Genomic DNA, 526,648 nt, shown 5'->3' on the forward strand with positions numbered 1-526,648 from the left:
CAAGTGTTTGGTTTCCAGGGTGTCCTAGGCTCTGTCACAGTACGTCCTCAAAATCCTTCCACAAAGGCATAACGTGGCCTAACTCCTTTGGGTCCCCTGCTTCAGGAACAGGTATGTTCCAGTCAATCACAAGTCCTACAAATCTAGCAGCATCAAAATCAAAGTCTGAGAACTACAAACACTGTCCCTTTGCACCTGAACCAAGGCTCTTCTTGAAGGCGGACATTGTGGGTCAGGGTCTCCTGCTCAAAATCTGTATGTGCCTCACACTAGGCCTGATGTATCCAGAAGGGCAGCGGTTTGGTATAGATCTCAACTAGGAAACACAATCATTCCACAAGCCCAGATTGCTTTGGAGATGAGGACAAGTTTATCCTTCACAAAGGAAAAAGTTGAAGCACTGTTGTGGTAATGTTTTCCTTCAATGGCAGAGCTGGGTCTCCTGCAACTGATGAGTAGGAAAGCAGGGTGGGACAGGTTTCACCTAGTTAAAGACATTTGTGATGATGTCTTGCTGAGCACCTCACATGGGACTCCCACTAGAGACAATGAAGGAAACAGGTCCCTGCAAAGAGCATCTCACTTTCTTCTGCTTTAACATCTATTTTAGATAAGAAGAGCCACACCCTGGGCTAGACCTCTACATAAAGAGAGCTGAGGAGACTAACTCCAATGCAGAGCTTGTACCTACCTTATAGGTGACTACATCTGGACATCCCACCCCAAGCACAGGTTGTGCAGGCTCAGCTCTGAGTTCTGGAGGTCCTTGCCCTATTTCAAAGGCCTGTCAAGATTCACCACCAAACCCAAGAACCAGTTGATGGTGTTCTTGTGTTTCACCACAGCTAGGGCCCGCCAAACTTGTTTTCATTCCAGCAATTCTCTTTCATGAGCCTGCATACTGCACAGTGCCAGCAAGGAACCAGCACGTCAAACAGCGCTGGACTTCCACTAGACACTCTAGATGCTGAGATGCTATAGCCAGCCCTTGTCTCATGTCCTACACAGGACTGTTGCATCCACCCAAAGAGGAAGACACATAAAAGCTCTTATAAAAGGGAATGGAAAATCCAGCTGTAATAGTTCTGAAGTGCCTGCAAAAAAACCTGAAACTGATGCAACCAGATTATTTAAGACTCTTAACCAGTTATGCGACATCTGCTTTCCTTCCATTGTAGCTGGAGGTGCTGGATCCCATCATATCTGACAGCATGCAGAGCAGGTCTGCACTGTCCAAGAAAGTCTCTTTATTGTCAATATATTGCAGACCCCCTTGGAGATTCCTGGGGTGCATAACTCAGTCAGAGAGTGATATATTTAAGAGTTCTGCATTTTCTAAATTGCAGGGTAGCAGAAAAAAAAAAATGCCTGTAGCCACCAAGGCTCTTGGTTACTTTGAAATGGAAAGCTTTCCCCCTTTGCACAACCTCCCAAGTATGGCATGTGGCCTAATTATATAATTACACAATAGATCTGAATTGCTTCAAAGGAGCTGTTGTGTTCCAGCAGGTACATAATAAGTTTATAGTATCAACTAATTACACTGTTATATAAGGGCCCAGAATGACTTTTAAAACCAACAGACAGATCTTCTAGGCTATCAAACACATACTGTTTTGTTTGGGCATTTTTTTTAATACCTCATTATGAAGGTAACCTGTGCTTTCTCCAGCCTTTCTAGAGGGGATATAAATGTTAATACTATGCAGAAAGTGCCGAGCTTAATACTGAGTTGGTGTACATCATCTCTACTGACCTCAGTGGATCATTTTAGACGCCAGCAAGATCCAAAAAACGCACATAAGTCAATGACTCAGAGTCCATGTTAACCAAGACTGTGGGGACACAATCAAATGGGAATTACCATGCTTTAAGCAGCTACTGCCGACTATTGTCCATCTTGTGTCATGCTGGTTTGAGCTCACACGTTCAGCCTTACTGGTGGGAATGAGGTAGGAACACACAGCGATGGGCTCCGCTGAAGGGGACATCTGGTCTGTCACAGCAGCTCAGTGATATCCAGTTGTGCCTTTACCCTCTCTACCCACAAAAGGCATGGAAATAAAGGTGGGTTTTACCACAATAAGCCTCACATGGCGCTGACCCTTGCTGTTAGCTTCTCTCATGGGTGAGTATCTTAAGGGCTCTGGGTCTCACAGGCAAGAAAAAATCCGTTTCCCTTTACAAACCAGCATCAGGGACAGGCTCCCTCAAAACATGGGCATCACTTCATCATGATGCTTCAAGGATGGATGGCCAGGGTGGAGTAGAGTCACGCAGAAGGCCCTGGGAAGAGGCATAGTACCAGAGGGGTTGAGGGACAACCTCCCTAACAAATTCCTCCTGGCTACTCGCATCTAGAAAGTGCCCTGTCCAGCAGGTGCCTACGCATTATGCTCAAAGGACCCACTAGAAGTCCTTCCCGAGCCTCTGCTCCTTTCCTCTCCTGTGATCTGACCCACTCAGTGCACATCCATCATACAACCCCAGACAACCTCCCATTAGCCCTTACCCTGCAACACCCCATGGGGGACTTGCCCGCTATAGTTGAGCTGTCTGTCTTGGCAGTAAAGGAAGGTGAATTCAGGAATCACCCCACCAGCCTCCTCAAAGTCGCTGTGATGGGAAGCCAGCACGATGGAGAGGACCCTCTAACCCAGAGCATGCAACACGTGTGCATTTTGTTATCATCTATTCACCCTTCAGAGAGCAGCTGGGATTCCCCAGCTGCAACAGGACATCCATGGAGCTATAACTTTGTAAACGCAGCTCAGCCTTTCAGGAAGAGATTTCTAATTTTATCCAGGCCATTCATCCACCCTTAATTTGCAGTGAAAAAAAGAAGCTGTTGCAGGGTTATTATTAACTATTGGCCAAGACAGAATGAACTCCAGGCTTGGCTGACTCCCTCTTTGGTAGGGAGCAAGTGCACAGACAGCAGACACATTGCTGTTTTGCTTCCCAAGCATTTCTGCTCCTGAGTGAGGATGTTTGATAGCCAAAGCAGCAAGAGAATCTTTATTTCACAGGTGTAGCTGCTTTGTCCAGGCTCCACCCCAGCCAACTGGGCTTGGAGACCTTTGGCCAGCCTGCAGGGCTTAGCTTTGCTCCCCCTCCACCTGCTCATAACTGCAGCACCTCTCAGTGTCAAGCTCTTGCTCTGCTAAAATGAGTGGGAAAAGTCCCCATCGACCTCACTCAGGCTTTGAGATCAGATCTCAGAGGCAGGGAGGAGTGTTTCATCATCAGCTGGAGAAGTTCATGTGTCTCCACTCCCTTCAGTAGAGTGGTCCCTCTGAACACAATTTCTTGCAGTACAGAAGGCCGTATTCAAACCGCCCCATCAAGCACATGAGATGATCCTGGGCCTTGGTATAAGGCCAAGGAAGCAGTGTGTTAGTCTGCCCCAGCACTGGTTGCCAGGGCAGAGATGTAAAATGCCCTAAGCTGGAGACCTAGAGCCAGCCAGGAGAAGAGGGCCTCCAGCTATATGCTTGCATCCAGCTGTGCCGTGCCCATGAATCAGTCTGCCAATCAAGTGTTTGCAATAGGTCATTAATGACAAGTCTTCAGCTATGAGAAGTGTTTTTAATACAACAGGTAAAGTAACAAACAATAGAAGAAAGAAACGGCAAGAAATCCACATCCCTATTAGTTGGGCTGGTAGCCCAAAGATTCAAACAACCTTTCTTAACCAGAAATGTTGCAAAGGTTGTTACCTTTTCTTTAAAGTCTCCTAAAAACCCAGTTATTCTTATGCCTGTCGTTGCAGGATTTGCCACTTGCTTCGTACTACTTTCCCCAAGTTCACCCTGGAGAAAATGTTCTTATCAGCCCAGCAGGTATCCCAATTGCTCCACCTGCTTTTGCTTGCATTGGTAGAAGATCCACACAGCACCAAGCAGCCCTTCACCATAGACATAAATCGGTTTGCACCCAAAGTCTACCAAAGAACCTCATTCCAGAAATTCCTACCAATCCCCCACCAAATGAGAGGGGAGAGGGGAGACAAACCAGGTCCCAGAAAAATATACCCTGGACATGTGAGTGTGTAAAGCTGTAAGGCATGGGGACTTCCATGGTAACTCTGTGTATAAACAGGACCGAACAGCTTGAAGTAGCTGCTTTCCTTGCAAGGCCAATGAACAAAGTATCTCTGTAGCTTGGCCAACACAGCAAGCTCCAGCCAAATGTAAATAGCCTGCAGGGCTTTTTGGCACTTTGCACTCTATTTTGCATACAGCTGGTAATGTTTTAAAGGCCAGGCCCAGCCAAGGCTAATGCTTCCAAGAACAGAGCAGGAAACACTTTGTGTACAGAAAAGGGTGTCAGGAGAAATCAGTGAAATCTTAAGACCTTTTATGTTTCTTTCTCCCTCCTCAAATCCGTGTGTTTCATTTTTACACTAAAAATTTCCAGAGCTCTAGGTAGGCTGCCTAGATGCAACCACTGCATTTCACGCTCTGAGCGCTCGGTAAGAAAGGTATTAGCTTGGACCCTGCAAATACATAAACACTTGCTGTGTGTAGGCAAGTCCTGCTGAGCACATGCACTACGTCTTTCAGGGGAGAATTTGCTGAAGCCAGCTGGTGTGAGTGCAAAGTGTGAGAGCTGACATCGAGAGAAGATCAAGATTGTATCAAAGCACCTAGTGACACCCTTTAAACTTTCCACAGTACCAACACCAAGGAAATACCACGATATTTCTAATTATCTGGATATCATTCAATGTTTTGGAAGACATTAACAGGACTTAGGGCTTAGGATGGGTTGTTGTGATGGAGGGAGGCAGTCTCTACCTTGAATACTACTAAAGCCCTGCTCTCCAGGGGCTTGTCCTTGCTGGTGGGATGGGATTTCCCTCTTGACAGGAGCCTGAGGAACTGGGACTCCACTATTTTGTTCAGCTTATCACCTTAGCACCACCATGTAGGGTATGAAAAGGACAAATTTGGCTCTCTTGCAGCCTCTCCCACTCCTGGCTGCTGGAGAAAAGGGCTGGGGAGGGGAGGCAGATGGATCAGGCAGAGCAGAGCCACACTGAGCATGCAAGGCTGAAACAGGCAGTCACATAGAATTAATATAACAGTTAAAATTTTGTTATCCTTTGCTATCATGTGTTTAAAATCAGTGTACCAGCACTGTGGGCATTTTGCCCACCTGGCCCCCTTCTTTCAACCTCATTGTGTTTGAATGTGTTTGTACGTCAGGACCGTCGTGTCCTAGAGGGAGACTGTCCTTCTGTTAGCTGTCCCAGTCACTTGATTATTCAGAGCTGAAAGACGGGCGCTGGCTGAGTTAGCAGCAGCCATCAAAGCTGGCAGCAAAAGGGAATATGTGTCAATAATTCAGAAAAGGGAAGCAGAGACGAGTTGGAGAAGAGTTATCGCTACACCCTCATGAAGTGAAATAGAAAGCTCTGTTTATCATAATTTAGTGTCCTTTACTTTGTATCTTACAGATGTCTGTCCTTCCACAGGTAATTCATATGTGCAAAGCCAAATCACTGCCCTCCAGACAGGGCTGGAGCACAATGGAAAGATCACGCTGCGGAGCAGCCCCCAGGGACAGATGGGGGACTGTGTGCTGCTGTCAGATGTTACAAAGGGCTACGCTTTCATGTCTTTGTATTGTGGCTGCACATCATGGGCCGGCCAGGGAACAGAAAAATGGGGAAAAACCAGAGTTGTGATCTACAATGAAAACCATGCATTTGACCTCTCTGGCTGGGGACGCAGTCTAAATCTCATTGTTGGCTTTACGGATGACAGAATCAGGTCCTCTCTGCTCAGGGCTTAATCTCCTTCCCTCCGACCAGCTTTGACATGGGATGGACCTTCCATGGGATGCCGGAACTCTGGTGTTGTCAGATACCAAGGAACCAAACTGTCCTTGGTCATGGGGGCATGATGATACGCAAACATGCAGTTGTCCACTCTGCAAGTTGCAACGCAACTGGTTTTATATACACTTCTTTCCCACCTTGTTTCCAAAGTGGAAAGGCTTCTGGACCTCCTGGTTGAGCACCTTTCCTCCTCACCCCAAACCTTCTCCTTTCTTTTCCAGGCCAGAACAAATTCCCACTCCTTCTCTTGCTTTCTGCAGGGATTATACAGCCTAAATTGCGATTAGGAAGAGCCCCATCTCTAAAATGCTCCTACACCTTTCCTTGATAGTAAGGGAGTGAGAGAGAGAGAGATCGCAGCACAGATCTCAAGAGGACACCCTGGAAGAAGGGAAAGAAAACATCTTCTTATCCCAAATATCGAAATATCCTTCTCCAATCCCAACAAGTGATTGGCACACATGCAAATGTGATCTACATGTGTTCTTGTACTGAGTAACTTTTGAACCTGTTAGCCAGATGCAGGGGAGGGTGCCTCATAGACAGCTACAGTACATGAACAAAGGCAGAGGAGAAATTAATTTCCTGGAATCAATTTGTCCTTAATAATTTTCCAACCCAGAGGGGCTGATTTCTACGGTCAAACATGGTTGCTGGCAAGTCCAAGGAGTATGAGAAGAGGTGATGGGTTTATTCAAGGAAAATGGGAGCTCTTAATACAGGCAATTAAAAAAAATATCAATCAGGAGATATTAATCCACAGGAAAACTGGAGACAGTGGTGTTCATAAAACTTCCACCTGTCAATACTTACCTTCTCATCATACACAAAAAGTCAAATTGTAGCATTGCAGCTGTGATGGGGGGAAAAGTGGAAGCTCTCAGACATGCAAGCTTGAATCAAGGAGCAAGTCCCTTGCTTACCAGAGCAGGTACGTACAGGCTGCACCAGTTATGGTTCAAGATCTCAGCAGTCTGCTGAGCAGGTCGTGTCCTAAACTGCTGAGAGGGGTTGGGCTCAACCCCACCAAAGGCCTGCAGAGATTCTTGGCTTCAACCTGGAGGAAGCCAACATGTAGGTAGGGTTGGCCCTCACTGGTGCCAAAAAGGACTTTAGCCTGGGTGTCTCCAGGGAGCTGGAGTGGAGCCACTGCTGCCCAGCATGAGCTGCGATATCAGAATCTGGCCCTTTGCTAGTCTGGGGGAATGGAGGCAGGATGGCCTTGCAAGACAAGCAAGCACAAATGGCTAACAAAGCAAGATAAATATGGGACATAAATATGTGATAGTGCAGGAGGCGGTACCATAAACTTATTTTATTGCCACTTGTCTGCAAAGGCCAACATAATTCACTCCCTTTGCCTCACTCTGTCATTTACAAATAATGAGACTACCCAAACACATGCCAGTAAAAACCTCCTCATGCCCTGCACCAAGATGTGTGAATGCTATCCTGGGTAAGGAAATAAAGGAACGGGTATTTTTAATAATGATCAATCCCTTGCTCTCCATATCCTGAATATCTGATGTAGCATTTACTGATTTCCAATACAGTCTGATCTTTCATGTTGGTTCCTACACAGCTGCTCTCTGACTTAGCCCCTATCTTAAAAGGTCTTCAGGAGCTCTTTCAGGAGTGATATGAGTACAGCTGAGCCCAGCTCCCGCAGGCAGAGGTCCATGGTGTTTCGTAAGCAGCTCACAGCAAGTGCAGCCCATGCTCTGGGCTGAGCAGGTCTGTGCAAATGCAGTCAGCACAATGCTGTTATCCAAGCAAGCATCCCGAAGGCTGAATTAGTCTATCCTGCCTCTCTGCAGGGTTAATGTGGCTTTTCACTTGTTTTGGCTTGCAGCAAGCCAGAAAGCTTGCAGAGCCCAGAGGCACTAACAGGGGCTTGACCCATGCCTCCAGTGGCAGCAGGGAATCTGCCTTGTGGTTTGAGAGATGCATATTGAACAGCTAGCACCTAGTGCCTCGGGTGCTGGCAGAGGAGAGGTTAATACTTACTACCCTTTTGCTGAACATCAGCTGCTTCTCACCTGCTCCATAGGACCATGGATTTGGGTGGAGTCATCCTCCCTCCCTGCCTTAGCCAGCCACATCTGCGCAGCCCGCTCCAGCCCCTGCGTGAGCCAGCATCCACCAGGAAACGTGACAGAGGAGGCATGTGTGGGAGTGACTGTGCCAGAGCCAGAGGGGAGGGAGCTGGATCAGCCTCGTGGATATGCAAAGCCACGGAGAGAGGTTTCTGCTGCCTGCAGCAGGGCTGCACTCCCCGGCCCATCGCTCCAGTGCACGGATCTGCAGGCATGCCAGAGCCCACATCAACGCCGCCTCTGCCTCCCGAGGGGAAAGCCTCTTCAGAAGTGAGATGTCTCTTCCCCTGCACTCGCAGCCCAATCCCTGCCAAGCAACCTTCGTAGGAGGCAGAGCCGGGGTCACGCACTCCCTGCCTCCCCTTCTCTGCCAAAGGGCAGAGAGAGAAAAAAACAGTGAAATGGAGAACGTGGGTCAGCAAAGAGACCCAGAGCCTTTTTCCAGAGCCCACAAGGGCAATTTGCTGTAGCCCCATGCACAGGACATCGACGGGCAGTAGGGTGAATGCTGGGTGATGCACAGGCAGAGAGCTGGTCTCCAGAGCTAATCCTCTTTCCTCCTGTTACAGACCGGTACTTCTGTGTCACTGTGGTCACAGGGAAAAAGGAAAGCAGATGGTTCTTGTTGCCTTCCTATTACTGGGTGACACAGCAGCATTTCCCCAGCTTGCACAGGCTGCATTACCTGATACTGTCGCTGCGCTGCTCCATCTGGGCTGAGAGCTGGAAGCTGTAAATCAAGGTGTCCAGTGGAAGTCGTAAGGGGATAAAGCATCCACAGTAAAATTTCTCTGACAAGTAGTCACAGCTGAGATATCACTTGATGAATGGCAACAAAATCCCCAGTGGAAGGCGATGGATTCTCCATGGCTTCGAGCAGACTGAACTCTGTCGTGGCTGTCAGGGCTTTAGGACATCTGCCACTTCAGCAGGTACGTGTGAGGACGTACCCAGCCCAAACCCTATGCCACTGTCAGCAGGAGCAGCACAGATATCTTTCTCTTCCAGTCACCTCCAGCTAAGGAGAGCTGTCTTTGTCATTAAGCCATCAAGCACAGAGGCATCAGTTTTAGTCCCACCTTGGGCACTTTGCTCTTCTCCACCTCCCAGTCCACATAAGTAAAAAAGAGCTAGGTAATTGCCTCATCTATCTAGGGTGATTTCTCCAAGGCAGACCCCACAAACAGTGCCAATTGCAATAGGGCCTCAAAATGGTTTAATCTCTCAAGATGGGTATATAACAAATTACAGCGGAGTGTTAAAAAAGTGGAGATGCGGGACCATGACATCTACACCAGACGCCAGGACATGGGGCACTCACCTTATCAGATTATGTGCCCTAGAACAGGTGCCAACACGAACGCTGAGCTCTGTTGCTTCCCTGTCCCTCAGGATGGGCTGGTTCCCAGGGGCAAGCTCAAGAGATACAGGAGAAAACTCATGTCCTAATTAAAGCCAAGAACCCCAAGGGTTATTTTCAGGATGGTGGGAATGTTCTCCATCTCCTGGGACAACCTCCAGCCAAATCAGTATATACAGCCACCCTGTAATAAATACTTGTCCTCATTTATGACATGATCATAAATGTTGCAGCAGGAGCTGTATCAGAGAACATAGTACCAGATATGGCTTGGGAAAAAAATAAGCAGGGCAGGGCCTTCCATTTCTCTTTCATTTCCTGGAGATACCAGGAATTTCAAGAGATGAGGTACATCTGTACTCTGCATGCTGAGCATCAGCCCAAAGACTTATTCGGGCTGTAAGAACTGAGGTTGACACGGGTAGCTTCCCAGAACTGAAGAACTGCATCTTACGTCCAAAACCACTTATAGTATCTCAAAAATAAAATACAGGTGCCTAAACCCACTCAACTGGAGTAGATATAGGGTTGGTTTCATCTTGTTTGCTTGTTTCTTACCTTGAAATTTTTCAAATAAAATAAAAATTGTAGTTTTAGTCAAAGATTTCTAGGGGAATCGGGATTTCGGTAAAGGTTCCTGCTTTTGAGATTTTGTCAGCTCTGTACTAAGTAAGACTCACTGGTGGTTGTCACTGGTGAAAGGAAACAATACATCACGGAGTCCATTGCTCATGGTACACAGTCTGGTTGGGTTTCTCAGCCCACAGAAGGGGAGAAGGAACAAAATACAATGCTCCAGAAGCTACCACAGCTCCAGACCTGTCCAGACCTGTGCACTGAATGTGAGACTTTGAATAAATGAGTCTTGTCATATGCTTACAGGTAGACCTGTGTTTGCAGTGCTGCATTAGGGTCCATTTGTCCCCCTCCAGCTTCATGTGCCACACAGAACTCAATGGCCTGACCCTTAATCCTCCATCTGGGGAATACCAGTACCTGGCACAGCCTGGACAGAGAGGTGTCACTAGCAGCCTGTTCTCATCTAGATACAGTGCCATGACCCTGACCTAATCATGTCACCAACATGCCCATGTTGCTGTTATCAGACCCAATGCAGAATTGTCTCATACATTGGGGAGGAAGATTCCTGAGAGGTGAGTCCCATTTTCCAGCTCAGGACTTTAGTGCTTAGCAGATGCGTTTGATGAAAGATGGGAATTTATACAAAAACCAGTTGCTCCTCACTAAAAAAAGTGTGTTCAAATCTCACTTCTGCTTGGAAAAGGCTTAGTGTCATTTTGTGACTGGCTATGGATGATGTATAACTCAAGCATGCTGGAAAACCAGTCTGGTCTGCACCAAGGGAGAAAAAATGTACATTACAATTGAGGGCTTTCCACCCATATCTCCCTTTCTGTAAGGCACAGCTACAGAATAGGAGAAGAGCACTGTGTTATACAATACAGCCATACACCCCTCAGAGTTTACATGCTATGGTGATACTCTAGAGACAGCCTGTACATAGCAAAAGACTATAATAAACACTGCTGCAAGACAATCCCATTCATTTTAGTGAGACTTTTCTCACAGAAAGTTAAAAAAAAATCAGAGATGAAGGAAGAAATACACAGACTAAGACAACATTTGTATCAGGTTCTGTTTAAGGTTCTGTTTGCAGGAGTTTTTAGCTGCATTTAGATTCACCTATAGATGCACGATCCAACACGGCACACATCTTTCTGAATGTGCAGCCACTTGGGTGGGGATGTGTTGAAGAGTTTCAGCTGCCCACAGAGAGGGTTTCATTGTCAGAGCAGCCAAAACACACAGCGATGAAGGGAACAGTGCGTGCATTTGCTACACAGCGTGCCTGCGTCCCTGCAAGTGACCTGGCCGATTCACCCCAAAAGATTCCCTTGGACGACATTTGGATGAGGTCTTATTTTAGGTTCTGTTTGATGGAGCAGAGGTCTAGGCTGCATTGTGTGACACTCAGATGCCCAGATGAAGGACCTTTTGAAGAGCGTGAAAGTCACTATTTGAGTGCCATGAGCTGCTAAGCAGTATCTAGGAGTTACAATAAGTTGCCAAGCCTCCTCAGCTCTCTTCTTTCCCTTCTCTCCCAGAGTAGGACAAATTTTGTGGAGGACTGAACTGACCCTGTACTTCCATCCCTTAGTCTTCCACTCTCATTATGCGCTTCCCTGCTTAAGGTACCGATCAAAAGTGACAGCACATAATTTAAGCTAGGGGAAGGGTAACATTTCCTAAGCATTCATACTTTCTGATATTTGATACAGATGACAAACCTCATCAGAATGAAGACCTAGGCTTTCTTGTGCATGACCCTAAAACAGTGCAGGTGGTTTCGAGAGCTATCCCAATAATGCTCCGTATTTGCTAAGCTTGTCTGAGGGCTGCCACTTTTACGCAAAGCTCAGCAGATGGACTAACACCCTCTGGAGCCACAAACAGTTCCTGCTGCAGCCTCCATTAGAGCTATACAATGGGGAGCATAACAGACTTGCATCCTTGGCAGAGGGGACACAGAGGTGAAATTGTTAGCAACCAGCAAGCAGGGGTTACAGTACCTTGAGTCCTCAAATAGTCCTGCCTGGTGTGACAACCACCGCCTTGGTCAACACCAGGGTCTGCCCAGGGAGCCGAGATGCGTGAACATCTAAAAGAGGGATCAGCTCAGGCACTCAGGAGGATCTCAGCTGTGCTTTGTAGCAGGTGATACTGGAGAATTACATCCTTTTGACAGACATTGAGTTGGACCTGTAATCCAAAAGCTGTCACTGCTACACAGGAAAAAAAGTCACGCGGCTGTTACCCTTTAGCACTTTGGCTTTATCTTCACAGTAACTTGCCTTCCTGCTAATATAGATTAGATCAACACTGACAAGGAGCATGATGGAGTCTAACAATGTCAGACAGTTGGAGAGCTGCTCTGATGACGTTTAAACCATCCAGTTCAATTCTGGGGGGTTTTGGTTTTGGTTTAATACAGAGGACAGGGCCAACCCAAAGCAAATGGGAATAAGGGAGACCCAGCAATTTCCAAGCATCTTTACCTATACCTGTATTTTTTCCCATGCATTTATATGCATTTAAAGTCTGCAGCCAAAGTGGGAAGTTCCTAGAAATGCCTCTTTACCCATTAACACCTTGTAAATGCAATCTCTATCTCCATGGTATTTTTGCCTGCCCAGGGTCACATCAGAAACTGGAGTACATGGAGCTACACTTAGATATCCCACCACAGATGCATCCCCAAGCCCTTACAATGGCAGAGAGATTGGCCTGTCACAGTAAAGTTATGCAGACTGGATACCAAAGAGGGAGGGCGGTCTTTCCTTTTGTGCATTAAAAGTGTCCTGGGCTCTTTGATGGGAGCTGTCTATCCTGCATTAGGTCAAACCCTCTAATGAAGTCAAATAGTTGCTGTCTTCAGAAGGGGTGACTGCAGTAACCAGCCTTGAAGACACAGCTTCCACTTCCCAGCTGATGGAAGACGTTATCAGAGATGGTCATCTGTAAAGTGTCCATTCAGCGGGGTTTGTCTGAGCTGGGCTTCTGAAAATGCTTCAGTGTTTTCCTTGGACTTTAGCCACTAAAGAGAAGATCCAGGTTGGCACTACTGTACTGCATCTAGTATTATTTTGATGTCTGGCTACAGTCTGTTTCTAATAACTGTCCATGAAGGATGCAGCCTTGATCATATGTTGGAGTTATTTTGGTGTTGGTCAGTGGAAGGAAGATTAGGACTGGCTTTTTTATCTCTCTTTGCTGTTACTGTGCCAGGTAGCCTTGGTAAACTCATCCAACACTTCTTCTGCCCCATCTCATTCACAAGATGAAGATTGCACTACTCCATCTTTCCAAGACTTGTCCTCTTTCAGTGCTCAGCTTTATTATCGTTGATATTTTCCCTTGTTGTCAGGTAAAAGGCTAAAAGGCTACATCTTGGGGAAGGAAGGGACAAAGTGTGAAGACCCTGTTCTGTGTGGGTTTATAACCTCTTGCATACTCAACAATTGGTGTAATTTAAATAAAAGAGGGGGTTGGAGGAGAATTCCAGCCTAATTACACATTACAATGGTGCTGTGCTGCTTCTGGGAGACCAGCCAGGCATCTGGAAAGAGGTTCAACTCCCAGCAGGGGGGAGCTGACAGGACAAAGGAGAGAAGGCTGGGGAGTAAGCAGGACAGAAAATACAACCAGAGGAGGGTGGCCCAGCTTCAACAAGGAAATGGCCATGTTACCAGCACCAGGCAGCATGGACACGGCAGCCACGTGGCCAATCTCAGAGGTAAATCTGGGTCATTGCGGTTTGAATTCAGGTGCCTCAGGCTGCCCCTTAACCTTGCTGAAAGCCTTGCACCAGGGGCACGTGCAGTTCATAGCTGAGCTTCTCACTTGTCATGGGCCACCTTGGAGGCCCTTTTAAAGGGTCATCCCAACACTCTGCCTAAGAGCTCTGCTCCCTTTGGGCCACCTTGGAGGCCATTTCAAAGAGTCATCCCAACACATTGCCTAAGAGCTCTGCTTCCTCTCCCATCAAGCAACAGCTCTGCACATTCAGTGGGAACAGGCCTTGTCTGCATCTCACCCACTTCCAAGATGCTGTTAAAATTATCTCCCAGCTTCTCCCCCTTGGACAGATCACACCTCCTTCTTGCACAAGTTCCCACGGCAGAGGTGGGACTACAGGACCACCTTCTCCACACTTCCCCTGCATCCACCAGGCTTCCCTGGCTGAGAGCAGCAGCTGGGAATGGTTAGTAGACACTGAACTCGTTCCTTGCAGACAAGGGGTGGTCTTCTCTTTCTTGGCATACAAAGCAGCAGAAGAGGGTGCCCTGGCAGCTGCTGTTTGAAAACACTGCTTAAGTGACTGTGAAGAGCCAGATGGACTTCAGCCCTGAAGACTCGAGTGCCCTATTTAGCCACAGAGTGGGGACAGAGCGAGTGACTGCAGATTTTGCGTGCAGGCTGTCTCAGTATTCTCCAGCCCTGGTTTGGAGGACTCCATCCAGGCTGGATCCCCAGACCCATTCAGACCTGCCAACAAACTGCCGGAACAAATTTGGGGAGCTGAACAGCGAGGAGCCAACCCATTTCACCAGCCTTCAGATGGTAACAATCCTTCCCAGCCCGTGAGCCTGCAAGCAGGAGAGGGGAAAGGCTCCAGATTTCATTCTTAATCCTCCAAGTTATTCATACTACCCCTGTTCCCCAGCATTAGGATGGGCAACGTTCCCTTATATGGTCAAGAAAAAGTGGAGAATATCTGCAATACATTCTCACATCTGTGCTCAGGCGAGCCTGGCCAGCATGTCCCTGTGAATGCAGAGGTCGTAACTGCCAAGAGCTGTGGAGCAAATGCCTCCGCCCTGCTGTGAAAAGGCAGGCAAGGGGGATAAACAGATACGGGTGGAAACATTGCAAAATGGATCGCATTAAGCAACGCTGCTCATGGGTTTATGGTATCTGATCTGGGACGTTTTCCCGTGCAAGCCTGGAGCCCAGTGGGAAAAGGCAACTTCCAAATGTGAAAACAACAGTAAGAAAATGCTGCAAGGCCAAGTCCTGGAGAAGTAACTAAAATGGGGCATATAGACCCCCAAAGAACCCAGAAAAAAACCTGGTCCTGCTTACTAAGACAAATAGGTGCAGGATCCCCTAATGGAATTCTTCAACATCTTGCCTGATATGAAGGTCAAGGTTTTAAACTGTGGAGGCTTAGAAGAAAGAAGGAGGGTTCAGACAGGCTCTTCAGGGAAAAAGGGACAAGATCATTAGGAAGATCCTTCCAACAGATACCATTATGGCTATAAAGAGGGAGATGTTGCCACATTTCTCTGCTAATGGAGAAATAAATGCTATTTTGGAGTTTTAAATACCAATACCTGTGCCACCTCATGCACAAGAGCATGACCCATCCAAAAGTTTGCCCAGGCAGTGTTTGTCTAATGATAAAGTTCTTAACCACATTGTTTTCTTCCACCTAGATATCCTACTTTCTTTCAGAAAGGGTCAGATGTTCAACAGATGGGTTTGGTTTTTGCAGGACCCTTGTATGCACATTAAGGAGAACTAAGCATGTTTTTAAGTGTAATCCCCAAGTCTGAGAGGCCTCTGGGCTAATAAAAAGTCAGTCTGCAGTCCTGAAGACATGGCATGTATTGCATCCATATAGTGAAACCCAGAGCAGTGTGGCCACATCCAAACCAGACTCAAGCATTGCCTGAGGTCATGCTACCCCAGGCCAAAACAGTGCCAGGGTGAATGCTGCTGATGAAAATGTGCTTTGTTGTGACCTGCTGGTCTCAAAAAAGTGTCTAACCAGGACACAAGAAGTCCTGCTCTACCCTCCTACTACTTTGGCCTTGGCTCTGTGGCCAAAATCCCCCAAGGCGATGGTGCAGGGTGGAAGCCATTAGGCACCAGAGCAGCAAGATGGGCTCCAAGACACCTTGGGTTTCCTTCCTGCCTCCTACCTCCAGCCTTACCGGAGGATGCTCCAGGCCCAAGGACCAGGCTGGGATCAGAGGTTGCCAAGGTTGGGCTGGGGCTGAGGAAGGGGGCTGAGGCATGGAGAGGAAGAGACAGACACAAACTCATCCTGATTGCCCCAAATTTCTTTCTTCTGATGAATATTTGGATTTGATCTGGGATGAGCCAGTGGAGAAGAATGGTCTGTTTAAGTCTCTTGTAGCTGGCTGAAAAGGAAGCACACAGTTTCAGAGCCTGGCAGTGCTGCTCACAAGCCGCCTCCAGACCCAAGAAGCTATGGATGCTCTGGAAATCAGAGCCTTTCTGTGTCAAGCTCCATATTTCAGGACCTAAACAGAGGCACTCTGATTGTCAAAGGTGCCAAGCACCTTTAGTTTCTTTTTCCCCTAATGGCTTTTGTTGCTCCTTTAAAACTAGAACACTTTAAAAAATCCTGTAACATGTAACAAGTGTTTGGGGACCATCCTGTTCCAGGACACAGTGTTACACACCAGAAAATGGTCTGATTTTCAAGAAAGACCTTTTCTCCCATATAGCAGTTTCTGCAAGACAGATGTCTTAAAAGCATCTTGATTCAATAGTCCTTTTTTTAAAAAAAATACCAGGCAGTAACCCATCCAATGCCACCCAGCACTCACAAAAAAAGCACTATCTTTGCATCCTAGAGACTGTGCGGCCCTAGGAAAACCTAAGTCCTACTGTCATAATGAAAAATACCCCAGTGCTTTGATTTTCTCCTGAAGGTTGTACGAAGAGACGTTGCTGTCAGCATGCTCTCTGCCCTTCTCCAGGTCAGCCCTGCTCTTGCTATAAACATTTTTCCCCTTTCTGCCAGCTCTGTAGCAAAAGCATCCCTGTCCAAACACATGGAAGAAAAACTCTTTTCCCCATGTTGAAACAGAGGTGACGGGACAGAGATACACAGGAAGAGTTGGGCGCTGGCTAATTGGGCTCTATTTACAAGTAGGTAATTAGGTGCAGCTGCAGTACTCCCTGCTCTCATAGCTGCAATGAGAGACAAAATATGTTCCCATTGCACGGATGTCCCTTAAGGCAGTATTTCTCTGGGGACAGCCTGTCTGGAAACAGCCTTACAACATCCCTTGAAGGTGGATGGAGGAAGGAAAGCAGACTCCAACACAGGAGACTGAGTCCAGGTCCCAAGAGTGAGCCGACCCGGGAAGGGAATATCACGGCTGCCTGTATACAATCACGGCTGTGCAGCTTGGACATCCAGGACATTGTTTAGACACCAGGTATGGAGCATTTGGATATAGCAGTGAATAAAAAGTACCTTTACCTGCCAGTGTCATAATGTTTCTGTGCACTGCAGGTCAGCCTGGAGGTCAGAGGCCCTGTGGTCTCCATCTCCAGAGCATGGCTGGGATACAGCCAAGAGCAGGTAACAACATTCTCATGAAAAGAACACTAGGGAGGAAATTACCTTTATTAAACAGACGGGGACAGGGTGGTTTCCCAGCCTCTGGCAGCTTTCTTACCTGTTCTGCCTCTTCCTTGGTGGTGAGAAGACCAGATGTTTGATGTGCTCACTGCACCCCCTCCACCACTGCACCCACTGAGTACGAAATCTGTCCCCTCTCCCTTCACAGGCTCCCACCTCCTGTTTTAAAATGAAATTTCCCCTGGATCTGTCATTTCTATTAATATTCACAGAAGAGCCCAGCAATGACATTTTGACATGTCTGTGTTTTTTGCAGTGAATGTTCAAAATCAGTGACATGTCTCAGAGCCAAGCTCCTGTGACATATTTGAAGATCTATCAGATCCTGGAGACACCCCCTATTTTGTATAAATAAATACGATTTAATTACTCTGTGGGAGGCTCTGGAAATCCTACAAGGATGAAGGTTCCTTCAGCTGAGTGCCTCGCAAACACATGTGGAAACAAGTTCCCTGCTTTAAAGATCTTCACCCAACCTTCTCCAGCTGACCGGGTGAAGAGGAGAGAAAAGCCTGCGAATGAGTGAATGCTCCCCAAAAGTGAGGTGGAAGCGCCCTCTTGTGTCCTCGGAGGAGGCCAAATGAGTTTGTTACCAAAAATGGGTGCCCACTCCTCTTCAGACCTTTTTGCACAAGTCCGGAACATCATCGCTCCCTAAAGAGCAGAAGATAGGGGAACAGGGAGTTCTCCCAGTTTGACACCGTGGTCCTGGGAGAAGCTCCCTCTCTTGCTGTAAATGCAGTGGGAAAGATTGTGCAGAGACAGCGTGGAAACGGGTGCTATCGCAGCATCAGGAAACCCAGCGCAGAGCCCACCACGCTTCACCGATGTGTCCTCAGGCAGAGAGCTGTGGGGAGGAAAGTGCTAGATGGAGGACAGCAGTGAGGGGATTTGGGAAAATAAACTGCACAGAAAGTGAAGATGTACTGGAAGTTTAAAAAAAAAAAAGCATATTTTTGCCTTCTAGATCCTTTCCACAATGGGTTGTGGTTGAGAGACTGGCTTAAGGTATCTTCCAAAAGAGCTTTTACTCCCTGAACAAGCCAAGGTGCTTCAGTGCTTTCCACTCCCCAGACTTTTTCCCTCTGCTTGGCATGGTGCTCCTCCAGGGATGAGGACAGCAGGGAAGTGTATGGCACCAATGGCATCCACCCATGGAAGAGGGCTCTGACCAAGGTGCCTTGTCCCTGGACACGCACACCTTTGCAAGCAGGACCCTTGAGCCTCAACAGAAGAAATATCCCTCAGGCTCTGTCCCCTTTGCTCACCCAGCTGTGGGTGAGATGCACCAGGGAGAGCAGTTGGTAGACTCAGGTCTCCATGCGTGGGCAGCGGGCAGCTCAGAACAACCCCCACAGAAAAAAGATCTACTTGGAATACAACTATTTGGAAACAATAATTCAACAGCCACCCAAACCTGCCATCCTAGATGGACTGCCTTCTTTGGGTGGACAAAGTCCTCCAATGCACTTTGGGGGTATCCGTGGCCACTTCACAATAGACCCTCTGAAGTCCAGGGAGCAGTGAATCTCAGTCCTTCAGGCTAAAGGGATTACAACAACCCATACAGAGGGAAAATACTGATTATGGAAAACACAGACAAACTGCTTGACAAACACTGTATTTAGAGTGTTTACCTTTGAAGACGTGAAGATGAGATAGAGAACAGGGTTGTAAACAAAGAAATGAAGCTCAGAAATGCAAAGAGGTCACAAGCAAGGAGAGGGGAGAACACAGCAGGGGTTTGAGCCTCTGCTGCTGAGGGTTTATTCACATAGCATCTGTCCACAGCTAATCTTGAGTTTGCCTTACAGACAGCAAAAGTAACTGGCTGAGCAGACAGCAGCATCGCCAGACCTACCTCCCCCCCACCACCATGTGTGATCTGTGCTCGCTGACTCCTCTCCAGCAAAAGCCTGCGGTTCCTACAGGGTTTTGTCTTGTAAGAAGCATGTTAAGCTCCTGAGGGCACATGCTGTAGCATGCCTGTCGACACACTCTTCCAAATGTCCCCACATTGCTGTAGACAGACGACCTCTCTCCTGGCGGGGATGTCCCTGGGGCTCCACACATTCAACAACTGCCTGGGAGCGTATTCAGAGCCACAGACAGCCGATGCTGCGGGATGCACACAGGCAGCCTCTGAATCCTTTAATACACCATTTCTCATGGCTGGAGATCACTTTCTGTATCTTGAATAAGTGGTGGCACCATGGGCTGGGAGGTTTCAGGCTTCACAAAACTTTCTTTACAGGAAAAGAAGGGCTGGAAGAGATCTCTTGTTTTCCAGCTACTACCTTTCCTGATGAGCAGAAGCACACCACTGCTAAATGCTAACTGCTAACTGCTAACTGCTAACAATAATAATAATAATAATAATAATAATCAAAGATGTGTGTTACTTACCCCCACTAAGTTTGCAGACAACACCAAGTTGGGTGGGAGTGTTGATCTGCAGGAGGGTAGGAAGGCTCGACAGGCTGGATCGATGGACTGAGGCCAACTGTATGAGTGAGGTTCAACAAGGCTCAGTGCCGGGTCCTGCACTTGGGTCACAACAACCCCATGCAACGCTGCAGGCTGGGGGAGGAGTGGCTGGGAGCTGCCTGGCAGAAAAGGACCTGGGGGTGTTGGTCGACAGCTGCCTGAACATGAGCCGGCAGTGTTCCCAGGTGGCCAAGAAGGCCAATAGCATCCTGGCTTGTATCAGAAATAGTGTGGCCAGCAGGACCAGGGAAGTGATTGTCCCCTTGTACTCAGCACTGGTGAGGCCGCACCTTGAATCTTGCGTTCAGTTTTGGGCCCCTCAATACGAGAAAGACCTTGAGGTGCTGGAGCGTGGCCAGAGAAGGGCAACGAAGCTGGGGAAGGGTCCAGAGCACAAGTCTGATGGGGAGCGGCTGAGGGAGCTGGGGTTGTTTAATCTGGAGAAGAGGAGGCTGAGGGGACACCTTATTGCTCCCTACAACTGCCTGAAAGGAGGCTGTAGCCAGGTGGGGGTCGGTCTCTTCTCCCCAGTAACAAGCGATAGGACGAGACGAAACGGCCTCAAGTTGCACGAGGGGAGCTTTAGGTTGGATACTAGGAAACATTTCTTCACCAAAAGGGCAGTCAGGCACCGGCACAGGCTGCCCAGGGAAGTGGTTGAATCGCCATGTCTGGGGGTATTTAAAAGCTGGGTAGATGTGGTGCTTAGGGCCATGGTTTAGTGGTGGGCTTGGCAGTGTTAGGTTAATGGTTGGACTTGATGATCTTAAAGGTCTTTTCCAACCTAAATGATTCTATGATTCTAATAATAATACTGACTAAATCTCACTCAGATGTCACTTTGGTATGCAAATGTTTCCTCCTTATTTGCATCTTTCTAAAGGATCATGCAGATATGAAGCTAGATCTATTTCTTAGCAGTTGCATCAAGCTGGCGATGTGAAGACCTTCAAGAAAAATGCATAGGGCTCAGGAATGTATCTCCTCAGTGGGGACGTGCAGGTACTAAAGTGTAATGAAACTGATACCCAGCCAGTTCACCTGTAGCCTGCAAGCCCTTGCAACCTGCTGCAAAACAACAGCACATATCTGCACCTTTCAACCTGCAGGTCATTCTGGTATCTGATCTTGAATGTCAAATCAGGCCTGATAGAAAAAAAAGCTGGTTTTAAGGCTAAGAAGAGCAGTTTGGAGTCCTGACACATGCAAGACTGATGCAATTCTGTCCCATTCCCAGTCCACAGGCCCAAAACCCTCTCTCTGCTCCTAACCACACACCAGGAGGGAACTCAGCCCAGGGACCGAGAGGAGGCGATGACAGCTGCCAAGCACCCCAGCCAGCTGGAAAGAGGCTGAAGACGGAGCAGGGCTGTCTGGGCTGGGCCCTGGGGAGATGGCCCACCACCCCCCAGCACCACTGGGTCCTTATGCAGCCGTTATGCTCCAGATAGATATGCTCAGGGCCAGACCCCCAGCTGAAAGCGATGGAGCAACACACATTTTCCTCTGCCAAGAATCAGAGACGAGCGGAGCCAGGCTTGCCGCTTGCGTCCAGCATGGGTTTCAGCAGCGGTGCATTGATGCAGGACTTGAGCTGCCTCTTGGCCCTTCGCCCACTCTGCTGAGCCCAAAGCGGGGAGCATCTCCCCCTCACCTAGATTTGCACTTGCTCACATTCCCAAGACAGATCTTAACAGATTTCCCACACATCTGCTGCAAGGCTCGTGGTCGGGGCTGGCAGGCAGCAGTGCTGTTCAGCCAGCTCCCCCTGAGCTACTCTGCAGTGGTCCCTTTCCTCTGAGTCAACACTTTCAGGTACAAGAATTCACTCTGCCAACAGCCTTTACTGCAGGCATGGAGAAAAAAGACACCCCAGTGGTCAAAAAACCTTTGCATATCTTCCAAACAACCCAAAACCACACTGCAAACTGTGCGCAAGACTGCATTTGCCAGGGAGGAGAGGGCAGAGATGATGAGGGGCTGCTGTTGCCTGTCCCCTTCCTTTAGCATCAATCATGACACTGTGTATTCTCCAGCTCATTAAAAAAAAAGGGGGAAAGCAGAAGCTTTTGCCCCGTATTATGGCTGCACCCAGCTCTGATGTATGCCCACAGAGTACAACAGCGCAGAATATGCACACTCTGTAGTTTGCAGACACACACACACACACACACACACACACACACAGCCCCACGGTGTCTTAGAGGCAGCCAGGAAATATTTCCTTCTCACAAGAAATGTATTTTTGCTGGTTTTAATTTTCAGAGCTTCCCAGGGGGGAAAAAAGGATACTTTTCAATGAGAAACTGAAGCCTGAACAATCTGTGGTTTCGCATTTTGCTGGGGAGGGTGGAAGAAACATCCACCTCCGAACACTTTCATAAAACCATCCCAGGCAATCACCCCTTTTTGCAGGGAAAAGCCTGTGAACAAACAACATGATCAGCCTGAAGGGACACTGCAGTCCCGTATGGTCAGAATAAGATGGTTTATACACTAAGGATTGAAAAGACAAAGTCTTTCCTTGAGAAAAAGCAGTGCATCGGACAAGCAGAGCGCTCAGGGTGAGGAGAGGCACACAGCTTTTAGTTGCATGGGCTTATTCATATTCCAAAATTAAAGTTAGCTCTAATTGTCCCCTTCCTTCCTTCCTTCCTTCCTTCCTTCTTTCCTTCCTTCCTTCCTTCCTTCCTTCCTTCCTTCCTTCCTTCCTTCCTTCCTTCCTTCCTTCCTTCCTTCCTTCCTTCCTTCCTTCCTTCCTTCCTTCCTTCCCTTCTCTTTCTTTCTCTTTCTTTCTCTCCTTTCTTTCTTTTTCTTTCTTTCTTTGTTTTTTCTTTCTTTCTTACTTTCTTTCTTTTCTTTTCTTTTCTTTTCTTTTCTTTTCTTTTCTTTTCTTTTCTTTTCTTTTCTTTTCTTTTCTTTTCTTCTCTTCTCTTCTCTTCTCTTCTCTTCTCTTCTCTTCTCTTTTCTTTTCTTTTCTTTTCACCTTTTGTCCCACTCCAGCATTCATTTTTCACTGTGACATAAATGAGCAGTTCCTCTTCTGTGATACATAAGTGAAACGAAGAGTTAGTGGATGTGGCTTGTACCCATAGAAAGGCATGGGAGAAATCAGGGAGGCTTTGGGGATGAAACCCCTTCGAGACCAGCTTGGGAAAGCCTGGGGCATTGCTCCACAGGCACGGCTGTGGCAGTGTGTCCTACTCTGCGGGGAAAAAACCATGACTCCCTCCCCAGCGTCAGCATGGGGCCCCATGGTATGGCCGGTCACATCGCTGGGTCCAGGAGGGGCAAATTTGGCTCAGAACTCCCCCAGATGGAGGCAGCCATGGGGACAGGCACAGAATCCACCTGGGAACAGGGCAAAGCAGGTCTTAAGCAGCAGCATTTTGGGGAGATGAGTCATGTCCTAAAAGGGGAAGCTCACACCCCTGTGGTTAAGATGCCCCACAAAAGGCTGTGAGCACTAAGAGCCCATCGAGGTGCAGCATCTGGCCATGGCAGAGATGGCTTCAGGATGTTTCATACAGAGGGGGATGCTGTGGTGTGTCATGGGGAGGCCATCATCGGGTATTGCTCGAGGACCACTCTGCTCCTTGGGGAGATGGTGGGTTATGTCTGAATGCAACCCCAAACCAGGCACCACAGCCCTGCTGCTACCCCTCAGCTTGGTCCCCTGTGTGTCACAAGGCAGTCAACTCCGGGCAGCAGCTCAGGGTGTTTTCTACTCACAAACCCCCTCAGGTCCTACAGGCTATGCCAGTGCTATTCTCAAAATCAAATCCCAAAACTCTAAATGAAGGCCATCAGAAGCTTTTTCTCCTTTTGAACATGTTAGGCCCAGTGTTTCATTTTCTTACAGTCCAGGGTGAACTTCACCTTCACGCACCCTGCGGTGGTGGGTGAGCTTACCCATGGCAATGCTGATGTTCTGAGGGCCACATCTTAACTCCACTGAAGTCCAAGATTTGCTGCATTTCATGCCAAGGTCTCTGAGAAAGCTGAGGCCAAGCAGGAGCTGGAGTTGGTCTCGGATGTCCCCACACCCTGGACCCTACAACCTTGGCCATCTCTGCATCTCAACCTCCACCTGAAAACTTCAACTTTTTGATCTTTTTTCTTTCCTTGAGGAAGTCAGAGGCCATCCTGTTTCTTGAAATGGAAATTACCAAATATCCTGTCACGGTATTTTCCAGCCATCAGAAACCCAGCCACTACAGAGGTCTCCCAAGAAAAGCCAGTCTCCCAAGCTTTCCACCCCGAATGAAAAAATCAGAAAAAAGACCTGGCAATCTGCAGCAGGAGGGGTTCAAAGGCAGTGTGCATCCACAGAGGCTCTTGCAGCAGTTTTCCCACGCTTGCCCCCCCAGACCAAGCGTTTGTGTTTTAGCACGCTGGGATGAAACCGGAGCCCTTGGCAAGCGTGCACGTGAGCTCCCTCCTCAGCACGTGCCGATGCCGTGGAAGCTCATTAAAATGGACTGAGCGATGCGCCAGCTGTAAATGCGAAGACAGGTCTTTTCAAGTAAGTCCCATTAGTTCCACATGTGCATTTGATAGATAATTTTTTGGTTACTTCACATGAAACCAATAATTATGGAAATGACTGTGAGGATCCAGATACTCTACACAAGAAAAAGACAGAAAGCAGAGAGAAAGCAATACCAGAGACTTTGCAGGGATTTTTCCTCCCTTAATGCACCCATCCTTAGTAAACTGCTAGTGCAGAGCCCTGCCCAGCAGACCAAAGGAAAGAAATCGGTTCTGCCAGCATCAGCTCCCTGGAGCTGCACGGTGCCTTCAGCTACAGGATCAAACACTCACTATGCAGCCACATACACCACCCTGATGCCACAGAAACAGCTCCCCTTACCCTCCAAAAAAATGGGGAGAACATGCCGGGGAGAGCGCAAAATCTGGCTCTTCTCTACTGCTTGTAGCCAGTTTGCTGTAAATTCCTTGACAGGGGATCAAATCTGGAGGAGACACACATCACAACTAGTATTTTTCAGAAAATCTTTTGTGCATCAATCTGTTTATAACAAATAGCAGATCTCTATTCACACCCAAATTGATTTATTCCCTCTCGTGCTCGCTCGCACCCTGCACCATCCCACCATCCCCACACACAGCCATCTGACAAGCAGGGCACAAATGTGCATGCAGCAAAGCAACAGAGGCTGGGCACATGGCCGTGGGGGGAGAAAAAGGAACGCGCACGTTTTTAGTGAGAATACAGCTATCAAAACAACATTATACAACTGCAAAAAAAGAAGAAAAAAATAATAGAGGTGGTTATGTAAACTGCTGTCCCTGTCTGGTCAGCACAAATCTCATGTGGGCTTAGGTCAGTCCGTTTGACACGGCTAGAAATAATTGTCTATGTTAACCATTAGTAGCTCCCAGTTCAAAGTTCCCCGCTAGCTTCCTCTATGCCCTGCCTGTACTCCCTCTGCCTGCTTCACACGGCTGCCCGCCTGCTGCCTACTATGCCAGGGAGGTGCAGGCAGCGTTGCCCACCCTTGCCCATTGTGCTGGAGAGCTCAGCGCCTCGGCAGGGGATGAGACACCAAACTGCGGCTCCCAGCCTGGATGCCTTGCTCTGCCCTGGCTGGCCAAACCAAGTGCTCTCAGTGTCCCCACAGGGTGTCTGACCACAGGGGGAAAACAAAAAAAAGGAAACCTTATTGTTCCTAGTGTGGTGGTCAGGAGATGTCCTGGGCAGGCAATAAAGCCTCGTAGTGCCTGAAATAAAGCTCCATCCCCTACCCTGGAGAAGGCCTGTGTTGCAATAACAGGGCAAGGAAGGGCGGGTGGATGTAACAGGTAGAGTTGTGACCCTACAGAGGAACTTTGCTGCCGAGGATCATGGAAACATCTGGAGGACTTTCTAGCTCCCTTCTCATTTTCTGCAGGCAAATTCCCATTGCTTGAGGGAAAAGGGTGCGACTTGGCTGTTTATCACAATGAGGAGAGAAAGTGCAGCCTGGCTTCTTAAAACCTCTCGTCTATCTTCTCTCCCAGGGCGAGACCATATAGAGGGTCCTTGGGATGGAGGCACACATAAGTAACATGGTTGTTTCCACCTTTCTGTAGGAAACAGAAGAGGTACTCGTGGCTGACTGCTCTTTCTAGCTTGGCATACTAGGCCACCACATTTTATTCAGAGTTAAGGACATCTGGAAAGGCCCTTCCAGGAGCACAGTCAGTGCTGAGCTCTTTGCTTCCCTTGGAGAACAGGAGCAGAGCAGCCAAAAGAAAATCTGTGCACCAAACAGGGCAACGGTTGCTTGGGCTGGTGACTGGAAAGAGCATTTAGGGGCCATAGAGGAACATGAACAGAAGGGTCCTCACAGCACCTCCTTACCCCAAATCCTCCATCTGGGGAAACTGCTGAAGCTCAGAAGTCATGTCCCATCAAAGCTCCCAGTTTCTACAAGAGACCTCTTCCAAGTTCTCACAAGGCAAGAGGCAAACCCCAAGAGTCTTCAAGAGTAATGATTTCCCTTCCTTGGTTGTGGGAGGAAAAGGTGTCTTGGGGACTGGTACGTTCAGTCCCTCCATCCTCTAACCAGTCCCCCACTGCCATGATTTGGTACCTGGAGGCAAGTCAACCTGATTCAGGCACTTTTCTACACAAACCAGTGAAGCTACTTACAGCAGCATGAAAATGATGCAACAAGAAGAGAAACAGGGAATAGGATTTGGGGGATTTTGTTCTGGAAAGCAGGGACTAAGGGGGGGCAAAAGGGGCAGCTCAACAGCGTGCAGGTGTGCATAGCTCTAACTCAGCAGATGTTGCTCCCTCTCTGGACTGGGACCCACCTCCTCTTCTCAGCTCACAGAAACTTCTCGGCATGAATAATTCATTTCCATCTTCTCACAGGCACTTGCCAACAGAGCAAACCCAGTGCACTGCTAATAGCGAAGACTAAAATCACTGTGAGCTGAGCAAGGCTCCCAGCAGAGACAGTAGCTGAAGAACCAGCCTAAGGCACTGTAATCCTGGCAAAAACAGTTTCAAAACACACTTTATCTGGTGAGTGTGCCTTGGAGCTATGCAGAGCATTGTGTCCATGCAGTCTTTTTATGGAGAGAGGAACAGGATAGCAGTAGTCCCCGAAATAATTCATGGGTCTTTTAGCAGCCTCTATTACTCATTATTGGATGGACTGCAATGTTCATTGTTTCATTCTGTCAGCCAAATCCTTCTCCTCTAAATTAAATAAATAACAAGGAAGCACCCCTGCTTCAGAGCCTTGTTTTGCCCATGCAACTAAAAACCTTCCAGCCTCCGTCAGACTTGTCTTTTGATAGCCCAGCAGCTACTAAAGTCACTGGTATTTTCCCATTACTGTGCAGGGCATCCTACAAAATCCTCCAAGAACTGAATCTTGTTCAGTGGGAAACATCCAGCAGGTCAGGGAGACCCTGGGAGCACAGGAGAAGGGTGAAGGGTTCAAGTCTGGCATAAATCTGAGTATGTACAAAGCCAGGGCTGTGCTCTAGGCTGGTCCTTAGGCACGACTGATAGCATGAGAAGAGTCTACCATATGAAATCAGACTCACCGTACCCACAGGACAGAGAATTAAAATCATTAATGTTTCTCAGTTGGTTTTAGGTGCTGGATAAAGAGTTTTTGTTTCAGTAAGAGTTGAATCAGAACATAGGGAGAAGTGCAAGTTATTATTTTGTAAAGCAATGACAGGGACAGCCAGTTTGTTTATCCAGATCTCTGCTGTGCCCTAACTCACTCACTCCTCGTGTCAAAGGTTTCTTGCTTAGCTTAGACATTTCTGGGTAAATGATTTTCCAGCTTTTGATGTCAAATGCAGCCCTTCTTGTCATTATAAACCAACACACTGTTATCTGCTCTTATTCGTGCACTGGCTTTGTTGCTTGGTCAACTTTCCAGCGTGCGCAGAATAAATCCCCAGAAAGAACTTCATAGAAACCCAGTTATTGTTAGGTGCAAAAGCAGCTCTGTTTGTGGCCGTGATACTTTTTGAGAGGGCTAAGAGGTTACCTTTGCCAAACTCTGACTTTAATCAGACTTACACGTTGCCTAAACTGGATCCCCTCAGACAGTCCTGCCCTTTCTCACCTCTAATAGTGAAGTATTTCAGTTTATTTGATCTGGACCCTGCCTCCCTCAAGGCCTGGCCCACGTTTCATTTTTGCCAGGAGCAGCAGTGTATTCCCTAGAGCTGTTAGCACCCCAAGGAGATGCTCTCTCCTGCAGCTCATGCAAAACCTCCCCAGAAAAGCCACAGGCACAGGGGACCACAACCTGAGCTGAAAAAACATCACTGGTTTGGAAGATGAATATATGACCTGTGCCAGAAGCATCCCTTTAAAAATCCCCATGAAGAGGGGCTCATTTCTGCTCCACCTGGGACAAGGTAGGGAGATGGATTCCAGCAGATTTCCACCTAAACCAGAATCTAGCTTTTGGTCTAGATGGCTGGTGGTGCCCCAGCTGGGATCTGAATTTACCCATTTTTTTTATGGGGAAGAATGAGACCTCAATAATTCGTGACAGGCTGACAGGAGCAGGGAGGAGGCTTCGTCTCTTCTGCTCTTCAGTGCCAGCTCTCCAATTCATACCATCCCCATTCCCACATCAGCTTTTAATATTTAATTGCAGCTTTGCCAAGGGACTTTGCCTCCTGTCTTGTAAAGAAGGGGGAGAGGAAGGAGTCAGAAGCGTGGTGCTGAAGAGCCCCAAGGAGACTATCAAATGGCAGATCTCGGGTGGAGGAAAGCACTCTAGCATGTAAGTGATTTTACACAAAAACCCTCCCAGAACACAGAAGATGGAATGAATTAATATCAGAAAAATCCTGTAAACTCTTAGCAACTGGGGGATGGTGTGCTGATTGTGGGAACTGTTCAGGGTGGGCTGAGAAGAGTATTTCCATTGACTGCCTGTACAGTATTTAAGGAAAAGGGGGGATATAAATGGAAAATTAGGGAACACTTCCCTCCTAACAGGCTCGTTCTGCCACGGAGTAAATCCCTCGAGGGCTCTTCACCTGGAAGTGTTTAATGTTAGACATCACTGCAAAAACAGGAAATAATCCCTGGACTGTGGGAGGTGGGAGCCTGTGATCTAACAATTCTGTCTCTTCTCTAACATCATGGGAAATGACCTGGAAAACAAAAATAAAAAAAAAAAAAAAAAAAGGAAATTTCTAAAGCAACTGGTGAGAAATATATTTCCCTGCCTCTGGTCTTGATTTCTGATGTCTTAAAGGCATGAGAGGGGAGGCAGAGATTAATAAACTGCTGAATGACACCCCCCTCTCCCAGAAAATCTGCTCCTCTTGAGCACATCTGGAAGTGGACACCCAAACACGGCTGGACAACGGCTCTGGGCACAGCCCAGTGCTCGGGCCAGTGCAATAGAAATCGCTTATGAAACGTATTTTGCAAGCAACATGGCTTTTAAAACAAGTATTTTCAAAATCTAAATACAAGTATCTAATAATCCCATAGTTCGAATGTCTGTGTCAGTAATTAAAGAGCAATTACATATAACTTATAGGTCCCTAGAGCTCTGTCTAAATTCAGAAAATGAACCCCAGATGACCTAATGTACTTCCAAGTGTCAGATCAGTCATGGCAAATCCAATGCCTGAGACTTCTGCCGCGCATTTCTGAAGCTTGGAAAACAAGAATGTTTCTGACAGCAGAGGCCAAGAGGTGCTTAATGGTCCAGTTACTGCCTGAATTCAGAGCTGGTTCAGGTCTGTGCAACACTGGAAAAATAAAAAAAAAAAATTAACCAATGATGCATATATAAAATCTCCATCAAATAATTTTTAAATTATTTAAAGCTAATTCTTCTTCAGGTTCTTTCCCTCTCCCTGTCACAGAGATGAACTGGGTGATCTAAGAGAATGAGAAAAGTGGTATGCAGAGGTGGAAAAGACCCATTCCCTGCATTAGGAGTAATTTAATTTAAATCGTGTCTTCTTTAACCCTATTTCATTTTTTCAAAAGTGAATTTATGTGATGAGGTTTGCAGATATATCAGCGAAGACAGCATTTGTTCCACAGCCCTTTACTTATGCACCGATCCCATGAGTGGAGATGGATGCACTAATTGTTGGCCTCTTTTCCCTGGATCTTCACATCCAGCACCGTAACCTTTGCTCTCTTGCTCTGATGCCAGCAGACAGAGAACATGGAAGAAGCTGAGAAGCTGAGGCCAGCTCAATCCTTTCCTTTTCTGTGCCATTCTCCAAGGAGCAGTCCAGAGAGCAGAGTAATTCCTGTGAGAAAATCTGTGTCCGTCTCTGAACTGGTTGCCAGGTGGGTGGTTAAGCTACAGTTCACCTTAGGTTTGGGGGGGGTTCCAGGGTGGAGTCTCCCTCTCCTGCCTCCATAATAAAAAATCTCACTCAGATAAGGTCTTTCCCAAACACAGCATCCCAGCGTGTCGGGTCTTGAGCCAGAGGCAAGTACTTTTCTGCCATAAGTGCTCTTAGCCATTATATATTACCGATGCATTATTTAGTCTTGGAAGAGAATTCCTGATTTAAAAGCCAGATCCGCTCAACAAACTTCCCCAAATACAATGACACAGAGGAATTTGCCCTTGACCCCAATGACTGGAGTGTTCCCAGATGGATAATTAAAGCTTTTAATCTTGATAGTCTCTAAGGTGCCATGAGGGAAACCAGAAAATGCTGGAGAGATGCGCTGATGAGGAGACAAGAGGGGTATGGCCATCTCATCCCCTCCCCTTCTCTCTCAACTCTTTCTAACCAAAACGCTCCAGGGAGACTCACATTTCAACCCAAGCCCTTTAAGGGCTAATTTCTTTTCTGGTTACAACCCATGACTGAGATCAGACCACAACGCTGCCAAGAGTGAGACAAATAAGCTTAGCAACAGAACCCAAAGTACATGTCCCTCAACATAAGAGTGACAGAGTAGCTGTCAAGACTGTCTCTTGAACTTCCTCTTGGGACAGTTTAGTTCCGACTATCCCAAACTTAGTCAGTTTTCATTTTAAATAGTCATCTGTCTGAGAGGGTCTTTGGAGAAAGCTGAAAGTGCACTCTCTACAGCAAGGAAGAGAAAGAAGGTGGTTTCTTCTGCAAAGGTCTCACTCATCACCGGTGTTATGTTAGGTCAGGTAGTGACTTGATAAATCACTTCACATTAGGTTTAAGCTGAATAAATAAACAACATGACCTTCCTGAAAGCTTGACTTCAGCTGCAAGTCACGTATCAGCAAAGTGCAATAAAACACCGCTTTCCGCCAATATAACCCCCCAGCACATCATCCACTAGTGGGGAGATGGGGTCCTCCAGGGATACGTCTGCACGGAGCTTGGGAGGAAAGGGCTCATGCTGGATCTAGTGGCACTGCACTGAACTAATCCATTAGACCTAAAACCAGTCCTCTTTGGGGGATTTTTCACCTCTCTCTCACTCTTCATGCTTGTTTTTGAAGTCTGTTGGGTTTGATATTTTCCAGAGGGTAGGGGAAGGCAGAAAGAGCCTGTCTACTATATGGAAAAATACATTCAGGCTAAAAAAAGATTAAGGTGCCATTTTCTGTCTTCCCTGCAGGTACCAGAGCATCCTGGACTGTGAAAGCAGCATGTCAAAGCAAGAACATCCCAAGGTGAGAGTCAAAGGCTCAGACTAGGTGGGACAGAGCACATCCTAACAACATAATGCACCAGTTCCTGGCAATTAGAGACAAACAAAAACCTAGCATTTTTTGCAACATCTGGTGCTGTTCTGAGGACATCTCAGGGCAGGTCAGATCCAATTCCCTTTTAGTATGTACAGATGGACCGACACATATAAGATGCTCCAGGATGGGATGAAAGCTTCATATATAACATTCAAATTGCTCTGGAGTGAATAAATTGTAGGGGTAGAGCCTAATGGAAGACCATCAAGAGATGTAGGACCTGGAAGAGGATTTAGCACTGGTTAGGAAGCAAGGCAAAGATCTAGCCTGAGGCAAGGGCACAGAAAGTCATTAAGGCACCCAGACAGCCACACTGGGCTGACAGATAGGACACTGAGGCATCTCTGCCCTTCTGCACCAGCAGCTGGAGGCTTTGGGGGTTACCTTGTGTGTCTCAAATGACACTAAGCACCTACCAAAGAAGGTAGGTGCTTAGTGTCATTTCTGTCATTCTACCCTAGGGTGCAGAAATCACCTTCTTGGTGCTGTTGTCTGTAATGGGACCTAGACATCAAGTTCACAAGTAGATTTTGCTCACAGCTACATTTAGATGTCTACATTTCAGCATCTTAAACTGAATTCCCCCCTAACTAGAAGCTGTGACTACTATTCTCACATCAGGGCAAAGGTGCAGCTCCCACCTACCAGTGTCCTTTATATCATATTTTGATTGCAAACTCATTGGCATAAGATGCAGTTCTCAGCTCTGTATTTGCATGTTGGGTCCTGCTTTGTGATAAGGGCCTCTTACAGCCTGGAATAACAATGCTAAAATCACACACTGGAAGCCAGATACTCTGGACTTCATCCAATTTCCCTGCTGAAGACAGGGTTGATTCCCACTGCCCAGAGAAAGATGAATTGCACCTCATTAAAAAAAGGCAGAATCTGAAAATTTTTATTTCCAGTCCAGATTTTTAAGATGAAACTGGAGGTTTCCTATGAAATGATAGAGAGGGAGATTTCCTAACTGTTTGGAAACACAGTTTCCTACAGGAAGAGGATGGAGATGGGGATAAGACAGTGATCCAAGAGGGAAGACAACCAGTGGTCATATTTTTTCTACTCCAAGGCTTCCTTGCATGACCATGGACAAATCAGGAGGTTTCACTGGAAACCAGCAAGACAGAAACTTCTACCATGCTTCAGAAAGGGCTAAGGTGTGTTTAGATCATGACTCTGACATTTACTCCAGAGAACATAGAGCAGACAGTGAGTGATGGGACACTCTTTCATCCCAAAAAGTTAGAAGTTCAACAGAAGTGACACTTGGAGTAAAAGAGCAGGAAATAAACATTTCAGAAGATTTATTATTGAAGTTAGATATGAACCTATTTTGATGTTTGTTTGGCGTTTTTTAGCTCATGGAGAGAAGATATCTATCACAGACTAATGTCAGTCCAATGGGGAAAAAACATGCCTTATCTCAAAGCCATCCCAGTGATATGTGCTCGAGCAAGTCCATGGAGGATCTTCCCATCCCTAACATCAGTGCCCCTACAAGGAATCTCAAAGGACTCCTGACCATCTTTGACACTCCTAAAGCCACTCCACGATGTAAGAGTTTACGTTCTGCTCCACTGAAGACACCATCTCCCACCGACATTTTGAGGAAGAGGGAGACCGATGCCAGAATCCTGACAACAATCCAACCCCTGAGCATGGAGACCAAGCCCCATAAAGACCCATCCTTCCCTTCCTCTCTTCAGAGCACCCAGAGGAAGGCACAATGGAGTCCTGCCACCATCAAATGGAAGGAGTCTCCTGCGAAGGTTAGTAGGTGCTCTGCTTCGAAAGCTCCTGGAAATTTATTTTCTTTGGGTGTCGAGTCATCCTTATAAGTGGTTGGGCTTCATGGTGATGCTTCATCATCCACTGATGCCAATCCCTGGGCATGGGGCCTGCCCTGTGGAAGCCTAGTCTTCCATGGTTAGGGAAGGAAGAGCAGGTTTACAGGGGAGCCATGTTGTAACATCAGAGCTACCATCAGGACAGCGTTGATCCAAGATGTGGTGAGGGTGAGCAACAGAGACTACAGCAGAAAACCCCTTTGCACACCCCTGCAGTATGGAGGCCACCTCTTTTTCTGTATATTTAAAAGCTGGCAGACACACCCCCAGATCCTCAAACACATGCTGGCTCTCCCTCAGGCCAGGTTCTGCAATGCCACAGCATCCAGTGGAAAAGGGGTACCATGTGCAGTGACAAGCAAAAGAAAGACCTGACTCTGCTATTAAATACTAAAGCACCAAAGGAGCTGGAAATGGAAGTTAGTGCCAGGCAACATCTACAAGCAAGGACAAATTCATAATATCACCTATGGCTTAAACTTGCTTCCAGTCTTGTTACTCTCTTCTCAGTCCAGACACCCATCTTTCTCTCTGTGGTCCCACATAGTTTATCTCTAATCCTATCCAGCTCTGGGTGATTTAATGTTATCAGGGACACAGGTCATATGTTCAACAAACTATTCCTTGCTATCATCCTTTACCTGGAGAGAAAGGAGTTGGTAGGAATGGACAGCCTAGATTAGAGAGAGACCTGCATCAAGGAAACAAGCGAGTCCCATGAAGTCATTATCACCTGGAATATTAATTATGGATGAGATTCTCTCTGAAATGGTCATGTACATCTCATCGCTGTACGATATAACCCCAGTGATTACTTTTCCACAAGAGGGACTGGTCCCTTCATTGGGTACAGCAAAGGGCAACATCAATCATTACCGGGTCTGAGACATGGAAATCATTGTGGAGGGAGGTAAAGGAAATGGATGGATAAACCTGACCCAGAAATGCTTGCCTCAAAAATGAGCATGGGTAGAGAAAATACCATTTAGCTCTGGAAATAGAGGGGGGCCCAAAAAGCTGTGAAATACTGTCCTTGGAGAGAACAGAGAAAAGCCAAGCCTGGGTCAGGTCTACAGGAAAAATGTCCAAACCACACACAATATACGGAGGCAATGTCAGGGCCACATTTGCCTCTGGAAAGCCTCTGGTGCAGTCACCTTCCCCACACTGGGGTTTTGTGCAGTTCCTCTCCTCTATTTATGGGAATTTACCTTTTTCCCCACTGTCGTTCCCACACAGGAAGGGAAGCTGTCCCATGGCAGGCAGGTGATCATCTCCTCGGTGCCGGATACAGCCGATGACTCAGCCACAGGCAGAAGCTGTGAGTTGGATTTATTTTGGTTATCAGTCATCATTGCTGCTCTACTGCCAGCTCTATAGTTGCAACTGGGAAGGGTCTACTTGGTCCTTGCGCAAAGTTATATTTCCCGTGTAATCCCATAGCAGAGACTGACCGGGCAATTCTGGCTGGGGATCATGTGGGTACTGCCAGGATGGGCCATGCAGGAGTGCAGCCAAGGACACGGAGTGCAGGGAGCAGACAACCCCATGACTGCAGCCGTACCCCTTCCAGCCTTGATCGGTCCTAATGCATGGAGCTGGCAAACCCCAACACAGCCGGGATCTGGGCCAGTGATGAGTCCACAGAGCCACACCGACTCTCCCTATACTGTTATCCCAGCATTTAAAAATAGCTGGTATTAAATACCAAGGCAGAAGTACGTCCATGTTTAGTTTGGGATGAGTAATATCTCCCTGCACCTCAACCTTGAGGACAGGAAAAGGGAGAGGTTCCTTTGTACCTAACTAAGGAGTCTTGGCTGAGCTCCTTTTTGGATTTGGCAGCAGTGATGTATCAGACACAGTCATCCTTGGCTTAAGATAGGACATGTAAGTGATCCCTAACACTATGATATCATTGGGACTAAAGCAGGTCAGGGATATTTCAAGGCAAGAGGCATCTGTGAACAGTGAGAGATCCAAGCTGAAGCTTTGCATGGCAAAGTGTTGAATTTTACCAAAATTCACTATCAGGAAGGTTTTGTAGATTTGGGGCAGAAAGAAACAACTCTCCAATAATTCCATAATGAGTGGATTTGAGACCACGGGGACCATCCTGCCTGCTTTGGGCCTGGATCAGGAATCCAGGGACCCCATATCCCATCTATCTAGGGTTTGTTCTCTTTCCTGTCTATTTCTTCCTTTTCTTTCACACAAGAGAAAAAAAATCACATGCTACCTGGATTTGAGACACTGTATTTAATTACCCAACTGCATGGGAAAAGATGTCTCCTACATGAGCACACAGACAAATGAAGGATCTGAAGTTTCCACAGCATTGGTGGCATATTTTTTTTTAATATCAAAGCACATGAAGTCATCATGCTATCTTGCTAAACAGGAGTATCTCTTCCTCTGGCTGTTGTGTGATGAATCATGGTCTATCTTAGAGCCTTACACCACTCTCCAGCCCCTGACTCAAAGGCCCTGCAATAGCAAAGACTTCATGCTGTCTCCAGCACGGCTTCTTTGGTAGGGCTAGGGTTTACATGGTGTGGGGTCCTTCTAGGGAGGCAATTCCAGCCAGGGAGCTGGGAATATGACAGCTACTTCTGATGTAGGTGTTGGATTTGCTCAGAGACAGGAGTTGTAATGCTTCCTAAAAAAGTCCAGGAACCAGCTGTCCCATATCTCTTCTGGGACAGACATGTCCAGGACTATACGTGTGCTGTGCTTGGTCATTCTCATGGAGTGAGAGAGGCATCAGTGCTCCACATGCCCCAGCATGAAGATGAAGAGATTCCTATGGAAGATCAGGGCAGGTCTTCTACAGGAGCCTCCTCACCATCACCCAGGGACTGTCCTACAGATCCTTCCCAGGACTGCGAAGGGGACACCCAGCCGATGCAGTGACCTGGGATGAGGAAGGCAGAGTGTCAAGTGGTTTGAAGCCACACAATGTTGTAAGGTTAAGCACAGAGCATGGTCCTCAGGTCTGGGATGCTGTGATATGGAGGACAACAGCTTGGCAGTGTTCAAGACAGCTCTGCTGGCTGGCATTTGGCTTATCAGCAAACACATGTCCATGCAACAGTTCAGGGCCAAATAATTACACACGAAGTCAAAGCACTGGTTGCTATACCTCCTTCCAGACACGGCATCGTCACCTCTGAGGCACTGCTGGAGTCCTGAGCATTGCTTGAAGGGGAAGGCTGCTACACCCCTTAGAAAAGCCCATTCCCAGGCAGCTAAACCAGCCAGGCTACATCCCCAGCCACGCTGAAGATATCAGATGATCCGGAGGAAGCTGACACCAAAGACATCACCAAGTCACTAATTAAAGAGGTCCAAGCTGCTATAGTTAGCAGTAATGAGATTAAACCGAGCAGTGGAAGACTTACATGATAGAACAAAATACTTCCTAGGAAGGACGATGGTAAATCAAGGAATCATTTTCCCCAAAGGGAAATGGTTGAAAGCTTGAGTCCTTTAATATTAAAGAGGAGAAGGCATCAGCTAATTTGCTGCAGGTAGAGTCTCCTGAGTACTCTGGGTTTAAAAATTAACAACTTCTAGATGAATTTTGGCAATGAGAGAGAGGAAGATCATAGCCAAGAAAAAGAAAAGAGGGGCATGCATGTGGGCATGCCGTTCCCCCAGCTCACACACATACCTATGCTTGTGCAAGTATGTATTAACATAGCTCCATTATTCAGTGCTTTCAGCTGAAGGGCACACGAGGATGTTACCTCAGTGCAGAGCAAAGATGAAACAGGAACCTGACGTGACTGCAAATTACAGAGCATCCAGACAGCCTCCGAAATGCATTTAATTCCCTCCTCCCCCTTCCCCTTTCTATTCTGTATTCGTTTCGACCTCTATCCAAGGGGAATTTTCGAAGCAAGGAGAGGAGGCGAAGGAGAGGGCAGAAAACAGTGGGGTCCCCCATCTTGCGTGCAGGGAGACCCAGGTTTGGCTGCAACGCTTGCTTGGCAGGGGATGGGTGTTTCCCCTCCTTGCTGTAGCACCCGCACTTTCTCCTGCAAGGGGGTGCGGTGCCATCTAGCGACAATGAAACTGTCCCACCTCAGTCCCAAAATTGGTCTTCGCAAGGATGCTGCTGCACAGCAGCCACCGGACACCGTGTCTCAGCCCCAGCGGTGGAAGGAGGTTGGCACCCTCCATCTCCATGACCTGGGAACTTGCAGCCAACTTCCCCCCTTCTGCAGCACACCGTTCAGCGGACAGGTTTGGGAGAACATCACTAGTGAACTGGAAAGATCTGAAAGGCGGGGGGAAAATGCTGATTTAAGATAAAAGGCTGTGCTTCTGCTACAGACAGCTCTGAGTTCAAGGCAGCTCTGGCACTTGCAATGATAAAGGTTCCTGCAGTCAAAATAACCCTTAAAAGCTCATTTCCCTTTCAGCTGTTGCTTTTCATGAGCACGACAAGCAGGAGCTGAATGTTGGGACTCCTATAAGCGGCCAATCTGTCCAGCTCTAAGCGCTTTGTGCCTCTGCGACTCAGCCAGGAGGGAAACTTGGGGTGTTCAAGCATGAGATTCATCTGCTCCCCTGACCAGAGCACCCTGCATCACAGAAAGAAGGGGCAGAAGCAGGTGCCATCCATCCCCTTTCACCTCTCCCAACCCCTGTGACAGCTGGCTGGGGATGCTGGGATTGCAGGCACCTTTTTGGGGGGCTGCCATGGGAGCATGCAGCAGCTCCCAGGCGGTCGCGGAGGGCAGGGGAGTGATCAGCCTCTGCTCACGCCTGGCCGAGCTCTGCCAGCAGCTGGGCTGACAGCAGCAATCAAAACAAACAGGCTCATCCCATCTAGTTGGCTTTTCCTGCAAGCTGTCTGTGCTCTCACCTGATCTAACCTAAAGAGCTTCTCCCCTGCTGCCCTGCTCTCAGCTCCTGGCAGAAGCCACCCCATCCCAGCCGAGGGCTCAGGGCTGCCCTCTGCTCCAGACCCCTGTGTCCCCGTGCTGCTGATCTCCCCCTATCACACTCTCAGTGCCTCTCAGAAAGGCCCAGTGCCACATTGATTGTATTTTTTTTCATTTCCTGCTTTCCAATTCATTGCTGTCTTCCAGACAGGAGGAGAAAAACCCTTTCCCAGGAGCTGTGTGGAGGGAGCTGTCAGGTAGCTCAGATCTGTCAGGCTTGCAGAAGAGTCCTTGCAGGGGCAGTTTGCAGGGGCACTGATGGGGGGACACACGTGGAAGTCACAGTCCATAGCACACCATGTCCTCCACCTAGGGATGGACAGAGAAGCAGCAGGAGAGTGAACAGCCAGCCATGCATGCACACAACACCCCTGTATACGTATGTTGTATGTTGCAGCTAGACAGACAGACGGGCAAATATATGTTGCAGATGAAGAGAGAGCTCTGTGCAAATATATGCATGCCCCCTGTGTGCTCCTGCTGGGCACATGCACACCACAAGGACACATGTGCACACCCGTTGTGAGCTGCTGACTGAGCCGATATGCTCTGCCCTTCACCTCCTGCCTTTATGTCCCTCCACCCATATGGAATACATAAGATTCCTCTGTCCCCAGCCTGCTGCTGTGTTTGCTGACACCCCTGCCACCCCGTTCATGCTACCTGAGCGGGTGCGTGTTTGCTGGCAGCCCCTGCCATCCCCAGCCCTCTGACTCATAGCCTGGTCGGTGATCAAAGACCAGCATACCACCCTCCTAACAACATCCCTCGCTTTCCTGCTCCACATCACCGGGTACACTCAGCAGGGGCCGCTTCATTCTGCACCCAGCCATCGCTCACGATGTACAGTCCCTCCTCAGCACACAGCAGTAAAAAGGGGGGCTGTATTTCCCCCCATTCCCAAGATGATTAAATTTCAGCCCATTCTAATTTAGTTCTTTTCTCTGATCCTCATTTACTGAAGGAAGAAACAAAGAAAATAGAGACCCCTTCAGAAGGAGGGGTAATGGTCTTGCTAGGCACTGGGCTTAATGCAGACAGCAGGGGACTGGTAATTTATAGCCTTGCAGGATGTTTAAAGAAACTGGGCTATGGTAGGGAGGAGCTGGGCCCTTCCAGGAGCCTCAGTGAAAACAGGTAGTCACCTGGAGCTGGGTGTGATGTGATGTGATGCGATGGTGAGGAAACCTCATCGCATGCTGAATGCAGCCTGGTTCCTGTGCAGCGTCCTCTCCAGGGACTGATACCTGCAGACCTACAGGGGAAAGAGAGGGGCAGCGGCCCCTCCAAACACCCCTGTAAAACTCCAGCAAAGGTATTCAGGAGGAGGGAACAAAAAAAATTAAGCAACTCAAACCAGAAAATCATCAGTGGCAAGTTGCTTGGCCCTTTGGAGCAAAAAGCATGGAGCCCCTTTGGGGACCAGGGTCACGCTTCACCTACTCAGCGCAATGCCGCTGAGATCTTTATGTGACCAACGAGCCCAGCAGAAATGGAGACGTCCCTGTGCTACGTGCTGTACAAACACACCACAGAGAAAGGCTAAGACAGCTCTGTGCTAGCAGATAAAACAGATATGATTTTTGCCCCAAGACCGCCTAGTCCAGCACAGCTCACATCCCTGCATCTCTCTCCCCCATCACCGCAGTCCCATGTTGTCTGACGTTGGGTGCCGTGGGCCATGGGCATGGCCTGGGAGGGTACAAGCAGAGTGGGACCAAGCATGGGTCTCTTGTGGCTCTCGCCCTGTGTTTTGTGATCCTAAGCACCTCTCAGTGAGAGTTTTATCTCAAGTGATGGTGACTTCTGGTACTGGCATAGCCAACCCACATCTCCTTTCATTGCCACATGGTGATTTACTCAAGCCTATGCTCTCTAAAGGTGTCAGAAAAGTAAACCAAAGAGAGAACAGCTGGAACTGATTCAAACATTACTGGGTTCCTCAGTCATATCACTATCCCAGACTGGTAAAGGTGGGCTGTTAAAATAAGCCCCAGAGCCATGGGTTATGTTTGCATTTGTAAATCAGCATGACCAGGCCAGGGTCCCCAGCTCTGGCACACAGCTGTGCCCACCATTAGTATGCTAAAAGTAGCACGTGTTGCCCAGCTGAGCTTTGAGGGCATCAAGAGCCCTCTGGGGATGAGGGCTTTATTGTTATCCCTCTCCAAACATCGCCCAGAGCACCTCCCTGCAGCACCGCATTGCTAACGGAGGGACTGCGAGGATGGGGATGATTCCCAGCTCGCCATAAAGCAGATAGCTCCATCGTCCTTCTTGGCATGCATGCTTCCCCTCACTTTCCTAAAATATTTCTTTTCTTTCTTTGTTCTAAAATATTGGAACTGATAAGGAAATAAGGAACCAGAAAATGTAGCTAATACATGTCACCTTCCCAGCTTTTCCCTTAAAAACTTGGCTGTGGCCAGAAGAGAAGGGGGCCTGGCCGTGCAGATCACAGCCCGAGGACATGACAGTGAGTCAGGGAAATGCCTCTTCCCCATTGCACCGCTGCCTGGAAGCATCCCCTGTCCTGTACTGGATTACACCAGGGGTATTTTGAATGAATAAGTTCTGAAAATAAGCCAGGCCCCCAGACTTTCCCAGCCTCCGTGTAGGGTTGCTAAAACTCATGATTGACTCAGCCTGGTGGAAGAGCAATTTCACTCTTCCCTAAAAATAGACCAAGTGGTTCATCCTCTCAACATAGCCCAGTGCTCGGTGATAAAACCAGCTGCCAGGGACCACTGGGAGGCAGTGAACAGGACCGAGGGTGTGGGGAGTGGAGCAGGGCTCCTCATAGGATACACTAAGGGCTGCCCGGCCGTGAGTTTCACGCAGATTTTCCACTGGGGCTGTCTACGGCGTGACACAGCTGTTAGGACTACTGAGACCTCCCTGTAAGTAATTTTGGGATAGATTAGAGAGGGGTGAAGTGTTGCATGAATATGAACCTCAGACTGATGCTAAAAAACAGGGAAAATGAGGATGCTCAGCACCTCGTGCTATGAAAGTGGTGGTTGCAGCTCATGGAAAGCCATGGATTTTATTTTGCTGGCCCAGAGCTCGGTAAATCCCCCCTTCTCCTGCAGAAGGTGCTGTGTCTGTGTTCCATGGATGGTGGCTTTGGTCTCATTCAGCACTGTCGTCTAGGGTGTTTGGGCATGTTCAAGGCAGAAACAGAGCATTGTGCGTGTGTGCTTTTCCCATGTCCTGAAATATTGAAGTTCCTAGCTTTGAGGCTTAAATTCATGGGGCCAGATCTCAGTGTCTACTCTCTCCACAAAACCATGACTTGGACACCATGACCAGCATAGGGGAAAGAATGTATATGGAATTCGGGTGAGCCGGACGGATGCTGGGGGTGGAGGGGACATCTTCCAGATCAAAACCATGTTCAGGACTGGTAGGCAGTAGGCAGCAAAATGTGGACTGTTCAGAGGGAAATGAGCTTGGCTTCGTCTCGCATCCCTAGAGAACAGGAGGCAGAGTAAGATTAGTTAAGGAGGGAATTTCTTTCCCCCCCTCTTCTCTCTCAGTCTCCAGGGAGGGCTGAGAAATGTGTTTGTGACCCTGAGCCAAATAATGGGCTTCAGGAGCCTGTTGGGTTAGCAGCGTTAATACGGCCATACCACTCCCTATTTGTGCTCATGTATGGAAAGTAACTCCAAAAACCTGCACAAGTCTGTAAGATGGAGCAGAAACCTACCCCTCTGTGTGTGAGCATGTGTCTCATACCTGATTATCCATCTGCCGAAGCCTTTTAGCTCTAAGGTCTGTGTCCTGTGTCAACAGGAGAGAGCCAGGACCCCAAGTCCAGGTCTTGGTGCTGCTCCTCAATCACTGTGTGAAGGACCTGACCCCAAAGGCCTGAGATGAAAGTAGTATTTTTCTGCTCGTGCATTTGGCAGTGGTTAACATTTCCTTCTGGGATACACATCCTGCTGATTGCTGTGAGAATAACAGAAAATCTTTAACTTGCCGCAGATCCCTCCAGTTCTCCAGTTTTCACCCAAATCTTTGCCAGAAAATATCTGAAGTAGCTTTAGGTTTTTATTGGAAAACAGGGATTTGGGAAAAGAGAGGTGGAGTTGGTGCCTCAGGTACAGATATCACTTGATGAGAAGAGGCAAAATATGAAAACCTGTGTTCTTGTCCAGGCAAAGTGGTGGATAATCCACTAGCGGCAATTAAGGGATCCAGCATGGGTGGAAATTCATAGGAACATCCTACAAGGGCTGTTGTCAGCCCTGGAAGAGATGCAGTATTTTGCAGGATACAAAAGCCTCCTTTTTGGGAGAAACCAGACAAGGATGCCCTAACCCTGATGCTAGGAGGATGAAAAGTCTTCTTCGGCACCAGCAAAAACCCCGAGTCTGAGTCTGAACATGGCAGCAGGAATCTCTGCATTAAGAACTGTACAACCTGGTATTTTACTCTTTTAAAGCCACCCATTTCTCTCCTCCTCCATATTCTCACTGGCAATTTGCCTCATTCAGAAATAAGTGGAAATGCCAGGGAAACTCAATAGCTATAAGTGGGTTGGGGTTTTCTCTTTAAAGGATACTGCTAATATTTTTTTTTTGGCTATGGCTGTTGCTTCCAAAACAGTATTAAGTTTTCTTGGCTGTCAGTGATAAAGAGCTGACAGCAGCATGGAAACACCATGATAAGAATAGAAAGCAAAGGCAGGGTCTAAGCAGCTCCTCAGAGCTCCATGTTATCCATGCAATGCTCCGACATAAACACCATGGCATGGCAAAGAAATGCTTTAAGATGCACGCCGCAGCCCTGATCCCGGCTGTGCTCTGCATCCCAGGTGGGATGTGCGGCCGGTGATGTTCTCAGCGCTCATGCCTGCACAGACATTCCCAAGGTATCTCTTTGCGGTGGTTAGAGAGGGCTGCCCTTAAAAGGCTTGGTATTTGCGGCATGCCAAGGAGTCCGCTCCCCAGGCAGAGGTTATTCCACTGGGCAGCTCGGTGTTGTTTTCCCTGGGGAAGGGGATTTTAGAGGGAGGGAAGCCACTATCACAAATGGTCATCCTGCATTATAGCCTGCAAGGGCTGAGATGCTGCTCTATGGGAGCAGGTAGAGCATGCAGAGGACATGGAGCCTGGCAGCAGGGTTAGGGATAAAAATAGTCCTGGTGCCAGCCAGCATTCAGTGATAGGTGAAATAGAGAAAGAGGGAAATAAAACCAGCTCTTGTTGTATTGGCAGCAGGGGTGTTTATCACCATTTCAGTGAAAACACGCTATATAAATAACAGGTAAAGAGTTACCGGAGAGTACAAGAATGGTGCGTGATACACGATCCTCGGCATGTCAGAGGGCAGTGCTGGATACCGAGATCCCAGCGATACACAGCCTGGGGGAGCAATATATTAAACGTACGCTCGGCTTTTATTAACCCCTTGCAAATAACAGAGGAACATGGAGAACAAGGCAGGGCTGAGCAGGTAGCTGGGGCTGCATCTGGGCACTTCGTATCCCAAAAGCAGGGGAGCTGACCTGGGTGATGCTTAAGTCCCTCTCTAAGGAAAGACAACGCCACAGCAGCTGGCCTACTTGGGAAGGCCACATCCCCAACCAGCAATGCCACTCGCAGCTGTCTCTCAGCAGAGCTTCTTGGCATTTTTTGGTACCAGGAATAGAGTCCTCCACATTCCTGGATTTTTGCAAAGCCCAGAAATAGCCCCGAGCTGCCTTGGGGCAGATACTCGGCTCTGCCTGAGGCTAAATTTTCCCAAGTCTTCTCAGGAGCTGTTTAAATTACCTGGGGGTTGCAATGTTGCTTCTGCAAAGGAAAGTCCAGCTGACACTGAGGAGCCAAAAACATTTGCAGAAGTGACTAAAGACCATGAATCTTCAGTTTAGAAGTGCTGGAAATTGTAGAGATCTGATTTTGAAATTCAAGTGCTGGAAACAAGACACTCTTCAGTAGCTGTTTTTTCCTTTACCCCCTCCCACCCCCTCAGATTTGCAAATGCAACTTTATACATGTGCAAAATTTTAATTGTTTGACTATAATTTAGTAGACAATTCCTAAAGCATGAAATGATATTTTAAATCTTATTTCCTCTTCAACACAGCTGCTCTTTAGTTACATTATTTTATTTTACTTACTTGTTTAGCACCTTCCTCTGGTTCTGGCACTTTTCAGCCCGTTTCCCACCCCAGAATTCATATATTAGCTCTATGCGCCAGAGCTGCTCAAGTGATTGCAACATATGGCTTGCAGACAGCACAAAATCTTTCTTAAACTCTTTCAAAAGAGAATGATTTGTATTTTTTGATGTGCGTTAGTCATTACATTTATGATCTATACCAGAGATGCCCCCCACCTCCAAATCAGGGATCTATTGTACTCGATGCTGTACAAACTCATTTGAAAGGAGAAGGTCTACTCATGAAAGTTTGGAATGAGAAAAAAAGTGTTGTGAATCTGTCTGATTTTTGTTAGTTATCTAACTGTAATCAGTGGTGTTCTTACATCTGAGTTGGTTAGGTGAGCACATGAAAATCTCAGTTCTCAATTTTAAAGGTCGATTCCTAGCCCATGTAGTTATAACAAAAAGGTAACTTGGACCAAAACAGTCAAAAAAACAGATTACTTCTTTTAAAAAAAAATGTTTACAATTGCCACTCTCTCACATAATTGGCCAATCCATGGCAAAAAGAAAAAGCTTGAATTTCAAATCCTCTCTGTCCTTTGTAGAACTGAAAATGAGAGAAAACACTGCAGTTTGCAAACAGAGAAAAGCATGATCCAGGAGTCAGGAGGGAATACCCGTGAGGATAAACAAAACGCTTCAGAGCATCACTGGTCCTCACTCTTACTGGAGGCTGCCTAAAATCCCGTCGATGCTCCCTGCTGCACCCTTGTCCCATCTTTTTTCCCCCTTCCTTTGGTAAAAGAAGTCCATAACATTTTAACATGCGCTGAATGGGTCATGATGTCAATGAGAAATAGCTAGATATGATCTCCCCTCCCCAAACCCTCACCCTCCCAGGACCACCATTCCCTGAACACCCCTTGCTGCAGCATCCTGGGACCACTCACCCTTTTGCAGCCTCCAAACTGGGGCAGCGAGGCAGCCTGCCCTTCTTCCCACGCCACCTTCGTTGTGCGTCTCCTCTGGCAGAGCTTCCCCATGGACCAGGGCCGCTGGTGCAGGGGTTGGGGCCACAGATTTAAACCTTTCCCCGCTGACCAAGCACCACCAATGGGCTGCCAGGCTCCTGGATTAAGCAGCAGCACTGGTTTCCTAGCCAGCTTTTATGGGTGCTTACCCATCCGCGTAAATTCCCCCAGCCCAGCCGTGGAGCGGTGCCGGTATTTAGGAGCTCCTTTTATCAGGGGACCAATTCTCCGGCGGGCAAAGCTGGGAGGAGGATGGGGTAGGTGTGATTCAGCACATGCCTGTCCCGCATCTAGGGATAGAGGCACTTAGAAATGGGGTCCCCATCTTCAGGGACAGGCTTCCAGCTTCAGGAGGGGGCCAGTGAGTTGCTGAGGTTTCATTGACGTGGATGCTGGGGACAAGCAGGCGGGAATGGGGGCACTGGTCCAGCCACACAGCCTGAGTTCAGGGTCCCAACTGGTAACGACTGTCCGATTGGGAGTAACCCACAACCCATCCCAGGCAAGGAGGAATAGCAGAAATGGCCCCATATTCCCAGGAAACAGCCAGCCCAGAGCACCACAAACCCAGGAGCATTTCCATGTCAGTTCACCTCCATCCTCTTGGAAAACAGAGTCCCTTTCACAGTGTGAAGAAATCGCTGTTTTCCTGCCCTGATTTCCCTGGTGCTAAGGAGCTCGAGGACACGGGTCCCTTTGTTCCCGCAGGCCTTTGAGTATTGAGTTTTGGGTCCTGCACCATGGGATGCACTGAACGTCTTGCAGCACCCAAGCCGTGGCACAGCCAAGGTGTGAGACACGGCTGTGCTGCATGGCACAGCACATGCCAGGTCCAGCAGCCATCATGGCAAATCCAATGTTGGTCTGCAGTGGAGCAATGTCGGGCAGATGCTGAGCAGGTGATGGAGGATGCTGTATTCAGCTGGGCTGGATGGGATGCTCTCTGGAGCGCCACTCCCTTCGGTGAGCGATGGTGGGGGACAGGACCCTGGCACAACTTGCACCACTGGACTATCCCTTTCCCTCCAGCTTGTGCAAGCCCCGTGCAAGCCCCTGGCTGATCTCAGGCCCCGTTACACAACTCCCAGTTCATGGACCGCCGTGGGATGCACACGGCAACACAAAAGGCTTTGTTTAGCAGCTGTGTTTGCTCAGGGCGGCTGATTTTGGGAGCAAAGCCGATGACATGTGGTTGGCCAGGCGACCCGGGAGACTGGTGCTGAGCTTGCAGCTTCCTTTTTTAATAGGTGACTCAGGCACTCGGTAGCTCACTGGGGTTGGTGGTGGGAGCCAGGCTGCGAAGGAGTGCCAGAGGCAGAGGTGGTGGACACCAACAGGTGGGTAGCGTTGTTTCTCTATAGGATAAAGTGGTTTAAATAGAAAGCAGAGCAAGCCAGAGCTGCCGTGTTACTGGCGAGATGGGGTTTTCTCAGGGGAAGGAGGGGGATAGTGTTTTTGTTAGTGATTTGTTTTCCACTTGTTGGGAGTTGGCTGTCAGATGTAACACAGTTACGGTTCAAGAGACCTGTAATATTATCTTCGGCAGGAGACAGAGCAGTTGAGTGATTTATGGGCAATAGCTGAAGAGGAAGTGAGTGAATTTTTAGATGAATATTTGAGTCTTTTTCCCCCTGTTGCCTTGCCTTTCCCTTTCTTCCCCCCTGTGTCTAGAAAGATCAGTGAGTACAGATGAATATGAGGAATGATTTTCCCCCATTGCAAGCTTCCAGGACCCACAGCACCTCCCTGCTCACCGCGGGGCATGGCTGATGGAGCAGCAAGGCTGTAAACTGAGCCGGAGTAGTACATACATGGGGCAAGAGAAGAGCTAAAGAAACCCCGACAGCTGCTCCCTATGGACAGTCCTAACATTGCAGCCCCTCACATGAAATGTGCAGATTCATTCGGCGCCAGACACTGGCACCAAGGACATTTTGCCGACAAATCCCAGCGGGGAGGAGCATTTCCCATATCCTTCACTTAGCAGCGCTGTCGGCCACAGTGCCAGCCGCTGGGTGGGATGGGAGGAGGGGGTCCTCAGGAGCTCTTTTCTTCTATTTTAGCTCATGGGGGATGCTTTAATGCTTGAAGTATCAGGTTTTAAATCCCTGGGGCCGCAGTCAGTGTGAGTCAATCAGCACCACGCGGGATGCATCACTCTGCACTGGAACAGACGCTGAATGTGCCAGCCGAGCCCTTTTGCTCAGCAAGGCAGAAACGTGGAGCCCAGCACAGGTTTTGAACTGGACTTCCATGCCCTTCATCTCATACACAACAAATAACACCCTAAGCCTGGTCGCATAACATCCTTTGGCTTTGCTTTAGCATCCCCAGCTGCAAAGCTCCCCCCTCCCTCCCAGGGGATGCTGTGCAGTGGCACCATTCTCACAACTCTTGAGATGTCCTAGGTGCCGCTTGGACGCCGTTAGCCGCACATACGTGACAGCTTGGCTTTCTTGTTAGCGGAATGAACTGTTGTTCTTTCGCTCTTATCTATAATTAGCAATTTAGAGGGTGGCAGCAGCCTGTTTTGTCAGGCAGAGCTGCGTGGAGCTACCAGACTTTCCGCAAGCACAGAGCCAGCCGCCCGCCCGGAGGGTTTGAGCAGCCCCTATCTAAGGCAGGCAGTTTTGTGAGAAGTGATAAGCAAACAGAGGGCTGTGCACAGCCTGTGCACAGCAGAAATGTCAAAAAGGAGAAGGAAAAAAAAAAAAAGAAAACAAAGGCAGTAATAAGGGGAATAAGGGGAAGGCTTCAACGAAAGCCTTGTATCTAATTATATCCATCATTAAAACAGAAGCCCTGTGGCCTTTCATCTATCCAAGCTAATGGATGAAGGACAGGGCAGCACTGAGGCTGTGCTATTTTCCACCGCATGGACTGGAAATCTTCCTTCAGCTGCATTGTTCATTCTTGACTGGAGGGGCATGTTACTCTTCTTTGTGCAGCATCTCAACCCAAAGGCCCATGGGCCAGTACAAATTATATCAGCTCAGCGGTAATACCCATAGGCCAGGGTGGGAGGAGACCATTAAACGCTACCAGCCCAGCTCTAGGACATGGGGATGCTTTTGCTAAGCACTTGGCACCAAAGCAGTTAAGCACAGCAATGCTCGCGTCAGCCTAGGCAGGGTCCCTGCTTTGCCATGAAGTGCTCCCATCTCGTAGAGGTAGTTTTTAAGAGAGTTTTTTTTCAGCGTGGCCATGCCTTTGCCAAGGGCTTGTGTTCATTTTCCCAACCAGAAAGGCTGCAAATCTGTGCTTGGTTTTCTTTCTGCTTTAAAGCTAGCAAGGCTGAGTCTCCCCAGCTCTCGCCACTACTCTTACTGGGAGGCTTAGCCAAACCTCATTACCTTGCAAGGAAGAAAGCTTCTGTTTTCCAGACTGATTGGATCCCCTTTGCCTTCCCAGTTGGGAATTCAGCAATGTAGGAGAAAAGAAAGAGATTCCCAAACATGATTTTTCAAAACCCTCTTCAAAGCCTTCTGCGGCTAATTCAGCACATGCTTCAGTGTTCTTCTCACAGGGTACAGCCATAATAAGGAAAGACCATGAAATCCAAAGTACCTTTGCTGGCAATTACTTCATTTTCCATTTTTAGAGAGTAGACCCCTTCAAATGCATGCCTCGAGCCTCCAAATGAAAGGAGAAGCCTACTGCAGCAGATAGAGGGGCTTGTGTTAGCAGATATCAGCACTGGCTCCTGTAAAAGCAGTGTCTCAGCAATGCCTTGACCCTCTCCTCCCCATTTACAGGGTGCTGTTCATCTCAAAAAGCTGGGGATCTAGTCAAAGTTTGGGGTCTCTTGAGCAGAGTGGGGAAGAACTGATGAAATCAGAGGGTGGTTGCAACCTCACAGCCTATCTTAAGATGCACCAAATCTGCCCCAGCAGTGCCACCGTCTCCACTGGCTGTAGATGGATAATTCCTTTTGACTCAGTGTTTAAGCTGTGGACAGCAGAAATCAGGGAGACAGGTCCCATATTTACATGGTGACTTAGCAAAGAAAGCATTAAGGAATTATCTTCTTCTCTTTCCTCCCCTGGTGTCCTAGTGACCTCTGGCAGAACTGGGCAGCTAAATCTGCATTGCATCCCACTGCTTCCTCATGTATCCAGCCTCGGTTCTGCATCAAAATGCCTGAGCATCTGCAGGAGCAGCTGGAACCAAGGACAAAAGAAACCTTGGGGTTTGGCACCTTCCAGCAGCATGCTGGCCAGTGTCTGACAAGCTCACTGGGGTCCCTCTGCTCTTATCTTCATGGCTTTTTGGTGCATGTTTGTCTCCATAGGAACTTGCATTTCATTTGAAGCATCAGCTCCTGGAATCCTGTTAGTGTATAACATTAGCTGTTGTCACTTTAAAATAAAAACAGAGTAAACCTCCTTCAGTATTTTAGAGCAAAACTTGAAAATCTGAACTCAAAACGCAGAAAGCAAAGAAAAAGCGTCATTAAGTTTGTTATTTACAAAATCTCGTGATTTGAGGACTGAGATTGGAGGGCAAAGAACGCTAGAATTGCTCCAGTGCTTCTAATGTGCACATATTAAAAAGTACATCAGCCCTTTCCTGGCTGTGCAATAGCTGGATTTGTGGAGAGAGAGCCCATTGTTCAAACAGAAAGCATTGCAAATACCACAGTAAATCCAAATTCAGCAGTGCAAGTCTGCAGATAAAAGGAGAACCTTCTCGTGTTTTTAGAGTGGTAACAGAGAAATTACAGCCCTGACTAACCTGGAGGACTAAGACGCATCATATAGGTGTAAAGCTCTATATATGTCTGTGATGGGAAGTGGAGATGGCCATCCTCCTCAAACCCAGCAGAGTAATGCAAAAAGAAATTTCTTAGCTAGAATTTGGAGTTGCCTCTTTCTTTGAAAACTGAACCCATCTACATTAGAGCCATTAATTTCGACACAAACCTCTCCCTGGGGATGGACACAGCTGTCATCCTCAGAGGGAGGGGAAGCCCCCGCTGTTTAGGGGGATGGGGACCAAGGGGGATGGAGTACAACAGGAGGGAATGAGGGAGCATGGCCTGAGCATCATCCGAAAGTGCGTGACCACTCCAACCATCCAGTCCCTCTGTGTACCCCTCAGGAGGTCTGGCTAATAGATCACCTCCTCCCAGAGTAGTCATTCTCCATGAACCGGATAGGGACATCCTCAGCTGTAGTCGTCTCCATGGGAGGCATCTGAACAAAGGTAGAAGGAACGCTGAATATCTTGAATATCTTGAATATCTCAGCAATGCCATGCTGGGCCCCAGTGGGGACCCCATGGGAGCTGGTGCAGCTCAAAATATCAGATCTCTAAACTAAAAGAGCAGGGTTCAGTCCTCTGGCTTTGCCAAAGACTCCATGCTACATCCTTGGGCAAGTCTCGTAGCCTCATCATCTCTCCATTCCCTGAAATGGGCTCCCAGGGGAGAGGTAAAGATACACGGATATAACTGCTTGTGAGGCACACCGATAGGAGAGCGGTGCAGCCACAGAGCAAAAAAAGTGGGAATTGGTTCAAGTTGAACGTGCATAGCTCCTTCACATCCTCCAACTCGCTCATGTTTGGTGATGGCCTTGTCCAGGGATGCAAGAATGGGTGCAGGCTCTGCACACACTGCCCAATGTGTTATTCTCATCCAGGCGCAAAGCCCGTTTCAGCCATGAAAGAGGTGGAAATGTCCACGTTTTCTTCCTGAACCAAAAGGGCATGGTGTTAAGTTTTGGGAGACTGGGGCAGGGGCTGCCAGGGGAATCGGTGTGCAGATGGCACAGGCGCCCGGCAGAGCCCTTGGTAAGCGATGCTCACGCTCCAGGCTGGCCGTGCCCTTGCATCTTTGCCACATAGCTCACCGCGCACGTCTGTCCCTGTTTCAGATGAGAGGACGCGGTCATTTTTAGACATATCAGACAACACTAGCCGCATACTTCACCAAGGACGAGGGAGGTCCTCTGCGCCCTCCGTGAAGGAGCTGTCGGCTCTCTATCTCTCCCAGACAGCTGCTGCTGCTCACGCTGGCAGCCCCGCACAGCCGGTAAGCACCGCGCGCCGCCGTCCTCCCCCTCACAAATCACCAGCGGCATCCGAACAATGTCCCGTCCCAGCAAGTGGTTGTAAGAGGGTGAGAGAGAACATGTCTGGTTTTGTAAATCTGGAGAAACACAGCATTTGGTTTTCCAAAAATGACCAGCTTTCCCTTGTCATTTGCAAATATTGTATAAATGTTATCAGAGGTGCTGATATGTATGTATATGATGTATAAACTGTATGCATACACACACACATGTATATAGACATTATATTCACACATGTACACACATACTAAATGCACACGTCTACATCCGCTAGCCTGTACAAACAGTTTATTCATACATAATATTTCCCCTTTATTTGCACATATATATTTACACTTTCACATCCATGGAGGAAATATTCAGCACACAGCAACTCATACATCTCCATGCTATACCCATTCCAACACACGCACATATATATGTCCATATATGTCACACTCAGGCATAACTTTACAGTGCAACCTCCCTGTGTTCCCCTGTTTATAGCCCTTGGTCTGGGATCCAGGGATTTGATCACCCACTCCAGGCTGATCAATGGGTCATAGGATAATTCAGGTTATAAGGGTTATGAGGCACTGAGCTACATTTTTCCCATTTCCCCAGCTCCACTGGTGATCCAGGAGTAATATGGGATGTGATTTCACATCTGGACCTTTCCTGCAGGCACGTTCATACTCCCTCCCACTCTCAATCTTTTGCAGGGTCCCTGTCCAGAGATGCAGTCTCTCAAGCATGTATCAGGGCTCCGTACTGGAGGAATTCAGACTGAAGCAGTCCCAGTTGAAAATAAATGAGTGGGAACTGTAATTGGAAAATTACAACTGGTCAGAAGTCTAAAAATAAAAAAAAGCAATTTCAAAACAATGAATTATACAATCCGTAATGCAATTACAATTGTAGATCAGTTTTATTTTTAAAATATTGAAGTATAAACAAAAATATAGGCTAAATCAAACTTCGGAGAAATCAGTGCTTGCTTTGGTTTTCCCCCAGCTCTAAATAAATGTGTTTAGGGTTTTGTTTGTTGACTGAGACTTTTGGAAACAAATATTTCTGATCACCCTGGAATAAGATTGTTTTTCCCAGCTGTACAGAACTGCCAGTGAACCAAAAAAAACCCCTCACCTGTTTTCGGGTCTCTGTAGTTTTTATATATATATATATATGTACACATATAGATAACGTGTCTTGCTATGCAGTTTGATGTCACTTCTCCTCTTGTCTTTCCAGAGTACTGTGAAGGACAACTCCATTCGCTCTCCCGACAGACAGAAAAAAAGCAAGGTAAGAAATGTTAAAGATAAGCACCGTTATCTAACCAAGTATGTGTGGACTGTTGTGGAGTGTGATTTAAATACCCACACAAGGCACCAAGGAGCGCTTCCATACTGAATATAGCTATCAGCTGCTCGGTTGCCCTTCCCCACGTTCAGAAGTTCTTCACAGATCCAAAAAAAACACCCTTATTTTAAAAAGTGCATTCAAAGTATGTTGGCTCATGTGAAAGATTTGCATTTTACACTTGCTGCAAAATATGCTGATTTTGGTATTCTGTTGTTTTGGGTTTTTTTTACTAATGTTCAATACTTATTTTTAGCCGGAACAATCTGCGTGTAACAGAGTAAAATAACACCGCGCGCCATTGCTTTGAGCAACAACTAATAATATTCCAGGCATAACTCTGCAGACGTAACTGCACAGGCATGCCAAGGGTCAGCAGATCTGTTTACTGAAAGGAAAGCCACCGGGATTACAGTCTCTTTTAGACAATGTTTATAGGCCTTGGCTACCTTCCCTTTGGATAAATGCCAAACTAGTGCAGGTTGTAGGTATTCAGTTCAGCGTTCGGCACCCAGGCTTCCCAAGCTAAGGAGAGAAAAATGCAGAAAGTGAGGCTCAAAGGTAGGCTAAACAACCACAGTCCATCCCATCACGGCTGCACCCTCTGTTCACTTCTGTACCAACACCGCTGTGAATTTGAGCTGAGCTCAGGCTGACTGAGTCTAAACAGGTCTAACTTTTGCTGGCCCCCAGCTATGGGGTGTTACCCCAACCTCTGGTCCCTCAGCCTTGCTTTTTCCTCCTAACAGAGCACAGAATTTGGCCTACTAATTCCAGCAGTTTGTGAAACTTAGTTAGTCTCATGCCTGTACAAATCTGCAAGTCAAAAGAGCTTTATTTAAGTCTTTAATTGTGTAACTGTTCATCTATTCTTATGCAAATGATGACGTGAGTCCAACAGAAGAAATCATTAATCAGACAAACGCCCTCCCCCAAGCTCTCACTCCTGGGCAGGGAGCAGCCCGTGGTGCTACCAAAAGCCCATCATGCTAGCTCACAACCCAAAAATAGGCTGTCCTCATCAGCTCAGTTTGACACTTTCGTTTGGTTCCCTCTCCCCATTTTCTTCTTGAGACCTCTTCACAAATAGCTCCTTGGCTTTCTCCTGCACCCATATCCTATGTTCCCAGACTCTCTGCAGGTCCTCACACTGTCCTGGACACTTGGGAGCAGGAGGGAGAAGTTAACTTTTAGCTTGCTACTCTAAGACATCATTCTTCATGTTATTCTTGTGGTCACTCTCTCTTGCTGACACAGTCCAAACTGGGCATCTCTGTTGCGCTGTAGTTGGACTGAATCCTGGGGACTGTAGACTAACCACCGCACATGCCTGGATTAGAGACCTTGCTTTAGAGTGCATTGCTGTGGAACCAGAGCTAACACCAAGCCTAAAGCGTGTGCAGTGGTGTGATGCTGTGGAGTGCTGTGTGCTACTGAACCAAAGGTATGGAGCTTAGTAGGTGCATGGATTTCCCTTGTTGGCTGGCTTTTTCCTTTGCCGTTCTCATTATTAACAGCCATGGGGTTGGAGGGTAAGAGATGATGCTGACATTTAAAACTGTTTCCCTAAAGATGTCAGAAGCTCAGAAATCATCTAAAGTTAACATCAAGAAAATGGAAGACGACTTACCTCCCCCTCCTGCCCTTGGCTCAGTCCAGGTCATCGCTCCAGGGAGCCAGGATCTCAACCCACTCCCTGTGCCTCCTCCAAAGCAAGCCTTCTCCAAGTTCTACCAGCAGCGTCAAGTGAACGAGCTAAAGAGGCTCTACAGACACATGCATCCTGAGCTCAGGAAGAACTTGGAAGAAGCTGTGACTGAGGACCTGGAAGAAATACTTAATACAGAAGATCCCAATGCACAGGCATCTGTGAACCTGGACAAAGTTCTCCCAGGAGAGGTTCAGTCCATGCGCTGGATTTTTGAGAACTGGGCACTTGACTCCATTGGAGACCATCAAGCCACAAAGAAGCTGGCAGAAGAAGAGATCATTCCCGGTGGAGATGTGAAAAGCACTTCCCTGAGGTTTGAAAGCCAGTCAATCAATGGGGACAGTCTGTCAACATCAGCCAAGGTATCAGAAACAGACCTTGCCAGAGGGGATGTGCATACTGCCCGGTGGCTCTTTGAAACCCAGCCACTAGATTCATTAAACAAACTGTATTCTGATGAAACTGAAGTGCAGGAGGCAGTTCTCAAGGAGCCTGTCCAGGGAGGTGATGTGAAAGGTGCCAAACAGCTCTTTGAAGCACAGTCCTTGGATGCCATAGGACGCTGCTGTTCAGTGGAGGAGAAGAGCATCCTACAACTCAAGTCAGAAATCCAGGAGCTAAAAGGTGATGTTAAGAAGACTGTCAGGCTCTTCCAAACAGAGCCCCTCTGTGCCATCAGAGACAAAACTGGGAACATTCATGAAATCAAGTCCGTCTGCCGAGAAGAAATTCAGAGCAACGCAGTCAGAACGGCTCGTTGGCTGTTTGAGACTCAGCCCCTGGATACCATCAACAAGGACACTTCCAAAGTGCAAATAATCCGTGGGATTTCACTGGAAGAAATTGGAAGGCCAGATGTCAGTGGAGCAAGGTGGATATTTGAAACTCAGCCTCTGGATGCCATCAGAGAAATCACAGTTGAAGAACAGGACTTCAAGGCTTCAACAGATTTTGTCACGGGGGCAGATGTCAGCAAGCAGCGAATGCTCTTTGAGACCCAGACTCTTGATTCTCTGAAAGGAGAAGCTTCAGAAAGCATTGTAGCCAAAGAACAAGTCATTGGAGGTGATGTGAAATCTACACTTTGGCTATTTGAAACCCAGCCAATGGAAACCCTGAAAGACAATTTTGAGGTGGGACGTTTAAAGAAAGTAGAGCTTTCAGCAGAGGAGAAGGGAGATGTGAAGCAAAGAAAACATGTCTTTGAGACCTGTCCCCTTGGCAGCATCTCCAAGGCATTTGAGGAAGAAATTCCAGCCACCAGCATGGAAGAAGTAGTGAAAGGGGATGTGAAGTCTTTCAAGACCCTGTTTGAGACTCTCCCGTTAGACAGCATTAAACAGGCTGATGCTGAGCCCGTCACCAAAGAAGAAGAAAAGATTCCAGCTGGCAACGTCAAAGCCAACCAAATCCTGTTTGAGACAACACCTCTGTATGCCATCAAGGATAGCTTTGGCAATTTCCATGAAGTCACCTCTGTAAGCAGAGAGCAGATCATCAGTGGTGATGTCAAGAACTACAAATGGATGTTTGAAACAAGGCCCCTGGACCAGTTTGATGAAAGCACCAAGAAAATGGATATAATACGGGGGATCACAAAACAAGAGGTGGTGGCTGGTGATGTCAGAACAGCCAAGTGGCTCTTTGAAACTCAGCCCATGGACGTCATTCATCACCAAGCCATGGAAGGTGAGGAGCATCCCTCGGTGAAGCGGGAGATCTCCCAGCGGGGGGATGTGAAGACCTGCAGGTGGCTTTTTGAGACCCAGCCCATGCACACCCTGTACGAGAAGGCTGAAAAGAAGCAGGAGGAGGATGGCAGTGTGCCCCAAGCTGATGTGAAGTCATACACATGGATGTTTGAGACTCAGCCCCTGGACTCCCTGAAAGGCCAGGAGGAGCAGTATTTACAAGTCAGTAAGGCATACAGCCAGGAGGAATTACAGGGAGTTGATGTCAAAACTGTCCGGCACCTATTTGAGACTGAACCCTTGGGCAGCAGTGTTGCTGGTGAAGCTGACCGAAAGAAAACCATGAGGTACTCCAGTCGTGTAGAGATACAGTCTGGGGAAGTGTCCAGAGTGAAGGAGTTCTTTGAAGCTAAGCCCTTGGATACAGCCACCAAACCAACATCCCAGAAGGATGCTGGGACAATTGAAGCCGGATCCGTGCACAAGTTCACTTGGCTCTTTGAGAACTACCCCATGGACACCCTGAAGGACAGCTCTGAGGGCATCCAGGAAATCCCTCCAGAGACGGGTATCAAGGGGGGAGATGTTGGAGGCAAAAGGTTCGTATTTGAGACCTATTCCCTTGACCAAATCCATGACAAAGTGGACGAGACAGAGCTCCAGAAGATCCAGAAAGACACTATGAGCAAAGCTAATGTCAAGTCCTGCACAATGCTTTTTGAAAGCCAACCCTTATATGCTATCCAGGACAAAGAGGGGGGGTACCATGAGGTCACCTCAGTGCAAAAAGAAGAAATCATGAAAGGTGATGTGAAAGGCGCCCGGTGGCTGTTTGAAACTAAGCCCCTGGATCAGATCAAGAAGGAAGAAGAGGTGTTTGTGATTAGGGCTGTCACCCAAGAGGACATCAAGAAAGGAGATGTCCAGGCTGCCCGGTGGAGGTTTGAGACGGAGCCTCTTGACTCCTTCTCAGGGGGAAAGATGTCTGTGCCCAGAACAGTAGATGATGTGCAGAAGGGAGATGTTCAGTCCAACAAGCAGCTCTTTGAGTCCCAGCAAGTGGGCCAGAAGAAGTACGTGAGGATGGTCAGTGTCAGTGATGTTCAGCGAGGTGACGTGAGGACATCCACTTGGCTTTTTGAAAACCAGCCTCTGGACTCCCTGTATGGGGATGCGGAGAGAGGCTCATCTATCAGTACAGTGCAGAGAGAGGACAGCCAGAAAGGGGATGTAAAACGCTGCACCTGGTTGTTTGAAACCCAGCCAATGGACACCCTTAAGGACTCAGAGGTGACGGCCAGTGCTGGAGCCCAAGAAGTGATCCCTTGTGCAGATGTGAAAAGTACAACGTGGCTCTTTGAGAGCACACCCTTGGATAAATTTAGTGCTTCTGAAGGTGGTATAGAAACAGAACTGAAAGAAAGGACCATGAAGGAGACTTTAGAGACGCTCTGCACTTGCCAGGCTATTCAGCATGATGGGATCCTCATTGAAGCCAATGATATGGAGAGTGTGAAGATGGTGAAGTACCAGCTCAGCAGCCCGGGTGCTCCAGAGATCCTGAAAGAGGAGATTGTGGGAGGCCATTTGCAAAGGATCATGCTGCAGCTCCTGCACAGAACCAATGTGGAAGCACAGAGTGTGCTGGTGGAGGAGGACAGAGAGGGCAAGATCAAAGTAAGCCCATTGCAGCTACTGGACCAGAGTGAAGTTGTTAAAGGCAAAGAGGACTTGACTGGAAATGTAACTAAGGCTTTACAGGCTCTCCTCAGTCAAGATGCTTCCATCAAAAAGGGGATGGTCTTACAAGAGACAAAGTCAGGATCGGTGAAGATGACTCTCTACTCCCTCCTGTTCCATTCTGTCCAGCAGAAAGTTGTCAAGGGGGATGTGAAGTCAACGATAGGGAATCTGTTGGCTTCTTCTCAGGAGCAGAAAGCAACAGCAACCATTAAGCGTGAGGACAATGAGAAGGGAAACGTCCAGCTTTTTGCGAGCTGCATTGAAAAGGGAGATTTAGACTATCTGAAGAATCTCCAGCAGGAGTCAGAGATACAATCCCTCATCTCTTCCCAAGCAGAGCAGGGGGCAGATGAGAGTGCCCCACGGGTCGTGCAGGGGGCTAAGATACATATCTTACCAAATAAAGAACAAATAGAGAAAGTAATTGCAGAGGGTGAGCCAGGGGCTATGGAGGGAGCAAAAAAGGTATTTGCATGTGAAAGCATGGGCAAAGAGGGTGCATTAGAGAGAGAGACTGTGCATGCAGCAGGTGTGACAGGCACCACTGTGCAATGTCTTGGGAAGCCCCTGCCCAAAGTGATGGGAAAGGAAGAAATTCTGTCGGGAGGGCTTAAAGTGACTACAAAGTCAATCCAAAGGGTTGCAGATGTCAGCAAGAAGGCAGAGAAAGAAGCAGCCACCACCGCCAGTTTGAAAGAACCCAAAGCTATGACACAAGGCAAATTTCCAACCCAAGTGACGGCTCAGAGGGAAGAAGTGGCTGGGAAACAGCAGAGTTTGGTGACTGGGGAAGCCAGCCAGACGCAGCCAGAAGAAAAGGCCCTTGGGAATGATCTTCAGGCTGCAATGCAAAGCCTGAGGCTAGCAACAGCAGAAGCAAAAAACATTCAACACCATGTCCAGAGCAAGCTACAGAGGAACAAGGAGGAGGTCCACATGGCCTGCAGGCAGCAGGCAGCCAGCACACAGGGGACAGTGACCCTTCAGTCAACCATACGCCAACAAGACTCTGCATCCACCATGCAGGAGAGCACCAGCACTGCCATCAGGACCACTACCACTAGAGTCCAGGAGGCATCCAAGACCCACACAAGCGTGTCTCAGAAGAGCATAGCATCACACAAAAAGGTCAGTGCTTCAGAGGAAGTACAGGGAGGACAACTATTGAGCCAGGAAAGCCAAGTTGTGCCTAGTAGAGATTTTAGCATTAAGGATGGCCTTTATACTGCCACACCCGTGAAAACCTATATAAACCCTTTTGTTGAGTCTGATTACAAAGAGCAATCAGTGCAAGAAGAAAGAGATGTTGTTATCAGAGGGGATGTACAGACAGCTATCAGAGCACTGCAAAGTGCCGCCACAGAACAGCGCCTGGTAGAAAAGGAGGATGTTGTCCGAGGTAATTTAAAAGCCACACTTCAGTCGCTGGAAAAGTCTAACGTTAATGTCTCCAGAGGGGATTTTAAAGCCGCTATGATATACAGAAATGCAGGGCAGTCCTATTCTGTGTGTAAAAAGAAAAATGAGACTCAAGTCGTTAGTAACCAGACTGCTGTAGTGGCTTCAGGGTCGCAGGCTGATAATGACTTTCCTCCTCCTCCCTCAGTTGCTGTGATGAAAGCAGAGCATTGCCCACCCTCAACTAAAGCAACAAGAGAAGGTGCCCTTCCACTACCAACCAACAAAGATGAAGCCCCAGGATGTTCTGCACCACTCCAGACACCTCTTCTTGCCCCCCCTTCTCTGTCCTGCAAACCCAGTGATCAGAGTTCTGCAGAGAAGCCCAGGACTCCTCCAAAACCAGAAATTACTGCCCCATCCAGGAAAAAACCTGTTCCCCCTCCAAAACCTGAGCACCTCTTACATGAGGCACACTCTGTCTCTGCAAATAACAGCACAAGCAGATCGACCAAACCCATCCCTCCACCCGTGCCTCCGAAACCTCCAGGCTTGAGAGACATCAGCAAGCCAAAGCCTCCCCCCATGGAGCTGGGATTAAGCTTCACGGAAGTACATGAACAATCAGGCCATGGGGAGGTTCAGACAAAAGGCTGCACTTTGGACACATCTGTGAACAAGGCTGCCACAGTTCAGGGTATGAGCCCTGAGAGAAAGCTGCCAAAAACCCCTGCCAAAACCCCTCTTCAAATGGCAGAGGAAAGGTACAAGGCCAGCAGAGGAGGACAAGGAAAGGTGGAATCAGACAGTGCTAAGACCTCAAAGCTGATAAAAAATGGAGTGGTTAGTTTTGAAGTCGAGCAGGGAATGATGAGCGGGAAAGCAGCAGCTCCAAGGAGATGCCCAGGTGAGGTGGTTCAGAGGCATATAGAGCTGTGCCAAGATGAGAATGGGTGCTCTTCAATATCACATCCAACCTGTCCTGGTAGATCACAGACACTTAATGTGCCAGGACAGACTGAGCCAGGCACCTCCCCTGTGGGCCATACCACTCCTCCAAAGAGAGGAGATGACATTGCACAAAATGCCTCATCCAAGGTGGAAAGGGAAAGTGTGTCTAATTCTTATGGATCGTGGGATAGTCAGAGAGTCGTGCAGCAGGTGAATGAGAGTAGGCAAATGTGTCATTCAATGTCCTTCCATCAGGAGTCAGTTAACTCCTTTGAGGAGCAACAGCAGGGGAATAGTGGGCAATTGAGATGTCCTGATGGGGAGGCAGAGACACCTGCCCAGGAGAAGCCAGAAGTTGTTATGAGAGAAAAAACCAAGAGAGAAACAGAAGATGAGCGTCGGAAGAGGCTGTCAGTACACAAGGAGGAGATCATGAAAGGCAATGTCAAGGAGGCTATGGAGATCTTTGAGAACCTCAGGAGACAGGAGGAGCTGCAAGAGATCTTGACTCGGGTGAGAGAGTTTGAGGAAGAGACAAGCAAAGTGGATGTGAAAGCTCTGAAGAGCTTCTTTGAGAAGGTCCCTGACTGGGTTGTTCGTCAGAAGGCCCAGCAGGCCAAGCAACAGGACAGGGCTGAGACACTGGCAAAGGAGGACACTGACAGTGTCTCCTCAGTGGAGCTGGTTTTCGGGGACCTGGAACGAGCAAGCGCTGAGATTATCCACCTGAAGGAGCAGACACTTGCCCGGCTCCTGGATATCGAGGAGGCCATCAAGAAAGCTCTTTATTCTGTCTCTAGTCTCAAGTCTGAGTCAGACATTGCTGGGCTCTCAGGGCTGTTCAAGGAGTCTCTGGGGAGCACCCAAAACTCTGTGAGCAGCAGCAATATCCGTAAAATCAGTATTGTCTCAAGCAAAGCCAAGCAGGAGGGAATCACACTGGAGACAGGGGAAGCAGCATCTGTGGAAGGTGCAAAGGTGGCGGAAAAGACCGAGGTAACCAAGGCAGAGCTAGAGGTCCCCCGCCTCGTTCAATCTCGTGTCAGCTCTCCCTCCTCGCCTTCCTACATCTCCATCGAGTCTGCTGCCAGGAAACCAGCAGAATCACCCAGAACAGCACATTCCCCCTGGGATGTCCCTTCACCAGATTGTCTTGACACTTCAGGAAAGAGGGATGCTTTTGCTCCGGACAGCTTTAGCTCCTTTAACCATCCATCAGCAGGGTCTGCTGGGCATGACATGACCGCCTTTGAGAAGAGACCAGAGTCTGTCCAAACAAAAGTTGAGCTGAGCTCAATGAAACAGCACACCCTTGGCAATGCCAACCATCCGATCAGCGAGAAAGAGAGGTGCCCTTTGGACACCCCTAAAGGCAGCTGCCACTGTGGGATGAAAGGAGGCTTTTTGGACTACTGCTCCGTGAATGTCCCCAGCCCACAAAATCCACGGAGGCAGAAAAGCATCTTGGAGCTGCAGACAGGGCCCGATGGGTCCAAGCTCTATGGAGCCACCCGGACTGTCATGGAGCAGTACGAGGAAATGGACCAGTTTGGAAACAAAATCATCACTTCGTCCACCACAGTCACCAAGCAATCTGAGACACAAACATCTTCCACGTGCGATGTGGTCTCTCATCCCCAATATGAAGTATCTGCCTCACCCATGTTTCGGAGGTACATGAAGAGCCCAGGCGAAGACTTCCACACCAACGGCAGTTTTCAGGAGCCAGGAGTGGTCTTTGTCACCTTTGGCAACTCCAAGCCAAAGAAATAAGACATTCTGGAGAGCAAGAGAGAACTGTATAAGACAACAAAGAAAGTCCACAATAAAAAAAAAAAAAATCTCCTGGTTTATCCACATTACACACAGTGATTAATCTACACCCTAAGGACTTCTCAGGGTCATCGTCTTGGTGTTTGCATACAGACAGGACAAATGCAGCCCTGCCTTGACACTGAAGGAGATCAGCCCTCACCTGGCCAACTCAACAAACTTGGTGCTGCACCACAACCCAGAGTCCTGACACTGTTAGAAGCACAAGGGAAAAATCCATCCATGGGCACATTAGGGTAGCTTCTTCCCCCCAGAGTGTTTGGGGGGAGAAAGCGGGGGGCATTTGTATTGGGCTTCTCTGAACTAATACAGAAGAAAGGATAGGTAGGATCAATTAAAGAACCAACCAATCTAGTCACTGGCAAACAAACACCTTTATGCTATCTCCTTTTTCTAATTTCAATGCAGACTTTCCAAGAAGGGCATCCTAAACACACATATATACACATGCTCATATTGTTGGGTGGGTTGGACAGGTTTTCTCTTAGCCAGTAACAAAAGCAAAGGAAAAAAAAATTCTCAAATTGCTGTCACTATTAGGGTTGGGGGAGGTATTTGTCAGTTTATTCTTCAGTTCCTGGAAAGTACTTGATGCTACTGAAAATTGTCAAGCCAAGACCTACAGTGCCGTTCCCCCAAAGAAACATGCTATGAGATTCTCTACTTGAGTCAGAATGGTTACTGCTTTCCTTTCTTTATTTTTAGAATTGTAATTTATTATTCAATATATACAAAAACCTTATTTTAGATTTTCCATGCTTTCATATGTGTTTACTGTTTAAATTCATTTTGAAACTTTGTAAAGCAATTTTCTTTTTATTATGATGACTTTGTTTTGTACATTCTCAACTCAAGATTTTAGATATTTTGTGGCGTTTTTTTTTTAACTTCCATTGCTGCTTTCTGAAGGTAAACATTACCTCTAAAAATACGTTGGTCTGGTTGAGTTTCTTTTGTTGAGTGCTTGTTTCCTTTCAAAATACCTAGAAATCATCTCTCAATGAACCAGTTGAATCACATATTCAGAGCACTCTAAAGTAGTGGAGGGATTTACTCTACATCATCTTTACGATGTGGGTGGATTAACAGCCTTGCGGCAAGCAGCATTCATACTCGTCTGAAAATTGAGTACAGGGTGATATACAGCACCCAATCCAGGACTTTGTGTAGGTGTGTGGAGACTGGGTGGGATGTATACACCAAGAAAGGTCTAAACACTTGCCTGTACCCATTTCCTCCATGTGAGAAGGCAGCAGAGGCGTTGTGCCTCCATAAGCCTTACAAGGAGCAGCAGTTGATGAACCAGCTGTTGCTCAGTGCTGTGCCTCAACTCACATCACAGGTTGGCCTCAGCTTGGGAATGAAGTGAGTGAGCATGGAGTTTGCTCCAGGTGTGGGAGAAGGTGAGGAGCCTACAGAGTGACTGGATGGTTTCTCGGGGAGCTGTGTCCTAACGCCTGGCTCAGACTTAGGCTACCAACCCCTGGGTCTGACTGTAGACTTTATGGCTGGTCTATGGCAAGCCACCTCATCTCTCAGTGCATCAGTTTACTTTTCTGCAGAAGGGGACAGTAATGTCATTCAAAAAACACCATGTTTCAGTAAGATATTGTGATTAATATTTTTTTTCCTCTGAGGGAAAATAGCTCACATTGATGATCAAAGAGCAAGACATTGGGGAGGAAGGGACTGTTTCAGTGTCTACCACTTCATATCCCTGAGTCCATAGCTAGGTTTTTAAACGGCAAATAACAGTTCACCTTGTTCAAGGTGTTATAGACCAAGTAAAAGTTCTGTTTCAACCCCCAGAAAACCAGGCGTATACCCAGAGCTCTTTGGTTTGCCTCTAGGACTCCATAAATTTGAAAGTGAGATATGGCAAAAGAATATCATTTTCAGTTCCACCAAAGAATACACCAAAGGTTGAGGTAGAAGAGCAGATCATCATAAACTGAGCATATCTGGCTTCAGGGAATCAGAAAAGATAACTGCTTAGACCTTCCCAATTGTATTAGTAGGACTAATTGTAGAAACAGGGGAGAATTAGTAATTCGGAGCTGCTCTTCAAAATTTTTCCAACACTGCTTTCTTATCCTTGATTGTTTCTTGTCTTAACTTGTTTCAGGATGCCCATAACACATGCTTGTTTCATTTCTTTTGAAGGACAGCTGCAGAGCAGTTTTAGTAAGCTGCAAACAGGTTGCTTGGGCAATGAAAATGATTCCACAGGAACTCAAATAAACCCAAATATCCTGCACTGCCAGTGCTTAAAAATACTGATCTTATTGTTTGTGTTTCTGGTTTTACAGGATTTCTAAATGTCTCAATGAGCCATTTATGAAGCTAAGATCATTTAAGATGTGTTTCTTTCTGGGTGTTTCCATCAGCCAGAGACTGAAATGTCATGAGGGGACAGATGCTGCATTGTTTCAGGACCATACATGGCTCCTTGAAGCACTGAAAGAGCTGGAGAAAAAAACAAATGCAAGGATTTGAAACTCAAATACAAGCTGAAGGATCAGCTCATATTCTCAGACCTTCCAATAATAAACCAGCAGAGCACATACAAACTTTCAAATCCCAAATGAGTTGTCATAGTTTTTCTGTGATCTTTGGATACAAGACATGACATTGTTCACCATTCTTTGCCCTAGTGGGTCGCTACATTCTCACACAGTGCTAGGTAGTTAAAGAACAAAATGGCTGGGAGGATTACCTGGGCCAGTGGACAGAGGACGGGTGGCCTTGTCTTAACTGTACCTCCTTGAGTGGTCAAAGGACAAATTCAGCTACCGATCTGGTTCTCTTGCAGCAGTAGACATGAAATATGCCACATTTGAAGTGCCTACATCAAGTACTACCCTTACCAGCTCCATTGCAGCCACTGGTCTCCCTGAGGATACTCAATCTTAGGTCAGAAAGCTTTGTGCTCACCATCTTCTTCACCTATCAATAACATAGGCATTTTCTAGCTGACCCCTCCTAGTATAAAGATTTTAATTCACCTAGGGAAAAAAAGGCAACAACTGATAAGCCCTAAGCCAGCTGCAACTTTCAGCACGGCAGTAATCGGCAGTGTGCTAGAAGAGCCTTCCAGGAACACTCTGTAACTGCTTTTCACAGAATTCTTAAGATAATTTCCTTGCCCACAGTGCCATTCGATTGCTGCTAATCACCTCTCTATCTTCCAAACCATTAGGAAGGCTTATTCCTGGGGCTGATAAAAATACCTCTGAAGAGCAAGAGTATTTGCCATGCATCAGACAGTGAGCACTTAAAATAAATCCCCTAGAGAGAGAGACCTGCATCCCCTATAAAAGACTGTCCCACTTTGGAAACACAGTCCAGGAGTACATACATTCATTCCCAGCTAAGAGTAGAGAGATCTTGTTTGTTTGCTAAACAGCTCTGCTTCCTTCCTTGGTCATGATTAAAGGAAAGCACTTTTTTCTTATACAACAGAGACATGTCAACAGTTACTCTCTTCTCTGCCAGGACACACACCTTCGTGCCGTATGAGAGCTCATCACTGTCAGAGGAAATGCCAGATGTAACTGTAATCTGTACTGCCAAATATAAAAAAGTTGATCCATTGGCTGAGATTTATTATCACCAGGACTGGCACCTTGCGCCATCGTCACAGATGATGCTGCGTTCATGCAGCTGCCCATCACCACTTGCTGTTCTTTGTCAAATAGCCTCCTCCTGTCCTCCAGTGAAATGACATCCATGCCAAAGGTGCAGAGCTTCAGTTTCTCTCGGAGAGACCTGCTAACATGGCATCACTTTCCGTCTGGTTTCTGCTACCATTTCCCACTTGAAGGATCTATCTTATCTTTGCACAAAAGCATATTTCTGCTTCACCTTCACCAGCACTGCCCTCCCATTGGCATCAGCACAGTTCTGTAACCACATTGATGAAATTCATCTTGCTTAACTGACTAATTTTGTCCAACGACATGGGCCTGTTTCAGGGTAGATGTACCACCTTCTAGATTCCCTTAACTGGACCTCCACTGAGTATACTGGGAGTTTAGACACCCACTACATCCGTAGACACTTACAGAACTATGGTCTCCTCTCTGTAGAGGACTAGAATAGCGGAGGTGTGCTGAGATCATTGCAGACTGAAGGAAAGGCAGGGGTTTTGCTTGTATACTTCCCTCTAGAGAGAGGGAAGAAAACAGAAGACATTAAACTCTTCTTCTTGAAAGTGTTGCCATAGGAAAACAAAGATGACTTGACCTTACTGGTATGTTCAGCCGAAATGAAGATAATTAAAAAAAAATTGGTCCTCAGGTGTCTGTAGCAAATAAAAGACAGGGTTCTTGTTCCCTTGCCAAGTCATCTCTTGAGATACAGAAACAACTTTCATAGAATCAGAGAATGGTTTGGGTTGGAAGGGACCTTAAAGATCATCTGGTTCCAACTCCCCTGCCGTAGGCAGGGACACCTTCCGCTACACCAGGTTGCTCAAAGGGACGGGGCATCCACAGCTTCTCTGAGCAACCTGTTTCCTCTGGTCAAAGCTAAAATCTGGCCATCAGCCCACTCACATAAGAGCAGAAAGTAAACTTGCCTTTTCTCTGAGCTGACAACACTGCAAAGCAGGGTGAGCACCTATTGAACAAAAGGCCGGAGGGATCAGAGAGCACCAGCAAAACTCTATCAAATCAAACTGTGGCAGATTACCCCCAAAAAAGAGGCAGAGATGCCCTCATGTGAGGGAGTATCAGTACTCAGAGCACTGACCTGGTCAGTCAAAGTTAGGTCGGGCTCAGCTGCACTCCTTCTGAGGCTTTGGACAGACTTGACTTGCAGATGGACTCACCAGGTAAGCTGAGCCTCTGCTTCGCACCACAGTGAAAAGGAGTGCACAGAGATATCCACATTACCACCAGCATCCTCTGGATTACTTGACCATGCAGACAACCTGGAGCTATTTCTGCAGCTAGGCTGATGTCCAAGCTTCTTTATTCCCTTTCTCTCTCCACTAATAAAATAGCTGGTGTTGGCAATGCTTTCCAGAGAGATTCCCTGGGCTCTTCACATAAAGCGGTGTTTGAGGAATCAGGTCATGGCATAAAATACAGGCCACAGAGTAAACCACCAGGTTTATGGAGCTGTAGGAGCTTGAACACTGAGATGTCCTGCCTTTTCGGGTTTGGACTATGTGGTCGGTGTGAGCAGCCATATGATATCAGTGATTTCAGGAGTTTCCCAGCCAGAGTTTTTGAGTCAGAGCCTCTGAACAATGTTTCTTACTTCACTCAAGGCTTTTAAATGATTCAACTGAGTGAATCATTTGCTCTCAATCAAATGAATAATTTCTCTCATTGGGGGTCCAAGGGTGTCTTGTCTTTCTGTCCTGACTGAAAATTAATGCTGACCTACCCAAGATGACAAGTAAATTGAGTCAGACAGGAATCTGAACTCTCACAACAGATCTGCAAAAGAACATCAACCAGAAAATCCAACACAAGCAGAAGATTCAGCAAATTACCTTGCAGGTGCATTTCCAAGTGGTCATGATTCAGAGTTATTTAACCTCAGTTTCTCCTTCTTCTTCAGCCCATGTTGAAAGAAGTGTGTGCCTCATGCCTGCAGCCTGTCTACTCCATGGAGCGTGTGGCCACTGACAAAGTCTGTGTGCACCGCTCATGTTTCTGCTGCCAGGTCTGCGGGAGGAAGCTGAGGTGAGTGGTAGGACCCAGGTGCATTTATTTTTAAGGGATGTCCATGTAGTTTCCATCACAATAGTCCAAGGTAATTCCAACAGAGCAGGCTTCGGGAAATGAGAAAGGGCAGACAGTTTCCCTGATACAATCTGCCTCTCCATCACTAGAGTCTGAAGATTGCTCTCCTCAAGCTGGTAGACACCTGTGGATCAGGAATCTGCATGGTGATGCAAGGGTGAGCTGAAAATACAAGAAATATTTACAATTTGGGAATGCTGATATGGAATTTAATTGGAGGAGTTGTTTGGGTGCCTTACACGTTCATGGAGTCATGTAGGTTGGAAGGTACCTCTGGAAGTCTCCACCCAGCCTCCTGCAGGTCTGAGGAGGGCAGGCAGCTCAGGAACATGTCCAGGAGAGGGGTCAATGGCTGCAAGGATGGGGATTTCACAGCCTCTCAGTTGAGGCCCCTCTTTCAAAAGTTTTTTTCTTACATCTCATAACAATTTCCCAAGTTACAACTTGTTCCCGTTGCCTCTCATCCTGTCACTGTCCACCTCCAAGAGCACTCCAGCCCTGTCTTCTCTACAACCTCCCATAAAACAGACACACACAGCAATGAGTTCCTCCCCCTTAACCTTCTCCTTATAAGACCTAGCTAACCCAGCTTACAACTTCTCCTCAGATGACCACCTTGGTGGCCCTTTGCTGGACTCCTACCAGCATGTCAATGGCTTTCTTGCACTGAGGAGCCCAAAACTGGACAAAGTACTCCACACATGGTCCTAAAAGTGCCAAATGCAGAGGAACGGTGACTTCTTTTGACCAGCTGGCTGGGCTCTTGCTAATGCAGCCTGGGATGTAGTTGGTTTCTCTGTTACAAGGGCACACTGCTGGCTTGTTTTCAGCTTGTCAGTCACCGAGACACCCTGGTCCTTTTCTGCGAGGCTGCTTGCCATCCTCTTGGCCCCCCAGCTGTACAGACACTTTCTCCCATCATGCAGTTGTTGTATCATGGGACCTCAGTTTTACCCAATGCAGTTTTTCCCATATGGTCCATGCTGTGCATACAGAGGGAGAGATGAAGTGCTGGTATGAAGCCTGGCCCGTAAATGAGAAAGAGATTGCACATAACCTGGACTACAGCTCCCAGAGGTATTGTAAGGAAATGTTTAATTTTTCATGTGTTTTGGTTTTTGAAAGAAAAATCAAACATATCCTCAGAAAACCAACATTACTTTTGAAAGGTTTCATTCTTCAAACCCCCTCCCTTCCCCAACAGTTTCCACTGAAAAACAATTTTGCTGAAAACCTGTCCATCAGTGCTACTATTAATCCTTCCCTCCCACACAGCCACTAACAGCTATGCCAACGTGTGTTTTCCAGCTTGCAAAACTATGCTGCCCTCCATGGGGTGTTTTACTGCCAAGTCCACTACAAGCAGATGGCTGGAGCTAAAAGCAGAAATGAGACAGAAAGGCTGGAGCACCAGCTAGGAGACCATCAGGTTCAGCGAGTGGCAACGGTAGGCAGAGGACCACAGCCCCAGGACTGGTATAACAGAGCCAAAAAGAAGACTGAAACAAGAGAGAAACCCACACTCTTCAATGCACAGTGCAGCTTGCAGCTGGCTGAGCACAGGCAAGAGCTGAACAGCAGGTCTGTCCTCTTAGGGAACAAGCTCAGAATGGGCTGGCCACCTTCAGAAACAGCCTTGTTGGCTGTAGATGGAAAAGCTGGAAAGGGAGCCTGCTCCTGGAAAAAGCCTGCACTGAGCCTGCAAACCTACCAGGCTGCGGGCAGCAGGGCAGGCAGGATGATGCTCAGGGGTCAGGAGGGAAAATCAGCAGTGGAGGCAGCAGTGGAGAAGGGAAGCTTCTTACCTGGTGTCACCTATACCAAGGAAAGAGAACAAGCATGTTCCTGGCCCAAGACCAGAGAAGAGAGAGATGGTGAAAAGATTAGGGATGGGGACGTGCCCAAAGGGAAGCAAGAGGGCAAGGTGTCCCAGCGAGTGGCTGAGATCCAGCAGGGCAAAGCCCAGTTGAAGAGAGGACCTGCCTCTGCCTCCTCCCCTCTAGTCCTGCAGCCTGTGAAATCCCTGCCTCGTGGCTCACTTGTCCACCCCACCATACATCAAAGCACTAAACCTACCAACTGGATGTACCTGGGGGGCACAGGGGGCTGCAGCCTCTCTGCTACAGAGCTCCCAGCAAAGGAAAACGAGGTCTGTGGGTCTCTAAGCACACCCAATGAAGGAGGCACCATACCTGCAATGACAGATGACAAGCCTGAACGGACCACAGCTACCCCAGCTATGGCAGGAGACGAGCATCACCTTGGAGAGAGAAAGAATAGCCCACAGCCCATCTGTGTGCCAGGAGAGCCCAAAACCAGAAACACCACAAGCATAGAGCTAAAATGTGAGGCTGAGGGTGTTGATCCCCCTGAAAATGAAGCTGAAGAAGCCCATTGCTTCTCTGGTGTGTCAAGGACCCCTTACGTACCTTCTGGCTCCCTGGAGCCAGGAGGGCTAAGTGTATCACCTGAGATCGCTGATCTGGTGAATGAGAAATCAAAGGCAAACACCAGTGAGCTCCCTGGGAAACAGATACCAATAACTTTGGGTGAAAATATGCAGCCATGTAGCATAAGTCATTTGCCTGGAATTGAGAGCAAAGAGGCAGAATTTGAGAAGACAGAAGAAGTGAAACGCATAATTACATCAGGGTTTCTGGAAGAGCCCAGTCCTGAGCATACATCTCAGGGAAACAAAGCAGAAAAGAGCAGAGTCTCTCCACCTGATTTGCCAGATAAGACAGATGACCAGAGTGTGTCCTGTCTACAAGAAACAGAACCTCAGGGCACATGTGGCCCACTGATAACTAACCCTCATGAGGATATTTTGAGACATGATATAAAATCACCCAGCAAGGATTTTCCGGTATCAGCAGACACACCTCTGAAAGGAACCCGTGCCACTTGGCCCTCAGGTGATGAAGTCAACAACTCCAGGTCAAAGGATCCCAGAGAAGTTCTTAGTGGAAACATCTCTCACATTTCTGAGCAACCAGACAAGACATTAGACTCTTCCAAACTGAATATATCCTTGGACAAATCCAGAGGTCATCCAATGTGTGAAGAAAAAATGGATCTGAAACTCCCAGGGGAAAGCACTGTGCATACCTCAAGGCCTGGTGCCCAGAGCAAAGAGAACAGAAGCAGTCAAACCTGCAGAGAGACGTCAGGTAAAGGTTTCAGGGTTGGGAAAAAACCCTTCACTACACTTTTTGGTTCTGAAGAGAAAGGCAGCACTCCCAAGAAGGAAACAACAACCCAAAGGAAACCCACTAAGCCCCAGTCAGCCCTCGTTACTTTGTTTGGTTACTCCTCAGAGAAGAAGCAGAATCAACAAGAAAAACCTGCAAGATCCTCAGAACAAACAAATATTGACAACAGGCCAGAAAAGCCCCAGGGCCTCCTCAGCTCCTCCAGCCAAGCAAAACAAAAGGCCTCCAAGAATGATCAGTTGCCACAGCCAGGAAAGATGGATGTCTTCCCCAAACATATCCAGGAGAGGTCTGGAGGCTTCTCAGATTCTACTGCGGGCAAGGAGACCGACGTCCTGTTGTTAGCTCCTGGCACAAGCATTTCATGCGATGATGAACATGAAAGAACTGAACTCAACATTCATGACCAACTGGCTTTAAATAGTCAGGTTCAGCAGCAATGGGACAGCTGTTGGCCCTCTCTCATGCCAGCACAGGAAAATCAGAAAGAAGCTGCAGTAACCCCAGAAGGTGGAACATACCCTGCACATCCTCCTCCCGAGCTTACGCCTGCAGCTGATAACAGCAAAAATCTCATCAAGGAAGGAAATCATTATGATGATCACCTACTAGAAAATCAGAACCTGTTGAGTTTGGATGTCCAGGACACAGTGATAGAGGATGGGATTTTTTTTTCACCAGGCAATTCAGAGCAGTTACCCAAGGAAGCTGAGCTTCAGTTAGACAACGTGGATTTTCTGGAGGACAATAACTTGTTCTTTTCTGGAGGACAAAATTTTCCCAGCATAGCAAGTAAAACCCCAAATTCAGACTTGCAAAATTCAGAGGCAGAAACTCCACCTTGCTTTGGTCCAAATCCTTCAGAATTATGCCAGGAAATCCCAGCAGAAACAAATGCCCCACTAGTGCTGTGGGACACCTCCAGTCTCTCACTTCTTGCTGAACAGGATGAGATTAATATTAGAGATCCAGAAGGGATTCAGGCTCCAAAGGCTGCAGAAGATACATTTGGATTGGGTCTCAGTGCTGAAGGCTCAACAAACAAGCATCTCTCTATGCAGCAAGACAATTTTCCCCCAATGTATGTGTTCACCAACCATGCTTCTGAAACCTTTAATCAGGGTGTCTTTGATCCTCTCAATGTTGATTCAACCAAAATGGGCCAGGAGGCTCCTGAAAAAATGAACAGGAGCAGAAAAACATCAGGAGTTGAAGATTACAAAAGTCTCTCTTCTGCAGACCTGAATGTGTTAAATGATGGCCTTTTAGACCAGGAGTTCTTTATATAGTTGAAAAAAAAAAAAGAAGAGTAGAAAAAGCACCCATCCCTGCAGCACAAGTTATCTGATATGGGACAAAAATTGATTAATGAAATCAGTTTAGAAATCCCCCATTCTTCTGGCACGAGACAAATTCAGTTGTGCATAGGCTGATTTATTAATGGCTTAAGGAGCTAAATTTAAGGTCTTTATCTTGGTCACAGTGGGTCAGTGTTCAGTTCCTGAAAAAGAACATTGCAAGAACTGGCTTCGCTGTGAGGAACCTCCAAGGAGACACCAACCAGCACCTCGTTCTCTGCACCCAGGGGTCTTCTGCAGAGGGGATCTGCTGCCCAACCTGCTGCCGAGGTCCCACAGAGGATGTCTACATGGCCACTGTCTGCATGGCAGAGAGGAGACAGACCTCCAAAGAGGTCCAACCAGCAAGCAGACATGAGCAACAAGCTAATCAAGAACTAGAAATTCAAATGAGAAGAGAATGCCATTATCAGGAAGGAACCAAAGCCTTGGCCACAAGCGCACAAGTAAAATGCAATGGGAAAAGGAAAAGCTGAGGGGGGCAGGGTGAAGATTTGTCTCCAAATTAGGTTTAGGTGTCTGCAATATTAGGGTTTCAATGTAAACCAGATGCTTAAGTTCACATCAGAGTCAACAGAGAATTACTAAGTACAGTCTGGGGAGTGATTCAGCCCACCCTAAAACAGACAACTGCATTCAAAAAGCTGACAGCTCTCTGGACTCTATTAACTGTGTCGATCCATCTCCCCTAACTACAGTGCAACCTTAGATATCTGTTTCACACATAGACAACTACATTTAGACATCCAGAGATGAATCCAACCCAAAACATCATACACCTTTTCACCATATGGCTTGCCTACACTTAATAATAATGATATCTCACTCCCCGTATTATATTTTTCCTCCAGTAGACTGCAAAATTGCTTCACGTAGGAGGCCACCATCATTAGCTTCATTGTACAATGATGAGCGAAGGTAAGTGAAATGACCTTGCCAAGGTCACCCAGTCAAAAGGATAGAGGAGGAAAGGCAACCCAGATCTCTTGAAGTCTTGGGACATGGGGACATTGCTACAGCCATTCTCCCTGTGTGGCTGCACTTCAACCCTCCCTGACTGCCCTTTGCTGCCATAACATAAATATTATACGAGTTAGCAATTATACTAATGATAACAAGCTCACCAGAAACCTCAGAGGATCAAAGCAAGAACACGTGTATTATGAAAAGGATGGTGGAACATATCACTTCACCTGTTTTAATCAGCTGTCTGTAAAAAAAAAAGGGATGAAGATGTTAAAATAATTAATTTTTTAAAATAAATAAAAAAAAAACCCAAACTCTCCCTTTCTCACCTGTGCTGAAATAACCCTGTCTCTGTCAGATCTGCTGGAGGAATAAAGCTGCTTAACGACTGCATCTGCTGCAAAGCAGCATGTCAGTGCTCTGTGCAGGGAGGCTGTTCAATCAACATGAATCAGGGAAAAGAGAGATGTCCTCAAAAGTTACGTGACTCATCATTAGATGCTGAAGTCAGTCTCACCCTGGGACGGGGCAAGAGACTTGGGACAGAGGTGCTACCATCTCACAGCCCTGCCTGAAACCTGGTCAAGCTGTGTTTAGAGGTGGAGAAATGAGACCTAAAGGCTTGCAGGGGTCAAGCACCTTTCACTGAAGCAGTGGGAAGGGGGTGGCCTGTTATGTGTGCCCAAGGCACTCTGAGTGACACCTCCGACCGAGTTGTCACTAGCACATCACACCCATAAACCTGACCTCTCCCCGCCAGCACTAAGAGGACAAGGGAAAATGCGGGAGCATCACAGCTGGTCTGTACGAATCAGTTCTGGCCGCAATTCACCCCAAAATATAGGTGTCCAAATGGGTCTCCAACCACAGTCACTCCTGATGTTCAGAGCTGTGTAAGAGAAAAGCCAAGGCCATGAACTAGTTCATCAATGCCCTGCTGCCCGCACCAGCCTTCCTCCCCAGGCAATGGCTTCTCTTTCTGAACTACTCTCCTACATGCTCCCTCTCCCTTCCCCTAGTCCTTGACATTTGTACATGGATGTACAGGCTTTCCAGCTGTCCATCCCAGGTCTTCCCAGAGACCTGCTGATTTCTCATGCCCTCTGATAGAGGCTTTTGTATTTTCAAGAGGCTTTGCAAGCGTTAGTAATCCACCTGAGCAAAACTGTCGGACAGAGAGAAATAAGCACAGAAATTCTAGCAGTGGGGCTCCAGGAAACAGAGGTTTGCAGGGCTGACCCAGCCTTTGCCCCTGAGAGATCTCCACTCTGCAGGATTTACCCCCTCAGCCCCAGATGATGAAGACAGGCATAAGAAAAGTGTCTTTCTATGAGAAATGTCATCTTAGGGTGACAGAGTTTACAAGGGACTGAAGCTTTACCAGGGCTTCAGAAGAGCCTGTCCGGTGACGTTAGGAAGAATAGCCTCAAGAAGTCACATCTGCCTTAGCACATGAGACTGCAGTCATGTCTGGGTCACCCCCAAGGAGTTTTTATCATAAAAATCTGACCTCTTTGCCACAGGAGATGTTGGTGGCTGAGAAGTGGGAGGGAAGACCATGAGCCACACACAACGGGGCAAGCTTGAAGACTTCAGCTTGTCGCACGCTGATGTAAAAGGCACCTACTCCCTGTTCAGCAGGACAGGGTCAAAATGGCTCTGCCACAGCAGATCTCCTTGGCCAAGTCATCCCATGACATGGCCAGAGATGGATTTAGAGTAAAAGGAACCTCTGGAGGTTGCTTAGCTCAACCTCCTGTTCAAGGCATGTCTCTGAATAATAACAAGTCCTCTCATCCAAGGATGTGGATCCAGAGCCCAGTGATATGTTTGGCTGTGTGGTGTGTGCACATGGTACATGCACATCGCTGGTGTGAATTTACACAACTCTAAGTAACATCTACTCTCTTCCTTTACTCCCAACCAGTATGATGTCTCTCTTCCACCCCAGCTTAAGGGATGATGTTTTAAGATCCCATTTTCTACCCCTCTTCCCACTTCCATAAGCACGCCCGTGCCATACCCACTCATGAAGCACCAGCCCAGACTTGTGTGATCCTTCAGTAACTTTGCTGGAGGCTCAGAGATACTATCTGGGTTGAGAGTGAAGGACAAAGAATTTGAGAGGAGACACAAAGTGAGCAGGTCAGTGTCTAGTGACCTGTCCTTATCGCTCTGGTGAAAGCAGCCAGGAGACCTTTGCCAAACTGCACACTGAATTTCACACACTGAGGGCAATCCGGCTTTCCAGTTTCCAGGAATAAAGACACAAACCACTCAGGGAGTCTGTCCTGGAAGCAGCTCAGACGTGCAGCAGAAATCAGGTCAATCTGCTTTTCAAGTGACATCAGAACCTTGGGCATAGCCAAGCTGGTGTCATTTCTTATCGCTAAATCCTGTGTGCTCTGTATGTCTGTGTGCATAACATGCTATGTTTTTCTTAAGGGTACTCTCTAAGCCAAATCTATTTTAGGATTCTCCCCAAGACACTGTAGTTTAGATCTAGTTTTATGACTAACCAGGGTTTCTATGTGGGGCAAATGAAAACTGACAGCTTAGGACACAGCTGTCAAGACCAAGTCTACTTGACTACCAGCCATATTTCCTGGTCCAGAAGAGAAGTGTTTTTCTGCTTCTCTTTCCTATAGTCTGCAGGATGGGCTATATATCCATTAAGCCATTAATGAGAGCAGCAAATTTACTCTGTTTCCTTCACCACACTTAGGAAAATTAGCACTCATTTGCAGAGTCACAATTTCATATCTCAGACAAAAACCTTGCACTGCAGCATGGTTGCCTTCAGGAGGCCTGGGGAGACATTCCAGCCTGGGACAAGACAAGCTGGCCCCACGCTGGCCCCAAGAGTGGCAACGCTCTGGCACCTTTGTTCTGGCCCCAAGAATAGGGAGGGAATGGCTGGTGACAAAGTACACCCTGGAGGACTGCAGTATATCATCGTAATGGACAAACGTGCTGATACAAGTGCTCGTTTTATCACACCTGATTAGGGGTTTAGTGCTCACATAGTTTAAACATTAATATTTGCCTGTTTAAGCAATGTGCCCTAGTGCAGCCTGGCCATAGAGGCAGTCACCATGACTGAGTTTGGAGATTTTATAAGTGCTGTGGGGGGGTTTGGGCCATATCAGAAGTGGCTGGTACTGTTCCTCTCCCTCCCACTACTTCTTAATCCTTTCCAAATGATTGGCCAAGTGTTCATGGTTGTGGATGTGCCTCACCACTGCGACACCAGCTGGATCCGTGCCATCGCCCCCAACCTGACGGAGGAAGAGCAGCTGAACCTCACCCTGCCCCGGGACGCGGATGGGGCATACGAGCAGTGCTCCATGTACTCGCCGGTGGACTGGGACCTCATCTCCATCGTGGCGTATGGCCTGAATGCCACGGAGAAATGCAGCAATGGCTGGGTGTACCCCTCAGCACAGCCGCCGTCCCTGCTGACCGAGGTCTGTAATTGTCTTTTGATGTGCCAGGGACATGGAAGGGAAGGGATGGGCATATTCTGTCCTGTAGTTTGGTAAGCCAACGCCAGCTGTGGTGCAGTCAGGCTGAGATTTACACCAGGCACTGGGGGACCTTGGTTCCGTCACACAAATCACATCTGTAATCCTTGGGAGGCTGTTGCAGGAAAAGCATGATGTAGATGCCCAGAGGGACCACAGGCAGAGACGGTAGGGGTTTGAGTCCAGCACATGCTCTGCCCACCATCCCTCCCCTTTCCAGTATCCAGGCCCTTGAACCCATGATGTATCTTGCCTGGAGTGACCTTTAGGGTCTCCCTGCCACAGTTTCCCTTATTCTTCAGCCCGGTTCTCCTCACATCACCTTCTCTGTGAATGACATTTACCTTCCAAGGGCTTGTCATTGATATTTCTGGGGCCTCCAGAGACCTTCAGGGCTGCAACAAGACATCCTACGGGCCATGCAATTGAGCAAAGGCTCTGTCTGTCAGCATCCCCAACTTCTCCCTCTCTGGACCTCTGTTCCTCTCTCACCTTCCCTCATTCCTCCCTTCTTTCTCCCTCCCTCTCTCTCCCCACTCCCAGCTCCAGCACTTTCTCACGAGTACCTTCCTCTGAGCTGAAACCAGAGGAAAGAGTCCAGTCTGGCGTTTGCAAAGGCTCCTTGAGGTCCCTGGAGCACTGTGTCCATTTCACAGCCAGCTTCTCTAGAGGCTACTCAGCAGCTGCTGCATTCCCACTCCTACATCAGTCCTCCTTTACCAGAGAAAACACTACTCTCCTGCCCTCCTCATCCTTCCACCCTGTCCTGCTGTTGCAGCCAGAGAAGCAGGCTGCTAGGACTCATCCCAAGGTCCCACTTGAAGCAAAACTTGCCAACCAGAAGGCTTCCTCAGGGATGCCTGGTCTGGAGGGGAGTCCTGCAGGTCCCAGAGCTCAGGAGATGTGCGCCATGATGAAGACGCAGGCTGAGCACCTCGTACGCCTGTCCCACCTCTGACTTGTGTCCTATGTGCACACCATGCAGGCTCGTGTCCTTGGGGGTGGGTTCTCTGCTCCCAGGGGCTGGGGTGAGAGCTCAGACACCCAGCTCCTAGGTCCACCATGGACCAGAAAGGTTTCCCAGCCTCAGAAAGCAGCTGACATCTGTCAAGAGCAAAAGCATCTGTGTTTCCTTCCTCCAGTTTGACCTGGTGTGCGACAGGAAGGACCTGAATGACATCTCCCAGTCCATCTACATGGTGGGGCTTCTCCTAGGAGCCATGATCTTTGGGCCACTAAGTGACAGGTGAGGAAACATAGCCACCTTCCCAGAGTTATTGTCCAGCACCCAGAGACAGCCGAGCTGAGAGTTCAGGTTGTCCACGCACTGACCATGAAATACTCCCTCCGCAGGACTCGATCCCTTTGCCTGAGCAAGGGCATCTGGGGCCACCTGACATGTCTGTAGATGCCTGAGGGCTGAAAAGAGAGGGAGGAAGATACAGACTTATGGGGCGGTCCTTCAGGAATTACAGGTCTGGGCCCAACTCGTGGCTGAGCTACCCAAGGCTGTCTCCAGGAATCCCAGAAACCTACATTTGGGCACAGAGTTGGACTTACCTTCAGCTGTGTTTACCAGACCATGTGTCCCTCCTTCCTGCGACTCTGCTCGGCTCATGGTGACCTGGACCAAAGGCCACACAGGGGACATGGAAAGGAGAAGGGAACAGAATGTGTACAGGGTGCCCCACAGGGGAAGCAGCACTACAGTCCATTTCACTGCTCTCCAGGGACCTGGGAGCCCTTCAATGGCTGGTTTCTTTAGAAGCATCTTCTTTTGCCTTTGCTAGCACTGCTATGGGTCAAAAGTGGAGATGCTGCTTTTCCTGCTGGTTGCTTTTTGGGGCATATAGAGGAGCTTGGTTCACATGGATGTCAAATCTCCTCTGGTGTGAATGGTTCTCAGATCACTTTGTATTCCTCCTGGGCTCTTCCCCAACCCCATGGAGTCTCTCCAAATACCAACTGTGTCTTCCCTCTTCCTCCTCAGGATAGGCCGTCGGCCAATCTTTCTGATCTCCATCCTCCTCCAGGGCTTGTTTGGTGTAGGAACTGCCTTTGTGCCCCATTTCTATGTGTACATGGCCTTCAGATGTGTCGTGGGGGCTTCGGTATCAGGAATTCTGATTACCACCTTGGCCTTGGGTGAGTAGGATGCCCTTGCCCTGAGGCAGACAGATGTGGCCTCACAAGATGCAATAAAAAAAGATAGTCCTGTATGTTTTGAAAAGGGTGACCCTGAACCTTCATTCTTCTTCTCAGCTACAGAATGGGTTGGTGTCTCCTCCCGGCCAAAAGCAGTGCTTATTTCTCACTGTTTTGTTGCCATCGGACAGATGCTTTTGGCTGGCTTGAGTTACGGTATTCGCAACTGGAGGCTACTGGAGATTGCAGGATCTGCTCCTATATTTGCCCTTTTCTTCTACATCTGGTAAGCAGGAGCGGGACAGAGCTTCTTGCAGACATGACAGCAGTGGATGTGAGGGGTGGCAGTGAGGAGGCAGCAGCTCAGGAGCAGGCTGAGTCTTTCCCATTATAGTGCAGATGCTGGAGGGACTTCTGCAGAGCTCAGCACACCTTCCTGGGGCACTGGCCCCCTGAGAGTAGCAGCTGCTTTGCTTCAGGTCCTCAAATGTGGCCTTTGGGACCTAAATGTAGGCCTGGAAATCCTGACCGGAGGAGGTATTTAGACCCATCCATCACATGGGATGCCCATGGCTTGCTGGATGTGGTTACAGGGAGCTGGGCTGTGGGCAAACTCAGCAGGTCACGGCAGCCTCTCCTGATTTCATCTCCTTGGCAGGGTGCTACCAGAATCAGGTCGGTGGCTGGTGACAAAAGGCAGAATAGAAGAAGCTAAGAAGGTCCTTCAGAAGGCAGCATCCGTCAACAAGCGCACCATCCCACCACAACTCCTCGAGCAGGTACCTGCAAAGGCACGCAGAACTGCTTGTTGCCTTCAGAGATGTTCCGCTGCCCTTGGGTTTGTAGCAGCCGTTGGAGCTGAGGTCGTCCGACGATAAGCAGCTTTCCATGCCGGCTGGGGATGATTTGGGGATGGACGGTGGGTGACTCCAGCCTCAGCTGCATTGCACGGCGAGAAGGTCGGGGAAGAGGCAGAGCTTCTGCTGAGGCTCAGCCTGGGGCTTTCTGGAGTCCACCTTGGGATAGGGAAAGGACCCAAATGCTTCCCTGGCTTTCCTTCAGTGAGGACTGCAGGAGTGTTGAGGATGAGCACGAGGTCTCTCTTTAGTCTGTGGTTTTCCACGTATAAATGCCCAAAGCAGGAGTTACCTCCTTGCCCACCGCAAAGTCCCTACACTGGGGAAATGTTCATGCCGAGGAACCTCTTAGTCACCAAACTACTGCGCTGGGCACCCAGAGCACAGGCACAGGAGCCCAGCCCCACTGGGCTGCCTTCCCTCCCAGAGCAGCTGGGGGTCACAAGCCCATCCCGCTGCGGCTTTCCTTTGAGTGCAGATGGAAAAGGAGCTAGCCATGGGTTTCCTTGGCCTGGTTTCACTCTTTGCCTTTCTGCATTTTGAAGTTGAAGCCTGAGACACAGACCAAGTCTGGAAGCACTCTGGATCTCTTTCGGAAGAAGCACCTCCGGAAGGTGACTTTAATCATGTCGTGCACCTGGTAAGACATTCTCTAGTCCTCTAAGAAAATAATTGATTCAGGGTTGACAAGTACTGTAAATTCACTTCATGTGATTTTTGGGGTCATGTTTATGTCTACGTGTTCATCTGCTATCTTTCTGTCTCCCCATACCGGACCAGATCTACCGTGTCTGGGCATGGGAAGAAGCTGATTATTCAAGATACTGTGGGTTTTGTGAGAAAGGCTGGTGTAATTCTGGCTTTTGGCAATCCCTGGGCCTTCGGGTAGTTTTGTGTCCCCCTAAAGTTCTGGATGCAGTCTAAAAGTTTAAAATCATATGGCTTCATTTGAGGATCCATACTGCTTTATCTCATGTAACCACATCCCACAAAATTGTCACGGGTGGTGACTAGAAGCAAAACAGAGATTGCTAGGAGTTTAAATAAGTTGTGTGTGGTCTAACCCCCCTAATTTTTGAGGATAAATCCCTGGAAAACCCATCTGGTTACATGTTCTATTCCGCTTTACTTGAATTTCAGGTTTGCAGTCAGCCTTGTGTACTATGGGCTGAGCCTTAGTGTGACAAGTTTAGGTCTGGATATCTACCTGACGCAGTTTGCCTTTGGGGCGGTGGAGTTACCGGCTCGGTTTTGCTGCATTTTCCTGCTGCAGTGGTTCGGGAGGAAGAAAACCCAGGCTGTTCTCCTGCTGCTGTCTGGCCTGATGTGTCTTGTCATCACTGGCACCCCTGAAGGTGAACAACCTCTTCCCAAGCCAAGAGCACAGCCAGGTTCAGACCCATCCTCCCAGCCAAGCTGGCCGCAGACCCACACTCACTCCCAGGGGCTGAACTGCCTCGAGTGCCACAGCCCGAGGGCCTGTGCTCCCAATGTGCTGGCTTCCTCTCTGCATGACTTTCATCTCCTTCAGAGCTGTGCCTGGTCCTTCTACAGCTCCTGGCCCTTGGCAGGCAGTGTCCATTACACACCACCACCCATAGACACCACCACCTCTTCTCAGAAAGAAGTAGCAGAAGAGGCATTTTAAAAGCCACCGTGTCTCCCTTCTTTAGATGAACAGGAAAAGCAAATGCCCCCTCCCCTTACCTCTTTCTGCCTAAACATCGCCTCAGTCTGTTCCCTCACCCCTGCTGCTGTGCCACTGCTGTGAGTAAGGCTGAAGGAAAGAGAGGGGCTGCACAATGCTTTCAAGCTCATAGGCGTGATATTTCCAGTCAAGCACTCCCCGAAGACCTGCAGAGGCTCCATGGCTCACTCCAGTTGCATATTTAGGAAATGTCAAAGGCCTCAGGAGAAATCTGGGTTCTCTTTGCCAATTGTCCAGAGGGTATTTTCCAGGAAAGGGTGCACTAGGAATGATTTCCAGTGGGTTAGGTCATAGATTTGCTTGGTAAGTCCATTAGAAAGGGCTGTCTGAAGAAATCCCACTGCAGACACCTTTGGTCTCAACTGAACTTTCTCCATGGAGGTCACAGCAGCAGTCTCTCCTCCTACCCTCAGACCAGCCCATGGCAACCACTGTTCTGGCCATCATCGGCAAGTTTACAGCCACGGCCTCCTTCTCCACCTCCTATGTCTACTCCGCAGAGCTCTTCCCCACAGTCGTCAGGTGAGGCCTCCCCATGCATCAGAGCTTCCCTCTGCCATGGCTGGTGGCAGTGGTGGGGCAAGAGCACGGTTGCCCCCATGGCCACACTCACTCCCATGGTGGCCCAGGGGATGCTGAGCCCTGCCCGCACCTCCCTATGCCCCTCTCTCCCCCAGGCAGACCGGCGTGGGGATGTGCTCAATGTCGGCGCGGGTGGCGGGGATCATGGCCCCGCTGATCCGCCTCCTGGGCCAGTACCACCGGGCCATCCCCATGGCCATCTTCGGGAGTGCCCCCGTGGTGGGGGGGCTGCTCTGCGTCCTGCTGCCTGAGACCCGCGGCACCGACCTGGCAGACGACATGGGGGCAGCCGCTCCCCAGCTGAGGTGGGCACCTGGAGAACTGAATTTAAGGCAAAAAAAATCCAAAACTGCAAATTTTAAAGGCAAAGAGAAACATTTAAGGCAAAGAGAAACATGTCAGAAACCAGGATGGAAACAGTTTAATCTCTCTCTTTCCTTCTTGTCTTCAGCAGCAGGAGACTGGAAATTTTGTCCAAGAGAGACACCAGAGAGGATGGAGTAGACTTGGAGACGGACGCCTCCAGATGCTCGGAGAGGAAGTGATGAATGGACAGGCATATACTAAAGGTCTAGTCTGATCCAATCTTTCTTAAAGCAGACCAATGAGGCATTGCTGTCTGGGAACTGGTCTTTCAGATGATCAACAAAATATTCGTGGTCAGAGGAAGACGAGATCTGTGTCACTCTGCGTTTGGAAAAGATGCACTTCAAACTGTTCCTGAAACCCAGTCTGGTATGCCTGGCTGCGCGAGTCCTCCCGACGTGTTTCCCAGTCCTTTGCAAACTGGTACCCGTGGAACCATCCCTGTCGTGTTTTACAGCAATAAAGAATCGCCAGTAGAGTGGTAGTACTGGGCAAGCGAGCGCCGGGCTGTGTCCCTCCTGCACTAATCGCTTGGGTCGTCAGCCTTCTCGTCGGTCCAAGCCTCAACGTTTGATCAGGATGTCACTGAAACCCTGTCACACACGTATTTAGCTTTTATTTCGAGGTGGTGTTGAATTTGAGTTTCTACATGAATAATATAAATTATACTCTGAGTTTGATAAGAGACACTTGTAATGCAATATGTGAATAATGAATGGTGTTGATTTTTTTTCTTCCTACTGTTTCACAGTTGGCCTTTGTAACTGCTCTGGGCTCTGGAGTGTTTTCTACACAGAAATTGTAAGCCTGTAATTTAACACACAGATGGAAACGTGTTTGGTTTCCATCAGCCACAAACAATGCAGAAACAGAGTGTTAAAGCGGAATGACTGAGTTCAATTAGGACATTCTTTTTTATTTCCAAGTCTTCAGATGAACAATCTATATTTTTCTCTACTAGCAGCTGTGGAATTTTCCTGAATTGTGTGGTGTACGCTGCAATTCAATGTCAGTTAAACTGAGTGGGAAACTGGACAGCTTTCCCTAGTCATGGTCAGCCTTTAACAGGGACCTTGGTTGGCTGCTGCCAGCTCAGCCACAACATTTTAATGTCATCTAGTGTCACACAAAAGAAAGAGAAGGGTGGCCTCCTCTACTGCACTACTTGTTTGCAAGCAGAGAATATATTTGGCACCCTTTCATGAAGCTACCTCCTCAAACCACAGCACTGTTCGTGATCGAAGAAGAAGGCTGGTCACTCGGGTTTGTAGCATCCTTTTGTTTCTGATTGCTTTGTGCTGTAGTAAATGGTGTTTTGAAGGCTGGGGTGTCCCGTGTCCGGGCCAGACATGCCTGGAGGTGATATTCGTTTTGTGCTTTGGTTTTGATGCACAAAATCTCCCCAGTATCACATGGGACCTGGCCATAGCTGGAGATGGGGCAGGGCCTATGCAGGATCTGGGCTTTGGCACTGGCTCATGGCACAGAATCATGAGAGCAGCATTAATGCTGCTTCTCCTCACCTCCTCAGCCATTCCCTGCTGGTTCCCTTTCTGCAAGCTTTGCTCTGGTCATGGACCTGGCGCCTTCCCAGCATGGGGTTGGGAGGAAGGAGAGGACAATCAGACTGGATATAAGGAAGAAATTTTTTACCATGAGAGTGATGAAACACTGGCACAGGTTGCCCAGAGCGGTGGGAGATGCCCCATCCTTTTGAAACATTCAAGGCCAGGCTGGATGGGGCTCTGAGCCACCTGATCTGGTTGGAGATGTCCCTGCCCATGGCAGGGGGGATGGACTAGATGGCCTTTAAAGGTCCCTTCCATCCCAAAGCATTCTGTGATTCTATGATTCTATGACAATATGTCCTCTAGTCAAAAAGGCAAGGTCCAGGATCCTGACACCTCCGCCCCACAGCCAAGAGTTGGGGCTGCAGCACAGTTTGTTGGTGTCACTGACACCGAGGATGCACTGATTGCCTCAGTGGTCCCTGTGGGTTCCTCTGGCAACGGGAGCTGCTTCGCCCCATAGCTCCTTGCCTCACCTCGGGGAACAGGGCCAGGCCAGGCTCTGCTGCCCTTCCACACCTTAGATACCTCTGGCCCTGCCTGACCAGCTTCCTCGGCAGTGAGGAGGTTCCAATACATGAACCTGGGTCTCCTCCAAAGGGGAAATGGAGGTCGAGAAGTTCTGACCTGAACACAGACAGGCGTAAGTGAGGGTGTAAGCACAGGAGCAGGGCCTTGCTCGCATGTCTGATATAGGAAGGCCTGAAGAAGGCTTAGACATTAATTGATATGCCTTAGCAAACCCTTTACAGTGTCTCTGGCATTTGCCCACCATTGACACCTTCAGCACCTTCCCACAACTGGCCCTCCAGTCATGGCTTGGTGTATTAAGGTCTTGCATCTGCTCTTCCCAGCTAAACCTTGCTACCCCATTTTGTCCTCACCTTCTCTTCAGCCTTTTGGCTCCCTCCCCTTGGCTATGGGGTCATCCTTTTTCTCTCAGTTATCCCTTCAGGTCACCTGAGGCACTTTTTAGCCTTTACCCATAGCCTCATCATGATGAGAGCCCAAACCATCCCATTGTATGCATGCAAGAGCGTGTTTGCATTCTCACATGCTGTTCTACCACACCTAGCTCGACTCTGTACTGTGAGCTCTATTTATTACAGTGCAAGACCATGTGTGGACCAGGTAGCAGCAACATTAAGGCACAGCAAAACCACTGGACATCCTCCCATTTCTGCTGAGCTGGGCAAAACATCGTGAGTCAAGCTATTCAGGTGCTCTTCAGCCAGAAGTGCACCATCCAGTGGTCTTCAAATTAACCAGGTGCAGTGGTCTAGAGAAGAGCTGATGAAATGGGTCTTCAGCCTACTGGAGGCATGAATGAGATGGAAGCAGAAGTACATCAGATGTGCTTGGACACCTTTATTTATGAAGTGAGCTGAAACAGAGTCTCAGAGCAGAATTCCCAAAAGGAGCTGTGGTTCACTGAACAACTGTGCATTTTGCTCCAAGCTCTTCCCTCAGCTTTTACCTTCAACGCCTTATTTTCCATAAAAGCCCGAAGAAGGCAGCCCCCAGCCTTTGCCAAGGAAAGAGTGCCCTTGGGCAAAGGACCAAGCTCCTCTATACTCAGGGCCACTGAACAGGAGCACCACAGCAAATCCTTTGCAAAGCAGTGCCAGAGAAGATGGCACCACAGGGAGCCCCTCCTGATGGGGCACTGTCACATGTCACTGATTTTATCCAAAACTCTGTCTCCGTCAAAGAAGACATTTCTGTGGGGTACTTTGATCCATGACAACAGGGAGAAGAAATAAAGTCTGCTTTAAAAATTCCTGACACTACCAGAAAATAGCCTTTGAGCTATATACAGACAAAGCTGGAACACCACCACTTCTGGGATTCATCTGTACCAAGCCAATGGTAAAAAAAAGTCATCAAGAGGAGGTGAAGCACAGGAAAAGCACAGAGTTTTTCCTTCATAGTATAAGATAAAAGTGGTCCTGAACCATTTAAAGACATGGATACAGCAAGAAGGAATAGACTAGAACAGAGTAGAATAGACCTGATGATAGTTCCCAGAAAAGCTTGCACTTTCATCTAAGAGATCAACTGCCACAACATCTCTCAGTTTCTTGGAACAGACAAATTAATGTGGTCCTACACCACAGCCCGACAGCACAATTTTCCGTGCATAAAGCATTATGACATGCTTTAATTCAAAGCCACCAGCACTAAGGCAAAAATTCTGCTGCCTGTTAGACATCCTTGCTCACTGCTTGCTGCTTTTTCCATCACATCTTTTTTGTCTCAGCTGAGTGCCTCAAATTTAAAAAAAAATAAATAAAGGGAGTGTTTTTAAGAGAGGGTGAGAAGATCATGCTAGACAGTCAAGAGAAATCACTTCTTGCAAGTGTGAGATTGTTTTCAGTGCTGCATCTGCTCTGGTTTTCTCTTTAGTGAGCACAGTACTCTGTTGCAAGTCTACTGAATGCTGTAGCAGGTGTCTCACTTGCACAAAGTTTAGTCTCACGTTCCTGGAGACGGGACAGGAAAAAGGAAGAGAAAATGTTGCCATCATCCTGGTTTCTGATTTCTTTCTTTTTTCCCTTAAATGAAAATCATCAGATTTGCTCCAGCGAGAGCACTGTTGAACACCAGAGGCAGCATGCAGTGCCTGAAGACAAGCTATAGAGGGAGATACAGGAAGGCAAAAAAGAGAAGGAAAACCAAGAATTGGCAGTGACCGCTTGAGAGGTGGTGATGTCCTGCAAATGGAGACCCTGCCTGTCCTCAGTGTCGGCACAGCACTAGGTTGCATTTAGCTACAGCCTCTCGCAGGCCCAGCTAGAAGTGAGTGGTCTTTGTGTATTCATTGTCTTGGCCACCATCTTTTCCTTTCACGTGTCCATTTTCAGAGCTGCTGTTGGCATTTTCACAGACCTAATGAAAGGGAAAAGAGTTTAAAAGCAAAAAAAGACCCGTTATGAGCTGATGGAAGCCTCCTCTGAGACATGCAGCTGTTAGCAACCTGGCTTCCCACTCACCACTCGCTCTCTGGGCTCCCACAGACACCCTTCTCCTAGCAAAAGTATTGGGGTGCAATTCTACCCTGTCCCATGGGCAATGGGGTGCTGGGAGGTACGCAAAGCTGAAAGCCAGAGGACGTGGCTACAAGGCACTTTCCCTGGTGCAAGGACAGGTAGGGAGCCAAGCGAAGCACTGACTGCTCCTGGAGTCCTTCCATTCCAAGGACAGGAACGAAGGGAAGACCACCATGGGCAGGGTTATGGGGCCTCCTCCCCGCCCTCTGCTGTGGAGCAGCCCCGCTGCCTGCCTTCCGACCATTGTAAGCCCTTGAAGAACCCCCCAGCCCCAGCCCATGCAATGCTGACGGCCTCCCACAGTGCTGGCATCCCATGTCCTTGCCCAAAAGGCAGCACGGGCACCGCCGGGGACCCACCTCAGCTGCGGGGCGGCCGCCCTCTGTGTCATCCACCAGGTCGGTGCCGCGGGTCTCAGGCAGCAGGACGCAGAGCAGCCCCCCCACCACCGGGGCACTCCCGAAGATGGCCATGGGGATGGCCCGGTGGTACTGGCCCAGGAGGTGGATCAGTGGGGCTATGATCGCGGCCACCCGCGCTGACATCGAGCACAGCCCCACGCCAGTCTGCCTGGGGGAGAGAGGGGCATAGGGAGGTGCGGGCAGGGCTCAGCATCCCCTGGGCCACCATGGGAGTGAGTGTGGCCATGGGGGCAACCGTGCTCTTGCCCCACCACTGCCACCAGCCATGGCAGAGGGAAGCTCCGATGCCTGGGGAGGCCTCACCTGACGACTGTGGGGAAGAGCTCTGCGGAGTAGACATAGGAGGTGGAGAAGGAGGCCGAGGCTGTAAACTTGCCGATGATGGCCAGAACAGTGGTTGCCATGGGCTGGTCTAAGGGGAGGAGGAGAGACTGCCGCTGTGGGACAAGGGAGGGCCAAACACCACTCGGGGATGGAGGCTGGGGACACACGGCGACAACTGTGTTGCCTGCAGGGAGCCATCGCCTCTGAACAGTGCCTGAACGTGGACCGAGGAGCAGCTCCGGCCTGGGGCCCACCTTCAGCACACTTTGCATCCATCATCTCACCTCCCCACGTATTAATTTTCCTAGAGGACAACTCTGCTAATAGGTGGCCTACCAGGTTCAGCTCTACCCTCTCCTATCACAATCAGCAGGCAAAGGTGTGCTGATCAGAATGGGCCTTGGGGAGTGGACCAAGTCCCTTGTGGCCATGGCACCAGGGTCAGCTCAAGCCCTGAGAGATGTGAGCCAGCCTGGTTGGGAGGACAGGACCTGCACCAGCAAGGGAAGGGTTGGGGCTCTGTGCCTCCCTGTCCCAGAGGTTGTCCTCTCAGGATGGGAAGAGGTTGTTCACCTTCAGGGATGCCAGTGATGATCAGACACACCAGGCCACTCAGCAGTAGGAGAACAGCCTGGGTTTTCTTCCTCCCGAACCACTGCAGCGTGAAGATACAACCAACACGGGCTGGGATTTCCACTGCTCCAAACGCAAGCTGTGTCAGGTAGATGTCCAGACCAAAATTTGTCACGTTCAGACTCAGCCCATAGTAGACAAAGCTGTTCACAAACCTGAAAGCCAGGCAGGGTGGCACTGAGCATATCTATTGGCCATGAGCAAATACAATATTGATCTCCAGTGACATTTTGACTAAGCCACAGTATTTCCAAGGGGACGTAAAAGCAGACCAATACCACAGGACTGCCAAAGCTGGAATGGCTCTAACCTTCCCAACAAACCACATAGCATCTTGAATAGCCAGAAATAGAAATATGCATCAATAACACACAGAAATTATGAGGTGAATTTACAGTTATGACTAGCTGTCAAACATTTCTTTTCTTCACCTAGAAGTCTGGAAAGAGAGGACTAGAGAATGTCTTACCAGGTGCACGACATGATTAAAGTCACCTTCCGGAGGTGCTTCTTCCGAAAGAGATCCAGAGTGCTTCCAGACTTGGTCTGTGTCTCAGGCTTCAACTTCAAAATGCAGAAAGGCAAAGAGTGAAACCAGGCCAAGGAAACCCATGGCTAGCTCCTTTTCCATCTGCACTCAAAGGAAAGCCGCAGCGGGATGGGCTTGTGACCCCCAGCTGCTCTGGGAGGGAAGGCAGCCCAGTGGGGCTGGGCTCCTGTGCCTGTGCTCTGGGTGCCCAGCGCAGTAGTTTGGTGACTAAGAGGTTCCTCGGCATGAACATTTCCCCAGTGTAGGGACTTTGCGGTGGGCAAGGAGGTAACTCCTGCTTTGGGCATTTATACGTGGAAAACCACAGACTAAAGAGAGACCTCGTGCTCATCCTCAACACTCCTGCAGTCCTCACTGAAGGAAAGCCAGGGAAGCATTTGGGTCCTTTCCCTATCCCAAGGTGGACTCCAGAAAGCCCCAGGCTGAGCCTCAGCAGAAGCTCTGCCTCTTCCCCGACCTTCTCGCCGTGCAATGCAGCTGAGGCTGGAGTCACCCACCGTCCATCCCCAAATCATCCCCAGCCGGCACGGAAAGCTGCTTATCATCGGACGACCTCAGCTCCAATGGCTGCTACAAACCCAAGGGCAGCGGAACATCTCTGAAGGCAACAAGCAGTTCTGCGTGCCTTTGCAGGTACCTGCTCGAGGAGTTGTGGTGGGATGGTGCGCTTGTTGACGGATGCTGCCTTCTGAAGGACCTTCTTAGCTTCTTCTATTCTGCCTTTTGTCACCAGCCACCGACCTGATTCTGGTAGCACCCTGCCAAGGAGGTGAAATCAGGAGAGGCTGCCGTGACCTGCTGAGTTTGCCCACAGCCCAGCTCCCTGTAACCACATCCAGCAAGCCATGGGCATCCCATGTGATGGATGGGTCTAAATACCTCCTCCGGTCAGGATTTCCAGGCCTACATTTAGGTCCCAAAGGCCACATTTGAGGACCTGAAGCAAAGCAGCTGCTACTCTCAGGGGGCCAGTGCCCCAGGAAGGTGTGCTGAGCTCTGCAGAAGTCCCTCCAGCATCTGCACTATAATGGGAAAGACTCAGCCTGCTCCTGAGCTGCTGCCTCCTCACTGCCACCCCTCACATCCACTGCTGTCATGTCTGCAAGAAGCTCTGCCCACGTCCCACTTACCGGATGTAGAAGAAAAAGGCAAATATAGGAGCAGATCCTGCAATCTCCAGTAGCCTCCAGTTGCGAATACCGTAACTCAAGCCAGCCAAAAGCATCTGTCCGATGGCGAAACAGCAGTGAGAAGTAAGCACTGCCTTTGGCCGGGAGGAGACACCAATCCATTCTGTAGCTGAAAAGAAGAATGAAGGTTCAGAGGCATCCATGCAAGTGATTTCCCCTGATGCAAAGAAGGTGTTTCCCCTAGAGAAGAGCTCTCCTGGAGGTGAGGAGAGGAGACCAGCAGTCAGAGCTCTGGTGTCAGTCACACATGCAAGTCACCAGTGTTTCATGAGATGCATCACCTCTCCTTATCGTCAGGGTGTTCTGGTCCTCTGCAAGAGGACATGAAGCTCAGGTACGACACCTCTCTGCTCTCAGCATCCACAGAGCCCCTCACTGGGGCAGAGCTGGGGCCCAAATTGATCATGTCCCAGAGCCACTGGGCTCTCTCCCTGCACTGACCTCCTGAGCTGGGAGGCTGTCCCCTTGCCCTCCTCTGAGCACTGGCATGGGAGCACCTCACTCGGGGTTGAGGAGATGCCAAAGCGCCAAAGGACAGTGCAGAGCAAGACCTGCCCTCACCTCAGTGTTTTTCAAGTCGTACATGATGATTTTTTCTTTACAGACCTTTCATATTGCATCTTGAGAGGCCACATCTCTCTGCCTCAGGGCATGGGCATCCTACTCACCTAAGGCCAGTATCGTCATGGTGATCCCTGACACCGAAGCCCCCACGACACATCTGAAGGCCATGTACACATAGAAATGGGGCACAAAGGCAATTCCTACACCAAACAAGCCCTGGAGCAAGACGGAAATCAGAATGACTGGCCGGCGGCCGATCCTGAGGAGGAAGAGGGAAAACACAGTTGGTATTTAGAGACTTCATGGGGATGGGGAAGAGCCCAGTGGGTTACACAGTGATTGTATTGTCTTCTCTTGAGGGCGATGAGGCTCAGACTGGACTCCCAGTTGACATGTGAGCACCCTGCACACACGCTGTTCCCTTCTCCCTTCCACCCTCCCCGTGGCCATGTCCTCACGGGACCTGAGGACTTTGGTCAGGGTCCCTGTTAGTGAGGAGCAGTGACAAAATGCACAGGGTGCAGCGACCAGCCAGGCTGGGAGCAGGGTGCTGCTCTGCACGCCGCCGGCTTTGCACAGGCCCTGGACGGGTGGTTGTGTCCCCTCACCTGTCACTTAGTGGCCCAAAGATCATAGCTCCTAGGAACAGCCCCACCATGTAGATGGACTGGGAGATGGCGTTCAGGTCCTTCCTGTCACACACCAGGTCAAACTGGAGGAAGGAAACACAGACGCTTTTGTTCTCGACAGGCTCCAGATGCTTTCTGATCCCACCTCCAAGGATGTGAGTCTCCATGGTGTGCACATAGCACACAAGTCAGTGGTGGGACAAGGCCGTGGGGCACTCAGTGGTGCCCCTCTCCCAAGCACTGGGACCTGTCAGACTCCCCTCCAGCCCAGATGTCCCCAGAGGACCCTCCTGGCTGGCAAGTTTTGCTTAAAGTGGGACTTGGGACAGAAGTCCCAGCACCTTGCTTCTCCTAGACTGCCTTCCCTCCCAAAGGAAAACGGATGAGTGCAACGCTGATTCCCAGGCCAAGCAGTTTCTGTTAAAGAGATGTTCTGCAACTGCCAGCATCCAGAAGGCATCTATAGAAAGAGTCACATAAGGAAGAGCATGTATAGGAGATACAGAAAGGTTAGAAAGCACTGAAAGTTTAGCACTGATCACTGGAGCACTGCTGGTGTTGCTGAAGCTCCTGGTGACTGTCGGATGTGTGGCTTTGCAAGCTCTCCTCTTCTCATCAAACCTGGTACCTCCGCACAGAGTGAGGAACTTGGGCTGTTTACAACAACCCTGAGGTGGAGTCTCCGTGCTGAGACCCCGAGGCAGACACCCCACAGCTGCTTGCCCTGACAAGTTCCCCACCATGCATGGGAGGAGAAACCAAGCGCTGACCCCTGCCTCCTTCCCCTGGCCTGGGTGTCCGAAGCACAAAGCTGTACCCAGGGACAAGTTGGAAGGTTACCTTCAATCTGCAGGGGGGCATCTGGGGCAGGGAGACCCAAAAGGTCCCACCAGGAGTGATTAATGTCTCTACTGTCTCTGCCTGTGGCCCTGCTGACACCTATGTCGCAGCCAGCTTGCCTGCAGCCTCTCCAGGACCACACCTGGGGGCTGGGTGGTGGAGCTAAGGTCCCCAAAACACAGCTGATGTAAATATCAGCCCAGCCCAGTTGCACCATGGCTGGAACCAGCTTCGACTGAACTGCAGGACAGGGTGGCCATTTGGGGGTCCCATCCCTTCCATGTCCCCGGCGCGTCAAAAGGGGATTACAGACCTCGGTCAGCAGGGACGGCGGCTGTGCTGAGGGGTACACCCAGCCACTGCTGCACGTCTCCGTGGCGTTCAGGCCATATGTCGTGATGGAGATGAGGTCCCAGTCCACCGGCGAGTACATGGAGCACTGCTCGTACGCCCCGTCCGCGTCCCGGGGCAGGGTGAGGTTCAGCTGCTCTTCCTCCGTCAGGTTGGGGGCGACGGCACGGATCCAGCTGGTGTCGCAGTGATGTGGCACGTGTGGAACCATAAAAAGTTGGCAAAACTGGTGGAAAGCCACACTGAGGCACGGAAACAAGGTGAGCAGCACCAGCCATTTCTGAAACAGCCCAAAATCACCAACCGCTTTCAAAATTTCCCCGACCCCTGACATTGGCAGCTGCGTCTGGAACAGGACAGTGCTGGGACAGACTTCCCAGAGGGCTGGAATTAATTTTTAAACCTAAGATAAGCTTTGCAGTCGTAGGCAGCCACCACAAATATGTAAAGTCAGGATAGACTTAATGCTTGATGTTTTACCTGTCCTAAGTACACTGTGTGATATATTAATCATCTCTGTGCCACTCACAAACATACGGTGCTGGCTGGAGCAGAAGGACGTCCTTTCAGGCAGCCTGGATCACCCCCTCTGCCAGGGCCAGGTGGCATTGACAGGGGAAAACACTCTTCTCCAAAGCAACTGCAGGAGCTGCATTTGCTGAACGGCTGAGACGGTCCCCGGCAGTTCCACTTGGGCAAGCAAGGTTCAGAGGGGACAAGACAGCCCAGCGTGATGCAGAGCTGGGAAAAGCCCAGGGGAATAAAGGGAGTGATGTTAATGGGTGGGCAGAGCCGGAGGCGAGGAAGGGTGGCCGGTTGGCTGCAGTCCCGGGCAACAGGAGACTCCATTTCCTTCAGCTTTTGCAGTTCCCTGTGCATCCACGAGCAAGCGACGCACGGGACGTCCGCCTTTCCCACCAGTTCTGGGGACCCCACAGGCTGGGGGGGGCCATATGCAGGGAAGGCTTGGGGAAGGCATACAGGGATGGGAGAAATCTGACACAGGGCAATGCTGCTTGAGGCAGGTTTGGCAAATCTCAGCTCAAATGCCTTCCTGCCTTAAAATGATCATTGAGAACATGAAACTAAATCTGTTCAGCCCCTCCCTGATGTAGGAACAGCATTTGCCTGGGGCCCCTTTGGGATGTCCATGAGGCAAAGCCTCCAGAAGTGCCCAAAAGCAACTTGGATGCTCCTTCTCCTGCCCATGGATCCATGGGAAGAGCATTGTATAAGCATGATGGAAACCAGACCACGACTGCCCCGTTTGGGTTGAGCAGGGCACCTGCATGGGTCAAACTTGGAGGTACACCAGCTCCCTGGGCAGCCAGAGGAGACATGCTACCCTCAGGATAAGCCCAGCTTAGCAGCCACAAGCAAGGAGCACCAAAGGCAGAGAAAAGCAGGCAGACACTGAACCAGGCAGAGGTGCTGGACGACACAAATTGGGTCTGTTCAAGTCAACTAGGAAACTCAGATGGAAGATGAAATTGAGGTGCCCCTGTTCACCTTGGGCTCTGCTTCATCGGCAGGAGATGGGACAGGCCAAACCTTGCTAAAAGCAGAATCACGCATGTCCGCGAGCTCAGGAGCCTTTCCCAGGCCTGATCCTGCCATCTCCCCTGGCTGTCTCCTGGCTCCATGCTAGAAGGAGCCCAGGGCACAAAGCAGCCTCATCCACTCTTCTCTGTCATGGTTTAAATGGGGAAGCCCGGGAGGGTCAGTCAGACACCAGTCATGGGTCTCATGGATCTGGAGAAGCAGGAGCGAGAGGACTGGCACAAAACACTGCCAGAACTTAAGAGAGAGAAAAATGGGGTCTGTTCTGCCCTGACCGGCACTGGAAAGCCTGAGCTGGGCATCACACTTAAAGGAGGCTGGAGGATACCGAGGCCCTGGACCGAGGACCAAAGGAAGGAACGGGAACCCCACTGCTGGAGGTTTCCAACAACAGGTGAGGAAACAGCAATGGCTGATCGGAGCCAAGTCACATCTCTGGGCTGAGATGGCCTCCTCAGGACCTGACCAGGGCGTGTGTCCATGACACACCTTTCCATGGCTTTTGCTAAAGGTCAGGGGGAATCCATCTGCTGCAATTCGGGAAGATCTTACACACCAAAGCCAAAGCACAGAATGAGCACTGCCTCCAGGCATGCCCTGCTTGAGCTCAGCACACCCCAGCCTTCAAAACACCATTTAAAACAGCACAAAGCAATCAGAAACAAAAGGATGCTACAAACCTGAGTGACCAGCGTCGCCTCATGGTCTGAGGGGTACACCCAGCCGCTGCTGCACGTCTCCGTGGCGTTCAGGCCATATGTCGTGATGGAGATGAGGTCCCAGTCCACCGGCGAGTACATGGAGCACTGCTCGTACGCCCCGTCCGCGTCCCGGGGCAGGGTGAGGTTCAGCTGCTCTTCCTCCGTCAGGTTGGGGCCGACGGCACGGATCCAGCTGGTGTCGCAGTGATGTGGCACGTGTGGAACCATAAAAAGTTGGCAAAACTGGTGGAAAGCCACACTGAGGCATGGAAACAAGGTGAGCAGCACCAGCCATTTCTGAAACAGCCCAAAATCACCAACCGCTTTCAAAATGTCCCCGACACCTGACGTTGGCAGCACTATCTGCAGAGACAGGTTTCCCCAGGGCCTGGAACCGGTATTTAAGCCCAAGATAAGCCCTGCAGCCATAGGCAGCCACAATGGGTATGCAAATTTGAAGAAAAAACAATGTGCTGGGTTGGGATTTGTACTCACAGTGCATTCCCATTGAGCGAAACAGAAATTTCAGGAGGTGCACACCCTCCAGGGGAGGTTACTTTCCATTTGGAAACTCATCAGCTGGGAGGAGAGATTGCGAGAAGGTGATAAGGCTGCGGCAAGAAGAGCAGGGAAGCGCAGAGGCACGGGCGGTGTGAGGCACCTCGCGGGGAGCACCCGCAAAGGGAAACATCCAAGGATGAAGGTAACGGGGGTGGACTATTCAGTCACAGGAGGACTATGAGCCACTGGACTAAGGCAGCATGGAAAGCCTTCAGGAGTGTCCATAAAGGGATTTCCTTCAGAGGCAGGGACGGGAGATAAAACGGGGATATAATTCTCTGGGGCTTTTTAAGCAGGGTTTGGCCAAATACTGGAAAGACTGCAAAGAAGTTGGCTTAGATACAGAGGATGAGATTCAGCAACTCAGAACATCCCTTGCCATCCCATGTCTTAAACTCGGATGTTACATTCACCCAAGAGAAAGTTTTCTGGGTCTGCGAGTAAAGAGGAACACCTTAAGAGAAATAAAGAGCCAGAAAAAGGCAAACTAAGCCCAAGAGCCTTAGAAAGGAGACTGACTGGAAGAGGCAGCTTAGAAAGTGCCACCATCCAAGACCACTACTTTTTTTTTGTTTTGATGGAGGGGTGATTTGTTTTTAAGCAAGAACACGCATATCTTTAAGCAAACACATGGGGTGCATCCCAGCCAAAAGGCCCGGGGAACATGCTGCCAACTGGACCATCCCTATCCCCTCCCAGAAGACGCACACCTTGCCCTGCACAGTCCCTGCGGCTTTAGAGAAACTTCTCCGTTCCCACACTCTGAGCAGGAAAACGCCTTCTGCTTCTCTCAGTGGAGACACCATGACCTCGCTCAAGCAAACCCCACTGAGCTCTGGGTAAATCATGTCAACAAAGCTGTCAGAGTTTGAATGAACAGAGCACCTCGGGAACAGAAGCCATACATTAGGGAAAAGTTTCCAAAAGGACCTCTAGTGAGAAATATTAGGGTTTTTTACTCCTCAGGTAATGTTTCCCTTCATTTCTGAAAATTTCCTTCCTTCGTGGAAGATGGGTAAGAAATATTGAAGGATGTGAAGGAAAAGTCTAGGGTTTCTCCAGCACAGTGCTTCACAGAGTTGGCTTTCCAAGAAGGAGTCAGGTAGCCTGCTTGCCCAGGCACTTCTCTCTTGCATGACATTAGATAACACTAAAAGCTTGTGGCCAAGGTCACTGTTAAAAGTTGACCACGACTGGGGAAAGCTGTCCAGATGCCCACCCAGTTTAACTGACATCGAATTGCAGCGTTCGCCGTGACAAACCTCCTGCCACAGCCACGGCAGCGGCTCAGTGCCAGGTCACAGCAGTGTTTTCGATCTCGTGGCAAGAGGTTTACCGACAGCCTGCCAACAGCCTTGTCACCTGCACACTCGGACAAGACCTTTCACTTCAGGCACCTCCTTGCCCTCGCAGCCCAAAGCTTGACCGCTGGCACACAAGTCTGCCGCAGCAGGGGATGCTGGTGCTGACAGAGAGGAACGGCCCAGCCAGAGCTGAGCTGTGTGGTGGTTTAACCCCAGCCGGCAGCTCAGCCCCACCCAGCCGCTCGCTCGCTCCCTGCAGTGGGATGGGGGAGAGAATCAGAAACGTGAGCAAACTCATGGGTTGAGATAAAGACAGTTTAACAGGGAATGCAAAAGCCATGCACGCAAGCAAAGCAAAACAAGGAATTCATTGACCACTTCCCACGGTCAGGCAGGTGTTCAGCCATCCCAGGAAAGCAGGGCTCCATCACGTGTAATGGTGACTTGGGAAGACAAACGCCATCACTACGAATGTCCCCCCCTTCCTTCTTCTTCCCTCAGCTTTATATGCTGAGCATGATGCCATACGGTGTGGGATGGCCCTTTGGTCAGTTGGGGTCAGCTGTCCCAGCCGTGTCCCCTCCCAGCTCCTTGTGCCCCCCAGCCTCCTCACTGGTGGGGTGGGAGGCAGAAAAGGCCTCGACTCTGTGTGAGCACTGCTCAGCAGGAACTAAACCATCCCTGTGTTATCAACATTGGTTCCAGCACAAATCGAAAGCACAGCCCCATACCAGCTACTGTGAAGAAAATTAACTCCATCCCAGCCAAAACCAGCACAAGCTGTCAGGATGATGAGAGATGGGGAGATGCCTGGGCTCCACCTCTCATCGTCAGTGCCTTTTCTTGAAGTCCTGGCTCCACGACAAACGTAATGGAGAGATCTCAGAGGCACCTCTGAATCAGATCTGCCCTGAACCTTCAAATTCAGAAAGAACAAGTATTCAGGTGGAAAGGAGGGAGTGCAGTTCATGCTCCAAACGCTTCTCAAGGTACAAATCATCCCACTTTAATACCAGCCTCTGTCACCCTGGGGTGTTCCCGGACAGAGGAAGCTCATCCCCAGCCGCACAGGGCATGCAGAGCTTGGAGCAAACCTTTCAACTGGAGACAAACCCTCAGGGTACAATCCTGAGCGCCGTTCTGGCTCCATTTCTGCACACAACTGCTGCAGAGCATCCCCACAGCCTTCCTCACCGAGTCTTCCTGGGGCTTGCCGAACCTCCCACCGCCCCAAACAGAAATGCCCAGGAGCTGCAGACACCGCTCAAAGCCCTTCCCACGATAAACCATCCAAGCCAATGACATGTAAACCACACGCCAAACACATGGCAATGGACAATTTGTTCTTTATTGATTAAAAATTAGAGACATGCAGTAAAATACAAAGTCCAAAAAAGGAAAAAAGCCTGAATATTTTACATCTTTCATTATAATCTACAATACACCAAAGTTGTGAAGAGGATCCGTTTTCATTAACAGAGTATTGTCCTTACAAGTAGAAACTAACTTAAAATTACCACCTGTCTCCAGGTTCAGATCAGAAATTTGCACAAAACCCAAATTCTTAATGACACTGGAAAACAATTATGAACAGCATTGGCACTTACTGTAACAACATCAGAAGAGACAGTTGTCTAGCACTGTAATAGCCCAAGTAAATATTTTGGATCCCTACCCAAAACATCTGGAGATCTATAGAGCAAAACCCATCAGTTTCTTCCTTACTTGTTTTCTCCATTAAAGAACTAAGGAGCCTTGGATTAGTGTGAGCTCAAGCTCTCTAAGTCCTGGCTTTGGGAAGGTGGGGAATAACTTAATAAATAGATGCTGCATTGTTCCATTTGAGCAGTTTGAGTCCTACCTTTCTCAGCACCAGTACACAAATGAACAAGGAGGTCCCCATGGCACGCAGGCAGAAGGGAAAAATAATACTGTACCAAGACTACCTTGTCTCCGTGTCCTAAGGGTTTCCGATACACATCGGCTACAGGGTGACATGAAAATCGAGATGCCAGCCTGCTCTTCCCAAGCCAAGACGCTCGATGGGGGAAGCCGCAGGGAGCGCGTTGTGTCAGACACCAGGAGAGAGCGCCAGAGGTGCCGCACACGCGTGCACACACGCACTTGGCCAAATTCAGCCACCAACGCCTCCCTGGTATCGGGCACCCGCTTCCCAGGCTCTTGAGAGCATCTCCTCAGCACCCTGCAATGCTCTCGCTCCCAAACCCTCTTTCTCCTCACCCCCCCCTTCACACTCACCAGCCATGGGGCTGCAACTAGCCCATGGGGACGTACTCAATACCCTCCTACAGGCTACGAGCAACAAGGGCGGTATAAAAAGAACATGCACAATTCAGGAAGCTTCTACAGCTGCTCATAGAGAACAATATATAAATATAGATTGCTCATCTGAAGACTTGGAAATAAAAAAGAATGTCCTAATTGAACTCAGTCATTCCGCTTTAACACTCTGTTTCTGCATTGTTTGTGGCTGATGGAAACCAAACACGTTTCCATCTGTGTGTTAAATTACAGGCTTACAATTTCTGTGTAGAAAACACTCCAGAGCCCAGAGCAGTTACAAAGGCCAACTGTGAAACAGTAGGAGAAAAAAATCAACACCATTCATTATTCACATATTGCATTACAAGTGTCTCTTATCAAACTCGGAGTATAATTTATATTATTCATGTAGAAACTCAAATTCAACACCACCTCGAAATAAAAGCTAAATACGTGTGTGACAGGGTTTCAGTGACATCCTGATCAAACGTTGAGGCTTGGACCGACGAGAAGGCTGACGACCCAAGCGATTAGTGCAGGAGGGACACAGCCCGGCGCTCGCTTGCCCAGTACTACCACTCTACTGGCGATTCTTTATTGCTGTAAAACACGACAGGGATGGTTCCACGGGTACCAGTTTGCAAAGGACTGGGAAACACGTCGGGAAGACTCGCGCAGCCAGGCATACCAGACTGGGTTTCAGGAACAGTTTGAAGTGCATCTTTTCCAAACGCAGAGTGACACAGATCTCGTCTTCCTCTGACCACGAATATTTTGTTGATCATCTGAAAGACCAGTTCCCAGACAGCAATGCCTCATTGGTCTGCTTCAAGAAGAGACTACATCTAAGATGCAGAATGAAAGACGCTTTGAGGAAGGACTGCTTAACAAAAATTAAAAGGTTCAGCCCTCATGCCACGCCTGGCACTCATGTGGAGAGAACCAAAATAGTAAAAAAGAAAAAAATTAAGGCAGTTTACAAAGGGAAGCTGACTTCTAACACCTCAAAGTCAAGGAACTTCTCAAAAACACAGACACAAGGGAAGGCAGCTCTCCCTCCCGTGGGTTAAGACTTGGCTTGCTTTTTCTCAGGTGCAAGCATTCAAACCAGCAGTTTTAAAAAAAAACACAGCCAAAGAGAAGCAGATTTCTCAGCACTCCAGGTGACCCAAACAACATGTACATTGGTGTTTCAGATGGAAGGAGAAGCAGGTAAAGAACAAAAAAGATCTGTTCAGTATTAAAACTTGTGCAAAAATAGCAAGTGAAAAAAATGAAACCACATGTAAGCAAACATTTAGGCAAGATCATCAGAGCAGTGGAACCCCCTGCTTCGTACTCAGTAGTATTTTTCTTTAAAGTAAGGCAATAATAAAATGAACATGCAGGCAATGATGTGTTGGGTCTGCATGTTTGAGATGACAGATACAAAACCATGAGAGTTGTTTACAAAAGGTGTAAACGCCATCGGTAATTTCAGGAAGGTTTGTGATCCTATTAAGGAAAATGTTAAAGCTTCTAGGAAGGGGGCTGTAGTTCAATTCTTTGGCAGTAGTGGTTTTTTTTTTTTTTAGGCTAACAGAAGCATTATGAATATGCACATGTGGGTTCTTAGTTGGGAAACATCTCCTGGGACCATTGTTTAGCTGATGCTGAGCTGTGCAAATCCTATAAGTTTGCCATCATCAGGAATATCTGAGCCTTCAACACCAGATGCCTGAAACACAAAGAACAGAGATCCAAATAGCAACACACGTGCTCTACCCTCCGATACGTACCACGCTACAAATCACAACAAGGTGTATCGGATACGGTCTGGGGACGGAGCAGTCACAGGACAGCTTTGCACTGTATTCAGCAGCTTGCACTACCCAAAGTTAAAATTGAGTGGTCGGTTTTTTTGGGGTTTTTTTTGCCTTTTTTTGAAGCTAGGAAGGGCTGGGACTGAAGTTTTGCCAATGTCTTTTCTGACTAGGGCTATGTGCACTAATTGGGGCAAAACAAGTGAAAACTCCTTACAGAAAGAGTCAAAAATAACAGCACTTACTGCTTCACTACCGATAAACTCGTTATACCTTCGCTTTGCCATTGTAACTACCCCTGAATGTCACCACCTCTGAAGGATTCATCTCCGTTCTTTCTCCTCTCCTAGCCCATCTTCTCTTAGTTTTGGGTCTCCTCTTTTGCTCCCAATCCCCTTTTTTCCCCGCCCTCTTCATTTCTTCCTCAGAGACAATGTATCTGGACCCTCCCCATTCTCCTCTGCCAAGAAAGGAGTCTGCGGCATTTCTTAGCCCACTTACCTGACCTTAAGTATTTCTGCCCTTTCTGGGCAAGTGTATGTTCAAAGCCCAGAAAACACCCTTTTGTAACATTTTTATATGCTTATTAGCCAGGATAAGAGAACATCTGTGTTAGCTCGTCATCTCACACAGTTATTTAACCTAGGTGCTGCTTAGAGGACACAAGCGGGGAGCCTGTGTTGACTACTGTTAGACAACCGGTAGGAAGCTTTGGGAAAGAAGGGAGGATTTAGGGCGCATACATTAGATGCCTACAACAGACATCACAGGCATCTATATGCAATGCCTTCTCTTTGCAAGTGACAACTTGTTCAATTAGGGAACAGGAATAAATACCAGTTTGAAAGTGACGGATCTGTTTGCTTGGGGCTCTTCCACAATTTTCTGCAAATTAGCTGCAACTGAAATCACACACACACACAAAGAAAACGGGCAAATATTAGGACAGGCTAGAGAAAAACATCCCAAACTCATTAGGCCTCTATTACTCGGCAAACTTAGACTTTTAAAATGATAGAAAAAGTTTACGTCTCAATTAGACTCAGTCTACTTAAATCTAAAGCTTTAAACTGTGAAAATGCTGTCATTTGTTACTATGCTGCTTTTTCAGAGGTAGTTATTTTTTCCTGGATGTGGTGGGATTAGTAGTAATAAACTGCCCAACTGCAGCTGGAAATCCAGTTAATTTTGCACTAGCAGTCTTTCCAGATGTTGCAGCCTGTGTATAAGGAACAGTTTTGTTTGCTGTAGTTGAAAAATACAGGCAGCGCTGACAGTTTAAAAGTCTCACCTGCTGCACAGAAGGATGCATTTATTTAGCAAACTCTTGCTAGAGGTAGCTGTTCATCTAGCTGTTCATGCTCACTTGAAGCGCAGCAACACGTGCTGCTGCCCTAGTGCGTGTGCGCTTCACGCTTCCTTCCCCAGCCCTACTTAAAACAAAAAAAGCCTGGCTGATTCCAGTCCCAGACCTCTCTTGCACAGGACCTGTGAGCAGTACAGGCTTGTGCAGCAATTTGGCAATGCATATATGTCAGATGATAATGATTTAGCTAATAGATCGATTAGCCTTCATTTTGCATTACAAGGAACATTTGCTTCATAGTGTTTCCAACTAGATCCTATTCTTGTGGACTGGGGGTTGCCTAAACGTACTGGCACAGAACTGCCACCAGAATTAACAGCAGTTTTGTAGAACCATCGGGGTAGAGAACCAAGGCCACAGCAAACTCTCCTGGTAGCCACTAATCAGATCATTTTAAACATGCAAAAAATTACTGAAATGGTTAGAGCGGAAAAAAATAATATGTAATTACCTATTACCAGATCTCTGCCATCAACAAGACCTGCTGAAATGAGTTCTTGAGACACACCATCAGCAGTATCTGTTGGGGAGAAACCCAAGAGCCAGTCACCACATAACAGAAATTGTCCAACTGATGAAGGCATCACACAGAAACCTAAAGGAGCTTGTACAAACCAAACAGCAAAAGGGCTGTTGATACAAGATGGATATTAGGGTGTACACCAGGTGTACTCAGACAGCTCCGAGCTATGCTGTCTGAGTTGGAATTCAAAGGGCTGCACTTTGGTCATATCCATGAACAGTTTGACAAGAAGGGTCTTCTCAACAGCAGTGCTCCAAGGCCAGCCATAAGGCAAGCCCTTTAGGAGGGCACTGTGGACAGACACTCGTACAGCGTTTCCATACACACAACTGCACAACACCGAACACAAAACTTCCTTCACTAAAACCATCTTCACACACTGCAATTTCCCACCAGCTCACCTCTTCCTGGGGTAAATTCAAATCGAATATCATTGAGCTCTTTCTTTGAATTCCTGTGGAAAGAAGAGAATTTTATACAGAAGAAACCATTCATTGCGCTGATCAGTGCCCAAAAGAAAGTGTTCTCATTGAATAACCAGTCTGTGGAGAGAAGGGAATTCATTGCGCCCTTCCCCCTTCATAGGGCAGGAACTAATCACTTGGGTGCGCATCTGGGAGCAGGGCTCTCGGCACACTCTGCCTCTCAACCTGACAGAGCCTGAGTGAGCTGAAGTCCAGGATAAGTGAGTGCCACCTCTCTGGTATAAAGCCACATTGTTCCACCATCTCAGCAACTCCTGTCTGTCAGCAGATACATCCTTGGAGCACATCCTTCGGAGGAAGGAAGCGCTCACCGACTGCAGATGCACACACCTTACGCAACTGTGCAGGAATGACTGGGAGGTGATGCTCAGAAGCCCCAGTCCAATGCCTATCAACAACCAAGGTGCCTACAGAGATGAGAGGCAGGTTCCTTAAATGAGAAATGTCAATATGTGTAATGATAGTAGAATGTGCTTACAATCCTTTTTCCTGCCTATTTCTAGGGACATAGACCAGAATCCATGCCTTGAATTGGGTAAAAGCTCTTCACTCTCAGAACTGGCTGAAGTCTGAAGTTGTGCCTGAATAGTCCAGTGGTCCAGCACAAGGCCAGAACCCCTGGATCCCTGATCCCCTTTAGGGAACCCAGCTAATTCCTTCCTTCACACCCAGTTAGAGTTTAGGAGTATTTATACAAATACCAAAACCTCTTTCAATTTACAGCTCTTGCGAAACTGAAGAAGTGGATGAGATAAACTGCTTTTCTGGGTCCCAGTTTCAGAAGAGTGGGTGAAATCCAAGCTGACAAACAACATATAGCCACCACCTTTTTACTTAAAAGGCAGATAGCAAGATGCACTACAGAAGTCTTCCAGTGTCCCTCTCTACAAAGGCGCACTTTAACAGAACAGGTCAGTTTTGTGTCCTTACCTTAACCTTAGTACAAGGCTGATGGGGACTTTCGTATCTTCCTGTACCGGAGCTGTAGCAGGGGCAGGTGGGGCCTGCAATAGGATTACATCATTTTAAAGCGAATTAACGCTTTCCTTCTCTGGTTTTAAAACTAGAGATAACCTTGATCAACTATAAACACAAATAAAGGTTTAACTCATCATTGGAATCAGTGAAAAAGATGACAGACTAATGAAACAGGAGAACTTCACGTTTAAATAGTAACCCACAAAGTTCTCTCTGCAATTGTCTTGAAAAGAGTAAAAGCTACACAACTTTGAGAAATGCCAAAATGGCAGGAGACTTCAGAAGGAATGCTAAATGTAAAAAGACTGCTTGCTTTGCATCAAAACTTAAGGGTTTTGGGCATTCATGACAGCTTCAAGACCTCCTGTGTTTTAATCCCTGCCCCAAACATCTGATTTAAAAACCTGATGCAATTGTGAAGAGTACCTAGAAAATAATTTAATTGGCAGATTAGCATATACTCTCAGTTACTTTTTTGTGAAATCAAAGGCTTTAAGAGCATCTAGCAGCAATTTTAGAGCTGCCTATTTTCATTTCTAAATTCCTTCTGAGTAATTACTGGAACCTGTAATCAAAGCATTTTATATTGGTCAGCAGCAGATTTCTAGAAGGGAAGACCCAGGAGGTGTCCATCTTTATAGAACTTGTGATACTTCCAGTAAAGGGCTAATTGTTAATCAGTCTCCACCAAAAAAACCCAACCAAAACAGAGGAGGGTTGGTCACTCTGCCACTGCGCAAGTCGTCTGTACTGCACATGCTGAGGCAGGGAGTTTAAATCCGCAGTAACAAGACAGACACAGTGCTAGGCTGGTAATTTAAGCCTAGAAGTCTTGACCAAGTTTTTTCATCTAGATCACTTGCTTTTCCGTGAGAGAAAAAACAAAAATAACCCTTTGTTTAGGACTAGCATTTTACTCTCTCTGTTGGTGCTCCTGTGCCAGCAATGCAGCTCGGGGCTTCTGATCACAATCTTGTTTCTCTTGAAGCTGAAAGCTTTACTAGGTCAGTGAAAACAAACAAGGGTTCATAGAGAAGCCCAGAGGTCTGCAAAACAGTAACCAACGAGCTACAAGAATCAGAGGAGAGCTGTGAAGAAGACGACGCTGATAGTAAGAGCTGTAAAGAAGAACACATTGACCAAAAAGAGCTATAAAAAAAGAACATATTGACAAAAAGGAGCTATAAAGAACACCACACTGACACTGACACAAAGGCATGTAGTTCACCTTAGGATGAGCTACCAACAAATAAGCTGTTGGGCACTAGTGGCAGGGAGCAAGATACTCTGCTAGTGCAAATTAAAACACTTTCATTTAGGCCAACACTGCTACTCCAATTGACCAGAGTCCTGGCCTTCACTGCTGCTGATGTTTCAACCGCTGCACAAAATTCATGGATTAAACACTGGCCATTTTTCAAGAGATTTGAAGGCGTTTGATTTAAGTATTAAAGCTACTTTTAATGTAGCCAAGAATATGTCAGACCCCAACTCCACTATTTTTGTTTAATGACTAATGCACTGTCTTTAATGGTTCTGTAAACAGCTGACTGCAGTGAAGTGATATACGTATCTTTCTACATTCTTTAAAATAAAAATAATGAAACATTTCTAGGAAAGAGTAAGTCTAAGTTATTTTTCTGACCAACACTGCCAAGTCTCTTCCCCTTGGGTCTGCCAAAGGGTGATGCTACCTTGGCCCCACCCAACAGTGACAGCCTCTCCCCACCAACAAATACGAACATTAGTGTCTTTTATAAAAAAGAGGTGCCATCGTTCAGGAGTCTGGCAAACTCTGCAGTGCTTTACTCCAGCAAACCACAAGACACGTTCCAAGTATCTCAGTAATGCTTTGGGTTGACCATTTTTCTCTTTTTAACACAAGTCAGAGCTCTTTCCTGACTTTGCTATGCCTGCCTATCTGACCTATATCCTACACTTTGGGGTGGTATAGCTAAGAATTAAACACAGACTTGTCAAGCTTTCACACTCCCTGTACTTCCCCTCAAAGGTCCCTTCTCCCCTCTCTGCTTGAAATGGAAGTGTTTGAAAGCACCGCAAGGTTCAGAGCTTCCCAAAGATGGAGTTTCTCCACAATTTTTGACTGCTACAAGGACAGTTTTAACCCAGGCCTCCTGTATCTCTTTTGAAGCCTGGAGAAGTTGCGCATTCTAGTTTCTTCCTCTCACTTTTCTCTCCACTCTTATCCCATAGATGCCAGCGATGTCAAGAGACACAAATCAGAGCCTGTTTGTCCTGAATCTTAAACACCAGGAACAAGCAGCTGCCACTTAAATGAGACTCTCCTTTTTGCTTACCTTTCACCTTGCCTCAAGCCAAAGAATCCATTCCCTGCACAGCAGAAAAAGTCACTGCTCACCCAAAGAATAAGAATGAAAAACTGCTGTGCCCGCATTGACTGTCTTCCTTCTGCAAGCCACCAGGCCAGCTGTCACTTCTGCATAAGCAGCACCACTGCCGCAACTCCAGACAAGAAACTTTCATGGCTTTAGATCACTTTAGCACATCTCAAACAGAACGGCGAAGTGCAAAGCTGAAAGCTGGCATGAAGGGTTTCTGATCTTACCTGGGCTGCTGCTGGGGCTGCTGGAGGAGCCTGAATAGGTGGAGGTACAGCAGTTTGAGGTTGTGCAGGTGCTTGTCCTGCAGCCTGAGGTAGTTGAGTAGGTGCCTGTGCTGGAGCATTGAGTGAAGGACCTGGCGGCTCAGCTGATGGGAATAGCTGCAAGCAAAAAGGTGTTTTAATGAGAAAAGGAGCTCAAGAGTTCCGACTCAAGCACCAGCTTTCCAAAAAGTGCTTGTTTGCCAGGACACTAACACTGATCCCAAGTTCATGTTCAGGGGTTTAATGTTTCCTCTTGTCCAGGGACCCCTTCTGCCCTGATATTTTCAAGTTTTATTCACCAGTAAAGAAGGATAAGAAACCAAGATAGCAGCATGACTGTGAATCCTGGACAAAAATTACACGCTGCAGCTAGCAAGGCTGGGTGCACACAGATCACATCCTAGCTTGGGCGAGAGCACCCTATCCCTTACTTTCCCCCCTTCGCAGAATCCGAGTCCTACTTGTATTTCCAAGTAGCCATGCAGTCAGAGCAGAACAGCTCTGCTTTGACTTGTAGTTCCTTTCAGAGAACACAGCCTAGCAAAGCATTAAGATAACTATCAGCAATTTATCCATTCGTAAAACAAATGTCAGAGTCAGAGTAATCCAGATATTCAGCTGTGAATTCAACAAGTGAATTCAGAGCTCAGGTTCTTCAAAACACACAAGACATGGCTGTTTAGAATTGGACTTACTAAGGTTAGTTCCTTGCAAAAAAAAAAAAAAAAAAATCACATGCAATTAATTTGGGGGTGGAAGAAAAGAGCTAAATGAAACTAACTTTTTTTACCTCTTGTGTTATTCAGAACAGAGAAACTGATTTTGGCATGGTAGCCAAAGAACTGTAAGCTTGATGGCACTTCTTCAGCGTGCCCTCCAACCTACTCTGCTAAATTGTAGGAAATATAAACCACCTTGAATATTGAAAACCTGGGCAGCAGACCTCCAAACCACAATATATATCAAGGGATGTATCACAATGGGGAAATTCATCCCAAAGGGATTCTGGTTTTCACCTTTTTCTTTGAATTTAGAGTTTACGCCAAATTACAGCAGCAGAACTGCAGTCTTTCTTAAGATCACCCTTTATAATCAGTCCTTGAAAACAGACAAAGGAAGAACAGGACAGCATAACCCAAGACTAATTTCTAGGAGACAGCCCTGTTTCTTTTCCCTACCTGTGTGGGAAGATAAAGACATAGCACAGCCTCTAGAAGATAAGCAGTCTCTACCACTGAAAGAGAAGATGTACTAATATTCCTAATGTAAGAAACACAGGACAGAACTGAAGGCAGATTATAAATCGCAACTGAAGTTTGCTATTAAATACTACTACAGATTTATTGCACAATTCTGAGCAAAGACTCCAAGCCAGTGAATTAGACTATGCAAAACAGACATTTTAAAGTTGTGTTTTGTTGAGGTTTTGTTAAAGAGAAAATTGGAACACAGTTGTTTTGCTTAGGTTGTTCTTGTGACCAATTCCTTATCTTACAACAAACAGACTTTTGCCGTAGCAAGTAAAGTTAAAATGATATATACCAAACTTACCTCAGAAAGACCTCTTGGCATCACACAGCTAATGATTCCTTTTTTAGAAAGGTTTTCAAGCAGAGCTCAGCTAGATACTCACTTCTACTTCACACAATATTGTTTTCAAAGGCTAATAAAAAACCATGTTCCTTGCAACAGCAATAACTAGGAGTCATCATTTTGGGAAGTCATTTGCAATTATAACTTACCTCAGAATTCTGTACAGGTTCTTTCACTCTGGGAGACTGAAAAACAAAGAAAAAGCTGTCACTGCCTTGACAAAAGTGAGACTTAATGACTAGAAGGACTTTTCTGAACCACACTGAACATATGAAATCTACATAATTGTTTTCAAATAATGTATATGTATTAAGATGTGTAATAAAAGGGAAGAGAGACAATTTGTTAGCAACCTAAAGCATATCATAATACCCAGAAACATACAGTTATGTTTTAAGACTTGCAGCTGATATTTACACAGTGGCATACAATACCTAAGCTGCTATCATTGTCAACCATTAGCAAAATCCAGTACTCTTGAAGATCACTCAGATTGGATCAAATTACTTGTGCACCAGTATGACAAAAGCCATTTTAAGCTACCCAAGTCTTGCAGAAGAAGATAAGCCACACAAATCTGCCTTGTATAATTCTGCTAGGAAACAAATCCCCTTCGTACACTTAGGGAACTAGCTTGCAAACCAACTTGCTTAAACCATACAAAACCTTGCAGAGGGAGGGAAGGGGAGAAATCAGCCTCACTTGTGCTGCTTTATAGAAAGAAGTCTCTTGCCTGCTCTCCTTGCCCTTGGACTCTGCATTATGCTATGCTCTCCGTGAGAGAATGCAGAAAACTGACAGCTGTACACAAGTTCAGCAGCAAAACAGAGACTGGTGGAATGGAGGGGAAAGAGCAGTCACAGCAACGCGACCAATCTTTGCTTATCAGTAAAACAAAGATGACGTGCATTAGCTATTTCACATGAGCAGGAAGGAGTTGCCAAGTACTCCTGGAAAGCCCTGCAATTAAGAGAGCCTGCAGCTTTGAATTCTAACAGGTCCAGTTACCATGTGGAGACAGACAGGTGGGATGGCTTGGTCCATGCTGGGATTAATAAAATAGATGTTCCTTCTCCACATAATCGTCTAAAAGACAGTAGAGGTTTGACAGAAGAACATAAGCCTCATCATGCCACTATCTTTACCCGAGCCAGTTTATGCACTAACCAGTGTCCCTAACTTAACCAATGCTGGTCAGAGCAATTAGTAACATATGACCTAGAGGTCTCTCACGAGAGAGAGTAAAAGCTCTTATTCTCAGAACAGCAACTTGCAAAAAGCCCTCTGGACAGGAGGAGAAGGAACAGTTCCTTCATGGTGACTCTATGCAGACAGTGTCAGGAAAAAAGTCACACAGCTGGAAAGGTTAAGCCTGAAATCCATCTGAATATGTTGAGCCTTCACTTGACAGTTACCAGGCAAGATGAAAAACGTGGCATTGCTCCCAGAGATAAACAGCCATGCTCCACATCAGCAGGCCACGGCTGCAGCACTGTTCTTTCAGGCACAAAGCTCATATCCCAGGGTACCCAGATGCCCCAAGGAATAACTCCAAAGGAGCTTTTCTGAAAGATCGCAGTGTGCTAGACACTGTACAGACAAGTATGGAAACACTGGCCCTGCCCCACGGCTAGCAACTAACCCAGATAAACAGCAGAGGTAAATGAAGGAAAAGCATGAAGAGACAGAAAGGAAATGGGACAAACATTAAAAGATGGTTACCTAATTAAGGCAGAAATAGGATGACTTTGGGGATGTGCTGCCATGTATTAGTTCTAACTTACTTTTGCTTGTGTAATCAGAGGTGAAGTGAGTAACCAGCGAAACGTGACCACACCGCGTGCCACTGCACAGAGTTAAGCAAATGATTTAAGAGCCCACATAGCACAATTGCTCTAATTCAAATTCAAGGTTTTAAATACTGAGCAAAGAAGTTCAGTAAGCCTTTATACCCAAAATTTAACATTGAGCCAGCAAGTCAGCGTATTCAATGAACTGGGCAGATATTTCTGGTTGGTTGTAATAAATATTTGTCTGCTTTCAGGAGCAGTCCTAGGACAAGACTTGTAAAATATACGTTTGTACATACTAAATTCACCTTATTTTTTCCGTAAAGTGGAGATGAGCAAAAAATACAAACACTTTACATTGATATATAAGTTTTTATGCAGGATAATACTGAACTATTTTAGCAAATCAAGTCAATCTGCAAGCCATTCTTTTACTTTAAGGCTGACAGCAATAAAACACAGGTACAGCCGGACTCACAGAACGGTTTGGGTTGGAAAGGATCTTTGAGGATCCATGTAGTCCAACCCCTCTGCCGGAAACGACTCAAAAGCTGCGCGCAGGGAAGACACCCAGGGCAGGAGCCAAACGCCGAGCAGACCTCTAGTGACTTCTAAGATGCCATGGTGCCCTTCCTGACCTCCAGAAAGGTACAGGTCTCCCAAAGTTCTGCGTTATATCTACACAGGGTGCCTCCAAAATGGCAATACACATCTACCTTTAGGTAACTGAATTGAGATCTACTGCTCCAACACCCATCCTAAAGGTTTCTTGAATGGGAAACCTAGAAGTAAAGGCCAAGCACAGCCGAAATTAGAGAGATCAGAACAGACAGCAGCATAAGGAAATATGCCAAAGCTCCAAGAAAAAAAAAAAAAAAAAAAAGGCTTGAAAAGGAGCTTGTAAACATGTGTGTCAATCTGCTCTTTTCTGCATAAGAGGAATTAAACAAGTACTGTTTGTTCAAAACACAGTAAACAGTGCTAAGTCATAGTATCCTGAGCTTAGAGACACGATAGAACAAGTTCTAAGTAATCTCTGAAACAGAGTTAGGGTGTTTCATAATATTCCCTCCTGAAATTTGATTATATTTTAACTTACAAAAGGAATTTAGAAGATTTCAGCTTATAAAGGATCAAGAATTTCAGTAGTATCCACCTGGTACCAACAGATCCTCCTTGACCATGTAATACGAAGCTGGATATAGTAAGCGCTTTAAAAAGACACAATAGTTGTTGCCACAGAGTATGGAATTACTACATCAATAGCAGCCTTTAAAAACCCAGGCATTCCAAAGGATGCGGAAAAGATGCAAAATCTTGAACTTAATATTTAAGTGCCTATAGAGAAGACCAGTAGAAGAAAAAGCAATGAAAGAGAAATGAGAAAAATTAAAGCTGTAAAGTGACAAATGCTTCAAACCAATAATGCTTTTTTTTTTTTCTCTAAATTTTCATATTGAAAAGCTCCCTCTAAAAATCCTTCACTGTCTCACTAATTCAATTACAGAATGATTAAAATGCATCGTCCGCTTCAAATTACCTGCTGTAGTGAAAAGGGAACCAGCAAGCCATCACAGTGAAAATCCACACTGCTAACTACTGGGAGGAAGACAATTCGGAAATTTATTGTAATCTTTTAGTTGATTACTATGCATTACTTCTCTGTGTTTCTGGGGGTTAGTCTGGGCTTGGGGTTTTTCGTGTATGTGTTGGGGGGGCGGTGCTTATTTTTCTGAGGATTTTCAAGTGCTAGACCAATCACTCCTTGTGACTTTGGGGATGCCGTAACATTTTCTACTAGCACTAATCGATTTCAGCGTAACCAGAGGGACAGAACCAGGCCCTGTGTGTTTCAGATATCAGCCATAAGCACAGGCCCTATTGATTTCAGCTCCATCCTGGAGAGGGCAGTAGGACAAAAACTCTCCTGACACTTCCAGAAGAAAGCATCTCAAACAGTCAGCACCCTTAAAAACAAAGAGAATATCCTAGCTCAAGTGAATTGGTATGCTGAGCTGGGAGCAGACCGTCTGAATTCATGTTCCCAATTATGCTCAGCATCCCTGAATGAGACCAGCTGCGCCCCAGAATGATGACAGAAAAGAGATCAATACAATTTCTTCAGCCTTCGGTCTGCTTTCTCTGGTTCGGCTACAAACTCGAGGGGAGGGATTATAACTTACCGTGTATCATAGTTAAAACAAGGCCACATGCTTCGCAGGGATATTTAGATGTACCACAGTTAGAAAACAAAACAGACACAGCAGAGCTATCGGAGTTTGAGGACCCACCCTGAGCTGTGAAATTGCTGCTCTGCCTTCCTCACTTTCTTCATCTAGTTCATCATCACTCCATTCCCAGCCACCATCTTCAGTCTTATGAAGACGTCCGCTGGAACCTGGGACTCTCCGGACCTGCTCAGCACAAAGATGGAAAACTGATATGTCAAGCAGACAGTTTCTACAGTTGATCTTTTTTAGGAGAAACAGCAGAAAAGCATCTTCAGGTTGCACGATCTGCCATGGCATTTGAGTATTTTATTGAAATATCTAGCTCTGTATCTAGAAAATGCCGTACTACAATAACTCTCATTAAAAATGTGAACACAAGCATAAAAAACACTTAGTATGACTGTAACAGCAAGGACCCAGGAGGTTTTCTGTACCTTTTTGGATCTTTCGGTGATTGTTGGTGCTCTCTGCAACATCTTCTCTTGTAAAAATTCTTTATTCTGCAAGAGACAAAACACCAAACATTTGCATTGCTGAAAATGTCCTTTGATTCCTTCGGTGTCTCCAATAAAGAAACTGTTAAGCAATTTCTAGCAGAAAGTGTTTTACATGTTTCACCCCCATTCCCCCAAAGATATTAACCACTTTCTTCCTTTGCACTACAGTATAGGATGTTTCATCCTAAATACCTTTTAAGCTAGCGGTGGCGCTTTCTCTATGCAAAGCGATAGGGAATTAACAATTGAGGAGTTGTATGCTATTCCGTCTGATTTACTGGGGAACATGCTTATACTTATTATATCCCAGCATCTGATACCCTGCTGAGACATTTGGCATTCTTCCATTCGCAGCTACTACACCACCTGGATCCAGCCACTTTGCTTTATCTTGCCTCTAAATTTATGCCTGTCCAACTGTCAAAGGCAAACCTCAGATGTCAGGCAGGCCGGGATGCAGGAACCTATGTGCTGGAGTAATGAGACTCAGGAATTAAGGCAACGGGAGTTAAGAGTGGCTGAAAAAACGTACAGCACGTGACATTTAGAGAGGAAGTAAATGCAGTGATTGCAACAGACTAAATATTGGGAAACTGCTGTGATGCTTTACTGTATTAAATTTCCTCTTCAGCAAGCTGCTCCGGACTGGCTAACGTGGGCTCCTGAGTGTACAATTTGCCAACCACTTGACTACAGAGCCAAACTGCTGGCTGCAGAGGAGGCAGGCCAGGCAAGCGCCCTGGCACCAGCACTGGGATCTGGCTGGGTGTTTCACACCACACGAGTGAGGCTGGACAGCCCTGCCGTCTCTGCCCATGAAGCGCTCCCAGGACTCCCCCGCGATGGCTTCTTGCACGCAGGATGGCGAGCCTCAAGACACACGCTGTCCCTTCCTGATAAGTGGCTCTCAGCATTATCAAAACATACTTTTACTAACATAGACCTTATTTAAATATGTGGTTCAGTATAGACGTATAGAAGTTGGACTCTTCTGTCCTCAAGTTACAGCTGTCAGTTTGGCAGTGGCTGATGTATGAAAGTAATTTAACACCGTGTGTTAACTGGCACAGATTTTCACTTTGGGTGCCGATTTAAGTATTGCCTCATTTACAATAATGTTAATTTTCTATCACCACATATGCTAATATGTTACTCTGCAGCAGCTTAATGAAAGCATGAAGGAGATTTTACACACAATGAAGTATAACATGAACCAGAACTCGCATAACCAAACGGAGAAAGGTCAGCAATGTGTAAACCATCTTGTCACTTTGGACACCAAGTGTGCATCCAGTGTACAGTTGCAGGCTATTCAGTTGCCTAAAATCCCATGACTGACAATGAAAAACCTACCTAATACCGTCAAGAGCCCAGGCATCAGTTAAACTTGCCCTAAAGCAAACTCCTACATTTCATGAACTGGATCACTCTCTAGATTTTTCCTCACTTGCACTTGTTAGATTTCTGTCAACTTTAATAGGACATCCAGCTCCTGTACAGATACCTAGACGTGGCCACTTCCATTTAAGCATCTTAATCTGGGAGCTGAAAACTACTTTGATTAATTGGTGATGCTGCAGTGCTAGCCCAGGTATCAGATATCTTTTTGACAGTTTAATCTGTGTTCTGCTATAAAACCTATGTATTTCGATCACAAACACACCACAGAAAAAATAAGCGAAGAGAAGACATTTCCTCATTCCCATGGAAATATAATTCTCCCCTGTATTATTTCTGTCTGTCTCCCCAACGAGACCTTGCACATTGCATATGCACTAATCTCCAGGCAGTAATTACATAAATGCTCAGTGGCAGATCACTTCAAGGCTAGAAATGGGAGTTATCCAGTATTTTGTATCACAGGATCTTCACTTTCCATAAGGCAACACAGGGTGAAATAGTTTTAGGTAGCCCTCTGCACCGTGGGCCTCATTCACTGCTTTGTATACAGACTGATTATACAGTTTACTAAAATATAAGTTACATTTACTGCCACAGAGACCTTTATGGTTGGACATGCAGCCAGAATGGCACCGTTACAAGAAGATAAACCCCCAAAAGGCACAGAAAGACATTTAAATGCTCAAGAATTTCTAGATAATTTCTCTTAATAGCAGCATACACAAGGAGGCATGGAAGAGGGGTTTCATTCTGGTCGTTCACAATGACCCATTCAACTCACTCAGCTATGCTGGCCCTACGTGAAACAGCCTGCGTTCACGCCAATCAAGCTGTCACCATACCTATCATACTTCTGAAAAGTCCTCTCCACAGCCTCTGCACAAATCAGTTTACGAAGTGTTTTCTTACCTTTGCTTTCGTGAAAAATTTGTGTCGTAAGAGTTCTGCTGCTGTCGGTCTGTCAATAAAAACAGATGTAGAAAAGAGAATTATAAATGCTCCGTTTCAACACAACGGTCTCCCAGGTTCCTGCAGCTTGTTGTAACATGGCATCTCATAAGGGCATCGGCTTCTCCTGCACAAGTCCCCTAAAAATCAGTCAATGTATTCCAAGTAAATTTTACACCAGCAGTCTTTTAAACACTCAGTGTATTCTGATCAAAGCCTATTCCATTCAAAAGCAGTGAATAACTTGGGGTAGGGGGTAGAAGTTGCTCCCATTTTGATGCTGAACTTGAGCCTCTTGGAGCCAGTTTGACAGAAACAATTTGTTTAAAATTGAAACGAAGGATCATCACCTACAGCAGGAGTGCAGTACTCGCCATGTGCAAGGAACAGAGTTACTACAGAGATACTTGATTATATGTGTGTCATTAGTTCTATTAAACACAGGCAATCAACCTTTGCCTAACAGAAAAGGAACAAGTACAAACTATTTTCCCCTTTAAGTTAGACTTTAGGATAAATACTGCAAAGTAAAATACATCCCTTGGTCAGTTTAGGAGCAGCTTTCTAAAGACTCAGGCCTACATGAGAAAGTACCAGCTTACAGCATCTCCCACACTGCAAACTGTGCTTAAATAGTAACAGAGTTTAATTAGTGACTTGCAAAGGCCATTCATCCCAGGGTTTATCTCACCTCAGACTACTCTAACAAAAATCATCCACCTTATAGCAAGGGAGCCCCCAAAATAATTAAAAAGCAATTGCATTAAATTCTCCTTTTTGAGAACGCATACAATATGCATAAGCATATCTGATTCTGCTAGTTGCTCTGCATGGGCCGACCTCCTGCTCCCACAGCCGGGATGATGGCAGCGGCTGTTAGCGGTGCTTGAGAAGAGAGAAGGGGTATGCCACAATTCAAAGTGATTACGTTTAATTCTGATCAGCACACGTTCTAACCTGCAGGGATAGGATATGCTTTAGAAAGGAGAAAAAACATCATGCTGGGAAAAAAAAAAAACCTGCTATCAGCATTTATCGGGCACTCCACTGGATTCATTAAGCATTTCAAGTGTAAAGCTTGTTAGAAGAGAGAGATCCCATCTCACAATGCGTGAGAAGCCTTTGCTCCCAGATCTGTCACAAGAGGGAACTGAAAAATGTCTTTATTATTATTTTATGAAAGGAATTTTTCCTTTCCAGAATTAGTTTGCTTACTGACAAAAAAAAAAAAAAAAAAAGAGGTATAAAATAAAAACTGATCTGTGGGAATGCTTGTTTCTTTACCTTTTTAAGGAACTCTATTTTTAATGCAGGATGAACACTCCTTTAAACAGCTTCACAGACTGGCAAATGCTACGACTGCCCTCCACAGAAACACGCCTGAGCTCTCCTGTGTGACAGGCTGTGGGTTTTAAACAGTGCCGTAGACAGCCGGACCCTGGTGCGGCTTTGAACGATGCCATAACATAACGACACAATGCTATCCCGGGAACCACAACATATGCACCACCCCCTCGGCAGTATTTCTAACATCAATGAGTAGCCAAGCTACTGTTACAAGGAAGACTGAAAGTGTCGTCAGGTCACTTAAGCAATCTGTATTGATGAAAACATGTTGGTAAAATTTGCCAGTGTTTTTCCTGATATTTTCCCCCCCGCAAAGCAAATATTACTTATAATTAAGCAAGTCAAAACTACACTGAAAGCCTTCTTTGCACTGGCAAATTTTAAAAAGTTTATTTGTGAAGCTTCGCAAGAAAACACATATTGCCCAAGGTGCAATTTCTAATTTATAAACACAGCGCAGTTTTGACTGGGAACAAAACACGAACTGCAGTCACCTGCTGGAGGCGGCAAGGGGGAGAATGGCACTACCCACGCGGTGGACTGGGATGCACTCTCATTAACCCAAATGAAAGATGTGCGCCCTGGCCAGGCACGATGCCAGACGTTTATCCTTAAAAATAAGGACAGCCAAGAGAATTTGCTGCCACACAGCAAGACTGCTGTGTTCATTGCGACTGAAAGGCTGGAGGGGCAGAGAGCGTACCAGCTTTAAAAAATATGGAATACAATGAGTTTTGTGGTTTTGTTTTAGTGGTTTTTTTTTTTGGTTGGTTTGTTTGTTTTTTTAATTTATTTTGGTGTTACCTGTTCTTACCTTTTTTCAGGGTCTTTTTGTAGGCACGATGAAATCATCTTCCTAAATGACTTCCCATACTTCTTCAGCATTTCCTTATCTTGCACACCAGTTTCCAAAGATGGAGGATCATTTTGTAGCGTCAGCATTAAAACCTGAAAGAATTATGTCTATTGGCAATGAGATTTTTCTTGGCCTTTGTTAGAGACAGATCTTGGGAACACTGCATTTTAGACAAGCATTTCCATCAAGCATCTGAGTCAACAAGGATTATTTCATTACAACGGCTCTCTGAGGGTAGCCTGAGCTCAGAGTGAAGTGTCTTACAATTTAGACTGTCTCCTTGCATTCACCAGACAGCAAAAACTCACCTACCTTTTCCTCAAGGCAATTACAGGGTCTCTACTCTTCCCTCTGCTTCCCACATTCACTAACTTTGTAGAAACAATTATTTTTCAAAACCTTCACACCTCTGCAAATTCTGACTGTCAGCCGAGAGGTTCAAGACTCGTACAACAGAATCTAGAGTCACCTCCACCTCCTTTCCTTGGGAAGCCAGGCTAATTTACACCCAACAGTTTATGCTACTGTTTTCCATCACATCTCCTGGCCCGTGGTGCAGTCTGTGGGCCAAACACAAGGCTGGGATGTGCTTTCAGGCCTGTTTGGTGTGGTTAAAGGTGTAAGCATAGCAGAACTTCTACCAGCCTTCCTCATTTGAGATGAGCAGTTGTGCAAGGCATTTGATTCAAAGGCTCTGTTCAGATCTCCCCGCAGGTACTTCTTAGCTAGAAATGAAATCAATGTAAAAGCAGAAGGGCAACATAAAAAAAAATACGAGGGTTCGCTGCCATGTACCAATGCGACAGCAGGTGAAGACGTTTCTCACACAAGCACCCATCAAGCCAAACTGATTATTTCCTTCACATCACTCAGATACTCTGAAGGAAAGCAAGAAAATGACTCATTTCCATTTTCACTTGTCACCTACATACAGATGAATATCTATTTTTAGAAAAGGAAGCAGCACATAGCACATTTAAATAGCTTTCAACAGCTATACTGCTTAGGGCAGCAAAAGCCCATCAATCTAGCTGAAATTATACATCCAGGACAGAATTCCCTGCTTTTATCCCCTCTCCTTGGAGGATCACTTAATGCATGGGTCATTTTGCTGCGTAACAAAATTAAGCTGCAGTGAAATACAATTGCATTCAATAAATAAAAGACAGAAGCCCTCTTGCAGGCTGCATAACTGAAACCCAGACCTAACAGAATTGGAGACTCATAATTCTATCCACCACATGACAACACACGATACTAAATAGGCGATCTTTGTATTCAAAGCTACAACCCATGCATTCAAAACACAATAAAGAGAAGTACAGCTTGCAGAAGCTACTGCAAAACGCTACCAATAATCACAGCACAGAAGGAAGCATCAATGAAAACAGCAACAGCTAAATCAGCAACACCGTTCCCTGAACTGCTCGCTGCTCTGCCACAATCGCTGATACGGTACGAACTTCAATGGCATTTCTAAACCACTCAGCTACTCAACAGTCCCTGCACAGAGATGACACTAATCTTAAAATTAATACTGTCCTATGAGAGTTAAACGAGTGCAAAGTCCTGGCATTTAAAGCGATACACAGATGTCCCTGTTCTAATGAGTTAGGAACTATTGGATTCCCAAATGCTGTTGTAACTGAGAGGTGGAGATGCACCCAGGTCCTGAAGAGGTGACACCCACCTTGCAGAGCACTCCAGCAGTCAAAAGACTCAGAAAAGGAAAGCTTTTCCACGGTATGCCTACAGCTGAGGGACTTGGCACCCATAGGCCTTATATCCCAGGTAAATAGTCTAACCATAAAGGTTAGAAAGGGGTCTCCACCCCTCCTGTTCGATTCAAGGGAGTATGCATCTCAGGAGTAGAAGAAAAGTGGCCTTCGAGTGGGTGGGAAATGAAGAAGGGACAAAACGTTTCATGATTGAGACAGGGCCCCATCAGATCTCAAAGGGGCTAAGGAAGATGATATCAAAGCTCAGTAGAAGGACAGGATGCTTCAGACCTCAACTGATGGGGTTAACTCTGTTAACTTTAAGATGTAGACTCCCTGAAAGAAAAGCATGTTGGAAGCAGCTCCTGGTTTGAGAATCAGAAACAGGGAAAGTCAGCCAAACTACATGGCACTCCAAAGTTCAAGATATTTAAAAAAGATTTTTGAAGTGTTGGTGCTTAAACAATAACGTTTCCTCCACCTCAACTTCAATAAAATATTCATTTTGCCAATACCGCACTATTTCATACTGATGTGGTACTTTTCAGAAATGCCCTACCCTGGTTCGGTGATTGACAGGACTGCGCTGGCATTAAACAAAATAAGATGTTCGTTTGGATAATTGTAACAGGATTTCTGAGAGGTATCAGGAAGGATTATTAGTGCAGGAGAAGGAATGGCTCGCCTTCCCAGTGTCACTGGATGCCAGATAACATTTTCTGAATCATTATTTATATCCCTAAAAACATCTGCTGCCTTCAGAGGCTCCAGGATTAAAACCCACAGCACTCTCCGCAGGAACGATGACGCTGGCGAGACTCAGGATCTAAATAAGAACTGCGCACAGTTTCAGACAATGCTGATTAAGTGGCGTATTTTTAAAAGGTGACTTCAGATAAATCCAAGAACATTGTGATCCACAAGTGCAAGCTGAGAGGACAAACTCTTCAACGAAGCGTGCTGGCCAAATTCTTGGAAACACCCACAGAACACACTGATCTTTTATCTTGCACAAGTATCTGGAGACCTGCTCACCTTCATTGGCGGGTATTTATGGTAAGGAGCTGCCCCCGTAGCCAGTTCGATAGCAGTGATCCCAAAGCTCCAGATGTCTGCCTTGAAATCGTATCCTCTGACCTGAAAAATATTAGAGGATGTTAGCATGTGCTTCTTGCTGTCCCACACTTCTTTAGCCTGTTACACATCCTTTTGCCCTTTCCTTCCTTTCCCTTCGAATTTGGAAAAAGCAGCGCTATAGTGTTAGAGACATGGAAAGGACACTTTCTCCCTCCTCTCCCCCCAGCTCCTTATACCTTCAAGGAGGTGTTTTAGAAGTCATAGTCTGATGAAAATTATGGTTGTGGACTGTGCAACTAGGACTGCTCTGCCATAAACCTCTCCGTGTGCAGAACATAAAGGGACACTGGGTTAACCCAGGCTCCGACTTCTACACAAAGACACAGAGAGTCATTAAATAGTATAATGAAACTCTCGTAGTTAATAGATGGACTGTTATCCCCTTGGCACATACGCCTCACTACACTTCTAGTCACCCGCTTAATCAATCTGACTGCAAACATGCTCGATCCTGAAACTTCAGTACACACTACTACAGTAAAAAGCCCCTCATTCCTGTCTGCAGACTAATATTTCCCTCCACTAATTAATAGTAGCTTCTGCACTTGACATTAAACACGGACTTGTTCAGGAAAATTTATAGCATTTACTTCCCCTCATGGACAGGAAAAAATATTTCATACGCCAAAGCGGTTACTTCCTCATTATCATTAGGTAATATTTTGGCACTTGCTTTCTCCACTGCAGGGGAGAGACATTATGTACTAACTTCAAGAGCAGCTACAAAAATCAAAGCATTTTGGCTGCTCAGAATGGTTTGTGTTTCTTCTCACTAGACTATGGAAAAATGAATATCGAATCAAAGCTAACAGCGATATTGCGTTCAGCTAACCTAACAAGCTTTAGAAAAGACACTCATTGTAATGAAGCCAAAAACATTCCCCAAACTACCTTTAAGAAGATCTTGAATTTTGGCAAACAAACAAAAAACCCCTCTTGCACTCTTCTTCACTTAATACTATAGTTGAACTGAAATTTATTATAGCAACAGGAGTTTATATCTTGCACTAATTTCATCAACTCTGTAGGCACCATTTTCATAAGCCTTAAATGTTTAAAAGGCTTCCTGAAGTGCTGCAGTTTATGGATGCCATGATTATGAAAAGATTTCAAGTCATTTAACTAAACAAGCACAGATACCTAGTATAATTTAAAATAACACAGTGCAGAAAGAAATATGCTGTAAGAGCTTTTTTTATTTCTCCCCACACACACTATTTTTAGGCTTTGAGAATAACTTTGGGACATTCTTTAGCTTTATCTTTCAGCTAGTCTTGCAGCACATCTATACACTGTACAACTCCCTATTCCCCCACCGAGATTTTAACTGTTTAGTGTTTTTTTTGTTTGTTTTTTTTTTAAATTATATCATATAATCCTGCTTGCAAATGAAAGCTACAAAGTTCAAAACTGTCTAGAGCAGTGCATCTTGACATCTGTCCAATACTATTAGTCGCCACCCCGCAGTTAGTTTACATCAACACCACTTATTTTTCTCATCAACTTCTTTTTGCCGTAAATCTGTCAAGTGAACATACGTTAAAAGACAATGCCAGGCTAGCATGTATTAACAGGCTAAAGGAACTTAATGGTGCTGAAGTAAACCAGATGGCATTGGGTCGATAATATCTACATATCGAAGGCTAACCTACAGCAGCCCCTTGGTCCTTTTTCCTGGGTTGGATATAGTGGCTCAGAGTGACACCTGCTGGAAGACAGCAAGATGATAGAGATGGACATTGAAGGATTTCACATCAGCATCCAAAATACCTCCTTACCATATAATATGTGCAACAAGTTAGATGTGCACAGCCTTCATGGAAGTATTGGACTCCCTAGAAAATCTGCCTCCTTCGGAAACACATCTGTTGCATCAAGAACCCTGCCTTTGTCACTAAAAACCTTCATTTCCCCTTTTTAGCACCCTCCTTAAGATCTTTTTTCCCCTGTTGTCCTGCAGATTGCAGCCACCCTAACCTCAATGAGCCTGGAGCAGCACTGTTAGGTACTGGCCAGGCTGCTGTGCCCTGTGCACCAGGACAGGACACAAAGGACAGAAAAGCAAGGGCCAACTCTGATCTGGTTTTGGAAACACTGAATACTCTAGTTTTTATTTTTAAATCAACATAACAAAAAAAATCCAGAAGTATATGACAGTGAAGCAGTTCAGAAGCAAGTTCGCAAAGATGGCTCCTGACTTGGGGAGTGTCTTGTACTCCATGGTGTTAGACTTGTACTCTGCGGAGGCTGCAGGAGAGCTGTAACGCACCGGCCCCTCACTGCCACCACGGGGAGCCACTGAAAAGGCCAAACATTGAAAAAAGCCTTTCATCAATAGTATATTTAAGCTACTCCAAAATTATCTCAATCCCTCAAAAAGTTTTAGATATAGGAAAAAAATGCATTAAAGTCCTGCCACTGTTTTAGCTGCACGTCATTTGAGACACACACACACACATATATATATACACACACACATACATGGGGGTCTTATTCAAGTTCCTCCTAAACTTCAAAATATTTTATTGTGAACAGCAAGGAAAAAAGTAACCAGGTGGGTTTACTTTCATAAAACAATGTTTTCCCAAAATATTTTTGTTTCAAAGATTTTTGGAAGGAAAAAAGGAAAAACAAAAACATTTATAGTCAGTTGTATTTCTGCTGGGTGCACTTGTCAAAAATCAGGCCCTGAGTCCAGCCCTCTGACAAACTGTTTTTAAGGGGATGCGGGATAATTTTCAGAGTGGCACTGAACATCAATGCAATAGACAGCTGCTGCAAATGCCCTGTCAGGACCATGGCATAAATTTGTTTGTGGATCTTGCTCAGAAATGGGCAACCATATTTCACATTAAACAGTTTCCAGGTGGATTTCATCAGTAGTCACGCAGACAAAGCTTCTATAGTTTAGTCTAGAAGTGGTGGAGGACAAAGTGACATATCTCCACCCAACGGGAAGAAGTATGGCACCTTTCAGCTAGCCAAAAGAGCAGGGGAGGAAGGTGGAGAGGCAAGCATTCCTCAGTAATTATGGCCTGGATACTCACAAGCCAAGAGAAACTAAAAAGCTAAATAAAGACAACTACATGTTATTTTACTGTAGTAACTCCCCTCTTTAACATGTTGCAATTAGCTACCCCAAATTCTCATATTTGCAAACACAGAAGAGCACGCTACCAACCTGTATATGTGCATATTCACCACGTGTGAAACTTTATATTCTACCTCACATTTAGGCAAGAGGGATGGGCAGGTTAATCTTTATGCAGCAGCTGAGCTGTCTCGTCCTTACCTTAGGTAAGAGCCTGAAGAGAAGCAACAGGGCAAAATCCTACTGAACACTTAATATTCCCCACTACAAGCCTGGCTGCAATAGGCAAATCGGAACACAATCCTGTGGATTTTAAGAAAACCTTACAGGATGCCAAATTATCATCTTAGTTTGAAGTAAATACAGCCATTGCTGACAGCAGGGAATTCCGGGTGCAGATCAGCTAAGAGGATACTAGGAAAAACAATTCACCTGTTCCATAACTTCTGGTGCCATCCAGCAAGGTGTGCCCACAAAAGTTTTCCTGACTTTATTTCTGGTAATGTCACCACCAGTGGCCAGAAACGCGCTAACGCCAAAGTCTGAAAAGAAAACAAAACCAGATTTTATTAAGACGACATCCTGAGCAAACTGAAGGGTTGTCCCCCCTTTCCCCTCACATTCCCAGCCATCCATTAAGTACAGTTACGCATGAGGAGTTTCCTAATGAACAAAGAATGATCAACAGTTAGCCAGGAGTGCTGGTACGTGAACGGTCTGTAGTCCACCACTCAATTACCGGGGAGAGCAGGGCTTTCAGCGCTGACCAGCAGAGAGGAAAATTCCACTTTCTGTTACAGCCCACTGGTCCCATCACAGCACGCCCACGCTCCCCCAGCGGACCCGCTACTGTACAAACCTGCCTCTGACACCCAGTGCTTTATTTACATTTGTATACATACATAACAAGTAATAACTGAACTTCAATTTGCATCCTGTTAATATTTGCAGCAATGAAGTCGGGTACATAAAGAGTTACTAGACTTTATAACATTTAACTGTCCTAACTGCACCCTGCAGACTGGAGGTATCAGCCCCTTATTCTGGATGGTTTATTACCAGGATCTGCTTTGCTTGGTAATCTTCCATCGCCGAGATGCTCAGTGCTTTAACAGGAATTTGGTGATACAGCAGCGTTACTGAATCGAGCAGCACGTGCCGCTACCCAGCCCGACCGCCCCAGAGGAAGCCTTGCAGACAGGTCTGCACGCCCTGCACAGCGTTACCCCTGCTTGAAGCATTTTTTTGGAAACTGAAGGATGCTCAAAGATGCCCCATGCACTCGCCGGTAATTTTATTGAAGTAAATCATTCTTTTACATGAAAACTATGCTTTCAGAGACAACACAGATGTTTTATGCAATTAAGAATGACATGGAAAACAGGATCTGTGAACAGCAGCAGGGATAGCAATGGGATACAGTCTGTTTGTTCAGAGAAGAGCATTACAAAAGATTCAGCAACCAAGTCATTCAAGAGAGGGTGGCAGACTTTCCTCAGAGGAAAAAAAATAAGTAAAATAAATCAGGTGACAGGGAAGCTGTAAACACAAAACTGTAGAAGTATTTCTTCCCAATTTGCTCTAAACTACACTGCTTATATATTGCCAAATTATAGACATGCAATGGGTCATTTTCTAGAACCCAATTTTATCTACTGCTCCCCTTTTTTTAAACACCATACAAGCAATCTTGAATGCTATTTTGAGCTTGATGACAGGCTTCGAGGATAAGTCTCTGAAATTCAAGGGCTATTTCACATAAAAACAGAACATTATTGACCCCAACTGGGTTGAAAACTCGAAACTCAGCTGCCTGACATAGTTAACTGTACCTGTAGAGGACTTTTACTCAGAGGAGCCACAGAGTTACTCCACGGCTTAAGGATGTTATCCTAACTGAGGAATCAACTGCAACGAGAGATCCCTCTGTATGATTCGCAAGCGATGGCATCCACGGGAGGACGCTCCCAAGCCTCCTCTGCAGCACGCCAGCAGCGCAACGAGCCCCTTCCCACCCGTCGTTCAACATTTGAGAAACACGACTGAAATTATCCCTCAGAATAATAGCATGCTGAAAGCTTCCAGCTCACTTAGGTTAGAGACTTCCAGGACAGGAACTTAGTGCCCACTAAAATCCTAGACACAACTGAAAGTTGGGATTAAAGAAAGTTACATAGAAATCACAGGGCTAAAACGCAAAATGCCTATCATTAGGGTTCAGCTTCTTCCAGATGCACTCTCCTGTTCCCCTCCCTGTTCCCGGAGACATCTTGTCTTCCTGCTAACCTCGAAGCTTTAGCACACCTAGACGGATCACTATCCCCGTCAGCACTGCAATCTGTCTTTTTCTGGAAACCCACTTTTCGCAACAGTGATTTTGCTTTGAGATCTTCCATGCGTGTATCCCCCATCCCTGCTTTTCTCGGAAAACTGAATGAGCTTCCTAAAAAGTTCAGAGTAAAATGACTTGCACTTTACCTCTCATTACGGTAAGTCTCGCAAGATCTATTGTTCTAAACATAAGAGCAATTAGAAGTTCTTTCAAATAAGATAATACTAAGAGAAACTTGTCCAAGTGCCATCAGCATATTATTGTGATGTGCTGTACTTGAACTTGTGTATATTATCTTACCTCAAGTTTCCATGCAGTCATTTTGAGGGTAAAGGAAATGCCATTCAAAGCAAAAGCATTCCAGCAGTAAAAACCCAAGTCCTTTACACAGCGCACACAGCATTCACCACGTTTCACATCAAACGTGGGTTTAAAAAAATTCCAGTTGGAAATTGTGCCCCTACATCTGCCATCTGAGGTCAGCAGAAAGCTTAAATGGAATTAAATTGTATTGCGTTACATGGCTGATTTATTCAATGTTTTCCCAATCAATTTCCCCTCATTTCCAGCGGGCTAAACCAGGCACAGCCAGCCTGTGCTACTCTGCTGTAAGGAATGACTTTGAAACCGTCTTCTCAAATGTCATCTTACTAACTTTATCCAAGCCCCAACTATTAAGATAAGAATGTGCCTGCTCTCAAGAAATATCTGTAAAGCAATAAAATAAAATCCTAACCACAAGTTAGGGTTCAATTCTTACTTCTGAGCAGTTGGTACAATCTGCATCTCATTCTCTCTGCCACTGTTAACTGCCCTCAGAAAGGCTAAAAGAGAATAAGGTTATTGCAAATGAACTTAACTCTAGAAAATGGGGAAAGTCATGGAATTCAAGAGGAACGATAGCTCAGAAGTGTTTACATTTGTACTCTTCTTTGGCAGCTTGTACTTTATATTGGCTCACTACGGTGATAACTGGAAAGGACTGCATCACCAGAAACAGGGAGGAATTGGAAGTGTTTGGACCTGGCTTGCAATACCAGTAACCACCACTGCCGGGAATCCGACGACTGTCAGATAGTCTAAAGGAGCCCAAAAATTGCAGACTTTCAGCAGTCTGCTAGCAAGTAATAGTCTCCAGGATGTCTGGATGCAAGTAGTAGGATCCTTTTTTTAATCATTTTTCTGAAGCAATGTAGAAAAGATTCATCTGCTGGACCTGTTTCAGTGATATAAACCAAAGACTTTTACAAAAAAAAAAAAGTTATCTCCAGACTCTCATATCACAGCAAAACCAATCCAGAATGGGAATGACAATTCTGCTGACACAGGCTCTGCAGAAAATATGCCCAATTTTGTCTTTTTCAGTAGAAACAACATGTGTTGCAAACCACGTACCCTACAACACACTCTACAGTGGCAATGAAGTTGCGGGCTAGTGTCTGAAAAAGCATGGTATTAGGCAACAATTCCTGCTATTAAGGTATCCCAAGTTGTCAAACTTGAAAACTATTTGGGCCACTCAGGAAATGCAAAAGCTGAAAGGAAAATCTCTCCTTACTATTCAGCGTCGCAGAAGCAAAGACACAGTCTAAACAACTCACCAACGCAAGAATGCTGTGGCAGGACCACATCACAACGGGCGCCATTGCTGCTGCGCACGTCAGGAAGATAGATTTCTGCAGTATCATAAATTAGATTGGTTAATCCCAGTCCAGAAGCCAGACGTTAAAAATAATCTCTCCTTGGCCATCTCATATTGTAACATTACCTTAAACCTAAAAAGCCCAAGTATCTGCTCCTGTCGGCAGCTTCCACAAGGGAAAGCTGACTGTGCACTGATCAGGAGCCAGGACCAAAGCCTACTGACATCAGAAAGGCTCCTACAGAGTTTGGTGGGTTTGGATCAGACCCTAAAACAGCAGTTCCTGACTTCAGTGGGGGCAGAACAGCAGAATAAACCAATCTTGACTTCAAACCACTCGGAGCTGTTTTTAAACTTGGGTAGCCGAGGTATTATCCCTCCTCAAGCAAAAATAAAAGTATTTCAGAAGACAGCACTAAGTGTTTTTTTTCACTGGTCACCTTCCTCCTCCTTCAGTTGTTCACCATCAGAAAATATCTGCAGCTGTACTTAGTGTTTTTCTGCAAATCTTACACCTTTTAGAGCAGTGAAGATGAATAAAACCTGGCAAGAAGAGGAGGAAGGCAGTAGTAAGTAGCGGTTTTGTGCCGAGAATGCAGCGAGGTGGTAAGACACCAGAGAAAAGATTAGTGAAGAACAAGAATCAAAAACTTCTTTATAGACTACATGGTTATACAGTGGCATTGGATTTATAAATACACACTTGTTCTCCCAAATTTTCATTTGGAAAGGTATATCTCTACAGGCACGTATCTTTCTAGTCAATGCACATGCAGAATGGCAGCTTTATTTTTACATGCATCACAAGTTTAGCCTTTTTGCAATAACGTCAAGGCACATCAAAGACCTATGAAACCCCTTTGCCAAGTCAACGTAAATACCACATCTGAAACCGAGCCCCAACCCCATGTTAATAAAGATACGTTAATACTGCACAAAGTAACTTAAGGATAACAAAGTCCAGGCTGGGAGAAGCCACCGCCCTTGGAGAAGTTCACAAGCTGTTTCAGCAACCAAATAGCGCAACATCTCTTCAGGAAACGCAGATATTACAAGTGACGCAAAGAACAAGTTACTTCACATCATGCTGCTGCAGAGGAGGGACCAAAACTCTCCACCAACCACAGAAAAAACACAGTTTTGCCCTTTTTTGAAAGGGAGAAGAGGCTCAGAGGTGTCCGTGATGCTGCACCGGCTGCGCGAGTCAGCTGTGCAATCGGCACTCCTCTGCCCCAGTTAGAGTTGTGCCTTGCCCCTTGTTAAAGCAATTTAATCTCCCAAAGTTAGAGTTTCCTAAGGGAAAGTGGGGGAATGACACTGCCTGCATCATAGCTCGATGTTTATGCAGAGCGCTATTTTAGTACAATGAATTAAGAGCAGTCAGGAACACAGCGAACCGGTGACAAGCTGGCATGGATTTGTGGAAAGTTACACAAATTCAGTTACACAAGTTTTGCCTGGCCTCAACTATCCCCATTTTATAAATAGATAAAGCGAGAGAGGTTAGGCAATTTGCCCAGTATCAATTAGCGAGTCCTGAACGACTTCATGAAATCTCACCTACTTCAACCGCTTGGCGCCACGGCCTGCCCGGGACAGGGCAGGCACACCGAGCGCCTCTTGCAGTACGCGTCAGTAATAATCCCGACTGGTTTTAAAACCTGAAGATATCATATTATTGTCCCTACAACAGAAAAATCCCACACGTGGAAGGACGTGTGCCTTTCAGCCTTCAGTAGACCCTTGCTTCTTCACATTCAATCACGGAGGGGTGGGTGACAGCATTATTTAATATCCTGGTGGATAAAATCAGGGGAAAAGAGATTTAGTCTGCACCCAGTCTCAGTAGGACGCTAATAGCATGCCATGGCTTGTACCGAGCAAGTCTCCCGCACCCTGAGAGCGCTTCCCTCCACAGCCCCTCAACCTCTCCCCTCCCTTCCCAGTCTATCAAGACTCCCACTTCATTTCACAATAATTTATAGAGCCTGCACAGTTAAATAAACCGAAGAATATTATGCCTTGCTTACTGTGAGAAGTCTGATTTATGCAGCAATATTGGTGCCGACGCAGTTTATGTTGACAAAGAATGTTTTTACCCATGCAGCTTTTAGACTCCAGGGAGCCAACAAATGCCAGGGCAAAGAGGTTTTATGCTCCGATTAAAAAAAAAAAAAAAAAAAAATACAATAATTGCTGTGGAGAGGCTGGAACACAAAAGAACGTTGCTATCTCAATTTACATTGCAACCACCGTCAGCACGGCCCAGAACAATGGTATCTGGGAAAGAGTCCTGCTCTCTCCAGAAGACAGATTAATTCAGCGTGCAGGAAAACACTTCAAACTGAGAAAGCGATACTCCCTGAATTGTAACAGGCTCCAAAAACTTGGTGCCAAGCCACAAGCCCAAGCCAGTGCCCTTGAGGGGTGGGGGGAAACGTTAAGGTAGAAGCAAACGGTCTCGGTTTAGGTCTCACCAGTCAGCTGGATCTGTTAAAGGCAATTTTATGCCTTGGTTCAGTGGATGCACATTTTGAAAGCAAAAGGAGCTACATAGTTAAAAATAGAGCCATGAGTAAAAATACCAAACCCAGGACTTGGGGAGGAGTTTGAAGCTGGGCTTTTGTGCAGGCCATTAGAGGAATTTTTAGAATTCCTACTCCCAGCAAATGCCCCCGAGCTCACAGATTTCTCCTCCCTTGCTTTACCTGCGCCAGCCTCAGCTCACCGTGCTCCCACAGCGGCTTGCGTGGCCGATGCACAGCCACCAATTCGGAGCTACAAACAGAACCCAAGAAATGTCGGACACTCCTTCATCAAGCTGCTTTTTCTGTTCAGGCTTAACAGAACTGCACAGCCCGAATTAACGAAAGAGGCTTTAGTTTTCACTGGTTAGAACTGTATAATCCTGCAGCAAAATTACTGCCATGAATTATATACAGTGGAAGTTTCCCAAGTCATTAAATTCACTGACATGTCGTGGAGGTATAGCCCAGCAGCGGGGCTTCCTCCACCACAGGGTCGAGCATTTCTTTCTAAACCTTGAAAGCAGCTTTGTGTTTTTCCTCAAAGGATTTCCAGTTTGAGATCTACATTCCTTACATTTACACTTAAGATTTAAATTTCTTCTGAAACAAGAAACATGAATTGTGTCAAGCTGTAGGAAGCACGCAGAAACACAAAGTTGCAAAGGCCAAACATTGAATAAGACCTTAACAACAGTTCACAGGCAGTTTTGATAGAGGGATGGCAAAAGGGAAAGGAGTCATTATAAAAGAATTGATGTCATTCTTTCCTGCTTCATTATTTGTATTTTTTTATGTACACCAAACCAGCTCCTTCAAGGGAGGTGCCCCATTCACTCTAACCCTCAGGCTTCATTCTACAGCAGATCCATCTTTTTTTTTTTTCCCCTCGTGGTGTAACTTTCCAGAAAAACTTAAACACATTTGTTTCATGGAAACGCAATGATGTCATCCAGCTGATAACTGATGCATTCAACTATCAACAGAATTATTCATAATATGCATTAATATTACTGTCAAAGGCAAGTGCTTTGATCTCACTGAAACAAAAGTCGCATTATTGGGATTGGTTTGCTTCCAGCATTTCTTCCCCCTCAAAAAATTCATGAGCAATTTTGCTATTTCATCCTAAGTCAGGAGGAAAGGAAGCTTAAGTGTCAGAAATTCCCACAGAAACAAAATCTCATGTTATGACCAGGTCAGGCTCTTCTCTAGTATTCAGTCATTCATTTATTTTTCTTTCTTTCAAGTCACCAGCTGCCTTCGCAGAACCGAAAAGGGCTTCCTGCCGCCGCGGTGAACCTGCTGACCTTGGCCGAGTTCAGTCGCTCTGCTGTGGCTGATGAAAGGTTACAGCGTCGGTCCTTTCGCACGTTCAAAGAAACGGTTTGTAAAGAGGAAACTTTGCACATCTCGCAAGGTTGCTTTCGCAGGATATGCGGAGAGATGGATTTCATCATTTAAATGTTGCGCATATAAACCACTAATAGAGAGTTCAGTCCAGGGGAACACGTACAAATCCCAGACAAAATAAATCCTCTGAAATTTGTACAAGTAAGACTAGTCAACCTTAAAACTACTTATCAACTAAAAATTATTCAGCAGAAAATAAATACATGAACAGGTACCTATTGCAAGTGAGCCTTAATAAAAAAAAGCCAAGTCCTGGCACCCTTGTGGAAGAGAAACACAAGCCGCTTTCTGCTAGGCTGGCAGAGACACTGGGAATAACAGTGCCTTGCTCTAATGCAACAGCTATGTGCAGCCTCTCCCAGAACGTAATCTAAAGGTCCATACAATTACACATCCAAAATGTTACATCTTGTCCCCATTATGGAAAAAAACCGTAGGATTTCACTGTGTAAAGTTTGCTCCTTTGAGCATTGTAGAAGCCACTCCCTACCTTCCATCAGCTGCCACACGGGATGAATTATTTACACCTCATTAGAAATATAACAGCAGGCATTAAGAGCACTGGGAGACGTAAAAGGGAAAACAAAGCAACTTCAGGTTTTAAACTGAAGTCCTGTATTTTAGGTGTTATGTCCTGTAAAAGGGCTCATTGCCTTCTGCAGAGGGAGAAGAGCTACCTATAAAAAAAGCTGTGCATTGCAATGCGTTCTGCCTCCTGATGGCAAACCCACACCTTTCATTCCAAGATGCGAATCCAGGCACAGATAGACCAAAGCGGTCCTACCTCTCCGTACTACACAATGCAATACGCCCTTCTGCCTGACACAACAGTCGCCCTTCTGCCTGACACAACAGTCATTGCCACACAGCTGCAAAGCCCCGTCCCTTAACCCCCAGCACGCTGGCTTGACCCACTGCTGTGCCTCCACCAGCAGGACAGGGCACTAAAAAAGAGACCTTGTCACAAACAGATACGGCTCTTTCCAATTAAATATCGTACTGCGTCCAGCTCTGGGGCCCCCAACGTGAGAAGGGCATGGACTTGTTGGAGCGAGTCCAGAGGAGGGCCATGATGATGATCAGAAGGCCTGGGCACCTCTCCTATGAAGACAGGCTGAGAGAGTTGGGGTTGTTCAGCCTGGAGAAGAGAAGGCTGCGGGGAGACCTTATAGCAGCCTTCCAGTACCTGAAGGGGGCCTACAAGAAAGCTGGAGAGGGACTTTTTACAAAGGCATGTAGTGATAGTACAAGGGGTAAAGGCTTTAAACTGAAAGAGGGTAGATTTAGAGTAGATCTAAGGAAGAAATTCTTCACTGTGAGGGTGGTGAGGCACTCAAAGAGGTTGCCCAGAGAAGCTGTGGATGCCCCATCCCTGGAATTGTTCAAGGCCAGGTTGGATGGGGCTTTGAGCAACCTGGTGTAGTGGAAGGTGTCCCTGCCCATGGCAGGGGGGCTGGAACCAGGTGATCTTTAAGACCCCTTCCAACCCAAACCATTCTGTGATTCTATGAAACATGGGACTGAAAAAAATTAAACATGTACCAGGACGTTTGCTAAGATGGGAGGACCAGATGCGAGCTCTTCCCTCCAGCTAGAGGTTGCACAAGGACTGGAAAGGCACCAAAAGATTCATGGGAAGAGCACAGTCCTGAGAGAAAGGACAGTTGGAGCAGAATCGTACTCAGGATAGGAAAATGGCACACTGGGAAGAAGAGGAAAAACAAGTCTCACAGGTTCTAAATGTGCTCTCCAAAAATCTTGTCTTACTTAATAGTCAATAATCATCATCATCATCATCATCATCCTCCTTGATTTCTGAAAGAAGAGTGAAGTCTGTGGGAATACATATGAAATAAAACACCAGAAGAGTAGTATCGGGGGGGGGAACCACCACACACACCACGCGACACCCTTTTCCACAAACATATGATTCATCCACACCAAGGACTGTTTCCAACATACCTGTGCTGATGCAGCTCATGACAGCAGTGACTACAACAGACATCTCCAGGCAGATCTGTAGTAGCTAAAGCAACTGTTTTAACAGTCTTCCCTACCCTGTCCCTCCGCTTGCACAACTGCTTCCAAGACTTCCAGTTCACCCCAGTTTGGGCTGGGTTAGGGCAGTCAGTTAAACATGCACTCTGCCACTCGGTTCAACTGAAGTGGACTAGGGAGCATCCACATGAGCACGTTTGACCGGCAGATCTTTGGTTAAGGCAAAGTTGGAAGTGACTTTTACCATCAGACATACCAATTTCCTTCTGATGCATCTATCCACTGTCCACCACAGTCCTTTTGAAAACCACCTTACACATCGATGATACATCAGTGAGGTCTGTGCAGTCCACTTCCAAGCCTATGAACTTGCTATTTTAAAAATCTGACTAGCTTATGCCAAGAATTTTATCTAATCGATTGATTCTGAGGACTTAAGAGTCAAAGGATTTATTCATGCTGATTGCTATTGTTCCAAAGAATGGTATTTTATGATAACAAGATGTAATAAACTCTGGGTTGTTTTTTTTGGTTGGTTGGTTTGGTTTGTGGTTTGTTTATTGTTGAGTTTCTTGGTTTCATTTTGTTTGTTTGTTTGTTTGAAGAACTGTGGGGCTTCTTGAAGCTAACATTTTTATGTAGGTTTCTTCTTGATCATTAAACCATCCCTCTGGTACACAGTTTTGCCTAAAGTTTATTGAAAGCTACCAGGAAAGTTACCTGCAATTTGCACTGAGCCATCTTCTCCAAGAAGAATATTTCCTGCTTTCACATCCCTGCAGAAAGATAAAGCAACAATATGTGGAAGTCATTAAATCTTTCCTTCAACCAACAAAAATAAATTAAAAGGTTATTTCTTATATTTTGTTTCTTGCATTAGCACCTCCTGCTTCCAATCATGCATAAACAGTAGGGACTTCACACCAATTGTAATTTCAGTAGACAGACACTAAGTTGTATTTGTATGATTTATAGCTAGTAGCATTGTAAGTACAGTGCACAGGAAAAAAAAAAAAAATGAACAACTTATCAGAAGGTACCCTCAAAGATACAAGGAAAATGCTTTGTCCCAGGTTCTTAAGTTAGCTAAAAATGTGTAAACAGAACCTAGCACTGGTCTGATACTCATGTACCCTTTTAAAGGGGAAGACTTCAAGATACAGTGAGTTGATCTAGTCTCACTACCACCAAATGCATCCTATTCTTCCCCAGCCCCAAGTCTCATCACTCTCCAGCCCTGGAGGAGTTCACGTCCTTCCTCAGGAAGTCAGTTTAGTCCCATACACTGGTGAAAATCCAGAAGAAAAACGTTGTTTTCTTAATGAACTGAACTACATCACCAAGGGTCAGGTGAGCAGAGCTGGTACAACGGAGATGGCGAGAATGGGAAAGTGGGGTCACTCAACTGCCCTGTGAGTCTCAACTTTAGTGGAAAAAGTCTCCCTCTTTTTTTTTTTTTTCCAACCAAAGTCAACGAGCACACAAGAACACCCAGCATGTGCTATGAAAGGTACTGTACTATCCCCTTTCTAGCCCAAAAAAAGCTCTGGTTTGTTAGGTTAACAGCAGCACTTCCCCATCCTCGAGGGGAATGCTACTTTCACTCCAAACACGCTTTGAAGTTTTACAGATCATTTTCACAGGCTGCTCCCCACGCAAAGCCAAGAGAAGCACCTTTATAGCTGACACCCGCGTCCATCAGCACGGCTGCTAAGCTTGCACTGGCTGGGAAACCATGCAGACCCGGAGCACATGCAGGTGCTGTCTCAAGAAAGGCTGCAAGCAAAGCAACTGCCTGGCGAATGGATGCCAGTGAATAGATAGCAATTCACAACACACCTCACCTGAATGGCAGCCACCGGCACAGAAAAGAAAAAAAGAAAAACCAAAACCCCAAAGAAGCAGATTCTCCCTCCACTGCCTTTGGCAAATATTCCAAACCCTTTCACACACAAAAAAAGTCAAAAGTTATTTTTTCTCTCCTCCCTCGTGCATCATGAGAACAGAACTGGCGCGATGGGCTGGCCAAAGAGCCCCGGTCAGGCCCTGGAAATCTCCTCCTTCCTGGCTTTGCTCTTCAGAAGAAGAGCCTGGGCCGCTGCCAGTTCCAGGGCAGGATAATTTTAAACACATCCTCTCCAGCATTAGCATTGGTTAGATTCTTCCCAATACCCAGTCTAGGACATTGGCATGGCAAGGCTTTCCCCCAGCATACAGCAGAACAAAAACAAGCAAAGACTGTCCCCAAGACAGTCCCACTAAAGATTACTTTAACAGCAAACCACAGCTGACAGTGGCCTTTAGCCTTCAAACAAGTATTTCGATCCTGCCAAATGTACACCACTTGCTAGCGGTGACCACCTTGGAGCCTAATGCCTGTTTGAAGCCCAAGCGTAAGAGCAAGTACAGGAAAATATTAATTTGCTTTAATGATCAAGAACACTTGGATACATCTATATGGAAATTCTGCAGTTGTATGGCGAGATAGCCTTGACAGGCTGACATAACAGCAGAATGGGGCTCAAAGCAGCAAGAAGCTGTGACAGTGATGCTGGAATAAGTAGACAAACGTAAAACAAGTGCTGCCAGCCATCTCCAGTCCTGCTCATTTAAATTGGCCAAATACGTGAATGTGCGTCTAGGGACGAGTCAACTTTCCCTCCAAGAAGCATTATTCTGTTTTCTTCCTGCAATTAATGGCTGCAGCCATTGCAGACAAGAAAGCATCAGCACTGCAGTGGATGGAGACTCTTAAGTAGACCGAGGGACGTGAAGGGATTAAATACAACATTAAGCGTGTAGCTACACTATCCCCCCCTTAGCATCCACTGGCCAAATCCAATACAATTAGAGTTGTAGAGAGTTAATCACTGTGAGATACACAAACCTGACCAACCCCTGCACTCCCACAAAGCGTTCACGGTCCGTAACAGTGAGGGAATGGAAAAGCTCCCTGCCAATATTTAGGTGGAAGATGCCTTTGGGATCCAATCCCATGAGCACGTGGAGCCATGAGAGTGCAGAGCCCAAGTCTGCTGCTTCCTAGGTAAGGAGCTGGCTCACAGGGTGCAAAACGTGCTTGGCACAGGCACAGCCATCTCCAGGAATCCCCCCTCGCACCAGCACTAATTCAGAGGGAACAGAAGGTGTTCAGGAAACTCTCCAATCCTACTGGAAATGTTTATCCAGACAGTCGGTTCTCCTGCGACAGCCAGGACGCATGAGGCCCTTTCAAAGCTGCCTGCCCGTTCCAGCTTATGGGGAAAGGAACAGCACACACCGAGGCTCCTGTTATTGTTCCTCTTACTGCAGATGGACGCAAGTAACGGTAATTTCCTCTTCCATCTGTACTCCAAGGCAGCCCAGGACACCGGAGTGTTTCCTCAGTAAGCTGGGCCGTGTCGTATTGTACGGACTTTCCAAACTCTCCCTGCCGGCACGACGGCGTGTGCAGCTCACCGAGCCCCCGAAGCAGACCGCACTCAGCCATCAAGTGCCAGGGAAGTTTTTAAGCAGAACTAAGGATGAAGTCTCAACCATCGTGCGCTTCAGAGTCCAAGAAAAACTCAGGCAGGTTTCACTGACGTAGCAACAGCGGCCAGAAAGCAGGAGGCATTCAATACCACCAGACCATCCTACCATAACAGAGCAAGCTGGGCAGGCTTGGAGTGCAAAAAGTAGTGAAGCAAGCACTTAGATTGAATCCCACAGGAAAAAAGAGCCAAAGGACTCCAATCCCTTAACCCCCTCCAATGCAGAGGCTTGTTTTCTTCTTAACTTCAGCTTGGATTCATTAAAATTTACATATTTTCTCGTTGGAGACAAGTCAGTAAATATGGTGCTTCAAGCTGGTTCAAGAAATTAAAACAAGTCGTTGCTACAATAAAAAATCCAGGAGGCCAACAACAGCCACTGCCAAATACCCAAGTCAAGCTGCAGAATGAAATCACCACTCGATGTGGCATTTCCCCCGGTGACCAGCCCTCTGGAAAGGCCATTACTCACCCCAGCCTGGTACACTCCACCCCGGAGCAGCAAAACGGATCGGCAGCAAGCTGCTCGGGGACACCGGCTCTGTTTCGGAGTTACTGTACCATAGAGGCAACTTCCAGCTTTCCCATTCCTCACCCCAGTGTACTGGCATCGTGTCGCCCACTGCGACAGCACTGGGTGAACATCGAGCAGCAATAACACTGGGTGAACACAGGTGCCTTTCTTTAGCATATACTGGTATCACCAGCAGTATCTTCAAATTAGGTCCTCCTTTAAAACCATCTTTAAGATTAATTAATTGCATTTAAAGCAATGGGGTGGGGGAGAGAGGAACAGTGCTTTCCTGTTTATTCTCATCAGGAGATGCTTATAAACTCACAAGCTGAATGGAAAGAAGTTTGTTACTCCAGGATATAGTTATTGCCAAGTCTAACAATTTGAAGGTACTTCCTATTAATGTGGTAATGACCATATCCTGGGCTGATACACTTGGAATAAATGGTGTGCCTCTGGCATAATTACTATACTGGAAACAGGAAGCAGCTTTAGGCTGTAGCGTAAACAGTAATTATATCACATTTTAAATGAAGTTACAGAAGGCTGGAGTAATCTCTTTCTTGCCAGTAGCTTAACAAATGCTACTGCAGTTCTGGACATTCCTGCTCTGTAGCTGTCATCTTCCTCTCTTCTAAAGCCTCCAAGAGACTTTCCGCAAAATAACGATTATGTTTTTATTTACCTCGTGCTTCACAACCAGAGTGGGAAGAGAGGTTTGGACTTGCTCCAGTGCAAAGCTGGATTCTCCACATCAGCCTTGAAAGGTTTCGCAGCAGGGCAGAAATCCCTCCTCATCTGCATTCCAAACTGGTTTAGCTTCCCAGTGCGACCAAACGCTGAGGTACCAGTTACATCACATTAATGCCTCCAGGTTAGGGATGGACCGTAAGCATTAGATGCTACGTAACCAAAACTGATCCCCAATCCAACAAAATTACAATCAAGCATCCAGCTACAGGAGACTTGGGAGCACAGGAAGGCCAGGAGATGACGCTCCCAAGTTTCGAGTGCAGTGTTCCCACCCACCCCCCCCCCCCAATTAATTTTTCAACAGGGCGAGTGGGGGAAACTACAGGAACTGTATCCTAATGGCTTGTTCCCACCATAAAAAGCCTACACGTGTCCTTAAAGTCCTGCTAAATGATCAGATCTGCCTTCACCCACAGCCCTCAATCCTTAGCACCGCCATATAGTGGTTGCGTTGCAGTGACAACACCAAGGGAAAAAGCAAGACTTGCTGGTCCATAATGGAGAGCAGTGTTAGCAATAACCAGCTGCAACTCTGCAATCCTGGCATATGCAATAAAACTTCATATTACAGACTTAAAAGAACTGGCGTTTACAGGAGAAGCAATGGAGTATGTTAAGTTATTGCTTTTTAAACAAGCCTTGTAATATTGTTTGGAAATCCAAAAGGACTCACTTGACTTTTGTCAAAAGTCTACATTGGGAGCAATAGCTAGGACAATTTGTTACGGCCACCGCAACCGGGATACAAGTGACCTGAGCAAAGAGCGGCATCCCAGGACTTCTGTAGCCTAGCCCTGAGAAGAAAACTGTCACATGAAAGGAGAAATGGAGATAAACCCTGTTTATTATGCCTTTGCTTCCAACCTGCTCATATGTGCCTTCAGGATGCAATGCTGTCTGTCAGCACAGCCGTGAGTCATCTGCCCATTAGATGCTATTTACATCAACTGTAACAATAAATTTTCAGGGACTGAACTCTATAGTGCATAATTTGGCATGAGGAAGGAGTGGTTGGTCCTGCCAAGTTTCATTTAAAAAAAGGGGAAGGTGCAAGATAGAAGAATTACTACTTTCTGTTAATGGTAATGAATAACTCAAAATATTTAAACTGAAAGCAACCAATTGCTGGAGTTGACATTATTCTGAGTAACTTGCAAAATACTTCCAGGAAAATATCATAGAATCGTTCAGGTTGGAAAAGACCCTTAAGATCATTGAGTCCAACTGTTAACCTGTCACTGCCAAGTCCACCACTAAACCATGTCCATAAGCACCACATCTATCCATTCTTTAAATACCTTCAGGGATGGGGACTCAACCACTTCCCTGGGCAGCCTGGGCCAATGCCTGACTGCCCTTTCAGTGAAGAAGATTTTCCTAATATCCAACCTAAACCTCCCCTGGCGCAGCTTGAGGCCGTTTCCTCTCATCCTATCCCTTGTTCCTGGGGAGAAGAGACCGACCCCCACCTCGCTACAGCCTCCTTTCAGGCAGTTGTAGGGAGCGATAAGGTCTTCCCTCAGCCTCCCCTTCTCCAGACTAAACAACCCCAGCTCCCCCAGCCGCTCCCCATCAGACTTGTGCTCCAGACCCTTCACCAGCTTCGTTGCCCTCCTCTGGCCACGCTCCCGCACCTCGATGTCCTTCTTGTAGTGAGGGGCCCAACACTGAACACAGCACTCGAGGTGCAGCCTCTACGTACAGTTAAATATGAAGCAATCTGCGATATTATACACCAACTGAGCACTATTCTTTCTCTACTATTGAACATTACTCTCCTTCAATGATATGTTGTTACCTATGTCACCTCTTCCCCTTGCCTTATACGCCAAGATAAAAAAAGCTGGCTATACGTGATAGCTTTAGCATTTGAGACAGAGCTGCAAAATGGAAATTAGGCTTGGAGCGTGCAAGCAGAGTAGTATTTTTACACCCTCAAATGTCAGCACGTTCGGTACAACGTAGGAGAAGGCATTCCAGACAACTGTATTAGAAGTGCGGGACATTAGCATGCTCCCTGCTCCTGCTCAGAAAAGCTGTGCGTACCAACATTTTCTTGCCACAGGGCTGAGCCTGAAGTCCCGAACTCTTGGGCGAGATGCAACTACTGTCTGTTACAGGGCTGTACTTAACTCTGCAGAGCTGGACTCGGGAACATCTCCCAAAGCTTGAAGGTCTTCCAACGGCAGAGAGCTGGCAAAGCAGCTTCCATACTCCTCTCTCCAGCCTCCCTGCTGAGGCAGGCATAAGCAGGGGGAAGAGAGGGCCAAGCCCACAGCTTGCTTCATCCCTGCTCATCCGCAGCCCTCTCAGCAGGCCCTTGTGGCCACTGGCAGCCAGGACCAGCGGCAGCAGCCAGGCTGCTATAAATTACAGTGGGGGACCGGCCCAGCGACACGCTTTATTGCTCAGGATCAGGGAAGCACAGCCACTGCTTCTGCCCTCTTCTCTGAGCTGCTCTGCCGGCTGCTGGGCTGTGGTGAAAGATCAGGGCCTCAACGCCGGAGCTAAATGCCAGCAGCACAAGGCAACTCATTATTTACTCCGAGTCTCATTAAATGGGAGAGGCATTTTTAAAGCCCCAACTTCATGAGGGCTTGGTAGGTAGGAATATTTAAGGGCTTTTTAACTGTCATTTTAATGTCTGGAAAAAGTTAGAAGAATAATCCAATGCTGTCAGGAATTTTAAAAAGTTCTTTTTGGTTCTTTTAAGCAGCTTGAAGCAAGGCTTTGAAAGGCAGAAGTGACTGACAGACCGTGGCTTTGCAAACAGAGGGGTATGTAGACAAAGCCTACTGGAAAGGACTGTCAGCTTCCAACAAGACGAGCCATGAGCGCACTGAGTACTTGTTTTCCCGGTGTCCTACCCTTAACATCCAGGCAGATCACACTCAGCGCAGTGAAGAGACCCCTTGGGAGAGAGAACTGCATCCAGTCTCCTGGCATAGGCAAACAGAAACACCAGTAAGGGCTATGTGAGAAATGAATCTCCCATTGTACTTTATTTTAGCTAAAACATAAAACACCTTTCAGAGGATTCACGATGCACTTACTAGGTACAATTCCTCCTGATTTTTTTGCCCTCCAATGGTGCAGAAGTGGACTGCTGCTTTAAGTAGAGGGGTTGAGGTCCAAGAAACCATGACTCAGAAATTTGATTCATTTTAGGCTAAGTCACTATGACAGCTCAGGCAAGGGAGGGCTCACCAAAGAAAGCTGCAGGAGATCCTCCCGAAATTCACTGTCATCTTTGTTATCTGAATAGCTCCAGGGGCTGGTAAGATGCTAGGGCAGTAAAGAAAGAGTTGTAGACCTTGGGCTAACTCGGTGCGAGTCTCTGACATGAAGCGAGACAGCAAGCGGTGTGCCACCTCGCTTACTGCGCTCCTGTCTGTCACGCTATCACTGTTATCGCAGCGCCTGCAACTTTCCTTTATCTCAGCAAATTACGTCCAGCTTATGCTTTTTGCTCCTGTGCCAACTTCATCTTTGATGGTTTTGTGCTCTCATTAATTCCTTCTCTTCCCACGTGTTTACAAGCATGGTTAACGGGAGGTGCGGTTCAATGACAGAACCTGTCAGCCTTAGACTTTACCTCCCACCCATCACCATGCCTCCAGCCCAGCATCAGCGCTCAAGTAACCTCAACTGCACATCAATGTGGGGGAAGTTGCTCAAGCTAAAACCAAAACCTTAAAAAAAAAAAAAAATAGTTTTCAGACACATCAGCTCCTTCAGCCACATAATAAAGTGGTACAAACACTAGACCTAGCCCTATCTCCCAACATGGAGACGATCTAACCATACCAAGCCTCACAGCCCCACTTCTTCCTCCTACAAAAGAGGCTGTTGCTTCACATATTCACCCCAACGCACATCACTGTTGCAATATCAGCTGATGGCAAGGAGGATTTGCCAAGCAGCAAGGGCTTTTGACAAGCTTCAGCTCTTCGGCAGCCAATGCAAGAGAGAAGCTACATCTCTAACCTCATACGCCACTTTTTAAAGTTTCCCCTACTCAGTCAGAACTTCATTTTTTTTTTTTTTCCCCTCTCGTGTCCCCCATAAGAAAAGGGCCTTGCCCAGCAGGCTTTAAAATCAAGTTTTCATACCACTGAACAGCAGCTAAAAACATACCAGGATTTCTTCCACGAACTCATCCATTCAGCCCTGCCATGTCCTGATCCTGCTGCCTAAGGACTGCAGTGGGGACAAGGCACAAAGCTGCTTTAACAGCAGCTGCATGAAAAGCAACACACACAGCAAGCTGTGGAGTCACAAGGTCTGCCTCCTACCCCTGGAGGCCCAGATATTTTTGGGAGACCCTGCCTTAGTCATTGGTAACAGAGGAAAACAGTCAAGTTATAACGTGGCCTTCTTTCAATGTTTCATGTCAAATTATTTAATGTGCAAGGAGGTGGGCATGCTTCATGTGGCAATACTAGTGATGCACACCACCATGCCGTGGTATCTCCTGCCTGCTAAAACATGTTCCTACTGTGCTCAGAAATACGAATTTCCCCAAAACCAGCACAGGCAGATCGCCCCAGTGTGAGTACAAGATGGATCAGGTAGCAGAAGATGCAGGAAGGCCAGTGATTCACACATCTCCCTGCCTTCACCCTGCCATGAAGGAGATGAAAGTTCCTTCCAGTAAATGTGTCATCAATTTGCATCAAATAAAGCCCCAAAATTTTTATATAGGGCAGCTCAAAAAGGTCTCAATTTCCAAAAGGCAATAAGCACCCCTGTTCTGGAGAAGCGGCATGTATATCTATACACACAAGGTCCAAGGCATTCCCCTACGCAGCCAAGAGCCGTCCATATCTACGAAGCCACCCACAGCTCTTGCTCAGCAACGTTTGTAACGTGACACAGAAGGAGAAATTCAAGACAACCATGGCTCACGAGAGACTTGCCAGCTCGACTTCCTTCTCCAAAATCTAGAAGACGACAGTTTTAAGCATGGCAAGCATAGGAAGAAGAAAGATCTCCTTATTTCATCCAGCTATTCTTATAAAATGGAGAAAGCAGTTATAAGATTGCGTATCTGTACAATGGAAAGTCCTCTTGGCACTCCGTCTAACTTGGTGATGCCTTCCAGGCTGCCATGAAATGACAGATTTCTCTGTAGCAGTTCCCTACTTGTTGTCCTAAATGTGCATGGGTTTTGTCTCACTTTTGTTTTTTGAAAGTATTAAGCTTTACTTTTTAATGTTAGAATTTTATAAGACCTCTGCAAGACAGGATACAATTTGATTTAGTAAACATGCAAAAATAATTTCTGATGCAGCCTCGCAAAATTTTCAAGTGTGTTTAATATGTTACCACACAAATTTAGCAAGTGACCTTTTTCTCATGCCTTAGCATAAGACATGAATGAAAAGACTGCAGTGGTCTGAATAAATGCTTAAGGCATCTCCACATACGCAGCTTTTAGGATCTATGAAGGCCAGAAAATTGACTGCTTTGCAACAGGGGACAACATTCAAAGCTATCTTTTTGAAATGGGTTATTTGCTTTATGCATCACAGGAGAAAGGACGAACAGGATGAACACCAGTGATTTATATAATTACTGCTGGAGAGATGCTGCAAGAGCCTATACTGGGTGATCTACTCCCAGTAATCTACATCAGATAAAAGCAGTGACATGAGAAGGATGTCACCAACAGACTGGTTGTACATACATGTGAATGGCACTTGGTTTCTTCAAAGTCAGAAGCCAAGAGAGTCTGCTACCTTTCCACCTGATACAATTAATGCTGCAGACAGTGACTGAAGATTATTCCACCTAGGAACACGTCAAACCCAAATACTCCTGACAACTCGAGAATTGCTAGAAACTGTATTAGTTGAGCGTGCAACTCAGTCATGGATCACTGACCAAAACCTGTCACTGCTGTTGAACCCTTCGGAGATCACTCCGACCTCTTTCTCCTGCTCTTCATGGTACTTTTCCTGCTTCTCATCTCCACGTAACAAAGCAAGGGAGAAAAAACTAAAAACTCACCTCCCTTCTAATGCGGTGCATAGTAGTTGTACCAAAAAGTTGGTTTTCCCTTGGCCTAAATTGAAGTTACTTTGAGTAACTGCAGGACAGCCAGTGACAAAGCCCAGAGGCAGCCCCTGGCCCCGAGAAGAGTGACAACGGGACAGACACCTGAACGCAACAGTTGTACAGCAAGTGCTCGGTTCAGGCGTCACCCGGCGAGCCGCTACGTGGAGCCTCGTAACACACGGAGCCCCTGAGGGTTGGGGGGCCTGGAGCCACTGCGGAGCCCCCCAACACTCCCATGCTTTCAGCAGCAGCAATATTTACCATCAGAGTTTTAATTGCCAGGTTTTTAGGCTTCAGAGCAGAGGCTGTCTTTATCCACTTCGAGGAAAACTGTCTCCACGGGATCTATTGTTTCTGCCTGTCTGCAGATTTGGGATTTACATCTGGTTCATATTTTCTCTCTGCAACCACAGAGAAACTTTTTTTTTTAAAAAAAAAAAAAAAAACAAAACAAAACAATGAATTTCTGGATGATGCAGTGGAAGAAACAGCCATCGGGAGAACATGCTGGTTTGCCAAACCACCACAACATGCCCCAGCCTGACTGCCATGCACACAGAGTGGAGATTCGGTGGTCCTCGTGCCCTTGACGCTGCACAACAAGGTGTTTATTTGGGGGAACAAATCGCCCAGTACGATCTAGAGAAGCATCTTTTCTTCTTTCCCACTGAGATACCCAAGAGTAACATTTCTATTATTCTGGCTACTGAACTGTTTACAAATTAAAGGTTTAAAATTTATATTAACAACTACCTCTAAAGGTCACTTCTGCCCATCATGTACTGTAAGAAAGAAGAGACCAAAGTACACTTCTCTGAACACAAAATTCCACTTCCCATGGCTAAGCAAAAGCTAGCTTTCAAATTACTAGTGTCCTGACTTAAAATCAAACTGGCAATTAGAGGTGAAAGGCTCCACATCCCATTATCCATCCCGCAATCCTCCCCTACCAAACTTCAGTTCCAAAACACACTCCCCAAAACAAGATTATAGCACTGTGGAGAGGAAGTTCTCCTTCAGTATCGCTACAGAAAAAGTACAGTATTTCAGTCGTCAAAATAATCAGAGGCATACTAGAATCCAGTTTAACCACAAAGCCTGCCAGCACGGCTATCAAATGCATTAATCAGCTACATGAAAATTAAGCTTGAATCCTGTAGGACGGCTGAGTCCTGCCAAAGTATATCCATCAGCTCCTTCATCTTAAATCCAAATCTCGCTACTGGAGGAGTGCTCCTGCAAAACCCCCCACACAAGCGCTGGTGATGTGTATGTGCTCACAGACAGACATCCTTTTTTCAGAAATTATTTTCTCTTTATACAGGTAGAAGAGGCAGACAATTAAACTTTGATCCTGTGTCAAAGCCATCCTAAGGTCCAAGAAATAAGCTAATATATTCGGCACAAAACCGCAGCAAGAATACTGTTTCCAGGGTCTCTTCAAAGCAACATTCAAACAGCTCCCACGGCACCCTGCTGCCCCACACTCAGAGAACTGACTTTGAAAAGACACCAAAAAAAAAAAACCCAAACCCCAAAACATTCTGTACGGGGGCACAAGCTGATCTAACTCAGCATATCAAATGTGCTGTTGCACCTCTCACCCCTTAAGAAGTAGAGCAGCATATTAATAGCTGGGTCACTGCCATGCCAGTATTTCAAGCGCATGCAACCCTAAACCACTTCCTAAGCTTTTTTTTTTTTTTTTAACAAAAAAACATGTGAGTATCACATTTATTATGCTGCAATAGGAGAATCTGATCATATTTGAGCAGTGTATCATTTCACCTGGACTGAAATATTCAGTTACACAACAGCTAATCATGAATAGAAGATAAGCTCAGAGATAAAAATAGGAAGAAAGGCAGAGACACCTTGTAACAGTTAATCAGCATGATTCCTTTGTCAGACTGCCATAAAAGAGCACCACTTGAAAAAGCCTTGAAATTCCCTCCAACAAGTCTCTTTAAGCAATAAAACCTCTTGGGTTGGTTTGGCTTTAGTTTTAATTTCCAAATCAATCATCAAACTCCTGCTAATCCCCAAATACATAGAAGAATCGGAGTCCAAATGAGGAAAAGGTGCACCATACCCTGTGTGTCACCCAGACAAGATTAGCCCGGGAGCAACCCCTCGCAGCACATCAGTCTTGCTCGGCTTCCATAAAAAAATTCCCGCAGGACAGCTTGATCCAAAGGTTTCCGAGTCTGGCCCTCCGTCCTCAGCACACCGGCTGGTGCCCAGATATTTAACTCACTTACCATGAGCCGGATCACTAGGATTTCAAATTGTCATGGGGATCACCGTGCTACACAGAAACCACAACGGGGATGGCGGCAGCTGGCACGGGAGAGGCGGCCAGGGACAGGCACACGGCGAGGAAGGCAGAGAGCTGCCAACTCCGAGATACGGGAGGCGGTGGGGATTTTGGAGGAAGACAGGGATCATTTGTAATCGCTACCTTGGTATGATGTTTCATGAAAATAAAACCGATTCTGCTTTCTCCTTTGTCTTTTCCGTAAGGCCTCAGACACTGCTCCCAACAGCCCTTGCAAGATGAAAGCAAAAAATATCACACTGGACAACGTGGGAGACTTAAGCATTTGTTGCTGAACAATGGCATCTATTCAAGTCTCAGCCTTGCTCTGGCTGTTAATCAGGAAAGTAAACAAAAAAAAAAAATTATAATTTAAGCCTTCACTAGATATTTTGCTTTCTAATCTCCTCCAGAGAACACTCTCAAGCTACTCTCCTGTCCAAAGCAGGGATTTACACTTCCACGCGAAGCCAGCTCCCCAGACTGGAGCCACTGGAAGTGGCATTAAGTTCAAGGCAGGCTTACGCAGAGTAAGATTCAGCAGCAGCAGAATTTCATTAAGTCAGTCTTCCATGTGTTAACTTAATTTACCCATTTAAGATGATGCATAATTTAAAAGTATCGAGCAAATCTGCTGTCAGACATATATTCTCTGATGATTTACAGCAGTAACAAGCTTTCCCCGCTTCAGGTCAACAGCACCCACAAAATTAGATTTGGGTCCAGATATTCATCCTTCCAGCTTTGCCACCAGCCTCATTGTCCAACTTCAGACGTGCTAATTACATTCATTTCACCCATACTGCAGCTCTAACTTTATGAAGTCATTTTCTGCTGTAATACAAACGCAGTTGGGATACTTTAGTGTAACCAGCTGAAGACTTTGCTCGGCTGGATGGCTGCTTGCTTTGGGTTGGTTCTTCCAGGTTTAACCAAAGCCCTTCAGTTTTGACCCTTCACAGCTGACCTTGTTTTGGCCTGAAGCTCGCCCACATCGCAGACACCATATTCAGCCATCACCTGATGCAGTCGGTTTCCTTTAGAGCAAGATACTTTAAGCGGACCCAGGGGGACCGAAGTTCAGTTATTTTAAACACTTCCTCTCAGAGCATCTCTGGCACGACTGCAAGATTTCCACCTGCCTTTCCCATCAGGCGTGACCAATATTATGACCCCTAGCATTAAGCAAAATGGGAAAACCATACCGATATTCTTATGTATGAGGAAAGGTCCCATCTGCACTACAACTTTAAACTGTGTTTTTCTCAGCAGTGTACATGCATCTGGATACAATGCAAGACAGCACGATTAACTCCATCGAGGAGACAAGTTTCATCCCTCAAAAGTGTGTAACCTTGCTTTCTGCCAGCAGTTAAAAACTCATCCTTTGCATCACACATAGGAAACTACACAACTTTCCTTCTGCATTGTGACTATTACCACTTCTCCAAATTTCCCGGACCGCCGTGCCCCAACGCAATGAGGTAATCCACATGCTTTTTTTCTGATAAAACATCATGCAATTGTTGGAGCAGCCCCAAAATACAGGGATGCAAGACATGCAAAGTAGCTGACGCACAACCGCAACCTTAAGCTGCGGCAATGACACAGCTTTGATTTCTTTGCTGAAGTCCCCTAAATAAGGGCAAAATGCTTCAAACAAGCAGGACGAGAATGGTTGCAGCAGGTTTGGTTCTGTCTGCTTCCGAATGATTCAACATGAATCACAGTTTCTTTAGACCAAGCAGTTTGAACTTTCTGTGAACACTGTATTTTTGCTGAGTGCAGTAAAAAAAAAAAAAAAAAAAAAACCACATGAATATATCCTCTATAACCTTTACCACAATTACTAGTTTTGCTGCTTCACTACAGCAAGTCAGAGAGCCACTTCTCTTTCAATACAGAAATCACTATGTGACATCTTCACAAAAACTGAAATTTAACAGGTTACTGCTGCTTTAACATATATATTTCAATTTCATTAGACCAGAAGATGAACAAAAGCAGTCAAGCAAATCAACTGCAAGTCATAAATGAGCATGGTTTCGTAAATTACTTATGGCAAGGGTGAAAAATTACCATGTACTCAGTAAGTTGGTCTGTTACTTTAACTTCCCAGAGCTGCCTGAAGTCTTATCTCTAAAAAACAAGGTTAAGCAGCAGCTTAAGCTTGTCTTCAATGAAGACAACCATTCTTGTTAAATCAGAATTTTAATAGAGACTGGAAACCGAAATTTGAGACTTCTTTCAGAGAAAAGAATTCCACCAGAATTGTTTCCAACCATTTCTTTCTTTTTAACCCAAAACAACCTACAAAAGCCACTCAGTTTGACCAAAAGTATGAAATAAATACTTCTTGGATTTTCTAATTAAAATAACATTTTGGCAAAAAGTTACCTCTTCTTACACACCTATTATAAAAGGACAGATACTTAGTCCAGCACAGCAGCAGCAATGCTTATAATGGCATTGTACCAGAAGACAGCCAAGCTCACAAAATTCCCAAGAAAGAAGAGGCTGTTGTTCCCAGCAGCAGCCTGTGGCTGGGATGATGTATATTACCCACAAGTGGTATATTCTATTTTCAGCACATATTTAGGATTGCAAATCTCATTCTTTTTAACGGCAGAACATACTGACTTAGTATCCTCTCTTCCTGAGCTACACCACACCTTGACACCAGGGAAGAGAAAAACATGATTTAAAAATACCTCTCAAACAACACAGCAGCACAGAAACCCACACATTTCAGTGATCCATCAAATCACAGGCCATTAGTTAACTGGCTTTTGCCTACAGAAGATGTTTTTCCACTAATTTTGTCTCCATCTTTTTTTTTTTTAAATGAAATTACCCAAATTCAAATTTCATTATGTTGATCTTACAGCTAGCCTTAAAAAAAAGAAAAGAAAATTATGAACAGGGCTTGAAGGGCTCCTTATTAAATTGCCCAACACTTCTTTTGCAGTGCTCTTGGTGATTTGTAGCTCTGCAAGAGACAAAACCAGCTGAAGTTTTCCAGCTCCAACAACTACACTTTGCAGCTGAATGTTGACATTTGGAAAGAGGTTCTCTATATCAGAACTTTCGATACCCCAAAGTTTACCCAAACTTGGCCTAGTCATAGTATTTCCTAAAGCAGCAGCTACTCTATTAGACATTTGAATTCCAAGTTTTGCTTAAGCTCCCACCTTTATTTTCCTCTTTCCGTGCCCTCACAGCTGGTTGTAGGATGTGACTGCATGTGCTCAGCTGCTCTGTTTCAGCGACACACATTTTGGAACAAAGATGAGAAAAATGAAAAATACCTGTGGATTTGTCCATTTTTATGCAGGTAGTCCAGCCCCTCCAGCACCTCCTTAAGGATCGTGGCTATACAGGGTTCATCCAGGACACCAGTCTTGTGTTCTCCTTTGGCCACAATGTGCTTTATAATATCCAAAACAGAGCCTAGAGAGAAGAGTTAAACACATTAGTTTAAACTAGAAGAACTGATTCACAGCTGAGTGTACTTTATAATCACTTAATATACAAGTCCAAGGAATTTATTGGCAAGGGAAGCAGTGATGGTCAGGATCAGAGTCAGCTGCTGAAGCCTTTGCTGCAGGAAAGCAGAGGCAACGATGCACGCCTCACATGCATGAGCCTTACAGGGGTGCAGATCCTCAAAATGGGCAGTAAAATCCCTGTGTTCACAAGTAACTGAGAAGTTATTTAACAAGCCAAAATGTAAAGTGTACATACACGGGATTCTTGGAAGGTTTTTAAGTAGATACTGACGCTACAGCTGTTTTAGTACTGAGTACTGGAGAAGCTGGAGGGGGGAAATGGAAAAAGCAGGGGGCTGCCAGGACTCACAAGCTGAAGGCAACAAGCTTGATAAAATTAGACTCTCTTTTTCAGTTCTTATAAACTCGATGCAGAAGACTAGCAAGAAAAAACTAATACAGTAAGGGATGACACCACCCTAAAAGAAAAAAGTGGAAATTATTAAATAGAGAACAAATGAGGCTGAATTCTGACAATAAGTCACTTCTTCACTGTATACAAAACTGGAACATCTTAGATCCTTCCCTAGAAACATCACGCTTAGTCTCTCTCCCAACCATGGTGTGAATGACATCATCTTGCATGACAAACCACACTTTATAGAGCAAACCACCTCTTTGAATTGCACCCAGGAATAAACAGAATCAATGACTAGTAACACGCCTCTTGTGCAAGGTCCCGTTTTCATGATATGTTGGGTACTGTACTCGTTGTGTTTGCATCTGGACTGAAGACAGTCTTCTCAGAACTATATTTTTATTGCTCCAGTACGGGATGTCTAAGCCTGTTTTCCAGGCCTGTGCTATTTAGCCCCTTCAAATTTGGGTTTCTATGGTTTAATGACTGGATAGTCAGCTAATAGGATTTTTACAGCTATGGATGCAAAGCAATGTCAGCAGCACCGGGAAGTTCTTAAAGAATGAGAAAAGCAGGCATGACCCCAAAGCACAAACTCCAGTGTTGTCTTTGAACAGTAAGGTTACAGGGAAAGAACATCTCGGTACTAACTCAGCTAGTTTAGAAGAGCTGAAAGTTCATTCTTCCTAACTTGCAACCAAAAAGAACTGTAAGAGAATCAAAACATTTTTGTATCTGAAGAACAGTAAAAGTTGAGAAACTTACTCTCATGAATTTGGTCACTGGGGAAATTACAAGTTCCACCTTGTAAATTCTTGAAGCAAGCAGAAAAACACAATGTTTTTTCTTTTCATCCTTAAGGTTCGGGTTGACAAAAAACTTCTCCCCCTTTAAAACTTCTTTTATTAACTATCCTATTTGAAATTCTTGGCCAAAACAATCATGCAGATAAATACTTTGCTAAGCAAAAACCTTACTTTTGGATTTTCACATGAAAGCAACGAGGCTGCAAGGTTCGAAATCGAACACCACATGGAAAGGCTTGTTTTGCACAATTCAAACTGCACGGGAAGCAATTCCATGGGTGCGCGGTGTCCCTTAGCTTGTGGGAAACGGTATGTGCCGCGTTCATCTAACAGCTCGCTGCAGCCCGGAGAGTCACCGTTCCCCGCTCTGCCCAGCCGCACACTTCCCACCTTCTCCGGCCCACCAGTGTCAGTGCTCACGGTGTACGCCAAGCCACCCCCTAAACCCAACAGAAAAAATAAACCAAGGCGGGGAGAAAAAAAGCTACATTTGGTTGGTAGTGAGCAGAACCTCCGAACAGATGAGTTTCAGAGCCCATGAAGAGGAAAAGGAGGGAGAACATTTGTGAATGGGGGAAGAAACCCCTTTTGCCAGCAGCAAGCGATTAGACCTGCTCCCTGGCTGCCCTGAACGGCACCTCCAGCTTCCTCTTCCCCAAAAAACTTTGCTTGGCCCAAGGTATTTGCAGAAGATACGATCTTAACACAGCAGATGCTAACAAAATAGAAAAAAAACAAACACGGAAAATGAAAAAATACAGAAATGAAGTTGCATAACATCCCCCCAACATTTTGTGCAATACTCTCAGCAGTCTTCGGCCTTTCTTTACCCTGTCCAAGCACAGAAACACACTCAGCTTCGACGAATTTTGGCATGGGTCTTCACTATTTAGCCAAAGGTTTCACCCAGCCGTAACTCAGGTTGTTCTGACATATGTCAGACTTCCTGCACGGGAGAAAGATTATCTCTACCGAAGGAAATTGTAAAACCCCAGATGTAAGAGTACGCTCCCCTTCACTGAAATCTCACCTTTAGGTTCTGGTGCCTAAAAAAGGGATCTTCTGTTGCGCGTTACGAGGACTCACCTGGGATTCAGCCTGTCACGTATTCATATTTTAAAAATATGTGCTTACAAGCCTCGATGCTTCTTATTTTGGACAGGAATTTTTGTGACACCTAAGAAAAAACCCACCAAAAAAACCCTCCACTTTTACTGTTCAGGTTTTTGCTCTCAAATGTGCCTTTATCTGGAGAACAAACTGTCGCTTGTTTTAGAAGTCCAGTGAAAATATGTGGTTCTTCACGTACTCGTTTTGTCCTCTTTCCACCCACAACTCTGTTAGCAGACTTTGTTCAAAAACATTTCCCTTCTCCTGCAAAGGGCTCAGGGAACATGAGGAGGCAGATCATATGGTGCTCAAATTCATTCGGTCAAAAAATCCTGTATTTAGCCAAGTTAGAGGTTGTATTTAACCCAGAAAAGGGGGTGGGGGTTAGACAGACAAGAGGACACGGACAGAGCCAGCCTTCATTGTGAAAGGGCTGATTCACACCCATACTATATCTGCTCCCAGCCCAGCCTGCCACTTTTTAAGCACTTTTTTTTTTTAAAAAACCACTTTCACGTTGAAATGTTCAAAGACGTGGAGGAATGTGCCAGTCTTCTACAGAAAGGAGAACAGCAAAACGGCTATCAGCAAAACGCTTAGTTCAGGAAAGAGCAGAAAAGCAACCCAAGAGCCACTGTCCTGTTGAAGAAAGTGTTACTTGGATCATCCCCACTTTGTGCAGGGAAAAACGTTTTGCTACTGGCACCACAACACAATAAAGTTGTGATTTTTTCACCTCACAGATCAGTAAATTTGGGAGATAGGTACTGACTCCCGACTCAATTCCAACTTTGTAAAACACAACACCCCGGGATATGAAGAACGAAGCCAAGTTGCATTTTCACACACTGCTTCATGCCGGGTTCAAAATCTTCTGGCGTTCTGGCTCAGGAAGCCTGGCATGGAGCAACGAAATACCCAGATCCCCAAACAGAAACCCATAGCTAAGCACGAACCTACTTTGGAAGCAGAAGTCATGGGAATTTCACTATTGAGGGAAACGCTTTCTGCTAGAAGGCAGATATTGCATCGAATTTATCAGGCTGATGCCGAAATGCGTCGTTCCCAAGGATCTCAGTTAAGCGTGTGACACACTTACTTGGGTAAGACCTCCGCTGCCTTAGGATGTAAACAAATTTTCTCACTTACACCAACTGTGTTACACTCGAACAAGAGATTAGTAGGTCAGAGCCTCATCCTTAGCCTAAGGGGAAAATCAACCATTTTACACAAAGCGGCCTGTCCCCGATCCAGCAATACGTTAACTGCTAGAAATTAACTGGAAACTAACTCAGCTGAACTGGAACCAAGCTCCAATCTACACGAGAGCATTTGCTTTACAAACCCGTCGTCCTGTTTCAGAACTCCAGCGTGATTCCTGATACGGCCAGTTTCTGAGCCAGCTTCCAAACTAGTTTAAGAGTAACTGGAGAAGTTAAGAGTACATCTGAACACAGTTGGATCTCTGCTTAAATGTAGTTTCAGTATAGATTTGTGCTCTATATACACAAAGAAATTGAACAATTTGCAAGACAAACATCTCCCATAATCTAGTGGCCAGAAGATGAGGTTCACATTGGAAATAAGGCACCCACTCTGTATTAGAGAACGGTTACAACATTTTCAAGAAAAAAATATCCAATGATATCTTTTTCTTAAAGAAATCTTTGACTCCTCCCTAGAATATAGCTTCTATTTCAGATAATGCTGTGAAATACTTTGGTGTGTATTATACATGGCACTATGTTCGATTACAGCAGTTCCTGATTTTTCTCCTTAGAAATGCACAAGTAGAAGCTACAGATTCGCAGAACAGGAGGGTCAGGCTTAAGTGAGAAAGAAATAAGTTTGGCTGAGGCTGACTGGAAGGCTCTTCCAAGCCCAGAAGGGGAAGCATATCAGGAAAAGACAAAACAAGACAGAGGGAAGAGCCAGAACTACAGCCTAAATGTAAATATAAATAATGCTGTCATTAATAAGGATAATAAGTAGTCTGGTGATGAGCAACTGATCTCAAAGCCCAACAGAAGACAAAAGAACGGAGAGGACATTTAGAGATTGATGTGGAAAAAAATGCAGCTATAAACAAATTCCTGCCCATCAAATATACACTGAGCAGCACACCAAGAGGAAGCCTACAAGATATTGTGCAATCTGATAAAGCATTTAGCATTATTTATCGTTCATCGTTAATTAAATTGTCTCAGTATATTCTGACGCCAATTGCAAACTGTATTACGTCTGCTTAGTAAAGCACAGTCTCAGTGCAAATTGTACAGCAACTGAACATTAAGTGGTTTTCTGCTCAAGCTGACAAGGTTCCTAGTCTGCTCTGAAAGCTGCTAATGCAATAGCTCCTATTGACAGCAGAAGTCACCGGGAGCTAGCTGTACGTAGACTTACCCTCACCTGGTAAAACCCAACCTGTAACTATTGCAGCTCAAAAGACAAACATGCAGCGAGCAACTTTTTCTCGAGTCCTTATTGCTCATACTAGCTCTGCAACAGACAGACTAATGTCTGTCCGGCTGCACAAACGGAACAGACATCCCATTGCTCCCTCCACTGCTCCCCAGGAGTGAAGAGGAGTTCGCCTTTCCCATTTTGTCATGGCTAGAGTATATCCGATTAGGCCGGACTCGATCCACAGAAGCCAGTTCCAACCTTCCAGAAGCAAGTATTTGATTTCCACCCATGACAGCAGTATCTGAGCAATGAAGACACAAGAAACCCATGAGCGGGCCAATATCCCGAATTTGTGAAAGAGGGGTATTCAGTTTCTGTATATTGACATCAGGCAGGCCATTTGCAACGAGCTGCCTTGAAACCAAGTAAATGCAGTCCTGCCTTGCACCCCACACATGCACCCAGTAAAACTGTCTCCTTCAACACCCTGTACTTTGTGCTACTCCAGTGTTTTCTTCAGCAGCAAAACGAGATTAAAGCGTTCCATGGTTCACCACCTCCCTGTTGTGCCAATGCATCTGCTTACGAAGCCGTACTGTAAATGAGATCACTGCAGTAATTGGTAATCCAGTTTTCCAGGCAGGGTGGAGACGGAGCAGCCAGGAACTTCTTAAACCAGCTTAAACCAGCTGCTGGAGAAAACTTTTGTGTAATCACACCCTGGGGGCAAGAAATCCTAATTGTTCCACTGATTCACTTTCAACAGCAAGCCACCGCAAACATAGATGCTTCCTGTTCCAAATCCAGAGCATATTTCTTTGACCTCACCTACATCAGCAAGCACGTGTAATGGCATTTAGGAAGCCTGCTTCTGATGTTCCTCCTCAGGAGAGGAAGAAAGTCTCCATGTGACAGTCATCAACCACGCTGCTTAATGCTTCAGCGCATGGGGCTGAAGCGGAGAAGGGTACAAAAACCTGAGCAGAAAGGAACGCTTGTTTAGAACAAGATTACAGATAAACGCAGGAGTATTACAGCTGGAATTTTACATGCCCCCAGAGGCAAAAGAAACGTACAGTAGAGCTAGTCGCTGTGGGAACCACACCTTGCGTGTTATACTATAACCTAAAGAGACAGGACAAAGATACAGGATAAGTTAAATGCAAAGAAAACTCCTCCTTTAAAAGTTGTCTGGCAAGCAGAACACAAAAATTTAATACTCTAACTTAATTTCCAACAAAAAAGCAGGTAACAGTACCTGCATTGATTTGCCATTTAGAGGCCCGGCAAAAATAGGCTGGAAAACAGTGCTGGGGATCACGATACAATTTTGTGAAAATCAAGATCTGCCCCAAACCTGATGGACACTGATGCTGAACATGCTGCATCTTTGAGAACCAGGAGTTGGCTGGATTCATTGCTGCTTCTTTTAAGACATCTCAGCAGAAGCCAGCGGTTTCGGTGAGCCAGATTGTCATCAGAGCCAAGAATTAAATCTGCATCTTGTCAGCCTCTGACAAATGGAGGAAGAAAATGCGAAAGAAGAAGAAACAGCTGCTTGGATTCAGTACTTCTGGGGCTGAGAAATACAGATATAGCAAGAGCACCAAAGTAAAGGAAAGAACAAGTTATATAAAACAAAGTTGAAGACATCTAAGTAGATTGCTGGGGTTTCTGGTTTTGAAATTTCTTCCTAACCCTGGTTAAACCACCTCAGCACAGAGGGAGGGTTAAGGAAACTTCTACTTCTTGCCTCCTTCCCTCTAGAGCACTTGCCTGGATGTGTAAGAAATACGACAAGATTAAGGCAGGAAGCAAGATAATACAATAAAGGGGGCAAAACAGCCTATTGCAGTTGAGACTGAGACATTTATAGGAGAAAATCTGAAGACAAACTATTTTCTTTTTCATGCTTTTCCTATTATAGCTAGGAGTGGCAATGTATCTACAAGCTCCACATTCTGCAATCACGTACAGTCCCTACCATCTTCTGCCTCTGACTTATCCCATTCTTAATTGTTTGAAATTAAGTCTCTACAAATAAAATTAAAAACCCCTCCAGATGGACTCAAAATAGTGTAGCTCTCTCCTAACAAAATAATTCAACATAAACACGAGGCTTTCTAAGAACCTGTGGCTTCCACTTTGATCATAACTCACTGCTGGAATTAGGAGTGGCCAGGTCAGAGATTAAGACAGCAGAAGTAGAGCAAGATGTCCTGCCTCCCTGGTGGAGAGCTAAGACTTGCCATACCTCCCTTTTGGTCTGGCTTGCTGAGCTGCTGACCAAGCACTTCATCAGATAATCAAGATCAAAGGTTGAAGCAAGAGGTTGATTAGATAATCTTAAAAACTTTTGGAAAATAAAAGGTTTAACTATTTCAATATAGTAATCTCCTTCGCAGATTTAGACAGGAGTCTTCAAGAAGGCAGAAGATCCAAGAGCCCTATCTGGAAATGTTTCAATATTTAAAGGATTTACATAGTTTAAAAATATTTTGGAAGTCTCATCTGCTGTAGGCTAGGACAGTAAAAATTGTTGTGTGATGTAGCAAGCTGCCGCAGGCAGCTGCTTCATACAGGCAACTGTTTTGTACAGTTAGCCACGGCCTTGGGTCACCTGTGAAATGAGAGCTCTTGTTAAAACCAGTGAGAATTTAAAGGAGCAAACAGGTCACAGCCAGAAAAAGCACAAGAACAAAAGGACAGCTGCTCCTCTTCCTACTAAAAAGCCGCAGGAGTTAGAGAGCAGGACTGGGCTTCAGATAGCTTTAAAAAGGCATGAGTAAAATTCACAACAAGGGAATGCCAGCGAGGCAAAGAGGAGGTCAGCAGTTATCTAGAAATAGCCATTGGAGTTTAGTTTGGAGTAACATCGGACCAAAAGGCCAGGGTGCCAAGTTGACATTGCTAAGCTTAGATCCCTACAAAACAGTTTCGTCACTGGAGGAAAGGGTCTGAAATTTCTACTGAAGGGAACAGAAACAGCAGATACTTCACAAACCTGACTCAGGCACACATCACCAGGTCTGAAAGAGGGTGTCAGTGGAACTGGACACACCAGCACCTCTTGTCACTACCAGCTGGGTATCATCACAGCCACGTTTCTCCCATCAGCAACAACGACACTCTACATCTGCTTCGGTGTCAAATCTGCCAGTTCAAACTGCTTTCAGCAAGAACTTCAACCAGCCTATCTGACTTGGCTCCGATGCCGATTAGCAGTTTTACGTGTTACTCCCCTACAGCTCACCAGCACATTACCTCCTCGCTGCTGACGACTTTCAAAGATGGAAAACGGTTTCTTCCACCAACACAGGACTTGCAAAGCAGAGACAAACAGTTCAGTTTCAGCAACAATGCCCGTCAGGCAATTAAGCTACCTTTGAGTGCACCAGCTGGCTGCTCAGAAGAGCAAGGCACTGTTAGCAGGCAATAACGCGTCATGGATTTAGCATATTTTCCCTTAGAGACATTTCTAAAATACTTGCATATATGGCTAGGTTAAGCTTTCAACAAAATGACTGCAACCAGAAAATAAATTAAATTGCACTTACAACAACAAAACAAAGCAAAAAAAAAAGGCTTGCATTACAGACTGGTCTGTCTTGTGGGCTGTTTATCAAAGCAATAAGGTCAGTGTAGAGCAGGCTGAAATTAAAAGACTAGTTTCAGCCTGGAAACACATGCCAGCATAGACTGACACTGATGGAAGAGAAGTGATAAGATTCTGAACTTTTACCCAGAAGAAATTCTCAAGTACAAAAGCCACAATCATTATACAGAATGGACATCAAAACAGATTTCATATGTGCTTACCGGGATGTACAAATCTTGGCCCATGCTCTCTGAATAGTTAGATGGAATGAAAGAGTTAGGCTGCACCCTGGTTTGGTTTTGGTTTTTTTTTTTTTCCCCTTTCTGGTTTATAAAAACAGCTCAAAAGGTTTTTCCTGTTGAGAAACTCAGATCATTATTTTTCCCACTGGATGACAGATGACTACAAAACTAGCCACTTTATTACTGATAAGAAATAAGCTGTAAGGAATGAGAAGCAGTTTTTAAAGTTCCTCTGGTTACATAAATCACCCAGCCTAAAAACAACTGGCAATAGTCTCATTAAAAGTGAATGAAAAAGCTCTTCAGTCAGAAACCTCCAAAGCACAAGTTTCTTCTCCCATCCTCAAGACTGTCCTGTAGAATTTGACTACAAGATCTAAAATGAGACTTCTGCAGTACAACCATGAAAAAAGTATAAAGTGAAAACAGCTGAAAAGTACCTCCAAGGTACCCTCCTGCATAAAAAGTAGTGACAGGTCATTCGCAAAGTCTTTCTGTCTATTTTAGCAATTCGCCCAGCCCCAAAATGATTCACTTTAAGTGAGAAAATTTAACACTGGCTCATGGAAATGTTGGCGGGGGGGAGGGTGAGATTACACTGCTACTAGTGCATCTTTTATTGTATGACCCTAGTCTTCAACACATGCAACAGAGTAAGAAGCAGTGAGATTTCATAGCACTACTTTACTGAAAGTACCCCACTTAACGCCAGAGCTACACAAGGGTCAACTATCGGCCTGTATAACGTAGGAGCCCATTCAACGTAAATATCAAACGACAAGCAGGTCACCATTCACACCACCACGAGGCTGGTTCTGAAGCAATGATTATTTTTCCAGAAATTCTCCAGTGTGGTCTTCACATTTGAAAATGATAATGAAAAGATGGTCCATAATGAGTCCGCTTTTTTTTCATAGAATCACAGAATCGTCAAGGTTGGAAAAGACCCTTAAGATCATCGAGTCCAACCGTTAACCCAGCACTGCCAAGTCCACCACTAAACCATGTCCTCGAGCACCACATCTATCCGTTCTTTAAATACCTCCAGGGATGGGGACTCAACCACTTCCCTGGGCAGCCTGGGCCAGGGCCTGACTGCCCTTTCGGTGAAGAAGTTTTTCCTAATATCCAACCTAAACCTCCCCTGGCGCAGCTTGAGGCCGTTTCCTCTCATCCTATCCCTTGTTACTGGGGAGAAGAGACCGACCCCCACCTGGCTACAGCCTCCTTTCAGGCAGTTGTAGGGAGCAATAAGGTCTCCCCTCAGCCTCCTCTTCTCCAGACTAAACAACCCCAGCTCCCTCAGCTGCTCCCCATCAGACTTGTGCTCCAGACCCTTCCCCAGCTTCGTTGCCCTTCTCTGGCCACGCTCCAGCACCTCGATGTCCTTGTAGTGAGGGGCCCAACACTGAACACAGCACTCGAGGTGTGGCCTCACCAGTGCCCAGTACAGGGGCACTGTCACCTCCCTGGTCCTGCTGGCCACACTATCCCTGATCCAAGCCAGGATGCCATTGGCCCTCTTGGCCACCTGAGCACACTGCTGGCTCATGTTCAGGTGGCTGTCAACCAACACCCCCAGGTCCTTTTCTGCCAGGCAGCTCTCCAGCCACATTTTGCATTACACAGACACAAAAAAAAAAAAAAAAAAAAAACAAACCACACCACACAAAAATGAGGAGAAACAAAAACAACATTTGGAGATTCAAGGATGAGCCGACTTGGTTCTGACAGAAAACCGCTGTGAAAATACTAGCTTCGGCAGCTGTGCATTTTCTTCAAAAAGGTTGTGTACTCTCCCGAAGAAGGCCAAGAACATTGCTGCTCCCTCTCCTTCCCCTGAAACGCCATTTCCTCGTGTTGTGGAAACCTTCCCATAGATACACTTTTTAAACACACAGAAAAACTACTTGCACTAAGCTGGCAGGAGATTCTTTTCCACACACAAACAGCCATCATTAATGACCTGTTACGTGTCCCTCCAAGAAAAGAGAGGGTATTGCTTAATGACACATGAGCACATGAGACATTAAAAACCCTTGAAGACGGACTTAAGTTGGCATGAAATCTGATCACTCCCAAGAGAACTGCTAAAATTCTCTAAAGATGATCTTCAAAGACACATGTTTTATGGTCATTGTCGAGCTCTTGTGGAAAAAGCCAACAGGTTTAACCAGATTTTTCCACATCATCCTCTGGTATTTTACAGTCTTCAGTATTAAGCCAAGAACAGAGAAGCCAAGAAGTTTTTTTAAAAAGCAAGAAAATGGGGGGTGGGTGGGTGTGTTTAGCTTTCAATTCCTTTTCACTAGGATGCCAGGAAAATCAAGTCTTCCTAAAGACAGGCCTAAGATTTAACAAGTCCTCTGTGTTATCATCCAGAACTTGATTCCATTTCTTGTCTTGACTGTAACTTAAACAGGGATCCTAGAAAATATTGTGAAATCAAATAAATCATTACTGATAAGAAGTTTTCAAACTCTCCCTCAAAAAACAAAACAAAAATACCCCAAGCTGTTTCTCCAGTGCCTAAGAGAATAAATCCCGAAAGGGGATGTTTCCCTGGCTCTGTATTAACTAGGCAGTAATTTGAAATTGCCCCAAGTATTCCCAGTTATTTTGTCAACTAGAACAAGCGGACAAAGTAATCCAAGCTCTGAGGATTGACACTATACAAATCAAGCTGCACCCACACTGATGTCCTCCCTTTTTAAGGCCATACACTGACATTACAGGAGTAGCTCTGCCCAAAACAGAGGTGATTTAAAGTTCCTCATGGGGGTAGCCAACATATAAATAAGTTAAAATCAACAGAATGGCTGGTTACTAACAAGCCATCAGCACCATGCAGGCCTCCAAGCTGCAAGTGAGAAAAAGGTCAAGAAACCAGCCTTGCAAGAGGAGCTGCAATTCTCGCGATAAAGCTAGTGGAAATGGTTGGGCTCGGTGGAGTTAGTTACGCACTTCTCTAGTTCAAAAGCTTATCCTAGGCTTACAGAGCAAGATGAAGAAACTTTTGTTAACATGACCCGAGAAGCACCATTTCAGATCCATCATTTGGGAAGATGACAGTGAGGTTTATTTTCTAGAAGTTTAGGATAGTTTCAACTACTACATCTGCACTTAAGTTTTTCTTGTCTGAATGTCTTAAGTCATATGCTCCAGTTTTCAAACACTCAAGTGAGTCAAACACATACAAACTACCTCTGTGAAATACTGTCAAGTATACAAAATAGGAGGGGGGAAAAAAGCTAGCACAGCCGTGTAGTTAGGTCTTACTACTGGTGTACATAACATGAGAAGCTATTTCTGAGCTGAATGGGCTGAAGTTAAGTACTGTTATTCAAATGTCTTAATTCACAAGTGGGAAGCTTAGGAGGTAAACAAGGGAAAGGGTATTACAGGAAAACAGCTTTTTATGGTGCCTTTTAGGGTAAAGAAACTGGACCACTCACCTCCACTAAGTAACTTCATCACCAGCCAAAGCTCATCTTTCACCACGAAGGATGTGTAGTAAGATACAATGTTAGGGTGATGGCACTGACTCATGGCTTGAATTTCTTTCTGTAGAGAAAAATAAAGCATTAGCAGTTGGACCCAGTGACCGTTGTTCCTTGAGCACAGAAGTTACCTTCCTCAAGACAGAATGTTCAAAGAGGGCACAAAGAAAAAGGACACCTGAAAACGAAATGTAGAAAATCCAGAAATACTGTTAACACTCAGCCTGCATCATACTAGGGCCCAAAGGTATTTTAGGGTGCTCTTCCTCTCTGTCTAGAAGAAGCAGCTGGCCAAAAACCCCTTGGCAAGGGCAACAAAGTGGTTGTAACTGAAACACCTGCATGCAGCTACAACAGAGTATTTCTGAAAATTCACACCAGTTTGTTACCTAAGAAGTTCATGCTGACTCCTCCTTCCAGTGAGACATTAGACAACAGATGCTTCATCTGTTGAAGACTATCATTTGGATGAGAAAGGGAAATATTTGCCTCTGGGAATAAAAGGCCTCTTATTCCTAATGTTTCTTCCCAGCAGGAAAGCAGACGGTTTAGCTCAATCAGGTTGAAGGCACAAAGGACAGCTATATCTTTTGTCATACTGGAAGAAGAGGGAAATCAGTTCGAGATTAGAAAGACATCAGCTACTCCAGATAGAGTACAATATGACATATGCTCAGTTATTAAATTGAATTTTGACCGCCTGTATTCTTAGATTTGGTTGTGATTTAAGGGTTGAGGTTTTCCAGGTTATGGGGGGAACAACATCACAGAAAGCATTGACTGACGTGTCATTATGCAAGCACAAATCACCAGTTTGGACAGAAAATCACCAGTTTGGACAGAAAGCCTCGCAGTTTCTTGACTGCCCGTAGAAAAAAGCCATCCATTAAGCCAAGCCTGGCACCCTGCACTACACCCAGCTGGGCCTTTGTGCTTCAGCCAAGCTGGTAGCTTCAGCCAAGCCCCCCAACCTGTCAAGTTGTTCCCTCCAGCATCATCCACACCAGACACTCATCCCCTGATATCCTGAACTTCTGCTCTCAACGAAGACATTCCTTCACTGAACAAACGGATGCCACTTTTCAAATGTGAAAAATGGAAAATCCCCTCCCCGTGACACAGACTCAGCTGAGTGCCATAATCCCAAACACACAGGGAAGGAGGAGAGCAAGGGCCCTTCGCACCCTGATCCCTTCCCCCCCTCTAACCACAAGACCTCCCTGGTACCAAAGTATAAGAGAAAGCTCCGAGAAGGATTCACCCATGTCTAGGAAGCCCCACAGATGCAGCATATTCTCCTGCTCGTGTACAAAGCTCAGCTTGTGACCGAGCACAGCGTAAAGACACATTGCTTCCCCCTTGGCAAGGGTTTTGCTGGCAATCACAGCTAGAAAGAAACATGCTAATGTTGATTTATCCACTCTAAAACTGCTTTTCAGGGAGTAGGTGCATTTGAGGAATCAAATGCAATTGGTTCCTCTTTCTGCTTCCCCAGAAGAGGCACCAACTTTCCAGGAAACTCCAATAAGCATATTAAAGAAGAATCCTTCTAAACAGGAAAGGATATTGGAAGAGCAGGGAATAGGCTATTCATCTCGGTGTAGCATACTCAACTAAAAACCACTCCGTAAAAATAAATACAGCTTGAAACAATATCCTCTGCTTACTCTGACAGCTCCAGCTTCCCTCCTTGCAAACACTCGCTTGTGTCAAGCTATTTTTCAAAAAGGAAATAAATCAGCACCTTCGGAGTTTTCTAATGCCTTCTATTCAGGTTTCTTTGCAATGCAGGAAAACCCCTCGACAAGACAAAGCTGGCAACAAAAATGTTCTTTTTACTCCCCTGCTTCAAATTTCTGCCAGGGGATGGGTGGGAGATGGGGCCCTGGATAACACAGGTCGGGCTCAGTCACTGGTTTGTGCCTTCTGTCACACTCCTTGAGCAAAACCCAGCTGGCTGGGAAGCACTGGGCTGCTGTCTGTAAATCTAAGTGCAACACTTTTGATTCATGCAGCCTTTCCAAAACTCATTGAACTCAGTTTCGAACTCATTTGCTTACCCTAGGATCAATTTGGACTTGCTCAGAGCACTGGACTGAGCCCCGAGTTAAGGGATCCATAAACCTGACACAATCTTGGTCCCTGAGCCTGAAATTAGCATTCAGCCTAAAGCTTTAAATTTTTTTTTTTTTTTTTTTCTTTTAAACATGCAAGCAAATCCAGGTGCCTAACTTCTGTCTGACAATTAAAAAAACCACACAGGCACAAGTGGCACCAGAGGAAACACAGGTGGAAAGAAGCAAGGAGGATGCTGCCTGGTTAATCACCCCATCAGCCAGACCTGCCCCAAATCCACCATTCCCAGAAGTGATCTAGAGAAGCTGTTTTTATCTTTTCTTAGCTAGACTGTTCAAAATATTTTAAACCAGCTCTCTGGAAGATTAAGAGAGTAGTACAAGAAATATACACAACCATTGCATATGCTATATATATTAGCATATCCCGCTGGAATTCAGGAGACAGTGAGACAAAGTCTGGACCAAGTTTACTTAAAAGCTTAGGCCTGGATGAGATCTTTGCCATTCAAGCAGCTCTGTACTACAGTATTTTGCAGGCATTCTGTGACACTTAGTTACTATTTTATTATTTTCCAAGAACTTCCTCTCTCATTCATTACCGCAGTCTGCTCCCCAGGCTGGGAAGCACTGTTTAAAAAAAAAAAAAATAGCTCAAGTCTATCATATGTTTTGGTGCACAGAGGGAAAATAAATAATCACAAACCTGATCTACGCAATTAAACACCTCCGCCAGCTCGTGGATGTGTAACACAGGCAGATTAAACCATTTCTCACACAGTGCAGCACAGCTCTGAATTATTAATTGCATCACAGCCCACGGTTTCCAGTGTTTTTACATCGTTACCAATAAGAAAGAGCAGCACTCAGGCAGACTCTCCCTCTCACCCACAGACCCTCACCCCATTTTCAATAGTTTTCTAGGCTAATCTCACCCAGCTACATCAAAGCTTCATTCCTCTTCACCCCCACAGAGGGTACCGACATCCTGGAGGCTCAACCCATGCAGTTGTTTTAACCGATCGTGGCAAATCACAGTGGACTTTGCGGTTACAACGCTTCCTCGCGCAATTGAAACCAAGCCAATTCTGTCGTACGTATAACAGCCTGTGCTACAGCAGTACAAATGCAAGGGCTGAAGGGCTGTAGTTAAGGCAGGAATCCCAGTCAATGATGACTGGGAGCTCTGCTCATAAGCGTACTTACAGAAAAAGGGAGCAGGAGGGGATAAAATGCATCAACAGCCCTTCTGTGTGTAGTAAGCGCAGCTTTCATGCTATTTCCAAAGTTTTTCGGAGAGTTTGCTGCTCTTCAAACACGACAAAGTCATAGCAGGGAAAGATTTCCTCTCCCTACCTCCTCCGTCACAAGAGTGCTATCCCCAAATTAGACAAAGAAAAAAATAACCGAGTTACAACTGTGCTCCCCCCATTTTCACTAGCATGAAAACTATATTGGAAGACTCCTCACAAAAATCTCAGCGATTTCTACACCTCCGTAGTAACGTCAGTGCTAAACATCAGAATTTATTTGGGCTGCTACATACAAGTTTTAAGCTGGAAACATTGCTTTATTCCCGCTCTGCCAGCAGTCACGGGTCACTCGATACAGACCCCTCAAACCATCGGCAGATCCAGCGGACGGCAGGCAGCTCTTCCATCCAGTTGCTTATGCACAAACACGCCTCACGCTAGACGGCTTCAGTTATGAGACGCAGCCTTACTGCCAATTCCCAATTTCAGGATCCATAAATTACACTGCCTTCTGCTCAGCTACGGAGAATGAATTACCGATAAAAACATGTCTAGACACAGGCAATGGTTTGGAGATGGTTACATGCTCACCCTGGGCTAGATATTAAAAATATCTGCACTGTCAAATACCAAAAGCAAATAGACTGGGATGAGCTATAAAGGCCTCCGTGTCTTCCATTAAGGGATCTGATAAATGTTTTCAGTACTTCTGTGCGCAATAAAAGCGGCACTTCAAGGCTTGTGAAAAACTAATAAAACTGCTGTGAAGTATAATTTAGAATCATAAGAAACCTATTAGTCTCCTGTAAGTCAGACATACTTCTGGATCTACTATTTTGGAAGTGGGTTTATTTGCCCACTGACATACAACTGAAGTTTGAACTAACAGGAGCAGAGATACAGAGCTGGTAAGGCTGTGCTTAGGCTACTCGCTGAACTTTCTTACCGGTATTTTCTGTTCACATCATCACCTTCTACTCTTTGTGTTTATCTGCCCCCGAGGCATGTTTCAAAGACACTCACCCTCAAATACAAGGATGAAAATCCTGCTTTATTTAGTTTTACTTCCTACATGTTGACATGAACTCAAGAGATACAACACAGCAGCAGTCTGCTTTTATGTGGCTACCTGCAACTTCAGAGGACTCCAGAAAGCTGTCAACTTGGCTACTCTATTGGAAGGCAATCATGACCATAAAAGATTTGGAGGAGGAAAGCACACCTGGGGGGGAAATCAAAGCAGGTCAGATGTGATCTTCCCCTTGAATACACCAATGCTCCAACTATGGCTCACAAAGAACTTATCTCTCAGCTGAAATCTCAAGGTATAAGACATTAAAGCTCTTCTTCATCCTTTTAAAGCAGGATTTGGAGCTCCGGTCCTACAGGCAGCCATAATTCTTCAAATTTTGCTCCAAGTGAAATTCTTTTAACTAAAAGGCTGTAAAATTGAGAATATTAATTCCCTTTTTTAAGGGATAAACCCCCCCCATGTTCCCCTGCCACAATCAATTTGAGAGGCATTTTTTGAAGGACACTGGGAAAGAGCACAGAGCTCAAAATCAGAGATTATGATCCAACTTCCATGTCTAGATTATCCAGTTCAGTTCCCTACCTCAATATGTGGCTACAGGAGATAGACCAGCACAATTAAAAAGGGGTTAGATCCAGAGCAACAGTGGAAAAGAAACAATTCTTCAAGGGATAAAAAGTCTTCATCCATAAATTAATCTTAGGTGATGGGAACAAACCACCCCGGTGGCAAGTCACTCAGCAGCTGCCCATTTCAATGTCTAGTCTTCAGCATCATTCAGTGGTCATTCCTTCTTTCAAGGTCTGCAGTATTAGTGACAACGTACTAAAGGAAGCAGATGCTTAAAACTGTTATGATGAAGCGATTCACACGCACCCATTTTTTCTTGGTTTCAGCCACAAAGCAAATAGGCAAGTGACTGACTCGTCTCACAGGTTGAAGCGAAGCCAGCTTCATCCACTTTGACAACTAACATATCGCTGACCCTTACAGTTGTTCAGATCAATACCCAGTGTTTACAGCTCAACTATGGCTTACATTTGTGATTAGTCCACACAGCCAATTGCAAACACTCCAGTTATTTACATGCACCACCTCATGCTCATCCAGTCCAAGCGAAGGAAGACATTCTATGTTCAGGATTTCACCCACCATTAATCCTGATGTTCATACTGAACTTTACAAAAAAACATACTTCAACCAGCACAGTAATTAAGATATCTATTGTTGCTGCTTTGAGAAACAATGCAACCAAGTTGTACCCAGCTTAGCTTTAAGTCTTCTGTAAAGCTGCAATCCCATCATGCAAGAAACACTTAACATGGCATATCAAATAACCAAGCAGAAGCCACATACTATACGTCGGACTCTCTGGCACTTGGGCACTTTTTCCCCTGGATCAAGTGTAAAGGTCCTCAGGACTGGAAATCAAATTATAATGGTGATTCCCATAAGATGACAGGCATGGATGAAACATCTGTACTATTTCTACGGCAGTCTGCTGCTTTGTTCCCAACAACCTTACAGCCTGGTTAATCCACCTGTAGAAACTGCTCTGTCAGATCAAAGCCAGTTCAATATCCTGTCAAAGTCTTCAAAAAAAGGTGTAAAACCCTCTAACAAGCAGTTACACAATTATCTGCCCAGGGGGAAGACTTCCGACTAAGCCTGGGCAGTTAACAGTTGGCTTATGCTTTAAACCAGGGGAGTTCATAATCCTTTTTTTAAATCCTATCTAATTTAACCTTCTCAACTATAGGTTGATTTATTTAATCTCACGCAATGTTTGATCTCCGTATTATTGGCAACAAGCTCCCCAGGTTAATTCCATGAAATTCAAAAGGACATTTCTTTTTATTGCAGTTAAACTTGTTCCCTCTGTTTCCTTAACTGCCCTCTGACCATAGCAGTGGAAGAGTAGTACCTTCACTTCACTCCTCTTGTGTGCAGACCTGTCAGGCCCAGTCCTGTCAGTCTCTGGACTAGGAAGAGCTTGGGGTCTCTTCCTAGGAGCAACAACACCACATCTCCCACACAAAAGAAGAAAACACTTATACAAGAAAAAAGCTCGAGGCATGGTTATTTTGAGGGACATGTTATACCACTGTGTTTCAAGGACTGGCAACCACAGCAATGCAAACGGCATCCCACAAAGGAAAGGAGAGGTTAAGAGCAAAACACAGCAGTGAACAGCATCCAGCTGTGAAATACATCGCATGAGCAGGCTGTGTTCAAACACACACCAAACGCTGCAAAAGTTTAACTACTGTGGGTTGCAAGATAAGTAAGAAGTGGAACTTCAGTAACAAATCAAAAAGTCCAGGACTAATGGTAGACAACACTGTATTTGACCACCTCTCCTTACACTCCGCTTCCAATCACACTGGTGAGCAAGAATCATTATACTATATTGTACTTCCCTTCCAGCTGAACCCGACATGCCATCTAGAAAAGATCTGGCAGCATTCAAAAACATACAGAAAAGAAAAAACAAGCACTGAAATAAATTCCTGACTAACATCACCTAATTCAGTTGCTGGGCTAGAAAGAGCCGCATCTCTGCACTGCATTACTCCTGCCTGTCTACGTTCTTTACAGCAATTAGCACTTCTGCTGAAGAGCTGAATGCCCTTGACTTGGTTTGCTCACAATGCAACAAAATTGGCCCTTCCTACATTTCTGTACCCTGTAGCAGCAATAAATTAATCCATTGCATTCACCTAAAATGTCATGGACCATTTGCAAAGTGTGCAGGTTATCCCTGACCACCCACATGGCTCAACTGTACGTCGAGATACAAGGATCAAGACCAATACCTTTAATGAGCCAAGTCATATCACTTAATTACCCTAAGCATGGCATCTCCACAAGCTAGGAGGTGCTCCCACATTCCCTGGCCTTCAGGCACCTGCTGCTGTAGAAGTTTAAAGGAAACTCAGGTCCACTCATCCATTCAGCTAGTGATAAAGCTTGCTGTGCATTTCCTAACCCCACTCCAAACTAACCTTCTAACTCCTCAAACTAAGTAAACTCCTCCATCCCAAGAAACAGAAGCTGCAGCCACTTAGCAGCAAGGACACCGAAAGAGTCATAGAAGAAACAAGTCATCCTCATCGATGGCAGAACTCCCTACCCTTTCCCAAGCAACATGACACTGTTTTACCCTCTTTTTAGGCAGATTCTGGGAATAAACAAGCTTGCTTCAATAGAGAAGGCTATGGGTCTGAAGCACTGTATAAAAAAAAAGATTAAAAAAAGAACTGAAGCACAAGTTTCCTTTTTCTGTCCCACTGCCTGATGACTGGGCAGTGCTGTAACACAAGAGCGTTGTCCTGACCCCAGGCAGCACATCAAAGTTTACCGTAAGCGGACTATTGTGCTCAGATACCTTCAGCGCAATAGAAGGATAATGGACCTAATAAAAGCCCAAGTTCATGCTTTTAACCGCACTGCAGGAGAGGAGAAAGCAAGGAGGGGGCATAACACACTCCTCTCTCTTTGCACTTGCTTCTTAAAACCACTGTAATCTGTAAGGACTTACATGAACATTTTTTGGAAGAAGAAAAAAAATCCTGCAATAACAAGTAGTTGCTCAAAAAAGGTAATTAAACTGATGGGGGAAACTGCCATGAAGGGAGACTACAAGACTGAAAAGCTTGAGAATATTTACTTAAGATCAGCTTAAATCTGGATAAGTAAAGCTCAACTGTTACAGGTCCAGAAAAGACCTTGTCTGGGGAGAGATTACCCCTAAAATTGCCCAGAGGTTGATTCTTGCACTTTCCTCTGAAACATCAGACATTAATCACTTACCTGTGCTCCTTAAATCACATACAAGTTTTCTAGAGGAGCTACAGACTTTGGGAACACAACTAAAGACACAGTACAGAGGCTTCTTTCAAAGATCAGGCTAACAGTCTGCCTTCTGGGGTACACAGAAAAGGAGAACCACTCACAGACTACCGCACCTGAGTAAAAACAAAAGACCTTAAAGCAGTCAAGGAATCAACTGGTTTTGGCTGGAGAACAGTTTATTGTCAAGTTCCCTCTACATTTTTGCAGAGTCTCCTGGCCTAAAGTCTCGCTGTTAAAACAGTTATTTTTATGGCCATGTCCAAATTTGTCAGTTGGAGCCATTCAATGCCTGTGTTGCTGTCTATAAAATGCTACAAGGCAAGTAATGAAAAGTCTGTTTACTGACAGCAGGTATGGGAAGACCTCGATTTCTTGTCTTCATCCCAGACATTAAGGAACAGTATTTGCCACATGATGTTGAGACATGAACGTTTGCCTTCACAGCAGGCCTATACACAAGCCTACAGAAGGACCCGTGCTAGATCTGGTCACAAAATTGGAAGCTTAGGAGAACTGACAACAGCAATTCATTGCAGTCCTACCCGTAACAAGAAAAATCATTGTGAGGAATGGGTCAGCCAGAGGTTTAAAATATGCAATTAGAAGTACTTGTCTAAAATTACATGCCAAGTCTCTGCAGCATCTCTTTCTGAACCTAACCCTTTTAGCTGGAATTGGCAATTACTCAAACACTAACAATCTCAGTTACTACATCATGACAACACAGTGAGGAATACAACTGAGGCATAGTAGTATGGGCAAGCCACATAAGATACTTGAAAAGAGTACCAAGGGATGGCATCAGGACAAAAAGACCGACTGTGAAAAGGGAAGAGATCTTGAACTCCTACACTAGCGTGAGCCATAAGGGGATTTGAATACAGGTCATCTTAAGAGTCCTACATGCAACCCTGCACAGGCGCACTGAAGTGGAACAGCTTGAATGGAGCCTTTCCTCTTTACAAGAGCAGATTTGCAGATACCTACAATGATAAAAATAGCATTAGTCACTAGATGGAAACTGGAACCATGGTTCAAGTCACTTGCTGAAGATCATACAAGCGTAGAGCTAGCCAGGACTCCTGAATTCTGTCTCTGTTCTACTTTCTAATTGCAGTCACCAAACCAAGTGCCTGAGGTAACACTACAGAAGCTGTCAAGATGCAAGTGGAAAGACAGACAGGGAGGATTAAAAAAATCCTAGAGAGCTGCTTTAGGAGGAAAGGTGGTACAAGGCCTCATCTCCCCACCTTTCCTCAACCCCTGCCAGCCAATATTTACTATGGAAAGTTTTACCCAAGAGAGCTTTCTCACCTTTAGTGGAGACACCTCAAGGTTCACAGGAATGCCTATTTCTGCCTGGCTTAAATCCAGGGACCTTCCACATGTGAGGTGACTGTGACAGCTTCTGCACTACAGAAGCACCAGCTCACACACGCAGGAAAGGAGAAGACAAAGCCCATCAACATACAAGCCAGATGAGAAAAAGGAAATTTTAGTTACCACGGCTACCTCCCAGAAGCTGTTTTCCATTGAGAAAATCTTGAGAAAAGAGGCACACAGCAGAAGAGAATTACAGAGCTACGGCTCCAAAGGACTCTACCTCCTGTCCTGAACTCAGAATTAGTGGGGGTTTCCATATGGCAGCCTGCAATATGTCAGAGTGATCCCTTAGCTGGCATCAGTACCAGAAAGAGATTAGGAACAAGAGCTAATTCATTCAGTTTTTCTCTTTACAGCTGAAGGGAGGAAAAAAAAAAAGTGAAGAACTGCAGGAAAGGAAAAGAAAGCAAAACCATTCCCTTCAATTTTAAGGATTCTGGAAGCATGTAGCTCTGGATCCCCCTCAAACTGCAGAGTTCTTGTGGGTACAGCAGAGCTTCACACTTGCACATTAACTCCGTTCAAAACAAAGGGATTATACAAAGCGCTTAGCTCTAAACAAATAGCCTGAAGTTCTCCAACAGCTGATGTTTTTAACATTTTAAGTAGTGTGTCCCACAACCAGGACAACTGAACTGCCTCTAGTGAAATCAGTCAAGTCCCCTCACCCTCACACCACCTCAAGAAAGGTTGTTTAAGGCACTTAGCAAACACAGAGATTATGCTAACTGAAATACAACTCCCCAGACAATTTTGATTGCATACCAGGAGTTCATCCATGCTCGTCTGACACTTCTCAAGATTGATCCGTTTAATTGCCACCTTCTCCTTCTTTGGAATGCAGAAGGCTGCCTGCACCACCGCAGTCGCTCCACTCCCTGTGGGTGAAAAAGAGGGTTAGCAACATCTTAGGGGACTTCAGCAGAAAGGAAGGGAGGTCAGACAACAAAATTACGAGTCCCAGTCAGTAAAGACAGCAGAGCTAGGGGAAAACCCAGTGAAGGCAACTCCACAGGACCTCCCCGCTCCACGTCTGTGCAGCTCAGCGGGCCAGCTCAGCTGCAGCGTCGAAGTACTGGGCTAACCGAACAAAACCAAGTGGATCTATGATCCCTTGCAGGGATCATTAAAGCCCTGCAGATAGAAAAAAAAAAAAAGAAAAAATCCAGACTCCAGCTTACTTATAACAGAGGAGTGACTCTTCTCGTGTGCTTTTAAAAGAAAGGCCCCTGAGGTCACACAGACTTTTCACCTGATGCATTCACCTAAAGTGTCGAAACAAGCCACGCTCTTTGCTACCAACACTAATGGGATTTTTCAAATATTTTTATGTACTAATTGCTGTTCTCGTCTCTCCTCATTTTATGCAAAGACACGAGGTAGGCTTCATTCAAGCCTGTTCAGCTCCAGTTCTCACGTAGTAGCACACCGCCTCAGTGTCTGGGTTGAAAACCACAGCCAGAGAACGTTTAAATTCCAAGAGGGAAAAAATATCACATTTTAAGGTACAGTTGTTCAAACTGCTAGAAGTAGGGATAAGAGTTCTGGATTTAAACTGCTCAGCAATATCCTTTGATATCAAAAGGAGTTTGCAACAGTGAGACTTAAAATCTAGTTGATGTTAATCCCGTATTTCTTGGACTCCAGAAATAGTTGCAACGTTCACATCTCATCAATAGGACACCTTGTTGCTTTACTTTCTACCTTCATCTTGGTTCCCCGCATTTACACACTTCACTGGAAAGGAATAAATTCAAATTAATAGAAAAGGGGGTAGGATAGGTGGAAAATAGCTCAAGAGCTTCCTATTGCCAATACCTAACAAAATGCTATTAAAAATAAACTCACAGCTATTTTTTTCATTATCCCAGGCAAAACTCTTGAGCCCGTTTGGGCTGATGAGGGAGACGAGAACAGTTATTCTGCATTTTGGAATAACACACCTATTTTACCAGATTCTCCTGTTCTTAATGCTATAAAAACTACTTCCAGATTCTGCAATACAAGCACATTGTTGCAAACTGGTTTTTTTTCTAGTACGTTCAGATAAACTGGGGGCAAAAGCTTTCAGTCTCCAAACAAAGGCTACTGAAGCTCCCTACAACCGCCATCAACAGCTTTCTCGCAGCAAGTTGCACCAAGTCACACTCAAATAAAGTGCCAGGTAGGGGAAAGAGCTTAAAATCCAGCCCTAAAAGATACAGGGAAAACTGCTCCATCCAAAGTCACACCGAAATAAATTACAAAACCCTGAACTGTGGGACTCTGCTCCTCTCGTCTTCAACCAGTACCTGCTCCAGTGCAGTAGCAGAGTTTCACTTCACTTTATATGGCATTGCAAGCGTAGCCTGGACAACAGCATCGGCGTGCCAGCTGATTCCCCGCACTTAGGAGTTTACATTTTAACGGCAGAAGGCAGCAATGCGCAGAACACAAAATGGCAAGATTGCTAAAGCTGTACTACTTCACGAAGGAAATGGGTTTTTAAGAAGTTCAAGACTGAGGCCATTTATTATTTGCACACACATTATTTTTCAGAGACTATTCATAGCACAGGGCAAAACAAAGCTACCAGGAGAAGCCTTGGTGGAAGAAAAGGATAGCAATAGGGGCAAGAATATTTACAAGGGACTTTGAAAACAAAATTTGAGTGCCATAAACTGGGTCTTGAGCAAAGGATGGGGATGATGGAAGAGTCTAGGCAGACATTTAACAAAAAGCACTCAGAAAAAGCAAGGGGAGGAGGTTTTGACAGCCAAGTCTGGCTGGACAGCCAGGAGCAGGGCTGAAATACACAACATTAAGCATCCCAAAAGCAAACCTCCACATGCACTCCCTGTGGTCGCTTTGCCCGGCAGGTACAAGATGCAGGACTCCAACACAAACGCAGCAGCCCCACGCTGGGTATTCCCACCCACTGGGAACCCTGGGTTGCACTGACCTGCTCCTCTCCACCCAGTACCTGCTTCTCTGAATTTTTCTGCTGCTTCTTTGGGGGGGGGAAAGTGAAAACACATAAAGTGACTCAAGATAAAGACAGCAGAGCATATAGAAGTGGTGACAAAAGGCAGGAGAAGTGAGTTTGCATTTCCTAGCACTGCTGGTCTCCCTACAGCAATAGCCTTTTGGAAGTCAGAACAAAAAACAAACACTTGTGCCTGTATCATTCCTTTGGAAAGAGTGAGATCCCAGAAGAAACATTGCTGCTGACACATTCAAAGCACCAGTATTATGATTTTTTTTTTTTTTTGGATGTCTTGATGCATAGTAATAGATGGAGACTGAAAACACAAGCCAGATGCTGTAGGAATATACGACTGCACCTCAGAGGACTGTCTTGTCACACAACCGTTTTCACCCTTCAGTTAGTTTTGCGGTGCATATTTCCATCTCTAAAGCTACCTGCACGGTCCTCATCAACACAAGGGTATCTGTGCTCAAAGGCTCTTTCTGGCTATCTCAGACACTCGACAGCTTCAGCATACACCTGCTTCCCCCCACAACACGACGCACCAGGACTTCTCTGCCGGTTAAACCCAGTTGGTATAAGCACGACTGGCAGAGATGTTCCTTACAATCCAGACGTGATACCACTACTGTAGACCAAATCTTTCACAAGATGACAGTGAAGTCCAGGATTTTATAGAAGAGACTACACAAAGAATGGATTGTGTTTTAATTTTTTTTTTTTTTTAAGATGTTACTACCACAAACAATAGATGCAGACTAATTAAAAGCAGGGCCATGCATGCTATAGCTCCTTCCCAGCCCTCGAGCCTGCCTGATCAATGCTTGCGAGGACTTCAGGGAAAAAACTGCTTCTCACCAAGTGCTTGGACAATGCCCCAGCCTACAGGGACCCGATCCGTTATGGGTGTATGGCATTATTTGAACAGTAATGAAATCCCAAACTAAATCCTTCTGGGCACATGGCAGCGAATCATCCGAACTCGAGACTCCTCCCATTTAATTCCCCGCTGCTCGTACTTCTCTGGCAGCTCTCTTCAGTTCGATCACCACCTGCTCTCCCCACTCCCCCCTCTCCCACTAATTCGTCATTTCTTTCAGCTCCTCTGTAGCACTTAATTACAGAGAAACAATGAAATCTCAAAAGCGTATCAAGCAAGGATTAAGCCAAGCTGCAGCACGATGTGCCACAAGCAAGCTGCTCTTTGGTAGCAGCAGCGGCGTGCCGTGCTTCTGGGACCAAACAAAGAGGGGTTTCCATGCTTCTTTGAAGGGTACAGAAAACATAGCAACACGGCCACTTCAGGCTTTGCGGCCATACAATTTGTTTACGAAATTCCAGGGTGGCAAGAGAAGGAAAGAAGAGAAGCTGCAGCAAGGATGCTAAACACATTGCTAAGTGAAAACAAGCATAGACAGAGATGACAACACCAATGGAGAGAAAAAGAAAAAGCCTGGCAAGGAAGTTTTTTAAAGTTTAGGAGCGGGTAACAAATCTATGGGGAAAGGTAAGGAGAGAAGTGACTTCCCTGGCTGCTATGAACCACCTTCAATGAGATAAAAACCCACAAGGGCAGTTTGTGCTAGCGTGGCACAACTTAGACAAACCAACTCTCGCAGCAGACACCGATCTGCTGCCATCGGAGCCAACTGCAGTCCCACGCTGCTCAGCTGCAACGATGTGGGCAGCACTGGGTTAATGTTCTGTGCTCAGTCTGTGCTTGCTCCCTACCTCAAGACGCTCTGATCAAGGTCAGTGCTGAGGCTCTTCCCTCTGCGCCTCCCTCAAGATCAGCTTTCGGAGAAAATTCGCTCCCTAGTTAATCTCTTCCAGCATAACGGCTTAGCAAAACAATGAAAAGCGGGCACAGCCAAATGCTTGCTGCTTTATTCCTGAAAAGCAGGAGATCATTTTGTTGAGGGCTGGGGGGGAGGAAAGAGACCCCGAGTGGGTATTAAGATCTGTTTAATACCCCCTGCTTTCGCCTCTGTAGGCTCTCAGATATAGTTCCAGCCCTTCGGATAGCAGCTGCAAAATTCCTGCATAAGAGGGTCACGACCTGCTTTAGGAAACACTGCCTAAGGAGGAAAACGTACCCTTTCTAACCCTAGCTTCTTTCATGTTTTTATGACTAAATGGTTCTTTCTGAAATAAAACCAACCTCTGAAAGGATGAAACAACCCAAACCAAAAACTCCCCAAGCACTCAGTCACTGAAGCCTGATTTCCCAGGGCGTCTCCTCTGGTCCCTCTGAATCCATGTTCCTCCGGAGCTCCAGCCTGAATTTCTTAAGTTGAAACCAACTCCCTGCAGAAGTCCACCACCAGCCTTCAAGGGAGGCTGGAGACCATCTCTTCTGCAGTCACCTGCTGTCACATAACTTACATGAAGCTTGCTTTTTTTAAAAAAAAAAAAAAAAAAAAACACACGCCTCAGATCTCTATTAAAGTTGATGGAAACCAATGATTTCAAAGCTATTTGGAGGAGGGGAAAGACAGGGCACTGACCTGAGGACACAGCATGTTCATATACACTTTGTTTCCAAAGATAACTGAATCTTTGCAGCCACACAAGGATGTCACAGCTCTCCCAGTTAACACTGGGATGAAGTGCACTGATGCCTCCTCCCAGGCGAATGCAATTGAAGCCAGAGGTCCTTTTGGCAGAGATATCTGCTTAAGCAATGCGAACAGGCATGCCAAATGGTCACAAGACAAATACCAAATTCTGGCTCTAGAACAGTATTCCCTCACCATGTGCAATGGCAATTTAAAGCAGCTACACAGAAAGAGTGCTCACAAAACCGTGTTGCCCAAGGTTTAAATCCATCCCACTACTGGAAACTGAGTTTCAGGCACGCTGGGAGATGTGAAAACTTCCCTTCGAGGTAACTTGGCTGCTCACACAGCTGTTTCAATCATCAGGGAACATCTTCCACAACAGTCCTGGAGCATCAGCCTTTATTTTAATGTGGCATCAAATCCCGCCGTAGAGGAAACGTGCTCTTCCAGGGTCAAACGATTGTCACAAGCAGTTTAAGTTGGAAGGAACCTCTGGAGGCCTCCAGTCCACTCTCCTGCTGAAAGCAGGGCCGAATCCCAAGTTAGATCAGGTTCCTCAGCATCAAATTCAGTCTGATTTTGAATACCTTTAACAATAGACACTTCTACAACCTCTTTGGCTGTTCCTGTGTTTGACCACCCACACAGTAAAGCTTTTTTTCACCTCACTATCTAATCAGATTTGCTCACAGCTATGGCCTTTCACCGTGCACCTCTGTAGAGTCCAGCTTCATCTCTTCTATAGCTTCCCACTAGATAGCTGAGGACAGCAACAACATCCCCCCTTCGCTCACCCTTCCAAGGCTGAAGAAACCCAGATCTCCCACCCTGCCCCTGTAAGTCATGTTCCCAAGTCTCCTTCAGCATTAGACCATGCTCAGCCGAACAGCTCTGCACAACCCTGCCCTCTCCCTTCCCCGTTCCCCAGCACACACACAAGCTCTCTATTTTTAAGCGAGATCTGGAATCCATCCTCCGCTATCTGGAGTGCAGTGCCAGAAAGCCGCTCGTGACGCAGGCTCTGTTTATAATTGTGCCCCCGGGTTTTCCTCTTATGAACAATGCACACAAAACACTTCCCTGCAAGGCTGCTCTGGACCAAGCAATGGCTTTCAGGCTCCAGGTATCCAGTTTCAGGTAAAAAAAAAAAAAAAAAAAGATAAAAATTCAGAACCATGTCCTGCGGGCTCTGGCACGATCTCTCAAAGGGTTTGTCTTACACCCTGCTGGTTACACCAGCCAAAGAAATCACCCTGTTGTGATTAGCTGCAAAAGCAGCGACAGAAGTGGACAGTTTGCTTCACTCCACGTCTTTTTATGGGATTACACATCTGTAACAACGAGGAAGATCCAGCCGTGGAATCACAGGCACGTGCCAAGGGCTCTTGGTGACAGACGTGGCATCAACGGTCCTCACTCCAGATCACAGACAGGACACCCAAAGCCCAGGAGACCTTTAATGCTTAATAACACAGGGTCTGTATTCACGCCTGCCACCGCAGGCGCGGGGATGGCAACCTCCATCTCTGGATGCTTCAACTATTTGACAGCCTCATGCCAAAGAGCTGTGGGAGCCCTGCTCTGTGGTTAACTCGTTCCAAGGACAATACAGTAATAAAACAAGAAGCAACAAGACTGAGAATAGAATTTCTTAAGCGTTCTTACATAGCACAGGGCAGATACAGATCTAATTAAACCAGAAATTAAACACCAGATTGCAAACTCAGACTGATCTTGCACTGTTTGGTCCGTTTGCTATGAAGGCAAAGTTATGCCTCTATTTTCTCCACCTCATTTGAGGTTCTAGTGAGAAGAGAGCCCTCTCACAAAGAACGAGCCTCTTCTAAAAACAAGCTAGCAAAAAAGCCTACTTTTAAATTTGTAGCCAGCTCAGTACGGGGTGGGAATACTCCTTTCCCCAAGCAGGACTGGGTAAGAAGAGTCCACTGGATCTCAAAAGTCTTCCTGGCACAAGCCCCACAATTCAGGAAGACTGAAGTAATCCAGTGTTAATGGTCCCTGAATACAGCCATAGTTCTTCAAGCCATCTCCCCACTATGTTGTCAAATTCCTACTACAAAACAGAAGATGCAATCTACACTGACAGTTACAAATAGCATTAATAAAACCAATGGGAATTCGCAATGGGACTCGGACATATTCCTAGCACTGCCACAGAGGCGACGAAAAAATCTGCTCACCCACGGTGAGGAGAAAGCTTTCACAGGAAAGCGTCACCTCCTCAGCCCAGTATTGCAGGAAGAGTGTTGCAAACATTAACGATGCTAGAAGTGAAGTTACAGCCCTGAATCAGCAGGAAGATCACTCCGGTGCTTCTAGCACAGCTCAGAGCAAACCCAAACAGCAAGCTGGCTCTGAACGCTGCTGTTACAAACACTGCGAGGAGCAGTGAAACCAGTAAGGGAGAATTCAGTCGGTTTTGCTCTGTGCCTGGTGAGAAAACCTGTGGGAAACTAAAGCAGCAGCAGAGCAATCCATGGCCAACATGACCAAAAAAAGCTACAAAACCAGAAGAGTCCCGGGGAGCGCGGCCACGCACCTACCCCCGGGAGCTCCCAGAGCTGCACCAACACAGCCACGCTCGCTCCCAGACACCTTTCCACCGCTCGCTCCCAACACGGATTTACTATGAATAGTATTTCCCATAGAAAGAAGAACCAGGGCTTTACATTTATTTCTCTGCCAACTGAAGGATGACACATCCACAGCATAAGACGGCAATACCCTATTTAAAACCCACGTAGAGGTATTAAGAGGCCAGGTTTAACTTGGTGAACCCTCTGAACTCCAGTTGTCCAGTATTTGATCTACAGCAGGGCAGAAAGATATTGAGTAGAGGAGAGGGCAAGAAATACTTGCTAATACAGTGCAGGGAAGAAATAAGTCATCTATTATAACAAAGAAGTATAAGCAGAGCCAAAAAGCAAAGGCAGATTTAACTGAACAGTTGTGAGGAAGCCAATTTTAAAGCCTATATGGAGGGGTGGAGGAAAACCAGCAATCCCCACTGACTATATATCACTGCGTGAGTACACACTATACATGAAGACACCTGCACTATGTGTGTGCAGCAGTCCTACAGGCAGGCGTAAACAGCTGAACTCTCACATTTACAAGGGAGTAGCTACCCTCGTATTTCTGAGGAAGAGGCTTTAAAAAGAATAGCTCAACCCTGTTTTAAATCAATTATCCTAAAACTTTGCATTTCCCTGTGGTCAATGTGAAAACGTCTCCCCGCCCTCCAATACGGCACAACTCCCATCACCGAATGCAGCCCGTTCATCGCGCTCTCAGGCTCACCTTGAGCACGTTTGGCTGGGTTCAAGCCGAAGGTGACTGCGCGGCCATTAAGACCCAGGGCATGTGCTGGACAACACGCTGAGAAAGGGTAATAATTGGGTGGCAATATATCCAGGCACAGAATTAAGACTTAAATACAAATGACTTCTATTTTGCACCAGCACATCTGATGACTACAGTCTAGACCTTTTAATGAAAGAATTGGAAGGAGAAATGGGAAAAAGCACAGTTTTTACTTGTGAAATCCTATGTTTGTTTCATTTAAATGGCAGGTGTATCTCTTTGCAATGACCTTTGGTCATCTATTCCAGTAGAGCCAGAGCTCAAGTAGTTTGCAATTCTGTGCAAGTTGCGAGGCCGTTTGTTTCAAACGGTACTCGCACACGAGGGATTTATGTTGTTAAGACTCAATTACATGTTTTCCCCAAAGCCTGAGAATCTGTGCCCGATCATTTTGTGTTAGAACCTGCAGTGTCCAACAGACAACTAATATTGCAGCATTAATCCAGCATGTTCCAGGAATTTGAGAAAACAAGCAGCAGATTTCTGAAACTCAGCTATCGAATTAGAAATACAGCCAAAATATTTGAACTGTACGTAAACTTGCTGACAGTGAATTATTCACCATCTTGATGAGAGCTCTGGCTGTTGAGAATACCACTGAAAAACCACGCATTGTGTTCAGAGCTGAGAGCTTTCTGCCCATGTAAGACGATGTCTTTCTCAGGACTCTTAATGCTCCGTGTACAGCGGAGAGCGATGATAAGCCAGTAAAGATCATACAGCACTGCCAGCACTTGTTTAGACATGCTTCCCCTCCAGTGGTCCATCAACACAGAAATGCTCAACGCTGCCGACTTATTGCCCGGGTCTTTAATTCAGTTCTCAAACTGAAAAGGAGGAATACAAACCCATATCCAGTCACTTGGAAGAAGCCCGATACCATTTTTGGAGCCATCAGCAACTGATGGGCAATAGCTGCGGCTGGGTACATCTCCCCATGGCCCCATCTTACTCCACATTATAAATGAGTCCGATTTCTATGCTGTAGAGAGATCTCGCTGCTGTAAACGGCACGACTCAATGCCAAGGTTTCTGCAGAAAGGAAGGGGAGCCTTGTGGAAATTTTCACCCCACCCCACACTGCATTGTTCTCTCAAAACTCTTTCAATATCTCTTAGGCCCTGAACACAGACAAACGTCATCTGTTTTCCCACCTTCGGCAAACATTCAAGTTGGGAATCCTTACAGACTAAGCACAGAAGTGACAGTTTTGGAGAGAAAATGATCAGCCTGTCAATATAACACAAGCCAGGACTGGAACGGAGGGTGAGGAACAGGGTTAGCCATGCAAAGCATGTCAGCAAGATCTCTGACAAAGTTGTCACCGGGTCACTTTGCTGCTTGATTTCACCACTGAAGTGCTTCACCCACAGTCACCGGTTTGCGGTGCACGCAGCTGAGCCGGGCTTTCGGCTGCCTCCCTACCGCCAAGCGGTGCTGAACACAGCACGGAGCTGCAGCTGCCCAGGTGTCGGACCCTACACTGGAACAAGAGATGCAAGAAAAGAAAAGAGAAAAAGCCACTGGTCACAGATGGTATCAATGGAGAGAAGAATTAACAGGGGCAAGGATCAGCCCGTCTAATATTCTCCCCAACCTTCTCACTGCAAACACCAAAGCATGGAGGAGAGATAAGGCCAGAGGGTGCTGCTGTGACCCTATGCCTAACCTGCAGCCCCTAGGATATACCAAATTAGTCCAAACTAGCATGCATTCCCATCATACCTTTAAGCAAGTATGATTCAACCTGAAGCCCACCTCAAGAAAAGGACAGAAACACTACTGATACAGGGACGGTCTGCAGGGAATAGATCAGAAGCTCACCAGAAAACACGAGCACCCTCCAGTTGCACAAGGTGCCCAGGTGATTCGGGGAACGCCTTTGAGACCATTTTCCCCATGGCAGTAACTACAGTAAGCTCCGAGGGCCAGTTACACAAGTCCTGCGTGACCTGCCACATTTACTTAAGATGCTATTAGCATGCCTAAATTAGATTTTCAGTCTGAAACCAATTATATTTATTTGATTTCGTGCCAGTATCTCTGGCTAATTTAAAGGGCACTGCAGCTATGCAGCGTTAATTCTACGCGATGGAAAGCAGGCTCAAACATCTCATTTCCAAACACAGCAATATTACTGGAGAAGGTTTATCCTTCCCTTTTAATCACTGTCAGCGGCCTTTATGGTATATGCAGCAATGTAAATATCACGCTGGCTGTCATCAGGTATTACCAAGGCTCGAAACACAGCCCTGGTACAGTAGCCAAGCCAGTGTTCTCCTTTCTTGCCTCCCAACCTTTATCTCTGAACTCTGTCTCAACTGTAATTGTCAACTGTAGAGGATATTTTATTTGGCCGGGATTCCACTAAACAGAACAATCTGTCTAAGTACAGTGCAGATGTTTGATAGTACAGTGGTTATTTTAGGTAAATAAGCTTTTAAGTATCTGATATGCCCTCTCTTGAAGGCTATTATCCTTTCTTTTCAGGGAATAGCTTGATCTAATAAGTCTTTTCTGCGTCTGTTGGTGCGTTCAGCACACAAGATTAGCCCACCGGTTAAAAATTACATTCTTTAACCACGAGTAATGAGAACCATCCTGAGCCTTAGGATCTGGACAAATAACTATGCTCAGGCTGCTAGTCCATCAGCCTCTCAGCTGTTCAAATAAAGATTTGCATCGGTGAGTCGTTCAACAGGAAAAGAGTTCATGCTCAAGACACTTTTTCCAGTGAAGTACAGTTTGCTGGAAGTCAATACCAAGGTATTTCTTAGCTGTTAAGGCCAAGTTATTTATTAGACAGCACTTGGCATCCTCAATGACAACTTTTACTTCAGTGAAGGGATGGAACTTGCGGCCTCGGCTTTCAGCTTGCTTGGTGCACTGCCTGGCAAGGCGAGAGACAGAAAGAGGTACACAAAGAAGCGGCCTAGGAGGTGAAGTTCTTACAGGTGAGGACTTATAACACGTAAAGTTTCCAAAGGACTCAGTTTCCACTGGAAGATCTTAAGGAATCACAAATCGGAGACATTTGTAGTCAAGGCATTTACGGTTTGGAGACAGCACGAACACCAAGCTGCAGCTCTCCCGTGCCTTCTCTGGGAAGTGTCCTTGCAGATACAGCCTGGATGTAAAGCAAGCAGCCTAAGAAAAACACTGAGCTATAGACGCTTGCTATAAAAGAGAAGGCATTGTTCCTTCCCACTGTCACAGGGAATCCATTAAGCATCTGTTTCATACAGCGATGACAGGGTCACACGGAGGTTTGAGTGTTTAATAGAACGTGTGCCTGTAATTCCCCCATGCGCCATTTCAAACACAAGCATTCATTAATTTGGTATAGGGATTATACGATTTGGCATCAGCAATAGCAGGGAACTGGACTCCGTGACCCTGGAAGTCCTTTCTAGCTCTGCATCTCTGCAAAATAAGTGACAGTAGCTTTCCATTTGTGTTCCGAAAATTGACATAATGAAATCCATCCCTGGGGATTTTGCAGGAAAGGTGTTTACTCCGCGACAAGAAGCATCTCCTTTATGAGTTTTTAAGCCATCAAGATAACCTAATATTGTGTTGTCTGCCTGAAGCTGGAGATGGCCTGAAATGCCTGACTGCGGTTTCAGCTGCCCCATTTACCTCAACAGGTATCAGCCCTGAGCACGGCCAGCTAATTTTCCTCAGGAAAATATTCTTTAAGTGTTCTCATCCCACAGCTATTAACTTGCTCTTTTACTTTTCAAATGCTGTCATTTTCTACTAATCTCAGAGCAGTTTTCAAAGCTTCCTTTTCAGAGAGCTGGAACAAACCCTGGATCCCAAGAAAATGGACTTACAATCCCCTGAAGATCAAAAATGAGCAAAAGCCTAACTTAAACCAAATCAAAAATGAAAATGCACAACCTGTCCAACAGTAACGATGGAGCTTGCACCCAATGTTTAGGAAAACGTCGCTTTTGCAGAACATATGTTGAATTGCCACAAGATGCAATAATCTCACGCCCTGACACAGCATGTCAATACAATTCCATGTTCACCACTACTTTTTTAGAACATTTTCCTATTTGACAACACTCTCCCCTCTAATGAACTGCAAAATTTGTCAGTTAACCCTGCTCTAAGAGGAAAGGCAACTTAAATTCTTCCACCCAATAATCTAGCAGAGGATACCACAGGACAAGCCACATGCTCAGAAGACTCAGAGGGGTACTCAAGGTCAGAATTTCACCCCGCAGTTTTAACTTAATTAACAATTCTGTGAATGGATGAAAAGGAAACAGAGCAACCTCCCACACAGCTTTATTAATAGCAAGGTGCTAGCAGTAAAAAGAGTAAAGTTTGTGCTTAAATTACCATTCATGACTATAAAGCGGTAAAATTTTGGCAAAACCCAAGGAGAATTTACTACAGTAAGAGATGATCACTGAAGTATTTCAACTCTCACTATTCTTTAACTGCTGCTCGTACCTTTTCTCTCCAGGATGGATTTGCATAGGCTCATTTCCTGCCTGAAGGAAATATCCATTTGGGAGAATGCTATAAAGTCCGTTTAGCATGAAACAGTGAAATGAAACAAAACAAGAAATTTAGAAATTTTTCTCTCCCCCGCCCACAACTCACTAGCTCTCAAGACAAAACGGATGGGGCAGAAAATTGAATTTGGCCAGAAACTAAAGCCTTATTCAGAAGAGCTTTTCTGTATTTCCTAACAAAAGTATTTTAATTTGACTGAGTTATAAGAGTTTGAGTGTTGTTTCACAAGCCTGCAGTACAAGCTGTATAAAACTTTAATGGATGTGTGGAGGGAAGATTCAGCTAATTTGACGATTTGGTGAGAAAGTGAATCAGTGCTGTCGATTTACTCTGTACTTCATTCGCAGATGGGATTTGGGAAGCCTTTAAGACTTGAAAACAGCTGTTCCCTGTAGACTTTCCAGTGTGCAGAACCAAAGAGGTCTAAGAAATCCTTGCAAGGTGTGGCATACTCTGGTTTGGTGGAGGTTGATACATAATGAAATATTTTTTTTCCAGGGTGGAATTTCTCTTAATTGCAAGAAAATTCTGTGTGCAGTGACACATCAGGAAGCAACAATCTTCAAGAACCTTGGGGGAGTGGTGAAAGAAAGGACTTGGAAAGAAAAAAGTTGCTGATATTGTAGCTATTGAGTAGGGCTGAAAAGTAATATTCGATTTTTCCTTTTTTCACTTGGATCACTACAAATCCCTGCCTGCTTGTACTACGTGACAGGACCACATAATCTGGTGAAAAACAAGGATTACGCAGGCTGTGATGATGAACGTGAGAACCCCGTGCATGAGCAGTGTTTCAAGGCAAACAAAGCACCCAGACAACCTACGGGATCAAACTTACGGTTGGCAGAATCCCACACTAAGGCCAGTCTCTTCATTTGTATTCGTGCACGAGAGGAACACGAGAAATACTAAAGCGGCATCATGGACCTAGTCAGGTACCCGTAACCCTGCTGTCATTTAGCTGTATTTACACTATTTGCTACAGTGATCTTGTCTTACTCAGACAAGTTTGATTTTGTTCTGAGTACGGCTCCCTTCATTAGCATATGCACTATTTTGCACATCAGAGGTACCTCATCTCCTCTCATACACCAGGAGCGATGACCTTCTGGTAAAGAGCCTGGACCGCCCGTCAGCCAGGGACCTAACCCTGCCTGCGAGACTTTCCTGCATGACTGCCAGGAAGATAGACGGAGTTTGATGGTTTTTTAGAAATGTCAAGGCTGAACTCCCTTAGATGAAGCCACAGGAAACTGCAGCAACTTTGAGAACCAGGTTCTTCCTATCTGCATCTCAGTTGTTTGATTCTGAAGGGAACGCAGGGTAATAGGCTAAACTCATCTGGAAAGTCCCAGGATCCTGATATTTCAAAGATTTTGCAATGCCAAATTCCACTGCTCCAACAGCTATTCTTCTACACCCACAAAGCTCTCAAGCCTGTCTCTCCCTATTACAAAAGTTTAATAACACCAAGTTTACAAGCACTCCATTAGCATGTCCACAGCTAAATTTACTACTACAGAGATTTACGATGGATATTGTGCATTTTAGGGGAAGTCTTCCAAGAAAATTTGACCAAAATACATTTTTTTTTGCAACTGGCTAACACAATTAGCAGTAAGAACCAGTGTTATTGCCCATCATTTTAAACAGCTCCAACTTTTATTATAAAATTACATCTCTAGACACTGAATTGGTGGGCAAGCTGCTAACACTCAGAAACAAAATAGATGCTGCCAAGTTTAAATAGACAAATGTTCTGGGGAAGAGCTGATTCTCTCCAAGATATCATCAGTTGCAGAAGGAACCACCCTCCTGGGCATGCATTTGTCAGCCAGCATATACACCCCTCAGGTGTGCTCAGGAGCACAGCACATCCAAATTTCCCAGCGCTAAGATATTTGCATTAAATTGAAACTATCTAAATGGTATTCTTGAGAAATGAAAGTGTTAAACATTAATCAGTCCAGGAACCTAGCACTACTAGAAGCAGCTACCACATAGAAACCAACCACGGGAAAGTGTGAACTACTTCCACATGAAACACCCCATATGTTTGTTTGGTTTTTTTTAATACCCCAGAATAACTGAAAGCAGCAAGGAACCATCTCTGCCCTCCCCTCAAATCAGCAGGAGAAGCAGCCACGCCGCTTCGATAACAACGATGTATTCTTCCCAGCCAGCCTCTTTCACCACCGCTTGCCTTTGTATGTCCTCAGCCTGCTTCCCTGTGCATTTTATCCCCCTTCCCATCAGAGAGCAAACAACAGAAACACTAAACAAAGATACACGCACAACTAAACACCTTTTGCTTTCACTTCCCAAGACGTGAAGATCAATTCAATTTATCCCTGTTCTAGTAGGGTGATGGTATCAAAGGTCTTAAAGAAGTGAGACGTGCCAAGTATTCAAGGAAGGGTCGCCTGGATGCGGGAGTAACCTGGCTATTCAGTCTCGCTCAGGAATACACAAGATATATTTGCCTATGTCCAAGCAGCTGAGAAACTGCAGTACTGAGCATCACACACTTCAGTGCCCAAGCAGACCCAGTACTACGAATGACCGCTAACATTTTTTTTTTTTTAACAGATCTACATTTGCCCAAAGATAATTTTATATAAGCTCTAACATAAAACAACAAAAAGGCTTTTCTACCAACTTTAAGTGGAAAAAGTTCACAAATGAGCACACAAAGCAAGTCTTCAAACAAACTAACCAGCCTGAATACTGGGAATATGCTGTAGGAATCAATTTTGTTTAGCCAGGCTGGGGGGAGGAGTGGGAATCCGCGAGGAAATGCTAAAACAAAACATATGGCATCAAGACTGAAGTCTAAACACTCAATTTAGTTCTCAAGCAGTTATATTTTATAGAGTGTAACATTTTTCTTGAATGGGTTTTAAGTAGTTAAGCGTATGAAACTGGCTGCAGCTAGCACATAAGACTCACAGGTAAAAATCAACACCACGCTTCAAAAAAGAAACCTACAAAGTTATCATCGGACAAGAGCCTCCCCTTCCCGCCTGGTTTTTATGTCCAAAGACATCGATGGTACCTGGTGAGTACTTACAGGCTGCTCTTTTTCAATGGCACTGCTTCTTCAGTACATGAGATAACTACCCAAGCACAAGATGGATGACCACAGACGTTTTGATAAAGTTTGGGGAAGCAGAAATCTTAATTCTAAGAAGTTCCTCTATACCTGCAAAAGAAAGTTTCTCCCACACAGGCATATATACACTCACATGCAGAGCTTGGGAAGAACGTAGCTAGAAATCTGAATATTCAACTGCAAAAGATCAATGTGTTCACAAGCCAAAGCCCAACTCAAAAGCTACGTGGAGTCATTAAAAAAACCTAATCATTCAGTAAATGGTGACTTCAATTTTGAATTTAAGCTTGATTTCTGAGGGGAGAAGGAACTCCCACCACATCTGTTCACGCAGCCTGCGTTGTCCTCATTGCTACGAAGGAATCTGTCAGCAGAGAAAGGGCACAGGAACAGAGCAAGGGAGCAATCCCTCCGCTAATTTATCTTCTGTTTCTGGCACAGACTGTTCACAGCAAAGAAGATGCTCCTAAATCAAACAGCCAGCGTCAGCACAGCTCTCATCTTTCCAAAAAAGTAGCAAAATGAGAATGACCCAGTTCCAATCAACTTCACTACCGCTACCACCATTTCCAACAGGAACTGTGAGATCCGAGGGAACCCGCGTTTGCGAGTATCTGATCAGCACAAGCAGCATGAGGTCGAATTTTTTTTTTTCAGGCTTCAAAAAGAAGACTGCCGTGATTTATATGCAATCCACGCTTGGAAGACCACCTTCACAACCACCAGCACAGACTACATTTTTCTTTTTAGATGAAAATGTAGATGGTCTCCAGAGGCGGTATTCACCTGCAAAGACTATCACTACTCTGGGGGTACGTTTCATAGAAATGCTTTATAAATTGCTGCTCCTACCCCACCTTCATTTTATCTTTTTTTGAAATGAAAGTCGGGTTCTGATCCTGAGCAAGGTTCCTTAATTCAGTGGAACAGAAGTTATTTAACCTAGGGAGGCTACTCAGCAGTCACTAACACTAACCAAGCATAATAAATGCAGGCATTAATCCATACCTTTATAATGGCATGAGTCATTTCCAGTGCTGAGTAATCCTTTTTTTACTATTAGCCAGAACAGGAGGGCAGTTTTACAGGAGAAGTTCTCTTTGCAGGTAGAAAACTTGCTCTTTCGATTCCTGCACCAAAACGGTATGGAGCCATCCATGTCAAATGAGAGCCGCATACGGCTATTTTCAAGCAAAACCAGCACAAATTAAGGAATTTGATTACACATGGATTTCCTTTATTCTGATGTGGAAAAATAGCTGAGCTGGTAATCTACTGAATATCAGACTCTAAGTGTAAAGAGCAATGTTTTTCATCAGGGAACACGTTAAATCCTTTAAAAGCACCGGTGCAAGGTTCATCTCTTTCCACACCAGGACATCTCTTTGTTCCCTGCTGAAAGACTTTTACAGCTCAACAGAAGTAAAGAGAGCTCAAAAAAAACCAAAAAAACCCTTGAGGTTTACAGGAGACATGAAGCAGGAGGGAGGCAAGGCAGTCCAGCTCAGTTAACACAGTGACATTTTGTCCCACAAATCATATACGTGCTAGGAAACTTGCGTCACATCTCCATCCAGGACACTGGCAGACACACCAATGTTTGAAATGAGTAAGGGGGGGGGGGATGGGAAAGTTAAAAAGAGAAACCATATGTTTGCAATATACACATTTCAGTGTACACTCCATCACACGCCAGAATGCCAACGCAATCATTCAGTGAGCAGGCAACGTCCAGAAACTCGGTTTACAGAGGGACAGGGAAAAGATACAGAAGAAATTAAATACTTCTTTCCTGATATTTCACCGCATTCTGTCAGCTAATGTGAGACAACAACACATCTCTGTGCTCCTCCTAATACTTTGAGGCTGCAGGATGTGCGTCTCCAGCAGCAAGTTCTCCTAAGAGCAGAAGTGCATTCACGTTCCCTTTTGTTCCCATACCACTCTGCTCCCCGGCTACAAACAGGCAGATTGTCCGTTTGCTCCTATCGTTGGATACTCAAGCTCAAATCCTTGCTTTGTGCTACCACAGCACCCCTTCGCAGGCTCCCAAAAGGGGAAAAAAAAAAAAAAAAAAAAAAAAAAAACATTTCCTACACACACATGCAGTTCCCTTTCCCCGGGAAATGGGTGGCATGTTCTCCCCCTTCGTCCCCACACCTTTATCTCCTGCTCCTCAAAGAGGCTGAACATCATCCTCCCCAGGGTGCATCTTCCAAAGGAGCTTTAAAGGGTTGATCTATAAGATTACACCTTCCCTCTTTACCAGGAGTTTGTCTCCTTCCCAAAGCCCTGCTGCTCCCACCGAGCGAAGGAAGAGGACAAAGCCTGATCCCACAGAGCAACAGGGATTTCCAGAAGGATTTCCCCCCCTCCACAGCTTTAGTTCCTTCCTACTTTTAAACAATGCCAAGAATTTAATCTCTTAAAACAGCATTTTCACAAACTCTCCCACCCTCCTTAACAGAAAACAAGTCTCCCCATGAGGCAGAGATGGAAGGCCTGGGCACGATAGCGCTACGTCATTTATAAACTTCAAATAAAAGCACTCCACAAAGATTACTCTAAAAATTAACGTCCTTCCTAAAAGCCTTTGGCCAGGAGCCTGCCCTGCCGCCTCCTGCTTTCTTTCATGCCTCCGGAGAGCAGACAGGAGGCACTGACCGTGGAGTCACCTGTGGCACCACCTCAGATGTGTCACACACTCACCCTAGAGCAATATATCCCTCAAACACACACCCCAGCAAAATGGTTGAGACAGCCAATAAATCAGTACAGCGGGAGGCCTTTGGTAACTGTGCGGCTTAAAGTCAAAAGAGAGTGAGAGGGAGGGGGGGGAAAGAAAAATCATTTAATGGAGAGAGCAAGGGCTAGGGCCTCGAGCTGTGAGGACAATGAATGAAAATTCACAGCAGCAGCAAAAACCCAGGATAAAAGGCTCGCTCGGCAGCACTACAAAACCCTCCGTCCTCTGCATGGACCAAAGCAACACGGGGCTTCGAAACTGCCAAGAGAGGAGTCGTTCCCCCAAGACGAACGGGGGTGCCCCAGGAGGAGAGAGCCCACGTAAGCCGTGGAGTTTGCTCCCACACGCCCAGCACATGCGAATCCGCAGGGTGACGGGCAGATGGAAGAGCCCCCACTCGCGGACCCCATCCCGCCCTGTCCCCGCTGACCCGGGCATGGGGACGCCCCCACCCCCCACGCAGAAGAGGGGGGCAGAGACCCCTGCCAGGGGGGTGCCCCCCCCCCACGACCGCCCCAAGGCTCTGCCGGGGGTGGGCCAGACCCACGCCCCCCCCCCCCCCCGGGTCCCGCACACGCGTGAGGAGGGGGAGCAGCCCCCCCCCCCCCCCCCCCCCGCACCCAGGGAGAGGCTGCAGAAGTGGACCCCCAGGCCCTCCTTGAACACGCACAGCCCACGGGGGGGGAGGGGGACACGGGACACGGACACGCGGCCCCACGGACACCCCCCCTTGGAGTGAGGGGAGGGCAGACCCCCACACCCCCCCCAGTAAAGGGTTCTCCCAGACCCCCACACCCCTGCGCGGCGAGCAGACCCCCCTCACACCTCCCCACGCACACATCGCTGGGGGGGCACCCACTCCTTGCCGGGTGGGGGGGGGGGGGGGGCGGTGACAGGACCCCCCTCAGCTGAGCGGGGACAACCCCCGCCACTTCCCTCAGGGGAGACACCCCCCCTCAGCGAGGGGCCACCCCACACACCCCCTCCCCGGTGCGCACAGACACCGGGCGGGGGCCAAGCGTCCCCGTCCCGCCCCGCCGCCGCTCACCGATGACCTCCTGCAGCTCGTAGTCATCCTTGTTGATGGACCAGGGCAACGCGCTGGGGTCCTCGGCCATGGCCGCGCCGCCGCCCGCCCGCCCGCCGCGCCGCGAGGGGGAGCGCCACGCAGGAGCGAAGGAGCGGAGAGGCGCTGCGCTGCCCCGAGCGGCCCGGCTGCCCCGACCCCCAGCCGAGCCCCTCGCCGGCAGCGGCTGCCGCGACCCCGCCGCTGCCTCCGCCGCCGCCCGCCGCTACCGCCGGCCAAACTTTGCCTGCTCCCTCCACCTGCCCATGCCCAGAGCGCCCTGACGTCACCCGCACACGCCGCCGCGCGTTACGCCCCGCCCACCACAGCGGGGCGCCGCCCGACGCCATCTTGAGCGTGGCGCCCCTTCGCCGCCGCCGCCGCCACGTCAGCCCACCGCGGTTCATTCGGCTGCCGACACCGCCCTCGGGGAACGGGCCGCTACGGCGGGCTGCCGAGAGCGGACAGCGGAGGGGGAGTCCTTGAGGAAGGGAAAGGGAAGGGCGGGGATGCCACACACAAGATGGCGGCTGCCCACATCTTCCCCTCCCTCAGGCAAGAGGCGGGAGGGGCTGCTGGTTTAAGGCGCACTGCGGGCTGCGATTGGCTGCCAGCTGCCGAATCCGCAGCTCCCGTTGGCGGAGAGGCTGTCAATCGCGTCTTGTCCTTCGCCAGGGTCCCTTGGTCAGCGGGGCCTCTGGTCGGGGCCGGGAGCGAAGGGCCGGGAGCGGCGGGGAGGGGCGGCCGGGCCGCGGCTGGGGCCCGGGCCTGCCGAGAGGGCGAGTGAGAGCCAAAGGTGGTGGCAGCTGGCCGGAGCGGCAGCCCTGTGGTGTCTCCCTGGTGTGCCAGACACATTGGAACCCACCGGACGGAAGGACAGAAAGCGATGGCGGGGCCTTGCCCAGATGGGGTCAAAGAGGGCCAAGCCGCTGTCCCCCATCTCCATCTCCCCACCAGCCGCGGCCCTGCCGTGAGCAGGTGGGGAGCCCGGCCCAGGCGCTTTGGGGATCCACATTCCTTGTTTAAAAATAGGTCCTGGGGTTGCGATGGGTATGGAGGGATCAGGAGGTCTGGTTTTCTCCTCGCCGCCTCCAAGGACGAGCAATGCTCCGGGTTCCCAGCTGCCCGGACACTGCAATTTCGACACTTATGGTTATGTCCAACACCCTTACCCTACAGTTCATGGCCCACAAGTCCGTAGCTGGAGCTTTGTTGGTACGGATGCGTTCAGAAGTACATCTGGTGGTCAGTGGGGAAAAAACAATCGGATTACAAGAGTGAGGAATATGAGGCTAACTGGTACCACGAACCCACGAAGGCTGCTGTCTATATATTTGGTTTAAAGTGTTCGCAGTTTCGGGATTTGTTTTTTTCCCGACGTAAAATACATAAAAAGGTGCATCTCTCGCTATTGCCAGGCGCGATAGTAACCATCAGGAGACCTGATGGGGAATTTCTGTATCAGGATTCATTCTTCCTTGCCGGTCACTGTTCTTGTAGCTTGATGTCAGGCACTACTGTGAGTCAAAGAACATCAGTTACACATATTTTTAGCTTATTAGGACAAATTCCTGAGATGCCTCTGATGAACCAGGCTTTGTAGAGGGCTGCTGCACCCTGCCAAATGCACGGTCTGACTCCGGTATTTTCACTTGTGCTACCTAATGCAGGACGCTAACTCCTTCCTTCTGCTCTTTTCTTGCCCACAGTCCCATCTGGCTTGCTGTTGTGCAGGCACTCAACAACGATGGTCTTTGTCCATGAGGCAGAGCTTCTAACTGAAAAGCTGTTTGTTTTTCCTACTTGTCTGTGTTAAACATTCCTCCGCTGAGCGATTTTTAATATTTGCTAAATATGCTTTAATTACTGCTCAGAACGGCCTCTGTGATCTTCTAACCATGTTATAAAAGGAGTTTATACAGCAATTAAAAACAGGTTTTACCCCAGAGCATGCACTCAGGTGGCCAGTGTCATATTTCTGATAGCTAACAGCATGTTAAGAATGGATCTGAGCCAGGCATCAGCAACAAAAAGAGACTTATGTATGCTTAATTTTACCACAGTGTTTTTAAAGTCAGAACCATATTTTGAATTCTCTTATTTTGGGCCAAAAATCCACCCCCTGAAGGCAATGCTAAAACTCTATTGATTTAGATCAATGGGGCAGGATTAGGCCCACAATAAGCCTTGTTCGTTAAGAATTAGCACAGGCTTTGATCGAAATTAAAATTTAAAATGTGCACTGCCAAGACCACCAGTGGCCACATGAACATACACAAATGAATGCTGTATTTTAGTTTTCCAGCTCTGCAGTGAAAAAGGCATTTCCACGTTTTTAACCCACAATCTCTCATTTTAACCCAAAATTTTAACCCAAAATTTCTCATCCCACAAATTTTGTATTATTTTTTAAATGAACTCAGCATTTTGGGTCCCTCAAAAGTGAGGCGTTGCTGTTGCACTCATTCATTCAGCAGCTTGTTTCAATGCGAGTCCAATGGGGGATGAAAAACGGGAGCTGGCTTCCACTAAGATCTTAATCCTTAGCCCACTTCAGATCTCCAGGCAGCACCTTCCCCTGTTTCATCGTTAATATTCTGCTCATCCTGCTTTTCCTGATTTGCTTTATTTTGTCTGTCTCATGTAGGTTGTAAGCTCTTCAGGGCAGAGGCAATGTCCCTGTTTATAAAAGAGCCTGTGAAGTGGTGCTGCTGAATCAAGTGGTTTGTTGTAATAACAAGAAATTTTAGCAGAAATCTGAAGTGGAAAAGCAGTTTCCTGGTGTATTCACCTCCGCTCTGGATCAGGCTTTAGGGGAGACCGAGAAGTGGAAAAACTCGGGGCGTCTTTCAGGTAGGAAGGCTGCAGTTCGAAAAAAAGTCTCCGAGCTGCGTTTCCCGTATTTTTTTGACTTCCAGTAAAACACCATGGTGATTAGAGCAGGCAGTGCCCTCCTCCTGCTGGTTCTGCTGCAGCGTAAAGGCTTTCTTCTGCCACCTGCATTTCACTGATGTCCCCGGGGCTCACGTCCCCCAGCAACTGGCTGGGAGCCTTTGCACAACAGGCACACAACGCGTGCATTCGCGCAAAATGCTCTCCTTCTCGTAAGGCGCATCGTTTCCTGCCTTTGTGAGCCAATTACTTATTGCTTCCATGAAAGTTACTGGCACTATCCAGCTCTTCACCTTTTCTTTTCCCCATTCATGTAATATTGGCTATCGAAAAACAGATGTTTAATGCATAGATTGGTGATTCTAATACTCGGCGCACAGACGTTACTAGCTTTATACCTGTAAGGGATCCTTGGCGGTTGATGTACTTGATCATCACAAGTGTGAACGTAAACTAACTTCATTTACACTTGGGTTGTAGAAAACTAGTCTAAACTCTAGTTTGCTTATCGAGGCACTGCAGATTTCATCTTGTAGATTCTCAGATATATCATTTATAGTCATGTAGACTCTCAGATACATCATTTTCTTCTTGTTACAGTTATAGTCAAAGCTGCTCTTTCAGAACAGCCATGCAGAGGCCTTTGCGGGCACAGTTCAGTAGCGTGTGGGGCCACGGCATTTGTCGCCGTGTTTCTAGTTAAAGGCTTTTTAAGGCATCATAAACCGCTGTTTGGAAGTGACTGTGCGTTAGCTACCATGATTCTTGCAAACAATAGCAGTTACTGTGCTCATTGCGCTGCTTGGTACGGGCATGGTTTGCTAAAGCGAGGGGCAGCCCAACAATGCCCGCCTTAGTGCGTTCAGAGTAGGGCAAGCGCGCGTCGGCAAGCAGAACGCCTGACCTTGCTTCGCTACAAAATTTGCCCGCTGTTCTTTCTTCGTGGAAACGCTTCCAGGTTTATTGAAGGGACCTTACTCTATCAAACAGCAGCTGATTATTTAACGAACTACAAAGCAGTTTCCGCTCCAGCCAACAAAGGCAGGCACCACCGCACTTTATCTCCGGGGTTTCTCCTGGCAGCTTTGCTTTGAGCTTTGAGAAATAAGGCAAGGACCATGCAGTGGAGGAAGGAGCAGCGATGTAAAGCCCTCCAGCTGGAGCAAGTTTTTAATAACAGTTGTTTTCACAACACAAGCCAAATGCCAGTCTAAACCACACCGGCAGGTTTTCCTCAGTGATCCTGTGTACTACCGTGTATCCCCGCCCCGTCATTGAGTGCAGTGCGCGAAGTCATTTTAAATTCACCTTTGAGGTCACTTTGAAGTCAAGTAGCTGAAGGCCCGGTTTTAACAGGTGAATTCTGGTTCTCACAGTGTGTTTACTGAAACCAGCTTTTGCTCTGCAAACGCACTGCTTATCCCATCACCACTGCCTCTCAACAGAAACGCTCCGCTGTCCGCTTACGTCCTCCACCGAAAATATCCCCCAGATTTTAAGCTCCAGGAAACAAGCGAAGCGCTTGTGACCAAGACAAGTTTTTCCTTCTTACTCTTTTCTTCTAAATTCGTGGGGTTTTAGTATACAAATTGAAAGCCAGTCAACCCTCTCTGTAACCAATTATAGCTTTGCTGCCTCCTTCAAATCTAATATAAAATCGATGCTAGGTTTAAGAAATAATTATAACGAGATCTTCATTACCACATACCTGAACCCGTTTAATAATCAGCTCTTGCTCTCCTCTGGTTTACAATAATGCTTTCTCCATACTGCTTTGTCTTTACACAAGCTAGTGAAAGACACTTCACATGCCCGTACCTCTTTTCACCCTGGGAATGTCACAGCTTCTAAGGACAGAAAGGTTTTCCCACTGGCCTTTTCTGTGGAGGGTAAATCTCCATCATAAAACATTTTCTAAGCAGCCGAGCAGGACGGGGGGGTTGAGAATGTGTTTCAGAGCTTTTCCCCTCGCCGTTGAAAGTGCAAAATAAGCCCGATGCGAGCACCCAGACCCCGACGGAGAAGCGGGTACACCTGGCCTGGCTCCTCTTTTGCGGTTCATGAAGGGTGGCCAAGGGCTGTTGGTTCTATTACGTAAAGCTTTGTGTGCGTATGTAAGATCATTTCGGACATTTTATTATTCAACAACACTCTTTTAGAGTAATACTCAGTCCGGACATAACTCCTGACAGAAATCAGCTTAGCAATGCCAGAGAAGATCCCATCCGTGCCACTTGCTGTTGCAGCAGAGACGTCCCGAGCGTCCCTGGGTACTGAAATCTCCTCCTGAGGGCTGGCCGCGGCAGGACTGGACACAGAAAGCAGCTTTTGGAGACACTGCTGCTCTCAGGTGATACAGCATGGATATTCTGTCAGCTGGGAGCGCTTGGACCCGATTGACAGCTGGCAAACTTTGAAGAAATAAAATAAAACATCTTTTGTGAGATTACAATGAAGCAAGATGAATTCTCTTAAAAGGCAGTGAGAGGAGAAACTCTAGGAAGAGAAAGATAGGGTTGAATAAGATTTCATTCTCTTCTTGCCGCCTGGGAATAAGCTTTGTGAGGGAATATTGTTCTTATCCTTACAAACGGCCAATATCTTCTCGAACCCAGCTAAGCTGAGGCCGGGCAAGGTTTGTGGTTCCCATTAGCAGATTCTGATGACATGCGTTTACAATAATAGTCTAATAGTTCAGTGTAACAGTGACTCATAGCTGATTACTATGGCGATAGGAATGTAAATAGATCGCATTTGAAAAAAAAAAATCTATTTGGATAGTTCACATCCTTTCCTTCCTACTCATGAATTCCTGTGTCATTGACTGCTGGCTGCTAAAAATAGGATCCCTTTTGTGTATCTAAAGTAAAGGAAAACCTAGAATCAGAGAGACAGTAGGAGGACACCAAGGTCCTTACGTACAGAGCCTTCAGGAAATATTTGTATTGAAAGCCCTCTGAGAGTGCAGGAATGTTTTCAAAAGATGGGAACAATCTCAGTCTAAGAAGATATTTTGCAGGAAGAAGAGTTACTGAATCGCACCAGCTCCCAGCTGTGATATTTTGCACCGTGGGGATGGCAAGATTCATCTCTTTCTCAGATAGAGGACCAAGCTGCAGTTTCATCATGCAGAAGCCGTCCCATATCAGCAGCAGGAGAGGAAGCTTCAGGGAACAGCCCCGGAGCAGCCCTCTGGGCTGATGAGGAGCCAGAGAGGAGCCACAAGCGAAGGAGACACACTGGGAGTCACCCGTCGTACAAATCTCTTAAGGACAGCAGCAGGAAAGGGGAGCTGGGAAGACATAAGCAAGGTATCTGCGAGTTAAATGGATTCCCGCCACCCCCCCCTTGAAAGAAAAAAAAAAACCCGCATGGCACCTCAGAAACAAACCGCTGAAGTGTGAAATCATGCGGCAGGGAAAGCTGTCACAGAGAATCAGAAATTGATTTAATAGAGAAAAATTGACTGCTGCATAATTAGTGCAGATTGCTAGCTGAGAGAGGGAGATCCGCGGCTCCTAAGGGCTTTGCTGCGGGCACCGGCTGGCGAAAGGTGCGGAAAGCAAAATTTCATAGTTGGTAGTTCTACGTGTACTGAATGCTTCCTCTTCCATACCGAACAATTAAAATCGATGACAGGATGCTAGGTAACAAAAGAAAATGACTGATCAATATGCATGTCTTGGAGCTGAAGAAAAACCCGTCTGCCGAGAGCAGCATGCTGATGAGGCGAGATTTCTGAGAGCTCAGAGAGAAAATCTTAAAAGCTTCCACTCCCGATGCGCGCTAAAACAATGCGGCTAAGCAGATGCCAGACGCCGTGCTAGGAGAGGCTAAGTCACCAAGGAGGCGAAAGAATAACTGTTAGCAAAACCAGGGAATATTCATTTTTAGACTAAATAGAGTAAAAAAACGTGATGCTTCTCTTCTTTGCTTTTCTTTCTAAAGATCTCAAAAGCCCTTTGCTTTAGTGGAGAATGATGTTCTTTGCATGCCCATGTGAGGTTTTAGAGATGCTGAGACACTGACATTTTAAGGCCGATGTCATTTAGGCCTCCGCTCAAAGCACTTTAAATCTCATTTCCACGTATATTGCAGTTGGGGCTGTCTGCCAAGCGCTGCCAAAAATCAAACACTAAATCTTCCGCCATTCAGTAGTTTTACATCAGCCACTCGGATTCCTGAACGCTTTTGAAAACGTTGCTGTGAAGCAGTCCCCCGTGGCTGCGGCAGGACGGGGGCTGGCACGTGGACCTTCAGGTTTGCTCACCCAGTTTTCCCCTCCCGAACGGCGTTTTTTGGTTCTGAGGCAACAGATCGCAAACTGGCACGCAAGCAGTTAAGCACCTTAGGACTTGCGGCTCTTACATTTAGTTCTGCTGACACGAACAGAAGGCGAACATAGCTGAAGATTTGAGCCAGAAAAATGCTGCAAAAACTTTGTAAAAGTTCACTTCATCGTAACCCCCACATTTGCCTGAGCGTATTTCCCGTGAGTCCGTCCTGTTCCTAACTTTAGCACCCTAAACAGGGGATAAGACCTGGTTCATCACCTCGTGAGTCTGATTTCATTCACAGACTGGACAAGATTCACGGCGTTGAGCCCGCACGTTCTCACTGGGCTTGGAGCAAGGCTTCTCCTCCTCCTCCTCCCACCGTCTCGCCTGCCGCCTCCTCCGCAGAGCCCTCCAGCTCCCTCGCCGCAGGTGAAGCGAGCCGGCAGGACCCGCTGACGCTTTCCCCCGCCGGCTGGCACCCAGCCTGGCACGCTGCTTTGCTCTTGCCCCGCGTGAATGCGCGGTAGGGCCGTACAAAATCTGTCCGGTGCGGGGAGAGTCTGGATGCTCGGCTGTTGAAACCCTGGCACGTTCCTCCCAGCGCCTCCGTGCTTCCAGCCATCCGCCACCTGCCTCCTCACCCTGGGGGGCTCCGCGTTCGCTGGGAAGGGGAGGCTTGGAAGCGCAGCACGGAGCGACCGTGCTGTCCCCAGGCTCAGCCCCAGCCACCGCGCTCGGCTGTCCCCGCTCCGCAGGGCAGCGGGAAGGCGGGCGTGAAACAGGGGGAGGGAAAAATGTTCCAAGCAACCTTTTGTAAAGAGCCGTAGTGAAGTGTTTCGCAGACGCAGACCGTGTTCGTTCCCTCCTTCCAGTCCAGTCCCACCAAAGCCCAACCTAGGCAAGCCTAAAACTGGGGAAACTGGAATCGAGGCCCCTTGGTGCGGCTGATGAAACCTTCACGCTCCGAACCGAAGGGATGCGTCCCACGCGGCACGGGGCAGCAGCTCAGAGCTGCTGTGCACCGCGCCGTGCCTCTGCGGAATTCGTCTTGCCCAGCCGAGCGAGAAGGAACGTCTGTCCGGCGGGCACGGGCCGCCCCGACCTCGGCCGCGGCACGGGCAGCTTTGTCAGCAGAAACGGGAGGCGGGAGAGGTGCGTTGCTAAGCCGGGCTTTGCTACAGGGACAGAAACGCGTTGTTTGTAAATCAGACTTTGGAACAGCTTAACACTTAAATACACCTTCAATTAATTAAACCTTTGCAGAGCAGCCCAGCCCCAGAGCGGATCCAACAATATCCATTCTCCTGACTGCCCAAAATATGCATTTTTTTGCTACAAAATAAACAAGTTTTCCAGGCGGGGCTTGATAGTGCTTATCGAGAGGTTGTGTCGGGTTCAAAGTCATCCCAAAACCCTGGTGGGGATCAGCTGAACCAAAGATGGCTGTAACATCACCTAGAGAAAATTACCATTAGAGAAATATTTGTATGCAGCGCGTGTCTTGTTGTCTGGTAAAACCCCAATCGGTCTGACACAGGTGCTTTTTAATAAGCTCTATTCCCCTGTTTTCCAGTAATCTGAACCTTGTAGGGTTTGTTTCTTTTTATTGCCTTATTAAAATATGTTTCCAGGATGCACAAGCAACATTTCCCCAGCCATTTTTATGCACAATTACATTTTCTTCCCTATGCTAATTTTTTTCCAGTAAACGTGCCCTCTGGACCAAGCAGCGCCTCAGTCATGCTAAAGCAACGCTTTTCACGTCAGCGTAACGAAGAACAGAATTTGATCCATCATGGGGCAATATTTCCTCTCTCACCCTCCACCTCTGAAGCTTAGAGCATTCTGCAGCGGTTACCGAATTTCACCAGGTAAACGCTGTCCTCCGGTAAATGAGGAAATAGAACCATAGAATCGTTCAGGTTGGAAAAGACCCTTAAGATCATCGAGTCCAACCGTTAACCCAGCACTGCCAAGCCCACCACTAACCCATGGCCCTAAGCACCACATCTACCCGGCTTTTAAATACCCCCAGGGATGGGGACTCAACCACTTCCCTGGGCAGCCTGGGCCAGTGCCTCAGTGCCCTTTCGGTGAAGAAGTTTTTCCTAATATCCAACCTAAACCTCCCCTGGTGCAGCTTGAGGCCGTTTCCTCTCATCGTATCCCTTGTTACTGGGGAGAAGAGACCGACCCCCACCTGGCTACAGCCTCCTTTCAGGCCGTTGTAGAGAGCAATAAGGTCTCCCCTCAGCCTCCTCTTCTCCAGACTAAACAACCCCAGCTCCCCCAGCCGCTCCCCATCAGACTTGTGCTCCAGACCCTTCCCCAGCTTCGTTGCCCTTCTCTGGCCACGCTCCAGCACCTCGATGTCCTTCTTGTAGTGAGGGGCCCAACACTGAACACAGCACTCGAGGGGCGGCCTCACCAGTGCCCAGTACAGGGGCACTGTCACCTCCCTGCTCCTGCTGGCCACACTATCCCTGATCCAAGCCAGGATGCCATTGGCCTTCTTGGCCACCTGGGCACACTGCTGGCTCATGTTCACGCGGCTGTCAACCAACACCCCCAGGTCCTTTTCTGCCAGGCCGCTCTCCAGCCACTCCTCCCCCAGCCTGCAGCGTTGCATGGGGTTGTTGTGACCCAAGTGCAGGACCCGAATGGCACCGACGTTCCTGCATCGGAATGAAATAGAGGACTGGGAATATTTCTTCTGGCAGAAGAGGAATCACAGCTCGAGCGAGCTACCGCAGCTGGACCCCCTGACCCCCGAGTCTGAGCTACTGCCAAACACAGGCAAAAATCATTAAGTGCTCAAAACCACCCGAAGGGGCGAGGGGGGTAAAGCCGCGCTGGAGGCGATGGGATGCCGGCACGTCTGGGAGCGGGACTCTCCTGGCGGGCCGCTCTTGCCGGCGATTTCGATCTAGAATAATGAATTCAGAGACGGTTTCCGTATCACCGTGCGTACGTTCACTCGGAGGAGCGATAGCAAAGACAGGACTTCATGTGCTTTGTAGGGAATATTGTCCTGCGAGCGGCTTAGCCTACAGCCTCTGCTGTTGTCAAGTGCAGCTCGTCGTTGACCTCCAGAAATTCCTTCCAACCAACACCTCCGTGATGGAGCGATCCCTCGTCTTTGTGGCAGGGCCTCGGCCCGACAGCTGCTGGGTTTGTGAGTTATTTCCCTGTCTCGGACTGACTCCGAGCCAAAGGAAATAAAGCTGGCAAAATCCTCCGGATCGCCGCGCTGCGGTATATCCCCTGCCGGGGCCTCCAGAACGGATGCGGAGTAGGAGCTACGCATCCAGCGTCCCTGCTTGCGGGGGGCGGACAGCGGGAGCCCTGGCTCCGTCCCCTCCGGCCTGCTGGGTACCAGGGCCGAAGCAGGTCCAGCACGGCGACCGACACAGACTGCAAGGCCAAAAACGAGACCCGGAGAAGAACCACACGTGTTCGAAGCGTGATTCCTTGATAATTTTCCTCCTGACGTGACACAACTCTACCCCTCCCTCTTCCAGGCACGGCCAAAAACCTCCTCTGAGGAAGCTGTTTAGGCACAACAAGAAAACACAACCAAACTAGCCCGTATGATTTCTCACTTCATTTTGAGACCTCGTATTTATTTGCCGATGCCCAAGGAGGAGATTCAGCCTGCTGGGTTTTCATTCTTTATTTTAAAATGTTTTCACAAGTAGCAAAAGTTTGTTTTTCGGAGGAGGGAAAAACCACAGAATCATTGACTGTTTTCAGAATGGCTATAAAACACATACGCTTTTCCAAAGATTTGTATCAGGATAGAAAGTAATATAAATATATATGTCTAGATATAAAAATAAATGATTTGGTACTAACAGATTCACCTAGGACAATTTCAGTGAGGGAAAGAAACAAAATGGAAAAAAAAATCACAATTTTGTAAATCCCTTCTTTAAAGGTGTTCAAAATTTTGACCTTCCACTGAGCGTGAAAGAGGGGAGGAGAACACAACTGCCACGGACACGTGCTCACAGTAACTAGGTTTTATATCCTTCACAGATGTCACACTTCGTTACGTCACCGTGACAAGACAGATGATAGGAAAATGTCAGAAGTGCATAAAGTCTGTTTTTTACATCGAAGACAATACCTATTTAAAGCACATATTTTATGTTTTCGGGCTGTTACCTTACTTTACCCCCAAATAATCATTTTGGCCTCCAAGACACTTGTATCAGGCTGGAGGAAAGCAGCAATACCTGCCGGCGCCCGAGCCAGGCAGCCCCAAGGGCCACGGCGCAGGGCGCTGGGCGACAGCGAGGTCTCGCCGAAGCACTGCCATCTTTCACAATTATTTGCAATATTGCATTTATCTACTGGAAGTCAGAAGATTTAGCAATTCAGCTGTCTTTCCCTTGCAGAAGCAGCACTTTCCCTCTTCAGCCATCACCAATCACCTCCTCCAAAGCTGACTGTTATTATTTTTGCTGCTATTTTTTTTTTCCCTCGTTTGCAACAGCCCAAGTCCCAAACCAGCCGTCCGGCCTCGCGCGGAAGCCGCCGCGCAAGGTTCAATTTGCCAAAACTCTCGCTGGTTGTGGCATAGCCTCCTTAGAAAAGGGCGCAAGGAAGAAAACCCACTCCTCTTTTCTCCACCCCGGGGCCCGTCCCTGCGGCCTCCCCTCCATCCCACCCAGGGCAGGAGCCCTCGCAGGGGGCCAGCGCGGGCCATGGCCTCCCTCTAGCGTCTGCAGCGCAGCCTCCTCTGCCTCTGCTCGCCCTAGTGGGTTCCCAGAGTCCTTCCAGCTCGAAACGAGAGGAATCTGGTTTGGTCCTGCGAGTAATGACCCGTAATTAATGTTTACAGACACTCCCGCGTATGAGAATTCACCAAGCCCCAGGAGCGCCTGGGGATCGAGCAGCCTCCAGAAACTCTTCTATAATTAACACTGGACGATTATGCAGAAACCCTGAGGCAAGCAGCTGCCTCTGCTTCTGCAGGAGAGGCCGGCGGGCCGTAGGACCTGAAGACCAACTATTTAGAAACCCATCATCAGCTTAACTTTTCTCCTCCCGTGCCCACAGACTTCTCACTTGTTCTAGCAAGAGAGATGCAAATGTCACCTCGGCACGATGGCCGCAGCTGCATTTGTAGGAGGGACTGAAAAACACCCAGCTCGCGGGCCTATCCAAAAACGGCCCCTGACGCTAACGTGAGGTGCGTGAACGAGCTTCGCCGCGCTCAGGGCCTGGGCTGGCTGCTCCCAGCCAGGAGGAACCAGCAGCGGCGCGCGGGGAGGAGTTCCCAGCACCCCCTGGTAAGGGACCGTTCACGGACAGGGCGGGCGGGGAAGAGGCAGGAGCGCACGTTTCTGTCTGCACCTCAGCCCTGGTAATGCTTTAAAACAGATCCTAAAAAAAATTAAAAAATCAAATCCAGATTCAACCTTAAAAACGTAAACTAGTAAAACATTAAGCCATAAAATCAACACGAGTCAGTGGCTGAAGTAATGAACAAAGTGGCAGAGCTGAAGCAACTGCAGATACATAAGCAAGATTCTTTTCCCAATTTGGAAAGTAAATATTTACTGTGAATCTGTTTGACACCCCAAGGGGTCGCCTTAAAACGCTGCTCTGGGCAGAACTCTCGCCCCTCACCCCTGAGCACTGATGGGATCCGCTGGCCGCTGCAGGATTCAAGGCTAAGTCGAACGAGCACAGCAATATCAGTGTTGCTCCCAGCCTCAGTCGCAGAAACACATTAATGAGCATGGGGGTTATTAAAATATGCTCTTTCCTATTAATGTAACATCAGTCTTTATATTTTCAACAGCCCAATCGATAATTTAATACTCTCTTTATTCAATATTTATCCCTGTACCTTTGAGGCACCCCAAAAGCTGATGTCTCGTGGAAGGCTCTTCAAGGTGACACAATTTACAATCTGGACCCACTCAGGCGCGCAGCTCTGTTCCTGCGCAAGTCACTGAGCAACAGCATCCTGCACTTCGGGTAGTAAGGAATTTCACTGAAAATACATATTTTTAAGACTGAATTTCTAAAATGCTGGCAGAAGGTCACTTCATCAAATGAACAGAGACAGACGTGACCACCATGGTACAAGAGTGTGTCCTTCCTGACATTTCTTGCTTTCAACGAGCAAAAAAATAACCACTTGCGGCAAATCTGAGGGACTGCCTCAGAAAATACTGGTGACAAGGGATTTACCCTGTAAATGACGAGAGGACGAGAGGAAACGGCCTCAAGCTGCGCCAGGGCAGGTTTAGGTTGGATATTAGGAAAAACTTCTTCACCGAAAGGGCAGTCAGGCCCTGGCCCAGGCTGCCCAGGGCAGTGGTTGAGTCCCCATCCCTGGAGGTATTTAAAAGCCGGGGAGATGTGGTGCTTAGGGACATGGTTTAGTGGTGGACTTGGCAGTGCTGGGTTAACGGTTGGACTCGATGATCTTAAGGGTCTTTTCCAACCTTAACAATTCTATGGTTCTATGAGCACGGGGCAGGAATATTGCGATATAACTGAAGGAGGACAACATCCCCAGAAAATAAACCAAGCTCGGTAATTCTGCATTAGTTATAAATACAAGGATAATTGCTCTAATTTTGCAGATATTGCTAAGAATACTGGGAGACCCGTTCATTTCTTTGCAGTGTTTTAACAATTAAAATACGCTTCTGCTTTTCTCAAAACAAGGACCGAAGGAGACGGCCTGCCCTCAGAACGAGTGTGGGCCGGGGAGAGCCCACACGCGTTCCCCTGTGCCGGCCGGCAGCAGGGCTGCGGCGCAGGGCAGGGGACACCGGCCCCGACGCGGCTGCCAGGCTCCGTCGCTCTCGTGGCACCGCCCGTGCACAAAGCAGGAAACGGAGTCTGAAACCTCAGCTCCCGCAGATCACCAGGCAGCCGTGGGATTTCGCTGGAATTTAAAAAAAAAACACCAACCCTAGACATTACTATTGCCATTAAACAGCTTTTAAAATAATAGGAAACATTTGCTTAAGACAGCCTGTAGTCTGAGGCTCTGAGGTCTGATTAAATGCTTACAATAGAGCCTTCTTGTATTAAGAAACTCAGTCTTTAAATGTATATTTTCTATATTTTCAGTGACAGTGCTTATTACGCAAGGTGCTGGATGCTGTTGCGCGCTGACTCGAGCAGGAACATCCACGCGGTTGCTTTATTTCCCCTTCCGAGTTATAAAAAAAGTGCTAGAGAAAATTCTTTGCTCCCGGTCGCAGGCTCCGAACACCGATTGCAAGGATCCAGGTTCTGAAGCGGTAAAAGACCCTGCGCGAACGACACCGCGGTCCGAAGGCCCAGCCGGGATAGATTACAAAAGAGCACCTAGCTCTCATGACTTCGCATCACGGCAGCATGAGGGATTTTGCCAGTCTCGTCCAGAACCACTTTTTGGTGCAAGGATTGGTGTAATCGCAAATGGTAATGAACCGTAAGATACTTGGAAACTCGTTCTTCATGGTTTTGCACTTGACTGGAATCAGCCGTTTGAGACGAGCACCTGAAAGACAGGTCACACAGGCAGAGGGTTACACAGAGCCACAGCCAGATCCTCTACCCATTTTCTCCCCGCAGCAGCACGCACATCACGAGATCCAGGTTTGCTCCTGATTTTGTGTCATCGCATTATCGTGTAACTAGCTCTCACCCTGGAGAGCAAGGTTCTCGGTCCCAAGCCCTCCGCTGAGAACGTTTCACTCAAATACGGAGCAGGGCCCCATCTCGCATGCATAGGGCAGCTTGCGCCGATGGGAGTGATTAAGGCCTAACGAACTGCAGACATAAAAGAACACAGCGCGGTTTCTTGTGGAACACAAACGGGAGTATACAGTCCTGACTAGTTCGAGGTGTGTAGGAAGAGAAAATCGAAAGACTAAGCTGCTTCTAGATGGTCAGCTTTGCTGGGTTATCTCCAGTTCTTTGTCCTCCTACCCTGATTCTCTGAGGCTGCAGACAGTACCCGCCGATTCCAAGGGGCTGCGAGGAATCACTCCGCTAACATAGAACCATAGAATCGTTCAGGTTGGAAAAGACCCTTAAAATCATCAAGTCCAACTGTTAACCCAGCACTGCCAAGCCCACCACTAAACCATGTCCCTAAGCACCACGTCTACCCGGCTTTTAAATACCTCCAGGGATGGGGACTCAACCACTGCCCTGGGCAGCCTGTTCCAATGCTTGGTAACTCTTTCAGTGAAGAAGTTTTTCCTAATATCCAACCTAAACCTCCCCTGGCGCAGCTTGAGGCCGTTTCCTCTCGTCCTATCCCTTGTTACTGGGGAGCAGAGACCGACCCCCACCTGGCTACAGCCTCCTTTCAGGCAGTTGTAGAGAGCAATAAGGTCTTCCCTCAGCCTCCTCTTCTCCAGACTAAACACCCCCAGCTCCCCCAGCCGCTCCCCATCAGCCTTGTGCTCCAGACCCTTCCCCAGCTTCGTTGCCCTTCTCTGGCCACGCTCCAGCACCTCCATGTCCTTCTTGGAGTGAGGGGCCCAACACTGAACACAGCACTCGAGGTGCGGCCTCACCAGTGCCCAGTACCGGGGCACTGTCACCTCCCCGGTCCTGCTGGCCACACTATTCCTGATACAAGCCAGGATGCCATTGGCTTGCTTTTTCTGAACTGCTTTTTTTGAGGCATGCGCAGTCTCAGACAACTCTCCCTGTGACTGCTACCGCTTGAAGGAGCAGCTCTTCTGAAGAGGAACTTATCATTCTCCATAGGGACACCGGCTACCAGCTAAGCTACGCTGCCCAGTGCAAGTGATGACACCGAGACCTGAATGAGGCAAGAAACCAAGATTTTGTAACTGCAGCAGATGCTCACGTAATCCTCGAAGCTCCCAGAACTTGCCACCAAACCCTTCTGTGTCTGTCTTACCCCAGGCAAACAAATAACTCTGATTTCTGTAAGCCTGTACTTACACGCAGGTTTTTACCGGCAGAGCTCAGGTCACTACAGACGGGCATTGCTGTTGTTCTAATGAAAGCTACGATGCCAACAAAAAACTGGTGAAGAACTAAAAGGGCTTTGCTACAAATCTTGATGACTGGGGGCTGATGCAACGTGCTCGGGGTGTTCAATGGATTAACGGCCGTCGTATGAAATTCTTGCGTCGAGGAAGATGGAGCGAATTCCCAGCTCTGCCGCTGGGTTCCAGTTTAACCTCTGGCACGTCCCTTGTAACGCCATGTCAGACACCTCATCTAGAGAAGAGGCTTCACATGCAGACACTCCTACACGTGTTACATACCCTCCACGCTATTAGGCTGTGCTGCACTCACTCCCCAGCAACACACAGACGCGTAGGATAACTAGTGGTTAGAGAAAAGCGATCTGAACAGACCTGACAGAAGTAAACTGACGGCTTTTCAATTCAGAACAAAATACGTAACAGATTTTTCCAATGCAAGTTGAACATTCATTCCATATTTTGTTTACCTATCCACAATACTCAAGGATCTCTGCAAAAAGCTGCACGTTCATCACCTGCTACCCCATTCCCAGCATTTACTCACACCCTGAATTTGTTATAATACTTTTCTCTTTAGTAACATATTTCCTGTGTGGATCTTAAAGCGCTTCAAAGCCTGACATGCAGCCACAGCGTCTCCGGAGCAGGCAGCGTGAGCCCTGCAGCACACACAGCTAAGCTGCTCGCTCGCGGTCACGCAGGAGGTCAACGGCAGGGCAAGGAACCAAGTCCAGGTCCCTGCCCGCACCACAAAATGACAAAGCCACCGTTCGTTTTAACGGCTGCTTCTAATAGCGATAAATCTCTGTTTGCTTAGTGAAGGGCATTACACCCCGGGCAAGCCTGGGTGGACTTTCACACACGTGAACCGTAGGTCAGTGGTGAGAACCCAGGTCTGAGACCGAGTGACCGGTTCTGTAACTATCAGTTATTTATTTTCTCCTTTCTTGCCTGTATTTATCTAATCTGTTTCACCACATCTGAGGCTACCCCTCATTCTGCATTTGTGCAGTGCCCAACAGTACAGCACTGATCTCCGCTGGAGGTGTTGCTGTAATAACAATTACACTGTTGATATGCAATTTTAGATGGGATATTTGTGAGATCTTACCTGGGGAAAGACTAAGAGCAAATTTGGTCTGAAAATCACATTCATCGCTTTCCAGGTAATCATCTGAAATGACAACCACCATCCTCCGACACCTGAAGATAAAGCAGTCAGGAGAGAAAAAAATAAAACGTCAACAGAGATAACTTCTCATTCTGACTGGTAGAAGTTACGTATTCCTTTGAATCGCACCGGCGGAGACACGAACCCGCCAGCTGTGTTCCAGCAGGAATTAACCACAGAGCCAGGACTTCTGACAGACAGACAGGTACGTTACACACAAAAACCTGATTACAGGCACACAGTTATATACTAGAAATGAAGAAATAGCAAAGTCCAGATTGTCTGTGCAATCTTTGTTTGAGCCTCTCTCTGTATATTACAAACAACGCCACCTTAATTATCTGCTTACGTGCTGCCTTTATTGACCGAGCATAACCGGTGCTTTTTCATATTAGAATGAACTGGACAGAGCTTTGTTGTATTCATATTACCGTGAATTCACCTGGTTTCATAAATTTGAGCTTTATTCTCCAATTTGTTGCTTACAGTCACTTGAGGTGCCTGGTTGTAAGCTACACGTTAGGCTACACGTTAAGTTACACGTTGTAAGCTACACGTTAGGCTCTTTACACAAGGCTACGCTGTACAACAGCCGGGAGAGCGAGACCTTATGAGGTCTCCGTTAAGGCCAAGCTGCCTCCCTCTGAAAGGCTGATGTTTAAAACCCAAACACCTGCCTTGGGGATTTTCACTCCCTATCTGGGGAGTTGCTTTTATGCCCCACAGCTCCCACCACGCCCGAGTCCCACACAGGCCTGAAGGATGCTTGAAGTCAGTGCCAGAGCCAACAGCAGTGCTGTCCCCTCGCCCTCCACGCTGTGGGGTGGAGCTAACGCAGCCTGGAGCTGTATTCATTTCCAGATCGCCTCCAAGGATGCGGCTGCAGGATATTCCAGCCGAGAGAAAAGGCGTCAAACGTAAGCAGCATCGCTAGAGTGGCACCTTCCTCGTGAACACAGTGTAGCGACATATTGGAGAATGCTCGAGACTTCCTTCTGGAGCCAAGAGCATCAAACAAACCCCATAAAGACATCCTTGTGGATTTTTACTGCTTCGCTGGCACCGCACTGCAGACATCATGGTAAAATGAACGTAATGTTCCATTACCCTCAGCTGCCCCAAAGAGCCTCGGTTCACTTACCGCCTTTCTATAAGTTCTCCGCTGATGGACCACACACATGTTCCTGGCAAGACATCCCGATCAAATACACACAGCTTCAGTTTGAACTCTGTTTGTTCCAGCTCCCTGATCATCTCCTGGACGAACTGAAGGTCTTTCTGACAGTAGCAGATGAAGGCATCAAACATCTCTGTTCCGTTCCCTGAAACCATTAAAAATTTAGCTGTCATCCTCTACTATAAATGGAGTTAACTCCTGAAGTGAACTTTCACCAGCTCCCACAGACTTTGACTCAGACTCAGGAGCTTTGACAGACAAGCTCTGGCCAAACTTCCAAACGGAATTTAACATTTTACCGGACCAGCTACCCTTCAGCCCAGACCCCTGGCCGTAACAGGGCTGGCAGGAGGTAACAGACATCTCTGCCTTGACCGCTTTGTTTCACAGTCCGGGCTATTCGCATAAACCCACTTTTGCTGGCAGCAGTTAGGGAAGGGTAGCTGAGATTCAGGCATGCAAAATCTGCAGAGGCAGTAACATCCAGCCACAGGGAAGGCGGGGGAGAGGGGGTCCGGGAATAATCGGAGGCAGCAGCATAGCCCAGAGGATGCAACTCGGAGCCCCGATGCTCTGGGAATTCACTGGGAGTTATGCACCTAAAATATCCTTGTGGCTCTGGGTCCTAGTTCTCTAGTTCAGGTCACAGAGATTCAAACTTCTCAACCAAAAACCTTCCCACAGGCCCTTCATCCAGCACTATCCTGACATCTGCTGTCCGTTGAGCTATGAGGTAGGCCTTGAAATTTGGAAACTGTGATTTTTATGGCTAAGATGTCAAACTTGGGTACCTGAAGTCACATCCTAAGTAAATGGTCCTGTTTTCCAAAGCTGTTAATGGCTGGCAGCTCTTGTTTATTTAGCACTAATCCAAATATTAAAGTGCTATACTTTAAGGGCAATGTTTGTCATAATTAAGTGCCTTAATACTGCTGGATAGTTTCCCACTGTGTTATTTTTTTTTCCGTATCAATGTCACTACATATATTTTCAAGTTTTTATGCCAGTTAAAGCCTACCACAGTGAAAAAATAGGTCAGGCTGTAAAAGCTGCTGAGAAAAGCATCAACCCGGCAGGCAGATCCAGCCCAAGAAGCATCCAGTCAAGCAGAAGGGTAACTGCCTGCCAGGTCAATCACACTGAGGGTACTGCTTTAGGGGCACAGCGCTAACTTGGGGGTCACATCAGGCGAAGCTGCCATGCACAAACGCCAGCGTATTCGTCTACAGACATTTGGTGAGGTTAATGATGTCCCCACGTACAGCGAAGGTGGCCACCCAAAGTCGGACGAGCCAGAGAAGCATCCGAAGAGGTGAGCTGACACATCTCCACTCATGCTCCGTCCGCCACAGAACTCTATAGGATGCCTGCTTCCTCAGCCCACGGCTGCACACGCAGCCCAGCGTGCACACGTACGGCTGCGCGCGCAGTTAGAAACGCAGAAGACTGCGCACGCAGCCCGGCACGCAGTTGCACATGCACATGGCTGCACACGCAGAGCTGCACGCACAGCCCAACGAGCACACGCAGAGAAGTGCGCTTCCTCTCTCCCCCCCTTCGCACCCAGCCGTACTTCAAACCCCGCTTCCTTTTTATTCAAGGTGGTTAAATCTGCTGCAGACAGGGCAGCGTAGCCAAGGCACTCAGCTCTGACATCCTTCCCCCTTGACTCCAGCCCGCTGTGCTTTCGGCAGCTGTTGCTCTGTGCCAGGCTGTGCTAAGGGACACATTTCTGGGAAGTCTCCTCCCATGCGTGTCCAGCGGGCTCTCTGCCAGCCCGGTTCTGGGTACGGTATTCCCCAGGGTTGCTCTTCCTCTCTGCCCTCGGGAACAGGAAAAACGAAGATGCCTGCAGACTACCAGCTGAAGCATTCTGGCCTAGGTTAGGAAAAGTCAGGGGGAATAATGCAAGCAAACAGGTTTTCCGCACTTCTCATGGGGATCTGCTACAGCTGAAGGCAATTCCAACATGAGGTACCACGCAGCGATGCAATCGTGGGCGCTTACCGTACGGATCGTCCCTGGTGGTGATGCCCATCAGTTCTGACGTCTTCGGCACGCTGCTGTCTACTGCCGGCACTTGAAGCGGCTGGTCCGCCTGCTCCTGCTTCCTTTTCAGGTACTTCTTACAGTCCTCCTCTGCAAAAGCACACAACCCATGAGGGAGGCTGCTGTGACAGTGGTTTTACACTGCTGGAGTTCTTTAGAAGAGGAATAGCTATTTCATGGATCAGGGATATCAGAGGGAAAACCCTTGCTGGTTTTTGGTAGCTGTTTATGGACCAGATGTCCTGAAATTTCTCTCACCCTTTTTTGAACCTCTTGATGCTGCCTCCTCCACTTCCTCTAACAATTAATTCCTGAAGCTCACTCTCGCTGTGTAAAGAAGTACTTTCTTTTATTTGTTTTAAACCAATCTCCTCATATTATCCTTAGTTCTAGTATATCCCAGTACACTTTAAACAGCTTGCATCACGTGCGTAACAGATCTCTGTCTACCGTCTGCTCTCATTGTTATGCATTTTGGAGTATTTAAAATCATGAAGTAACTGGGGGAGGCGGATTCTCAATTAGAAGTCTTCATATTGTCTTTTACTAATAAATGTAGACACACATTAGCTGATGCACACCACCGGCCTTCGTCAGACACAACTGCAGGTGACGGTGAGTACATACACTCACCACGTACAGGAGGACCGTGTAAAATTCTAGCGAGCCCCTGAAACGGGCTTTATGTTGTGCAAGAACTAGTGGAGATCCTCCTTAGCCGGGGCAGAGTGGGTGTGCGCATCCCCGCTGGGATCACCGAGGGGCAGGCAGGCCTGTCACGTTCACTGCTGCCAACTTCCCAAACAGAGCACTGATGGACACAGATCTATTAGAAACAGATTTTGTTTAAAAATGAATGATAAATCTAAATGTAAAGTCTTTGGAGAAGTGACAAGAAACCCTGCAGCCTCTGCCACTCTGCAATATGCAATGACAGAAGAACTTGAAAGTAAAAGGAGATTTGAAACCAGGAATTAACAAAAAGATGAAACTCCCTAGAGCCTTCTCCTTTACTTAAAATTAAAGAAAACAAAAATACAAGTATCAATCAGGAAAGTACTGATCGCTCAGAGGGTTTGGCTGGCACAGCTACAGAGATCGCTGGCACAACAGCAGCAGCGAGTAAAGGATCTCCCGGTGGTGCAGGACGCGGGTGGGAGCCCGGTACGCACCGGGTAGCACAGCCCCAGTCGGCAAGGAGCGGGCCTGCAGGAAGCCCAGCTCCCGAAGCCCCCTCCTCTGCTTCTATCGCATAGTTTTGCATCTCGTGACTGGATTATCCCCAATCTAATGAAGTGTCAGATCTGATCAAAGCTTTTCCTGAGGCTGAGGTGTTCCCAGTCTCTCCTCCCCCTTCCTCCCCAGTCCTGCAGCGGAGAGAAGAATCCGCTGCGTTCTCTACCAAGCAGAAGGTTCAGATTTTAGGTCTTTCCTCACTAAAGCACAAACTCGCGTCCCACCTCTCGGCCAGCTGCCTGTTGCCATGAGGCGTGTACGATTCATGTCAGGTACGTCAGCGTCCTTCCAATCATGATTAAAGCCATTTTGAACAGGCCAAGGGGTTCAGAAGTTCCACGGGAAGGACTAGCACGCAGGCACCACCTTACATGTGCCTCGGTCCCCTAGGCAGCTGCTTCACAATCCAAAATATTGCTGAATCAGCAAGAACAGGCCATTATTTAAAGGCATGCTAATACTAGTGCTCAACACAGAAACGTTCATTTTAAGTCTGTCTGCTCCACGTCTTCTCTCCTTGCTTCTCCCACCTGCAAAAGTGGTATCTGTGCTGGCCTGACCTGCGTTTTTCTAGGTTGGTGCCCGGAGCTCACCAACACCACTCACGGCTGACACACAACTCTCACCAACGCAAGCGTTCTCTTGATTCATTCTGCCAAGCCTGCGCGCACAGTTCTGATGTCATCATGCCGTAATCCCAGACCCCATTTAACCCTACAGGATAAAACTGGGCAAACCTGGGAGCTGGGCAAAGCTTTCAGAACAAAACACCGGAGCCTCATGGTTTTATTACGAGTGCAAACTGGGGGCCCTATCGCACTGAAAGCGCCACTTGGTCCAGTGAACCCGGATGAAAGGCGTTCAGTAATTTGGCAAGGATTAGTCCGCAGCTGGAAACAGTGCCTGACCGTACAAGTTAACGAGAGTGAAGGAGGGTCAGAGATGCCTTTGAAGGCCCATAAAGAAAAAGGATGCAAATCAACACAAAGAAGTAGCACGAAACTTCCCCAGGTTAAGGTGTCCCACTCCACCCCACATCTAACACATTTACATTCCTCTAACAGTCAAACAAAAGCCTGAGGCATTGGAGAGGAAGAATAACAACATGAAACCTAAAGTGCAAAATGATTAGCGTGATGAGAAAGAGAGAGAAAACGGACCCAGGAACTGTCAAGCAGGAAAGTAGCACTTTTATAACAGGTCAGGAGGAAACAAAAATCTTCGTGTTTCCGCAGGAAAGAGTTAGCACAAATGTACCGAAGCAAAGAGCTTCACATCCCTAAAGATGATTGTACAACGAAATAAGCTGCTGAGAAAGATCACACCTGGGGCAGATCTGCTAGGATGGAAAAGCTGCACCCTGCAAGCGTCTGTGCTCCGGACACTGCAACAGGGGAGCTGCTAAACACAGCCCCGCTGTACCGGGCGGCCAGAAGTGGAGCTACTCAAGGCCGCAGGAGGCACTGATTTTTAGCATCCTAAGCACAGCCAGGAACGGAGCACACGATGAGACGACAGGGAACTGCTTCTGAAGTAGAAACTACAAACCAAACACCTCCTCTGGAGCTGCACGGCACCAATGAGTTGTGTTTAACGAGGATGCTGTGTCCCAAAGGAGCCTGGCTGGACACAATCTGGGACACAAGGGCATCAGGTGCCATTTGAGAGATCCCAGAGTGTCCGAGACATCTGTTCTGGGCTAGCAGGTACGACACCGGACCTACGAATGACCGGTGTCCATCAGGAGGCAGAGGCCACATGCGATATCCTGAGGCCTCTCAAATGACTTGAGACGCCTTCGTGTGGGCAGCTGAACCGTGCCCCAGATCTGCACCTCCTGTAATGAAAACACAGACCGCAGAAACCTCGATACTGATGTTTTCTGATTCTGAGCTGAATCCCGCTGCAGGAGTCCTAACGGCGTACACAAAGATGCCCCTGGCATCAGGAAATACCGTGCATCAGCAGTGCGATCGCCCATTTCCTTTCCTCTTATGAGTGTAAATATCTCCAACCTCTGCAAGAGCTGGGAGCGCTAGCGACAGGTCACAGGCCCTACCTGCAATCCTCAGCCAAAAATAACGCAAGAGAGGAATGGCCACGCTGGGTCAGGCTGGGGGCCCATCTCCCCTAGCGTCCTGTCCGCAGCAGTGGGCAAAAGCAGATGCCTAGGGGAGAACGTAAGAATAAAATAAGCGTACAGTGATATTTTCCTAAAATAATCTATCTTTTAGGTCTAATCTACAATCTATTTTTATAATCTATCCGTTGGACAAATTGCAGTTAAGGAATTTCCTGAGTCTGAGGCAATATTTTTGTGTTGAATAGCTCTGAGTGGGTTTTTTTTCCAAGAATTTATCCGTCTCCTCTTATCGGCGTGACCCACCGCCGGGCTAACCTTGTGACTTTCCTGAAGCCCAGGTTAGAATCATAGAATCATTCAGGTTGGAAAAGACCCTTAAGATCACCAAGTCCAACCGTTAACCCATCACTGCCAAGCCCACCACTAAACCATGTCCCCAAGCACCACATCTCCCCGGCTTTTAAATACCTCCAGGGATGGGGACTCAACCACTGCCCTGGGCAGCCTGGGCCAGGGCCTGACTGCCCTCTTGGTGAAGACGTTTCTTCTAATATCCAGCCTAAAGGAGGTTCCTCCCGCTCGTTCTGCTGTTGTCTACGCAGGCTCTGACAAGGACCGCCCGCCGCATTCCCCTCCAGCGGGCCGGCTCCTGAATTCAGGGCCAAGGGAAGCTGAGGTGAATCTCAACGTTTTTGCGAAGCCCCAGCTGGCTCGCACAGCTGGAAGCTTCTGCTTTTTGTTATGAACCTCGGATGGGCGGATCACCAAGCACACTGGTTTTTTTGTGTTTTTCGCAAAACCAAGTCTTCAGAGTGCGTTCTTGGTTAGGAAGAACGGCAAGAGTATGGGAAAGTCCTCAATCGCTTCTTGGTCAGGCTCTCTACACAGATGAATTTCTACATCTTCACTTATCTCCGTGAGTAACAGGAAATGAGATTTATTATTTCTTCATCACTAACCCAGTAAACTGTATTATACAACACAGGACTTCAGTGGAGTCTCTGGCTTTGGAAATCCTTCGGCAATGAATTTCCCTTTCTGATGACAGCTGGCTTCCCTCTGAACTTCTGTGATCGTGAAGAACACGACGGATCTATAAAGAACAAGTTATCAAAACTGCACTGGGACCTTCACACTTCTCACTGACCTATCTCTATTTTTTTCAGTTTGCAAGGAGATTTTTTTCCCTTCCATTATCCAGTTAATTATTTTTCCCTTCCATAATCCAGTCCGCACATCCCTCATCTCTCCCTGCAAGTCCCTTCCAGACGCACACATCATAATTTTCACACTGTCCCGTGTCCGTGCAAGCTGACTCCTGGCTGACCTGACCCGAAGCATCCTTCGACACGCAGAAACTTTTATTATTGAAGGTTTGGGATAAGACGAGGCTCCAGATATTACTTTGCAGGGCTTATGGCTAGCAGAAATAAGGCTCCTATAAGAACACCGAGGGGGTCACTCCACAGTCTGGGAAGGGCTCTTCTGTTTGCGTGGGTGTTTTCCTCAGCATCCCCTCCCAGGACAGAGCAGCAAAGCCCGACGCAAACAGCATCGCCCTCCCTCCCAGGCAGCGAGGAAGCACCGAGCTGGGTTGGGCCCGGAGCAAGGGCCGCACGGCAGCGTCCCCGGGAGAAACCCCGAGCCCGGCCGACGGACAGGGCTGCCCCACGGCGGGACGGGCCCCTGCGGGCGGTGGCAGGCCCTCGCCCCCCGCCTCCAGCCTCCCCGTCCCCTTCCCCTTCCCGCCCTCGCCTTCCCTCACGCTGGGCCCGGGGCCGCGGAGCCGGGCGGGCCCCCTGAGGGAAGGGGCCGCCCTGAGGGAAGGGGCCGCCCTGAGGGAAGGGACCCCCTGAGGGAAGGGGCCGCCCTGAGGGAAGGGGCCGCCCCGAGGGAAGGGACCCCCTGAGGGAAGGGGCCGCCCCGAGGGAAGGAGCCCCCTGAGGGAAGGGGTGGGGGGTCCCGCCGCGCCTCACCCACGCTGTCGGCCAGGTCGAGGAGGACGTCGTGGCGGCCCAGGCGGCGGAGGAGGTCGAGGAGGAGGCCGACGGTGGCGCCGCCGGGGCAGCGGCACTGCCAGTCCTCCAGCAGGGCGGCGGTGGGGTCGGGCTGCGCCTCCAGCCGCCGGATCTCCAGGTACTCGCAGCCCAGCGCCTCCGCCAGCGCCGTCCAGTCGGCGGCCGCCGCCGCCCGCGGGTTGAGGTAGAGGCCGAGGCGGCGCCGCACGCTGTAGTTGAGCGCTACCATGGGCACGGCGTGGAGGTCGGGCGGCGACGGGACGGCGACCGGGCCGGGGCCGGGATCGGGGCCGGGATCGGGGCCCGCCGGCGCCGTGGCCATGGCCGGGGCCGCGCCGCTTTCGCAACGTCCCCCCCGCTCCGCCGCGCTCCCGCGGCCCTCTCGCTTCCCGCCTCGCCCCGCCTCGCCGCCGCCGCCCGCCCTCCGCCGGGCTCTGCCCGCCCTCCCCGCCTGCAGCCGCTCCGCAGCGGGGGAGAAGCCCGGCCTTGGGCTCCGCTGCCTGAACCCAGCCGCGGGCAGCCCCGGGCGGGCGCTGCGGGTCGGGGGGACGCCTCTGCCGCGGAGGGAACGGTGCTGTCCCCGAACCTGTTTTCCTCTGTTTCCCCCCAAAAATCACCCCGTGACGGCTACGTTCCCGTCCAGCCCCTAACACAACAAACAGCGGCCTGTGTTCCAAGATCACCGATTTGTCTCCTTTTGGTAGAAGAACTCGCTTTTGTGTTCCACGTCGGTTCTTTTCGCAGTCCAGTCCTGAACCTACCCCTCCAACTCAGCGTTCAAAGAGATTTAATGGAATTACGGTGCTACTCTTTACGAAAGAGGCCCAAATGGGTGCCTAGTGGTAATAAATCTGCTGAGAGGGGGCTGCTTTTGGGATTGAGGAGTTCAAACCCGGGCTCTCCGTCGGGTGACAGCACAAACAGGGCTGTCTCCAAATGCCCAAACTCCTCCAGCGAGTACAACGTTCTGCATAAAACCAAAATCCTTAAAATGGCCAGGGAACTGTTTTAGACTGGATTTTGGTGCTGAGTACAAAACCCGGTTCTCAGCTATGAATTGAACAGTTTCCAGCTTCCAGGCTGGTACCAAAAACAAGCGGGGGGCTGCAAGGGCTCCAGGGCAGTTTTTCAAGAGGAATTTGCTGTTTCTCCGAAGTACTGTAGGAGACAGATAAAAGAACGTCCTCTGAAGTCTCACTCTGTCTATGGATCTCTGCTGCATCAGCGGAAATGAGAAAAGAGGAAATATTCCAGTAGCAAAACTTCTAATTGCACAATGGTCGGTAGTTTTAAAGCTTTAAAACATGAAATATTAGCGTAAGAAAGTTCACTAGAAAGAGTTGTGACTGACCACCTGCCACATAAACCATCTGCTCCGGTTTGCAAAGAGAGGTAGAAATTTGGCTGTAACAGCTGTGAGCCCCAGCGCAAAGCAAGAGGCACTGGAAAAGCAGCCACACCGCCTCCAAACAGAAAGGCCAGGCCATTTTGGTTAATTAAGATTAATTAGCTCCTTTCAAGCAAAGGACTTTGCGGCGTTGGGCGGTACACGCTGCGCGGCAGTCGGACCCTCAGCACCGAAGGGCAGCCGCTGCGGGGGAGCTGCCCAAGCGCTCACAGCACCAGCCGAAGCACCCAAGCGAAAATACAAGATCCGACCACCACAATCCGTGCTAATACACAGCCTCCAGGTCCCCACGTCCAGCTCACGGCCCTGGGAACACCGGAAAGGCAGATCCCTAATAACTTTGTCGTGGCCAGACTTCCATCACGGGCTTGGTTCAAGGAGATGATTAATGCTGGCCTCTTCAGCAGCGAAAGCTCCCACTGAGCGCTGCTCCAGCACGCACCTGGACAGCCTTCTTCATACAGCCTTCTTGCGGGAGAAGTAAAAATCTATCCCCCTGTCCTTGCACTGCGTCGGCGCGTGCGCAGGTCCTCTCCTGCCCCTGGGATGGGGGCTTCTTCCCTGCTGCAAGCGAAAGAGGAACAGTGAGAGATTTACTGATGCCGCAGAGCGAATCTGATCGCAAAGCAGCCTTGACATGCAGAAAAATGGGCACGTGGCAGTTCTGCCCCCAGGTTTGCAAAAAGGAGGGGAGGCCTGACAGGCACAGCTCTAGGCTTCGACTTGGGGAACTCGGGCTTCTGGTAAGATGTGGGCTTGTGTTTTCAGAGAGAGGTTCTTCTCCAGGCCTCAATAACGTTGGGCTGACAGTGCCTCCCAGCAGTATTTTAATTTCACGAGCACAGTGTGGCCGTGCAGCCCCACAGAGGCCAAACTGAGCCGGAAAGTTGATCAAAATGAAACTCCGGCCTGACGGAGGAGTTTTTTGGGTTCAAGTTTCGTCACTGCCTCAAACCAGTGTCTCACCAAGGGGTTCCTTCACAGGGTCCTTTCTCTGATCTCAGACGCATTCTTAAGCAGAAGGGTAATAACCCAGGCCCTTCAGCAGCACGGCTGGAAGCAGAAGGCTTTGCTTCCACAAAACTTCCTACTCGTGGTGAAGGAATCTGGCCCGAGAAAATGCTGAAAACCCCTCGAAATACACAACTGTGGGTGGCAAACATTTCTTTCTTCCCGTCCATCTCCACCACCACCGACCCCACCTCGACCTACAGCGCACTTTCCCTCCATACCCGTCTCCTCCAAGAACAGCAGCCCAGTCAGCAGATACAAGCCTTGACATGTTGCAGGATCCACATCTTAATCTGTCTCTGTTCTAAAGGGGAGATAGATACACCCAAAAAGCAAAGTGCGAGGGCCAGTCCCCGTATTTACTGGTCTTGCTGACTCCAGTTTGGATGCGCTCAAGCATGGCAGGAAGTTTGTTGGGTTTCTCGGTGGTTAGGCCAGCGGAGGCCTTCAGAGGTAGCCCATCCCTCCCTGCTTGCCGTTGGGGCTGGCAGGGCAGGCAGGGGCTGGCGGGCAGGGAAGGAGGGTGGGAAGGACACGCTCTCTCTGTCTAAGCCCTGCTGACTATACCAGGCTGATGGGATAAAGAAGCATTTAAAATTTACATCATTCACCACAGTGGGTATATCTGGCACTACGTACAGCGGGAAGGAAAAAACCTGAGTTAGAAATGGACATGAGCCGGCGATGTGCTCTCGCAGCCCAGAAAGCCAACCCTATCCTGGGCTGCATCCCCCGCAGCGTGGGCAGCGGGGCGAGGGAGGGGATTCTGCCCCTCTGCTCCGCTCTGGGGAGACCCCCTGGAGCCCTGCCTCCAGCTCGGGGGTCCTCAGCACGGGAAGGACGTGGAGCTGTTGGAGCGGGGCCAGAGGAGGCCACAGAAATGATCAGAGGGGTGGAACAGCTCTGCTGTGAGGAAAGGCTGAAAGAGCTGGGGGTGTTCAGCCTGGAGAAGAGAAGGCTGCTGGGAGACCTCATTGCGGCCTTTCAGTACTTAAAGGGGGCTTCTAAGAAAGATGGGGACAGACTTTTTAGCAGGGCCAGTAGCAATAGGTCAAGGGGGAATGGTTTTAAACTAAAAGAGGGGAGATTCAGACTGGATACAAGGAAGAAATTTTTTACCATGAGGGTGGTGAAACACTGGCACAGGTTGCCCAGAGAGGTGGTGGATGCCCCATCCTTTTGAAACATTCAAGGCCAGGCTGGATGGGGCTCTGAGCAACCTGATCTGGTTGTAGATGTCCCTGCCCATGGCAAGGGGATGGACTGGATGGCCTTTAAAGGTCCCTTCCATCCCAAAGCATCCTGTGATATCATTCTATGAAAAGCTAGAAAATAGTAAACAACACCCTGGCTGCACAGTCGCTGTGCAGAGCTGGACCACCCTCAGCTGTGAGGTGAAGTGACTTTGCATTAAAACAATTTTTCCCTTTTATACCTGAGAAAGAAAAGCAGAATTCACAGACACTCCTACAGCCACAGAGCAGCGGCCTGGAGCCCTCCCACCCCATCCGAACCTTCCCAGTACTCACGGGCTTCTGGTTGATGTGTCGGCTCCACTCTGGGGCTGTCACAACCGGTTGTGGGTAGGTCTCACCTAGAGTTACTCCCGCCTGGGAGAGAGCAGCACTGTTCAGTGTCCAAGGGGTGTGGATATCCGCTCCCTTTATGCCCTGTAGTTCTGGGACCCACAGCCGGACGTAATCCCCCTGCAAACAGAACCAACGGGATGGGATCCATTCAGTAACGATCTGTAAGTGCTTCCCAGCAAGGGTCTTTCTTAACATGAAGGAAAGAAGCCTGATTTCCAGGTAAAGCAGCTGGTGTACTACAGCATCAGTTACCTCTGTCAAGTCTTGGCCGCTCCTGCTAAACCCTCTACCCAGAATTAGTGCCCAAACACAGAGACCTGGATGCTGGAGCTCTTCTCCCCAGCTCACTCTGCAGGCAGAGGAGGGAGACAGAGGTGCTTTTTTGGTACAGTTCACCTGCCCTATTTAGGATATCGTGAGATGAAGCCTCTCACAAGAAGTCCTTTTTTCTTTCCAGTGACTGAAGGAAACTAGGGTGACTAGCTCAGCTGCACGCTCTTGTGCTTGGCAAGATGAACCCCTCCCTCACCCCTGAATCTCTCCCGTTAACTCTGCTGCTGTGTCCCCTACTGGGACTAATTTCTGATTCCTCGCTAAGTCCTGCCAGCTACAGTGCCGAAAGGCAACAGTGCAGCTTGCCATGAAGCAAGATAACAAAAAAATAGGAATAGTGTGGCCAGCAGGAGCAGGGAGGTGACAGTGCCCCTGTACTGGGCACTGGTGAGGCCGCCCCTCGAGTGCTGTGTTCAGTGTTGGGCCCCTCACTCCAAGAAGGACATCGAGGTGCTGGAGCGTGGCCAGAGAAGGGCAACGAAGCTGGGGAAGGGTCTGGAGCACAAGTCTGATGGGGAGCGGCTGAGGGAGCTGGGGTTGTTTAGCCTGGAGAAGAGGAGGCTGAAGGGAGACCTTATTGCTCTCTGCAACTACCTGAAAGGAGGCTGTAGCCAGGTGGGGGTCGGTCTCTTCTCCCCAGTAACAAGGGATAGGACGAGAGGAAACGGCCTCAAGCTGCGCCAGGGGGGGTTTAGGTTGGATATTAGGAAAAACTTCTTCACCGAAAGGGCAGTCAGGCCCTGGCCCAGGCTGCCCAGGGCAGTGGTTGAGTCCCCATCCCTGGAGGTATTTAAAAGCCAGGTAGATGTGGTGCTTAGGGACATGGTTTAGTGGTGGACTTGGCAGTGATTGATAGGTTAACGGTTGGACTCGATGATCTTAAGGGTCTTTTCCAACCTTAACGATTCTATGGTTCTATGATTCTATGAAGCTGAGGAACAGGGTGGAAACAGGTAATCCGGTATGTGAACACTGGCTAAGCACATGGAAAGGGCGCTTTCTCTGCTCCCACGGCTTACAGAGGACAGTCAGAGGAGTCACAGGTTTAATCTGCTCTCCAGGAGCTCCCGAGGTGGCATGTGAGCAGCTCCGTCTCTCTTGGCGCTTCCGAGTTCTCCAAGAAGCTGCTCTGTGCTCAAGGAAATGGCCGTGTGAGATACGGATGGGATGTGGCTGTTAGCCGGAAGAAATGGTGATGAAACACTAAACACAGAGCAAGGGCAGGGCAGGGAGGGCGTACAGAGCACCAGCCTCTTCGGGGACAGCAGCAGACTGTAAACGTCAGATCTTCCTGTACAACAATGAGGAACCTGTCTGACTGTTGGCAAGATCACAGAACTGGTTTTGCAGCAGTACCCACAGAGCAGATTGATCTCCTCCGTTCCCTGACACTATCACATATGCTTTGCTGCACTCTTCATTGTAAGACAGCCAAACAATACTCACATTGCCATCGTAATCCAGGCCTTGTTTAATCATGTTAAACTTCCTGTTGTCCCGTGGGTCGTTGCCAATACCAGCGCTGTATAACCAGTTGCCGTAATTGCTACAAACGTCATAATCCACCTGGAGATCAGGGGAAGAGAACAGTAAGAAGAGCTGGGCCGGCCCTTGGTGAATCTTCTGTCCCCACCCACCCCTCATCTCAAGGGAAGAATTCCTTGCATGGGAATCGATCTGGCCGCACTGGGGCCGTCAGGGCTCTCCCAGGTAGATGCAGCCGTCTGGCTCACAAGAGGCCCGTGCTGCATGGCTGGTTTGTACAGCTGCGATCAGCTTCCCAGGCTAATTCACTTTGTGGTCCTTAGGGCAATGAGATCGGTCAAAGTCCAACCAAAGTCCCTCTCTTTCTGTTTCCTTTTTTTAAAAAAATCCTTTTCTTTCTGCCATCATCTGGCAGACTTCGTGACAACTCGCCCTAGCTTTTGAGTGCTCGTATTCTAAGAAACAGTAGCCCAGTACATTTCAAATGCAAGAGAAAATTCTTCCTGACCAGAGACCACAGACTAACAAAATAATCTCTGCAGGTTCTATTCGGCAGATTGGAGAAAAGTCTAACTCAGACTGTACGGAGTGACCACACAGTGTATGAACATGCAAGCGATACAAACACTGCAGTTTTTTTTCCCCGCTATACTCGAGCTTCGTCAGGCGATAAGCTTCAGCTCACAGGGACTTGGCAGAGAGAGGTGCTTTACTACGGGAAACACTAGAGCTCTCATGACGTACTCAGTAGGCTGCACATCGTCGAGTTATTCTACATCTAAACAAATAAAAAGCTCTCAAGGATGCTTATGTGAAATGGAGCAAGGCTCCTGAAACGGCCACAAACGAGAGCTGAACACGGTTCAGTCTGAGTGCTCTTCAGCTGGGCAGGGTGGCTGAAATCCAACCGCAGAAGCTTTCCAGTTGTAGGACAATTCAAACCTAGCTCAGGAGGGGAGTGGCAGTGATAGCAAACAGGGCATGGGATCTCGGCGCATTCCTAGGAGGGGTGTTCACATTGCGAAAGTGTAGCGCTGGCAGCTGCAGCAGAGAGAGTTTGCAAAGACACTTCACCAAGCAGGTTCAGCGCTGTTCTCTTCTCCCTTTACTGCAGCCGCAGCAACAACCTTTCCACACGGCGATGTTCCCAAAATCTCAGCCACTCCTTAAAGTGAGGAGCTGAACGCGCCCAGGCGGCAGAAGGCACAGGGGAATGGGCTGTGCCCAGTTCCCTCCCCCTTTCTCTGCAAAGCCAGGGTCAGGGTGATCAGTAGCCAGCGATGCTCACTGTGCACCAGGCTTCCCCTTCCCAGCAGCACTTCCTCCAGGCGGTGAGATAAGGAGGGGAAGAAAGATGCCATCGGAGGCCTGATTGTGCGATTAACGTGCAGGAAAGCGTGTGCGGGAGGTGAGGGCAAAGCCAAGGGGGACTGGAGGAGGCAGGCTCATTTCCCCCTCAGCCTTGCCCCTTCCTGGCATTCTCTTCTCTTTGTTTCTCTCCCTCTCCTTGGGGCCTGACCCTGTGAATGAAATCATAGCTGAGATATTTTACAGGACACCAGAGGTCTCTGGCCTTTCCCCTGGCTTCGGTGGGTTGCAGAGAGCTTGCCTTAGTCTCCCTGCCCAGCTGGTGTGGATTGACAAACACCCTCTTCTTCACAGGCACATGCAGACACTCGCTGGGCCTTTGCTGGAAGTATCAGAGGTGAAATACACATTGCTTTCCCTTTTTAGAGGCAAGCGAGACCAGTTTCAGTTCTGTACTGGCCTCTACCATTCTATGGCCGTATCTCCCCCATCAAACTTGGATCTCCTGTACGTGACTCTGGGGTTGCCACCAGGTTAAAGTAACAGAGCTGTCTAGCAATATATCAGTGTGCCACAAGCTGAAAGGAAGGGACAGAAGGACAGAAGGACCAGCCTGTGCCACACCAACCTACAGTGGCGCTCAGCATCTGGGGCTTCCCGAGATGAAAGGGCTAGTGTAGAGTGCTAAACCCTGCTTCCAGCAAGGCTGGTAACACTCATGCCCATAGGAATAAAGGTAAATAACCCAGGGAGCAGCTTTCTAGTGTGAGACCTTCCAGGTCTTCCTCACTTGGGGAACAGGACCTGGAATCTTCCGTGGCCCTCTGAGCCTGACTGCAAAGTGACCCAAGCTCCTATCTGAGGAAGGCAAGGCTGCTCGCCCGCCAGAGCAAAGCCTCAATTCCTGACTCCCAGCTCTTAAGCAGCCGGTGACTTTGAGTACGAGGCTGGCCTCTACATGAAGCAAGCTGCCCTCTCTGTGAAATGAAGTCACCTTTGTAACTACTCTGAAAGCCAGAGCTGATAGATGCCATCAAAAGCCAGATACTACACAACATTCAGAACGTCCTAGTGGCTCACTCTGCAGGACAGGCACACGCAGACGTGTTTGTGCATTTGTGTGTGCCGGACCGTTCTTCCGGAGGGGCACCACGCGTCATATACAATGCACGCAGGCTGCAGGAATTAGATCATCCATACCGAAATGCAGCCCCTGCTTGGCAAGTCACTGCTACGGAGCTTAGGGCACGCAGGGTATCAGCCATCTTATACGACCCACTGAAACCACAAAAGAAGTGCACTCAAGGTAAGATTTTCCATCCCAAATTCCAGCCAGGATATAAAGGATAAAGCCACCACTTTTCTGATACAAGTTCTCTGGTGCCATGTGCTGGGGGCTCTCACTCTTATCTGGAAAAGCATTGCTGCATGGAGCTACCAGCACCACTTTCTGGAGGATGCTGCAGAAGTCCTGCACCATGTTACTGTGCAAGCCCCACCACTGCTCGCAGCATTGGTGCGAGGCACAGCACTGGGAGAAGCACCCAGATCTTCCTGTAGATCTCCACAGCCAAAGCCATGTCAGAGCCCAGCTCCAAGGAAGCTCAAAAAAAATTACATTCACAAAAAAGGCTCTTTTAATTGCAGGTAATGGTGAGGTGACTGGGCTTTCTCTGTACCTCCAGCCATCCTAGTGAGTAGAAAGTTTCCTGATTACCAATAGCCTCTTGTATCCTACAGACAAGATCTCTAATGTGAGGCTGATATATTAGTCTTTTTCAATCCCTACCGTTCAGTCTGGTGAAGAACAAATGCGGATTATCACCTCCTCAGCCTCAGTTCTCAACGCTCAGGTTGGTGCTACTGGCGGTCTCTCCATCAGTGTCACCAGAGCAACATCAGTATCAACCAAGCAACGACGCACAGAGCTGCGCAGAGGCACAGAGCCCGTGTCTCTGAGCTGGGACTGCCAGCCCGTTCACGCCTTCCTAGGAAGACTCTGTGGGGACTGAGGATGGAGAAGCAACCCAGCTATTTAACTGCGCTTGCATGGCTGCGGATTGGCACGAGAAAGGAATTGGTGCTCCAGTTGGCAGGGAGGCCTGTGACTCACCAGAATGAAGAAGGATGCCTCCAGCCAGGGCGGAGCTCTCTGGACGCTGATCCAGCTATTGTCCGTGCTCGCCTGTTCTTGACTAGATGAATTCCCTGTCCACAGCGATCAATGCAAAGACGCTGTGCCAACACTGCCTTCAGTGGCCAGAACACATTTCTTTTTACGTTCTGTTTCTGGGCTGTCCTCTTCCCCAGCCTCTGGGGTGAGCAAATCACACTGTTAACATAATTTCTGCTTGAAAGTTTTCTCAAGTGTGACAGATCTCTGGCTAAAACCCTGCAAGGAGAATCAAAACTGTCATTGAAAACTTCCTAGCTACATCTTGGTTGATGGATTCCCTTTTCTTACGTGAGCTTTGGGAAGTACACACCATGCAAGCAGGATATGCACGCCTTTTTATCAGCCTGAAAATTACTGATCATCTTCTGTATCTTTCCTTATTAGGCAGAGCTGTCCTCCTGTCTGTCAGTCAGGGCAGGGAGCACAAACAACTCCAGACACACAAAGGGTTCAGTCTTACCAGCAGGTATTCGAACCATTCTGCTCCCATCCTCCAGTCCAGACCCAGGTCCTTGGTGAGAAAGCTGGCGACATTCTGCCGCCCTCTGTTAGACATGAAGCCCGTCGCAGCCAGCTCTCGCATGTTGGCATCCACAAAAGGAACCCCTGTTCTGCCCTCTGCAGAGACAAACGACAGCGCTGGGAGGTGATGACATTACTGGGCACGCATAAACCAACCTGTGGTCATGCATTCACAGCCACCCAAGCAGGTAAGACAGTGCCAGGGTACAGCGGCAGGGAGGGATTTCAGTGAGGTTTAACTGGTGTGCAGCCACTGAGATCCACTGGAAATTAAATGGGAAATGATACTGAAAATTAAAATGAGAATTTCTGGCAAGAAAAACACAAGGAACAGAAAAATCTCAGACTGGAAAAACAATGAATCAGGTGGATTGCAGGGAATTTTGCAGAGGAAAAGAAATATAGGCACAACAGTGAGATGGGCCAAGAACAGCAAAATTCTTGACAGGTGACTAATAGCAGAGAGGAGTGTAGTGGACAAGTCCCCAAGGGTTAGCACCTGAAAAGGAGAGAGCCTTGTCTGTTGTTAAGGGAAAGATTTATTGTACCTGTGTGCACGTGGACACGGATGGCATTAATGTGAAGAAAGCTATACAGGTGTGTATTTCACCGATTCTGATACTTTAATCTGGTAGTCCCTCCAAGTTTTAATTTGAGATATTACGCTTACTATTCATGTGACAACACAGTTATAAAAACTAAAGAAAAGCAAGGATTTTAAAAGGCTGTGGCATAACGAAAGATGGGATTTATTCTAAGGCTGTTTTAACCTTCTAACCAAAACCAACTGGACGAACAATTTAGCATCGATAAGAAGGGCTGGTCAGCCTCTGTGTGACTGAACAGAAGGGACCAACAGGTCGTAGACACTTCCACCCGGGCAGGAAGATCTAACTGCAGTGCATCTCACAACGCACGCACCAGCCGGACAGAGCCTGGCCGTTCATGACGCCCTGTGGGCCTGCTCCTGCCTGGTGCTCAGTCTCAGAAGAGAAGCCAAGTATCCTGCGTTATCAGCCAAGTGTTTGGTGGTAACAGTTTAAATGACAGGGCCTGATCATGCTGACCATTCCCCTACATAAATCTGAGTTTGCATTAGAGCACACGTTAGCATGCAGACATGTGGAATCCAAAAGCAGACTTAGCCAAACCTGCGGTTTCTGCTGACCTTTCCAACAGTCGAAGAGCTGAAGGTCCTTTTTCCAGGGGACCTCTTTACTTTGAAGCCCTATTGAGGAAAAATAATGAACTGCTAATGAAGACAAATGCTGACACAGGCAGTTATTAATAAAACAATGACAGCCAGAGGCACCTTGGTTGAGACAAGACATTAGGCTGCAGCTAGCCCTCTCAGTGGTATTAGAAACAAGCCATCTTCCTTCTGCAAAGGTTTAGAGATGACCTGTTCCTCCTTTCAAGTGTTGCAAAGGGTGTCTCATGCACACGGAGGATGCTCAAGCCCTAACGGATTTTGATTATTTGTTTTGTTGGTGTTTGCTCTTTTTACTTAAAAATGATTCAGGCCTCACAAGTGGCCGGAGACGTGCTCTGGCCCAAGCTAGTATTTTCTTGTTCAGTTTTACTCCAGGACAACGTTTATGTGAAATCCGTTTCTGCAGCAGATACTGAACCCAGAATTACCTGGCAGAAACCCCTGGTAGCACTTTGCTCCTGCAGTGGGGTGGGAACGGATGAGAGGGATGACTTCATGTTTGCAGGGGACCAGTGGCAATTGCAGTCCTCTGTACAGTGGAATGGAGGCAGCAGGGACAACTCAGCTCTAGCTCCAGACATCTAAGCTTAGGGCCACCACTGGCACCCAGTCCATTTGAGACGCTGTAGGGCATTCGGAACAGCCACATAGGCCTGGCAGATGTGACACAGGCCCTGAGGGAGACGTGCTCCTCTGCAGCCACCGCTGGATGCCAGGCAGACTGCCCTGGGGCGTGTAAAACAGTGCTGTGTGCTTAGGTGTGGGCAGCTCCGTCACACGGAGAACAGCTCACCCAACGCAGGCATCAGCTGTAGGGCTTCCTGACTGTAAGGACTAGGTATTTCTTGCTGCCCTGAGAGCGCAGAGCCGCATTTCATGTGTAGTCACCTGCACGTAAGCGACTGGGCCTGGAGCTGAATCTCGTTCTGATTCCTATGTAGTGCAAGGCAGGAAAAATATCTGGTTTCTTGGGATTCACACTGCTGGGTCAGTTCCTGCTCGGTCCCAGATTCCATGGTGAACTTGGGCAAGCCTGAAGCCTGGATTCTCTCCAAAGGTGGAGTGTCTCCGGAAACAGCATCTTTATTCTTATTGTGCTGCTCTTTTCCACTGACATGTGCTAATACTACTCCCCGTATCTAATCAGGTTTGGGGCAAAAGTCTCAGTGTCTACACTGTGTCCAGCACCATGGTGCTGAGGCACTTCTGTGCTAATAGTGAGTCCCCAGCAACATCCCGGGGTGGTGACAGAACGACTACGAGAAGAACATTTGTACAACACAATGCCGACAGCCTTTTCTCTTACTTTCCCTGTTGTAGGACTGTACCTTTCCTCTCCAAATATGGTGGTCCGTACACACCTCTTAATGAGAAAATCCTTTTGCCATACTTCAGGGCCACGAATCGAAAGTAATCCCGCCACAGCAGTTCAAACAGGACCCTAAAACACAAAGCCATGTCTGTATTTCACTGTGGGTCAGACAAAATTACTGCATTAGGACATTGCTTCCATAGCACCCATCATTAACACCGTGAGGTTTATTCGCAATGAGCGATTTCACGTACCTTCCCGTGACACCATTCTTGCCCCAAGCCTCCTTACCCAGCTTGCACCTGGATGACTACAGCGAAAGCAAACTTTGCATGACTCACTTGGGAAGCTTTCCTTAACTCTAGCACAGGAGCAGAATTTCAGGAAACCTGTTCCTCATCCATCCCTACTGGGATTTAATTCTCCAAAGAGCAGGGCGAGGACCTGATTCAGCTCCACGCTTCCGCACGAGCAAGCATGTCAGCACATTCCTAAGAGCCTTGCATCGATTTAAGCAATAACCCTTGTAAGGGACTTAAAAGCACCTTTCAAAACTGGTTTTGCAGTGGTCTAGCTCATGAGAGCAGGTGCTAGGCCCACAGAAAATAGACAGTTTTATACGAAAACTTTGATCTAAAAAGAGCTTCTTATAAAATGATGGCACCTCAGCCTCTGAGACCTGCTTCAGCTCTCTGGCGTATTGGAAATATTCTGCTCAGCTGATGTTTAGGCTTACAAGATCTTTCTGAAAATCTGATTACAAAAGAGGACACTGTCCAAATGCTAAAAACTGGTGTCATGATACTGAGGTTCAGTCAGTCCCTCACGTGGAGCCACCATGACCTGTACTTCACTGTACAATTGACTGCAGCACCTAGGAGCTTGACAGCTTCTTTTTTATAATTATTTATCACTTTTAAATGCTTAGATCACCATGGCACCCCGGCTGGAGGCAGGCTGGCTGGCTGGCTGTTAGACAGAAAAACATGAATATGTTCATTTCTTGAAATCTTTCCTCTCTTAATTGTCTTTGAAGAAAAAAAAAAAAAAAGCCTATGCTTCAACAGGCAAAAGGTCGATATTTTATCTGTCATGTGAATTTTAATGACATGGAGTATTTTGGCCAGAATTGTTGGCAATGTTCTGCTTGTTCTTCACCAATCACTGTGCTGTTTGACATGTTGCAAATGTAACAAACCAATACGAAAACACAGTTCTACAGTTTGCACAGCCTTTTTGGTTTGGGTTTGTTCCCATTCAGGCCTAGTGTTAGGCCAGGCTCTAACATGAACCTGGTCCTCCGTAAGAGCTCCCTACCAGGCACTAATTAACAGCGGGTGGGCAGATCAGAGTGCATGAGCAAGTTCAAGGCCAGCCCCGGGGTGGATACACTGACCTCAGCTGTCCCCCAGACTCCTTCAGGACAACCTGCAGGCAGGCGAGCAGCCAGCGGCGGGGTGAGGAAGAGCACGGGTGACAAGGCGCGATGCATTAAGCCCGCTTCCCAGTCCCCTCTTCCCCTCTGCTATGGTGCTGTGGCCACAGTCAAGCAGCCGAGCAAGCACGGGGCTGTTTGCTGGACTGTGGCCAGAGATCCTTCTGACACCATGTGATTCGTACAAGTCCCACAGTCGCTGAGCCTTTTGGGTGAAACCCTGCTCACATCCCTGGCGTGAGAAACCCTTCGGCTTTCATTTGTAAATCATTCTTCTTCCTTCTCATCTAGCCCATAATCACAATACAGAGAGGGATGGTGATGGCTTACAAAGATCAGTTTTAAAATCATGAACCACAATTTCCCAGCAATAATAATAACAACTAGCATTAATAATCTTTACTTATAAAGTGCCTAAAGCCTCTGGATGTCAAAGGCAGACTAATAAATCCCTACTGAAACAGAACTGCAATGCAACCCAGAGGAACCAGAGAGCAGGCACAGGAAAAACAAACAATAATTAAGAAGAAAGTTAACAAATCACTTTCTCCTGTGCGTGAGATGCCAGCTTCCTTTTCCGAGAAAACAAGCCACAGCGATCGTGCAGCGACATACCAGTATGTGCTCTGATTTGCCGTTCTCTCTTTTTCGTACTTCTGGATCTGCTCATAGATGTATCGAGGTGAAATGCAGCCCAGCGCCAGCCTGAAGGCAGAAGAACGATGTCCTGAATGCAAGGCAGGACTGACAGCTTGATGTCTGCGCGGAGGGAGTGGAGGGGCAGTTTTGTTTGAGTTGTTGTCTGAAAACTTTTGCTTGGTTTGCAGTTATGCCACTGACAAACAGCTTTACTCAAGTTGTATGACTTTTTTTGCAATTCTGCAATCACAGAATCAAAATCTGCCCCCCTTCCCAGCGCATGACTCTTACAGCAGTCTCCAAGCTACCGAGATAAATCATTTTACAGAATTTTGACAAATTTTGCCTAAAAGACTTGCTCAGCTGGTGACTGAGCACACCAACTACAAACCCAGAAATGGATCTCAAATGTCAATCTCTACATCATCTGCCGTAGCTCTTCAACAGCCCTCCTTTTACTACAAACCTATTTATCACATGCCCAGGGCTCCTCTTGCTGCAGTACCTTAGTGTCTTATTTGAGCAACCACAGAAAGCAAGTGACTTGCTGAAAATCTCAGGCAGGGTAGGAAAACTGGGGAATCAAACCCAGCTCTGGCATTTTGACCCACCGGTCTCCTTCCATTTGTTCCAAATCAGTGCTGTGCAAGACCAGAAAGAGCTTGTAGGCTCCAACCCCATGGCAAAAGGTGACAAGGAACAACTTTTACCTTGATTTTCCTAGAAATGTGGTTTACTGCAATTTCCCACTAGGGCTTGTGGAAACATTTGATGTTCTGATGAATTTTGGAAAACAGGAAGAAAGAGCCTGAAGAGTTGTTCCTTAAATGAGCAGCTCTAACGCTGAGAAATGGCCAGTATGAGGTGGCTGCAGTTTGAACCGGTCTGATTTTGATTATCTGACAGAGGAACACTTTGGGGCAGACAGATCAGGACCATCTGCTCTGGGCAAACGGCCAGCTTCGAAAAACTCGAGTGGACGCCACCACAGAGAAAGAACTTCTGCAGTGCCAGGCGTCCTGGGATCCCAAAGTGCCACCAGGTGGAGCCATCCACTGCAACCACTGGAGCACAAAGCCGGTTGAAAATAAGAAATCCTGACCTGTAACAGCCTCAAAAAATTGTTTCATATGGCAATTCTGTCGGGAAAACGCTCCAGATGCTCTCAGCATTAGGCTGAACTGAGTTCTGCTGCTGCAGTTTCAGTTCGGAATTAACTCCGCTCCTTCCAGCACTGGAGACTGAAACACCGAATTAGAAGTTGTCGTATTTACCCAAACAAGAGATCCTTTTGCGATAGGAATAATCAGAAGCGTCTCTTCACCCCACAGAAAAACAGGATGGCAGTGAGGTGAGGTGACTTGCCCCACAGCATTCAGCAAACCAGGATTGGATCGAATTCTGCTCCAGCCCCATCAACGCGCTGAAGCTACCCTTCTTCCCTGGCTGCTCTCAACCACCCCAGATACGCACATCAGCAGAAAGCCAAAGTTGTGTGTCTCTCCAGTGCCCTGTCCACATCGCTGCTCCCAGCACACTGGGCTTTTGGCACAGTACTGCTACGCTTCAGCAATTCCTAATTGCAAGAATGTTCCCAGGGAACCACTGCCTGAGGCTGCTCTACCCCAACAAAAAGGGCAAGGGAATCACACCCAGACCCCTCCCCATGCCCACCGAGCACTCAGCAGACAGGTAACATCAATTTGGGATGGGAGCAGAGAAGGAGCTTCCAGTCTCACAACAAAAGTCTTTACCATGGTGCAAATTTAGTTGAGTAATCCATTCCCACCAGTCCATTCCGAGTCTCCTTGTAAGATGCAACCAGGTTCTGTGCAAGCATAAGAACAAAAGGTTTTACTACTTTACGTGTGACCTGCTAAATAGGTTTTCTTTCCTACTGGAGCCAGGGCAATCTGGCAGGGCTGGGCTCCCCCTCATGGCTGCCTGCAAGGATTACAGAGCTGCCAAATTACTGCCTCCAGCGCACAGGAATTAATCAGGCCAGCCGTTTTCATTATAGCTCTGGGATGTGTGTCACAAGCTATGCTCCCCCCGTCAGCCTGCAGCACATCTCTTTCTACAAGCGCTATGAAACGGGCTGTACCTCTCCCTGCCCGTACCCGGCTGACTCCGGATCAATAATCCACGCACAAGCACCAGTGGGACTGGCGGCCGGTTCCCTTCTCCGTGTGGCTGCTTGCTTGGGTTTGAGAACCACAGCGTCTGACAGCACCCAACACTCAGCTGCAGGAAGCCTGATCGCTGTTATTCCTGGGCCACCCACATTTACAGCAGGGTGCAGATCTTCCATTTTCTGGGCACTCCACTGGCAGTGCAGAGGACATAGGGAAGCCTGATCTCTCCTTGATCCCCTTCCCTGCACAGGTTACAGCTGCTGAAGGACTGTTCTAACTCACCGGGGGAGACAGTATTTGCATAACAAAAAAGAAGGAACAGGTTTTCCAGCACTGATTGTATTAATATTTGACCAAGAGTAGAAGCTATGCATGCTTGTACTGGTTTTGGCTGGGATAGAGTTAATTTTCTTCACAGTAGCTAGTAATCAGGCTGTGTTTTGGATTTGTGCTGGCAACAATGTTGATAACACAGGGATGTTTTAGTTCCTGCTGAGCAGTGCTCACACAGAGTCAAGGCCTTTTCTGCTTCTCACCCCACCCCACCAGTGAGGAGGCTGGGGGTGCACAAGGAGTTGGGAGAGGACACGGCTGGGACAGCTGACCCCAACTGACCAAAGGGCCATCCCACACCGTAGGATGTCATGCTCAGCATATAAAGCTGGGGAAGAAGGAGGAAGGGGGGGACATTTGGAGTGATGGCGTTTGTCTTCCCAAGTCACCATTACATGTGATGGAGCCCTGGTTTTCTGGGGATGGCTGAACACCTGCCTGCCCATGGGAAGTGGTGAATGAATGCCTTGTTTTGCTTTGCTTGCGCACACAGTTTTTGCTCTACCTATTAAACTGTCTTTATCTCAGCCCATGAGTTTGCTCACTTTTACTCTTCCGACTCTCTCCCCCATCCCACTGGTGGGGAGTGAGGGAGCGGCTGTGTGGGGCTGAGCTGCCGGCTGGGGTTAACCCACGACAGATGCTCCCGAACAGCAAGGGAAGGCAGGAACTTCTGTAGAATCCCCCGGGGGCTGTCCCAGTGAGCGCACTGGACACAGCACCCTTCGTACCCCATCTCAGCTGGAGAGGTGCTACCCCCTTTATCCACGAAGCTGCGCAGGGGCTGATGCTGTTGCAAATCAGCACACCTGTCTTTGTCTAAATTCACACAAGGCAAATTTAAGGCAGTTTCTCAAACTAGACCAGGAAAAGGTTCAAAAACGGTCAGGATGCACAGATGAAATGCAGTCAGCAGCAGCTTCAGTCCACCAAAGTGAGGGAGCATGAAGTCGCTGTAATTAAAAATTGGCTGCCAGTTTTTAAACGAGACTACTAGGAACATCCTACTATTTTTAACTGCGGGCAGCAGCTTGGGTTGGTTGTTCCTCACCCCAATTGCGACTGCAGCCCTTCAGGCCACTTTTCACTCCTCCAAAATGGAGGAACTACACTGCTGATGACATGGGACAGGAGAGTAGAAAGGGCAAATCAAGGTAAAGGAGCTAAAAATTTGTCCCAATTCCCAAAAGCTGATGGAAAAAAAGACTTAAGAGGGATGGCCACTAAACTAGGTTCCTAAGTATTTGGCTTACATTCACAGTTCCTGGATGACTTCTTTTTGATTTAGTTTGTCTCTCTGGAAAACTGAAATAATGCTAATTCCTTCCTTTGTAAAGTGTTATACAGGAGCTAAGGAAATATTATTAGGAAGTGAAATTGCAGCCTCACCCACTTGCACAGCCATATGTACAAGGGGGAGGATGCAGACAAGGAAACGTAAGAGTTACCGTGTCCCAAAAGTAATACTGCAGTCTCATTAAAGCCTGGGTCTCTCCTCCACTGCAGGGGAAGGCTGTTCGTGGATCAGTCACAGGATCTGCCACAGAAAACACCCCTTGTTACCCGCTTGGAAAGCATCTCAGAGGTAGGGAGCTGGAAATCTAGGAATGTTCAGCAGTAGGGATGTCTGCTTTGGGGACATAAAAGATTGTGCCCTGGTCTTCCTTTAAAACAAGGGCCACATCAAACATTAAAAATTACTAAGAGGATGTTTTCCACCCAGTTGCAGGGCAGGGAATTTACCTTCATTTGCTGTATGAGTGAACGGAGGGTTAGTTACAGTTTGAAGGGCAACCACTGTCCTTGGGAGGCCTCCGTGTTTTGATTCTCAGTAAGAAACATCTCTAAGTAGGATTTCATGGGAGCAACTGCCAAATTAAGTTTTCTTACCGTTCTGTCCCAAATCCTCCATTGTAGGGATGCACCCTTCTTCCACCCCTGGAGCCAGAGGCTTTAGCTGATCTGCCATGCGCAGGGTTGGCCGGACCTTCGCCGCCGATTCCACCGCTTTTCGGAAATGGGTGTAGACATCGGGCAACCTGCACAGATCACAGCGGTTAGATCTCCGCAGGATGGCTACCCTGGCCCCTCCACACAGCACCACACAGCTTCCACAGACAGAGGATTAGCTTTTTAGGCTGCGCCCTCCTGAGGGCCCAGTTCATATTTGTGACGCAGGTTTGCACATCACCTGGCACAAAAGAGGCAGATGCCCCTGGGGCTAGCAGCAATAGGAAGTTCAGTCCTTCACCCAATTTCTTTCTGCTTCTCATGCAAATGGTGCCTTTTCAATTTAAAGTGTGTCCTGATGGGGCAATCCATGAGGGTGAGATTTATCTCACCTAACTTCTGATTACCCACAAGGCTGACCTCAATGTAAAAACGTGCAACCTCCCACTGCCTTTTCAGTCAATGGAGAGAAGCAGGCACTTTTATGGCCTGACTTTTCTGCCCTATTTTATATATTTTCTGTAGGATACCATGAATCACTCAAGTCCATCACCTACCCCTCAAGTGAATATTGAGGGATCCACGCAGAGTCCACAAGCAAAGGGCTACTGTCATAGGCAGCTGCGTTTAGCCAGACGGAGTAACGGAGCAATCCAGTCCAATGTCACAAGGACTTGGCACAGTATCCAAACTGTGCTGGTAGAAGGGCAAAGAGAAATCAGTTCCTCAATAAACGGTCAGACAAACCCCTCGGCTTTATGCATATCAGAGTGTAAATCCTACTAGTACAGAGGGATGAATGTGCCCCTTCCCCTTGATGTGTACGAGCGTGACAGCGCTGTTCATAAATGCAGATGGACTAACGGGACCGGGTGACTAAGATCCCTCCTGAGCAGTTCACTGGAGTGAGGAACAAATGGGACAGTGGAGGAAGAAGCGCTACCACAGAGCAGCCCACCTGGCAACAGGCCCGAAGGGAAGGTCGTCCCGATGATACAGCGTGGATGCCCAGAATGTCTGAATCTTCACCCCGTGCTGGCTGCACACCTGGCACAGCCCCTTCTCCACATCCAGCTCCTCCTGCGTGGCCTAGGGAGAACAAAATGCAGTGAGGCCACGGCTGCACGGCCTCAGCTCCCGCGTGCACACAGACCCTGGTCCCTGCTCTGGCCCTCCTCCCTCGTCTCCGCATTTAGCTTCATCCCTTTAGAGACAGCTGCACACAGACAATCTCTGAGTATTTCCCTCTGCCAAACCCCACAAGTGTTTTCACTTCCATTAGTAGCACCAATGCCAGAATAAGGAACTCCTTGATGTAGGATGTTGCAGATCTTTTAAGTTTGCATGGACTGGAAAGGTGACTGGGCAAATATAGGTAAAATAAATCCACTGAGGGTTACTGAATATCAGGATAGCATTCCTGTTTCAAGAAGTACTTGAGCCACAGATTCTTGGGAGGCTGGGAAAGTATGCAGGAGAGGTATCTTTACAGACCTGTCCCACTCCTGTGGTCTTCTCTGGGCATCTGTTATTGGCCACTGTCAGGAAAAAGGCTATGGAGTTAGACGAGGCCTTTTGTTTGGTCCTGGGCGGTTGTTCTTAGTGCTGCATGGAGTAAGGCACTATGGGATGTGTAGGTTGTCAAGTTACAAGGGTTGTAGGCCTAACACCAGCAGTATCTGCAGTGCAGGTCACAGAGTGATTCCTGCGTCAGGCAGTTCTGAGGCCCAGGCTCTGCTAATACTGAGTGCACCTACGTACATATATACATGTCTATGTGTGTGTGTACGCAAAGCCTCCAGACCCAGCGGTTTGGATCCAGAGCCCTCCACTGAATTCAGCAGGCTCTGGGTCAAACCACTCAGTTAGCTCAGCGAAGACAGGTCAGTGACGTGCCAACCCCATCGGCAGTCCAGGACCGGACTCGTGTTTCGTTCTTCAACACACTGGTGGGCAACTGCCTAAATATAGGTGCTGTCAGCTCACCATGGGCCTGTTCTACCCTCGATACAATATGCCCCCTGGCAGCTAGCTCCCTGTGCAAGCAAGGCGCCAGGAAAAGGCAGCTTGATGCAAGCAGAAGGAGAAATGGACTCAGCTGACCTAAAATGCCAGTTGCCGGAAACTCCTCTTCCTCAAGACACGGCACTTGCAAGTGATCAATCACAAATAGCCGCTGTCATCCAGCAAGGACTCCCACCCAGACACCTACACCATCCCCATCCCATTCCCCAAGGTTAACAATACCACAGACAAGAAAGGCTCTGAACGTACAGGATCTGCATCACCATTTGGTTGTGGAAGAAACCTCCACAACCTAATTTTATCTTTTAACAATGTCACTCAAATATTTCCCTTACCTCTTCATGGAAAGCCACAGCACTGACAGAGCCCAACTGAGTAATCAGATCACAGACCACATCTTCTGGCTTTCCCTTCCTCACAACCAGGGTACTGCAAACACAAAATATTGGCCTGAATTAGGTTTGATGTTATTGTTATTTATGTGCATAGGAGGCCCTAGTTCTGGCCCAGGCACCCATGTACTAGTTCTCTATGGAGCACGAAGAGCATGCGGAGGCAAACAGACAGGATTTGACTAGCCTACATTTTTTAGGACCCAATGAACACATTTTGTAAGCCTCTGGGGCTGAGTTTGTGTCTAACACATTTCTACAACCCCGGATGCCTTAGAAAGGATGACTGGGCACAAAGCCAGGCTGTTACCTAAAAGTAAATCTGTCAGATCTGCTTATCCTCGCACACTGAGGCCGAGATTCAAGAACTGATTCCTCTTTGAATCCCCCTCACAGGTAGTGGTGGCCTGTGGGCAGACCCCTCTCTACTTTCATGTGGGAGTATTCACAGGAATTCTTTCCTCTGAGTGCCCTGTGTTCGTAAGAGTCAACAAAACCTCCCTCCCACCTTGCAACCTCACCAACTGCCCAGCTGTCTACCCAGGGCACCAGACCAAAAGAGAAGCTGTGGTGAGAAAGTTGGTCAGAGGTGGGTGCAGAGGTCTGTGAGGAGCCTCGTACGTGACTCTGTCCCTTTCCCTGTCTCTCTCTCTCTCTCTCTCACACACACACACACACACTACTGTGTCATCTAAAAGAGGCCTGTGCTGGAAAAGAATTTCTTGAAGGGGTAGTACAGTGGTTTTTCCAGAATAATTTAAAGCATAACTGAAGAGTTTTTTCAAAGATGAGCTGGGTCTGAAGAAGGCAGGAGCAAGGGGTGCTGCTGAGAGAGCTGTTCCCCTTACATCCTACAGAAAAGCAGAGACCAAGCTGCCCACAGGGAACACCACAGACTGGATGTGGAGGAGATTTCTGTCTACCCCTCTAATCAAGAAGATACCATGAAGAAGATACTTCATGCTTGTGAGAATGGAGCCTAAGTCTTAGCGTGGCTCTTCACAATCACACATCTCTCACTGCAGAAGACCAATCTCTTATCAGCCACTGACAACAGCACAGCAGCATTCAAGCAGCTCCGAATCTGTTCACTGCAGGGTGTGGGTGCAGACACCCACTGATCAGTTCTTTCAGTCTCCTATAACATTCACCATCTGCAAGGTCCACGCTGCACTGCAAATCCAGAGCCATTCCTCTTGCTTCTACTCCCACTGTTATGCTGCTCTCGGACAAGACAGGCTGGCTGACACATCTTCTGCTAAGCAAAGCCAGATGTTATCTGGTAATGGGACTCTTCAGCATGTAGACCTTCAGGCCCTGGTCTACCTGTTATGGTTTCTAAAGACATAATGAAGGAGGAATCCCTGAAGACCCCCTTCCCACAGTGCAGCCTACCAAAGAGATTGGGTTTAGCAGGACAGGGCATGAGCAAACTTAACTCTCCAGTCTCACAAGCCAGGATCCATGATGGCCTGTCTCAGGGCAACTCCTAGGGAAAACTCGCTAGGGACAAGGAAGGATGCATGCCACAGTGGCTAGTGTTGTTGCCCAGATCTCGGAGGACTGCCGTTCATATCTTCAGTCATCAGGACTCTGGGCAAAGCGCTCAAGGCTGATGCCCATCTGTGGTATCTGACTTCAAGAAAGCAAAATCTGGAATGGCACACAGTCTGGGTGGCTCTTCGCTCCCTTGCAGATGCCACAGCAGGTCATCTGAGCAGCGGCTGTGTATGGCACCTTACCATACGTAACAGAAGGGCTGTGGCTCTCTGAAATGAGCCGTCATCAGAGCCCAGAGTATCTGACATGATTTGACTCACAGCACAAATATGTGTTGAAAATGAGAAAAACAAAACCAGACGTGTTATTTGCATGGTGGTTTCTCAACTACCTTCCTTTTTTCTTGAGCGTTTCCCTTAGATCCTTCACGCTTTCCAGCAAAAACCTGAGCCGATGGGGCCCTGTCTTCGGGAAGCCGTAGCAGCGGGTGCCCAGGTAGTGCCGCGGGTCGAAGCAGTAGAGGGGAATAATGAAATCTGCGTTGCTCTGAGCCCAGTGGAGCACCTGGAAACACAGAAAGGGCCATGACAGCTCTCGGGGGCACGATGCAGCGCGCCCCTCTCCTCAGCTTACCCCAGAGCGGGGTTATTTATAAAGAAATACCCGGGGGGCCGCCGGCCGGGCCCTACCTGGTTATCGTGGGCGCGCAGGTCGCAGCGCAGCAGGCAGATGGCCGTCCTCGCCGTCCCCGACATGGTGCCTCGACGAGGCCGGACCCGCCTCACCCGGCCCGGCTCTGTCCTCCCTCAGCCCGGCCCCCTCAGCCCGACTCGGCTCTGTCCTCCCTCAGCTCGGCGTCTCTCAGCCCGGCCCGGCCCCCTCAGCCCGCCCCGTTCCCGCCTCACCGCCCCGCTTCCCCCTCAGCCCGCCCCGTTCCCGCCTCACCGCCCCGCTTCCCCCTCAGCCCGCCCCGCCTCACCGCCCCGCTTCTCCCTCACCGCCCCGCCTCACCGCCCCGCTTCTCCCTGAGCCCGCCCGGCCAGGGAGGAGCCCTCCCGCCTCCGGCCGCCCCCAGCACCTCCCCGCGGGCCCGTGGGACGGGCAGGTCCCGTCCCCGCGTCCCGGGAGGGCGGCGGGACCGGGAGGAGCCCTCAGCGGCGTCGGTGAGGGCTGTGCGGGCGCAGCAGAGGCGGCGGGGCGAGAGGCTCGTTGTCTTGGTCCGAGGTCCCCGCACCTTTCCGTGGCAGCCTCTCACCGGAGCCCACTTATAGCTGAATTTGTGGTTTGTTTTTTTTTTTAACCTTCATAATCTCTTTTATCTTCCACATAACAGCAGCTGGGAGCCACCTCACACAGAAGCGCAGCCCCATTTGTGCCACCGTGCTGGGGCGCAGCCATGGTGAAATCCCTGCCAGGAGCCCCACTCACCCGGCCCTGGCTATTAATACCAATTACTATTTATCCTGTAAGTGCCGAGGCTGCGAGATGGCCGCACCCTTGCCCGCTAGCGTGCGAGCCAGCTCTGCAGATAGCCTGCTCACCTGTTGACTAACAAAAGCCGAGCTGTAGATCAGCAATAATTCGTGTCTTTGTCTTCCAGCGCTGACAGCGGCAGCCGAAATGAAAAGGCTTGCCTCATCCTATAGTTTCCATAAGTCAACGCTGGACACCCGTCATCACACGTCTCTTACTCACTGAATTGTCCCTCAGGATCCTTTTTCTTTGTGTGATAGCTCTCCTATAATAAGAGGAAATACAAAAAAAAAACCCAAAACCAACCCCAACCCCTGCTTGGTTCCCTGGCAGAGGTCTCCAGCCACACGCTCCCCTTGTGTAACTCCACTGGTTCTCCTGGGGTGGCAGAGGATGGGGAAGGGGTTACCCTGTCGCAGCAAGGAGCTGGTGACGACTGGGGATCCAGGTTTACAGAAATGAATTGCTGCAGCTCATTTTAAGTACCTGAATTGCTGAAGTGGAGCTTTTGGTGGAGCCACACGGACTCTTAGGTGCTCACCAGAGATTAAATGTGGTACCCGAACCCCAGCGGGTCCCGAGGCTTTATTTCCATCTCCTCCAGGGTTGCAGGTCCTCTGCATGCAATCGTCTGGCTGTGGGAAGCGGTGCCGATTCCCCGTGTGACCCAGATGACACATCACCTCCTGATGCCCTTTCTGTGCAACAAGGGCTCCTTTTCCTGGCTCAGCAGGCTGCAGCCCGCCATAAGAACCAGTGACTCATCTCAGAGGGCTCATGTTTGGTGAAAAAAACCGTAGAGCCAAAACCTTGGCTCGCGCCCAAGGAAAACACTTGTCAGCTTGTAGTGCATATGCCATAGAAGCAAACACCTCTCTTTATCGTATTAGAAATGGAGGGGTTTTACGAATCCAGTTTATAAATCTCCCCTGTTTGCTTTCATTTGGACAAGGACAAACAGTGCAGATGGCTTCGCTCTTGTTTGCAGTCAGGTCTCCCCCGCACTGTCTTGGTCGACATTAAGCTGGGCCAAGTCTTGCAATAATGACATCCTCTTGCAGCTTACTCATGGCTGCTAGACAGCCACCCACTTGCACTGCAACTTAAAGAGGTCTTATTTAATGGGTGTGCAAGAGAGAGGTGCCCTACAGCCTGAAAAGGGTTTATTTCCCATTGGCAAGGAAGGCTGGTTTCCACTAAACAGAAACCTCTGCAAGATAAAGAGAAGAGAAAGGATTTTAAACTCTTGATATGCCTATGAGGAAACAAAAGGGGTTTAAAAGCAAGTGAGTCTCTGCCAGCTTTCTATTTGCATAGATACCAAGGATGCAAGGTGTCCAACAGTGCAGTGGTGGCAAGAGCACCACAGAACCATAGAACCATAGAATCGTTCAGGTTGGAAAAGAGCTTTAAGATCGAGTCCAACTGTTAACCCAGCGCTGCCAAGGCCACCACTAAACCATGTCCCTAAGCACTGCGTCTACCCAGCTTTTAAATACCCCCAGGGATGGAGACTCAACCACTTCCCTGGGCAGCCTGTTCCAATGCTTGGTAACTCTTTCAGTGAAGAAGTTTTTCCTAATATCCAACCTAAACCTCCCCTGGCGCAGCTTGGGGCCGTTTCCTCTCGTCCTATCCCTTGTTACTGGGGAGAAGAGACCGACCCCCACCTGGCTACAGCCTCCTTTCAGGCAGTTGTAGAGAGCAATAAGGTCTCCCCTCAGCCTCCTCTTCTCCAGACTAAACAACCCCAGCTCCCCCAGCCGCTCCCCATCAGACTTGTGCTCCAGACCCTTCACCAGCTTCGTTGCCCTTCTCTGGCCACGCTCCAGCACCTCGATGTCCTTCTTGTAGTGAGGGGCCCAACACTGAACACAGCACTCGAGGTGCGGCCTCACCATGACGGGCCCTGCACCTACATGGCTGTTCAAGTGTCACAGTCTAGGCAGCAAGAGCGGGCAGCAAAACCGGGGTCCATAAAGGACACAGTTCGCTCAGGCCCAGAACCCAGACCTCCTTACACCCAACACTGCACCCTTTCTCTCACGTGGTTGGAGGTCAGTTTTATTTCCTTTGCACTCTTGTAGGAGAGTACAAACCCTGTTGCACACTCAAGCCAGTGTTTTCTAAAATAGTGCTAATCGCATCCATTCTGGAGCCTACCCTGACAATAAAGGATGATAGTTTTTTACTTACACAGTTGTTTCCCCTTAGATTCTGCATGTACGTCTGCTCAGTCCCTGCTTCTGTGAGACGTTGTGAAATCATCCTCTGAAAATACGTGTAACGAGGGTGTTTAGGAAAAGCGGTAGTGAGGAACACTTTGTTCCAAAATTAGAAAAGAGGAGACCTGGCATTGTGAACTGCAGGCTCTCCAGTCTCCTCGCCTGGATTTTGCCATTCAGATGAACACAGTCAAGAAGAACAAAAGCTTTGGTTTTTTTCCACCGACACCTGTCTCTTTACTCCAAGACGGTGTTCCAGCTTTCCATTCTCCCTTTGGGAAGCAGAGCAGCTTTGCCAACAGGCACTGCAACACCAGCAATCTCCACGCCAATATGGAGGGGAACAAGCTTTCCACCGTCATTTTTGTTCTTTTACGTATCCTCCAAGAAACGGCTTCCTTCCTGGAGCCCTGAAGTTGTTACTTAATTCATGGAACATGGGGGAATGTCTGTGAAGTTTGATCAAGTTGCACAGGGAACCTGCGATAAAAGAATTGGATAGCCATGGACTATCCAGACCTAGGGGAAACATAGGGACCAGGCTAGACAGTATCTAGCAATTGCTTCTTGCAAATTGAACAAGCGACATGCGATCCCTTTGTTTCTCAGAGACAACCTCATGGGATACCAGGTCTTGGACAGACCCCAACTCCCAAGTAAATAATCATTGAGTGATACTCTTCCGCTTGCTGCTTTGGGTGTCCTTTTTCACTCATTAAAGCCATTTGTCGTCTCTTGTTTATTCCCGGAGTTGAGTGTTACAGTCAGAAATGTCTGTTGTACCCGTCTTGGATAACAGCGCCATAGGATTGCACCTCATCGCTCCTGCAGTAACCTCTCCTTTTGTGGCTTATGCAGAACAAATCTGTTAGACAGTTTCGTGATGGAGCAACTGGAGGTGGGCCAAGCTTCCTCCTCCTCTCCTCTCCTCTCCTCTCCTCTCCTCTCCTCTCCTCTCCTCTCCTCTCCTCTCCCTCTCCTCTCCTCTCCTCTCCTCTCCTCTCCTCTCCTCTCCTCTCCTCTCCTCTCCTCTCCTCTCCTCTCCTCTCCTCTCCTCTCCTCTCCTCTCCTCTCCTCTCCTCTCCTCTCCTCTCCTCTCCTCTCTCTCCTCTCCTCTCCTCTCCTCTCCTCTCTCCTCTCCTCTCCTCTCCTCTCCTCTCCTCTCCTCTCCTCTCCTCTCCCCTCCTCTCCTCCCCTCTCCTCCCTCCCTCTCCTCTCTCCTCTCCTCTCCTCTCCTCTCCTCTCCTCTCCTCTCCTCTCCTCTCCTCTCCTCTCCTCTCCTCTCCTCTCCTCCTCTCCCCTCCTCTCCCCTCCTCTCCCCTCCTCTCCCCTCCTCTCCCCTCCTCTCCCCTCCTCTCCCCTCCTCTCCCTCCTCTCCTCTCCTCTCCTCTCCTCTCCTCTCCTCTCCTCTCCTCCCTCCTCTCCTCTCCTCTCTCTCCTCTCCTCTCCTCTCCTCTCCTCTCCTCTCCTCTCCTCTCCTCTCCTCTCCCTCTCCTCTCCTCTCCTCTCCTCTCCTCTCCTCTCCCTCTCCTCTCCTCTCCTCTCCTCTCCTCTCTCCTCTCCCTTTCTGCAGCTAGCTTGCTGTGTTGGAAGTTCAACAACATACAAACATCAATATTTTCATTTTCCTAGACAGAAACAGGCTGCGATGAAGCACTAAGGCAAGAGAAGGCAGAAGTCTTCCTCAGTAGTGACAGCCTCCTGTTGAACAGGAACAGTGTTCAAGACAGCAGATACAGCAGCAGCCGGTCCACCCGTGCACTGCGCAGCACTGCAAACAGTAAGGTAGAAGGGGACTATCACACATTGGCTGTGTATTCTTTTGAAAAGTTTTGATTACGTTAAAGGCTAGCACTTTATGGCCTTTCCCCAGGACAATAAAGCTTTTGTCCGATGGACAGTTTGCCTCCAGCATTGCTGTGGCATTGCATCACCGATTTCAGTCTTTGACGTGTCATCCCTTGATGTCCATGGTCATAAGCATCTGTGCCCAACTTCATTAATGATGCAAGCCACCATCTTCACTCAGATGGTATTTCATGTGTTTAAAGTAGCAAATTGGCCTGAATAATTTCCCCTCTCATTTTGGAAGCAACTCCCAACCGTTGCTTCTTTTAAGTCTCTGTGAGAATGATGCCTTTGCATTTAGCTTGTCATGCATGAAAAGATTGACATCATTACTTCATGTTTTACTGAGTCTCCCTCTGAGCCCTTTACAGACTCGTGAATCATGTCACCATTAGCTGTTTTCATAAAAGCATAAAGCCTCCACAATCAACATATAGTGCAGCACTGCTCAGAGACACTGTAGTGATTCTGTTACCAGTCCCGCTGTGTCCAACCATATGCTCTAATGTCTCTTTGACTATGACAAGTACCATCTCATTTTCTTGGATTTGAGTAGCGTGCTAAATCCTGTCCACCAGCATGAAACACCTCTTTCTTTTCACGCATATCTGACACTCTACGTAGATCTACCTTTCAGCCTTTTGAACCACTGGTAACAGTGGCAACCTGCCTTTAATGCCGAGGCCTCCCACTCCAGAGACAATGCTTTGATGTCTTGACTGCAAAAGACCTGGCACTCTCTTCTGTGGTGGACGCAGAAGGACACAGCCCTGTGCAGAGTTCGGTTCACTGCTGGTTCACTGCTGGCATAAATACAGCCACTCTTCTTACTGGTAAGAGACTTTTCCCTGGTGTCATTTGTCACGCCTTCTGGTTTGGAGGGGTCTTGCCGTCAGGTACTGTGCAGGGATCATCTGGCCGTGGTTCTGCTATGACCGTTCTTCTAGGAAAACATACAGACCAGTTGCTCATTGTAGTTCAGCTTGTGACCACTATTCATTAAATCTGTCATTTCCTCTTCTGCCTTTCAGCAGTATTTCCTCCATCAGGAACCTAATGACCCTCTGCAAGCTCTCATCCACCTCCAATTACTGGACCTGTCTGAGGTTTGCCAAGTGGCTTAAGTACTGTTTAGCATCTAGTGTCAGCTACTGCTTACGGCTGTCGTATGGGTTTGCAACACACTCTCACCTGACTTATATTATGCCCTCAAAATACTACAAAAAATATTGACCCAGGTAAAGGATCAGACATGCATAACTGCAACTGAAGTAGCTTGGTATCAGTCAAGTGTACTCACATCCTTGGCTGATGTAATTCAACATGGCTTCGATGGAGCTAACCAATGATTTTGCTTCAACACTCAGTTGACTAAAAATGTCAGTTTGAAAGGCTTTTAAAGCAAAAAAAGAAATTGTGGTTTTGTGGTCACAACTAGAGCTGGGAACATCAAGTTTTTCTTGTGTTCTGATCCGTGCTTCTCCCTATGTTCTTGGAACGGATCATTTCAACCCTCTATCTACAGCAGAATTTCTTCTGCTGTAAAATGGATGCAACATCACTTCCCTATCACACAGGGCATTTTGAGTGTTGATTGCCTTCATATTAGAGACCCATCTCTAACGATGCTAATAAAAGCACAGAATATTCTAGACACTAACATTTATACAAGGATACAGTCTTAGGCATTTAAAAACATCTTAGACATTTAAAAACAGAGATCCAAATGTTACCGTCCACCACGTTAAATCAACAGTCACTAGGCCATTTCTGACATGCAGGCTGTGATGCAAGGACAAGAAGAACTGCAGCCTGGGTGAGTCTCAGTGTCTGCCCAGCTCAACAGCATGTCTACAGCAGATATGAGCACCGTCTGGGACAGGGGAAGATGTGAGAGTCCTGCCATGGACACTGAGGAACAGCTGTCCTACACAACATTTTCTTCTTCACATCCCCACTGGACAGAGTTGGTGCATGCCGAGTTTTGTTTTAAGGAAGCAGTAGTTCAGTACGCAGTATTTCTGGGAATCACATAAACACTTTTGCTGGGTAATCATTATCAGAAGGAAATGCCTTTACAAGGGCCTTTGTAGGGGTTTCACATCTATCAGAATTTTCTCTTGGAGACAAACCCCAAGGTCATCGTGGTCCTGTGGCCACCTCCTCCTTCCCCTGCGGAAAGTAAGGTTCTTTGCTGGAGATGGGAGGAACCAACACTGACCAAGGATGTGAAGCACTGGCCCGCAGGCTCAGTACAGAGCTTGGTCCTCACCCTGCAGGCGACACTGGCATCATGGTTTGACCACATCTTGCCAGGGAGAATAGCAAACGAACAGAAATCAAAAAAGAGTTGAGAAAAAAGCCTTCACTTTCTCCACTCCTCCCCAAATCATATTTACTGTGGTCCCCACCAAATTATACCTAAAATAGCTTTTGTCTGTTGCTATTTAGCCATTTAAATCCCATCTACCAGCTGCATTCACTTGCCCCTATTGTACTATTGCAGTTGGATTGTTGCCATCCTCCCCCCATGGGTTTTCTACAGATCTATATTTCAAAGTTATGGCTGTTGCAAAGCTCTGCCATGTGAGTTCAGACAAGCTAAAAAAAATTAGTCATGTTTCCTCTAGTCCTGCTGCTTTACTAGGCTTCCTATTTGCAATCAAATTATTTTTAATTTTGACCGTGTTCCTATTGTTTGCCAGGAAGATAATCATCTTATCTCGCTGCCGGGATATTTCTCTCCTTTCTCATGTAGTTTCAGATGGATTAAATAAATACCCCTTACACAAAGCACACCACGCTGGGCAAAAGGGCATTTCACCATTGCTGGCTGATCTGAAATTTAGGAAATGTCTCCTTTTTAGAAAAAGAAAGATGGGAAGGACTCTGACATGCCATAACGGCAGCCGTGCTAATTGTACGCACTCAGTTAATTTTCATCCATCTCAGAGTAGCTTTATGGGAACACGTGGGTGAAGTTAAAAGTTAGCGAGTGACACTGGCTTGGCCTGCCAGTGCTGAACGAGGGCCACAGATGACAGTCGGCTGAGCTTTTGGGAAGGGAGAAGCCAAAAAATGTCTGAGCGGTCCTGTGGGACCCTTCTGCCCCTTCTTCCAAGGTGAAACCATGGGAAGTGGGGATCCTCCACTGTGCCATCCGTCCGATGAGAAGGCTTTTCACAGGACCACCCGTGGATGCTCTTCGCCCCCTCTACATGTCTGGAGATCGTATCAAAGGGACTTAAATGGGAGCGGGTCAGTTCACTGCATTTTGAGGTCTGATTTTGAGTCCTTTTCAAGGGAAGGATAAATGCCCAGCAAAGCTGAGCAACCAGGCTGCCAGCTCAGAGAGAACCGAACGGGGAGGATCAGGTACCTCTCAGACCTTTCCCATTTCTCCAGTATCCCCTCCGTGGAAGAACTGGCTCGTTAACACGCAAACGACACGCCGTGTGAGGGAAAGCTGCATGGACAAGCGACACCACTCGAAACCAAACTGCTCTGTTTTGTGTTTTGTAACCTTCACCCACATACACTTTCCGACTGCTGGATGCTGAGTGGTTTACCTCCAGCTTCCTAATTATTGAAGCGCCGCTGCTGGTATTTTACCGCAGATGAGGAAATGAGGACATATGGCTTTTGTGATAAGAGATTTATGTGAGCTGTCTGTGCAACAGTGCTGCAACTTTCTATACAAGTCCATTTATAAAACAAAACATGTGTAAACAGTCAGGTTTTGATTGTTTTGGTGATTTCTTCCCCCTCGTGACAGATGTAAAGGAAAAACTGTAGGTTTCCACTTGATGCGTGCAGATAAGTTTATGGCCAATGTGAGAGCTCTCAGTTGCGGTAAATCAGTCTCTACTTCCCTTGATTTCTGTCACCTAAAATCCAGCTCCACGTGGGTGGATGGGAAGAAATAAAAACAAACTCAGGCTCGATGGCTGCTTGTACATGATTCACTTTCAGCTGTAGGAGTACAAACATGCCCGAAGGGTTCTGGTAGGAGCTTCTTCCTCAAGAATACAGGAAGGAGTGCAGAGTACCGACTGAAATGGCAGCTGTAATCCGGTGATTATAATGGGTGGCTTTAACTACACCCCTGTAGATTGGTTACCTTTCAAATCAGGAGAGGGATTAGAGAAATAGGGTCATATTCTCAAGGAGCAAAACCCTACTAAGGTCAGTGCCGACAAAGAAGAGGGCAGGCTGGATACACATACCTAAACCATGTCTGGACCGTGCTCTTTCAGTCCTTCTCTTATCCCGTAGACTCTACTCGAGAGGAACCAGTTGCAGAATGGAGAATCTTGGTTCTTTTCAGAAAAAGTATCAAGATTTTGTCTGAACTTTCTGGGAAGATGGGATGGAAACACAGGATGTCCCCTGCGATTTTTGGCTTTCTTGCAGTTTCAGCTGTGACTGCCACAAAGACAGTATTTCTTGTGCTATTTTCCACAATAGTCAGGTGCCAAATGAGTCCATAAATATTCTGGGATAGTTCTGACTTTACCTGAGAAAGTCTAAACGGGGTCTGTCTGCAGACAGGCAGTATAACTCTCCGGGGCTTTCAGCGGCACACCTTTCACCAGTGCGATAGAGTCACCTTGGAAATAGCGTTTGGAGGACACAAGTTCCAAGCTCCACGCATACGTGAAAAATGTTCACAGAGAAATGCTCTCCGATGATGTTTGCTTAACAACCCACCCAGAAATCAGATCCTCTTCACTTTCACTTTGTCCTTTTTGGAGACGTTTTTCCCTCTGTTTGGGCAGAGAAGGCGAGCCATGGAACAAACGCAGCGTAGAAAGTTACATTCACCCATGAAAGCGCATGCAACGACTACCAGAAGAAAAAATTCATCCACCCAACTCAATCTCGGTGTAGTCACACCCAGCTCATTTGAAATACGAGTTAAAATCTGTGGCTTTTGGTTGATCAACACTGCTGGCTGCTGCATGCTGCTGCCTTCCTCTGCATGTCACACTGAGCCTTCAGCGTTTGTTTCTTAAGATCTGAAAAATCCCTCCTGTCAGCTGCGTGGGGCTAGGTGGATGGACACAAACGCTGCCACAGAGAGGGCTGGGGGCACCCCTTTGCTCTGACCCCTTCACAGAGCAACCTTCTACCCCCACCAAGATGGGGCGTTGCAGTATTCCCGAGCGGTCGATGGGTGATGGTGCATGGAGAGTGCTCCTCTGCTCGTAGCTCCTCATGCTCTGAACCCTCTCCTCTCGAATGAGGCCCGTGCATTTTATCTCCAAGTGCAAGACTCGCCCTTTCCTTTTAAAATATGGTTGCTGCTGCTGCCACCTACCTTTTACGCTGGAGTGGATGCTAGAAATATCCCCGACATGGAGCCTGGGAAGGAGCCCAGGATTTCATCCCCAGCCTGAGGGGGTATAAACCCAAGCTCTAACCCACGAAGTTAATCTGTTGTGTGGGCAGGAGGCCTTACCAGCTGTTTGTGAGAAACAGTTTTCTGCCACGGCAGGGGAAAGTTTTCAAAACCCATCAAGCCGGAGAGATCACTTGTTGCTCTTGCCTGGTTGTGAGGGCTTTCATACAGCAGATCTTGGCATCTTCCCCGCAGAGTTTATGGTCGTATCAGCCAGGGAACATTTCATGTAACAGGAGAGGAAGAGAAAAGCATCCGGGAAGCACACGGCCCCTCAGCAACAGGGATCTGAACCTGACTCTCAGCCTTCTCAACCACTTTGCACGGGTAGAAGTAGAGATGAAGTGCCGTCCCCAAACGTCTGTCCCCAGCAAACCTCTGCATACGTTCAGGTGTGTTCTGGGAACAGCACAAACCCCTCAGGACACGTGTGGTCTGTGGGTCCTGACCAGGTTTATCTAGCAGGTAGTGCCCAAATCCGCTGCCAGAACAGGTGGGAAATGGGGGAACATTTAAGCAAAATAAATGTGGCTTCTCTGCGGGTAGAATCACTAAGAGGGACATAGGATAGCTCTAACTCTCTTTTTCCACATGCTTTTCCACAGCAAACCACAGACCTGCAATCAGTCTTGCGTGAGGAGGAGGTGCAGCCGATGTGGGTCTGCCAAGCCCAGGCGCCGCCATGCAGAGGCTTCAGGATCACAGGCTTGTGTCTATGTGCTGAAATCCCACTCGAGTCCATTACCAGCTCCAGCCTTCTGCTGTGAAGCAGCACACATTTTCTGAGTGAGTAATTGGTTTCTTTTCTTTACACTGAGCCGGCATTATTCCTTTACAGTTTGCAAACTAAGTATAGGAATGATTTCACCCACCATTGATACGCAGCCATCTCGATGGGAGAGAAAGCCTGACAGACGTCTCACAGCACACAACAGCTTTCTGCTGCAGTTCAGGACAGGAAGCAAGAAAGGATATTATATCAAACAGAAGGCATGGGAGAATTTCAGGTTAGATGGAGCATACTTAGTCACAGAAGAATCGGGTTGGTGCTCTGGGACTTGTGTTCACTTCCTGCAGGAACCCTAACATAGCCCAAAATAGTAGCAGTTAGGTAAAAGCCAAATATCTTCCCCTTTTTCTCCCCACAGCAAATACTAATGCTTACGTCATTAAAGGAGAAGCATAAATAGAACAGCCCGGGGCTGTGATTTGCAAACTTCTTGGTCTATGGATGAACCATCAGCTTTTCTTATAGCTCACTATTACCCACTTGTTCCATCAAACTTTTCACTGAAGATATTATCAGGATGATACAGCCCTTCATATCCACCCCAACATGTACACCAGTCAGCTAAGAAGAATCAGAGCACACATCTATATATTTTACGCGTGGCATGGTTTTCCTCTCGCCAGCTGGCACATGCACCAGCACGGCGTGGGACAGCATGCTCCAAAGAATGTTTCCTAATGGCAGTTTGGATGCTGTTTTGGAAAAGAAGGAAGAGTTTGGCTGTATGGGTACAAGATATGCCATGCCTGTTGTCCTCAGGGACAGGGAATAGCCCCACATCTATTTTATTTCCCCGTATGGAGCCACTGCAACCACTGTTTGCAACACACTGGTTTTACCGGTGCTCTCCACTGTGCGCTGCCTACCAGGTTTTCGCTCCTCTCCAGAAATGTGGCGAAGGCTGCCAGCCGGCGTTTGTAGGAGAACGCACGAAACTATGCGCAGAGCCACACACCTCCGTCCGTTCTTCTGCCAGGCTTCGTGAATGTTTTCAAGAGCAACCCGAGGAGGCAGAATACGGGGGCAGATCCTTAGCAATCCCATCAGCGGAGAGCTGTTGACAGCAATGGAAAGAGGCTTTGCACACATGACGATCCTCATATTGTTCAGGGACACCCTAGAACTGAAATCCCCATGCGGGATTCCTCGGGCATCAAACACATTCAGAAAAGAGAAGCCACTTGGAAGGAGTTTTCAGCAGTAATTGGTGCTTGCCTAACCAATTCCCATTAAAACCAGGAGGTTTTAAAGGAGCTGCTGGTCGCTTAGTGCCTTGTAATACTCGAACCTGAAGTCCTGGGGTCCTGTGCCTGGTTCCCAAGGTAAACACATGTGATTTATTTCAGAAAGGCATCTGCAGCACAAGAACTCATTACATACACCCCCGATGGGCAGGAGCCAGAACGTTTCAAATGTGCCAAGTTACCAGAATGTTATTAAAAGCTGTAAGAGTTAGAGGGAAGGTGCGGAGAAAGGCAACCTCCTTCCCAAAGCCAGGTGGCTTAGGCTAGACTTACGCCGCTTCCCAAACGGATGAGGCAAGCTGGAGTCAGAGGTTCCTTCCAGCAACAGTTCGGTCCCCCTGGATGCCTCTCCGTAAGCTGCGCAAATATTCTGGGGAGGGGGAGGGAGAGAGAAAAGAGTGAAGCCTATTCAATTACATCAAGATCACGACTGGCCCTAGTAAAATCATTTATGGAGTGAGGGAAGCCGGAGCGGTTTCGGCTGGAGCCATCTGCTGTTATTTGGTATATACAGAATTGGTTTCTATGGATTTTATTAATAGGTCACGCGATTGTATACGAGGATGTGAGATCTGAATCTCTCAGGAGGGGTCCCTGGTTGGGGTTTCTATTGCCTTCATAGGCAACGGCTCAAACTTTCTTGAAGCAGCAAGTCCTTAAAAACTTGAGGGGAATGGGTCTGGGTTTAGGACTCTGCTCATTTTTTTCTCTCCTCCCTCAAAATCTTTGTTCCTGTTCCTCTCCACAACACATTTACTAAACGGGGAAACAGGGAAATAATCAGAAAAATATCCTTATCTACTGTTTCCATTGTCTACATGAATTTTCTCTTTCCCACCAGTCTGAGCGATACCTGGTACAAAACTCATGTCCCGCTTCCATCTGTCCTTCCGGCACAAGACTCGCGCTGGCCCTTTCTCAGGGGTGAATTTTGCCTTAAAGCTGTCGATGTCTCTCCCCGTACGGAGAGCCAAGTCCAAAGGGATTTGGAGACCCAAAGGAGGCTGGGGACAGGCGGGTGTAAATCTCCCTCCCCTGGGGAGCTGCCCACGGAGCTGTTCCGAAGAGCAAGCTGTGACAGCGGGTTAAAACCCCAGGGAACACCCCCCGGGAACACTTTGGCCTTAACTATGGCTCGCTTTTGCTTCAGTTCCCCCCAAAAGAGGCAAAACCAGACCAAGTTACCAGAGAGCAAGCCCTTCGCCCCATCTTCCCTGGGCTGCGGCTCCCCGCCGGGCCGGCGCCGCACCGCGGGCCGGGCCGGGCTCCGGGTCCCCCCCGCTACGAGGGCGCCCCCCAGCGGCGCGGCGCGGCGCCCCCAGCTCGGCCCGCTCGCTCGGCGTCGGCGGGGCCAGCCCGGCCCCCGCCCCCCCCCCCCCGCCACCCCATTGGTCGAGGCCGCGCCGCGCGTCACCGCTTCCTCCCGCTTTTGTGCACCGCCCCGCGCCCCGCTGCTGCCGCCGCGACGAGCCGAGCCGAGCCGAGCCGAGCCGAGCCGAGCCGAGCCGAGCCGAGCCGAGCCGGGCCGGGCCGAGCCGAGCCGAGCCGGGCCGAACCGGGCCGAACCGAGCCAAGCGTCGGGACAAGAGTCGCCGGTCATGGCCCTTCGCGGGTAGCCGCGCCGCCGGACCGGTGAGTCTCTCCTCCCTCCCCGCCCCGGGGACGGGGCGCTCCGCGGGCCGTAGGTCCCTGCACCCGCTCCGCTGCTGCTCGGGTTCGTTTCGCTCTTTTAAATTTTTTTTTTTTTTTTTTTTAATTGTCTTTTTCGCAGCGGTGACCGAGAGTTTTGCAGCCGCGTCTGGCTTCGGTGGCTTTTTTTTTTTCTTTCCTCCCCTTCCAGTCGTGCAAGTGGGAGCTTGTCCCTCCGGGCGAGTGGCTGGGCTGGGGGGCGAGCAGGGAGGGGGCCGTGTGCCTGGGTGCGGAGCCCGGCGGGGACCGGCCTCCCCTTGGGGGGTTCGCCCTCGTTACCGGGCTCGGGGAACTGTTTTTCCCAGGTTATTGCCCGGTGCCATGAGTCAGCCTGGAAGCCAGTCCCTGCCACCGCTGACAGCGAGCGCCAGGATTAGACCCTGATACAGCCCGTCCCAATATCGGGATCCATTAAACTATCGAGACAGCCGGGGCTGGGTCCCGCTCCGGTGGAAAGCGTCGTCTCCATGCCAGGGAGCTGCGGGAATGCCCGCCGGCCCTCGCCATCCAGTTCGCCACGAGCAAAGTCCGCCTCGTACAGAGTCGGTGCCGGGCGGTGAGGATGGGGCGAGCGGCGGGGAGGAAGGCTCTGCGGCGGGCACCAACCCCCGTGGGCGAGGGAGGCCAGCACCCGCATGGCGCGGGTGGCCGTGCCGGCGGAGCTGGGAAATTGGATTTCCACCTGGATGGAGCGAGCGGCTGTCGTGGGGGAGCGGTGCCGTGAATCAGGCTGATGCTCCGGGAGTTTTTGCTCTACCAGCATCAAACCTCAGCCCTCCGCGGCCGGGCGGGACGAGGAGCGGAGGTGGGAGCCGTGTGCCAGGGCGAGTGGGCGTGCGGCGGCGGGCTGGCCGGGTCCTGCGTGGCGGCCAAGCGCGTCTCTCGCTGGCTCCGGCACAGCTTGGAGAGCGGTTTCCCCCTCGGCTGCTGCTTTTATCCTCCTCTTCAATTCCTGTCTTGCAATCCAGTGGTTTTTGGAAGTAGACCCGCTCCCGGTTCAGTGCAGGGTCTGCACGCGTTGCTGGTGCACGGACTGAAAATCCGGGGCTCACTTAGGATTTGGAGGCTTGGGATTGGTGTGGAATTTGAGCGATCCCAGGGATGGCCAGGGTCAAGCTCTTTCGCTTTTTTCGGTGAGTGTGAGCAGTTCGGGGGAATTTCCTTCTGTGGCACCTCGTGAATTTATTTCTAGTCCGGCATGTGCAGGATTCATTCCCGGAGTCCTCGGGCATATGGGAGATCCGCAGCGTTTGGGGGCTTGCCCGTGACTACCTGTCTTGCAAATGCCTGCACTGGATGGTACGCTTTCCAGAGCCCCGAATTTGACATTAGTTATAACCGGGGGGCTCAATATTTCCCAGGGCTCCTGCGGATTTGGGGTGCACCTCCACAGCTTAGGAGGTTTAGGAAGGTTTCGCAGCTTGTAAAAGCTCCTCTGTTGGAGGACGTGAGGCTGGACGGGCTGCCAGCCTGGTGGGATGTGGATTTAAAGGCTCTTTTATATCTTGCTTCTCTAAACGGGTTTTGGTACTGCAATTTTTTCCATGGGTCTTAAATCTCCATCAGCAACCCACAGCTCTGCCCTGTCAATGTGTGCTGGTGAGCGATGCGTGTCTGTTTTTGGAGGCTGTTAGAGCCCGTGGGGGAGATGTGTTCACGCAAAGGGAGGTAGTCTGCGTTTTCACCCAGGATGGAGAAACCGTGTCGTGAAGAGCCGGCGATTACGGCAGCCAGAGGAGCACAGTCCTCTCTCCATCCCTTCCGAAATGTTGCTGTCACTCGGTGATGCTTCCTAGTGTTAGCGTGCAGCTTGGACTTGATGTGTTTTCTGAATTTTCCCATCGGGAAGATGCCGGCGAGGATGGCACGGTGTGCCTGGCTCCCCAGCCCGGCAGTGGGATGGACTGTGCTGCCGCGGCACAAAGGCGATGTGCTTCCAGCCCTGCTCTCCCCAGCTGGACCAGTGTGAAAGCTGGCAGGATTTTCTGTACTGGTTGACCTGGCCCTGCTGTCGGAGACCTGCTGGTGGAGGCCAGAGGGAAGTGAGTCAGGGTTTGCCGTTAGAAGGGATATCTTTTATTAGCCTGCTCGGTGAACGCAGGCTGGCTTTGGAGAGTATGAGCCTGTCTACACGCAGAAGCAACAAACCTCAGAGCTGAGAATTAGGAGGGAGCAATGGCTCTGAGCTTACCTTGGCTCTCCTAATTGAGGAGATCATCTGAAAGAAAAGGGGGGAAAAAAAGGAAGGAAAAAGAGATATTCAACTATGGTTCAGCCTGTGTAGTTCATCTGGTTTAAGGAAACATGTTTTCTCTCTCTACAAATCTCTGGACTCTCTTAGATCCTGAGATGCAGCGCAGGAGAGGGCCGCGCATCCCACGTGCCAGCCGTTCTCGGGAGGCGGCCGGGCCCTTTGCAGCCCGGCTCCTGCGAAGGGGAGCTGCGGGCGACGGGGCTGGGGCTCGCCGATGCCTGACAGCGGCAGGAGGCTGCTGGGCCTGGTCGCTTCCACTCCCTCCTCTGCACGTAGCACGGGCCAAGTACAGCGTGCGCAGAAATGTGCAGAATGTCAGCTGTGCACCGGGGAGATGGAAAATGCATTACGGAGCCATAAGAAGGGGAATATGGAATTCAACTTTTTTTTTATTTCCTCAGACACTTTTTAAAAAAGCTATAAATTGCCCACTGATCCTGAACCTGGCGCGTTCACTCTCAGTCCCCAGACTTTATTTATTTTCCTGTTTAAGTCCCACAAGGGGAAACGGGTGACCAGGCGTTTTTGTCGGGTCCCTCCAGGGAGCAGTTCCCCATCCCCGCATGCAGCGGTGCACGCTGGGTCAGGACCGCGTTTGCCTTTGCTGAGTGTGATATGAGATGCAGAGATGACGAATGTCATCTCGATTGTGCCTGAAACACGCTGTCTCTGTGGGCTTGCCCCGTGCAGCGTGAGCCTTCATCCGACGTGGTGAACGCTGTGGCGAGCATCAGATGGACAAGACCAGTGCTTTTTTGTCTGTGAAGGCGCGGGCGAGCACGTGTGAGCGCGGATATGCGGGTATTTTTGTTTGTTTTCTGTCTGTGCCTGCAGTTCTGATCTGGTCTGGCCAAGTAATCTTCCCATTAGTCACTAAAATGGCACCGGTGTCCAACTGAATCAGTCTGTCCTAGCTCATCTGTAATGATGCAAGAAAGAAAAAGCAAAGATCCCCTTTAAAATAGATGCTCTTCAAAGCCACTGGGAAGCTATTCCCTGCAGAAAACTGATGATGTGGGAAGGGAGAGCAAGGGAAGAACGCTGTCCTGGGGCTAGCGGAGAGTTTCGGGGCTGCAGGCCGGGGGTACACAGCTCCCTGCTTTGTTTCAGTGCTGGGGCTGTTGCTGCAGGAGCTTTCCCTGGAGCTGCAGGGCTTGGGGCCAAGCTGAGCCTGGGATGGTGGAAGATGCAACATCAGCGTGGCTCGGCGGTGGGGACCCGTAGAGGAGTTTGGCCCAAAACTGGGTCACCCGGTGCTGCAGCGGTTGCGGTGGAAGGGTTCAGCAAGCCGAGGGTGTGTGGGTTCACGGTCGACCCCTGCGGCTGCTCGCAGCTCTTCCATGCTTCCCCATCTCTGTGGCCCGGGGTGGGACATGCTATTGCATATTGGCACTGTGTCTGGTCTCAGGTGCCAGCTTCCATTCCCAGAGCACTTGGGACATCTGGGAAGGCTACCCAGAGGGTTTGACCTGGACTTCCTGAGACTTTTAGAAGTCAGGGTGAAAGGTGTACCTGTAACCCCCTAAAAGAGGGGGATTCAGCTCCCGAATGCATTCCCCAAACACTTTTTCCTACCCTGGAAGATTCTAATATAAATGTTAGTGGAGACCAAGGGACTCTGAATTTAATGAGAATCTGTAGTAGGCTGGAGCCTGCCCTGCTCTCCTGAGTTAAAACCCAGGTTGGCCACTATTTTGTGCAGAACTAATTGTCACTTCCATGAAAGCTCCCCTAATTTTATACTCTCCACTCTGCAAGATGATCTGGGGCAGCCCCGGGAGGACAAGGCACAGCAGCAATGAAACCCAGGGTGGAGCTGAGCCAGGGTTTGGCGCCGTAGAAGCTGCAGGGAACAAAGTCCGGTCGGCAGTGCGTAGTGCGTGCCGTGCCTGGTGGCACAGGCCAGATCCTGGAAGGAGCCGGCCAAGCTACTGCGTGGGCTGCTGTGTAAACAGCATGTGTGCGGGCCAGGTCCTCAGAGGGGGTGGGAGGATGGCTTGAGTTTTCAGGTAGTGATTAAACACCAAATTGCTTGAAAAAATAGCCCTAGGTGGGTGGATTAGAGGCGCTCTGCAGACCTACTACGGCCAGGAGCTTGCGTGCTGAATAACAAAACGTCACCTGATGGATAGCTGCATGATTCGGAGTTTGGGAAAATAATTTGTGAGGTAAGAAGTCTTTGTGAAGGAGGTAGGAATGTCTTAAGTCCCACACTGCTGAAGGGTGTTTGTGGCCTCTGCAGTGCTTTGAGTGCTCCTGCACGACCAGGACTGTCCTGGAGCGATTGCATTTGTCTTGTCCACGTGAAGGTGTTTCTTGCACAGTGGCTTCCAAGTGCCCACAAATCCCCAAGGGACTATTGAAAATTTTGAACGTAACAGTTGTTAGCCCGAACATCGTGCAAAAATGAACCCTGCATTGTGCCACAAGTTCTGTTGCTGCTGGTCTTGATGCAGAGGTTCGGAGGAAGACTTTGGGGTATCTGTTGAGATCTCTCTTGTACGTGGAAGTCCATCGTGATGAGGACAGTGGATTATTTGGATTGCGTAGTGTTTTTGCACTACAGCCTCTTTGGGTTTTTGTGGTTGAGCAGAGGTCAGATCATCGTAATCTAGTTGTAAACTGCAAATAGCGCAGTGCCCTCCATGATAAGAGCTTAAAAAAATCTGGCAGAGGTGTAATCTTTTCATAGTGTGCTGTTTGCACCTTTTGCTCTGCGAGGTGGCGGCAGTGATGCCCCGTGCCGAGGCATGGGGACCCTGCAGAAGGGTGGTGGACACAGGGTGGTGGGCACGTTTCTCAAGAACGGGGAAATCTCGCCTCTGATCCGGGTTAAAGGGTTGGCGCATCCCCTGCGTGGGCCGACCCGAGTGCTGTGGTAAGGAAGACTTGGTCGGGGAAAATGGCTTGGGGAGAAAGTGTAGGGCGAGGTCTGTTACAGCTGGTGGTGAGGGTGAACTGAAGGAAAGGTGTGTGCGTGCACAGAAACCCCATTTTAAATACCCTCTTCCTTTCAGCCTCTCACCTCTTCCTCTCTGCCGCTACCCGGGAGTGCCCTGGGGGGGGACTGTCCCTTTTTTGCATGCTGGCTCAGTGCAGTGTCATCGCAAAGGGCAGCTGATGATAGTGTTATCTATAGCTGGGTGATGCTGATGGGTTGATAACTCAGCTTGGCATCCGCAGCAGAAATAACGCGGTCGCTGTGGAAGTGGGTGGCTGGAGGGAGGTGTGCGGGCTGGGACGGTGGGGCAGAGCGGTATGGGAGTGTGTAAGTGATGAACAACCGGTACTTGGAAATCAGAGATTTGGGCTTGTTTCTGTTGAGGTTGGTCAACGCACTGATGTAGCGTGGAGCTGTGGGGCAGGGCTTGTTTTGCTGAACTGGTGAAGCATCCTTCAGTAAAGATACCAGGCTGGGCAAAGCTGCTGGAAAGCTTTCCTTGCTGATGCTAGGTGCTCACACTGCAGCCTTGGTGCCGTCTGTTTGCCTTTCGGCACAAAACTACAGCGCTGATCCCGCTGCTGCGATCCTTCTGCTGGCTTCCCGCTTGGAGAGCGGCTTTTGGGAAACCTGAGCACCCAGTTAATAAACCGGTGGAATGCATTTGCTGCTCCTTGGTCTTAGTCCCTCGGTGCCAGTGCTAACAGGGTAGCAAGTCATTAGAGAAATATGCAAGATATTTCAGTTATTTCTCTTTGGATGGTGCTGGTGGCAAGTAAAAGAGATAAACAGAGGCTGTATTGGGCTGTGCTTAGCTTATTGCATCATCGGTTTTATTGAAAGGTTCAAGGTCCGGCTCTGAATGTTGTTGCTGCCTGAGATAAACCCAGCGCCAGGGTGAACTGAAGCTGGTCCCAAGATGTGCCGTGTTTTGCCAGAGGGAAAAGGGTAGGGAAAGGTGCTGTTTTAGTGCTCTCGCTGTGTATTTCTTCTGAACGGTGGCCGCGGGCAGCCGGTTGCAATGAATTGGAGGAATGATGATGGGGCAAGTCCTGTCATGCTTCTTTCTTGGGTCTTCTCTGGAAAACATCGGACTTGGCTCCTGTTAACTCCCAGGAGCTGCTCCTCTGATGGTGGCAGCCGGGGGAAGACCTGCTGACGTCTCCTGTTGCAGCCTTCTGGGTGTTGAAGCTGGGAGGGGACCATCGGGGCTGCCTGGATGTGGGACCACACAGCCCGACGCTCTCTCCCACTCCCCGTCCTCGGCTCACCCTGGCTTTGCTGGCTGGGAGGATCTGCTTCACCGGTGGCCTGGGCTGATGCCCGCTTGCTCCCCATCTTGTGATACAGTCACTTTTGGCTGTGCTGCCCGGGGAATACGAACGGCTCCTGGATGCTGACTTGAGTCATGGGTGGCTCCAACAAAAGGACAGCTGTGTTGTTTTCTATGTACCCTGATGATGGTCTCTGTTTGAAGACTGGCTTGGCTTCACCTCGCTTGGCTGAAATGATCTCTTGAGCGTGAAGGATTTGAGGAACCATGCCCGCTCTTGCCTGGTTTTGTTTGGGGTGGGGATGCTTGCTGGCGCTCTCCACGATGCTCTCCCCGAGGCGCTGCGTTGTTAAAGATTTGCATGACGTGTGTCACTGTGTTACCTGGCTGATGACTCAAGAAAAAGAGAGAAAATGTTTAATCATCGCAATATTTCAGCAATTTCACCTACAGCATTTCCAGCGTGACTAACATCTGGTGCGTGCCTGGTCGGCTTCGGGATGGGGCTGTACGGGGTGAGGATGTGTTTTCTGTTTGCAGTTTGTGTTATAGGAGGTGAGGCCAAACAATCGGCTCTTGGACCAGCGTAAAAGGCGCTGAAGATTGCAACTGTCTTCATCTCTGGAGGGAAAGCTGGGGACAAGCTAGTTCAAGTCTTGGTCTATGTCCAGGAGATCCTGTGCAGGAGAACTTCCCTTTGAGGCAGGCAGTTGGGCTGTCCCGGGGAGGTGGTGTGGCACACTGCGCTTTCGTCCTGGACTGCCACAGAGTCCCAAAGCTGCTGGGGACTTGGATGAGATGGAGCAAGACTTGTAGTACCCGGTTGATCATTACACGGGAAGCTGATTTGCCTTTCGTAGCATGCATTGCCAGAGAGGTGCAGTTTGGTGTCTCGCCTCTGCGGGAGCTTCCCGGGCAGCGGTGGGTGTGTGTTTGCTATGGGAGTCGCCAAGAGGTGATGAAGGTGGGAGGTGTTTGTGGAAGAACATGGGATGTGGTGGAAAGGGTCTGCCCTTGCTGCAGGGGGAACCTCTCACCTCCCTGACCTGTCTTGGGCTGGATTTCCAAAACCTCAGCCCTGGGTTTTGACGGATGGGTGCCTTGGACAGGTATGGTTGAAGGGTTCTAGGCTGCATCATGGAGCACCACCGTCTTCGTGGTCATGTTCAGGAGTGTCAGCGAGGGCTTTGAGTGGTGCCCCTGCAGTAGCCTCCCTCACCCAGAGCGGGTGGTAGGGAAATTATATATATAATACATATTTTGAAAGCCCGTTTTTCCCATTGCAGTGCTTGGATAAATTGCATGTATTTTTATTGCATGATTCTTGAGATGGCAGTAGACACAGCGGTGTTCTGCTTAACCGCAGATTGGCATCCTTCTGGTTATTAGCTTGCAGCCCTTGAGAAATGAGAAGAGCAAGCAATTTGGTCAGGGACTGATGAAAGCTGAAGTAGGTCTTTCACGCGCCTGTGTGCATCAAGTCCCGTGTGTGTGCGCTCTGCAGTCACCACGGACCCATGGTTGGAAGGGGTCTGGTGGATGAAGCATCCCGCAATTCTTACTACAAGCCTGCTTGCCCCAGTGTTGGTTTTTGGGCTGGTGGGCAACAGGTTTCCTACCTGCCCTGGCTCGTGGGAAGAGCGTGGGTAAGGGACTTACTTGCCTTCTCGCTAATCCCTGCCTCCATCTGTCTCTTCCCGCTCCGTTCGCTGCCCGTAGCGGGCATCTCTGCCTGCTCTGAGCACGGGCTGGGAGGTGGGGCACCGAGAAGCACCCCTGCCACGCAGGGATCGGGACCATGGGGGATGCCGGCTGCTGAACGCTTTGCTGCATGCTTTCATAGGACACACTTTGCAGCATGTCCTATGAAACCTCCTGCGAGGTAAACTTGCCGCGAGGCTCTATTTTGGGGCCGTCTCTGATGTAATCTGTCAAGAAATGGTCTGCTCTTTGACTTACTGCTGAAAGTCTGGTTGTGGATGGATGACCAGTTGCTTACCTAGCATTACCAAAGCAACGAGTTGTTGCTTTCCATGACTCATGAAAATGCACTGTAGGCTCTCTTAAGAATGGCTGAGATCATTTTTTGGCTGGGTTTGGGCATCTGGTTTCCTTAGCAAATAGCAGTGGGGGTGGAGGGAGGGGGATTTCCAAACTCGTTTCTTTGTATGTGTGATCTGGATTTTTGAGCTTGCCTAATAAAATACTTCATTTGAAAAAGGGGGGGAAAAAAAGACCTGTAACTTCCAGGTCTGTTTAGTTTTCATAGCGTATCTCATTTAGTCATGTTTTGCTATAAAAAGAGAAAAGGTACTAATAACATTACAGAGCCTCATGCTGTATTTTTCCTCTTAAATAAGCAGGCATACAAACATTATGGGTGGTATTTTTCTTTTAAAGCAAATCCTTCTGGGGAAGGAGAAGAAGGTGCAGAGAAAATTCTGCAAACAAAACCATAATTGCACTGGGTTTTTTTGTTGATAATGTTTGCTCAAATAGAGGACTCTGATTCTATAGGGATGCAGAAAGGTGGAGTATTATGGAGAGGTGTTTTAGTGTTTGGTCAATGTGGGTTTTTTTTAAATTAAAAAAATTAATATTTATTTATTTGTAGACCCTCGATTCACTTTCTAGTTTTGTCTGCTCAGTCTAAACGCAGCAGCGCTCACATTCCTGAGAACCAAGCGCTGCAAGATGAGCGTTAACCGGAGGAGAATCAGAGCGGCGATAGCTGTGTGATAACTTTGATAGCAGGAGATCCCCAGGTGTTTTGCAACCTCTGCAACCAGGTTGCCGCAGCCTCTGCAGTATCTTTCCCAAGTCTAGCTACCCTTCGCAGGCACCTGAGAGCGGGCAAAGAGAAGGGAGGGGAAATCCTCCATAGGCAGAAGGTGTAGAAGGTTTGAATAGGGAGAGATGCGGAGCGGTGGGTTTAATGTGCAGGTGGTGGAAAGAGTAAGGGTTAGGCTTGTTAAACACTGCAGCAATGTTAGCTGAGTTCAGGAATTTAATAGATGTGGACTGACCTCTTGTGCCATCCATGTTCTCTGCCAGTGCTCGGCTGTGGTTAAGTTCCCCAGCTGGGGCAGGCAGAAACGTGTCCCAGCGTGCTGCGGGAATGGGTTAGAGCTGCCCAAGGGCTGCAAGGGGCAGCAGCTCAGCCCTGGGAACAGCAGGAACACAGAAGCGTAATGGCCCGGCCGTTGGCCAGGGGTGAGCGGGAACAATGCGACTGAACAGGTTTGTGCTCACTTCCTTGTAATCTCAAAGATGAGATAATACAGAAACCCAGAAACGTTTGCCAGCGAGAACAGCGAGGCTTCCTTTTTCTGTCCCCGTGCATGTCCTGCGAGCAGGAACAGCTGACTTGCTGTTGTCTCTGGCTGCACGGCTGATGAAAAGCAAACCCTTCTTGCTCGAGGAACGGCACCGTCAAGATCAAGTCGGGGGCGATGGGGTTGGCGCTGGGGTTGCTGCCTGCGCAAGCACCCTGCACCAGAAGCTGCTGTGTGCACCACGATTTCTCAGGTTCTTCCTGTTCTCCTCCTCCTTTGAATTTCTCTGCTTCTTATTTAGTTAGTTAGCTTTGGGCAGAGTAGGTAAAGATGACCGATTTAATCAAAAGCATAGGGTTTTACCCCCTTTTCCCATGGATATTCAATGCATAGCATAGCACACCCCAGATCCGAATCTTCTAGATCTTAATAGTCTTCTTCCATGCAAAAAAAGGAAATAAATGTGACCTGCGGTCTTCTCCTCTTCGTTGGTGGATGCTTGAATACAGGGCCAGAGTTCATTGCTCTTAAGTGGTGGCTAGCTGCGGCCCACGTGCCTGTAGTGCCACGGTGGCTAGCACAGCGGGCTGCAGCACTGCCCCGGGGCTCAGCAGCAGCATAGGATGAGCTCTGTAAGAGCCAACAAAGGCTTTTTCAGAAGGTCAAGTCCTTATTTACAGACTAGTTATTACCATAAGGTATTTCTGCTGGGCAAGACCCATCCGCAGCTATAAATCCGGTAGTTTTGGTGAGGGGAGGATGCCAGCAGATGAGCTGGCGTAGCTGACTTCCAGGGCTTTACCCTGCTTGATGCTGCATAAAATAAGTGGAAGCAAAATTTGGCAGGCTGTTCTGCTGTATTTTTTTTTTTTTTTTTTAAATTGCTGTGCCTTCATTTTGTCCCCCAGTGCATAATGCTCTTTTGACTAGGGAGGCCAGCATCAGGGTACCTCGAAGGGGCTACCGAGTTTCCAGGCAGGTGTTGCTATGAAGGCTGTGTTTTCTCATCTGTAACTTACAGATGGGGATGTTGGAAACCCCCCTCCACCAAATTAAGCCATTCCCCACCCAGTCTAAGGTTTCCAGTGTATAGTATTGGAGGAAAAGAATCCTGGATCACGTTCTTTCCTCCAAAAAATGAATAATTAAGTTTAAAATAGCGATTTTTATAAAAAATATTTTTTTTCTATTTGTTTGAGCATTTCAAACTTCATGACTTACACTTCTTTCTTCAACATTTGACATCTACAAGTACTTCTTTTTAACCAAGAAAAAGGAAGTGCGGATTCTGATGTAATCATGTGACTTCAGGAACGGGGTACTTACGAAAAACACGGAATCCTATGAGAATTGGCAATGCTTAGGGTCATCCCATAGTCCAGCAGCTGAACTAGGAACAGAAGCAAAACCACCTAGTCGTGACTCCCTTTCCAGCGTTGCTTCCCCATCCCTTGGTGTCTGTCTTGTTGCAAGAGATCTAGATTGTGTGGCTTTGGGGTTTTTTATGGCCTGTGGGGTTTTTTTATAATTTATATGGTAAAAGATTTTTTTTTTCCTTACATGGTGAAATTTGCAGATCTGTGATCCTGAGGCTCTCAGTTGCTCTTTGGATTATGTGTGAGGATGGTCTCTTGTAGAAACCTTGCATATTGGTGCATGCTTTGCTTGAACACGCTCTGGAGATGCTGCAGTAGTGCAGCTGCTGGACCTTTCTCTGCGTGACTGCACTTCTTTTGCATTTTAAAACTAAGAGAGGGCCTTGCTGCTGCTAGTGGCATGAATCAATGCCAATGCAAATGGCAATGTAAGCTTTCAATACTTAAGGGGGCTTATAAGAAAGATGGGCACAGACTTTTTAGTAGGGCCTGTTGCGATAGGACAAGAGGATAATGGTTTTTTAGTTAAAAGAGGGGAGATTCGGACTGGATATAAGGAAGAAATTTTTTACGATGTGGGTGGTGAAACACTGGCACAGGTTGCCCAGAGAGGTGGTAGATGCCCCATCCCTGGAAACATTCAAGGTTGGGTTGGAGGGGGTTGTGAGCCACCTGATCTGGTTGGAGATGCTCCTGCTCATTGCAGGGGGGTTGGACTAGATGGCCTTTAAAGGTCCCTTCCAACCCAACCCAACCCAACCCAACCCAACCCAACCCAACCCAACCCATTCTATTCTATTCTATTCTATTCTATTCTATTCTATTCTATTCTATTCTATTCTATTCTATTCTATTCTATTCTATTCTATTCTATTCTATTCTATTCTATTCTATTCTATTCTATTCTATTCTATTCTGCATTTGATTCTTTTCTCCGCAAACCCTTTGGTTCCTTGCATTTCCCCTTCTGGGTGGTTGTGGGTTTTTTGGGCTATTTTCTGACAGTGTGTTGCAGGAGACTTGAACTAGCTGGTTGATGGAGAGCATGCTTCTGTCTGTTCTCTTGCCAACCTGCTTTCTGCAAAAAAGTAAATTGCATGTCTCTCCACGTTGGACAGGATTGGGTTTGAGTGCTCAGAGAAGCACAAGTGCTCTGATAACACAGAAACGAGGTTCCTGCGCTGCTTGTGGCCGCTGGGAGAGGAATTGGGGGACTCGCTTGGGTGCCTCTGAGCTCACTGAAGCCGAAAGCCAGGCAAATGCAAGCCCTCCTTTGCTTAACTCTCCTTGGGTAAGTCCTGTTAGCGTGGGCGAAATAACAGCCGGAAAAAAAAATGTCTTCAGAGGGCAACGCTCTCCCAACATAAGCAGGCAAGCAAAGCCAGCGTGTTTCTTTACAACGTGGGAGATATTTATCCTGTGGCTAAGCATAAAAGTTAAGAGATGGAAAAGGTCCTATTAGATCATCTCGTCCACCTCCCTTCTGGCGTGCAAGTTCTCTCCCTGGAGTATACTTATTAGTAGGCTGTTGGGCAGACAGGAGTAGTTTACTCAGGGTAGTATGGAAGAGTAGCGGCCAGCCTGTGCAGGTGAGGAGCTCTGCACGCGCGTGACTCCACTTGCACGTGCACAAGTTGCTTGCAGCAACAGGATTTTGTAGTAAAAGGGCCAAAAGCTCTAGGCTCGACATTCTTTGCATGCTTGGAGCCTTCCCATTGACTTGCTGGGACCCAGTTTGTGCAGGCGTCAGCTCGTCTTTTTTTAACATTCTAGGAATAAGCTAATTTTACTTTACATTTATGATGGAGTAGGTGGTTTGAAAACTAATAATAATAGGGGAAAAAAAAATTAGAAGCCTTTTGGTAAGGAGAGGTCAGCCAGCTAAACATCTGCAGAGCTGGCCTGGGCTCTGTTGGCCATGATCTATGGCAGTGGTGCATGAAGACTCCCGGAGGAGACGTCAGAAAGGTGCAGGTGGAAATGCTATTGCTATGACAAACAGATCGGTGCCGGAGTTTCAGGCCTGAGCTTGGGGACCATCAACACTGCTTCGTTTATTACTCCTCAGTAACCATAGCACGGCCTCATGCATGCATACTTTTTTTTTTATTTCACGCTCCCTGATTTCATTTGCAGCTCAGAGCACTTAGCATCTCCCAGATTGAAATTGCTGAGTGTTGAGTATAAAGGGACAGATTCTGTCCTTAACTAATTCAGGGAAGAACTAGAGCATGTGCTGAACACACGTCGGGGACGGGAGCAGAAGTTTCATACCTAGGCATGTGCTGAACTGCCTTCTCATGTTGACACTGTTGGCTTTTGCGTTGAGGATCAATCCACTGGCTCCAAAGGTGTCTCCTGGTCAACACCAGCGTGAGATCAATATTTAGGATTAGAGACCAGGACCGTTCTGTGGTGCAGAACCAAGCCTGCTCTGCCACCAGCGAGATGTTTTTGCTGGTGGTGGCACTGTGTTGAGCCCCTGGGGCTGTGCTGTGGCCTGATGATCTGTTTCCTGACACTACGGTGCATTTTGTTATGGAGGTGCTGGAGGTGTTACGGGACATCTCTTGGCTGAGCGATTGCTGTGTTGAATCAGGAGAAGCTGTCCCCTAGATCCGTGGAGGGCAGGAGCGGGTGTTTCACGGTACAGACCGTGTCCCTGGCACCCATGGTCTTTCTCTTGGCATGTTCTGTGGAAGTGACAGTATCGCAGATGATGTTTTCCAGGAAAACTTCCAACACTTGTAAATCAGCTCTGAGATGGGCTTCGCCTCCCTTCCCTCAACCAGACATCTTCTAGGGAGGAGGGCACAGTGCATGCAGGGAGCAAATCTGCCTTATTATTATTTAATTTAGAGAAAATTTTGTCTAAAGATGTAAAAAGCAATTGCAAATGCTGGTGTGGACACCACCTCTCCTCATCAATTAGTGGCATTAAACGCTCAGCAGGGAGGATTAATTAGAAAACTGAAATCTTTCCATCGTGACAGCCTTCTGGTTTCCATTGAAATGCAGCCGAAGAACTGGAAAGGCTTCTGTATTTTGTTTTGATATGCAGGCATATATTTCTTTCCATCCTGGAAATTAATTCTGTCTGTCTGTAATGGGACCGTGGGAATCAATATTGAGTTGAACTGTATTTCTCCAGAGCTTTCTTCTAAAAGTAGTTGACTGTTTCCCCACTGTGCCTAATAAGTGACCTGATTTTGGAGCAGCCAAGCAACTGCTGCTCTGATGGTTTTCCAGTTCAGAAGTGTTGTGCGGCTGCCTTGACAGTTGAGGGTTGGTCCACGGTCTGTTGAGGGTGCTGGGCTTCTCTCTTCTGAAGGTTTTCGGGTCAGACTTCCTCCGAGATGGCTGAGAAGGCCCACAGCCTTCTGCTGCCTGCCACTTTCCATTGCACCGCACCAGGCTGGACGCCGTAGGAGAGGAAATTACTCATCGCTCTGCCTGCCTTGCAGACCACTCTTGGTGTCGGTGAGCTGTCGTGCTCAGCCTTACGCTCTGCAATGCCCTAAGCTGGATTAGAGTCAAGATCTGCCTTTTCCTCAGCTTCCTCATCTTTTCTTCCCCGCACCGGGCTTGGGGAATGAAGGAGAGCCAGCACAGCAGCTACGAACTACTGCCTTGCACCGGGGGAGCAGGTCACCGTTACCGGATGGCTGCGGGTGGCACAGGTTGGGCAACTCGAGGTTGCTTGCTTCTCCTTCTCTGGAAGAAGCTGCCTCTTGTGTGCTGCAGCAAGCGACAATGTGTGGGCTCTGCAGAGCCGCAACCATAGAATCATAGAATCCAGCTTTGGGATGGAAGGGACCTTTAAAGGCCATCCAATCCGTCCCCCCTGCCATGGGCAGGGACATCTACACCCGGATCAGGTTGCTCAGAGCCCCATCCAGCCTGGCCTTGAATGTTCCCAAGGATGGGGCATCTACCACCCCTCTGGGCAACCTGTGCCAGTGTTTCACCACCCTCATCGTAAAAAATTTCTTCCTTATATCCAGTCTGAATCTCCCCTCTTTTAGTTTAAAACCATTACCCCTTGTTCATGTGAAAATTGGATGGCGAAGGGCTGGCAGGAGAGGCAGGGCAGACCCGGGAGGCCCTGAGCACTTCGAGCCTTGGGCAATCCATATGGCTCCACAGACCTGTAAGGTTGTATGAACGTATGGCCGTGTGCTGCCCAGTCTGGTTCCTGCACTGTTGATGGCTCATTATTTTTATCGTGTTTAGTCACACACGAAGGCAAGTGTACTTGAGTTCATGTGATACTACAAGTCAAGAGGACAAAGAGAACAAAACCTCTGTGAAAGCTGACCCACGTGTTTCTCTTTCATAACCCTGTCACCACCCCACCGATGGCACACACAAACCAGCAGCTTGTGGAGACAGCAGTGTCCTGGGGCTATGCCAAAACACGGTCCTTCTGCCCAAAACCACAAGATATCTTTTAATTTTCACTTGCCACCAAGCGCTCGCTGAGCTCGGCTTCCTCCCCCCGGTCTAATCTCGATCCAGAATTGCATGGCAGAAGTGGTGTGGGCAAGAAAAGGACCTTGCAAATTCTTCAGTGGCTCTTGGGGGCTGATCCTCAGGTCCTGGTCTCCCCACGTGCTGTGGAGCTCACGCTTCTTGCCCATGAGGAAGGAGCAAAATAACCAGGTAGCTGCTGAGAGAGCAGAAAGCAGTCAATTAGTCCTCATCCCTCGGCTTCGCAGTCGATTGAAAAGTCGTGTTGTGATCAATCAAGTCTAGATGGGCTGCGGGGGTAAGGCTGCAGCTCGTTAAGGAGGAAGCTGTGCGCTGGGATGGCTGTGAGAGGGACTATCGATCGCAGCCGGTTGAGGGTAAATGGTGGTATACAAAGGCTGGTAGGACAACTCGTAGGAGATACAGGCATTATCCTGTATGCTGTCAGCGGGATGTTGCAAGTGAGATAAAGTGGGTCAGCTAGAAGGTGGGATGAGTGTGGAAGATGGCACAGTGGCTTAAAAGCCCTGGTACTGCCATGAGGTCTTGCTGCCCACTTAGGGGATGGGATGGACCTCCCTCCTTCCCAGTCCAAAGCTTGGTCGTTCAGTGTTAACCTCCCCGTTAGAGCATGTTGGACCAGTCATAAAGTTTGTAATGCTTTTGATACTCTTAGAGGTCAAAGCCCCAGAGACAGGGTTGGTTCCTGCCTACCGTTATCCTTGGAGAGAAACGTGTGTCCCAGTCCCCGGTGCAGATGCCGGCTGTTAAGCCAGGTTCTCCATTGCACAACGTTGGCTTTGCAGCTCTTTGATGTAAAGCTTTCTTAACGGAGACTCTTCGTTTCTGATGCTGGATAGCAGATCGGTGCCGCGCAGGTGCTTTTCTCCCAATTGCTTTTGCCAGGAAAGGTTTTGCTCTGAGACACATGGTTTTCTGAGAGCATGTTTAATATGAAGGTTTTAGCTATTCCTCCTTTTTGGTTTCTGCTCCTTCTTCTTCCTCTTTTTTCCCCAGGGACATAGAATGAAAGAGGCCTGAATCCTTACTTTTCCAGACATGCTTTCTTGCTTTAATTTCCCCCCCACAAAGCCTTCAGTCATTTGAGGAGAAACACAAAAAAAAGGCCATGAAAACCTGCAGGAGGAAGAAATTATAACTCTCTTCTGACATTGGCTTTTATCTTATACATAGAGATAGACCTTCCCCTTTGCCATGTTCCCTTAAGGGGGTACGTTCATTGCAATCAGAGGGTTTCTGCTGGTGTAACTTGCATCAGGGTTTTTCTCTGCTCTATAAGTGCACAGATAACTATCCGAAGACAGGATTTTGCCCTGTAAAAAGGGAAATGATGCAGAACAGTGCTATCCTGTAGCTGCAGACCTTCATCCTCAGCAAGCAGGGATGTGTGTTTAAATAATCCTGGCTTGGCTGCCTTCCGGGGAGATGAACGTACTGGGTTGCAGGAGATGAGGATCCATTAGACATTGTCACTTCAGTGCCTGCTTTAAAAATTCGCATTTAGGCACAGCGTATGGTGGGACTGAGGTGGGCTTTAGGGTGTAATCAGGGGGTCTGCAAATTGGCTGGGCTCTGCCGGTTGCTGGAGGAGGCAGTTCCTCTGTAGCAAGTGCCATTTCAGTAGAGACGCAGTTCTGCGCTGTGCAGACCTTGATGCAAGTGCAAAACCAAACAGAGGGGACCATGTGTGTTCTCTGGAAATTTGCTTTGCTTGACTTGTCTGTTATAGATATATAAAAAAATACATTAACTCTGACCTGATAGGGCTGTGTTGTCTGGTTTTTGCTGATGGAAGAGTCCTTTCTAATCCTTTTGATTTGCTTCCTCATTTTATGGGTTTCCAGAAGTTTGAGTTCTGTATGCAAAATCAAAGCTATTTTATATGCCAGTATAAATTACTGATTATTCCACTGAATTTGGTAAAAGGATTATTACTGTAAAGCAAGAAAAGACACTAACTGAAAAAAACCCCAACCTTATTGGAGCATGCTGTCTGCAACATTTCATTTACAAAGTCATTTGAAGGGAGGGGAAGGGTTGAGAGGGGAGAGGTTTTAAGGTCTCAACGGCTGTTTTAAAGGGCTGTCATGGAAGTTAACAGCAGGAATCATGCAGGTGTTAAAGCTCTTGTTCTACGTACACGTGCTGGAATCAACAGGATGGCTCAGGAGATTTTTCTTTGGAAGCACCTGTTGAATACAGCTGCATTGGCTGGGTCACTGACTAAAGGTATCCTCCATTGTGTGCGACGGCTCTTAAGCCCAGAGCTCTTCTCCCAGCAAAATATGTTGTGAAAAAGATTCTTAAGCAGTCTTGGGCTGCCGGGCCCAAAAATGGGGAGAAGAAACCTCAACAGATGCATGCTCATATAGGATTGCTTGTTGGGTTTTGTGCGCTGTAGTGCCCAGAGCACTGGCTTGCTCCTTAGGTGAGCTGTGGAGATGCATGTATATCACTCCTTGCTTAGCAGCCTGATCAGTGCACGCTCAGGAAAGGTTTTTTCCTCCTCCTCTTGGCTCATGCGTTTTGTCCGTTGAGCTTACTTGGGAGATAGGCCTGCAAACCTGGCCCCGTAACACAAATGTTTGCAAAAAGTCTGTCCCAGTTGCATGCTCATAAACATAGATGCATGTCTTAAATGGCCACTTTTCACTAACCCTGTGTGACAAATCCTAACCTGAGCAGAAAAACTCCATGAGAGTTGGGTCTTACGTGCCTGAAGTGTCAACAAAATGTAGCTGTTCTTTTGTGTAGCCCCTAAATACGGATTCCATTTCCAGGGCAGCTCTATGTGCACCAGGTCAAATGTCCTATAGCATCTAGAACAAAACTATAAGGATGAGGTTGAGATGATTTGAGGAAACCTGTAATATTTCAACGCTCTTTCTTTGCATTTGAATCCATCTTTGCCAAGCCTGCAGGCTGTTTGACGGAGCTATCAGCATGCATACGTTTGTATTCTCGGTGTTAAAACAATCTCACTTGCTTTGCTGTTGTTTTTAACACTACCCCAGCCCTGGCCTCTGAAGCTTTTTGAAAATAACATTTACAATAATATTTTTAACAGTTCTGTAGTATACAAAACTCCAGCGCCCTGGCAGGACTCCCGGAAACTTGCTGAAAGTTAATGTGGTCAACTCTTAAAAAGGAGAGATTTTTTCCGCTTGACTCTTGCTTGTTAAACTCTCTGAGCCCAACATGTTGTTCCCTGCTGCTTGAAAAAACAAGGAAAGTCCCAATTTTAGCAATGCTAGTTTGAGTAGCTTTCCAGCTGAGCCATATTTCAGGGGCAACTGTGGCTTATTATTATTTTTTTTTACGGCGGTGTGTCCCTACACTTCAAACCAAAGTGTTAAGTGGTGCTCAGGGAGGAATAAGTAGGTGCTGCTTTCCCTGGAAGCCTGGGGATGATAAACTGCAGAGGGAAACGTCACCTGCAGTAGTGGCAAGACATCCCAGCTTGGAGGCCGTGTTTTATGTTGGATGCTGAGCCTCTGTGGGGTAAGAACAGCCCTTTTGGGGGTAAGTGATGATGTAAATCCCATTTCACATCAATGGTAGGCTGCTGGTGACTCCAGCTCTCGATGCTGGACTGTATTCTTCAAGCTTTCCTAACCTCAGTCTTATGTCCTTCCTCCCAGTAAGTCTCTTCCAGTCACTTTTTTGTCTTCCCTCACATCCCGAGAAAAATTGCTCTTCTCCATCCTCTCCTCCCCACTTTGCTTTCCACAACTTCGATGCCCAGAGGCTGGAGTCATGTCTAGCTGGGCATCAATGTTGCTGTTGTCTCCCTTGAACTCAGTCTTGCTTAATCCCTTCCCAGTCAGGAGTATGGGGTAAAAAGGGAAGAACTGGGATTCATTTTTAAAGTGAATTAACCACCTTGCATATCGTTCTCGCGTGGATACTCCTACTCTGCACTCACGTAGCCATAATGATGTTGAGCTGCTTCGGCTGCAGACGAGTTCAGCTCAGTCAAATCAAAGCTGCTTTTATTCCAGATGAGAGCATCTATACTGGGCTTTCCTGCAGGTTAAGTAACCTCCAGCAGCTTCCTGAGCAGACGGGAGCAGCCAAAGTTTCTTGCGTGCAAGACACAAACCTGGGATATGAGTACAGCATCGCCCCAGCGTCCCTGGGAGCTGATGCTTTGCTGAGCTCTTACTTTCGTTGCTTGGTAGGAGGCATTTGTGCACGGTGAGGTTACCAGGGCAGTAGTTTATAGATGACGGTGGAGATTTACAGTAGATTTACAGCTGGATCTGCCAGCTGTGGGAGCGGTGGAGTGCGAAGCGAGAGCCCTGTTTCAGATGCTCGCTGGTTTGTGTTGTAAACTGCCGGCACTTGAAGGCTCTGATCAGGGAGCTTAGTGGGAGGGGAAGGGGGATGCTGCTTTGAAGTGCATCAGAATAGAAAAAGGATTTTTCCTTTCCCCACCCCCCCCATTATTTTTTCCCTTTTTTCCCCCTGTTTTTTAAGGGAGATAATAAAAGGGCAGAATTTGTACTAGAAACAGGAATTTGTCCTTCTGTAACAGGAAGCTGCTGGTATGTATTTTTGGGAAGCCACGGAAATCGCCCGTGTTTGCAGTCCAATTTGAAGGCTGGCTGTGTTCAGGATTGAAGAGATCTTGCTAAAATAGAAAACCTTTTTTTCTCTCGTGTATCCGTGGAGATTTCCCGCACCGTGTGCGGGGGCTGGTTTGCTCACGAGAGCTGGGCAGTGGGGTCTCGGGGGCTTGCTGTGGCGGAGGCGATGGAGAAAGCACAGGGCAGGGCTCTGCCGATGGAAAGGTCACCTCTTTTTCCAGGATTCATTTGCACGGTTCCTGTAGGTGCATGCTTTTGTAACTAGACAGGGATTGCAAAGGTCTGGAAGGTCTCCAAATAAAGCCATTAGAAAAGTCTGTTACACTGATGGGAGAGTTAGCCGGCGCTAGCCCAGGAGTTTAGGGTTAATCCAGGCTATCTGCAGGTGGCCCTCGGTGCAAACTCTGCACGCAGCTTAATTGCTGGAAGCATCGCATCAATTTTGAAAGCAAAAGCAGTGAAGATTTGGGCTGTTTCCCGCTCTTCTTGTAACCAGATGGAATTTTTACACTACTTTTTGGTGTTTTTCTGCTCTCTCTTGATCCACTTTTGCATAGACTGACCGGTTCCTTCTCAAGATGGGATTTTAAACCTTTCCAAGTCTGTTAGTTAGTTCCTTGCCTCTTCCTTTGCCTTGCAAACGGACAGTCCCGGGCGGCCGTGGGCTCTTAGGCTAAATGGTGCTGTCCTTGAGAGGAAGCTGCAGCAGCAAAAGGAACAACGCACTTCGGGGCACATGTACGTCTCCGCCTCTGCTGCTTTCTTATCGCTTTCCTTTCCTGCTCGTCTCTCTCAAAATAGGCTGGATAAATATCCTCCTGCTTGCCAGCACCAAGGCGCCAGAGTTGCAGAAAATCATTTTAATCCAGCCTTGCGATCGTTCCTGGTTCACTTCAGATTTTTTTAATTGTGTTTAAATTGATTTGACCCAGCTGGGAGATTTTCAAAGTGCCTTTTTCTACTGCTTCTGCCCAGTCTGCGATGCGTAACGCTGCAGAATTCATGTCCGTGTCCTGGCACACACAGCTCCCATTGACTGTGGGGCAATGTTGCCCTGCAAGTCAGATGAAGTACTTGAGATGTCTGTCCATTTACTCATGCTATCACGCAGGTTTATGGCCAAGAAATCTGTGTGCGCATCAGTCAGCTAAAGCGGACTGGTCTTTACTGATCACTTTTATCCCATTGCTGCTTAAAATGTGCCCATCTTGAGGTGGGTTATACCTTTGTTCTGTCTAAAATGAGGTTTTCCACTAGTGAGCAGGACTGACTCCATCAGGCTCGGGTTTACACTCTAAGTTTCTTGGTGAGCAAAAAAACCCACCCCTTTGCTCGACACAGAGCTTTGGCTAAATGCAGCGTGCCAGGTAGCTGAACCCCCTCCTGCATCAGTTTTGGGTAAATTAGCAGATAGCCATGAGGAGCACTGGGCAACAGGGGCTCTGGAAGGGCTGTAGGGGCATGGCCTGCCAAGAGGGATGTATGGGGCATACGTTCCTGCTGAGAACTGCCCAGACTCAGGGTTTTTTTTTTTTCCCATGCGGTCAGAGGAAGGCTGGTCCAGCCTTGAGGAACCTTGGCTGGAATTTGGAAGGCCTAAATTTAGGTTTCTGCTTCAATACAGGCTGCCTCTGGGACTGACTTTCCATGTCCTGCTGTCTGTCTGTTCCCCAAGTGAGTGTTATTTCATAGGGATGCTGCAGAATGTAATGCGTTAAAGACGGTATTGCTTTCAGGTTATATTTAATAGTGAAAAAATACATTAAAGGTGTAATGTATTAAAGATGGTCTGCCCTTAACAAAAGGAGACCTGTGGCACAAGTATAACGTGGTTACTCCAAGATTTTAAAAGCAAGAAGGTACCAGGTTTGTAGTGTGTTACCTTTGGGGTGTGGAGAGGAGAGCAGACTTCTGGTCTCAATTATGAACTAAATGGTTCTCCTCTTTCCTCCAGCCCAGGTGATGGTGGGGAAATGCTTTGTGAAGGGTGGTCCTGTTCGGTCTCTGTCACTGCTGACATGTCAAAATTCATCTGTAAACTCTGTGTATGTTTGTTATTACAGGGTGGATGCTTGAGAGTGGAGGATAAGGTACAAGTGTCTGGGACCGGTGGAATGGAGGCCTGATGTAGATGGAAAGATGGGTAAGAACTGGATTCCCCTGAAGCAATTAATTTTCTGCAGCCTGCTAATTTTGGTTGGGGCTACCAAGCATGACAACAGAGTGGGAGACATTGCCAAGATGGTCTGGCTGAATATTACATTGCTTTCTCATTTTTTTTTCCCTCCAGTGGTGTCAAAATTGGACAAATTCTCTTCTTCCCATCAGTGTGATCTGGTGGGCCATGTTCTAGGTGGAGCCTCTTCCCAAATCTGCCTTGTATTTCTAGGCAGAGCATCTTCGTTCCCTGTATCTCTTCTCCCAAGGAAGCTTCTGTTTCAAACAGAGCCTGAGTATGCTGCTTTTCTAATCCGTGACCTGGATTACGTGCACCTTCTCCCTCTTCCGCTGGAACAGTTGTGTATCAGATGCTCTGTGGTGCTGAGGGAGACTTATTTTTTTAAAGTGGAAATTATTTGTAGCTCTGGAGGTGCATAATGATCTTGATCTTATCTCTGCTGCTAAAGAAAACTTGTTATGTCAGAAATCGGGACCGCTTGGAAGTGCTGGACTCTCTCAGTTTTAGCATGTGAATAATCAGATCGGTGGTGTTGTCTCACGTGAGCAGATGAGTGTGAGAGCCCCAGCCTCCTTCAGCTTTTCACACCATTGGCCATCAAACTTACCAAGTTACTCTTCCAAATCATACCTTACTTGCAGGAAAATGTCCATGCTCTGCTTCTGTGCTTCTAACCTGTCAGAGAGGTGGGACACAGCTGGAGGGACTGCCTGGTATCTTCCCATCCCTGCTAAAGGGCTTCACGGGAGACGCATGCCTCACTGACAGCAGCACTGATGGGTCTGGCATTCAGCCAGCATTTCATGCATTTTTGAGCATGGTAAAGTATGAGAAAGCTCTTTGCAGAGTGAACATTGACCACAAAAACAATTCCAAAGTGGTCTACAAGCCATTTTGCCAGCCAGCAGCAGTCCCAGCAACTGTAGGGGTTTCTGCTCCTTTTCTTTAATTTTGCTGAAAAGAGAAAGCTCAGCAGATTGAAGAACAAGGCCAGGTCCTACCTCACACGGGTGTCAGTGCTCGATTAACACATGGAGCTAATTGAGCTTGGGTTGTCCTGTTGCCATCACCAAAAGAGGCAGGTTACAGAGGAGCCTAAATTCATCTCCTGACGTGGCTTCCTGACCTGGTGACCCAAGAAAGGGAAAGGGATCTCAGAGGGGTCCTGGTTGAAGCTGGGAACTTCACTTTTACATTTGCAGCATTTACACAAGTTCACCCAAAACTTTTCAGGGCTGGTTGAAATGGTGCTTAAAAAAAAAAAGAAACGATGTGGGGAGGAATACCAGTAAATTTAGGGATTGTCCTTCCAAACCTGGTAGAAAAGTGATTCAGAGTTTGACAGTGGTTTGAATTTAAAAAATGAAAAATGTGAAGCCACTGCCACACCTTAACTGTTTGTTAAGGAGAAAAAACGTGGAGAAAGGAGAAAAAACATGGAGAAAGGAAAAAAGCAGTGTTTGCCTCATCCTGACTTTACCTCTCTGCTTTTTTTCTCTTTCTCTGTTACCTAGAAGAGAGATTTTGTGGGGAGAGGACTAATTTAAAGCCAAGTAAAAAAAAAAAAAAGGAAGGGAGTAGAAAGTCCAGACTTACTTCTTCAATATAAAGAATGACAAATTTCAGTTTAAAATCCCTGGTGAAAAACCCCACAATTTTTTAGAGACATTTTCACTCTGAAGGTGAAAGCCACTCCCTTGTCAATGCAGTATGGTTTTTTTTTTGAGAAGGAAAGTTCAGACTTGCTCTGAGCACCACTAGGGAATGAGTTGCTGACTCCAGTCCGGTTCTCAGCAGATAGTCAGTGTGATGACCTCTTTTACAGAGAGCACGGTTGATACAAACTGCTCAAAGTGCCTTCAGACTGTCCGCTGTAACCACAGTATGGATGCACTGGAGAGGCAGTAACTGTGGGAATACTGTGCACCCTATTGCAAGGCGCTGTGACTGTTTTTTGGGAAGGCGAGCTGAATGGGTAGGAGTCTTGTGCAGATTTGCAGTTCTGCTTACACCTGTGTGTGGGTGGAAGGTGCTGTGCATGCCCCCTTCCCAGGTGTCGTTGCTTGGAGTGTTGCTGTAGCTCCTCTTAGCATAGCCTCAGTGCCTGTGTAAGGACCAGTTTAGATCTGCCAGGCTGCATTCAGAAAGGATCATGGTGTGGTCCTGAGGCTGGTCTCTGGCTTGACTGTTGGGGCGAGATGGATGAAGTGATGCGTATCTTGATCAGTGTTACTGAGTGGTGTTTGTTAGTTAAAGGATCGTTGCAACAGCTTTGCTGACGCACAGAAAATCAGGCTAAATTTTGAGGTTTTATTAGTTTCACTTCCCCCCCTCCTTTTATATGTGTGGTTTTTCCTCTACGCACTGGGATGGGGCAGCGTTTTCAAGGGAAGAGCAGGGAATTTGCAATCATGTCACTGATTCCGTTCTGGTAGACCACAGAGGAGATGTGTTGGATGAGGTGATCTTTGAAGGTCCGGTCCAGGTCTACCTATCTTCCTAGGAATGTATTTATAGTCTGCTCAGTGTCTCAGAGTTCAGCATAGGACTGTTCGCTCCTGGACGCGTTGTAGGGAAGCTGCATGACCTTGTGTGGAGACCACAAGATGTGAAGTGGGGAATTCTGGCATCTCCATGGGCTGCACCTCTGACATAGCAGTTTGGTTGTGTCATGCGGCGCAGTGGTGCTTGGACTAGCCCTCTGCAGCCATGGCATCCCGCCGCTGCAGGTAAGTTCTTCTGCTGTGGCAGGTCCACGACAGTATCTCTACATGTGTCAGCTTGGGGCCAGCCTAAGCAGAGGTCCTTGGCGCTGCATGGTCTTATGATGTGTAGACGTGGCCACGACCATGTCGATTGACACATATTCTCTTAGTGCTGTCTGTGAAGGACCTGGACATCTCTCTGCAGGATAGATGAGAGGGCTTAATTTCAGCGAGAAGAGCAACTGGATGCAGCATAGGATCTCGGGACAGAATTGTTCTGGTTTTGCTTCACGCTTTGGTCTTCAATAAATCACTTGGGCTCCCGTTTAGTGTTGTCCTGGGACAGTTTACTCCAGATGTGTTAACGGTTGTTTTTGTACTGAAGCATTTGATTTTTTTCTTTGTGTGGAAAAGGAAGGCGGTAAGAACAGTGGGATGGTTGGTATGTGGAAATGGTGTTGGAAAGACTTTGTGATTTCTGGAGGGAGAGATGTGGTCGTGTTGTAGGTCGTGTTGTAGGTGTTCAGTCACTGCTTCAGAAGCTGACCACATGTTTCCTGAGTGGGTCAGGTCTTGGGTACGGAGGTGAAGTGGGGTAAGATGACTGAGCATGGGTCTGAGAGAGACATCTTCAGGAACGCTGGCCCCCAACACACCTTGCCGGACACTGATCATCCAAAATGGTGCCGGAGCCTGAAGTGGTTGTCTGCTGCCAGTTTGGTAATTCCTGCTGGTTGGAAGAATAATGAATTCATTTTTAACATGGTTGTTGAGTTGTCATTCTTCTCAGGCCTCAAAGAGTCCAAGTGACGTGTGCCTCTCACGCTGGTTTTATCAGCCTTGATAATGGGAGAAAAATTGGAGTGGAGAACATGTGCCCTAAAGCAGAATGTCCCACCTCTCACTCCTGGCACAGAGCAATTGCTCCAGCTCGCAGTCCATTTCCATCTGCCATCTCTCCACAAGTGTCAAAGACGTCTTTATAATTTAATCAAAATGTAGCTGTGCACTAGCGAGTGCTTATGACACTTCTAAAGATGTCCATGTCTCCAATACAGCACAGTGGAAGGACCACGGTCAATGGTGGTTAAAAATTGCTGTGTTTAAATATGACACCGCAGTAAAAGTAATATTAAAAAACTGCAGAAGTTGGTATAAAAAGCACCAGCATGTTTATTGCCTAACTTTTTTCTTTGTGTTTAAAAATGATCTAAGTATTCTTAATTCTGGTTACGAAATGCTGTGTGTGTGCACGTGTGTTTCTGACGATAAAAAGTCCAGGAACACTTATATATTCTGTTCAGCGTATGTATGTAAAACTCACAGGTTTAGGTCTTTAGTACTTTTCTGGAGCAAGTGTGACTTTTGCTTCAGCAGAAAGGTAATCTGAGGTATGGGAGATGGGAGAATGATGCTTATTTACAGTATTGCCTTGACAGAGTGGGTGTGTTTGGAGAAGACGACGCGCAGGCTGGGCTGCCAGAAGGCACAGCAGCTGGCTGAAGGAAAAAAAATCAGGTTGAATTGCAGCAGTTTATCTTATAATAAGGCACATCAGGCTTTCTAGCTCAGGTTTTGTTATTTTCCAGAGGTGTCCGAGTTGAGGTGTCCGTGTCTCCTTCTCCCTTTCCTGGCACTGTGCCCATTGCACCCAGGGCTCCTCTTTAGGGTCCCGCCAGGCGCTTTGGGCACCTGGGGAATGCGGGTCCGGACCTGCATCGCTGTGTTTGGGACGTCGCAGCCGTTACTGCAGCAACAGATGAGGAGTTGACGGGCTCTGGGCTGTGGCTTTGAGCATTGAACGTAGCTGGGCCGCGAGGGAGAAAGAGGTCTTTATGAGCCTGCAAATAACCTTCAAAGGTATCGGAGACAGTCAGGGGAAATAACTTGCCAGCTATGTTTCTCGCTGGGTAAACATTTTTCTCCTTTCAAGTGTGCTCAAGAGAGGTACGGATTGTGGGGAGAAGTAATATCCTTTATTAGAGCGAACTGATAGAGGTGGAAAAAAAACAGGCTGCCTTTTAGGCACATAAGCCCTTCTTCAGAAGGAGTAGATTTTAATCATAGCAGGAAAACAAGCTGGAAAAATTGCCCCAAGTTTAATTTAATTATGTTAATCCATTAAAATAAAAGGTAGCTAGTGTCTGTGGAGCAAAGGGCAGGGTTAGCAAAAAAGCTGTGGAAGTTGTGGAATGAGAGAGAGCAACCAGTACCTGGTGCCTTTGAAGTGGCGAGGAGTTTTGCAGGCAGATGCTGTGGGACAAAATGCATCGTGCCTTAAAACCAAACAGCCCCTGTAGTTAATTTTTTTTTTTTAATGCTCAGCGGAGCTATGGGCATACAAAATTTTCTTAAATGTGGCTATTTTTGCTTTTTAAGAGTCTAGCCCCTGCTTGCAGCTCTCCTAGACTAACTAATCTGCCAAAGCAAATGAGAAGCCGCGGGTTTGTCCAAGAGGCAGAGATTGAGCATGGCTTTTCTAGGAAAGCCCTGACTCTCACTGCCGTATCCCTGTCTCTGCTTCCCGTCTTCCCCAGGGCCGCCAGTGGGAGCCACCCAGTGCAGGAGCTGCTTCAGGGCTGGGAAGCCTTTGGCAGCTGGAATGGTTGAGGCTGGGTTAAGTTTCTTTGGTGCTCCATAGGGTAAATGCTTGCTCTTTGGCTAACAGAGACTTGCTTATTTAATCTTTGCCATGCTTTAGATCTCTTTATGAGCTTCGGTAGCAGGGGACTGAGCTCTCGTCGTTCCCTGCACGCCTCAAATGGGTTTGCAAACACGGTCTGCGTTACGGTTCCTGCTTCACAGCCAAGTTTAGAGGTGCCTAGAGGCAAAGCGGCTTACCCAGTTACACCTGTGGTAGCCAACAGAACGTGTCGTGGGCCGCGCTTTGGCACTGCGTGCGTGGGTATGGCCAAATTCCTCCCCCAAAATGGGGTGGCCTCATCTGCTCCCATTATAGGGAGCAGCCCAAGGGGTAGGGGAGCTGGCTGGAGCCCGCGAGGTGGCATGGACGAAGCAGGCGGCAAGCTGGCAATTGGCTATGGGAGGTCAGAGGGCAGGGCTTGGGTGCTGGTCTTGCTTAGTTGTCTAAATATAAAAATAGTCTAAGGAGTGTAGAGCCCGTCAGAACTCCTCCTGTGGGTCCCAGCCCTGCGCGGTGTGCTCGGTGCTGGGGACTGCTTCTGGGCTAGGCGCCATGCTGCTACCCTTTTGGCAGCAAAATGGTGCCTGCTGGGGGCTGGAGAAGAGTTTGAGGGGTGACTTCTTAGAGGGATGGTGGGTATGAGTAGCACAGCAGGGTCCTGTCCTGTCCCCCATGGCATGGGGACGCGGCTGGGCCTGTGCACCCCGCTGCAGCCCGGGTGCCATCGTGGCTGGGCCTGGGCTGAGCCCCGCTGCCCTGTGGTGACAGGGTGCGGGGTCAGTCAGCGAGTGCTGGAAAAGCACTGAAACCTTTATATCGCTAGAAAACAGTGTGTCTTTTATTACTGAACCATCAAATCTCCTGCTCCAGGATCCACGTCGCTGGCTGGATACGATGGGCAGCACCTGTTTTCCCCAACTCTGCCCTCTTCAGCAAATCTCCCCCCTGCCAGCAAATGCCACCCGATTTTAACCCTGGTGCTTGCCCCGTTAGCCGAGGAGGGCTGAAGGGTGTGGGGTGCCATGGCTGGACCCCCTGGTTGTTACAGGACCCAGCGGCACTGCGCTGCTGGAGGAGGAGGGCTGTGAGAAGGAGGGAGGAGGCCAGGTTTTGTGCCCGAGCCTTTATCTGAAAGCCATGGGATAAACCCCTCAAGGGCAAAGATTTTTGCCCATCTCCAAGCTTTCCAGCTCGGACGCCCGCCACGGAGCAGCTCTCCTCATCCTGTAACGCCAGAGAGTTTGCGTGCCCTCGTCCCCGAGTTGCTTCGCCCTAACCAAATCTGGCTGTCGGGATGTTGCACGGGCTGTATCTGGGGGGGAAAATGGCTTCGTAGCCGGGCTTGGCCGCCCTCCGCGTGTGCGGGGATGTATGGGGGACGTGTGGTGACGAGCGTGCACAGGGATGGGGCCCGGAGGAGGACGGTGAGTTGCAGAGCACGGGAAAGCTCTGCCGGCGGCTCTGATCCCATGGAATTTTACTGCGCACGGCGCTGTCAGAGGGATGGCTATTTTGGGAGCAGAGGGTTGTAATGAACTGCAGACGTAACCCTACTTTCCCTCCCTGCTGAGCTAAACCAAACACCTTTTGGATCCTGAGTCCTTTTCCATCGCAAAAGTCCCTGGTAAATCTCTGGGATGAGGGCATGTCGGTATCATGCCACAGCCCTTCACGTTCATCAAGAGAAATTTCTGGTATGGTTTGTGGATTAGCCACTGAAACTTCTACATAAGTGATAACACTTGCCATTCAGGGGCCTCGAAAGGTTTTGGTTTTGGTGTTTGCAAGGTACCGATCACTCAGTGTTTTAAGGGCATCACTCTCCCTTTACCTAAACTGAAGTGAATTTCCAGTAGCGTTCCCTTAGCTTTTTGTTTTCCCTGGGGAAATTCAGAGGGCAGTCGAAGTTCTTCGTTATCGCACATACCGTATCTCAATACGTTACGACATAGCATATATATTTGCTAGTTTGTTCTCTTTTGCTGGTTTCTCAATGCTCTTATAGACATGTTAAGAGCCCAGTCACTTAATGTTACATTGGAGGTGTTTGCTTATTTGTGTACATGGTTATTTTGGGGACTGGTTAGGTCCCGTCCTTGTGCTGGTAAGAATTAGTTATATGTATGATATACAGTTTTACTAATTATCATTTAAAAAATAATTGGTTTAGCTTTTTTAAACAGATTTTTGCCTTCCCCTCAAGCCCATTCCTGAGCACTAATTTCTATCCCCTTTTGCAAGGGGATGTAAAGGGAGGGGTTTTTTGATCTAAACAGGTTCTCCGATCCGTTGACTGTGCAATTTTACCAACAGTTATATGGGTCACCTGAGGGATAGCATGGTGTAGAGGGGGAACAGGAGGCAGGAACTCTCAAAATGAGCTTTACCCCTGAGAAAAGGGTCTGTGAGATAGTATAACCTAAAACCACAGATGTTTTATTGGGCATTTGGTGCGACGGACGTCTGTAGCTGTCAAAAGCCTCTGATGGGTTTGGCTTTGTTTCTTTTCACAAAGCCGTTACTGGTTGTCCTATAAAAGCAAAATTAAAAATCCAAAATGACGTCATTTGTGGAGAGCAAATGTTTACCATCGATTTGTCAGGTAAAGTATCAATAATCTTCCATATCTATTAGATGGCGCACCCTTTAGCATCGTACCTCCTTGATAAGGATAAACGTGCTTTCAAGAAACCCCAGCACCTCACAGCATTAGTTATCTATGTGAATTTGTGCATCCCAAGCTTAAGACATCAGTGAGCAAACTCCTGCCAAGAAATCCTGCATATCAGAAGGGTCTTTCCTCACTTCCCCGTGTATAATTGCTCTGTGTGACCTGCTGAGCTGCGCCCTGCCCTCGCCGCGTACACAGGGGTGACCTTGCCATCCCTTGGGTGGGGTTGCAGGAGGGTGAGCGACAGCAGGATCCAGCTGCCGGCGAGCCTTTGCTGATTTGCAAAAAGGAACGGGCTCCGCTGGTGCGTCTGCCGCGGTGCACAGCAGTCTGGCCTGGGGGAGGGTAATTGGATAATTCTTCTCTTTATCAGATACTGAACGCTGCTCCAGACAGTGGCAAAATGATTTGTGCATGTGGGTTTAATTTACACGGAGGTTTATCTGCATCTCCATCACTAGATGGATGCGCGCAGCAATCTGTTTTGCCGCGGGTCATTCACAGGCGGCCCTTCTAAGGGGGGTGAGTTACAAAGCAGTGTTTGTAGCTGCCTGTGAGTGTCTGGGTCCCTCTACTTGCTATGGGGCTTTTGTTATGGTCCAAGTCAGGCTCTTGAGATTGAGCTTCTAGCTCTCCTTCCTAGTATGGACTGGGACAGTCGCTGTGATAGTGTTTACTTACTAATTGATCCCTTCTGCTATTTAGAATCATAGAATCATTTAGGTTGGAAAAGACCCTTAAGATCGTTGAGTCCATGCTGTCTTGGTACCTCTGCCCCTGGTATTTTGTGCATGGCCTGAATCCTGGTGGCAGGACATGTCTGTTGACGGTGTTTGCAGGTACTGACCAAACCCAAAAGTCCTGGGTTTCTCTTCATCTCCAAGCTTTTTTTCCCTCTGGCTTTTGGAGAACAGGCAGCGTTTGTCTTCACAAGCAAGTTCTTTGACACCTGCTTTCGCACAGGTTAGTGTTGTCTAGTTCCCTGGACCAGGAAAGCAAACCCAGGACTGGTATGACATTGACCTTCTAACGAAGGCAGTGGGCAGCCCAAGTTGCTGTTGGTCCAGTGGACGTGAACTGTCACTGTAACGCGTGGGCCAAGTTTGCTGTTACCCCATGCTCACACTGTAAGTAGAAATGAAAAGGTGGTGTGGCCATTGAACGTTATACACTACTCTGATGTTTGCTCTGCTCTTCATAAAGAAAAAAAAAAGGCAACTAGAAGGAGCTGTAGGAATGAATTAAGGATTATTCTAACGTAAGAAGCTATGTGTTTCCATTTAGTTAAATGAAGAAGGGCTAAAAGGGGATGAGATCGCAGTCTGAATACCTGCAGAAGATGGGGGGGGGATCTCTCTTAATAGAGGGGTCTCCAAGGTACAGGGATGTCAGGATCTAACAGGTACAGTACGAAGTGAGCTATACTCAAACTGGAATTGAGAGGTATTTGTTACAGAGAGAGGTTAGTGGAATAAGTGCGTGAGCTCTTCAAACTGAGACTTTCTGGACAGCTTTCTGAAAGAGGCTGTTTTGTGTGATTCTAGGTCAAGATCATGATGTAGAGGCTGATAAATGAATTTCTGTGGCCTTTGTATACAGCCAGGGAGGCTAGATCAAGTTAAGTCCTTTCTGAATTCAAGCTCCATTAACGTATATAGCTCTGGCTGCAGACTTGTGTAGTCTTGGGCAAGACTTTTGTCTGTCCCAGATTCCTGTCCATAAAATGAAACATAAAAACGAGCTCATCTCTCATTCCAGCTGACAGTTTAGCTGAAAGTCCATCAGGAAGAGACAGCCCTTTGCAGGTGCTGAGCGATGCTGAGGTAGTGAGTCTTGGCTTTCCGTTGAGGGTTCTCTTTGGTAAATGATAAATGTCGTATACCAGTGAATCAAATAAATGTATGTTTTCCAAAACCAGAGAAAATGAAAGGCTGATGCCCTTTGTAGGCCAAAATTAAGATTATTAGTGTCATAGTCATGTGGTTCCATATTTCTTTTCACTATGTTCAATGGTTTTTTTTTTCGCTATATGTTGAAAGCCTTGCCTTTTGGAAGGGCTTTCACTGAAGGCGACAGCGTTTCTGTGAGGCTTCCCACCCTCTCCTCATCCCCTCTCAGCCTTCACAGACCTCTCCCCTCTGCCCGGGGATATCCCCAGCAGTTGCATCACCTTCCAGAGAGGTGGATGCTAGCGATGGAGGGTGCTGCTGGAATTTACACAGGCACAACGGCCGAACGGGGGTATCAACGTGACAGTTGCGAAAAGCACAGTGGGATCTTTAGTGACCGCAAGCAGTCACGTCTGTGGTTTTACGTTGGATCCAAGCGGAAGTGTATATGACAACGTGCGGCCCCTTCGCTACACGCTCCAGCCTTGCTCAGTAATGACTCAGAGGACAATATTCTTCCTTTCTGCAACACCCAGGATTTTTCCCCGACTTTTCCCAGCCCCGGCTCTGCCTGGTGTGTGAGAAAGGCCAAAATCAGAACTTGCCGCGTTTTACAAGACTCTGTTTTACTTCTGCAGGCTTTTCTGTGTGCTTCATCCAGCTGGTGCCTTTTTTTTTTTTTTGCAGCGTGGATGGAAGCAGCTTCATGGAACTACCGTAAGCTGCCTCTTAGTAATGACCTATTAGTGAAGCCAACAATAACAGCACTGTCTAGACCATCTGAACACAGCTAAATTATTCCTTTGTCCCGTCTTCATTTGCTTTCTCTCCTGACTGTTGAATTGTTTTGGGTGGTCCATGTTGACCTTCAGGCTCGCTATTTCTCCCTTGCTTTCTTTTTTTTTCCCCTTCTCGTTCAGCAGTCAGCCTGCTGTACTAAGACTGAAACTCCAAGTTCCTCTCTCCCGCACGCACGTTAGAACCGAAGCCGTGTAGCAGTGCCGGAAACGGGTATCTGAAGGGCTGAGAGATGTGTCATCTTGTGGCTTTTTGATTTCACTTTGTAGTTGATTTTACTAAGTGCTGAATGCCCTAGATTCACATTGGTAGTGCCTTGGACCTGTGAGTCTTAACATCTTACAGAACTGAAAACTTGATGAGAGAAGGTACTCTGTTTTTTATAAGATCCTGGCAAAATGGATCAGCGTACTTTTAATGAAGTATAAAACCAACCTTCCCACGTCCGCTGTAGCTCTGCTTGTCATTGCTTTCTGGGAGGGCTCTTGCCTGACTTCTTCGGTGTGTTCGTCTCCTCTATGTGACTATGGATATTTCCCCCTGCCCCCAAACCTTTGGGAAATTAATATCTTTGAGACCTCTACTATATTTGGTTGGAAGTGGTCCTTGATGGGGTGGGCTGGCGATGTGATCGAATGAGCTTTGTCACACCAAGATGATTTAAAAAGTACAAAATTGGGGTGGTGGTGGGAAGGAGGGAAGAAAGAAATGAGTTTCCTACTAAGGGAAATAGCTGGAAATAAAGAAAGAGCTGAGGATGGAAGAAGAGACACTGGAGACAAAGGGACAGTGCCAAAAACAATTGATTTTTACAGTTCATTTTTGCTGTCTGTGTAATCAGCTTTTCTTTGTCCTGCTCCTCCATAGTAGAAATATTCCTGTTTACATGTCGTAAGAGCAGGCTTCGTTGTACAAGTAATTCATCCTGCCAACCTACAATACCGTAAGAGGATTTGTACAAAACGGTGCAAGAGTGAAGCTGGGCCAGAAGGTCGTTCAGGAGCAAGAACCTGCTCACGTTGCGCAAAGTCCATGGTTTCTGTGAGTCTCCGAGTCCATCTGAGCTCTGTGGATATTTCATTGGTGTTGTGCAACTTGCAGCTGTTTTGCTCTGGAGCGGTGGCGGAGCCTGGGAAGATGTTTGCTGTGTAGTCTCAATGCTGCCTTCTCACAAGGCTGAAGCTTATTTGGGTCCTGCCAGTGCTAGATCAGGAGAACCTGATGTTGCACGTCCCTTGGGCATGGGATTCCTATCGATTCCCTGGCTTTTTCCCGGGGGAGAGCCATCCGTTCTGCACCCTCTGCTCGCACAAACCAAGCCAAACGGAGAGCGAGCAGCCTGTGACGCCCCTTTCGCCGGAGAGGCTTGGGAGTGCCATTTGGATTTAATTATCCAGTAAGTTTCAGTGCTTGTTTGAATTTTGACGGAACTGGCTGAGCTGGCTGCTTGTTTCCATGGAACAAAGTTCTCCACCCTTCTTGGGAGTCAGCTCGGAGACCCCAAGAGCAGTAATTAGGATGGGCAAGAGGCTTAGTCTGGAAAGCATCAGTTCCTGTGCAAAGCTGTCATGGAGAGGACTGGGAAGTGTCAGTTTTGCAACCGATGGTGCAAATTGTGCTCCTGCTCTGAAGTTGCTTCAGAGCATGGTGTGGGTTTTTTTTCGCTTTGTTTTGAACAGTTGAGGCTTCGGTCACAGTCCCTCTGAAACTGCAGTTCTCGTAGACTAAAAACACGCTGTTAAAAGTAGTTAAAAAGCTACTCAAGCACACAGAAATGCATTATTTCCTTGAAGTAATGTATTTCTGTGTGCTTGAGTCGTGTTCTTTCAGTAGCAGCAAACAACCTTTCTTGTTCATATAGGAAGAAGTTTTCTTATCCTATTTTGTAGCAGTGGTGGCATAGATGTGTATTTTAGTTTTTTGACAAGTACACTCATGTTTTATAATAAAAAATTCTCAAATGCTCTTCAGAATGCTCTTTGGCATAGGCTTTTTAGTCGATGGAGGAAAAAGATGCTGAGTTGACAGCCTAAATATTAGAAATACCTTCTCTTTCCTTCTTTTTTTCATCTTCCAGTGCCTGATTCAGGACAGCCAGGGCCCAGTTTTACACCACTGATTCTAGGCTGATTAAGTTGATGGTTGGGTATTTCTGAAAACAGGCTAAACTTAGTCAGCTACTGAAAGTGAGTGGATGCTTCTTGCTTTGCTGTGTTGGGAGAGATGCGAAAGGACGCTTCTGGCAGAGGTGTGTAGCCTGACTTTCTAAGGAAATGCGACTTTCACAATCACGCAGGTGGGGTTGCAGCACCAGGCATTTTTTAACCTATGTTTGATGGACTCAAAAGACTGCGTCGCAGACAGTTTTGACAAAATTGATGGGTAGGTAGAGGAGGAAGACTCAGTTACTGCTTTGAGGGCAATGTAATATAAACTCAGCCTTTCCTGGACATTGGAAACCCCTTGGTGTTTAAGGAGAAGACACAAGTCCATAGGAAACTGGCCTTCCTTGCTTTCGCAATCAGCAAACAACTTGTCACAGATTAGTTTGAATACCCTGACTTGCTGGCCAGCAAAAGCCCCATGTGGGAGGAGGGGCAGCAAGGACATCCAGGTTCTCTGTACACCCTGCAGAGGTGATTTTCAATCGCAGCCTCTCTGCGTTTTGCAGGGTTGCTCACTTCCAGCTTCCTTCTGGTGAAATAACACTGCAATCTCTTGCAACTGCTGTTTGTACGAGGGACAAAGTAACCTACCCTGTAGGAATAACACTGAAGCAGTGACCCTGAATACTCATCTCTAGTGGTAGTAGCGATAGGATCCACTTCAGCTCAAAGATCTCTCTTTTTTGATGTCTTCAGTGATGCCACGTGCTCGTCAGACGTCCTAGCAAAAGCGTGGTTGATGCTATTGCTCTCGGCCGCACGGTTCATCCTCGCGGGTACCCACGGGATGTGGTGGGAGCTCTCTGGAACGTGGTCTGTGGGGGGTTTGGGCCAGCTCTTGGGGGCTGCCACGTCTTTCTCTTGGGAGGAATGGTGGGAGCAGCTGACAGTTGCTCCAGAAAACTCTGAAGTTACATGTTTAGGGACGTGGTTTAGAGGTGGACCAGGCACTTAGGTTAACGGTTGGACTCGATGATCTCAGAGGTCCTTTCCAACCTTAATGATTCTATGATTCTACTCTGTCCCTGTTTGTTGGTTTATTATTATTTTTTATTATTATTACTATTAACCTCCAGCAAACCCTGCTATCCCTCCTTGGGACAGGCAGTGCTGACTCTTCGAAGTCCTGGAATACCCTTGCAGGGCAGCGGTGGGCTAACCAGAGATGCATCTCCTGGCAGATGCTGCCAGGTAGGTCCAGGGAGGTTTGGGGTGGGAAAGCGGTGGTGAATCCGGTGGTTTTGCTAGCAAAAGCCCGGCTCTGCCACTGCCTGTTGAAGCCCTGTTTCCCCATGACATTAAGGACTGCGTTTTGTGTCAGTGAGTTCAGGAAACTTTTGTTGTCACTCGGGTTGGAAAAAAGAAAGGGGTGAGGGGCATTTTAGAGATTATAGCTCTGGTGGAAAATTCCTGGAGGGTGGTGTGTGGGGTTTTTGGTTTTGTTTTGCTTTGTTTTTTTTTTAACTTGACCCTCCCCCCTTTCCCTTCCCCCTCCATAAAAAAAGGGTTTTTTTCTTCTTTTTTGTGTTGTTTTTTTTTCCTAGTACAAAATCTATCTGGAAAACTATGCTTGTCCCCAGAGGTCCCTTTTAACCAAAAAAAAAACAAACCCCAAAAAACCCCAACAAAAACCTAACCCAAAACCCAAACTATGGGAACATTTGTGTTGGTTTGTTTTTTTTTTTTTTTTTTTTTTTTCCTGAACTAGAACTGAAAGTTATCTTTTTCTTGAGTGTTTTCTTGTAGCATTTCAGGTTACGCTCCCTGCCACCCCTCTGAGAAAACATACCTGTGTTTTTAGTGGGTAGGGAAATGTGGAAGGGAAGAGGAATTGCACTTTAATATACTTTGACATGAATTTTATTATTTTATTAATTATATATTTATTATTGATAAAATATATATTTATATTCTATTTTAAATATATATACACACACATTGCCTGCAGGAAAATGTAGGCATTTTCCTAATGCCTGATGCAGGCATTAGAGCTCATTTCTGAGCTCTAAAATAACAGTGACACTGGATTTTAAACATTTTCCCCCCATTTTTCCTCTTATTTCTTTAATGAGATGGCTCTGGGTGCGCTGCGTGCATGAGAAGTCTTTTTCTCACACCTTTTTTTTTTCACAGCTTCAGTCCTGATACAACCCAGCAGGAGAAGCGGGAAAGAGGAGATGATGTTGTATCGGAGCATGAGGATCCAGGACATATACCTCCCTGGGGAAAGAACCTCAGTATTTGGGTCCAGTCCTGTCCAATTTCATATAGTTTTTGTCATCTTTCACATCTTTGCGGACTTTGAGTTAAATCTGCAGGCTGGCCTGGTGTAGGGGTGGCTCTATCCCTGGAGACACTTGGTTTTACACAAAATGTGGTAGCTGTATTTGTATTTTTATAATAATAGCCGCATGTGCCTAATACCTGCCCGTCTTGACTGTGTCATGAACATGGAGCATGCAACGGGTGCTCACACCCTCCGAACGAGTACGCTGTGCCCTAGGTCTTGATAGGGTTTTTAGTGCTCCTGGTTGGTATTTTGCAATGTAACGGTCTATAGCTGCTTTAAGAGACCACAACCACAGATGTAAAAGTGTTGAAAAGGAGGAGATGGGTTTCAGTTCGAATGGGTCCTTCAAAGCTCTCTAGTTACTGCAGAAATCGGACATACCATACGTGCTCTCAGTGTGTGTCTCTCTTCTATCCAGCCTAGCTGAGTTTGTTACCTCTTCTAATGAGTTTCTTGCCCTCTCCCATGGTTTCTCACTGGCTCTAGTTTTGAAAATCAGTTGTGGCTCTTGAGCATCTTTAATGAAGAGGGAGGAAAGGAGGAGATAAAGAACTGTGTTGTACTCCATCACCTGCTGTGTGGGCTTTCTGGGCCCTGAAAGGTTTCTGTCCACCTTACACCTCACAAACTGGATCCAGCCCCCTGGACAGTGCGTCTGGCCTGTGGGTCCCTCTCCAAAGGGCCCCATGGGCAGCAGATCTGGGCTACGAGCTGGAGGAGCTGGAGAAGCAGTGGTCACCCACACTCAGCCAGTGGCTTTTCTGAGGATCTGTCTGACCCAGTGATGAAGAGACCTGTATTTCCAAGACACGATGGGCTGGGAGGGACTGTGGCATAATCTTTGAATGCCTCTCTTAACAAGAAGGCTAAACATCGTGTCTTTTGACCCATTTGGGTCAAAAGATTGTATTTGCAATGCTGTATTTTTTACTCTGCGCTCCTAGGGGTGAGGTTGCCTTCCACACTTCAGTTGTCTCTCCTTCTTTTGCAGATGAAGAAGAAGCTCTGAACTCTATTATGAAGGATTTGGCAGCGTTGGGCAAATGTGGGGGGCTGCTGGACAACAACAGGAATAAAACCAGTGTCCACTCCAGCAAACAGGTAAGGCATTGCTTGAGTCCACCTCAAGCTCCAGTAGACCAGAGAGGTGGGCATGGCGCTTACCATGCTGGGAGAACAGAGTTGACGTGTTAGAACTGAAGTTAACAAGTGCTGCAGGAGCTCAGCACATCAGAAATAACATCGTTTTACCAAGGCATAAGCTTTAGGACCTCTTTTTGAAGAGCTGAAAAGAAGCTACAGGCATCCCTGTATCACAGAGGAGCAATGGCAGAGCAGAGAAGAGCGATACCCCAAATCATTCACAAAGATAGCGATAGAGCCTGAAACTGGTTTTAAATCTCAAATCCCACCCCAAGGCACTTCTTTCTCTTGCTTAGCACTGAAAGTAGTAGAACTTGTTACAGGCTATGCAGCTTTAAGATTTGGATTAGTCAAATGTTTTCTATTGACAGCGTTGATGAAATACGGTATTTATCATGTGCACATTTTACTTCAGATACTTGAAAGACAGACTGCCAACTTTGAGCTGTAGACACCCAGGCTCTTTTGGGAGGAATAATGTCATTCTTATGTAAAAAGTGTTTAAATATTAATTATCGGTGTTTATGCTCCTAAAACCAAACATTTTGGCCCTGTTGCGCATTCAGAGTTGATTTGGTGAGCAAAAACGTTGTCCCTTGAGCAATGTCAGAAATTATTCGCTGACACTGATATAATAGCTAAAGTGGATTTAATAGCCTGTTTGTGTATGGAACAAATATTATGCGAACACGAAAGTTGTGAAGAAAGAATTCAGTTGTCAAAATAGCAAGAAAAAAAGAAGTGGAAAATAATGAAGTGGACCAGGAAGCTGCTGGAGAAGCATGCGAGCAAATCTACTTGGAATTCCACTTCTAGTGCTATGGCTCAGAATAAGCTTGCAATCAACTTTGCAACTGCTGAATGCCTAGCAAGGAGGAAAACAAATTGTCATTTACTGTCGTCATGCATATTTTAATGGCACTTGTGCTACTAACAAAGAACTCTGGATGCAGAGGGGAAAAGTGCGCACGTAGCATGTCTGTTTTAAAGTGTGTCCTGGCGGTAGCAGCTGTCCAAGTTGAATCACTGGATTTGTGTTCAGCTCATGCTGAAATAAGTCCAAGATGTTTACAAAGCTGACCAGAGAAATTCAGAGCTGGCTCTCTGCAGCTGCAGGCAAAGCAGGGAATCCAACGCAGCTTTGGATGGCTCCAAGGGTAGCATTTTCTGCAAGTTGATGGGTGGGGACCATACCAAGCCACCTCGGGTTGCTTTCAGGATAGCAAAGCTTTTTAGACTTCTCTTAAATAACATATTTATTTTCTCACAATGGGGGAAAATCCCTGCTGTCATTTTTGAAGACTGTTGCTGTAAATGCTGCAGATACACAGTTAACCAGATAGTCAAAAAGAAGGAAAAGAATAGTTTTCATTGGCTGAATTCTTATCTACAAAAGTTTCATGAAGTTGACGTCTTGCAATCAAATTCATATCCACAGCCCATCCCCTCTGTATCTTCATTTATAAATCACCGACAGAGTTATGTTGTGCTCTGATATCAACTTCAGAATTGTTGGCTGCCGCTTGCGTTTAATTTTGTTATATTAGGAATCAAACTTTCCTTCCCAATTACAACATTGATGCTTGCAAAAACGTTGCCTCCTTTATGGTGTTTCTTTTTATCCATAAGCTCACCAGCCATAGCCGCGTGCTCATGGTTACTCAGAGCTCTCTGATGGAGGAGAAGCAAATAGTCAGCATCCCGCTCTCCTCGCGCATCCGGGGTTGAGGATTCAGACTGACAGGCCCCACGAGATGAAGGGCGTTGGAGTATGTTGAATTGTTGCTTCACTAAATTGGACTAGCTGGAACAAGTCTGGCTCGTGGGACGACGGGAGTCTAGTCTGCGAGGTGGGGAGTGTCCAAAGTAGGTGGAATTAGTGGGGACTTGGTTCATGTTTGCAGCTCAGAAACTTTTAATTGACTTGTTTGGGTCACTTTAAGGTTTTTTTTTTTTTCCTTGTTTTTTAGCACAGCAGTTGATGGGGGGGGAAAGATTGCTCTGGAAATGCTGTTGTCATGCCTGTGATTTGTTATTCCTTTAGTACTTGGTGTTCTCTCTTTTTTTTTTTTTTTCCTTTCTTTTTAATTTTTTTCTGTGATCAGGTTGGCTGTTTGGGCTGAAGGATGCACTGCACATTCTCCCTTCTTGGAGAGGGAGAGTGAGGCATGGGGCATTTAGATGCTACATTTTCCTTTTGGGAATCTCATTGTAGGTGTCTCTTACGAGGCCCTGCAGCAACATGCTCACATTGAAATACTTGGGCGTGGACGTTCAGTTGTTAGATTAAAAAAAAAATATATCTTTTTTTTCTGTGGAAAAATGCTTTTCTGAGGCATGGGAATCCTTTAGTCAGTGTTCCAAATTTCCACTGAAAAGCACTTTGTGGCTTGCAGCAGTTTTTTGGTCCACAGAGAAACACAACCAGAGTGCTATCTCATCCCTGTCTCCTGGAGGGGTTCCTTAGTGCTCTCCTGACAGCAGTTGAAATTTGGAGCCTGGCAGATAGTATTCCTGGTAGGCCTGGGCCACACAAGAAAGTAGTCTGTGGTTGTGTTTGCTGCACAATATTTCTTCCCAAAAATATCGACAGTTTTGCTTCAGATCATCTTATGAAATGAACGTCCTTTGGCAAATTGCGTAAAAATCTTTCTTTTCTGAGTTTGCTTTCCTTACAAATGAGTTTAGGACTAAGGCCGAGTTTCTGGGTGTCTAATGCCTCACGGTAGAACAAGCTGGAGATGAGAAGAGCAGTACTTGGTGCACCGTGCGGCCGAGTTTCCTCCCTTAGCTTGCCCAGGCGGCTGGCAGCAGATGCGATGGCTGAGCTTGAATCGCCCGAGTCCTGGTCCGGTGTGTCGGTCACTACGTTACGCTGCCTTGTGAGAAAACAGGGTAGAGGGATAGAGATGGACACCCTTTTCCTTCCGCATGGAAGTTACAATCTTTAAAACAGAGCCGTTCTTCGGGGACGGAGGGAGCATCCTGGCATTACTCCTAGTGCATCCTCTGCACTGTTATTCCTCCATTATTCCTTTTATCACTCCATTATTCCTTATGCATCCTCTGGCGTGGCTCGAAAGAGTCCTTTCAGGCAGTGTCCTGGACCGGACAGACAAAGGAGTTTATTTATAGCAGTGGCTCTGAAGAGGGGAAGGAGGAAACGGCAGAATAAAGATCTGCATTGTGATCACTAAGGAGAAAGATGAGTGGGATAAGAAGGGAAACTGCAAAGAATTAGAAATCCCAAACAAAAGCATGCAGGAGAAAGGAGCAATTATATTAACATTTATTTTGCATCTGTCTATGTGCACATCCATTTATTTATATAAATAGCGCTTGGCAACTCGCAGTATGAAGTTGGTTGTCAGTGCTGCGCTTCGGTCTAATGGCAAGGCATCGGTGTGGGCCTCTATCACAGCTGATGACAGCTAGCAGTTCCTCTGCCACGTTAAATTTTGATTGCAAGTTCTCCCACGGCAATAAAGTCCAAGACTTGCAAGGAACGTTTTCCCATGCACAACAAATGTCAGACTGACCTAAAAGTTGTTCTTTTAGGAAATTACCTCCGGACTCTCTTTTCTTTGGCAAGTTGGATGCAGGACAAGGCTTGCTCATAACGAGAATAAAAGACAGCTCATGTTCTAGGGCTCTCTGTCTGGAGGTCTTCAAGCAGCCTAAAAGGAGTTTGGCTTTATCACCTCTGTTTTACTGTTGGGGAATATGATGAGAGTCTGTAAATATCACCTTGAAGATGGGATTCTCTGGGAGGAGATCTGCAGGGATTGCCCCACCTGTGGTCCAGAAGCAAGGGACCAAGAGGGCAGCAGCACCGGTTGGGAAAGGCTTAGCTGGAGATGGCAAAGGCAGTGGAGTCCCAAGGATTTGGGAAAGAGGCTTTCCCTTGTCTGTGTGTGGAGCTGACTTGGGTGCTAAGAGGGTAATACCAAGGAGAAATCCAGCTGGAAAAAAAGCTATTCCCTGCCAGGTAGGTGGTTTTGGATAAACATTTTGAAGCTGTGATTTCTCCTGCTGTGTAAACCAAAAATATCTATAAAAGGGAGCAACGAACCCTCTAGACATCATCTTTCTGCTGGCCTCTGAGCTGCTCACGTGCTGGGCTTGCTTTTTTGGAGGAAAAGAGCTGTAAGGGTCCAGGGGGACCAGGCTATCTCATAACTTCCAGCCCCCGAGAGGAGAAGGGGGCAACCCCAGACAAACCCCTTTCTGTCTGATTGCTGAATAACCCGAAGCGCGTGGGGGTTCTGTGCAGATAATTCCTAATGACGAGGATTAGTCATCTCCTATTGCGGTTCAGGGACGCGGTCCAGCTGTCTGGCTTGTAACGAACGTCCCGTTGCTAAAAGCAGGGGCGAGCACAGGACTAATGCAAACAACGTGCACGTCGGGGAGGTGCAGAAGTCCCCTCGGCCTGGCCCTGCGGTGCTGATGTCTCTTGGCCGAAGCCAGAAGTTGAGGAGAAATCCCACCGCTTTGTGGCTTTGTACAAAGGAGTAACTAGAGCACTAATGTTTGAACGCCGCACCGCTCAGCGGGGTTTTCTCACTGTTTCCTAATACAACAAGTAGAAAATGAGGGAAGTGAATATAATCCCTCTGTTTACCCTCCAGCGTGCAGAAATGGGTCTCCTTCATTGCCCCTGTTTTACCCAGGGGGGAAAATGAGGCAAAGTGCCCAAGGTCTCGCGAGTGGCTAAGAGCAAAGCTGGAACGAGCCCCTCTTGGTGCAGCGCTGAAGGGGAGGCCCCTTGTGATGATTTTTCCTGCCTTTCTTGACCTCAGAAGGGTTAATGCTGGAGTCAGAGGCTTTGTCCCAGGTGGTTTGTGAGACAACCGTGGATTTGGATGGAAGGACTGATCCAAAGGCCCTGTCCCTGTGGTGTCTCAGCATGGGCAAAGCCGTCCTCTGGTTAGGTTTGACAAGAGCAGCTTTAAAAGTGAGCCACAGAGGTGGGATCCGACCAGAACGCTGTTTCTGACGGCGGCTGAATTTGGGAGGTGGAGAGGACGTGATGGGGGGGAGTCTTTGAACTCGGCGCCCATCTGGGATTTTACAGCGTGGCAGTTTTGGGTGCTTCTGCTCTCGGTGCCACACCAGGGCACGGGCAGACGGGGAGGTGCGGGGCTGTCTCCTCCCCAGGGTCCCTGCCTGCCGTCGGTGGCATCGAGGCGAGGCAGCGAGGGTGTCCCTGCGCCATCGGTCGCCCTTCTCCACGGGTACGGTATTGCTCAGCTTGGACTTGTGCCCCCGATCTGTTCAGCAGCCGAGGATGCTCAGCACCTCCTGTTCCTCCAAAGCCACTTCCATTTTAGGCCTAACCGCATGTTTTCCTGCTCTCCGTGTGTGCTTTTATTACAAACAGCAGTCAGCTCTTCAGGGATCTCTGTATAAGATCATGATTCACCTCGTTTGGAAACACTTTTTTCCATTTTTTTTCCAACGTTTTCCTTAATCTAAACCAGCGTGCAGGGCTGCTTGCTCCAGCTCCGGGGGCCGAGCTTGGCCGAGCCCGCCGGGGTGCACGGTCCCCAGCCGAGCGCCTCACGGGCAGAAGTGGTTGTACCCCCTTTCCCCCCCTCCCCGATTCCCATCAGCACTTTCTCTGAAGCTCGGCAGTTGTGGTCTTTTCGTGAAATTAGAAGTTTTGAGGAAGGAGCTAAAAATACCTCAAGGAAAGCCTGAAAAGATGGTGATGTGTTTGCGGCCACAGCGGTGGCTTTGCTTTTTCCTTTCCGAGGCAGATGGCAAGAAAGAGTAAAATACCATTTGTTAGCGGGGCTGGAGGAAATGCCGGTACAAGTATCTCGGAGAAGAAATTATTCCAGAAACGAAGGGAATTACTGTGGTATTTCCTGTCAGGGTTGTCGCTTATTTTGTTTGTGTCGCAGCAGGGCCTACAGGCGCCAGCCGAGACGTGGGCTCCTCCGTGCCCCGTGTCGTACGGAAACGCACGTGGAGAGGGGAAAGTTGCTTAGTCCATACGACCCAGGAGATCAAACATCTACATTTTGTGCTTGGCTCTGCTAGCCAGCTTCATAGAATGAATCACAGAGTGGTTTGGGTTGGGAGGGACCTTTAGTGATCATCTAGTCCAACCCCTCTGCCGTGGGCAGGGACATCTTCCACTACACCAGGTTGCTCAAAGCCTCATCCAACCTGATCTTAAACATTTCCAGTGATGGGGCATCTACCACCTCTCTGGGCAACCTGTTCCAGTGCCTCACCACCCTCATCATAAAAAATTTCTTCCTTATATCCAATCTAAATCTACCCTCTTTCACTTTAAAACTGTTTCCCCTTGTCCTATCACTACAGGACCTGGAAAAAGTCTCTTCTCATCTTACAAGGCCCCTTTTATGTATTGAAAGGCTGCAATAAGGTCTCCTTGGAGACTTCTCTTCCCTAGGATGGGTTTTTTCTTCACACCCTTAGGAAAAGCACCTTGTGCCTCAGTTTCCCCTGCTTGCTCTATTACCTGCCTCGGCTTTCACAGTGCCCTATGAAACCGTCAATGAAATCCTCTGCCAGAGCTCAGTGTTTAAGGCTGGTGCGGCATGGTCTTACCCCTCTCCTCCATGCCCTTCTTGGATGTCTCAGCTTGTTCTCCTACACCAACTAGTGACCTCTGGATTGTGGGGAGGACAGGGCTGCCATGAACCTCGTTTGACATCTGATGGCAGGGAGGGTAAATAGCACAACTCGGATTGTGCAAGGAGGAGTTGCTCTTATCTTCATTCCTCAAAAAATTGCAAAAGTGAGTAGGACCCGGCAGCCTCCACCACCTGCACCTCTTCCAGAGCCTGCCCTCAAGCATTTGCATGTTGTGTTGAGGTCTGTATGCAGAAGATGCTGATCCTGCTTTCCCCTCGATCGTGCGTTTGAGACTCTGGGTGCAGACTTGTGTGAGATTTTGCTCCAGCACTTGGCAGTGCCCCAGGCTCCCTGTGTAATCTCAAACCAGTTGCTCCAAACCAGATTTCCATGGGTGTAAAAAATCACAGCCTGCTCTGGCATTTAGGAAGTGCTTTGCATCCCCCTGGGATTTCCTAATGCTTTGGGCACTGCCCACTTTTTTATATATTTTTTTTTTTTAAAAAAGGAAAAGAGTATTTGTTGCTGATAGCAGTGATGAATTCAGCTTTAGCTGTGGGTGAAAAACATGAGCAAGCCAAGGGAAGACTGCAAAATAGAACTATAACCAACTTTTCAGACTATAGATAAATATATATTAATCCCTCTCCCAAATGCTTGCGAGCTTAAGGTCTTGGTTTCTTTGAGGGAGGCAAGAGGTTAGTGTGTTTTATATCAGAAAAAAAAAAAAACAAAACAACAATTAACAAATGAAGTGGGTTTTCCGTCCCCTCTTGCAGCCCATGTGTTTGTTGCTCTGCTCCGAAGCAGAGCGGAGCAGTGCGGGGCAGCTGGCTTACTTCTCTTGGCTTCGGGCCACAGCACATCAGCCCTGTTGTTGATGTAGAAGAAAAGGATGCAGCAGGGTCGTGGCTCTTTTTTTTTTTTTTTTTCCCCCTTTTCTTCTCTCTCTGGAGCTTTATACGAGTGTTTTGACATTTTCCAGCCACAAGCTGTTTTTCCAAACTTATTTGTCTGCAAAATCTGTGTTGCTCAGCATAAACAGGCACTGCGTGCTACGTCCCGGCTCGCTGCAGCGTTCGGGTCTGTGCTGAAAGTGAAACCTGTGTTTTGAAAGGTTTCCTGCAGCAAGGCCGGAGCTGCGTGAGCTTTTCCCCTTACACGTCCTGCTCCTTTGTAAGGAGAAACCTCGAAAGTTCCTCGCCCTGATTTTTTTCTCTTACTTTAGAGAAGGGCTTTGCAGAGCTACATGCAATGAACCCACGCCGGCTGATTTACTGCCAGCATCCAGGAGGGGTGAACCAGCCAGGCCCAGTTCAGAAAGGCTCATGCAAACAAAAATTGGCATAAAAGAGCCCATATCTTTTTTCTTTTCCAACAGAGATAATCTAAGGTGGCAATCCCACCCGTATTTGCCTGTCTCTCTAGAATGATTTGGCCCTTCAACACTAGGCTACTTATGGTCATCTCTTTTCCTTTTGAATTTTGGACTGGTTTAGAGTTAGTTTGGTATTTTTACGGGTTGGGCCTGGTTCTAGAAGCGAACCTGGAGTTTGTCCAAACATTGTGGGTCTGGAGAACTGGCTGGAAACACCAAGGTGATGTAAGTGCCTGTTTAGCACAGGCCTGTAACACTACTGGAGTGCCCCATTTGGTGACTGTCCTGGCACTGGTTCTTCCCAGCCTTTCTGGAAACAGAAAATGCCACGAGCAGAAATAAAAAGGATGCGTTTCGGATGATCCAACATGTTTACCCTGAATCTGCTGGGTTTTTTTAAGCTTTTCAACCGAATCGCCTCCAGCCTTGACTTCCTGAACTTCGATGGGTGTTTGCAGAACTCAAGGAGGTGTCAGTTTAAAAATAAACCTAAGGACGCCTGTCCAGCTCATTTTCCTCATTAGAGACAAAGCTGTTTCACTGTGGCTCTGCTTTCCCTCTGAGAGGATGGAAAGTGTGCCTTCATGCGCTGGCAATCCAGGGTTAGAGATAAGGCCCTTGCTCAGGAAGGGCCGTCACCCACCCTTTCGGGGATTATCCCTGTGAGATGCAGGCGGTGTGGGACCGAGCCCTCCATGGGTGTTACACCTCGGAGGGAGGCGGCGAGCACTTTTTTCTCCATGGGAGGAAAACCACTGTTTGAGGAGGCTTGTGTGCACTAGCGGGGGCAGAGCCCTGGTTAACTGGGGTGATTAAACTGGTCTGGGAAGTAAAGGGGGTTTTGATCTGCCTTGGAGACCATTGGAAAGTCCTGGAATGAGCCAAGGGATGCTAGAGGGGTGCTTGGCTCAGGCTCGGTCTGAGAAGCTGAATGAATGAAAAGGCTCCTTGTGGTCTCGATCGCTGCTAAATATGCACAAATAGAGGACGGGAGAAGCGGCTTTTACTCGTCCCAGCACAGCTGTGTGCCCAGTCCGCCCGTGACTCTGCTGCCTCTTCTTTGGGCAAATTTAATTATTTCTCTTGAGGTGAGCAACAGGTCAGTTCAGGGTGGGCATTTACTGTGTATAGTGTAGTGATGTCTGATATAATTTGCATTTTGTGTGTCCTAAGAAAATACCAGGCCCCCCCCCAGCACTGTTGGCTTTTAAAATCCAAGACTGCCTCTCCACTTCCATTATAGCAGGCTTGCTTTTACTTCTTATTTCTTTGCCCCAGATATTCCTGTGTTCTATTAAACATCCTCTGAGCTTTGCTTGTTGCGTTTCCAACAGAAAAGTACTGGGGTAAAACCATGGGAAGCACTGAAGATGGACAGACATCAGACATTGACATGTTTGCCTCCTTGATAATAGTGCCTTGTTCCCAACTAAGTTCAGAGCATTCAAAATTTTCCACTTTTATTAATGCATTTTATTAAAACTAACAGTTATACAGAGGAGTGAGTGTCCTCTTGTTTACAGAAGACCTTATTTTTTACAAGCACATTTATCAGCAACGTGGAGTTTCCCCAATGCCCGTGAGTCCAGTGGGCAGCTTGGCCCTAAACAGACCAGACGCCCGCTGGAGTTAGGGGAGTCTCCCTGAGGACTGCGGCGGCTTTGGGTCTGCGTGTCAGTCTGGGATGCAGTTTGGGACCTAACCATTTTCTGCTTTTTCTTTCAGCAGCGAAATGTCAGGATCAAGTTTGAATATGAAGGAGAGAAAAGGTACGTGCCCAGCCCAGTCCCCCACACGTACAGGGACAAATTACCCTTTTTACCCAACATCATCCTACTGCCTTCAGCCAGCTGCAGATGAGCTCACAGCAGGATTCGTTCCCCTAAAATCAACTACAGTTTTATATACAAGAGCCTTGCCTCATCATCCCATTTGCCACAAGTACCTCCTGGGATTTGCACGCAGGCAAAGTGGTTCCAAGCTGGAAGTCATTAAATGCCTCTTACCAGGGACATAGGGTGCACGCTTGGATCCTTGTCTCGTTTTAATTCTTGAGCCCTGCTGAACCACAGCTGAGCTGCAACTCTACAGAAATGTGTCCTTTGATTAGCAGCCTATGACACTTAAGATAACCAGATTTTGGGCATGGGTCCCATAAAAATAGAGCTGGGAGTTAAAGCTTGCCCGCCCTTCCCTGCTTGACATTTTCATGGAATCACCTCTGCTTGGTGCTTGGTGACTGTGGCAGGGCAGGATGCGGGGCTGGAAACTCACAGGCTGATGGTCCAAGTTGCGTGTTAAAGCCAAAGAAAATTTAAGTAACGTCACCGTAGGGCTAGGCTGTACCTGCTGATATGTACCTATAGAGCTGCTGCATGTGGGGGTACAGGAGAGTCACAGGATGCCCAGCTGCATTATTCTCTCTTCCATCCCTCCTCCCTATTCAGAGCCACTTGCTGAAAATGGAGATGATAAATCACTGACCAGTGCCTGATCCTGGGTCTTCTCCAGTGAAGGGCTGCTGGACTTTCTTCTTTTCCACCTGTACCTCACATGAGGGGGAGAAGCAGAGGAGCTGCAGTAGGATTTTTGGTAGATATTCTTGCAGGGTAGGTCAAGCCTCCTCTTGGGCATAGCAGACGAGCAGTATAAGCGTAAAAGCAAGGAACAAGCTTTATGCTTCTTGATAGAAGCATACAGTTCCTTGCTTCTGAACTGTCAGTCTACTCCCAAATTCCTGTATGCTTCTACTCAACTGAGACTATTGTTGTATTTGTTTGTGTATACAGGATTATCCAGTTTCCAAGACCAGTCAAATTCAAAGAAGTGGTGCAGAAGGTCACGGATGCTTTTGGACAGACGATGGACTTAGTCTGCGTGAACAATGAGGTACTCTTCTCCTTATTGCTAAGGGAGAGTTTTAGGGTGCCTGGTGCCCGCTTCAGAATTGAGCAGTGGTTTGTTCTTAAGGCCCTAACTTAGCATTGTACATGGATGTGAAGAAAATTAATCTTATTTTGTGGTTCCCAGCTAGTGAGCGTACGAGAGCTGTTGTCCAGACACAGTTCAGTTGGACTCTCAGACTCCAAGCCAGGCTTGCTCCTTCTCAAAATTATTTCGCTTAAGGCCTATTAAATGGTGACACAGGAACATTGTCTTTCCCCCCGAACAAGAAATCCCCCAAACTCAAACAGGGGGAGGAATTAAGTAACTGAGCTGAACTGTCAGTTCAGCTACCCGGTCGGCAGCAGTAGATGTTTTCCCATGAACACCCTTGGGGCAATAGGACTGACTTTCAGAGTATATCTGGCTGGTGAGAGCTCCCACAGGGCAGAGAGGAGAACAGCTGAGACCAAATGGCTTTTCTGAGAGCCACATGAAGTGACTGTAGGCTACTGCGTGTTTGGTTTGGATGTGAAGCCTTTCTGTCTTGGGGGCAGTTGCAGGAGCACGGTGAAGTCCGGAGCATGAGGGACAGTGCTGCTAACGCAGCGTACTTTTATCCATCGCTGACTTTGTTTCACCCCAAAACCCCAGAACCATGTGCATGTTCTTGTGGTTAGGTCTGCAGTGAAATGTGCATTGCTGTAGGTTCCTCTAGCAGGTCCTGTGGCCACGTACAGGCAGCCAAGAAACCCTCCCTCTCTGATCCTTGCATTTTAAGGCTTGAAGACCTTTCTACTCCAGCCTCCTTCATAGCACAGGCCACTGTGGTTTTCCAACTTCTTTGAGCCCAGCACTGTGTCTGAAAGGACACTGATGAGGGCCTTTACCTAGAAGGGGGCAATCCTTGGCATCTGTTTTGGTGTGCTTAGTGTTTTCTTATGAGGCATCTTGCCATGAACCAGTATTAATTGTAAAAGACTAATAGCCTTTCATTAAAGTATGAACGGAGAGAGAGGTCATGAAGAGAGCTTTCTCTCTTTTTTTATTCTTTCTTTTTTTCTTCCTTCTGTTTCAATGGAGATTTCATCCACAAAAAGGTTGCTATTCTTTTATGATAGGTACCTCATGATACCAAAGTGTCCGCTGGGTTTTGGCTTTGAATGTGGTCAGGTTTCTAATCTTGGGCATTCTTTGACAGCCCTCCCGGGAAAAGCCTGCCATTGAATTCTCCAGGAATGACTCATTTCATTCCAGGTTTCTTTCCACTGGAAGAGGAATTTTTTTCCAGCAACAGCAAACAGAAGCTTAAATAATGCATTTTATCCCATGTTAGAGATTGTCTTCCTGGGCATGTGCACAGCTCATAGCAGGACCATGAGCAGGCCTTTGGGTAGTCCTAACTTCCTAGGGCTGAGAAGGACCTTCAGTGTTTTGTTTTTCTATGCATAAATATTCCTCCTTGGGAGAACCCACACCTTTGGGAAGAGGTCTGAGCAGTAGTAATTCAGGGTTGTTATTGTGGAAACACTATAAACAGACAAAAGTGACCTCTGGGGAGATAGCCTACGTGTCCACATCGTGACACCCCGGCATCTGGCTCCTAGCATGTTCTGGGTCAGGTTTTGAATCTCATGGCTGCAAGTCCTAGAGGTAGCTCATCGCATGTAAATGTTTCACCCTTTCTTCATGCTCAAAGGGAACTGTGCAGTAATTCTTTGTTGCTGTCAGATGTTTCTCTTGCAGTAGCACCTTGTAGACCAAAATTACACTGAGGTCAACAGGCCCCTACAAAAGCTCACTGAATGGCAGTCCCTGTCCCGGTGAAGCAGGAGTCCTGAAGCCAAGATCAGCGAGATGAGCATGCCAGTTGGGTGGAGCAGGGGCACGCATGAATCACATCCTGGTGGGACCATGGAATCAGCGGGCTTGGGCTGGTATAGATAAGAGCGGGGCCTGGCCGTGGGTGTACCGCATGGGGCATGTCTGCATGTCTCCACTAGGCTGGGCTCATCTTTCTGATGATCGGGACAGCAAAATCTGGCCCGGCCATGGACAGCATGGTGTGGTGTTCGTGAGACAGTTGGCTGTGTTATGGATTGAAAGACTGGCTTCTACAGCAAATGCTCTGTCTGAATTTGATCTGTATGCACTGCTCAACAGCTGCTCCAGATGTGACTAAGTGTTACCTTGCTGTTTGTCCCATCTCCATCACCAGCTTATGACCTTGGGCAGAACACTGAACCTCGGCGTGACGCCAGTTCCCTCCTGACCTCCCCTTGCTTGTCTCTTCTGAGGCTGTCCCTCAGCACCATTTTGGAAGGTTAGGGAGAGTTAAAGCCTAGGGAAGTGGTAGAAGCTCTGTTACGGGGGGGAGGAGGGGTGTTTAAAAGCATATTTAACAAACATTTGTCGAGAATTGTTGATGCCAGTTGGTCCTGCATTGGGCAGGAAGATGAACTAATTGACCTCTCAGATTTTTCCCCAACCCTGTTTCCTACTATTCTTTGGCTTTCTGCAGTGTCTTACAGAGTGAGGTCTAGCAATACTGTTGCAGTCGGTGAAAACTCACCCTTTGCACTCACTTTCCTAGGCTGCAGTGGATTGACTACCAAGTCCCATACTAAAACATTAGGCTCCAGGGGAGTATACTATTTAAAAGCAAGAAGGAAATCTAATAAGCTCTATTTAGTGAAACTTCTGTGTAGGTAAACTTTGCTGTTCATCATGGCTGCGCACTCTGTAGACAGAATAAACCCAGTTACTGGCAGTGCACCCTGGCAATTACTTCCATGGGTCTGCATGAATCTGTATTTCATTTCGTGCCTAGTAGATACCTGTTCCTGATACCCATTTGTGCCACAGCCTGGAAGACAAATGGAGCAAAATTTACTTGCCAGATGTGGGTAATAGGTAAAGCCAAGCTAAATACTGGCTCCAGTCCTTTTTACAGGAGGGCAATTTCTGCCTGATGTTTTTGGCTCCTCCGAAGCAGGCATGCAAACGTGTTAATATTGTGATATTGGAGTGAGATGGAGTGACCTGCAGAACATTCTGTTCAAAGCAGCAGCTGAGGGACTGCAGCTCTGAACGCTTGTGAGGAGCTCAGTAAAAGGATGGGTGAGCTGTGGGACTCTACTTACAGTTCAGAATCAAATTCTGCTTGGTGGCGAAACGAGGGGGAGCAGCTCTCCACCATTCCCAGTTCTGTTTGGGTGAGCATAGGAGAGAGCTTTTCTGCTTGATGCACCTGTGGAGCCCTTGTGAACTTCAAGAGGATTAAGCAGTGCACCAAGAGAATATCCCTTAAGCTCTGCTGCTTAAGGAAGCAGACTGTGAGGACAGCTGCACAGCACTTGGGAGACTTATTCAATACCATCTTTGTCTGGTATCTGCTGTGACTGCGGGTGATTCATCCAGATCCCAGAGCTTAGCCATGAACCATGGTCTAACCATGTACTCCATTGACCTGCTGAAAACCCTGAATAGTTGATATCTACCTGGTGAGTACTTTCATTCCTGTCCAAGCCCTGTCCCAGACTGGGAATCTATTTCCAGCCTTGCTTGTGAGGCCCAGCCCGGACAAGACTGGTGTTAGTGTTCTCTGCACAACCCCCAGCTGGTTAGGTCCCTTGCTTGGGAGGTAAGGGACATCTTCCTGGACTCTTCCCCATCTGGTTTGGCTGAGAACTCAAGTCCCTACAGCCTGTAGGGTATCCCGGGGCAAGGCTTCCTCAAGAGTTCCTCTTGGAATCTTTTTCCTACACACAAATAACTAAGTAGTTGTCAGACAAAGGCTGCACAGCCTGATTATCCCTCTTCCTGGGCAAATGTGCTAACTGCTTTGCTCTAGAGTCTCTTTTCCTGTCTTTTTGTAGAAATTTCTCAACCACGTTTGCGTACCTTACACCAGAAGAGCACTCCTAGCTCAACCTGGAGTTCGTTGCTTAAATCTCTTTTGAGAACTGGTGTTGTCTTTCCTCAGCAATTACCACTGCTTCCAGCAATTACACCTGGCAGCTTCCTTTTCTCACCTGTTAATCCTGTTTCTGGATATCTAACTCTCCCATGCAAGCTATAGGGGTCCTGGCTATCTAATTTGGGACTGTAAACTCTACAGAATAGCAGGTTGCATTAAACTCAGCTATTGCAGTGCCCCTTTGCAGACCTGGCTTTTAGTATCTCAAAGCCTAAGCAGGACCACCTGCTATCCCCAGCTGCGGGAGCATGGCTTTCTTGGTTAAGCCTGATGTTTATCATACAAAATAGGTGGCCTGCATGCGGCTCCGTTCCCTGTCTGCAAAATGGGGATGAAAGATAAGCTTCCTATCACACAGGGGAGGAGAAGCTCAATCCAAACCTTGAAGTGCTCACACTGAAGAAACAGCAGCCACGCGGGCATCTGAGATGGAGCTCGGCAGGCTCAGGCTGCAGTCCTTGGGTGGAGGAGGTGACTGTAGCAGTTTCCCAAGGTGAAACCTCATCTCTCTTGGCCAGGGCCCACAGCCTTCCCTTGACCTGGTCATCCCCAAAGTCCTAGCCTCAGTGCACACAGTCTGAGGTGTATTTATGTACAGGACAACAGCCAAACCCCTGGCAACACCCTGGGATCAAAAAGGTAGACACAGGAGGCTTTTGAGTGTCGTCTTCTGGAGTGGTTGACCTGAGGTGCGTTTGCTGTGGCTGGTGGCATGAACCCTGATGACCCAGAGGGCTGAGCTGCCTTTCAGGAGTGTTGGGCAGCTGTGGCTCCCAGTAAGACCCCGTGAGAGCCTGCTGGGAGCTACTTGGTCCCTTCATGGGTGGAAGTGCTGTGTACTTTGGCACAGGCATGAGTGTAACGTGCTGTGTTGGCTGGATTCAGTGCCAATGCCCGAGGCAACCTACAGAGGCTGAGGACTGGTTTTTGTGAGATTAGGCAGAATGCCCCTGGAGGAGGGGCAAAAAGTTGTGTTTTTAATCTTAGCCCAGGGCAGCAGAAGGCCACAGAGCTCCTCTGAAGTGCAGCTGTGTTGGGCATTGGAAGCTTTGCAGGCTGTCTGCAGGACGTGGTACACCACACGGCAATGTCAGGAGGTTCAGATTCCCTCTGGAGATATGAGGGCAATAGTCTGCCACTTACCAGGAAAATATCAGGACCTTCAGCTGCCTGGTAGACGCGGCACTGTGGAGCTCTCTCTTCTATTTACCTTATAAAGGGCAGAAGCTGAATTTGTCCTGCTGGGAGTCACAGAAGTGGTTCTTGGAGGGAGAGCAATGCACACCTTTCACATCAAAAGGGAAGAGACTCTTGCTTCTGAGATGTTCCCTGCTTTCACCTGGTGCCCAAACACTAGGGAGACGGTGTCAGTGCGCAGGAACACAGGCTGCAGCAGTAGGGAAGGCCACTGAGGATCTGCCAGAATAAATCCTTGGGTGCAGCTCACTGCTTTCTTGGAGCACCATTGCATGACTGTCTTCCCAGGAAGAAACCCAGGAAGAACGTGTGGGGCTGTTTTCAGGCCGGGTAGCAGCAGGTCTTGCCTACAAACTCGAAGATCAGAGCAACCCCAGAACAGCAGGCAGCAAGCCTAAGGTTTCATCTCAGCCCTCTCCTCTTCCCACTGGCTGAATTGATGATATGACCTTTAAGCTTTCTCCTTGCATATGTTTTTTGTTGTGATTTTTTGCGTCTGTTCCTTGGTAGATGAGAACTTGGAAGAAAACATTAGAGCTCGGCAAGCTGGAGGGCATGGGAGCTTTGTTTTCCATCCACTTTCTCAGGTTCCTCCCTCGTCCCCCAATTCCCAAGCTGTAAGGATCTGGCTTCCTCTGTTTACCCAAAAGTGTGACACTGCCGTGCTCCGGTGTTTGTTTAATCCCTTCCAGCTCCTGATCCCACTGAAATCCCAGGAAGATTTGGACAAAGCGATGGAACAGTTGGAGCTGAGCCCTTCCCTGAAGAGCCTGCGGATCCTCGTGAGCGCTCCAAAGAAAGCGAATGTGAGCCCTTCACCTTCTCTGCTCTTTCGTGTCCGGAGCGAGATGCCTTGTTATTGTGTTGGGGAGTGGAAATGAATCTCCTGACAGTGCAGAGGAGAGGGGAAGCTGTTGATGAGGGGGGTCAGCCCTGCTCTGGCTCAGCTGCTCGGAAATCCTCCTGTGGTGGCAGCCCAGAGACTGAGCTCAGCTCCTCCTGCAACCTGTGAAGGGTTAAATACTGTACTGATCCTCAAACAAGGTTAAACCCCAGGAGAACCCCTTGGGCTTTGGGCCTAGGGATGTTGCTACCATTCCTCTGCAGCCTCTCCTCCATCTAGAGGGTGATGCCCTGGCCCTTGCCATGCTGGGTGGCAATGTGGGGACTCTTCCCTCCGTGTGGTGCTGCAGTGCTAAAGGCCAGGGAGAGCAAACTGGAGAATCCTTCAGTCTCATGCAAGACTGTCTTTTTTCCCATTATTTATTTATTTGTTTTTCCTGAGCTCAGTGGTTTTGCAGTTAAGCCTGTTAGCTTGACCTCGCCTGCACAGAGTGTCTTGCCAAAGCACATGTCGTGCTGCCCCAAGCACAGGCTGTAAAGGAAGGGATTTACTGATGTTGCAACTCCGTTTCTTCCTTGTATTTCCTAGAAGTACCAGGGAGACTGGGAGTCTTCAAACTCATAGTGCTTGTCCTCCTGCTACCTCTGGTGCTCGCAGCTCCTGGAACTTCTCTGCTGCTTTTGAGAGGCTCTCAAAAGGTGCAGGGACCAGAGTCGCAGGGGAACACTGAGCCATCGGTTGGAGTTCCCTAAATCCTGGGCAGAAATGGGGCGATCTGCCCTAGCAACTGCAGGAACATTGCAGTGTTGCAAGTCAGCTACTAAGAGCAGGGCAGCCAGGTAGATTCATGCATACCTTTGAGAGTAGGTCCAACTCTTCCTGAAGCATGTAACCATGCAAGAACATATGGTTCCGAGGTCATACATAGAATTATCACAAAATCACAGTGCATTGTACCGTGTTAACTTAGTAAGACTTGGCCACTACCAGTTAAGTTACCAGTTGGATTGTCATTTCCTTGCTTTCCCCCTTATCTGTCTTCCCTAGCAGAGCCTGATCCTCCGCTCTGTTCCTCTGCTGTGTTAACAGAGGAACCGCTGCAGTGCCTAGGCTGCCACTGAAGTCTGGGGAGTGTGGAGGAGAGGCTCCCATTGTGGGACTGCAGACTTGGGTTCAGGGCAGGCATCAATCTGTCCATCTATCTGGAAATCATGCCAGTGTGGGAACGGTCTTTTATGTCAAATATCTGTATTTATCATTATCAACTGGAGCTCAATCTTATCTTATTAGAGTATTTTAATAACAGATGTGAATTGTTTGTGAATGATTTTTGGATCACCCTGGATTATATGCGTGTCTTCTATTTTTTTTTTTTTTTTTTTTTTGGTTCTTGGCTGATATGGTCATGGGGAGCCAAATACATGGTTTCACGTGGTGTGTCTGCAAGGGCTCTGGCAGAGTCTGAATATTCCCTTTGTCTGATTACCAGCTCCTCCAGCCAAACAACAGTAAACAGCACGAAATGAGGATCTCCAGATCCATGGGTGATATCATGGGATCCCTGTACAAGGACTCCGAGAGGACGCGGAAGTATTCAACAGGTCAGTGAAATGCAACGCTCTGCGGGGTGGTTTGTGCTGTTACACGCTGGCCACCATCCCCTTTCTCTTTCCTGTCTCAGCCCTGTAGCTGCTACAGTCTGGACCCCCACCCTGATGTCTCCCACCAGTAGCTCAGTGCAGTCGCTGCTTATCCTCAGCCTGAGGAGCAGACTCTGCAAGCTGCACAGGTCGGACGAGGTTGTGCTGAGCAGAGAGTCACGTCGGGCATGAAAGTTAAGAAGAGCAGGGGATCTGAGGTGTAGTCTGAGGGGGGCAATGCAGTGATAAAAATCTTCAGTGAATTCGATGCTACTGAGCTTCATCAAAGTGAAGAGTAAGGATCTAGAGAAAGCCAAGGCTTTTTGAGACCTTGACATACTTATTCCTTTAATCATCTGCTGTCGTTCTCTCGCTGTCTCTCCCCCTTCCCCAGTTAGCAGAATAATGTAGCTGAATGGGCTTGGGTTCCTTAGCTCCTGAGCTGGGACCAGCTTCACCACATAAGGACCAAATATGTGTCTCTGTGCCACCAATCTGTTCTTGTTGGTGAAATAAAGTCTGTGGTAGTTGCTTTTGTGGTTTCTCAGGAGAATGGATGTGCGCAGTGTTTTTCAGTGGTCGCGTTTCAGATGAAGGGGAGCATCCCTTTCCTTCAGAGGCGCTGGGAGCAGATACCTGCAGCCTCTGAAGCCAGGCTGGCAAATGCCTAGTCTCTTCTTGCAGCCCCGCAGGGACTGGAGTTTGTTCATAGCCTTGTGCAGTCTTTTCTTTGGTTTTCTCTGCTTGAGTTTATGCTTTTCTTGCTTTCTAAAATACTCTGAGCTTTTTGAAATGACAAGTACCCTCGATAAACTGTCTGTAGGACCTTTTGTGTGAAGAACCTTGTAGGATTTTGTAGAGAGCAGGGTGCCTTGTGCAGAACTGGTAAAGCAGCCCGTAGGACTGTATAGCAGGGGTATAATTATTCATCTTATAACCTATAGACAGGATCAATGATCTTGAAATACAGTGAATATTCTCTGCTGCATCTGTGGGTGCTGGTTACAGGGTAATTTCTACAGATCCCTGTTTTCATACAATTATTCGACAACTGGAGAAACAACAGAATCAGAGGCCTTGAGTGATGTAGGATCCTCCTATACAAATATACATGAAGATATGCTTCATTCTCCAACGATCCTCTGTACTTATATGGCAGTAACCACTTAAACTCTTTTCTATGGGCAACAAAGAGTATTTTTCTCAAAGGATTTGTCCTTCCTTTGTCTCATAGCCTGTGCTGCCTTGATAACATATCCTGTGGTTTGCTGCATCTCAGACAATGATATGTAGGAAATGTTCTTCTAGGGTAGGTCCAATATAGCCCCTTGTGCAGCCGTGCCCAGATGTTACTGAAGCCAGGGGTGGGTGGTACGTGTACAAGAGCTCGCTTTGGGCCTGTTGTTTGGATGTGCCAGGCATGTCTTTTTCTATTGTGTTTTTTTTTTTTCTAGCTCACACGGCTCTTGAGAGTTTGCCCCGAGTCTTGGCAGAGTCACTAGATGATTCTGAATGAAATGCACACACAAACACATGGTAAGGCACAGAGCCTCAGCAGAAACTGTGCTTGAGCAAAACATCTCTGCTGCTCTTCTTTGGCACTTGTTAAGCTGTTAACGTAAGCCAGCTAAGAGCTGTGGCACCAGGAGCTGTCACTGATGCGTGAACCCAGAATTGATCCCACGTGTAGCTGTGCTAGCGAGATTAGTTCTTGCAAAGTTAGACTTTCCTACTAGCTTTTATGCCATGTTTTGGCCTTTTCTTACTGTTTTGGAGGTACTGTAATACCGAGAGTCTGCCCAGGTCCCTGCTGACTGTGAGGTGTCCCTGCCTTGAAGAGCATCCCGTAGATAAGACAAGGCAGACAAAGGAAGAGACGTCGGCTCTGCAAGGGTGTGAACCTGAGGTACAGATGGGTTTCGAGGGAATGCCTGAATAGTAGAGTGGAAGAATGGGTATAACGCGCTGGTTTAATCTAGATAATGGAGGAGGAGGACTGGGCGGCACCAGATGTAGGATGCAGAGTGTGCTAACGTTGGGATCTTCAGGAGAGTCTGCATGCCAATTGCTAATGCACCAAAACCAGCGTCCTCAGTGCTGTTACACAGGTAGCAAAGGTAACCAGTCGTCGCTCTGTTTTTTTCCATGCAGACCGTCAGTCTTGCTCTTAGTTTGAAAAGAGGTTGCGACAAACCCTCTGCATGGTAACAGCACACCAAACCTCTCTTTGGAGTTATCTGGGGTCTGTATGAAGCTACTATAGCCCTGCTTAGGAGGTGTTCACAATCCAGCAGATGTAGGTTTTGATCTCCTGAGTCAGAACTGGGTAATCTAGCAGCTGGGCAGAAACTCCAGTGAGCCGAAAGGGAGAGCAGTGTTTCAAATGGAGCATAAAACTGAAAGTCAGGCAGTAGACAGACAGCGATGATCCTGTGTTGTGGTTCCCTGAACCGGGGATTTCACTGAACTTGGTGGATAGTCAAAAGGCAGCCTAAGAGGCTGGGATTTCTGTAGGAGCAACTATTCTTCATTTGCAGTTGCAAGGTATTTCACAGTGTTTACTTCTGCTGTCATCAAAGTGGTTGCTATCAAGAGAGGGTCTTAACTCAACTTAGCTTTTTTTCTTGAAACCACATTTAAAAGGAGATTTAAAGTGAGTTTATAAAAAAAGGTGGTTTCGGGTCACGTTCTCAGTGTTTCTGAGATGTCTCATGGTTTTCTGCTGACTCTGCCATGTTAGCAGCAGTGAAAAATAAAACTGCATGTTATTGGCACAAGCACATTGGAAGGGGGGTAGATGTTCTCGGGAAGATTTGTCTATTTTTGCTTCTGCTGGACAGAAAATGTCTTCACTCCATGTCCCTGAAAAACCTTATACAAAGTCAGTATTTTATTTTTTTTTCCCATAAACTTTTTCGCTGGAAATCCCCCCACCCCTTTTTTTTGGGGGGGTGGGTGGGTGGGGGAAGTGGAAAATGTTCCAGTCTCTTGGTGACCAGCATCTGCAAATGTTCAGCTGAGTGCCAGGAAACTTTGGCTAAAATCTGTTTGGGTTCTGGATTTTCAGATAACTGAGGGTTGTTTTTATTTACTTTTAGGAAATACATGTTTCAGAACATTATGCACAAATTATTCAAGAGCCCCATTCCAGAATCGCCATTTCAGTGGAAACACCCCCTGCTAGCATGCTGGGGGGATTTGAATGCAGATCTCCGGAGAGGGATGGTACAAAGACTTTGCTGGTGCATGGGCCAGATGACTCTGAGAAACAGAGGCTTGGAGGTGATACCTGTGCTGTTAAATTCACAGGGCCAGGACATGAGCACTGGCTGGCTGTGGATGGGGTTGATTAATCATTAGCACTGGCTAATTGCCTGACCAACCCTGTACCAATGACTGCCGTCCCAGCATTGCCTGGGTACGAGTTGGGGTAGTGTGGGCTAGGGACTTGTTGGAGGAGTTGGGATGGATGAGACCCCCTCTATTTAGAATCATAGAATCATTTAGGTTGGAAAAGACCCTTAAGATCATCGAGTCCAACCGTTAACCCAGCACTGCCAAGCCCACCACTAAACCATGTCCTCGAGCACCACGTCTACCCGTCTTTTAAATACCTTCAGGGATGGGGACTCAACCACTCCCCTGGGCAGCCTGGGCCAGGGCCTGACTGCCCTTTTGGTGAAGAAATGTTTCCTAATATCCAACCTAAACCTCCCCTGGTGCAGCTTGAGGCCGCTTCCTCTCGTCCTGTCGCTTGTTACTGGGGAGAAGAGACCGACCCCCACCTGGCTACAGCCTCCTTTCAGGCAGTTGTAGAGAGCAATAAGGTCTCCCCTCAGCCTCCTCTTCTCCAGACTAAACAACCCCAGCTCCCCCAGCCGCTCCCCATCAGCCTTGTGCTCCAGACCCTTCACCAGCTTCGTTGCCCTTCTCTGGCCACGCTCCAGCACCTCGATGTCCTTCTTGTGGGGAGGGGCCCACTCTTCTTTTGAGAAGAGGAGGAAAATTTGGCTGTGTGCATCATACTGGCTGCTTTAAGGCTAGAAAATGGGCTCTGTCCTGCTTATTAGTATAGAAGTACTCTAAAGTTTGCCTTAAATCAAGATGTAGGATCCATCCTCAGAGGATCAGCATGGAGCAGAGGGAGACTTGTAAGGGTCCCACTGAAAAAGAAGAAATCGAGGGGGATTTTGTCCATCTTCTGACACCTCCCCTTGACAGTCACAGAGTGAGAAATTTCCTGCAGGTTTCTCTCTTCTTCTTGTGCTGCTGCGTCCTGAGCCCCACGTTTCTGCCAGGGCTCAGAGGAACGGCACATCTTGACGTCATGTCCCTCGTTTGGCTCTGCGGTGACGTCATCCCAGGGCTGGGCTCTGCGTGACTGCAGCTGTGAGCGTAGGCGGCTGCCAACAAACCCTCCCCAGCTCTGACTTTTAAGGGACTTCTATTCTCCATCAGGACCCCTGCTTGATGCCGATTGGTGATGGATGAAGTTTTGGGAAGGACCTGCCAGGGCAGGGAAGGGGTGAAGCCAGGGAACGCGGAGGCGGAGGGAAGCCAAGCCTGGCACAGGGGAGCTGGCTGTACGTGCAGCACCACAAACTCTGCACATACTGCATGAAAGACACTTCTTAAATAAAAATAGCAGAAGGGAACATGAAAGACCCCAGTAGATGCCAGCAGTGACTGTAAGTCTCCGTGCTGGCCTGGTTCACTCTGGTTGGGACATGCTGTGCTCTCGTCTCAAATATATGGTTTTACATTAGTGCATGTAACATGGAGCAGGAATCTCTTCCCAAAGTACCTTGCTCCAAAGGGTAACCGAGGTCAGATGCTCAACCGGTGCCAGTCTGCAGAGTTTCTCTGAGTTCAGGAATCCTGAATAGAGCTGCTGAGATCGGCCAGCATTCGGCTTATAAAGAAGCGCCTCAGAGCCTGCCCCGTCCCCGCTGGGTCTGAGGACTGGAGCTGACATGTAATCCTGTAGACCCCAGGAGGACGGTTCCTTGGGGGTCTCCTCTCTCTGCCTCGTGCTGCTGCTGTTTCTTCAGTATTAGGTCAAGCGTGAAGAGCATCCGTGATGTGTCAAACAGGCACATCTGGGCTTGTCTGTCCATTTCTTCCTCTGCCTCCGGGTGGGTAAAGCAGCATTATCTAATATATCCAATATGACTTGTGTTGCCCCCGCTATGAACTAAGCCTGCCGTTGAGTCCCACAGTTGCTCTCTTCCCCTGACCCCTATTTTCCATTCCCTCCCCACCAGCAGCACTGGGATTGCCTGAGGTTTTGTTAACGGGGCAGGGCAGGGCTGGAGAGCGGAATCAACCTTGGGCTCCAGGGCTCTGCTCCCGCCACCTCCCTGTGTGCGTCCCAGGTGGATGGGCATGCATGGATGTGAAGCAGCAGCAACAAGTGCTCCTGGAGGTGTGAAGCTGCATAAATTATTTAGAGCAGCTCTTCTACCCGAACAGCCTGGCTGAAAGGGACCTGGTTCAATCCAGCAGTTTCCAGGCGTGCAAAAGCCTGAGCGTCTTGTTTAACTTCCTTGCCTGCTGGGAAATGGCTAGTGTCTTATCCCCTTTTACAGTTTTTGGCAGGAAACATGACTCTGGAAGGTCAAACACAACTGACCTGATGACTGGGAGTAGTTGTTACAGGCAAAGGCTTAATGTGAGATCATGCAAAGTCTTTATGCTTGTGATAAATCTCATTTAACTCTCTGGGTTCAAAATCAAACAGGGCATGTCCAGCTCTTTGTAGAACCCGAGTTGAAGACTTCCTGGGCAGTGGGTGGGTTGTTGCAGCGAGAGATCCCAGCACTGCATGAGCAGACCCACACCTCTTAGCAGCAGTAACAAAATATATATACTCTTCTTAGCAGAGCTAAGATACAGCGGTTACACCACGTCAAATCCTCTAGCAGCTTTTTGGAGCAAGAGCCACCCTAACGTCTTTATGTGGCATTCTGGATTGACATCTGCTAAGCAAATGAGGGGATGATAATGCAGTAATTTATCCAGGGTGCCCGAACTGTTAAATGGTTAAACATTTGTTTATTTATCTTCAAAGAGAGGATGCCGTACTTCCCAACTGGTTTTGTTTTTAGGGCTGGTGGAAAGCCAGTTCATTATGAGCGCCGCAGCACTCGAGAGATTCTCTCCCCCTGATCTTGGCGTTACTTCAGTTGGGCTTTTTTCGCTGCGTTCTTATCCTGCAGGAAATCTGTGAAGGAGAAAATAGGAAGAAGAAAAAAAAGTAACTCAAAGCCATATGATTTTTATTTTTACAATCGGAGCAAGGAGTCTGGAGGGAGATGTACCGTGGGACAGAGATATCTATGTATTTGGTATAAATCCAGCGAGCCTGATTTAGTGATCTTTAATGCTGTGTGACACTGTTAACGTTAGCAGCTCCTGATGCGTATCAGCTTAAGTGAAAGGTGGGGACTTGGACTTGAAGTGTTGATCACGCTGATGGATTTATGCCAGAGATCAATTTGGCACAGTAACTGTGATGCAAAATAGCAGCAGAAGAGGCAGAAGTGTTGTGTTGATTGATCAGTGTTGACTTTTCACGATGCGATAGGCCCCTTCCCGGTACCGTTCTCTTGCAATATTGTGCTAAGCCTGGGCACGTTGTTACCAAATGGTAGTGACGATCCAAAGAGTTGGCAAGAGTGCCGCAAAAGTGGGTAAGAAGCATAAGGAAGGGCATCTCCGTGTGCTTTCTGGCTCTTCAAGGATGTGTGCTTTTTAGAAGTCTGCTTAAAAACAAGTTGTTGTGTTGGTGTGAAGGCTCACATTGCACAATACCAACTGGTTAAAGCTCTAGCACGGAGCAGCACGGACCTCCGTCAGCAATTCCTTGCCATGAAGTGATGACAGCCCAGGGATGGAGGGGAGGGACTGCAGAAAGACAAGCGGAGCCAAGCCTGCGCATCTGGGCCAAGCGAGGGCAACGCTCCCTAAATCCTGAAAAGGCACAAGGAATCAGTTAGGGTTGATTTGGGGGAATAATGGGGAGGAGTGGGCTGTCGACATCGGTGGAGTTCTCTCCCAGGTGCAAAATAGAAACCCCCTTTGCTAAAGAGGCCTGGTGGGGTGCCTGCGAAAGCCTTGCTCCCTGTGCCGCGGTGCGTGTGATGCACTGCAAAGCCACAGGGTTTTCCAGGTGGCTCTGCCTGGTGTGGAGGCTCTGCCAGCTGCAGGCATGGAGCCACCGGGGCTACAGATGGGGAGACAACCCTCCCTCGGCAGCAGATGGGATGAGCTGATCCCGTAGGTCTTTTCCCTCCCCATGATTCTTGGATTTGAGGGCTGGTTTTCCTTCCCCTTTACTTTTGTATAGGGAAGGGAGAGAGAAGAGGGGTATTTGAGTGCAAATTGTTTTCCGTATAAGTAGTGTTTAACTGATGTTGCACCACATTCACCCGGGCTGTTTCCCAGGTCGCTGACCGAGGCAGTGACGTGATCCAGGGAGGAAATGCCCGGAGGTCAAAGTGGGGAGGTGGGTTTGGATTTGCGTTTTGCTCTGAGATTGCCTGATGGTATTGCAACAAAACTCTGGAGCCCTTTTTTTTTTTTTTGGTGTTGACAGAGCACCTGGATACAGTGCACAGCTCTTAGGATCCAGGATAGGTTGAAGGCCAAGTCTGCTAGATGTTGTGTGGCCCCACAGTAACAAACTGTCCCTGTTGCAAAAGCTTTGTAGGATGCCCGTAAACAGTATTGCATCTCTAGCTCCTCCATTCCCTTCCACACAAGCTCAAACCCAGCAGCATCTCCAGGATGTCTGTGATCACTGGAACACCGTCTCTGGAAGGACTTGGATGTGGCAAGTCCTCTCCTTGACCCATGCCTTTCCCATGTCCTAGGCTCTTTGCACACTGGCCGGAGCTCTCCGCCCCCGGGGAGCGTTCCCGAAGAGCAGCAGCAGATTGCTCGCCAGGGATCCTATACCAGCATCAACAGTGAGGGCGAATTCATCCCCGAGACCATGGATCAAAACGTAAGTGGGGCCGAGGCGCGTGGGTTAAACTGGAACAGCATCAGGCATGAGAGAGGCTACGCTGCGAGTGCCGGTCCCACCATTAAATCTCCAGTGAGCCCTGCACATGGGGCTGAGGCCAGTTTTTTCCAGGAGTGAGTGCCCCCCGGCTTGATATGCTCAAGAAACAGTGGGCCCGACGTCCAGGAACCCTAAAAGCCAGCTGCAGCGGTGATGGCAATGTGCTCAGGTAGCTCTGGAGGAGCGCAGATCTGGCACACGCGTGCACGCCAGCTGCCGGGCCCTCGTGGCTGTAGCCTTCTCGGATCCCGGGGACCACGAGGGAGTGTGCCAAGCAACCGATTGCCTGCGATTGCAACAGCCTGGGGATGTCAGCAGCTCTCACTGCTTCCCATGTGCTGTTTCTGCCTGAGCTCCGACTACAGTTCTTGGCTCTGCCCGCAGCCTCTCTCTGTGGTTTTGTCTCTCTCCCTCCCCCGTATATTTTTTTTTTTTTCCTCTCTTAATAAGGAGTTTGTATATTCCAATCCCGCAGTAATAAAAGAGCAGCTAGTTCTTCAGCACACTGATGAGCAATACCTCCTCCTCCAGTCAATTTGGTACCCATGACAGGGGAAGCTCTGGAGTGTCAAGGGACCAGAGCAGGAGCAGCTTGCATCTCTCTCTCCATTTGCATCTCTGCTCAAACTATAGCTCTGAAGAGCTTAGTATAGGTCCTGTGAAGTCAGCTGGGCTAACTGGGCACACAATTCATTCTTGCAAAGCTCTTGGAAGGGCAGGACCGGGATCCACAATTTGCAGGAGGGCTGGCCATGCAGGAGGGCCATGGAGGGACATCTGGAAGGCACTAAGCTCACTGCAGCAAGCTGCTGTGACGGCCCCCAAGGATCTTGCCTAGGGAGATGTGCATTTCCTACACTGAAATAGCACCCACTAGCTCCGCTTTTGTGTGCGGGATGTGCTAGTGTTTCCATGGCAAAGTTGTGTTTTCAACGGTTTATTATACAGCCATTAATAAAATAAGAAGTCACTCCGGGTGAGTCTTGGCAGCATCAGAGCGCAGATGTATCTTGTGCTCCTTGCAGCCAAAAGTTGGCTTTCTATTGTTTTCACATGCCTTCCAAACACGTTTGGTAGGATTAAGACAAATTGTGTGTGCGTGCAGGGGGAAGGTCCACACGAACCCCCTCTTGGGTGTAAATCGGCGCAGCTCCACTGGCTTTTCATGGAGCCCCGTTAGCGCTAGCTGAGCTCTGAGCCTGCTCCTGATGAAGGTTCCCAGATGCTCTCCTTGCTTTTCCCCAGCATCACGCTGTGGGTGGCCTGCTGCCCTTCTCTGGCGAGTTAAATGCAGGAAAAAGGGGATTTGGGGATGAGGCTTTTTTTTTTTTTCTCTTCTCATTGAGCAGCCATGGTTTTCCCCATATGGGCTTTACCCTCAGAACATCCTTGTGCTGCAGCTTCCCTATGTGCCTTGTGGAAGACCACTTACAAGCTAGTGCTTGCTGCCTTTTGGGGGATGCCCCTCTGCAAGCCTGTGGTATAACTGCAGTCTTTGCCTTGAGACCGGCTTGGCAGATGGACAGAGCTTGCTTGGATTCCCAATTTATGCTTTCGAGAAATGAGTCCGTTTCAGCATTGTTTTAACTGCTGGGAGAGGCCTGGCATGGCTGGCAGAGGGGGGGAGTGGGGTTTAGCAGAGGTCTTGCTCCTTTTTGGCTGGTGCACTTTGAAGGATGAGGCTTTGGGGTAAAAATTGGGAAGCAGGGAAAAAACCTCACTTTCCAGTTGGGACTGTCCTGCCAAAACAATGCGAGCTGTTATGACAACCGGTTGAGGAGGTCTAACGCAGGAACAGCACATGGAAAAGGAGGCTGTTCCCGTACGTGGGGAAGGAGGAGCGACGTGGGTCCGGGTGCCAGCGAAGGGTGACTCCACGTGGTGTTTAACCCTTGTTGCTCAGCTTTCCCGGGAACGAGCTGGGCTTGGGGCTGGCTGTGGAGTAGGGGTTAGCGAGTGTCCACAACAGGTCTGCAGCCAGGAGGAAGCATCGTACCGACCGCAGCACAGCGTGGACCTGAGCAAGCTCTGCTCTGCGTAGAAGTGCACATAGTCCCTTGGTTTGCCACTCAATACAAAACCTCTATTGTTACTAACCGGCTATAAATAACCCCGTCCAGTACAATGTCTCATCCAGGAAGCAACATAAATGCAGCTTTTGACTCACTGAGCTAGTGAGAGCCAAGCCAGTTCCTCCAGCCAAAAGCCCTGATGATGCTTCGCTTATCACTGGAGAGGAAGGCTGGTCTCGTGTGCCGGGGCAGCTTGGGGAAGTCAGGGGTCCAGGGCTGCGATCCTGGCTGCGGTGCACAACATCCACTCGGCCCTGGGCATATCATTTGTGTCCTGATTTTTTTTTTTTTTTATTATTATTATTTTTCACAAATACTTTAAGCACTTTGAATCTCATTGACTTCTCAGCATGGTTCAAACATCAGGGTGCTAATTATCTTTGCCTTGGTTTCCCTACTAGCAAATAGCAGTTGGAAAGAAAAATAATCCGGAGAGGGCATCATAAATGGATTTCCACTGGGAAGAAATCTTTTGTTAGGTTGGATCTCATCTGTACTGAGGCTGGCATCAGTTGGTGTACATCAGCCGGCCTCAGTGGAGTGTTGTTGACCCTGCAGAGGTCTGCTAGTACTGGAGCTTGAAGAGCGTGGTTTTATTATTTTCCCTTTTCTTTCACTCCCAGATGCTTGAAGCTTTCATCAGCCCTGATGAGTCGCTGTCTGGGAGCTGCCAGTCGCTGGACAGATCTGTGGACAGGTGAGTCGTGCATATCACCATGTTCACAAGCTGAAATGCAGCCCCTCCGCTCCATGGTGGGAGAGGAGCGGGGTCAGTGGCATCCCCTGAGGTGCCTGTTGGAATGAGGATGCACCTGAGAAAAACAAATTTATCCTGAATGCTAAAAACCAGATCCTAGCACAGACTTCTGTGCGATGGTATGATTTGAATTGCAGTAATCTGAGCTGGACAAAGTAGCTGGGGATCTGCAGACAGCCTGGCTTTGTGTGCCCAGGTTTTCTGCTTCAGTCAGATCCCTCTCCTACCCCTCCGGCTTTCTGCAGTCACCGGGTCAATACTCCATTAACCTCTCCATGCCTCCTCCTCCACGGGCATGCTGTCTGCTTTCCATTGACCGCTTGTGAATTCGGCAGCCCCTGTGCACTGCTAGCAGCCACAGACGTGTCAGTTAGGGTGCTGAGGACACCAGAGGAGCAACAACTAAGTTTAGCTTCTCAGCAGGAAGCAACCAGAACACGTTGTACTAACACAGGCTGCAGTTCAATAGTTGGTGTGGCTGGTTGGTTCAAGCTCACACGTGCGCAGCAACTGTACGTTTGCTGCTGTGCGTGGTAGGCTGTGCATAAGACACGGTGTCCTTTTGGGAAGCAGTATATATTTTTTTTTCCATCCGCATCAAAGATTTTCTTTTTTTTTTTTTTTCCCCCCGTTGCTTTTGCCATACAGCATCAAGGCTGTGTTCCGGCAGGTCTGCGGTGTGTTGATTTGATTGTGTAGTGTGCTTTGGGTTTGCAGCTCTGCGCGCTTTGGATCTGTCTCAGCATCAAGGTCCATTTCCTTTTTGTGGCTTTTAATAATTTCCTGTGATGTATTTGCTCATTGTTACGGCTGTAGTGAAGCTGGATTCCTTGTGCTCCCAGCCTCAATGCCCCAGCTTCGCTTTTGCGTAGACTTTGCAAGGAAGAACAACAGAAGGAGCACGGCCTGGTTATAACGCTTTTTTGTGAACCAAGAATAGAACGTTAAGCATGTTTGCAACAGGGCACTATGGCTTGGTTTCCCATACAAAGAAGCAGGCGGCTGTGTTCAGTCATGGGGTCTAGGAGCTGGAAAAGGCACGAGGGCTATATTTTTCAAAGGCAGAAAGAGGAGTAAGTATGACTATTCCTGCAAAGATGTAGCTGAGCCGTTGCTGCCGATTGCTTGAGATGGCATTAGCCTCAAGAGGGCAGAGCTAGTCACCAGGCATGGTGACCAGTCTGATGCTAAGAAATAACACAACAAATTTCTCTTCACCGTAGCAAAGCTGTCGCGATCAGCTTTGACATGAGTAGATTTCAGAGCACTTTACAAAGCAGAGTTCTTCTAGTATGCCCATTTTGTTAAAAGGGAGAGTGGAAAGGCAACCTGTCCAGATCACCCTGTTGGCCCTTACAGAGTGAAATGAGGATTGCTGAGATCCTCTCGCAGTGCTTTATCATCCTCTCAGTGTAGTTCAAAGACCTTGAGCCTTGAAGCACCGATCCCTCACCCTTCCCTCCTGGTCTCCTGGGAGGGTTTGTGTGCCCGGTGGTGGTACGGACCCTCCTGTGTGAGGAAGGTCGGGATGATGTTGCAGAGGAGGGGAGACCCGCATAGAATCATAGAATCATTAAGGTTGGAAAAGACCCTTAAGATCATCGAGTCCAACCGTTAACCTATCACTGCCAAGCCCATCACTAAACCATGTCCCTAAGCACCACATCTACCCATTTTTTAAATACCTCCATGAACTAAGCGTGGCTGAAGGACTCCAGTGTGTACATCTGCAGCAACTAAGCAATGTTCTCAGAAAGCAGAATTGCATGGTTGAACGCTTGATGTTGAGGGAAGAGAAATCTGCATGCCTCCTTCTGTGCCGTCTTGTGCATAGGTGTTGTGATGCGATCTTTGGCTGCTTCGTTTCAGCCTGGTGACTGTGTTTTCTGCAGCATCCCTTTTGTTTGCCACAGGAACAAGCTGTGATCCAGCAAGAAAAGAGTCTTTATTCTGGTCCAAGTTGGGGATGGAACCTCAGTCGGGTAGACTGGGCTGATCAGTGATCAGTGCGTCTCGTCGTATAGCCTGTGCTTCCTGCGTGTAAACACTTCCTAGTTCATTCCACAGCCTTTCTGATATAATAAAGTGTATTCTTTTTTTTTTTCTTTTCATCCCTTTGCAGCCCTCCCTTTACCCAAACCCCTGTTCCTGGAAGGAAGAGCCATCCCAAAGACAGTCTTGATTGCATGGGTAAGCATTCTTGGAGGTTTGTATTTGCTCAAAAGTATAAAAAGCATGTAATAAAGAAACTGGATAAAGGCTATTAGAGGGGTGGCACTGCATGAAAAGTAATTAAAAACAATCAAGCAAACCAGCTCCATTGCTTAGGTTACACTGCAGAATGACCCTGCAATGATCAAACATGAATGTTCTCTAAAATCAAAAGACCCAGAGCATCAAACACAGGCAGGGCTGCTCTTGTCATCATTAACCCTTCTTGGCTCTGCAGCAATGGTGGTAGCACTGAAGAACCTTTGGGCCTGTTTGGGAATCAGTTTACAGCAACAACAGTCCAAACTGGGTAGCAAGGGCCCTGAAATACATGGGTGCAAGCAAGTAAAGCTGTTGAAGGATCAGTGATGAGCTCTGTGTTGGAAGAAAGTGCTGAGGGAGCCTTGCTCTTGTATTTAGAGACAACTGGGAGGTGCTGAGAAGCTGGAAACAGTCTTGTGGCATCACCTTTTGTCTCTGCTAGTACCTGTGAGTTGGACTTTCAGCATCCCGACCTCCTACATAGCAAAACCTGAGTCCCAAACTCTCTAGGGAGTTATACCTCTTCCACTTGCATTAATAATCTGTAATACTGCAAGTGCTGTTAGAGAAAGTGTATTGGTAACTTGCAAGGATCATAGATTACTGCTTAATCACTTCTAAACATCCAGCTGGTTAAATCATGGAAACTCTGTAATATTGTAATGACTTCCACTATTAAAAATGAACAAATGGCAGTCAGCCTGTAGCGTGATAACTCATTTCTGGCCTGAGGCAGGATTTCTAGATTGAAATGTAGAGCTGAAGCTGCAGTCAGTCCATGTCGCTGAAGGTTTTAATACATCCCTAGTGGTAGGGGAGGCATTTTGCTTTGAGACACCACTCGGCATCGTCGCTCACACGTGGCTTGACGAGAACCTCTTGACCTGTCCTTGCTGCTTTTCTTTCTGACCATATTTCAGCCATTATGTGCTCCTCTTGCACGCTGCTGTAATGGGGAAATCATGCTGAAGCGCAGCCGGGGCCAGGAATGGTCTCCAAGGAGCGGCTGCTGGCCCCAGGCTAAGACAAACAAACAATCAGAATGGACTGTGTCATTAGAGTTAGATGGAGGAAAAACAGGAGGTGAAAGATGGGGGGGAAATGACAGATATTTTAATCTCAAGTTATTCAGTGCTACCAGCAATGGCTTCCTCTGCTGCGTTTTTTTATTAAAAAAATATGTCCTTATCTCACATGTCCATCCATCTCTCTCATAATCTCCTGCCTGATCTAAACTCTGATGGTCTTTAATCCCTTCTGTATATCCTAAATCTATCTTTCTAGCATTTAATCAAAGTAAATATAAAAGTTTGGAGCTCTGAGGGTATAAAATGGTCTCTGGCTTTCAGAGATCAGGAGTTGCATCTGAGAAGAAAGAGGGGAGGTGTTAGCCAAGTGCTGGATTTTTGCACTTCCCTGGAAATAGCTGATATCAGAGCAGAGGTTTTGGAATAGATGGATCTGGGCCTGACCCTGCCTGGCAGTTCTGTTTCCACACTACTTTTTCTGTTGTCCATGTGCAAATAAGATGTTTAGTGCTCTGTCTTGGAAATCAGGCATGGTCTATGTTAATCCCCTGCCTTTTATTTGAACAGTGTGGGCCAGGGTCCATAAAGTCAGCAGTTAAACCACTTTGCTTTAGGGGGACCAAGACCAGCATGTCTAACCCTTATTTTCCACTAAGGAGTGTGTGGCTGTGGTCAGATTTCAGAGTGAGCCTTGGGGAATGTATGGTCATGTAAATGAACAGCTTGTCACCTTGTTCTTGCCTGTAATTTAGCGTGAAGACCAGAACGCTTTCCCATAAGAAACGCTCTGGGCATTTGATACGGAGCTGATCTCAGAAATGCGTCTCTTCTTCCCTCCTGACAGATTTCGACATCCCGTTCTGCGAGAGGTTTGGGAAAGGTGGCACCTTCCCGAGGCAGTACCACCTCTCCCAAAGCCGCAAGGACTACAGCGATGGTAAGAAAATGATGGAGGGTCGGGGAGGGAGGTGCTCGGTCCAGGATCTCAGTGGCTTGTGACACTACCTAGGACTGGAGAGACTTTGGAGGGAGAATTTTCGAATGAAAGGAGAAGAACCAAGTAATTTGGGTTTCACTTGCATATTTTGAAAAGCATGCTCTGTGAGACCTTGCTGGTCTGCTCTTGGGAAGTGCCAAGCATCTACAGCATCTATCACAGTCAGTGCTCAGCTCCTGCTCTGCTTGTACCTAGTGTTTTAACTTAGCCACATGGATGGGTAGCTTTTCTCATCCCTGGCGATATCAGCCTTTCTGTTCCCCTAAATTGCTTGCTTTTGAGGATGCTGGTTTCTCACAGAGCTGTACAAAATCCCCTAGCAATTTCAGGGTAGCAGTATCTGTTCACATCTCTCTTTTAAGCTGGTGAGCTCTGAGCTTCAGGGACCACTGCATCACCTCGTTGCTGCTCTGTCTTTTGCTGTGTGAGACTGCAAGTGGTGGGAGGCAAAACTGAATAAGGCTCAAATTCCCTTGGAAAAAAAATACTGAGGACATGCAGACAGCATATTGAGCCTTCCAGAATGAACTTCTTCTCTCAGTGACACCACCCTCGTGCAAGCAGTTATCGTGAGATCTGCTATTGCTTGTGTGGTCATTTGTATTGTGGTCTTAGGGGATGGCAGGGATAATTTGCAGTGTAAATTCCTGCCTGTTCAGAGTTTAATTGTGATTAACAACCAACAAACCCCCTAATGTAATTAAACTGTTGCAAACCCCTCTGGAAACATCTGCATTAGCTGTAATGCCTAATGCCTGCTGTTAACAACTCTTAAATTGAATTAAAAACGTTCACGGGGCTTTGCTTCAGTTTCATTACACTTGTTTTGTTTAATTTGAAGAGGTGCATCACTGGATCTGGGCAGTGATGTGAGAAGGGGGTGATAGGTAGATCCAAGCTGGTGTGTGCATTCTTGCCATAACTCTCCCCCTTTTCTCCTACAGGCCGGAGGACTTTCCCCAGGAGTTACTTCCCACAGGAGAACCTGTTTCAGCTTGTCCCTTCTAGCCGAACCAAGAGCTTTAATGGGGACAGCAAGCTCAGCACCTTGCAGTATGACGAGTACAGGCCCAAATGGTGGAACAATTGTGAAAAAGGTCTGCAGGTCTTCAGCACCTCCCCTACGAAAGCTAGGAACTGTAAGTGAATCGAAGCCCCTAGTGTCTGAGGTCTCAGTACATCTGGGTCTCAACACAAAATTGAGCTACCGTCCCCTGCTGAGTTGGTGGGCATCAGCTAAGCTAACCATGTGTGAATGCACCCTGATTCCATCCCCAACACGAGCCACGCTGTGCTAGCTTACGTCTAGATGAGGAAGATTTAATACAACACCCTGTATCTTACCTTGGCCTTGACTTGAAGGCGCGTGTGGGGTCAGCTGGTTTTCGTCACTTGCTGAGTTGCAGAAAATTGCTTTTGTGTTGGACTGTCAATGTGCTCGCACAGCAGAAGCTTCTGGGAGACTTGGGATGCAGGAGCAAATGGGTCCAGAGGTTTTGCAGGCTGCTCTGGTGTTGCAAGACTGCCCATACTGTAGAAATTGGTGCATTCTGGGCCTGTTCAGTGATGGATAACAACCTAGAAACGAGTAGTGAGATAAAACTCTTTACTGCTCCCTGCCTGAGTTGCTGCTCAGCCATGCTGTATCCCGCTAACCACTCCGGTAGCAGAGGGAAGTTCAACTTTAGCTAAGAACGCAGTTTCTAGAGGAAGGACTCTAAAGAAATATGACTTTTCTGGGATTGTTTCTGCTTTATACTAATGCAGACTGGGAGACATCCCCCACACACACCAGTAGCATTCGTGCAATTAAAACTGGTTTGTCGTGGTGCCCCTGGGAGAGGGTGGCTCACTGCTTTCCTTGGTGAGCTCATTGCGAGCCTGATCTGCGTTCTGTAGGGTCAGACGGACCCTGATGCTGAAGTCTCCCTGCTGTGCTCTTCTCTCAACCCTCTCCTCTCTCGTGTAGCCCTGCAGGCACCTGTGAACTGGAGGTTGGGGAAGCTGCTCGGAAGAGGAGCTTTTGGGGAAGTTTATCTCTGCTACGATGCCGACACTGGCCGGGAGCTGTCGGTGAAGCAGGTGCCTTTTGACCCCGACAGTCAAGAGACGAGTAAAGTGAGTACGAGGGCAGGACTGCGTTCCGCAGCACGTTGGGGGATTGTGGGCTGGAGGCTGAGGGTAGAGGTGGCGGAGGGGTCTGTGTCCCTGACGGAAGGCAGCGTGTAAAGACAGTGTGTGTTGTTTGCCCTCTTCGGAGTGGTCCCCGATGGCTTGTGGCACCAGTCAGTATCCTCTGGTGGCTTCTCTACCTCCCAGTTCCTTGGTGGTGTTGGGCCGCTCTGTCTCGGGTATCATCTCTTGCAGGTCTGTCTGCTCTTCCTTAGTTTCAGCCTTCTTGCTGCCTTCACCTTCTTCCTCCTCTGGGCTCTGCATTAGCTTTGCTGGTGTCTTCACTCACACCTTTCCAGAAAAACCTCTTGAGCATGAGTAAATAAGTAAACCTGTCTCAAATCCAAGCCCTTGTGTATCCCATCTCTTTCTCTCCTTACTTGTTTCTTCAGACACTGGAACAGGCTTCCTAGAGAGGTGGTCGATGCCCCAAGCCTGTCAGTGTTTAAGAGGCGTTTGGACAGTGCCCTTAACAACATGCTTTAACTTGGTCAGCCCTGGATTGGTCAGGCAGTGGGACTAGATGATCGTTGTAGGTCCCTTCCAACTGAAATAGTCTATTCTATTCTATTCTATTCTATTCTATTCTATTCTGTTCTGTTCTGTTCTGTTCTGTTCTATTCTATTCTATTCTATTCTATTCTATTCTTAGGGCAGTGCTTCTCATTTCTGAGCCTTGCGTGGCTGATGTCCTCATGGGCAGCTTCGCAGGTGCTATGAAAAGAGTGCTCAGCATCGAGCAATATTTAGATAATATTGCCAAAGTAACCGTTCCCTTTCGTCACGAAGCCCGTCTGTTTTGTTGCAGGAGGTGAATGCCTTAGAATGTGAGATTCAGCTGTTGAAGACTCTCCGTCACGACAGGATAGTGCAGTACTATGGGTGCTTGCGGGATCCTGAGGAGAAGAAACTGTCTATCTTTGTTGAATACATGCCAGGGGTAAGTGTGGTTCCTGCTAAAGATTATCCTGAGAGACAGAGAACAGATTTAGCCTGCCCTGGAGTTTGGTGGAATTGGATCTGGAGTTAAACTGTTCAGCTGAGCTGCTCTGTATCTGATGAGCCAAAACAAACCAGTGGATGCATCCCTAAGGCTTGGAAAAGCTTAGGTTGTGAGTCAGATGTCATGGTGAAGCCCCTCAACGTGCAGTGGGTGAAATCAAAAGCCTTGAAGGCATGTTTTAGGTTTGAATCCTGCAGCAGGGTGTGTTCCCGGTCTGGAATCTGAACTTGGTGAATGTGGGACATGATCCAGATCTGGCTCCAAACACTGTGGCCTGAGCCCATCCTTAAGTATTTATTGCAAATCCCTGCAGGAAAAGCTAATAGTACAACTGTCCACCCACAGCTGTCACCGATTATTTATGACTTTCAGCATGTGTGTATTAAAAAGTGTTACTTGTAAGTCTTCTCCTGTTCAGGACAGAACTTTTTGTTGGTAGCATTATCCTCTTGTGCAGGACTGGCGTCCATTTGTGGCTTTGCTGATATAAGAGAAATAGCCCTAGGGAAAAAGAAGATCAGAAAGCTCTGAGAGAGTCTAAGCAGGGGCTGGAGAATGTACGCAGATTAGTTGAACATCTCTTTCTCTGTTTGCGAGCATGTGAATTACATCAGCCATCTAGACAAAGTCATCAGTTGGTATGAACCAGCATAACGCTATTTACATTGCTGGAGGATCCGGTCTGCTAAGTCCCGCCTGTCCAGCTGGATTCATTCCCCAGAGTGTGGGAGAATAAACCCTTGTTTGTACAGAGATTTGTAAGGTCAGAAGGGACTATTAAGTCATCTGGTCGCAAATAATTTTGATCATTAGTAAACATGCTAGAAGGCCTCCTAACGCATCTTGCACGTGGGTAATCAGGTGGACTTCCACGTCTTTGAGTCCCTTCCAAGCCCTGTCCTCCCTCTCTCCCTGCGGGCAGGCATCTCGCTTTCAGGCCTTACCACAAGGCATGGGCCCGGAGGAGTAAACCCCGGGAGTTTCAGCAGTCTCCTTGCCACTTACTCTGCAGTGTGCCGATGTTTGTTAGCAGCCAGGAAACCAACATTCGATGCTGGGGCAGTGTCCAGCAGGGCTGGAAGTTGAATGTTTGTTTTTTTAATGATAAACCAGAGCTCTGACCAAATACAGATTGACTTTCGTGTTGCAACAACGGCTCATTTCACAAAAGCAGCTCAGCTTTGGTTTCCAGGGCCAGTGGAAGTGAATGAGTTCCCAAACCTTGCAGGGCAGCAGCTCTACAATGCTGGATCTGGCCAAGCTTCTGATTTAACACAGCCAGCTTGGCAGAACCTTCACGGGGCCAAGCTTGGGTGCACCTTTAGCCTGGCATTCTTAGGATTGCCCCCATTAAATAGCTGAGACTGTATTTTCTGTCCTGCCCTGCCTAAATTTTTGAATTTATGCTTGGAAAACGGAATGGTCTGTTTGACCAAAGGCCTTGAAGACCCTGTTTCCCCTTCCTCGTTTCATGTTTGATGTCCCCCCATCAGCGTGAGGGAGGCCAGGATAAGAAAGCTTGTTCGGGTTGCGGGTGAGGGAATATACCCTGCATACAAATTGTACAAGGGGGTAATTTCAGAGCATCCTGGGTTACTTCAGCAGCACTGTGAAAGGGAAAGGAGAGGCCCACCCACAGGATCACCACCAGCCTCAAAAGAAAGCCAAAACAGTAGCTGGGCAGAGCAACAGCAGAGGTGGGTGGATGTGGAAAAGCTGATAGAGTTTGAGTGACTGACTTGGAGCAGAGCATCCCACTGTTCCCAGAAGAGAGGGACTATGGCAGTCTTGGATCAACCCTGGAGCTGCAGGACAGGCAGAAACAGGAGGAGTTTCCCCTCCTGCTCTTCAGCCAAACTGAAAGCTGGAAGTAGATCTGGGCGTGACCTCTCTGGTTGAACCCCAAATCTGCCTCTGGTTCATCCCTGCTAAAACACAGGATAGTGAGGGATATCCATTTCCAAGCGGACAGAAAATACAGCTAAAACCAAGGAGGTCCATGTCCTGCAGATGGTAGGTGGCTGCACCTCTGCTTCCTTGCCTCTTTGATCAATAAAATCAAACCTGTAGGAGCCTGCATGCCTGGGTCAGAAATTCAAGGCTGGGTACTTGCAAATTGTCTACCCTGGGTCTTCTTGTTGAAGCAGTCGCATGTGGGGCTGATCATGTCCCTCGTGAGTCTGTCCGCCTCATGGCAGTGGGTAGTCCTTGCTGTGACAGGTTGCAGGGGGGGAGGCTTCGTAGAAGACTGACTCATCAGCTTGGCCCTGAAGAACTAGTCAAGTTCATCTTCTCGCTTGAGTTGTAACTCCTCAGTTGGTCCTTCTCCATGAGCTATTGGTGATGTCCAGCCACTAGAGGGGGAAAAAGATCTGTAGTGTTGGCAGAAGGTAGCACTGGTAGGCACCAGAGACCATACCTCTTTCTCTGGTGGGATCTGGGACACTGGGAAGAAGTCCTTGCTCTATTCAGCACTTAGTGGATTTTTATCTTGCTGTTTCTACAGCAGAGTGGCTTTTTTAAGCTGGGAGATAGAGCAGTCAGGAAAGTTTTAAAAGTCACTGCAACGTGATACACCGGGTTCTGCTGGTCCTTACGGTTGGCGCGTGTTGTTTCTTTGCAACAGGGCTCAATAAAGGACCAGCTAAAAGCTTACGGTGCTCTGACCGAGAACGTCACACGGAAGTACACCAGGCAGATCCTGCAGGGAGTCTTCTACTTACACAGCAATATGATTGTCCACAGAGACATTAAAGGTGAGTAGATAATACAGAGAGGCTTCTTGCTTGCTTGGATTTGTTCAGCCCAGCCTCCCCCCGCCCCAATATAAATTCTTGTGCAAAACATAGTGCTGGGATCTGGTATTTAAAGTATTTTTGCCCCTGGCCTTTACCAGCTTGAACCACGAGAATCTTGAACAAGCCGCTGAAACCAAAATCTTGTGTGGTCTTCTGCCTGGGAAGACCAGATTAAGTACTCTTGAGAGGGATTATTGTTAACTGCCCTTACACATCTAAAAACCTGGTGTAACATCCCAAGAATTGAGAGGCCCTGGCATTCCGAGGGATCTGAGGCTCTGTTCTGCTGTCTACACGTCGGGAGGATGATCTGTTGTCTCCCATTCACTGCTCGCTTTTGGGAAACCTGCTGAGCGAGGCTATCCAGGAGAGCCGATGGGAGTCAGCCCTCTCGGAGGGCAGCTGCCTTAGGAGAGGCGCGTTTTGTGTAATGCTGAGTCCAGACCCATCAACGCTCCCTCATGTCCAGCTCTTTGCTTTGCCCCCCTGCTCTCCTTGCTGTAGCCACTTCAATTCAGGTTGCTGCTTCATCTCTTGGTGTTTTTGTTTTTGCTTTTCACCCTTAGGTGCCAATATCTTGAGAGATTCTGCTGGAAATGTGAAACTTGGAGATTTTGGGGCCAGCAAACGCATCCAGACCATCTGCATGTCTGGGACTGGGATTAAATCTGTCACGGGAACACCATACTGGATGAGCCCAGAGGTTATCAGTGGAGAAGGTTATGGAAGGAAAGCTGACGTGTGGTAAGGAATACAGTAGAAACCTCACCACTGCCGCTTAAACGAATGATCCCTTTGGGAAGTGGGGATGAGAGCAACAGGTATAGCTAGTAGTTGGAAGACAGAGCAGTACAAAGGATGGAAGTGGGAGCTAAATGTTAGGATCAACGGTTCAGATATCCAGAGAGAGCATGTTGTAGCTGAAAGTCCCAAAACAAGAGCACTCAAAATCACAACTTCCTTTTAGAAGCTTTTATCACGTCGGGGGGGCATGCGCAGCCCGACCCTGTAGCTGCTCTTTAATTCTGGAAAGCAGGTTGATAACAAAGTTTGCTAAAAGAGCTGTTGAGTTTTGGTGGCCCTGATTTTAGGTCAGCTAAGCCCAGCTTGGAGACTCGGGGGGATCTTGTGCGGCCTCTCAAAAACTGCTGCTGGGTGTTTGCACGTGGCTCAGGCACAAAGGCAACCAAAATCATTGGCTGCTTATGAATGTTTTGATCTGTGGAGATCCACAGATGTCAACTGGAGCCTAAAAGGGTTGGGGTAACGCTGCTAATCCTCCCAATAAATGGGGAGGAGGCACTGTTTTCGCAGTGTGCTTTCCATTGGGTGCCCAAGCAAAATAGGGTCAACAAAAACTAGTCCCTCCACCGGAGGCTGGGGGGGAAAACCTAGGGCGTCCTTAGCAGGCAGCCCTGCACCGTCCGCTCTGGCCGATGGGAGGGTTCAGTATTTTAGGAGCAGCTACGAATGGAGGTGGCAGAGAGGGTCCCTGCTGAGACGAGGACTCCTCAGCAAGCACAGGGAAACCTCTCAGGCTCTTTGCTGCTCGTCTGACGTGCTCCTTCTCAGAGGCAGGTCAGAGATGAAGTTGGATGTAGGTGAACACGTTTCATTCTAGCTCAGCTTCCTGGGGAACTATGTGCTATTGCTGTGTCTGAACTTGTGCCTGGGTTTCCCTTCGGGGCATGCTCCGATAAAGTCTCTGATATGCTTTTATAAAACTTAATATCTGCCTGTTAACATAGGCAGAAAAGCCACCAGCTTTAGGGCAAGACTTGCAAGTTCACTCTCGCTAGCGGGAGCGGAGAGCCCCGTGCCAAGGAGCTGTGTGAACAGTGAGCTTCGGGGGGCCACGCGTACTGGAGACGTGCGCCCATCTCTCAGGCCTGTTTGCTCCCGGCACAGTCCGTTCCAGGCAGGCGAAATCCTAGAGCCGATTAGACTTCAAATGCACAGCCACCCCCGTCCCTTACCCGCTGCCTCACCCCTGCATGCTTGGCGTTGTTGCAGGAGCGTGGCCTGCACCGTGGTGGAGATGTTAACGGAGAAGCCGCCGTGGGCAGAGTTCGAAGCCATGGCGGCTATTTTTAAAATCGCCACCCAGCCGACCAACCCCCAGCTCCCCGATGGCGTCTCCAACTCCTGCCGCAACTTCCTCAAGCAGATCTTCGTGGAGGAGAAGCGGAGGCCGACGGCCGAGGACCTGCTGCGACACCCCTTCGTCAACTGCGGGCTCTGAGCCCCTGGCAGCGGGGATGGGGAAACGCCGGCGGGAGGGGGGCGGCCGCCAGACCTGCGGCCTTTTGTGCTCTGCGGTTCAGACCTCCGCCCTGGGCTGTCCTGGCGGTGGCCCCCGCGGGTCCCTTCTTGCTCGGCACCGGCTCGGCACCCGCCACGTTGTTGGATTTCCAAGCTGCGCTCGGGACTGTCGGCGCCGGGTATTCAGAGCGAGGGATTTCCCGGACTGTGCGGGTGCTGGCCTAGGACCAAGTAACCTTCTTGCCGCCAGCGATGTCGGGGTCGTCCCCCCTCACCATTTTACTTATCTCGTGGGGAAAGTGCGGCGAATGGGCTCTGTCCCCCCCAGCATGACAGCGACGCTGGCAGCATCCCCAGGAGCAGCGGAGGAATAAGATGCTCGGTTGCAAACACCACCTTTCGCAGGGGAACAGACACGGGCTTCAGCCAAGCCAGAGAAGATGATCCTCAGACCGCAGAGTCGGGGGGACCCAGATGGCCCATTCACAAGGGGACCAAACCCTCCTGGAGGTCGTGGGACCGGCCAGCACCTCCAGCGGGGCAGCATTTAATACTGTTCTGTGCCTTAAGCGGTTACAATCAAGGAGTGATGCTCAACTCGGCACGAAGCACGGAGTCGGGCTCAATGATGCAGCGTCCGTGTTGACTTTGCCTTTGCGCGTGTGTGTGTGTGCGTGTGCACGCGTGCGTGTGCGAATCTTGGAAGAAGGGGTCTTCTCGGGGCGCAGGAGGTCTCTGTGGGGTGCACCCACGGACGGATGCCCGGGACCTCTGCCACGGGCCGTGCGGAGGGATGTTGGAAAGCTGTTGATGCCTGCGGCGGGCAGGGCTGAGCACCAGCCAGGTCGTGCTGGGAACCATCGGGGTTCAGGTGGGAGCTGGGGGGGATCTTGGCGAGGGCGGCTCTCTGCTCATAGCCCTGCTAACCCCTGCCCACGCTGCTACGCTGGGGCTGGAGGGATGCCAACGCCTTTGGGAAGCCGAGCTGCAGGAGGAGCCCAGTGGGTCTCCGTAAAACCCAAGCGAGTGCCTAAAATTAGGCAGAGGGGACCGGTGCGTGCGGATCTGGGCTGCCGAGGGCTGGGTGCCTTCTCCACGGCTCGTGGAACCAGCCCTGGGTGCAGGGAAGGGGGACGTCACCTCCGCGGCGGTGCCCGAGGGAGCGGCTGCAGGACCGGGAAACCTCGGAGCGGGAGAGCAGAGCTGCGTCGGTCGAGGGCAGCTGGAAACAGATTTCTTCCCGCGGTGTATTTGAATTTGTAGGAGAAAATGGGCCAGTTGAAAGCAGAGTTGGGCTACAGCCTCTTTGACCAGTGCTCCCCTGCTGGAAAACCTGGGCAGGGAGCATGCACAAAGTCCCTGGAAGCTAATTAATTAATCAGCTCTTGGTTATTTTGGACAAATTAATTGCACCATCCCTCCTCCCCCTTCCCTGATGCATTAGCTATTTCCACCTGGCTCAGCAAAGGGTTAAATAAACCGTTACCTGGAGATTGCCATCTTCAGCCAGTGTGTCAAACGCAGGTTTATTTTAATAGTGTTTTAATTGAAAATGAAAAGTGTTGCTTGGACTGAAGAAGAAATGGAGAACTTGGTTGTTCGTGTGACTTCACGCATCCTTGAATTCTTCCGCGTGGAAGAGATCAAGACTTTGCACTGCCAGCGTGGCGGTGGGAGCGTTTCCTTGTCCACAGCTCTGAAAAGAGAAGCAAAAATTAGAGTTATTTCAGTTTAAAAACAAACAAACAAACAAAAACCCAAAAATCACTGGTAGTGTTAGGGCAAATTAAAAGAAATAGCTAAAAAGAGTCCCTATACGTTTGCCTGCAAAGCTGCAGAGGCGGGTTGTTACGCAGGCTGGGCTGCGGGGAAGCCGGGGGTTTGTGCCGGTGGACCACAGCGGCGAGGGGCAGCTCGCCTCCGGAGGGGGGGTGCAAATTTTATTCTGTGAATAGGACCAAATCCATCAGTCTGTTCAGTCATATGGGATGGACGGGAAAAAATACAAGGGAAAAACTGATCAGTGTTGACTGGGAAGGGTTTTGTCGGAAGAGGGTAACAAAGTTTTTACCAAAGCTTAAAAAAAAAAAAAAAAAAACAGAAACATTTTTAAGCTGTTTCCTCCTCTTTCATTGAATCTGGTTGGTTTTGGTTTTCTCAGCCCTTCAGCGGTGGGTGGGCGTTTTCCTTCTTTCCAAAGCCTTGAGAGCAAAGCGGGGTTCCCGGCTGCCCCAAAACGCTCGCGGGGCCCCCAAATCGCCCAAGTCCTCCCGTGGATGGATGCGGCGCGCGTGTGTGTGTGCACGTGTGCGTGTGTGTGTGTGTGTGCACCGTGTGTGTGTGTGCACCGTGTGTGTGCGCGCGTGTGCGCCTCGCTCCTCAGGTGCCTTTGCCGTTTTATTTTTTAAAACCCTTGCAGTGTTCTGATGTACAGAATGAAACTAGGAAAAGAGAATGTAAAATTATGCCGTGTAAAGTTGGCTTTTGTTTGGGTTTTTTGTTTTTTGTTGTTTTTTTTTTTTTAATTTTATTTTATTTCGCCTGTTGCGGGCCCGGCGGCTTTCCCTGCGCCGCATGGGCAGGTACCCACGGAGGAAGGAGAGGCTGGAGCGGGAGGGGGCCGCTGCCCCGCAGGACCCCGCAGGCCGCCCCGGCTGGCAGGGCCGGGGGGAGCGGCAGGGATGGGTTTTACTGGGAATAATGGACCTGGGCAGCTCTGGGCCCCCGCGGCTCTGCGGGGCCCCTTGTCGTGCCGTCCCGCGTCCTCCCAATGCTCCGGATCCGCTGGGGTTTATATTTTTAAAATTTATTTGATTTTAATTTCTTTTCATTTCTTTATTTTAAAATTTCCTTTATTTTTCTTCTTTACTTTTATTTTTTTTTATACTTTTTCTTTATCCTTTTTCTCTTTACTTTTTCTTTATACTTTTTACTTGACTTTTTCTTGTTACTTTTTCTTCTCTTTTTTTTCTCTTTTTTCTTTTTCTTGTCTCTTTTTCTTTCTTCTTTCATCTTTTCTTTCTTTTTTCTTCTTTTTCTTGTTCTCTTTCTTTTTTCTTTTTTCTTTTTCTTTTTTCTTTTTCTTTTTTCTTCTTTTTCTTTTTTCTTCTTTTTTTTCTTCTTTTTCTTTTTTCTCTTCTTCTTTTTCCTTTTTCTTCTTTTTCTTTTTTCCTTTTCTTTTTTCTCTTTTTTCTTTCATTTTTTCTCTTTTTTCTTTTTTTATTTTTGTTTTTCTTTTTTCTGTTTCAATTTAATTTTTTTATTTTAAATTTACTTGTTTATTTTAAATTTACTTGTTTCTAATAATTTTTTTTTTTGTTGGTTCTGTTGGGTTTTTTTCTTTTACGCCTTTATTTTAATCGTTTCTCGCCCCCCCTGCGCGGCCCTGGAGCCCGCGTTACGCCGCGGGGGCGGGGCCATCCCGGGCGGGGGCGGGGCCATGCAAATGAGGGCGCGGTTCCCGCCGCGTCCGCGCCCCCGGAGGCGGCGGTGACAAAATGGCGGCGGGGCCGGGCGGCGGCGCGGCGCGGCGGGTGCAGCTGGTGCTGGGGCACCTCGCCGCCTCCCCCCCGGGCGCCGGGGTTGGGGCCGCGCCGTGCGGGAGCCGCGCCGGGGTCTCGCCGCGGGCCGTCAGCCCCGACGATGTGGTGGTGGTGCACGGGCGGAGGACCGCCATCGGCCGCGCCAAGCGCGGCGGCTTCAAGGTACGGCCCGGGCAGGGGGGGGCCCTGCCCGCCTGCCCCGCTCCCTCCCGGGTGCCGCGGGTCCCGGCTGGGGCCTCCCGCTCCCCCCGGTTGCCGAGTGTCCCCCCGGCACCGGGATGGGGAACCCCGCTTGCCTCCCCTCCACACAGGGCGGGGGCTGGGCTCCCGCCTTCCCGCTGTCCCCCGCGGGGCTCCGCTTCACGGCGGTCTGAAACACGACGTTTGCTGGTGTGAGCGCCGGGGGAGCCTGGCCCGGCGGCGGCAGCGCCACCGGCCTCCCCAGACAAGGCACCGAGGAGGTTCCTCGCCCTCCGAAGCGGGTCCCCTCAGGGCGGCGGGGCGCCCCGCCACCCGGGGGGCCACCCCCTTCCTTTCGCTGAATAAACCCAGCGGCTCCGCTCGCCAAGCCTGCCCGCGTAACTCGCCGCGCTCGCTTGGCTGTGAAGGGCCTGCGAGGCGCGCTCACGTAAAGCCAAGCGAGGTGAGAAAGCAGCGTGCGTTACGGTGCTTGAAAGATACCCAGGCTGAAAGCCGTGCGGAATAACCCTGCCGTTACAGGAGAACGGCAGCCATCGGGAGCTGAGGAGCGGAGTAGAGCTGTCCGAGCATCGCGCGCTAGCCCTTTGAAGTACTCCGAGGGTGGACGGGGCGGTTGCTGGTGTTTGTTGACTAGCGTTAATCCCCTGTGCTTTTAGGACACTACACCTGATGAACTGCTCTCTGCCGTTATGACGGCTGTCCTTCAAGATGTCAATCTTCGTCCTGAGGTCCTGGGAGACATCTGTGTTGGTGAGTGAACAGCTTCCGTCCGGACTTGAAACTCCTGGTCTGGATCCCTCTGAGGGAGCTGGGGCTGTTTAGCCTGGAGAAGAGGAGGCTGAGGGGAGACCTTATTGCTCTCTACAACTGCCTGAAAGGAGGCTGTAGCCAGGTGGGGTTTGGTCTCTTCTCCCCAGTAACAAGTGATAGGACGAGAGGGAACGGCCTCAAGCTGCGCCAGGGGAGGTTTAGGTTGGATATTAGGAAAATCTTCTTCACTGAAAGGGCAGTCAGGCCCTGGCACAGGCTGCCCAGGGCAGTGGTTGAGTCCCCATCCCTGGAGGGATTTAAAAGACGGGTAGACGTGGTGCTTAGGGACATGGATTAGTGGTGGGCTTGGCAGTGCTGGGTTAACGGTTGGACTCGATGATCTTAAGGGTCTTTTCCAACCTCAACGATTCTGTGATTCTGTAGCTCTCTGGGACAGGCTGCTCTGGTGTCCCATGGGATACTTGCAGGTGTCATGGGGTGGGAAGGGGTTAGAGCGTAGCATTGGGTTTATGAAATCTGTACGTCCTTCACGACTGGGCTGTCAAGCGGTGGGGCTCTGATCTGGGTGCCGGATGGTACCAGGCTGCGGCGATGTTAACATCCCTTCGATGCCTGCAGCAAATAGAGAGGGAAGTGCAACGGATTGACTGGAATCATGTCTTTGCATTCAGGAAACGTGCTGCAGCCTGGAGCTGGCGCTTTGATTGCAAGAGTTGCACAGTTTCTAAGGTAAACTGAACCAGATCGAGGTTCCTCCTCCCCTTCTTGGGCCTTGGCTGCAGAGCAGCACTGGGTCAGATGTTGCGATGAGGCTCATGCGCTCCTAAGAAGTTACAGCAAATCACCTTTTGCCTAGAAATTGGACTTTGATCGAGCATTTGGGGTTTGGAGAACCCTGCTAGTAAAGGGACAGAGAGGCCGAGGTGAGGCCAGTTAAATTTCCCCTGGCGATATTGAACAGATTAGGTTGGATATTAGGAAAAACTTCTTCACCGAAAGGGCAGTCAGGCACTGGCACAGGCTGCCCAGGGGAGTGGCTGAGTCTCCATCCCTGGAGGTGTTTAAAAGCCGGGTAGATGTGGTGCTTAGGACATGGTTTAGTGGTGGGCTTGGCAGTGCTGGGTTAACGGTTGGACTCGATGATCTTAAGGGTCTTTTCCAACCTTAACGATTCTATGGTTCTATGAATCTGTGCCGCCTGTGTTGAGGCTCTGAATGGGAGATCTCGTTTTGTGGGCTCCCAGCTGTACCTGCTGCTTCTCCCTACTGCAAGGCTGCACTTCTCTCTGCTCTGCGTGAGCCTGAAACCATGGAGTTGTCTCAGGTCTTTCTGTTCATTTCCCAGTGCTGGTGGTCGATGGCTTGTATTGAACCGGATCCCAGCTTCCAAATATTGCAGTCAGCCTCTATTGCCAAGTGATGTTTGCTTCTGTAGATCAGTGTGCAACCACCGCTTTAGAGAGGTGCAGGCACAGCCCACCAGAAATTAGGAATATTGCAGAGCTTTTCAGTATTTCTGGCCCCAGTCAGAGCTCAGGAGGGAGGCACACGAGGGCCCTGCTTACAGAGGATCTTCTGAAGACAGACCTGTGGGGAAACCGCGCTCAGAGCCACTTGTAAATCAGATTTGGAAATTATCTATGAACTTTGCTTTCTCTTGGTGCAGGACCAAATATGTCAACAACTGTATAAAGGGATCTGTCTTGAGCTTGAGGGTTAAAGTTTAATCAAGTGGCTTAATGCTCTCTTTAGAGGTTTGGTTTGTTGCGTTGTTTTCGTCACTGAGTCTTTGCCAACGCTGTCTTTATTTTCTAGTGGTATTCCAGAGACGGTGCCGTGCTCGAGCGTGAACCGGCAGTGCTCCTCGGGGCTACAGGCCATTATCAATATAGCTGGTAAGCGTTACGGGCACTCGGATCGGAGTCGATGCCTGCCCCACGCCAACTGCTCGCTTCTCCTGTCCTCAAATCTCTCTGAGCAGTAAAAATAGCGATACTGTCTTCTGCTGTTACGAGTTTTCAGTGTGGTGTTGGTTGAATGCTTTTATATCCTTGAGTGGCTGAGTTTACCCCTAGAGAAATAACTTGGTTTTCTGAGGATAAGTTCTACAGTCACTTCCACCTCAGGCAGCTTCTAGAAGGGTCCCTGCTGCCCTCGCTGGTTGCGTGCCAGCTCACGTTAGTCTTCAGCCCCATTGGCTCCTCGACCTGGCTCACGTCCTGGCAGGGGGGAGGGCGGCGGGAATGCACCTTTCGGCTGCACTGGGTGCCTCAGGTGTTCGTGAAACCGCAGCTGGGATGGAAGTGCTTTTCCTGCTAACGATGGTAAGGATGTTTATGCACTGCTGTTACAGGTGGCATCCGAAATGGATCGTATGATATTGGCTTGGCCTGTGGGTAAGAAAGGCTTTTTATGGCACTTGCTTAGGCTGCCTGAAAGTAGTGCTCAGTCCCTCTGCAGTAGCTCTCGTGTGAGGAATTAGAAATCCCTTCCAAGCGGATCTGTGTCCCGTGTCCGTCCGTCCCGTGTCCCCCCCTTCCCCCCCCCCCCCCCCCCCCCCCCCCCCGAGGAAATAGATGCTGTCCTCATTTGACAAATGGGTAAATAAACTCTAAAATTAGGACCTGGATTTAAGTGGTGGCTGCAGATGCGATTCGTGTATTTCCAGAGCCTGCTGAGTACTTCTGCAGACGATCGGGTCATCTTAAAGGGTCTGCGAGAGGGTGCTTGAGAATCCTTTAGTTCCCCTGGAAGCTTTGGTCTTGGTGAGATGTCTGCTGGGGTTGCAATAAGAGGCTGCGTATCTCTTACAAGCATGCAAAGAGCCTGTTTTATTAGGGTCCTCTGGCTCTGCTGTAGGATACCGCTTGCGCGCAGCGCTCTGACAGCCTGGAAGAGCCTGCCGTGATTAGCTTTTTAACGAACCTCCAATTCGCTGGTGTCTTAGAATACCAGCAGCTGTCCTGGATAAAGCGATTAATGTCCTAGCCAGGCTAATAACTGTTGTACAGACTTACGGGAGATGTTCTTCTGCAGTGGCCGGGCATGCTGTTCTTCACTTCTGTCCTAACAGCACAAGAAATGTTTGTTTTCTAGAGGATTATGTAAATGTTAAGTTGGCTTTGGAGAAATACGAGTGACCATGTACACATTCACTTCAGAAGGACGAATAACAAAATAAGTATTCAGTAATCCTGAGGCTAAAATACGGGGTTTCTCTTTTTCTTTACCTTGGTAACTCTAAGTCTTTCTTGAATTATTACTGTACACAGTCCTCTGGCAGCCCTTAGGGAAAATATTTATATTTACAACTTCTCAACACCTGCACATACTTGGTCGAGCAAGATCTGATGCTGAGAACGCCCTTCTTAGCCTGCTGTGAAACAAACAGCTCTGAGACGGGCGTGCTCTGATGGAGGCCGAGCGCTTGCTGTTCCCGGGGAATGCTTCTGCTTGAGCGTGTGATGCTTTTCGCTCGTTCGCTTCAACACAGTTGTTTCAAGAAGTTGCTTGGCCCCACCAAAATGATGCGCTTAAAGGTGTTGAAAGGCTCAAAGGGTTTGGGATCCGGCCTTTGCACCTCTGGGTACGCAAGCCACCGCGTTTCATCGTGGGAAGTTTTCTGGCCTCTGCCCTGCAGGGCCCTCCATGAAGACACAAAATCCATACCTTACGAATAGCTTTTGGGAGTTGGGATTATCTCGAGTCGCGCTCTTCCCCTGAGTGGACTCGCCCACTCTGTAGGTGGAGAGAGACTGGATGAGAGCACAAAACGCAATAGCTGTGGTTTGCTCTTACTTAAAACCTGATTCTATACCTCCCGTCAGGGAGCAGGTGCAGCTGAAGTCAAGTAGAGCAGTGTCCCGTATTAGAGTTAGTTTAAATTCCTGATAGCACTTACTATAAGCTGCTTGGGGAAAAGCCTTATTTTCTGCTTGTCTTGCATTTTCCAGGAGTAGTTTCTTTCTTATTTACTCGTTGTGAGTGTATTTGTGCGGTGCAAAGTAGAATTGAAACCCTCTTCCCATCAGAGGCTGCATGGTCTAGACTGCCTTTGCAAAAGCTCCCTACTCTTACGTGATGGCTGTGTATTTAGGCAGTAAAATTGGATATCTTCAGTCTGTTAACTCACTTGTAGGTAAAAGACTGCAGCCTCTGGGATCCGTGTCTTAAAATTCTTTGTGTTGTGAAATACAAATGGCATAATGGTTTGCTTAATAGTTATTATACTGCCAACCAGTCCTTAAGCGTAAGTGGCATTTTTATAGCTGTTGACAGTCTCGTTGGAAACTCCAGTCCTAGGACCTTAGGTTTCTCGCTATGTTTGAGGACAAAAGTGCCAGAATCATTAGCAATTCCTTCCTAGCTGTGGAAACAAGAGAAGCTAACTGCTGACGCTGGTATCCTGGTTTTAGCGAAACAAGGAGCAATTTAATCTAGCAAGCTGTTTTCAATTTGTGGTAATCCTCATACTGATGATTGAAGAGCTTCTGCCTCAGCCAGTTCTTAATTATTAGCTGCGTTTCTGTAGGGTGATAGGAAAGCATGTTGTCAAGATACTGAGTTTTGATCAGTCTTAACTGGGCAATTACCACAAACACAGAGTGAAAGCACTGGTGGCAAATTCAAATTTTTCTTGTGTTTAGCGTGGAAACGATGTCCCTCAGAAATGCAAATAACCCTGGTGATATCAGTTCCAGCATGATGGAAAACAGCAAAGCTCGAGATTGCCTTATTCCTATGGGGTAAGTGTTCCCCCTTCCCCAAGTTTAAGGGGTTCCTAGATGGCCTGTCTCCTCGGTGGCTGCACTGCTTCCAATCAATCTGAATGCCGGGAGCTCGGATCTGTGTGGGTCGGCATCCTCCTTGGTTGGGGTAGAAGATGAATCATGTGAAATGGGGGGAAGATCGGCGACTCTGATGAAAGATTTCCTCGTCCTCATTAAGCTCAATGGCTTAATGAGCAATGAAGGTGGATTTGAACCTTGCTTTGGCCCTAGATTTGGTTCAGGATTTGCTTCTGCCAAGCAGTTCTAGGTTGAGAAGGCAGCAGTTAGCTTTGAGACTAAAGCCAGTGCTTGTATCTTGTGTTGTCTTGGTAAAAGCCAACTGCAGCTCCACTGGATGAGGCTCTGGATTAATTGCGGTGTTGTTTTCCCCAGAATAACCTCAGAAAACGTGGCAGAGAAGTTTGGAGTTTCCCGAAAGAAGCAAGATGCCTTTGCCTTGGCTTCCCAACAAAAGTAAATGCTTTTTTTTTGTTTTGTTTTGGTTTTTTTTTAACCTTTTAGTTAAGGAATAAATACAGATAGAAAACACATTGCTACTTCCCAAGAGTGGTTAAGTGCACCCTTTGTGTTGCCTTCCAAACCTTATTAGTGAGTGAAGAAGCTTGAGGCGGTCGGAGCAAAGAGCAGTGCGTGTCCCGGGTTGTGGGATAAGGAAGCCTGAGCCCAGAGCTGTACTGGGGATCGCGGGACAGATCTTGTGCAGGTAGCACCGGGCACGCAGGCCTTGAGCAGTGAGTGCCCGTGCTTTTTACAGCATCCGAGGGATGCAGCCTCCACGAGGTTTCCGAAACGAATGTATGGTTCAATATTTTCACAGTGGCTTTGGCTCAGTATCGTTTGAAACTGAACATGGGAGTGGCAGCAGAAGGAACCTTTCCTAAGAGAGGATATTTAAATGCAGCTGTTTCTAGAGAACTGCCGAGCTTATGAGAAGAGCGGCTTCTCTTTGCTGCAGGTGTTTGGCTCCAAGTGAGTCCGGTTCTACCTCTAATAACCTCCCTCGTAGGTTAAATCGCTGCCAGTCAGCTGGCCCTGGGACCCCTGGGGCTGTACTGGCAGTCCCGTGTCAGGCGACACGCTGAAGTTGCTGCCGTCAAAGAGTTAAACTAACTTCCAGAGCTCTGTTTAAGCATTGCCCCGGTCCAGTTATTTATCTAATACAGGAAGCCACTGCACAGGCCAGTTAACCTTTAAATTCTGGCCCTGCTGCTAGGGAACTTGGCGTGCCAGCCTTTCTCACTGACATTGAGCTGATAACGCGGAAGGGTATGTGAACGCGATCCTCGCCTCTCACGTGAGGAAGGGGGCGATTTTCTGGCCGCGGGCTCAGGATGTCTGCGGAGTTACTGATCTGCCCTTCAGCGCTTCGCCCTAACTCGCGCTTACCTGGGAGTATTAAATATTTTCATTTTATTAGTAAAAGCGTGAAGTGATGAGGGGGTAAAACAAGCTTTCAGTCTCCAATTTGTGTTCCCTGTCAAAGGGTGCTCTGCTGCTGGACAGTAAATCTATACCAGCTCTATTGTGGCGGCTATTAAATACTTTGTTGATATGAAAGATGAAAACTGTGTGTCCTGAGCTAATTTAATTTAGCTAATCGCATTCTGCCTACCTATATCAGTCCAGTTGTGGCGGTTGTTCCCTACTGCTAATGCTGCTGTCTCGGGGACCAGACCCTATCTTCGCTGCGCATTTACTGCTAAATTAAGTGATACCCTTCTACGTAGTCACACTGAAGTATATGCAACATAAGTTGCAATCATTTTGGGTTGAAAGGTTCCATTTAAATGCAGAAGATTATACCTGAGGTCTCTGGTCTAAAGCTCAATTTGTCTTTAGCAGGACAAAACCAGGCATGAGTGAAACTTTTGCCATTCCTTAACTTGTCACAAATTATTAGCATTACGTAGAGGCTTAGCCCGCTTGCCCTGTTTAAACTCAAAAGTAAGAATTGATGTTGGAACATCAGGATTCATTTATTGTCTTAGAGTTGTGATGTGACTGCACCACCGGACGAGCACAACTTCATGCTGCGGGCTGGTGGTGGTCAGTCAGTCACAAAGGTGTTGATGGGAACAGAACGGGGATCTTGCTCAGAAGTGTGTGATCCTGTGAGCCAGGTTTGGGGAGAATGCCCAGAAAGTTAGCGATACATTTCCCGTGATGTAGAAATAAGAAGTTTGTCTTCCCATGAACGGAAGTAAGTATTCGCCTGTTGTCTTGTCCGCTACTCAGCGATGATGTACCCGTGTACCAAGTCACCCCTTAGGTCATTCTCATCCTTACTGGTTTCCTTGACGTTAGTTCTCCTGCAGTTCACCTCCAGAATATTTTAACCTTTCATGCTCTTCTTTAACAGAGCAGCAAAAGCTCAGCAGATGGGACTGTTTAAAACCGAGATTGTTCCAGTGAAGACCACCGTACTAGATAATCAGGGCAACCAAAAAACAATCACCGTGCACCAGGATGAGGGGATTAGGCCCTCCACGACCCTGGAAGGCTTGGCAAAGCTGAAGCCTGCCTTCAAAGAGGATGGTAGCACCACAGCAGGTCAGCTCTGTTGTGAAATTTGTGGTGTTCCTGTGCTTTACCCGCCTTGTAATAGACTGTGCTTAGGCAAAAACGGTGTTAGCAGATCTCTTCCAACAGGTAACGCCAGCCAGGTCAGTGATGGAGCAGCGGCTGTTCTCCTGGCAAAACGCTCCAAAGCAGCGCAGCTGGGACTCCCCGTCCTGGGGGTGCTCAGGTCCTTTGCTGTGGTGGGAGTCCCGCCCGATGTCATGGGCATAGGACCAGCCTACGCGATCCCTGTCGCTGTGGAGAAGGCGGGTGAGAACCACGTGTCGTTCGTACAGTGTTTGGCACAAGGCACATCAGACTTCATGGACGGAAATTTAAGATGATGTTACTCTAGCATGTGCAGCTATCAGCCGTAGGAACAGGGAACTTAAATTCAAAACCTTAAAAGAGATCCCAGCTGGGATCATTGTAATACTGCTCACTTGTACTCGTGTGTAAACTGTCATTCACTCACCTCCGAGCAGCTCAGGATTAAATCCCTGCACAGTCTCAACATCAGTTAACACGTGGCAAGCGATGCAGTGTTCATTTAGTGCTGTTTTCTCTTCCTTAATATGACTGGGGGGGTGTGGGGTTGGGGTTGGGGTTTCTTTCCCTCACAATTTTGGCATCTGACCAGTGGAACGGGCTTTCCTCAGGGATCTTCTCATACTCATCAGGTTAAATAGCTTTTATAGCTGACGATCATTGTTGTGTCTGCCTATCATTGCTATGGTCGCACGCTCACCTATAGTTTTATCTTTCAGTCTCGAAATACCCTTCGATCTTTAATCCCTCTGCAAAGAAATAGCATTTAATCTAAGGAAACTTGGCAAACTCAGTGACACAATACCGTGAACTGTGACGTTTTGCAGTCTTTAAACATTGTTGTACACGAACATGCGTACAGGTGCAGATACCCCACACGGAGCCAAGGTCCCCCTCTTTTTGTCATTAGTGGGGTAGAACTAGCATTCATAACGGGAGGCTGTGAGTGAATTATTCTCTTTGATACAGTCATAAGGCAGAAACATCTTTTAAATCCTGACTTTTCTGAACCATAGGTCTGACTCTGAATGACATTGATATCTACGAAATTAATGAAGCCTTTGCAAGCCAGGTGAGTGATCATCCTGTTTGAGTTGCTACATTGCTTGGTAGCTGAATATATTTCAGCTTGGTCTCCAAATTAAGATTTGAACTTGTTCCACATATTACATCTTCAGCCAAATGTAAATAATGCACGCAGACTGTTTTCCCTTTCCTTCAAGTGAAAATAAGCAGGGCATTGCTTCCACAGCTTAATATTGAAAACCAACACAAAACACAACAAAAAAGCCCCAAACAAAACAGAAAAATAGGTCCGCAGAGTAAGAACGTAATCTTTACTATCGTATCCTCATACCAGCTTGCAAAATCTGTTTCAGGAGGGCTGTAATTTGTTATCGGGTGGTGTCAGCGCGAATGTGTTGCGCTCACTAATTTGGAGGTCCTTAATGAAAGGTAGAAACTTCGCTCCTGTGTCTTCCACAAATCTCTGGCCTGCCTGCCAGAAAGTACGTGGGCTCAGGCTGAGGTGAGGTTGACGGGCTCAGGCCACTGCTCCGTGCTCTGGATCTGTAATGTAGTTCCGCTCCTTTCCACGGGGAAAGATGGTCCAGCCGGAGTCAGGCCTCCGGGTACTGCTTAATACTTCAAGAGCAGCGGACACAATGATGTGGAGTGTTTGTAATAACAAACGTAGTTGGAGCTAAATTCATTTTAAGCACAAACCTTCTGAGGTTTAAGCACAAACCTGCAGAGCTGCCGAGGGTGGTTTGCTGTCCCTCTTCACGTACGGGCGAGATCACCAGTCTTCTCTGCAGTCCTCTTGGCTCTCTCCTGCGGGAGAGCTGGGAACTAAGGGAGGCGGGAGCATCTCCGTGCAACCATTCCCTCCCTCCTCCTAGGCTGTGTACTGTGTTGAAAAGCTGGGCATTCCCATGGAGAAGGTCAACCCCCTGGGAGGAGCGATAGCACTGGGGCACCCGCTGGGCTGCACTGGTGCTCGGCAAGTCGTCACCTTGCTCAGTGAATTGAAGCGCAGAGGGAAAAGGTGAGCACTGAGGAGCAGTATTAGCCTTAACGCCTTACGTGTGTGTAAGTATCTTAGGCTCAGAGGTAACCATCGGTTTGGGTTGAGCTTTCTCCATCCCTTTGATCGCTTTGAACGTGAATTCCCGATGCTCTCTTTAGGGAGGGCTGGGTAACGTCTTGCCGCCCATGAATGCGGAGTCTCTCCTGGTCCGTGGTGGTGCAGGGCCCCAGCGCGGACATGGCCACCCTGCAGCGGCAGAGCAGCGAGGCAGCGGTCGGAGCTGGCGGCTCTGCGGGGCTGAGCTGCATCGGGCTGTGTGAGGGTTCGGTCCAGGACTCGGGCTCTTCCCGACGTGTGAAAGAAACGCGGTAGCTGCTGCTGGCGGGCTCTGGCTCTGCCGCCACTCCCGCTGGGGCTGGCACAGGCAGCGTCACTGGACCACACCTTAGGGTGAGCTGTGCCCTGGCCGAGCGGGGAGGGTAACAGCGATGGCGAGCTGTTAAATGCTGAACAAATCACAGAACGCTTTGGGATGGAAGGGACCTTTAAAGGCCACCCAGTCCATCCCCCTGCCATGGGCAGGGACATCTACGACCAGATGAGGTGGCTCAGAGCCCCATCCAGCCTGGCCTTGAATGTTCCCAAGGATGGGGCATCCACCACCGCTCTGGGCAACCAGTGTTTCACCACCCTCATGGTAAAAAATGTCTTCCTTATATCTAATCTAAATCTCCCCTCTTTTAGTTTAAAACCATTCCCCCTTGTCCTATCGCTACTGGCCCTGCTAAAACGTCTGTCCCCATCTTTCTTGTAGGCCCCCTTTAAGTACTGAAAGGCCGCAATAAGGTCTCCCCGCAGCCTTCTCTTCCCCAGGCTGAACACCCCCAGCTCTCTCAGCCTTTCCTCACAGCAGAGCTGTTCCACCCCTCTGATCATTTCTGTGGCCTCCTCTGGCCCCGCTCCAACAGCTCCACGTCCTTCCCGTGCTGAGGACCCCCGAGCTGGAGGCAGGGCTCCAGGGGGTCTCCCCAGAGCGGAGCAGAGGGGCAGAATCCCCTCCCTCGCCCCGCTGCCCACGCTGCGGGGGATGCAGCCCAGGATAGGGTTGGCTTTCTGGGCTGCGAGAGCACGTCGCCGGCTCATGTCCAGCTTTTCATCCATCAGTACCCCCAAGTCCTCCTCCTCAGGGCTGCTCTCAATCCCTTCATCCCCCAGCCTGTGCTGATACTGGGGATTGCCCCAACCCAGGTGCAGGACCCTGCACTTGGCCTTGTTGAACCTCATGAGGTTCACACAGACCCACTTCTTGAGCTTGTCCAGGTCCCTCGGGATGGCATCCTGTCCCTCAGGCGTGTCAACTGCACTGCTCAGCTTGGCGTCATCTGCAGACTTGGTGAGGGTGCCCTCGATCCCGCTGTCTGTCATTCAGCACCTCAAACTGAAGTGGAAGAACTTGCTCTGAAATCAGGCTTTCCGCTCTGGTTTTCCACAAATCCTCCTGCACATCATCTGACTAGCCAAGTTCACCTTGAACTTTTTACTTGAACTTTATTTGAGCTTCCCAAATTTACCTTGAGCTTTTACATAGCAAAGCCACGTGAAGGGCAGCAGTAGGAGGCAGGAAAGGAGGAGTTTCTTCCTCAGCCCATCTGCATCAAAGCAGTTCTAGCTCACCCTCGCCGCTAGCGTGTCTGGGGCAGGTGGCTAAGGAGCTTGCTTCTGGTGCACTGTGCCTGTCCAGAAAACAGGCAGAGAAACGTGCGTCCACGTGCTCTGCAAACAACAGCCTGCAAGAACGCCAGGGCATCAGAGGTAGAATCTCTCGGTGCCACAGGAGAGCAGTAGGTAGCTCAAATATATTGTATTTTTTTTTTTTTTTCCCCAGATGATCTAAACCAGATCGGTCTTAATTCCGCGTGTTCTTTCGTTTCAGAGCGTACGGCGTTGTGTCGATGTGCATCGGGACTGGCATGGGCGCTGCAGCAGTGTTTGAGTACCCAGGGAACCCAACTCCAGCGCACTGACGAAGCAACGCAAGAGCTGGTTCTCTGCCTTCTCTAGTAATAACAAATGATTTGCACTGTGAAATCAAGCGGATTCAGGGATTCGTTACTAGATCTACAAATTTTAGGCGCAATTTGTGAAGCAGAATAAATCGTAGAGATGTACTAAGCAGGTGGGAAAATGTAAAACTGGGAAATGGCATCCTCACGTGAGAAATTTAGTTCAGCTGAAGTTCAACTACAGGCCCTTGTGTGGCGATTATGAGTCAGTATTTCTGATCTCATTGATCCCTTTATTTGGTGAATATTATCAGAGAGAAGTAATTCACGGTACGGTATTCTTGTCTGACAAATTGTCTAAAACGGTTGCTCAAAATGAAAACACCAGTGCCTGTGAAAAGGGTTTTCCAGGGTTTTCTTAGAAGATTTCACCATCTCGCAGGAAGGGTGGAAGGGCCTGTTTTGAAAGCCGTGCGAAGACTTCACGTCGTTTCCTTTACGATGCTGTCTGTCCTATGCAGGTCATAGAAGTTGGCTGTGTCTTAAATTGTCCCTAAACTGCCCCAAAAGCTGGAGGATGTGCTTCAGCTTTCTGCTTTTCACCAGGCTGCTCTGGGGGCGAGTGGAGGGACGGGAATGTCATGACACAGGAGCAAACAGACTGTTGAGGTGCCTGACTGGAAAGGTGGTGATGAGCTCTGAGAAGCCAGGAATTTGAAAGCGGCCATTCCATCTTTTACAACACATTTCTACTTATCAGCTCGTTTGACTAACTTAAAGGACAAGCTTAACCTTAATAATATTTACTTACCTAACATAAAATGGATTTCAGCATTACTCTTGCTGCAAGCACTACGTGATCATCAGCGAAATGCATGTTTCAACTTGTAAAGTTCTCCCGCTGGTATTCCTCTTTTGAGCAGGAAGACCACCAAAACGGAGAGCTAATGGCTTGAAAAAGCCGTGCTCGTCGTCTTTGACGTGGTAAAAAAAGGTTTTACGTTTGTAACACGGACTGAACTTTGCCCTGGCTCTTGGTTTTGCACTTAATAACACAGTTGGGTTCTTGCAATAGATTTGGTTTGTTACGAGGATGATTGTTAGCTGAAGGTCGTGATTAGCCAGAGCTGGTGGATGCTCGCGTTCCTGGGCCGTAGCCTGTCTCGCCCACCCAGCGGTCACGCATGCTGTATTTTAGAGCAAAAAGATGACATTATTGAGAGGGGGCAGACATTTGTTAGCATCTTCAAGGGTCCTTTTTGCACACTCGGGTTCCTGGGTATAAAATTGAGTTCTGGTGGCTAGTACCAGCCTGTTCTGGAGGAGGCAGAAGGCAGCGATCGTGCGTCTTCTGTTCTCTTCCCGTGGGGGTTGCAGCCCCCTCCTCCCCGCACGCGCTGCCTTCAACAAAAACCTTTTATATGATGGGAGTGGAAAACTTAACAGGCTCAGAAGTGGGAATTTCAGTGACCTTTAGCTAAAGTAATACTAAAAACATTTAAAGAGAAGTGGGAGTAAATGGGAACCATGTGGGGGGAAGGAATGAAAAGGAAGAAGGGTTCCTCCCTCTGTAGCTGAAGGGGATGTTCTCAGGACCCAAGCGCGATGAAACACGCAGGTTGGTCGTTTTCCAAGGAGTCCAGGGAAAGCTGGCTCTTCCCCTTTTCATGTAAGGCACTGATCAAACAGCCAGAGGAATGCTGGCCTATTCACTAATTCTTGCTTTTATTATGTGTCATGTCCATTTTAATATCAAACAAATAAACAAGGCAAAACAAAAGCTGCTTTTTAAGGTATGAACAGCCTTTAATTGTAATTTGAGGCACGTGGCGATACGCGAAGGGTTTTGGCCTAACTGTTGCCATAGCTGCTTTGCAGTTTAAAATGGATTATTTCGCAGAGCCGGGTTCTGTGGGTAATGGTAAGCTTATCGCAGCAATAAAAGTAATAGCACAGAAAGAGATTGACTGTTTTCTTTAAGTACCATGAGCTTTTTTCCCCTCATAACTTAAAATTTCATTCTGCTAAAATTCCAGTCCACATTAAAACAACTGAAGGAGATGAAAATACAGGCTCGACTGATGCCACATCCGCACCCAACCCGTTACTTGACGCGTCCCACATTGTCTTGCTTAAATTAAACACGGGTCTTCATACTTGCCATTGCGCGTTCCTCGTCCCCTGACGCGTAGCTCGCAAGGCTCCTCTCCCAGGATCCCAGTAACGGTCACGATAGATTCGTATTCAGTGTCGCTCCTAAAATGCAGAGCAGAGAGACAGTTCAGTTACAGCTAGGTGCGATTCTGTGTGTCAGGATGAGATCAGTTACTCTGCGGAGGAGGACGGGGAGAGTGGTGCCCAAAGACAGAAACTGCTCCTAGTCACAAGCGCTGCTCTCTGACGTTGGTGTCGAGTCTGCGGGTGCCAACCTCGCGTCATAGCGTCGCGTCCCACGGCTCCGTATAGGGCGTTTGAAGAGAGTGGCCCAGTCTGTACCTGAAGACAAGCCATGGGATTATTAACTTCATGCTTGAAGGAAGAACTTGAGTATCTTCCTACTTGTGAAAATCTGTTTTCGTTAAATAAATAAAACGAAGCTCTGCTGGGGGCTGGTGTTGGGGAGCAAATGCCTGCGCTGCCTTGATGTGAAAACTCGTCCCTGTGACAGACAGAGTTTGAAACAGAAAAATTTCTGTCCGCTCCCCTAAGACAAGAGTCAGCGGAGCCCAGCTTGTACACGAACATCACAAAGCTTACAGCAAGCGTAGTTTCGCGCTAAGTGGAAGTCTTAGAGCATAATTCGCCTCGGGCCGATGCTACCCAGCGCTCCTGAGACTGTGCATCGGAAGGGCTGCTCTGCGTCTAGGAGACGGCTGTTGTAAAGGCCTGAGGCAAGAGCCTCTTCTGCCAGGCAACTCTTATTTTTTCTTTCTCATACAAAATTCCCCTGCAGGGAGACCATTGATTTGGGGAGGTGAACTATTAAAATCACCTCACACCTTGCATGTAATTATTTACTAATGCCACGCTGGTCCTGAGCTCTGCTGCGTCGGGAATTCTTCGTCTGGAGCCGAACAGCCGAGCTGGCTGCTGTACAGCAACAGCTTTGCTTTCTGGTACTCCCAGGCACTTTCAGGCATGCTGATTAGCGTGTCTCTTGTCAGACAAAAACAAGTGCTTCCAGGCATAGTCACAGGCACTCCAGGAGTGCAGTCCAGGGCCTGGGGAGGTCTCGGCCACCGCGCGGCTCGGAGCAGGGACAGCGCGGAGCGGTGGCTCAAGGCTTCGTCCCTCTGAGATTGCAGTAGCTCCGGTGATGGAGCTCTCACGGCGCACGCCCGAGAGATCGAAGTTAGGACGGTAACTCACCTCACCTGTAGTTTGCTTCCCGAAACTTCCCTGTCAGCAGCGTTCAGAGTTCACTGAAATCACTGGGGTAGACTTAGAATCACAGAATCGTTAAGGTTGGAAAAGACCCTTAAGATCATTGAGTCCAACCGTTAACCCAGCACTGCCAAGTCCACCACTAAACCATGGCCCTAAGCACCACATCTACGCGGCTTTTAAATACCTCCAGGGGTGGGGACTCAACCACTGCCCTGGGCAGCCTCTTCCAATGCTTGGTAACTCTTTCGGTGAAGAAGTTTTTCCTAATATCCAACCTAAACCTCCCCTGGCGCAGCTTGAGGCCGTTTCCTCTCATTCTATTGCTTGTTACTGGGGAGAAGAGACCAACCCCCACCTGGCTACAGCCTCCTTTCAGGCAGTTGTAGGGAGCAATAAGGTCTCCCCTCAGTCTCCTCTTCTCCAGACTAAACACCCCCAGCTCCCTCAGCCGCTCCCCATCAGCCTTGTGCTCCAGACCCTTCACCAGCTTCGTTGCCCTTCTCTGGCCACGCTCCAGCACCTCGATGTCCTTCTTGTAGTGAGGGGCCCAACACTGAACACAGCACTCGAGGTGCAGCCTTGTCTGACTTACTTAAACTTTCTGCCACCATGTGATAACTTCCGAGAAAATACTTTGTCATGGAAGCTGAATTTTCCTACAGGAGTTGCATCTTTCTGATTAGAGCAAAGAAATTAAAGGCTTTAGCTCACTGCCTCTGCCATTCGCAAGTAATCTCTAGCCTCGATGAAGGTTATGATAAGATCGCCATAAACATAATTAGAACAGTATTAGATGTTTATAGGACAAAAAGAAAGTAATTTTCATCTGCTCTCTTCTGTTCTTTGCTGTCATTTGCCCGCAGCTCACATCATTACCTTTGTTGTGTAGAAAACGCTTGGACTAGAGGCAACAAAGACATGGATATTTTTCTTCCTCATCAAACATCAACATGACTGTGACACTAAACATTGTGTCAAGCTAAGCAAGGGTAAGAAAGACAGATTGTAGCACTGCATTAGAACAACATTTTGCTCTATTTGCTTCATCAGGAGGTACTCTGAATGCATGCAGGGACGTAAAGGACTTCAAAAAGCTACCTTTAGAGAGAAGCCACGTAGGCGATAATGAAGAATCCCTGAGACTGACCGCAAAAGACATTGCGCTTCCCTGCACGACGGATGCCTTACTGGAATGCTGAGATGCTCCCGGCACATTTCTGCCTCCGTCCTAAAAAAGCGCTGGGTGCATAAAGGACTCGACTCTCGTATCGGCCTCTGCGTTGATTTACAGGCCTGAGATTTGCCCTCTGTTGAAAGACCTCACCCTAAAGAGAGGGATTTTATCCGGTGGTACATAGTCCGTGTGTCACGCCAGCTGTTGGAACAGCGTGATTTCGAGTGGGTTAATCTAAAGGCTGAAATTCTGGGTGCCAATTCCAAAAGAAATCCCATATATGGGAGCGGTGTAGGGAACGTGGTTGTATGGAAAAAGTACCAGCTGGAAGCCCAGGACTGGCAAGTGTTGGAAGGAAAATGAGCAGCCTGGTAAGAACACAAGGACGGAGCAGAATTGCTCGCTGCTGTCAGTGACTACTCACACCGTAAGGCCGGGCTTGACAGGGAACAAGAGCAAGATTTCAGCCCCGTTAACTGTACCTCGCAGTAAAGCTGATCTGCAGCACCGCTTTGGGAGGTCGGTCCCCTTCACGTGCCTCCAGAACGCCGTTAGTAGGGGAGACAGAAAATACTTCCAGGTCGTTACGCCTTTCCCGTTCACCTGCAGTGAAGGGAGCAAATATCAAACAAAGCAATACGAGACCCTTTTTGTGTAAGTCTGTACAGCATGTAGCACTCAAAACAACGCGCCTCCTGGCTAGCCAACTAATAAATCACGTCTTGCGCCGTCACAGGCTTTCTATGTGGCCGGTTTCTGTTTTCATCCTCTAATCAAGGGGAGGGATCAATGGCCTCCACGTCAAAATAATAAGGCCCTGATCTTCTTTCCTTTGAAGCCCATCTGTCGTTAACATCGTTAGGCACAAGCTCAAACCGAACTCATGAGGAGCTACTGCCTCTTGTTGCCTCTTAGGGTTGTATTAGAAATGAGCAAAGCATGTCCACTACTTGCGAGGGTTGTGATTCAATATCTTTTGGTTAAAGCTGGAGTAACTGCTGAAATCAGTGGAGATACACTGATGTCAAAAAAAAAAAAAAAAAAAAAAGAAAAAAAAGAAAAAGCCCACAAAAGTAAGAACAGCAGCAGACCTGATATGTTTGCAGCCAACATCATCATATATTGGCTACATATATTGAGTGAGTGCATGCAGTCTTATTAAATAAAAACACCGAATAGTCAAAGTATATAACAAGGAAATCCAATTGCAAAACCAGAATACCCAGCAAAGCAGTCCAGTAACTTCTACAGCCACTCCTGTTACACAGGACGACATGTTGGGTCTTGGTCTGTGCAACAAAGCAGGTCTTGAAATCAACCGTGTCGCAGGAGAGCTCCAAAGCTGGAACAGTGAGGTACGCAGTCACTGGGACCAGCTGCAAAACAGAGGAAAAGGAAAGCAGAAAGAAAACCCCACCTTATTTTTTGTAGAGCTTTAATAATATCTGCTACAGCTGGATCATTCTTAACCTCAAGCACTGAATCAAGAGGAGTTGTTCTGTGTTCTGTTGTAACAGAGTCAATTCCCCGTTGCACAGCTTTGAGTGAATTAAGTTGTTGCTTGTTTTACTGTTCTGGGATAGGTTTTCAAACCAGACACTGTGGTCTTAATGAAGTAACACGGAGTGAACATTCTCATTTGTTATTAGGGTTTTCTGCGGAGAGGCAGACATTACAGCATCTCGTCGTCCCTTAGGACTGTGTATGGCCCGCTGTGAGTCATTCCATTTGTGCAGATTGCCCAATATTATTACTAAATTGACTATCTTAGATATGGTGCTCGGATCTTAGATCAGTCCTCAGAAATACCTGGTAGGAAAAAAAAAAATGCCTGCAGTGTACTGGAACTGCTGAAGACTTAGGGGTTTATAGCTTTCCATCTGGAAGAGATCGGTCTTTAAACGTGTGTGGGCTGTGACCACACCACATCAGTTAGACAGACGCAGGAGACTGTCAAGAAGCGCTCGGGTGCTGCAGGAGGCAATGCCTGGTGACTCAGCCGCTGGCGTGTTCGCTGCGAGTCCCGTCCCTGTGCCTCAGAAGGAGGTCGAGAGCCGTGCTGTGGCTGGGTGTGCTGCCCTCTGACTGAGCCGTATCGCCCCGGCCGTCAGGCCGCGCATCGAGCTGGGGTACGAACACCAGGGTGCTGCCCCAAAACCGCTCTGTCCCTCTGAGCGTCACCTGCAGTCTCGATAGAGGGCAAAATTTGCATCTCCTTTTGCAAATCCATGGCCATTCACTGTAACTGGACGGCACAATTTACTCTACAAGTGGCTGTATTGCAAAGCTGAGTAAATCCTAAGGCACATTCATTCTGAGTCAAAGATGCTGATAAAACTTGATAAAAAAATGCTGAATCTGAGCTCAGGGCTCAGAGATCTCGTTCTGATCTTACCTGGGTCGTGCCGTTACTATGTTCAATGACCAGATTTTGATTAAACTTCAGCTTTCTCTCTCCGTTCTCAAACTGGAGCACTTGGAATCCGGGAAGCAGCTGGGTGTCTGGCAAACGTTGATATGTAAGTAACTCCAGAGTGGTGTGGAATGACACTTTCACCTGTGGGAAGAGGAATTCGGGTGACCATCATATAAGAAGACACCGTGTGCAGGAAATCCAAAGTAAACACTGCTCAAAGGCCCAGGGACACATTTTCCCGCTGGAACCCAAAATTATCATGCCAGCAACCAAATTCCCACTGGAACAAAGCATTATAATTAAAGAAAAAACACAGCTATTTCCTATGAATCCAGTACGCAGAGATGGAGTGTAAAGGTGAACAGCTAATCTCTGAACCACAGGGGAGAAACAGTCTCAAGCAAGACAAAGGTTCTAAATTCCTGTGGTTACAAATACCATATTCCCAAAGCTGTCTTAAAATTGTAAGTCTTTTTTCTTCCCGCACACGCAGAATTAAGACGCGTGTCAAAACGAACACTGAAAAATGAGAAGCACACTTCAAAAATGCAACTGTTACTCATTCTTTGCGCCCTAGCTAATTCTTGACTTTGTTTCCTTTAGTGTCATTGTGTACACCCAAAACAAACCAATTTTTTTTGTGTTTGCACTGCCTGCATCTAATTTAAGGAAATGAGGGACTGCAGTCTTTGGAAGTCTTTTAATTTGTCCAGCATATATATGGCTATTGATTTAGGTGAGCTCCAAAAACCACAGGATTTTCTGCAGGAGTTTGCAACAGGTCAGAGTTGATGAGAAAAGCACATCAGGGCCACTGTAGAAAAATATTTTGTACCCGCAATATAGCAGGCAAAATTGCAGTAATTAGCATTTGCTAATATACCACTATTTCCCCTGAAATTGGGAGATTTCTATACTGGTTGTGTTTTTCTTGTGGTTCCTCTGGACCACGCTAACACACCAATTACTAAACTATCTATTCTGGCACAGGATTATTATTTTTGAGCCTACCAGCATGTTTTGCTGTGGATAAAGTACAAGTTGCGGTTGCTGTTCTTTTTCCTCCTTCTTGCTGTGGGATGTTTTGGTGCTCTTTTTGGGATCTGTGCTGGACAGGCTGAAGGGCGTAGACAGAAGGAGCCTGAAGTACAGAGGAACCTTAGTGCAATTGATGAGTTTCAAACTCTGAGTCATTACCGAATCTGTCAAAACCTGGTGGAGAAATGATTCCAAACTGGTTAGTTTTAGCTCCCTTGAGAGGTTTGTGCTAGCCTGGTCATTCAACACCACCGGGAATCTGAAGGACTTTTTACCCCAAAGCAACCCAGTATTTTCTACTTGTGTTTTTCAAAACTTCTTAAGTAAAAAACCGAAATACAAATAATGCAATAAAATTTAAAAGTCTTTGAATGTCAAGGGTCACAGGAACTGACCGCACTGCTCTAAGTGACTCATTCTGCTATCAGACCTTTATGTCCTGAAAATAAGTACTTATTTTTCTACTTAGAAACTCCTCTACAAAGAAAGAGAAAGATATATAAAATAAGCATTGTCTGAGCTCAGTTTTGCTTATTCCTGGCTAATGAGTACTGCAGTCCTTTTCTTTTACCTGTCTTGTTATGTGCAATATAGAAAACTGGAACATGAAGCTACTGGGGAGAAAGATGCATTTTAAAAACCATGCGCATACAGCTCTGAATTCTTACAGTAGCACAGCAGTACAAACCAGCTGAATATATCGGTGCGTGAAATACTTACTCCTAACAGAGGCTGATCCAGTAGATCACTTGCCATTGAATAAAACACCATTCCTCTGTCATGATCCATGTCTACTTTTAACCTGAGCGTAAAGAACCAGAGCTGGTCAGAGCCCTGCCCTCCAGATTGGTTCTGCGAGCGCAGCAGCCGTCAGCGTGATGGTACTTACAGAGCCTGCCCTATGAAAGCTTGCAAGTCTATTCGTAACGGTGGAGCTTCATAGCCATGTCTGCGATGCACTTTGTTAGGCACTGTCTTTGCGAGCTGACAACAAAATGACAACAGAAATGATGTATAGAATGATAGCACTAAAACCTGAAACCCTACTTTTAGCCTGAGAGGCTGCTAGCCAAAATAGGATTCTGCTTGACAACGTATTGCCTGTTTGTAAGACATGATGGCAACGTGCAAGGAACAGCAAAAGCTAAGCAGTAGTTGAACTCTGAACGGCTGTGGTTAATACAGACACAGATGTTTCTTCCTCCAGGAGTCAGGAACATTAGGGATGTTTTTATTAAATATTCTGTTATCACTCATTCATTATACCTTGCACCTTTGCAATGATTCATGTCAGAGAATCGTGGAGCAATTCATAAAACGCTATTCAGGCCTCAGGTTAGCCTGTGAGCTACACTTGCAGTTGTTGAAGAGGAAGTTTCCCAGAGGAGAGATATGCTGTCCAAATTCACACAGGAAGGTAGATGCAGAGCCAGGAACAGAACTCAGCAGTCCTGAGTCTCAGTCCCATTGTTAACTGTTGTTATCAACAAAACCTGATGTTGTGATAGCGTTTCAAACCCTGGGCTTCTGTCTGGGGTCTGCTGCACCAGACAATGTAAGAAGACGGTGACATTCCCACCCCAGAATGCTTCCAAGCTAAAAGGCGAATGCAACAAATGAACAACCCTAGTTAAGGAAGGGTGTACAGGACTGTGTATACAGACCAGCCAGGTACACAGCAGCCTGTACATAAATTACAGGAAGGGAAAAGATTACTTTCTGGTCGTCTTTAGCCTTGCTGTCATAGCTCACCTTGTCGTCTAGGCTCATGAAACCCAGCACAAACCCTTCACACTGCACTTCAGGCACGGCCTCTGGCAGGACGCGTGGGGTGAAGGAGATGCAAACGGAGATGCTGCCACCTCCTGGAACCACCTGCAGCCGAGAGACAACTGGTCAGCAGTGCAGGGAGCTGCCTGGGATTGCACAAGCAAAAACCGAGTTGCACAAGCAGCGTGACATCTCCCGGGGATGGGCTACGCTCAGGCTTGCACTAAAATGACAACATGTGACAATAAAACTGACTTAATTATTTCAGCTGCAAATATCGGTGTAGCCACTCTTTAGTACCAACAGAGTTTAAGCACAGTCACAGACCAGCTCTCCAAGTACACAAACATATGTACACACCTGATTGATTGTTTTTAAAAATGTCCAGTTCTGCCCACTCTTGCTCCATGGCTAACTCAGCTGATTCTCCCACAACTGACAGCACTCACAGATACAAGAAACATTTTTTGAAGAGTTACAAGTATGAATTCAGAGTATTTTACCGTTCAGTTTACTCTTGGCTATTTTTTTTTATTTTACACGACAGCAGGGAATGTAATCAAATGCGCTAGCCGGCTACAGTGGATTTTCTGGGATTTACAGGTTGAATAGATTCTGCTTTCTTTAGGTGCATTATGCAAGTTATGATTAAATCCTGCAGGAAAACCTCTGCCATCTCCCTACAGAGCCAATTCATGCCTAGCTGAGTTTGTAAGCTCAGGGGCCATGTGGCGTGCACTGCTTTCAGGCTAGGGCTGTGCAGACACAAACTCCCCCGTTTCATGTGATCACAGGGCGAGATGCGTGGTCCTGCTGGACCTACGTTCAGTAGAGGCAAACCTAGCTCAGCTCTCCTACGTTCCCCTGCTCAGAGTGGTGAGGAGCATAAGAAAGGTCTGCCTAAGGTCCAGCAGGGCCAGAGCAGAGCTAGTAAGCTCTGTCACGTCCCACAACACTGCAGGGTCTGTGCATTGTGGTCATAGAGAGCTTAGTTGTTCATGGGCTTAAGCCAGGTCTGGCCAGCTGTGCTGCACACCACCTGAGCTAACAGACCTTCCTGGAGCCATAGTAGAAACACGGAGAACATTTCTGCAGAGGAATACCTGAATGGCTCCAGAGGCATCAACTCCATTCCACACGGGCCAAGCTCGCTGCTGGCTACACCTGATAGAGGCGGTCTCCACAACAAGGCACTTGTTTATCTATCTATCTGAGCTATCTCAGCCTCAGTCACCCCAGAGCTGACTGTAGGCTTCGTTGCTTTGAGATACCATTTCTCTAATTATTCCTTTTATGTAATCTTTAGCTCATTCTAACTCGTAACTGAAACCCTTTGCAAAAAACTTGCTAATATTTAAAGAATCAAAATTGAAACACTGATGTTTTGGGCAACCCTGTCACTCATAGTTAGATCTTTCCAGTACTGTCTTTATCTTATTCCTAAGGAATTGTGACACTGTGGCCCCTATTTGCACCAGTTGTTTTGAAATACTGTGGGTTACAACAGTTCATCCAAAAAGAGTTGTCTACAGAGCCCCCCTTTCCCAGCAGGCTGCTTTCCAGCTCTGCCACGTCTACTTAGCAAATCTACCCTGGTTAAACAACATGCTGCCAAAGCTTCAGGCTGGATGCCTCCCACCTAATGCCACACCTTGCACTGAGGCAACCCAAGTGAGAAGACCAGCGATGCCACTCTAGAGAGCCTAGTACAACTGAACACCTAATTCCCGTCATCAGTTCACTGCTCAAATGTAGGTGGGACGCTTTCTTTTTTCTGTTGACTTTGCAAACTCTACTCATTGTCATCGTTGAGATCCCAAAGCCTCCCAGCCTAGTGTTCCACTGTTTAGTAGTCTCTACCCCAAACCACAACTTCCTCCTCTTCCTTCTCTGTCCTCCATAAAAATACGGTAAATCTAAGCACAAAGAAAATGTAAAAGCTTACTATCTGTCTTGGAGTAATGGAGTAGGGGCTGTCTGCAGGAACACCTTCATGAGGTCGTATAAGTACAGAGACGATTTTCTGTATTGTAGGTTCTTGAGTGACGATTTCCTTCTCTTTGCTGTTGGTGTCCGAAGACTGCAGGGACACAAGGGCGGGGAATGGTTAAAACTGTTACGCTGCAAAGGAGGAATGCAAGTGAAGTGTACAGGGAACTGCTGCACGAGTCAGTAAGCATGGCCAGCCCCAGCTTCTTTCTTTCTGGCACAAAAGCTGGACATGTGGATGCGTCCTGTAAGTGAATTTTTTCATGCATAGGTTTTCTCTCCTGAAACTGCTCCTGAACTCCTTGGAAAATGTGCATGCTTGGGTCCTGTTCTGCCAAGAGAAGCACTCAGCTGTAACATATCTGGCCCATTATACAAACCAGCACTCTAGGGCAATAACTTTCCCTTGTTGCACAAGAAAACTGAGATGTATTCAAAACAACTATGCCTTCTGAGCTGAAACAGAGAAAAGGTGATTTTAATGTCTTTTCTGTAAAGCTTTTGCTGGAGAAATATATATATCTTGTATCATACCTTCTCCCCGTCACTCCCAGCCTTCAGGACACTAAATGGCCATATTATAATCAAACTTCACATGTAATAGGTGCTACCATATTCAAACAGAGTAACCAATCTAAGTTTGGCACTAGGATAAATACCTCCAAAACATTAGCTGCGATTTGAACTTCACAGGTTAGATTTTGCTCCCTGACTACAGCACACATTGACACCATAAAGCACCGATGAGAAAAGGAGACCCAAATTGAGGAGTTTTAGTTATCTTCACACTGCCATGTAAAAATGGCATTAGTTTGTCAATGACGATATTCTAAAAAGTATCATCTGATCAGCTTCTTTAACAACTTCAAGAAAAGGAGAAGCTGAAGAGCTATTTGATAACAGATCATTCTGGAAACTGATTGCTGATACCAATTGCCATTTACCCATGTATTGCTTTCTTGACTGTGAGAGGAGCTGACATTTCTTTTAACAATCCAGCTCTTAGTTACAAGTTCTATTGCGTGTTATTGTTTTCAGCCTTTCATGCCAAGAAACCCATCATGTATCTCAGCAGCAGTATAAAAACCAGACTAACAGCTGACCTCATCTGTGGTTTGCGAAGCTGAATAAATGCTTCTGCAGGGAATGGCAGTTTGATCCAACTTTAACACGATCTCTGACTCTGAGTTGCTACCAATTGATGCAGTCTCATTTTCATTCATGTCCTTAGGAGGAAAAGGGTCTCCAAAGAACGTCAACAGGTCCACCAGCTTTTTATCATCTTCCTCTTGATTGTAGACTTCCCAGTCCAGGCGGATGTCTGAATTGAAAAGGAGAAAGGACAATTACTTCTGGTCATTGAGAAGACTCATAGCTTAGTCGGTACCAGAGAACAAGAGGATCAAGTAACGAATTTGTGTCTAGCAACTGGATTTGTATTAAAGCACATCTTAAGCTTTCCATGCTTGCTGTAAACTAAAATGATTTCAGACCCTGTGTGCTATGCCCTTATTATAGCTTGTCTGCTTTCTAAGTCCTAAATTATACTTTTATTAACATTAAAATAAATTAGGAGTATTTTGTTTGTTAAGCAAATGTGTTTGGTGGCATTCAGAAAAAAAAAAAAGGTGATTGACCTTTGCTCTGAAGAGCTTAAAATCTCACTCAAGAGAGGTAAAAAGACTAAACACGGAAGAGCCAGATGACGCCACTAAGAAGCAGGTAGTGTATGTGATTGACCAGGGTTAGTGCTGTGAGAGATTTACAAAACCAGGATGGAAAATCCTGAATTCCCATCATTTCAATGAGCGAAAACCCAAACACATCAGGATAGGATGTGCAGTTTCACAGTAACAACACATTGAGTCACTTACATATATCCTAATACACTCTGGCTGGCGCTTACCTGCTTTACTGTTACAGAAAGCAAACTAATATTCATGGCAGAAATACCATAATGATAAGTATTGCTATGCATATAAAAGACCTGACAACATGAATTATTGGTCTGTACTAGCTAAGTTAGAAAACAGCTTAGACACTCTCTTATATACTATTATTATTTTTACAAAAACCATCTTGATTAGGAAACAAGTAGGCCCGTTAATTAACATGTTAATGGGTTCTTCTGTTTTTATTATCATTAGCAGTGCAATGCAAGTGTCGATATTTGCTGTACAAAAGTCATTCTTACCAAAGGGAGTGGGATTGTTGAGCCGGACCCTCCGAAAAACGGGAGACCCTCCAGAGACACGAGTGCCAAACCTGAGGGGGGGAACCTTGCTGTCAGTACATGCAGAAAATAAATGTCTGAAATCATTAAAGATTTGTTTAAAAGTGGAAACATATCTGGCTGCACTGGCAGGCTGTTAAGAGTAGGTATCAGGTAAAGTGTGGTCTATACTGTGAAGTACAATATTGCTTTAATCAGTCTCTTTTTTTCCAGTTTTCTTTGTTGTCTCAGATGTTTCAGCGTAAACATGTGAAGTCAGCTTTTGTGAAACACTCTGGCAGCGGCAGCAAATGGCTGCACAGCAGTGGAGTGACCTGTGTCAGACACAGATTTCCAGGTGCGTAAGGGGTTTTTTTATGGTGGATAGCTAAATCCATTTTCTATGCCCTGTTACAGAGCTGACATTGCAAGTGCTCTTGGCTGCAGTGTGACACGCAATGCTAATTCCTCTGAAGTCAGAAAGAAGCAGTCATGCTGTATGGCAGCTGGCCAAGTGTGTAGTGCCGTGGTCCCCATAAACCAACCCTTGCCCCTCACCCAGATGTGCAGAGGCAACTCGCTGTATGAGAGGGCTTAGACCTTCCCCTGCCCCTGTTTACCTCGGGGCTGCATTTCTCCTGGTCTGGGTAAAGGGACAGGGAGAAATGAACTGTGGATGATGATGGGAACTGCCACCGTGTACCAGTTTCCATCTCTACAGCATTGGATGAGGCTGGACTGGGTGAACTTCTATGACTGTTAGCCCAGAACAGTGATGGCCAGTAAACCTGAGAACGCTTGTGTGCAGACTCTTTTCTAATTATGCTGGCAGAGACAAATGTATTGGTGTTACAGAAGCAGATACTGTACTTTGACGGTCACTTTGCTGACCTGATTATATCACAAAAAGATGGGAACGGGTGTGTATCTTGGCTATAGTCCAAGAATATTGAATTCTCTGACTTCTCTGACAGTATTTTGTGCTATACCTGATTATGGGTTGGTCTGTTTGTGGTCCTGTCATCTGTAGGAAGATTGGACAGCCTTTCACAGTCATTTGCATAGGAATTAATTTAGGTTGTAGGTCTCCCACCTATTAAAAATGAATTTTTGCCATTAGAATCAAGATAAAACTTCAGTTCTCTGGGTTACAAAATTATGTTTTGAAAACTGATTGGATTTTCAAATGTTTTTGACTGGTTTCTTTTGACAGCATCTAATTCGTGTGCTAACGAAAGCCCTTCTCAGCAGGAGAATGCAATACCTCATACACTCATCAGCTTTCCTGCGGCTTTTCCATACAACACAATATATTGTATTGGTAGAGCAGAGTAGTGCACTGGCCAGCTACCAAACAGATTTTATAAATCAATCAAAACTGCTCCAATCATTTTAAGGGCACATGAAAACCTCCCAGGGGATAAACGTTACCCCAAAACTAAACCACACATTATAAGAGCAAACAGTTGTTCCTTACATGTCATTGGAGGTAGTGGTATAGCAATATCTACCCTGAGTTTTCACAGAAATCCTAACAAACTGAAAAAGTATTTTTGACAGAAAGGAACATGGGAAATATAATTGGTGTAAGATCTGCCATAGCAATACTTCGCCTAAAACCAAAGCCCCACCTACCTTACAGACAAGATCATCCCGGTACTCTCCCCACATGTTGTTGTAAGCTGTTATTTCTACGATTAGCTGCTGGAAGGCTTTCAGAGTTCCTGTGGAAGGTTGTATATAGAAAGCTACTCCCTTCCCATGAGACAGCACTGCCGCTGCAAACTCTGAAGGAGCACAGCAAAGAAGCATTTGATGAATTTTGAGGAAATGGAACAAAGTTAGTCTTTCAAAGAATATATAGGACCATATTTTCAGCTGGTGTTAATCAGCCCAACCTCAGTGGCTTCAAAAACACCTGGGATCATTTACACAACCCACACATATACCACTTTACCCAAGTTCCCTTCTGCAGTGGGTCTTAATCTGTTTTCTGAGAGTTGGTTCTTGCACAGATTATTTCATAGAGGGACTCCCTTCCAACAACCTGATCCAGGACTCTTTGGGATATGCAAGGCACTAATTGGCTATGTGAAAACACACCCTCAATTTGAGAAAAATAAGCTGGAATTTGTGCTAACTAGTTATCTTTCTATTAGCAGCTGCCTCTTTACCTTTGTGTGCTCTTCAACACAAAGAATGAATTACAAAGAGCGAAGCCTTTCCACATTCTGAGTCACCTAGCCTTCTAAATCAATAAGCTTGCATGGAATCTGTCAGAACAGCATTTTTCCAGTCTTAAGCACTAATTCAACAGCTGAAAAGCTCTGTCTTTGTAACAGATACCAAACACTATGGCAAGGTACCAATATGTCCAAGTTTTATTTTGGATACAGAAGACACATTCACACTTTATAGCATTTCACTCCCATTTCCCCCCTCCTTGGGTCTCATGTGGCTCCAAATATTATTATTTTTCAGTACAACACATCAGAAATGATGGATGGGCTGTGCTGCAGCTTTCCACAGTGGGGAGGGTATATAAAAGGGTTTGAGGGAGAAAAGCCTGCTGCAATGGTACTGGAAGACTGTGTAGAAGGGAAATAGCCAAACGTTATGCATGTCATCCATACTGTGGACTGGGAGTGATCCTGGGAGCGAACTATCGCCAGAACCACCCATCTTTGTTTCAGACTGTTGGTTTTGAGAAAAAGAAGAGGAAAGAGAGAGAGAAAGAAAGGGAGGGGGTGAGAGAAAGAAGGAGGGAGGAAGAGAGTAAAAAGAAGTGGGGGGAAGAGAAAGATTGACCTAATGCTTATGCAATGTGGGCTTTCAAACTCAAGAATGAACTGAGGAACTAAGTAATTTAACAGTGTGGACGTAGCCAGATACTCCAAGAATGAAATGATGTGCCTGACTGGCACATTTAATGCTGAATATGGTAGTCAGTTGTCTTTTGCTTTCTCTCTACTGCAGGGATTAACAGCTATTCTCATACCTGACTGTGCTCTTCTGGCTGCATGTTTTGTGACAGGCCCTCTTCTTTTCACCAGGTAGCTTGGTGAGCTTGAAAACATAAAAAAATCGTAACAACATTTCTGTGAAATGAGCAGGACTCTGCTAAAGTAACAGCTGTACCTTGCTCCTAAACTAGTAGCCATTATAACTTAAAGAAGGACTGCCTACGAAGCATTTTTTGAAAGTAAAATCCTCAAGAGTGAATCAACTTGAGAGCTGTAAGACTCTGTGTACAATCTAACACAACAGAACCTTGTCTGGTGTAAACCGGCTTACGTCCATTGCCAACAATAGCGTTTTGCCATTTACACCGGCTAAATCTTCCATCCTTGCGTTGCATGCTATCCGCTTCTGCAGGAAACCTCACCACCAGGTTTCATTACCACAGTCAGAGTCAGAGCTTAAAAAACCCACCAGAGCAGAGCACTGCAGAAAGCCCATCTTGTGACAGAGGCAATACACTCTGTCCTGATTTCAGATTTAATCCAGATCTAAATTAGTATTTGAGTCATTATGCAGAAAAGCAAGACTTACGGGCAGATTTCTTGCTCTGGAGTAAGTGAATACCCAGTAAAATACTCAGCTTCTAGTTTGAATGGAGCACTGATTCCGGTGTGATTGGTAAGAATTAGCTGACGCTTTACTATGTCTTTGAATGCAACTTCGGATCCAAAGTCCAAAAGAAGATCACACGGGCTTTGTAACATTTGTCTTTCATCACTGTCAGAAAAGGTTACAGTAGTATTAAAACATCAGTCTTATTTTCTTACGCCACAGTTAACTTCAGTAGATTTTAACACGTGCAATATGCAATGTGGTTGTGATGACCAGTGTAAAGAGACCATGCAGCCTATTATTTTTGTCATCAGCATTTTCTGCTTTTCATTTTTTCACTTCTATCCATATAAGGATTTATTTTGGGTAGAATTTTTATCATGTATAACATGCCAACCTACCAAATCAAAGCCATTTTTACCTATATAAAAATATATAAAGACAAGCATATTCTAAGAGAGAATAATCATGCTACATATCAGAAAAATAAAATAAGCATCAGTCAGATATACCAAGTCAAAGAGAAGTATATTCATCTTTCTTTAATATCATGTCTCACAGTACAACGACAAAACTTAATTGTCCAAAATACCAGATCTTGGGTATAATTCTGTAACTCTATATTCACATCTAAGAGTTGAATTTGCAGATTTTTGGCATTCCAGAAAATAGTTGTCACTCACAAACATGTGAGGGACTGCAGAGGTCCCACACTTTGGTTACCAGGGAGAAAGGTAATTTTTCATGGTCTCTATACACAAAAGTGTCAAGGCAACTGGCAGGTTACAAGTGCCAGGAGCACAAGGGAGAACAGACACAACACATGAACATGGGTTTCACTAATGTGCAGTTAACTTCACACCAATTTCTTATTCGTGAATTAATGCATTCACAGTTGTTCATTTAATTTGTTTCAGCGAACAATGATGGGAGTGGAGCAGTGCTCTTCTCCAGTCTTCTCTTGGGCTTATGAAGATGCTGAATTTGGCTACGGTGTAAAGCCAGTACCTTTTCTTCACACAAGCACCTTCAGTGAATTGTCCCAGCATATTTTACTGTCCTTGCTGCCTACAGCAGAAGGAGGAATGCAGTTTACATAGATAAGTGTTTTTTTTTCCCCCTCTCTATTGTATTTTTGCTTTGGGAAGAATTTATTTTTGTTCAGTTCAGGGATAAACCCTTGATTTACCTGGCAACTCCACTGTCACAAGGTACTGAGTAGGTGACATGCAGTCCTTTCACTTCTCCAGAAATGCTCAGGAAGAGGGGTTCAATCATGTCTTCTACGCTACAGGAAAGGGCAAGGTCTTTCAGCTCACCCTGAAAGGAGAAGAGTCAAGTTTCCTTGTGAATGAAGCAAACATCACAGAGGGAAGCCAGCCTCATTAAGAAATTTACTTGGAAAACATGTATAAACCTCACCGGACTAAAACCAGAACTACAACAGACTCTTGAAAAGTTTCACTGAATTGTTTTAAGTGCATTCTCTGCTGGCATCAGATTTGCTTAGAAGGCAGTACCAAAGTAAAAACCTGTGGCCATTTCTTGGCTTTGTACTCGCATCGGTCTATAAGCCTAAAACTGCTTTATTAGTGATTTTTGACACACTTTCTATACTGCAAGTGTTGAAGCTGTAAGCATTAACCAGCTCTAGTCATGCTTAAATAATCTTCCAAACCCAAGATTTTATTTCTACCTGGGTTTAAAGCAGGACTTGTAGGATGAATTATGTGGCCCAGTTACACCAGTACTCTGGCTAATTCAACACTACTATTCTTTTTTGCCTTATCAATACATGAATCAGTGCATCCTGCATAAAATAACAGACTGGGATTCAGCTCCAGATTCAGACTTCTAAAAGTAACTGTCCAAATGTGAGCCTGTATTGGGTTTGCATGGCAAGGTTTTGGTAGCTGGAGGGTTACAGGGGTGGCTTCTGTGAGAAGCTGCCAGAAGCTTCCCCGACAGCCAGCTCCAAGGCAGACCTGCCACTGGCCAAAGTCGAGCCCATCAGCGATGGTGGTAGCGCCTCTGGAATAACATGTTTAAGAAAGGGGGAAAAAAACCTGCGCAACTGCAGCTGGAGAGTGAGAATATGTGAGAGGAACAGCCCTGCAGACACCAAGGTCAGTGAAGAAGATTCCCCTGCAGCCCCTGGTGAAGACCATGGTGAGGCAGGCTGTCCCCCTGCAGCCCACGGAGGTCCACGGTGGAGCAGAGATCCACCTGCAGCCCGTGGAGGACCCCACGCTGGAGCAAGGGGATGCCTGAAGGAGGCTGTGACCCCATGGGAAGCCTGCGCTGGAGCAGGCTCCTGGCAGGACCCGTGGACCCATGGAGAGAGGAGCCCACGCTGGAGCACTTCATGAAGAAATGCAGCCCGTGGGAAGGACTCACGATGGAGAAGTTCGTGGAGGACTGTCTCCTGGGGGAGGGACCCCACACTGGAGTAGGGGAAGAGTGTGAGGAGTCCTCCCCCTGAGGAGGAAGGAGTGGCAGAGACAAAGTGTGATGAACTGGCCGCAACCCCCATTCCCCGTCCCCCTGCACCGCTGGAAGGGAGGAGGTAGAGAAATTGGGAGTAAAGTTAAGCCCAGGAAGAAGGGAGGGGTGGGGGGAAGGTGTTCTAAGATTTGGGTTTATTTCTCATTATCCTACTCTAATTTGATTGATAATAAATTAAACTAATTTCCCCAAGTCGAGTCTGTTTTGCCTGTGACAGGAATTGGTGAGTGATCTCTCCTTGTCCTTACCTCGACCCACAAGCCTTTCGTTATATTTTCTCTCCCGTGTCCAGCTGAGGACGGGGAGTGATAGAGCAGCTTTGGTGGGCACCTGGTAACCAGCCAGGGTCAACCCACCACAGAGCCCTTGAGTTCATCTATAAAGGTGAACTCCAAATATGAGCTCTGAATCTTCACCGATTCATTAATGGTACTTGGGCACCTAGCTCACCTACAATGCAGACAGCCTTTCTTGTAGGCGGCTCGGATGGCATTCAGTTCCCCAGCCACATGCAAAAGTGCCCTTCCAGATGCCCAGCGTGTCCTGTTGAGCTTCCAGCTTTCCATGAAGAAAGCTCAAGTTTAGTGGGACCCTGTGCCACATACACCAGACATACACGGGTATCTGAGATCTTCTAGGGCATCTCTGATAGTACTGAACATCTACTTTTAAGTGAATAAATGAAACTTAGGTCTCCAGTGACTGTAATGGGAACTAATACACCACACCTACAGGAAGTTCCTTTCTTTAGTTGCATTTAATCAACTGTTTGAATATCCCTATAAAGTCTGTGGCTGAATTCCTGAAGTTTGTAAACTCTACACCCTATTTTGCAGACACTCAGTCCCATCAACCCCTTTTAACTTTTCAAATATCAAAGTGTCATGAGCCCAGCTGCATTCAGAAAATCAAATGCATACTATATATGCCAGTCTGCTACATTTCATTTGGGATAATCGGAAGTGAGGATCTGTATGCTCTAAGAAAAGTGATAAGCATTAAGAGTAATTGAATAGGCATTCAAGAAAGAAAGAAAACAGGAACAGTTGGGAAACAAAGAGGCAGGGTAGAAAATTGCACACCATGTGGACTGCTTTAATTCTTGCCTTCAACCACGGTTACCTCTAAAGCAAAGCAATTTCAGAGACATTGCACGGAAAAAAAAGAGCGTTATATTTTGTATATAAATATCCTTTCTTTTGCCAGATGGAGGTGAGATGAGAATGCCAGTGTTCCTGTTTTGATAAAATTGCATTAATTTTTAAACTTACCACGATGTTAGCTGACAGCTCTATGCAGAATTCTTTTTCTTCATTTGGGCCTAAGGTGCCACTGGCTGGGGAGACAGCGGCAGAGCAAAAATCTGCCTGACATCCAATCAGCTGCCGAACAGAAAGGACAGACATTCAGTTAACTCTCTTAATTCACTAACACTGATTCTTTCAGATTTTCTCTTCAGATCAAAGAGGACTATAAAAACAGAGTTATTCTAAGGTTTAGGACACTTTCATGTAGCAACACATACAGTTTCTTGAGACGAGGCTTGTTTGACAATTCCCCCATGGCTGATAAGATCCTCCTGTTACATTTATTCCAAATGACTTCAGGTGCCCAGCTGAGGCATCTCGGCTGGGAGGAGAGTCACTGCGATCCCTTTCACAGTCACAGGCCTTTCCAGGGTTAAGTCAACCTATCTGATATTGCAACAGGATCCTACAGGTGCCATATCTCTCTCCACTGACTACAGAGGTGGCCTACAGAGACAATCCTGGTGTTGGCATCTTCCCTAATTGACTAAATGCACATGGCATGAATCCAGGGGTTCAACTTGGTTGCTCACATGCGAACATCAGATACCATGTAAAATGCTGTGGATATCCCTCCTAGGCTCCAGCTGTTCCAAAACATTTTCCCATAGGTCCTATATCATCCACACACCCCGTTAAGATGTCTTGGGCGCCTAAGGACATCGATGGCACTGAATGCTTTTATGTAGGCAACCGAGCTGAACCCTGGATGTCAGAGTAGATCCGAATGACCAAAGCACTGACAGCAGGATTCAGCTTACAGGCTAATTAACCTAATTGTATGCATACTGGGTGTCAACACTACCATTGTAGCCAACAGACATCCAATTAGTATGTGCTAGAGAGCATTTTGCAGACCAAAATAGGTGTCCATTTTAAAGGGAGCTGAATACTTCTCTGGACTCCATTGACTGTATAGATGGGGTAGGATTCGGTTGCCTAAACACCGGCACATAGGGTAGCCAAGCCATACAAGCGTGGCTGGCTGGTGTGAGAGGACTTACAAGAGACCACACTTCTTGAGTGACACCTGGAGGTGAGGAAGAACACTCTACAGCACCCACAACAACCCTAGACATATACATTCTAGTGACTGACTTCCTGCTCAGATTTCCATTGACTGAAAAGAGAGTTCAGACCATAGCTTACACACTGACATTAAATTCAGGGGTCCTAATCTGTGAGCTGAATCCCCCCCAGAATGTAAAATTTAAGCAAAATTTAGACACAATTCAAAAGCATCATTGTTTCTTTGCTCTACTGAATTAAATGCAAACCCTAAACTGCCATGGTACTTTGTTTAATACTCCGGTAGCTTACATCCTATTTCCCCTCACATCTCTGCCCACCCATTCTCCTGGGGATGATCCACAGACAGTAAGAGCATATTAATATCAACTGGTAGTTAATCTTTTCAAGGCTGGTCTCAAGTTGAAGTCTTGCTCATAAGCCAGAAAAACAGGAATCACTACTCAAAGGATACATCAGAAAAACCTTGAAGAGGAGTCTGTATTTTGATAGAAATTACAATTTCCATCCGTGCTGTATTCTTCATCCATTAGAAGCGCATTTACCTTTCCCCATAAGTATTTTGCTGGCAGCAGTGTCTGGTTAAAAAGTCTGCTGGTTGCTTTGGCAGGAACTCCAGTATAAATTTCAGTGAATACTAGATGACTAGATATCAGACACACTTGGGGGGTCTGAACTTCAACAAAAACAGGAAGATGACTGGAAATAAACACACAGATGGTCTATTGTTACCGTTAATGAAATGTGCTAGACATACAACAGCATGCTGGAAAGAATGATGATTATGTTTATTTAGCAATATTAGTGATTGGATAGTTCATTGATGGGTTACACAACCCCACTCTGAGTTCCTGCTGCATATTTTTGTTTTAGGAGATAAAACTTCCTAAAGTGAAAATCACATGCAAATCTCAGGAAAACACAAAGCAGAACGCCACTTTCCCCCCTTACCTTCCTTCTCCGTTTTCTACCTCTAGTTCTAATACTGTCTGGAGACGCTGGCACAGCAATGATGTGAACTGTACTGACACACTGCATACACCCAAAGGAGGTATTTCTCCAGCAGATGGTTGAATGGTAAAGGGAGACACCTAGGAGAGGAGAGAGGAAACAGAAATTTCTGTGACACCTGCAAAGCAAGTGTAAAATGCTGAAGCCACACAATCTGATTAGGACTTGCCTGTGTCTAGTTTTTCCTCAGACATGTCCTTTCTCTCTGCCCCTGGAGTCCCACCTGGGTTGATTTCAGTAAGCACACTGTGAAAACCTGGCTAGACAAGGAGGCAGGACTTTGCTTCTATAGGGACAGCTAATAAAAAGGCAATGCCCTAAGAGAAGGGTAGTCAGAGCCAAGGGCATAACAGGGATGCCTGTGCTTGGAGTGCGGGGGAACGTGAAGGAGAAGCAGCCAGCAGCAGTAGCAGTGTCTCTTCCCAAGCAGAGGGGCTGAGCAGCAGCTGTGCAAGGCGCCACAAGCTGGGGAGATTCTTGGAGAGAAGGTCGAGAAAGGACGGCTGGAGGAGTGGAAACAGAAACAGCACCAGTGTGGGGTGAGGGCTGGAGAGGTTCAGGAAAGGAAAGGGGTAGCTCTTATGCAGGAGGAATGGAGCACTTGATCTATGATCATCACTGGGATATGAATGGGCTCTGGGCTGGCAAATTCAAGAGATTAAGTCTAAAATCTCTCGGGGGTTCTGGGAATTGTTGGGAATGGCAGGGGACAAAGGAATAACAGTGAGAAGTAAGGGCCCGAGGAATGTGAGGACAGGGTCTCCTCCAGGGTACCTCTGTCCCTAATCAGGCACTTCTGATTATAATTGTTCTGGGGGAAAAGGGATAGACACACGCGCACACACACAGAACCGTTTTGCAAGGCTACCATAACCACCATTCATAAATCTTTTCTTTTTGCCATCAACTTTCACCCAAAGTTGGTTGGATATCTACATGATTTGTAGAAAAGAAAACAAAGCTCAAGAACTCATGGGGATACAGTCAACTTCTCACAGGCTTCCATCTCCTAATGGTCAATGGACATGCTTAACAAAATGCTTATCAATGGAAATGCTTAAAGCAAAATGCTTAATAAGCTCCTCTCTCTGTTGCAAAACTGACAGTCTGTCCAGAAAAACAGAACATCTGAACAGCATTTAGACTAATTTTGCCATGAAACACCTTTCTTGCATGGGTAATTATGTAAAGAGCCCTACAGGCAGAATTTGGCCTTTCATTACAACAAAAAGCACTTACCCAAGTCCGGATTTCCTCACTTCCCTTTAATGCACAATACCAAAGAGAAATCTAGCTACAAAGCCCACTGTGTGCCACAAATAATCAAAATAAGCATTTTGTCTTTTTTTTTTTTTTTTTTTTTTTATTTTAGGAATATGTGATGGTCTGCAGATAGCAGCTCTCATGCAATTCTTTGCCACCAGTTATTACCTCTAAGCTGCTTCAGTTATTTCATATGAAATGGTGGAATGAGCTCTGAAGCCAAAGACTGGAACGGACTGCATTTGACACATCACAGCCTAGATAATACTAAACAACAGTTTTAGTATTCATTGTGGTAAGAAGTTATTTTGGGAGACACCTGCGTGTTTCAAAGCTATTGTTTAAAGCCAAAAGGCCCAATTCAGTAGGTGCTGAGATTCTTATCTGAGATGCTGATGCGGGTGCATGAGAGGAGTGTTTAGCAGCCTCAGTTCTGATAAAGTCTTGCCCCCTTATTTAGATCAGCAGCAGATGAAATCACTGTCATACAGGAAATACTCCGTGTCTCTTTGGATCAGGCTGGCAGGGGATTTGTAATAAATTCAAAAGAACCTGTGCACTTCTGGAACTGTGCAGAACCAGTTTCATAAGAAGTTACAGAAATTAGACCTTTTGATATCTGGAATGAATATTACAACGCCTAAGCATAAGGAAGAATTAGCTAAAGAGGGAGCATAGCCAGCTATAGCAGTGACTTACCTCTTCATTCCTTTCAGCTAGACAAACCCGGCTTTCTTGCATTCTCCATTGCGCTGGCAGCTGGCACAGATTTTTAATCTCAAAGGTCCTTAACACACTCTCACCCTGCTTAATCAAACCTAACCGGAGTGATGGAACATCAATACAAAGAAGTGGACCCTAGGACACCAGGAAACAGATGTCAGAATGGACACTTCTGCCAAAACTGCCTAATTAAGAAGCATACGTTAGCTAAGATTAATGTTCAATTTCACAGAGAACGGCAGAAAGCAAATGCATTGCGTGTAATACAGAAAAAATCTTAATGTCATGGGAGTATCAACATTGACTCAATAGTTATTAGACAGCAAAAATACCTCCTGTTTGTAACTGCTTTAGATTTGTCAGGCCTTTAAGAGACAAAAAGCTTTTTATGGACAATAGTGAGGCCCCACAGCTAGTCATCCCGCAACACTGAACTGTTCCTTACCTTAAAAGCAGCCTCAACATGCAGTACAACTGGCTCTGGACAGTGTTCAATTTTACACTGCAGGTTACGGCTGATGGACCCAGGTTTGCTCCTAGTAATTGCCAGTTCAAATTCACAGCATTTATTCATATCTAGGAAAGAAAAAATCAGGGTCCTGTCTCACCATTTTGCAAAGAAACCACCTGCTGCAAGCCTGTTACTGTAACTCTGGGAACCAAATTAAGATCCCCTGGGGTTGGGGATCCAGTCTTGCTTTGCAGCTTGCTTTATAGTGCTCTGTGACTCTTCTCTTCCACTCATAGCAATTTAAGTATTTCTGCCGTTAACCGATGCTTGCAAGTCACAGAAACTTTACCTATGATGCCAGTGTGAGGTTCAACTTCCATGATGTCACAGGAGATGATTTTCTCCCACGTGTACTTGATCAATGATTTGCTGTTATTCCACATCTAAAACAATTAAAATCAACGAGACAAATAATGCACTTTAAACTTTCACAGCAACAAGCCAATTTGCTGAGAGAACCGATGCACTGCAAACCAGGTATTGCAAGTCTCACATCACATACTTTGCAAACTCTGACCATATCCTGTTCACCACTAAACATTATGACCTACTAATATACCTTGAATCTAGCTACAATATACTGCATCTTCACCTGAATCTTGAAATAAACTGAGCGTGGTAAGAGTGGAAAGGCACAGAACTTCATCTAACCTCTGACTTGAACAGTATTAACCCAGTGCCATGCATTAACTACTGTTATTTTCATGATAACGCTGTGTTCTGCCTTTCCTTTCTCCTCTGTGATGTTAAACAAGGACAAGAATAAGTAGGATTCACCTGACTGGATTTCGGGTGTCTGCAAAACAGATAAGAGCTCTGCATCTGACCTCATCTCCTAGGAATTCTCTTTTCTGAAAATGAAGCCAATTAGACACTGCTGGGAGCAATTCCTCTGACCTGTTTTAGCCTGTGGGATGAGATGAATCACCCCCTGGATGCTGCCAACCAGATCTCCAAGGACTCTAAGGAAAGTTTAGAGCAGGTAGCTCAGATGTGGAGATCTATGCTGAAAGCACTATATTTAGTCAGACGAACTCAGTGGCTACCTTCACCCTAGTGAAGTTTTCTGAAACTTAAAGAAAATCCATTAACTGTTCTTTTCAAGAACTTTATCATGTTTGAAGCCTTTTAAACTTTTTCTCTGTTTTTCAAAAATGTTACAAACCTTCAAAACTTAAACTTTGAATTCTTGTTTTGAGAGCAGCCTTCTTTTTTACCAAAGGATCTGTTCGTGAGGGAGACGTAAGCTCTTGAAATCTTTGGCCTGCTCTTCAGATCTATTCAGACGTTATTTCTTAATCACAGCAAATAACTTTGTTCTCTGAAGCACAGTTATCTCCGAGCACAGTTCAAATTCTTATCTTTTTAAGACTAAAAAAACAATTGGAAACTGCGAGGAATGTCATTATATTACTGAGTGACTTAATTACCTATGCCACACATGTAGCTATACTGGATTACTGGACAGTATGAAATGGCTGTCTTAAGTTGAAAAAGAACTTCTAGGAAGAGAAAGCATAAAACAAAATGCTGACTACCAGTATCTTTAAGAAAAAATGGGAAGACGATTAACTGGGAAATGTCTTCCTATCTGGCTCTTGCTAACAGGCCTATTTTTCCCAAGTGAATCTAAGATCAAAAGGATCCTGATCTATAGTGAAGAGGATGCTGAGTGAGTGGACAATTGCAGCAGCAGTCTGTCCCATAATGGTCAAACAGAAATTATCAGAACCTGCAGGAAAGAATAAGGTCTAGTAAGATGCAGCATATCTGACTTTTGTAGCTCTACTGTGCTTGCTGTAGAGGCATGAGCAGTGCCTCTGTTATGACATAATTTAATCATCCATTGACTATTCCTCCCAACTGGAAAACTTTTACACTACAGGAGTGACAAAGTGCTAAGTAACAGGTTAGCGACTCAGAAAAACATTTAGAAGGGTAAAACTATGTGGTATCAAACTTGAGAGATGAAACAAGAACTAAGCCTGCTGCCTGGAGTGTAGGGCTACAGAGACCTGCTAGGGGATTTCAGTACAGACCCTCCTGGAGTCACAGCCTCCTTTCAAAATATTTAAGAAAAACTAAAACAACATGGATTGTCTAATAACACCTATGACATCTAGTGACACAAAGCACACGATAATAATGAAGCCAAAAGCAAACAAACCTTAAATGTTTTTCTGACATTTACACCAATAAAGTTTTCTCCAGCGATGATAATGGCGTATGGTTCCAGAAGAAGATGAAATGGTTCTGTTGATCCTTTAACTTCTATTTCCAATGCTATTACATCCTCTGCTTTGTATTCTGGGATGTTTTGAAGCATCCCCTCTTTTACTAAACTTTGGGAGGAAATACAGTAGAATTATTAAGCATCTTAAACTGGTGCTTAAACTGGATCCATCTTTTAATTGCCAGATCAAAACAGAAAATCATCAGAAGTTTCTCAACTACAGACCGCCCACGTGCAGTTAGCTCAGGCTGGGGACAATTAAAATCTGGAAAAATTACAGTATTTCTTTAATGTACTCTAGTCATCCCAGTCTGTTCACGAACAAGTATGTAGACAAGTCATACACTGCTGTGAGAAACAGTAATAACAGGAAAACCTGCTGGAAGTCTCAGCAGAAAGCTGGGAAATGAACAAACAAAATGACAGTATTCTCTTTTTCCAAGAGAGGTGCAGCCCCAGCAAGGGCATGTGTTCAGACAGGAAGATCACAGAGACGCCCTCTGTACCACCATTAGTTGTGCAGATAAAATCCTTTATAATTGTCAGTCCATCATCACCAGAAGTATGAAGAACGCCACTAACTTAATGTAATAGCATAGCTAAAATGTGGCTACACATCTTACTGGGAAATCTCTTTCTCAGCTTACCAAGGTGATTCTGGGATGTCCTTCAGTACCATCTGAATCACACTGTGATAATTCTTCAGCTACACACATGAAGGAGAGGATTTTAATGTCAAGTAATCAGTTATGTTGTGCATTAAAAAAAGATGAAAAAGTAGCTTACATTTAAAGGATGAACGATCATCATCGGACTACTAAGCTCTGATAAACAATATTCAAACTTTAGAGTTACTAAAAGAAAACATGTTTGACTGCAAAATATCCAGCCAGATTCTGATCTCATGGTGTATGGTTCCAAGAAAAATACTCATTTTTGACATGCCTGTTATTATTTCCCTAGTATATTGCATACTACACACAAGCATCTGCAAAGGCTCCCCAAATTAAGATCAGTACTGCTGTACTAATTTAAAATTTCTTCCAACCACTCCAGGATATTTAGCTTAATTGGCTATCAATCTGATTTTGAGTAAGAAACATTACTTTTCTGTCATGGGAAAAGAGGATTCCTTCTATATTCTAATGGGGAAAAAAAAAAGGAAACGCAGAAGCAGACCTTAAATTTGAAGGGCTTTGCAAAAGATTAATTTGTTTGTAGAGAGATATATTTTTGTTAACAAATTAAAATCTTTAAAACGCCATTAATATATTTTTCTATTAACTAATTAAAATATTTTAAAAACCCAGTTAGTTTCTCTTCCATACTTATTTGAGGTATTCCCATATCTGTCAATCACCACAGCATGGGATATTCCCACTCTTGGGCTTACTTTGGATCGAGTTTCTTTAAATACAGTGAGCTCATGCTTCTTATTCACACGGACAGCAGAACAGAAACTAAGACAACAGTCACCGGTACAGCTGCATTCAAACAGCGTTGCACCCCTCTTTACCCACAGCTGCATACCATCGTTTCTCTGCCAAGGGCTACTACTACCCCCTTGATTTACCACACAGCTGTTCATAGGACCCATTTCAGTCCAAAAAAGCTACAGTTGGAAACATTTTAAATAATCACTCTTTGCTAACCCCACTTGTTTAGGCTGCAGCAAGTATGGGGCACATCCCCAAAGCAGCTCACTCTGCAGATGGGAAGGGTCAGGAGATTGCGGAGCAGCTCGTAATGCGAGAGTGGTAACTTTACCAGCCAGCACAGCTGCAGCTATGAGGATGTGTCCACAGTTTCACTGTAAAATTAATCGTGTCCAATCAGTACCAAAAATGACATGAGATCAGAAACTGTCTCGTATTTTGCAGTCAAAACATGTTTTCTTTTAGTAACTTTCTACATTTTGAACACTGTTTATCAGAGCATAGTACCAGCTAATTAAATTTAATTCAGAAAGCTGCACAGCAAGGATTTTATGACTCGCATAAAAATACACAGCTGGAGTTTGTAGATAGGAAAGAATCACAAGCCGTACCTCCTGTGGAGTGTAAGTGAGAATAAACTCATGATCAGCTTCGGGAAGCAAAACTCCCTGCTCAGGATTTAGGGAGAAGGCTGACTCTGTGTCTCGATTGTATTTGAGCTTCATAAAGTCTGCAGTTTCTTCTGGTATTAATGGTTTCAGATTAGGCTTTATTATCTGCCAGTAGAAAGGAAGTTCTATGTGGCTGCAAAGACATCAAGAAACAACAAAAAGCTATGATTAAAAAAATCAGATATTTTTGAGTGAAATATTGGGAGAAAATTTTCAGCTCCTTTTTCCATGTAGGGAATTTTTCTCCTTAAAAATTACAGGGGTTTGACTTACCAGTCTTTGTGAGCTACAAAGCTGATGAGGCAGCATAGTCAGAGTATACAAATTGTACAAAGAACATGCTAATATATGGAAGTAAATTATATAAATGTGCAAGATATGTTAACACTTTCTTGCTTTATTTAACTTGTCATATAATGCAACTTTTAGAAAACTCTATAATTCTTCTTTCAAGAATCTGAGATCGACAGGACAGTTACTGCTGATATCAGTATGTTTGCACTGGACCACCGCTGACGATCTACATAACAGTCTGAATTTAATCCAAGTGCAAGCTGTGGTATTTAACGTACCAAGAAACACAGGGGCTCCAGCTAAGATGATAGCAATGGCTCTGCAATATTCTTTGTAATCCAGAAAAGGTTGCTTCAGCAGAAGTGTATTCCATGGAATGTGTTAGTAGGTTTTAAAACCTTGCTCATACTGACCTCAAAAACTTTGCCTTCCTAAGGGTAGGAAGGACACTGGAATTTGAAAGTGAGTATCAGTGACATAAAACCCAACATGTACGATTTCTCATATCACTTTCCATAGCAGTAGAGAGTTTTCTCTTTCCTGCTTCTGTGGCGTTCAGTCTCAGCCTGTCCAGCTTTGTTTCATACCAATGCTGACAGCAGATGCGCAGGGACTGCTGTCATGATGATAACACAGAGAAAACGTGGAAACTGGCAGAGTCACATCCTTCGTCAGTTTACAGTGTCCAGTTCACTGAATCACAGTTTCTATACCCAAACAGCATTCTGTTCTGCTATTATGCATGTGTGCTTTCCAGGCCCCCTCAAAAATGTCCAGAAACTCACTGTAGCAAGTAGCAATTTCCATGAATGTATCTAAAACCAGCACTGACCTCCTCACTGCTTTGATGGTCTGCAGCCTCTAACTACTGCAGTCGTGCACATTAGTGTACTTCTATCATTCTCCAACCGATTTTCATCAAAATCAGGATTCCACTATGTTCAGTACAATGTAATTGCACATAGGGACATATTCCTTGACTTACATAGAGTTTATATTTAAATCTATTAGGAGTCAATAATAGGAATAATTGGGAAGTTTTAATATGAGCTAGTTACATTGGGCTCCCATTTTAATCAGTGGAGATCCAGTGGAGTCCAGGATGCGTTATGTCTTGTTCTATGGGAGGTGTCCACAGGCAGAATGGCATCCTTAAAAGCATATATTTCCCTGCACTATGAAAGGAAAAGAGTATAGGGTGCTTAGTGCAGTTGCCCAAGTATACACTGTAGACATGTAAAGTTAGATAAATCCCATCTGGATGACCCTGTTAAACCTGCAACCATCCATATTTATAAATCTTTTCATCTATACTGAGGCAAATATATTGACCTTGGCAGTGTATGAACCAAGTGGTCTGGCTAATGGTTGCCATAATGTTTGATCTATATATAATGTTCCTGCTCTTACAAGTATATCCTCGAACCTTAATTCCTAAACAATGGAGCAGAAAGAAGCAAAGCTTCTGCACAAAGTTTATCAAGTGCATGAAGGTTTCTCCAGCTTAAGCGAGGATGGTATCACAAATGAGATCCCGACCAGTACGTTCAGACTGCAGAGCATTACTCTATTAATAGTAGCTACGTACGTAGAGTTTCTTATAACCAATTTCTTCTCCTCGGTGGTGTGTGGGTTTTGGGGGTCAAATCGTATGAGATGCTGTGCTGTTACATCAGTAACTTCACCGGGTTCGGGTTTGCTTTCTCCACCCGTGACGAACAAAAGCTCCAGAGCTATCAGCTCTCCAACCCCTTGAAGAAATAAGTAAGTATTACCGTTTACCATCTGGCAATTAACATTGTTCGTATTACTCATTAACAGCAAATGCCAGCAATGGCCATTACTGATTATATCTGATGTTTCCTCAAGTTTCAGAACTCCAATGTGTTAATTGTACAATATTTTCCTGATGTTCTTTGTTCATCAACATATATCAACAGAGATCTTTCTTCACGAATTTAACAGATTTGGATTTCACGGCCACAACCTCAGCTCACTTACATCAGCATCGTTTCACTGAGCTGAGCAGAATGTTTGCAATGGTTGATAATGTGGCTCCCAGATGTTTTAGGTAGTATATTAAAATAACAATAAGCAGCAAATGCACTATTAAAATTTTCCAAAGGAAATACCTGTAATAAAGTGATGAAATAGACTGCAAGTCAAGCCTAATGTTATAGCACTCACAAATACATTACGGGACAAGCACTAACATCTACAAGAATTTCAACTGGTTTCATAAACTAATCCAAAGACTGTCTGTCTCGCCTGAATACCCTAATCCAAGATGTGCCCCAAATTTGCTTCACACCCAAATGTATTTCTGCCCTGTTAAAGCTGATGTTTTAGAGTTTGTCATGTTACCTTATTGATACAAAAGCCTAAGAAATGAATTGCACCTGACTACAGGTGTTCTTTTCTGCTGCTTGACGACATTTTACATTTGGAGTTTTGGCTACAGTGGGTTAAGAGCTGAGTGCTTTCTGAATCCCCTGTATTTCATGCACTATGGGATGGGGTAGTAATAATAATAATAATAATAATAATAATAATAATAATAATAAAATGCTTAGCATTTAACACTATCAGGGGACAAAGTATTTGCTTAATCCAATGACATAAAATCTTACTGTTACTTCAAGCCATCAACCACCGCTCACATTATTTGAATATCTACAGCATCAGAAACATGACCTCTGAAAGGCGTTGGAAACAAACCTGTGACTGTAACATCACTGACTTGGCAATTGTCACAAACAATGGTGTATGTTTGCTGTGAGACTTCTGGAAAAGAAGGGAAAAACACCACCTGAAAGAGAGAAGTGGAATAGCAAGGTCTGATTTCTCTCCAGGAAGTAATAAACTTCAATTCGTAAATGTTCACTAAAGGACAGTTCTAGTGATGAGTAATTAAATCTTACACTTGCAAGAAACAGACAGTGTCACATTCCCTTAATACAGACCAGAAAGAAACAGGAGTTTTCTGGGTCACTAAACTTACATGTGTGTATCTGGGTGGTCACCAGAGGCTGCCTTTATAGTCACTGGAGATGTGGGCAGTCTACTGGGCTAGTCGTATGAATCGCACCCTCAGAATCGACTCTGCCCTCAGTCACTGACAGAGCAACACCACCGCTGCCTGTCAAGCTACAACAGTGTGACCAGGGCAGCTGCTGTGTGCCTTTCCTGAGCTCCACCTCCACAAAAATGGTTCAGGGGCCAAAACCTTTGGCTGTGTAATGTGCACCATGGTTATTCTACCCCTTCTCCACTACTGCCTGCAAACCCAACCCATGCTAAATCCATCTCCTCTTTCTCTCCCACATTTGCCTGGCCCTGCTGAAGCAATGCACTCGGGGAGACATAAAGGAGGAGAAATATTTCTCCTTTATCCACACCTGCCTGACTCATTCCTCTTATCATCAACAGCCAGGAAATACTGGAGAAAGGATGGGCTGGAGGCTAGCCGTACCCTCCGTATCTATAATAAAATGTGGCCCACATCAGAAAAAGCAGTGGTGGCAACCAGTAATGCACACCTACTGCAGGATCTTTTTCAGGAAAGAGCACAGCATAAGTGAAGGATTTGTACCTGCTGCTCTACAATGAAAGAATTTTTTTCCCCAAATGTCCTTTTTTTCCAAGGAAGCTCAGAAAGGAGAAGTCTCCTGGACTTGACACCCGAGCTGGAGTGAAATAAGGACTCCTGTGTTCTCAGATTCCTGTTTTCTCTAACAGGATTCTTTGTGTGGGGAGAATCCGACCGGTCTCTGAGTGGCTAAACGAGACCTGAAAGTTGCAATGAAAGACCCTCCAGTAAGACTCACAATTGCAATTCTTCCAGCATAATTGCACAAAAGGATTTGAGCATTTTTGCTCACACAAACCCAAATTCGCAAGGCCAGCCAAGATCTTCTAAAATAATCTTGTTTTCTAATGTATTTGGTAAAGTACAAATACTTTCTATAGCAGTTGGTACTAACCTCTACTGTTGTACTCTGCCCTGGAGCTAGTTCAAAAACAGCAGGATGGATCCCAAAAGGATCTTGTATCACAAAGCCAACAGTGGCAACAGCCTAAGTTGTTTAAAAAAAAAGAAAAAAGAAAAAAAGAAAGATTAAAAAATTAAATTGATCAGGTTGTTGTTTTTAAAATACAGGGTTACCTAAAAGAGGCAGTATACTACATCACTGTTCTACCTCTTACTGTAATTTTTTTTCACACATCTCAAAAGTATGTGGCTCATGTATATGGCTTAATTAGAGGACATGCTCCATGCTTTATAATTACCTTGGTGAAAGAAGGAGAGAAAGTGCTGTCTCCAAAGACAAATGATAGTGTCAGGAGCCATAATACGCGTGTTCACAGAAGAACAGCTATGCCTGAGCATAGGAGCTCTGTCTGTTTCTCCATGCTTATGACTCACTTTGAGCTGGAACTGTAAAGCGTTTCAGCCACACAAACCTGGCACATCAGCCTTTTCTCCAGCACCTAAAATGCCAGTCTACCAGTCACACCGTATCTATCTTCTTTGTCCATATCACTTAGACCCTGTTTTGTGATGGAAAGCTAAAGACAGAGCAATACTGGAGTGGACTGCTAGGGTCTACAGGTACAGCAAGGGCAGTAAGTGATATCTTTGGTGGGGAGGAAATTATCTCAAGCAATGCCAGAACTGATTGCATTTCTATTTGCTTTAAGGGTAAGATTAAAGTTCAAGCCAGTTGTCCTTTCCCTGATGTTTGCCTGAGTTTACCTCACCACTGAGCAAGACAACTTCTTCCAGAGGCAAGCCAGAGCACAGGCAGGAGGTACGGACATCGAGGGAGATTGGGCTCGAGGATAAGCATGAATCCCTGAGGGAACGGAACCATACAGATGTCCCCAGCAAGGCCTTACAACTTCTGTGCTCATATACCATGACTACATCAAAGGCCTTCATGTCAGGGCATCTATAACCATACCCTGTCCAGTATTCCCCTTCTAATAACTCACCCTGAAATTAGGAGGTGGCCAGGCTTTCTTTGGCATTATACAGAACTTCCCAGTGCGAAATCCCTCATTTCTGCACAAAATCATCATTACTTTTATTCCTCCAACAAGGCAGGAACCACAGTCTATAATGTGAGGCACTGCAATGAGTAACACAGAAAATCAGACTACACAGACAGTGAAGGCTAGCAGCTGGCAAAGCCAGTTCTTAAATAACTCGTTAAAGACAACATTATTGCACATGAATAAGCTAGGTGCTGCAATCCTAAAAAGCCTTAAATTCTTTCAATTTGAAATTTACACAGTATGAGGTCCATATTTCTACATTCATCTTACATTTTAATGCTGCTTCCTATTTAAAGACTCCATTGAATGAGGACAAAAAGTAAGATGATTTTTTAAAAAGCTCAGTATAACAGGAAAGGTGAATTTACAAAAAATCAAAGCAAATTTCTGCAAAAGTAATCCTGGTTGTTACAGCTGACGCTAGATATCTGAAAGGTGAATCCTGCAGATATGTCATATCTATATATAATGAATGTAACATTCCATGAATATTAATTAATAGCATCAAATATTTGTAACTAAATCGTAATTCTTTAATATTTAGGATTGGTAATCACAGTTAATAGTTCAGGAATCAACAAGACACAAAGCTCAAAAAGTGGCTCCTGCTCACTCCTCTAATACAGTGAAAAAACTGAGCTTGATATGGCAAGCAAAAATAATTGAGGAAATATTTGACAGGATTACATTTTAATAACTAATAAATCTATTACAAGTGAAAATGAGATAGATATCAAAATGTAGAAAAAGCACTGCCAAGTTTCTCCACATTTGTTTTGTGGCATAAAATTGGAGACAGTAAAAATAAAAAAAAAAATCAACAAATCCATTTAACTTTAGAGAAAATTAAGAATTGGGCATTACTGACATGTTAACACTGGAGGTGTTCTTTTAGCTTGGATCGGGATCAGAAGAGGTTCTGATACTTGAGTCTCCACTAATACACAATCTTCATAATCTCCTAGATATTCAGGAATAAATTGGACTGTATACTGGCATGTCATCCCAGGAGCAATCATTCCTCCCTTTCCTGGAAATTTTCCTTAGAAAAAAAAATGCAGGGAATTAAAAAAATTAAAACCTCCCAAAGTTGGCATACGTATTTATGATCACATCTCCCTCTGGAAAGGTGCCTGTAAACTCTCCCCATTTATTGCCTAAGTCAAGCTGATAAAAATGAAGGACCGCAAAAGGCCTGCCAGTGTAATCTCTGTATGTCCGTTATCTTCCACTGAACTCAAAGAATTTTTTGTCTGAAATATGCTTCTCATAACTGCAGAAAACAGAGTGAGGAGAAACCTAGAGACGTTACCCAGTTTTCCTCTGCCACAAGACAAGAAGGTTGACATGGGGGAATCTAACTTCTAAATATTCCTCCAATGCTGTGACTGAGATACCACAATCTCCTTAGGCAATTTGTGCCAGTGCCTGGCTATCCTACTCTAGGAAAGATGTTTTTCTTACCTTTCCTCTAACCTAATCTTCCTTGTGGCAATCGAAGGTTGCTATTTCGTGCCCTCTCCCCCTACTGATTTCAATGACACTATGTCTGTTCCTAGATAAATTTTGGATAAGACTCAATCTAGGTACTCCATGGATATATTTCAGTCTAACTTCAAACATTTTAATGTTAGTTAGTCTTCTTTAATTCCTCATTAGACTATTTGAATCTGCTTATGAGTTGCATGTGAATGGTCCTAGAGACATAAGACAACCTTCAGTCGCCAAAGAACCGAGCAGATTATTGTCCTACCCCAAGCACTATGGATAGCAGAACCAAACATAATGTCTCTGAAAAATCTTTGCTCAAGCAGGTAAATTAGATCTCTTACGTGTTAACATCTTAAAGGCAGTAAAAATAACCCTTACCTGGCCCAATGGCAAATGCTGAAGTAGAGGGGGGGATAAGTCTTACACGATGACATGTTGAAGTGATGTTCTGCAGCTCTATAGTCATCTTCATTTAAAAAAGAAAATACAATACTCCATTGTATTTATCATCACTCATAATGGTTGCATTTCCCTAGTACTCTGCTAGTAGTAGCTAATTCATCATCACAACCGGCCTAAAAATCTAGGTTTATTCAATAAAGTCTGAATCAGATACTACCAAAACCAAGCAGAGACTGAAATGGGTCCCTTTTAGCTTTCACTGCTTAGTGTGTCAGTGGCATGTGTGAAAGAGTATCTTGTAGGAAGCTAAAGGGTCATTCATTCAATATAAAGAAGAAACTCAGAGATTTGTTAAACTGCAGAAAGCCAAAAGATCGGGTGAAATATGTAGATCATGGCAGGACATAATGCTTCTCAGTGGCAGAATTAACTCTCTACAAAGAAGTAAGTCCTCACCTCATAAACATGGCCAACTTCATAATCAGAAAAAAAAACAGTAGGTGGGTTGGCAAGAAACACAGGAACAAATGAAGTATCACTGAAAGATAAAAAAAAGGAGACTTTATCTTACTGTCTAGTTCTTTAAATACTGACAAAATCAGAAACTGCAAAATGTATTCCTTAGCAAAACCGAAATGTCATACAGACATACTTTGTTTCCTATGAGACTATACAGACATTTAGCTCAAAATATCTATGTGTTAATCCACAGTAATTCTATAGTGGAGCTCTCTGTGTGCTCCAGCTCAGAATCAAGAAAGTGTATATACTGCATACCCTCTGTTATCTTCTGCTTTTCTTCTGGCTATGGTTTGTTCCACTTTTTCTTGAGAAATGACAAGAGATTTGCCTCCTTGAAGAGCATTTGGTGGGAAAAAGCGAGGGTTCTTCAAGTAATTCTGTCTTTTCTCAAGTTTGGCAAGGTAAGCACACTCACTTTCTCTCTCTGCTTTGCACTTACTATCTTTCCAGGCTAGCTTCTGTGAGGCATTAGTTTTCTTTGAAAAACAAAGAGATCGTGGTGCGAAATTAAACATGGCAATTTTGAGGATGATGAAAAAGGTATCTGTACATGTCTAATTAAAGCTATACAGAATGGAAAATTCATATAGAAATATTGTCTTTCTCTTAACAGATCAAATAAAATCAGTACTGGAGCCAAATCAACAATGCATTGATATTTACCCTTTAAATATAAAATAAATCTGTAAAATGTACCTTACTTGTCTTTTTAGTCTGGTGGCTAGAGTCTGGAGTTGAAGGCAGAGTTAATGTGCATAAAGACACATTTGGCAGACTACCAGGTATTTTCTGTAGGTGTGCAATCCCTGCAGGCATCTGGTCCTGCGAGCCTGAAGAAACATGCTGTTGAAAACTAAATGTCTCTCTGATGTAACCAGGTTCTGATTTTCCTGCAATTCAAAGAAAAATACAATTCTCTAAGAGTAAAGCATCAATTATAAGCATTTATTCTATGCACAGGTATATGAATTTATTTTAGTCTTGTTGATGGTAAAAATACACTTCAAATCCTCTAGAATTCATTTATATTTATAGTTTATTTTGCACAAATGAAGCATAGTGCTTTAATAAGATTTTAGAAATACTAATTAAACAAGCTATACACAAAGAAAGCTATATTACCCTCAGAAAGCTATGCTAATCTTACCAGTGAGTGGGACTTAGAATGTCCTGTTCAGTTTACAAAAAGATCTATATGATGGACTTATGACAGTCAGAAAATTGACATAAACAGGACGTACCATCTAGTCCCATGTTCCTGTAGTTAGACAACAAAATTGCCACCTCAGAGGAAACTCTGAGATGTTAGATTTTTGGCTTTGTTTGGAATAACAATGGGAAAAAATAATGGGATCTTGGAATTTGTGACTACATTGATTACTCTGAAATGTTTGTTTTGACTTGACTGAAAAATTTCATTTCAATGATACTAAAACCTTTCACATTTTATTATCCATGAGTAAAAGAAGTCTTGACGTTGCCCCAAAGATTTTTCTTACTCATCTTCATTTACAAATTAAACTGATACATTTCCAGAACTGGAAAATTTTAAGCCCAAAATAAAGAATACAATTTTATTTCACTGAAAATAGTTTTTTACTTTAATGTAACCACTTCCCTTCTCTGTATACAAGACGTAGTCACAGCTTTGTGCTAATGAAATTGAATAGAGGCAGAGCAGCCACAATTAATATAATTTTTGTGTCAGATGGAAGGAACTGTAAACAAATGTGCAACCACCATTAAATTTCATATTTAAGCACACTTAAACTCAATAATTTTTAATTTATCAATTTTATTTTGACAATGTCCCTTTAGTGGAATTTTATGCTTGTAATACTAGAGTCCCTTCTGCTTTGGTAGAAAACTATAAAAATATACTCAGATCTGCTAAATCCTCCAATGCTTCAATTCTTACAGTGTTCTAAAAAGTCTAAATTATTCTCTGCTTTAAAAGTTACCTTTCGGTGCTCTAGTAACAGGTAATTTATCAGTGATATAATCATCAGGGCAGGTTAAATGATTTTTTCTGAGAAGTTCATTATCCACTATCCACCGAAAAGAAGATGCCACTGCAACAGTAAAACAAACAAACAAACAAACCAATAAAAAAATGCAAAAGCTTAGCCTCTTAAGATACACTATTTTGATCAATCCAGAGTAATGTTGTCTTTATAACTCATCACTGTCAGAAAATAATTTTGGACAGAGAAACAGTCTGATAGTTTAATCCCAAGACTTGGACATGTATCTCCACAATTCTAAATTCAGTTCAAACCCAGCTACGCAGCCATTGGAGAAACATTTAATTTCTGTTTGTTGCTGCTATATATCAAGGTGTGTATGCTTGTAATAAAGTGAGGTGGTAAGCCATTTATTGCAAATTTAATACCTTGAAAATGACCCAGTCGTTCAGTTTCTTACAGTGTTAAACAGATGTTACTCTACTTGAATCTCCGCACAAAATCCTTCAAAGTTGCTCCACTGATGTAAAGCCAAACCACAAGTGATTCAGGCAAACGCTGCATTGATCTCCAGGTACCATAAGCATGTACTTGGGAGAGACAGTATTTCCAGAATCCTCACCTGGTGGTAATCCCATTTTGTGGAAATCTTCCCCCGCATCTGCCTTCAGCACGTTTAGGGCCCTTTCTTCTTCAGCTTTTGCTCGATCCTGGGCCTGAATGATGTTCTCTTCTACTATGTCAGCTTCTGTCAGTCGGCACTCATATTCAGCAACAAGCTGTCACGCGTATGGGTGAATGTAGAGAAATGAGTCTGATTTGAGCTGTCACAAATTATTAAAGATCTTGTTGCAGATAAATGTTTTCTATTTGCCTTTGAGAGGTAAACAGAGATAGACTGGTAAAACATCATTACTTTACAAGCACAAACACTGTCATTCCTTTCATTTAACTTGTGCTGGGTAAGAAGCACTACCCAAGAAAAATGTGTCAAAGATGAGGAGACTCTCTCAGGACAAGAGAAGGTCTTTTACCTTCTGTGGGACAGTAGCAAGTGCACTGTATTTTGCCTAGAAGTGTAGGATTAAATTTAAAGTGAATGCTCCCTCCTAGTGACTAGGAAGGTTTCTATAACTCCAAAATATCCCAGTAGTGATATTTCACTTCTTCCGATATATTTCAGGTCACTCTGCCCAGTATGGTAAGTGCTTTACAAGCACAACTCAAAAAGAAAAATCCTGCCTCAAAGAGGTATCAATGTAAGTTAAAGAGAGAATATGGCAGAGGCACAGAGGCATACAAGAGCAACACCAACAGAAACTGATAGGCATTGGTCTCAAGAGCATCTGTAGCCTAACTGAGCTTTCTGCAGAACTCTTCTGTAACAAGATTTAATCTTTTGGCTCATTTAATAGAATTAAAAAATTCATTTAATAGAATTAAAGAATTCCATTTCATTTTTTAAATAGAAAGGGTAGGATGCATCTCAGCTAAAATGAGATGCTTCCTCCTGTCCTGCTCATTCTGGGATCCCTCCACTGTCACTGGAACCCAGGACATGATCCCACCCCACGCCAAAGTTGCTACCTAAAATGGATCAGGTGGATTGTGCCCTAAAAGTGCCTGGTCTGATGGTTTTTTTTCCTTTTTCTGATGATACAAAGAGCCCTGGGTGACTAGTTCAGCTGTAACATACATGCTACAGACAGGTACTGTCAGTTGAAATGAACCTTATCCTAGCAGAAGTACTCCCATTTAGTACTCAGATCATACTGTGCCCACCAATATATTCATAAATGACTCAAAAGAAATACAAAACTTCAGATTTTTCATGTCTGATAACCTTTGAAGAGGCTATGATGACACCAAATGGAAAAAATACCTGTTGCTCAAGTCATCCAGCAATAGCCTCTACTTTTATACACTGACAATAAATATCAGAGCAACGATTAATACAAGTATTTTGCATTTCTACTGTTGATTTCATCCAAGATTTCCAAACAGCGTTGCAAATGCCAATGGATTACGCGTCATAGCACACCACTAAGGTAAGCACATCTAAATAATATTTGCAGCATCTGGTTTCAAAATGCAGCACACGAGAATACTTTACTGCAAGATAGGAAGTGTAGTACACTGGCCAGCAGTTACATGGAGAAGATGTCAGCCAGTAGAACAGGCATTTAAAGGGCTACTGGTTTTACTGGTTTTACTCTGTGCGTGAAAAGCCGTCCAGAGCTGAGAATATCATGAAGGAGCTTGTGGTAAATATTAATTTGTATGAAAGGTTCTGCGGCAAACTGCTCAAGTAAATTCCCATCAAAATGTCTGTTCTGGGATCCCCCCCCAACTTTTTATTTTATTTTACAGACAATGTAGAAATTATGAAGTAGCAATGGAAGCTGAACAGAGCTCCGAACTCTGACTTGGTTGCAACTTGTACCTTCTGTAGCTCCTCCGTAAAGGCTTCGTGATAAACATTGTCTCCTCCTCGGGACTTGATCCAGTTTCTCTCCATGTCCACCCCGATAACATCTCCAGTGTACAGGTCCTCAAAGGTGCTAGCCAGCAAGTGGGAGATGTCCTGAGGACAGAAAATGAGGATATTGGTGTTTATGGCCTGAGACAGGATCAGAGGAGATCCCAGGGTGCGTGCAAATGGCGGGAATTGGCAAACCGAGGAGGAAAAGTGGGGAAAAAGGGCTGGGGAAGGCACCGGGGAAGGACCCCAAAAGGGGAAACACTGTGTGTGCGTACGTGAACAGTGAGGTGTGGAGGTGTGTAGGTAAGTACGTGCGTGTGTGCGTACACGAGGTTGCGCATGCACACGGACAGCGTGTCTGTGCTGGGTGGCTGTACGTGTAGGCGATGGTGGTGGACACGGTCCTCTGTGTGCACGCAGCGTGTGCCACGGTTTATGCAGGGGTGTGCGTGTACAGGGCTATGTGAGCAGTGTGTGTGTGACGGAGAGAGGTGCAAGCACTGTGCAGGGTGTGGGGGGGTGTGCATGTGTGTCTGTGTGCAGGGCGGGGTGTGTGTGTGTGTGGGGGTGTATGCAGGGGTGTGCATGTGAGGCTGCGTGTACGTGTGTGCAGGGGTGTGTGGAGGGGTGTGTGTACGGCTGTGTAAAGGTGTGTGAAGCTGTGCGCAAGGGTGTGTGGACATGTGTGTTTACGTGTGTGTAAGGCGGTGTGGCGGAGGGGTGTGCGTGTGGTGTGTGTGAGGCTGTTTGCGGGGGGCGTGTGGGGGGGGGGGGTGTGAGGCTGTGTGTATGTGTGTGTATGGCTGCGTACAGGGGTGTGAGGCTGTGCACAAGGGTGCGTGGACGTGTGTGTTTACGTGTGTGTAAGGCGGTGTGGCGGGAGGGTGTGCATGTGGTGTGTGTGAGGCTGTTTGCAGGGGGTGTGTGTGTGTGTGTGTGGGGGTGTCTCAGGCTGTGTGGGGGGTGTGTGTGTGAGGCTGTGTGCCGGGCTGTGTGTGTGGGGTGTGTACGTGGTGTGTCTCAGGCTGTTTGCGGGGTGTGTGTGTGTCTGTGTATGGCTGTGTACAGAGGTGAGACACTGTGTGCAGGGGTGTGTGGAGGTGTGTGTGGAGGTGTGTGTGAGGCTGTGTGTGAGGTGTGTGTGTATGGCTGTGTACAGGGGTGTGAGGCTGTGCACAAGGGTGCGTGGACGTGTGTGTTTACGTGTGTGTAAGGCGGTGTGGCGGAGGGGTGTGCGTGTGGTGTGTGTGAGGCTGTTTGCGGGGGGCGTGGGGGGGGGGGTGTGAGGCTGTGTGTATGTGTGTGTATGGCTGCGTACAGGGGTGTGAGGCTGTGCACAAGGGTGCGTGGACGTGTGTGTTTACGTGTGTGTAAGGCGGTGTGGCGGGGGGGTGTGCATGTGGTGTGTGTGAGGCTGTTTGCAGGGGGTGTGTGTGTGTGTGTGGGTGGGTGTCTCAGGCTGTGTGGGGGGTGTGTGTGTGAGGCTGTGTGCCGGGCTGTGTGTGTGGGGTGTGTACGTGGTGTGTCTCAGGCTGTTTGCGGGGTGTGTGTGTGTCTGTGTATGGCTGTGTACAGAGGTGAGACACTGTGTGCAGGGGTGTGTGGAGGTGTGTGTGGAGGTGTGTGTGGAGGTGTGTGTGAGGCTGTGTGTATGTGCGTGTACGGCTGTGTACAGGGGTGTGAGGCTGTGCGCAAGGGTGCGTGGACATGTGTGTTTACGTGTGTGTAAGGCTGTGTGGCGGGGGGGTGTGCGTGTGGTGTGTGTGAGGCCGTTTGCGGGGGGGTGTGTGTGTGGGGTGTGTGTGTGTGAGGCTGTGTGTCGGGGTGTGTGTGTGGGGGAGTGTGTAGTGTGTCTCAGGCTGTTTGCGGGGGGTGTGTGAGGCTGCGTGCCGGGGGTGTGCGTAGGGCTGTTTTCGGGTGCGTGGGTGTGCGGCGGTGTGCCGGGGTGTGTGTAGGGGCGTGTGTGTGAGGGTGTTTGCGTGTGTGAGGGCGTTCGCGGTGTTTGTGTGTGTGCGGCTGTTTGCGGGGTGTGTGTGTGCCCGACCGGCCCAGCCCCGCCGAGTTACCTGCGTGCCGGGGCAGAGGCTGCGCTCAGCCATGGCGAGCCCGGCGCTGGGGTCTCCCGGGCCGGCCCCGACCCCTCAGCCTCCCGCCGCTCCTCCGCCTCCCTGCGGCCGCGCCGCCGTTGCTGAGCGACCGGGAAGGGCCAGGCGCCGGGCGGGGGAGCCGGCCCGGGGCGGAGTGGAGGCGGCGGGGGGCCGAGCTCCGTCCGAGGCCACCCCGGAGCGGCATAGCGGGGGGCAGCCCCCCGCTCCCCTTCCCGGGCTTCCTCACCCCTGGCCGCCTCCCCGCCGCCATACCCCTGTACCAGCGCTCTTGGAGGGCTGAGGGCGGCACCCCGTCCCTCTGTGAGGCTCGTTTTCTGCCCTGCTTCTGTCAAAATAGGTACTTTTTGTGCTCTGTTAAAGCAGAAGAGCTGTATGAATTCATAAGAAACGAAATAAAATCTTGACTTGAAACTTTTGAGGGGATTTGGGTTTTCCGGGAGGCCTGGCTTGCCCCTCGGCCGCCGTCAGGCTCCGGTGCAGGCCGCGAGTTCGGCAGCTGAGGGAAGCAGATAAATCCTCTCCTCCTTCCCCAGCTGCCACACGCTGCCCGGAGAGGCAGGGCTCGTCCCTGCTGCTCCAGCCGGGCTGCGAGGGCTGGGAGCCGGGGTAATTCATCATCAGCCCAAGAAACCATCCATCTTCCCCTCTGCCTGCCGGAGCGCCCCGGCTGTGTACGCCGGTTGCTAACAACAGCCGCCCGCTCCTGCTGAAGCGGGTGATATTTTCCTTAGAAACCATCCTGGCGTAGCATTTTCTGCTTGTCCTGCCTCCTTTTTTTTTTCTTTTTTTTTTTTCCCTCCCCCTTACATCTTGCTATAGCGTGAAGGAGCCTGACTGTGGCTTCTCCATCGCTATCAGGGTCATTGGGCTCCATTGGGGTTCCTGTAAAGGCGGTTTGTAGGGGTTGGAAGTGGATGTGGGCAATGTTACTGCCCTCTGACGGTACTTCACGGAAAATAACCATCGCAAAAGTAATTAGATTTCACCAACAGGTGTTGTTCCACGAGCAGCTAAAGGCCTGGGGTGCAAGCCCCGCGGCAGCCGTTGGGGGTGGTTGAAAAACCGGTGTTTGTAGGCATGCGGCCCATGGGCTTGTGCCTACACGGTGACATAAACTTTACTTCATCATCTCACTAAAGTCTGCGTTTGCAATAAGACACCAAGTTAGACTCGGAGGCAGTGCTGTGTTTTTAGTTTCCCTGTGAAAAAGGGAAACTTACCCAAGGGAAAGCTCGGCAAATCTGCAATATCCTGTTCCAAAGGTTAAGGCAAGGCAGAGAAATCGCTGACGTCTGGCAAGGGTAGGACCAGGTACCTGTGTTTTCCAAGAGAAAAGGTTCACAGCTTTGTTCCTGTGCAGGCACGTAGGTGTGTCCTTGCCTTTAAAAGTAGGTTGGAGCATCCACATTTTGACACGTTTCCCTATCAGAATTCCAACTTTTCTCATCATGTGCTATTACAATTGACTATAACATCTGTTTGCTAACTGGAATGTTAATAAAAACCAGCATTTTTTAAAGAACTCTTTCCCAGCCTTTAAGAAAGCGTTAGAGTAGTGGCAGTAAAGCAGATGTTTTTGTTTAAAGGAGTATATAGATGTACATGAAAACTGACTGTGGAAAAAACTTTCTGTACTTTCATCTTTACTGTCTTTCAGTAACTTGCCAAGCAGATCATCTCAGTTTAGAAGCTGGATTTTTTTTCCCAGCTGAAGTCCAGAAACGCACCATGAAATCTGGAAGTGAAGGTGAGATCCATCTGCCCAGTAGCCAAATGCAAGATGAGAAGGGAGGACTTAAACACTGGTCCAGAGCTACACACAATTGTTTCCCATGCGACACTGCTATATTTTTCATTAGATCTCCATTTTTATGCCGTCGTCATTTACTCATACAAACTTAAAAAATAAATGCCACTGTTGCCATTGTAAAGCTGTTTAATTCACATATATATTCACATTTCCGTATAAATATGTGAACATTAAGAACAATTTGCATATATATAATCTTCTTTATCACCATGCTAAGATATTTGACTTCCAAAGGCTGAAGAGAGACTCATGCATGTAGGAAATGGAAAAAAACCCAAACAGAAACTTTAGCCTACTTTTGTAAATATAAATGTAGACACTTTCTCTAACTGCCATGTATGACTTCTACCAGACATTTTACCTCGTATTTCCCCTCTGTACTGTGTAAGGTTGTTTTTTTTTTTTTTGCTGATGTTTTGATTTGGATTGGGTGTGTGGATCTGAAGAGATTCCCGAGGGCCCCACTTCATATGCTTGTGTGCAGTGCGGAGCACAATGGCATTTCTCTTGGAGGAAAAAAAGTAGTCTCCGTATCTTGCCAGGACTGTATTGCTTTTCTATATTTATTTTGTTCACACTCCTCAGGTGGTCCCCACACATTCATTGTTATCCCACAAGGACTCTTCAAAGTTCAGCTGTTGTCCAAAACCATGCTTTCTTCCGGTAATAACATGTTCAGAAAAGATCCTTCCCGTTGTAACCTGACGAAATCACCTTACAGTCATGGAGGCGGTTTGTCAGGCATCCAGGTGCCAAATGACACTATGGATAAGGCAAGCCCAGCTCCTTCTTTCTGCTTGTTAGCTTTCCAAGACCGTCAGTAACAGAACATAATTGTCTATAAAATGGCCAGATGTGATTTGAATGCAATCAGGGAGCTCAAGTACTGAGTCAGAGGCGAGGTGTACGTAGCTATGTTGCAGAGTGGAACTGTATCTTACACTTTTTACAAAAATAGGAAGCTCCGTAGCAGTTTTATTTACCTTGCTCTTATTTTGTCAAAAGTATAGATGGTTGTTATGACCTGGCTTTGTAAGTCAGCCAGTATATTTCTTTATATATATATTTTAAAGCAATGGACGGTTGCATTTGACTAACTATAATCTTAAATTATTGTCAACATGTATTCCTTAAATGTGTAAATATTGGGCTAATAATAGAACCTTTCACTAAATCAAAACAGCTTGCAGAAGCATTCATTTATCTTCATGGTTACCCCAAAATCTTCACTATGTGAGTGGACTTCCTTACAGAGGGAAGACTCACTAAACTGGTTCCACTCACTTGATATTTGAAAGGTTTCTTTGAAATGATGACATTTAGGACACTCTTAAAAATAAAAATCAAAGCTAAAAATTCTTCTGAACGTGCTTCCCCCATTATATTAATGCAACAATATGTATTCGTTTGGAAATATGTATCTATACATATCTCAAATGTAAATATAATTCAAATTATATATATGTATTTAAAAAGATATACAAAATAGTCTTGGGTTATATGTTGATTTAAAAACCCCCACAAATCCATAGGGTTCAGAATGCATTAAGACTCCAAGTATTTTTGGATGTTTTTAGCATTTTCTGAAAACAGGACAAGTCATGCAGCCTTCAGGCGGCATTCTTTAGGTTCAGGGAAGTAAGGGAAATGATACTGCAGTGCTGCCTTTTGCACCGGAAGAATTGCACTGTTTTACATATTTGCATCTGGGTAGCAGAAAATTATTTCTAATTATTTCTATTTCTTTGCTAGGGTTTTCTTCTTGGGTTTGGGTTTTCACAAAACAATTCCCAAAAGTACGCTGATGAATGCTTCACTTTGACGTTGCCGCCCTCCAGTGGTCTTACTAAGGTTCCCATGATTTCAGGAAAGCCTTTAAAAACAAACATTGCATTAAATCTTTGTTCTGATCAGGCAACTGAGCAGGTAAAAATACTTCCATCACAATCTAGCGTGTGCCAGTGTATTAGGTCAAGCGTGTTTATTCACTACACTGGCAAAACTATATATTATCCTGTAATTGTTGCAGGTGCAGCCAAACAGGTATCACTGGAATGCAAGTCTCCATTGCATGTTACCCTGTGTATCTTGAAGAGGAACTAAAACCAGCATCCACAGTCTGACTTTAAAACCCAAGTAAAATTTGAAGACATGGAAAATGGAGAAATGACCTTTCAGTTTCAGGCGAAAAATGCCAAACAGCTCAGTTTCTGAAAGGTGGCTTCTCACACTGCACTGCTTCCTTGTCCTGCCAAAGTTGTTTTTTTCTTCAAATGTCCTACTTAGTTTAAAGACTATCCATTTCTTACAGACCTGGCCTTGCTGGCTGCACTTAGATCATCTTCAGTTCTCTTGGAGACGGTTTGAAATAACCTGCGATTGGCAGTTCCACCTGGATACTCTTCGTTATTTTCTCTCTTAACATCTTGTGTGGTGTTATCCTGATGCGAGTCAGCCCTTTCACTTGCTTCCAGTTTACACCTCCTGACTTTAAGCTCTTCTTTGTTTCCCACGCCTCTCCCCTTTATCTACGAGTCTGTCCCTCGCTGAAATGTCCCAGTCGGTATTGCCGTACTTCTGCTGAAATACTTAGGCTGTAATTTCACTCAAGCCGCATGGGATCTTACAAGGCAGACACACCCAACATGTAGGAGAAGCATGTGGAAAATGCATACACAAAGGAGCCAGTCATTCCTTTCCGACAGTGTCTGGGCAGATCCACCATGCTCTAATTAAGCTGGAAACGGGCTACGCCTCCGGCTGGAGGGTGCAGTACTGGTGTGACACTGGGACGCTCAAGCAGAGCAGAACAAGGAGCTCACGCTCCACGTTCACCAACACGTTCCCAGGTCCCTGGGTCAGAGAGGGTTATTGGACTACAGAGTCTGATCTCCTTTTGTCAAAAGCTATTACGTGTAGCCCAAAGCAGTTTACCTGGTAACGTGTTTTGTTAAAATTAGTGGTTTTCATTCTGTGCTCCGTGACTAGCGGGGGGTCCACTAATTATTTCTAAGGAGTCTATGAAAGCTAACTAGGAACGCAGCCTCTCTTTAGATTCACAGCCCAATATTTGGCTTCTGCTTCTGGATATGCCTTTCTTCCCCAAATTAAAGAATAAGGTTGGCATTTTCACACTCCACATATTTTTTTTCTGTCGTCATAAAGGGTCTTCTCAGTGCTATTTTTGGTAAATTAACCCGTTTCTTGGCACATCATCTACATGGTGTTGGACCACAGACTTCATCTCTCCAGAGCTTAAAGACTTTGCAGTAACAAAACAGGTTGATGCTTAATGGCGTTCTTCCACCCTTCAGTGACATCACTGGGGATATTTCTGTGCCTCGTACCTGCGCTGCAGATTCCACGTTTGCACAGATATACGTGGACTAGCTTTGTGTCAGCCTCTTGTGTCCTGGAAGCAACCTAGCATGGCATAACGCCACAAGAGCTAATTTATGCTGCTGAGAATAACCTACTGATTGACTCTTTTCAGGAGGAAATATGATTCTCTCTTCCCTTCATTCCCTTCTGGGTTTCAGTTTCTTTTGGAAGTTCTCCTTCTTCTTACACAGCAGCCAGGATTTCTATAGATGCAAAGAAACCTTGGAGGAGGAGAAACTTTGGGCCTGTTCCTTCTGTTTTTCTCCTTACCCTTGGGAGCTCCTGCCTGAGATCACCCTACTACTTTCTTTTTAACCCCTTCTGACTTATCTGGCTGGGGTTTTCCTAAGGACAGCCTGGCCTCATTTTCTACTCTTGCTGCCCAAGTTAGCTCCAAACTGTGCCTTAGCTCCTCCAAACTGGGAGGAATCTCACTGGAAATAGTGTCTGTAGGAGTACGGTCAGGGAAACTCGGTATGAAAGAAAGAAAACCTGTCCCACCGGGATGGGAGAGTGCAAGAGGTGGTGGTGTCCTGAGGGCATGTCTGTCATCAGAAAAATGTACAGCTGTGTTATCACCTCGCTTTCCCAGCGTATTATTTAATTTTTCCTGGTAGGGAAAGATAAGGCCGGCTCAGCCAAACCAGCAGGCTTGCATATGCTTTTCCATGGGAGTCCTGCAGCGGATCAAAGAAAGTGAGGAGGCAACTTGGTTCACCAGCCAGATGAACTGGTACCTGCCTGCAGAATCAGCAGCTTCTTTTCTGCCCAGGCTAGCAGGACACATGCAGTAGTAGCCTTTCCGGTGCCCAGAAAATCATGAAGCGAGGGATATGTTTTTTCCATTTACCTTCACTTATTGCCATCTAACTGGCCTTCACCTAAGGCACTGAGACAAGGGCAAGGAATTGCCCTAGTGGGGAGGTCCCAGAATGGGGTTTTTCTCCCCATTATGCCCTGCTGTAAACTGCACCCAATAACTCTTCTAGTAAGCTTATTACTTGTGTTTGTATTATAAAATATCTCTAAGCAGGCTATCCTAGGGGCTAGTTACATGATCTTTTAACATTTCAGGGCTTATTTCTAACATAGGAGCTTCCTTAGGGTTCTGAGCAAGGAAAGGTCTCCCGAGGGAAGGTTTTGCTCTTAGGACAGTGTTACCTACAGTTGCCTACATGTAGGTGCCTGTCATGTAAGATGTCCAAGGATACAAAATGCATTTGCCAGGGGCTGGCAGACATTGACGCAGGATCTATTAAGGACTGACAGCCTCTGGAGCAGGAGCAGAAGGTCAGCTGGGACATCCCACAGCACTTGAAATGACATGAAGACTTCTGCGTTTAGGCAGCCAAGTATTGTTTTTAAAGTCCTTAAGTTCAAGGACCAGCACTTTTCCCCCACAGGAGCACCCAGAGGCTATCAGTGACAGATTAACAAACTATGGGTTGACGCTCAGTGCAACAGTTTAGCGTGGAATCCATTACGGTGTTAATTTTGACCTGAAAGCAACCAGTTTCCTAATGCAAGAAGAAATGCTTGCATTTTGAGGGCTTCACCGTATTTTTCATATTCCGCAGAAAGGGTGAATTCTTTTTTTTGATTGTACTTGGCCTGAAAAATATACATCTTTTCATCTCTGAAGTGCAGCCCAGAATTATCCCTGATGCATTAGAAAGTGAGCAAAACCATTCAAAAGCTCATTTTAACTGGGGATGCAGCTGGCACCTTGGAATTAAAACCATCAGGTCTGCATCCTCGTTGGGGCTGAAGAATATAAGGCATAAACGAGTGAGAACATGTCCCATCACGTCCAGCTGGCGTGTTCTTGTGCTGAGACACCACACGGTTGCAACACTTTTAAGTGAAACTGTTCAATAAGCAGTCAAAGCTGGTTTGTTGGGTTGTCTTCTGTTTTGGCAGAGCAGCTCTTTTTACCTTTCATCTGAAGGAGATCCACCACTGATACAAGCAGGAGTGTGTCAGCTACAAGCGCAGTTTCTGTAGAAAAATGTCGGTGGGGATTCTCACCTTCTCCTCCAGTAAGCAAGTGGCCAGAGAGAGCGGGGAGGGTGAAGTTTTCAGCATTCAAGGATCACGCTGTGGGCACAGGGGCAGCTGATGGCATGATTTGGACTAGGTGGATGAGGGAAGCCCTGGGGAGCTTAGGCAGGTGCCTGAGGTGCCACAAACTCAAAGGCAAGACCCAGACCGCAGCTGCAGGGTTTTCTTCTCTAGTTCTTGTACGGCCCACAAGCTCGTAGCTGGGATCCCACTGGTATATATTAATAGCAATCGGATAGCTCTGTGTTTTGGTTTCCAGGTATTGTTCTCACAGGCACGTCTGCAGGCAGTTGCACAAACCAGGTCTCCTACAGTCGGAGGGGGTGCGCGTCTGTGTAAAGGCTGCGCGGGTTTAGGTGCCCTGCAGCAGGAGCAGGAAGGAAATGAGTCACTTAACCTTTTTGCTTTGGCTGCACCAGGCTTGCAGAACTGATGAGGAGGCACCAAAAAAATAATAAAATACTTCCTCAGTGGGCAGCTTTTATGGTTCTTTCTGCACCCTGATATGCCCGTGGTGCTTTCTTTTCAGAAATCCAGATAACACCACTGGCCAGAGAAATGTGGCTGCATTTGATTCTATCAGGAGCATGAAGTAATGATTTTGGAAGTAGCAGTTGCACCTTTATATATAAACTTGAGTTCTACTTTGCACTTAAAGGTTCATTATTCCCTTTGTAACAAAGATATGATCTCAGACTCACAACACTACCTCTCACGGGGTATTTACTGTGTCTGTTTTGAGATACTTCGGCATCTTAATTTGGTCCCCTTCATTCTTTTCAAAGGCTCCCCTCTCTTCAGTGACAGCTTATTGAACTGTGCTCCTAACTTTCATCTTATGAAATGAAACTAGATGCTAAAAGAAGCTAAATTAGAGGTTATGAATACTCTTTTTGAATACATTTGATGAGATTTTACAAGTTCATCCTTTTATTCATTTAGGAAATATGTTAATCTAAAAATTAACCTAGTAATAAGTTGTCACCTTCTCAGATCTTTTTTGGGGGTCCTAAATGATTTCCGTATGTGCTTTTCTCTTTGTCTCATGTCTGGCTTTTCAAAGAGCATGGCTGATTATAAATTAACACCAAAAATGCTGGCCATTCATTAGGACTCTGCGAGACACAGGAATTCCTTGCATACTTTCTGCATAAACATCTGCTCTGGAGATGGTAGCAATTCAAGAACATTTTCTACTCTGCATGGATAGTTCAGATGGGGGTGGAGGGAAGTCTGATGTCACTGAGCTTGTGTGAATTGTAGTTTTAACTCTTTAGGATCAGAAATAAAAATGCCTTACTTGTAACACCACTGATTACCTGTGTTACACTCTGGAATCACAAGATCCTCATGTGCGCTTTAAACTCGTGCGGCAATCTTATACATAATAGGGTTTTCTAAAATGTAGGGTAATTCAGACTTTCCATATTTTCTGGGCCTTTAAAATTCACATGAATTGGCTACACTGAAAAAAGCTGCAATTAGGTAATGATATGAACAATTGCATCTAATTATTGTGATTACCCCAGCTACAGAGAATTAAGCTGACAGATGAAGTATATTAAAAAGAACCATTATGACATTAATCATCAACCCTCCTCCATACTTAACGTGTATACCCCAGTGCTATTGGCTGTAAAGAAGCAACGGTGCAAGAAAGAGACACGTGTCAAGCATTCCTGACAGCAGATGGCTTGGCCTCATGACTGTCGTCTTTTAAGGTTAGAAATGTGCTTGCTAACCTGGATGTCAGTGGTTGTGAAACTCGGTGTCTGAGGTCCGTTGTAATTTGGGATTTATCTGAAGGAGCCATTAATGGATAAAAGTGGCAGGACCCTGGGACCGGTCTCCCACTGTTCTTCTTTCCTAGCAGTGATAATCACTCCAAGTAATGTTTTTGTACCAGTAAGTCTAGTACATTACTAGGTTCCTCAATTAGGTTATTGTTTCTCATTGACGCAACGTTAACTTCATATTAATGGTCAGATTTACTAAATCATTCACACAGTTATAAATCATATGTAGTTGTCTACTATTGTGTGGCTGATCAGTGCTGTTTACTGATGCACTGAACTGAGAAGTTGATGAAATGTATATGTGACATTTGCTTTGAGCTTCTCATTCACTGTTAATAGATGAGCTTTTCATAGCTTTAAAAGAAGTCTCTGGGGTCCCCTCCCCTGAAAAAAATCTTGCTAATAAGTGTTTAAGACTAAATGTACTTTTCTGTACAGCTCTCTGGTAAAGACATTTTCATTATCCCAGAATCAAAATATTTAAAGTCAGGGAATTCAACATTAGAGGGCTCACTTAAACCTGAATTTGTTAAAGCATAGAAATGTACAAAATGGCCCTCAGACACTCATAAATCTATCTTGTAGTGACAGAAATTAGGTAAACAAATATGAAATAAAACTTTCAACACAAGTTAAAATTAGTCTGAAGACAAAATTAGTGAGATGTCTAAATCGTACCTAGTACTATTGGGCAGAGGTCAAATTATTTAAGTGACTCCTTTATACTGAAATTCCTAGAGTTATAATGAGCTTTTTGGAATAACTAGAGAAACCTAGGTCTTTTATTCCTAAATCTTATGCATAATCTTGCTTTTCCCTCTATTTTCATATAATTTTTCAGTCTGAAATCAATGTGAGACTTGTTGAGCTGGTAACTCTTTAAGTCTTTAATTGTGACCAATACAGTAATAGATGACTCTTTTGATTGCTTTATTGCACTTTTGTTGGTGGTTAGAGCTGCTCTTGATTACTTATACTAAGCAAAGGGAAAACCCCTCCAAATACTTAAGATATACAGAGTCAGGTAGGCATATTTCTGGCTTAGTGAGTCAAATTTATCTTCTGCTCAAGCAGAAATACCTCATTAATTTTAATGGGATTTGTATGGGATTTTGCCAGCAGCAGGTTTAGCTTTACACATCCCAGCATCTGTCGCTTTTTTTTCCTGTGGCCGTGTACTACTCTCCTGAGTCGGAGTAACTGTTGCAATAAATGGTTTAAATGCAGATGTATACATCAACATCATTCAATCTGAAGATAGTTTGGTGATAAACAAGGCACCTGGCCGCCCTACCCGTTCTCTGAACTTTATGATACTGTGTTGTGTTAATTCCATTCCAGCCTAGTTTATAAACTACAGTGAATTACTTTGTCCAGTGAGTTGTCCACAAACCCAATAATCTCCCTGTTCTTCCAGAGTCGTAAATCCCACTCCTGAGCCTTTTCCAATTTCTCTCCTAAGGGAAACTGATTTCCAAAGGTGTTGAGCTCTGCCAGCTCCTGCCGAGCCATGAGGCTGCTCTTGCCCACACTGCAACGTGTTTCTTGCAGGTGAAGGACCAGAAACCTGGCAGTGTTGGGAAAATTCACCGATAGGTAAATGTTGGGTGGAGCAGACTCAGTGGCAGGATCAGTCCTTTGAATCCCAGATCTTGCATAGGAAGGGAGTGCAACCTGTTATCAACAAGAACTATGTCCACCTAATGAAAGACAGTACTGATAACGAGTAATGATACCTTTACAAAAGGTGAGTCATCAGGATGACTGGAGCTGGTCTTCCAAATTGATATATAGACTACTTAATACCCTGAGCAGTTCCTGAAATGTAAAAGGCATTTACATTTTGCTGTCTATCTATTATTGACTTATTTACATGGCAGTTCAATGGAGAGAGACCAGATGATCTGAGGATGGTAAGACACCCCATCTAAAACAGTAAACAGACTTGGAAAAGACATGAAAAAACAGTTCAATGAAAAAACAGTTCAATGAACAGCCGGACCATAAAAGAAGTATCTGAAAAATTCCAGTCCCACTTCTGCATTGACATGAACTCTATTTAATATGACATTTTCTTTTGTGCTGGTTTCAGTAATTCTGCTGACAAAAAAAAAAAATAACACGTGGCTACCAAAGCTCCCTGCAGGCCATATAACCCTCAAATGCTTCTCACACTGCTGCTGTGCAGCAGCGGCAGAGATCCTGAGTCGTTTTTGCAAAGCAAACAAAGCACCTTGCTGTTATCTTTGGGAAAGGCGTTTGGGAACATTTCTGTGTGATGAGGAGGGTGTGTGTCAGAGTCTGAAAGGCAGAGGGAGCCAGGAGGCATCCTCTCCATAGGAAATATTTGGTGATAGGGCGGTGTAGCATTCCTCTGAGATGAAAAGCTACTCCTTCCACTGTGTACAATTAAACCAACACTTGACTCATACTTTCGGAGCGGAGACAGGTAAACTGCTTTGCTTTGGGTTTGCTGTGATTTATGCCTCGCCGTTGCATTGAACCCTGCAAACATTTTTTGCTTTGAACACTGCAAATGCTCGTTGCTGCCTGGGCTGGGCTGTGTGCGCACAAAGGCGATGTAGGTGTGCGAGAAAAGGGAGCTCTCCTTGACTTTGCGCAACTCCGGTTCAGCTGATGATTTTGGCAAGCTGTGTAGACACGTGTTGGAGGCAGGCTCCTCACCCAGCCTGGCTGGCATTTAGCTCCTTTCAAGCTCACTTATATGGCTAGAGAGCAAGTGGGTTAATCAAGGTGTGTCCTGGCTTTAGGACTTGTCCCTTGGTAAAATATCATGGCGCTGACCTTGCACTCTTTAGAAAAGTGGTGGCTTTGCTTTGGGAAGGCTGTGCCGATCCTACAGCCTGTTTCCAGGCCTAGAAATACCCTGACTCTGCTACTTGATGAGCTCAGAAAATGTCTGTGTGGACAAGAAAAAAGCAGGGTTCCCAAAGCAGGTTTTGGGGTTTTCTATTCATTTGAAATGTAATTGCTTTTGTCTGATGGTGTGCGCTTTGGTGAGTGAGTCTCTGTGGCTGGAAGGTGAATTGGTGCAATGAAAAGGCCTGTCTGAAACAGCCACAGCAAAGAGCTGAGTGTGTCTCAGTTCTTGCTGTCTTTGCTGGGAGGTCTTTGAGCCTGAGTTTGGGCTGTGGCTGAGCCAAATTAAAGGGGCTGTAGAGAAAAATGTTCTTTGTAAGGCCCTTGTGCCTCCTTTCATCAGGATCTAGGGGTACCAGAGTTGTCACTGGCCTAAGCCCGAAGCTCAGGACTGACAAAAGGCTTTTTGTGATAGTCCGGGAGGATGATGCATGTGTTGTGATATGTCCTCTCTTCCCTTCTCCACCTCCCAGGAGCCTCATCTCCCCACCCTGAGAGCAACTCGGGAGCAGCAGCTCCTTCGCTCCCGCTGCCACAGGCATGTTTGTGCAGCAAATCCATGTGCACATAGTCCAGGGAGAAGCGCCAAGGAGGATCTCACAGCACCTCTGGCCTCCCCCTGTTCGGAGATTCCTGCTCAAGAGATGCGTCCTCCCTGCACCCCTCTTGGGTGCGACTGAGAAATGGCGGTCCTCGTCCCTCCTCCAGCCCTGACAGCCCTCTCCTGCAGCCGAAGGGAGGGGAGGGATGGCAGCAGGATGGAGAAGCTGTGCTTTCCCTCCCTCCTGGGTGCCAGAGCCTCAAGGGAGAACTTCCCTTGGAGGGGAAAGACTGAGGAGAAAGGAACAAAAAATAACAGGTTGCTTATTTCCCGAGTCATTGCCGTGTCTAGTTTTCTTTCCACACCTGAGGAAACTTTGTGATGTAGACGTTGGGTCCTTTCCTATCCTCTCCCTCCTGCACTGGTGTTTCTAAATATTCCCTTTAACGCATTATTCTGCCTATGGGTCCCATGCAAACAAGGAGAACAAATCCTGTGCAGCGAGGCCAAGAAGCCCTACAACAACTGCCTGCTCCTCTCCTTGATTTACCTTCCCTTATCCTATCATTTTAATTTTTATTGGTACTCTACTTTTTCACCCCAACCTTGCACTCCTTTTGGGAAGGCAGCGGGGAGGAGCCTAGGTCCAGGTACAGCCGTGAGCAGCCGGGATCCCAACTCCAAGAAACACCGGAAAGGTGGAGAGACACGTGGCTGAGACACCACAGGGAATTCCTCACATTCCTCTTCAGCCCGGCAGGATGATTTGGGGATTAAAATCCATGACAACAAAGGCAGGGAAGTAAAGCAGCTTCCTAAATCTCGGGGAGCCATTAAGTGTAATAACCTGCAGCGTGCGGAAAGCTGGGAGACACCAAGCTGGGCTCAGTGGTGAAGTCACTGCTTGTCGGTGGTGCCAGAGGGAATAAATCCATCCCTCCTTGTAATCGATAATGTATTTGTGGAATTCAGGAAAGCAGGTTTTTCTGTTAGGTTTTGTCTTTATTGCTACAAAAGGTGTGTTCCTCCTGCGAAACAATCAGTGCATGTTAACTCGCCTGCTGTAAAATCCTGGAGAAGGCAATTTTATCAAGGAATAAATAGAAATAAGTCAGCATGGGCAGAAAGTATGCAGTCACCTCACTCAGTTACCTTGCAATAAAAGAAAAGATTTTACAGTCCTGTTGTTACCTCACTGTAAAAGTTAATTTTTAAAGCAGAGAAGACAAACCTGCAGTGCCTAAAAAAGGTATCGAAATGCCACCTTATGGATGCCGGGACCAATCTGCTCAGAATAAATTGTATGTATTTAACTCTGACCCTTAGCAGCGGTATTGCTGCTGTGAGTAGAGACAACATGCACAAAGGAGTGCTGTTTAATTTTAATCATACTGAACTCTCCCCTTCAAATCCCGGCTTGATCTTGAAGATCAAGAGCCACAAAACTGGTTGCGAGCAAGTTGGTGGACAGAGCTTAGGAGCTGTATGCAGAACAGGGAAGAAGCAGTCAGAGATTCAGACAACTTTTAAAAAATAAGCAAAGATACAGCAACAGTCGGCTGCAGTGTCTCTTAACTACGCGTTTTGTTATAAAATGAATTGCTCTCTTAGGGCTTCCAGATGAATGCCGACTTTTTGCAGTTCTGTCACTAATTTTAAACTTGCCACTGAGCTTTGATGCTGGTTTAACTAGGCAGAGGGCAATCCCCCTTCACACCTTGCAGCTTCTGGATCTGCCAAAATCCAAACCAGGAAGGAATACATGAAGTGCAGTGATGCAAAACGGGGACCAGAGACTTGATTCATATGACACTCTTAAACTGCTATATTATTCTTAGACTATTGTTTGTTAGTAGGATTTCTGCAGCTCGCAGGAGCCCTAGCTCCTCATGTCACTTTGGTTTCAGTGTTATTCTGGACGTATATTGCTTTCAGCAATGCAAAGGAAAGGGAATTCAAGCACATATGGTGTGCGTGCAGAAATACAGCTAAAAGGACTGGTGTCTTCTGAAACAAGGCTCTGATGAGACTTGTGCTGTGCGATCTCAGCTTCTGGGTGTTTGCTGCAGGATATCACCGGCTCTGATGGTGACTGCTCTACTTTCTGGTGAATGCAAGGCACGCAAGGCTGCCTGGGAGTGCCAGGCTTGCTCTGAGCACGTGTACAACAAGAGCCCATCAAGGATTTAGGAATAGTGATGACTTAGCTTAGGGTGGCAGAAAGGTGCCAAAGCACTCACAGCAGCCAAAATGGTGCTGCTTCTGGATGTGTACAGAAGCAGGGAGAGCAAGTGTAATGGGGAACAGTGAAAAGTTGGGCAAGGTTGCGTGAATCCTCCTGACAGGCACCATTTCTGCTACCGCTTGCTGTCATGATGGAGAATGCAGCACGGCAAGAAGGAAACACAAGAAGATACAGTGGGCTGTCATGAAGAGGTAAATGCAGGGGATCATCTTCAAATCTCAAGGGACGATAGCAGAGAAGCTCGGTCTTGCTCACTGGACGATGCTCTGCCCAGCCCGAGGCAGTCAGTGCCATCACGGTGGTGGGCACAGCAGTGCAGGGGAGCGACGGTCATGACTTGGTGCCGTCGTGCCCTGCGCTACTGTGAAGGGGTTCTGTCCAGAATATGGTCTTCATCGTTTCTGGGACTAACGTAGCTCTCTCACATCTCCAGTCTTTGCCAGAAAGGGCATAGGGATACTGGCCGGCACATCTCTAAGTGAGAGGTTTATGTCAGGCAGCGTGAGGATGCAATGGGGTGTGATATAGAGAAGAGCAAAGGAGTTATTATAATGCCATTTCCCGTCACCACTTACAAACTGCCCTTCTCTACTTTTCCTCCCTTGTAAAAACCATAATGTCCTCATCACCTCAGCTTTACCGGAGTTTCTGGTCTGGCTGACTCATCCACCAGCCTCTGGTACACTCCCTCCAGTACTTTTCCCCATCTGCTGAAAGGGTGACGGGTTTTGGTGGTGCCCTCCAGAAATCCCCCTGCCTTGAGGCATTTAAGGCTGTATGAGGAATCTCTTGGGTGCCTCCAGCTGCTGTCCTGCCTGCCAGCAGCTGACCTTGCTGCCAAACAGTTTGCCCCTCGCCAAGCCGATGCCTCCTTCTCTGTGGGTTTGCAAAAGGGATGCTCCTTCCTGGGTCCTTTGGCAAGTGTCTAGCAGATGAGCCCCCCCATGCCACGCTGGGGGCCATGAGGTAGAAGAGTGGGCTTTTGAGGAGTCATGGGGTGAAATCTCTGCTCTTTTTTTTTTTCTCTACTTGTTTGGTTTTGTTAGTTTTGTACTAGCACAGAGGAGGTTTGCTGTATTAGGGCAATTTTCCTTGGGTGGTGGCAGCAGCCCTGTATTTGTGGACTGTAAAACTATGTAAAGCAATGTCTGTGCTCTCAAAGGAGCAGCCCAGTTCCTGGCAGGGAGGGACAAACAGTCCTAGTCCCAAAATGGTTTTCACCGTGTGCCTCCCAGATCTGTCGCCATCAGAGAGGGACTTTTCCATTCTGTCGGTGGAGCTGCTGGGTTTACAGCTGCTGAGGAGCGAGGGCTTTGAATCTGCCAACAGCTCCATCGATTGTTTGCATCAAGATAACCTAAATAACCAGAAACGGAAATAAACAACAGCAAAACAATAACTGAAAACCTCCCCCAAACATTCAAGTAGAGGGAAACTTTATTTTCCCACATAGGATTCCCTTTCTTTCCTCCTCCCTGTTTGCCAGCATCATCTTTCTACCCTTAAAAAATACCTAATGCAAGAGTAGGGGACACAGTGGAAGAAATCAGTTCCACTCAGTAAAAGCATCAGGACAGTGCAGTTTTTTCTGCTTTCTGTGTCTCTGTCTCAAACACAAAGCTTGTAATTTTTTCTTCTGCTTTAAGCTCATGCCTCCGCGAGCGTTTGTGGTTACAGCTTCTATTTCTACATTGGCAATTTCTGACCTGTTTTTTTTTTTTATCCCTGTGAGAAGAAATGTGCCCCTACCAATATCTAAAAGCCCTTTAGACCTAGACTCTGATCACTGGCATCTGTTTAAGGCCCTTTCCTTGATTTGGGGACCACGGGGGACAGATTCACAGCACTCGGTGTCTTCTGGAAGCCTTGCTGGAAAGGAGCGTAAAAATGTGCCAGCAACAGGAAAAGAGGCATCGTTGTCAGGCTGCGGCGGTAGCAAAAGCAGGAGGCTGGGCCAGCGGTGAAGACGCCAGATTTCAGCGGGGAGGAGCCAGGGCCAGCGCGGCGCTGGGGCTCGGGCGCTTGGCCTCAGTCGATGCGCTGGGCAGGCGGTGGCGTGCGGATGCGGGAGAGAAATAAATGAGGAGTCATAGCGAAGAGGCATTTCCAGCCAAGGGGAAGGAGCAGGCCTCGCCGAAGGGAGCTGACGTTGGGGATTACTGGAGTGGAGAGCAGGGGGAGCCGCGCGGGTCTGGCTTCCACCCCGGGCCAGCGCTAACATCTGGGCACAGCTGTTTCCCGGAGCCCTTTCTGCTGCTGCACCTCGGCTTGTTTTGCAGCAATGGAATCGAATGGCACTTTCCTTGCTTGCAACAGTAAGTCTGTAGAAACGTCCTGCATTTCAGCTCTCTTATCTTGTGCAAGAGCTTTATGTTTCCTCCTCTCTTCTCCTCCCTCCTTTGCGTCCCCATTCTCTCATTTGGAAGTAATGCAGCATTTAATCCGTGTTACAGAGAGAGATGACAGATTTTTCTCTGTTAATGGGGTTAGCTGTGTTGGTAGAGTGAGTGTCTTCTCTGGATAAGTGTCTGCAAGTCCAGAAAAGTTGATCCAAATCTCCTCCCCTTTATGGTGAACCTGAGAGCGGGATGGGTGCTCAACTTAGTGAACACTCTGGGCTCTGGTGAAGACAGCAGAGCCAGGATAAATCACCTCGGCTCAGGGTCTGCTCCCAAGACTCTATACATGTTAGGTACAAAATAAGTAACGTTTCTAAAAAAAGAAGAAATCCTCTCTGCCCTTCCAGCAAGTGAGATTTAGGAAGATTCAACTGGTACCAAGACTGAGAAGCTTGTCTGATAGACAGGGTAATGAAATATCCCTTATCCCCTTGCCTGACTTTAATATATTGCTTTGTTACCTCTTCATTGTATTTTACTTACTCTGATGAGCAGAAACAACTCGGGGCTGCGATAGCTACAGATTGAAATGGGATATTGTGATCCCACAGAAATGGGAAACGTCTCCAGTGCTTATTTCTATTTCATGAGATAGGTGCTTTCTTACTATAGATGAGCTATAAACAAAAATAAACTGATAGAGCAATAAGTGATTGACCATAAACATAATCAGTTTAGCGTTACCAGGAGAAATGCAAAAAGATTCCCCCAGGCTCAAGAAATCTTCCTTCTGATTTTCCCAGATGCTAGAAATCAGACAGGAAGGTGAAACAGAGGTTAACGTTACACTTTTTGTAGGTATCTCATTCATTATACAAGCACTGGGGAAAGAAAGCTAAGAAATACATCTGGAACTATTAAAATATTTCCTATTCTGGCTTGTGGGTCATTTTTCAGTGAATATTATTTAGTCTTCTGGGGTTAAGAACCAAGAAGAATTCAGTGGCTGTTTGTTAATCTTGTTTTCTTGTCTCAAGCAGAAAAAATACACAAGTGTTGAATGAGCCAAGCTTTTAAAAAAGTATTTACTGAAATTCCTTGACACATAACACACACAAGTGCCAAAGTCACTCTGAATGCCAGACTACTTAGACAAGAAAATTTGCTCACATGTTGGTTTGTTAGCAGGATCAGACTTGTGCTACGTAGTTTGTCAGAAATTTCTCAGATACTATGGTTTATAGATATGCTTTGTCTATGGCTGTATGTTGAAACTCAGTTTCTTTCTTTCAGTTTCTCTCTTTTTTTTTTTTCCCAACATAGATACAACAACAGCTGTATTTACCGTGTCAGCATTAACCACAGGCACATGGTTCAGTCTCAGTAAAATATCTGACAGTCGGTAGGGGACACCTGAGGTATCTGCCGGTAGCAGAAGTGGGTATTACTGTAGATGAGAGTTTCTGAAAAGTTCGTATAGTTTTGTTTACTCTGCATTTGGATGGAGATCTGAGTCCTGGGAAGAAAACTGAGCATGCTCCCTTGTCCACAGAGCCAGAGTAGCTGCTGTGATTTAGTGGTCTGTGCCTTTTATTTTGAATGCGTTTAATTCAGCTGGATGGGCTTCTTGTTGCTTATTTTATAAAGGGTCATCTACATTTAGTATGCAATGAATCTGCTAGACACTGTGGGCTATTAATAATCTTTCTCTTGCCTCATGAAGTTGGTTTGTTTCTGAACTGGGAGCCCTTGTGCTCGCACAGATTATAGAATAGCTAATTTGTACTATGCCTTATTCTTATACATTGACTTTTTCATCCAAGACACAGTGTACATTGTTCAGGGAATGCCACAGCCCCATTATGGGAAAGCCCTCTGCCTCAGCCCAGGGTGAGAATCAGCAGGGAAGGGTTAGTAAAATCCTACAAAACTGGCCGTTTCCTTTTTTAGAGAATAAACTTCTGGATTTAAATTTCCAAGTGAATCATCTCCACCTGCCCTGCTTAGCTGGGAGCACTGAGGAGGCTCCCGGGCTTCAACCTCTGTGGGTGGAGATACTACTTGGGATCAGCTGGGATCTACTCTGAAGCAGCCGGTGACTTTGATCTCCTTTCCTACAAACAAAATGCTCCTAGCACACCCCATTTGATGCAGGTTGCGCCTGATGTGGTATGTGGGAGTTTTTTGAGCCGCAGTGTTCCTTAGTAATGCAGGAGAATTTGCAATACTGACACTTCTCAGTACATGAAACACGCAACTTGTCCCTTTTTCAGACAGGACAAGTAAAGTTCATTTTGGGGCTTTTTTTATTTTGACACAAAAGATGCTAAATTTCCAATCTGAGCAATGTCTTTTGGTAAAACTAAAGCCCGCAGCTGGTTTTGAGATTGTTGCCAGTGTGCAAAGCCCCAACATCACGCCCAAAAGCAGATGAGTCGGGGCAAGAAGATGCTTGGGGAAAAATAGATTTTAATGAGGAAATGAAAGAGGCGGAAGAAGGAAATGCAGTCGCTTGGAAAACTGCTGCAGGTAGCAGAGACGAAAGGACAGAGCCAACTACAGGGAAAAGCAAGCGGGAGAGGTGTGTGGGGAAGAGATGGTTTGTGCAAGATCCAGAAACTCAGCTGCCTGGATAGGCAGCTCTGGGAGCCAAAGGTGTCAGTGATTTGGGAGCAAAGTATAGCTTCCTTTACAGGGAGATCGAAATATATCAACAGGTATTTATGAAGGAAAGCTGCAGACAAATACTTGGTGATTTGATCATCCAGGGTGGGATTCAGCTCGCTAAATGTAGGTATCTGCAAGAAATTTTAGGCTTATAAGGATCTAGACAGGTGAATTGTACCCTGTCTTCTCCTGGCCCCTTGTTCGGTGCACTGCAGATATCTAAATACTGCGAGACTAAGCCCCGGCCCGTGCGTCTCCTAGGTCCTTACCATGGATGGAGGGGCTCAGTCCTTACTCAGTCAAGCCCACCAGAATGGAAGGCTACAGACCATGGGCAAACACGGAGGTTTCTCTTTTTCTTTTTGCAGGTAGAGAAGATTTTGCCAGTTTCTTCTAAACTGAGGTGCTTCCACACCTTAAATGGCCCAGTTTAGACAATGTGGGATGGGAAATTCTCACACCTCGGGCTGCCCCTCACATGGGTACCTTTTAAAGCCCTGTGTTGAGACACCACACAACAAGTCTCCTTGGCTGTTTTTGGGTAAAGGTACAGAGTGATGAAATTCCAAATAAATCACTTAGGGGGGGAAAAAAAGGACTTTTTCCCTAGTTTTGCATAATTCAATTGTGCAATTTAGTTATTGCACAAATTTTGCCCTGCTACAGAACTGTGAGAGTGACCTGCATTTTGTCTGTGGAAGAAATTTCAGCTCCTGAAGAAAATGTTGAGCAAAGCTGTTAAGTGGCCTTAAAAAAAGGAAGCTGGGACGGGCCTACAATTGTCTTTGGTTTTATGAAGAAAACATCTTCATCAGCACATGCCCAGAAACTTGACTTAGGATTTAGGCAACTAAGCTGCATGAGTGCTCCTGGCTGTTGGTGCTGGTCCTATCCATCAAGTTGATATCCTTCTTTTCAATTACTTTCTTCCCACTCTTTTCACACTAGCTACTAGAAAAGCTGTAATTTACTGAAAGCCAGTGTTTGTTTTAGTGCCTCTCACTCTGCAGCCAAATCTCTGTGTGCACCGTGGTGGAGGGAAGGACCGAACAAAACCTTCAGTCTGGTTTTGAGTTCCTGAGTGCAATGACCTTTAGTTAGGTGTTTTACCTGGATTTCATCAAGAGCGCAGGGCAGCAGCTTTTGATGGGTCACAGCCAGTGCCATGCACGGATCCAAGCTTCCTTCGAGTGACCCAGACTGGCAGAAAGATTTATGAAGATTTTCACAAATGAAGGTCACAATTTGAACTGTCTGTGAAATGTCTGAGCAGGCAGCCTGGCTTCGTCTGTACAAACCAAGGCCAGGGCTCTGCACTGTTTAACTGCCAGCACATTCCCCAGCATGGTTTTGATCCACGGCAGGCTAGCACATAGCGTGATCTGGGTGATGGCATGGACCTGCAGTCCTTTCTGGTAGGCAGTCTGGATATAGCCAGCCTGTTTTGGGGAAAGATGGCTGTGCTGTGTGGCCTGAGCAGAGCAGAGCTGGAGAAGGGACCTTTCTCCTCCCAGAGACCTTGCAGACAAGGCGAGACAGCCAAAAGATACAGAGGAAAAGTGGGGCTGAGAAATATTGGGCAGGGTGACAGCGCTGATCTCAGTGCACCAGAAACCTGTCCATCGTACGGCTGCTTGCCAGCGTGCCAGCGGAGCGAGGTTTTAGGCGGTGATTTGAAGGACAGCCACAACATGATACTTGGGAAGAACTCCTCCTGTATGAAACTTTAAGGTCATCCTGCCCCAGCTCAGCAGGACCTCTTGAGCACCCTGGAAGCAGAGAGGGCAAGAAAAGCCAATGTAAGGAAGAGAAGGAGGTTTGCTGATGCTGCCACCGGCTTTGTGGAGAAGCCCATTCTCAGTGTCACCACAAGGTGGAACTTGGTACATACCACATGCACCGGAGATGCACCCACTGTCAACAAGCAGAAGCATCTTCGGCCAGAGATGCACGGATGCTTATGGTCTCAGCACCCACTCCATGGTCCCCGCTCCCCCGGAGGGAGCAAGAAGGGGAGTGCTGGTGTAGAGGAGACATTGGCGTTTTTTGTTGGTGGTGAGAAACTGGCTGTTGTCCAGCTCTGCTGTGCCAACAGCAAGGCCTGGTCCTCGGAGGATGTGAGGTGACTGGGGAGAATGAAGCTGAGAGCAGTGAGTGGTGTCCTGGAGGTAGCAAGGAAGGAGGAAAGAGTGAGTTTTCTACAGGTGGGATGTGAGAGAGCATGAATGAAGAAGAATGGACTCCAGAGGGAAAGGCAGGGCAGGTGGGACCCTGCAGACGTGGAAGGAGCCTTGCTGTCCTGTCCTCCCAGCAGGGTCTCAGCTGGAAGACAACTTGCCATTGCTGGGACCCCACTGATTCCAGGCACAGGGCTGCTAAAGAGCTGATGTAAAAGTCAGGTTGGATATAACCATGGGGTGATGGCAGATGACAAAAGGGGCCTCTGCAGAGGCACTTCACAGGTAACATCAGTGATTTGCAAAAGCATTGGAGAAACCAACTAAATCCTCATCACTTGACAGGTTTTCTGCTTTTCTGAGCAGCAGCCACTGCCCAGTGCTACAGCTGGCTGTGCTCATTTCCGAGCAGCTGCTGCACTGACAATACTCCTCATATTAGGTGTGCAAAAGTAATGCTCAATCTTATTTACCATCAGGAACTTCAGTTTCCGAGTGCTCCATCACCCTAACAAGTGATGGAAGGTTGTTGCGTTACTACAGGCCAGCTGAACTACAGCTTTCTCAAACTCTCATTGATTCTACGTTCACCTGGATTGAATGGTCTCACGCTTGCTGAGGACTAGGAATATGTAGGGACAGATATTGTAGTTCATTAATGAGCAGTGATACTTTGATTGTGCTATGACTTTTATTAAAATAATTCTATTGATTTTCACTGTGAGGGAGCCTGGGAGGGAAGGTGAAATTATAGTGTTTCTTCAAAGAACAGCATCATGTAAAATAGACCTAATTTTTTCTTCTTGGTAACCAGTGCAGGGAAAGACACAACCTTTGGTCTCTTTAGTGGGAAAATCTCCTCTTAAAATGACATGCGTTATGTGTTATGTAACTGCCATAGGCGTTACTAGTCATAATAGAGTCATTTACATCATGTGCATGACGCAATGGGGAAGTGGTGAGGTCATCACCAGCACAGGTATTTTCATTCCAGTCCTGAATTATCACAAGTCTGGGCAAATCAGCAGCTGACTTCTGTCAAGTCTTTTGTGTCAGTGTGGTGTAAAGAGACTGTGATCAGTATTAGGGCTGCACCACTTTGGGTGTTGCCCAGACATGGTGGGAGACCAGGTCCAGCCTCAAAGAGCTCAAAACCAACCTGCTTCTTCCTCTGTGAAGTGGTAATAGAGCTTCCTTGCCTCCTTTCATAGAATCGTAGAATCTCCTGAGCTGGAAGAGACCCATGAGGATCATCAAGTCCAACTCCTGACTCCACCTCCTTTGTGGAAGGATGTGATGGAGAATAATTCATTTTGGAAAACTGTCTGAAGAGCAGCTTGTGCATTCATGGTTTTCTCACATAGCCCATTTCCTACCAGACTCTACAGCCTTTCTATCTCAAGTGCCTGTTTTGTGGATATTAAAGCACTTGCTAACTTTGGGACCACATTCTAACATCCTTGTTCACATCGATTTCCATTTGCTCCATGAGTAATCCAGCTGGAATCGATAGGATGATTAGCACAGCCCTGATCCTGGGCACGGGGACACGAATAACTTCACTCATGTGACCGGTGCCATTGATTTCAGTGGGACTGGTCATATGGGTAAAATTGCGTGCTTGCATGCATGCTTCGGCCCCAGTCAGGTGTTACCTGCGGTGAATAAGGGTTGGGGCATTTGTCCCTAAGCCATCTGCAGGAATTGCTTCCTCCAGTGCCGGAGCGTGACGCAGCATCATGTAACATCAATAAGGAATGCCACGTAACCCACCGTGTCACACTTGGCCGTCAGGCTTCGTCTATGACATGCGACATTGTCTTTAAATGACTTCAAGACCACAATACATCCAGATCTGTTGTTTCCCAAAGCAGGGCATTTCTGGCCCGATGATCTCATCTTTGTTTTAAAAACAAACAGATTTTAACTGCTTTACATCTCTGAAGCCCTCGCAACAGCAAAACTCGCACATTGCTGTTCTGGAGAAGTATCTAAACTCGGTGAATGCCGATCCTGTGCTTTGTGTGTGTGCAAACTTCAGGGATAAGTACAGTAAAATGTTCTCTGAGGGCCTGGAAAGCTCTGAGCAGTGCTGTCACTGGCACTGTTTATTAGGAATTAATGAGAAAACAAAGCAGAGGGGCTCTGTGTGCTCCCAAATCGATCCCTATGGGACTCTGGCTGCTGCTGGACAGGAGAGCTGGGCCACAGAAGCAAATTGTTTTGCTAAGGCAAGTGCAGGAGACCATTCTCTTCCCCACTCCTTTAATTAGATCAGTCCTCTCCAGTATAATGTGAAATACGGGAAGTGCTCAGAGACTGCTAGCTAATAAATATCATCTAGCCATCACATCATGGTGCCCACCGCCTAGCCAGGGCAAAAGCAAAGCCCCCAGCTCCCAGGGGAGTGCTACAGAGATTACAGCTCTGACATCCAGCCCCTGTACATGCAGGGGGCTCAGAAAAGGCTGGAGGTGTTTCCTCAAACACCTACTGACTGCCTGGCTAATATGTTCAACAACATCCCATCCAGAAAATGCCTTTATTCTCCTTTGCTGTCTGTGATTTGTAGTTGCTATGTGTAAATAAGGCGTTATTAGTCGTACTGCTGTTCAAGGCCCTGCAATGGCTCTGCCTTGTCCTCAGAGAGGTTCTTACATGTGGCATATGGCAGAGATTGATGAGTCTGATCCTGTTCTTGTGCTGGTCAAATAGCTCAGTCGTCTGTGCTTATCTGTGAGTGTTGGTAGGGCTTCCTTCAAAATGTGGAGAAAGAAGGGGAAGATGGCTGGATCACCAGACACCAGAAATAGAGAATATGTTTCTAAAACCTGTGTTGAATATGATGGGGGGCTGGTGTTGGGGAGCCTTCGATTAAGTCTCCAGCACAAACGGTGACATGTGGTTTGCTGTCAAGTTTCTCGGGCATATGCTGGTTCTGCAGCAAGGGACATTCACCCCAGCCTGACTCCATCTCCCTGCAGCATCTTCACCCTTGGCTTGCCTGGCAGAGCAGCAGCTAGCAAAGGCAATGACAAAAAAACCTAGTCTGTAACACGGTCTGTAAACTCCCTTAGGATGGAACAGCTTAATAAGTATAGCTGCTGTATTTCACCGCAGAAGGGGTCATGGCTAGGGAAGAGAAGGATTTTAGTCCCAGCCATTGCCAGGACGATGGGCAATGGTCACGAGTTTCAGCAAAGGAAATTTATACTGGTCATAACGAACAAATATGTCACTAAGAACGTCTAAGCTCTTGAACAGGGATCTAGATTGGCTGGGGAGTCTCTGTCCTTAGAGATATCCAAAACTCACCTGGAGAAGGCTGTGAGCAACCTGATCTACCTTTGGTGACCCCACTTTGAGTGGGTGGTTGAACTAGAGATCTCCAGAGGTCCAGCCCAGCCTGAATTATTCTCTGATTCCATGTAATCAGTGACTTGTTAAACCACTGATGGGGGCTTATTCCTGTACCAGACTGCAGGACAAATTTGACTTACAAGAATAAACCCAGAGCCATGCAGACACGCAGGGTAAGCGACTCACCCACGTCATACAGGAAATCGGTGGCAGAGGAGAGACTATCCAGAGTCTTAGGAAAAATGCTCTTCTCTAGGTGGAAAAAGAAGAGCATTAAAACAGTTTCCGAGCTGCTTTTGGGCTACATCTGCCCTGGCTCAAAGGTGTTTTTAGCTTCCTCTTCACTGCATGTCAGGGGGAACAGCACGCAGCAGCTCTGCACAGAAGAGAAAGGGTGGAGCCACGCTCTCTCTGATCCAGGCGTTTGTGGGCAGGCCAAGCTGACAGTCCCTAGGCACTGCTTAGGAGCCACAAACAATATTCATGACTCCTCCAGCCCCTGGAAATGATGCATAAAAACCTACTGGCATATGACTGTAGGAAAACTTGTTCCTTCTACCTGGGCAGCTGCCGGCAGGCTCCTTGGTGTAATTTCGCATCCAGTGTGTGCTGGTGAGCAAAGCAGGAGGAGAGACTTCCCACGGTTCCACCCCCAGCTGGACTGTGCCCTCCCCTGCCTTCCTCTGCCTTCGCTCTCCCGCTGCCTGCACTCCCTCCTTGGAGCCCCGTTTGACACCGCGCACGCCGGAGGCTCCTGGATGAGCAGGGATCCCCGCAGGGGTGGCGTGGCCCCCCGTCCTTCCCGACGCCCGACGCCTCTCCCTGAGCCCCACGCTGGATCATGCAGTGCTTCCGAAGGCAGCCCAAGCGCAGCGTGTCCCAGGAAAACATCCTACGGGAGCAGAGCCGTAGAGTGGCCACGTTGAATGGCATCAGGCTGGGTAAGGGACAAGTTGGCCAGACCTTCGGCACTTCCACACGCTGGCAGCCGCTTCATTTCTGCCTCCTCTCCCTGTGCAGAGGCAGTGCTCCACCCTAAAGGCAACTTCAAGGTTATTTTTAAACTCCCGAGGTTTCTTTTCCTTTCCTTTGCCTGTAACCACCTGCCAGATGCATAAAACCACTTAATTTGAGGCATCAAAGACAGTGGGACCTCTTTGGCAAAGGGTTGGTTTCCAGATCTCTTGCTGAGCTTTCTGAATTGTCGCTGCTTGAGGGTGTTTGGGGAAGGCAGTGCCCTTTTCCTGCCTGATTTTAGGACTTCTCGGTGGTGTGTTGCCAGTTGCTGTTAGAGCCTGAGGAACCACCCAGAGGTCTGCATTCACCAGATGAAAAGAAAGAGGAAACCCAGGGAGTTTCATAACTTCTGTGTCTGGCTATGAACTCATCGCCGGTTCCTGCTCTCTGGAGAGACAGCCCGAGTGGATGCGAGTCCCTTGATTTCCGTGGCTACAGAGGGCAGGTGGAAATGGAAAATGGCCATTTACCCACCCGAGTTCTTTGGATTTTATCAGAAAGGCTTTCTGCCCTTTTAAACCGGCAAACCTGAGTTATGTCTGGGCTTAAACCGGGTGGGAGAGGGTGAGCAGACAGGAGGAGGCTTGTTTTATCGCAGTTGTAATTAACATGTTTATGTCAGATCAGCAGAATTGTGAGTGAGCAATGCAGAAATATGGATTATCACTGTCTTCTATAGAAATCATTCTATCTCCTTAGTGAACTCAAAGCCTGGCTTCTACTGTGACAGCTGTTGTTTTATTGTGTCTGCTTGCTGTAAACCCGAGATGGATAATACAAGGGTTAACATTTTTGATGTCTTAGTGTCTAAAGTTTCATAGTGCGGTATATTAACTTCACGGTTATTGCAGTGCTGTGTGTGCTGGAGGCACTCCTACCTTTGCCAAACATGATTTTCACTCTGAACATTACTTCACACTAAATATATTCTGTTTAGAAAGTGTGTGATTGATATTTTGCGAGGAGGGGGGCCCGACCCCTGAAATGCACTCTGCAATTTTGCGTGCCAGGTATATATTGGTATTCCATAGAGGATGCTAAGCAAGACACACTCCTGCCACATATTTCAGGCAGGATTTGGACATCTATTTCAGTGTGGTGACCGTGCTTCTCATGCCTAGTGTAGTTATATAGTTGGAAATGAATATCTTTGTCCTGCTGCATAGTGTTTTTTAATTTTTAAATGACGTTTGTGTATGATGACTCTGGTTTCTTTCAAACAATTTTCCATTGCTGTGAGATGGAGCTCTGGACCGCAAACCTCCTCAGCTCCATGGGGCTCTTAGGCAGAAATCCTCAGGAGCTGGTTCAGGCATAAAACCTGAAAAGAGGTTTCTTCTGGGAAAAGGTTTTATCTGGAAAGCAGTTCAAATGACCAGCTGAGAGTAATGTCCCACTGGCACATCGGGGGTGCGTTTGTGGTTCCTGTATCAGCAGATCAGAGCGTTTTCCGCTCCATCTCTGGCCTAACAAAATGCTGATGCTTTGTAGATAGGAATAGAGAAGCTAAGTGACTCACCCAAGGTCATTTAACAAGTCTGTGGCATAGGAGGCAGGGCCCAAAACACCGGCCCTCTTTCTGGCCAGTTTAGCTCTCTGAGCTTGAACTGCTGCTAGACAGAGCGCCTGAAAGAGGCTGTGCCCACCCGGTTAAGGGGATGTCCCTCCTTCCTCTGGGCCCACCGTTGGGTGGTTCAGGCAATACTTGGGGTCACCACCGGCAGAGGTGAACTCTCGGTGACCGCTCATCTATCTGAAATCTCCCACATGATATCTCTATCTCCCACATCAAAGGAATGACGGAGCTGTTAGACACCCATGATTAGCCCTCTTGCCCTTTCCTGGCCAAACCCGCTGTCTCCTAGAGGCAAGCTTGTCTCCATCCCCTCCCTGGCTTCTCTCACTGCCCTCTGACTCACGCTCCGTGCCAGCTTTGATCTTTGCCATGCTTTCACCATGCACCGTCCTTCTTCGTCTTTCCCTCCTGCTCTTGCGAAGTGCGGTGGCCTGCTTTGCTGAGTCATTTCGCCTGCCCTGGTCCTCAGGCACAGTGGCCAAGGATGAGTGGGAGGGCTGCTCCCAACCCATCGCCAGATCCTCGGAAGAGGAAGGGGGGTTTTGACCCGTGCTAATGTACTGACTGGGCTGTGCCGGTGAGCAGGATGAAGGACTCCGAGCTCTGGCTTGTGTCTGAGATGTCTGGAGGAGAGGAATCTGCCCTTGACCACTGCCCGTGCCCATCCAGGTTTGCCTGTGTTACATTGGCGGAGCTCTTTGGGATGCCCAGGTAGCACGACATGTTACACGTGCTGCATGCTGTGTCTGTGTAAAAAAACATGTCCCAGTCAACAGGGGTTTCTCATTACACACTTAAGCACATAGGCACCCAAAGGAATTGATGGTTTTCCTGCTTTCCTCCTCACGTCACCCTAGGATGGCATGCCCTCCTCCTAGTCCCATATCGATGCCTCGCATGATTGGGATCTGAAGAAAGGGGGAATGAGGCTGGGAGCCAAAACAGAAATGTGGGTGAATAGAGAGAAGGAAGAAGTTTGTTTTCTCTCCAGGACCCTTGAGGGGTATCACAGCGATATGAGTGAGGCCAAAGTCTCTGGTATCTTCTCTGTGCTTGGAAGACCTTTGCCTCAGAGGGGAAGCCTTAACACCCCAACTCAGGAGACCAAGGATCTGTGAAGGTGTTGTGGAGTCTGTCCTTCCTCTGGATGGTCTGGCCTCTTGCCAACCCCTGGGTATGCTTGAACCTCAGCAAACCCAGGAGGGTGTCCCAGACATGAGCTGAGAGGCCCAGGGGATGCTGTAGCATGGGAAGACACTTAATTAATAAGATAACTAATTGAATGTAGAGGAAAGAGAGAGGCCACAGCCACCTTTTCAGGATCTCCAGCTCCCACTGGGGCACTTTGAACTCTGGATGCCTCAGCCAGGCTCAGCTCCGCACATGCTCCTTGGCATCTGCGAAACCAGTAAAGTGGTGTGAGCGGCTCACCGCGTGGACCCTGGACACCCCTAATATTTATCTCTGACGGAGATCTCAGGCTTTCTTTGGCAACCTAAAATGCTCTCTTTAGGCCAATGTATCCCAGCTACAAACACATGGTGCTGCTTTTTGCTGCTGCCACCATGTCCCACCTTGGTGGCCTGCACCACTGGGCACTTCAGTTTCCTGTATGAGGTTTTGGCTGCTTGGATCTCGTGCTGGGTTTTGTTTTTCAAGCAGGCCTGAAGTGATACTTGGTAGTTTATTGCCTTCCCCTATTTAAAAAACAGCAATTCAAGGCAGCTGTGTCTTCCAGAGAAGAACAAACCCAATGTCACAGGGGAATGCCACACTGCAATATAAATGTTATTGCGTAACATTGGATTTCTGCTTTGCGTTATGTTTACGTAGCATCGGGAAATTTCCCATGATGTGAATGTCAGGTGGCTGCAAGTGGGCCAATGGTTATCTGCATTGTCAAGATAAGGTTAGCAAAAATCCCATTGAGTTGGGATGTGCTTGGTCAGTACTAGAGTTAAATGCTGTTTCACCAGCTTTGAACCAGCCTTTCATGCAATGTCAGAGGTGCAAGGTGCCTATTACAGAAAGCCTGGGGTGTGTTTCCCGTGTTTCATGTTCTCACCCTCCCCAGCCCACACGCTCTAGATCTGTAATTAATGGTTAGTTTGAGGGACAGATTCTCCAAGGTATTTGGGTATGTGGAAGTCATATACTGCTGAGACATTCAAAACCATGTAGAACGCCAAATCTATGTTTTCAAAGTCTCAGTAGATCCCTGTTGCCTCTCTAGATGTCTAAGTGCCTTCCTGAATCCAGCCCAAGATGTGAAATCTGAAGTTCCTGGAATGAGAAGGTCTGGTTATTATGACTTGGCATTGTGGTGGGTAAGAAAGATAAAGGTCTTCTCGGATACTGGCTGGGCAATGAGGAGAACATGGTTGCTACCTTATTGCTACCTTATTGATGTGATGCTGCCTGTCACCAAACTTACCTGTGTATGTCCTAAGCTTCATAACACTGATCTTCAAAATTCCCATGTGGATAGGAGGGGACTGCTTGCCAGAGAAGGAAGAGATATCTGTGTGTATTCCTGTTTCCACAAAGGAAATTTGTGGCAGAATAGATCTGAAATCACTCGAAAGTTCCTGACAGTACTCCAATTACAAGTTATACAACTTTCTTTCCTCCGCTTTTACTGTTAAGTTGTTGGTTTTGTTGTTGTTTTTGCTTCCTAACATTAGACTATGTTTGCTGGGAAGAAGATATTTGATGTTTGTAAACCACCTGAGAATTATAGTACAAAAATCTTTGGACTCAATCTGAGAAATCCACAAGGCTCCAGCCTCTTTGGTGAGCATCAAGTGTGGCATGGCAGATTTCTGGGTCTCTGCTCTGCTGTCCTCCCCAGACCTGGCTGCACTGCAGTGGTCTGTCTATGTCTGTGGTCAGCGTCCTGTGGAAGGGAAGACCCTATGTGCATCATTTCTTGAGCTGACTCTTACAACATTACCACTACTGTTTCTCCGCAGGCCTGAAAGATGACAAGGATCTGAAGTTCCTCCTGAAAGGCAGCCAGCTGCTAAAAGTGAAGTCAGGCTCTTGGAGAAAGGAGCGGTTTTATAAGCTTCAGGAGGACTGCAAAACCATATGGCAGGAATCGAAGAAGATGCTGAGGTCTCCAGAGTCACAAATCTGTAAGTAAAGTTTGCTTCATCACAGGCGTGGGACACTGTGGGCAGAGGTGCTTGGGGTGAACCAGGACCATCATGCTTGTGGTATGGAGGTAGGGCTTGGAGCAACGAGACCAGATCCTTCGCACCTCCTGTAACACACAAACTGAGTGATGCTGTCATCTCTGGAGACAGCTGGGAGGAATCTGCCGAGTCAGGAATGGCCACATTTCCCAAGCTCATGAGCTACCACTTAAAATTATTGTGGGGTGGGCTCAGCAGCCCTGCCTGGCTCGTTTCCTCCCCAAAGCAAGAGTTCAGGTTACTCAGGTGCCCGAGCCCTAATGCTCAGTGTGAGACATGGCTTGAGCATCTGCGATGTGATACGGTGCGCTTGGGCTGTTGGTCTGAGCTCTGCCAGGACACCTCTTTCCTACCTGCAGCCCCTGGGAAAACTGGCTTTTAAGCCTCACAAGGGAACCACAGAGATGTGGAGATCCAAGGGCTGGCAGGAGATCTTTCTGGGAAGGAAATCCTATTCTCATCCTTATCCTGGAAACTCAGAATCTGCCCCATTGTAAAAAGTCCAGATACGACATTCACCCTTGTATGGACACAGGGAAAACCATTCTGTGCCAGCATCACACAGCTTGGGGCCATAATTGGGACCAGGACCCCAATTGTGCAGTCAAAATGGGATCCAGCAGAGTGTGTGTCTATTTATACCTGTTTATGTCTATTTATATCTGTTTTTTCTTCTCATTTGGTATTTTTCTGACATATTTCTCTGTCACTAACCATCACAGGCTTGTAAAGCCAGGAGGTAAATGAATAACGTGGAATATATTTTATGGCATGTTGAAATGTAAACATGCTGCCTGTGTTATTTACACAATTTTTTTTGTAACAATCACAATTAACTAAATGAAGGGTGGGTCTTCCAAATTACTCCCCTCCCACAAGCAGTGATAAGATCTTCAGTAGGAGGAGTAAGGTAGCAGGGCAAAATAGGTTTGGTTTATAACCTTGACAGCCATACTCTTCTCATGTGACCTTGGGCACCTTATTTAATTTCTTTGTGCATCAGTTTCTAAATTATGGGTGCTGAGAGAAACTCCAGTAACAGTCCTGACCCCACCTGGTCTTCTGAAGCAAATGGGAAGGGGTCCTTGTGCTGTGGCTCCAGGGACCTTGAGGTCTGCTGGGAGAAGCACTGGTGGAACCCAGTGCCTCCATTGCTGGGGCAGTGGCATGGAGCTGGCATAACTATAGCTTTTTTATATACTGAGCTGCAATAAGAGCCCTGCAGTGAGATCAGATTGTTTGAGCTGGGTGTTGGGCACAGGTTGGGAGTGTGTCTGCGTGGGTGTGGATTTACAGCGCTCAAAATACACTTTGCTAACTGGGCAATGTTGCCACGCTGTGGAGATAGAGGCAGTGCGGTTGCAAGAAGGAGAGCTTGCTGTGCCCTGGGAGTGTCCTCAGTACAAAGTAAAGATGGAGCAATATTGCCTACCGACTCATGCCCACACGTATGCTCCATAACGCCTCCATGCATGCACACCTTTCCCAAAGATTCCTTTTTTTGTCATTGGGATAGCAGGAAGGGAGACAAAGCAGTTGAGGCAGAGCTTGTCCTTGCTGCTCTGAGAAAGCAAGCTCCGGCAGGGCTCTGGCCGGGCTGGCTTTGCACCCGTACGCCCGGCTGGCTGTGGGAGCATGCCTGGTGCCAGGCTGACCTGCCAGGTGTGCCGGGGAGGGCTGGGGAGAGTTGGAGAGCCACCTCGGGGCTGCTTTCAACAGCTGCTCTGGACGCACCTGAATCTGGAAGTCAACAGGAGAGATGAGCACTGGACTGACACCTGCCTGGTCCCAAGCCATAACCCCAAGGACATCCATTTTCCCATGCCTTTCTCATCTGTTGGTCCTCTGAGACCTTCCATTCCCAAGTTTTCGGAGTGATCGCTGGGTTTGAGTTTCTTTCTTGAGCTTTTAACTTCACCAGACTGCTTTGGGTTCAAGTATAGAGAGGATTACCTCTGGTTAGTGCTATTTTCTCTGGTGGGCTCTATCACTACGGCTGCCTTCTCATTTGGTCCGGTGTGTGTAGGCGGTCAAAAAGCAGAGGAAGAGTGCCGGGGTCACGATTTGATACTCAATATCAGGGACTTCAAGGCGAGTCTCTCCAGAGGTTCACCCCTCCTTGTTAACAGACAGTAACTTTGCCTTCCAGTACAAAGCCTTTCTAAAACAGCAGATAAGCTGCCTTTTTTTAGGAAGGAAAAAGAATGAGCAGAATGGAAACTCGGCGGTTTTAGCAGCAGGTCTAATCTTATCTGCAGCATTACAGAGAGCAAGCAGATGGAGGCATCTCAGAGGAGCAAAGTCTGGGCAGGGTAAGGGTTATGCTTTTGTTTGGACAGTTTCCTGTTATTCTTGTTACTGTTCTTATAATCACGCAGAAAACCTGTTTGTAAACCATTGTGTGGTGGTGTCTAGTAGATAAAACTGGGGACTGCCAAGGTTAGACAGAAGAATCTCAGATGCTTGTAGTTAAAAAACCCCAACATATTGGAGTTGTCACAGGCACAGATGTTGCCTGAATCGGATACATGGGGTACAACCAGTACCTTCCTCTGTTGTCTTTATTTTAAACAACTGGAAATTTAGGTGGATGCTGTCTTGATAGCTGTATTACCCAGGGCTTTTTGGGGGATAGGCTGCCATTGCAATATCATTTCTACACAGGTAGAACATAATCCATTTTTTCCTTATTATCCATAATCCATTATTTTTCAGTATGTTCCATTTAGGCCCAGGGGAACATTTTTTTTCCAAAAGCCCTTGAAGCATCTTAAGTAGTCAGTTTTCCAACAAACATGTTATGTCCTGTGCTTACTCTCTGGTTGGCTCCCGCAGAAACCTAGGAGCGCTGGGCACGAAGGGCTGCACAAAAGCACCTTTAAAAACCCATTTTTTACCATAGCCTGCTCCATCCTGTGCCTGAGCTGCATACCAGGCCCAAAAACACACTGCTGCTCTCTGTTATCTTAAATGTTGTGTAGAACCACGGTCAAGGTGAATGCTTTTTTGGCCCGTGAGGCTTTTACACATGGGACAGCTTTCTCCCTGGGGTGGAGACAACAGGGTTCAAGTGGCAGGATTAACAGTTTTGGGGCAAAGAAGAGGTTTGTGCAAGGGGGCTGGTAAATAGCCGGTTCGGTCAGAGCCAGTTCACTCCTGAGCATCACTAAGGTGAGAGGGAGGGGAGCCCAAGGAGGCAGAGGGGCTTGTGTTCAAAGAGCAGCAGCCTGTCAGTAACACTGCCTTGTTTAGCTCTTGTCAACTATCAGGTCTCATCTATGTGGAAAAAAAGAGCAAAAAGGCATGTGCTTCTTTCAGTGAACTCAATTTTTGAAAATCTGTTCTTAAACCAGCTGAAATCCCACGCATGAGCTCACTTAAGCCAGACTCAATCCCTTTAAAAACTGTCTGAACTTGGGGATTTGTAGGGATGGTTGAAAACTTTCCAGTGCAACATCCTTTTGAGCATTTGGTGGAGAAACAGAATATTCAAAGCCGGAAGGAAAAGACTGAATGAGTTGTTTAGATGTAGGGGTGCTACAGTGGAGCCCCAGAGAAGCTGGTGCCTTCCTACCTCCCGCAGCCTTTCGCTGCTGGAGGCTCAGGGAGGTGACGTTTCCCTTGGCAGCCATGAGTGAACTTCACAGGCTGCACCGAGGATGACTCACTGGGGGTGCGTCCTTGAGTCACACACGTGTAGTCAAGAAAGAAGTTCAGGAGTGTTGGCTGAAATATTTCCATTTCTGGTCAAAAGCTTTACTTAAAAATTACTATTGTTGTTTTTTTTTTCCTGTATTTTGGTTAAAAGACACAGTTTGGGGAGCAATTTGAAGAGGTAAGCTAAATTCAGTTGCACAACTGAATGTTGCAAGTGATGATTGTATTATTATTTAAAGTCATGAAATTGATATTTTGATCTAAGCAATTAATTATCCTCACTATTAAAAATGCACAGATTTTGTACCAGTTCCTCTGACTTCTGACCCAATTATAGGATATTTTTGCATGGTTTAAACGTAGTAGAAAAGCTTTATGTTTATAGCCTACTACCAGTGTTCAGCAAAAGACTTTTTCCTTCATTTTTGAGTTCCTGTGAAATTTAGGAATGCCCTCAAAATGCCATGCGATGAACATACCATACCATTTTTGTGGAAGAATGAACAATTGTCTCCATTGAATTAATGCCCTGAACTTGCTTGCAGAAGAACAGAAAGGACGTGATATTGCTCAAGTCAAGAAGTGAAAACTTTAAAAGTTGCTCCTGATAAATGCCTAAAGTCAACAGAAACTCTCAGCAACCTGTATACACGCAGCAGGCAGTTGACCACACTGACACCTTTCTTCTGGAGCTGGTTAGGCAGTTTCTTTAGGAATCATTGCTTCATGGTCAGACATGTATTTGTCCCTGGAAAAATATTTGCTGATGTGAATGTGTTATGCAAGGCGGCCGTCAGCTGTGAAAACAAAACCGTCTGTCTGTGGGTCTCATTAGTTTTTATCAAAATCACTCAACCCATAAAACAAGTCATTTCAAATGCAGAGCTGCCTGGTTTTCCGATTTCATTTTGAATCAGGCCACGGCATGCGTTGCTGGGACAGTTCTCATCACAGGCAGTGTGCTGACAAATATTGACCTTATTCTCCATAGCATATGTTAAATGCAAAGACTGAAGTGTTGAGAGCCTTCGATCCCAATTTAGTGGCACTGTAATGGCAGGAGAAGTAGGACTAGTTACAGAAATAGTTTGCAGGGCCCTGGTTGTGATGTGTGGAAGGAATGTAAATAGAGATCACTCTATTTACATCGACACCCCAAGCTGTGATGGGTTGACAGAAAGATTGGGTAAAGATCTTATATTAAAAGGTATTTCCAAACAACCTGTAAAATTACATGTGCGTTATGTCACTGGTTGTCAGCTGGTGACACACACCAGCAATGAGGGCAGACTGCTGTGCAGCAGATCTCAAGTTAAAACAACATGCTGAGCAAGTCAGTGGAGGGGGAGAGAAGAAGAGAACGGATGAGGAATCAGCAGCTGGGACCTGCAGTAATTCACGCACAGGGAGATGAGAGAGCAACGCGGTCAGGGCTAAGAAGGCACAGCACAGTGGGGCTCATGCTAAACTCACCCTTGAATTATTATGTTAAAGCATCCCTTAGGGATGAGGGTGATGGATAGCCTTTGGTGTTCCCAGTCCAGGGAGTTGACAGTGCTCCAGCTCCTGCTGATTACAAAGGTCCTGATCCCAACTGCATTTGGCCATTAGCATCAGCCTCCTGTGGTGAAACTGAAATCAGCTAAACTGCTTTTTCTGGGGTGAAACCAAAGAGAGAAGCAGCACGCAATGCCAGTTTGCCCCACGTGCTCCGTGTGTTGTGAAATCCACGTAGCCTCGCTGCAGCCATCCTGGCTGGCAGGGCAGTCCCGGGGTCAGGTAGCAGCTTTCATCTGTTCTTGACAAGACGCTAAGCCAGCGCGGCTGAGCTGCAGCTGGTGAAGGTCTGGTCTTTCTGTGGACACGCAGTATTGTGTGCAAATACGGTGCAAGCTATTAACAGCTGAGCACATTTCTCATCTGCATTTCCTGACAGTCAACAGAAATGACTTGCTGAGACAATTAGAGTGGGATGCAGTAATTCAACGTGACTGAATGCCACACTGCAGAGAGCACTTGCTAATGACAGGGGGGTAGGATAAGGAAAGGGAAGGATCTGAGGAATTTTTCCCCTGGAGTGATAAAACTGTCCCCCTCCCCTCATGAGTAACTCAAGGTCAGCTGTTTTGGCAGTGCCTCCAAGTCTCTATACATTGACCCTCCTCTCCCTCTTTATCAGCAAAGGCACAAGGAAGGAGAAGAACTTTTTGGTCCTTGTCCTTCACATGCCCAATGGTTTGCAGGAGATGTGGGTTCAGTTCCTTCTTCTCTCTCTTTTCTCTAAGACTCTTGAAAAAATATCTCCTCTCAAAGGGCTGCCGGTCAAACAGGAGGAAGGCAAAGGGTGATTGCTCTCTGCCTCTGTTCCTCCTTTCCCCGTATTCTTTAGGATCACCAAAGTGTTTTACTGTCCGTGCTCCCAGCACAGGCTGGACATTTCACTTTAGGAGCAGTGACTGGAGAAGAGATGGAGGGACCAGTGGCCAGGGCTCATCTCTCAGACAAGGGCTCTAATCATTAGGCACCTTGCAGGCTTGTCCTTCTGGCTCCTCAACACTTGTATTTTTGGCTGCCCAACGGCTTATAGTGCATGCATGTGACTCGGATGCACTCCTGAAGCCTGAAAGCTCTGGGGTTACAGCTTTTAGGGTGATGGGGAGATCGAATTTGTGTCCCTCTCCCTACTGCGTCCTGCAGAAATGGTTCTCGCACAAGTGGCTATCCCCTCTCCACATGCACGTAGGGCTGAAATCCTTGCACTGGGGTGTGTCTGAGGGCATCTCATGGAGGGTGGCCAGGCCAGGCCAGGCCCCGCTGGAGGGGGGTGGGGAGCCTTTTGTGCGGGGGCCACTTGAAGGAAGAAACTAACTTCTGGGGCATGGGAGAGCTTTTGGGTCGGGCAGAGGCACAGGTGAGGCTCTGCACCTGCTCAGCAAGGTCTTGTGGGCCACTGTTTTGGACTTGGGTACTTGCAGACTCTCTAAGTCCGGTTACAGGCACATCAGTGTGAATCACAGCTTTTGTTTTCCTGTCAGAGGTGTTCCTCGTCCTTCTGCATGAGGAGATGGGCTTGCAAGTATAACAGCAAGCTCCTTGAAAGCCATGAAGAGAGAAATCCAAATCAAAAGAGACACCCAAAAGATATACCTTGGTTGCTTGAAAACATCACGATTGTCAAAACTGGCCTCCTGCGTCCTGCAGGCCTGACTCATACCTGCCTGCTGATGCCACTGGTGAAACAGAAGGGCACTGGGCCAAGAATTAGAAAGGGAGGAGCACAAGGGCAGTATCCAGTGATGAAAATTGAAAGGAGGATTAAAAAGAAAGTTCTCAACACCTTTCTGAGGCTAGTTCAGACAGGAGTCATTTCACCGGCTCCAGGGAATGCAACTATATGTTCATGTCCATGGGGAGCCTTCAGCTGTGGTACTGGCCGAGCAGCATCTGCAGCAGCCGGGAAGGCTGACCAGCATGTAACCTGTTTGACTCGATGTCTGGAGGCCAGGAAGGACACAAGCTTCCTTGTCTTGTGCTTCGTGTTTTGGGCTTTACACAAACAACCCCTTCAGCAGACGTAAACACTCAGGAGAAGTAGATGCAAACTTTCCAGATCCTCTTCTGCTTGTGGTTACCTCCCCGCTGTGGCGTGATGGGAAAGGAACGGGGAGGTTGCAGGGATATGTGATTGATGGGTATTTGCTCTAAGTGTTCCTCTGCTGTGAAACGTCTCTGTCCCCCAGTTATTTCTGATTTCCCCTTGCAGATAGCTCAGCTGAGCACGCAGTTAGTTTGGGACTGCTAATACAGTACGCTTACTGTCTGGGAGCAGCTGATAATGTACTCATGCTGGGTTAAGATTTTCCACAAAAGAGATAACATTTGCAGATGGCTTGGGCCGACTCCTTTGGCTTCAGCTTTTTTATTGATAGATGAAAGCAGTACACACGACCAAGCTATGGAAAGCTTTAAAAAGCATCCTCCCTTACCCTGCTTTTTTAACAGTTCCTGCGTTGATAGTTTCTCTCCTTGTCTTTTGCGTGACTACAGTAGACACCAATCCTGTTCTTCAGCCTTCCTTGTACCTTTTCTACATCAAGGAGCTCTGTGCCCTCTATCATCCTCTTCTCAGCATACCCCAAAGAGATCAAGGCAGCCCTTCCAGACACAGGTTTTCAATCTTTTTTTCCTCCCACACAGCTCTCTTTTCCAGTGGATTCACTTTGCCAGGTAATGGTTTCCAAAGAATCCATTCTAAATTTCCAATATTTAACATCAGATTTTCTAGTCTTGGAAACACTAGGTCGTTGCCAACTCAAAGTTTAGAGATTGATTGCACAAGCAGACTAGCTAGCCATTCTGAAAGGACAATAACTCTTAGGAGCCAAGCAGTGGTGAGCATTTGGCAGGTGATGAGGAACAACAGGATGATCGTTCCACTTGCACTGCCATAACCAGAAGAGACTGGGAGTGGAGGAGAATCACCTACTTATGGACCATCTGCATGGCACACGTCTGCATCTGAGATGCTCAGCCTGGACTTCCTTTTTGGTCAAGGGTCCATTGTAGCCATGGATTAAGGGTATGATTTATCTTACCCTCAAGTTTTTGTTTAAATAGGACAGAACATTTGTGTTCCATAAGCTTTTTTTCCCCATTGGCTGTAAAAGGAGCTTAACTAAACTTTAGACTTTTTGACTGAACTGCATCTGCCCAAACATGACAGCATCCTTTACATTAAGGGTGTAGTTCTACCTAAGGCACAATCACTATCATTTGCCCAGTGTCCTAGTTAACAGGCAAAATCACCAGCAAGGCAGCCCAGCTGCAAGGGAATTGCAGCCCTTTTCTTTCAAGGATGGTTTTAGTACTCAAAACCATAAACTTTCACTCTACTGTAAATTGGCCAGATAACGTAATTCCACAGCAGCCCATCCCAACCCAACCTTTTCCTCCCCTCCAACTGATCAACTGTTGGCCTTTACAAAGCGATAATAAAAGACCACACAAAGATAATTGCTCATAATTGTCAGGGAGGAGCTTTGCCAGCTCCACGAAGGTCCTCATAGTATGTTCTTGTGTGGGAACCAAACCAGCAAAGTGCTGTGGAAGCTGTCTGACAACCCCAACATGTGGTGAGAATTTAGAGCAAATGTCAAGAGTGGGTTTTGGAAAGTCTCTGATTTTTGAAGACTGAAGTTTTGGGTAGGTTTGGGGTTTTTTTTTCTCTTTTTTTCCCCAGCAGCTGAGCATTATCATGACAGCCCTGGGAAAAAAGGACTCTAACGAGCATCTGATGAATTTTGGATGATCTCAGGGCAGCCATGCTAAAAACGTGCAGGGTGGATACTGAGTTGTGTTTTTCTGCAGTGTTGACTTTGAATGAACCGGGCACTTTAATGGTGAAATTGCAGCAATTTAAATGAAGGAGCAGGTAAAATGGATGTTTAAAGGCAAGTTTCTCCTATTCAGCTAAAGAGTGGGGATATTTTACACTTGTGTACTCCTTTTCAACAAAGCTCCTTCAAGATAAGCACAAATAAACACTTCTGTGACACAAGAAATAATTTTTACCTGTAATTTACAGGTTGAGATAAGGTGAAGTTAAGCCATTTTTTTTTTCAAATTCCTGTGATTATATCTGTTTTTTGGCATGCTTGTTATAGAAGACGTCTGAATATCTCTCAGGTGTGTTGCCTTTTCTATGTGTGCCCTGAGATGGTATTGGTAGATGTTTGCAAAATGTTAACTGCTCTGTCTCCCACCCAAGAAAATGCCATGAGACTTTCTCAGCTCTGGACTCCAACACTGTTTGCAAACATTTTTGCCATCTGTTGTGTGTATTTAACCTTTCTTCAATGTTAAGTTTCTCAGCAGTCAAATGTGATTAAGGAGTTTCTGCTCTTTCCTCTCAGTCCTTTGCAGATGTATTAAGTGGCCCGGCAACTCCATGAAAGACAAAAAGAGGCTGTGCGTGCTGCTGTGAGCTTGCCTGATTTCAGCACATTTTGAGGGCACCTGCATGCTCTCAGGGGCAATGTAGGAGTGTCTCCGTTACTCACATTTGTTTAATAACCTAGTCTCTTGAATGCATTGCTCTTTTTGGATTGCTTTGTGTCTGCATTTTGCAAACTTCAGGGCCCATTTCCGCTAGCTTAAAGACAGAGGTGGAAATGGGGAAGGACGGTCTTGAAAGCAGTGTTTTGATTTCTTACAGCAAAGAGGATCAAGTCGTGACAGGGATGAGAATGGAGTATGGGTGACTCCAAACTGCTCTGAAGCGTTGGTCTTTGCCTCCCTAATTTGCACTCGTGTGACTGAGAAGAATGTATGGGATTTAAAATTTTACCTTCTCACTTTTTTGCAAACTAAAGAATGACTATTTTGGTCCCTGCCCTCCTCTTACTGAAGTCACCTCTCATTTTCCTGTGAGGTGATGTTCACAGGGAAGCACAGCGCCACTCTCCCTGCTCTCAGATGGGGGCAGAGATCAAATCAGGGATGCTCCAAGGACTGGAACCAAATTCTTGGCAGTTATTTGTATCTCATAAACATGATATCACAGTATGGCATCTAGCGCATATTCTGCTTCTTTGTTAAATAAAGAACATGGGGAAAGAGGGTTTTTTTTTATTTTAAGTTTCTTGCTCTTTCTGCTCCTTTTGATTTGAGCTTTCTTTAGTACCGAAGTTTGGGGAAGGGGGGAAAGGGAACGGAATCCTCCAGAGGTTGCAGGAAAAGGAGAAAGAGTAATTTCTTAATATCCCTCACCAAGCAGAGATAAGGCTGACTGAACCCCTGCTGACAGCAAGCTCTGCTTTCTTTCCACAGTCTCCATTGAAGATATTCGGGATGTGAGGTCAGGCCATAAAACAGAAGGTATGGAAAAATACGCCAAGGATGTCCCAGAGTATCGCTGCTTTTCCATCATTTTCAAAGACCAGCGGAAAAACCTGGACCTCATTGCCAGTTCAGAGGACGATGCCAACCACTGGATCTCCGGCCTTGGGAAAATCATAGCCCACAGCAACTCAATGAACCAGAAACAGAAACTCCAACAGTATCCTTTGCTTTATAAAGTGATTGATTGCACACAAAGATGCACTTGTCTTTCTCTGTGGGTGGAGATAGTAGCCTAACCCCCTTTTTTCCTATTGGCCCTGGGCACTGAGTTTTCTCTCGCACTGATTTTGCACCCGGGCACACTCCCTGGTTTCCAATGCATTTTTTCCCTGTTTTACAGTGATACAAGCAAGAGTGGATTCAGGCGTCACATAGCCCCTTAAGCAAAGAATTGCCTCTTTCAGGGAGCTCCAGATAAAACAATCATTATCTTTTGTATTCTTCAGGGGTCCTTTTCACTTGCTTTGAGGTAAACTCCAGGACAGGCCCTGCTTGGCAAGGCATGAAAAGCCTGTACTGTTTATCATGTTTCTCAGTAATACAAGGCAAGGGAACTGATTACCCTCTTCTGAGTGCCAAATTTACTCTGGGGTAGCTCCACTGACTTTAGTGAAATTACTCCTTATTTGCCTCAGCATGGGAGGAAGTTTTGCCCTGAAAGAATTAGCAATCGCTCTAGTGGCAATGAAGACATTGGAAAGGAAAAGTAGCAGAGCACGAAAGGAGAGTGAATTAGTTGTGAAGTGGAGAGTGAGTTAGTTATTGGGTGAAATCCTGGCTCTGCTGAATTCGCAGAGAATTTTCCCCGGGGCTGCATTTCACTCAACAAGTTGCTTTGCGACCACAGATCTCACATCCATATAAAAAGGGAGAATATCTGTGGGTGCAGTTTTTGATGGATTTTCTGCAGTCCCTGTGTGTCTGAGGCCCTGACCGTGACACATGAACCTGTTGGCCGATTTCACCCTGATTTGACAGAGCCACAGCAGTCATAAAATATTAAGTTCCTTTAAGCCTCACAAAGACAGGGATCCAGCTATCAGAGAGGAAACCAGATGATAGTGCTCGCAGTGAGAGAAGGCTGCGTGAGCTTCATGCCTTGTTCAACATCAAAGCATCTGTGGACAGGAGGGGAGATGCAAAATCCTCAGTCAAGGCTTCACTCCATGTGGGTTCGCTGCTGGGTGATAATGTACTGATGATGAAGGAGATGGCACATAAATGCTGAGCTTTCATTAGGCCTTACTCTTCTGTGGATTCTCTGAAGTCTAATAAGAACTTGCACAACCATAGTGCTGTTCGTTTGAAGGAATCAGACTCCATTAGTTCTGATGTGCATGGGATGCTGTGTTTATGTCCTGCACTATGGGTGTCTTTTTGGATGGTTTTTCAAGCCCTAGGCTGTAAGGTCATCCCTCAGCAGTGTTATTAGTTGTGCGTTCATGGTGGTAGGGAGCAGTCCCTAGACAAGTTGAAATCTTGAAACTTTAGTGCTGCTGGAAATGTTGCACTCTGGCAGTTTTCCTTTGAAATGTGAAGGCTTTCCCCACCCCACAGCGTGTGGGGAAAATGTGGGCTTCAGAAAGTTGTCCCTGGAGCATGTCAAATTGAATATATTGCTGAAAAGCTTCCCCATAAGAAGAGACAAGATTGCTAAGGGGGGAAAAATAACAATGACTTTTGCAAGGGAAGAAGGCTGTAAATTTCCAGCATGGAAAAGTGCCTCTCTGTCTTTGGAAAGCAGGATTGAAGCTAAATAGGGTGGGTAGGCAAGCCGTATTTCTGGAAGAGTAATTACCGTGCAGTGCTGGCTTCCAATCTGGGATTGTCTCAGGCCGTTTAACGTAACCTGGAATTACAGAACAGCATGATTTCTCATTTGAAATTTGATGATGTTTAATTAAAGCCTGGGATTTTAAATTTAGTCTGTCTTCACTGGGTTTGCTTGGCAGCGTGGGCTTACTCAGATCTTCCTTAAACCTCAGAAGTGTTCTCTGCATCTGTGAGCGCAGACGGGGAAGCGTCTGTAGATGAGAAGTGTTGGGTCCCCTGCCTGTCCCCCATGACTGGAGAACTGCCTTGCAGTGTATCTTTTCCAGCCTCCAAAACCTTGCAAAGCAAGTAAGGAATGAGCAAGATTTTGAAAACAAGTATTGAAAGCAAAAACCTTGCTAGTTTCAGATGGGGTTTGTTCAGTTCATAAGATGATGGAGTTGCCTGTGGTAGCAAGGGACTCGATTTAGTGTCTTATGTGTCCTTTCCAGTCCTGTATTCCTACAAAGATAAAACTCCCACATGCTTGATGAGTACTTCTGGTGTTCTTATACAGACAGTATTGTTTTATTAAGCCTCACATTCAACCCTGCAACACGCTGGCATAGGTTATTTAACAAATATTGCAGGTATGTGTTCAGGGAAGGCTTCAGACCAGAAAATACAGGGGACTTTTCATTTGAGTAGTGTGGCACTGTCTGCTTCGATTCTGGGATTTATGTGTGAGCTTTTCTTCTGGTTGGAAATCACTTACCAGAAGTTTTGCAGCATTTCTGTTCCGAGCACGTTCATGGGATATCTGCCAGATAGTTTCAGTCATCCCTCTCTGGTTTCTAATAGAAAGCTGGTAGCCCTGAAGCTGGCAGATCCTTTAAAAACAAGAGGCAAGAAGCAGGCTCTCTCTGGATGTACACAGGAATGGGAACAGCTTTTTTATAGTCCACCCAGGCCCAAACAGGCACGTAAGGTGAAAGGAAGACCCACAACCAGAGCTGCAAAATGGTGTTTGCATCAGATGAGAAGAATTTAAGTGTAAGAGCTTAGTTCATTCAGCTCCTCTAAGGTCTCTCAAACCTGAGGGGATTGAGATGCATGGGGAGTTTGGGTGTTTTGGGGACCGAACACTGCTGTTTGCTGAAACAACAGGCTGAGGCCCCAGTTGTCTGCAGTGTCCTTTTTCTCTCTTTGCTGCTTGCCCTTGCAGCGAGGGGGCCCGCTGTGTGCCTATGCTCTTCGTGGGCTCTCTGATTTCCCTCCTACATCGCTCAGCCTCCCTGGGAGGGATATAACAGGAGAGCATCCTCTGCTCACAGGCAGGACCCGGGCATACTCTTTTGCAGATGCATTTACCGCCCACATATTGCCTTCCAGAGTTGACTTTGGATATGTGCATGACCTCTGGGTGCTTACGATCAGTGGAAATGACTGCAAACTTTTAAAAAAAGGTGTTTTTTTTGCAGTGGTTAGAGCAAAAAGAGTAGTTTCTACACACAGTTAGTCTTATCCAACTCTGGCTGTGACAGACTGGATTTCCTCTTGGCACCCTAGAGTTGCAGGTTACTCCTGCCTGTTATTTTTAGGGAAGGCTGTGAAGGAGAGCTGAACTGCGGGGGTCAGGTATGAATGGGTGGCACCACCGTTGGCACCGTGTTGACATCCTGAGCTCTTTGGAGCACAGCTGGTAGAGGGGGTCTTCTCCATCCTGGGGTGGATGGTATTGTGCTCCCAGCAGAGCATCCTCTGCACATGGGAGCTTCATGACTCGAACTTGGTTTTCTAGGAAGAATCAGTCCAAGCCAGACCCTGGTTGAGGGCCCCAGAGTGTCCCTCGGAGCTGGGGAAATGTAGCCTCTCTTTATTTTGGTTTCTCTGTCTAAAGGAGGGGAATATTAATATTACCAAACTAAGATGGATGTGGTGTGAGGTCATTGCTTAGCACCTGCCAAGATTTTTAAAGACACAAAGTTCAACTTTCCGTGAGGCAAACAATGCTTACAAACAGTTTACACATATCTCCATAGTTCGGAAATATTTGAATGCAGTGGTAGCTGTGGTGAATACTCTGTTTCAGGGTTATGTCTACAGCGCCTAAGGCTGTTGGTTAATGATCTTTTTGGGGGTTATTTTGAAAGGTCCAGTTAAAATGTTATGGTACTATATGCTTCAGCTGGTATTTGCTAATCCTGAGGTTTACTCTACTTAACATCCAGATTGGGTATTTTAAAAAAATTTTTTTTAGAAGGAGTTTGAAACATTGCTTCCTGTGCAAGACATGGAAGGTTACATTCGTGGAGATCAAATTGTTACTTTGATCATTTTTCTATGGAAAATAGGAGATTTTTCTGGATGACCTTTCTTATTTGGCAGTAAAGCAAATCAGAGAGAGTCGGTTGCATGATGCAAAAAGCATGGTTTTTTTGTTGTTTAAAACTGCAAGGTATCTCAACTGTCTAGCATTTTCCCAAGAGACTGAAAGAACATGGGAGACCCAGTTCAAATTAACTGGCATCATATTAAGAAGCTCATTCTTTATAGTAATTACTCCAGATCCATAGATATACTAAAGTTACTACAAACCAAGCTCTTACGAACTGTTATCACAGTATGATACAGTAATAGATCCTGTGCATTTCACAAGGGGAAGCCAAGACCCACAACGTTTGGTTTGATTCTGCTCACAACAAAGTTCTTAAGACATATAGGTAGAAATCCTTAAATAGATACGGAAGCTGAAGGTGAGTCAAAAAAATTAGTATTAATGCTTCTTTTGGAGAATCTCTGTTCAGTGTTCACTTTGACATACTGAATATTGATCAAATCTGTAACAATGAGTTTACCAAGCTCCACCTGGGACCTCTTTTCATCCTTCCTCTATCCCCTTTTAACAGTCTGGAGCAGAATGCACTTTCTGTCATAAAAGAGAAATCAGACTGTTTCTGGCTACAGCCAGAAACTCCTACAGGGTAAAAAGCTGATCCAGCCTTGGCCAGATGGTGAAAAGCTTCTGCCGGGTCACAATCGCCTGTATTACAGTGCATTTTGCTTCTGCCAAAGCACCATTTTGCTCTTTCAGAGCAGAAGGTGAGATGATGTAAACTGTTCAGTGGTAGCATGCTGATTTACAGCAGCTGGAGAGGTGGTTCAGAGTCTTTAGAGGAGATTTCTCCACCGCCACGGGCAGCAGAAGGGTGGTATTTAGGCTAGGCACTGACCTGGAAAGATTTCCTTACATCATCCTGCAGCTGGATTCATACCTGCCTGCGGAAAGCTGATAAAAACAAAGACAACAAGATGAGCTTGAAAGAGCTCAAGAACTTCCTGAAAGAAGTGAACATTGAAGTCAATGACTATCATGCCAAGGAGATTTTCCAGGTAATGAGAGCAAGCAGATAAAGTATTTGCTGTTGGCTGGGGTCAAGGTCTCCCACAGCTTTCAGCTTTGGTTGGAGACCTAAGCTAAAGTGAACTCCTAGCATCTTTTCTCGCACCAAGGAAGGACTCTTGGGTTTCGGTGCTCAGCAGATTCCCTCTAACAACTAAGTTAGGCCAGCACAATGCTTTTGATGAAGGTGTGTTAAGGTCTTTCTTTACCATTGATGGCCAATTTTGCCAGGATTCAGAGAAGATGAGATGCAAACATGGATAATGCGAGAAAAAGAGAAAAGCAAAGTTCAAGTGCACTTTGAGTCCCAGGTTTTTCAGGAGTTCTGCGTGCCACAACCACATGTCAATGCCTAAGTCTGGCTGAAATTGGTTTGGTTACATTTATGAACCCAGATCCTCACCCTCTCAGAGGAAGAGGGTGCCAAGTGACAGGTGTAAAGGAAAAGAAAGTGCAAATTAGGAAAAAAAAAAAAAAAACCAGATTCGTGATAGATATGTAACATTGCACCCAAGCCTGGACTAGTCTGGTTGATTTAATAGCCCAAGGCATATTTAATCTGGTCAGGGACATACACTTCTAAATTCTCAAGATTCAGCTTGCTGGCTGAGCCTATCAGAAGATAAGAAAGGGATGAAAATTTGTCAGTTGTTAAGCTTTTGATTTCTCTCTAAAGAAGCCTTCCTGCTGAGGTGAGATAAAACATCTGGATAATTGCCAAACTTCCATCCTGCCCGAAGCAGGATTTGAATTCATGGGTGGGCAGTTTCAGAATTGCTTTTTCTGATCAGTGGTAAACGTGTGGGTGGTTTTGGGCACTGGGCAGTAGTTCTTCTGCTCCTTCCTGTAAGCAGATAGCAGGGAAGGTTGGCAAGATCTCGCTAGGACCTTCCCCCAGAGGAGGTACAAGTTTCCTAATCCTTGCTTTATGGAGGTCTCTCTCTCTCTCTGGTAACTCTGCAAGAACTGGGGGAAGGTCATCAGCAGATCATAAAGAATCTCAGCCTGCAAAATCTTCTACATGTACTGCCTGCTCTGGCTGGCATATCCCATGCTTTATTCCCTGCTCAGGAAGACCTTGGAAGAATAGCAATAAGGCTGGATTTCCTCTGCGTTAGATGTCTCCAGTGCAGTCACCTGCATGGGAAGCAGTCACCAACACTTACGCTTCCTTTGCAGTCTGTGTAGGTCAAGCCAGTAATGGATACCAGGGTGCGATTCACCTCGTCTTAAAGGATACATCTCGCATATCTCAGATGAATCACTCCCTACATCTTCAAACATCAAACATCTGAAAAGACATCCTTTTTTTCTAGAGGCACAGTCTCCTCTTAATTCAATGAACCTCTTCTGCTATTGCAATAGTTACAAGGGAGCTCTAGGAGTGGAAACTTGATGAAGTTCAATTCTCTTTTTGCTTGAGGACTCCAAGTAATTACTAAAACTTGATTCAACCCATCTAAATGCAGGCAGCTAGTTGAAGTACTGTCATTAGGCATGTAATTGTTATAAGTTTCCTGAGAGCCACTGGAAAGAGAGGCTCTTTGGAGGTTAATTCAGATCTCTTGTGGGCTGAATTGCCTCCAGGAAGAGTCTGTCTTGCTCCTAAAGCAATTACATTTTCAGTTTACATACTGCCTAAACTTGGATGGACTGAGAGACATTACAGCAGATTAAAAGGGTGATCTTTTCTGTCTTAGTGAGTTTTTCTTCATTCAGTCACAGGAAGGAAGGGTGATCAAGGATTCAAGAGAGAGCTACAGGGCATGTTCTCACATTATTCTTGCTTTCCGTCACATAACTCGGTGTCCACATCTAAGTTTTAGACACACCTGAGTAAGACATATGCAATGCAACCAGAGACTGTGCAGAGCTCCTCTAATTGCTCACTTCATTTCAACCTGAATATTCATTCTGGTGCATCAGAAAGGTTCTGACTTTTTCTGGCAGGCCAAGGTTCATTGAGGACTCATGGTTCATGATCCATACAAGTGAGGTAAAACACAGTATTTTGGGTTGAGATTCTCTTTCTAATTTGGAGCTCTTGTAGCCCAAGCAGAAGGAGATCAGTTTTATACCATGTATCTGATCTGTCCTGAAACGTGACTGTGATGCCAACGTTATTGTCCTATTTCTATCACAACCTTTAATGGCCACTAATGAAAAAACTTCCCAAGGCACAACAGTTATAATGCCAGTTTTCTAGAAGTAATATGTCATTTTCCCTGTTATGTCTTAAAGAAAAGAACGTCTGTCATTCATGGGATCCCTGCAGTCTCCAGCAGTTGGTTTTCCCTCTTTATATTCCTTTTTCAGTTGCTAAGCATCATGCTCAGCTTAGCTTGTGAGATCTGCCAAAGCCACAGCACAGGATCATACAGACATGGAAAGCAGCAAGGAAAAGACAGTTCCTGGACTGCTCAAACCGAATTTAAAGGTGTCTGTACTACTGAGCGTTTCACAGGTTGTCCCATCCCTGAGATGAGCCCATAGCTTCTACCCAGCAGATTCTGAAGTCAGGACATAGTTGAACTTTTGGCTGGCAGTTCAGTTTGTGAAATGCTGTGCATCATGATAATTTTGTTTGGTTTTATATGTACACCATAAACAGTGAAGGACTCCAGTGGAGGATTTGCAGGGGATGAAAGTCCTTCGTTATCATCTTGCTTGGGGCACTGCCAAAGCCACCGTGGCTGTCACTGAGATCATTAGCAGAGTTAGATTGAGATTAGTATGATGACTGGTTAAACTGAGACATGCATTTTGGTCATAAAACCCAGGACAATAGCTCTATCTGTCATAAGAGATCAAAGATTGAAAGCAGTTTAATTCCTATGGTTTGAGAAGTTACCATCTGTCAGCTAAGTAGTAGCTGATAGCAACTTGTCCATAGCAAGGGTGAAATGAAATGCACCACAAACTCCTCTGAGTGGCCTGGAGCACACTTTCTGTTTCAAGTTCAGGCTTGAAGAAGAGTTTTTAGGCCAAAGACTAAGTAAGACGAGCCGTGTCCTGCAGGGGTTTTGTCATCCATGCCAAAAAGGAGATTTTTCACACTTACCTGAAATGTAAGATGTGAGTGGGCTGTATGAGATGAGGACACCACTGTTAAGGGTCTGTTTGCTTGCTTTAGATATTGAGAGAGAGGGAATCGTCATAATAACAAGGCATTAAGTAGAGGTGGGTTGATTGCTGAAATTTGCAGGGAAAACCACTTGGAAGTGGTATAATGCTCCCTGTCATCAGTGATTCCTCTGAGATAGGCTCTTGCTTTCCATTGCTGCTTCTTTTTCTCAGCCCATATTTAATGCAGAGGTTTACATCCCAGAGATGACTGAAAAATTGTTGTCCACCTCTCCATGAAGAATTCTGCTAGGAACAAACAACAAAATTCCTATCAGGATTTGCCACAGAAAAAATGTAATTTCTGATGACAAATTGAACCTGGGTATATTTTTAAATAAACTGGAAATATTTCATGTTGGAAAAGGTGTTGTCCTTCATGGAGACACTAACTTGCATATCTTAAATTCCTAATCTTTCATGGTCAGTCAAGTCCTTGGCTGTGGTGCTCTGTCAGAGCAGTTATCTAATGGAGAAGTTCAAACTACAGAGGAACATGGGGGCACGAAGAATTTGAATTACAGCTCCTTGAGAAGCTGATATCTGATTTGAAATTTTGTGGAGATTTTGTTACTTGGTGGCTTTTGAGTAAGAATGGAAAAGTTCCATGGAAAGAAGGATTTTTCTCATACCTAAACATGCACATGTTTAGCAGGATTTTTTTTAAACTCCCTTTTGATGCCATCTTTGCAACAAGCCCTACCACTAGCCTTGACAGGCTCTTGAGGCCTGAGCTCAAACCTACTAAGGTCAAGGGGGAGGCCCTTTTCACTTTGCTTACTGGATAAAGGCCACGGTCTTTATCAATAGTTTAAGATGCATTGAGTTAATTTTTTCCCTATATTGCTCCACCTCTTGAGATCAAGAGGTACATATCTCTTGAGCCTTGATTTGTATTTAAATTGTCAGGAGCTGTCCTTTTAACTTGTGGTTTGCACAGTACACAGTGCAGTGGAGCTCAAGGCCATGCCTGCTGCTTTTCAGTACACTGATAATATGAGTTAATAATAAATAATAATAATTGTAACTGTTCTATGAATGTTGGCCTTGTCAATGAGAACCATTGTTATTGACCAAGTGTTTCTCATTCACTGGCCAGTAACTGTTTCCAATTATTTTGTGTTCTGCGTTGTGTAGCCCTGGTGCAGATTACGGCTGGCATATGCCAGAAGGAAAGAAGGTTTTCACTCCTTCTCCCCTCTACGTTTACAGCACTGTGACAAGTCCAAAACAGAGGCTCTGGAGGATGATGAGATAGAGGAATTTTACAAGATACTGACAGAGAGGAAGGAAATAGACAAGATCTTCCAAAAGTACTCAGATGCAGCAGGGTTCATGTCCTGCCAGAACCTGGTGAGGTTCCTCTATGAGACGCAGCAAGAAGATGATGCTGTTGTTGCTGCCCCTGCCTTAATTCAGAGATATGAGCCCAATGAAAGAGGTAGGTTGGAAACCCTGGCTGGTTTGGTTCAAAATCTTGCTTTCTTGATGAACTACGAATTGCTTTGCTGGCAGCCATGTGTGTCATTTTCTCCTTTCAGCTGCTTCGAGAACACCAGTCTTCTTGGGGTACATCAGCAGCTCTTAGAGAAGGGGGTACAGGAGAGCCTGGGAAATATTTCTCTTCAATTTTGGCTTGGGTACACTGAGCAGCTAGGGAGGGGGGGATATGGAGTTTGCTAGAAGGTGATGAAATTCCCGTGGGAAAGGCTCTGATGGCTTATTCAAATGACAAGACCTAACGCGGTGTTGCAAGGTTAGGAATGTAGCAATATTTCTGTTCTTCAGAAGCAGGAACAGAGGCAAATCTTTTTGAATCTGGGCACCTGAAAAGCCATTGGGTGATGAAATCTCTGAGTAGAGGGCCAAAAAGGTGACAGCTGTTTAGGAGTACAATCACAGAACGGTCTTTCTGCTCAGAAATGAAGAGAATCACCAGTCTGGAGCACCTTGGAGGACATGTTCAAGAAACAAACACAGAATCATAGGCTGGTTTTGCACTGTCCTGGTATACCTTCAGGAGAGAGACAATGCTTTGCAAATGTCAGACCTGGGGATTAGACTGAGATCTAGCTTAGTCCCTCAAGATGGGGAGACCCCAGTTTGTCCCCAAAGTCGGGTTATTTTGCATTCACTCTTTGCAAATCACGTATTAATTGGATAATCTAGACAGAATTTATCTGGCTGTGTTTAGACATTGACAGTTTCTCTGTGTTGGCATGAAGAAAGCTTCAAGTGCTCAAATGGAGATTTTTTATACTGTAGATCTCTAGACACAGGTGAGGTAAATGCAATCTTTGACACTTTTTAGGTGTTATCAAGGACAGTAAGTGTCATAAAAAGCCATGCTTGTGAAGGGGGTTTAAAAGCATTTTCAGGCAGATGAAGCTGTCATCATCTTCTGAACAGCATCAATATCTTTACTACTAGCTGAGTGCCTAGGAAGCATGTTTTGCCTTTGAGATCCTCTGGAGATCAGCAGGCATCATGGTGAAGATGATGGCACAAGCTGGTGGTGTCAGATTTTCAGTGTGGGGTTTCTGTCTTTTTATCTGGCAGCCAAGAGGGGTAACGCCATGACGAAGGATGGTTTCCTGATGTACCTGCTGTCCGATGATGGGAATATATTCAACTCCTCCCACCGTAAAGTTTACCAGGACATGACTCAACCTCTCAGTCACTACTTGGTGTCATCCTCACACAATACCTATCTTATGGAAGACCAGCTCACAGGTCCAAGCAGCACAGAAGCCTATATCAGGTAATGTATATGTGTGTGTGTTTCTGTGTGTGTGTGAGGGCTTGACCTCTTTCTTACAGAAGACATAGGGTGCATCTATACTGCTAGAAGCAAGAGGACAAAGAAGCAGTCTCCCACCCCGAGACCAGGTAATGTGAACTGGCCCGAGTTCACGTCAGGGTGAGCTGTTTCTAAACCAGTTGGCCATGCCCCCCTTTTCATAGCGCTTTGACCTGGGTCTCTGCTGGGCCCCAGCTGTTGTCCACCTGACTGTAAGATGTATAACTACTACATTTGGTAGCAGTTTAAAGTATCTGCAATCATGTGGAGGCTGGATTGCAGCCCTCTAGCATGGTGTTTTCAAAGCATGATGCTGAGCAGATCTGTTGCATGCCCCAGAATATGGCGTGAGATCATTTGTGCAAGGGACTTGTAGGGTGCAAAGATTTCTGGGGTAGAGCTGCAGGACTGTGTAGAGACTGGAAGGAGCCAAAATGACGCATACTGTCATGATGTTTACGATCTGTACTGCCTTTTGGGAGTAGCCCCTGGCATGGACTATCTCTAGAACCATGCTGGGGTTTATTTTGGAGAGAGCTAGTTGGAGTGGTACAAAAAAAGAGGTGGGATGTGAGCTAATGAAGCAGTGTGGGTGATCAGGAAACTTATGGCTGGTCCCTCTTTGGCAGCTTAGATGCTGCCACAGCATCTCTGGACAGAACATTAGGTGTTGCCTATTTCTGCCTTTAACGACGACTGCTGTCTGACATCTCATGGCCAGATGTTTGCAGTGGCCTTTAATAATTTGCACAACCACTTTACATTCCTTCTGCTATGACCTGTACTTTTATCAAGTGAGACAATGTTGCCGTATAAGCAAGCCACTGACTGCAATTTTGTCTTTGTTTATTACTTATCTGATTCTTAGGGTACAAGGGCTGTCTAGAGTCACAAGCTCAAAAGAGGAGGGAGTGAAATCTGGCACAAGTTGTTTTTCAGTAGCTGTTTGAATTCCTCTTACACTATCTTAAAATTACAGAATTGTGTTTTGGTTGTAAAAAAAAAAAAATCCCACGGTTCTTATTGCAATGAGTTAAAGGAGTTGTGTTATCTGAAACATATACTGTAAAAGAGATAAGATCACCTCCTAGACAGATAAGTCTGTACAGAGGGAACCTACATGTGAAAGTAAATTAAAATGAAAGTATGGATATGTAGAGGCAGGAGTTTCAAGTGGAAATTCAGTCTGTAGACTCAGTTTGGGAAACTCGCCCTCAGCAGTCTCCCCCCCTATGGTGGAGTTCCCACAGCTCCCTCCCTGACAGCTCTGAGGATTCATCTCTCATGTCTTATCAGATCTAGGTGAAGAAGTCACATCATCTAGGCTTCGTGAGCTGGCTTCTAAGGCTGACTGTCTTGCTGTCTTTCTTCCAGCCACTCTTGATTTTCTCTTCTCTTCGTCATCTTTGGGAAAAGACCTGGGGCACAGTCATGAGTGTCCTTTCTGACCTGGCACTCACTATGTCATCTGCTTTGGATAATTCTTACCTTGGACTTTCACTGCCTCCTTTTTCAGATCCCACTGTGCTTTCCTTGCTCAACCTTGAGCTCTCTTTGCTGACTCTGAGCTCTCATGATCCCATCCTTTCTCCATCTGCTTTCCTGTTTTTCCAAGCTCCTCTTTTCTCCCTTGCTCCCTAAACTTCCCATCGGCCTTCCCAGGCAATACCTGTGCCTGATGCACCCTCATTTTGAGATGGAGCAGAAGGTTTAGAACCCAACCAGGTGCCTTCTTTGTTTCCAGAGCCCTCACCAAAGGCTGCCGCTGTGTGGAACTGGATTGCTGGGATGGCCCTAACTCAGAGCCCATCATTTATCATGGCTACACTCTCACCTCCAAGATCCTCTTCAGCGATGTCATTAAGGCCATCAAGAACTATGCTTTCAAAGTAAGGACAAGGAACCTGGGACCCTCTAAGATTTCTCATATTGCACAGTCCAAGACTTATAGCAGGTCTCTGCCCCCCTAGCAGAGAGCATAAACAATGAAGACTTCACCTTAGCATTTCTCATGGGTACAAGATGTGTCCTTCTGTCTGGGCATCCATGTTCTGCTTTCTGCAGAGATCCATTCCTCAGAGTTGCTGAATGGGCAGAACACTATCTGAGGATGAGTTGGATCTATACCTGCATCCTGGACCCCACTGCAATGAAAATAATGCCCAATATCTTGAGCATACCTGGTGGGAAACGCAAACAAGCCCATGATTTGTGTAGCTTTGGTGTCTCAGGGTCTGTTCCTAGTTTAGTGGAACCCGTGCGCATGTGTTTTGGAGGGACTGATGCGAAGGACTGCTTCTACTCTGCTTTAAAATGATTGAGCAGATTTGGAGTTTTGTATGGCAGTGCTGGGCCAGCAGCCTTTAAAAAACCTTGGGTCTGTCCAGACTCACTGGGCTTTCTGCTATTTTCCTTCAGCGCACTTGACTTGAGAGCTAGTATCAAGTTTCCTTGGGGGCTATAAAGCAGTGACAATGACAATGCCTTCTGCACATAAAACATCAAGGAAGGACACAGGGAACCAGATCAGACCCATGCACAAATGGAGGAAGGATTCATGTCACCTAAGGGTTTGAGCAAACCCAGTAATTTCAAAGCCTTCCTTCCCAGTCCTTCCTCTGAGGTGTGCAAGTGCAGAATGGAGGCAAAGGGAGACTCATCAAAGTGCCCTAGAAAGTCTGTGGGAGGCATCCTGACCCAGCCTGCTGCCCTGTCCATTGGATCATCATCTCTGGAAGGCATCAGCAGAGATCTGAGTAGCTACTGCACAGTCAAATTTGTCCATTTTTAACAAATACTCATTGTAGCAGAATACTAGACCCTACTGTTGACACACCCATCTCCAGAGAAAACAGCACTGGCGTTTATATAAATTGCTATAGACTGGCGAAATTGCAGAGTTCACTGATGATGTATGTTGCTGTCTTGTTCTAGACCTCGCCATACCCTGTCATCATCTCCCTGGAGAACCACTGCAGTGTCGACCAGCAGAAGGTCATGGCTCAGCACATGACGACGATCCTGCAGGACATGCTCTTGGTTGCTCCGATTGATGGAAACAAATCCCAGTTCCCCTCCCCAGAGGTAAGCAAGGCCACTCCAGCACATTCTGCCTTCTGACGCTGGGACAAGAGAGAGGTCTGTCTTCTTGCTGGGTGCCAAGTAGTTGACAATATGCCTGAGAACTGGTTGGAACTGCGCTTGCTGAGGAGCAGAGATTGTCTGTGGGCAGCAGTGGAATAAGAAATAGGCAGAGTAGCTAGAAGTAGCCTGTGCACATCAAGCATCAGAATACCCTGGTGCTCCTTGTTTGTTGTGTAAGGTCTCAGAGGAGACATCCCTGAGGGCCTGGGGCCGTTCCTGGTCCATTTATCAAGGCCAGGGAATGTCCTTCATCCCATGAGGAGGTTGCTTTTCTGGCTTGTCCCAAGGGAGCAGAGTCCTGAGGGTCTGTCTTGTGTCTTCTCCTCGCACCCCAAAGCTGAATATGACCTTTTTCAGGCTAATCCTCTGAAGCACAGTTAGGTTGCTGCACATGCAGGGAAGATTAGCACTGCAAGGAGTGACTACAAGCCGTCTCTGTGTTTTTAATCCAGCAAGACTGGACACTGCCTGATTTCATGGTAGGTGAGATGTCTTACTCTGTGCTGTGGGATGTAGCATACGCTCCCCTCCTCCTTTAATGCCCTGAGTGCTCTACTGTGGAGATCCAAGCTGCTGATTAGGAAGCAATGAGGGCTGGAAGGACAGCTGTGATTGCTTGCACCTCAAAACTCAAGGGGAAAACCAGTACAGGTAGCCTAAAACCGTATCAAGCACGAAGCGTCCTCCCACTGAAAATGGCCTGGGGTGGCCACTGAGAATGGCCTGGGGTGGTGGGGATGGAGATGTCCATGGAGGACAAGGGGAGGCAGGAGGCTGCATAGAGATGCCCCTTTGATTCCCATGAATCAGGGCAGCCGTGAAGCTGGGAGCTGAGCTCAGACCCTGCAGGGGGAAGGAGATATTCAGCCCTCAACAGTGGACCGCCACTATAAATCATTAGCTGACAATTAGAAAAAATTGGAAATGGAATCTTGATATGAAAAAAAAGTTTCCAAAACAGAAGCCAAAATGAAACATTCATCTGTTTCCACCCTTTGGGTTTGTGTTTTCATTTCTTTCATTCTTTCTTTTCTCTTAAGCACTTCGCAGAAACAGACTTCTGTGTGGATAGCTGCAGTCCCCTTTAAATTGCATTTCTTTGCTAAAGAAATCATTTGCCAAAAATTGGATGAGCATGCCTAGCCAGAGCTGGATGGAGTTTGTGGGTGGGATAAAGCTGGCAGGCAGCAGGGGAGAAAGGAGAGGAAAACGATCCACCCAAAATATCTTCTATATTTGTTCTCCCTCTCCCTTTTTCTCTTTTCCCTTTCTAACTTTCCCCTTTTTTTTGGGAGTGTCATGCCTCGCTTAATACAATGCCTAGCACAGAGGGAAGCTGATCTGGGTTGGTCCCTAGGCACCAGTGCAATAAATTAGGATGAAGCATAATTTTTAGTGCTGCTGCTTCAGCAGGACCTTTGCACTGGCACAGACAAAGTGCCTCCATTTAAGAAGTGACTCTCCCAGGGTGAGGATACACCCAGCATGGTGACAGGTCTCTACATGCTGTTACTGAGCTGGAAAAATCAAAGTCTTCAGTGTCACCTCCTGGCTTGCTATTTGTCCCCGGTGCAGGATCAGGAAAGCTGCTGATGGCTTTTCAAAACTGCCTTGTGACCAGAGGAATGATATGAAGAAAGAAAGGCGAAACACCAAGGAAAGAAATGTGTGATGTGAGTGTAAGGGAATGACCCCAGCTTCCCAAGGATGTTTTTCCCATTCCTGTGCTCATCTAACCTTCTGCTCTGATTGCCTAGATGGACATGTGGCCCCAGCTGGAACAAAATGGCCCAGATCTACCTTAGTGAATGGATTTGGGCTGATATGCTCCATTAGAGGAACCAATCCATTTAGTTTAAAGGGAGAAAAATTGCCAATGTAGCAAAACCTATCCTTTTCCCTCTCGTACTTTTCCGCTGCCTTCTTGCTATGTGGACTAGGAGAGTGAAAAGGCCTGAACTGCTGATTTTTTTTGGTGGAAAATACACTGAAGCTGAAACATTAAGGAAAAAAAAAAAACAAACCAAACCAGAAACCTCTTGGACTTTCCACTTCCTTGTGAAGCTGGCACGGGGAAGCCCAGGACAACATACTATTTTTTAAATTAGAAAAAGGGTGGGATCTGTCACTGGGAAGAGGGCTGAAAGGCTGTAAATAAAAACAGGCAAAGAATTGCTGCAGAGTGTGTTAGCAGGGCCATGTCAGTAATTAAAGGAAGATCGACACAGTTTGGATTCACGCTAACGATTCATACCACAGCCCAGGGCAGGCATGTGATTTATTAGGCTCCATTCAGGAACAGTGTTGGACTACACAGAGCATCTAAATATCTCCCCCAAGCTGCTGTCTTTAGGTTCCAATAGCAAATTAAAGGCCTGTAGGATGAAAGGCCACAAGCCACACAAAAGCTCCAGGCGGTGCCAGGGTTGTAGGGAAGAGCTGCTCCAGTCTCTGCTGCTGATTGCTTGTTGCAGGCCCTTCTGCCCCATCCCTGATCTGCACAGGGGTCTGCCAGGGCCCCTTCCCCCTGTCCCTGCATCCCAGCTAGAAATGCTGCAAAAACCCAGCCCTGGAATGAGACTAAAACAGCCGCCAACAGTGCATGCAACTATACAGCGTATCAGGCATATCAAACCCCTCCAACTCTTTGTTGCTGGACTTCCTTGTTTACAGCGACAGTGGGTTTGGGTTTAACAGACCTGTCTTGGTAGGTGACCCTTAGGACCATGAGCCCCCCAGCTGGGAACCCCAGTGCAGTGGCAGGGGCCTCTGCCATCCTGCACCTCCGCTCTCCCACCAGCTCTCCCATCAGTTACATCCATTGCTGCATCCAGTGCCCCCATTCAACATCCCTTTGAGCCATGCAGCTCAGGAACCACGGCCAGTATAGCAGCGGCAATGCAGGGCTCAGCACAACTGATCAGGGTGGCTGACCTGCTCTGCTCTGTGCTCACAGCAAGGCAGCAAACACCTCCAGGTCTGGCTCAGCTAAGTCCAGACTAGGTTCAGTCACAGGTCTCTAAGTCAGCAGTGGACCCCGAGAGCGGTCTGCTCAGGAGGGTTACTTTTGCACCATACACTCAAAGCTTCAAGTCCCTCTGCCTTATGCCTAACTCCACAGCTATGGCTTTCTCCAAGGTTAGCCCAGCTTGTGTTAGCCTTGTCTGCAGTGCATCCTCTTGGCTGAAGTTCTTAAGCTCAGTTTCCATCAAATCTCTCAAAATCTCCTTTGATAATATGTTTCTTCCCCTTTTCTGGAGACTCTCTTCATCCTCTGGTGCCACTCATTGTTAAACCCTGCAACACTTCAGTTTTCAACTGGGCTGAAAGACGTACACAGATGGAGATGTGATGTCAGTTAGTGCATCTGGTCTGCACATCTCCTTATGAATGTGAACATGTTAATCCTCACAGCTTCTCAGACGTCTGGGGAGATGGATATCTTCATCCTGAGTGTGGGATGTAAGGTGGAAGTGCTCAGACCCTGTATATCCTTGTACATGAGCACTTCACTTTGGGCTCCTTTTGAGAACTAGTTAATACAACCAGGGAAGTTGGAGGTGCGGTCCACCTCCTCGTAAGTGTTTGTCTAAATAGACAAGAACAAGCACACCCTGGGAATGTTTAGTTTTCTCTGTTGATTCTAAAGACAGTGTTGAAGGCACAGAAGGTTGGATGAGGTGGATCACTTTACAAATCTTCCCCTCCCACTGAGATGAAAACCGGATATCAGACCTTGCCATGGCTTTCAGGTTGCTAATAGGGGCCAGAAACTTTCAGGTAGGATAAACGTGTACGCAGATCTTTTAAAATCCTCCGCTCTTTACAGCTTTGCTCCTTCTGATAAAATCAGCAGTTCTTTCGTTTAAGGTGGTTGCCGTGTCCCAGTTCACAGACTCACTTGCAGAGCTGAGCTTGTTCAGCATGCAGTAGAAAAGGTGGGAGAGCAGCGGAGCTCCACTTGTGGAGAACTAAGGCAAGGCGACTTACAGGGCACATGAGGAAGGGAAAGAGTTGCATCTATTCCAGCAGGCACTGTACTATATGTTCTCAGTAGAGTCCAGTGTCCTTGTAGCCCTTCCAGTTTTCTTAGGTTATATTCAACCTTGGGCTCGCCACAGGCAGTTGGAATAGCTTTATGGTCTACTTGGAGAATATTTATTATTTCAGCTAATGCTTCTTCCTAAGACAAGGGATCTGCTCAACAGAGCTGAACTGATGAGCTGAGTGTCTTTCGCCTCAGGCTAGGAATACTTAATATCACATGAAGGGGAACCAAGAGAGATGGAACAAGTGCATGCGTGTGTTTGTGTCTGTGTGTATCAGCTTATTTAAAACCTTGTTAAAGAAGATAAGCACTCAAATTTAGGACTTTGCTTCCTAGCAGCCATATTAAATGAAGGAAGACAATGTTTGGGACTGGCAGCTTCTGCAGGATGGATCCAGTGCAATGCTACTACAAAATAGCACCCTTTGCAGGAAACGGAGATGAAAATGCTCTGTTTTGGGGTGAATCTCACCTCTCATTGTGGACAAATAATAAGCTAACGCATCTCCTCTGGAGTTAGGTGGCACATGGACTGCTCTCCCTCGTAGCCACGGTGGAAGTCACCTGCACAGGGAGATGCTAAACCTCTGCAATGCAACACAACTCCAGAAGGGAGCCAGGCTCTTAGATTTGAAGGCCAAAAGGGACCACCATAATCTCCCTAGAGAGAGTGAGTCTTGTATAACACAGTCTGGGCTGACCAGTGTCCGTGTGCCCATGGGGAGCGTCCGCAGCACATCCAAGGTTTCCCAGAGTAACCACAGTCTAGACAGGATAACAGCAGCACCAAGGACCCACTGCTGGCAGCCCTGGTAGGGGGTGTGGTGAGGAGACAAGGTGGAGGCTGCGTTGCTGTGCCTTCACTGCTGATGTTATTCAGCCATCTAGGATGGGTTTGTGCCAGAAATTACACCCCTCACTTGCTGGACGGGCTGTCCTGAACTGGACAAGCTTAAAAAGGGCTAGTAGCCCAACTGGTAGTTAAAAATCAAGCAACCTTCCCCAAATACCTCATCCCTAGTTCTCTACTGTTGAGCTGTGACATGAGGTGGTAAGATTTCTTGTGGGATGTTAGAAAGTAGAGGCAGATGATATATTATATAGCAGGATGCTGTCTGCAGGCTGCGAAGGACAAGAGAGACTTCTCTGCTCCCCTCCCCGCTGTTCCCAGTGCAATCCCTCCAGGCTTGTCCATTCAAAGTATTGACAGGAGCATAGAAACTCACACAGAGCTGGATTTCACCTTCTACCCGTGGGTGTTGTGGAAGGACAGGGAAGAGCTGGATTTTGAGGGCAGGAGGGTGGTCAGAGACATGCGAGCAGCGGACTGAAGTGAGACTGACAAGGAGCCGACTCATCTCCCAGCCGTGGATGTGAAGAAGCAGGTCACAGCTCTGCCTGGAAGAGGGCTGAGGGGCTGGGAGGATGGAGGATGGTCTGGGGATGGGGATGAGGATACTGCTACGCTCTGACTGCTCCTTTGCGACTTTTATTCCCAGTAGCTGGTACCTTCCTTCCAGCTGCCTTTGTGTAGCTTTTGAGTGACAGGGAAAGTGCCCCAATGTAAACAGATCGTTTGTGGTAGCTGAAGAAAAATGCTCTCGGCTGCCGGGGTCAAATTGCAGCTCAAACCAAGCTTCATCCATGGCTTAGCTGGGTGGTGAGGAGTTGGACTTGTCTCTGAAAAGACGTGATGCAATTTGCTTGCACACACAAAGGGGGAACAGTGTTCTTTGAAAATGCCTGTGTTGCTTTATAAAATATCTTTCTTTTTCCACAGTCCTGCCATTTGAGAACATTACTTTTGCTGTTGTGGAAAGGGCAAATACAGGGTGTCACTGGGTGGGTGGAGACATGCTACACACAGTGAGGGGTTGTATTGGCTAATTCTGAGATTGCATTTTTCTGGAATAACTAACACCCTCCAAAGCCAGGACTACCGAACACATTCATGTGGCAGCAAATCTCCTGCTGACTTCACTGGCAGCTGCAGGATCTAGGGGTGCTCCTGGGCTGAATTAACTGATTTTGTAGCACAATCCGCTCACTTGGAGATTGCACCTAGGCAGGCGGTCACCCTTCACCCTGCTGCCAGCGTCGCTGCTGCCTTGTTTGGGTTCAGAGTCAGCCCTCTCTAGGCTTCAGCCTTCCTCCCACAGTCAGATCTCGCACAAGAGATACATCAGTGGTACGGTGGTCTGCGAGCAGCCACGCGCTGTCGGTGTGCTCCTTCACCTGAGGTTTTATGTGGACTTTGAAAGAGGCTGGAGAGAGTTGCTTCAGCCCAGGAAATGTGCTCCTTGGATTAGCTCAACAGCCAGCTCTGTTACGTTGGCAGATGCTGCTGGTTATTATTGGTGTTGTACCACGGTAGCAGTTCTTTTCAGAAGAGGAGGTATCTTTGGAAGGGGTCTGGGAACTCTTCCTTAGGCTGTCAGCACCCAAAGGTTTCACCTGCAAGATCCTTACATATTAAAATCCCATGTCTGCTATGCATGAGGCACCTGTCCAGAAATTAATGGACCTCTCTCCCCATTAAAATGTCTAGTGGAGCAGAGGGCTGCACTGCTTCAGTCTCTGCATGGGTCTCATACCATTCCCCAAAAGTTGTGCATGTGTTTATAACCATACATTGCAGAGACTGGGCTAGATTAAATAACAGAGCCACACAGAGGGGCAGAAACAGTGCTGTGACTAGCTCCCATGAGCCCTGACCTCCAGGCTTGGCCTTTTTTGCTGGGCCACATTCACTTTTGAAGAAAATAGTATATTTTTATTGCTTCTAAGTTGTCTAGTTGAGGGGATGGACAGCTCTGTGTCAGAGGGCTATCTGGAGTTTTCAGACTCATGGCTTGTGGTCTTAGAGACTGGCCAGAGGCAGGGCAAGGCCTCAGTAGAAAAACAGACTTATTTTTCATTTGTATCTATTGATAATAACCAGTGACTGATGCAACTCTAAAAGGCCCTGGCCCTGGTTGCAGCTGAGGAGCTGTTATACCCTTGTTCCTTCAGGGCAGGCCAGAATCTTTTCTAATCACCAGCTATTTTGTCCCCTTTTCCTCGTGCAGCAATTGAAAGGGAAGATCCTTGTGAAAGGCAAGAAGCTGAGCAGGCAGGAGGACCCCACCGGAACAAATGGGAACAACAACCTGGAGGCTGAGGATGTCTCTGATGAAGATGAAGCAGCTGAAATTGAAGATGAATCTGTAAAGACTGAGATACAGCAGAAGGGGAAGGTAAGTAAAAGAAGTAACTGAGTCTCGAAAAGGGGCCGACCTGGAGATGCAGAAAAGCTATAAACTAGATTTTTGCCTGTTGCAGAAGACTCTGAAGTCCTATATCAGGAAATCCCGTCTTGTTAGCTTATCCCATGACTCATGCTGGGAAACCACTTCCTAGGTGGGCTTTGTACCATGCCAAAAAAAAAAACCAACCCAAAATTCAAATATACTGAGAGGGCAGTGATGCTCTGAGAGGAGGGATTAGCAGTCTCCATGGAGGGAAAGGGACATGGCAAGGGCAGCCTGCCCCTTTTCCACCCTCTCTCTGCATAGGGGTGCCACTGAGTGTTAATAGTGTGCATCCTTTTCATGTGAAGACGGTGGAGAAGAGAAGCCCCAGGGGTCCTAGACAAAACATGATTATTACTTTTGAGTATGACTGCAGAAACTCCCCACAAACCTCTTCCTCTCCTGTTTTTAGAGTGACACCTTGAAGCTGGCCAAGGAGCTGTCAGACACAGTTGTCTACTGCAAGAGCGTCCATTTCAATGGCTTTGAGGACCCCAGCCATCCTCGGGCTTTTTACGAGATGTCATCGTTCTCAGAGAGCAAAGCTCTGAAACTAGCCCAGGAGTCTGGTATGTATGTTCTGCCCCGGCAAAAAGCCATTCTCTGTCCCAGTTCCCCATAAAGGGACAGCTAGTGGTGGTTAAGCATGAGGAAAAAGCATGCTGAAAGATGTGGGTTATGATCTCTTTGGCCATGCATGTCACTGAGAAACAGTGGGAATAACTTAATGTCATAGAGGCTGTTACCAAGAAGGGCATTTTATACCGGTAGTTCGCATTCAGCCAGACTCACGAGGCAGAGAAGTGGTATATACAGCAGCACCAAGAAGAGATAAAAGTAGCCCTCATCACTGAAAGGGCCATTTTCTTCTTTTTTTCTGTAGGAACCAGTTTTATTCATCACAACATCAGGCACCTGAGCCGGATCTACCCTGCAGGCTGGAGGACAGATTCTTCCAACTACAACCCCATTGACTTGTGGAACGTCGGCTGCCAGATTGGTGAGTGCAACTGGGAGGTCGGAGAGGGTCAGCCTGGCCGGGTTGCCTATGAACTGGCTGTGGTGGGGCTTCAGCTGAGGTAGGTGTGCGATCTCAAGTTATTTGCAGGCAGAGAGGCTCAATGGTCACTGGGAGAGATCAGCTCTTCAGCCAATGCTCAATGACTTTTCATAGACCATTTTCTAGCCCACCTCAAAACCATTAGGAGAGCTTTTCCGGCACGTTAATGTGCACAACCCTGCAATTTCACTGGAAGCAGAGTTATTGCCGTTTAACAGAGGAGGAGAGAGCCATGAGTTACAGTCACTTACTGAAAAGCATGCTGAAATCTCTGGCAGAGATGGAGATCAAGCTCAGATCTCTTGAGTCCTAGAGCAAGGTCATAACCATAAGGGCCAAGCCGTGGCCTGAGCTGTTCCCTGTAGCCAAAGCAGCGCGTCATACCTCCTCCCAGGACATTGAGACCCTGATGGTATATTGATGTCTCAGAGATTCGATGAAAACAAGGGTCCCAGAGCCTGTTAAATGAATTATTTTGTAGTTCTCATCCAGGAAACACGGTGCAGTGATAAGTGGGCAGGCTGGTGATGGCATGCTTGGCTCTCTTGGTGATGCTGGATGTTGGAGATGTCCCAGTTGTGCCTATGTGGCCCAGCCAGACAAGAGAAGCTGCAGATACAGGGCTCCCTGGCCCCCAGCTGTGTGGACCTGCATGGGCTGAATGTGCCTGGCAGCATGTGGACTCGCTGGGTCTTGCAGCCCCCGTGGGGACACAGGTATCGCTCACGGGTCTCCGCAGCATTGAGTCTGGCTCAGGAATGTCCCTGGGAGGCAACATCAGGTCGCTCAGGGTACGCTGAGGCCAGACTGGCGTACTTATCTGACCTGAATTCAGTATTTGGGCACCCAAAATAAGATTTTTCAGAAGCCCTGAGTACTTGCAGCTCCCAGTAAAACCAGTGTACTGCAGTTATTAAAGAAGTCTTGCTTTCAGGTGGAAAGACAGGGGAGTGCCTTAAAATGCTTTTGGCCTTCAAATATTACAGGGTATGTAGGATCAGGATAAACTGCTGTCTGTCCTAGAGCTGTCTTAGAAGTAGCTAAAGAGGTTAGCATCACCCTTGAGAAATCAGTGGAGTACTGAGGAGGCGCTGGGGTCCATGCGCGCTCCCTATGTGCTATGAGACTGTTCACAAAGACTGCTTCCAGATTTGACATCAATGCTTTTAAAAAGACAGTGGCAAATTGGAAAGAATACAAGAAATCTGCCTGGTGCTCGGACACCGGTGAGGCTTGATCTGTTTTGGGCAGGGAACAATAAAGAGATGATTTGATCACAGCTTCTGTACTCCTGCATGAGGAGTTCAGACAGTGAGGAGCTCTTCAGGCTAACCAACAGAAGCATCAATGCCCCTCAGGATGGCAAATGGAAATAGGCATATTTGGGCTGGAAAAGAGGTTTTATAATGAGGCTAAGTAGCCAGAGAAACAATCTAAGAAGGATTTGCTGGCTTCACTGCAAGAGATAACTTCTTCAGCATAGAAATTAATAGGTTTATCTAAAAGATGCAGTTGCCCAACCAGGTGACAGAAATTCAATGCAGGACACTTTTTGACCCTGTGGCAGGCAGGAGGACAAGTGAGATGGCTGTAGTGGCTCCTCCTGTCTCTAACATCTCTGAATGCAAGAAATCCGCAGGGGTAGCAGACTGTGAGGGTCAGAGTTTATCACTGCTCTTTTGAAGCATGGAAAAGCTAATGTCCATGAAGTGCAATTTCATGTGAACAGAATTAGTATAAAAAGACTCCCATTGATTTATCTGAAAGTGACTGAATTTATTTATTTATGTTGCAGTTGCCCTAAATTTCCAGACACCAGGCACAGAAATGGATGTCTACCAGGGTCGGTTCCAGGACAATGGGTCTTCTGGGTATGTCTTAAAGCCGGAATTCCTCCGGGATGAGCAAACCAAATTCAATCCAAAATCCATCACAGAAGGAACATGGGGGACAAAGAAGAAGCTTCTGCTTAAAGTAAGAATAGAAGTTGGAAAATGTCTCAGTAGCATCCACCTGCAGGGGGGGTGTGTAGGTTGTACCTTCTCCTTGTGCCACCTAGGGAATGTTTTCCTAACCCTACTCATTTCCCACAGCTAGGGTCTCTGCTTCAGTCCTGCATGGGCTCTTATCCTCCAGGAACTTACTCACACGTTTAATATTTGGCAATAGGAGAGGTTAATGACAATATTCACTGTCATTACGGAAACATACAGGCAGACACGCTGTCAACAGTCACCACTGTTGTTTCCAAGTATCATCTGATCACTGTGGGGACAGTTAGAAAAGTTGCCTACTCCCTAGCCAGCTGGCTGGGCTGGAGCAATGTTCATTAGGTGCTTTGGCTCCTGACAACTTGCTCTGAAGGATGTCACAATGCTGGCTCTGAAAGACCAGCACCAGCTTGTCACAACAGGCCCTGCACTCCTGGAGAAGGAGAGGGAAGTCCGCCAGGGAGAGCCCCCCACTCCCCCCAGTGGTGTCCTGACCTCTTCCTCTGCTTCCTCCACAGATCATCTCTGGTCAGCAGCTGCCCAAGGTGAACAAAAGCAAAAACTCCATCGTTGATCCTAAGGTAACGGTAGAGATCCACGGAGTCCAACAGGATAACAACAAGAAGCAGACCAAAGTAGTTGAAAACAATGGTAAGGAATTTTCTTCCACGCTGTGCTCCCCCGGGGCAGTAACCCTGTGGTTTCATGTAGCAGAGTGTTCCTTGCCAAGATGCTGCGCTGTGGCCAGACCTGCCCAGGGGCACCCAAGCCCGCCACGCTAAGCAGATACAGGAGATGCTGTTGGCCTACTTCAGTGCAGGGACCCTGGTTGTAGACTGCTGGTGGCATGAACTAGCCCCACAGACAGATGTCCCTATGGAGAATTACTTTCAGGGGTTCTTTCCTCTCTTCTCTCTCTAAGATGTTTGGAGACAGAAATTCCCTACAAAACAACATCAGCTATACGAGTTGTTTTGAGGCTGGCTGCCAAATTTGCAGAGCTAGAGCTTTGGAAGTGCTCCTTACCTCCATGCAGTTGGATTTAACCTGGGATGCACGGGTCCCCACTAAGATCTTCCCAGAGAAGGCTTCTTGTGAGGCTGATTTTATCCTGAAAGTGTCACAAACTCACAGAAGATTGAGGTTGCAAGGGACTTCAGAGGTGTCTGTTCCAGCCCCTGCCCACAGTGGAACCATCCTCAAAGTGAACTCAAGTTGCTCAGGGTATTGCCCAGATGAATTTTGAATATCTCAAAAGATGGGGATTCCCCAGACTCTCTGGGCTCTCTGAAGTGATCCAGTCTTTGACTGACCTCACGATAAAATAAGATATCCCTATTCTTAAGCAGAAATTCCCCTGTTGCAGTTTGTGCCCGTTATGCATCAAGCTTTAGCTGTGTACCTGTAAGAAGACCCTAGCTCTATATCTTCTCTATAAGGAGGTGGTGGAGGATGGCAGTAATAACCCCCTTAGCCTTCTCCAGGTTGAATAACTTGACCTCTCTCAGCCTCTTCTCATATCTAACATGGTCTGTATAAAAGGAGAACATTTGCTGTAGCTCAGAGCCTCCTCACAAGGCAGGGACACAGCATCTGCTCGTCCTTTCAGCCAAAGTGGCACTGGTACTAAATTAATGCACATCACAGCAACATTACAGGTGAGCGGTGAAAGCCATAAGCCGGTCTCCAAAGAGCTGGGCTCAAGGCTTACCCAGCACTGACCTCAGAGATCTCGCAGGCATTTCATCTCCCCGTGGACCATTTCTCATCGGTCAAACATGGCTGTGATTTCCCTCCGTGCAGTGAGGGTCTGAATACTGTGGCCTTCAGAGATTGCAGAGGGCCAGTTCAGCCCTCCCTCCTGTGGGAGTAACAAGGCAGTAGGAATCTGAAAAATCAGCCCTCACCCTCCTGCTGACAAACACACGTGTACACGTACACACCTACACACACACGCGCACTGCTTTTCTGTGTGGTGTAAGAACCAAGAGCTAGAAAGCCAACGCATATTTTCCTCCCTGCTAACAATGCTTCCCTTTTCCTCTTTCCTGTTTGAGTAAACCTGGCCCAGCTCCTAAAGCTCACGACCATTTCCATCACCTACAATGATTTTTATAATGTCTCGAGTGAAAGCTGTGTAGGGAATGATTCAGACCTGCTGGGCCTGTTCCTCAGGGCTGCTCAGCACACTCAGCCCCACGGCCAACCCTTGGCTGGCTGGAGCGATACTGGAGGGATGCTGGAGGGATGCTGGAGGGAGTGTTGCCCAAAGTGAATCAAAACCATGAAAACAGATATTGGAAAGGAGATCTACTGTCCTAGGGCCAATGACTTTCCCTCAAGTTTCATGATTTCTGCTCCCATGGGATCAGCAACACTGCTTTTTTTTTCCCCGAGAATGAAGGGGGTCATGAGCAGATGTGTGTTATCTGAACAGTCCAGTTGATTTAATCCCATGAAAGTCCAAATAAAGTGCACCAACCCAGCACAGGTATTTTGCTATGGCACTGTCCACATGCCCATCTCAGCATCTTCAGGGCCAGCTGAAAGATCCCTGCCTCCTGCCGAGTCGTCCACAGAGCCTCCATGAGCAGCAGGCTTGAGCTGACGTTTTGCTGTCCTTGGGCATCCACTCCGCACAGGCTGGGCCGATGGCAGCAGGATTTCAAACAGGATGGCCTCTCCTGCTGTTTGTTTCTGGGGAGTGGTTTATTGAAACTGCAGAGAGCACCCGCCGTGAGCTGGAGAGAAAGCACTGATCTTGCTCTTCAGCTCTCATCTTTTTTTGCTTTTGGTTTTGTTTTGCTTTTGGTTTTGTTTGCTTTGTGAGTCCAGATCACAAGATCCTTAGCCATCACAGAAGTGGGACTAGTCTGGCTGTCTCAGACATTGCCCTTATACAGGGAGACATAAAACATTTTGTCCACAGACCTGATGATGCTTTTTGTAATCAGACACTCCTCATTAACCTTCCTTGCAGACAGGGAAACTGAGGCACAGAGTGGTGACAGAGGAGCGTACCTCGAGCACTCAGTGAAGCTTAAGGCCCCAGAGGGCTGTCACAACACAGAGGCACAGCTCTCCTCTCTGCTCCCCCACTGGTTTAGGGCTGTAAAAATTTGCAGCTGGTCCAATGACAACCAGACATCCACGTATCAGCCAGCGAGAGCCTGTGGGGCAGAGCTGAGTGCACCTCCCTCCTGCTCCTTGCTGCCTTCTGGGGGCGTGGTGCTGAGGCCTGCAACGAGCAGCCTAAGCTGAAGGATTTATTAACGCCGGGGAGCAAATTGGTGTCGGAGCTGGGAAGAATGGTCTCAGCACCTCCCAAGAGCTTTGGCTGGGTGGGATTAGGCTGGCAGTCAGGCAAAGTCTCCATCCATTTGCAAGCATCTCTGACCTCCATCCTTATCTGCCAACATCTCCGACCTCCACCCTTGCTTGTGAGCATCTCTTACCTCCTTCCTTGTTCGTGAGCAGCTCTGACCTCCATCCTTGTCTGTGTTGCCCAGGCTTTAATCCAAAATGGGACGAAGAGTTTACATTTGACATAGAGATCCCTGCACTTGCCCTGGTTCGGTTTGTGGTGGAAGACTTTGACATGTCGACCAAGAACGACTTCATCGGGCAGTACACCCTACCCTTCACTAGTCTGAAGCAAGGTAAGGCCCTGCTCCCTGTTCCTCACAACTACAGAGCCCTCTGGGAAGCTCCAGTGTCCTAGATGAGAGGTCCAGACCCATCACACCTCGGGTCAGAACAGGTCTTCTGTCTGGGGTACGGGCAAGATGATAAATGGGTTACTGGGCAGATGGGGAAGGGATCCCCTTGTCACCAGTGGCCTCGGGCACGTTACGTTACCGATGCTCAAAGCCATGTCTCTCAGACCTGCCTGTTCTGCGGGGTACCGGCAGCAAAACGCTCTCAGCGACAGGGAGATGTTTTTGCAGGGTCTTGGCAAACGTTAGCGAATATTTTTCCACCTGGACTAAAGGCCACTTTCCATCTGTGTCTCTGCTTCCAGGTTACCGCCACATCCACCTTCTGACCAAGAACGGAGACCCGTACTCTTCCTCCACCCTCTTTGTGTACATCGATATCCAGGACTGTGATTAGCAGCTCAGATCTTTCAGGGCACAGAGGACCTTGTTACAGACCTAGAAGGAATTCAGCGTGCGAAGCCTGCCAATGCCAGGGTCCCGTCAAATCCCCAGTGCCGTCTCTGGAGCAGCACACGGTGCCCCATAGGACCCCTAATGTGAAATAGCCATCGACCTTCTCCCTTCTGCGTGCTGGAAACATCCTAATGCTGCTGTTGAGACTAATCTTTTTGTACCTGTTTGACCAATCCAGCTGTGTTTTTAGTTCACTTTATTTAGTGTGATTTTTTAATTCTGCTTTTAGCGAGAGGATAGGGATTCCATTTTAGCAAAGTACAGCTCTTGAATTGGGTTTGGTCAGACATCTGGACAAAACACTCAACATCTGTGCAAGAAAAAATCCACCCCACCACTGAAATCAGTGGCCAGATGCCAGGGGACTTCTTGCAATTTCAGATGCCAGCCATCTTTCACCATATGAAGTCTTAAACAGGGACACAATTCTCTTATCTGTTACAGATTAAAAAAGAAAGCTGCACTACAAAGGCCCGTGTTATATAACTCGACTTTCCTTTTGTATGATAATAAAAAATACATGAACACTACTCTGCCTGTGTGCCTGGCTCTCAGCCAGGTCGCTTTGCGTTCAAAGCCTGGCTCTCGTCCTGTGAAGCAGAAAGGAGCTGCCGAACGGCAGATTTCCCTCTAACCCAAAGTGAAACCCACTCACAGGGACCTCAGAGGATGTCTTTTGCTGATGACAGTGGAAATACGCTCAACTGACAGTAGGGCTTCTTTTTAATGCAGTAAAACCTTCTTTGTTTGTGTTTTTGTAGAAAAAACGTCATTTTTTACATGGAGGAAGTGGCAGTAGAAACCGTTGTAAATGTCAGCCTGGTCCCAGTTGCGCTGTAGGGGTAACCGAGCACAGACGGACAAGAGTGTTTTGAACAGCAACACAGTATTTATGGCAAAAGGTGATTTTTCATCAAGTACAACTACAGAGTTAAGGGAATATTGTTGAAATAAAATAATATATATTTTGAAGTGCCAACTATGTTATTAACAATATGTTAGACTATTAAAAGTAAAAAAAAAAATTGGTAAAGTCCAATTACTTGTCACTGTTTGCCTCTTTGTCTTACTTGAATGCAACACACGTGAAGCTGGAGATAGACATGCTTCATTTCGTAAAGCTATCGGTCTTTCTGGGGCTTTTCATGCTTGGTGGTGGAGAGGACCGGCTGCTACCAAAGAGGTTAATGTCCCTTTAAACAAATTCCAGTCCACTCACTCCCTCATCTATTTTTGAGTCCAAAATAGCCTGGATTTAGTGATCCTTGGGCCCACTGTAGACCTGGGTTTCATTTAGTCCTAGCTGGAGTTCGCTATGCTGCAGTAGTCATCGCTGGACACATTGATTTTTCCTCTTCACTACAATACTGTGTGATGTTGTAAACCATTGCCAGATTAAATGTGAATTATATCCACGACTCAAAGGCTCATATTGAATACATAACCAGCAGTTGAAAGAGTTGAGGAGTGGCAGAGGCCACCGAGGCAGAGCGGGCTGCCCTGCAGTGGCACGGGCTCTCCCTCAGCTCACCTCTGGGCTGGGGCACGTCGTGTCGGGAGATGCATTTGAAGGCCAAGGCTGGAGCATCCTTGACTCCGACTCAAGGACAGCCTGAATTCGGTCCCTGCTCCCAGGATGCTCTGAGCATTTTGTTTTAAGGAGTCATGGGATGAAAAGCATGAACGAAGGATACCCGGGACTGCCCTGTACCATGCAGGGAGCCTGCACCGTGCGGCCTGAGAGCAGGCATGACGGGAGGCATTCCTGCCCCCTCGCTCGTGTCAGCACCCACTCTGGTGGATGAGTTGCATCAGCCCGCTGAGTCGGCTGAGAACAAATTATTTATTTGTGGTTTTGGTGTTGGAGGATTAGATTTCAGTTGGATTATTGAGCTAAACCAGCTCTCACCTGCCTGCTGTGGCCAGCACTTGGGAAGTGGGGGATAGGGAGCGGGAGAGGTGTGGAGGCAGAACCACATATCCAGGGTCAGAGCAGGCTTAAATAGACTACACAGAGAAGCCAGGGTTTCCTCCGCCTGTTGTGCACTTCCATAAAAGTAGGGAAGATCCATGGGAAGAGAGAATATCCCTCATCAGGTAGGTACAGCTGGGGGAAAACTACTGGAGCCAGGTGGGAAAGCAGCTGAGATGGAGGTGGGATGGCCAAGAGCATGATGGACAATGCTGAAGGGTCCTCTCTCCCCCAAGGAAGGGACAAGGTCCATGCTGTTGTCGAGGGACCTCACCTCTGAGCAGATCAGGACATGCTGGAGCCCCACTCTAGGGAAGAGCTCTGGTGAAAAGAGCGGCCACAACAGGACACGGCCCACCAGACGCCACAGCGAGAGCGAAAGGGAGGATGTGGGTGAGACGCTTTCCATTAGAAACCAGAGGCAGAGAGTAAAACCAACTCTCCCCATGAGAAAAGGAGAGCAGCAGCAGTTTCCATCAGGCCCAGATATCAGAGGGATCTAATATCTGTAAAATCCCATGCTGGTTTCTGCGTGCTCGCAGCACTCCGGTCACGTGTGCTGGTAAGCATCGTGACAGCGACTTGTAGGGAACCATCCTCATCTCCCTAATCCAACTGTATTTCCACCGCGCTCCACTTGATCGCATGATGCTCGTCAGCCCTACAGTCATGGCTGATAGGTGGAATCGCTGCATTTTACTGAGTAGCACGTGCAATTCGTTAATTTGGGAGCTGGCAGGAGCATGCCACAGCGGGGCGATGCAAATATTGTTGCTTCCAGCAGTGGCAATAGAGGCTGAAAGAGGGATAACGTGCACTGATTGTATCTGGTGTGAACACAACAGGAGCAATCATGCAGGTAATTGCGCTGACCTGTGTCTCTGCTTGACTCTCACCTTATTCTGCATGGGGAAGGGTTCAATGGGTTTTGGGCTGGACCTTCAAGCAGAAATGGGACAAAGTGGTGGCAGCAGCATGGAGGCAATGATGGGATTGTAGCTTATTTGAAGTAACTACCAATTCTTAAACACAAAGATCTGTCCAGAAGACCCCATTGCCTGGAGGCCCTTGCCTCCACTCCAGCCAGATGGTGACACTTCACCACTGCTGCGTGGTCCCCGGTGTTGCGTGAGAGCTCTTCGTTCCTCAACCAACAGCCGCCTGCAGCTCCTCAGCTCCATCCCCACGTCCCTGCAGCAGGGGTGGGCAGTCAGGCCAACTGCAGAACGGCCAAGTACCCCTCTTCATGGGGACCAAGGGGGCTTTAGGAGCAGGGTACATGGCATGGGGAGACAAATGGTCCTGGCTATGAGATGTCTGGGAACAGAGGGGTCCTCACCTCCTCAGTTTGTTCTTTTCTTTAAAAAAAAAAATCCCCAATCCCATTAAGGACCAGGTGTTTGAAGGATCTGTGGCCCTGCAGCGCTTTTTCCTCCTCCTGTTCTACCCCACACGCTGATCAAGGACACTTGCAGTCATGTTGCTGGCTGTTTATTTGGAATCACCGGTCAGCTTGGAAATGGGGTAAAGCTGCAAAACCATATCTTCTGGGTTTATAAACATGTGTTTCTTCCTTTCATTTACAGCTGTATCCCTTAATCACTGATCACTCACATTTCCCCCCCGCCCTCCCCAATCAGACCGAGCTCGCAGTGCGGAGCGGGCGCTCTCAGCCCCAGGGATGGAGCCCTGATAAAACCTTCAGTGGGACACACTCTGCCTCAGGTCATACCCAAACCCCTCCTGGCTTCCCCAAGCCTCTGGTCTGCAGGCAGGTGGACTCTTACGGTCACCTACACCCAGTCGTGCTCAGGGAGGCCAGGTGAGACTGGAGATGCTGTCTGAATGAGAAAAAAATAGTCCGAGTCTTGGCTGGCACTCAACATCAACAGCTGTGTCTAGCCCTTAGTCTCATCATCCTCTTGAAATAGATCAGCTAATAAATACGTTCTTAATAAGTGGGTTTTTTCCAAGCCACGTTCTCATTTGTTTTACCTGTGCTGGGCGCTGCATGTCAGTCTACAACTGACTCTTGTTCTTTGGCAAGCAGTTTTTCTGCAAGGTAAGAAAGGGCAGAACTGGCAGGTGTCACCCCATGGGCTACCCCATCACGCATCTGGCTACCATTACCTTGTTCCTGACCTCAAGGCTCCCCCTCTGTCCTCCTCAGGCTCCGCCCTCCTCTCCCCACCCAGAATTTACATAGCAGCTGCAAATGGCCCTTGTTTTGCCTAGTTTTAAACTTCTACAAATGAAGGAAGATCATGACCTTGTGCACATGGCAATTTGCGAAAGGGAGAGGAAAGAAGAGGCTAGAATACGGTTGTGTGACACACGCTTGCCTTCATGGCTATCAGCAATAAAGTGTCAAAAAGAGGCAAAAAGATCTGGCAAAGTCGTTCCTGCAAAAGGTTTTGCCTCCTTAGGTTCAGGGTTTGCAGGGAGAAAGGAGCCATCCCCCTAACAGTGGCTGCTGGCATAACTGCATTGGAGCTTGGCCTGATTGAGATGTTGGGTTGGGTTCATTGAGCAAATGTCTGTACTTCTTCCCTGCAGCTCCTAAGAGAGCAAGGGTTGGTCCCAGAGTCACTGGATGCTGGATGGCCCCTGCGGTCTCAGAAGAGTCCATACTGCTTCTTCTCGTTTTGCTGCTTCCATTTGGGCATCTGGTAGAACTCGTCCTTGGACTTCCCAAAGATATCGTGGAAATCGGCATCAGAGAGATAGTACTGCAGTGGGAGGAGAGAGCAAGGAGAGGTCAGCTTCGGCTTTTGCAGAGGCTGGGACACCTCCATCGGCTGCATCCCTTCCTCACTGTGCCAGTGCTGACCCCTGACTCCAGGTCAACAGCTCCTGTCCCGCTGCCTCTCCTTGGGGTGGCAAGTGGAACATCCCAGCAACCGTTCCTCATCCCGCTTCTCAAAGCACCAGGGGAATACAAGCCCACCAGCCCAAAGGGATGCCCTGGTTTTGAGGGGTTAGCATGCTCTGGCTGGAATTTGGTCCCTGCTAATCATACTGAGGCCAGAACAATTAATGGTGTGCTGGAGAAGTTCTGCTGGCCAAAGATTTGGGTAGTGATTCACAGTGAAAGCATCTTCCCCTCGCTCAGTTCCCCCACCCAAATATTCCATTGGAAATGTTCACTCCCATTGCTGGAAAGACAGAAAGTTTTGTAGATAGCAGGCTCATCAGTGATACTGAGAAAGACCCTGTGGGAAATGGAAGTTGAGTTTTCTGTGGCATTTTGGGTAAAAGAAAGCACTCATGTACAGCCCAGCTGAAATACAACCATCAGCACGTGGGTTTTGCTGCGGGGCAGAGCTGCTGGCCCAGCCATGGGTCATCTCCCTGGCTGTGGGTGTTGGCCTTTGCCAGGAGATCTGTTGGGGCAAGATATTGGTCAAACATGGGTTGTAGAGAGCAGAGGGAATCGGCCCCCTGTGTCCCCCACAGTGGCTTGCTTGGACTCAGCTACAGACGTTGCCAAAATCCTTGGGCTGATCAGAAATTGGAGACGTGACGTCCCTCCCTGTCCCTGGATGGGCTTTGCTGAAATGCAAGCTTTCTGACACAAAAAGAGACCCCTTCTGGAAGCAGTTTCAAATTAAAACAAACAAAGCAAAATGCAACTCCTGGCTTCATTCTCAGCTGCGTCACCTTGTCTCGCAGCAGTTATACTTTTGAGTCTCTGTCCCTCCAAGGACAGAGGTTGGGTGGCAGAATTAAACAACTCTACCAGAAGAAAATAGTTTGAAAATTAACTATCTAAAATTAATTTTTCTTAAAAAAAAAAACCTCAGCTAGGGTAAAACTACCACAATTTCTTCTCACATGAAGCTCCTGCTTTTCGATGAGACCTATGCATCCAAGCTAGCATCTCCTTGAGCCTGAAGCAGGACTTAATAGCCTAAAGTATTAGCACACGTAGCCAATGACTAAGTTCTAGGTTAAGCTACAAAGGCATCAAACCAGTAATGCTGTCACCTCTTTTTTAGTGGGATCCACCCCTTCTGGAAGTTCATCCACCGTCTTGTTCATCAGCACCTCTCGGGTGTAAATTCCTTCGCCGTTAGGCACCAGGGAAGAGCTGTTGCTGTTGTAGTTGCTGCTGTTGCTGTAGCTGTTGCTGTCGCTGTGGTTGAAGTGTGATTTATACTCTGGGGAAGCACTTGCTGTACTTGAACCAGCCAAGGTGGTCGTGCTGAGGGTTGTCTTGTTCAGGCTGATGTTGTTAAGGTCCTGCCAAATGGAGGAAAACGTGTCAAGACAAGAAGCTCTGGCAGATCATCTTGGGGGTTACCCTAGGATCTTTTTCTCTGTTGGGGTTGGGAGGACTTTCTGGCACAGACTGACTGTTGGTCTGTTGCTCCAAAGCGGCAAGGAGAAAGTCCGAACTAAAACATTAGTCCAGCACCTCCATCCATGTTACATCTGGATATGAGGACTGCTAAAAGCACAACACTGATGAGAGCCCTCAGAAATAACTGACGATACTTATAGTACTCTCATTTTTCTCTAGATAACAGCAGGGGAAGGTGCATGTGGGAGGACAGAAGGTGAGATTAGATATCTGCCGTGTCTAAAACATCTACGTTACCGGTGTACCCCTCCCTGACTTGCCACCTCTCCTGGTTCAGAGCCCCTGACGCTTCCTTCCAGCCTTCCTCCTGCCCTTGCCCAGGGCAGAACCGATCCCATGCGGCAACCCCGTTTGGGACTGTTGGGGCCTTATTATTCTTATTCTTATTCTTATTCTTATTCTTATTCTTATTCTTATTCTTATTCTTATTCTTATTCTTATTCTTATTCTTATTCCTATTCTTATTCCTATTCTTATTCCTATTCTTATTCCTATTCTTATTGAGGGGAGACCTTATCGCTCTCTACAACTGCCTGAAAGGAGGCTGGAGCCAGGTGGGGGTCGGTCTCTTCTCCCCAGTAACAAGTGATAGGACAAGAGGAAACGGCCTCAAGCTGCGCCAGGGGAGGTTTAGGTTGGATATTAGGAAAAACTTCTTCACCAAAAGGGTGGTCAAGCATTGGAACAGGCTGCCCAGGGAAGTGGTTGAGTCTCCATCCCTGGAGGTATTTAAAAGCTGGGTAGATGTGGTGCTCGAGGACATGGTTTAGTGGTGGACTTGGCAGTGATAGGTTAACGGTTGGACTCAATAATCTTAAGGGTCTTTTCCAACCTTAACGATTCTGTGATTCTATGATTCTATGACCTTGTTTCCTCTGTGTTTTGTAGGATCTCCCAGGGTCTCAGGGGCCACAGCACTGCAAATTACTCATACAATGCTTAACTGCACACTCACTCAGCTGCACACACTTTTATTTACGCACGCGGTTTAGAAAGCAGCTGGCCAGTCACCTGCCCACAGGTGCCTCTGCACAGGACTGGAAAAGGCCCAGGAGATCTGGCTGTATTTATGGGTTATTAATCATGTCTCCCTCTGCCTTCCACAGAGGAGCACAGCTCTGATCCTGACAGCCCGAGGTCCCCACGCCTGCTCTGATCATCATGTCCTCTCCTTCGTGTGAACAGGCCGGGGGACGCGGTGGTGTTTAAACCCAGGTGTTTCCCACCGATACGGTCGAGAAGCCACTCACCACTTTGATCTCAGATATAGCTGACACGTCTCCTAAGCTGTTCTTCATCTCTTCATAGGACTTGCCATCCTAAAGGTAAAGAAAGAGAGTTGTGAGAAGCACGGGCTGCCTTTAATTAGCACACACTCCTGTTCTTTAATGGGGTGAGGAGATCGTATGAATTTTAAAGCCCGCTAGTGCCCATTGAGGTGGCAGCTGGTGCCTCCTGCAAAACCCAGCTCATGGAATCAGAAGACTGTGCCAGAATCTGAGCTTTCGCTTGAAAACAAAGAAACAAATGGACTTTAGCCTTTGCAGTTGTACAGTAACAGGTGAAACCAGGAAATTTCAAGACTTCAGAAAGCAGAAGGCAAAGAAAGAGAAATCATATTTACTGCTGGATTTAAATCTTTTAAATTTTAAATTAATCTTGCAATGCATGAAAATTTGGGATAAAATAATATTCCTTTTTTTCCCTTCCTTGATTCATTTAGCTAAAGCAACTGATTTTTCAAAGCCTCAGTCCCTGACTTCTTGTAATTTGGTGCCATGTATTACCAGCTACCTCTTATTTCCTGTAAAAGGAATATACTAGATATATTGGCAAAGCTGATGACTGTGTTTTCCTAAGCAGCCAGGAGATGTCAGTTCTTAACAGAATCATCCAACAAAGTTCCCCAACAAGAACAAACAACATAAACACATGGACTGCAGAGCAAACAGATTTAGACCCAAAACTGAGCAACGAACACACACACCAGATGTTTCTGGGATGTCAACGGTTTGGATTGCTTGTCTGTAGTTGCTGAAGCTGCCTACAGGGGATATTTTTAGAGGTACATATTTTATGAGCTGTATCTTTGTTTTTCAGCAGTTCCTCAGAAAAAAACAAGTTTTGACCTTTGTTCTAAACATCAACAGTGTTTTAAGGGTCAGTGCTCTGGGAATTGCTGTCTTATCTGTCCAAGTCCAGCTGTCAAGACAGGCTTTCTACCACCACACCAGTTGCAAACAAAGACGATGCAAACCCAGCTACAGGAAAAAAAGAATATCTCTGTATGAGATTTCCTGCGGCGTGAAGTCCCCTGGGGACCATCGCCCCATCGCCCCGCTGTCCCACCTGCAGGCTCCAGCATGCGACTTCATGAGTCCCCATCCCTGGAGGTATTTAAAGGACAGATAGACGTGGTGCTTGAGGACATGGTTTAGTGATGGACTTGGCAGTGATAGGTTAACGGTTGGACTCGATGATCTTAAGGGTCTTTTCCAACCTTAACGATTCTATGATTCTATGATTCTATGATTCACTCACAGCCCTTTGGGCAACCAGAAGATGGGATTGCCTGTGAACGGGCTGAACACTGATGTTCACAGGATAAAGCAGGAGCGAGAAGGGACAGTCTTGCTGGGGACGGGTCTGGTAAAACACTACCTGGGAGCTGAGCTTTTCCCAGCTGCCCATCATCTTTCTTTTTTTTTTAGTCTTAAATCGTGCACACCAGTGCCATCGGGTGGCAGGAATTTAGGTGCACAGCCTGGCAGCATTGCGTCCACTTCACCGTTTGCTATGAACCGATGCTCTGGCTCTATTAACCACCAAAGCCCCTCCAGGATTGTCCTTTATCCCCAGTACACTCCGTGCTGCAGCACCGAGCCCCCAGGCTGGCTGGACCGGCTGGGCCGTGGGGTGAGCGCATTGCGCCTTCTTCCATCCGACCACGCTGTGCACAACCAGGGTTGGAGCCCGGGTCCTGACAACACTTGATGGGGCCCCGTGCACGGGCCCCGTGAGCAAATCTCTGCTCTGCATTACACTCCTGAGATGACTTGAAGCCTGTGTGTTTGAAAGAGGAGAGAAAGGACCTCTCTCTCTACCAGGCAACTCATGAGGCAGGTTTCCATTTCTGTATAGCAGGGAGCTGGTATTTGTAAATCACCTTTTGAGAAGAAGGATTTTTTTGTAGGGACCAAGGGTGACCTTGCTCAGGAGCTCCTGGGCTCCGACAGGCAGCCTGCAAACCTGAACACGAGACCTGTCTGCTTGCATCTTTCGTTTTGCCAGAGTTTGATCTTAAAGCTGGGTCATAAATTTTTCTCTGTGGCTGCATTTTGAAAAATGAACATTTTTTTTCAATTTTCTTTATGATGTGGGGTGCTTCTGTTTTCGCTCTGAACTTGATTTTACTACTAGTGGCCCCAACCCATTTTTGGCTGAAATCACAAACCTGATTTGAAACCTAACCTTTTTTAAAATAAGAATGTGAATATTGGGAATTCAAGCACATTTACGTATATTTGCAAAAGCCTCAGTTTCACCAAACAGGTACTTTTTGCTGGCAAAGGAGTAGAAGCTGCTCAGATAGCACCAGGAAGCCGTGAAGCTCAGGACTTGTCAAGCGAGGTTTTGCTCCATGTACCATAGAGGACAGTAGTATTATTTGACTGACAATAACACCCTCTAAACACCGCTGAACACGTGTGCACATCACAGGGCTTTTCCAGCAACTTACGCTCCATTTGTAGGGGTCCCAAGCATTGAACCATCCTGTGAAGTTGAGGGGTTCGTAGCCCTGCTTCACCAGTATTATTGGAGTTGCCAAGTCTCTCCCTGCCGGATGGGTCTTGAGATACTCCTTAGCCGAGGCAATTGCCTCATTCTTCTCATATGTGTTGGAGGCTTTGCCAACCCAAAGGAAAATCTGCAAGGCGAGAAGGTGGTGAAGATCAGTAAGTAGTTAGGACCTGTGCAGACACGGCTGTTTGTTCACCCCTGCCAACTGAAACAGAGATAAGACAGGAATTGTTGTTTCCCGGTAGTCCCCTGGCATTCTGATCCCAGATTTCCTCCCAGCCAAGAAGGATTTTGCTTTTGAGACAGGCCCAAAGCATAAATATTTCAGAAAACAGCTCTCACATGCTTCAGGGTAGCTAAACTCAGTCCTTGCATAGCCAAAAAATCAAATGGCCTCAGAAAGCAAACCCCTCGGAGTCAGTTTCCAATAGTCTTAAAGCAAGTCCTCACCATTGGTGCTGGGAAATGAGGTGGAGGGTTTCTGGGTGCCACCCCCTTGTATGAGCTGGCAAAGACTGGAGCAGGTCTAGCTCATCTTGCCTTGGAGCTAGAAATATTACCTCACTCATGTTTTGTACCTGGGTGAGAAGGACTGGACATAGGCCTGCTTGTCTGACCAAGCATTGTGAAGGGTTTGGAGATGGGACAGAAGGCATACTACCCTCGGTTTCACGGTGAATGATGGATTCAAACAAATTAGGCCATAACCTGTTTCAAAATATGTCTGAGGAGAAGGGGAGGGGGAGTCAGTACTGACCTCTTCCCATGTGTCTAGCAGCATGACATCATCTTCGTCCAAGTCTTCCTGGCAGAAGCCCACCACCTCTGTCATGATGAATCGGCCCGTCTGGTTTGAGCACTCGAAGAGGCGAGGCTGGTAGTGTGTGATTTGCTCTTGAAACCTTCCTCATGCATGGCAGGGAAAGAAAAAACAAGAGAGATGGAAACCTTTCGCTCATAGTTTACCGCAGGGCCCTGCTGCTACTTGTCGTGACCTTGATGGAAGAGGTGGGAACATGGCAACACTCATCTGAGGGCCTGAAAGTCAGGCAATGGCAATGTCAGGTCTCAGGGTATTCTTGGACCATTTTAATAACTTTTAAAAGTAACTTTTTCTCCACCCAAAGAGGGCAAAAGCAGACCCCTTCTCTCTTTGTGGACATGAGCCTGCTGTCAGGTGAAAGCCACATCAGATCACTTGGTTGCAAAGGAACACGTCACCTGCCCAGAGGGCTGGAGAAATCCAGGTTGTTCAAAAGCAGGTTTAGTTTCATGAATCTTCTGGGGCTGCCCATAAAGCTAATAATGGTGGAAATGGAGCATATGGCTCACGGAGCCCTTACAACAAGATATAGGATGGACTTACTGTGGGGAAAGGAGGGTGTAGCATACCCTTCTCTGCAGGGTTTGGATCTGGAGCTCCTACTTCACAGAGGGCCTGACCCAAAAACTAGGAAAGAGACATCTCAGTGTGATTTCTGACCAAGCTTTTGGTGATATTCTGACCTGGTGCTCCCTTTGGTGAGGACATGGTATCAAAGTGCTTACTCGCTTTCCAGCAAAGTTTTGATCCCTTGATTAGTGTTGCCTGGCCAAGCCCAGAAGAACAAGCAGGTTACTATTACCTCTTCTCACTAGCGTAAGGTGCTTTGCCTCCCAAGGCTTCCCAGAACTCTGCTGGCTCTTGTCCTTCCAAAATGGTGTGCTTGTCCCGTTTGGAAACGATGTCAGCGACCATTTTTGCCATCTCCCTCTCATCTCCGCTGCATCCCTGTGTTCAGGACACGAGATTGAGGTCGTTAGGGCCAGACTGGCAAAAATTACCCATGGGGAAAAGCTGGCTTGGTCCTGCCCTCCTCTGGAGAGTTTTAGACCCGCTTGAATGGTTTTGAGGGTCTCATCTGAGCTCGTCACTCAGAATCCATTTCTAGTCCTTGAAGGGACATTCAGTGCAGCCAATGGCATCTGGAGCAAAACTCATATAATCATAGAATGGTCTGGGTTGGAAGGGACCTTTAAAGATCATCTAGTCCAACCCCTCTGCTGTGGGCAGGGACATCTTTCACTAGGTCAGGTTGCTCAAAGCCCCATCCAACCTGACCCTGAACACCTGAAATGATGAGGCATCTGCAACTTCTCTGGGCAACCCTTCTGTTTCGGTTTAGAATCACAGAATCATACCATCTCATCCTGAAGCACATGACTAAAACAGGATAAATGAATATGCTCTAATCCTGGCTAATATCTTACAGCTGGAGAATCTGGGGTGCTTTATTCAGCTGAAAGCTGTATGAACATCTAAAATGAGGTGAGGTGAGCCCCAAGATGGATTACTTCTGTAGAGAGAGGGCTGTGTTACTGCTGATCCTCCACAGACGGAGCCTTCTCCTGGGTGCACCTTCCTCTATTGAAATTAATGGGGTATCTGCCCAAGGATACACCTCCACAGCTCAGTGGAGGTAGGAGACTCAAGCCCCACATCAGCAATTTCGGCTTCCTTCAGCTGCCTCCCCTGGACTCACTGCGGTCTCACCTTCCCGCACCACAGGTAGCAGACTTGGCTGGTCGTCAGCAGGAAGACGTCATTGGAGTTGAGCGAGGAGGCCCTGGCCGGCACCTCCGTGGCCTTTGTGTTCATCTCGTCCGTGCCCCTCACCTGGAAGAGGCGGATCACCGGCTCGGGTGTGTTCTTCTGATCCCGGCTTGTGCCGCCCTGCAAGGAAAGAGAGGGAAGGATGATGCTGGGAGGTGAGAAGGACACGCCAATCCAGGGTGCGACTGGTTTGAGGAAGAAGGCTTTTGGGCTCACAGACCTTCATGCTGCTGCAATGACAGACCATGGTCCTGCACAGAGCAGGTGAGGAAATCCAAATACTTTCTGGTTCCAGGTCAGAATAAACCCCACATGTCATAACTTCCACATTTCTCCCTGATTACTCTGAGTCTTGACCAGCTCCCATCAAGATGCTCAAGTTCAATATGATCAGATCTTAGTCTCTGCAAAGCATTTGTCATGTAAACTGGGCAAGGCAGCTGGACTTGGATTTCCAGCTGCATTTGGCTTAGCCATAGAAGCTTATCTGCCATAGAAGCTGTATGGTGGCACCAACACTGAGAGCCGAGGGCAATCCTCCTCTTCCCCAGCCATTTGCAATGTCTCCACCACAGATGTTGGCAGCTAAAGCAGCAAGTGAAGTGGGTTAGTAGTTAATGTGATATAATTCAGACAGGGACAATTCAAATCATGTAACTGTTTGTATGATATTTTGGAGGACCCTGTCTGGATTGCGCTATCTGTCATTTACAGCAGAATTGTCTTATTGTCATTCTGCGAAATATTTTGTGATAGAGTTGGAAAGATTAATGCTCGAGCTCGGGGGTGGGCAGCTGAGTCTGGGTCAGTCCAGGACTGTGTGTACGCATATGGTGTTCAGACTACTTGGGAAGTAGTAGAAACATTCCACCACTTCCATCTGCCAGCCCATGCAGACCTGGCAGGCTCCTTTCCTGAATATCAGCCCATTTTTCTGGACTATTTCCATTGCAACTGCCAAGCCATCGTTGGTCCTTGCACCTTCCATTGCCCACGCGCACAAAGCCATGTTACCTCGTAAATGACCAGCTTGCCCTTGAAGATCGCCAGGAAGTGTGTGGGCTCCTTGCCCATCATCACGCGCACCTGCACAGCCTCATCCCCATACTTCTTGTCCAGCTCGATGGCATTGAGGGCACAGGCAGTGATTTCATCCACAGAGGCATGGCGACCCTGGAGAAGAGAGAGAGACCACATGCAACGTGATGAGGTGAAGGGTATAAAGCTCTGCGTAATGTAACATCTTGCCAATCCCAAACCCTGCATACAATATCATGAGATCAGAGTTAAAACTGCAAGATGTTTGAATTGCATTTGCATTCAGGTTTTGGAGCCTCTAGCAACCCATTTTCAAAGCTTTTCTCTGCATTCCAGGGGAGGAAAATATGCTTTAAAAAGGAAAGCAGAGATATTCATATACTCACATGACTCCAGGAGCTAAGGCTGTAAGGGACAATCTGAAAGACTACAAGGTTTGACCTCAGCACTGTAAGCCCCATAATCCTTCACTATTTCTGTCTGACATTGCTGGCGCTCAGTCTGATGCCCGACTGGGCTCAGAGTGTCCATGCTACAAAGCACAACTTGGGATATTTGCAAGGGACAACTGACGAGCAAAGGGCATGTGAGTTCTTCTGGATGCTTGGGATTTTTGCATGTAATTATTTCCTTCAGTTTCATGCTTCCAGCAGACACAGAACAGCCCCTTCTGCTTTGGTTTGACTTACCTGCCACATGTAGAGGACATAGTGAGGCCTGCCTGATCTCAGGTAGGTGTACAGGACCAGGTAGCAATCACCCCCGTAGAACTGCCCATATGTCTTGGGATTCACTGGCTGCATTTGCAAGTCCTCAATCCTCCACACCTAGTGAAAGAAACATCTTGGTGAGCAGCAGTGCAGTCAACGTGAAGACAAAGCACAGCCCCTTTGCTGGCAGACCACTTAAGTTCAGCTCTTCAGTTGGAAAGATAACCCTTCCTCTCTCCCTGGAAGCCAGCCTATGTTCCCCGCGCTTGATTAAGTGCTTGCTGGCGAAGTCAGGTCTCTCCAGTGACTGTCACAATACATGTGCCATTAATGGACTTTCAGCAGTCAGTGGCCCTCAAGGAGGAGTAGCCCCCAGGTCCCTCTTAGCCCCACTCTCAACCGACTCCATCTTCCATGGGAGGCTGCAAGAATGGGAGAGGGGCCTCTGCTCTGCACAAGTTTGGTTGATATGGACCTAACTGGGAGACAGTGTGAGAAGGGAGTTGACTGTATCTGTCTCACAACCCACACACATGGCAGGAGAGGAGTCATCTTGGTGACTGCTTTGCTCCGCTGGTCATGGGTTGGAGGAAAATGCCCCTGAGCTACTGTAACTGCTGCATTAGAGTTTGCAAGCGTTTTGCTCTGGCTGCAGCCATGCTTCCTTGGGGAGGGTAGGTGGGCACACCTTCACAGCTCCGTACAGCCGCTGTGTGTGAAATGGCAGAGATGTCTGGAAACACGTTGATTATTGCATCCCCTGTTATCAAAAGGAGCTCTCTCACCTCTATCTCCCCGGAGGCATCATCTACCATTCTCTGCTCAGCAGCTAGCTCCGGTCTGGCGTGGAGCTGAGTGGTGTCAAACTTCACCTGCTCCACCTTGGCTGCATGCACCAGCAGAATACAAACAAGAACCCAGTGAATGCACAGTAACGTACAAACCCTCTGCGTCACCCTTACGCACACACACAATCGTTATACACATGAGAAAAACCTGGTCTGCAGTTGCAAGAAGCCAGTAAGCCAATGCTGATTTTGGTTTAAGCAAGAGCTCACACACTCCAGTGTTGATCTATTACAGGCTGGCAACTGGCCGTATAGCGCGTTCCAGTGACGACTGGCTGGTCAAAATATTAGTTGTCTCCTGACTGAAAATTCATAATTGTTTTCCAAATCTATACATATTTCTCTCCTTCTAAAATGTCGCTTTCAGAAATAAAATGGCTACATTTCTCCGGCTCATGATAAAAAGAGAGAGTATTTATGGACAGCACGGAGAGAGACAGAGGTGGAGAGAAAAGAGAGAACTTGCAAGGGAAAGAGGTTTGCAGCTCTCAAGCTATTATTGATGGAGTCATTCAGCATCTCTGTCACCATCCCATCACTCATCAACAAGTTCTCTCTCTTCGGTATTTGGGGTTAATGCATTGTAATATTCACTTCAGCAGCCTGATAAATTGAGGCACCGTTTACACCCAGTGTAAATACAGAATAATTCCACTGACGTCAGGAGGGTCTTGGGTGGATGCCAGCGTACATGAAAGCAGAATGTTCTTCAACACTTCCTTATCAGGCTCAGCATTAGCCCTTTATAAAGAAAATTAGGAAGTTCTGCAAGTGTGAAATTTTGCATGCAATTTTTCAGATGAGAGTGATCTTCTGCCAACATTTACATTTGGAATAAGTGGCAGTTTGGTTCATATAAGAAGCCTCAGCAGTTCTGAATGTTGTTCAGTTCCTGAATCCTTTGCATCTACTGAAGAAGGTGAAAAATACAAGGCATGAGAAGAATGTGCACTAGATTTTCAAGATACTGAAGGCAGGAGACAATTAATGTGAATGACGTTCCCCTCAGCTGTGGCTTAGCACAGGTAGGAAAGCCAAATCCAGGCCAAACGCTCACCAATTTTGCCAGTAGTGTAGACTTTGCCCAGTCCTTGCGTTTCATCCTTTTCTGACCACCTCTGGAAGAGCTGTTTAAACATGGCTGACTCTGCTCCATCATTGATCACTTCAATGTTGGTGGATGAAGGATAGCCTTTGGCTTGGATAAAACCCTAGTGGGATTGAAAAAGGACATTAGTGGGGATACACTGAGCTTTTTACAGACATGAGAAGAGGGATGTGGACCTGAACCAGCCCAAAGAGTGCACGTCCCCCACCGAATACAGTGGCATGAACAAGGGCAGGATTCACCCCAAGACTTGCATTCAGATGTATAAAAGGAGGTATCTACAAGCTCTCACTGTAGTATCCATGTTTATTTCTATGTTTAGGGGACTGAACCCTAGCCCTAGGGTTAGGATCACATCCTAAACTTAATCTCTACACGGCACTTTAGTCTTGAAGAAAATCTCACTCTGGGTCTAAGGAAAAGCCTCCTCCTCTATCTCAGACAGCTCCATAGATGGCTTCTGGGGACAGATCTAGGAGTGGAGAGAGCAGTGATGGGGTGTGCCCATGACCCAAGAGCCTAGTTCAGTTCTTTGCTTCTCTCCAGACTTTTTTTCCCTCTCTAAAATAGGAAGACTGTCCTCCCTGTAGCATGATAGAGAGCATGCATGCCAAAGTAGTGAAGGGATGGAGGCAGCTAAGTACCCCAGAGCATGATGTGTGCTCTGAAGGGACTGAATTCTCACAAATCTCTGTGTTTTTTTCTTTTTTTTTTTCCCTAAAAAAAAAATTATTTCTTTGCAATAGAGCTACTATTGAGTTAAAAGAATACTTTGACAGAGGTGGTTGATACGCTGTGAGAGGGAAGAAAAGGATGTGTGTTTTGCCACAATGCCAAAGTCATTGTTTAGTTTTGGGAACTGCTCTTGTGTTTATCTCAGTAGACTCCAGGATGACCTGGAGGTACAGTGCTGACAGCCGCGGTTCGGGGAAGGAGCCTGATTGTGGGCTTCTGAGCATTCATCTTCTGCTGTAAATGCTGCAGCCACACACTGCCCCCAGGGAAAAGCAGAGCAGATGGTCTTCCCATCCCTCCCACCTGCCACACTGAAAGAAAGAGATATCTTTTGTTCTACATGTGTAGCTCAGGGCCAGAATTTGCAGAGCTGATTGCCTACTAAAAAGCATCTGAGTTAAGCTTTTGAAAGGAGCATAGAGGAACATGAGATAAGTTTTAAGGCAAAGTTTTTCTAAGCTTTCTTCTCCAAGACAATAGGTGCAATCGATATCGACGCTGGGTATCTCCAGGTAAGACCTTACTGAAGATGAGGCCACTGAAGTTCGGGATCTCCTAGTAAGATCTCATTGAAGGTGAGGCCGTTTATGGTCTTCACATAAGTGAACAGATGAATTAAAAGCTAAGTTCCCTTGTAGCCTTCACTTCAACACACCAACTTGTAAAAAAGCTACCAAATGCCTTACTCGCTCAGTGTCCCTTGAGGCTAATATTTTCTGAGAGGAAGTGTTGAGGCATGCTCTGCCAGAAAATAACTGCATGGCAGCTCATCTGGAGGAGCGGCATAGGTGCCAGAGCACTATGCTGCTGTGTTCTACCTTAACATGAGCCCTGGTCTTGCTTCAGGTTGGCCAATCTGAATTAATAGCTGTTAATAGCAGATCTCTTTCTACCCAGTGGAATGGCCCTGTATCATCTTCAAATTCACATGCTGAACCTGGGCCCAGACCCACTGGTGCTGTGAAAAAGACTTGTGGCCTGTAATGGACTTGCGGTTGAGGTCTGTAGCACCCACATAAAAGGTCTGGCTTTTCCAGAGATCCCAAGTAATCAAGTTCCCCACTGACTTGCCCAAGGTGTTACTCTTGGTTGGGAACACAAGAGATGCCTTTTGGGGTCAGAGCAGTGGTCCATGCTGCCTGGAACAGTGGCATTAAGAGATGCTGTTTAGTCAGCGCACACGAGCTTGGTGGCTGTCTTCAGTGTGATCCCTTCACCCTCCCCAGCAACCACAATATTGGGTCATGGATGTTAGAGAGGATATAAGAGCCCCTTTAACATCTGTTTATGGACCTGTTGATGATGGATTTGTCTAATCCCATCTCGACCCTGCTGATACTCTCTGCCTCCACCATCTCTTGAATCAACAAATTCCAGAAGTCAACCATTTACTGTGTAACAAAGTATTTTCTTTTATACTTTCTTTTCTTTAACGAATTTCTTCCCAGTGTTAGTGGCAGGTCTTAGTTCTAGTGCAATTTAGTGACTAGCAATTTTGTGTTTACGTCATCATGCCTCCCTTAGATATTTAACTTCTCTCTCTGTTATTACACAGGCCAGCTCCTCAAGACCTACACTTAATTGTAGTGGTCAGATCTAGATTAGCACTTAGTTAACCTCCCATGACATTATTTGCACTGCATTACAACTCACCACAGCTCGAGTGAAGGCTGCTTTTTTCTCTTCCAGGCTGGAGGCTTTTCCTCTCCAGACGTAAATCTTAAAACCACCTTGGTCTAAAATGTAGCAGTCCTGAGGTGAAACAGAAAAAACAGATGTAAAAAACTCTGTGCAGGCAAAGGTCCTCATTTGTAGCCTACTCAAGTTGGATCTTTCTTGAAGATTTAGATTAGATGTAGATCTAGTTCATGTCCTTGCCTTGCAGAGCTCTAACCCTGGTGCAACCATTAGCAGAGGCAACAGAGGATGGATTTACTGTGGTTCATAAATAGACTACAACTACCATCAACCACAGTGCAGGTGTTCATGGGTACGCTGACCTTGTGAGCACACCTGATCCAGGCAGCTGCCCTTTAACTATTGTGAGTTAAAATATGTATTTTTCTTAGGCATTGCTCAAAACTGGCCATTACCATCTCATGAGAGATGTTCCCAAACCAACAGGAACACCAGCTCCAAAAGGCTCCAGGAGAAGCGAATGCTGAAATATCATCCTCAGCCTGCTGTGCTTCAGCACTGCTGATGGTGGTGCTCATCTATGCCAAATCTGACGCTAAAGGAGCAGGAAAAGTCCAAGTTAGACCTCTTCTGCATGACTGCTTTGTGCCCCCGATCTGGAGCTAAAAGTGTTGCATCGTTGTGAACGCAGCAGGATCCCAAACCCGAATGGGATGAGATGGCTGCCAGGCAAGCCTGTCTCCACTGCAGAGAGCTGGTGCTCCAAACTGACAACCCACTGTGTGACCAAAGGCTCCTTGTTTTTCAAACTGAACTTTGACAAGAAAAGCAAAAGCTTCATATGCCTGTAAAAGGAAACTGAGATTTAACAAGGCTGACACCAGGGTGAATAAGGGAGCTGGAGCCTTGCAGCAAACACTGCTTTGGAATAGGCTGGCTTGCACTGCAGAGAATCAAGGATGAGCAATTCTCTGCCAAATTTTAGCCAGAAGGATATTAGGAAAGCCTGTGTTTTCTGAAAGCCTTTGGACAGAGGGTCTGTAAAGAATGTCCTTCCAGGGTGAGTCACTGAGACCAGCCACTTACTGCAGTAGGAAAACATGTCTTCATGATTTTGTGAGCAGACTATTTATTTGCTCTGAATTCTGCAGATGGAGGGCTATCCTCAAACATCAGGTATTAAGAAGTCTTATTTCCATTTGGAGTTTATTCCTGGCCTGCAGCTCTCCTTGACTCTGATTGCCAAGCTAATATCATCCTTGGCTGAGGGGGTCAATTTGCCATCTCTCATTAAAGCAGCTTCAACGCACCACCTACCTCTGGCCACTGAGGTTGTAGTAGGGCTAAGCTGTCCTGTTTTCAGAGGACACCTGATAAACCTGAATGATGGAAGGGCTGCTAATTTTCAGGAAACGGGGTATCCTACTGAAACAGGTGCTCAGCTGAAAACAAAGCAAGCCACAGCATCCTTTTCTCGCTGTAAGGGTTGATGGCTTTCTCTCACCTCATGCTGGAGCAGATCCTGTGTCAGGGGCCGGGTGGCTATCTCCTGCACCACCAGGTCATTGTCCTTCTCGTAGACACTGAAAGACAGAGTCACCGAGCAGAGTCAGGCCTCACAGCGCTCTCCATGAGAAAGGATAGGGTTTGAAGCCCATCCCCAGACTTACTGGTAGAGCCGGACATTTGCTTTCTGCAGCTCATCTGCTTTCGCGTCCGGGATGGCGTCTCGGAGCTCCCCGCGCCTCTCACCCAGCACCATCTTCATGATCTGCATGAGGTCCGGGGAGTCTTTCTCGTTGTCAATGATGCCGATTTGAGCGCGGCCGCCTCTTTCGCTGTCCCTGATGCTGCGAGCCAGCGCAAGACCCTGCACAGGGATCAGCAGGGGGTAAGCCCTGATGCAGACACCAAATCCAGCAAGCCTCTGACCTAGTGCAATGACTGAGCACCAACAGCCCAAGCCACATTACCACAGCTCTCTGAAGCTTCTAGTGTCCTCCAAATTTAGCTATTAAAAATGTGTCTATAACGCCTGCGTATTAACTAACTCTCAGGAAAATATTGCTTTTTGTAGTCACTACTGGTGCTTGCTCCCGCAGGGCACAGGGGCGCGGTAGCCACAACAGGCATTGCCTATGTGTGACTGTAGATAAGCAGGTCCAATGATCTTGTGGGAAGGTCTGGGAGGGAGATGCACACATGCTGAGGACAACAAGGCTGGATGCTGCAGAGCTGCAGGACCCTGGGTGCCCCGTGGTGACATTTTACATTTGAATGTTTCAAGTATTCAAAAAACATGAATGTTTTCTGTGAAAAAAGCAGCGTGAAATGCCAAGCAACTAATTAGGCTGAAATCTCCATTTTCCATTGAATTCTTTTTTCCCATGACTCTTACCGCAATAGCTTTGAAAGGGGCCTCTCTTTGTTAGACCTAGGAAATGACCTGCTTGGTTGCCAGGCCTGAGATGAACCATGGCCTGCTCCTCCTAGCAGCCGTCCCTCTACCTGCTCCCCCTCCTCTGTGTCCTGAGGGTTTCTTTGTTTCATCTCCACTCTTGTGTCCTGGGAAATCACCTTCCCTATGAAGCTTCCCCCTCTCCTCGCTCCTCAGGTGACACCACGTGAAGAGCAGACCTGTCTGCCTTTTAATGTGTGCAATCACTGGCTATGAGTTTGGCCACCAACTTTGCTGATGACCCATTGACATCTCTTGCATTATTACATCTCTGTATCTTGGTTCCTCTATCAGTAAAATAAGGATAATGACCCCTTTGCAAAGTGCCTTAAGAGCTATGGATCTGACCTATCAACACCTAGGTTACGTATTCCCACTTGTCTCATACTGACCAAGCTGAAATTCCCTGTCATGCTGTAAAAAAAAAATTAAAATCCATCTACCCCTGGGGTAGCTACTGCAGCTAAACCTACTGATGTTGCTGACTTTTTAGTCCTATGTCATGCAAACTACAGGGCACGGAGGGATGGAGATGGACCTCCCCAGAGGGAGCTGGATGCCTTTCTGCAGCTGGAGCTGGTGATGTGCCCACAGCTGCCCACGAAACCCAAGCTGAGGCCAGGGCTGAACTGGAGCAAAGCACTTCCCTGGGCTTCTGATACCAGCAGATGGACAAGTAGAAGATTTACCATGATTTTCTCTGTTCATTTCTGTGTTGCTGGTTTTACTGAGATTTTCACTGTGCAAACATTGAGCGCTGTTTCTCTATTTTTTCCCAGGCATCAAAAAATATCACTAGTAAACTAAGTAGGTTTTGCCTGTACTCACCCTGGATTTCTCAGCAATGCTGCAGTTGGGTCCATTCCACTGAATCAGCACTTTCCCAAGGTCCAGCAAGAAAACATCACCCTTATTGAAACTGTCCCAGGAAAGCGCTACCTGTCACGAGGAAATGAAAGTTTGGCAAACGGGGAAGGACAACAAGAGCTGCAGGAGACAAGTCACAGCCATTGCGAACTTGCCCCTGGGGACGTAGCAACTGGTCTGCAATGACATGTTCATTTTTCTAGCACTCAGCTATTCACTGAGCCCAATGGCTTCTCTCATGATAATACCAAACCCCCAAGTGAGGTGTTGAAAACTATGCTGTAGTAGGGGTCCTTGGGCAGAGATGAGCTATCTAGCAGGCAAACCTGGTCAAAAATGGGTGCAGGAGGAGAAGCAGGGAGAAATGATCCATAAGGAGAGAGGGCTCCTCTTCTTACCTCTGTGGCTGACACGTGCTTCTTCCCCTTGACATGAAGAAGACGCTTGATGTTGTACATATTGGTCTCCACATGCTTAAATCCTGAAGCCACTCCTCCCTTCTTGTAGCTGTTGTGCGGCAGGGAATAAAGAGTAAGAGTGTTAGAAAACACCTTCCTCTCTATCCTCTGAGAACATCTCAAGCATTTGGTGACAACTAAAAACTATAGAACCAATATAACCTCAAAGTCCTAAAAATGGAACGTCAAATGCTGCGTTGCCTTACTCTGCTGCTCACGGTCCCTGATCAGACCATGACTCCTCACAGTGGCCATCCACCGGTTATGGTGTTGTGTTGCTGTTGTGCATCTTGGGAGAAGGCGTGTAGATGAACAGGCAGGTCAGGGATGGCAATGGAAACAGTTATGATGTTGGTTGTGTTCAACCAAACTGAAAATCACATTAACCATGGCAGTGGCATCTCAGAATTGAAATATTCCATAAACATTCAATTAAAAAATGAAACAGATTTTGAAGAAAACAGACTTTTTGCTAAAATTTTTTGTTTGGTTGGTTTTGTTTTGTTTTTTTTTCAAAATAGTTATTCTATTAAAAGTAGCTGAGAAAGGAAATTGTTGCCATAAGCAGAACAAAATGCTATCATAAACAGGTACAGGACAGTGTCTTTCTCTCAGATTTAATCTACCAATTTTGTTCTCCCATCCCTGAACACACATTTTGCAATAGCTGCTGTTAGCGCTGTATTGCCTCACTGCACGATGCCATCCCCTCCTTTCTGTGCAACTCTGCAATGAAAACACAATCACATCATGAGAGGACGTGGTCCCCCAAGGAAGTCCCAGAGCCTTTTTAATGGGTTTTTTTTTGGCAACTTTAACCTACTTCCACATATCCTAGACCATTTTAGAAAACGGATCCAATGTTCATACTACAGTAATAATTGACACAATGTAATTGCCATTTATGGGAAAAAGAGACAATTGCTGAGAGTCTTGTAGTTTTTGCCATGTGGGTAATACATGTATTTTATCATAACTTGGAAGAGACTGGCAAATGTGGTCAGGCATGTGAGTGGTTCACATTACTTTAGACTTGTTTGGCCCAGTTTAAGATATCCACAGCAGGATGCTCTGGTGATTAGTCCACCTGTCAAGGTGTGGAAAGAGCCTGATTTAATTTCTCATTCTGCCTCAGACTTCCTGATTGACCTTAGGGATGTGGTTTAGACCAAGACAAAGTCTAACTCATACTGATTTCAGAGGCAGATAGGCTTCCAAATAGACTTCTAAACCTACATGTTTTTGAAGGTCTGAATTTTAGTCCTTCATTGTCCCTTACTCATCTGTAAGATGAGGGTAAAAGCACTTTTCTGTCTCACAAAAGTCCTGAGGACACTCATGAGAGGTTGTAGAGATGCACAATACAGAGGTATCAAAAGTCAGACTGGGATATAGGGTATTGACCGAGGATGGATTTTCATCTGAGTTTTCTTCAGCTGTTTAAGAGCAGGGCACTTAGGCTGTTCATTGCCAATGAAGGTCCTCCTGGAGGATGGCTATTGGAGTCACCTTCCAAAGACCCCAAAGTGAGCAAAGACCACAGGATTGGATTCAACAGCATCTTTTAGATGGCAGAAGTTCAGAGTCACACTCTCCTTCCACTACAGGAATATTACTCCCAGTATGAGCCAAATCAGCACTTCTCTTCAAGGTGGATATTAGTCTGCAGTGCCCTGAATGGGTATATTAATCTAAAGTGTGTGGAGGAGAGGAAGGAAGACCCTAGGGTGAACAAACAGGAGGTTAAGATGCAATTACTGCAAATATCTGGGAAAATGACCACTAGAACAGAATGACATGGTTCCAGACTCAATGCTTATAAATAATTCTTTCAAAATGGGAAAATTTTCTTCTGAATTTTGACGAACTTCAACGTTGATCCATATTTTTCAGATTTTTGAAATGCTGATGGCTCCAAGATGTAGAAAAGCAGAGGGAACCCCAGGGACCACAACCCACCTCGTTGCAGGGTATGTTACGCTACTCACATAATGCCATTGCGGAAATAGCTTTGGAAGGTCTCGGACTCGTGTCCCTGCACTTCCCGGTGCTGCACGGGGTTCCCCCTGAGCGCGTTGTCCAGCTGGGTGACGTACAGGGCCGCGGCACCTTGCTCATCCTGAGATGAATCCTTGCCAATCCAGTAATGCAAATCCACAGCAGAGCCGCGAGAGGTTCTTTTGGTCTGGAAGAAGTGGGAAAGATGAGTCAGGATGAATACACAGCCCATATGTGTGTTTCAAATAATATCGCTGGGCGGGGAGACCTGGCAAAACCAAGTGACCATGGAGCCCTTTCCCAGGGCCTTTCCCAGTTCTGCCTTTCTCCTGGGCAAGGGGAGATGGGACAGAGCCTTAGGATGCTCCCTGGGAGCTCAGCCTGGAGCCAGGGACCTTATTCAGGAGAGCATTTATGGGTTTTATGTACATATTGAACTGAAGGATGTTTCTATCTGATGTTCTTTTATAACTCTTGATATCAAGGAAAACTGAGCACCTATGCTATTACAAAAATTAATGTGTTCAACCTGTCCTACTTTTGTAGACTTTGATATTAAAACTTAAAGGAGACTCTTCTCATAGATCACCTTTTTAAATGTAATGTACACTGCTATTTTTTTGCCTGGAGATACTATCCTTTTTTTCCTGTTCTCTTTCTCATATCGCACTACACGGTAACACAAACTGCTTCTGAATTCCTGCTGACTTGCAAAACAGACATAACTCCAAATGAAGCTGCGCCTGTGTGTGCATGCTGTGATCCATCTTATTACAGAAAAACCCAATAGCCTAGAAAGAGGAGGCAAGCGATCTGAGAACAGGTGTCCTTATCGTTATGCGAGTTGTGCCAGTTATTTTTCAGCACCTACTGTGTTAAACCCTGCCATGGACACCTGGGAAAGGTAATAAAAGCTCATTTTATAAACTGGATTTGACACTAAATTCTGTTTATTTGCTTTGTGCAGTGATACCACAGCGAAACACAGCAGAACTTGAATAAAATACAGCTCAGTTCCTCTAGGCACAGATAATTAATTTGTGGCAAAATCGCTCAATTCAATACGTTGCTACTGAAGACGATCAAAGTCCCATTGTCCAGCGGACGATCTTTGTTTGGAGAGCCTCCACCGAAGATGCAGGATGCAAAGACAAGTATTTTTACCCTCCCATCTGCAGAGGCCAAGGAGAGTAGTGGCTGATGAAAGGCTCTTCTACCTGGGGAAGCTATTGCAACATAAGCTGAGCCTGTGAGCATCAAAATCTATACTGATATCTATAGTCAGCTCCTTGCAAGGACACTCGTATTCTGCTCTAAGCATGTCTTTGAGTGGCTGCTACCAAATCGATTCAGCGCTCAAAAGGTAGCATAAAGGCATGAGCAAGGTGAATTAGAGCAGGAGACTCATTCTGCATGGCTATCGCAGCCTGCTTTCCCAGCTTGACGTATAGTGGATGTGCATTTGTTTATTGTGGGATAGTGGAGGCTTTGCTGTCTCTTGACTGACGGAGATGTCTGCAGGTGGGACACTCAGACCCAGGAAGTGGGAAATGCTTCTGGTTTCCACCCTATGGATGTTTTTGGATACAATGGGTCTTGATTGCTCCATGCAGATGAAGAGATTTGGAAGGAATTCTAGGAGCTGAGTGCAACACATCATCCTTCCAGACAGCTTTGGGAACACAAGGCAGTTTGCACAACCCATAGAGTAGCTGGTTCTCAGAAGTTCCTCATGCTTCTGGCTAGCCTGGGTTCCGCTGGTTGCAAGCAGGTCTGAACCAAATTTGTGTGGGACAGATGAAGTGTCCTAATGGGGACATGAGAAGGGCTGCAGAGCCTCTCTGCTGCTTGCGTGATGCAGAGTAGGTGGCACACCTCCATAACCCACATCCTCTGCTGAAAATGAGACCCTCCAGTTGGCCACCTCTCACATCCCCCAAAGACTCCCATAAGTCATGCAAATGCGGGCCTTGATTTAGTTTGCCAGGAATGTACTGACCATTTTGCCATGTCTGGACACGACTCAGTTAATTAGAAGATAAATAATTTCAATGAATTACTAAGTGAATGGTTCCTCTGGACTTCTGCTTTACTAAACATACAGTGTTGTTGCAACAGCCACATGAAATTCAGGTGTGTGATTAGATGATAAACACACATGCACAACCACTTTTACCCACAGTGCTGCTCTCATCAGTGAGGATACCCAGCATCCAAGTCAGAGCTAAAAAAAAAGGGTTGAACCAGTTGCCTGCCAAAGAGACCAATGTTTGTTAGCCTTACTTACGTGCAGAATTATGTAACAGTCCCCTTCAAAAAAAGTCCCATAAGCCTTTTCAGGTACAGGAACCATCTTCATATTCTGTAAGAAAATGAGTGTTTGGGTCATTGCTAGAACTTCAGACCCAGAAGTTGGTGGGTGTGAAACAGGACAGATGGGGAGCATGAAACACTAGTGACAATTAGCATTTGGAGAAGGAAGAACCAGGGCTGTGCTCATAGGCTGGGAAAAGCCACTTCTGGGAGAAATCCCAAAAGTACTAAGGGATGAGAGGGGCAAATGATAATGCTGCTTGGCCAGATTGACAAGTATTTTTTACTCTCCTTGCCCCTCTGCAATCCTGTAGGTCTAGAGCAAGAAGACTTAAGTGGTCAGGCTGAAGTGCGCCAGAGCTTGCATTTGTAGGGAATTTCCCAGGGGAGTGAGCACATCTCATCCCAGGTTTAGTTTTGGGGCATGGTTTTACTCCGTACCCATAAGTTCAAGGTTAACTTTCAGGGCTTTGTTAGGATAACCACTTTGCCAGGGATTCATAGCAACTAGCAGTGCTGAGAAAAGACAGACTTGAGGACACTGATGTGTCCCTCACCCCTCCAGACCCTAATTGCACACTTCATCTGGTACAAGTGCACAATTAACCAGCCATGCCTGCCCGGTGTAGGTGCCTGGATGTGCCACCCACCAGTACACAAGGAGCTCCTGGGCTTGAACTGGCTGTGTGGTTCCCTGGAATTAGAGACATACATTCTTCTGGTGGCCTGACTTGTTTCCCAGCATACCAGCCTGGCCCTTGTGAACCAACACGTCTCTAATTACAGATCCTCTGGGACGAAGCTTAGTACAGTGCTTTGGAGAGAAATGGAAAGGCAAAGACCCTGTGATATTTGGAACATAGCTGGGACCTGTAGAGGGCCACCACCACTTTGAGACACATGTTGGAGCCCCCTCCCACTGCTCCCTTGAGTGGACTCTGGACCTCATTCTAAGTCTCCTCTCATTGCAGGGGAATGTTCTTGGTGAACTGGGCCAGAAAAAGGCAGAATTGAGTACAGCCTGGCTCCAAACCAAAAGCAAAGACCACCGCAAGCAGAAGGTGACCTCGCAAGCTGCAGTATCTTTCCCTGCAGTGACCCGTTGATCAGAGTGGGAAAGATAAGGATGAAGCACAAATAGATGCCTTTGCTGCAAAAATAGGTGCCTTCCCCATGGCACCTGCTGGTATAGACTAAGGTTACCTATGCATAACCCCTCTTCTTGGTGAAAAAGGTAATTTATTTCTGGCGTGCTAATGCAGCCTTGCATTGGTTCCTGAAGGGGGTGAGAAAGCCTCCAGTGCTGGAAGAACAGGTTCAGTCCCACCACGTTCATATTTCCTTAGTCAATATTATTCCTGTTTCACAGAGCAGGAAACCAAAGCAGTAACATGTTGAAAGTTGCATAGGGAGAAGCTGGGTCTTCTGTTTCGCACTGTATCTTATCTGTAACACCCTCTTTTCCTACCCAGATTACTTCAAGAATATCTCTTTCTTGAAACATATACACACACACGTACATGCAGAGGACATATGCCATCATTGCCTTTTGTCATACCTCTATGCCCCATATCTGCAGTCCCAGCTTTCTCTCGATAGTTGGGAGATTTGTGTCACCGTCTGTCATCGTGTCGTCTGAGCTAGAAGGAAAAGGAAGAAGAAAAAACAAAATAACTATATAATTGGATAGAACAGTAAGTGTGCTAGTCAGCTGGGTTCCTCTCACCGTCAGTGGAGGTTTAATACAGACAATCCACACCTTGAAGTGTCTCTATCTCTCTACTGACTATGAAAAGAGCAAAGCTGTAGTTATCAACAGTTAGGTGGGATGAACCCCCATTCCCAGGGTATCCATGCTCACGGGGGCCAAGCAAAGTGTGGGATCACAGCCCAGCAAAGACTGGATAGGATACCGTTGTTCTGGTGTGGGATTATTTTTCCCCTGTTTGAATAGGTAGAAAGGATTTGCCGGGGTGTTGGACCTGACATCAGCACTGCTTTGTTTCCACCATGGCACAAGGGGTGGCAGAGAGAATGGTGGACCTCCAGGAGAACCATGACCTCCTGGAGCAGCTGCTGGAGGTTAGGTCAGGTACCCTGGGGCACTGGGAGCCTAAGGAATGAAGCCCTTCCACTTCAGGAGGAGATCCAGGTCTAAATTAAGACACCTGCAAGGTATCTCAGGGCAGGGCACCAGGCGCTCAGCTCTGTAAAGGTCAATGGAGACATAGCCAGCGCAGTCAGCAGAGCATATGTAGAGATCCAGCTGATGACCCAGATGTCTACTTCACACATAGCCGAGCAGCTCCCTAGGCTCTGCTGCCTCTTTGGGGAAGAGGTAGGTTTCAGTTGCCCACACAAATGTGTCTGGGGACATTTGAGATGTTTTTGGTATCTCCAGCTGCCTCTCTGATTGGTGAAGGCCTCCCATCCATTCTCTATCATATCTACCAGCTGTGAAAAGAAACAAGGACTGCCCTTAGCTATGCTCCCTGTTCCTACTGCTTGGATAGCTGAGGTTTTGCTCAAGAAGCAACTTCTGAACCCAGCTTGTTTACAGGGCAGCCTCCTGAAGCAAATCAAACCCAAAAATAATGTATGTGAAAACACTGGGTTACATCCTAGCAGAGCTGGCTGGCCCATGGGGCACGGCAGGTGCCTCCTGGGCAGCTCGGCTCCAGTGGAGCGGCCACGGGACAGATTGTGTTTGTGTAGGGGCAAGACCCATATCAGCCGTTCCCATACGAATCAATCCTGCTCACAAATCAAAGCCCAGCTTCGAAAGAAAACACGGCTCACTGATTTCTGTGTTTTGCATTCATTTGCTTCGCCAGTGCGCTCCCGATTTGCATTTGCTCATGACAGACTGAACGATTGTACTACGTTAAAAACAACAGCAACTTGATTGACTGCATTTTCTTCCCTGTCTCTGGATGAAAAGGTTGCACTGATTGTAGGCCATGGCCTCTCCTGCGCTCCTCTGCTCAGCTGTAGCAAACCGCCTACGAGAAGGAACGGTGCCATGGCTGCCTCAACTTGGCACGACAACTGAGCCACGATAAGATGAAAAATAAAAGAAGCTATTGCACAAAGCCATGGAAGAAGCTGCTTCTGAAGAAGGAAAAGAACAAAGACAGATGATCCCCGGCCAGAACGCGTCTTTATCGCTCGTGTTATGAGAGCATGGAGAGACGTGCTGCACTTGGCACCATAAAGTCATGAGAAGCGATGGTCCTTGTCCTGAAGGGCTTGCACACTAAGAGCACAAAAATTGCTGTTCTAGGCAGGAACATTGGTCCATCCAGATCTCCCATAGCCCAGAGCTGCCAGACCCTGGCTTCTTGCACAGGCAGTAGAGATATGCAGGTACCTCCAGGGGTGTTTTGAGCACAGCCCCAACACCTCTCTGCTAACTGAGCAGGCACCCACAGTCTGCAGCACTCAGTAGCAGGAGTCAGACATGCTTACTCCTTCCTGAACACAGATTTATCTGAAGGACTGTGGAAGACCGAGTCCATGTGGCCTCCCTCATGTACCTACCAGGAACACATTCAGCAACCTTCATCTCCCTCTCAGGTCCTCCAGATAGCTTCCAGGCAAGAAAACAAACAGCAAGCATTAAAAAAGACGTTTTTCATCTCAATTCCCAGAAAGGTAATTGAGACCCATACAGATTAAAAGCCAGATCCAGGAAGATATTTCATTGTCTACAGAGGAGCTAGACACTTTTCTGAATGGGGTCCTAACTCACCTACTGGGAAATTCAGGGCTAATCAGGAACTGAAGCCAAAAACATGATCCCAGTTCAGATCTTTAACCAAAAGACCTTTCCTTTCTTTTAATATGGCATTCAAAAGGTACCTATCAAAGAAAAACCCAAGTGAAGCCTCCTTCCCTCAGCTATCTTTTGAATTTATTTAGGGTTTTTCCTTCCAGCATCAAAACAGGAACAACCTGAAAACAAAGCCAGTAAAGATGTGTATATGTAAGGGAGAATTCAGTGGGGTGAAGTTTTTCAGCAAAACTGACACTGCTCTGTGTGGAAGGCAGCAGGCGTCTTGCTCGCCCGCTAACAGCGCAGGAAACCGGCAGCTGGCCAGCTGTGAGACACAGCTGGCTCCCTGCTTATCCCAGCATCCCAACCTCTCCCGTCAGAAAAGTTAACCCAAAGGATGCTGAGATTCCTCTGAGCGCAGACAGCCGTGCTGGACAAAACCCTCCGAAAGTCAGCAATTCTCTACCGGTTCCCACCCAAACCTCTTTGACTCAAAACGGGGATCTTGGATCTCCTCTGCTCCTGGGGTTCCCTTCTCCATCTGAAACCTGCCCATGAGTGCTGGTCCCCGCTGTTCTGGGAAATGCTGTCCCTCCCTTCCTCCTTAGTCATTAAGCTGGGGGGGAGTGGGAAGCGCAGACAAGATTGGCTGTTTCTTTGGACTTTCCAGCTTCTTTCGGCTGGTGGCCAAGTTAGAAATAATAGAAATATTACTTATATAATCAGACAGATCAGTTCATTAATGATTTAATGTGGGTTTTTAATCAGATGATCCCATAATTCAACTCCTGCCCAGGCACAAAATCCAGTATTTATGGAGTGAAAACTTCTCATCTGTAGTGAAACCAGCAAGGGCAGAAACTTTTCTAATTTAAAAATAATAAAAAAAAAAGGATGTTAAGAGGCTTGGGTTCATTGTGGGGTTTTAACAGCAGTGTCTGGGTCGGTTCCTATCTATCTCAGTCAAACCAGTTTTGCCCCATGCTGGGTGAAATGCAAATTGGCAAGAAGCATGAGTCAACTGCCCCTGGGGCAGGAATTCACCGGAAAAAAGTCCTGGTTTTGGGGATGGACATTTTCTTCCTTGTACATAGAGACAGCTTTACTGGTGAAGGAGGAAGAGAGGTACTAAAGCAGCTGAAGCTCACCTCTTTGCCTCCACATAGTAATATGCAATACCCCATTTCCACCTCCAGGGCCAGCTACCTTATTTCCACCCCTTCCAGGGACTCTCGCAACCATGGAAAGAGGAGATAAGTTCACACCATGAGTGCGTACTGAGAGGTGGCCACTGCGTAGCAAAGACAACTGCTGGCTTGGAGCTGCTCTGCTGGGTCATCACCGCTTGGTTAAGATGCTATAAATTAAACTGCAAAGAGCAAATGCTGCTGTTGGGTGAGGGCACAGGACCTGGAAACCAAATGTCAGTGGCTGTCATCTTGGCTGGATGACACGGTGGGGACAACCTGGAGCCTCCAGAGCTAAAAGCAAAGCCTTTCCTAACACAATCTAGGTAACAAAGCTGATGGGTGAGGGCAGACGGGTCTCTCTAACACCCGCTCCCCTTCACGTGCTGCCAAAATTGCAGCAACGCCCCTGCTTGCTAAATATGATCCCCGTCCCTTCTCCAACCAGCACAGTATGGGGAAAAGCTTTGCCTTCAGGAAGGACTAGATGACTAATTAAGTGTCAAGGTGACTCCCAAGACTGGTTAATGAATAACAGTTGGGGTGGAAATGCCAGCGATCACTACTTCATTTTGGTCAACTTGGTAAGTGTTGAGAAAGCAGACCTAGCAGGACATTTCTTCAGGCAGACTTGGGCTGTTTGGGTGGGGATGGAAAATAAGGACTCAGAAGGGGGATAGGAGATCATTTCAAACTCCCGAAGTACATTCTGAATTAAGCCTGGTTTGGCTTGTCTGGGTTTTGGCGGCACACTTGCTGGGCTGTAGTCACGGTAATAAAAAAACCCCAGTGAAATGACTAATGCTCTGTACAGCTTCGGGAAAATAGGAAGCAGCTGTGGCTCCAGCCTTTCCAGGCTGAAAGGCCTAATTATTGGGAATACTTGGACTGGCATTAGATGAGGTAAACCAGGGCCGTTGAATTGCTTTCATTGTCTCCATTATAGTTGGGCATCTGGGCCCAAGTAGGTGCCATTTTTTTGTTTTCATAAAGGACAGCAGTTAACTCTTGTTTTGCCCAGAGGAATAAAATTCAACGTTGAGTTACCTCGTGTGGCTCATCAGCTACTGCTCAGGACCGTTGCTTTGAACAGTGACTGTCCCCCGTGAGTGGCTGTCTGAAAGTACAGCACTCAACCAATACAAGCTGTCTTTTATTTTCCTGTTGCAAGAGGAGAAAAACGTGGCTTTTATCTCACGTGGAAATGATGGGTAGGGAGGTCCAGCAATGGGGCTTGCCTTCTCTCTCATGTTGTCACACACTCTGTCACATAAGATCCTCCTCCAGTATTTTGGTAGGAATGCAAAGTCTGCATAGGTGAGAGGACCCACGCCATACATATCCACATGTGTATGAGCGTGCTGGTGACAGCTCCTGCCCTCTTGCACAATCGCAGGAAGGGTTGCAATCAGAGAAGCTGAATCGCATTACCCGCGTTGGATGTGCTGGGACATGGTGATGAGGCATGGAATGGGATATGTATTTTGGGGGGTGATAAAAGAGGGAAAAGGACAGCTCGGCTCACCCTCCTCCTCTAGGACCTGTGAGGTCCAAGTTCAGGAGCTCGGTGTGGCCAGCGTGCCAAGGAGAGGGCTCTGCACAGACACGCCTGGCTGACCACAGAGAGCACTTCAGCTTTCTTGGAAAGAGCTGTTGCCTGGCAGCTAAGATTACGTAAAACAGGCCTTGAAATAAGATGCTATTTCTGATCACGGTGGGCAATTAAATATTGGAACAGCTTATTAGGGAAGCTGGCAGGCTCGCCTTTACTTAATGTCTTTGAAATGAGATGGCTAAATGGCTGGGGTGTGCTCTCTGGGCTCGGCAACTCGGGGGTCTGTGACCGTGAGCCCCTGTTCAGGTGCTTCACTTTCAGCAAGCTGCACCTTCCCATCAATTTGGCATTAAGGCAGTAACATGGATCGATCCCCATGCTTCAGGGCTTCACCCAGCCACCTCCACAGGTCAGGAAAGATCCCCTATCCGTGCTACCAAATCATCTGGGTGGATCATGAAAGAGGTTGAAGGGCTTTTTTAGTCTTCTCTTAAGTAGAGATGGATCAAAACTTGAGACGGGGCATTGGACAGAATGAACTAAGATTGTGAAGAAGCTTCTTGCTCACCTTCTCAGGGTCAATGGCTCTGGAGCTAAGAAGGGACTTCACTGGGTTCAGATGGGCAGGTTTTCCCTTTCTCCACGAAAGTGGTCTCTTTTGTTGTTTGTTCATGGGGCAAGGGCTGGGATGCTGAGGACTGAGGTGCTGAAGTTTGTTCAGCGTTAATGTGAGTGAAGACTTAAGGGCGTGAGATGAAGAGGAGCATCACTGAGACGATTTTACGTTCTTGATGGCCTCTTAAACTGGAAGTGCTCTATACCCCAGGAGAGCTTTGAATTCCCTGTCAGTAAATTCAAAGGATGCACAAACCTGGATCCACCTAGCCAAGTAACTTCTAAGGTTCTGCATAGGCACTAGCCAGTTTGCCCTGTCTGACAAAAGCTGACCAGTCTCCCCCAGACCCAGCTGCTGTATCTCTCGAACCCTGCAAATTTACTCCATCTCCAACCACCATCCCAGCCATTAACAAGAAGCAGACCTTCAGCTTAGTGTGTCTTCCTATAACCTGTGCCTTCAACCCCTGTCCATTTCTGGCATCTCTGACTTCTACTCAGTAGCTTACACGCAGTCTTTCCGAGAAACCCACTGGTGCTGTGAGCCTTTACCTTTCAGCCCCTTGTGAACCACATGCAGATGGGCTTTGCATTAATTCTCCAAACCTACCATTGCTCCTTACTTAAAAGGAAGGAGCACAAGGAAATACCAGGTTACTGGGAAATAACCACCTTCCCAGTTGCAACAGCCTTCAATCTGTATCTCATCTGTCTCTTCAAATTCCTCAGAGGACATCTGATTTAGAAGGTCAGGCAACTCATGATTTATCTCCTCTGACTTTGACTAGTCCCTGCAGTTGCCTCATTTCCACCTGCCATAAATTCTAGCTCAACACCTCGCTCCATCCAGAAAATCTTGCTCATCTCTCCACACCTCTCTTTATGACCTCCTTTGTCCTCTCTATTTATCTCGCTGCTGGTAGCTTTCCAGCAGTCCGATCTTCAAGCAGATGGTCTTGGAAAACTGGTTTGTAGGAGCAGATTTTTCCCAAACTGCTGCTATTTCTGAATCCTCTCTCTAAAATTTTAACAACTATTTGCCCTGGGAACAGTAGAGCTGTATTGTCCCAGCGAACTTCTCAACAATGTAGGAACAATGTACTGACAATTAAACCAGAAAGCCTTAACACCAGCCACAACTCCCAAGTCATGCAGTCTGAGTTTCCACATTCATCACGCTGGATGCCGAGCCCAGTGCTCAGCAGTGACTGGCGCTGGAAAAGGGAGAGCAAATTGGCTGAAGGTGGAGGCTGGCCGTCCTTGCCTTGGTGTCCTATAGAGAAGGTCAGAGCACCTACACAGCTCTTGGCTGACTGTTTTCCCGGGAAGTCCTTCTTCCCCAGGACGTCTTTGAAAGCAGCAGGCTCTCCAGGCAGGTAGCATCTCCGCAGGGGGAGGGTAGCCCTATTAGACTCAAAGCTTTCAGAAGCAGCAGCAGAGTCTGAGCTGCAGTAACTTCCCCCTGTGATCAGTCCCAGTGACCGATAACAAACTCCTCCAGCACAAACCCACCTCTCTCTCAGGATCCGTGAGAAAAAACAGTGGCCCAAGAAGCTGTTTAAAGCCCTCTGCGTGCAAGCGCCTTGCAGCAGCATTGCCCCTGGTGTGGGGGCAGCTGCATTATTTTCAAATAACAAAATGAAGCTTGGCACATGCCTGCTTCAGAGGTATCCATTCCACCTCCAGCTCCTCTTCGTGAGGTTATTGAGGCAGTTACGGTACAGAGCCATCCCAAGGGAAAGGCAAGCATGAGGCTTGCCAATTCCTTGCGAACAAATCTCTCCTTTCCTTCAGCTCTTTCTCCCCTGGTGAAAGGGAGAGATCGCTGGCTCAGGACCAGCACTGCGTCCGAAGGCAGGGCTTTGTGCCACAGTGAGGGCAGGAGATGGACGCAGAAGGAAAACAAAGCTGAAGCCATTTTAATTCCTCTTCCTCGTTTCCAGAGAAGTGGTTCAGGTTAGAAACGTTCTCAGAAATTAACTTCTAATTACTCAACACCTCCAGGAAAAAAGTTATGATCCCCTCCCACATCAGCATTTTAACAGAGCATTATTTAACCTAATGACTACAGGTAAGTAAAACCAGAGCTGAGACATCAGGGAGGAGAGCGTGTGTGTTTGGTCACGGGTACAAGAGTTTCCTGAGCCCTGGGGAACACCTCCACTTTGACAGCTTACGGGAAGGGTGTGACAGCTGGAAGTTGAGGAGAGACCCTCAAAAGAAGGCATTTTCCCAGCTGAAACTGAGGAAAGCCTACTGCTTCCTATGCAGGGTTAAAAGAGCCTGGAGGAAGGCTGGGAGAAGGGTTTAGAGGCTGGGATTCACCCACCCTCACTCAGATGTCTTAGTTTTAGGTGCTTAAGTCTGAGGATGGTGGTTTCCCTCACCCTGACGTTGGGTCTAGGGCAGATGTGGTGACTCTAGGTCAGGAGGGACTTACTGTCCCCTTGGCCTATGGGGCAAACCCCCGGGTGGAGAGCCCAGCTTGCCGCGCTGTCCTTCACCTCTCTCAGAGCGTGGGAGCTCAGTCCCAGCCACCGTGCCCTGAGACCCTGCTTGCCAGATCCGTCAGCACAATCCCAGCCAAATACCACAAACAAACTGCAGTTAAACCCAAGCACCAGTGCCCACCTGGCCCATCCTTCTCAAAAAACAAGTCTAAGAGTTATGGTTTTTGCTTCTGCATATAACAGTTTTATATTTATTGTAAGAATGTGTGCATGCATATATGTGCATACATGTACATGTACAAGATAAAGAGCACGTTTTCCCTGGTCCACTGTTTCACTACTGCAGTTGAATAAGCCCTTGCTGTCAGGACCTTTGTTTGATGGTGATGGAGCAGGGGCACTGGTCTGGGTCCACTCAGACCAGCTAGAGAACCGGTTTCCAGAGCATTGGCTTCCCAGAGGAAAGCGGCTGGATTCATATTAACTACCAAAAGGAAGGGACTGTTCCAGTTTTGCTCCAGTTTAGACCTGCAAGCATCACATCAAACTTGGGAAGAGAAACCCAGGACTTCTGGAAAAAAACAGGTTTATATTTCAGATTGCAAATGAAATGACCTGGACTTAAGCATGGTGCTCTGTAGGTGACTGTGCATTTCCATTGCCGGCCCAACAAGATGCAATGGGTTTATTCAGCAGGAAGGCTTGTTCCTCAAGCTGGAAAGGAAAGCTCGCCCTTTGTGTTTTGGCTGACACACCTCTGCTGAAAGACTCCTAAATTTTGTCAAAGCAAGTAGGTACCAACCAACCAAACCCCAAACCTCCGTCTCCACCTGTGTCTCCTCACTTTAAGTGATTGCTCCTTGAGGAGCACCATCCCACCCTCAAGAGACCCCGTGGTTGTGTCTCCTTCCCGAGATGGCTTTCAGTGGCTATCCTCTGTTGTGGTAGGAAAGGGGTCCAGGGAGACAACGGGGAAAATGGAGATGGGGTGGATTACTGGGAATGAGGGGCAGAGGGACATGGGGCAATAAGCAGGTGTAACTTTCTCCCCATGGTATCATGTGCTGTATGATGGATGGTGTTGGTGCATCATGATTTTGTGAGCTCAACTCTGTGCTGCCCAGCTCTGGGGCTCCTGCACGCCTGAGCACAGCTCTCCGCTGACATGGCACAGCAAGGAGCAAAGCCCCAGCCCATGGGGCTGTGCATCTGGCACTCGCTTGGCATAAAAAGTAAAACCCAGTCCATGCAGGACCACAGCACGTGAGCGCGGGAAGAGTGTGCAATCCCCTCTTGGCAGAAAAGAAAGCCAGCTTTGAGAGAGTAGCACATCAACTGAACAGAGCCAAATGAATAAAACATCCCTGCAAATACTGCAAACAGCTTTAGAAAGAGTCATTCATCTGGGACTGTCTTTTGCATCCAGAGCTGCCAACGGGAGTTTTGTCTGGAGAAGGGAACCAGGCATCTGAAAGACTGGGATGGGTGGGATTTGCTCAGACCCAGACAGCTATTTCATAGAAAGCAACAAAGTACAGTAATTCAGGCTCTAGCACCCTCCCGAAGGGAAGGTGGGTATCTAGACAGTCTCTATTACCCAAAAAAGAATATGATTTATAGCGCTGCCTGTTTCCTATCCTGTTCAGATGTTTTGTAAGAGCAGTTTTAAATAAAAGGCCATCCAGAAACCTATTCTTTCATCCCAGGGCATGGCAACAGGACATTTTTAGGTGGGAGAGGTCGGCTGCTCTGAATAGCTCATTCCACAGGAACTGCCCAGGATGGAGCTCAACCATGCAATTTAGCATCCCCTATGTCTCACGTCTTTGACGTGGGTATAAGGTAATAACAAGTTTCACTGTTACTCTAACCAGCGCTGCCTCAGATAAGCAAGAATAGGCTCAGATAAAGACGGATAACAAACGGTAGGATTTCTTTTTCAAGCAGAGGCCCTCGAAAATCAAGGCAACTGAAGCAAATACACATCATCCCATGTTGGAAATCAGCATCACATCTCAGAGGACTTTTTGGACTGAAGGATGCCAAAGACTTAGTGACAATATTCACCCCTTTCTGCATTCCTTTTACACCCAGAACGGGTGGAAATACAGTGGAAATGTATAACCATCCAGGATAAGTCATAATTAGGCCTATTTCCAGGGTTGTATTATGTGGAAAGGGAAAGCATGAGAAGGGAGGTTTTAATGAGTCGTAGGAGCATGTACCCCCTTGTGACTGTACAATCTGTTTCTCTGAGGGGCCAACAGAAGCTGAATAAACATGTGAATAAACAAAGAGCCAGGGCAGAGGTATTTTGGGTGTGGGGTGTCCGCATTGGAGTCCTTTCTCACACAGTTGGACGTTTCATACGTAGAAAGCCCAACCTGTGGCTTTGCGTCAGTCCCAGAGCAAATTTCAGAAGGCTGCAAAAGAGCCCATTCCTTGTGATGAAGGAGGGACCTTGAGGAGAGGGGGTGGTGGCACGTGCGTTCCCCGAGGTGGCTAAAGCAGAGCTGGGCCAGGTAGCACAAAGGCAGCACAAAGGCTTTCACTGTGCCCCGAGCTCCCCTTCATTGCCCAGGGCATTTCAGGGCTCTGCTTCCAAGTGGGCTACCACGTATTTAGCATTATTTAAAATTGAGGGCAGGCTTTTGGTCCAGCAGGACGTGCCCAGCACAGAGCAGAGCCCCAGCATCTTCCAAGCATGGGGCAGGTGTCTGAGTCGGTCTCCTCCTTGGGATGAACGACCACACCATGGGCAGTGCTGGAGGACCAGGCTGCAGGACAGATCCAGCCTGAAGACACAGAGTCCATGGTGCATCTTCTCCACATCATGTGTCCCACACCTCCCCAGGGGGTCCAGAGCAGAAAAGGTAACGACCTCCATGCTTAAAGTCCAGGAAAACTTGCACAGCTCCATGGAAAAAATCAGGAGACTCCATGAGGGTCTTCAGCATCCTTGGCCATGCAAGAGCAGGGATTTATTGTCTCAGCCTAACCACAGCCACAAGACACAGGGGAAGGCAGGAGACCAGGGTGACATCGTTTGCGGCCATGGCACGAAACCTTTGCTCCCAGCTGGGAGATCCTAGCAACTGTTGCCACAAAGTCCTGCCTAGGAAATAACGTCACGAGATCTATGTGTCCGCCGGTGAGAAGGGAGCTGGAGGAGGAAAAGGGCAGCCTGTTCGTGCAGGGAGGAGGAGGAGGGGAGGGTCACCTGGCTGTGCTAGGAGGAAGGTGAGGGAAGACGGTCAGGGCTTTCCTGATCCGCACCGCGCCGGTTAGTGCCTGTCCTTGCACTTGCTTCCACCCGGCATCTCAGCCCGCGCGGCAGGGAATGGTAAAACCCCACCGAAAAGGCAGGCCGGTGCTCTCTGGTTGTCTAATCTCTATTTTGCAGGCTCTAATCTGCTCATTTAGCAGCAGTGTGTAAAGAGCACCTGGATGATTCACCGTCTAAGTGCTGCTCTTGTGGGGCCAGTTTGCTTCAGCTGTTGTAACATTTGTTTACATCTGTGCTAGGGTAGCCTTGAATAAGTGTGAACCTCCCACAGACGCTAATTCATATCGGTTCTCCTTTGTGTTAAATATTTATGTTCTTAATATGCACGCCTAAGAAAAATACTGGCAAGTAAGCCTGCTGCTCAACTCCATTACAACTCAATTTTATCTCAGTGCAATTTGCATCTCAAACAAATGGGATGAGAAAACACTCTGTACTTACAGTGCAAAACAGCCCAGCAGTTCAGCCATTAGCAGATCTATCGATTAGATGACAACAAGACCTATCGATGAGAACTTGCAACGACTTTTTGTCGTCGGTGCCTGGACGCATAACTGTGTTGCAAGGGCAGGCGAGCTCAAAGCAAATCCCCACAGCAGCAAAGCATAAAACAAACCAGGCCAGACAAAAATGCCGTCAATTGCTTGTTGTGTGAAATCAAAGCCAGTCTGCGCAGAGAGCTAAAGGAAAAGCATGTGTCCCCAGAGCTGATACGTAGCCTGGCCAGGTTACGGGGAGCCAAGATAGCTGCTTGCTCCAGCCCCGAACGGTGCCAATCAGGATGGGCTCATTGCTTTCAGTAAAGACGTCCTGGCTTACACCAAGTGAGAATTTTTTTATAAAATATGAAACCTATTACTTTTTTTTTGTTTGTTTCTTACTATCCTAGTAAGTCATCAAACAGTTCTGGCCTTTAGAAATAAGAGGGGTGCAGGGAAGCTGCTTACCTTGCTGGAAAGCGCGCGGTGTCCTCGCAGGTCTCCCTTTCTCTGCCGAACGCAGCACCCTCTCTCCTCTTTGGTGAGCTAGTTTCAAGGCACTTTTGTTTGCTGTTCTGTTACCTTGTCAGCTCGGGAACAGCAGTGTTCAGTAATTCAATCCTCTACTTAACCGCAGAGACACTCCTACTCGGAGATCACACCCATTCCCAGGCTCACGGAGGGACAAAGAGGGAGCTGGTATGAGAGAGTTTCAACCAACTCACTGTTTGCATCAAATATCCACCAGCCCTGCATTCACAGAGCAATAATGATTAAGTGCTGCCTTAATTAGAAACCTGTTTTGTCCAGATTTAAAAGAGCAGGGGAGGGTTTTTTTTCCCCCTTTTCTCTATCTCTGCTGGACAAAGCGAGGCGCGGTGCTGCTCAGTCCCATGTTAACGCTTGGACCCGAGTCCCAGCTCTCGTCTCTGACTGTCCCGAATTTTGGCACAGTTGGTCTGAGGGGAGAGGTGCTCGGGGCAGGCAGGTTGCTCCTGCGCTCCCTGCGAGGCCGAGCTGGGCCTCCCTGTGCTCGCCGGCCGGACCCCTGGGCGTGTGTGCAGCCCGGGGCGATGGGGAGCAGGGGTGAGGATTGCCGTCAGGATTACTGGCTGAAATGGGGATGTAATGGAGCATTGGAGCATGTAACCGGGCTGCCCTCCCAGGGGAAAAAATAATGATAAACCAGAAAACTCCAGCGAAGCTGGCAGCAGAAAGCTGTGTATGTGGATACTCATTGCGATATCATAGCTGATCGTTAAGAAAAAAGTGTATGCAAAGGTCGGCTGTAATATGCAGCTACCCCTTCTGAAAGCTGCCCCGATGCCCCTGGCTGGGGGTGACGTGAAGAGAAACCATCTCCGCTCCATCCCAACTGCTGCTGCGTGGCATCTGCATGGTGCTGCTCGCTGCCGGTGGAGGGAACGTCCCTCGCTGGAGAGGGGTGGAGGGGGACCCAGGACAGTGTCCAGGTGGGTTTTGAATATCTCTGAGGATGGACACTCCGTGACCTCTCTAGACTGGGAACCGTGCAAGTTCTTCCCTTCCTATACATTAAGCTTCTCTTGCCATTTCCTTAATTTCTTTCCACAAAACTTGAAAATAGGTATGGATCAGCTCATCAGCTAAACCAGGTATCAGAACAGATTTAAACCAACACGGTTTCCACAGATCTAGTCCACTGACCCCAAGGGACCCGTAATGAAAAGAGCACCCAAAATATCCATGACATTAGCTACAGACCAGTGTACCACTAATCACAGATAGCTGCAGATCAGGGCGCGGGTTGAGCCTGCTCGTTGAGCCTGGGTGTGCCCATATCTGAGAGGAACACTTCAGAGATCATAATTTCATGGTTGAAGATGCAAAACTGACTCTTAGCAAGCAATTTATTCCTTAATGTTGGAAGGCTGCAGTTCATAAAACCTGTAACAGCCTTCACCTTTCATTTTTCATTCTTTCAATTTCTGAAAAATCATACTGAGTGTCTTGCTCTGTTACAGGGAACAGAGGAACCATGTTTTGTGTCTTCCTCCAGCCCACAGGAGATGGGGACCAGTGACAGGACCTGCTTTTATCTTTGGCATCAACCCCAAGCCCACTGCTGGCCCAGCGGCGAGGGTCATACACCAGCAGCTGTGGTGGGAGGCATTAGAAGCTGGGGCGAGGACACCTGGAGACCTCAGAGGATCGGCACCAAACTCCATCGTGCTCCGCTTCCCCTTTTGCCACATGAATTCGTTATCCCCAGCACCAAGGGTTTCATTAATAGCTGCTGTGTGTCTGGATTCTTTTCAGTGCTGATATATGCTGATGTAAGCCAACCCGTCTCCATGGCTGCGGCTACATGAATTTGAGCTTTGGGATGAAGCATGCCATTCCTATACCCACAGCTTTGGCCATGCCCATCAGGCTCATGCACAGGTGATGTTTGAGCTGCCTGTCCCCACTCCTTTCCATCGCCACAGTGAAGAAGTAGTAAACAATCCTGGTGAGATTTTTAAGGAGCTCAAATGTGTAGAAATATATGTAAAGCAGTTTAGAAGAGTCAATGCCGAGGGAAAAGAAAATGTTTGTCATAAAACATGGGCTCATTTAGTGCTGAGCTGTAGGCACTTTTGCTTCCTGCTAATTCTGGTCATGCCATGGGGTTATAGAGCAGAAAACATTATTTCCGAGCAGTTTAACTCAGTACTGGTGGAAAACAGAATAGCCTGACTTTCATAACTGAAACATGATCTGAGATGTTCCTGTTCCAGCTATTTTTCTCATGTGCACGACCTGATGCACTCATATCCTGGGCCTAATTCTTGACTTGGTATTCCCAGAGCTCAAAGACCTTGTGCTTTCATTTTTTTTTCATGCATACAGATGGCAGATGAGGCTGTTTTCAGTGTCCCAGTGCAAGCCTAAGACACTGAAGACATTGTCACAGGCTGATGCTGGGGCAAATCAGAAGCTGCTGGGAGGAAGGCTCTGCTGAAGTGCAAAAGCAAGGTTTGGCAGTGTAATGGCCCACATCTGCCTCAGCCTTGGCCATCCCACATGCCTGTGGACAAGGTTAACATTGTGCATGGGGAAAGAGGCTCTGCCAAGGATGTATTTGCAAAATGACACGTTGCAAAGGTATTTCCACCCTGCTTTTGGGTATGGAGCTCCGGGAGGAAGAGGGAAGGGCCAAACCCTGCAGATGAGATAACACGGCAGGGGCCTCACGGTTTGGAAAAGCAAGGGAGGGAGGCAAAAAAACCCCACCAGCTGCTCAAGACACCAGTGCAAAGACCCATCGCTGCTTACGTGAGGTTAAATGTCCTGACCTGTAGCAGCCAAAGCATTGCATGAATTCCTGAGAGCATTTCAGGAGAGCTTTCCTTGACCCACAACCAAAGCATGTGACATTTTACTACACATTCCTCACATAACCTTGCTCAGGCACTTCTCCTCCCTACAAAATCATCATGTCCAAATGAAAATCTACATAGCCCCTACAGACAGAAGAAGATTGCGCTACAATTTACTGCTTCCCCATCTGCTGTGCTCCTGGGTATGGGGAAAAAGATGAGAAAGCAATACATATGCATGCATATTGACCATGATATGTTCAAGGACCTCACTTGTTAGGGCTTATAACTTGCTGAAACAGAAGACCCCCTGAGAAGTACATCTCAGCCAGCCATGGCATCTAAGCCATGAGCAAGGCAAGGATGACTGGCAGCCGTGAAGGACTGAGCACCAGCCTCACGATTTGGCCCAGCTGCCTGCAAAAGTAATTTTGATATGGGAAAGTGAACACAGCTTTGCTCTTTGGCCTGGCAGGCTCGAACTGGTAGAGGTTGGGGCTTCGTGTGGATACGGTTTCGTAGGGTAGTGCTCTGCGAGCATCAGCTGACCGGGCAGCACAGAGCTGCCTCTGACAGGTAACAGTGTGCTGGTTAATGGTTAACGGTAGCAAATGGAAATGTCTTGGGACAGGGGAAGGCGCCCAGGCACCGGGGTGAGGAGTGCTCCTGCACTGCAGTGCCACGGTGCAAGGCTGTGCTGCACCGACGGAGACACAATCATCTTGAGCTGTAGGGAGTCATTGAATCCTCCTCCGGTCAGCCCGTGTCAGTCGATGGCTCTCAGCATACAGAGAAGCCTTGATCCTGCAAACGAGCCCTTTCAGCACAGCTCTTGGCCAACGCTGTGCACGGAGCCATGTGAACGGCAGATCCCTCACAGGCAGGAGCAGGACAGGCCAAATCCTCTTCTACCGATTCAGAAGAGAAGAGTGGCCTTGGCAAGCCAAGAACACAAGGCTAAATGCTGATTTTGGGCAGGAATAGCTTTGGCGAGAGCTGTAGAGATGCAGTTCACCGTCCCAGAGCCAACAGCTTGCAGCAGGTTAAGACAGGAGCAGTCTCTCTGGCACAAGGGTTACAACATTGAGGCAGAAGAAACCTGTACCTGTTGCTCCAATTTATTGCTTAGCAATCTTAGTGCAAAACCCATTTTAAGCCATCTATGCTGGGCTGTGAATTGGGGATATGGGGCTCATATTTCCTCAGGCTTTTGGGAAAAAGTACCCCCCTGCAAAAGAAAAGGAGAGAGGGCCAGAGATGACATCTTGTAGCATGACAGCAAGGTCTGCCAGGGCTTCTGGTCAGTCTTGAACCCCTCTTCTACATCCTAAAATGTCTATAACCCATCCTTGAAAGTGGGAGGGACAACTCTAGGTCTCTGCTAGCAAGGAGAAATACCTCAGTGAATATAACTGCACTGACTATAACGATGGGATATAACACTACTGATGGAAATGGCCATACCATGCCAGACCTCTCTTGGTCTTTCTGCATGACCTTTGGCTGCAGAAAGGTTTGCAGAGTGATATACTGCAATGTGTTTTCTTTTCCAAAATTACATTTGAGGGAATGCAGAGAAAAATCCTCAGGGAGGGTGTTTTCTCCAGACTCCCACAAGTGAATGACTCCTGCCTGGGAGCAAAAGAGCTGCCGTCACCTTTCAGGAGGTTAATCTGCAACTCTCCCAGGCACAGGGTCAGCCGGGGAGGCGGCAGTCTCCAGGGGCAGCTGGCCGTGCCTGTGTGCACTGTGGGCGTGGGTGCCTCTGCACCGCTCTCCGTTTGCTCTTGTGCCCCACCGCCAAGAATTAGCAGGTGCACTGAGAAAACAGGATAGCTGAGGTGGGACCGTGACGTGGCACGGGCAAACAGCAGCCCTGGCTGCCTTCCAGCCAGAGGAGGAATGAGGCACAGGGGCCCTAGTTCGGATCCGGATGTATTCAGACTGTTGTTTTATCCGGGGAGTCTTCCAGAAGGACCCGCGTCCCCCAGACCCATCACCCCCAGGTCCCCGTCAAACCCTGCTCCTAACGTTGATGCCAGAGTTTGGGCACCTGATGTTCTTCAGGTTATTGACTGACTATCTGCTAGGATGAATGAAGTTTGTGCTAGAAAAGCTTAGATTTGCTGCTACTTCAGAAAATTAGCCTGCTTTTCCAGAATGCCAAAAAGCTTTAGGGGAGTACTTGGTGGCGATGAAGACTCAGCAGGACTTGGCCCTTTAGATAAAGAGATGGAGAGTCTAATGGGGTTAGCTCTAAGGCAGCGTGGTGGACTTCACAGAGTCTAATCATGCGGGAACCACATGCAGGAAAACAAAACTATTGTGTTCCTGTTCCTGAGTGTTTTTCTCATTTTTACATAAGCCACAACCAGCTGAGCTGAGGATCCAGACTATCAGCTGCTGATTACTGTTATTAAATTACAATCTTCTTCTAGAGATCTTAAATCTTGATTCAGCCCTTTCCAAAGCAAATGTAGATGTTACAGACTTAATCCCAGGGTAGGGCATCGTGGGAGCCTTGCACTGAGACGTTTACCTGTCTCATGTCTGTCTTAAGATGGTAGCAGGGATTATCAGTTGCTGTTATAGCGATGATACCGGGGAGATGGATAAGGTTTTCCAACGGGTATCACTGCAGAAACTGGGTAGTAAAGACAAGGACAAACCCAGATCACCCAAGCTCAATGTGATGAAGATAAACCTCCTCCTGAGCATCCTGTCACCACCCTGTCCTCAGTCCTCAGCCACGGTACGGAGCAGATGCTTCCCCTCGGTAGGGCAGCAGCACGTCTACCTTGAAGAGAGAGACAAAAAGCGGAGAGGATCAGTAAAAACAAACATCCCTACAAAGCGGGGCGGTTTTGCAAATTGCTGTACGGATAGTTTAGGAGTTTCACAAAACCTCAGGGGCTCTCTCTCAGCCCTAATGAAAACCATATGAAACCCAGCAAATTCCAGCACGCTTTGGTCAGGATCATCAAGCAGAGTCTCTGCGATTTCCAGCGTCAGCTGAATCCGGCAGAAAGGAGACATTTTGCAGCAAAGGCTGCACAGGCAGGGGAGGCTGAGCCGCGCCGGCACTGGTTAATGGGTGTGCGAGCCTGGCAAAGGTTATCCCACGGCAGCCCTTGGGCGGCGGCGGAGTAACTCACTTGTGCCACGGCGGTGACACCCCCTGAGGTCCAGGCTCCTTGGGACTGTGCTTTCATGGGAATCACCCTGTGAGCAAAGCGAGATGAGGGATTAATGTCTTGTTTTCATGCGGGAGCTCAAGCAAACAGAGGTTATTTATGCTTTTGTGGACAAGATTACATGGGAAGTCTGTGCAAGAACCATCTCAGGTCCCCAACAGCTCACTGCAACCGTGCAGGAGATGTGACCCAGGTTTCTCTCCTGTGGGGTACAAGGCTGATCCTTTAGCAGCCGGTGAAACCAACCGGTCCCAATGGTTTTAATAAGAGTTAGGATCCCTGGATGCTGAAAGATGTAGTTGCAGGACATGCTGGCTGTTGTGGCAAAGGCTGCTGGAGCTCTCACCCTCAATATTTATTTATTTTTAGCATTCCGGCGGATTGGCAATTTTCACAACTGTGGGAAACCTGATTTCTCACGTTGGCGACCATACCTGAGTGCCCACGAAAAAACGCCACCCTCCCTTGCGAACTTAATTTTTACCCCGTCTTGTTTCAGTGACCCGGCTGCACGTGTGGCTCCACAAAGTCGCTCTCCGCGAAGGGCCGGGGTGGGGGATGAAATCCCGAAGCCCTGCCCTGCTGCCGCCGCACACCAGCCTCCCCCACGAAATCAGCGTCACAGCAGCTGCCGGTCCGCGGTGTCCAGGCACGGAGAGTGCAAGGGACGTCCGTGTACCATGTCAGATGGGAACTGTGTCCTGGGAGAGGATCTGGATTTTTCTCGGGGACTTTTGGGTTTGTTCCCCAAGTCTTTCTCTGAAACAGAGTAAAAGTTTCCCCAGGACAGGTGGTCTGGTAGCTGAGCTGAGTTTACCAACTCCTGTTGCTCGCATCTGCTTAACAGAGCTAATGAATTTCAAATCTTAGGAGGCGAAGGGGTGTAAGGAAAAATCATGCAAGCTGCTGATCCCCAGCACCTGCAGGCAGAGCCAAGGTCACACCTACAGGACTCGGGGTACAGCAGGTAGCCGGGGCTGGGGCCGGCCCAGCGGCGAGCTATTGTTTGCAGGAATGCAGCCCCGCCTGTGCCAACCAGGAAGGAGCAAGAAAAATCAATCACCCTAAAGGCTGAGAAATTGCCATCCTGCTAAGTGTTGCCCCTCCCTGTTTTTCACGGTCCCCAAAGGGCTCAGAGCAACATCTACGCCTGACGTGCAGCATCTATGCCTGACGTGCACGCCTGGTCCGTTCCCCCGCCCCATCAGACGTTGGTCACGCTGCTGGAAGGAGCTCCGATACCGCTGCTGCAAGCACGAGCAGGGCACCGATACTCACCACAGCCTCGGCTCAGCGGATGAACGAAGACCAGGCACTTTGCTGGGTGATGTACGCACTTCCCCATGTGGCCTATGGCTTGCGTGTCATCTCCGCCTGCTTCTTGTAGACCAGCCCAAGCATCACATGTAGGAGATCACATGTAGGGTGGGCTGGATCGGGTTGGGTTAACTAGGACCCATAGAGCTCTGTGAACGGAAGATGAAGGGCTATTTGAGGGCAACAACTTGGTTTTTATTATTACAGATGTTTCAATGATTGAAGAATTAATGCAGCCACTTTTTAGGCAACATCACAGTCTAGAGAGTTAAGTTGCCTTATCCAAAATGAATTTCAGAAAGTCAAAGCCGGAGCTGAAACCAAGGTCTGTTGTGCCCCCTGTACTACCCGCTGGGCATACGTCACTACCGTGTTGCATTCAGACCTAAAAAGCTGGCTACAAGCTTGGGTGACAACAAGCAATGGTGTCCCCCAGCCACCATCAAGCTCTGCATGAAAGGCGGTGAGGAACAGTGGTGCTCACCGAAACCCTCTCATTTTCAGGAAAAACCTTGCCCTGAGGCTGATACACCCCGTTCCTCCCGAGAGCCTTTCGGTGGTTAGTCAGTGCAAACACCAAGGCCGCCCGCTGTTAACGGGTCAGAGCAATGACATGGGCAAGGAGCTCACGTGAGCCGAGAGCCTTTTCCCGGCCAGTTCTGTTACCGTGTTTAACCACTAAACAAGAAACCTGCGTTAATTCCGTATGAATGGGACTCTTTCTAATACAAGCAAGAGGTCATGCTTGGGGCATCCTTGTGCCGCTCCCCAGCAGAATCTGGCCAGTTTAGTGTTTCTCCTTCTTGTGTTTCCCAGCTTTTCTGGACAGCAGCCCACATAAAGAGCCCATCCCGCAAAGGGCAGTATTATCTTAGCAATTTTTGACACAAAGGGAAAGCATCAGAAGTCACAGGACTGCCTCCATTACGCCCAGGGCTTGGCTTATTTGGATTAAACTTATTATCCAACAGAGCGAGTGGACACCGGCTCTATCTGTAGGCATCCGCGCAATGCAACGAGCAATTTCACTTCTTGCCAAAACTGCTTGGGGACAGACGATAACGAGATGCCAGGGGCATCGCTGCACACGTGATGGCATCGGCACTCACACATGGGCTTTCTGGCCGTGTTTGCACGGGTTTTGCCTCGCCTGGAGTCAGAGGCATCCCTCCCTTTGCAAACAGGGAGGAGGAGGAGGGTGATACTGAGCCTCACCAGCCTTGGGAGGAGGAAAGGGCAGGGCACTCGCACCCTGAGCAGGAAGCGAGTCCTGGCTGTCGGAGCAGATCTGCTGCACCCGCCTTCGGTTTTAGGATGTTTTCTCTCCCCAGCAAGGATCTGGATGAGACTGGGACTCAACTCCTCTTTGCTGAAAGATTTACAAAGAGGACTTTTCCAGACCACATTCCTTCCGCACAGAGATCCAGCTCCAGAAGAGCATTTTGGGAGAGGACCGCAAACGATGCCTCCAGGGTTGCATTCCTGGGCTGGTGGATGAATCATTTTCCAGTCCCACAAGGGAAAAGCCCATCTCTAACGCACTGAAGGCCAGGAACCGGTTGAGGGAGGGGATTTGAACAGGATGGACTGGTTTCCAAGTTTCAGGCGGTGCGAGTGAAGCCAAAGGAGAGCAGTGAGCACCGAGCAATGTGCGTGTTTGCACATCCCTGCCGGTCGCCGCAGCTGCAGTCTTTGCTTCCTTGGCGGGAGGCTGCGTGCAGCACAGGGATTTCTGCTCGGATAACCTGCCCAGAGAGCAAAGGACCTGCCATTTTAGAAGGACCACACTTCACACATAGGAAGTACATGGTTCTGAGCTGCTTTTTTGCATGAACGACTGACAAATTAGAGATTTCTCAGGAACATTTTCCACTTTATTCAGAAAGTGGTGATTATTCAATAAAAACCCACACCCTAGCTCTCAGCCATTTCAGCCAAACTCCAAAACGCTTCAAGTCTCCGATGACGCAGGCTTGAAGCTATTTCCTTACATCCTCCTTCTCCTCTCCTAAACCAGCCTTCCCAGCCGGATTACGCTTCCCAAAGGCCCCTCTAAAGCTGCTTCACCAGGGTGCTTTGGACTTCATGCTTTCTGAAAGCAAAGCGGCAGCAGATAAGCATCCTGCCTGGCCACCGGGAGCTTTCACAACACTTGCTTTTGAAGATGACTCCAGATGCATCCATGCCAGAAAATCCCACCTGCAGATGCCTACTAACAGAAACGCATGGTGCCTTGTGGTCCCAGAGACTCTGGGGTGGTCAAGGGAAAGAAGCATCACCTGCAGCATGGTGATGGTGGCAAGGTGCATGCTATGTTTGCCCATCAGGGGTGTCCCCGCTTACACCAGGGAAATATGAAGTGTGAAGGATCCTGAAGAGGCCACACAGCTCATGCCCGGCCGCGTTTGGAGTCTGTAGACTCATATGCTGCCAGAGTCCAGTCGCTGGATTTGTTCTTCAATTCCTCCGCTAAAGGGAGTTCACAGCTCCTCCAGGTGTCCTGCCTCAGCGTTCGTATTAGAATAGAATAGAGTAGAGTAGAGTAGAGTAGAGTAGAGTAGAGTATTTCAGTTGGAAGGGACCTCCAATGATCATCTAGTCCAGCTGCATCATGCACCCTTATAGCTAGGACGTAGCTGCATGGTAGTTCTAATACATTGCTGAAATATTTATTTTTTTTTTTTTGTTGAAAAAGAAGCTGTCTTCTAGACATGGCACAAATTTCACATCCTGCTCTAAACCAGGCATTTATCCTGACAAGTGACCTTCTCTCACCTCTTGAAGAACCTCTCTGTGTGCTGCTTTCCTACAGGCCATGCTTTCCCTGCTCTCCCTTCTGTGGCTCTTCCAGCCCGCTTTATCTATAATTCCTGCCTTAGAGTGCACTGGCACTGACCACAGCTCCGATCAAAGTCTCTCTGGCATCCAGTAGAGCAGCAGCAATTATTTCGAGATTTTACATGACTCTCCTTTTGAATATATTCCTCGAATGAGACTTTTTTTTTTTTTTTTTGGCAAACGTTTGTTTTTTTAAACTTGTGGTTGTTTTTCTGCAGAAGCATGGCATAAGTGATCCAGAATTTGTCATCCACCACATCTCCCCGCTCTCCTTCTGCAGCGTGGCTCCCTACAATGCAGTCTTCTGGTCGCTATTCATATATTTGATCTGCTTCGATTTATCAGGCAGGGAGATCTCCCTGCTCACATCTCTCATTTTAAGCATCACCAGGAAAACTCACCTCTGCTCCTCCTGGTGATCGCTTCTCCGTGGCTTCAGAGACCCATAACTTATACCTCTTCCCTGGTTTGGCTGGGAGACCATCAGTCAGGTACGACTGTATCCACAGCCCCACTGACAACAACGTAATTTTGCATGGAGCTTCCCTAAAATAACAGCGGCGTTTAAAATAGTGCCTCTTTTTTATCTTCCTCTAGCGTGATAATTCAATTCACTCAAGGCAGTAACGAAAACCATGTGGGAAAGGGTTCTCCCTGTGGGAAAATGCATTAAGAAATGATCTCTGGAAAGCCCCACCAAGCCCACCAAGCTTAAGTAGATGACTTTGAGACAGGAGGGTTTATTTCTTTCCATGGGGCTTTGGGCACGACTAAAGCAATTCCTGCTCAAATTTCCTGTAAGGAATGAGCTTTGGATCAGGCTGTGGGAGCTGAAGGATGAGCAAAGCTACGTTACATACCTCTGGACAGGCAACTACTGGAGACAAACATCGCCTGGAGCAGGTAACAGCAGAGAAAACACCGACCTCAAGAGGATACCACTTTTTGGCCATTGCCACCCAATGACTTGGGCTGACCTGTGATGAGAGAGACTTCTCCCATGACCGTTTTTCCCAGCAAAAAGCATCTGACATTATTTTTTCCTGATCTTGCATAATTTCCAATTCAGACAGCGAGCGTTTTGTTGAAGTGCTTTGAAGTTGCTGCCTCTGTTGTAGATCTGAAGGCAGCTCCGCTACCTGAGAGCTTACGCTTCCCATCCTCCCACCTACGTTAGCCTGATAAAGTCATTCTCCCCTCCTACCTTGCCACTATGCATTTTTAAATAGAGCACCAGGATAAGCTCTGAACAGACATTTAGGAAAACAGGACTGTGCCGTCAGATAATTTATAGAACCACAGAATCGTTAAGGTTGGAAAAGACCCCTAAGATCATCGAGTCCAACCGTCAACCTATCACTGCCAAGCCCACCACTAAACCATGTCCTCGAGCACCACGTCTACCCGTCTTTTAAATACCTCCAGGGATGGGGACTCAACCACTGCCCTGGGCAGCCTGTGCCAGTGCCTGACTGCCCTTTCAGTGAAGAAGTTTTTCCTAACATCCAACCTAAACCTCCCCTGGCGCAGCTTGAGGCCGTTTCCTCTCGTCCTATCACTTGTTACTGGGGAGAAGAGACCGACCCCCACCTGGCTACAGCCTCCTTTCAGGCAGTTGTAGAGAGCAATAAGGTCTCCCCTCAGCCTCCTCTTCTCCAGACTAAACAACCCCAGCTCCCCCAGCCGCTCCCCATCAGCCTTGTGCTCCAGACCCTTCCCCAGCTTCGTTGCCCTCCTCTGGCCACGCTCCAGCACCTCGATGTCCTTCTTGTAGTGAGGGGCCCAACACTGAACACAGCACTCGAGGGGCGGCCTCACCAGTGCCCAGTACAGGGGCACCATCACCTCCCTGCTCCTGCTGGCCACACTATCCCTCATACAAGCCAGGATGCCATTGGCCCTCTTGGCCACCTGAGCACACTGCTGGCTCATGTTCAGGTGGCTGTTGACCAACACCCCCAGGTCCTTTTCTGCCAGGCAGCTCCCAGCCACTCCTCCCCCAGCCTGCAGTGTTGCATGGGGTTGTTGTGACCCAAGTGCCGGACCCAGCACTGAGCCTTGTTGAACCTCATACAGTTGGCCCTGACCCAACAACCCAGCCTGTCCAGGTCCCTCTGCAGGGCCTTCCTACCCTCCAGCAGATCGACACTCCCACCCAACTTGGTGTCATCTGCAGACTTACTGAGGGTGCAGTCGATCCCCTCATCCAGATCATCAGTGAAGATGTTGAACAGGACTGGCCCCAACACTGAGCCCTGGGGAACACCACTGGTGACTGGCTGCCAACTAGGCTTGGGACCATTTAGAAATCGGCATCTCTCTCCACTTCTTTTCCTTGAATAGTGGTTTAGGCCAGCTGCAACTTAAAATTGAATGTTCAGAGGCCAAAGAGAGCTCACCAGTACTGTAGCAGCCTTTGTTTTCCCATATCTGTGTTTCTTTCATTACAGTAGTGCAGCTTATTTATAACAGCCCTTAGACCAGCTCTTGAGGCTGTTAGCAGATAAAAGTAATTAGGCTATAGTTGCTGCTCATTTAAGGAAAAAATGGGAAATAATAATCACCAAACTGTTTTGAACTTTGAAAATGCTATTATAAATTTGACATCTTTTCATTGCTCTACAGCTGGCCATGAAACAGGAGAGGTGAGCAGAAAGTTCGTAGGATTTGACAACTTTGCGGTTTGTTTTGATAAAAGATTGGCATTTCAAAAAAAGCAACGTGGAGCACTTTCACCCAGCTCTAATTGCCGTCATTACAGAAGAACCAGCTCTCCAGAGCACGGAGTACAGCAGCGGAAGGTCACAGCACAGAAACTCCTGCTCCACGTCACACCTTTCCTGGCAGGGTTTGCTCAGAGGTGCCACGGCAGGCGGGATCTCTTCTCCTACAGTGAAACCGCCGACGTCCCAGACCGAAGCTAGAGGTCTCTGGGAACAAACACGCACCCTCCCTCCACCAAAATGACCTGCTAGAGCTCACCTTGCACTTGTTAGTCCTCTCCGCTTGCAGGAGAGATGCTTCCCTACAGCAACTTTCAACTTAACTATCGTATTGCATCAAGGTTATTTTATAAGCTACAGCTGAGGCTCAGTCATGACCTGGGTTTACTGCAGACATAGCACTGCTGTTCCGGTTTTCCGGCTTCTGCTGAAAATAATTCATCAAGAGCAAGCCCCTACCATGAGGCAAGAGACGGGATGTTTGTAGAGCCTGGTGGACAGGTCACCTCGAGGTGATGTGCTGCGTCTGGCGTCGATACCTGTGGAGAAGCAGAGACAGGAGGTGGTTTGTGGTTTTATACCAGGATGCAAAGAATTTATTCTGATCAGTGAACCCAAGTTGTGCTAGCACTTGGTTGTTACATGAGCACAGCCTGGGTAACTCTGACTTAGACCCCAACCAAAGCTGATGCAATGGCGGGATACAGAGACACAAGCAGGATTAGGCTTTTAAGAATACTCTTCCTTCTTGACTTAAGTCCTTCAGCTTTACCAAGGCATAGGCCACTGCATCGGATGCGGTTTCTTGTAGCTAGTCTGGCCCCACACCACAGCACACGTCACGGGGGCTGGAGAGGTGCGCTGCGGAGCCAAGAAGGTGATGCTCTCCTACGGACATAGAGAAGGTTTGCCAGCGGTTGGAGGTGTCTTTCCGCCCCCAGCCAGGGTTAGGTGGTTTGGCCTGCAAGCCTGTATGGACCTGTAAATCAAATGTGCCTCAGTCCAGTAAAGACTGACAGCATTTTATCACCAACAACCCGTGCAGCTGTGAGTACCTGGGTGGAGGCCATGTGGGCTCACAAGGTACTGGAAGGGACAACGGTGTGCACCATGGAGTGGGACACAGAGGACCCAGAGCCCATGTCCAAGCTCTGCCACAGGTCACCTACATGATCTGGGGTAGCCTTGCCTCTTCTCTCCTACACCTCCACTTTCCGTCTGTAAAATGGGTACATTGTTCCTCAATGGAGCTGAGGAACACGAAACAGTGACTACTTTCTTCTGCTCTGAAGGCAGAGACCTTAAACCACTTTGATTTCTCGTCCTGCTGACCGGCTCGGCAGCTAACCTGTGTTTCACTTCCCTCTGGGTTAAGTTTCATCAGATCGTGAACCACTCCATTTGCTGAAGCACTTCTACACATTTATCAAACCGCTTGTCTTGCTGGAGGATGAGCTGCCATTCTCCTTAATTATGGAGGTTCATAATGATCCAGTCCCTGCTTCACTAATATCACGCAATAGTTCTCCGGGGACATCTGCTCTAAAGCTGAAAAAGATATTAGGGAAGGGAACCCGCTATTACGACTAACTAGTGGCTCTGCTTCAACACTTCTGTCTCCAGGATGGAGCTGATATCCATTTTGGTGGCGAGATCCCTAAAAATGGATGAGAGCATACAAAACTGGTGCCTGCGCAATCCGGCCTGTCAGAGAGCACATCAAATTCATTATTTTAAAAAAATAGCAAGAAAACATCAGAGCTGACAACCCGGTTACAAAGTTGTTGTTAAAAGAAGGTCTTGATTTTCTGTAAAGCTGAAATTTAGAAAATCTAAAGCAGCCAGAAAAACTGGTTCCCTTTGCTGCCCGTAGCTGACTCACCGCAGGCAGATGAAAAGCGTTTATCCCCCAGCTCCCACAGCACGGATTTTCAGGAGGGCCAGGGTGATACGGAACCAAATGAGACAAGGCTGCAGCCTTTACAGAAGAGATAGGAACAAATATTATTTGTGGATTTTTTTTTACCCCTCGGACAATGGGAACTCAGATAAATTCCCTCCTTTCTATCAGAGTGAAGGTGAGAAGCGCCTGTGCCCCAACAGCATCCAAGCAACTGAAACAATTCAAGTTGAAACAGGATCTTGGAGAGATCAGAGCCACATTTAACATCAAGTCATTACCTGGAGCCTGACCTTTTCCCTGGCACACGGTGTATCACTGTAAAGGTTGGGAGACACCTCTCAAGGAATTTTTCTCCTTTTAATTTAAATTCTCCATATTGGCTGGATTACGTTAATCGTGTTGCACCATCATTCTGCATCTCACCGGGAATAGGTATTCACAGATAATCTGATTTTTGGAGCACAGAGAACGTAATTGTTTTGCTAACAGAGATGCAGGCGTTACTTGCAGTAGCATCCCCTTACTCCCAGGGCCCCGTGCGGCTGGAGGCTGCCCGTGATGGGCAAAGCTGGCACCGAGAAAAGCCAGGAATTTGACCCAGGCATGGATCCCAGCCTGAGATTTAACTTTCAAGGCAGCCTCCCCCTCACCACAGGAAGGCAGGAAAACCTGCAGTGCTTACTTAAATCCACAAGAATGACCTTTTTCACTCTTTGCAAAGGCAGTTTATATTAATAAACACACTGATTCGATGCTGGAGCAGTGTTTTGTTGAAATATTCAGATGGCTGTAAGGGGATGAATTAACCTTCAGGTTAAACATAAGCGATTCACCCCGCGGTGCGTCATGTTCCCCAGTGAAGCCAGACGGGCTTTGCTTCTCCCATACGCATCTGGAAACACCCATCAGCATCTCTTGGCCCCATGTTGTCTCGTCGGTGAACACTCATCTTCCCTTCTAGTAACACTGTTTCTCTAATCCAATGGCGATATGTGCAAAATAAAAATATTCTGACTGAACGAGAAGAGTGGTTTCGGTCCCCAGAATTAATGAGGAGCAGGATTGCAAGGGGATTAGTGTGACCTCCAATCCAGACGTTTTGCACTTGGAGAAGTAAAACAGCCAACGCTCAGGGAAATCTGTTCATCCCTCTAAAAGAAGGGGCAAAAGAGGAGGGAACAACCGAGCCAGACGCAAATAGCATGTCCAAGGTAAGGTGGAGGGTTTGTAGCAGAGCTGGGGGTGATACCCTGGTTGGATGAATCCTCATCAGCTGCTGGAGCTGGAGAGCCCTTCTCCTTCAGCAGGACAGGCGGCCACCCCATTCCCGGGGACAGCCAGCCAGGAGGTGGAAGAAAACACATGGGAATCATAGAATCAAAGAGCAGCTCGGGTTGGAAGGGACCTTGAAAGATCACCTGGTCCAGCCTTTTGTGGAAGGGGAGCCTAGATGAGGTTATCTTGCACCCTGTCCAGTCGCATCGTGATACCTCCAGCGACGGGGACTCCACCATGTCCCTGGGGAGGTTGGTCCCGTGACTGACTGTTCTCACTGTAAAACATTTCTTTCTTATGTCAAGATAAAACCTCTCCTGGTGCAACTTGCACCCATTGCCCCTTGTCTTCTCCATGATGCCTTATGAAGAGAGAGCCTCTGTCATCTTTGTAGCCACCTTTTAAGTACTGGAATGCTGTGATGAGGTTCACCCTGAACCTTCTCTTCTCCAGGTAGAAGAGACCTAATTCCTTCAGTCTTTCCTCATAGGGCAGCTTCTTCCAGGTGGGAAGGAGCACGCAACTGAAAATGCAATGAGAGCGGAAAACCACAGAGTTCATAGAATCACAGAATCGTCAAGGTTGGAAAAGACCCTTAAGATCATCGAGTCCACCCGTTAACCTATCACTGCCAAGTCCATCTATACCATGTCTTCAAGCACCACACCTATCCGTTCTTTAAATAACCTCCAGGGATGGAGACTCAACCACTGCCCTGGGCAGCCTGTTCCAATGCCTGACCACCCTTTTGGTGAAGAAGTTTTTCCTAATATCCAACCTAAACCTCCCCTGGTGCAGCTTGAGGCCGTTTCCTCTCATCCTATCACTTGTTACTGGGGAGAAGAGACCGACCCCCACCTGGCTACAGCCTCCTTTCAGGCAGTTGTAGGGAGCAATAAGGTCTCCCCTCAGCCTCCTCTTCTCCAGACTAAACAACCCCAGCTCCCCCAGCCGCTCCCCATCAGCCTTGTGCTCCAGACCCTTCCCCAGCTTCGTTGCCCTTCTCTGGCCACGCTCCAGCACCTCGATGTCCTTCTTGTAGTGAGGGGCCCAACACTGAACACAGCACTCGAGGGGCGGCCTCACCAGTGCTGAGTACAGGGGCACTGTCACCTCCCTGGTCCTGCTGGCCACACTATTCCTGATACAAGCCAGGATGCCAGTGGCCCTCTTGGCCACCTGAGCACCCTGCTGGCTCATGTTCAGGCAGCTGTCAACCAACACCCCCAGGTCCTTTTCTGCCAGGCAGCTCTCCAGCCGCTCTTCCCCACGCCTGCAGCGGTGCCTGGGGTTGGTGTGACCCAAGTGCAGGACCCAGCACTGAGCCTTGTTGAACCTCACACAGTTGGCCCTGGCCCAACGACCCAGCCTGTAGTTGGGCTGCAAGGGGGGCTTACGGGTTGCAAACCCACCTGCTCGCAGCAAACAAGAGCGCGTTGAGCACGTGAAACCGGACGACGGACTAACGGGGAGTCGCAGCCCTGTAAGTGTGGTCCATTCCCCGGCAGATGCTGCTTTTCTGGCCCGGCCTCAAACCCTCCCCTCACCCGGCTGCCGGGCCCCCGGCCCCCAGGCGCTGGCCCGGGTCTCGGCCGCGCGGCGGGCGTCGCGCACGGCTCAGCGCACAGGTGCCGGCGGGGAAGCGGAAGGGGCGCAGGGAGCGATGCCCTGTTACACACCTGCCAGCCTGGCACCGCGCTCCTTCCTTCTTTTTTTTTTCTGCCACCTCCTGGAGACTTAACATTTGTCCGCAGTTCTCGTGATGTACTTCAGCCAAATCCCAACCAGTTTAAAATGTTGTTGCTTTAAAAAAAAAAAAAAAAAAAAAAAAAAAGAAAAAGGTTAGCAGCAAAGCTTTTTGGGGGAAAAAATGTTTACCACACTAGGGAAGGTGTAACAACTCAACTATTTGAGAAATACTGATTTCTCTCTTTATTTTTCATGTGCCGATCATATGATTCTGCATTTTCATGGAAGAAAAAAACAATCAGTAACTAAAATGACCATGAATACTTACCTGTCCTGTATTCAGTTGTGGAGGCACCCGTTCCTTCTGCAAAGGAAGCTCAGCGTTCATTGACCAAATGAAGAGATTGCCTCTGAAATACTAAGAGAGATTTGTAACCGAAGGAAGATGTTATCCGTGGAGCTGTGGAGCACAACCCTGGCAGGAGATTCAGATACCAAAGCTGTGGTGATGCTTTTACTTGAGATAATGTCTTTTAAATTTCCTTTACGGTGCCTTTAAAAGCCAGCGTTGCACAGCTGCACCATCTCGTGGTGCGACCAAGCCCTGCATGGCCCAAGCCTTTAAAACCCTCTTCGTTTTTGTAAGACTTTGACCAGGGATGTATAAAAGCCGAGCGTTCCCACCACCAGGCCACGCCGCAGCTTGGCCCACCGCAGTCCAGCACCGCAGTGTCCCCTCGGACCTCCCCCAGCTCCCGTCCCATCTGCCCGCTCACCCTCCTCTCTGGGATGCAATGGTCCAACCATTTTCCAACCGCAACCATCGTCATCCCAAATATTTGTTCACGTCCCTCCGGTTATTATTTCGAGATCTATTCAGCAGACTAGAGATCAGGCCAGTGAACTATTTATTATTCACCTGAACCTGCCTTAACTGAATTACTAAGATGCGTTACAGGATTCAGATGAGATCAAGGCTCCACTCATTATTTAGAGAAAATATTAAAAGGAAGATTAAGGGTGACAGAGGTACACAGCCCCGTGGTGCCGAGCCAAGGGCAGGGCCTCAAAC

General features: G+C 47.3%; 10 protein-coding genes across 12 annotated transcripts; 4 read left to right on the forward strand and 6 right to left on the reverse strand.

Moving 5' to 3' along the window:
- Positions 1 to 54,423: 54,423 nt before the first annotated feature.
- XIRP1 (xin actin binding repeat containing 1) lies at positions 54,424 to 63,044 on the forward strand (the record flags this gene model as incomplete). The annotated part of the gene is made up of 1 exon (XM_082311016.1): positions 54,424 to 63,044. One exon carries the CDS (start codon positions 54,424 to 54,426, stop codon positions 62,116 to 62,118), a length of 7,695 nt encoding a protein of 2,564 aa, XP_082167142.1. The 3' UTR covers positions 62,119 to 63,044.
- Positions 63,045 to 87,013: 23,969 nt separating this feature from the next.
- On the reverse strand, positions 87,014 to 93,107 carry LOC309591072 (solute carrier family 22 member 13-like; the record flags this gene model as incomplete). Its single annotated transcript, XM_082312820.1, has 10 exons — positions 87,014 to 87,109; positions 87,630 to 87,840; positions 87,996 to 88,104; positions 88,590 to 88,804; positions 89,119 to 89,213; positions 89,837 to 89,957; positions 90,330 to 90,498; positions 91,058 to 91,212; positions 91,562 to 91,665; positions 92,736 to 93,107. 10 exons carry the CDS (start codon positions 93,105 to 93,107, stop codon positions 87,014 to 87,016), a joined length of 1,647 nt encoding a protein of 548 aa, XP_082168946.1.
- Positions 93,108 to 98,229: 5,122 nt separating this feature from the next.
- OXSR1 (oxidative stress responsive kinase 1) lies at positions 98,230 to 192,409 on the reverse strand. Its single transcript, XM_082313218.1, has 18 exons — positions 192,178 to 192,409; positions 172,591 to 172,703; positions 162,182 to 162,290; positions 149,967 to 150,108; positions 134,202 to 134,257; positions 124,004 to 124,113; positions 120,379 to 120,480; positions 117,584 to 117,717; positions 115,384 to 115,432; positions 113,011 to 113,076; positions 112,637 to 112,759; positions 108,705 to 108,740; positions 106,924 to 107,079; positions 104,289 to 104,362; positions 103,275 to 103,327; positions 102,802 to 102,870; positions 101,822 to 101,886; positions 98,230 to 100,899 (listed from the first exon to the last, which is right to left on the reverse strand). Exons 1-18 carry the CDS (start codon positions 192,245 to 192,247, stop codon positions 100,825 to 100,827), a joined length of 1,602 nt encoding a protein of 533 aa, XP_082169344.1. The 5' UTR covers positions 192,248 to 192,409; the 3' UTR covers positions 98,230 to 100,824.
- Positions 192,410 to 203,073: 10,664 nt separating this feature from the next.
- Positions 203,074 to 218,410, reverse strand: MYD88 (MYD88 innate immune signal transduction adaptor; the record flags this gene model as incomplete). The annotated part of the gene is made up of 5 exons (XM_082316024.1): positions 203,074 to 206,880; positions 209,466 to 209,557; positions 210,667 to 210,847; positions 212,710 to 212,841; positions 218,047 to 218,410. The coding sequence occupies 5 exons, from the start codon at positions 218,408 to 218,410 to the stop codon at positions 206,726 to 206,728; spliced, it is 924 nt and encodes a 307-aa protein (XP_082172150.1). The 3' UTR covers positions 203,074 to 206,725.
- A 1,542-nt stretch (positions 218,411 to 219,952) lies between these two features.
- On the reverse strand, positions 219,953 to 241,609 carry LOC309588256 (cryptochrome DASH-like; the record flags this gene model as incomplete). The annotated part of the gene is made up of 14 exons (XM_082307310.1): positions 219,953 to 220,060; positions 222,037 to 222,213; positions 223,876 to 223,995; positions 227,859 to 228,016; positions 229,089 to 229,148; positions 230,495 to 230,574; positions 232,496 to 232,585; positions 234,274 to 234,347; positions 236,436 to 236,524; positions 236,878 to 237,026; positions 237,896 to 238,026; positions 239,298 to 239,391; positions 241,246 to 241,418; positions 241,544 to 241,609. 14 exons carry the CDS (start codon positions 241,607 to 241,609, stop codon positions 219,953 to 219,955), a joined length of 1,569 nt encoding a protein of 522 aa, XP_082163436.1.
- Positions 241,610 to 255,318: 13,709 nt separating this feature from the next.
- On the forward strand, positions 255,319 to 338,594 carry LOC309589781 (mitogen-activated protein kinase kinase kinase 3-like). 2 transcript variants are annotated; one of them, XM_082310288.1, is made up of 17 exons: positions 255,319 to 255,467; positions 277,787 to 277,866; positions 294,056 to 294,165; positions 303,923 to 303,966; positions 304,987 to 305,086; positions 310,949 to 311,062; positions 312,590 to 312,701; positions 320,615 to 320,748; positions 323,504 to 323,577; positions 325,760 to 325,827; positions 327,763 to 327,855; positions 328,860 to 329,054; positions 329,885 to 330,033; positions 330,896 to 331,027; positions 333,717 to 333,846; positions 334,455 to 334,632; positions 335,902 to 338,594. In XM_082310288.1, the coding sequence occupies exons 2-17, from the start codon at positions 277,863 to 277,865 to the stop codon at positions 336,128 to 336,130; spliced, it is 1,866 nt and encodes a 621-aa protein (XP_082166414.1). In that variant the 5' UTR covers positions 255,319 to 255,467; positions 277,787 to 277,862; the 3' UTR covers positions 336,131 to 338,594. The 2 variants fall into 2 exon arrangements, with proteins under 2 accessions (XP_082166414.1, XP_082166415.1); XM_082310289.1 differs by having other exon boundaries at positions 303,926 to 303,966.
- A 1,053-nt stretch (positions 338,595 to 339,647) lies between these two features.
- Positions 339,648 to 354,039, forward strand: ACAA1 (acetyl-CoA acyltransferase 1; the record flags this gene model as incomplete). Its single annotated transcript, XM_082314369.1, has 12 exons — positions 339,648 to 339,854; positions 340,550 to 340,643; positions 341,336 to 341,393; positions 342,480 to 342,559; positions 343,018 to 343,060; positions 345,311 to 345,409; positions 345,827 to 345,907; positions 347,814 to 348,004; positions 348,104 to 348,283; positions 349,078 to 349,133; positions 349,963 to 350,108; positions 352,024 to 354,039. 12 exons carry the CDS (start codon positions 339,648 to 339,650, stop codon positions 352,112 to 352,114), a joined length of 1,326 nt encoding a protein of 441 aa, XP_082170495.1. The 3' UTR covers positions 352,115 to 354,039.
- A 186-nt stretch (positions 354,040 to 354,225) lies between these two features.
- DLEC1 (DLEC1 cilia and flagella associated protein) lies at positions 354,226 to 396,653 on the reverse strand (the record flags this gene model as incomplete). The annotated part of the gene is made up of 38 exons (XM_082314352.1): positions 354,226 to 354,349; positions 357,137 to 357,257; positions 357,877 to 358,030; positions 359,050 to 359,211; positions 360,082 to 360,282; positions 360,829 to 360,910; positions 360,998 to 361,092; positions 361,861 to 361,983; positions 363,824 to 363,958; positions 364,971 to 365,188; positions 366,062 to 366,132; positions 367,069 to 367,172; positions 367,715 to 367,866; positions 369,078 to 369,145; positions 369,632 to 369,817; positions 370,842 to 370,972; positions 373,429 to 373,539; positions 375,039 to 375,192; positions 375,445 to 375,584; positions 377,467 to 377,625; positions 377,936 to 378,066; positions 378,291 to 378,384; positions 380,169 to 380,343; positions 380,882 to 380,940; positions 382,282 to 382,474; positions 384,224 to 384,386; positions 385,354 to 385,444; positions 386,619 to 386,711; positions 387,631 to 387,767; positions 388,562 to 388,735; positions 389,563 to 389,650; positions 390,043 to 390,124; positions 390,364 to 390,584; positions 390,805 to 390,998; positions 392,070 to 392,180; positions 392,695 to 392,851; positions 394,516 to 394,656; positions 396,621 to 396,653. 38 exons carry the CDS (start codon positions 396,651 to 396,653, stop codon positions 354,226 to 354,228), a joined length of 5,028 nt encoding a protein of 1,675 aa, XP_082170478.1.
- Positions 396,654 to 413,558: 16,905 nt separating this feature from the next.
- Positions 413,559 to 468,209, forward strand: PLCD1 (phospholipase C delta 1; the record flags this gene model as incomplete). Of its 2 annotated transcripts, none has more annotated exons than XM_082306351.1 (15): positions 413,559 to 413,691; positions 427,485 to 427,649; positions 438,195 to 438,423; positions 443,282 to 443,411; positions 447,757 to 447,985; positions 449,104 to 449,305; positions 451,089 to 451,233; positions 452,279 to 452,428; positions 459,605 to 459,772; positions 460,239 to 460,395; positions 460,710 to 460,826; positions 462,682 to 462,860; positions 463,396 to 463,528; positions 466,387 to 466,536; positions 466,899 to 468,209. In XM_082306351.1, 15 exons carry the CDS (start codon positions 413,658 to 413,660, stop codon positions 466,988 to 466,990), a joined length of 2,280 nt encoding a protein of 759 aa, XP_082162477.1. In that variant the 3' UTR covers positions 466,991 to 468,209. The 2 variants fall into 2 exon arrangements, with proteins under 2 accessions (XP_082162477.1, XP_082162476.1); XM_082306350.1 differs by lacking the exon at positions 413,559 to 413,691 and adding an exon at positions 422,761 to 422,860.
- A 3,427-nt stretch (positions 468,210 to 471,636) lies between these two features.
- VILL (villin like) lies at positions 471,637 to 495,576 on the reverse strand (the record flags this gene model as incomplete). Its single annotated transcript, XM_082315293.1, has 19 exons — positions 471,637 to 471,750; positions 473,009 to 473,263; positions 474,635 to 474,703; positions 477,124 to 477,312; positions 477,943 to 478,087; positions 478,811 to 478,956; positions 479,719 to 479,898; positions 480,793 to 480,951; positions 481,506 to 481,643; positions 482,312 to 482,412; positions 483,432 to 483,585; positions 485,871 to 485,969; positions 487,360 to 487,438; positions 487,526 to 487,725; positions 489,142 to 489,252; positions 489,579 to 489,687; positions 491,627 to 491,823; positions 493,924 to 493,998; positions 495,508 to 495,576. 19 exons carry the CDS (start codon positions 495,574 to 495,576, stop codon positions 471,637 to 471,639), a joined length of 2,589 nt encoding a protein of 862 aa, XP_082171419.1.
- Between the last annotated feature and the right edge of the window lie 31,072 nt (positions 495,577 to 526,648).

This window comes from Platalea leucorodia, assembly GCF_965183815.1.
Source record: "Platalea leucorodia genome assembly, chromosome: 1".
In the NCBI taxonomy this organism is placed as follows: Eukaryota; Metazoa; Chordata; class Aves; order Pelecaniformes; family Threskiornithidae; genus Platalea; species Platalea leucorodia.

What these genes read in the sequence shown, in the direction of transcription:
- OXSR1 (XM_082313218.1), bottom strand. Translation starts at nt 192,247, where the DNA reads ATGGCCGAGGACCCCAGCGCGTTGCCCTGGTCCATCAACAAGGATGAC. An exon ending in TGGCTCAGTGCAAATTGCAG is followed by an intron (nt 124,114 to 134,201) that starts GTAACTTTCCTG and finishes TTTTCTTTTCAG; the next exon opens with ACTTTGGCGTTAGCGCGTTT. An exon ending in CAAAAAGACCCTGAAAAAAG is followed by an intron (nt 115,433 to 117,583) that starts GTAAGAACAGGT and finishes TTTTATTGACAG; the next exon opens with ACCGACAGCAGCAGAACTCT.
- LOC309589781 (XM_082310288.1), top strand. An exon ending in AGACAGTCTTGATTGCATGG is followed by an intron (nt 325,828 to 327,762) that starts GTAAGCATTCTT and finishes CCCTCCTGACAG; the next exon opens with ATTTCGACATCCCGTTCTGC. An exon ending in ACAGTCAAGAGACGAGTAAA is followed by an intron (nt 330,034 to 330,895) that starts GTGAGTACGAGG and finishes GTTTTGTTGCAG; the next exon opens with GAGGTGAATGCCTTAGAATG.